Source organism: Lepidochelys olivacea (assembly GCF_965140295.1).
Source record: "Lepidochelys olivacea isolate rLepOli2 genome assembly, chromosome: 3".
In the NCBI taxonomy this organism is placed as follows: Eukaryota; Metazoa; Chordata; order Testudines; family Cheloniidae; genus Lepidochelys; species Lepidochelys olivacea.
The window spans coordinates 74,053,783-74,630,498 of NC_140413.1; the positions used below are offsets into that span (position 1 = coordinate 74,053,783).

At 41.7% G+C, this 576,716-nt stretch overlaps 3 protein-coding genes and 1 long non-coding RNA gene across 8 annotated transcripts in view; 2 read left to right on the forward strand and 2 right to left on the reverse strand.

The window, feature by feature from the left end:
- Positions 1-9,346: 9,346 nt before the first annotated feature.
- Positions 9,347-255,973, forward strand: KLHL32 (kelch like family member 32). 5 transcript variants are annotated; one of them, XM_084622592.1, is made up of 14 exons: positions 9,347-9,450; positions 45,729-45,862; positions 95,065-95,153; positions 97,889-98,069; positions 135,625-135,732; positions 164,200-164,298; positions 189,922-190,137; positions 213,550-214,276; positions 224,860-224,918; positions 227,968-228,160; positions 231,302-231,396; positions 245,318-245,431; positions 245,787-245,939; positions 255,888-255,973. In XM_084622592.1, the coding sequence occupies exons 3-13, from the start codon at positions 95,131-95,133 to the stop codon at positions 245,907-245,909; spliced, it is 1,938 nt and encodes a 645-aa protein (XP_084478718.1). In that variant the 5' UTR covers positions 9,347-9,450; positions 45,729-45,862; positions 95,065-95,130; the 3' UTR covers positions 245,910-245,939; positions 255,888-255,973. The 5 variants fall into 5 exon arrangements, 3 of the variants coding, with proteins under 3 accessions (XP_084478718.1, XP_084478719.1, XP_084478720.1); XR_014710741.1 differs by lacking the exons at positions 245,318-245,431; positions 245,787-245,939; positions 255,888-255,973 and adding exons at positions 230,396-230,576; positions 236,362-236,416; XM_084622593.1 differs by lacking the exons at positions 245,318-245,431; positions 245,787-245,939; positions 255,888-255,973 and adding an exon at positions 236,362-237,597 and having other exon boundaries at positions 9,349-9,450.
- Positions 247,325-397,476, reverse strand: MMS22L (MMS22 like, DNA repair protein). The gene is made up of 25 exons (XM_084622589.1): positions 397,387-397,476; positions 395,954-396,147; positions 393,514-393,639; positions 388,810-388,862; positions 379,331-379,418; positions 379,041-379,218; positions 377,855-377,948; positions 370,646-370,776; positions 368,853-368,966; positions 365,977-366,156; positions 349,073-349,135; positions 340,320-340,439; positions 339,660-339,886; positions 334,759-335,268; positions 281,514-281,704; positions 277,647-277,797; positions 273,924-274,066; positions 272,987-273,129; positions 272,655-272,814; positions 269,974-270,143; positions 260,369-260,580; positions 255,849-256,015; positions 254,323-254,419; positions 253,140-253,307; positions 247,325-249,268 (listed from the first exon to the last, which is right to left on the reverse strand). The coding sequence occupies exons 2-25, from the start codon at positions 396,130-396,132 to the stop codon at positions 249,187-249,189; spliced, it is 3,747 nt and encodes a 1,248-aa protein (XP_084478715.1). The 5' UTR covers positions 396,133-396,147; positions 397,387-397,476; the 3' UTR covers positions 247,325-249,186.
- Positions 360,291-362,314, reverse strand: LOC311517611 (myb/SANT-like DNA-binding domain-containing protein 2). The gene is made up of 2 exons (XM_084622601.1): positions 361,364-362,314; positions 360,291-360,776 (listed from the first exon to the last, which is right to left on the reverse strand). Exons 1-2 carry the CDS (start codon positions 361,944-361,946, stop codon positions 360,625-360,627), a joined length of 735 nt encoding a protein of 244 aa, XP_084478727.1. The 5' UTR covers positions 361,947-362,314; the 3' UTR covers positions 360,291-360,624.
- Positions 397,477-400,674: 3,198 nt separating the features above from the next.
- Positions 400,675-576,716, forward strand: part of LOC311518585 — a 188,601-nt gene continuing 12,559 nt past the window's right edge. Inside the window, exons 1-3 of the long non-coding RNA XR_014711037.1 lie at positions 400,675-401,039; positions 407,858-407,966; positions 466,329-466,508. This is a non-coding gene — a long non-coding RNA (uncharacterized lncRNA). The remainder of the gene's footprint in view (positions 401,040-407,857; positions 407,967-466,328; positions 466,509-576,716) is intronic.

Below are 576,716 nucleotides of genomic sequence, written 5' to 3' on the forward strand. Positions count from 1 at the left end.
TTTATGTGGCACCCTGAAGTTTCCCAAACTCTGGTTAATGATCTAGTTGAATCTTTATGTGCTGAATGATCTTGATATCAAGCATAAATCATTACATTTACTTTCCCTCCCCCCCAACCCACACACATTTTAGGCTTCCTCCAAAAGTTATGGCATCATGATATGACACATCTACCATGTACCCGGCTGAAGAGTGGAACCAGCCCATAGTGATGATATTTAAAATTAGTTTTTGCAAGCATCTACTTTAATTTAAAACATCTTCCCTGTGCTTTTTGTCTGTGAGTTTCTTTATTTGGATAAAAGTACCACATAAGTATTTCTGATGGTCTCTCCTCTTACGGCTATTCTGTGATTAGAAGTGTGTGGTTTCTCTTTATCAGTGCATCACTGTTCTCTTGAATGATATAGTGACAATTTTAGAAGGAGGTATGCTGTACCTTATGTACCCTATGTTGGAGCTGTTCAGAACAATGAATCATTACAGGATGGCAGTCTGTGGGCTAGCTTGTGTCACAGGCTTGACTAGGGACAGTGTAGAGGCACTATCCCTCTCCTAGATCCTCAGTGAGCAGAGGCAATGCAGCATTTGCTCTCAGCACACCCATCCAGTTCTACTGACCAGCTGACCACCAGTGACCTAAAGGTCGCAACCAGCTTGGTCCCTATTGTGCTAGCACTATACTGACACATAATATATGCCAGTCTTTTCCCCAAATAATTTACAATCCGAAAGACAAGACATAACAGGTAGATAAGACAAACAAAAAGGGTGGCAGAGGGGACAGGTAGCAAATATAACTGGATGTGCATCTGGGATTACTGAGCTCCCTCTGGGGTCCTGGAGGAAGCAGTCCCTCCATTCCCCCTCAGAAAGGCTGAGATTGTCCATATCATTATACAAGGAGAGGGATGGAAGGAGGCTCTTTGAACCCTCCTATGCTGATAAACCTGCCCTAAAGCCAGATCCTATCTGGCTCTATTTTAGGAACCACTGCACAGTATGTGTGATAATAGAGTTCATAGATATTAAGGTCAGAAGGGACCATTATGATCATCTAGTCCGACCTCCTGCACAACACAGGCCACAGAATCTCACCCACCCACTCCTGCGAAAAACCTCTCACCTATGTCTGAGCTATTGAAGTCCTCAAATCGTGGTTTAAAGACTTCAAGGAGCAGAGAATCCTCCAGCAAGTGACCCGTGCCCCATGCTACAGAGGAAGGTGAAAAACCTTCAGGGCCTCTTCCAATCTGCTCTGGAGGAAAATTCCTTCCCGACCCCAGATATGGCGATCAGCTAAACCCTGAGCATATGGGCAAGATTCACCAGCCAGATACCCAGGGAAAGAATTTTCTGTAGTAACTCAGATCCCACCCCATCTAACATCCCATCACAGGCCATTGGGCCTATTTACCATGAATATTTAAAGATCAATTAATTACCAAAATCATGTTATCCCAGGGAGGTAGGAACTGCCAGACTGGATCAGACCAGTGGTCTGTCTAGTTCAGCATCAGTAGGCAGTTAGTGGCTGACTTGGTTATGCCTTGAAGCACAAGGATTTATATCTCATAAATGTTTATCCTATTTAATGTAACTGTAATGTTTTTGTTCATATGAATGTTTTTTCTTGGTGTTTGTAGATCCTTGATGGTACAATATACATTACCATCCCTTTAAGAGAAGTCTTAATAATCCATTCTGCCTACAGACTGAAGGCACAGACCTTAATTTGAAACTAAAGAAACTCCCTCTTGGCACCAGGAACTGCTGGCTACTGGGATCAGACTGAACACGGTGATGCTGTCTCTTTAAAGCCTGATGTGACTAACACTCCTGTTATACTGGTTGGCAGCAGATGAACTCACCAAAAGGCAGCTAATTCGTTAAAAATAAAGAGTGATGTCATTTTGTGTCTGTCACTAAGCATGGTACCAGGCTGTATGCTTTGCTGATTGTGAAGGACCAGGACGACAAGGTTTCATTCTACATCTGGAATTTTTCATACAGACTGCAGCAAGCAAATGATTTGACATTTTTGAATTGCAGATGTTTTCATGGCGTAATTAGGCATTTTATCAGTGTAGCTGTATCATTGACAGGTAATATTAACCAGGAAATGGAAACTTTTACCCAACCACATGCCAGCATTCATAGTTATGAAAAAGTTGTGACTATATTTTTTCCTTGTAACATAAAAACTGAGTATATTCCATTTACCCTGTTTTATAAGTGTGCTTCATTGTTACTGAATCAGCAAGCTTATTTTAATGTTCTGGGGTATTTTTAGTAAACAATGTGACTCCTAGATATCCCACATACCAAAATGAAGAACACAAGCACATAGGAATTGCTGTGCTGGAACAGGCCAGTGGTCCATCTAGTCTGATATCTTGTCTCCAACGGTCGCCAGCACCAGATGCTTCAGAGGAAGGTGCAAGAAACTTCACATTAGACAGATTTGGGAACTCTCCCCCCTGTATTTGGTCTTCTAATCCCTCCCAACTCTGACAGGGAGATTTCTTGAAACTGCTCAGCAAGTATAGGAGGTAGAATTGGTTGGAGAATGAAAAAAACATTGGTAAACATTTTCCTTCCCATTTTTCATCAAAATGTTTGTTGAATTTTTCTGGCTAGCTCTGTAGCTGGATGGAAAATGGATACAATATTTATTTTGTGAGTTAACTAGCACCGTTTCTTTATCACTAGTTGATCTGTTATACATTCCTTAGGAATATAGGCCCACATTAGTTTTGGGTGAACTATGGTAGCTGAGAGCTTAGCATGAGCCATAGGCCCAAAATATGGGACCAAAAAAGCATGAGATCATGAGAAAGAACAATTGTTGTGTTAAACAGGTTGTGAACTTTGGAATACCAGTGCTATTTTATTGAAGGTTTGGCTAAAGTAATAGAAATAAAACACGTTAATTAGGTACCAGGTGCAGTAAATAATTGGTTATATAAGAAACTGCTTCATCTAGCCTTAGCTGAAATCTGAGAATTAGGAATGACATTGTTTGTTAAGGGGTACACAAAAGCGAACTTTTGAAGGGTTCATTAGCAATATCTGCATGACCAAGTTGGAGCCGACTAATATGGGTCTAAGCACCCTGGGGGTTAGCCTATTTGTAACTATCTTGACCAAATGCTTATAATTATTTTGTTACTGATTGTATGCAGTAATTGTTTATCACATATGCTTTTTAGAGGTTTTAGAGCAATTGTATAAATACCATTCAGCTTTTGGATTTAGTAAAGGAATTTATGGTTAAATTAGTGTCATGGTTATACACTGCATAAATAATAATAATTAGAACATCCCTTATCTAAGGAAGAGTTGACTATCTTCATTATTAAGAGTCATGAGGGGTTGGTTGCTGTTCCATCCAGGAAAAGCAGGGATCAGGGTAGTCCATGAGATGTAGGTAACCTTCTCTAGGAAGTAATATTAGTCTTCTCAGTGTTGGATTCTGGGTTCTTGGGTTGAATGGAGGCAGTCTGGGGTTACTACATGCTTTATTGCCCGTGACATTGCACTCTATATGTTTTATGGAAGTATGCTTATGAATATGACATAACTGGAATATGCTTTACACTAAATACCTCTTGTATGGTGTCATTAGAAAGCTTGTAATCTACTAAGTGTGTTCATCCTATTTGCTTGCATGTATTATTTCTATACCTGGAGTTAGGAGAATAAGATATAAACTTGTATCACTGAAGTATACATATTAAGTGGAGGCCATTAAGGTTGCTCCAGAAACAATCAATTGTAAATGGCCTTAGTTACTTGAAAGCCTTCCTGTGTATCTGTGGGCCAGCCCATGGGGAATGAAGACTAGGGGTCTTACAGTGACATGTGACTATGTCACCTGATAATGAAATCCATCTTAAATCTGGTACTTTTCCATTTAGAAGGAGGGGTGGGGACCTGGAGAGACAAAAGATTCTCGCCTTGTGCCAAAGCTATAAAAGGGGGTGGAGCAGGACAAAGAGGGCTGCCAGTCATGAGAAAACCCCTGTTTACCACCTAAGATGTCTGCTGGATCTAACAAAGACTGTACTAGGGGAAAGGATTGGGCCCAGACTAGGAAGGAGTCTAGTCTGTGAAAAGAAAAGGAGTACTTGTGGCACCTTAGAGACCAACACATTTATTTGAGCATAAGCTTTCGTGAGCTACAGTTCACTTCATCGGATGCATGCAGTGGAAAATACAGTAGGGGGATTTTATATACACAGAGAACATGAAACAATGGGTGTTACCATACACACTGTAACGAGAGTGATCAGGTAAGGTCAGCTATTACCAGCAGGAGAGAGAAAAAAAACCCTTTTGTAGTGATAATCAAGGTGGGCCATTTCCAGCAGTTGACAAGAACGTGTGAGGAACAGTAAGGGGGAAAAATAAACATGGGAAAATAGTTTTACTTTGTGTAATGACACACCCACTCCAGTCTTTATTCAAGCCTAATTTAATGGTGTCCAGTTTGCAAATTAATTCCAATTCAGCACTCTCTTTGCACTCTGTTTTTGAAGTTTTTTTGTTGTAATATTGCGACTTTTAGGTATGTAATCGAGTGACCAGAGAGATTGAAGTGTTCTCCAACTGGTTTTTGAATGTTATAATTCTTGACCTCTGATTTGTGTCCATTTATTCTTTTACATAGAAACTGTCCGATTTGGCCAATGTAAATGGCAGAGGGGCATTGCTGGCACATGATGGCATATATCACATCGGTAGATTTGCAGGTGAACGAGCCTCTGATAGTGTGGCTGATGTGATTAGGCCCTATGATGGTGTCCCCTGAATAGATATGTTGGCACAGTTGGCAACGGGCTTTGTTGCAAGGATAGGTTCCTGGGTTAGTGTTTTTGTTGTGTGAGATATTACCTGTAATCAGTTTCTTAATGTATTAGGCTTAGACTTGCGTGTTTTGTTTTATTTTGCTTTGTGACTTACTTTGTTCTGGCTGTTATTAATTGAAACCACTTAAATTATACTTTTTATACTTAATAAATCACTTTTGTTTATTAATAAACCCAGAGTAAGTGATTAATACCTGGGGGAGCAACCAGCTGTGCATATCTCTCTATCAGTGATCTAGAGGGCGAACTATTTATAAGCTTTATACAGAGTAAACCGGATTTATTTGGGGTTTGTATCCCATTGGGAGCTGGGTGTCTGGGTCCTGGAGATAGGTAACCTACTGAACTGTTTTTAGTTAAAGTCTGCAGCTTTGGGGTCATGGTGCAGACCCTGGATCTGTGTTGCAGCAGGCAAGTGTGTCTGGCTCAACAAAGCATTGTTCTGGAGTCCGAAGCTGGCAGGGAAAACTGGCTCAGAGGTAATTTCAGCACATCAGGTGATAGTCCCAAGGGGATCTCTGTGACCGAACCTGTCACAGATGTGACGTTGCTGCCTCTTTGGCGGAGGAGAAATAAGATCTGTTTGCCTCTTGTATTGCAGAGGCATAGGTTTATGTCTGCCTCTGTCTGCATCAAACCATGTTTTCCACCACTGACACTCAAGTTTTTTTCCTGTTCACTTTTTTTGTTACAGATTGTCCAAAAATTATAGCAACGTGTGTGAGCAATGAAGTAGGAAGGGTTGCTTGTATGCTAGAGAGCATATAACAGTAACCAAGAAGTGGTTGTTTATGGGAAAACGAAGCTACGAAAGACCGAAGCACTGGTTATTATTTTCTGTAAATGACTGTTGGCTGGTCAATGCTCCTGTCCTGTCAGTTATGTTTTGTTAAGTGTATTTGGTTTCTTCAACAACTTCTCACTGGAAAGATTTATTAGTAATAGTTATAGTAATAATAATATCATGTTTGTTACAATAGTGCCTAAAGGCCAACTAAGAATGGGGCCTCATGGTGCTAGGCCCTGTGGAAACACAGAACAATAGACAGTCCTTGCACTGCAGAGTTTGCAATCTAAATAGACAAGATAGACATGGGGTGGAGGAAAGGGGTATTATGCACAAGTTAAGAAGTCTAGGTATTTTACTAGCCTTTGATATACCAATGAATATGTATGCCAGGTCAATTACTAAACTCTTATAGAATATCACCAGGCTGAAACCATAGATATGCCAAATAAATTTGTAACTACTATTAAATGCTTGTGTCTCCTCAAGGCTAGTTTATTGCAATGTGTTATTTTTGTTATGCTACTCTGCAACCTGTTATTTTAGGAGGATCTTCTTGCACCATTAGTAGGATGCATATTTAGGATGCAGCTTAATCAAAATGCAGCAAGCCCATGTTTACAACCACACACCTGTCCAAACATATTACTCTCCTTGCACAGCTTCCTTGTCAAATCACATATTGATTTCAAAGCTGTCACATTTAAAATCCTGATTGGCTGTGTCTCTGTGTACCTAACAAATCCTTCTAATTATTTTCCTGGTTGATTATTATAGTCTAAATTAGCAAGTTATTTAGTTTGGCTTTGTTATATACTTAAAGCATTAGGAGCTAGCATGTTTGGTAGGGAGGCACCCTGGTTGTGGAATTCATTGCTCATTGCAGTTAGAAATTCTCATTTATCTTGTTAGTCAAGCCAGACTAAAACAGATACGGACTTGGTTCTTAGTCACAGTAAGGGCTTCAAAGCAAGTAAATTTGCATCCACTTTAAGGTCCCTTTATTCTGCCAGAACTATGCTATGGGGATTTTAGTGAAAATGAAAACCAGGCCCTATCACAATAATATGCTTATTATAGCTTATATTTCTAAGTGCACATAATTTTTATTACAACTGACTGGACAGTGCCATGAAATATTGTTGCAAAGGCTGCTGTACAAATACACGTTGCTATTATAAGAAATATAGTAACCACAATCACCAGGCTATAGTCAGTAAAAAGTAGTAACAACCTTAAGCACCTACTTGTGAGAGACCACACTGCTGAACAAGCACGGATGATTCCTCTTTCTCCAGTCAGATTTTCTATAGCCAGTGAAACTCTCCCATGAGGACCTTCCCTCAAAGAGAACAGTCACTGTCTTTAGCTGCATATTTATAAATAGGGTTGGAAGGATTAGATTTTTATCCGTAAACGCTGATTTCACCATACACACACAAACTGACAAAAATATTTCCATTGCTAATAATCAAAATTTACAGATAGGAGAAAAACCCAAAAGTGCTGCTTGAGAATTTATAAATGTTTGATTGATGGATATTTAATTTATATATTTTTACATCTGATGTTGACAATTTGTGTTTTAACAATTATAAAGCTTTAACTTTTTGAATCTCAATATCTACGGTCATTAAATAATTATTGTCCGACTCGCCCATAATTTCCTGCAACTGTGAAGATTTAAAGTGGGAAATTCAAACTGGGAAAAAGCACCAAAAACAAACATTGATATTATCCATCAATATTATAAAAATCACATTCTGCTAAGCCTAGTTGTAAACTTAGTTTCGGTTTCCTGCTTGAGGCATCTGCCCCTTATGGCAGTCTGGCTGTATAATACATCATATACTACTGTCTTTCAGCTTCTTTTCATTGGGGAAGGTCCTCAACTGGTGTAAATCACCATAGCTTCATTGAAGTAAATGAACCTATGCCAGTTTATACCAACAGAGGATCTGGCCCTTAGGCATTTTCCACATGCCCATTACTACTATATCTAGCTTCCAATAATAATAGTCATGAATAGTGACTTAGGGTGCCTCAATTTTTAAGTGTCTGACTTGAGACATTGTTGAAGGGTCCTGATTTACAGAAGTGCTGAGCACTGCCATCTGAAAATTAGGCCCCTCTAAGTTGCTAAGCACCGAAAAACTGAAACACACAAAATCACTATTTCCTTCTGAAAATATAGGCTTACATTCTTTCATGTGTATTAAGCTTTTGTCATGGGTATTTTTAGTAAAAGTCAGGGACTGGTCATGGGCAATAAAGAAAAATTCATGGAAACCCATGACCAGTCCCTGACTTTTACTAAAAATATCTGTGACAAAATGGGGAGCTGCAGGGTCTCCACACCACCGTGGTGACTGGGCAGATGCGGGGGACCCAATTCAGAGTTCCAGGGTTACCCACCACCACCCCACCCACCAGAGTTCCAGGGTCCCCCCGCTGCCTGTGGTGGCCAGGAGCTCCGGGGGGCCCCCGCTGCCCACAGCTCCCAACCCCTCGGGCAGCAGGGACCCCGCAGCTTCCAGACTGCCGCAGGCTGAAGTCACGGATGACTCTGGAAGTCACAGATTCTGTGACTTCCGCACCCTCCATGACTAAATCATAAAGAAAAGAAGACCCATTTTCAGGAATAGTCCTGTTTCTTGTTGTCTGAATATCTGAAGTGCTCCATTGTAGATAGTTGTAATAACTCGTATAGTAAATAAAATAAAGATTAACTAGAAGAAAGTTAGTGACCTAAATGTTTAGGTATGTAGCCCAGTGAGCTAGCTTGCCTTGATTATATTCATTGCTTTGCATTATATTTTGCTTTGCATTATATTCAGCACTAATGCAAGAAACCTACAAGTCTATATTCAGTAAGACATCAGTTTCAGCAAGTTAGCATAAGGCTTGAGGCCTATGAACTTTGAACAGATAAACTTTGCACAGATAAACGGCCCAATGAAAAACCCCAAGTATTTGGGGAGCTGAAAATAGAGTTTAAGGGGAAGCTCTGGCCACAGGTACATGATTCAACCACAGAAGTGTCCTGGAAACGAACTGACATATATAACAGATACATGAGATACAACTAAGGCTAGCCTGCTTGCTTGCCTATATATCTTTTCTTATAAGTTTCATGTGGATTTGATTTATTATAATATGTTTGTAGGTTTATATTAGAGTATATTTTGGCTGTAACACAAGGGACCTACAGGCCACATCCTGTATGTTAAACTAGGGCAAAGTTAGCATACAAATGTTTGGGACCTTTTACCTAGATAGATGGTGATGAGCTAAAGCATAAGTCCATATATGGCTGCAACCTTTGCCATAGATAGATAAAGGATGCATTAAAGCCGGTTGGCATAAGGGCTTTCCTAAGTTCATACCCTTTTAAACTTAACAGATACACCACAACTTGGAACTTGGAAAGAACCAAAATAACGGCTTAGGACAAAAATGTGATACTTAACAACAAAAGGGCCATGATAATGAATTGACGTATATGATAAGTTAAGATCACTGATATACTAACCTATCAGAAAAAGACACGCCAGCATTAGTAAGGTGAGGATATTCAAATAAGGAAAAGGGGGGAAATCCCCTACTGAATATACATCAAATGTAACGGTGTCAATGTACCATAATATAAAACTGGCATCGCAGCTGAGGGGCAGTAGGAGAGATGTAGTCCTTGGGAGGTGCCAGAATGATGGCCACTACTGATGAGGGGGAAGGTGATGCTGATGAGGAAGATGATGGCTAACATTTCAGGTTGTTCTACAAGGGATGGTGTGAGTATATGGGTGTGCAGATGTACATTCTGTAGTATCTCTATCTTACTAAATTGGGGGTGTTTGTGACTGTGCTAAATGTATTAATACTCTATATTTGTAAATATAAAAGAGTTCCTCTAGCGCGAGTGTTGCAACTGTGCACAGTGGGATTCCCAACTATATAATAATTTCAATAATACTGAGCCTGATCTTGGGACAAGAACCTGTCAACCCTCAAAGTGATAACTCAGGATTTTTAAGTAATCAATATAATTAATACATAATCTAGAGATTGGGCAATAGGTAAGAGATTCTTTTTCAACTATGTGTACTTTATCATCTAGGAAAAGAAAACTCTTAAGGAAGAAGTATTTCTGAGTAGAGGCAAGTGAATAATAGATTTTTTCTGTTCAGGTACCAAACTGAAAAATCCCCAAAATTTTTAGGTTGGAATGGATTTTTTTTTGTTTTCCTCACCAAAACAAAAAACTGAAAGTGAAATGAAATATTTTGGGTTTTGTTGTATTTTTAGTTTGTGTTGTTTTGTTTTGGTTTTGGGTGTCTTTTGCCCTTTTATTGTTTAAATGAATCTAGCTAATTTTTTCCCCTGAAACTGTTCACCAAATTTGACCCGAAACTGCATTTTTCGGCAAATAAGCCATTCATCCAAAAAAAATTTTTTGCAGCTCTATTTCTGAAGCTAATCTACAACTGTAACCCTCAGGCAACATGTGTTTTTAAGACAACTACATTACTCTTTTCAAAATACTGAATTAAAATCAGCCCAATATTGGTTTAAATTGCCCATCTGTCTATTTCTATCTCCTCTCTTCTTCCACAGAGATTGAGAGAGTTCCGCCATGTAATTGTAGAAAAGAGTCTACACTTAAAGTTCTTCAGTTTGTTTTGAAATGAATAAGTCCAATTTCCACCACATGCCATATGCTGTATAACCATTTATTATGAAGAGGAGCATTTCAGACTTCCAGGCTCTTTTTATAGTAGCATTTTCTGCTTGAAAGAGCATTTTCTGCAAGCTTTTGTGTTTTTACATTCACTATTGTGATTGTTATTTGACATTCTAATTTTTTATTTAAGCTCTGTGACAAATAAGGAACAGGGGCACTCTGGACAGTAGAAAATTAGATGTTTGAGAGTAATACACTCTCCTGGTACATCTTGGAAATGTGCATTATTAGATTTGCAAGAGGCAAATGGACATGTCTTCAGTAAAAAATTATGTTAAGAAAAAACCCTAACAAGTCTGAGGCTCAAAAGCAGATGAGATTGTGTGTTCTTGAATGCACAGCATATACAGGCACAGACCGGGGGAAGGAAGAGCAAAAATGGTTTTAATCCATGTTTGTACCCCTGGAATTCTGGACAGGTTGGTGGCTAGTGTGTTTAATGGGAAGCGGCCTCTGATCAGCTCCACAATCTAGAATTGTTCTGAATGGCCATATTAGTGTTTGCTCTGGCCCTGCCACCAGCTCACTTCCCATATGGGGGTTAATTCCATGTAAAACAGCCTTAAACTGTGCCGCTGTCAGGACTTAGAGACTTTTTTTGATCAATTTTCATCCACTATGAATGTTAAAGGGCATGTGATAAATCCATAAAATCAGGAATAAGAACCCAATCCTTCAAGGTGCTGAGCGACTTCTTCAGGGTGCTAAACTACCTCAGCCTCCATGTTGAAACAGACTATTTGCCTAGCTAGTTTAGTCTAATATTCTGACTCAGACTGTGGCCAACAACCAGTGCTTCAGAGGAAAGTGAACATCTTCCACTTCACCCCATCTCAGTTAAAACCACCCTGCTTCTCCCCCATGTGCCATCACGTAGTACCTTCTCTGGTCTTGGGTTTGGGTGTGCTGCTATTACTGTTGCCCTTCCTACAACATTTCCAGCTCTATAACCTTAACCTGGGATCTAAAAGACAATCTGCATTCTTTCTCATTTGTGCCTTTTCACCAGTAATAAAGATTCTTCAGCTGGAATTTAGTTGACAGTTTTGTAGATGATACACAGGTCCTGCTTCAGTGGGAGTAGAATTAGGCCCTATATTATAACTGTCCTATGCCCTTTGGTGGCTAACATGAAAGGGGTTGGTGGTATCAATCAAATTTCAAGTGGACCAGTGTCCATTTCATAACCCCACCTCACCCTCCAAAGTTCAAGACACATAGTGCTGAATGTGCTGTACCTTTTCTATAAAAAAAATTAGACTTCACTCTCCAGGATTATTTGTCTGGCACCTAAATAGTCAGTCTTGTATACAAAATTTACTCATAAAGCAGAAAATAGGCCGGGCTCATGGTGATTCTGAAGTCCCTATAATGCTTGTTTGCACCATGATGTAATAATTTTCTGTTATATTGATCTTGTTTACATCAATTAGTGCCATCCTCTGCCTATGTGTTATACATATGAAGGACAGATGTGAAAATGACAAGTGAAAACCTAGAGTATACAAATTCCTGGCAAACCTTGTCTCAGAGAAATCAAGGCGGGGAGGGGTACTAACAAAAACCAAAGCAATGCTTTGAAGAAACAAATATAGATTAAAGGGTTGCACAATCGGTTTAAACATAGCCCCCCCTTTTAACTAAAATAATAGAATCATGGAATCGTAGCACTGAAAGGGACTTCGAGAAGCCATCTAGTCCGGTCCCCTGCACTCATAGCAGGGCTAAGTAAAACTATCCCTGGTAGGTGTTTGTCTAACCTGCTCTTAAAACTCTCCAGGAATGGAGATTCCACAACCTCTCCAGGCAATTTATTCCAGTGCTTAACCACCCTGATCGTTAGGAAGTTTTTCCTAATGTGCAATTTAAACCGCTTTTGCTGCAATTTAAGCCCATTCCTTCCTGTCCTATCCTCAGCGGTTAAGAACAACAATTTTTCTCCCTCCTCCTTGTAACAACCTTTTACGTACTTGAAGACTGTCATCATGTCCCCCCTTAGTCTTCTCTTCTCCAGACTAAACAAACCCAATTTTTTCAGTCTTCCCTCACAGGTCATGTTTTCTAGACCTTTAATCATTTTTGTTGCTCTGCTCTGGACTTTCTCCAATTTGTCCACATCTTTCCTGAAATGTGGTGCCCAGAACTTGACAGAATACTCCAGCATACTAATACTAATCAGCATGGAGTAGAGCGAAAGAGATTATTTCAATATAGGGCTGTCAAGCGATTAAAAAAATTAATCGTGATTACTCGCACTGTTAGACAATAATAGAATTCCATTTTTTTAAATAGTTTTGGATGTTTTCTACATTTTCAAATATATTTATTTCAATTATAACACAGAATACAAAGTGTACAGTGCTCTCTTTATATTTATTTTTGATTACAAGTATTTGCATTGTAAAAAACAAAATAAATAGTATCTTTCAATTTACTTAATGCAAGTACTGTACTGTAATCTCTTTATCATGAAAGTTGAACTTACAAATGTAGAATTATATAAAGAAAACTGCATTAAAAAATAAAACAGTGTAAAATTTTAGAGCCTGCAAGTCCACTCAGTCCTACTTCTTGTTCAGCCAATTGCTCAGACAAACAAGTTTCTTTACATTTACAGGAGATAATGCTGCCTGCTTCTTGTTTGCCATGTCACCTGAAAGTGAGAACAGGCATTCTCATGGCTCTGTTGTAGCTGGTGTTGCAAGATATTTATGTGCCAGATATGCTAAAGATTCATATATCCCTTCATGCTTCAACCACCATTCCAGGGGACACACATCCATGCTGATGATGGGTTCTACCTGATAACGATCCAAAGCAGTGTGAACGGACGCATGTTCATTTTCATTATCTGAGTCAGATGCCACCAGCACAAGGCTGATTTTCTTTTTTGGTGGTTTGGGTTCTGTAGTTTCTGCATCAGAGTGTTGCTCTTTTAAGATTTCTGAAAGCATGCTCCACACCTCGTCCCTCTCAGATTTTGGAAGGCACTTCAGATTCTTAAACCTTGTGTCGAGTGCAGTAGCTGTCTTTAGAAATTTCACATTGGTATCTTTTTTGCATTTTGTGAAATCTGCAGTGAAAGTGTACTTAAAATGAACAATATGTGCTTTGTCATCATTCGAGACTACTGTAACATGAAACATATGGCAGAATGCAGGTAAAACAGAGCAGAGGACACACAATTCTCCCCCAAGGAGTTTGTCACAAATTTAATTAACGCATTATTCTTTTAACTAGCCTCATCAACATGGAACCATATCCTCTGAAATGATGGCTGAAGCATGAAGGGGCATACGAATGTTTAGCATATCTGGCACATAAATACCTTGCAATGCCGGCTACAAAAGTGCCATGCAAATGCCTGCTGTCACTTTCTAGTAAATATGAAGAGGGCAGCATTATCTCCTGTAAATGTAAACAAACTTATTTGTCTTAGCAATTGGCTGAAAAAAAGTAGGACTGAATGAATTTGTAGACTCTGAAGTTTTACATTGTTTTGTTTTTAGTGCAGTTATGTAACAAAAAAAAAATCTACATTTGTAAGTTGCAGTTTCACAACAAAGAGATTGCACCTCAGTACTTGTATGAAGTGAATGGAAAAATACTATTTTTTTGTTTCTCATTTTTACAGTGCAAATATTTGTAATAAAAATAATATACACTTTGATTTCAAGTATAACACAGAATACAATATATATGAAAATGTAGAAAAACATCCAAAATATTACTAAATTTCAATTGGTATTCTATTGTTTAACAGTGCGATTAAAACTGCGACTAATTGTGATTAATTTTTTTAATCCCAGAAGCTGGGAATGGGTGACAGAGGATGGATCACTTGATGATTCCCTGTTCTGTTCATTCCCTCTAGAGCACCTGGCACTGGCCACTGTTGGAAGACAGGATACTGGGCTAGATGGTCTGACCTAGTATGGCCATTCTTATACTCTTAATCGCGATTCATTTTATGAGTTAATCACATGAGTTAACTGTGATTAATGGACAACCCTACTTCAATAATTATTCAATATAATTCAATCTTAATGATTCAAATAATTCTTAATAATTTAAATAATGCAATCTTTGTAATCAATATAAGGTTTAATGATTTTCTGTGCAAATGACTGCAGTGTGTCTGTGCAGCCAGTCACACATTCATTTAATGTCCGTAAGGAGGGAAAATAAAGATACTACTATAAAACTGTGGTCCCGTAATATAAGGTTCTATTCCCCGTTCTGCCATTGACCTGTGACCTTGCAAAAGTTGTGGCATCTGACTGCCTCAGTTTCCCCATCCGTAAAATGGCAATAATACTTACCTTTCTTTAAAAAGCACTTCATGATTGTGGCTTTAAAGAGCTAAGCATTTATTAACAATTAATTAAATAGTATTAATATTGACAACACAATCACTGATATTAAAAAGTAGCTGTATTTTAGTATGTTGAAATAAAAAAATAGTTAAGAATCATATTTGTCCACATTTACAAATATGCTCAATAGAAATATATACATATTAAGTCTCACTTAATACTACTACTACTAGTATCTAATAAATATATAAAATCCTATAATATCCTCATGCTCCAAAGGAGCTTTTAAGACTTTATGGAGTAGCAGAACTTATTGTCATTCAAGGGAGATAGGGAGTAAAAAAAGACTGAAGACTAAAAGTGTTTCTTGTCATCCATATACTCTGCTGTAAGGAATGGTCATGGGAGCACAGCTGCAATTTACTAGGGATCTGACTCTACGTAGTAACAGTAGCCATGGTTTTACTGCATTACCACATTCACCAGCTGTCCCTTGGACTGACAGCTACTTGCCTTTTTCATGAAATATGACTAAATACAGTGGGCCAAAAGAAATGTAGGTGTTGGAGAGATGCTGCAATGTTGATATGTTTCACCCCAAAACCAAAATTATTTTCACTATTTGTTTTTAGTTTGTGTTCATGCATAAATATTTGATATATATGTTATACAAAAATGTTTATGGAATGTCCAACTTAATCCTATTAACTGTGGTTCACTGTGACTTTTGAGATATTGCATTTATTTAATGCTTCTGCAGTTGGCTGCAAAACCATTTGCATTTACTTATTCCATTCATATTCTTATTGCAGGCTTGCATAATTTACAAATCATACATTTGCATGCTGGGCTCTCATGAAAATTGGAAACCTGTTCTGTGGGAGACTGTTCTATTTACATTTAAAGAAACTGAACCTCTGTAACCAGGAAAGAAAAGAAAAGAAAGGGGGGGAAAAAGAGTTCTTAATGAACCCTTTTAAAACTGGTTTACATAAAAGGACAGGTAAATTGAGCTGTGTGAAAGGACAATCATTTTAATATAATAAAAAGGGTCCAACAAATAAATGTTAATCCCAAAGTTTATACAAGGACAGTTTGAGCCATAACATAGAAAGATTAAGCTAATTTTTATTCACATGAAAATTAAATCCATTTAGTCAGGATTATTATTCTGTTCTCTCACAGTGAAATTCATCTGTAGAGCAAAGAGCCAGCAAAAGGCCCAATGTATCACTTAGACCTCACATAGGGTCTCCACAGGGATTAGGTTGACAAAGTAGCAACGCACCCTCTACATGCTGCAGGCAGAGTCTCCATGCTGTCCTTGCATAGGTCAAACAGAAGGGGAGAGGCTGTAGAGCCCTATTTTTGTAAATTAAGTGTCCCTGGAATCCTGTGCATTTGGTACTGAGTGTATGTGACTGCTATCCTGTCTGGAGTAGCAGATAACTGGGGGTAGTGGTGAATGAGGGGTGAACAGCAACTCTACACTCTGACCTTGGAGGTGCAAGGGTGGATTTCACTTTCTCATCTGCTCCACATTCCACCTACACAGAGTTTAAATGTGCAAGCTCTACACAGGTGGAGTGAATTTCTAGGAAATCCTTTTGAAACATATTACAGAATGTTCAAGTTACAATCAGGGACAGACAGTCCAGATTCCTGCTTGATATTCTTGGATTTGTCCCAGTTCACTGCGTAGTCTCAGACAACCAGATCTTCAATGATCTAAAAATCAAAAGAGAGTCCTACAAAAAGTGGAAACTGGGTCAAATTATAAAGGATGAATATAAACAAATAACACAAGTATGTAGTCACAAAATTAGAAAGGCCAAGGCACAAAATGAGCTCAAACTAGCCAGAGACATAAAGGATAACAAGAAAACATTCTACAAATACATTAGAAGCAAGAGGAAGACCAAGGACAGGGTAGGCCCATTACTCAATGGGGGGGGGGGATAACAGAAAATGTGGAAATGTTAGATGTGCTTAATGACTTCTTTGTTTCGGTTTTCACCAAGAAGATTGGTGGTGATTGGACGTCTAACGTAGTGAATGCCAGTGAAAATGAGGTAGGATCAGAAGAGACTAAAATAGGAAAAGAACTAGTTAAAAATTATGTGGACAAATTAGATGGCTTCAAGTCACCAGGGCCTGATAAAATGCATCCTAGAATACTCAAGGAGCTGACTGAGGAGATATCTGAGCCATTAGTGACTATCTATGAGAAGTCATGGAAAACGGGAGAGATTCCAGAAGATTGGAAAAGGGCAAATATTGTGCCAACCTATAAAAAGGGGAATAAGGACAACCTAGGAAATTATAGACCAGTCAGCTTAACTTCTGTACCTGGAAAGATTTGGAGCAAATCATTAAGCAATTAATTTGCAGACATCTAGAAGATAATAAGGTGATAAGTAATAGCATGAATTTGTCAAAAACAAATTGTGTCAAACCAACTTGATAGCTTTGACAGGGTAACAAGCCTTGTGGACGGGGGGAAGCGGTAGATGTGGTACATCTTGACTTTAGTAAAGCTTTTGATACAGTCTCACATGACCTTCTCATAAACAAACGAGGGAAATGCAACCTAGATGGAGCTACTATAAAGTGGATGCAAAACTGGTTGGAAAACCATTCCCAGAGAATAGTTATCAGTGGTTCAGTGTCATGCTGGAAGAGCATAACGTTTGCGGACGATACCAAGCTGGGAAGGGTTGCAGGTGCTTTGGAGGATAGCATTAAAATTCAAAATGATTTAGACAAACTGGAGAAATGGTCTGAAGTAAATAGGATGAAATTCAAAAAGGATTTTTTTTGCAAAGTACTCCATTTAGGAAGGAACAATCGGTTGCACGCATACAAAATGGGAAATGACTGCCTAGGAAGGAGTACTGTGGAAAGGGATCTGGGGGTCATAGTGGACCACAAGCTAAATATGAGTCAACAGTGTAATGCTGTTGCAAAAAAAGTGAACATCATTCCGGGATGAATTAGCAGGAGCAAGACATGAGAAGTAATTCTTCCGCTCTACTTTGTGCTGATTAGGCCTCAACTGGAGTATTGTGTCCAGTCCTGGGCACCACATTTAAGGAAGGATTGGACAAATTGGAAGGAGCCCAGAGAAGAGCAAGAATGATTAAAGGTCTAGAAAACATGACCTATGAGGGAAGATTGAAAAAAATTTGTTTGTTTAATCTGGAAATGAGAAGACTGAGAGGGGACATGATAACAGTTTTCAAGTATGTAAAAGTTTGTTACAAGGAGGAGGAAGAAAATTTGTTTTTCTTAACCTCTGAGGCTAGGACAAGAAGCAATGGGCTTAAATTACAGCAAGGGAGGTTTAGATTGGACATTAGGAAAAACTTCCTAACTGTCAGGGTGGTTAAGCACTGGAATAAATTGTCTAGGGAGGTTGTGGAATCTCCATCATAGGAGATTTTTAAGTGCAGGTTAGACAAACACCTGTCTGGAATGGTCTAGATAATTAGTCCTGCCATGAGTGTAGGGGACTGCACTAGATGACCTCTTAAGGTCCCATCCAGTTCTATGATTCTAAGTCAGTTAATATTTCTGTGCCTGGATTTACCTCTCTGTAAAATAGGTGTTGTCACGCTGAATTGTAAAGTACTAGGGGATCCTCAGATTAAAATGTGCTATTTTAAATGCAAAACTTTATTAGCAGTAATGTCTCTATTCCGAGCAGGAGGGAATCAAGTTACCTTCCATTTATTTTTATTTCAGCACATGGTAGTTTTACCAATAAATTGGCAATAATATCCACAAATGACCCAGTTAACTGATAGTGAATTACAAGGGAAATCTTACAGATCTTTTTATGGTATCGAGTGAGTTCATAGCCTCCTAAAGGGTTGCCATGGCTTGGGGTAGAACTGAGGATGAGGTCTCAGTCCCTATAATAAAGGTTCCAAATGGCCAATACACAGCCTCTGACAACCAAACTCCTACCACTTGTCTTCTCATGTTGGAGGTGTTCCAAACAAAAAGTGGGGATGTGAAAGGCAACGACTGTCTGGCCCTTTAAAACCAGGCTGCTTGGAGCAAATGGGGTCCTTTAACTGTGGTAGGCACCTCACTTATGAGACAGAAAACTCTTGATTTTAAACTGTCTTGAAACGAACTTTGAAAAACTGTTTGGGAAATCATCAGTGTGAAAGACTGTTTAATGGCTGTCTGAACACAAGAGGAGTCCAGGTTACTTGTAGTATTTGTGTAGCCCCACACCAGGGTTGCCCTGAGGAAGAGAAAGAAGAATATAGGCAGAGCTTTCTTCAGGCAACTAACAGAAGTTACTAGATCACAGGCACTGGTTCTCATGGGTGACTTCAATCACTCCGATATCTGCTGGGAGAGCAATACAGCAGTGCACAGTCAATCCAGGAAGTTTTTGGAAAGTGTATGGGACAATTCCCTGGTGCAAGTGCTGGAGGAACAAACTAGGGCAGAGCTCTTCTTGACCACCTGCTCACAAACAGGGAAGAATTAGTAGGGGAAGCAAAAATGGATGGGAACCTGGGAGGCAGTGACCATGAGATGGTCGAGTTCAGGATCCTGACACAAGGAAGAAAGGAGAGCAGCAGAATACAGACCCTGGACTTCAGAAAAGCACTTTGACTCCCTCAGGGAACTGATGGCCAGGGTCCCCTGGGAGCATAACATGAGGGGGAAAGGAGTCCAGGAGAGCTGGCTGTATTTTAAAGAATTGTTATTGAGGTTGGAGGAACAAACCATCCTGATGTGCAGAAAGACCAGTAAATATGGCAGGTGACCAGCTTGGCTTAACAGTGAAATCCCTGCTGATCTTAAACACAAAAAAGAAGCTTACAAGAAGTGGAAGATTGGACAAATGACAAGGGACGAGTATAAAAATATTGCTCAGGCATGCAGGAGCAAAATCAGGAAGGTCAAATCACACTTCGAGTTGCAGCTAGCAAGGGATGTTAAGAGTAACAAGAAGGATTTCTACAGGTATGCTAGCAACAAGAAGGTCAGGGAAAGCGTGGGTCCCTTACTGAATGGGGGAGACAACCTACTGACAGAGGATGCTTTTTTTGCCTCTGTCTTCACGAACAAGGTCAGCTCCCAGACTACTGCACTGGGCAGCACAGTATGGGGAGGAGGTGACCAGCCCTCTGTGGAGAGAGAAGTGGTTTGGGACTATTTAGAAAAGCTGGATGAACACAAGTTCATGGGGCCGGATGTGCTGCATCTGAGGGTGCTAAAGGAATTGGGAGATGTGATTGCAGAGCCATTGGCCATTATCTTTGAAAACTCATGGCGATTGGGGGAGGTCCCGGATGACTGGAAAAAGGCTAAAGTAGTGCCATCTTTAAAAAAGGGAAGAAGGAGGATCCTGGAAACTACAGGCCAGTCAGCCTCACCTCAGTCCCTGGAAAAGTCATAGAGTAGGTCCCCCAAGGAATCAATTTTGAAGCACTTAGAGGAGAGAAAAGCGATCAGGAACAGTCAGTATGGATTCACCGGGGCAAGTCATGCCTGACTTACCTAATTGCCTTCTATGACGAGATAACTGGCTCTGTGGATAAGGGGAAAGCAGTGGACATGTTATTCCTTGACATTAGCAAAGCTTTTGATATGGTGTCCCACAGTATTCTTGCCAATAAGTTAAAGAAGTATGGGTTGGATGAATGAACTGTAAGGTGGACAGAAAGCCGGCTAGATCATTGGGCTCAACGGGTAGTGATCAATGGCTCCATATCTAGTTGGCAGCCGGTATCAAGTGGAGTGCCCCAAGGGTCAGTCCGGGGGCTGGTTTTCTTCAATATCTTCATTAATGATCTGGAGGATGGCATGGATTGCACCCTCAGCAAGTTTGCAGATGATATTAAACTGGGAGAAGTGGTAGATACGCTGGAGGGTAGGGATAGGATACAGATTGCCCTAGACAAATTAGAGGATTGGGCCAAAAGAAATCTGAAGAGGTTCAACAAGGACAAGGCAGAGTCCTGCACTTAGGACGGAAGAATCCCATGCACCGCCACAGACTAGGGACCGAATGGCTAGGCAGCAGTTCTGCAGAAAAGGACCTAGGGGTTACAGTGGACAAGAAGCTGGATATGAGTCAACAGTGTGCCGTTGTTGCCAAGAAGGCTAATGGCATTTTGGGCTGTATAAGAACGAGCATTGCCAGCATATAGAGGGATGTGATCGTTCGCCTCTATTCGGCATTGGTGAGGCCTCATCGGGAGTACTGTGTCCAGTTTTGGGCTCCGCACTACAAGAAGGATGTGGAAAATTGGAAAGAGTCCTGCAGAGGGCAACAAAAATGATTAGGGGGCTGGAGCACATGACTTATGAGGAGAGGCTGCGGGAACTGGGATTATTTAGTCTGCAGAAGAGAAGAATGAGGGGGGATTTGATAGCTGCTTTCAACTACCTGAAAGGGGGTTCCAAAGAGGATGGATCTAGACTGTTCTCAGTGGTAGCAGATGACAGAACAAGGAGTAATGGTCTCAAGTTGCAGTGGGGAAGGTTTAGGTTGGATATTAGGAAACACTATTTCACTAGGAGGGTGATGAAGCACTGGAATGGGTTACCTAGGGAGGTGGTGGAATCATCTTCCTTAGAGGTTTTTAAGGTGAGGCTTAACAAAGCCCTGGCTGGGATTATTTAGAAGGGGTTGGTCCTGCTTTTGAGCAGGGGGTTAGACTAGATGACCTCCTGAGGTCTCTTCCAACCGTGATATTCTATGATTCTGTGATTCATTTAGCAGAAATGGCCAGACCTGAGGAATTACTGGCCACTGTGGGAGATTTCAGCAGTCACATGCTCAAGTTAGTCAGACTATAAGCAGATACTGGGAGCTCAGAATGCACAGGGCACTGCCCTGCTTGACGTGTGTTTAGGCAATTAGTGAGTGATTGCCAACACTTGCTTTTAAGAAAAGAGAATGTCATCATTGCATCATTGTAAGCAAACAGATTTCTTGCTCATCTGAATGAACCAGAAGAAGCTTGTTAAGGATTGTAAGGTTATCCCTAACAATTACAAAACAGTCATACTCCAACACAAGCTATTAGTGGCAGCGTGAACTTTGTTCCAAGAAGACATGCATTGGGATGACGACACTGCATGGTGCAATTGCAGACGAGTTTAAGGAGATAGTCACGAAGTTTGAGCCAAGAGATACACAAATTGGAACAGCAGAAGAGGAGTGGTATATCTTCAATAATGTATTGATCCTAACCAAGAAGCTGAGGTGATATGTGGATGCACTAAGGTAGGTAGACCACAATCTCTTAAAGAATGGTGGTGGAATGAGGTGGTACAAAAAGCAGTAAGAAATAAGGGAGAAGCCAGAATGGTGATGGAAAATAATCCTTCAGAAGAAGTGTTTGCCATCTGTAGAGCCTCCACTTGAGTAGCAAAACAAACTGTCAGAAAGGTTAGAACCTAGCTTTAAACAAGCTGTATAGAGTTGAACAACTGCCCTCAACTTGCCAAAAAGAAAATATATGCCATCAGGTGGACAAGAAACAAAAAAAAGCAGACTAAGTGAACATGCCATTCGTAAAGGAAGCAGGGGGCAAAATGCTTGTGATAGCAGTGATGGCATGTAATCAATGACAAGAATACAGTGAGGGTCTACTCAGTGAGAACTGTTCAGATACCACACTCTCATTTGAACTCATAATCATGGATGTCAATGATCTGACAAAGGCAGATATCCAGGCTACACTGCTGAAGATGGCACATGGAAAAGCAGCAGGTCCAGATGAAGTCATGATGAAAATGATCAAAGCCTTGAGAGAGGTTGGTGGGTGCTGGCTCAGGCAAATCCTGTATGAAGTCTGGAAAGAAGAAAAATCCCCCCAAAATGGAGAAAGTCCATACTGGTTCCAATAAACAAAGAAAACGATGACATATATAACTGTTCAAAATGCCCAGGAATTAAGTTGCTGTCCCAGTGCATTAAGCTGTTAGAGAGAATCATGATAGTCATATCCACTGAATAATGGAGCCCATTTAAGGAAGGGATTAATTTGGTTTTAGAAAAAGAACAGAGATTACAGATGGTATGCTTATCACTAGACAGTTGGTAGAAAAGGAGCTGGAGGGAAACACTGAGAATGGATGGGCTTTCCCCAATTTGGAGAAAGCATTCCACAAAGTAACGGGGCAACTGCTGGTGCCTCTACTATGATTTTGCGGGGGTACCACACGACCATGTCCAGATGGCGATGTGTTGGTATGACAGTTCTATGACAAAAGCACAGACGCCCTTTGGTGTAACTTAGGGTTTCGAGGTGACACTTGAGCTCCACCAGAGATCAGTGCATAGTAGATTACTATTCACAATTGTGATGGACTTTATCAGTAAGCAAATCCAAATGGAACATAGCATGAAGTAGATGTAGGCAGACAATATTACACTAATTGTTGATTGTAAGGGAGATTTGGGCCAGGTGATTGATGTCTAGAACAGGGAATTTAACAATCTGTGACCTCAAAATGAGTGAAGAAAATACTGACATTTTGTGGATGACTCATGCAGAATCAAGACAGATGAATATCAACATTCAGGACCAGCACCTAGATCAGGGTTTCTGCATTTAAGTACCTGTGGTGCTGGTTAGTGGCAAATGGAGAAAATGCCCTGCAAGCAAGGGGGTGTTACCCACTCAATTTAGGGCACCTCGCCTATACCCTACCAAGGGCTCAAGGCGTGACCCACCCTTTCCCTTCTGAAGGCTCAGGATGTAAGGCACCTATCCTTACCCATGGGCTCTGGAAGAAACCTGGTCAACATAAGTACCTGCCCTTTCCCTCAGGGCTCTACGGAACCTTTTCCCAGCGAAAGAGCCTTACACATCTATGTGCTCTAAACATCTATTTATTAGCAACACACACAGAATACATATACCAAGCAAATATCTTATGCTCACCACTCCCAATGTGCAGACAAATTTCACCCGATGGCCAGTCAGGATTCATTCATCTGGGGGTTCCTGGCAATGCCTCTGCACATCACGGTCATGCAGAGGGGTCAGCATTCCAGCAGCTTGATGTTGCACTGCGATCCGGAAATGGTTCCCAAAGAGCATTGTTTTTCATTTACATTATATAGGTAAAACTAGCTACCTCCTTCAAATTTACTAGACCTATCACATTATCCCACACTCCTAAATAACAAAATTTTTAACCAACTACACACTGGCACCTATGTGTCCTTCCTGCCCAAGTTTTTTTTTTTTTTATATATATATTTTATGTTTCATGCCCAAATTGTCACTTAGTTGTGACCTTTTCTGTTTGTCCAGATGGTCAGCATAACATGCTGGTAAGAGCTTATTTTACCATTTGTTGAGTCTCTTTCTGTAGCCTCCCTAATTTCCCAGCATCTTTACAACCTTGGTGGTTATAACTTTTGCTAGAGACATTCCTGAGGTGGGGGTGCTTTATCAGCAGCAGAACATTCCTTTTTTCATTTTTAGTGGTGACCACCCTGAGTTTCACCCAAGGCTGGTTTAATATGGAGGGGAGGGGTTGATCATGTGATGGGTTGCCTTTCTACCACAAAAAGGTAGTATTAGATTTGTCTTTGAGATAAGATGAGACTAATTGATATTTAAATAGATTAACAGTAACAAGGCACATAAATATTTCATTCACCCCAACGAGATTTCATGTACACCTAGTTCAAAACATTTTGTTAGTAGTCCTTCCTAATATATCCACAGGATATCTAGAGTTTCATTAGTCTCTAGAGTGGAATACAAATCTGAAAGATACTGCTGCATTATTACTAATTATTTATTATTACTGATGTGCAAATGATTTATTCCCTAATACTACATAGCATTTATTCCCATAATGCTACAACATTAGACTGAGCCTACTTTCATTGAAGACAGAGGGAGTTTTGTTGTGTCTTTGTTCCCTACATTAAGACTACATGGACACTACATGGACACAAGTGATTTCCATGTAACTGTTGTGACGGGGCAAGGCCAGCTGGCTATAGAAAAGTAGTGGGAGATAGATAGATAGATTAGCTCCAGGCTAAACAAATCCCTGGTACCAAGATAAGTGAAATGGCAGCTGCTCCAGGTCAATTAAGACACCTGGGGCCAATTAAGAACTTTCCAGAAGGCAGGGAGAATGCTAGGTTGATTGGGACACCTGAAGCCAATCAGGGACTGGCTGAAACTAGTTAAAAGCCTCCCAGTTAGTCAGGTGGGTGTGCATGTCAGGAGTTGTGGGAGGAAGTTGTGCTGTTGGAGAGACTGAGTAGTACACACCATATCAGGCACAAGGAAGGAGGCCCTGAGGTAAGGGTGAAGTAGAGCTTGAGGAAGAGAGGGCTGCTGTGGGGGAAGTAGCACAGGGAATTGTACATGTCATGTTTCTAAAAGGTCAGCTACCATAGCTGATACTATTAGGGTCCCTGGGCTGGAGCCTGTAGTAGAGGGTGGGCCTGGGCTCCCCCCCACCTTTGCCCCTCTGACTAATCACTGAGACTGTGCAAGGAAGGATAACGTCTCCTCACCTCCTTTGCTGGCTTATGATGAAAATGGCTCAGTAGACTGTCTCCCTTCTCCCTAGAGAGAGAAGGGTTATGTGGAGGGTCACAGTGAGCCTCTGAGGCTAGCGAAATCTGTCAGGAAATGTGGGACCCATGGAGGTAAGGACAGAGCTTTGTCACACCATGTTTACTAATATATAAGGCCTACCTCTATATGCATACTGCTGCTCTGGCAGGGTTCTATGGAGACTGCAATAGGAGACAGAGGCTCACTAGAAGGCTCCCAAACTATTTAAAGGGATGCTATCCAGTTCTTATAGACTCAACATTTTATTGCCTATATAATAAGAATGAGACCAAGCTCTAAAGCCCCATTACTGCAACTTCTTCACATGGATGGGTTTCAATGGGGTTTCACACAGACACAGCTTTCCACTCCGTGCACAAGAAGTTACAAGATCAGGGCCTAAGTTAACTCAGTTTTTTATGTACAATAGTAGAGTGCAGAACAAGATTTCATGAGTAGTATCTCAAAACTCCTTTACTTCCTTTAACATCCTTCATGACTAGTAAAATTAATGAAGTGACAGCTGGTCCTTTAGTTTGAGTAGATTCTCAGAGTCACCCACATACTTTATAAACAGGATCAAGGAGTCTGATTCTCCCACTGCAGGGTTGGACAACAAATGAAAACAGGAAATTTTAATAAATAAGATCACAGATAAAATAAGGAATATACTTACCCATATAGGTAGCTTTCATCTGAGATAGATATAATTTTGAGAGTGAGTGTGAGAACATGCTATCTCAAAGGGGAGACCTCTGTGTCTGCATGGAGCTGAACTGAACTCTGCACAGATGCATGAGTCCATCCATGCAGAGCCTCACTGAAGTCAACTGGGCTCTGTGCAGTTGTAAGGGTACCCTGCATGGAGCTCATTGCCAGATCAGGCCCTGTATTTGTAAGGGGCAGTTATAATGCACAATTTTCTTACAATGGAAATAACATGTTTTCCACAGACTAATGTATAATGAATTGCTGAATTCTTCTTTATGGTTGTCTCTTTTTATAAACTATAGCTGTACAAAAAGTCATTGTTGGCTGCTTTCTATCTAGTATATCCAGTAAAAAAAAAAAATGGCAGGAATTCAAATCAGCGGTGGTGGTTGTTCTGGAGATTCTGAAAAAAAACCAAAGGAGCAACATGCAATGCACTTTAGCATTTAGTAAATTATGCATTGGGTACTTGATTATGAAAATATTGCATGAACATATCCCCCAGGACTCATCTGTCTTTTGAATCTGTGCTACAATGTAGTTACTGAGGGAATAATAATTAGAATTATACAATTATCTACAGTGTTGGAAAAGTATATAGAACAATGTTAAACAGCTCTCTGCAAGGTATCTTCCCGATGAAAAAATGTAAATGCTAAGGTCACACTGACAGTAATTCTCGCTGACCATTTTGGATGTACTCCCCTCCCCCAACCCATGAAACAGACATGGAGTTTGGTCCCTGAAACGTGCTCATTCCCTTAGATCATTCCTTTAGCTCTACTGGTACCAGAGCCATCTACAGATCCCATAGGTTTCTGCAATGCTTAGCAGCCCCTACTGCAGAATGGCTTTTAAGTGGTTTGTTGTAGCCCTCCAATCTCAAAAGAAGGGAATACATACACCTCTTCCCCTTGTATTACAGCACTGCCTTTAAATAAAAAGGCATGCTACAGATGAACTAGACAGGACTTCACATTTAGTGCAGATTTTCCTAATTAAGAGGATGTAGCTGAGAGAGGTGACAGGAAATGGTGTTTTTTCGAAGACTTCTTAGAGAAAGTGAAGTCAGTAAAATGGTCTCCGAGCAATCAACATGCAAACACAGGGTCAGATCCTCCATCTCTGGAGGAAACTAGGGTCAATTTACACCAGCTGAAGATCTGGCCCACAAACCTTACTTATTTAAGATCAGATCCAAAGCAAGAGAGAGATTCCTATTAACTTCCATGGATTTTGAACCAGACACATAAACTTGAAAATTCTGGCTGACATGACTGGCCAAAGTAAGTCTGAGGCAGAACCCAGGTCTGATGATCCCTAGTCTTGTGTATATAAAATCTTTTCTTTCTTGCATAATAGCTAAAGCCCAGACATTAAAACTCTACTAGCAGCAAAATCTAGCCACTGTATCAAAAGGCTACCAGGAAAAAATGCTTCTTTGAAAACTCCCTACAACAACTGGCTAGAACCCCTTCCCCCCCACCGGGCACCACACTTTTGTACTAATGTTAGCTGGCACCTCTCAGTGTCCCATGGGTCTCATAGCTATGCAAGTGCACAGCTGAGATTCATAATTTACTGCTCCTTTATTTTGTCAAAACAAGTAAAATTAAATGCTTGTACTCATGTATGAAAACAGCCTCAGATTAGAGTTCACACAAGCACTAGCCTAAGGCTGAAGGAGGATAATGCTGCCTTCTGTTGCAGCTAGAAAGAAATTATATAAAATCCAGTCTCCAAGTTTAGTCAAATTTTTAAAAACATCTAAAAAACCCACATCTCTATTTGTGGCATATATGCCTTATTGTATGTGTGTGTTTATATATATATATAACACACACAAAGGTCTGACAGGTATATTTGTAAGGATAATTTGTCCATCTCTTTAGCAGAATAATAATAATCAATACACTTTGTAAATGACATAACTAGAAATTCATTACTCTTCTTGAGAGGAAGTGGGAAATAAATAAATCTATTCCTTCTCTCTGTGAACACACTGCGTTGCCAGCTGTCTGGCTTCCAGTTTCCAATAACCACAGGACAATTTCACTCTTCAAATAAATTCTTAACTATGACTGGCTTTTCGTGAACACATCTTGACAATCAATAAGTATTTTCTTTTTTTATATTATATCAGTCAGGCCAGGCCTCTAAAGGAGCAGAGCACCCCAGTGGACAGTCTGAACATGGCTGTTAGATATATGATACATTTGCTCTCTCCTTTAGGATCACTTTAGGTCACAGCTCACATGGCTGATCCATCTTTTCAAGCATACCCCCCTCCGTCATTAATAATCCCCTCAACCTTCCTATCCTCAAATTGTGTGTTGTGTGTTAGTCCCTGTCTGTGTTGTTTAGATTGTAAGCACTTGGGACAGGGATTGTGTGTTAGCTATGATACTAAAGTGCTAGGCAAATGCATCATGCCATATAACAGGTTTGGTAACAATCAATTTTAGGTACTTCTACAGCTCTAATACCATAACATTTGAGCAACTCACAATCTTTAATGCATTTACCATCAAAACACCCCTGTGAGGTAGGGAGGTATTATCCCCCTTTCACAGATGGGGAACTTGGGCCCAGAGAGGTGCTGCAAATTAAGGTGTCATTGTAAGGAGGAGCAGCATACCCACACTGGATATGATCTAGCTAGCCCAGGTAACAACAGTAGTGGAGACATGGTGGCATGGGGTGTCAATGCAGGCTAGCCGCCCTTAGACAAGCCCACCGAGGGCTGCTGGTGCGCATTGCGAGCCTGCTGCGAAGCCTGCCTTGCCACATCTTCTCTGCTATCGCCACGTGGGCTAGTTAGTTTAAAGCCAGCAGGGGGATGCCTACCCACAGTGCAATTACACCCTAACGTGGGGGGCAGACACACACCCGACGGGACTGGCCCAGGAAGCCTGTGAGCCACTGGCCTATCCTTCCTCTCCGCCATAGACAGCTGGAGCCAACCTGCTGGCTGCCCTCAAAGGGCCAGGCCAAGGCAGCTGAAGGGGGATGGGTGCCCGCGGGAGAGGGCAGGGGCCGATGCTGCTCAGGAGCTCGCCTGGTGCCCGCCAGCCCTCCCGCTGCCCTTGCCCAGCTCCTCCTCCTGCAGGTGCGCACAGCGCTGCCCGGCCTGTGCCGCCGCCGCTGCGCACTGGAGGGAAGGGGCCCGGGCTGCCGCCGCCGCCGCCGCCTGCGGGGAGGAGGCAGAGGAGAAGCTCCTCCTGCCCAGCCGCTGCCGGCCCCTCAGTCCCGCTGTGCTAGCGCGGTGCGGGCAGCCGGGCCGCTGCGGTCCCTTGGCGTCGCCTGGCTCCCCAAGCCACGGAGACGGCGGGGAGACTCCCGCCCGGCGCGTGAGAGACGGCACCCGGCCGGGGCTGGTGCAGAGCCGCAGCCGCTTTGTGTCGCCCGGGGAGGTGAGCGAGCCTGTTGTGCGCCAGGAGGCGCCTGCTGCTGCTACCTAATCAGGGGGCGCTGCCCCCGGGGCCGTGCAGTGGGGGTGGCGGGGGGCGGGGCGGCCCCCCTGGGCTGGAGGACCGCAACCTGCAATGGAAGGGCGTCCCGCCTGCGAGGGTTGCATCGTCCCCGCGCGAATCAATCACCCTCCACTTAGTTCCCCCCAACCTGTCGAGTGGAGTCCTGCACCCCACCCAGCCGGGGAGGGGTCTGTGGGGAAGCTTGGTTGCCAAGGAGACGCTTAAACAGTGACTCTGGCGCTTTGGGTTTCTGTGCCCGGCGATGGTGTTGGCTGCCTTGTAAGGTTGCAACAGCCAGGATCTCGTTTTAGGGTGGCATACGTGTGTGATCGAAAAATAAGCCATCCTGGAGGCGAGGTGGAAGGGATTGCTTTTATACCGCAGTACTTGAACTGGGATCTGCACTGTTGTATGTATCCGTCACTTTAGTTCAAACATGGGGATTGCACTTCACCAGGACTAAAAAAATAAATGTGCTCTGAAATAAATCGAACAGGACATGCATTGTTCGGTGGCTTCTCTTTGCACTAATGACTATTGATAGTTGAGTCAATATTTCTGTTTTAATCTCCCTACCCCCTTTTACTTGCCTTAGAGGTTTATAACGTGTATTAAAAAGTTGCTTTGGGCTCAATTGTGACACATTATGTTTTAGACAACTTTTGTTTCTGAAACGAAACAAAACAAAACCCCCTGTGTTTCTGCCCTGAAAAGTGCCTGTAAAATGGCATCATCTTAAACGACACAGCTGTTCTTGTTTGTATTTAGACTGATATCTACTTAATTTAGGGACAAAAATAAGCTTTAGCCCACCAGCTAAAAAAGGGGATCTGAATACTTTCCTAGCTGATGCATGTTAGAGGAATGATTAAAATCTCCAATCCCATGGACTTCAATGAAACTACATATGTGCTTAAACACATGGGGAGATATTTGCAGGATTGGTGCCTTACTTACAGTTGCAGGACCAAATTTGGCCCTTGGTTACATTGAAAACAACCCTACTGGTTAAACCTGGGCAGCCCTACTGAAAACTATGGGGTTGTTCAGGTGCAGCAATTTAAAGAATCTAATGACTATGGGTTTGCACAGATGTAACTGAAGGCAGAGTTTAGCCTATGCGGTCTTGATGGATGAGCCAGAAAAAAACACAGCTTGGCTTTCAAGTTCCTGGCTGAATTTGTAGGCAATTACAACAACCAACCAAACTGCAACCCCCATGTACATGGAACAGATTTTATATGGAATAATTGAGAAACAATAAGCCTGGAATCTCATGTTGCTACTTTTGAAAAATCACCATTCAGACTGAAGCCACACTTCAAAAATGGGTCTGGATGGCTATGTTTAAAGAATGTTCTTACACACCCTGATGAAAAATATCAATATTGTTGAGCTCAGGTATATTTGGTTTAAAGATGTACATTGCCAAAAGATTAGAATACAGTAATTGTGTGTTTGCTTTAGTACTGGGGGGAGGAGGGTGAGTATTTGTGGGAATAACTTGCAAATTATTCAATTTAGAAAGTAAATTCATGTTCCCATGAATGTGAATAGCAAAACTCCCCTTGAAATAAAAGGGATCACGATTGGACGCTTAAGACCCTATCCTGCTAGCTGTGCCACATGGGTTAATCACTTGCATTTGCAGAGTCTTGGGGTCAGCCCACATGGGGAAGCATACAGCATCAGGGCCTGCAGGGATTGTACACAAATTGTTTTTCAGATACGTTTTGTAAGTGTTTTTATTATTTAGATGAGACTTTAAAGTGATGACGTGCCGGATAAATAATATGGTTACGACATAGTTTAAAATGCAGTATTATGTTTTTTAGTAGACCTTTTTGTTTTACCAAGTTTATAAATAATGAAAGAAGTTCTTATTTAGCATTGAAAAAGTTCTAGAGAAACTTCTTCAGTCTATTTTTCAGATGTTAAACAATTTGACAGTGTTTGAAAATCACTTTGTAGATGTAATATATTAAGTACTGTATTGTTACTGTGAATAACTGACCTCAAAAACCCTCATTTTAGTGTGTCAGTAGTAAATATTAGTTATGACTGAGGAGATACTTTTCAGTATAAACCTTTATTCTCGGATATCTATAATGCCAATAAAAATATAATTTGGGCTGAGATTTATCGTGTGTACTATCAGCAAAAAGAGTTCATTTGGTTTTTCCTTTATAGGGATGTTTGATAGACTACCGTTTGGGCAGTTTTTAGCTATCATAGGTTGAGAGCCTCTGCCCCATTTCTTCAGGAGTCTATGTCTTGCATACCCCCAAGTTTCACCTCACTTAAAAACTACTCACTTACAAAATCAGACATAAAAATACAGAAGTGTCACAGTACACTGTTACTGAAAAATGGCTGGCTTTCTCATTTTTACCATATAATCATAAAATAACACAATTGGAATATAAATATTGTACTTACATTTCAGTGTATAGTATATAGAGCAATATAAACATGTCATTGTCTGTATGAAATTTTAGTTTGTACTGAAATAGTACTTTTTATGTAGCCTGTTGTAAAACCAGACAAATATCTAGATGAGTTGATGTACCCCCCAGAGCTACTTGTACCCCTGGTGGAGAACCACTGATATAGGGGAAACAGTACTTCTAATGTTTTCAAAATCTTTGTTTGTTTGGGCTTGGATACCTCAAAAACAGGTGTAGTTAAAAACGTTCAGCTTAGAATGCACTTAGTCCTGGGGGAGGGCAAGTATTTCTAGTTTGTTGAAGAAACTTGTTATAGAAATAATGAGTTATGTATTTAAAACTTTATGTAGACTACACTTGATTTATTAGTCTAACACATTAACCCATACCAAATGCCAGATAAAGTCAGTCCTGACTGCCAAAAGGTCTTGGGAATGTCTCAGAACTTGAGGTAATTGGAGGGTTGGATAATCATTGGAACCAGTACAGCAGGCTTTGTAGTCTCAAACTTGAAATCAGCAACTGGACAATTAGAAGGTTTCAGGGAACTTGAGTAAACTTTGGCTAATCATGACTTCAATCAATCTGTGGAAAAGCCCGACAACTTCACATGAGTGCACCTCAGTCATAGAAAGAATGACTGGCCAAGTTCAGAACTAATGTAAGTGGTAACAACTCCAGAAGTCAGGGTGATTGCATATGAGATCTGAATTTGGCTCGTGATTTGAATGCAGGAAGAAAACAAAACACTGAGAACCAAATTTATGACTCGTTCAGGTAGCTGAGATGTACAGAAAGGGTTAAGAAGATTGGTGGCAGTGAAGAACACGAGGGAATTCTATTCAGATTGGTGTAAGCACATACACGGTCACTGAAATCTATGCTTACATCAGGGGACAAATTCTGTTAAAATTCTTATGAGTAAAAAATATTGGTTCAGTGGATACTTGCATGAGTAAAGTGAACATCAAGAAAGGGATAGATAATAAGACAGAAAATATCATATTGCCTCTATATAATCCATGGTACGGCCACACCTTGAATACTGCGTGCAGATGTGGTCGCTCCATCTCAAAAAAGATATATTGGAATTGGAAAAGGTTCAGTAAAGGCAACAAAAATGATTAGGGGTATAGAATGGCTTCTGTATGAGGCAAGATTAATAAGACTGGGACTTTTCAGTTTGGAAAAGAGGTGACTAAGCGGGGATATGATAGAGGTCTATAAAATCATGAGTGGTATAGAGAAAGTAAAGAAGGAAGTGTTATTTACTCTTTCTCATAATACAAGAACAAGGGGCCACCAAATGTAGTGAATAGGTAGCAGGTTTAAAACAAACACAAGGAAGTATTTTTTCACGCAACACACTGTCAGTCTCTGGCACTCCTTACCAGAGGGTCTTGTGAAGGCCAATACTATAACGGAGTTCAAAAGGGAGCTAGATAGATTCACGGAAGATAGGTCCATTAATGACTATTAGCCAGGATGGCAGGAATGGTGTCCCTAGCCTCTGTTTGCCAGAAGCTGGGATTGGGTAACAGGGCATGGATCACTTGATGATAACATGTCTGTTCATTCCCTTTGGGGCACCTACCATTGGCCACTGTCAGAGGACAGGATACTGGGCTTGATGGACCTTTAGTCCGACTCAGTATGGCTGTTCTTATGTTCTTTAACAGGATTTGACCCCAGATAATTCCCAGTTCATTTAGAAACAGGATTATTTTCTTACTGCTTTTATCTTCTCCACTTTTCATTCAGAAAGTGTTGCTGAACCTACTACTTGAAAATCAGGTATCGATACTACGTAGCTTCTGAGGTTGACAAAGTGATCATTGGTGTTTAATGTCAGTTTGAGATGAGTAGTAGCCGTGTTAGTCTGTATTTGCAAAAAGAAAAGGAGTACTTGTGGCACCTTAGAGAATAACAAATTTATCTGAGCATAAGCTTTCGTGAGCTACAGCTCCGATTAAGTCTCTAAGGTGCCACAAGTACTCCTTTTCAGTTTGAGATGAGCAGCTACAATACAATGAAAAGGAATCTGCTTAATATGAAACCCATGGCACCGTAGCAGTGCTTTTAAATTGACTTTCCTGAGTGGAAGATGACTGACTTAAAGGCCAAGAATGGCAATAATGTATTGCCGCACTAGTACAAAGAATGTTGATTATAGCTGGACTAGAAATGAGAACTTGAATGAAGTGAAAAATGAATTTAATTTAAACATTTAGGCTAGAATAGTTGACAGCTCTTTTGGCAGCAACTGACCAAGTTTAAATGTCATCCACTATAATTATGCTTTCCTATTAGTAGATGTGTGACTATTGTTCCTTATTTTATTTCTCTTAGTACAGGAAATTTCCTATCCTTGACATTTCCAATCTTTTCAATTCTGTATAGGTTTTCATACCGCACATGTCAGGTCACTGTGATATCTGAGCACTTTTAACTCAATGATAAGTCATGGAAGATTCCAGAGGACTGGAAAAGGGCAAATATAGTGTTCATCTATAAAAAGGGAAATAAGGATAACCTCAGGGAATTACAGACCAGTCATCTTAACTTCAGTACCCGTAAAGATAATGGAGCAAATAATTAAGCAATCAGTTTGCAGACATCTAGAACAGTGGTCTCCAAACTGGGGTGTGCGAGATGATCCCAGGGAGTGCGCGGCAGCAGGAGTGCCGCCAGATGGCACTCCGCCGTTTGTTTTTTTTTAATTCAACGGCAGCTCTGCACGTTCACGGCTGGTGTTCCCCTCCGGTGGTGCATCTGCGGCTGGTCTTCCGGTCTTCAACCTGGGGGTGCGCAAGCCAAAAAGTTTGGAGACCAGTGACCTAGAAGATAAGGTAATCAGTAACAGCATGGATTTGTCAAGAACAAATCATGTCAAACAAACCCAATAGCTTTTTTTGACAGGGTAACAAACCTTGTGGATGGGGGGAAACGGTAGATGTAGTATATTTTGACTTTTTAGTAAGGGTTTTGATATTGTCTTGCATGACCTTCTCATAAACAAATTAGGGAAATACAACCTAGATGGAGCTACTACAAGGTGGGTGTATAACTGGTTGGAAAACCATTCCCAGAGATTAGTTATCAGTGGTTCACAGTCAAGCTGGAAGGGTATATCAAGTGGGGTCCCACAGGGATCAGTTTTGGGTCCGGTTCTGTTCAGTTTCTTCTTCAGTGATTTAGATAATGGTGTAGAGAGTACACTTGTAAAGTTTATGGATGATACCAAGCTGAGAAGGGTTGCAAGTGCTTTGGAGGATAGTATTAAAACACAAAATGGTCGGGACAAACTGGAGAAATGGTCTGAAGTAAATAGGATGAAATTCACTAAGGACAAATGCAAAGTACTCCACTTAGGAAGGAACTATCAGTTGCACACACAGAAAACAGGAAATGACTGCCTAGGAAGGAGTAATGCAGAAAGGGATCGGGGGTCATAGTGTATCACAACACAAACTAACTATGAGTCAATAGTTAAACAAAAACTGTTGCAAAAAAAAAGTGAACATCATTCTGGGATGTATTAGCAAGAGTGTTGTAAGCAAAACGCGAGAAATAGTTTTTCCATTCTACTCTGCACTGATTAGGCCTAAACTGGAGTATTGTGTCCAGTTCTGGGCCCCACATTTCAGGAAGGATGTGGAGAAAGTCCAGAGAAGAGCAACAAAGATGATTAAAAGTCTAGAAAACATGACCTGTGAGGGAAGATTGAAAAAATTGGGTTTCATAGAATCATAGAATATCAGGGTTGGAAGGGACCTCAGGAGGTCATCTAGTTCAACCCCCTGCTCAAAAGCAGGACCCATCCCCAATTAAATCATCCCAGCCAGGGCTTTGTCAAGCCTGATCTTAAAAACTTCTAAGGAAGGAGATTCCACCACCTCCCTAGGCAACGCATTCCAGTGTTTCACCACCCTCCTAGTGAAAAAGTTTTTCCGAATATCCAACCTAAACCTCCCCCACTGCAACTTGAGACCATTACTCCTTGTCCTGTCCTCTTCCACCACTGAGAATAGTCTAGAACCATCCTCTCTGGAACTACCTCTCAGGTAGTTGAAAGCAGCTATCAAATCCCCCCTAATTCTTCTCTTCCGCAGACTAAACAAGCCCAGTTCCCTCAGCCTCTCCTCATAAGTCATGTGTTCCAGACCCCTAATCATTTTTGTTGCCCTTCGCTGGACTCTCTCCAATTTATCCACATCCTTCTTGTAGTGTGGGGCCCAAAACTGGACACAGTACTCCAGATGAGGCCTCACCAATGTCAAATAGTTTGTTTAGTCTGATGAAGAAAAGACTGAGGGAGGACATAACGGTTTTGAAGTACATAAAAGGTTGTTACAAGGAGGAGGGAGAAAAATTGTTCTCTTTAACCTCTGAGGATAGGACAAGAAGTAATTGGCTTAAATTGCAGCAAGGGCAGTTTAGGTTGGATATTAGGAAAAACTTCCTAACTGTCAGAGTGGTTAAGCACTGGAATAAATTTCCTAGGGAGGTTATGGAATCTCCATTACTGGAGACTTTTAAGAACAGGTTAGACAAATACCTGTCAGGGATGCTCTATATAATATGTAGTCCTGCCTTGAATTCAGGGGACTGGACTAGAAGACCTTTTGAGGTCCCTTCTAGGATTCTATGATGATTCCATGGAGTCTCTGATTACTCCAGAACTGATTTAATGATCTATCACTTGTAATTATTTTTTTTAATTTTATTTATTATTATATTTTCCTCTCCCATGATTATCCGCTCCCTTGAAAACACTCCGGGTTGGAGAACTCCAGGAGTTTTCCCTCCAAATTCTTCCATCAGGAGGCAGGATTTCCTTCCCACAAAAGTAAGCATGTCTGGCTCCCAAGCCCCATGGATCCCCTGAGATCCATATGAAGTAGGATTGTGTGAAAACATAGGGCTATTCATGAAGTTATTTCTGAGACAATATAGCCCTGATTTTATAAAATCTGCTAAAGGATTTGTGAGTATATGCATTTTTGAAAAATGATTGGTTCAAGGGACAACAATATTTCTTAATCACATATAATGGATTTTGAAATGTTTGTGAACAGGCTGATGTCCTTATTATGTCTAAAACATTTTCCATCAGTGTTCACTTTAGGTGAAAGGAAGGTAAAAGGGTTGTTGCTTTATCAACTCAACCAGTATTGTACCTGGTTTACCCAGATATATAGAAGTAAAACCTGCATCTAGCAAATGCTATAACGGTATACAGTGTGTACCTTTTGAAGGTTTATATTCAGGATTCATTCTCTTGATGTGCTTTTTTTCTTTTTTTAACAATTTCCCCCGCAATCCATTAAGATTCTAACTAGCAGTGTGGTTTTGATCACATTTCTTCCAGACAATTCCTAATTCCAAATAGCATCCAAAAGCTATGTTGTTTTTTAAAACAGAACTAAAGCATTTTAGTTCCCCTGTTGAAAGGCTTTTTTCCCTCTCACAATGAATTGTATGTGCCTGTGATATGTTTCACAAAGAGCAAATATACTTTAAATCTGAATGACCTTTATTTTAGATTGAGGACAAAAGTGAAGCTTTCATGAGAATGCAATGACTGTTGTTATAGCAAACACTGGGGATTGAACGGGGATATCCAGAACTAAAAGCTTGAGCCTTTCCAGTGTGAATTAAAAAAAAAAAAAAAAAAAAAAAAGGGTCCATAGCAGAGGTGGGCAAACAAGGGCCTGGGGGCCACATCCAGTCCTCCAGACAGTTTAAAACGGCCCTCCTGCTCCTGCTGGGGAGCAGGGTCTGGGGCTTGCCCTGCTCCTGTGCTCTGGCCAGGGAGTGGGGTCTGAGGCTGCTCCACACGCATGTGCTGGGGCTCCCGGAAGCAGCAGCATGTTCCCCCTCTGGCTCCTACGCTTAGGGGCAGCCAGGGGGCAGGGGCAGCGCACCCAGCCCCCTGGCTGCCCCTAAGTGCCACCCCCACAGCTCCCATTGGCCAGGAATGGTGGCTAATAGTTGCTGCAGGGGCGGTGCTTGTGGACAGAGCCACCCTCCACATAGGAGCCAGATGGGGGGATGTGACGCTGCTTCAGGTAAGCGCTGCCTGGAGCCTGCACCCCGACCCCTCCTGTGCCCTAAACCCTTGCCCCAGCCCAGAGCCCCCTCCTGTACCCGAACTCCTCATTTCTGGCCCCCGACGAGAGCCCTCACCACCCTGTGCCCCAACCCTCTGCTTCAGCTCTGATCTCCCTCCCGCCCTCTGAACCCCTTGGTCCCAGCCTGGAGCACCCTCCTACGCCCCAAATCCCTCATCCCCTAGCCTCACCCCAGAGCCCACACCTCCAGCTGGAGCCTTTCCCCTCCCGCACTCCAACCCTTTGTCCCAGCCCAGAGCCCCCTCCTGCACCCTGAACTCCTCATTTTTGGCCCCATCCCAGAGCCCGCACCCCCACCCCAATTTTGTGAGCATTCATGGCCCACCATACAATTTTCATACCAAGATGTGGCCCTCGGGCTAAAAAGTTTGCCCACCCCTGCTCTATAACCAGGGGCTACAATAGACTTTCATGTTCCGTGGGTTCAACAGCATGCAGTGTTGTCTCTCACAGTCTGTGCCGAGTTCTGAGAATAAAATGGCTGCTGAATTCTGCTCACCAGGAAAGTGCTTAGAAATTTAAAGGTGCCTGTACACAGAAAACAAGTAATATGTCAGATTTTCAGAGCTACATACACCACGTTCTCCAACAGGGTTACTATTAGAAATGGGAAAGTTTAAGAGTTGCTGAACTTTAAATAACAAGGGGCAGGATGCTCTCTGCTCATGTATGCAGGATGAGGGAAACTATGAATGTATGTGGAACTGGGGTAAGGAATACAGCTGTACACCCTGCACACTATGCCCCCAGAAACTCCTCTATAAAGCTTTCACCTGCAAGTTGCTGAATGCTCTTGCACCAATTGAACAAGGCAATTTAGCATGTGCTTAATTTTAAGCACACACGTGGACTTCAGTAAGACTGTGCTCATGCTGAACTGTTTTGGTGGATCAGCGTCAGAGTAGCTGCCATGTTACAAGATTAAGCCTCCTTACTGAACAACTGGGAATTCATGAGTCAGGAGGCAACTTGTCAAAGCCTGTGTGGCATGCTCCTCTCATAACCTTTCAAATTTCCAATAGGTCTTCAAATCTGGAGCAGACTGATTCTAAGCAGTGGCAGAAGCGGGAAAGGTGTTAAATAGGCACTACAAATTATAGGGTTTTGGCCCTTCAACATTAGGGGCCAGACTCTCTTCTCACAGTAAAGCATTTCTGTTAGTTTTAATGACCGTATACTACTGTAAGCAAGAATTAGGCCTTATTAGTTTCTACACCTTTGGCAATCGTCTTTTAGCTCCTTTTCTTTGGTTGGCTTGGTTTTATTGTTAACTAATATTATTTAAATAGTTATAGGAAAAACTAAAAGGAATTAATTTTGTATTTTGCTTTGAAAGTGGTGAATTGTCATTTTAGTTTCTGGCCTATTTATTCTCCCATAATCTAGACCAGAGTAGATATCTGCTAAAAAGATATGTTGTTAATATGTTAGCATGTGATGGGGCTTAAAAGCCCCCCACCACAAACGAGTTTTTAAAAAGCTAAAATTTCTGTAACAATGGAAACAGGGGTGTGTCTCTAAAGAAGGAAATGGGACAGAAGTGTATTCCAAATAAAGATGGGAAGGAGTGCTCCTCAAAATAAAAGGGGCAGAAGTGACTCTGCATTTGAAACCTCTGAGTGCTATATCAATTCTCAGTTTAGATTATTCTTCATACATTTAATTTTGCAATACCCCAACCAAAGGAAACAATATTCCCTTCCCCAAAATTAACATGCCATAGGGTGATGCAGAAAAAGTAACTAAACATTTATTATTTGTAGTGTGGGGAGCCTCCATCAGGGATATGAGCTCCATTTAGTTAATCTGCCTACATGTTGCTGCATTCAGCTAATGATACCAGTCTACGTAGGTGAGTGGTAAAATGCTGCCAACGTAATTGCTCTCTCTCACATACAAGATATACTCCTTGTTCACTGGCTTGTGAGCCCTTATCTTGTTGTTCTGGTCAGGTGGATGGGGGCTGGAGGATGCAGGTCAGCCTCTCTGGATATGTGTACACTGCAATTAGACACCCACAGCTGGCTTGTACCAGCTGACTCAGACTTACAGGGCTAGGGCTCAGGGGCTGTTTAAGTGCGGTGTAGATGCTTGGGCTCTGGCTGCAGCTTGAGCTCATGGAACCTCTCCCCTTGCAAGGTCCTAGAGCCCAGGCCTTAGCCCAAGCCCGAATGTCTGCACCACAACTAAACAGCCCCTTAGTCCGAGCCTCGCAAGCCTGAGTGAGCTGGCACGGGCCAGCTGCGAGTTAATTACTGTGTCGAAGTATCCTCTGAGTGAACATCCAAGAGGTAGGCTCAGACTCTGCTTCATCTCTGTAAGCAGATCCACAAAATGGAAGGGAAAAAGGGCTTGAGAGCATGTGGTACTTTTTCTTGAATCAGTGGGGAAAAATGTTAAATTGGTGTTTTTTTATTTACAAATGCTGTGTCATTGAATCAGAATAAACAAATGCTGTTACCACAATTCACAAAAAAGGTAAAAAATTTCCTAAACGGTGCAACAGTTCCTGAGCAGCTTTTGGGTAGGAGAGATACCAAATGACAATAAATGTGGTTATGTAATGGACTCAAAATAAATAAAAGCTCAGCTGTTACTGGTAGTTTACAAAAGCAAAGAGGGTTTGTGGCTAAAAAGGAATAAATGATTTTTTTAAGTAACTGAAAGCTGTTTGCCAGACATGGAAGACGAAGGACAGAGTTGGCCTATTACTTGATGAGGAGGGAAACACAATAATAGAGAACTCAGCAATGGCTAAAATATTAAATGTATTCCCCTCCTCCGCCCTCCCCCCCCGTTTTTACCAAAAAGGTTAGCCGTGAGCGGACAACTAACATAGTGAACATCACTGTAAAAGGAATAGGATCTGAGGCTAAAATGGGGAAAGAACAAGTTAAGATTTACTTCAACAAGTTAGATGTCTTCAAGTGGTTAGGGCCTGACAAAATGCATCCTAGGGGTCTGCGGACCACAGATTGTAAACCACTGTTCTATGGTAACAACAACCTTTTTCAGACCCCTTAGACATAGTCCACAGACTCCTAGTTGTAAACCACTGTCCTAGAACACTTAAGGACCTGGCTGATGAGAAGTCTGAGCCATTAGCGATTATCTTTGAGAAATCATGGAGGGTGGGAGAGATCCTGGACTACTGGAAAAAGGTACTGTATTTGCCCATCTATAAACAGCTAATAAGGACAATTCAGAAATTGTAGACCAGTCATTTTAACTTTGGTACCCAGAAAGATAGTGGAGCAAATAATCAAACAGTCAATTTGTAAGCTCACGGAACAGGGATCGGCAAACTTTGGCATGCAGCCTGCCAGGGTAAGCCCCCTGGCAGGCCAGGCCAGTTTGTTTACCTGCTGTGTCCACGGATTCGGCCGATTGTAGATTCCACTGGCTGCGGTTCGCCACTCCAGGCCATTGGGGGCTGTGGGAGGCAACGTGCACAGAGGGATGTGTTGGCCGCCACTTCCCACAGCCCCAATTGGCCTGAAGTGGTGAATCGCGGCCAGTGGGAGCCGCGATTGGCCGCACCCGCGGATGTGGCAGGTAAACAAACCAGCCTGGCCCGCCAGGGGCTTACCCTGGCGGGCCTCATGCCAAAGATTGCTGATCCCTGTCATAGAAGATAAGATGGTGATAAGTAATAGTCAGCATGTATTTAGTCAACAAGAACAAATCTTCAAATCAACTTAATAGCCTTCTTTGACAGGGTAACACGCCTTGTGGATGGGGGGGGGAGTGGTAGATGTGCTAAATCTCAACTTTAAGTAAGGCTTTTGATACTGTCTCACATGACCACCTCATACAAACTTAGGGAAATGTAACCTAGATGAACTACTGTAAGGTGAGTGCACAACTGGTTGGAAAACCATACTCAGAGTAGTTATAAATAGCGGGACCATAACCAGGGCATAAAGCTGGGGCTGCAGAAAACTGGGATGGAAAAATAACAAAAAAACAGTAGGGGTTAGAGTCCTGCAGCGGGCATGGTTTTGCACACTTACTTCTGCGCTGCCGCTGGCAGTGGCGGCACTGCCATCAAAACTGGGCACCCAGCCTGCAGCCGCTGCTCTCCAGCCGCCCAGCTCTGAAAGACTGTGCCGTAATTGTGGGAGTGGATAAGAATTGAATAAACAATGCGAGAGCAGGTGGGAGTGGGTATTATGGGACGGGATAGGAGCGGGATTAAAAGAATAGTCCTATGCAGGGCTCTCGTAAGGGGTGCAAATATGCTTGCTCGCTCCTCCTGTTAAAATGTTTAGCTACACACTGCTAAACGGTTCAGGGTCCAGCTGGAAGGGCATATGGAGTAGATTCCCACAGGGATCTGTCCTCGATCTGGGTCTGTTTAATATCATAGAATATCCGGGTTGGAAGGGACCTCAGGAGGTCATCTAGTCCAACACCTACCCAGAGCAGGACCAATCCCCAACTAAATTATCCCAGCTAGGGCTTTGTCAAGCCTGACCTTAAACACCTCAAAGGAAGGAGATTCTACCACCTCCCTTGGTAACGTGTTCCAGTACTTCACCACCCTCCTAGTGAAAATATTTTTCCGAATATCCAACCTAAACCTCCCCCACTGCAACTTGAGACCATTACTCCTTGTTCTGCCATCTGCTACAACTGAGAACAGTCTTGATCCATCCTCTTTGGAACCCTCTTTCAGGTAGTTGAAAGCTGCTATCAAATCCCCCCTCATTCTTCTCTTCCACAGACTAAACAATCCCAGTTCCCTCAGCCTCTCCTCATAAGTCATGTGTTCCAGCCCCCTAATCATTTTGTTGCCCTCCTCTGGATGCTTTCCAATTTTTCCACATCCTTCTTGTAGTGTGGGGCCCAAAACTGGACACAGTACTCCAGATGAGGCCTCACCAATGTCGAATAGAGGGGAATGATCACATCCCTCTATCTGCTGGCAATGCTCCTACTTAAACATCCCAAAATGCCGTTAGCCTTCTTGGCAACAAGGGCACACTGTTGACTTATATCCAGCTTCTCGTCCACTGTAACCCCTACGTCCTTTTCTGCAGAACTGCTGCCTAGCCATTTGGTCCCTAGTCTGTAGCGGTGCATGGGATTCTTCCGTCCTAAGTGCAGGACTCTGCACTTGTCCTTGTTGAACCTCATCAGATTTCTTTTGACCCAATCCTCTAATTTGTCTAGGTCCCTCTGTTTCCTATCCCTACCCTCCAGTGCATCTACCACACCTCCCAGTTTAGCGTCATCTGCAAATTTGCTGACGGTGCAATCCACACCATCCTCCAGATCATTAATGAAGATACTGAACAAAACCAACCCCAGGACCAACCCTTGGGGCACTCTGCTTGATACTGGCTGCCAACTAGACATGGAGCCATTGATCACTACCCACTGAGCCCGACGATCTAGCCAGCTTTCTATCCACCTTTATAGTCCATTCATCCAGCCCATACTTCTCTAACTTGCTGGCAAGAATACTGTGGGAGACAGTATCAAAAGCTTTGCTAAAGTCAAGGAATAACACGTCCACTGCTTTCCCCTCATCCACAGAGCCAGTTATCTCATCATAGAAGGCAATTAGATTAGTCAGGCATGACTTGCCCTTGGTGAATCCATGGTGACTGTTCCTGATCACTTTCCTCTCCTCTAAGTGCTTAAGAATTGATTCCTTGCGGGACCTGCTCCATGATTTTTCCAGGGACTGAGGTTAGGCTGACTGTCCGATAGTTTCCAGGATCCTCCTCCTTCCCTTTTTTAAAGATGGGGACTACATTAGCCTTTTTCCAGTCATCCGGGACCTCCCCCGGTCTCCAAGAGTTTTCAAAGAAAATGGCCAATGGCTCTGCAATCACATCTGCGAACTCCTTTAGCACTCTCGGATGCAGTGCATCTGGCCCCATGGACTTGTGCTCGTCCAGCTTTTCTGAATAGTCCTGAACCATTTCTTTCTCCACAGAGGGCTGGTCACCTCCTCTCCATGCTGTGCTGCCCAGTGCAGTAGTCTGGGAGTTGACCTTGTTTGTGAAGACAGAGGCAAAAAAAGCATTGAGTACATAAGCTTTTTCCACATCCTCTGTCACTAGGTTGCCTCCCTAATTCAGTAAGGGGCCCACACTTTCTTTGACTTTCTTCTTGTTGTTAACATACCTGTAGAAATCCTTCTTTTTACTCTTAATATCTTTTGCTAGCTGCAACTCCAAGTGTGATTTGGTCTTCCTGATTTCACTCCTGCATGCCTGAGCAATATCTTTATACTGCTCCCTGGTCATTTGTCCACTTATAAAGTTTGCAGATGATACCAAGCTGGGAGTGGTTGTAAGTACTTTGGAAGACAGGATTAAAATTCAAAATGTTCTTGACAAACTGGAGAAATGGTCTGAAATAAACAGAATGAAATTAATATGGATAAATGCGAAATACTAGTTTGGGAAGGAATAATCAATTGCACAAATACAAAATGGGAAATGACGTCCTAAGAAGGAGTACTGCAGAAAAGGATCTGTGGGTTATAGTTGATCGACTAAATATGAGTTTCAGAGTAACAGCCGTGTTAGTCTGTATTCGCAAAAAGAAAAGGAGTACTTGTGGCACCTTAGAGACTAACCAATTTATTAGAGCATAAGCTTTCGTGAGCTACAGCTCACTTCATCAGATGCATATCGTGGAAACTGCAGCAGACTTTATATATACACAGAGAATATGAAACAATACCTCCTCCCACCCCACTGTCCTGCTGGTAATAGCTTATCCAGCAGGAGAGTGAATTTGTGTGGGGGGGTGGAGGGTGAGAAAACCTGGATTTGTGCTGGAAATGGCCCACCTGATGATCACTTTAGATAAGCTATTACCAGCAGGACAGTGGGGTGGGAGGAGGTATTGTTTCATATTCTCTGTGTATATATAAAGTCTGCTGCAGTTTCCACGATATGCATCTGATGAAGTGAGCTGTAGCTCACGAAAGCTTATGCTCTAATAAATTGGTTAGTCTCTAAGGTGCCACAAGTACTCCTTTAAATATGAGTTAATAATGTAATACTGTTCCAAAAGAAGCAAACCTCATTCTGGGATATAATAGAAGGAAGTTGTAAACAAGACATAAGAAGTAATTCTTCCGCTCTACTCTGTGCTGATAAGGCCTCAGCAGGAGTATTGTGTTGAGTTTTGGACACCATGCTTCAGGAGAATATGGACAAACTGGAGAAAGTCCAGAAGACAGCAACGAAAATGATCAAAGGTCTAGAAAACATGACCTCCAAGGAAAGATGGAAAAAAATGGGTTTGTTTAGTGGGGAAGAATAGACTGAGGGGAGTCATAGTTTTCAAGTACTTAAAAGGTTCTTACAAAGAGGAGGGGGATAAATTCTTCTCCTTAACCACTGAGAACAGGACAAGAACTAATGGGATTACGTTGCAGGAAAGGAGATTTAGGTTAGATATTAGGAAACTTTCTAACTGTAAGGATATTTAAACACTGGAACAAATTGCTTAGTGAGGTTGTAGAATCTTGTCGTTGGAGGTTTTAAAGAACAGATTAGACAAACACCTGTCAGGGATGGTTTAGATTATATTTAGTCCTGCTTCAGTGCAGGGGACTGGACTAGATGATTTATTGATATTCCTTCCAGTCCTACATTTTTATGATTCTGTGAGGCAAAGTTCAGTAATCTTTTCTTTTGCTCCAGAGGATACAGCCTCCAGAGGATACAAAAGAAACTAAATGCAGTGATCCCAGCCAATTCCAGCCTCAAAGGAAGGTGAAAATCTGCACAAATTACCCAAATTAATGCTGCCAGGAATCTGCCAAATTTCCTACAAGGTATTGTCAAGCTTCCTTCCTTATGTTGAGGTGCTTATGAACAAGTTGTTAATAAGCCAGTGATAGGTAGTAATGCAAAAGCAAAGAGGTCTCCCCCCCCACTAACAAAATATTAAATGTGAAGATGAGTTTCCTTATTTTAGTGTTTTGATTAAACTGGAAACATCTTTCCATATTAAAAACTAACTATCTATTTTGTAAATTTCCTGTTCTGTTGCTGACTCACAATTTTCTGTCTAATATTATTTAATGAATGAATTAGTAAAGCATTCCCAGTGATGTAGCTGAAGAATGTACCCATTTGCTTGAGGGTATTTTAAATAGTACTTATAAAGAAACTTGGCCAAAACCCGAAATCTTTATTCCATTTTTAATTAAATCGGTGGGAGTTTTGATTGATTAAAACCTATTGCCCAGTTCATGACTTTGAGTTCAGTCATCTGTGTGAAACTGTTTCTGTGCTTTGAGTCCCTGCAGAGGGCTCTCTGGTACTGAGATCTGTGAAGGGGCTAGGATGGACCAAGGTGGAGAATGGGCATGCTCCGGCTGGAACTGGGAATGACCGTACAGTCTCTCCATCAGCTCCATGGAGATCATGCCTGGAGTTTATTCGCATTCCTGCAGGGCCCCTCCATGTAGTGGAAGCACCTTTTATGTATGGATTCCTTCTGAAGGGCACGGATAGCTCCAGTGGAGCCATGCTACAAAGGCTATGTGCCCAGGAAGATTGGAGGTGGGAGATGCCATACACCAAATGGCCATTGGCTCCTGCAGATCCCTTGTAATTTGTGGGGTAGGAGGCCAAAGTGCAACATATTTTGCAGGTGGGGGCAAAGCCTTCCACCCTTCTTGAAGAATCTCTCATTTAGAAGACACTATAAGAAGGATGTGGAAAAATTGGAAAGCGTCCAACGAAGGGCAACAAAAATGATTAGGGGACTGGAACACATGACTTATGAGGAGAGGCTGAGGGAACTGGGATTATTTAGTCTGCAGAAGAGAAGAATGAGGGGGGATTTGATAGCTGCTTTCAACTACCTGAAAGGGCGTTCCAAAGAGGATGGACCTAGACTGTTCTCAGTGGTAGCAGACAACAGAATAAGGAGTAATGGTCTCACTTTGCAGTGGGGGAGGTTTTAGGTTGGATATTAGGAAAAACTTTTTCCACTAGGAGGGTGGTGAAGTACTGGAATGCATTACCAAGGGAAGTGGTAGAATCTCCTTCCTTTGAGATTTTTAAGGTCAGGCTTGACAAAGCCCTGGCTGGGATGGTGTAGTTGGGGATTGGACCCGCTTTGAGTAGCGGGTTGGATTAGATAACCTCCTGACGTCCCTTCCAACCCTGATATTCTATGAAGAGCTCCCCCCACCTTGCCTGTCATTTTCTCGGAAAGTTGTAATCCAGACCTGAGGGTTTGGCCCTGTGTTTGTGGGACATGGATTCCTCCAGTGATCTCAGTTAAATACTGGAAAACTGCTCACAATAATATTGCAAAGCCAGGCTTTACGTGATCTCAGAAGGGCTAGCACTTCTGCTGTAGCCTGGACGTGGTATTTCATAACAGAACTATTGCTAAGGCTGTAAAGAAAGTCACAGGTTGCAATTTTTTTCTGGAAACGGCAACTTTTCTTACACACCACAACTTTTTTATAGTTGCAGATGTGAGTGATGTTCCAACACCATGCACCAGGTTGCAATGCTACTCACTGAAATTTGGCCCAGATGCCCCTCTATTGTTGTGTAGGGGCAACTAAGACAAATATGAGTGAGTGGTGTTACACCACCACTCACGTTTGGATTTTAATTTTTTGTTATGGTACTTGAACTGACCACACCAAAATTGCAACTGTAGCAAACTGTGGCTGCATCTTTTCAACCAAAAAAATCACAACTTTCCTACAGTCTTAATTATTGGTTCATTTCAGGGGCCAGGGACACCTTTTAAGAGGCGGTGTCAGAATCCATATTGATGCCAAGCTGAAATGACCAGGATTGGTCAATGAGATAGAGCTCTGACATACCACAATGACAAGAGACTTAAAAATCACATTTGATAAACGGTTGTGTGACTGAATTAGCCTCCTCTGAGGCAGGACAAGACAGAGTGGTGATGCAGCAGTGTCTGAAGTGGCACTCTGAGTGGCAATATTGCTAAACCCAAGAATTACAAAATTAGATGACAGTTCCAGCACCAACCCAGGAGACTTGCATCCAACCTGAAACATGTGCAAAACCTGTTCTCAGCTCCCTCAGCGCAGCTTGCAGAGGTGCTTTGGATACTTGGTATCACTGAGTAACTTGAAACAATTGCAGTCCTGTCAGCTGAGCAAATAGAATTTCAAGTCTGTTTGTTTTGTTACAGTACCCTCACTGACCAAATTGCTGTCCCTGTGCTTCGTAGTTGTGTGGTGTGTTGTTCAAGATGAAAAGAAATCTATAGCTCTGTGCTGACAGTATTACATAGGATTGTGTGCAAGACATCTACCCCTAGTCATAGACAAGATGCTGTAGAGGGCACACTCTGTCTGTAACAGGTCATCTGATTCAAATGCAGGTTTTCTGTTGTGTGCCACTTACTATGGAGAAAAGTTACATGCTACTTAATTATTTGTTTAGTCCCTGAAAATATGCTCATTCATCAGTTATGTCCTTGATTGCTTGCCTTCCCAGGCAAGTCACTGGATTAATCTGTGCTGAGTGGGAACTGTAGAGAAATTTAATGTCATCCAGTACCACTACCACCAGATCTTTGCATAGCTGTACATACGCTCTGGACACTGATGAATAGCTCTTCCATGTAGCATTCTCCTTTAAGGTCTGGTTTCAATGTTGCCAACCTCAAGCATTCAAAAATCATGAGTCAGGCCACAGAAATTATGAGAATAAAAAAAAAATAGTATTTGAGGGGTTTTGGCTTCTGGCTTCAGAGCCTGAAGGTTACTAATTGGTCACATTTTCAGGCTTTCCCCAACAATATTGAGGGTTGGAAGCTTACTTTTATTTTTCAGATGAAAGATGAGATTCTAACATAATTTGCCTCTAGGAGCTGGGATATTAAGAAAACCACTAGAGACTTTCAGTAAAATCTTGACAGTTGGCACCACTGGTATTTTAGTCACTGTTTAGATGCTGAAAAAAAATCTGACTTCTGTGGTGGTGTAATGGTGTAACTGAGGGTGAAGTTTGGCCCTGGAGCACTAATGTAATTTTTTTTTCATTTTTGTTTTGTGGGAGGAATCTATCATGTCACCAGCAAACGATTAAAGAACTTTATAATAAGCACAAAATCCAAATAGGCCCATTAGACACGGTAATATACAGAAGATGTAGCATCATTTTGGGTAATTTTAGCAAGCAGTTTTCCTCTCTTCTCTGTTTTTACTTACTTACAGTTGCTTTAACTCTCCTGTTCTTATTTTCATCATCAACCTCTGGCAATTTGTAATTAACCTTTCCAGGTTAACTGGTGCAGACAGCACCTGTCGGGTAGCATTGTTCTGAATAAACCAGTTTAGCAATGTTTTTTGCATAAACCATTCTCTGGATCAAATTGATGTAGAAAATGCTGTCAGTTAGACTCCGATCCCCTGACTCCTACAGTGTTTACACCCACTTATACCAGCATTCAGATTCTCAACATGTAAATTGCACCTCATACTTTGGTAAATTAAAGTAGTGGGCGCCCAGCTTTAATTTTCACCTCTGCACAATGGGGTGTGTGTGTGTGTGTGTGTGTGTGTGTTCTATAGTTTTGCTCCTCTGTTATGCCAGCCACTATCTAAGCTTATTCGGACTCGCCTCTGGAAGGGAAAAGGGAGCAAGCTGTAAGAAGAATGAACAGGTCACCCCAGGCATCCTGTTACCTGTGAGGCTCTGTGAAGAATTTAACTATAACAGAACATCACTAGATCAGTCAGATGAATGGGAGATCTAGTGTGGATTATTGAATATTGTGAAATAGTATATAACAAAGGCAATATAAAATCAAGTATAATGCAGTTCAAAGGACCTGATTTAGAGCACAGTGAAGTCAGTGGAAAGACTTAAGTGGGCTTTGAATCAGGCTCAAAATGTTGTCACTTAATTTTATAGGCTGCACATACAGTGCTATGAATAAAGAAAAGGAGTACTTGTGGCACCTTAGAGACTAACGAATGCATCTGATGAAGTGAGCTGTAGCTCACGAAAATTTATGCTCAAATACATTTTAGTCTCTAAGGTGCCACAAGTACTCCTTTTCTTTTTGCGTGTAACCCTTCTGCCCGTCAGAGTTGGCAGCAACAAGGGCCAGGTTCAATATCTAGGGGTTCCATTCCAATAACACAATGCAAACCGGCTCGAGCCCCCACCCAGTGACCTGGGACCAATATATACCACCCCCGCTGGGCGCCTCCAAGAGGCAATACTTCCCCTCTCGCAAGCACATAGTCTGAGTGTAGCAAAAGTCTTTTAATAACAGAGAGAAACAATGTGGCATTATGTTGGGGAAACACCACCAACAGGATTCATAACACAACCCATGAGCAAAAACAACCCCACCCCAGGCAAATTGGGGCATGCCCTTTTCCCTTTGGTTCTTGAGTCCAGCATCCCCAAATCACCCAAAGTCCCAAAAGTCCAATGCCCCAAAAGTCTCTGTCCCTGGTCAGGGCAGCCCCAGAGTTCGAAAGTTTATCGGCGGAGCTTTACCTCCCAATCTGGGTGGAAATGGGACAGGGGTAAGAGGCACCTTACGTGATCTGAAGCTGACCGCCCCATAGCTCCATAGCGGCGCTCCGCTCCGCCAGCCGCCCCACGAACTCCTTCGCTCAGCTGCGCTCCGCTCCGCCAGCCGCCCCACGAACTCCTTCACTCAGCTGCGCTCCGCTCCGCCAGCCGCCCCACGAACTCCTTCACTCAGCTCCACGGCCCACAAGCAGCTCCTGCCATCCACACACTGCTCCGCGTCGAACTGCTTCACCAGCCGTCCCGCAAATTGCTCCACAATATATCTTCAGGCTCCCCCACTACTTAACACAACACTCAGTGATTTCAGCTCTTAGGTGAATTCAGCTTATAGTAGGGGAGCCCCAGTGCTGGTGCACTGTCAGCCCAAAGTGAGCTCAGCAGCCTATAACTAGACTTCTAATGAAATCAAAATTAGCTCTGATATTCCACAGTGGAGAGAGGAGGAAGTGCAATCAGCATGTAAGGCCCTCACCAAGGGGCCCATGCCACCAAGTATTAATACTTGTCCCCAGCCTCTCTCCATTCACACAGTTTTGGAACCCATGACCCTTGCCTAGCGAGTGCTACTTAGTTGATGGTGAATCCCTCCATCATAACAAAAGGCCACGTACAGTTCCAAGCACAGTTCCCATAATCAGGGTAATAGCAATTTATTCTTCCTGCCCCAATAACAGAGACACTGGGGATCCCACAGCAGCCAAAGTGACCATTTGGGCAGCTATGGTCTCATTCTAGGCGTGGTGGGTGTGCCTATGCAAATGAGATCGGCCCCTGAAGTTCTTTTCCACAACTTGCCACACCTCACCACCAGATGTCAGGGTGGAGCTCATCCTGACACTGCTTACATCTCCTCCCCCCAGCCGAGACTTTGTCGTCCCGACAAATCACACTCCCTTTATACCAACTCATTGGTTTCCTCCAAAGGGCCTCAGGAAGCCCACTTTAGCTTCCACAAGCCTGTGTGCTAAATGTATTGGCTCCTCACTAGTCACCCCAGGTGCATCATAAGTTAACCGTTTCACTGGTCTTATCACCCTGTCTCGTCTATTGAGAATCTCTGTTGCCGAAGTAAGGGGAACATCCTCTTGAGTGACGGATGGAGAGGCTTCCCTGGAGGGTCCCTCGGCTACTGGCGTAGGCCCCTGCACTCCTAGTTCTAACGCTGGAGGGTCCAAGGTGCCCAGGACATCCTCTACCTGTCTGTCCCCATTGTCCAATAACCTGTGTTTGTCATCACAGGGGGGTCTCATCAGCAGCACCGGGGTATCAGAAAGGGGCCTAAATAGTTCCGCCAATGGGTTTAGGGCGGAAAAGGGAGAACTCTCGTTTGGTTCAGCTGATCGAGACTGAAATCTTGTCTCCATCCCAGGATACACCAGGGTTGTGTCTTCCTCCTCAGACTCACTCTCAGATGTGCAGAATAGGGGTAAGTTAGCTGCAGGGGGCCCACTGTCTGTGTTGGATGGCGGCTTTGGTCTAGCACCTCTGTTCTGCCCGGCGGCCCTGCCGTGGCCCATCTCACAAGGGGTGCTTACCAATTCCCCCACAGGGAGCAAAAGGTTTCTATGCACCGTCTTTATTTGCCCTGGACCGTCTTCAGGTTTGATCTTGTAGACCGGCAGATCTCCCAGCTTTTCCATCACCAGGTAAGGTATTGCCTTCCATCTGTCAGCTATCTTGTGTTTGCCAGCAATACCCAAATTTCGCAGCAGGACTCTGTCCCCCGGCTGGAGCTCCTGCGAACGCACTCTAGCATCATATCGATGTTTGTTGCGGTCTGCGTTCTTCCGAGCCGCAGCGGTAGCTAAGCGATAAGCATCCCGCAGCTTTTCTCTTAGTCGGGATACATATTGCTGATGAGTTTCATAGCTATCTCCATCCTCTGATACACCAAAGCACAAGTCTATGGGTAATCTTGGTTCTCGCCCAAACATCAAGAGATATGGGGTGACTCCCGTAGCATCGTTCTTTGTGGCATTGTAGGCATGCACCAGAAATGCGACATGCTGGCTCCAGGTTGCCTTCTGCTCTGGTCGCAAAGTTCCCAACATATCTAATAGGGTTCGATTGAACCTCTCTGGCTGAGGATCACCTTGGGGGTGATAAGGCGTTGTCCTAGACTTTTTAATTCCTGCTATCTTCAGCACCTCCTTCAGAAGGTGACTCTCAAAATCCCGCCCCTGATCAGAGTGTATCCGAGCCGGGAATCCATAGACTGAGAAATATTTGTCCCACAATACTCGAGCAACGGTGGTGGCCCTCTGATCACGTGTGGGATATGCTTGTGCATACCGTGTAAAATGGTCAGTCACTACTAGAATGTTTCCAACATTCCTCTTGTCTACCTCTACAGACAAGAAATCAATGCATACCAACTCCAAAGGTTTGTTGCTGGTGATGTTCTTGAGATATGCAGCCCTCGTGGGCAGAGTTTTCCTTTGAACACATCGAGCGCAAGTCTCACATTTCCTGCGAACATCTTCAGCCATTCGGGGCCAATAGAACCTACTACGAATAAGTTCCAGGGTCCTCTCCATCCCTAAATGCCCAAAGTCATCATGCAGGGCCCTCATGGCCAGGGCTCTGTACTTTTTTGGCAGTACTAGTTGTGCTCGTTGTTTTTGTAAAGGGTCAGTGGTCATTCGGTGTAGCACTCCCTGAATCAGTTTTAGTTTGGTCCATTCTCTCAATAGTAGTTTACCCTCCGGGTTAGGTGGGACAACCGCAGTTGGGCTTCGCCCCTCCCTTTTGGCAAGTAGTGTATCACGAATGTCAATATCTTGCCGCTGGGCTTCTTGCCAGTCAGCCGCATTGAGCATGGGCAAAGGAGATTGGTCTAATGCAATATAGTTCACCGAAGCAGAAGGCATGCATTCAGGGGGCAGGCCCAAAGCTTCTGCAACACATCCCTGAAAGTCTTCACGGGCCTCTGGCTCTCGGCGACTCACACTGCAAATAGCTCTCACTCCATCTGTGGGTATCACAGCAACTTCTGGAGCCTGTGGACGCCTGGACAATGCATCTGCATCTACATTGCTTCTCCCTGATCGGTACTGAATGCTGAACTCATAGCTAGCCAAGGCGGCCACCCATCTCTGCCCTGTAGCATCCAGCTTAGCACTTGTTAACACATAAGTCAGTGGATTGTTATCTGTCCACACCTGGAACTGAGCACCATACAAGTAGTCTCGAAATTTCTCAGTGATGGCCCATTTCAAGGCCAAAAACTCCAGCTTGTGGGTGGGATAGCGAGTTTCACTACCAGACAATCCTCGGCTGGCAAAGGCTACAGGTTTACATTTGCCTTCCACTTCCTGGTACAGGACTGCTCCCAGACCCTCCAAACTGGCATCAGTATGCAGGATAAATGGTTTGCTTGGGTCAGCAAAAACTAGGACTGGAGCATGAGTTAGGCAAGTAATGATTTCTTGAAAAGCCCTTTCACATCTCTCATCCCACCGTGGCCCAAATGGTGCAAAGGGGCCATTGTGTCTCTGCACAGGAGGCTTTGGGGACCTCCCCTTATTCTTGGACTTAGATTTGTTCTTGCTGAACTGATGTCCCCTGGTAAGATCATTCAGAGGCTTTACAATCGTAGCATAGTTTTTCACAAATCTGCGGTAGTAGCCACTAAATCCAAGGAAGGTCTTGAGTTCTCTGTAGTTACTTGGACGTGGCCATGTAGTGAGTGCTTCTATTTTATCAGGATCAGTACTCACACCTTCTTGGGACACAATGTGACCCACATACTTCACTGAGGTTCTGCAGAACTGGCATTTGTCAATTGAAAGCTTCAGACCATAATCCTCCAACCTATCAAGCACTTTAAGAAGTCTTTCTTCATGCTCCTCTAAGGTTCTTCCAAACACAATCAGGTCATCCAAATAAACTAACACTTGCAGTAAATTCATGTCTCCCACAACTTTCTCCATGAGACGTTGAAAGGTGGCAGGTGCTCCAGAAATCCCTTGGGGCATGCGTTCAAACTCATAAAACCCTAATGGGCAGATGAAGGCTGTCTTCTCCTTATCTTCTTCTCCCAGAGGGATCTGGTAGTATCCACTTCGAAGATCCAACACAGAGAACCACTGGCTTCCCAGCAAACAGTCTAAGGCGTCTTGCACTCGAGGCATAGTGTACTGGTCGACCACAGTACGGCTGTTTAGGGTGCGGTAGTCAATACACATCCGGATTTTCCCATTCTTTTTGCGGACTACCACAATGGGTGAGGCGTATGGGCTGCGGGACTCTGTAATGATGCCATTCGCAGCCAGCTCCTGAAGATGATGTCGCACATCTTCCATCTCAGAGAGAGCAATCTTCCTAGATCTCTCCCTGAAAGGTCGAGAGTCATGTAGTCTGATATTGTGCTCTACTCCTTTTGCACATCCCACATCCCACTCATGCAGTGAGAACACCTTGGATCTTTCACAAAGTTTCTTCCTCAGGCGATCTTTCCAGTCCTCGGACACTGGTGAATCTCCAAAGTCAAACTTTGCTGGGTCTATTGCCGAAACTGGAGTTTCATACTGGGGTTTTACAATCGACTCAGGCTCAAAGAGGTCTGCTATCTTTTGTCCTTGCTTCACAAAAATATCACGACTCGTTTCATTAGCAATCAATATAGTCACCCTTTCCTGGGCTTCAGCAGGTAGGGTTATGACTCCACTGGGGACCAGCACTCCTTCAGGGAGCTCTCCTCCCATCGGCTGCTCTATCATTGCTAACGTCCCTTTACTGCCTTTCAGACAGGTACTCATGACAAGCACTTCTTGCTCCGTCCTTGCAGGCACTACTAAGGGGGTTGTGCCCGCGTACTTCAGTGCCCCAAGCGGTAGCTCAGATGTGTCCCTTTTAGCGCTCTCAATTTTCCTATAGGCTTCAGCACAAAGCGTATGGATCATCAGGGTATTCAGGTACTGGTCCCCAGCCCGCCTTCTGCAGTAATCCGCGAGTACCTTGAAGAGACTGGAGTTGGTCCCTATCAGCACAGACACATCAGAAGTCCCTTTAGGGTCAGGGCATATTAAGGCAGCTGTGTCTACCTCTTCTCTTACCCCAGCAACCTCCTCTGGGAATTCCAGGTGCACTATGACATACCCTTGATAGGGGTATTCATCCATGCTGAGGCCACATAGGCCAAGGCCAGTCAGTGGCTGTATAGGCAGGTGCCTAAGCATCTGTTGGTAGAATGACTGAAATATAATAGTCACTTGAGATCCAGTGTCAAGCACTGCTTTACACTCCACCCCTTCGATCCTCACCATGACCTCTGCTCGAGGCCCTATCAGTCCTGCAGGGATCCCAGCTGGACAGTCTTTTCTGGGGGAATCTTCAAATCCTGCAGACCTGGGGGGTCCCCGTCCCCAGACCCTCTGGCAGCTACCGGATCTCTCCCAACTGATCCTCAGCTTTCCATACACTAAGGAGGGGTTTTCTTCATTACGGCACTTGGCAGCACTGTGTCCATCCTGACCACATCGGTAGCAGAAGAATTGACCTTTCCCCCTTCGCCTGGGGGGGATGGTGGCTCTAAGTGCGGGCTTCTCAATCGCCACAGTTTGAGGCTTCTTATTCCTAGAAGTCTTAACTCGGTCAACGGTACTTTGCAGCTCAGCTATCCGTTCCGTCAGGACCTGCATTTGTTGGGCAAGTTCCTCTCTGGTGCTCACCATCAGTACACTGGCCATTTGCAGTGGTGTTGTGCTGGCTGGCTCCGATGTTTGGGCTTCCCAAAACTCACTGGCAGCCTGCCTTTCTTCCTCCTCTCGGACCTCTTTTATCAGCTGGGAGTAACTTGGGGGATGTTCCCGTCGTTCTCTTAGCCGGAGATGAAGTAGAATCGGGTTCTGATACTGAGTTCCTCTTACAATTTGAGCCAGTCTGGTCTGATCCATCTGCTCAGCAGTCACTGCTCCCCTCATGACAGCTCTCTGAAGCAGTCTCTCCAGTCTCTGTATGTAGGCTGAAGCCTTCTCGCCCTTTTGTTGTCGGGAATTAAGGAACTTACAGTAGCTGTCTTCAGGGCCCTCTACGCTCCCAAAGTTGTGTTCAAGGGCCTCTAGGCAGTCCTTCACACTGACCCCAGGGTCAATGAGCTTCAGGGTGCGAATCACATCTAATGCTGGGCCGCCAAGGCTCTCTATAAGGCATCTTCGCTTTTCTGCATCTGGTACGGCCCACTCTTGCAGCATTTCAGTGGTATGCTCTAACCAGGGTTCAAACTCCTCCTCCCCAGCAAATAATCTTAACTTACGACAAGAGTCTGACTCAGCATGGGGAAGCACAACCTTTTCCAATATTTGCCCCAGAGCTTTTGTCCAATCATCAGCCGAGGCTGCAGCCTCTGAGCTAGAAGCTGCTGAGCCAGGGCCCAACAAACCTGACATATTAGCCATTATACAAACAGTAATTTCCTCAAAATATAAGCACAAACAAAAAAAAATATAAATTGTTTCCCAATGTAGTGGATCACTCAACAGGTGCTTGCGAGGGGTACTGACCCAGGCGATCCCGGACGAGCCCCCAAAAATGTAACCCTTCTGCCCGTCAGAGTTGGCAGCAACAAGGGCCAGGTTCAATATCTAGGGGTTCCATTCCAATAACACAATGCAAACCGGCTCGAGCCCCCACCCAGTGACCTGGGACCAATATATACCACCCCCGCTGGGCGCCTCCAAGAGGCAATACTTCCCCTCTCGCAAGCACATAGTCTGAGTGTAGCAAAAGTCTTTTAATAACAGAGAGAAACAATGTGGCATTATGTTGGGGAAACACCACCAACAGGATTCATAACACAACCCATGAGCAAAAACAACCCCACCCCAGGCAAATTGGGGCATGCCCTTTTCCCTTTGGTTCTTGAGTCCAGCATCCCCAAATCACCCAAAGTCCCAAAAGTCCAATGCCCCAAAAGTCTCTGTCCCTGGTCAGGGCAGCCCCAGAGTTCGAAAGTTTATCGGCGGAGCTTTACCTCCCAATCTGGGTGGAAATGGGACAGGGGTAAGAGGCACCTTACGTGATCTGAAGCTGACCGCCCCATAGCTCCATAGCGGCGCTCCGCTCCGCCAGCCGCCCCACGAACTCCTTCGCTCAGCTGCGCTCCGCTCCGCCAGCCGCCCCACGAACTCCTTCACTCAGCTGCGCTCCGCTCCGCCAGCCGCCCCACGAACTCCTTCACTCAGCTCCACGGCCCACAAGCAGCTCCTGCCATCCACACACTGCTCCGCGTCGAACTGCTTCACCAGCCGTCCCGCAAATTGCTCCACAATATATCTTCAGGCTCCCCCACTACTTAACACAACACTCAGTGATTTCAGCTCTTAGGTGAATTCAGCTTATAGTAGGGGAGCCCCAGTGCTGGTGCACTGTCAGCCCAAAGTGAGCTCAGCAGCCTATAACTAGACTTCTAATGAAATCAAAATTAGCTCTGATATTCCACAGTGGAGAGAGGAGGAAGTGCAATCAGCATGTAAGGCCCTCACCAAGGGGCCCATGCCACCAAGTATTAATACTTGTCCCCAGCCTCTCTCCATTCACACAGTTTTGGAACCCATGACCCTTGCCTAGCGAGTGCTACTTAGTTGATGGTGAATCCCTCCATCATAACAAAAGGCCACGTACAGTTCCAAGCACAGTTCCCATAATCAGGGTAATAGCAATTTATTCTTCCTGCCCCAATAACAGAGACACTGGGGATCCCACAGCAGCCAAAGTGACCATTTGGGCAGCTATGGTCTCATTCTAGGCGTGGTGGGTGTGCCTATGCAAATGAGATCGGCCCCTGAAGTTCTTTTCCACAACTTGCCACACCTCACCACCAGATGTCAGGGTGGAGCTCATCCTGACACTGCTTACATGCGAATACAGACTAACATGGCTGCTACTCTGAAAGCAGTGCTATGAATAGAGAAGGTTTACCTAAGCACATTTGATATAAAGGCGCTTATAACTTCCTCATCTAAAAACTATAGAATAAACCAAAATGAATTTATGCATGAGTTAAAACAGACTTTTTAGAAAATACTTTAACTGGTTTTAAACAAGACTCTTTGAATGATTACATATGGCATAGTTCATTATGACAGTTTATTTTTAACAAATTATCTTTAGCAAAGTTTATAAAGTACCTTGAACATGAAAAGTGCTATGCCAGTGCTAATCAGTATTGTTTAATTGATGTCTGTGAGATCACAGCTTTAGTCTGGTCACCAAGTCCTCCCTGGAGAGACATGTCCTTTTTGAAATCACCATATCCTTTCCAGGGGAATGTTGCTCACAGTTGTACAAAAGATCATAGCAGCTGGAATCAAATGCCTGACATTCAAATGCCTGTGATTTATTAAGATGGTAATTGGCGATCTTGCTGACACCAGACAATATCTAATTTTTAAAAATAATTGAAAACATCACCTGTGAGGTCTTCATAGATATACAGTGCCAATACCCAGTAAAAATCATTACATTTAGCAGCATAAGAATCTGTTCAAATGAGATCTGTGAAATCTCTTACAAAAGGCATACTTGCATGGAAATAGATTAAATAATGTAATCCTCCTGACTAGGAGCTTGCCCGGTATTGCTATGAAGAGCTTGGAACTTCCAAAAGTAGAGCCAGAGCCTGACCCTACTCACACTGACTTCACTGGCAGATTGTCACAGCTAGAATGACAGGGCTAATGCCCTGTCTCCTCCGATAGTTAAAATCCATAGTAAAAGGTGTGGGGAAGGAAATCTCCACAAGCTTGTCCTCCATAGAGTTTCTTCCAGGTGTTCTGCTAAGGAGAACCTCCTAGATCTTTTGGGATCTGTTTTGATCTTGGGCAACAGCGACCTGTTTGGAACCCTCCTGCCTCTTTGTCTGGGGCCTCCCACCAGCCCCTGGCTCCGTGGCAATGTGGCTCTAATAGAGCTGTGCTACCAGTTTCTTTCCTAGTTGCATCTGCCCATAAGACTCCCATCTTAATGGGGGAGGGAAGGGGCACAGAAAGGTTAACGCTCCAGTGGGCTCAGTCAGCTCCACTCCACTGTAGTTGCAATAGTTCTCATGCTTGGAGAGAGGGGTCAAAAGGGAAGAGCACAGTTCAGTGTGGGCTGACGGGGAAGGAGAGCATACTTCCAGTTGTCACCTCGGTAGTTGCAGGTGGTCCCCTGCCTAAAAGGGATGAGAGTCATATAAAAACACCTTTTTGTTTCTTTGCCCCCGAGGACTCAGTAGTGGTTTGATCTGAGCCCAGGAGCAACTTGGGTCACAGAAGGGGAATGGGATATGATGAATGCTGAGATCTCACCCCAGAATCTAACTTAGTTTTCTTCATCAGTTGTGATAACTCTTTCTAAATGATAAACAATTAGATACTCACTCATCTGCACTTTACTACACTGCACACTATATAATTTGCCCAGAAAAATGGTGGCCACTTCTCCACAAATATATAATTCCTTAGTTTTATGGTGAGGTTTTGCATTAATAAGACTTCATTATTGTTTATAAAATATACTGTAGTACATTTACTAGCATGTTATGAAGTATTGCCATAAATAATTCTAATGACTACAACTGTGGAGAGAAATGAGCCGAGGGCTCAGTCCAGCTCCTATTGAAGTCAGTGAGTAAACTCCCATTGCATTAAACGAGAACAAGGCTCGGTCCAAAGTATATATTTTGATGCAGTACATCTGCATTTATTACTGTGTTGGTTTTTTTTCTATGTTAATTCACAGCATTCAATAGTTTGCAGTAGCTTTCCCTGTCATTAGTGTGACATCACAAGGTTTTACTCTACTCTCAGCAAACTACTCTTTTCTAGGTGGTCCCTGAGTAAATCTCACAAATTTTTCAACATGTTCCCAACCACTCTACTGATACTAGGTGGTAACCTAGTTACTTAGAAAGGGGAGCTATATTATAGAGTATGTGGGTTTTAATCCCTTTGGTCTCTGAGCTTTTATCACTGAATTTCTTCCAAAATTATCAGCTCAAATTTGAGCTGTGTGGAAAAACACCTTCTTGGTCATTGGTCCATGAACAAACTGGTCAGTGTTCCATGATTAAAGATTAGGGTTTAAAAAAAATATTTGGTAGCATGCATCTTCCTTAATGCAAACCCCATCCAAATGATAATTACAATGAAATGCTTATAACTGGATACTTTCCAGGAAGAAAAATTCCTATCCTTGCACATAGGATAGACTTTTCAGCTTCAACAAAAATAAATTTGTTCCTGAACCCTTCTTAGGTGAGTAGCTTTGGGTCAACACTGATTACAGCCAGGGTTCTCAAAGGTCTCTAAATTGGTATAGTACCAATTGAGAGGACTGGAACTAATGGGGTTCCATTTTATGCCGGATTTGAGGAGCCTGAATAATGTGTCTGCTGTACTGTTCTGCTATAGAACTTGGATATTTCAGAGGCTCCCTGTGAACCCCTGTGGGTAGCTGGAAAGCAGGGTATAGTGGGGCCATTGTATTCATGGCTACATGTATCCACTAGTTATTACATAGACTATTGCAGGGCTGAGGCAGCCGTCATGGCTGTGGAATTTCTCTGCAGTTTTTGGAGTAGGAAGAATTTCCTTCAGCCAAAACAAGATTTCCTTGGGTCACAGATACGTTGTTTAGGGTGCAAGCTAGGGTCAGGGCTTGAACTCATTAACTCTGGCAGTTGTGTATAATGAATCTTAATGGCTACATTCCAACTTCTGTTTCATTTGTATAACCTCGATGTTACACAGATGAAATGTTTTTTTTCTGATGAGCTGTCTTAAAAAGTTTAAATACTAGCTATTTATTTGAATTCATAGAAAAGAAGCTATCTGACAACAGAATGTAATGTGGTGTAGATACCATCTGTTTAAACAAATGCATGGTCTTAAACAATTTACTCATGCCTATGCTAGGTCTCTGCATGCACAAAATACTTACCAAACCCCTGTATTTTAAATTGGATTAGGATTAGTTTTGGATGGGAGTTTAACTAACCTTGACATTTGTTTAATACTCTACAAAAAGAAAAGAAAAGCATTCTCTTGCGGGGAGAGCAGGGAGAAGTTGCTGTCCAATATTGTTTGTTATAAACTTAAGGTCATATTTCCAATTCAAAATATGACCTTTTCAATTCAAAATTATATAACCATGAGCTGCTATATCCAGCATTTATTATATTAGAACCAGTATAATCTGTCTTCACATTGGTGCTTATAGTCAAAGAATGATGTTCTTTGGGAATAATTGTTCATAGGGCTTTTTAAATTGCAGAACGTTAATCATTCAAATTTGGCTTCCTACAGGGCTCAATGTTTTCAATCTAAAGTGCTGAAGAAATGATTTATTTCATACTATTCGTTATCGCCTTCATTTTGCAAGGTATAATGCAACCTATGACATTTGCCAGACACCAGGCCAATACAAAGGGAGAGGTGAAGCTAAGGGCGCGTCTACACCTACAGTGGGGAATAGAGCAGAGACTCTGCACCCCAGCTAGCATGGGTATAAATAGCTGTGTAGACAGTGAGGCACTGCTTGGGCAAGTAGAGTGGAGTAACCTACATGCCAGAACTTGAGTATATGCCATGCATGGCTCTCTGCACACAAAGTGCATGGCAATGGAGAATTAGGGTCCATGCCAGGATACTACTAATATGCATCAACTGTATTACTGAGAGGCCATCCTTAGAAGTGAGGAAGGTTTCCATACCTATTTATTAGGGCCTGGCCTTTCTGCTGAGACTGCCAAATGTGTCAACTGCTAACATGAGTCAATTTGACTCTGAATTGTGTAGATTTAAAGAAGAATCCACATCCAATTACTAGGGCCCTACCAAATTCATGGTCCATTTTGGTCAATTTCACGGTCATAGGGTTTTAAAAATTGTAAATTTAATCATTTCAGATATTTAAATCTGAAATGTCATGGTGTTGCAACTGAAGGGAGTAGTGGGGGGATCGCACGGTTATTATAGGTATTGCCTCCCTTACGTTTGCACTGCTGCTGGCAGTGGCAATGCCTTCAGAGCTGGGCTCACAGCTAGCGGCTGCTGCTCTCTGGCCACCCAGCTCTGAAGGCAGAGCCACTGCCAGCAACAGCACAAAGATAAGGGTGGCATGTTATGTTGTTGCTACCTTTTACTTCTGCTGTGCTGCTGGTGGGGCGCTGACTTCAGAGCTGGGAGCCTGGCCAGCAGCCACCGCTCTCTGCCACCCAGCTCTTAACGTAGCACAGAAGTAAGGGTGGCAATACTACAACCCCTCTACAATAACCTTGAACCCCCACCATGACTCCCTTTGGGTCGCCCCCCCCCCCAATTTGAGAAACACTTGTCTCCCCCATGAAATCTGTATAGTATAGCGTAAAAGTATACAGAAGACCAGATTTCAGTGGGAAGACTAGATTTCATGGTCTGTGATATGTTTTTCATGGCCATGAATTTGGTAGGGCCCTACCAATTACCAATCATCTGAGCCATCCAGTTCCCCTTAAGTCTTTCTTTTTTTTAAAAAAAGCGCCTTTTGATATGTAAAAAGCATTAATTCTGGGTCCTGTCACTTGTGAGGGCTGTAGAGTGTATTGAAATTTTGTGTGTGAAATGGAGATTGGCATATTTTCTTAGGAAAGTAATCAGAAAAGCTTAAACTGGGTGACTGAAGATTTTTGAGAATTCATTGCACTAAAGTGAGCTTCTTATAAATCCTGTTGGCTGAGATGTGAGTTGTCAAGGTTCCTCCCCCACTCTGAACTCTAGGGTACAGATGTGGGGACCTGCATGAAAAACCTCCTAAGCTTATCTTTACCAGCTTAGGTCAAAACTTCCCCAAGGTACAAAATATTCCACCCGTTATCCTTGGATTGGCCGCTACCACTACCAAACTAATACTGGTTACTGGGGAAGAGCTGTTTGGACGCGTCTTTCCCCCCAAAATACTTCCCAAAACCTTGCACCCCACTTCCTGGACAAGGTTTGGTAAAAAGCCTCACCAATTTGCCTAGGTGACTACAGACCCAGACCCTTGGATCTTAAGAACAATGAACAATCCTCCCAACACTTGCACCCCCCCTTTTCTGGGAAATATTGGATAAAAAGCCTCACCAATTTGCATAGGTGACAACAGACCCAAACCCTTGGATCTGAGAACAATGAAAAAGCATTCAGTTTTCTTACAAGAAGACTTTTAATAAAGAAATCCCCTCTGTAAAATCAGGATGGTAGATACCTTACAGGGTAATTAAATTCAAAACATAGAGAACCCCTCTAGGCAAAACCTTAAGTTACAAAAAAGATACACAGACAGAAATAGTTATTCTATTCAGCACAGTTCTTTTCTCAGCCATTTAAAGAAATCATAATCTAACACGTACCTAGCTAGATTACTTACTAAAAGTTCTCAGACTCTATTCCTGGTCTATCCCCGGTAAAGACCAGCATATAGACAGACACAGACCCTTTGTTTCTCTCCCTCCTCCCAGCTTTTGAAAGTATCTTGTCTCCTCATTGGTCATTTTGGTCAGGTGCCAGTGAGGTTACCTTTAGCTTCTTAACCCTTTACAGGTGAGAGGAGCTTTCCCCTGGCCAGGAGGGATTTCAAAGGGGTTTACCCTTCCCTTTATATTTATGACATGAGTCATACTCATGAGGTGGACCATGGGCTCCTTCAAATGATTCTTGTTAAGAGTAACAAGAAGGGTTTCTTCAGGTATGTTAGCAACAAGAAGAAAGTCAAGGAAAGTGTCGGACCCTTACTGAACGACGGAGGCAACCTAGTGACAGAGGATGTGGAAAAAGCTAATGTACTCAATGCTTTTTTTGCCTGTCTTCACAAACAAGGTCAGCTCCGAGACTGCTGCACTGGGCAGCACAGCATGGGGAGGAGGTGACCAGCCCTCTGTGAAGAAAGAAGTGGTTCAGCACTATTCAGAAAATCTGGACGAGCACAAGTCCATGGGGCCGGATGTGCTGCATCTGAGAGTGCTAAAAGAGTTGGTGGATGTGATTGCAGAGCCATTGGCCATTATCTTTGAAAACTCATGGCGATTGGGGAGGTCCCGGACAACTGGAAAAAGGCAAATGTAGTGCCCATCTTTAAAAAAGGGAAGGAGGAGGATCCTGGAAACTACCGGCCAGTCAGCCTCACCTCAGTCCCTGGAAAAATCATGGAGCAGGTCCTCAAGGAATCAATTCTGAAGCACTTAGAGGAGAGGAAAGTGATCAGGAACAGTCAGCATGGATTCACCAAGGGCAAGTCATGCCTGACTAATCTAATTGCCTTCTATGATGAGATGACTGGCTTGTGGATGAGGGGAAAGCAGTGGATGTGTTGTTCCTTGACTTTAGCAAAGCTTTTGACACGGTCTCCCACAGTATTCTTGCCAGCAACTTAAAGTATGGGCTGGATGAATGGACTATAAGGTGGATAGAAAGCTGGCTAAATTGTCAGGCTCAATGGGTAGCGATCAATGGCTCAATGTCTAGTTGGCAGCCAGTATCAAGCAGCATGCCCCAAGGGTCGGTCCTAGGCTGGTTTTGTTCAATATCTTCATTAATAATCTGGAGGATGGTGTGGATTGCACCCTCAGCAAGTTTGCAGATGACACTAACCTGGGATGAGAGATAAATACGCTAGAGGGTAGGGATAGGATACAGATTGCCCTAGACAAATTAGAGGATTGGGCCAAAAGAAATCTGATGAGGTTCAAGAAGGACAAGTGCAGAGTCCTGCACTTAGGACGGAAGAATCCCATGCGCCGCTACAGACTAGGGACCGAATTGCTAGGCAGCAGTTCTGCAGAAAAGGAGCTAGGGGTTACAGTGGACGAGAAGCTGGATATAAGTCAACAGTGTGCCCTTGTTGCCAAGAAGGTCAATGGCGTTTTGGAATGTATAAGTAGGAGCATTGCCAGCAGATCGAGGGACGTGATTGTTCCCCTCTACTCAGCATTGGTGAGGCCTCATCTGGAGTACTGTGTCCAGTTTTGGGCCCCACACTACAAGAAGGATGCGGAAAAATTGGAAAACGTCCAGCGGAGGGCATCAAAAATGACTAGGGGACTGGAACACATGACTTATGAGGAGAGGCTGAGGGAACAGGGATTGTTTAGTCTGCAGAAGAGAAGAATGAGGGAGGATTTATAGCTGCTTTCAATTACCTGAAAGGGGGTTCCAAAGAGGATGGACCTAGACTGTTCTCAGTGGTAGGAGATGACAGAATGAGCAGTAATGGTCTCAAGTTGCAGTGGGGGAGGTTTAGGTTGGATATTAGGAAAAACTTTTTCACTGGGAGGGTGGTGAAACACTGGAATGCGTTACCTAGGGAGGCAGTGGAATCTCCTTCCTTAGATATTTTTAAGGTCAGGCTTGACAAAGCCCTAGGTGGGATGATTTAGTTGGGAATTGGTCCTGATTTGGGCACAGGGTTGGATAGATGACTTCCTGAGGTCCCTTACAACCCTGATATTCTATGATTCTTTTAAAATGTAACCTATGATTTCTGCTTTCTCTAGCTCTCTGTTGTAAGGTTTTAAAAATAATTATTAATAGAAAGAAAGTAGATCAGCAGGGTTGACACTGAGTGAAGACAATGGACAGTGTGAAAGACTTTCTAGAAGAACCATTTATTCTTGCTCCGGGGTAATTAAACTAAAAATGGAAAATGACAGAAGAGGGGATGAACAGATTGGGATGAAATCTGGTTTTTCCATGCAACACCTAAATAAAAGTGCTGGAAGGCACCTTTATGAGGAAAGAAACTTCCACCTCCACCCCCAATTCAAGAGCAGAATATAGAGCACAAGGGCAACCTATCTGCGGCTACAATGATATAGGCCGTATCCCTAATAAAAGAGTTGGTGGTCTAGAAGTAGTTTCTGGCTCCATAGGGCTTGGGACTAAAGTAAGCAAATGCAGGGGGAATGCAGCTACTCCTGCTGTACTAAAAGCAGAGAAGCTCCCCCTTCCTCTCCCTGGCCTGGGGATTTCCCACTCCTCAACTGGTACGCTGAGGGGTTTCCCCTTCATGTTTCAGTCTAGTTCTCTCACTTCCTCTGTACACTTATAACTCTTCCCCTGCCCTGTTGTGCTAGAGAGGTTGGTTTTGGGGTATACATGGGGCTGCAGAATCCTCCTGCACACCTTCTTTGCTTCCTGCCCTCAATGTACTCCTGGATTTTGAGCCAACTAGGGTCAAATCCTGCAGCTGCAAGTGATTATTGTGTAAATAAATTTTTAGATAATAAATAACTATTCTAAGAAATAATCCATAGAAAAAGATTAATCAAGACGATAGAGGTGAAAGTTTGTTTCCCCAAACAATAAAAGCATTACTCTTCCACAGAAAGAAAAGGAGTACTTGTGGCACCATAGAGACTAACCAATTTATTTGAGCATAAGCTTTTGTGAGCTACAGGTCACTTCATCGGATGCATACTGTGGAAACTGCCGAAGACATTATATACACAGAGACCATGAAACAATACCTCCTCCCACCCCACTCTCCTGCTGGTAATAGCTTATCTAAAGTGATCACTCTCCTTACAATGTGTATGATAATCAAGTTGGGCCATTTCCAGCACAAAGCCAGGTTTTCTCACCCTCCGCGCCCCCCCCCCCCCCCAAACTCACTCTCCTGTTGGTAAAAGCCCATCCAAAGTGACCACTCTCTTTACAATGTGTATGATAATCAAGGTGGGCCATTTTCAGCACAAATCCAGGTTTTCTCACCTTCCCCCCCGTCCAAAAACCACACACACAAACTCACTCTCCTGCTGGTAATAGCTTATCCAAAGTGACCACTCTCCTTAAAATGTGTATGAAAATCAAGGTGGGCCATTTCCAGCACAAATCCAGGTTTTCTCACCTCCCCGTCCCCCCAAAACACACACACACAAACTCACTCTCCTGCTGGTAATAGCTTATCCAAAGTGACCACTCTCCCTACACTCCCTACAATGTGCATGATAATCAAGGTGGGCCATTTCCAGCACAAATCCAGGTTTTCTCACCCCCCACCCCTATACACACACAGACTCACTCTCCTGCTGGCAATAGCTCATCCAAACTGACCACTCTCCTTACAATGTGTATGATAATCAAGGTGTGCCATTTCCATCCAAGTTTAACCAGAACGTCTGGCGGGGGGGGGGTAGGAAAAAACAAGGGGAAATAGGCTACCTTGCATAATGACTTAGCCACTCCCAGTCTCTATTTAAGCCTAAATTAATAGTATCCAATTTGCAAATGAATTCCAAATCAGCAGTTTCTCGCTGGAGTCTGGATTTAAAGTTTTTTTGTTGTAAGATAGCGACCTTCATGTCTGTAATTGCGTGACCAGAGAGATTGAAGTGTTCTCCAACTGGTTTATGAATGTTATAATTCTTGACATCTGATTTGTTTCCATTTATTCTTTTGCGTAGAGACTGTCCAGTTTGACCAATGTACATGGCAGAGGGGCATTGCTGGCACATGATGGCATATGTCACATTGGTGGATGTGCAGGTAAATGAGCCTCTGATAGTGTGGCTGATGTGATTAGGCCCTGTGATGGTGTCCCCTGAATAGATATGTGGGCACAGTTGGCAACGGGCTTTGTTGCAAGGATAGGTTCCTGGGTTAGTGGTTCTGTTGTGTGCTGTGTGGTTGTTGGTGAGTATTTGCTTCAGGTTGGGGGGCTGTCTGTAGGCAAGGACTGGCCTGTCTCCCAAGATTTGTGAGAGTGTTGGGTCATCCTTCAGGATAGGTTGTAGATCCTTAATAATGCGTTGGAGGGGTTTTAGTTGGGGGCTGAAGGTGACGGCTAGTGGCGTTCTGTTATTTTCTTTGTTAGGCCTGTCCTGTAGTAGGTGACTTCTGGGAACTCTTCTGGCTCTATCAATCTGTTTCTTCACTTCCGCAGGTGGGTATTGTAGTTGTAAGAATGCTTGATAGAGATCTTGTAGGTGTTTGTCTCTGTCTGAGGGGTTGGAGCAAATGCAGTTGTATCGCAGAGCTTGGCTGTAGACGATGGATCGTGTGGTGTGGTCAGTGTGAAAGCTGGAGGCATGTAGGTAGGAATAGCGGTCAATAGGTTTCCGGTATAGGGTGGTGTTTATGTGACCATTGTTTATTAGCACTGTAGCGTCCAGGAAGTGGATCTCTTGTGTGGACTGGACCAAGCTGAGGTTGATGGTGGGATGGAAATTGTTGAAATCATGGTGGAATTCCTCAAGGGCTTCTTTTCCATGGGTCCAGATGATGAAGATGTCATCAATATAGCACAAGTAGAGTAGGGGCGATAGGGGACGAGAGTTGAGGAAGCGTTGTTCTAAATCAGCCATAAGAATGTTGGCATACTGTGGGATCATGCGGGTACCCATAGCAGTGCCGCTGATCTGAAGGTATACATTGTTCCCAAATGTGAAATAGTTATGGGTAAGGACAAAGTCACAAAGTTCAGCCACCAGGTTAGCCGTGACATTATCGGGGATAGTGTTCTTGACGTCTTGTAGTCCATCTTTGTGTGGAATGTTGGTGTAGAGGGCTTCTACATCCATAGTGGCCAGGATGGTGTTATCAGGAAGAACACCGATGGATTGTAGTTTCCTCAGGAAGTCAGTGGTGTCTCGAAGGTACCTGGGAGTGCTGGTAGCGTAGGGCCTGAGGAGGGAGTCTACATAGCCAGACAATCCTGCTGTCAGGGTGCCAATGCCTGAGATGATGGGGCGCCCAGGATTTCCAGGTTTATGGATCTTGGGTAGTAGATAGAATATCCCAGATCGGGGTTCCAGGGGTGTGTCTGTGCGGATTTGATCTTGTGCTTTTTCAGGAAGTTTCTTGAGCAAATGCTGTAGTTGCTTTTGGTAACTCTCAGTGGGATCATAGGGTAATGGCTTGTAGAAAGTGGTGTTGGAGAGCTGCCGAGCAGCCTCTTGTTCATATTCCGACCTATTCATGATGACAACAGCACCTCCTTTGTCAGCCTTTTTGATTATGATGTCAGAGTTGTTTCTGCGGTCGTGGATGGCATTGCGTTCCGCATGGCTGAGGTTATGGGGCAAGTGATGCTGCTTTTCCACAATTTCAGCCCGTGCACGTCGGCGGAAGCACTCTATGTAGAAGTCCAGTCTGCTGTTTCGACCTTCAGGAGGAGTCCACCTAGAATCCTTCTTTTTGTAATGTTGGTAGGGAGGCCTCTGTGGATTAGTATGTTCAGAGGTATTTTGGAAATATTCCTTGAGTCGGAGATGTCGAAAATAGGATTCTAGGTCACCACAGAACTGTATCATGTTCGTGGGGGTGGAGGGGCAGAAGGAGAGGCCCTGAGATAGGACAGCTGCTTCTGCTGGGCTGAGAGTATAGTTGGATAGGTTAACAATATTGCTGGGTGGGTTGAGGGAACCATTGCTGTGGCTCCTTGTAGCATATAGTAGTTTAGAAAGTTTAGTGTCCTTTTTCTTTTGTAGAGAAGCAAAGTGTGCGTTGTAAATGGCTTGTCTAGTTTTAATAAATTCCAGCCACGAGAAGTTTGTGTGGAAGGTTGGTTTTTTATGAGAGTATCCATTTTTGAGAGCTCATTCTTAATCTTTCCCTGTTTGCTGTAGAGGATGTTGATCAGGTGATTCCGCAGTTTCTTTGAGAACGTGTGCCACAAGCTGTCAGCATAGTCTGTGTGGTATGTAGATTGTAATGGATTTTTTACCTTCAGTCCTTTTGGTATGATGTCCATCTGTTTGCATTTGGAAAGGAAGATGACGTCTGTTTGTATCTGTACAAGTTTTTTCATGCAGTTGATAGATTTCCACTCCATACGGCTAAATGCAGTGCCTTGCATAATGACAGGTTTCAGAGTAACAGCCGTGTTAGTCTGTATTTGCAAAAAGAAAAGGAGTACTTGTGGCACCTTAGAGACTAACCAATTTATTTGAGCATAAGCTTTCGTGAGCTACAGCTCACCTTCATCGGATGTAGCTCACGAAAGCTTATGCTCAAATAAATTGGTTAGTCTCTAAGGTGCCACAAGAATAAATGGACACAAAAAAACTTTAAATCCAGACTCCAGGGAGAAACTGCTGAATTGGAATTCATTTGCAAATTGGATACTATTAATTTAGGCTTAAATAGAGACTGGGAGTGGCTAAGTCATTATGCAAGGTAGCCTATTTCCCCTTGTTTTTTCCTACCCCCCCCCCCCAGACGTTCTGGTTAAACTTGGATTTATGCTGGAAATGGCCCACCTTGATTATCATACACATTGTAAGGAGAGTGGTCACTTTGGATGAGCTATTACCAGCAGGAGAGTGAGTCTGTGTGTGTGTTTGGGGGGGGGGTGTGAGAAAACGTGGATTTGTGCTGGAAATGGCCCACCTTGATTATCATATATATTGTAAGGAGAGTGATCACTTTAGATAAGCTATTGCCAGCAGGAGAGTGGGGTGGGAGGAGGTATTGTTTCATGGTCTCTGTGTATATAATGTCTTCTGCAGTTTCCACAGTATGCATCCGATGAAGTGAGCTGTAGCTCACGAAAGCTTATGCTCAAATAAATTGGTTAGTCTCTAAGGTGCCACAAGTACTCCTTTTCTTTTTGCAAATATAGACTAACACGGCTGTTACTCTGAAATCTTCCACAGAAAGCACTCTAAAATGTAGTGCATGGCTGGGAGAGAGTCCCATACAAACAAAGGAATTACAGAAATTAGCAGATAGGACAATCCATATCCCAACCAGAGTGACATAGGCTTCATGCCTCCTTAATCTGTAGCTCTGGTGCTTACAGCATTTGAATGATATTTTTTGATGGCTAAAAAAGAAAATGCTAAAAATGAATACCTTTCAGGTAGATTGCCAGTCCCAAAAGAAGGAAACTGCAGATAGCAACTACTGAGGATGTGGTGGTTGAACTACTTGAGCTGAGAGATTTTGCATATCCAACTATGTCTACACTACGAAATTAGGTCGAATTTATAGAAGTCGGTTTTTTAGAAATCTGTTTTATATATTCGAGTGTGTGTGTCCCCACAGAAAATGCTCTAAGTGCATTAAGTGCATTAACTCGGCGGAGCGCTTCCACAGTACCGAGGCTAGAGTCGACTTCCGGAGTGTTGCACTGTGGGTAGCTATCCCACAGTTCCCGCAGTCTCCGCTGCCCATTGGAATTCTGGGTTGAGATCCCAATGCCTGATGGGGCTAAAACATTGTCGCGGGTGGTTCTGGGTACATATCGTCAGGCCCCCGTTCCCTCCCTCCCCCTGTGAAAGCAAGGGCAGACAATCATTTCGCGCCTTTTTTCCTGAGTTACCTGTGCAGACGCCATACCACGGCAAGCATGGAGCCCGCTCAGGTAACCGTCACCCTATGTCTCCTGGGTGCTGGCAGACGCGGTATGGCATTGCTACACAGTAGCAGCAACCCCTTGCCTTGTGGCAGCAGACGGTACAGTATGACTGGTAGCCGTCATCGTCATGTCTGAGGTGCTCCTGGTCGCCTCTGTGAGGTCGATCAGGAGCGCCTGGGCAGACATGGGCGCAGGGACTAAATTTGGAGTGACTTGAGCAGGTCATTCTCTTTAGTCCTGCAGTCAGTCCTATTTGAACCGTCTTATGGTGAGCGGGCAGGCGATACGGACTGCTAGCAATCGTACTGTACCATCTTCTGCCGAGCAGCCATGAGATGTGGATGGCATGCAGTCCTTCTGCACCGTCTGCTGCCAGCCAAAGATGTAAAAGATAGATGGAGTGGATCAAAACAAGAAATAGACCAGATTTGTTTTGTACTCATTTGCTTCCCCACCTCCCCTGTCTAGGGGACTCATTCTTCTAGATCACACTGCAGTCACTTACAGAGAAGGTGCAGCGAGGTAAATCTAGCCATGTATCAATCAGAGGCCAGGCTAACCTTCTTGTTCCAATAAGGACAATAACTTAGGTGCACCATTTCTTATTGGAACCCTCCGTGAAGTCCTGCCTGAAATACTCCTTGATGTAAAGCCACCCCCTTTGTTGATTTTAGCTCCCTGAAGCCAACCCTGTAAGCGCCCCTCCCAGCGTCAGAGCAATGGCAAACAATCGGGCATCTGAGTGTGCTGTCCAGAGCAGTCACAATGGAGCACTCTGATGGGGCTAAAACATTGTCGCGGGTGGTTCTGGGTACGTGTCGTCAGGCCCCCGTTCCCTCCCTCCCTCCGTGAAAGCAAGGGCAGACAATCATTTCGCGCCTTTTTTCATGAGTTACCTGTGCAGACGCCATACCACGGCAAGCATGGAGCCCGCTCAGGTAACCGTCACCCTATGTCTCCTGGGTGCTGGCAGACGCGGTACGGCTTTGCTGCACAGTAGCAGCAACCCATTGCCTTCTGGCAGCAGACGGTGCAATACGACTGGTAGTCGTCCTCGTTGTGTCCGAGGTGCTCCTGCTCACGTCGGCTGGGAGCGCCTGGGCAGACATGGGCGCAGGGACTAAATTTGGAGTGACTTGAGCAGGTCATTCTCTTTAGTCCTGCAGTCAGTCCTATTGAACCGTTTTATGGTGAGCAGGCAGGCGATACGGACTGCTAGCAGTCGTACTGTACCATCTTCTGCCAGGCAGGCAAGAGATGAGGATTGCTAGCAGTCGTATTGTACCATCTTATGCCAGGCAGGCAAGAGATGAAGATGGCTAGCAGTCGTACTGTACCATCTTCTGCCGAGCAGCCATGAGATGTGGATGGCATGCAGTCCTTCTGCACCGTCTGCTGCCAGCCAAAGATGTAAAAGATAGATGGAGTGGGTCAGAACAAGAAATAGACCAGATTTGTTTTGTACTCATTTGCCTCCTCCCCTGTCTAGATCACACTGCAGTCACTCACAGAGAAGGTGCAGCGAGGTAAATCTAGCCATGTATCAATCAGAGGCCAGGCTAACCTCCTTGTTCCAATAACAACGATAACTTAGGTGCACCATTTCTTACTGGAACCCTCCGTGCAGTCCTGCCTGAAATACTTCTTGATGTACAGGCACACCCTTTGTTGATTTTAGCTCCCTGAAGCCAACCCTGTAAGCCGTGTCGTCAGTCGCCCCTCCCTCCGTCAGAGCAATGGCAGACAATCGTTCCGCGCCTTTTTTCTGTGCGGACGCCATACCAAGGCAAGCATGGAGGCCGCTCAGCTCACTTTGGCAATTAGGAGCACATTAACCACCACACGCATTATCCAGCAGTATATGCAGCACCAGAACATGGCAACGCGATACCGGGCGAGGAGGCGACATCAGCGCGGTCCCGTGAGTGATCAGGACATGGACACAGATTTCTCTGAAAGCATGGGCCCTGACAATGCATGCATCATGGTGCTAATGGGGCAGGTTCATGCTGTGGAACGCCGATTCTGGGCTCGGGAAACAAGCACAGACTGGTGGGACCGCATAGCGTTGCAGGTCTGGGACGATTCCCAGTGGCTGCGAAACTTTCGCATGCGTAGGGGCACTTTCATGGAACTTTGTGACTTGCTTTCCCCTGCCCTGAAGCGCATGAATACCAAGATGAGAGCAGCCCTCACAGTTGAGAAGCGAGTGGCGATAGCCCTGTGGAAGCTTGCAACGCCAGACAGCTACCGGTCAGTTGGGAATCAATTTGGAGTGGGCAAATCTACTGTGGGGGCTGCTGTGATGCAAGTAGCTCACGCAATCAAAGATCTGCTGATATCAAGGGTAGTGACCCTGGGAAATGTGCAGGTCATAGTGGATGGCTTTGCTGCAATGGGATTCCCTAACTGTGGTGGGGCTATAGACGGAACCCATATCCCTATCTTGGCACCGGAGCACCAAGCCGCTGAGTACATAAACCGCAAGGGGTACTTTTTGATAGTGCTGCAAGCTCTGGTGGATCACAAGGGACGTTTCACCAACATCAATGTGGGATGGCCGGGAAAGGTGCGTGATGTTCGCATCTTCAGGAACTCTGGTCTGTTTCAAAAGCTGCAGGAAGGGACTTTATTCCCAGACCAGAAAATAACTGTTGGGGATGTTGAAATGCCTATATGTATCCTTGGGGACCCAGCCTACCCCTTAATGCCATGGCTCATGAAGCCGTACACAGGCAGCCTGGACAGTAGTCAGGAGCTGTTCAACTACAGGCTGAGCAAGTGCAGAATGGTGGTAGAATGTGCATTTGGACGTTTAAAGGCGCGCTGGCGCATCTTACTGACTTGCTTAGACCTCAGCGAAACCAATATTCCCACTGTTATTACTGCTTGCTGTGTGCTCCACAATATCTGTGAGAGTAAGGGGGAGACGTTTATGGCGGGGTAGGAGGTTGAGGCAAATCGCCTAGCTGCTGGTTACGCGCAGCCAGACACCAGGGCGGTTAGAAGAGCACAGGAGGGCTCGGTACGCATCAGAGAAGCTTTGAAAACCAGTTTCATGACTGGCCAGGCTACGGTGTGAAAGTTCTGTTTGTTTCTCCTTGATGAAACCCCCCGCCCCTTGGTTCACTCTACTTCCCTGTAAGCTAACCACCCTCCCCTCCTCCCTTTAATCATTGCTTGCAGAGGCAATAAAGTCATTGCTGCTTCACAGTCATGCATTCGTTATTCATTCATCACACAGATAGGGAGATGACTACCAAGGTAGCCCAGGAGGGGTGGTGGAGGAGGGAAGGAAAATGCCACACAGCACTTTAAGCACAGCACTTTAAAAGTTTACAACTTTAAAATTTATTGAATGACAGCCTTCTTTTTTTTGGGTAATCCTCTGTGGTGGAGTGGCTGGTTGGCCGGAGGCCCCCCCACCGCGTTCTTGGGCGTCTGGGTGTGGAGGCTATGGAACTTGGGGAGGAGGGCGGTTGGTTACAGAGGGGCAGCAGTGGCAGTCTGTGCTCCAGCTGCCTTTGCTGGAGCTCAACCATACACTGGAGCATACTGGTTTGGTCCTGCAGCAGCCTCAGCATTGAATCCTGCCTCCTCTCATCACGCTGCCGCCACTTACTCTCTTCAGCCCGCCACTTACTCTCTTCAGCTCTCCACCTCTCCTCCCGGTCATTTTGTGCTTTCCTGCACTCTGACATTATTTGCCTCCACGCATTCGTCTGTGCTCTGTCAGTGTGGGAGGACAGCATAAGCTCGGAGAACATTTCATCGCGAGGTCGTTTTTTTTTCTTTCTAAGCTTCACTAGCCTCTGGGAAGGAGAAGATCCTGTGATCATTGAAACACATGCAGCTGGTGGAGGAAAAAAAAAGGGACAGCGGTATTTAAAAAGACACATTTTATAAAACAGTCGCTACACTCTTTCAGGGTAAACCTTGCTGTTAACATTACATACATAGCACATGTGCTTTCATTACAAGGTCGCATTTTGCCTCCTCCCACCGCGTGACTACCCCCTCAACCTTCCCCCCTCCCTGTGGCTAACAGCGGGGAACATTTCTGTTTAGCCACAGGCAAACAGCCCAGCAGGAATGGGCTCCTCTGAGTGTCCCCTGAAGAAAAGCACTCTATTTCAACCAGGTGACCATGAATTATATCTCACTCTCCTGAGGATAACACAGAGAGATAAAGAACGGATTTTGGTTGAATGCCAGCAAACATACACTGCAATGCTTTGTTCTACAGTGATTCCCGAGTACGTGTTACTGGCCTGGAGTGGTAAAGTGTCCTACCATGAAGGATGAAATAAGGCTGCCCTCCCCAGAAACCTTTTGCAAAGGCTTTAGGAGTACATCTAGGAGAACCGCAAATGCCAGGGCAAAGTAATCCTTTCACATGCTTGCTTTTAAACCATGTATAGCATTTTAAAAGGTACACTCACCAGAGGTCCCTTCTCCGCCTGCTGGGTCCAGGAGGCAGCCTTGGGTGGGTTCGGGGGGTACTGGCTCCAGGTCTAGGGTGAGAAACAGTTCCTGGCTGTCGGGAAAACCAGTTTCTCCGCTTGCTTGCTGTGAGCTATCTACAACCTCCTCCTCATCATCTTCTTCGTCCCCAAAACCTACTTCCGTATTGCCTCCATCTCCATTGAAGGAGTCAAACAACACGGCTGGGGTAGTGGTGGCTGAACCCCCTAAAATGGCATGCAGCTCATCATAGAAGCGGCATGTTTGGGGCTCTGACCCAGAGCGGCTGTTCGCCTCTCTGGTTTTCTGGTAGGCTTTCCTCAGCTCCTTCAGTTTCACGCGGCACTGCTTCGGGTCCCTGTTATGGCCTCTGTCCTTCATGCCCTGGGAGATTTTCACAAAGGTTTTGGCATTTCGAAAACTGGAACGGAGTTCTGATAGCACGGATTCCCCTCCCCATACAGCGATCAGATCCCGTACCTCCCGTTCGGTCCATGCTGGAGCTCTTTTGCGATTCTGGGACTCCATCATGGTCACCTGTGCTGATGAGCTCTGCATGGTCACCTGCAGCTTGCCACGCTGGCCAAACAGGAAATGAGATTCAAAAGTTCGCGGTTCTTTTCCTGTCTACCTGGCCAGTGCATCTGAGTTGAGAGTGCTGTCCAGAGCGGTCAGAATGGAGCACTCTGGGATAGCTCCCGGAGGCCAATACCATCGAATTGTGTCCACAGTACCCCAAATTCGAGCCGGCAACGTCGATTTAAGCGCTAATCCACTTGTCAGGGGTGGAGTAAGGAAATCGATTTTAAGAGCCCTTTAAGTCGAAATAAAGGGCTTCATTGTGTGGACGGGTGCAGGTTTAAATCGATTTAACGCTGCTAAATTCGACCTAAAGTCCTAGTGTAGACCAGGGCCTAGATTCCAACATCTCTGTTTTGTTAGGTAGTTACTGCTACCCACAAGCAATGTTAGGAAAGTGACACACATCTGCCCTGATCTTGTCCTTGTTTCTGTGAGACTGAGAGTTGCAGTTTCACACCAATGGTGTGAGAAATGATTCTTGCAGAGCAAATGGCTTCCTTCATGACAATATTCATTTCTTTTGTAACAATTTATTTTATAAAGGAGGCGACTATTGCCAGTCTGAATGTCTGATGAAATGTTTAACTACAGTAGAACATATCAATGTTTTCCTGTTTATATATGGATGTAATGTATCCTATTATAAAATGTCAGACCCTGCCTCATGGTCAGTGGCAACAAATGTGACCTTGATGCTTTCTGCAATACTATGCCAGTTCTTGGAAAGTTCAGGTTTTGGAAAATAAACAATCATGAAATTTCAAGTTTTGCAAAAGTTTTTAATGAACAAATTTGAAGTAGTATTTTTGGGTTACCAATATACTAGGTGAATGGTGTTAGAAGTATTCTCTAGAAAATGTATACAAAACAATAAAATTGCTATATGTACCTGTCTCTAGATCCTATTATATTTACCAGTTTCCACCATGGCCCATAAAACTAAACAAATCATAATTGGGAAAAGAGTATAGGGAATGAGTATGGAGAGAAATTCTTCTGGTGGAAAAAGAGTCAGCTTTCCCTTCCTTTAGAAAATAATGTGTGTGTTGTAGTAGTTGTGCTTTCTTGTACCAATTTCTTTTTCTTTTATACTTTAAGAAACCTTACATCTCAACGTTTTAAAAAAAATCACTGCAATAGGCACTTGTAATTCAAAATAGAAATAAACTACTTCTCCCCACATTTGTAACACCACATACAGGAGAAATACATACTACATACAAAAAAGCTACGTTAGAAGAACATAATTGTTAGGTTGCAAAGTTAAGCATGCAAAAGTTAAAAATCCCAGAATTAAGGTTGCCTGTGCAACCTTACTTCAGTCCTCTTTGTGTACATTCATTAGCGTGCAGCCTTTAATTGCCTGTGCCTTTCTGATAGAAAAATAGTATGTCATCATGTAATCTTAATTCTGGTATTTCTGAAATTCTGAGTGCTCGATTTTGCAACCTTAATATGGGGTGTGTGTGTGGGTGTAAATTTCTAGCCGTTTAAAAAAAAGCAAACTGAAAAAACAAATGCCATCATATGGCATTGTAATGAGACCCACATGGGTATGAGCAACGTTGGAAACTTTAGATTCACCACCAATTACTAAAGGAATAAATTATAGCAGTAGTAGGTTGTTATCTATGCAGATCACCATTACAGGGGAATGAGAGACACTTTACCAGTGGGTTCATAGATAGTTGCTAACAGTCGGGTAATGGTGAGACTCAGGAGTCCTGGGTTGCATTCCAGACTCTGGCTCGCACTCATCTGCCTATTCCTCCTAATATGTCCCTGTCTCAATCCTATCTCTTCCCCATCCGTCTCCTCATCCCAGGCCCATTCTCCTCACCTAGCTAATTCCAGTCTCCACTCCTCAGGCTTCTCATCTCAGTTTTCCTCATTGTTCAACTAGTCCCAGGTTTCCCCCTCCTGGCCTCCTCGTCTGCTCTGAGTCCTTCCAACCTTCCCTATTAGCTCCCAGTCCTATCTCCTGTCTGTCTCCTTCTTCTAGTCTTCTGTTTCTCCCTTGCTTCTCAGATGATCTTAGCACTCCCTCCCCACCAGTCAATTGGCTCCTAGTCCTCTCACCCAACTCCCTCACTGGCTTTCATTCCCAGCATCTCCTCCCCCCTACTTCTAGTCCCACTCACCATCACTCCAGTCCCAGTCTTACCAAGCTCCTTGTCCCAATTTGCTCGTTTCCCTCTCCCGAGTCAAGTTTTTGTTCCCTTTGCATGCCCCCCCCACCAAAAAAAAACCCAACAAAAAACAAAACAAAAAAGAATTTGAAGAGCAACTAGCAAAAGACACAAAAACAAATAACAATTTTAAGTATATCAGAAGCAGGAAACCTGCCAAACAATTAGTGGGGTCACTGGATAATCAAGGTGATAAGGAGCACTCAAGGAAGACAAGGACATTGTGGAGGAGTTAAATGAATTCATTGCATTGTCTTCACTGCAGAGGATGTGAGGGAGTTTTCTACACCAGTCTTTTTAGGTGACAAACTTGAGGAACTGTCCCATAGTGAGATGTCAATAGAGAAGGTTTTGAAATAGTAATAAGTCACCAGGATCAGATGGTATTCACCCAAGTATTGTGAAGGAACTCAAATATGAAATTGCAGAACTACTAACTGTGGTATGTAACTTCAGCCTCCGTACCAAATGACTGGAATGTAGCTAATGTAATGCTGATTTTTAAAAAATGCTTCAGATGTGATCCTGGCAATTTTACTGGCCAGTAAGCCTAACTTCAGTACCAGGCCAATTGGTAGAAACTATAGTAAAGAACAGAATTATCAGACACATAGACTAACATGATATGTTGTTGACTCTTTTCTATGGCTTTTGTAAAGGGAAATCATGCCTCACCAATCCATTAAAATTCTTTGAGGGGGTCAAAATGCATGTGGACAAGGGTGATCTAGTTGATACAGTGTACCTGGATTTTCAGAAAGCCTTTGCCATCATCCCTCACTAACGGCTCTTAATCCTACTAAGCGGTGATGAGATCAGAGGGAAGGTCCTCTCATGGATCAGTAACTAGTTAAAGGATACAAAATAAATGGTCAGTTTTCCCAATGAAAAGAGATAAATAGTGGGGTCCCCCAAGGATCTGTTCTGGGACCTGTACAACATATTTATAGATCTGGAAAAAGGGGTTAACAGTGAAGTGTCAGAGTTTGCAAATAATCAGTTACTCAAGATGGTTAAGTCAAAGGTTGACTGCAAAGAGTTACAAAGGGATCTCACAAACCTGGATGACTGAGCCACAAAAGGGCACATGATATTCAATTTCATAAATGCAAAGTAATGCACACTGGAAAACATAATCGCAGTGATACATATGAAATTGTCTAAATTAGCTGATATCACTCTAGAAAGAGATCTGGGAGTCCCTCCATATGTAGGGAGGGGCAGCTTGGCCAAATGGTGGTGTGATCTGGAACACATGGAGTTGGCCCCTGCACAACAGAACACATGGAAGTCTGCTGAGAACTCGACCCTGGCAGCACTGGCTCATGCAATTCAAAGAGAGAGGGCAGAATCCCAGGCTGAGGGAAACACGGGACGAAGGAGGTGTGTGTGGGGACAGGAATCCCTCCTCACCTCACCTCCTCCAAAACATTTGAATTGGTGCTGCTGACATGTAGGAACTGTGAGGGAATGGAGCATGCTCAATTGCTCTGTGGAGTTGTAATATGCTCTGTATAGTTACCACTAGGAGGTAGGAGATGCTTGAGCATGCTCAGTAAGTACAGAATCTTAGATTTTAACATCTAAAATCTCTGCAGTCTCTACTTAGTATGTGTGAATGGCAATTTTTTTCCCTGGAGGCTTATAACTTGGCTACAACATTTGGGTAGATTTTCATAGGGATAGCGCTGGAGACATCCCTGACACAAAGACACCCACTGCTAAATTTCAAGTCCCTCTTCCAAGCATGGAGTCACTAGAGATTTCCAAAGAAAAGGTTACCAGAATTTGTTAGCATGGGCAAAACAATGTATTTTGTCCTAGCCTCATTCTCAGAAACAGCTGAACCATTTTGGCTGAAAATTTCCATAGATATTTGATAGCTGCTTTCAACTACCTGAGAGGTGGTTCCAAAGAGGATGGCTCTAGACTGTTCTCAATGGTAGCAGATGACAGAACGAGGAGTAATGGTCTCAAGTTGCAGTGGGGGAGATTTAGGTTGGATATTAGGAAAAACTTTTTCACTAGGAGGGTGGTGAAACACTGGAATGCGTTACCTAGGGAGGTGGTAGAATCTCCTTCCTTGGAGGTTTTTAAGGTCAGGCTTGACAAAGCCCTGGCTGGGATGATTTAACTGGGAATTGGTCCTGCTTCGAGCAGGGGGTTGGACTAGATGACCTTCTGGGGTCCCTTCCAACCCGGATATTCTATGATTCAGCATGAGGCAGGTGTAACATTTCAACCCAAATGGTTAAAGTCTAGCAAAGTTGCAAGGAGCTGAAAACCGAGTCGTATAATGGTACAGGTCAAGTAACCTAAATAGGTGGTGCGATCAGTCCCACCTGTAATATAAACTTAATGTATCGGAAATCTATTATGAATCTACTAACAAAAAGATACAAAAAAAAACAAAAACAAACCCCACCCAACCTCCATAAAGTACAGCTTCTTATAGCACTCAGGGTCTAATATTTAAAATAGGTTATCACATCCGGGTGGACTTATCTGAGTAAAAGTGCTCAGATACCACATTTGTGGGGGCTATGCAAATACCTGTACAGGTGTTTCTGCAAGTTTTATGTTAGGGTTTAGGATGCCTTGCTGTAATTTTCAGTATCTTTACCACCAACCATATGTGAAAAGGAAGAACTAAACATAGCGTTAGCTAACTTTTGAATTCAGTGGGACAGTCTTCTCCCTTGGAGGCTTTATTTTATTGGTAATCTTTGATTTGTATCTCCTTCCAATCTGCTTTGATGCCTTCTACCCCAATCAGTAAACTTTGGAAAGCTGTTGTGCCCTGTAATTTGTCACTAGTAAGGTCTTATTTGAATTGTGGGATGATTGTCAAATAATTGTGGCCGAGTTACAGAAAAGACCTGGAAAATCGCAGAAAAGTAATAATGGACCTTTATTAATTGCGGTAATTTGGAAAAGCCAGGAAAGACATGCTTAAGAGAAATTTGCTGGAACAATATAAACACTGAAGTATTAAGTTATGCCTGCTAACTTTTTTGATAGCCAGACATTTTCATGCAACTATATTGCAGTCATTAATGCGTGGGGCTGACAGCCTGACCCCAGCCACTATCAGCAAGGATCAATGGGATTCTACTGAACTAATGGGGGAAACAAGTATGTTGCAAACCTCAAAATCTAGCAAATGGGCAGTGGAGGCTGGCATCATGGGTCAATCAGAAGAAAACCTCAGTAGCTAATGAGAGATCATAGGTACAGTGGGGATTGACTGTAAAGGGCCAATAAAGTGAATACAAGAAGCTTTTGATTGATGGGAGAAAGAAGTGGTAGCCAGTGGAGATATTCAAAAGGGGGCGGGGGGTGTTGTGGTCAGTGATGGACTAGCAAAAGGATCTTTGCAGCAACGTTTTGAGTGGCTGTGAGTGGGGTAAGATTGCGTTTATCAAGGCCAGAGGAAAGGATGTTGCAGTAAGCAAGATGTGATGAGAGCTTGGAGAAGAATTTTAGCTGTGTGGATGGACAGCAAAGACCATGTCTTAAAAAATAATATGCAACTGGCAAGATTTAGACATAACCTGGTGTGATGACCAAGAGAAAGGTCTGAGTAAATAATGATGCCTGAATGACGTAGAATGATAGTGTTTTCCACTGTGATCTAGAGAGGAGGAAGCAGGGATGAGATGGGTGGTGAAAGATTAGGAGCTCTATTTTAGCAATGTTTAGTTTGAGAGTAGCATTTGGTGATAAGTATTTCTTTGCAGTTTTGTTTGTTTACTAAGAATGTACAAAGTCCAGTGTCTCTGAATGCAGAAAGAATCAAATAATAGGAAACAGCTTCCTTTGCTTACAAGTACCAAGAATGCTCTTTTCAGCCTGCACCTGACCCAAAAACCTCTCCCCAAGCTTCTTCTATAATCAGACACTGATTTCAGCTGCTCCTTCTCTTTCCAGCTCTTCCAGTTTTTTTGTGTGTTTTGCCTTCCCTCCCCCACCGTGGAATCCCCTGCCAACATGGTGGTAGGTTTCTGGTCAAGCTATTAGGCCTTGTTTTAGATATGGCCCCATAAGATAGTTATATGAAACACTTAAGTGCTTTCACTCCTAATCTCTCAGAGGTTTGTGATCCAAGCAGTCACCATTACCTCTCAGCACAACAGGAGTTTAAAAAAAAAACAAAAAAACCCACTTTTTTTTTTAAACTCATAAATGATCGTGAATAAGTACTTGGGGGTAAAAAAACAAAACAAAACCAAAACAAACTAGTAGTAGCAGAGTTTCATCCTCTTTCACTGCTTGGGGTTTGTCTACAGGAGTGTCACAGGAGAGGTCTCAAGAGCCCTCTCTAACCTCAGTCACCTACCACAACCAATCCAGGTCGTCGTCTTCACTATCACCAGGCTTTATTATAGTTTATTTACAATCAGTAGCCAGCTTCCCTACATGCTTCTGGGGCAGGGTATACTAGTAGCAGCTGCCAGTCAGTCCTGGCCCACTTCTGCCTTCCTTCAGGCTCCCTACTCGCCTCCAGCATTTCCTTCCTGTTTGTTTATATAATCCTACCTGCTGCGGCTATTTCCACCCAATTAGCCCCTCAGCTGTATCTCCATTCAGATAATTGGCCTCCTCTGCTGACTGTCTTTCAGACAGAGCTCAATTAATATAAACTGGTGGGGATTTGAGTGATAGGGTGCTGAATTTGCTCCTGAGTCAGCACACTCTGTTACAAGCAAGATAAACGGATTTTTAACATGTTGTAGCTGGTCAAGGTGACTCCTAGGCCCCTATGAGGTTCACCACAATTAGCCAGTGTGTTAAAGTACATCTTGCCCTATGTGCACTAGAATGTTAAAACACATTGGTGAACATTTTTTAAAAAAAACACCTTTTATCCTAGTCTAGGTGATCCCTTGAAATAGATTCTTATAACATTCTAGAGGAAGCCAAACATGTCATGTTTGGTGTAAACAGCTTATTTTTATTAATGGAGATGAAGTGAGCTAACATCATCACACTTTTCCAATTCACACTACTCAAATGTGAGGCCAAGTTTTACTTTGACTTGTTAATGTGTAAAAACCTCAAACTGACTTGTTTTCAGTAGGATTTTACCTCATTATCAAGTGTTAGCTAGCATGATAAGAATGTGCCTTTTCCCTAGTGAGGATGCACCTGTAGAGATCAGCGCAAACTCTCAGTTCAGGTAACTGCCAGATGTTTTGCTTTTCTATTTAGTCTGGGTAAAATGAAGTACACTCAGTTCTACCTCCTGGAGGTATGTACAGTTGTGAGGTATGATTCTGCCACCTAGTGGCTATGCAAGGTAATTCGTAAACAGTGCACAGGCACGGAATAACAGCCATTGGCATTTACAGCCTCTTCTTTGATTGACTGATATATTTAAAACAAAACAAAACTTTTCTGAATACTGTGGTCTTTAATTATGTGATCACATACTATTTTTTTCCACAGGACCCCTGCCTCATTCAGTGCATAGGGGGGCAGAATCAAGGTAGCATGGACAACCATATATCTGGGTCTTCTTAACTTTGACTGCTTGACTTCAATTTAAATAACATTTTTCACTTTTTTATTTGATACATAATATATTAATTAGCAATATGCGGTTGCCTTAAAAGTAGACAGATTTATACAAAATCATGTTATGTCTTATTTGTGGTGGTTTTGTCACATGTTCCCACTATTAGGTCTCAGCAACTCCACTAAGCACCTGGGGGAAGTGAGTCAAAAGCTTGTCTGTTAAAATAATCTCCACTCTCCTGCTGATTTAGAATTAAGATTGCTCAAATCTGGGCTTTAAATCACTGTATCTCTGAATTATCAAGGCCATTGGAAATAATTATGTCATGGCACAGTGAAAACTATAGTGGTATGGTTGAGAGTAACTGTGGATTCATATTTGCATGAAGTAAATACATTAAAGTTATTGATCTTTGGAATAACTGTAACCTGGTGAGCTTTGAGTTTATATTACATAGAAAAGCTCTACAAGCCTTCACCCGTCATTGATTGGGTTTCACATACACAGATAAATATATTTTCTTGCTAGCCTGAGACAAACAAATCTGAATAGTGTTTTGAACAAAATATAGTATGTAGACACTCAGGCACTTGAGCCCTGATCCTGATAGCATTTACAAATGTAAGCAACTTTATAGGTATAAAAGGTCCCATTACACTCACACTGAGGAATTGCACTGGGGAATTGTTCTTTAGTTGAGGCAAAGCAATCAAAGAAATTTTAGCAGTATACAAATTATATTTAGTTGTGAAGAAAGCTGAAAGAGTAAGATTAGAAGGAAAAACCATACAAATCAGATCCTGGTGGTACCAATGCTAATATTAATTATTAGAATAAACAGAAGAACTTCCCCTCTTGTAAGTTATCCTGTGGAAGAGATGGAAATAAATGTAAACAAATTAGGCAAACATCTGTGTAGTTATGCATCTCAAGTCCTATTGATTTCACTACTTTTGGATGCATTCTTTATAAGCACTGACTATGGCTTTGGTAGTAAAAGTAATATGTTTATGCCAAATTTTGCTGTTCTTATTCCACATTAACCTTGTTTAAATGAATAGGTTTTGTTTTTTTTTAATAACAGGATTCAGCCCTTTGATATTATTCTGGAAACATGAGTACAGTTGCATATCACAGTAATGTTTCTAAAGCTATGTTAATGGATCTTCTATACTTGAGAATAAATGTTGAGGGGCGGCAGAGAAACCATTTAAAAGGATACTAGCAACTTAAAATCATAATTTGTAAACAAACAATTCTTTAACTACATCAATAATAGCAGGTTATTACAAGTTAAAACAATATTTAAAATCTTAAATCACAGTCCTACAACATGAGGTGGCACAGACAGTTTGCTGCGCTCACACAGAGCTGCATCGGCCTTCATTTTACCTCAGCCCCCTGTAGTTAACACCACGGGGAAAAAAGTGTAAGAATATAATGTCTTTTAAAAATCGTATCTGGGACTCAAAACACTAATATGTATTAATCATATTGTTATCAGATTATATAGCTATAGAGCAGAGTTAACGTTGTTTGGGTACCTTGACTATACACTTTCATACATGTTTTCATTTCTTTTCCTTTTTTTAGTTTTGAATTTCCGGGGTTTACAATGATTTTTGGGAAAATTATAGCATCCCTTTCATGTTTTTTCCCGTAATCTAATGTTCTCCCAAACTTTTATCTCCATCTTTGTTCAGTTTGTGTTTGGGAATTTTAATATGGTGGACTGTTTTTTGCACTAACCACAGTAATGAAGGAAGGAAGAGAAAAAACAAAGTGTTAATTCAGTGTAACAGGAATAAGATAACTAATATAACTTAATTGTTTGACTCAAATCTATCTCAAATAAATTGTACATTGAAAAGAACAAAGGCAAGGATTTTCCATATATACTATGTCTAACACCTAAATTGAAGCTAGTGCTTTCCATTTGGCCTATTATTTTCCAGTCAATCTGTCCAACACAGTAGAATATTCTCCTAGAGCATTGAGATTTAGGTCACATGATGACACTTGGTTTAAGCGGAAAACTTTATCCTAGAACTCATAAACTAATCCTTTAAACCAATTTAGCAATTCAAGGCAGTTAAATAGATCAGACAATATTAAGTTTTCAGCCTTTGTAATGATTAGCATTTCCTTATGTGTCAAGGAATGTTAGGTTATGTAAAGATGAGAGGATATCAAATGCTAAAACTCTTAATATAAGGGGTTTTGAAATTTCTAAGTATCAATGACATCCAGGTTTTAAAAGTGTTAGTTTGGAATTCTTGTTGCATGAAACGGTTTTACCTGAATTATGGAGAATAAACGCTACAAATTCTAGATTATATGGCTAATCCAGGACAGTAAATTTGAGCTGAAAATACAAAAGTGTGTGTATATATAGGTAGCTTTGAGGCAACACTGTAAAGTAAATTCCAATCAAAACTTAATTTACCTTAAAATGTATTTAAGCCTATGGAAATTGTCCTCCTTAGATTCCAAATATCTTTTATAAATATACTATTCAATTACCAGAAATAAATAGTTAGCTAATGCTCATATAAAATCTGCAAAGCAAATTTTTGTGCTGTCTCTGCAGTAGCCACTACCTAACACAGTTTGTTTTCTGGATTGTTCTGCATCAATAATATTGAAGCCAAAGCAATATCATTAACAAAAATAAAAATTATAGGGCCAGATCCTCAGCTGGTGTTAATTGGTGTGGCTCCCTGGAAGTCAGTGGAACTCTACCATCTTAAATGAGATGAAGATTTGGCCTTATGATATTTTTAAATTGCTTTCAAAGCATAGAAAAACACCAGTCTTTCATAAATGCAAAAGAACTATTGTGGAACTAAATGTTCTCAACCTATTACAATATGGCAAGCAGTAAAGAATCTGATCTTCCCATTGTAGGAGCCCACACAAGGTTTATATTTTAATCCTGAAGAACCAAATCCGCTCCCAAGCAAACCTTTTAGTGTGTGGGTGTGTGGTGGAGAAGGGAAGGACCTCACTGTATTATTTTTATATTCCTTTTTTCATGTTGTTAATTAGAAACATACTTGTATATAAACAGAAGTTATTTTTCTTTTTAAAGTATTTTAAAGTATTTTAATCTTGATACAATACTGATTACAATAAGAGACATATGCCTTTATAATTTCACCCCTTACCCAATTTGTCTTGTCATAAAAGAAGTGTAGTATATAAGAAAAGAGAGGAGAAAAAGTTTTCATTCTTCTTACACTGTGCTCTCTTCTTTTTGTTAGTGAATTACATTAAACAATAAACCATATCAGTTTTTCCCTATATAAGTTATTTCCTAAATTACCAAAGTAGCATAGATCTCTTCTAGTTACTCTGTTACAGGACATTAATGGAAAAAAATTGTATGCATGTCAAAATACCACTCTTTTTCAGTTCTCTATAACTTTTGCCAAACTTAAACTGTTCAAGCTGAGATTTTTGGTGAGGGTGTCTGCTTCAGGCTGAATTTTTTGGGGGGACAGGGGAAGGGAATTTCAGCAAAAATGATTCAGCCATTTCAGAAAATGAGTTAGGGAAAATATGTTTTTTGCCTATTTATAATAGAAATTTGTTACAAGTGTGCGTTGAGTAGCTCTAACACCTTATGGTCTGAAGCAGGGAGGTTGCATTGGTGACAGGGATGTGCTTTTTGCTCTTTTTCTGAAAATTCACCCAAACTCAACCAAACTATAAACCTCTTCAAATCTCAGTTCCAGTGGTCAATAGAGTTGGTAGAAAAATTGTTCGAAGAGTCCATCTGTACTGAGCATTCACCTGTGTGACAAGTAGACTGTGTGTGTGCCATCTCCACGGAGCGACTGAACTTCTTCACAGCAATGCTGCGGGGTTGAGCAGGTCTTTTCCTGCAATAGCTCTTGTGGGCTTCTAGGTGTCTCTGTGAGGCCAGGTACAAGAAGTGACACTAAAGAAATTGCCTTTTATTCTCCATTCTCCCTCTGCTAGTGGCCAGGCAGTGTGGAAGAGTCCTGTAGGGGGAAAAACCCAGTATGTGTTCATGTAATTAAAGACTGTATCATCTGTGACAAAGTTCCACCTCTGCCTTGGTGGGTCCTGCACCTACTGGCAGATTTGCTCGCCTCAGAGATTCACAGCAGCCCTCAGTTTGGCCACTTTTGCTAGTGGCTCAAACCTGCCATTCACTCAGCTAAACTCATCACTGGCCAGCATGGGGAAAAAGAGGGAGAACAATCCCCGCTGTCTCTGCTGGTCCACCAAGTGGGTCAGCAAACAGGCCAGAGCCCTTCTCCTCTGGTGGGACCCACAGTCCAGGTCAACTCTTCCTGTATCCAATAGGGAGTTGGGGAGATGGGCGGGGGGAACCCAGGCCCACCCTCTACTCTGGGTTCCAGCCCAGGGCCCTGTGGATCACAGCTGTGTAGTGTTTAATGTAACACCTGTGTGATAGCTATAACTCCCTGGGCTACTTCCCCATGGCCTCTTCCCAACACCTTCTGTATCCTCACCACAGGCCCTTCTTCCTCATGTCAGATAGTGTTTGTACGCCTCAGTCCTCCAGTAACATGCCCTCTCACTCTCAGCTCCTTGTGCAGCCCCCACTGACTGAAGTGAGGTCCTTTTTAAACCAGGTGCCCTGATTAGCCTGCCTGTCTTAATTGATTCTAGCAGCTGCTTAATTGGCTCCAGGTGTCCTAATTAGCCTGTCTGCCTTAATTGGTTCCAGTAAGTTCCTGATTGTTCTGGAACTAGCCCTGTTACCTTACCCAGGGAAAAGGGACCTGCTTAACCTGGGGCTAATATATCTGCCTTTTATACTTACCTGGCTGTCGAGGAAGCCCCCCCCGCTCTGGGCCCAGGCTAGCCTGAACACCTCTCCCTCCTGAAAGCTGTTGTGTTATACCTTTTGATTGCGTTGTTTTGTTGCTAAGTTTTTTTTTATCCTTTTGTATTCTTTGTAACTGTTTCAAATAAATTTCCTTTCTGTTTCAAAAAAAAAAAAAAAAAAAAAAAAAACTAGCCCTGTTACCTTACCCAGGGAAAAGGGACCTGCTTAACCTGGGGCTAATATATCTGCCTTTTATACTTACCTGGCTGTCGAGGAAGCCCCCCCCGCTCTGGGCCCAGGCTAGCCTGAACACTTCTCCCTCCTGAAAGCTGCTGTGTTATACCTTCTGATTGCGTTGTTTTGTTGCATAGTTGTTTTGTTTCCTTTGGTAATTCTGTAAGCGTTACCAATAAACTTTCTTTCTGTTTAAAAAAAAAAAAAAACTAGCCCTGTTACCTTACCCAGGGAAAAGGGACCTGCTTAACCTGGGGCTAATATATCTGCCTTTTATACTTACCTGGCTGTCGAGGAAGCCCCCCCCGCTCTGGGCCCAGGCTAGCCTGAACACTTCTCCCTCCTGAAAGCTGCTGTGTTATACCTTCTGATTGCGTTGTTTTGTTGCATAGTTGTTTTGTTTCCTTTGGTAATTCTGTAAGCGTTACCAATAAACTTTCTTTCTGTTTAAAAAAAAAAAAAAACTAGCCCTGTTACCTTACCCAGGGAAAAGGGACCTGCTTAACCTGGGGCTAATATATCTGCCTTTTATACTTACCTGGCTGTCGAGGAAGCCCCCCCGCTCTGGGCCCAGGCTAGCCTGAACACTTCTCCCTCCTGAAAGCTGCTGTGTTATACCTTCTGATTGCGTTGTTTTGTTGCATAGTTGTTTTGTTTCCTTTGGTAATTCTGTAAGCGTTACCAATAAATTTTCTTTCTGTTTCAAAAAAAAAAAAAAAAACTAGCCCTGTTACCTTACCCAGGGAAAAGGGACCTGCTTAACCTGGGGCTAATATATCTGCCTTTTATACTTACCTGGCTGTCGAGGAAGCCCCCCTGCTCTGGGCCCAGGCTAGCCTGAACACTTCTCCCTCCTGAAAGCTGCTGTGTTATACCTTCTGATTGCGTTGTTTTGTTGCATAGTTGTTTTGTTTCCTTTGGTAATTCTGTAAGCGTTACCAATAAACTTTCTTTCTGTTTCAAAAAAAAAAACTAGCCCTGTTACCTTACCCAGGGAAAAGGGACCTGCTTAACCTGGGGCTAATATATCTGCCTTTTATACTTACCTGGCTGTCGAGGAAGCCCCCCCGCTCTGGGCCCAGGCTAGCCTGAACACTTCTCCCTCCTGAAAGCTGCTGTGTTATACCTTCTGATTGCGTTGTTTTGTTGCATAGTTGTTTTGTTTCCTTTGGTAATTCTGTAAGCGTTACCAATAAATTTTCTTTCTGTTTCAAAAAAAAAAAAAAACAACTAGCCCTGTTACCTTACCCAGGGAAAAGGGACCTGCTTAACCTGGGGCTAATATATCTGCCTTTTATACTTACCTGGCTGTCGAGGAAGCCCCCCTGCTCTGGGCCCAGGCTAGCCTGAACACTTCTCCCTCCTGAAAGCTGCTGTGTTATACCTTCTGATTGCGTTGTTTTGTTGCATAGTTGTTTTGTTTCCTTTGGTAATTCTGTAAGTGTTACCAATAAACTTTCTTTCTGTTTCAAAAAAAAAAACTAGCCCTGTTACCTTACCCAGGGAAAAGGGACCTGCTTAACCTGGGGCTAATATATCTGCCTTTTATACTTACCTGGCTGTCGAGGAAGCCCCCCCGCTCTGGGCCCAGGCTAGCCTGAACACTTCTCCCTCCTGAAAGCTGCTGTGTTATACCTTCTGATTGCGTTGTTTTGTTGCATAGTTGTTTTGTTTCCTTTGGTAATTCTGTAAGTGTTACCAATAAACTTTCTTTCTGTTTCAAAAAAAAAAAAAAAAACTAGCCCTGTTACCTTACCCAGGGAAAAGGGACCTGCTTAACCTGGGGCTAATATATCTGCCTTTTATACTTACCTGGCTGTCGAGGAAGCCCCCCCGCTCTGGGCCCAGACTAGCCTGAACACTTCTCCCTCCTGAAGTCTGCTGTGTCATACCTTCTGTTTGCTTTTGTTTTGTTGCATAGTTTTGCTTTATCCCCTTTGGTGATTCTTTGTAAGTGTTACACAAATAAAATTCTTTTCTGCTTCAAAAAAAAATTAAACTTACCTGGCAGGGGAGATACCATGATCACGAAGGTGGTTTTCCCAGGGTGAGGCTCATCCATTGCACTGTGGGTGTGCTGACCCCTGCGATTTCCCCAAATGTGGGTAACTTGACTGCATAATTTGTGGTAGTGAGGGACTGCATTCGCACTCTCCCCTGGCTCTCAGTTTAAAAAAAAATCACTCTCCTGTAGCCATCTGGCCTGACCCTGTCACACATCATACATGAGCAAAAGGGTTTTTCTGGCATTTCCTAACTGTGGAGTATTTGATTTGGGTGAACTTAACATTCTTTTAATGTAGGGCTTTTTAAAATGTAATATAAATATACTTGAATGTGAGACTAATTTCACATGCAAGTATACAGTTCAGTTCATTACACTCTTAGGGCTAAATTCAGTTACATTTGTTTTAAAATGTTCCAGGATGACCTGAAGTTTGGAATAAAGTGTTGCCTTTAGGGCACTGCTCTTCTTAAGGGATGATGTGACACTGCATTGCCTCAGGGGAAACTCTGCTTTGCTGCACCAGTCCAGTCTAGGCCTAGTGCAGTGGGGAGGTATGGGAGGAGGCAGAGAGAGATCCCTACTCTCTTGTTGCCACTGTGCCTCACTAGGGGGTAGGAACAGCAATTCTGTCTGGTCTTTAGACAGCACATGCAAGGTGGGAGGAAGAGGGGAGAAGACTTCTTGTGTCTCCCCTGCCCCCACTACATACATACGTAAGGTCCAGGAAGAATCTGGCCCTTAAATAATGTATCATGAAGAAATCATAACCCAGGTGAACAGGAGCTATAATATTGAATGTGAGTTAGGGACAGTGCTTAATTTGTAATGAAAGAGCTGCTGGGGCTCAAGAAATTAGGTGCCAGGGCTCAGACATTTTTTTTACTTTCATAAGTGATGCAGGTACCAGGGCTATGAACTGGCAAACCAGGAGGTGCTGCAGTTCAGCCCTGGCAAGCCTTGGCACAAATCAAGCAATGGTTAGGGGGAAGAATTAGGCCCAAAGTGAACCTAAGCAAACCACTTTCTTCTGTGTTCTCTTGCTTAATTTCTTTGATAATGTCACAGATAGATGCTGGTGGTATCAAAATCTATTGCCATGGAAGCATGTGATAACAGAAGCACCAGATTGTGGCATCAGTGACTAAATCAGGCAGCAGGAGGAAGGTCTAATATCAGAGAGAGCTGATTTTACGCATGCACGTGTACACACACACACGCCCGGGTAATTAACAGTGATAGAAAAGGAAAAAGAATATTATGGCTTGATGAGCTATTTACTTCTGGGAGAATTCTGCACCAAGAAATTCTGCACCTACTATTTTAAAATTCTGCACATCTTGTCAAAATAACACAGTATAATCATGCCAGTTTCAATTATTTTGGTAATTTATTTCAAAATATCTATCACAACTATGTAGCAATACAGACAACAAAAAAGATTCAGGAATGTTTTATGACAAATAGATTCCCTACTAGGCATATTAATACAAAACTGAGTTATAATTCCTTTAAAGTACAATATAGGAATGTATTTCCCACTGCACATGTGCAGAATTCAGAAGCAGTGCAAAGGCTGAGGGGACTCAGAGATAATGGAGGAGCTGAAGGAGAGAGAAGTAATTGGTGGGAAGGAGCCTGGGTGTGAAATTGGAGGGTTGTTGGATGTGGGTGGGAGAAGTATGGAATGGGTTTTTTTGGGCAGGGAGGGATTGTTAGGGATCCTCCACCATGCAGACCCTGGCTGACCCCTAGCCTTTCTCATTCACTTCTGCCTGTCCCCATATGTCCTTGCACCCCCATTCAGCTTCTCCCTCCCCCCTTGCGGCCCTGCACCCCTTCCTCCCTGTCCCCATGTGGCCCGGCACCCCATGTGTCCCTGTTCCCCCACTCCAGTTCAGCCCCTGCCCAAGTCTGTGACTCCCCAAGCAACCCCATGTGCCCCACGCTGTCTGACCCCCGCCCCCATATACCATGCCTCCTGACCTGGTCACATGAGTAGAGCACTGTGAGGAAGGCAACTTCCTTTTATCCCTGTCCAGAGCTGGGGCTGGCCCAGGAGTGGCTGTTCTTTTCTGGCACCACAGAGGCCTCTGGTGGGCAAAAGGTGTAACTGCAGCAACTTTCCTGCAGAATGTATTTTCTGCGGGGAGGGGGGGAATTCTGCACATGCGCAGAGATGCAGAGTTCCCTCAGGAGTAGCTATTGGAAGGAGAATAATGTGCTATCTGTAATAGTTTGCCAAAGTTTGGAAGTGGTTCACTATCTATTCTAATGTACTTAGATGCCTCAGTTCAAGCTGTCATATAAATTATGTTTATTATAGTTAATCCTCAAGGTGTTTTTTAATGTAATAGGTTGTCATAAAGAGGATGGTGATCAGTTTTGTTCTCTCTGAGGGTAGGACAAGAATAAGCAGTTTAGTTTACAGCAAGGGAAATCTAGGTTGGATATTAGAAAAGCTTTCCAGCTATAAATTTAGTTAAGCACTGGAACTGGTTATCTAGGAGGTTATGGAATCTTTATCATTGGAGGGTTTTAGGAACAGGTAAGACAAAACACCTGTCAAGGATGATCTAGGTAGACTCAATCCTGCCTCTTGTTGTTCATTCCAACTCTATATGTCTATGATTCTGTGGATATAAATTGAAGAGCAGGATGAAGATTAGTAGTAGCCTATAGATCAACAACATTCTCATCTCATCATGTTTGTTTGGTTTATTTCCGTACAGGTTTATATTGGTGAAAAGTTTTTCTTTGCTTTAACAGCCAATACTTCAGTGTTTTGCTATGGTAAAGCGAGTTAGTCAGTGAGCTTTTACAATCATAAATAACTAATTTGCTATTACACACCTGGTGGGCGGTGGTGGAAAGTAATACAGACAGTGCTCTGAATAGGGGGTATGCAGAGCCCCACTAACCTTGGGAGGACCTTTAGGATGGATTGTGTCTGTGGATGTGTAATCCATCCATAGCTGTCTGGTGGGCAGGGAGAGTATGCACATTGAACCATTCTAAGTGGCCCTGCCTGCCAGCCAACTCTGCAGGCTAGTATTGAGGGTCTGCACTGCCGGCCCACCTTGTTTGGGAAATATGTCTCCCTAGTGTTAGGGAGGGAGCATGCCTGTGACTTCAGTGACTGCAGTTGTCACTTGGGCTTATGTGGAAAGTGCTGGGGAAGAAAAGAGGGGAGGAAGTTATCTCTAGGCCAGGGTCAATCTAGCCAATAATGTTTTGTGACAAGGATGGACAAAAAACGTTGAATTTGAGTTTGGCCTCCTAAAAGTTTTGACCTTTAAGGATAAGGCTGCCTTTTCTTCAAATTTTAATATACCTTTTCTCTGTCTGTCTTTTTTTAGCTGTAATGTTTTCTTCTTCCTCCACAAGATTTTAAGTATTGAGATTCTGAAGAACAAACGTGAAGGATGCCATCTGAGAGGTGCCTCAGGTATGGTACTTTAAAGCAGTGCAGGATGTCATTGTCATTTAGCATGGTGTTTACTGAAGCATTAGTCATCATATGATGCATTAACAAAAGCATTCATTTAACACCTGCATCTCCAAATTATAACCTGGAAGAGATTGCTTTAAGAGTTGCTGTTGCCATTATCATGAACAACATGAAGCATGAATGAGACAGTAGTAATTTACTTGAACCCCACAATCCTCTCCAATTCCCTGTTGTTTCTCATTCTTTATGTCCTTCTCTACGTTAGGAGTTTGCCCAGGGGCATTTTCGGTGCCAGTGAATGCCCAAAGTGTAGACAAAAAAAACGCTGGAGTCAGTGAAGTTTTGCACTGGTGCAGTCATAATGGTGGCAGGTGATTGTTTGCTGTGATTGGGGCACTTTCCCAACGGCCATCTATAAGAAGGCTGGCTGCAAAGCATTCTTATTCATGCACTTCCTCTTCCTGCCCTTCCAAAGTTCTCATTTCCATTTTTCCTTATCCATCTGACACCTCAATCTGTTTCTCTCTTGTTTATGCTTCTTACTGGCTACTTTACTTGAATTAAATAATAATTATTTCCTTATTTTGGGAATGTTTGCACAGAGGGTGCTATACAAAATATATTCATGCTATGGAATTTCTGCAGGATCTATCACCAGTCTGGTTCCCTGGAGGCTGTTCTATTTTATACCCACTGCCTACATCTCACTGGGACCAACTTGGCAGTGGTATCCCACGATACCTCCTTTCCCTCTGCCATGACCCCAACACTGGAAGATTCCCTCAGACATGGGGGATAATGAACTGCCTAGATCTACTATGCTTTATGGCCACTTTGTACTCGCAGAATGGTACAAAATGGCACAGTGTGCCTGTGAATCAATGCTCTCATGTTTATAACTTTCAGTTGAAACTGTCCATAATGAACATGCAGATGTACATACCATACAAGTATGTAAGTATGTGGTTGTAATCAGAAAAATTACTAAAAGTTGAGATTGGTGCATTACAAATATTTGCTCCCTCTGATTCCAACTCTGCTGAGTTTATGGACAAAATCAGTGTTTTATTTCTGTTAGAAATGGGAAACGAGGATGCACATGACCGAACTGTCTTCTATTGATCCTCAAGCATCATGAACAGAATTGCTGGTTTTGCTTTGGTTCCAGGTTCCTTATTGTTGGTGCTGAAGAATGAACCTGAAAAAACACAGTTGGATTTTTTTTTTTTTTTTTTAGTTATCAGGTTGAACTTACAGCACTGACTGCTTAAAATAATAAATCTTGACTGGACTTAGTGAATTTCCTATGGAAGTTACAGAAAGGAAATAAATGTAAAACAGCAAGAAATTGCTTTTACAGGATTGTCTTTCCTGACAACTGTACTTTATTGTATATAAATAGGATTCCACAAGCAGAATAGTCAGAAATTATTTTGCACTTATTTCTTTGGTGTGAAACTAAATAAAGGACTAGCCCCTCAGCTGGTATAAATTCATATACAATTCACATGATTTAGCCCAGCAGAGGATCTGGCCAGTTGTATGTGGATTTTTTTTCTTTCTCCATTCCATGTATTTATTATTTTTTATATACATATAATCAGGTTGTCCTTTCAGTTTCCTGGAGTGGAGGAGATTTGGATCAGGCAGACCTAGGCAGGGAAGCACAGAAGCTCGGGGCCTATCAGCTCCATGGCTTTGTCCAAACACCAGGGAGTTATTTAGAGGAGATGCTTTTTGCAAAAGCACCTGTATTGGTCCTTAGCACCATGTAAGAGTCACCTGAGCCCTTAACACAAACCACCAAGTAGCCATCTGGCAACTTTAAGTTACAGCTATTCTGAATTGGTTTTAAAGAAGCAACCTAAAAGTGAAAGACTCTAGTCTCTTATTTATTCCTCAGCCATCTAGCCCCTTCTTATTTTTAAAATATGCTCATATTTTACAGTGAAAATGTAGCAAATATTGATATTAAATGACTAATTATTGGTTGAAACCACTTTTACAATATTACCAAGGAATAATGGAATAGTATGTTCTGTTGCTTTGACACCTTATATTGCAGGTATTATCTGAAAAGTAATAGTAAAAAAAAATGAACGTTCTGGTATCACAGATCTGCTGCTTGTGAGGCTTTAGAGTCATATCTGCTTTTTTTAGTGACAATTTTAACTAATCAGAACTACTTTTTACCTCCATTAGTTCAGCTGAACCAATATAGCTAAGGAAAAATTAGATGGAATCTCTTCTGGCTGGCAAAATTCTTTACAAAGTACGACTAGTAGAAACTGTTTTTGATGATAATACGTGAGCCAGACAATTTGTAGAGTTGGTTACATGAATGTTCAATATTCCTTTCTACTAATATATTAATTTAGGCCACTTTGGTTGTTTTTCTATTACCCTGTAAGAAGATGATAAAACCCCAAACCTTTGTACTCCTCTTACTTAACACTTGTATAAATCAGGACACTGAACCCAACAGTGGAGTAAAGGAGAAAAGAATCAGGGCCTTTGAGTTGTTGTAAATCTAACATATTTTCTATCCAAAATAAAACTAAATTATGTGAAACTTTTCCTGTGCTAAACATACCACATACAAGCGTCTCTTTGTTTGGGCACAAACTGCTTTATTTTTTTTAAACCAGAAATGTTGATCAGCATTAACTGCTGAGCCTCAGAGTTAGGTCTTATGTTTGTTGATAGACTCTTTTTGTTTCCTTCATTTGCAGTATTCAAGAAATGCTGACAGGTCAGAGGCTTTGCCAATCCAGTTCACATAATGATGCTGTATTGGCAGCCCTGAACCAACAAAGAAGTGATGGTGTACTCTGTGACATCACCCTCATTGCAGAAGAGCAGAAATTCCATGCCCATAAGGCAGTACTTGCAGCATGCAGTGATTATTTCCGAGTAAGTTTACCTTCGCATTTTCCTTCCCTTATAAAATCACTAAGAAATATGATGTAACTTCAAGAAAAAAATGGTTGCAGGTTCCATGCTGAGCAAGTTACAATTTAAATCTGAGTCTTTGAAAAGGATGAGATTTATATTTTTTGAAATGCACATAATGCACTTTAGTTGCATATCATGCTATTAAAGTATCCATCATTTTTGTAAGTGTGAATATTATTTTCAGTTTTTTCTAATTCAGAGTATAATTTAGTTTTTGTCTTTAATCTGGAGTCTAGACTTTTTAAGAGTGTTCTTTTAACAGAGGTATAGGGGTTTGTGTCTGTAATTTCCTAGGTTTTTAAAAAAAGCAAACTGAAAAAGTGGGAATTGCATTATGTGGCATCATATTAGAACATAAGAGCTACCATACTGTGTCCGTATGGCCCATGTTGCCCAGTATCCTGTCTCTGACAGTGGCCCATACCAGAGCTTCAGGGAGGAGTGTAGAGAACAGGGCAATTCTAGAGTGATCCACTCCTGTCTTCCATTCCCAGGTTCTGTAGTCAGAGGTTTAGGGTTGCCCTGAGCATGGGATTGCATCCTTGAGCTCCATCAAAGGCTATTAGCCAAGATGCTTTCTTCCATGAACTTATGTAATTCTTTTTTGAGGCTGCTTATACTTTTGGCCATTATAATTTCCCATGTCAATGAGTTCCACAGGTGCTTTGTGTGAAAAAGGACTTTCTCTTGTTTGTATTAAATTGCTGCCTATTAATTTCATTGGGTGACCCCTTTTTTTGTATTGTGGGCAATTGTGGATAACAACTCTCTAGTCACTTTTTCCACACCATTCATACTTTTATATAGTGGCATTATGATGTTTTGTGTCTTATTTTCTATCCATTTGCTAATAATTCCTAACGTTCTGTTAACCTTTTTTTTTACCACTGTTGTGCATTAAGGAGACATTTTCATATATCTATCCATGGTGACTCCAAGATCTTCTTTGTATGGTAACAGCTAATTTAGAACCCCTCATTGTATATGCATAGCTAATATTATTTTTTCCAGTGCGCATTACTTTGCACTTAGTAGTGTTGAATTTCATCTGTCATTTTGTTGCCTGGTCTCACCCAGTTTTGTGAGATCCCGTAAAAACTCCTCACAGTCTGCTTTAGACTTTAATATCTTGAATAATTTTGTGTCATCTGCAAACTTTGCCACTTCACTGTTCACTCCCTTTTCCAGATCATTAATGTGCATGTTGATGCCCACATGGATCATGATCAAGGTTTGAACCTTTAGATCTACAGCAAAGACCTATACCCCTTGCAGTAAAGGAGTAAATAGTAGAAATAGTAGGTTGTCATCTTCCACGTGGACCATCACTAAGGGGGGATGGGACACTTTACCAGAGGTTTTCTCATATTTGCTGATAGCAGTGGCATGCTGAGACTCGGGAATCTTGAAGTTCCCTTCCAGCCTTTGGAGGGGAGTTTATATTACTGGATCACTTCTGCCTTGTTTGGATCACTTCTGCCCTGTCCCTTCCAGCCTGTCCATGTCTCTTTCCTTCCCCTGGCTTCTTGTCCCAACACTATTCTTCTCACCTAGGTAGGCCCAGTCTCCTTTCCCAGCAAGTGCTAGTTTGATCCCTTCAAACTCCCTGTCCCAGTCTTGTTGCCATTCCCAGTCCTCTCTTCCCAGCTCCTCACCTGATCTCTCTCCTTTTCCCTATTGCCAGACACTCCATTCATGTTCCTCATACCCACTGGCTCCCAGTCTCCCTTCTTATGCTCCACATGCAATATCTGCATCCCCTCCTTCTCTGGCTCTTTTACCCAGTCTCTTTGCCCATCCTGTTTGTTCTCCTCCAGTTGCCTGTCAGATCTCCCTTTCCTTGCCACACAGATTCCCAATCTCCTCATCCCCTCTCAGACTACAGTCCTAATCTCCCCCAACCCCCACAGGGTCCATGTCCCCTGTCTACTCCCCCTAAGCCTGCTGCAAGTCCAGCTCTTGTCCACTCTTCATTCAAACCAAGCAGCTTCCTCTTCCATGTTCCCTCTGCATAGCTGGGGGCTCATTCAGAGCACAGTTGAGACAGGCTCCCTGCTCACCGTTCAGGTGGTCACCTCCAGCATGTTCTGCAGCAGCATGCAGTTGCAGGAAAAATCCTGCTCAGCCCCAGGCTGCAGCATGCCCAGTGTGGCTGGAATCTTCTGGGAATTTAGCTGTGAAGTTCTAGTAAGCCACTATGGAGCATGTGTGAACTGTGCTTTTTCCCCGTCCCCACCCCCAACTGCCCAAAAGCTTATAACTTGACCACATTGGGTGGATTTTCATGGGGATGACCCCTCTGCCAAATTTAAAGCCCATGCCCCAAAACATTGGGCTGCTAGAGCTTTTCACAGAAAACATCACCTAAATGTTTTAACATGGCACAATAACATATCTTCCCTGTCGTTTGTTCTCAGAAACCGCTGAATAATTTTGGCTGAAACATTCCAAAAAATTTCAGCTTGACATAGACACCCAGCATAGAAAATTTCAGCCCAAATGATGGAAGTTGGGTGAAATTCAAAGCAATTGAAAAATAGGTCTTCTAATTGGAAGTGTTGTGCAACCTTAATTTATAGGCATTGCTACCAGTCCCACTGCGTGTGTGTGTGTGTGTGAGTGAGTGAGTGAGTGACAGAGAGATTCTAAACTATAAGTATCTATAAGTTTATTTTGAAATCTCGTTAAGTAGCGAGTCACCTTAACACTATCCTGAGACTAGAGAAGTAATTGCTTTAAAAGTCTGTTTTCAGTAACAAAATACAATTATTTAAATTTTTAGCTACAGTAGTTGTAGCATTAAATGCCTCTACAGTGACCTTTTCATTCCATTATAATTATATTACATTCCATGTAATTATATGTTTTTAACACCCATGTATTGCTAGATATTCTGTATCCTTAATTGTCTAAACAGGATCTTTGTCCTCCCCTGGAACCTGATAAATTTTTTGTTAATGTTGAGGTTTAGCTTGCTATATACATATAAGGAACACTGTCAACTTGAAATCAGGTTTCAGAGTAGCAGCCGTGTTAGCCTGTATTCACAAAAAGAAAAGGAGTACTAGTGGCACCTTAGAGACTAATCAATTTATTTGAGCATAAGCTTTCGTGAGCTACAGCTCACTTCATCGGATGCATTCAGTGGAATTAAGTGATCACTCTCCTTACAGTGTGTATGATAACACCCATTTTTTCATGTTCTGTGAGTATATAAATCTCCTCACTGTATTTTCCACTGAATGCATCCGATGAAGTGAGCTGTAGCTCACGAAAGCTTATGCTCAAATAAATTGGTTAGTCTCTAAGGTGCCACTAGTACTTCTTTTCTTTCAACTTGAAACCAGTTACTTTCACTGCAAGGGCTACTAAATCAATTTAACTTCCAGTTTTTGAGTACATTTTCCCAATTTCTCTCCCTTGTTGCTATCAGAGGGACCCTCCACACTTAACAGGGGAAAACACTTTTGCCAGATACATGTATTATTCTTATTGTGAGTTGCTGATCCTACTATGTTGCTTCTCTTGGTCCTATGCAGCCAGGACACCTGTTTCTCCTCTTCTTCCTGGAGCGCAGAGGGGCTTGATAGAGTTGCCAGTTTTCAAATTGCAGAAAACTGAATACCTCACCCCGCCCCTTCCCCGAGGCCATGCCCACCCGCTCATTCCACCCCCCCCCCTCTGTCTCTTTCACTAGGCTGGGGAAGAGGGTTGGGGTGCAGGAGGAGATGAGGGCTCTGGCTGGGGGTGCAGGCTTTGGGGTGGGACTGGGGATGAGGGGTTTGGGGTTCAGCAGGGGACTCAGGGCTGGGGCTGGGGTGTGGGGAAGGAGGCTCAGGGTTGGGGCAGGGGCTTGGAGTGCAAGGGAGGGTGCAGGCTCCAGGTGGTGCTGATTCAGGTGACTCCCAAGAAGTGACCGGCATATCCGGCTCCCAGGCAGGCAGGAGCAGTGCAAAGACCCCCTCTGGCTGCCCTTTCACCTAGGAGCTGGATATGTCGGCCACTTCCTGGGAGCTGCGCAGAGCCGGGTAGTGCAGCGCCGCCAGTTGGACTCTTAACAACACATTGAGCAATGCTGACCGGAACCGCCAGGGTCCCTTTTCGACCGGGTGTTCCGGTCGAAAACCAGACACCTGGCGACCTTATGGGGCTAGGTTGTTGGGGCGCCTGTGTCTGATTTCAAGGAGTGACTGGGATGGGGAGGGGGCACTTTCCACTCTGCGGTCTGATTCTGCTGCTGACAACTCTGTCTTCCCCTGCTCCAGTCTGGTTGGCGCCTCCTAATTTTTCAGAGGGAATAGGTGCTGTCTCTTTCCTCTTATAGGGAGATGTATTGTCACAGCCTCTCCTGGTCCCATGGAATGGCTGTAGAGCTCTTTCTCCTCCCAGACTGATTTTTTTATTACTCTCCTTCTGAGTGGCTTGAGGTTATAGAGGTATTTTCTCTTGCCTGCTGTCTGGTGCCCACAGTCTTGCAAGGGGGAGGTGATAGGAGGGGTACATCTTGTCCCCTCTTGTCCCAGCTGAAAGGGCCTAGTGTAGGATGCATGCACCCGCTGCTGCTAAGTACTCCACAAATACTTTAAAGAGATCCAGGAAGAAAAGTTGGGGACATGCTGCTTCCCACTTCCAGGCAGCTCCCATTACTCCACAGCCTTATGAAGAAGTCCAAAGGATGGAGAATGGGGCTCCTGTTGATCCCCAGTTCCACTTAGGTGTCTGGGGACTTAAGATTGGGGCTGCCCTTCCTTTCTCAAAGTCATTTGTTACTCTCCCTTTGCAAGAGTTATTGTGTGGTAGTCACATGGCTTCCCCTCCTACCCAGCACATTCTCTCTTCTCTCATTCCCCACCCCCATATAATGCCTGGCAACATCTCACAAAGAGTGGGCTGCAGCCTGCCTGACTGCCCTGTGTTCTTTAGCAGTGTGACAAGAACGGGTCCTGTCTTGCTTACTGATTGATTGACCTTGAGATTGGGGCACTGTGACTCACCCTGTTTCCAGTTGAGTTACTTGGTGTTTGGTGAATTGTCATTGTAAATTTTTTGTCTTGCTATCCTATGAAAAAAATAACAATTTAAAGATGGTTCAAATTATTAAAAGCTGCATACATCATTTCTATTGAAAAATACTGAGGGAGTGATTTGATGCAGAACTTAGTAATTTGATCTGCCTCAAAATAGTTATGATTTAGTAGGACATGTTGTCCACACTTTAAATATCTGCTGAAAAATGTACCACTTCTTTGCTAACAAATTCATTAGAGCATAAACTTTTGTGGGCTACAGCCCACTTCATCGGATGCGTTGAATGGAACATATAGTAAGAGGATATATATATACCAATGTGATATGTGCCAGCAATGCCCCTCTGCCATGTACATTGGCCAAACCAGACAGTCTCTACGCAAGAGAATAAATGGGCACAAATCTGACATCAGGAATCATAACATTCAAAAACAGGTAGGAGAACACTTCAACTTCTCTGGCCATTCAGTAAAAGACTTAAGGGTGGCAATTCTGCAACAGAAAAGCTTCAAAAACAGACTCCAACAAGAAACTGCTGAGCAAATTAATATGCAAACTAGATACCATTAACTTGGGTTTGAATAGAGACTGGGGGTGGCTGGGTCAGTACACATACTGAATCTATTTCCACATGTTAAGTATCCTCACACCGTCTTGTCAACTGTCTAAATGGGCATCTTGATTATCACTACAAAAGTTTTTTTTTCTCCTGCTGATAATAGCTCATCTTAATTAATTAGCCTCTTACAGTTTGTATGGCATATTCCACTTTCTCTGTATATATATAAATATCTTCTTATTATATGTTCCATCATTCTATGCATCTGATGAAGTGGGCTGTAGCCCACGAAAGCTTATGCTCTAATAAATTTGTTAGTCTCTAAGGTGCCACAAGTACTCCTGGTTTTTTTTGTGGATACAGACTAACACGGCTCCTACTCTGAAACACTTCTTTGCTGAAAATCAACCAAACAATAGCTGCTATTGGTAGACAAAAACTTTGTTAGGAAATTGTGGGGTGATAAGACTGATGTTGCATGGGGTGATAGTAAGTGAGGAAGGGAATAAATGCAGTATAGCCAAACCTAACCATCCAAACATAATGAATCAGCTTCCACCTAACTGTCCCCCCTCCCCAAAATAAAAAATCATGAGGTTGGCTTACAATCATGATTTTATTTAAAGTGTTTACATTTGATTTCTGAGCCTTTAGGCTTCATTGGGTCATGTTTACAGGTTTTCTCTGCAACCACTAGGGCTAGAAACTTAGCTTTCATTGGTTTAAAAAAGTGAGATTCTCATGTGTAATCACAGGACTCCAGGAGCTGGGGCTCTAAGAAGAATGACAAATACCATGAAACTCACAATAAAAGCCCATTGGGTACTTCTCATTTACATAGACTCTTGACGTTTTTCTTTTGCTTGTTTTTGAATTTTATAAAAGGGGTAGTACAGTATCTTAAAAGTGGGGTGCATACTTTCTCTTATCTTCATGAACTTTAGATGGCTCCATTGCTGAAAATGTGTAATCCTGTAAGTGTTTTCCTGAAGGAGAGAGCAAGAGAAGGGGGTGTCTTTCTTAAAAATAACATTATCATACCAATATCTGCTAGGAAACTTAGTCCTTGTGAATTGAAATACCACAATCAATAGCTGAGAATTGCTTCATTTTCACATAAGTGACTCTACTTTTTGACCTTGATTATGCTTCTTCACTGAGATCAAATTTTCCAATAATTTTGTCTGTGGACTGTCTATTGTCTATAATTTTCCAATAATTTTGTCTATTGCTTTTAGAATGACTGATCTCATAGATCCCTTCAATAACCAAACCTTAATTATAGGGGTACCTTGTAGGCAACCTAAATGTAGGCATTGCTAACACTTTGCTTTATATAAGGTTCTTGCAATCTTTTTTTGGGCAGCTGTAGCCCCTCCATTGTTTGCAGCAGGTCTCTGAAATTGGTCAGGGAGAGGGGCCTGGCTGTGACAGACTGACAATGTCCTGAATAAGCTTCAGTGAATTAAGTTAAACCTTAGTGAACTAGGTTTAATAACATTGGGGTCCATTGTATTAAAAATGCAATTGTTTATGTGTTGTTGAGGGATCGTGAATGTGTGGTCATGGAAAATGTAAACAGGAGAATGGGGATGAGGGGTGATTAGGCAAACTCATGCAGTTTGGAACATCTCCAGAGAAACACCACCCCCTAAAGAGTTTTGAATATACTGGTTCAAACTGGAGTCTCCAGGGACCAACGGACAAAGAAAGGAAATAGCCTGGTTTTAAACTGGCTCATGGCCTCTTTTCTGATCCACCAAATGGACAGGACCTCTGGTCCAAGGTGGGCCCCTAATCTTTAGGGAAGAATTGGAAGGACTAATAGACAATCAGAACTCTTATCAGAGTGAAGTGGGGTGGGGGGGAACCTCTGACAAACTTATTAGTACAGATGTAGGTTCTTTTATTGTATTTAATTTGTTTTCACTGTGGTGCTTTTACCTTAAGAATAAAATAGGCTAGCATAAAAAGAGCTGTGCAGTATCTATAACTGTGGGCAGTCAGACCATTAACAGTCTCTGAAAAGCAAGCAAGCAGGTGTGTTGGGAATAACACAGTGAAGGCAGGGAACTGTGCAGTCTAGAAACACCCTAGTCAGAAGGGAATGAGATGCAGGTTTCCACCCATGAGAGGTAACGACTGGGGAGCTGGAAGCCTGAGAGTTGGTGGCCCTGGCTGGACCACTGAGGGGAAATACATATGCCCTGAACTGTGACACAGGCTGCAAGCTAGACCGCAAGAACCTCATCCATAAAGGTGCAAGGGTTGCTTGGGGCCAGGTGGAGGACTGGCAATGCAAGGTGTGGGGCTGAGCGGGGGGAGTCAGGTGTGGGGGCCAAAGAGTGGAGACCCCCACTCTGTCCAGTGGGAAGGAGCCAACTGCCTCCTGTGTGAGGGAGATCTGCGCCTTCAGCCTGGGTGGCCTCATATGGGGTAGGGACATAAGGCTGACAGCTTGCTGCTGCCTGTTAACTAGGGCCCTGGGAGCTGCCCTCCTGCTGGTGCCTGAATGTTCAACTATTCCCATCCCTCAGGGTCTGTCACCAGGGCCCAGAGGCCTTGGTAGCCCTGGGCCGGAGTCTGCCCCATCGTCGTCTAACACAGATGGATGAGTTTCGGGGGGTAGACATGGCAGCACTTGGGGAGGCACCTGGGGGTTTCCCACAGACTACTAAAGGAATAGAGGAGGGCTGGTGGCAGACTTGAAGTTTTGCCTAAGGTGGCTGATTGGATTGGATTGGATTGAGCAGTCTCTGGAAAGTTGGGTTAGTCAATGGATGTATAAATTGCATTGTAATTGTACTAGCAAGCTATGTGATTTCCACTGAGAGATTCTTCTTTTCTACAGAGTTCAAATATGGAGTATTGCTTCTAAAATGTATGACTTTACTACCACACATTTGGAATATTAGCAGATGTTTTTATAACCTAAGGGTGTGTGGGGGGTGGGTTTTTTTTAAATGAAATGCTTCAATTTCTCAAAGTCTGAACAACCCTCTTTCTCCTTATTTCCATCTGAATGGGTTTATAGTTAGACCACTGAATTACTTCAAAATGACAAAAATCTTTCATGTAAACTGGATGATCAGGATAATCTGAATCAATAAGATCAGTTTTTAAAATGTTAGTACTACTTCGATCTTTGATAGGGAGCATTTTCAATTCATAGTTTTAAATACTTTCTGTTCAAGATGAGCCAAATAGAACTAGATTTTCCAGGGACTTTCTCCTGTAACTTTCATAGCTGCTTCATAAGCACCCCATTCTCTGAGAGAGTTTTGAGTCTACTATTCCATTGCTGGCAGGAAAAAGTATTGTCAACTGATATCTTTCCATATATTCAGCACAGCTGATTGTTTGTATTTTGTTACATGTACAATGTACCTTGCTAAAGCTGAACTTTGCTCTTCAGGGCCACTTACTTCTGCTGTATTTAGAGTTGCCAGGCGTCCGGTTTTCTACCGGAACGCCTGGTCAAAAAGGACACTGGTGGCACCGGTCGGCACTGCCGACCTGACTGTTAAAAGTCCAGTCAGTGGCACAGCAGGGGCCCGGAGCTAAGGCAGGCTCCCTGCCTGCCCTAGCTGCGCATTGTTCCTGGAAACAGCCGCCAGGTCCTGGTGGTCCCTAGGCATGTGGATGGCCAGGGAGGCTCTATGTGCTGCCCCTACCCCGCGTGCTGGCTCCGCAGTTCCTATTGACCAGGAACTGCAACCAATGGGAGCTACGGAGGCGGTGCCTGCAGGCACAAGGGCAGTGCGCAAAGCCTCCCTGGTTGCCTGTACACTTAGAGGCTGTAGGGACCTGGTGGCCACTTCCTAGGAGTTGTGGTAAGCACCGTTGGGCCCACGCACCCTGAACCCCCTCCCACACCCCAACCCCTTACCCCAGTCCTGAGCCCCCTCCTGAACCCTAAACCCCTAATCCCTGGCCCCCCCAGCCAGAGCCCTCACCCCTGCACTCCAGCTCCCTGCCCCAGCCTGGAGTCCCCTCCTTCATCACAAACCCCTCAAACATCCAAAATAATTCATTCTAAAATTGGAAGTTTATTGATCGAACACAAGAAAGAAAAAGAAATTAAAACAAGCATTTATATTGGAAAAAAATTGAGTGATTATGCAAAATAAATGTAATCAGAAACTTTAAAATCTCTCTTTTTGGAGGCAAAGTATCCAAGTCCCTTATTTTATTAACAACCGTTCTTCTATGTAAAGGAAAGGGTTAATTTTACTCTCAGTCCTGATATGCGAAGAGTATTCACTTCTGTTTCAGACAGACAGATAGACACAAGGTGGAGGAAAGAGGATAGAAAAAAGAGAGGAATTATGTCTTGTTGATGTTTTTGGAACACTGGACGGCTTTGGGTGTTAGGCTGACCACAAATGGATGCTTTGGGTGTTAGGCTGACCACAACACATGTTGGTTGGACTCTGGTACATATTCTGGTCAGGGACATCATCTGGTTGGGTCCTTTCTCCTTAGACAGGACAGGATTGTGATCATCTTATCTCTCTGGGCTGATGCAGTGCAGTTGATTTCAGGATTTGATGAAAAGCTGAGAGTGAGAGAGAGAGAGAGGAGAGAAAGCAGGGGGAACAGAAAGTGACCCAAAAGGAAGGCAGGCAGAACAAGATGTTTGCGGTCGTGATAAGTGAAGGGAGGTAGCTCCCTTTTATGAACACCAAGCTATAAAGTCCCACTTGGTGGCTGTTCTCTGCTTGCTTTACCTGTAAAGGGTTAAAAAGTCCCCCAGGTAAAGAAAAGGGAGTGGGCACCTGACCAAAAGAACCAATGGGAAGGCTAGAACTTTTTAAAATGGGGAAAAACCTTTCCTTTTGTGTCTGTTGCCCTTCTCCAGAGAGAGGGGACAGAGCAGGACAGGGCTTCAGTTATGCTGCAAAAAGTTCTAAAACCAGGTACGAAAAAGTATCAAATCATACCTTGACCTTACTTATCCGAAACCCCAAATATGTAAGTAATCAGGGGATGTCTAGAAAGACGCCTTTAGGGTTATTTCTTTTATTTCTTATTGGCTTGTGGATTCCTTTGCGCTAACCCCAGATGTATGTGTTTTGCTTGTAACCTTTAAGTTGAACCCCCAAGAAAGCTATTTTGGGTGCTTAATTTTTGGAATTGCTCTTTTAAAATCTAGCAAAAGCCTAAGTTCCAGATGTATTTTCTTTCTTTTTGTTTTAATAGAATTTACCTTTTTTAAGAACAGGATTGGATTTTTGGTGTCCTAAGAGGTTTGTGCACATGTTGTTTAATTAGCTGGTGGCAACAGCTGATTTCCTTTGGTTTTCTTTCTACTCTCTTCCCCGAAGTGTGTGTGTGTGAGAAAGGGCTTGAGGGTACCCCACAGGAAGGAATTCCTAAGTGCACCTTTCTGGTTCAAAAAGTAGTTTTGCATTTGGATGGTGGCAGTGTTTACCAAGCCAAGGTCAGAGAAAAGCTGTAACCTTGGGAGTTTAATACAAGCCTGGAGTGGAATGTATTAATTTTTAAAATCCTTGCGGGCCCGCACCCTCTGCACTCAGGGTACCAGAGTGGAGAATCAGCTTTGACAGCAGTGCTGGCAAGTAGGTATCCCCACTGCTGGGCTGAGTGTTGGATGTCATGATGATATAGTGATTTTCAGGACTCACAAGTGAAAAACAAAATTCCTTGAACAAGAGCAAACCCTAGGGACCTTCCTCTGAGGAAAAAAATCTTTTAGTCTGGTCTTCTCCTTGTGTCTTGGGGGAAAAGGTGGCCTACATAGTTCATCACCTCAATATTTTGTCCACCAGTTAGGCCTAATATCCGTCACGCCAATTGTGAAGCAAGAAATTAATGGACCAAATCTTCTGGTTTTACCATCATGATTTCAACAGTCCTTGAACCATATCAGCAGGTCCTTGTTGTTTGGACTAATCCAGTTTCTCTGTCTGGTTCTCTTGCACTTGTTCATAACATTCATTATTGAGAACAACTTGACCATAACTAATTTCCAAGCAGGCAAAAAGTTGCATTTAAGAAGGGCTCTAGAGGTGATCCTGGCAATTACAGACTGGTAAGTCTAACGTCAGTACTGGGCAAATTAATTGAAACAATAGTAAAGAATAAAATTGTCAGACACATAGAAGAACACAAATTGTTTCGGAAAAATCAACATGATTTCTGTAAAGGGAGATCATGTCTTACTAAGCGATTAGAGTTCTTTGAGGGGGTCAACAAACGTGGACAAGGAGGATCCAGTGGACATAGTGTACTTAGATTTCCAGAAAGCCTTTGACAAGGTTCCTCACCAAAGGTTCTTATGTAAATTAAATTGTCAAGGGATAAGAGGAAAGATCCTTTCATGGATTGAGAACTGATTAAAAGACAGGGAACAAACGGTAGGAATAAATGGTACATTTTCAGAATGGAGAAGGGTAACTAGTGGTGTTCCCCAAGGGTCAGGACCAATCCTAGGACCAATCCTATTCAACTTTCATAAATGATCTGGAGAAAGGGGTAAATAGTGAGGTGACAAAGTTTGCAGATGATACTAAACTGCTCAAGATAGTTAAGACCAAAGCAGACTGTGAAGAACTTCAGAAAGAACTCTCAAAACTAAGTGATTGGGCAACAAAATGGCAAATGAAATTTAATGTGGATAAATGTAAAGTAATGCACATTGGAAAAAATAACCCCAACTATACATACAATATGATGGGGGCTAATTTAGCTACAACTAATCAGGAGAAAGATCTTGGAGTCATCGTGGATAGTTCTCTGAAGACATCCATGCAGTGTGCAGTGGCAGTCAAAAAAGCAAATGGAATGTTAGGAATCATTAAAAAAGGGGTAGAGAATAAGATGGAGAATATCTTATTGCCCTTATATAAATCTATGGTACGCCCACATCTTGACTACTGCGTACAGATGTTGCCCCTCATCCCAAAAAAGATATACTGGAATTAGAAAAGGTTCAGAAAAGGGCAACTAAAATGATTAGGGGTTTGGAACGGGTCCCATATGAGGAGAGATTAAAGAGGCTAGGACCTTTCAGCTTGGAAAAGAGGAGACTAAGGGGGGATATGATAGAGGTATATAAAATCAGGAGTGGTGTGGAGAAAGTGAATAAGAAATACTTGTTCCCATAATATAAGAACCAGGGGCCACCAAATGAAATTAATGGGCAGCCGGCTTAAAACAAAGAAAAGGAAGTTCTTCTTCACTCAGCTCACAGTCAACCTGTGGAACTCCTTGCCTGAGGAGGTTGTGAAGGCTAGGACTATAACAAGGTTTAAAAGAGAACTAGATAAATTCATGGAGGTTAAGTCCATTAATGGCTATTAGCCGGGATGGGTAAGGAATGGTGTCCCTAGCCTCTGTTTGTCAGAGGGTGGAGATGGATGGCAGGAGAGAGATGACTTGATCATTACCTATTAGGTTCACTCCCTCTGGGGCACCTGGCATTGACCACTGTTGGCAGACAGGATACTGGGCTGGGTGGACCTTTGGTCTGACCCAGTATGGCCATTCTTATGTTCTTATGTTTATCTTATATTGACATCTTACGAACATGCATATGCTTTTTACATAGGAGCTTACAACTGCGGTAAATTTTTAGGCCTAATAATCACAAGAGTGCGAAGGAGAAATCCTTACAGCATACATTTCCAAACTTTCCCATAGCATGCACCACATTTTAAAATAGATTGTTTTGCAACTGGACAGGCTACCCCTCTTCACATTCACCATTGTGTACTATATCTGTCCCAATTACAGCAACTGCTTACTTGGAAAAGTAATACTGAAAAAATATTATATATTTTTAGCTCCATTGATATCCATTTACCATCTGGAAATAAGGACTGGGAGGAGGCAGCAACATGCTTATACAGTGCTGAGCACCCTCAACTCCCATTGAAGTCATGGTCAGATTTTCAAACCTATTTCTGAAATGAATGAGTGAGGTGTCTAGGCACTTTTGATCATCCCACTAGGTGCCATATTGCATCTTTAGGCACCTAATTACCTTTAAAAATCTGGCTTTGAAGGCCTGAACCAATGCCCACTGAAGTCAATGTACATCTTGCTTTGATTTCAATAGCCATTGGATCAGGCCTATAGTTTGAATGTTGGCTATGAAGAACCAAAGCCAAATGACAAATGAGCATGGCCAAGTTTAGTGTGCTAACTAAGAATGAAGACATTATTTAGAGAGCCATTTATTCTGGAGGAAATTACATAAAAAGGACAGCAGCTCAGTTTCTACTGGGATGACCTTTAATTTAGCACAAGCATGACATTTGTTAGGATATTTATTTTTTTTATTCAGCTGTTAGGTTTTAATTAGTATTTTAGAATTTCTCGGTAAAGAGATGAAAGACAAAAGAAAAGTGCTCAGTGAGCAGATTTCTCACTTGGTCCTATTTATTAAACTATTGCTGAACAAATATGACAATATAAATTAAGGGTACTTCTATTAGCAAATTTTATTAAGATTAAAACCCTCCTGAAATGGACTATTAAAAGTATAGCCTGTCTGGATTCTCAAATACTATTTCACTGTCACACTGAGGTTACAGGAGTGGAAGGTGATTCTATCATAAACCACTACATTTGGATTTGAATGTTTAATGGGATTTGTCACCACTATAAATTGGCTTCATAGCCGAATAATTATCATATCTAAAATTTAACGCTCTTGGTGCCAGAAAACAGGATTTTACAGGAGTGCAGATGAAGGTAGTGATATGCAGTGAGATAATTAAATTCTTCATCTTTTCACATTGAAGCTTCCCTGAATAGCCTGAGAAAATGGGGGAAATGGCTTGAGCAAGTACAGCTTCTTAGTTTTGAAAATTCATGAAGGTTATTAGAGAAATAGAGAGTGACTAAAAAAGAAATCAAATATCTCTTGAAAACAAATGATTTTTAACCACATTAAAAGAGTTTGTATATAGCATTTTAACCTTTGAAATAAGAGGATATCGTTGTAGCTATGACACTTGAAGTACCGAATAATCAGCTGCAGTGAGTATTTTTAGGGCGGTTTTAAGCACTTCATGTAGTGTTAGCCTTTTGAACCACACTAGAAAGTGATGTCAGCATAACTATATAGCCATGTGTGAAAAAAATCACACCCTTGACCAACATAGCTATGCTGACATACCTCTGTGTACACCGAGAGTTATGTCAATGGAAGAATGCTTCCGTCCATGTAGCTAGTGTCATTGGGAAGGTGGTGATCTTATACCATCAGAAAAAACGTCTCTCTTAGTGTGGGTTGTGTCTACGCTATGGGTTATGGTGCCGACATAGCTATGGTGATTGTAGTGTCTCTAGGATAGACATGCCCTTAGAGAAGTTTCAAAGTCAGTCACCAAAAGAGCTAAGACCAATGAGAGGTGTTGTAGCAGTTTGTCAACATGCTTTTGAAACCAACAGGACAGTGTTAAGATCCTGCTACTTATAAATGAAGAAGACTGTGTGCTTAAGAGCTAGTACAATCAGATATAACTATTATTCCATTTTATTTTCAAGCTTGGTTTTAATACCACGTGATAATATCGTCAGAAGAACATTGGGTTTATCCATTGGGAAACACAGAGCTAGGTTAGGCCAAAATGTTCAAATATGATTCATGCTTTTTGATGCTCAGTTGGAGATAATGTGACAGGGCCTAGATTTTTAGACAGTGTGGACCTCTGTCCTCTGAAAATCAGGCCTATTGAAAGAGCTTAGGCTTCTTGGGGCAGGGACTCTTTTGTTGTTGTGTTTGTACAGTGTTTGTACAGAGTCCTAATGATTGGGGTCCATATGTGCTACCACCATAAAAATAATAAGTTGGGCACCTAGAAGTTGAACCATCAAAATAACTAATGAATTTTGAAATCTTGGCCTTAATATATTGTAGATTTTAACACCCACCTCAATCTGTGGAAACAAAATTGTAATGTTAACAAAACGGAATAGCTTCAGAATGACTTCAGCATTTTTCTCTTCTAAAGGATGCTATTGAAAAGTGTTGATAGCAAATCCGAGTGTCTTTCTGTTATCCATTTTATGTTAAACATTTGCTGTAAAATGAAAGCTGAAAAAGGAAATAATACAAGGAACTAAACTGGGGGCTTTTCCTTCTCAGCATAGTCAAAAATTGATAAAATATTATTAATCTCAAGCTAATTGTCTTGGACTCCTAGGACAATTCATTATATGTCATCTCAAAGCTAACCTAACTTTGGAAGAACTATAGCAATCTTCTGTGCTCTTACATTTTCTGCTCTCTATTAACAGTTACACTACACAAGGTTCTAATTTGTGTGTCCTTCTCACTGAGTTATACATTTTAAATACTGAAATATATTTCAAGATGCTATTTTAATAAAAAAGATAAAATCCTTATGGCAAATATTTTTTTAAGGTATTTCAGTTGTAGATTGGCATCTACTATTGGAAAATGGAACTGTGACAAGGTGGGCTAGGTCCGGAGATCCCCAGCTGGAGGCCTTGTGGCCCTCCCTCACCTGCCCCCAAAAAGAGCAGAGGAGAAGTCCTTTAGGTGGCCTAAAGTGGCTGCAGAGAAGCAACCAATCAGAGGGGCTTCTCGAGTGGCCAATATAAGGGGCCAGAAGGGCTACATAAAAGGAAGCAGCAGAGGCAGAGCAGTCAGTTGCTGCCTGGAGCTCGAAAAGGAAGATCCTGGTGCCTGGCTGGAATAGCAGCAGGACCGTGGACAGCTCACTGCAGGCAGAACTGAATCCAGGGAAGGTTGCTGAAGATGAGGTGCCTGGCTGGATAGAAGAGCAGTGGGACCATGGACAGGTCAGTGCAGGCAGGCTGAGCCCAGGGGACTGAGCCCAAACCTAGCCAGACCAGGCGAGGGTGCAGTGGTGGGCCCTGCTGGTCTGGTTGAAAACTGAGCTAAGGGTGGGCTGCTGAGAAGACACCAAATGAGGGTATAGAGATGGGCCTCTATTGGGCTGTTAAAAAAGGAAGTGCCTCCGGGGGGAGGGTAGCCTTGGTGCTACGGTCTAATACAAGGGCCGTGAGAAAGAACTAGAGACTGTATACCCTGGAAGCGGGCAGGGCAGCGGGTGTGACTCAGCTGCAGGGCTGAGTCACTGAAGACCTACCAAACAACTGTTGGGCTGTGGGGGCACTTGCAAGAGGTGGGTACCACCCCACTGTAAAAATTGAAAGAAAAGCAGGCTTACACCCGACCAGAAAGGGGGGGTGCAGGTGAGAGGGAGTGCCAACCCCATTACAAGAATGGAATTTCCAAACCAAACATTCTATTCTCTATAATTTCTTTTACCGTGATCATCACTGTAATATCCAAGCAAATTACGCAACCAGGACTACACATCTTTCATGTATTATTTGTTCTCTCATCATCTCCCCTGATGGAGAAGCATGTACAGTAGGGGAGAGGAGGTGTCTTGGTTTGGTAGATTTTTTTTTCTAATTATGTATTAAATAAATATATACATTGCTTTGTGTTTACATTAGAGAAGGCAAGGTTAAAGAAATGTGCCTTTCACTCAGAGAGGAAAGTAGTGAGGTTTGTGATGGTCTTTAGTTCTTGGCGGAGAGAATTCCACAGTCTTGGACTATCCCCAGAAAAGGTTCTGTCCCCCATACAGATTAGCTTTACTCTCATTTTTGAAAGTTTCATTGTGCCAGAGGAGTGAAGGTGTCAGACCCAGTCTTTTTGGTATCCTCTGACCAGGTGGTGGAGTGCTTTGAAGATAAGGACCAACACCTTGAACTTGGTGCAAAATTCTGTGGGAAGCCAGTGTAGGGAGTGGAAGACAGTTATAGTGTGCTCATGTCTGCCAGGATGGGATGGAGTGTCGTCGCTAACTGGAGATGGTACAAAACACTACTTGGCAGCCATTGCAATGTTTGAGCTCTGAGTCAGTGAGGAATACAAGAGGTGCTTTTGGACACAGACTCTTTTGACCAATTATGGATATGAACCTTCAATCAAAAAAGACTCACTGTGATTGCAAACTCCTCTTCTCTGTCCACCCGCATTTTTTCTGTCTTGCTTGGGTTCAGCTTTAGCAAACTCTTCTCCATCCATAAGCTGGTCTCGGCCAACCACTGAGCCATCTCGGTGATAGTGGTGTAGTCAGATGTGGTAAAAGATATGTCATCTGCATTTTGCTGGCAGTTGAGTCCATCTTGTCTGACCAGGTCACCTAGTGGTTGTATGTAGATGTTTAAAAGGACTGGACAAAGAATTGATCCTTGTGGAACACCACAAAGTGAGGAGTCTAGCGATGGAGGAGTAGTGATGGGAGCATCCCTCCAGGAAAGACTCAAGCCATTTGAACATTTTACCCTGAACTCTTGCCACTTCTTTCAGGCAAGACAGCAGTATGGTCAACAGTGTTGAGCACTGTAGAGAGGTCCAGGAGGATGGAAATGGATGTCTGTCCTGTATCCATTGACAGGAGCAGATCACCCATCAGTGCCACTGGAGTGATTTCAGTTCAATGTTCTGGCCTGAATCCAGATTGTGCTGGGTTTAGAACGTTGGCTTCAGCTAGATGATCTTGTAGTTGGCCATTTGCTAGTTTCTTTATGAGCTTGCTCAGGAATGGAAGGTTGATACTGGATAGTGGTTGTCTAGTATTGAAGTTTTCAAGGTTTCTTCAGTGTTAGTTAGACTATTGTGTGTTCTGAAGGAGGAAGGGAAGACTCTGAATGAGGCATTGGCTGTTTTGGTCAGGGGTGACACAATGTGTTCTTTCACAATCCAGGGAGGTCCTGGATTGGGTTCTCAAGTCTTGGGTTGGGACTGCTTTACAGTATCTAGAACTTCTTCCAGAGTGTATGTATTGAATTCTGTGAATGCAGCTGGGCTGTTGGTTGGTGGGTGCAGGTGGAGTGGATCCATGCTATTTTTGAGAGGCTTCCTGAATGTGCATTATCTTTTCAGCAAAGTAAGATGTGAGTTCTGTGCAGCTCTTGGTGCTTGGCCCTCATGCAGGTTGTAGGCATTCAGGATTAATGAAGCAATTTACCACCTTGGATAACTAGTTGGCATTTGGCAGCTTCAGTGAAGGCTGATAGGAAGGTTCTCTCAGCCCATAATACAGCCTCAGAATAGACTTTGAAGAGTTTATATTTCATCCTGTCTGAATCAGCCTCTGTTTTCCACCCTTTTGTCTTCTGGCACACAGTGTCAGAAAATCAAGTAGATATGGGTCTGCGATGGGGAGGAGGGGTCCTTTGGGGGAGCCAATGTGTCAATGGTCGAGGCGAGTGCAGAATGGTGATGCATCACCAGGACCTCAATTGGTAGATGGGGAGGTCTTGTCCTGTAGCAGGCTTTGGAATTTGTAAGAGTCCACGAGTCTTCATGGTCTTCCTTGTTCCCTGAGTACTGAAAGGTCTCTTACCTCCACCTTAATGAGGTCCAAAACAGTGGCTGGGCTGTAATGACCTCTAGATATCTAGGCCAAGGTATGACAGTGTGATGGGGTTTATAAGCCCCACACTGGCATAGAAGGGGTTAGGGAACAGTTCTGGGCCCCATCCCAACTGCACCTGCAAAGCCTGCTCCAGCAGGAGGAAGGATTTAAAAGAGAGCAACAGAGCTCAGAAAGTGGAGAGATAGCAGTTAGGATAGGGGGACAGACCTATTCTGAGAGCTCCTGAGTAAGGGCGCAACAAGAATCCTTGTTGTAGGGAGGTGGGGGAGGGGGTCTGCAAGCGGCAGCTACCCCAGGCCTCAAAGGAGTGACCAGCTTGTTCTTAAGGATTTAGTAACCCCTCTCTCTCTTCTTTCTTGTATTGTTTGTGCGACTGACCATGTCCTGGGCTGGGAAAGGAAGTGGCAAGAAGTTGCCCAGGTCGACAGCCTCTGCACACCGGGTGCTTGATATTGCGTCCACTCACAAGTTCAGTTTCTGGTAGAGAGTGAGGGTCTACCAGCCAAAATATGGACTGTATGAACCAAAAAATGGGGAGAGGAAAATAAGGAGCAGATTCATTACTCTGGGAGGGAGAAAGACAATAACAAAAAATGTGGAAATGGCAGAAGTGCTAAATAACCTTTTTATTTCAATTTTCACCAAAAAGGTTAGTAGAGATTGGAGGTCTAACATAGTTAATACCAGTGAAAATGAGGTAGGCTCAGAGGCTAAAACAGGGAAAGAACAAGTTAAAAATTACTTAGATGTCTTCAAGTCACCAGGGCTTGATGAAATACATCGTAGAATACTTAAGGACATGACTGAGAAGATATCTGACCCATTAGCGATTACCTTTGAAAAGTCATAGAAGACAGGAGAGATTCCAGAGGACTGGAAAAGGGCAATCTATAAAAAGGGAAATAAAGACAACCATAGGGAATTACAGACCAATCAGCTTCTCCTCAGAACCCAGAAAGATAATGGAGCAAATAATTAAGCAATCAATTTGTAAACACCTAGAAGACAATAAGGTAATAAGTAACAGTCAGCATGGATTTGTCAAGAACAAATCATGTTAGACTAACCTGAAAGCTTTCTTTGACAGGGTAACAAGCCTTATGTATAGTGAGGGAAGCGGTAGATGCGGTATATCTTGAGTTCAGTAGGGTTTCTGATATTCTCTCGCATGACCTTCTCCTAAACAAACTAGGTAAATACAACCTAGATGGAGCTACTATAAGGTGGGTGCATAACTGATTGGGAAACCATTCCCAGAGAGTAGTTATTAGTGGTTCAACGTCAAGCTGGAAGGGCATATCAAGTGGGGACCCACAGGGATCAGTTCTGGATCCAGTTCTGTTCAATATCTTCATCAATGATTTAGATAAATGCATGGAGAGTACATTTATAAAGTTTGTGGATGATACCAAGCTGTTAGGGGTTGCAAGTGCTTTGAAGGATAGGATTAAAATTCAAAATGATCTGGACAAACTGGAGAAACGGTCTGAAGTAAATTAGGATGAAATAAGGACAAATGCAAAGTACTCCACATAGGAAGGAACAATCAGTGGCACACATAGAAAATGGGAAATGACTGCCTAGGAAGGAGTACTGCAGAAAAGTATCTGGGGGTCATAGTGGATCACAAGCTAAATATAAATCAATAGTGTAAAACTGTTGCAAAAAGAACAAACCTCATTCTGGGAGTGTGTTGTAAGCAAGAACAAGAAGTAATTCTTCCACCGTACTCCACACTGATTAGGCCTCAATTGGAGTGTTGTGTCCAGTTCTGGTGCCACATTTCAGGAAGGGTATGGACAAATTGGAGAAGCTCTTCTCTTGACTAACGAAAATGATTAAAGGTCTAGAAACTTTACCTATGAGGGGAGATTGAAAACATTGGGTTTGTTTAGTCTGGAGAAGAGATGACTGAGGGGGGGATAGGGCAATAGTTTTCAAGTACATAAAAGGTTGTTTCAAGGAGGAGGGAGGAAAATTGTTCTTCTTAACCTCCGAGGATAGGACAAGAAGCAATGGGCTTAAATAGCAGCAAGGGCGGTTTAGGTTGGGCATTAGGAAAAACTTCCTGTCAGGGTAGTTAAACACTGGAATAAATTGCCCAGGAAGGTTGTGGAATCTCCATCATTGGAGATTTTTAAGAGCAGGTTAGACAAACACCTATCAGGAATGGTCTAGTTAATACTTAGTCCTGCCATGAGTGCAGCAGACTAGACTAGATGACCTCTCGAGGTCCCTTCCAGGTAGTGTAAATTGGTGTAGCGCAGGGGTTCCCAAACTTGGTTCGCGGCTTGTTCAGGGTAAGCCCCTGGCAGGCCAAGAGACGCTTTGTTTACCTGAGCATCCTCAGGTACGGCCGCTCGCAGCTCCCAGTGGTGGGGCCACCGCTTTCCATAGCTCCCATTGGCTGGAGACGGTGAATCGCAGCCACTGGGAGCTGCGAGCGGCCGTACCTGCAGATGCTCAGGTAAAGAAAAGCGTCTCGTGGCCTGCCAGGGGCTTTCCCTGAACAAGCCAAGTTTGGGAACCCTTGGTGTAGCGTTATTGAAGTTATGTGAACTATACCATCTCAGGATCTGGTTAATGATTTTAAAAAACATGCTATGAACATTCTGCTGGGAATTAAATCCTTGCTAAATATCTCTACTTTCAGGTAGTTGGGAAAAATACCTTTTGCTCCCTGCTTTTGGGGGAAATAACCCCCTATAACTCTTTAAATTGGTGATGAAATGCAACAAAGTGCATTTAGGTTACACAATTGATCTGATATAATTGTAGGTGATATGTAACCCATTGCCAGCTATTGGTTGTGTGATGTATAAAAAGCAACATAAGGTGGTTTTAGAATTAGGTAAACTGATTATAATTTAAGAGATTTGAATGCAGTACTTGAAATAACATATTTCAATCCCCCGTCTTCATTGTACATCTGTTTACATTTGTAAAATATAACTCCCCTTAAACTATGTCTGGTATTTGACCTTTGGTTACCCATTTCCCAGGCCTTCTATTTGGTTTTGGGGCAAATGCTTAAAAAAATTCACCGGGCAGATTTATTATTCTATGAATGATTGACATTATGTAAAACTTACTGGAATTTTATGTTGAACTTGTTCAGAAGAGTCATGTCATATAACAAGTCTCTCTAAATGAGATTTCATGCAACTAGTATTAAGTGTTTTTTGGCATGCAATAGAGGACATTCATAGAATCATAGAATATCAGGGTTGGAAGGGACCCCAGAAGGTCATCTAGTCCAACCCCCTGCTCAAAGCAGGACCAATTCCCAGTTAAATCATCCCAGCCAGGGCTTTGTCAAGCCTGACCTTAAAAACCTCTAAGGAAGGAGATTCTACCACCTCCCTAGGTAACGCATTCCAGTGTTTCACCACCCTCTTAGTGAAAAAGTTTTTCCTAATATCCAATCTAAACCTCCCCCACTGCAACTTGAGACCATTACTCCTCGTTCTGTCATCTGCTACCATTGAGAACAGTCTAGAGCTATCCTCTTTGGAACCCCCTTTCAGGTAGTTGAAAGCAGCTATCAAATCCCCCCTCATTCTTCTCTTCTGCAGGCTAAACAATCCCAGCTCCCTCAGCCTCTCCTCATAACTCATGTGTTCCAGTCCCCTAATCATTTTTGTTGCCCTTCGCTGGACTCTCTCCAATTTATCCACATCCTTCTTGAAGTGTGGGGCCCAAAACTGGACACAGTACTCCAGATGAGGCCTCACCAATGTCGAATAGAGGGGAACGATCACGTCCCTCGATCTGCTCGCTATGCCCCTACTTATACATCCCAAAATGCCATTGGCCTTCTTGGCAACAAGGGCACACTGCTGACTCATATCCAGCTTCTCGTCCACTGTCACCCCTAGGTCCTTTTCCTTTGTCGATGAGTAGTGAGGAAAACAGGAATAGAACCAGGCAAAATGTGCAAAACCTGCATAGTTATGAAAGAGAAAACTTACCTCAACTTTCAGAAGGAAAAAAGAAACAGATGCTCAAGGTAAACTGGCCTCTGGATAGGTTTAAATTATGCATCTAACGTTTACACAGTAGATCAATCAAACTGACATGGGCCTTGTCAGCTCTATCAAGTTAATATTTTGGCCGTGATTAACTGCACTTGAGCAGTTTTTCCCCTCACAAAAGTTGGTGCAAGCACCAAAAAAGGGCTTATGTAAAGGAAGGTTAGAAAGTGGAAATACATAAATAGAAATATCTGAAGGATAATTTAAAAGTAATATATCAAAGAAATGGATATGTGTATACTAATAGTAATTGTTATTACTATGATAATGCCAATGCCCAGAGGTCATGACCAACACTTTCCCATAACTCTGTGTATGTTGAGGATCTAGCACAATGTGGTTATGTGTACACATGGAAAAAAGCCCCGTGGCACAGTCATGGCTGGCACAGGTCAGCTGACTCAGGTTCTTGGAGTGCTTGGGTTGCAACGTAAAAAAATTGCTGTGTAGACATTCAGGCTTGGGGTCCACACTTACAGGGTCCTAGAGCTCAGACTCCAGCCTGAGCCCAAACATCCACTCAAAAGTTTTTCAGCCCTGCAGCCCAAGCCCTGCTAGCTCAAGTCACCTGACCGAGGCCAGCTGTGAATTTTTTATCCCTGTGTAGACATACCATAAGAGACCATTCTTGTTCAGGGACTTAGTCAATCTAGATCAGACACACACAGGGGGGAAGAAAGAAAGAAACTTTACTTTCAGAGAGACTAAGGTCCCAGTTAAGCAAGGGATTTAAGCATGTATGTAGTCTCTTTGCATGTGCCTAAAGTTAAGCACAGGCTTAACAATCGTACTGCATTGGGTCTTAAAGTGATTTGTCTGATCCCACACCGGATGTGTGGCGGAGAGGAGGATTGAAGCAAGATCTTCTGTGTCCCAGTTTCGCACTTCTTTTGTTAGATCATACAAACTATGAACTACCTAAAACAGAGAGTGGAGTAAAACTGAAGGGGCACACCAGAGCATAGATATAAATGTATGTACTGTGGAAAGCAAGCATAAACAAAACATTACTTACAAAATGAAGGTACTTAATTTATTAAATAAAAAAAAGACCAGTCTAGGTAGTCACTGTGGAAGTGTGGAGGATAGTTAAAAAATCCACAGGGCTGATTCTGCTCACCTAAAAAAAGATATAAAAACTACTTTCCACAATATGTGATTTTACAATGTAAATTAAGGAAAAGCTTGGCATGGTAGGGAATTGTGAGTAACAGTTAACTTGCTAGAAAGTCAGAACAGATATACAGTTGTTTTGTGCACCGGAATATTTTTGGTGATGTTTGATTCTAGTAACCAGTTATGAAGATCTCTCATGTTCTTGAGACAATTTTTGTAAATTATATACTAAAAAGTATGCAGTGTTGTTGAATCTTTCTTGTGCCTTAATTATGGAGAGGACTTGTGGTTAAAATGAATATATTTTGATGGTGATGATGCTGTTGAGAATGTCTTGCTTGCAGAATCATCCAGCTAGGCAGTATTGATCTCTTCTACTTGAATAGAAAAAATCGCATTCACTGGCACATTTTTATCTTGAAGAATGCAAAGAAACTCATTTTCAGTAGTTCTTGTGATAAGGCTGAATCATTCTTATCTCGCTGCTTAAGAACTAAGGTCAAAATTTGTATTTTTATTTTCTGTTCTGTTTCCATTACTTCAGTTCAGTCAATCACTTGTTTCTTTACACTTCCTTCAACTTGAGGCATGTTCATACATTCACTGATGTTTGATCATTTCTAATCACCAATACCATTTGCAGTATTGATCAGCAGCTTTCACATTTACTAAAGTTAGAATGAGAAGCAGCCACCAAGTGAAATCACCATTAAACATGGAAAATAAGATAAGCGAGTCAGTATTGTAGAGAACCATGTTATCAGTTGCCTTTCCAACTTCCTAGACGTTTCTATGTTCTAGGAAATGTAGTCCTCCTCGAAAAGGGTCACAGTTCCAACCACTCCTCTCTCTTCAATGTTTAAGGACAGTTGATTATACCTATTAGCCACTCCCTCTCTCTCCAATCACCAATGATTCTACTCATTTCCCTTCAGGCTTCCACACAATCCTAATACCTTATTACTGTACTTCCCAGTAAGTATAACCAGTTTCTTAATGATCTCATCACTTTCCTGTTAATATTTTAGAATAAAGTTTTAAACAAGGATTGCATTAAAAACGTTTGATTCTAAGTATCAAAAATCTTTCAAAAATGTAATATCCTTGTAAATAATTTGGAGTGACATAGAAGTTAAAAAATGAAAACACACAGAAAAAAACCTGGTAAAACCCATTAAAAAGTAAATAGGGTTGTTTTTTCTAAAATAAAAATAAAATTAATTCTGTTTGTTTTTCCACAACCCTAGTTTAGTGGACTAGATTCAGGTTTGTGTGTGGGGTTTTTTTAAACCTGTCCATTTGATCTTATATTAATTTTAACAGTCCTCTGAGCTAGTGTACATGTCATGATTCTATTAATCATCTTAAAAAAGAACTGACTCAGATAGAATTAGCCCACACATTTGGCTGATGCAAACTGCTACATAAATTGATAGATAGTCAATTTAATTAGTTTGTGATGATTTATTATCTGATATGCAAGACACAGCTGAGAGAGTAATGTATACAAACAGGGATGAACCTGATATTATCACAGACATTGGACATCTGCTGCTTTGATTCTTTTGAATGAATATGCAGAAAAGTAATTCCAAGGCAGACAGGAATGTGGCATCCCATCACTTATGGCAGTGAATGAAATTGTATCTTCTGGGCACTTGGACATTGATTTCTTGTTTCTGCTTCCCTGGACTCTGTTTTTAAACCTGCACATTTTGAAAGAGTCTGTTAAATGTGGTTGCAGAAGCTGCCTTCTGTTTGCTGTACTGCTGCATTGATCAAATCAATGGGCCAAATTTTCCACTGCTTTGTATCTCATGCAGAGGCTTATACCTATGCAAAGTTTTGCTAAAGATTACTTTTCTGATTCGGTAGCATTTACATCAGTTTTGTGCTCACCTTGTATATTTGTAAGTTGCTACATAAGATAAAAAAAATCAAGGAGTACTTGTGGCACCTTAAAGACTAACAAATTTATTAGGGCATAAGCTTTCGTGGGCTAAAACCCACTTTATCGGATGTATGCAGTGGAAAATACAGTAGGAAGATATATATACACAGAGAGAACATGAAAAAAATGGGTGTTGCCATACCAACTGTAATGAGGCTAATCAATTAAGGTGGGCTATTATCAGCAGGAGAAAAAAAACTTTTGTAGTGATAATCAGGATGGCCCATTTCAGTTGACAAGTTTGATTGATTAGCCTCGTTACAGTTGGTATGGCAACAACACCCATTTTTTCATGTTCTCTGTGTGTGTATATATATCTTCCAACTGTATTTTCCACTGCATGCATCTGATGAAGTGGGTTTGAGCCCATGAAAGCTTAAGCCCAAGTAAATTTGTTAGTTTCTAAGGTGCCACAAGTCCTCCTCGGGTTTTTTGCTGATACAGACTAACACAGCTACCACTCTAAAACCTGTCTACATAAGGTAAGGCACTGGAAAATTAGACCCAATATCTGTCCAGATGGATGTTCTACTGTATGTAGGTTCTTATATCAGGTCCATCAGTGTGGTACCTGTGTTCCTCGTCACCCTTGTACAGCTCTATATACAATTTTAAGCTCTGATCTTACTTTCCATTCTGTACATGGGGGAAAAAGGCTGATGTGCAAAGATCCGTTCGGCTGCAGTGCTGAGGGTCCTGGAAGGGCAGACACAGGAAGCTGCACACTACATCTGCATGTGTTATGCTGTGTACTAATCACCAGCCCTAGATTGGTCAAGTTGGTTGGGGTCAAATTTCCAAGTGTCTACTAATTTTGAATGCATCAACATTTAGGTGGCAGCTATGGTTTGATTGTGACAACTTCTGATGTTTTGGGCTTGATTATCAGAGGGGCTGGGCACCCACCACTCCCAGTGGAGTCAACTACAATTGTAGGTGCTCATGACCTTTGAAAATACCTTAGTTTGTGTACCCAGAAACTGAGAACCACAATTATGGAAGACCTCTGAAACTTGAGGCTTTTAACCCCTTTGCACTTCAGTTTCTCCATGGGCGGTGTGTGACTCCTGCATTTGGGGAGGCTGGGTGTGAGCCCTGGAAGCTTCCTAGAATTGGAGGGGGCAACCAGCTCCCAGACCGTGGCCCCGCCCCCTACTCTGCCCTGAGGTCTGCTTCCGCTAGCCCCTCTCCCCAAGTCCCCCGCCACCCATTCCTCTCAGCCCCCCCACGAGGCTCTCTTGCCCAATCTTCTTGTCCCCTTCCCCCCCCACTTGCGCCTCTTCGCCCTGTCCTGAAGCCCACCAGCCCACAGCTTCTCAGCTGGCTTGGGGAAAGGTCTTGGGGAGGAGGGTGTGGAGAGGAGCAGGTGGTGGGGGTTCAGGGGAGGAAGCAGCGCGAGGGCAGGACCTTGGGGGGAAGAGGCGGAGCGGGGGCGGGAAGAGGAGCAGCATGGGTGGGGCCACAGGGGAAAAGGATGAATGGGAATGGGGCCTTGGAGTGTAGCATAGTTGGGGCTACTGCCTGGGTGCTCTTTCGGCAGCAGCGCTCCAAAGGTGGCAGACTGGCATGCCTCCAGAGGGAGGTGTGTCACATCCTGTTTTGGGAGGTTTAGCCTCCCCTGGACTCTTACACCTGCAACCCATGGGTTTCTCAATCTGTAAAATGGGGATTAGACAGTCTCTACATACATAGATGAGCTGTATGTTTAATTAGCCATTGTTTTTACAGTTCTTTGGACATTACATAATTGCTGAGCATTATTATATTTAACAGCATTATACTGATATGTATGTATAGATCTAAGGTTTACATAAGGCAATTTTTTAAAAAGTTGCTATAATTCCTCCTTAACTACATCATTTTGTGAACATAAACAAATAACAAATGGCTGCTAAAAGGAAAGAATCATTGAAAACTGACTGAATTACTGTAAATTATTTAATCAAAATGATCAGACTAAACTTTCTTTTAACAATTTTTCTAATCTCAGTCTTCAACACAGAACAGTTAATTGTAGCCAATACTTTAAGAACAGGAAAAAGTGCAATGCAAATATAATTTTTCTGCTGATACATCTAAGTGGTTTCCCCCCAGGAGTGGACTCTCATGTTTTTAGACTGCTCTTAAAATTCAGTGTCGCTCTTCAGAGAACTATATTAGATGAATAGAAAATCCTGTTGGTTGCTTTATTTCAGATTCCTCTGCTGGCATAAAAGCTTTTGCAATACATTTTCTTAAAGAAAATTTGCATTTGTGGAAAGGTGTGAAGTTTGCTACCCTCAAATAGAATTATTTAAAATAGCTTTTGAGAATATGCCTTATCAGAAGGATTATGTCCTCTTTCTTTTTCCTATTTGAAAATAATCATTTTCTCCTTCCCGAATTATTTAAAATAGCTTTTGAGAATATGCCTTATCAGAAGGATTATGTCCTCTTTCTTTTTCCTATTTGAAAATAATCATTTTCTCTTTCCCATTCCCTATTCCATTTCAGGTTAAATTCAGAGCTCAAATTGAGAAAGAAGGGAGGATGGATTTTTCTGTGCTCTTTTTAGAGCAAATGCAATTTTATCTATTTGTTTTTTAAATAGGTACCAACAAGCCTGTAAAAAGTAAATGAGACACTTGGATAGTATGAATTTTCATTGTTAGTGTGAAAGCAGATGTATAACATATTATGGGTGGGAGGGGGAAGTTACCGCAAATCCAGACAAGTTGGAAATATATTTATCTTGCACTTGAGTTTTTGTGTGCAGTATTTCAAACCTTTCAATAATATTTTACTGTCACTCTCTCAAGTCAGTATGCTGAAAGAGAAATTTCTATACAAATTTCCTTCAATAAAAATAGTTCTCAGGGTAGATGTCTCCTAGCTGTATTTCCTAAATAGGTATGTCTTATCTGGACCAGGATAATATCTGCCAGCAGATTGTTACTCTTCAAAAGAAGTCGGCAAAGAGGGGGTGTCAAAATGGCTGGTGAGGCACATAGCTGCTAAAACTGCTCTGACCTCTGGTGAAATCATTTGTGAATGAAGACATGTTTAATAACTGGATTTTTTTTTATCTCTTTCCACATTCTAGCTATTGGATGATATTTTCTTTCAGGATTTATTTTTTGTTTGGGTAAACCAGTGGTTCTCAAACTTTTGTACTGGTGACCCCTTTCACATAGGAAGCCTCTGAGTGAGACTCCCCTCTAATAAATTAAAAACACTTTTAAATATATTTAACACCATAATAAATGCTGGAGGCAAAGCGGGGTTTGGGGTGGAGGCTGACAGCTCGTGACCCCCATGTAATAACCTTGTGACCCCTGAGAGGTCCCGACCCCCAGTTTGAGAAACCCTGGGGTAAACAAACTATGACCCTGATCAGCAAAGACAAACAAATACTTAATTTTATGCAGTATTAATACTCTCATTGACTGAGTGGAAGGGGGATAGCAGAGCAGCGACTGAAAAGAAGAAACGGAGGACAGCTGCGTCCACAAAAGTCTCATTTAGGTGGAAGAGAGGGGCATTCTCGAATATTTTTTGTGCAAACAAAGTCTGATCAATGATTTTATAGATTTACTGTAAACTTTGTTTGCTTTTTAAAAAAAGACTTTGTATACATATATCCAAATCAAGTATGATAAATTTACTTGGCTCAGTCAACTGTAAGGCCGGTTTTAACAGTTGTCTAAATATTTAATATTTTGTTTATATCTTTTCTGTTACTGTGCATCCAGCTGAGATGTTCTCTCCCCCTTCCTCCCCTCCCCCCACTTTTAATTGTACTATGGGGAAAATAAACAGAAATACTAGCACTACATAAAAGCATTATTGATAGACTTACTTAATCTCACAAAACCAGAACAATTCAGAGGTGCATCTGAAATCTGATTGACAGTTCATGCTTAACTCACTCCCTAAGTATTGCAGAAGTTTCAAAACAGAATATTATGATCCATATGTGCATACTGTATCTACTATAATATTCAGGCACAATAGGATGAATTAAGGACTGAGCATCTGCACTGAATTTTACCTGGAATTCTGAACTCCCTTGCTTGTGTGGATCTTTGAGAGGGGATTTCATGCTGGGCTAAACTTTCAATCATATTAGGCTGAGTGTGAAATTTGTTGATGGATGAAGACACCGTGGAAGGATTTACAAGATAAAGCTCTTCTGGGCAGGAGACAACTTTCTTGGTCCCAGTCCCTGCCTGTTGAAGGGATTCCCACAGGAAATAAGGGTCATCACAACCTCACCACCTTCTGCACCAAATGCAATTCTTTGACCTTGCCTTTTCCAAGATAAACACCACCATGTAGCTTTTAAAAGGCAAAACAAAAGCACCACCAAAACAAAACACTCCACTGTACACACAGTTCTCACCCTGGAGAAAGTATGAGAGAGAACAAAACACATGTGACAGATGTCAATCACACTGTTTAATGCAGTACTAGAAGACACTCAGATACTACTGTAATGAGAGTGGTATAAGAACTTGAATAGAAGAGCAGACTGTAGCCCTAAAGCTCAGCAGATCTGAGCTCTATACCAGTTCTGCATAGAAGAAATGGTTGAGGGTCTGAAGGTGAACTGGAGGCCGCTTGTTAATATTCCTACACGGTCCACATTTATGTTAACCCAGTGGCAATGAACCCCTACACATAGGATGCATGGAGCACACTCCTTATTCCAATCCTGTGAGTCAGATGACTATTACTATTCCCTACACCTCGAATCCCATGTAGATCAATATACATAGTCTGTTTATACTATAATTGTTCTGGGGAAGGTTGTTCTGTTTAAGCTTGTTTAGCTGTACTTATTTTTCATGCCTTTTTTGCAACAGTATTTCTAATAATAATTTCAGATACTTTTATTTAAAGAACATATGAATTATCTTCTGCATCAAGCAAGTTGTCCATCTAGTCCAGCATCCTTCATCTGATAGTGACTGGCACCAGGAGCTTCAGATGAAGGTGCAAAGAATGTCCTAATCCTAGTAGTTGGAAACTGACTACAGCCCTAAAGGATGAGATATTAAACCACTTCCATCATGTATGTTAGCATTGGCTGTTATATCTAGAATCCCTGTATGACATTCCCCAGTGTACAATCTGGGGGACCACTGAACTGCTGTGTCACCTTAATTCTCCAGATCAGAGTGTCTCTTACACAGTTCTGCTAGTGAAAAGCAGTCTCTCCAAGCTCCGCTCACACAGCAAAGTTGCATGAATGCTCTCCTCATGAAACAGATACAGGGCAACCCCAACATATTCCTCAGTTCCAGCCTTCCCAAACAGTGTAAACTCATTAAAAGTTTGTCATTCCATCAAAGAGTAATAATTATGCAACAGCTCATGTTAACTTGAGTGGAGATTCCCCAGACATTTCAACCAAAACCACATTGGATTTGATAAATAATTAAACAAGTTTCTTAACTACAGAAAGATAGATTTTAAGTGACTACAAGTGTTTAAGGCATAAAAGACGAAATTGGTTACCAAAGAAATAAAGGATAAAACTACAGTGTAATTCCTAAACTTTACCAAGATAAATAGGATTAGAAAGCAAAAAGGTTTCTCTCACCCAAAAGCTTACAGCAGTCTATGTTAGGACCACTCCCCCTAGTTCAATGATGTTTCTTTGTTTGTTCTATCTTGCTCCATGAGTAGAGGTGGGGAAGGAAAGATAATGGGGAAGCCATTGTCTCTTATTTTTATATTCTCCTCCTCTTTTTGAGGACTACCCCCTGCTGGGGCACAGACAATCAGTGTGTGGCCTACGTGAGATTTGAAGCACTTCCATGTGAATTGTATATTTCTTGTTCATACTTTCTGTGTATGTGAGGGATGATATGCAAATCTTTGGTTTAAAGTACCTTCTGACAGTGAATGGTTGCTTCAGTAGTTAATAGTTTTCTAACTGTGGTCAGTCCTTTGTTGACACTGGGGAGCTAGTCTGTGAATGTTCCCCAGAATTACAACATGTTTCAGTAACAAACATAGCAAAATATTATAACTACATATACAATATTGGTACACACATTTTAACAGAATAATGATGCTCCACAGATTATGGGTTTTCAAATGACACCCCACAAGGCATACTTTGTACAAAACATATCATTACCATATACAGGTGGTGAACATGGGGTACAGGGTGTCACACCCTGTAAAATCCCTTTCAGACTCTTATTGGCCTCAACAGCATCTTGTCACAGTGAGTTCCACAGTTCAGTGGTTCATTACATGAAAAAGTATTTCCTTGCATCAGCTTTTGAATTTGCCGTCTTTTAATTTAATTGAATGTCCCCTTGTTTTTATGTTAGGAGACAGGGAGAACAGAAGTTTGTTCTGTTCTGTACCTTCTCCAGACCATTCATTATTTTACATACTTTTATCATGTCCTTTCTTTTTCATCTCTTCTCTAAGGTAAACAATCCCAATCGTTTCAATCTCTCTCCAGATGAGAATTTTTCCCTGCCCCTAATCTTATTTGTCACCCTTCCCTGAACCCCCTCTCGTTCTGTGATATCCTTTTTGAGATGGGGATGATCAACACTGCACACAGTATTCTAAAGGAGGCTGCACCATTGTTTTATATAAAGGCATGTAATAATATGGAGAATATTTACCATATTATTCTTTATGCAACCTTGCATTCCTCATGCAATCTTGTTTTCTTTTTTGACAATAGCAACAAGCTTTTATATCCTATTGCTATATTTGAAACAGTGTAGTCATTGGCAACACACTCTGATGTGATATTGACTCTGTAGTGAGCTTAAGTAGAGGGGGAATCTGAGCTGTGGGGAAATAGACTCCCCTCCCCATACAAAATATCTGTAATTAGAGCAAAATCCTTCTCTCATCAAAGTCAATGGGAGTTTTGCCATTGATTTTAGTGAGACCAGGATTTGGCCCTAGTGGGAAAGAAAGTACAGATAATCAGCCAAGTAAATTGTATCTGGTGTAAATAATTGCTTCTTTTTTGCCAGTTCAACAATATACCCTTTATGTAACTTCAGAATACTTTGTTAAAGTGTTTGCACTGGTGTTTCTGACCTTTGAAATATACTTTAATAGGGAACTTCTGGAAACTTCCTTCCACTTCAGGCCAGATCCTCAGCTGGTGTAAACCAACATAGTTCCATGAAAGCCAATGCAGCTATGCTGACTACAATGGGTCAAGATTTAGCTCTGCATATCTTAAATGAGTTCCATATTGCTGCTGTTACTTTTCTGTTCCACAATTCTACACTTCATACTAAGTAAACAGGTAGTCAGCACTGCAACAATGCCCGCTGCCAGAATGGTAATTTACTATTTATAATAAATAACAGTCGATGCACAAATCATTTTCCACCATATCATTAGCAATAATGTGGATTCACACGTGCATAACTAATTCTGAATAGTGTCCTTTTCCTGCTTGCACTGAGGCAGAATAAACTCTGTGTGCTTTAGTTGTAATTAAAACATATTGTTGATACAGAATTTAATCTAATGACATGTATATCATCTGAATATATGAAAATGTAAATACTTGATTGTGGTGTAGTGTTTGGAATGTGAATTCTTTCTTTGATGAAGTACAGAATTTTAGCAATCAGACGCCCCTAGCCATGACATTTGTGAGCAGCAGTTGGAATTAATCATTTTTTTTTTTTTAAGATTCACCAACTAAGGCCCAAATTTAAGAAAAAAATGAAGTGGTTTACAACTCAGACAAAGTCTGAGAATAATTAGGATAAAACAGTAAGGAGATCATTGTAACAGAACAAACTTATCTTCTAATGTCTTCTGACAATTGTAGGATAGGATCTAATAGCTGTTTGCTTTCTGTCTGAAGAAAATAACAAAACTTAATAGTCATATTTTGTGCATAACAAAACCCACTGCTTTTGAATGACAGAGTATTTATAAATTACCAGTTTAACGTACTTTATTTAGAGATCTGATGTGGGGCACCACACAGCTTAGTGCAATTATCTCCGAAAGGAGTGATGGTTATTTTAAGTAATTTGCTATATTCCACCTGTTATGGACTGCCATTTAAAAGACTTCACTACATGGCATCCTGCACCCCATTACAGAATGCTTTTCATCATTTTGATTAGAGTGCTTTTCATGCTGTGTGAAATCACACCCTATGAACGGTTTTGCTGTTCATATGTTTGGAAACTGCTACCTTTCTAGTTTTAATGTTTACAGTAACTCAGTTTATGGGGGGGCAAGAGATCTGCAGCTAGCCAGGTGAGCTACATATTTTAATATTACATATTGTAGCTATAAAGTGCAGTTCTGACAACACTGTAGGTAAGAGAGTCCAACAGATCAGACTGAAGGAAAAAGATAGGCCAAGCGGAGAAGTGGTGGGATGTCAAATGTGGTGTGATAGAGAACATGGCACTGAACAGAGCATTTTGGAGGGAGAGGAGGGGGAGGGATAGCTCCGTGGTTTGAGCATTGGCCTGCTAAACCCAGGGTTGTGAGTTCAATCCTTGAGGAGGCCATTTAGGGATCTGGGGCAAAAATTGGGGATTGGCCCTGCTTTGAGCAGGGGATTGGACTAGATGACCTCCTGAGGTCCCTTCCAACCCTGATATTCTATGATTCTATGTCTATGATAATGTAGACTGAGTTATGTGATTAATGCAAGGAAGAAGATTGTAACTATAACAAGCTCAAGAGTGAGAAATATTATTGAAAGCCAGAATGAAATAGACATCCTGGCATACCATATAGAAATAAATGACAACTGGTATTTTGGGTGACATGCATGGTAATTAATAGACTACAGTTTTTACTCAGCTGGACAAGTCATTGAATTTTTCAGTTCGGATTTCTTTTCAGTTGGGAAAACTTAGAATGACTATTTCTTACTGTGTTAATGTGATAACTAGCTGCCAGTGAGGGAAAACCTTGATAAAATTTCAATTGAAATACAAATTGCAGAGGAGCAGAACAGGTACCTTGATAGACGGCATGTTTGCTTAAATTAGATCACTGCCAGGGGACAAATTCATTTCAGAGCAGTTCATTTCAGTGGCAATCAGAACAATGTTTTTGGAAGTGGACACGAATTTTGGGGTGCTTCCATTTTTATACTGAAACTCCTCAGTCCCAACTGAGATACCATGCACCAGATTTTAGAGGTACTGAGCTCTTGCGTCTTCCATTGGCTTTAGTGATGTAGTAGTGATGTAAAGGGCTTATAGAGTTGGGACCTGCAGACCCACTGATGGGGGTGGGAAATTCATGTAACCATGATTGGCCCCTCTGTATCCTGCCCTAGTGTTTCTCTCACACTTGCTACGCTTGCGTTTGGATTGCAATAACTCCTGCTCAGCAGCATGTGGAAGGGAGAGAGACTATAGGAGGGCTTATACTGAGCTCTCCAACAATAGGCTGATTTTGGGGATGTGAGGGTCTTGAGGCTAGTTATGGGGAGATGTTAGCCAGGGTGGTAGGCTCAGGAGCTCCTTAACCTCTTCAATAACTCCTTGGCTGTCACTCAGACAAGAAGAGCTCATCCTTCACACCAGGTGCCTCCCATCATGTCACACCCACTGCCATATGTGATTGACACATGCAACCTGGAAATCAGCTGGAGTTTTGCCATTGATTTCAATAGGATCAGGATTTCACCCTTTGAGTCTATCTCAAGGAGAAGGTGTAGGTCTGGGTGGCTCTCTGCAGTAGCAGATAAGTGAATGTTTCTGCTTCAACACTCAATTAGTGGTCTGCGGCTTCAGTCACCTCCTTAGCCACACCACTCAAATGGCCAGTATGAGGCAGATTGCAGTTTATTTGACAATCCAAAATGGTGCCGCATAAACATAAGAACTGCCATAGTGGAGTAAGACCAGTGGTCCACCTAGCCCTGTATCTTGTCTCCAACAATGGCTGGTAACAGAGCTTCAGGAGGAGTGTACAGAATGGGGCAGTTGGAGTGTTCCACCCATCTTCCCCTCCCAACTTCTTGGATGTTGGCTAATAGTCATTGATGGACATGAATAAAGACAGGTTACATGGATCAGGCTTGGGGAAGGGAAGATAGTATGAGTTGGCGCAAATAATGTGTTACACAAGGGCTAATTGTTGCCCCACATACGACATGCCAAAATTAATGAGATTTATGCATATGTATCTCAAGGTAGAACTAGGCCTAATAAAATATTTTTTATTAATGATCACAATATTTGAAATGTCTGTTAGTCTCTTTGGAAGCTTGAAAGTATTCATGAAGTGGGGAAGGAAACGCCACACTTAAGGGAAGAAAATACTTTTTAAACGGCAAATTTCAGTTTCTAATTTAAGAGGAAGTTCACGTTGTTTTAAGGGAAGGGATTGACGCTGTCTAGAACTCAATGCCATTCTGTGCAAATATTGAAAATGAGCTCAAGTACCAAATCATGTTGGGAGAGAATGATCTAAAACCAAACAGGCCATGCAAGTTTGGCCTATCAAGTCTAGCATCCTTCCTCAGTCAGCGAGCTATGCCTTGGAGGAAGGTGGGAGAGAAAGGAAACCAACAGAATGGGGCCTAACAGGTCTGCACCCATACATATGTGGCCTTGCTCTTAATGTACTTGAATGTTTTATGAACCTCAGTATCGGTAGATGGCTGTTCTTCATGTTACCTCGTTGTCTTTTTTATTTCTAATTTCCTGGCATTGTCTACATTCCATTTTTTTGTGCTATTTGGGTAGGATTGCCACTTTTTAAAAAGATGCTATATCTGTCTTAATATACTAATTTACTTATTCAAATAACCATAGAGGGCTTATCCTGCCTTTTTAAAAAATCTTTAAATATTTTATAGAACTACAAGTCAAATTTACTGTTCTAGGGGTGTTTGATTAGAATGATTTTTCAGGATCTAATTTGCCCACTTACATTGAATAGTACCATACTATGTGAGTGATCCCATTGGTTTCAGTGGAATTACTTGCATAGTAAAGTATTACTCAATGTAAAGTTTTCAGAATTGGATCTTGATGGATTAGTTGCAGTTTTTCTCTTCAGGGATATGTCTTTGCACTTCTTTATCAATGAAACAGCTCAGTTGCTAACGTACTTACTGAGGGGGAGTCAAAGGAAACCATAATAATGAAAACTGAGATCTTATCAGTGCTTAATTTATGCCAGGACTGAGCCCCGGCACCTCTAAGCTTGGCAGTTCATTGCCCTGGTACATCTGTGCTTGCTGCATCAGTAATATAAAAAAATTGCTTGAGCCCTGGCACCTCAATAGTAGTCATGGTGCTACTGAGGTGTTTTACTTGGAGAATAGCAAGGGGTGATTTAGGTAGCAAAAATCAACAGTGTTCATCTGAAAAGTCTCATGTTTCCCCCTCAATCTCATTTTTAATGTCTGCAAATGTTTCTTTTCTCTTCTTAGGCAATGTTCAGTCTCTGTATGGTTGAAAGTGGAGCTGATGAGGTGAATTTGCATGGTGTCACAAGCCTAGGTTTAAAGCAGGCCCTGGACTTTGCATACACTGGACAGGTATTGTACAATTCTTCAAATTCAAACACCTAAATCAAAAAATATAATCATTCTTGCTACTATAGAAACTAATGCTAAGTGTCAGCTATACAAGTTTTAATTTGATATTATTAATCTTCTGCACTTGCAAAGTATGAAGTGTTTGGGCTTGTCAATACAAAACTTTGGAGTAGAAATTATTTTCTGGATAAAATCCATGTAAAAAAGAAAAACCTCTTTATCCTCATAGTTCTGAAATCATAGAATCACAAAAATGTAGGGTTAGAAGGGATGTCAAGGGGTCATCTAGTCTAGCCCCCTGCACTGAGGCAGGACAACTATGCCTAGACCATTCTGACAGGTTTTTGTCTAACCCAATGGTTCTCAAACTGTGGGTTGGGATCCCAAAGTGGGTCGCGACCCCCTTTGAATGGGGTCACCAGGGCTGTCTTAGACTTGCTGGGGCTCAGGGCTGAAGCCAAAGCCTGAGGGCTTCAGCCCTGGGTTGCGGAGCTCAGGTTGCAGGCTCCTTGCCTGGGGCTGAGGCCCTTGAGCTTCAGCTTTGGCCTCCCTGCCCAGAGCAGTGAGGCTCTGGCTTTGGCCTCCCACCTGGGGCAGTGGGGCTCAGGCGGGCTCAGGCTTTGGTCCCCCCCGCCCCTAGGGTCATGAAGTAATTTTTGTTGTCAGAAGGGGGTCACAGTGCAACGAAGTTTGAGAACCCCTGGACTAACCTGTTCTTAAAAACCTCTAGTGATGGGGATTCCACAACCTCCTTTAGAAGCCTATTCCAGAACTTATCTACCCTTATCCTCTGAAAATTTTTCCTTATAGCTGACATAAATCACCCTCACTGCAGATTAAGCCTATTACTTTTTGTCCCACCTTCGGTGGACATAAAATCATAGAATATCAGGGTTGGAAGGGACCTCAGGAGGTCATCTAGTCCAACCCCCTGCTCAAAGCAGGGCCGATCCCCAATTAAATCATCCCAGGCAGGGCTTTGTCAAACCTGACCTTAAAAACCTCTAAGGAAGGAGTTTCCACCACCTCCCTAGGTAACGCATTCCAGTGTTTCACCACCGCCCAGTGAAAAAGTTTTTCCTAATATCCAACCTAAATCTCCCCCACTGCAACTTGAGACCATTACTCCTTGTCCTGTCCTCTTCCACCACTGAGTACAGTCTTGATCCATCCTCTTTGGAACCCCCTTTCAGGTAGTTGAAAGCTGCTATCAAATCCCCCCTCATTCTACTCTTCCGTAGACTAAGCATCCCCAGTTCCCTCAGCCTCTCCCCATAAGTCATGTGTTCCAGTCCCCTAATCATTTTTGTTGCCCTCCGCTGGACTCTTTCCAATATTTCCACATCCTTCTTGTAGTGTGGGGCCCAAAACTGGACACAGTACTCCAGATGAGGCCTCACCAGTGTTGAATAGAGGGGAACGATCACGTGCCTCGATCTGCTGGCAATGCCCCTACTTATACAGCCAAAAATGCTGTTAGCCTTCTTGGCAACAAGGGCACACTGTTGACTCATATCCAGCTTCTCGTCCACTGTAACCCCTACATCCTTTTCTGCAGAACTGCTGCCTAGTCATTCGGTCCCTAGTCTGAGGCAGTGCACTGTATTCTTCTGTCCTAAGTGCAGGACTCTGCACTTGTCCTTGTTGAACCTCATCAGATTTCTTTTGGCCCAATCCTCCAATTTGTCTAGGTCCCTCTGTATCTTATCCCTACCCTCCAGCGTATCTACCTCTCCTCCCAGTTTAGAGTCATCTGCAAACTTGCTGAGGATGCAATCCACACCATCCTCCGGACCATTTATGAAGATATTGAAAACCCGCCCCAGGACCGACCCTTGGGGCACTCCACTTGATACCGGCTGCCAACTAGACATGGAGCCATTGGTCGCTACCCGTTGAGCCCGACAATCTAGCCAGCTTTCTATCCACCTTATAGTCCATTCATCCAGCCCATACTTCTTTAACTTGCTGGCAAGAATACTATGGGAGCAGTGTCAAAAGCTTTGCTAAAGTTAAGGAACAACATATCCACTGCTTTCCCTTCATTCACAGAACCAGTTATCTCATCATAGAAGGCAATTAGATTAGTCAGGCATGACTTGCCCTTGGTGACATGTAGAATTGATCACCATCCTCTCTAACAGCACTTAACATAAATATGAAGACTATTATTTCAAGACTATCACTCTTCTTTTCTCAAGACTAAACATGCCCAGGTTTTTTAACTTTTCCTCATAGGTCAGGTTCTCTAAACCTTTTATCATATGTGTTGTTCTCTGTACTCTCTCAAGTTTGTTCATGTTTCTTAAAGTGTTGTGCCCAAGACTGGACACAGTACTCCACCTGAGGCCTCAACAGTGCCAAGTAGAGTGGAATAATTAGGACACTCCTGTTAGTACACCTGTCATAAATGTAAAGGGAAGGGTAACCACCTTTCTGTATACAGTGCTATAAAATCCCTCCTGGCCAGAGGCAAAACCCTTTCACCTGTAAAGGGTTAAGAAGCTAAGGTAACCTTGATGGCACCTGACCCAAAATGACCAATGAGGGGACAAGATACTTTCAAATCTGGAGGGGGGGAGGAACAAAGGATCTGTCTGTGTGATGCTTTTGCCGGGAACAGATCAGTAATGCAGCCTTCCAACTCCTGTAAAGTTAGTAAGCAATCTAGCTAGAAATGCGTTAGATTTCCTTTTGTTTAATGGCGGTAAAATAAGCTGTGCTGGAGGGAATGTATATTCCTGTTTTTGTGTCTTTTGTAACTTACGGTTTTGTCTAGAGGGATTCTCTATGTTTTGAATCTGATTACCCTGTAAGGTATTTACCATCCTGATTTTACAGAGGTGATTCTTTTACCTTTTCTTTAATTAAAATTTTTCTTTTAAGAACCTGATTGATTTTCCATTGTTCTTAAGATCCAAGGGTTTAGGTCTGTGTTCACCTGTACAAATTGGTGAGGATTCTTATCAAGCTTTCTTTGGGCTTGGGGGGATATTTTGGGGGGAAGACTTCTCCAAGTGGTCTCTTTCCCTGTTCTTTGTTTAAAATGCTTGGTAGTGGCAGCATATGGTTCAAGGAAGCTTTTAACCTAAGCTGGTAAGAATAAGCTTAGGGAGTCTTTCATGCAGGTCCCCACATCTGTACCCTAAAGTTCAGAGTAGGGAAGGAACCTTGACAGCACCCCAGAATGATATTAGTCTTTTTTCACTGCTGAAGCACATTGTTGGCTCATACTTAATTTATGATCTACTACAATTCCCAGATCTTTCTTTCAGCAATGCTACTGCCTAGCTTGGAAAAGAGGAGACTAAGGGGGGATATGATAGAGGTATAATAAAATCAGGAGTGGTGTGGAGAAAGTGAATAAGGAAAAGTTATTTACTTATTCCCATAATATAAGAACTAGGGGCCACCAAGTGAAATTAATGGGCAGCAGGTTTAAAACAAATAAAAGGAAGTTCTTCTTCACACAGTGCACAGTCAACCTGTGAAACTCTTTGCCTGAGGAGGTTGTGAAGGCTAGGACTATAACAGGGTTTAAAAGAGAATTAGATAAATTCATGAAGGTTAAGTCCATTAATGGCTATTAGCCAGGATGGGTAAGGAATGGTGTCCTTAGCCTGTGTTTGTCAGAGGGTGGAGATGGATGGCAGGAGAGAGATCACTTGATTATTACTGGTTAGGTTCATTCCCTCTGGGACACCTGGCATTGGCCACTGTCGGTAGACAGGATACTGGGCTGGATGGACCTTTGGTCTGACCCAGTATGGCCATTTTTATGTTCTTAGCGAGTTATTCCCCATTTTTATATTCATGTGCCCTAAATATTTTCTATTCTAAGAGTACAGTTGTCTTGACTGAATTTCATCTTGTTGATTTCGCACCAATGCTCCAATTTGTCAGGGTCATTTTGAGTTCTAATTCTGTCCTCCAAAGTGCTTGCAACCCCTCCCAGTTTAATGTCTTCTTACTCCTCTACAAATTTTATATGTGTACTCTCTGCTCCATTGTTCAAGTCATTAATGAAGATGTAGAAAAGTACTGGACCCAGGACTGACTACATACGTCACCTCACTACATACATCCTCTCGGTTTGACTGCAAACCATCTATAACTACTCTGTCAACTAGTCTTTCAACCAGTTGTGCACCCATGTGACGAGGTCACAACTCACCACCACTGGGGCCTCCCGCTGGTTGCTCTGAGAATTAGCTCTTGTCAGCTGCGGAGCGCTCTCAGCGCGAGGAGTCTCGCCCGTTGTCTGCTCTGCTGCCTTGGGACCCGCGTTGCTCCCTGCTCGGTGGCGTCCTCTTCAGGACACTGCCCTCCGGCAGTGTCCACTATTCCAGTCTCACCCCCTTCCAGGGGGGTTAACAGCAGTCTTTCAGCTTGCACCTGCCTCAGTGGCCAACCACAACCCCAAAGTCTAGCCCCTTATTTCAGGAGCAGGTTGCAGTCTGTCTTGGCCCTACTCCTGTGTGGCCAGGTGCAGTGTAAGGGGGGAAGGAGGGGACCCAGGCCCACCCACTACTCTGGGTCCAGACCCAGGGACCCTCTAGCAGCAGCCTCTCTCTGCCCTCCTTCTCTCCCCTCTTGTCCGACTATGTTCCTTGGGCCACTTCCCCTTTGGCCCTGTGCACCTTCTCAACCCTTCTTAGCAGGGCCACAGCCTGGCAGGTAACGGGCCGGAGCTCTCCTCTGCTCCCTGGAGCCTGCCCAGCACTGCTCTGTCCAAGGTGCTAGCTCCTTCCCTCAGGAGTCAGTCCGTCTCCCTTGCTAGCCTTTATATAGAACCCAGCCCAGTCCTGATTAGCCGCATCTTCCTTGGCCCTGATTGGCTCTCTCTAGGCCTTTGTTGATTGGCTGCTGTTCTGCGCAGCCTCTCTGGCCTGTTCCAGCCCTTTTTCTCAGAGGGTGGGGCAGCCGCCCCACCACAATCCACCTCATAGTAGATCTATCTAAACCAGTGCTTCTCAAGCTATCTGATGTGGGGGACCGGCAATTTTTTTTCCAATGTGCTTGCAGACCGGCAGCCAATGGCTCTCAGACCGGCACCAGTCCGCGGACCACCACTTTGAGTAGCACTGATCTAGACCACGTTTGCCTAGTTTACTTATGAGAATGTCATGTGGGACTGTGTCAAAAGCTCACCCAAATCAAGATGTATCCTGTCTACTGCTTTCCCCCATCCACTAGGCCAGTAACACTGTCAAAGAAATAAATTAGTTTGGTTTGGGATGATTTGTTCTTGACAAATCCATGTTTCCTATTATTTATTACACTGTTTTCCTCTCTGTTCTTACAAACTGATTGTTTAATAATTTGTTCCAGAATCTTTCCAGGTATCAAAGTTAAATTGACTTGTCTATAATTCCCTGGGTTGTCTCTCCCCATCCCCCCTTTTTAAAGATAGATACTGTGTTTGCCCTTCTTCATTCCTCTAGGATCTCAGACATCCTCCATGAGTTCTCAAAGATAATCACTAACAGATATGAGATTGCTTCAGCCAGTTCCTTAAGTACCCTAGGGTGAATTTCATTAGGCCCTGCCAACTAGATTACATCTAACTTTCTATATTTTCCTTAACCTGATCTTGCCCTATTGTGGTGTGCATACCTTCCCCCTTGTTCTTACTATTAATTGTGTTAAGCCTCTGGTCGCCATTTACTTTTCTAATGAAGATTGAAGCAAAGTAGGCATTAAACACTCCCTTCTTGACGTGACTGAATATTAGCTCTCCTTTCCCACTAAATAGAAGACCTACATTTTCCTTTCTTTGGCTCAGATGTATTTACAGAACCTCTTCTTGTTGGCTTTTATATCCCTTTGCTAGGTGTAACTCATTTTGTGCCTTAGCCTTTGTAAATTTGTCCCTCATACTCGTGCTATTCATTTGTATTTATCTTTAGCAATTAGTCTATGTTCCACTTCCTGTAGGATTCCTTTTAGATTTTCAGATATTAAAGAGGTCTTAATGGAGCCATATTGGCTTCAGATTATTCTGTCTTTACTTCACATTGGGATAGACTGCTGGTGTGCCTTTAATATTATCTCTTTGAGAAACTATCAGCTCTCCTGAGCTCCTTTATCCTTTAAATTTTTCGCCTTATGGGACGCTACTTACCAGTTATCTGAGTTTAAGGTCAGCTTTATTGAAATCCAGTAGATGTGATATATCTTGATATTGATAAGGCTTTTGACTCAGTCTCACATGACATTCTCATAAGCAAATTATGGAAATATGAATTTATATAAGGTGACTGAATCACTTTTTGTCATGATGGCCTGAGCAAATGATGGTCCATAGAGCACTCAGTGGTGGTCTGCAGAAAACCGGCTGATCACATGATTTTAATCTTCATTGTATCCATCCGCTAAATCCTGTTAAAAAATTAAAAAAAAAATCCACTTTCCTAATAATAAGACTTCCTGGAAGCACTTGTTGTAGTTGCCACAGATGTTAAATTTACCAATTGCAGCGGGGGGTGATCCCTGAGATAGTCTCTCTGTTAAGATGTGGTCCACGCTCTGAAAAGCTTAATCTATCTGAAATAACTTTTTACGGTACTAAATCTCTATTTAATGTTGATGGGAACAGGATGTATACCAGCTAACATTATCAGGATAAAAACAAACCCCTTCTGAATGTAGAAAGGTGCTAATAAAACAAAAAGCTATGTCCAAGACCAGTGACCTTCAGCAGTTAGTCTATAAATTAAAGTTCCTAATCAGTGCTTCTGCAAATGACATTTCTGTCTCTGAAAGTTACTGGAAGAGATTTTTGACTGCTCCTTAATTGCTAAGAATATTCAGTTTTTAATCCAGTTACCTTGGGTTAGTTCCTGTTTTGTTTTTAAAAAACTAGTTTTAAAATACCATGTGACATTCCAACTCTTCTGTCTACACTAGGTCTGGAAGGTGTAAATTTCACTTTGAGGAAATATACCTGCTCTAGGTCTGATTGAGCTAATGTGCTAAAAATAGATGGGCAGCGGCAGCGTGAGTGGTGGGAGAGGGCATTGACCCTAAATACAATCCTGCCCTAGACTGTAGGTACATACTCAGGGCAGCTAGCCCCTCATGCTGCCGCAGCTACATTTTCATATTTAGTGGGCTAACTAGATCAGAATTGGTGCAAGTAGGTCTCCTTTAGCTAGAATTTACAGCTTCAGTGTAGACATACCCTTAGACTGGAATCTTTTAGTAGACTTCTGAGCATGTTGGGCTTGATTATTCACTCTCTTACAGCAGGACAAGTTTGATTTAAATTATGTTACTCCTGATTTGGATGGAGAATTAGATCCTTTGTCCCACACCTCCTTTTATAAACTGAATATGCCCAGTTTTAAAAATCTAATCTCATAAACTCTTTGTCACTTGCATTGTTCATCTTTGTGCTTTCCAATTTGTCAGTTTTACTTAAAATGTGGAGACCAAAGCTGCCCCAACTTTAAATTGTTATGTACCATGCACAAGAAACTGTTTCAAAAATGTGTATGTTGTTTATTCTTGCAGACATCAGGAATACATAAACTGTAGAATTTTCTCTTATTCGTGGAAACTTTGGCGAATCAGAGTATTGCTGGAAATACTGCTTATTTAGTAGATAGATCCCATGGTGAACATTCGCTGTTGTTTCATTTTGAAAAAAGAATCAGTTACCATTTCATTATTGTGCAAGGTTGTAAAAATCTAATTAATCTGCTTCCAAAATGTGGTTAGATTATATACCCATAATTTCTGGAAAAGAAATAATTAAACAAATAAATAAAAAGAAAATTAAATTCTGAAGGCAGGAAATCTCTTTGAACTGATTTTAACAAAGTTGTTTTCTTTGTCACCAAGCCAAGTGACACAGACAACAAAGAAATAAACAATTTAATTTTAGTTTTATAGACAGCTCTTAAACTTCCATATTTCTGTCAGTATGACGAATATAAAAATTCTTCAGAGAAGTTTTCCCTCTGCCATAGATAAGAAGGGTAGAAATTCAGCCATTGTTCAGCAGTGCCTTTTGCTGTATCCTGAAAGCATGTCGTCCATACTCATTTTGTTCTTCCTTCAGTCTAAGGATTCTTGAATTCCTTAATAAAATGGAAGGTTTTTTCAAATGCTTTTCTTTCTAGTGCTACTAGTGAAGAATGTATTATTTGGTATGACAGTGTAAATATGCCAACCCAGGGGGAAAGTATGATTTAATGGTTAAAACTTTCTTGTCAAGGAACCAGGAATTCCAGGTTCTGTTACTGCACTGGCTCCCATTTAATGAAGCCTATTTTCAAAATTATCCTTCAAAGCATTTTGAGCGTCCAATTTTAGACATATCATGCCTTATTTTCATAGGGGCTAAGAACGTCCAACTGCAGTTGAAGTCAGTGAAGGTGGTAGGTGCTTACCTTCCCTGAAAGCAGGGCCCTTGCTGTCTAAACTGGGGTACCTCAACATTACCAGCCACTGCTGAAAATCTGGCTCTAAATTTTTTTGTGCCTGAGTTTTCCCATCTATAATAATACCCACCTACCTCTGATGATAATCCCATAATAATACTCACCTACCTCTGAATGGTATTCAGAGTCTTTATTAACCAATGTTCATAAATCACTTTGAGAGCCTCAGATAAAAGCACCTATATAAGTGCAAAGCATTATTTTTATTATTGTGAAATATACTGATATTATAATTTATTAATTTTTCCAGTGATTAAAAGATACTAGCATACTTTCCTCAGTTTTTGAATAAGATCTACAAGAGCTTCCCCAGGGTGACATAATGTCTACAATCCTCTACTAAAAATTAGGTGCTTCCGGTTTACAGCCTTGATCCTGCAAACTCTTACTCTTGTGAGCTATTTTGCCAAAATATAGAGGTGGTAAAACCTGTCTACTCACATTTGAGATTCCCTTGTTTATACATCCCAGGATTGCATTAGCTCTTTTGGCCACAGCATCACACTGGGAGCTCATGTTCAAATGATTACAACCTCCAAATCATTTTCAGTGTCACTGCTTCTGAGGATAGAGTCCCCCATCCTGTAACTATGGCCTAGATTCTTTGTTCCTAGATGAATACATATACATTTAGCAGTGTATATTTGTTTGTTTGTGTCCGGTGTACCAACAATCTAAGATTGGTCTGTATTAGTCACCTGTCCTTTTCATTGTTTGTGTCCATCTGCAAACTTTATCAGATTATTGATAAAAAATGTTTAATAGCATAAGACCAAGAACAGATCCCTATGGGATCCCAATAGAAACACACCTGGTTGATGATGATTCCCCATTTACTATTACATTTTGAGACCTATCAGTTAGCCAGCTTTTAATCCATTTAATGTGTGCCATGTTAATTTTTTATTGTTCTAGGTTTTTTGATCAAAATGTCAGGCAGCACCAAGTGAAATGCCTTGTAGACATCTAAGTATATTATATCAATACTGTTACCTTTATCAGCCAAACAAAGATATCAAGTTAGTTTGACAGGATCTGTTTTTCTTAAGCCCATGTTGATTGAGATTAATTACCCATCTTTTATTCTATATTAATCGAGTTCTGTATCACTCACTCCATTATTTTGTCTAGAATCAATGTCAGACTGACAGGCCTATAATTACCCAGGTCATCTCATTTACCCTTTTTAAAATTTTTGTTTCTAATATGCTTTAAAAACTTCTTGTCCATAACTCTGCTGGGTATAGATTTCTCCTTGTGTCCCTTTGCTTCCTTTATCAATTTTCTAGAATTCCTAAATTCTGATTTATATTAATTATCAAATTTCCCTTCCATTTGTTTTGTGTATTTTTTTTATAGCTGCCTTCACTTCTCCTCTAAACCAGGTTGTTTTTTTAATCAACATGGCCTTCTTCCTCAATTGTGGCTTTTTTTGGGGCATCTATTAAAGTGTTCCTAAACAATTCCCAGTTGTTGTTCACATTTTTCTGATTAAATTCTTCCTCACAGCTGATTTGGCCCATAATTGTTTTCAGCTTTGTGAAATTGGCCCTTTCAAAGCACGAGCTGTGTATGCCTGTCTGTCTACATCTATTTATTACTGGTCTGGTTTTTATTCTACTAGCAAATTATAAATGTGGTGAAGTCAAGATTACTGGTACATAAGCTACCATTAATTTTAAGTTCGTTGATCAGTTTCTCTTTTCTGTCAGACCAGGTCTAATGTAGAATTTCCCTGTGTTGATTGCAACCCTTCTTGAATTAGGAGATTGTCATGTAAAGTGTGAAACCACAGTGCTTATGAAGTGACTCAAATTGTTGGGAGTCTTGATACTAAGTTGATGGTAAGGAAGTTATCTGAGTATTTTTTGTAATGGAAAATTTTACTCTGCATACCAATCCTCCCAGTAACTTCTCATTATCATCATTGGGATGGTCAAGTGGATAATCTTTCACAGAAAAAGAATTAAAGGATTGTATACCAATAAAAACAGAAATGAATGTAGAAAGAACAGTATGTGACATTTTGGGGATCTCCTAGACCAGGAAGGGGTACCATCAGCACCTACCCTATAACCTTGGATGCCGTTTTGCTTTATGTCTTTGGATCAGAGCCCTAACACGAGTTACCTGTACACAAGCACAAAGTCTCACCCTGGCTTCCACCAGCCTCGTTTCTCATTGTAGGGTGACACTAACAGCCCTTCTAGTCCCAAGTCTCCCCAAATCCATCCACCCTGAGTTCTTAACTACCAGACATTCTGACTTCCCTGAACTCCCTCTGGTTCATCATCGCCAAAGCATTAAACCAGGCCTCCAGATACCCGCTTACTTTGGTACACAGACTCCACAGAATTTGCACACCAGGGACCTGCTCTGGGTAAGAATAAACAAAAGGTTTACTTAGTAGAAAAACCACAGATTCAAAGATAAAATAGTATGGAAAAGCAAATATTTTCGGTATAATTTGTATATGAACATAAAAATACAACCTCAGGCTTTACACTTTCAAATTAGATAAATTCTCTTTTCTAATACAGGTTACCTATTGCTTCTGATCAGTTTCCTAGCATAATCCCTGCCACAGAAGGGACCCTTCATTTCATAGACAGCATCAGCCAAATGGCTGTCGCTTAGTTTCTGGATGAAGATCTCTGTTTCAAGCCTCATTTTAAGAGGGCTTTTCTCTCTGTCTGTCTGTCTCTGTCTTCTGGCATGGTGACTAATGGTTATACAGGGTGGGAAAATTCTGTCCAGCATGTCACAGGACATGGCCACACTAGAGAGTTTACAGCGGCGCAGCTGCACCAATTTCGGCTTACGAGAGTGGGAGAAGCTCTCCCGCCGACATAGCGCTGTCCACACTGGTGCTTATGTGGGTGTAACTTTTGTCACTCGGGGGTGATTTACAGCTGGTCTAAGCTGTAGTGTAGACATAGCCTCAGTATCTTCCCATTAACTCTAATGGCTCATCATTTGTCTTTCCTGGGTTATACAATGCTAGGTAAGTAGTCTCATCTGTTTGGAGAGAGGCAGCCCCTCCCTGCTGACTGCAACACAAACAATGAGCACAGTTTTCTATATGCACAAATACAAAAATTCATAATCAGTCTGTATACATATCTCATAATGACAGTGAAGTTTAGAACATCACAAGCTTTCATAAAAGACCTTACTCGATACACTTTTGGAGTATAATGATACAGATTGCAATCAGTGGGGTCAACTGCTCATTTTTGGGGTTTAAACATTCTGTTTGCCCTTTGGGTATCTGCACCCTGATTGTCACACATTTACATCCTCAGATTCAGTGGTGGGCAACCTGTGGCCTACAGGCTGCAGGCATCCTATTAGGGTAATCCGCTGGCAGGATGTGAGACAGTTTGTTTACATTGACCGTCTGCAGGCATGGCCGCCACAGCTCCCAGTGGCCGCGGCTTGCCGTTCCCGGCCAACAGGTGCTACGGTAAGCGGCAGCCAGTGCGTCCCTGCGGCCTGCGCTGCTTCCCACAGCTCCCATTTGCCAGGAACGGCATACCGCGGCCACTGGGAGCTGCGGGTGGCCGTGCCTGTGGATAGTCAATGTAAACAAACTGTTTCACGGCCTGCCAGCGGATTATCCTTATGGGCTCCAGGTTGCCCACCATTACTCAATTGTTCCCGAGAGTTGCCCAAGATTTAGCCACACTTTTTTTAATAAAAAGAAAAGGAGGACTTGTGGCACCTTAGAGACTAACAAATTTATTTGAGCATAAGCTTTCGTGAGCTACAGCCCACTTTATCGGATGCTGTAGCTCACGAAAGCTTATGCTCAAATCAGTTTGTTAGTCTCTAAGGTGCCACAAGTCCTCCTTTTCTTTTTGTGGATACAGACTAACACGGCTGCTACTTTGAAACCTGTCATTTTCTTTAATGTGCTTTAGCCCATTAAAACCCTGTACCTTTGAAAGTGTAGGTATCATGGCATGACCTTACCGAAATCTAGAAAAATAAGGAAATTTACAAGGTCATCCTAACACCTGTACGGGCTCCAGAGTTAGGGGAACACATTGTATCAAAAATTGCTATTCCTATTTATTGTAAACTTTGTGGAACTGTTAGCAATTTTAGGAGAGCTTTAAAATATTTGTATGTGTAGGCATGCACTCTACTCGTAAGATAGACTATCCAAACTGGTTTAAGTATTTAATCTTTCATCTGCTTTTCTTTAAATTTTGTAAACCATTCTAAGTTTCATCTGTAAACTGAAATGCTATATAACTAAAAACTTAGCCTTCTTTTCTGGGCTATTTGAGACCTCTAGTGGAAATGTTTGGTATTCTATGAAGTTAGCAGTACAGTTCATTGTTTCCAAGATGTTGTTAAAGGTTATTAAAATTAAGCAACTTAATTTGTCATCTGTCTTTGGAAATAGCATGAGAATGCTACCTGAAATTTAAATTTCTGAAGTTCTTTCATCCTCGGGACTGAAATGTTGGGATAAAGAGAGAAATTTAGGCCCCAATCCTGCAGTCAAATACACGTAGGCAGACCATGTTTTATCCTAATTATTGAATCATAGAATCATATAATATCAGGGTTGGAAGGGACCTCAGGAGGTCATCTAGTCCAACCCCCTGCTCAAAGCAGGACCAATCCCCAATTAAATCATCCCAGCCAGGGCTTTGTCAAGCCTGACCTTAAAAACTTCTAAGGAAGGAGTTTCCACCACCTCCCTAGGTAACGCATTCCAGTGTTTCACCACCCTCTTAGTGAAAAAGTTTTTCCTAATATCCAACCGAAACCTCCCCCACTGCAACTTGAGACCATTATTCCTTGTCCTGTCCTCTTCTACCACTGAGAATACTCTAGAACCATCCTCTCTGGAACCACCTCTCAGGTAGTTGAAAGCAGCTATCAAATCCCCCCTCATTCTTCTCTTCTGCAGGCTAAACAATCTCAGTTCCCTCAGCCTCTCTTCATAAGTCATGTGTTCCAGTCCCCTAATCATTTTTGTTGCCCTTCGCTGGACTCTCTCCAATTTATCCACATCCTTCTTGTAGTGTGGGGCCCAAAACTGGACACAGTACTCCAGATGAGGCCTCACCAATGTCAAATAGAGGGGAACAATCACGTCCCTCGATCTGCTCACTATGCCCCTACTTATACATCCCAAAATGCCATTGGCCTTCTTGGCAACAAAGGCACACTGCTGACTCATATCCAGCTTCTCGTCCACTGTCACCCCTAGGTCCTTTTCCGCAGAACTGCTGCCTAGCCATTCGGTCCCTAGTCTGTAGCTGTGCATTGGGTTCTTCCGTCCTAAGTGCAGGACCCTGCACTTATCCTTATTGAACCGCATCAGATTTCTTTTGGCCCAATCCTCCAATTTGTCTAGGTCCCTCTGTATCCTATCCCTGCCCTCCAGCATATCTACCACTCCTCCTAGTTTAGTATCATCCGCAAATTTGCTGAGAGTGCAATCCACACCATCCTCCAGATCATTTATGAAGATATTGAACAAAACCGGCCCCAGGACCGACCCCTGGGGCACTCCACTTGACACCGGCTGCCAACTAGACATGGAGCCATTGATCACTACCCGTTGAGCCCGACAATCTAGCCAACTTTCTACCCACCTTATAGTGCATTCATCCAGCCCATACTTCTTTAACTTGCTGACAAGAATACTGTGGGAGACCGTGTCAAAAGCTTTGCTAAAGTCAAGAAACAATACATCCACTGCTTTCCTTTCATCCACAGAACCAGTAATCTCATCATAGAAGGCGATTAGATTAGCCAGGCATGACCTTCCCTTGATGAATCCATGCTGACTGTTCCTGATCACTTTCCTCTTGTGTAAGTGCTTCAGGATTGATTCTTTGAGGACCTGCTCCATGATTTTTCCAGGGACTGAGGTGAGGCTGACTGGCCTATAGTTCCCAGGATCCTCCTTCTTCCCTCTTTTAAAGTTTGGCACTACATTAGCCTTTTTCCAGTCATCTGGGACTTCCCCCTTCGCCACGAGTTTTCAAAGATAATGGCCAATGGCTCTGCAATCACAGCCGCCAATTCCTTTAGCACTCTCAGATGCAGCTCGTCCGGCCCCATGGACTTATGCACGTCCAGCTTTTCTAAATAGTCCCTAACCACCCTAACTCTTTCTCCACAGAGGGCTGGCCATCTACTCCCCATGTTGTGATGCCCAGCGCAGCAGTCTGGGAGCTGACCTTTGTTGGTGAAGACAGAGGCAAAAAAAGCATTGACTACTTTAGCTTTTTCCACATCCTCTGTCACTAGGTTGCCTCCCTCATTCATTAAGGGGCCCACACTTTCCTTGGCTTTCTTCTTGTTGCCAACAGAGCTGAAGTAACCCTTCTTGTTACTCTTGACATCTCTTGCTAGCTGTAGCTCCAGGTGTGATTTGGCCCTCCTGATTTCATTCCTACATGCCCGAGCAATATTTTTATACTATTCCCTGGTCATATGTCCAACCTTCCACTTCTTGTAAGCTTCTTTTTTATGTTTAAGATCCGCAAGGATTTCACCGTTAAGCCAAGCTGGTCGCCTGCCATATTTACTATTCTTTCGACTCATCGGGATGGTTTATCCCTGTAACCTCAACAGGGATTCCTTGAAATACAGCCAGCTCTCCTGGACTCCTTTCCCCTTCATGTTAGTCCCCCAGGGGATCCTACCCATCCATTCCCTGAGGGAGTCGAAGTCTGCTTTCCTGAAGTCCAGGGTCCGTATGAATGAAGTTTTTTGGTTTTAAGGGGAAATTGATTTTTTAATAGACTAAATGATATTAAAACTCAAGTTTTAACTATTGTGTAAATAATATAATAATGCTCCCACTTTGGGGCTTTTTTTTTTTTTTTTTTTACAAGGGTGGCTGAGCCTTGATCCTGATCTCATGATTCGGTGGTATAGAATGACCCTGATTCTGTTCTCCCACTAGTTTTACACCGGTGTAGCTTAACTGACTTCAGTGGAGTTTCTCCTGGTTTAGTACCATCAGGATCAGGCCAATTGTATATATAATGATTCTTTGTGTGGTATAATAATTCTTTGTGCCTAAATTTGCTTTATATCTTCAAAATGCTTTACAAACATTCAGTAATCAATCTTACTAACCATGCAGAGTTGGTCATTAAAATCCCATTAAGACGGAGGTCAAATGACTACTCTGAGGCCACAGTATTATCAGAACCAGGCTTAGAATTCAGGAGTACCTGACTTGCAGTCCTGTGTCCAGATCACTAAACCATGCCCCTTCCACCCCCCACCCCAGGGAATGTAATGCTGCAAAATGACTGCAGAAATTGGCCTTGAAATGTGTGACAGCTCCCATCAAATAAAAATGAACATGAGTCACATTCTGTCCTTGTTTGTAGATGTATAACTCCATTAATGTTTAGTATGTTTTTATGCATATACCTTAGAGCAGAAAGTGGCTCATTATATAAACCCATCTGCACTGTTACCTCCTTGAAACCTGTGCTATACACAGACTGTTGATGTATATTGGTAATATTGGGGCTTTTATCCCCATAGGGTACATTATATCACACATTTTTAATATATGATAATCAATGATAATACTTTGAACTCTAATAGTCCCTTACATCTGAGGAACTTAAAGCACATTATAAAAGTGGGTAACCATTACTCTTATTTTACTGCAACAACGGTGCAGAAACTGAAACACAGGTCACACAACAAGTCAGTGGCATAGTAAGGATTAGTACCAAGCTCTCCCGACTAAGTTCTGTGTTCTAATGCTTAGACTATGTCTAAGGGATGTGATTCTTAGCTCCTGCAGACATACTCATGCTAGTTCTCATGTGAGCTAGCATGCTTAGCAGTGTCAGCATGGACTAGTCGCCCTCAGTACAAACCCACCTGAATCTCGTGGGTACATACTCATGATGGCTAGCATGTGCTGTCTCTGCTGCTTCTCATGCTACACCAGGGTTGATAAAAATAAAAAAATCAGATTTTTTTGAATTAAATCGGATTTTTTTGATAAAATGCTTTTTGAGGAAAAACTTATCTAAAAATAGTTTTAATTAAGATACATTATAGCTCAAAGATATCTATCATGAAATAGGGATTATAAATTCTATAGTATGAGACAATATATTCATGTAATGTTTCAGAAAAGTTTTTTGTAAATGCGTTCCAATAGTTCATGGATTAAGGACCCAATCTTATGGGGTTCCAGAGGCTTCTGTATAGATTATTTAGGTTAATCTTTCTATCTACCCAATGGGACTCAGTGCTCAGTCTAGAAGATACCATCAGAGATGCTTAGTTTTGCAGTTCTCAAACTATGGATTTGTATCTCCAGAGGTAGCATGCTTGTTAACAGCAAAAATGTTTACAAATAAATAAATAAATAATAGAGGTGAGAAATAACAGACCTCAACTCTATTGTCCCTCTGCAAATTTGTGTACACAGAATCAATCCCTTACCTCTCTCTAAAAGTGCAAAGTTTCAAAAAGTTCAGTGAATTGAAGATTGTGGGGGGCAGAATAGATCTGGACAAAGAGATGAAGTCTGGAGATAAATGTGAGAAGCGAGGGACATATGCTTGTTTTGTTAATGTATATTATATGTTTGCTGTTGAAGAAAAAAATCCAGAATACTTATCGTTGTTGTTTTAGTTAAATAAAACCATTTAAATGTCTGTCTGGTGATGTTCTCCTCCTAATACAGCATGGCAAGAAAATCCTCCAAATATTAATGATTAACCTGTTGAATTCGAGATAGTTCACCTCCCAATGACTTCATAAATATCTGCTTCAATTACCTTTGGTAAATGAAATAATCAAACACTCATTCATTTTCTGATATAGCTGTAAAACTAATCTGAAAAGTTTTCAAAATAAATCACTGTTTAAAAATGTATAGTATGCACCTTCTAAAAATGAAACCTACATCTGTCTATCTCTGAATTGTGAAGAATATGTATTAAAGTTATAACAATCAACAAGAATGCACTTTTATGGAGAAAACCATGATTAAATCGGGTCTTCCTGACTAGTGATTTAAATCAAATCCACCCTGTGCTACATTACTATTTTTAGCATGCTAGCTCAGATAAGAACTAGCCCGAGTATGTTTACACCAGATGGGAATTACACCCCTAGCTCAGAGTGTAGACATAGCTGTTAGGTAATGCTTAACAGATTGTTCTGGACTTTTTCAACCAGTGTGGGTTTTTCCTCTTTCCAGATGTTGTAAAGATGCTGCTACATTACCAAAAAATTCAGGAGTCTCCTTGGGTTTTAAAATTATTCTAAACCTACAAAGCATTTGACATTGAGAAGAATGAGTGAGACCATGCAAATCACAGGGATCTCCCATGCCATTTTGTTTCTCTCTGTTGAGAGTTTGATTTATGGGTCAAGATAGTCTTTTGGCTTGACTCTAGCTGGGACATACTTTCCAGCCTGCCTGGGATTAGAACAACCTTACAATGTGTGTGTATAAAGGATGTTTTAGAAATCAGTGGGCTGGACTTCTCAGAAGTTCTGGGTATCTGAAGTCTGGATTACCTTCAACTGGAGTTGTTAGTGTTCAGAACTTCTGAAATTCAGGCCCAACATGTACATTTTTTTAAAATCAGCATTTATATTCGTACTCTTTTCCGTTTCTGAAAGCCAAATGGGAAGCTGTATCTACTCTATAAATAAACGAAAAAATAATTTTAAAACTATTTTTGGTTATCATATTTTTTGCCACAAAAAACTATTCATCTTCGAATCACTCACCTACCTACATGAATATATTACGTTGGCTCTCTCTGCAAGTTTTTATCAATAGTGCAATAAGAGAAATTCAAATTCTTTTTAGCCATTAATTAGGAAAACAGAAGGAATCCTACCATTTGAAAATTAAGATTAAAATCAGTCTCTCTTATTAGGTGTGGTGTTTACAGCTGTCATAAATATAAAGGGAAGGATAACCACCTTTCTGTATACATTGCTATAAAATCCCTCCTGGCCAGAGGCAAAACCCTTTCACCTGTAAAGGGTTAAGAAGCTAAGGTAACCTTGATGGCACCTGACCCAAAATGACCAATGAGAAGACGAGATACTTTCAAATCTGGAGGAGGGGGGGAAACAAAGGGTTAGTCTGTCTGTGTGATGCTTTTGCCGGGAACAGATCAGTAATGCAGCCTTACAACTCCTGTAAAGTTAGTAAGTAATCTAGCTAGAAAATGCATTAGCTTTTCTTTTAGTTAATGGCGTGTAAAATAAGCTGTGCTGGAGGGAATGTATATTCCTGTTTTTGTGTCTTTTGTAACTTAAGGTTTTGTCTAGAGGGATTCTCTATGTTTTGAATCTGATTACCTTGTAAGGTATTTACCATCCTGATTTTACAGAGGTGATTCTTTTACCTTTTCTTTAAATAAAATTCTTCTTTTAAGAACCTAATTGATTTTTCATTATTCTTAAGATCCAAGGGTTTGGGTCTGTGTTCACCTGTACAAATTGGTGAGGATTCTTATCAAGCCTTCCCCAGAAAAGGGGGTTTTGGGCTTGGGGGGATATTTTTGGGGGAAAATGTCTCCAAGTGGTCTCTTTCCCTGTTCTTTGTTTAAAATGCTTGGTGGTGGCAGCATACTGTTCAAGGACAAGGCAAAGCTTGTACCTTGGGGAAGCTTTTAACCTAAGCTGGTAAGAATAAGCTTAGGGGGTTTTCACGCAGGTCCCCACATCTGTACCCTAAAGTTCAGAGTGGGGAAGGAACCTTGACAACAGCTTTATTGTACTTCCTGACAAATTCTATTTCTGAAACGAGCTCTTGTGAAATGAGTTGTCGGTTTCTTTCACATGTCTGGGTTGCAATCAATGTTCTCTTAAAACTCTACTAAAATTAAGGGCATTCACCTAGGATGTGGCTTTAAGCTTTTCCGGTTACACAGGTGGTGTATGTGGCTCTATGATAGGTCTCTGACTGCACTTCAGCAAACCAGGAAAACAGATTTAATATTTCGGTGGGACTGCCATCTTCTGGTTGGAAAATCCTTTCATTACTGAAATCACACACACGAAACAATTGTTTGATAAAATGTTATCCTGAAGCTCAGTTTTCAACTTGCTCCCTTGTAGTTAGATGCTCCAGCTTATTTATTCTTCTAGCAGAGTCTCCAGAGTAATGGGGGAATCCTACCAAATAACAAACAAATGGCACGCAGTGTAGCTAGTACCGTTAATGATTGCAATTACAGCATCATGTGTTTGACCTCTGCTCAAAAAGCCAACCCTTGATGTTGACCATCTATCCAGCCATCAACCAGTATCTCATCATCGATTTTCGGTTAAAATTATTGAAAATGACATGGAGGTGACAACTCTGAGAGTATCTTGATACCTCTGACTTTCCTGAACTTTGTCAGTTTGGGTCTTGACCTGGGCACATCGCTGAGAAAGAACTAGTTGATTATCTTTTCTTGGCAAGATCCATGTAGCTATTAACTAGTTCTATCAGCTGCCTTTGATACTGGGGATCATGAGATGTTTATTAAATTGCTTTAAATAAACTTTTGGTCCCAGGCAGGAGTAGATGGAACTGTCCTCAGATTTTTTTTTTGTTCCTTTTTCTCAGGGAGATCCCAGAGAGTAACTCCTGTAGAGTTCTCTGCTATCACCCCCTTACTCATTGTATATGAGAGGCTACTGGGAGAGTTAGTAAGGAGACAGAGCTGAAGTGCCTTCAATATTTCAGTTTCACTCAGCTTTGTATCTCATTCTTGCGCTTCCCAGGCTGGACAATCTATTTTAGTATTTCCGTGATCTTGGAACATGGATGGGAGTGAATCGGTTGACACTCAACCCAGAGGAGACTGAGGTGACTATAATGGGTAGAGAAAAAGCCACTAAAAGATTTGGCTGAGGTTATATCAGACTCCCTTCCCCAAGTTGTCACCAAAGCTTGTAAATTGGGAGTCTGGTTAGAGTCCCAGCTTCTTTTAGACTATCAGCATGGCTTTTTTTCCATCTGTGTCTGGTCAGGAGATTGCATCCTCTTTTCTTTCATTATTATTTTATTATTTGTATTGCAGTAGCGCTGAAGAGCCCCAGTCATGGACCAGGGCCCCATTGTGGTAGGTGCTGTAAAAACACAGAACAAAAAGATGATTCCTGCTCCAAAGAACTTTCACTCTATGTAAACATTCTCTGATGTGGACTTGCTACCATGATTCGTGTCTGTCAATTCTAGATTAGACATGTACAAGACATAACAGCTTGGGTGTATGTTCCATGGTCAGGGAATGGAGAAAGCTTAGAGTAAACCAGGCCAGTCCAAGACTGTTGGCTTGGTTTGCTGTTTCTGTCCTTTGCCTGGACCGCCCCACTGCTGTTTCTTACTCTACAGCTTTCCCCACAAAGGGGAGTTAGTTGAATTACACCACATTGTTGTACCAATAAAATAAAAACCATCAGGATCTTATTAAAGGGAAAAAGGCAAAATACCACATTTATTGTGAATACAGAAAGAATCATAGTAAGCAGTTAGTTATAGCTATAACATTCCATTCAATCTCATATTTATTCACACATTCATTCCTACAAACACACACACATACACACCCACACACACAAGTTCTGCAAGGTTGTTATCATAGTTACCAGCCTTAGAGTTGCTCATGCCAAGTCACTGGCCAGGTGGCCTGGACATGAGGAGGGAGCAGGGCCTAGTCAGATGCTCATCTGATGCTCCTGGAAGTTGGTTTGCAGAATCAGACCCCAAAGTTCTCACTTTTTAGAGTCTATTTTTATAGGAATTTCTTCCTATGCCAGTCTATGGGAATTGCTTCATCATGCTGTTGCTGAATCAATCAGCAGATAGCACATTCCTGACGGCTCCAAGATGTTATCTTGTTCTTTGGTTCTCCCATTCTTGAGGCTGTTGGGTGGATTCCAGTCTGCCCTCCGGGGGGGGGGGAGTGGGTCCTCTGGTTATTTCCACTTGATGCCTTCTTCAGCCGATGGACACTGGATTCTTAGGCTGGCACCTCCCTGATCATTCAGTTATTATCCACACCAAGCATCCATCCACATACATCCTCTATCTCTATTTTAATCACAATTGTTAATACAACAAAAGGGCGGGGAGTCTCTGGGTGCTGTTTCTGTTGTTAGAGTATTGCTTTGAGTCTCTCTCTCTGTGAATTGCTTTGAGAACAGACTCTGTCTTCGAATGTACTAACACAATTAGCAGCTTGCAAGTTTCACACATAGAGGGAGAGAAACAGTACCAAAAACCAAGAGACCTCTTAATTAGTAATACCCTGGAATTTAAACTCTGGGGAATCAAACTCATTTGTGATTTTAATACAGAACTTCTTTAATATGATCCAACAACATGCTCTTTGCTGTGCCCCAGGGAGCGAGGCAGTGGTGGAGGATGTTGGGAAGTGAGAGCTGGAGGTCAGCTTGTAATTGAGGAGCAAGGGGAACTAGTGACGTAACCTGGCAAATTAAGCTGTCTGGAGAACAGGGAAGCACTTGAGGCCTGGGGGCTGGGAAGATAAGCTGCTGAAACTGACTACAAGCTCTCTCCTTCCATAAGACGTAAAGGAGAAGGAGGTTGAGATTAGTCACTTGGACAGCATCCTAAGAGACGAAGCCTGGAGAGCATAATGACAATATCCATTTTCAAAAATAATCATGGTAAAAAATAATCAACAAATATTCTGTGAATGAGTATTTTCAACTAGGAGACATGGCTGTGGGTGGACAGATGGGAAAAAACGTGTTGCTTGCTGATAGAATAAAATGTCACAGAATTTGGTCCCAATGTACTACTGAGTGGCACAATTCCCAACTTAACTGCACCTCTGACCTCCAGGATCCCCAGGTGGCCTCCACAAGGGTACTCCGCTTGGTCTCAGGCCTCTAGCCATGACCTCTTTTGGGGCAGGCTACTGGGATCCTCTCCATCCGGAGCAGGGACTAGGCTTCAGACTCCTGCAGTTCACTGTGATCAACTCAGCAGATCTGACTTTAGGCAGCACCCACAGTTCTATTCTCTCAGGGACAATGACAAGGCAATTCAGCAACCAGCAAAGACTCGCAAAGCAGAGTACTATTTATTCAGAACACAAGGATTTCAAAGAAACCATATCTTACAAACAATAAACAGCTTACATTCATCCCTCGCTTACTAATGGTCACCCATCTTCCATATGGAGACTCTGGTTTAAAGTTTTTTGTTGTTATAGTTCTTTGTCTGTCTCTGGTCATAGACTCCTGTGAGTTCTTGGATCAAGTACAAGTGACCATCTCCCAAGTCTGGGCTGTCACTTTATACAGTTTCAAGTCCTTTGTTCATTATTTGAGCCAGGTCAAACTAGTTTGGATGCTGTTTCCCCAGGGGAATGAAGCTTCAAAACATTTGTTACCTGCATTGTTTCAGTATTGTATTAATTTGCATTAATTACCACCATTGACTTTAATTCCTGCAGGAAACATTCTGTCTCAGACGTATTTAGCCAGGAAAACAATAGCTGGCCAGCCCTTAAAGATACATGTAACATATATAAAATCAACACAAAAGTCTTTGACTATTCCAGGATTCCATAGTATTGCACCTGTTATACAGAGTACCTGGGACTCTAATAATAATTTGTAACTCACCATTTTCCCTGCATGCTTAAGTTAATACAATAATATCACAAGTTCGATGATTGAGTTAAGTCTTACACCTTAAAAAAGAACCCTGAGTTTAGGGTTAGCTGTAGAAGTGACACCCTAAGTAATATATAATTAATGTTAATATGACAGTAGTACACAGAAGGGGGGCAAGGTAATACATTTATTGGCCAACTTCTGTTGGTAAAAGAGACAAGCTTTCAAGTTCTGGGCCTGAAGAAGAGCTCTGTGTAGCTCAAAAGTTTATCCCTTTTACCAAAAGAAGTTGGTCTAATAAAAAGATATTACCTCACCCACCTTATCTCTCTATTATCCTGCGATAATACACGGCTACAATAACACTGCAAACAAAGGTACACAGATACTATCTTCTTGTGATGCACATAGGGCCAGATCCTCAACTGGTGTAAATTAGTCAATGGAAATTCTGCCAGTTTACATCAGCTGAGGTTCTGCCCTGCTATGTTTAATTATGCCTCATAATCCTGTTTTTTTTTAAATTGTTCACTTTTTAGTTTTCAGTGTAATATTTTAATTAGTTTTGTGGGTGTGAATTCAATCAAAGACACTAGTGCAAAACCAGTAATAACTCCATTGACTTCAGTAGAACTATTCGTGGTTTACAGCAATGTAAGTGAGAGGAGAATTACACCCACTGCACACACATGTATATTTGTATGTGTGGTAGGTGTACTATAAGCATTTACTGCTGAAGAGTCAGCTAGACATAAACTGCTAATGTTATTTCAGGTTTAATAGCACCTCAGGGAGCCAGGAAAACAGTCTACAGAAGACCCTTGAAAGTGACCTATTAACATTTTTTAATAGGTCTGGAACTTTGGCATGAAGTGCTGACTGCCCCAAGTGAAAAGGGTGAGGAGGGCTTTTCAGCACACTCTTCAATTTATCTGAAGGCATTTTTCCTCTTCTTTGTAGATTGTCCTTCTTTCTGTTGTGAGACACCCCAGCATCCAGTCTCCTGGTGATGTCACATCCAGCATAGGTTATTTAATATTTTAACATATCTCTAAATGAGTATAAAATAAGAATGCAGAACAATTTGTTTAGGGTGCAGTATTGGAATAAGCCAGACCCCTCTTAGTTCTGTTGGCAGTCTCTGGTCTTCAATAGTGATCTCTTATCTTAGTAGAGTTCCTGGTGAATTATTACATGGTGTGGGAAGCTTGTAAGCACTGAGAAATTTGTCTGCTAAAACCTGGCAAAAACAGTTATGCTAAACGGGATATTTTTAAAACCTTTATGCTGTTCTGGAGAGTATCAGTCACCTAATTATAAAATTATGTCACTGGCTTTTTACAGATCATCTTTAAATTTTAACTCATTTAACCCAGTCCTAACACATCTACAAATGCTACCTACATGATGCTATAAAATGGATTGATACAATTTTACAACATATTCATGCATCAGAGGAACCACAAGTACAAATGTATCTTTGTCCGCAAGATTATAATCTATTTGGGGCACAGATTCTCTTTATTTTGAGCCTTTTACAGCATCAAGCACATGGCTGGCATGTAACAAATAATGTGACATCAGCACAGATGACAGGACTCATTCAGTTTAAACCAGGGTTGAATAATAAACATTGCAAGGTCTACATCCCTGAGACCCTAAAGAATGGAATGATTTGTATGGCAGTCTGACAATTTTTCATTAGAACAAATTTGACAAGTGCTATAGAACCTATATTTTGAATATACCTAACAACTGAAAGATTCTTGTAACTAAAGCTCTCTCCAACTTTTCCTTGTGCCACATACCATCATGAGTGGAAATCTAATTAGCATCAACTAAAAACCTGGAACAGATTGGGCCTTATTCTTCCTTACATTAAGGCCACTTTACATTCTGATAGGGTAAAGGCTCCTTTAAGTGAGAATATATGTGATTTACACCCACTTGAAGGATCAGTTACTCTGCCAAAGCGGTGTAAAAGGGCCTTGTTGTAAACAAGAATCAAGCCCCTTACCTCCAGTTTTTACAGTATACTATGGATGAAAGTGCAATTAATGTTACTGCTGAGGATTGGTACTTTCTTCTGTCCCTGTCAGGGGAAATGTGACTGCCTCCAGTGTCTCCCCTCCTGCTTTTTTGCTTCTCGCTGCATTTCAGTGGTAGGTCCAAAGACAGAACTGCAGGGACAGCTAGCAGGATGTATTGAAGAATAAAAAGGCTTTAGCTTCCTGCACAGTAGTCATAGAGTGGCCCCTTGTGGTGCAAAGCTAAAACTGCAAAGGGAACAATTTGTCAATTCTAGGTCCCAGGGAAAATGAGTTACAAGGATGAATGCCAAATGAAATAAAAACATTCAAGAAATGTGGTATCTGTTGTCTGCTGTTGATTATTTGAGGGCCCATGCACCGTTCTTCCAGGAGTAATATTAGTTTTGGTAATTTGTAATGTGATTCCTGAAAAATGAGATTCCCCAATAACTCTTATGTAAATACTAAGATTTTCTGGTCTCCTGAGGGAGACGTGGTCTAATGATTTGACCACAAGAGTGGGAGCTCTCAACTGAGGCCATACAATTCTGTCAGTTGCATCGAGCCAACTTCTCAGTGAAATCAATGGGAGTTTTATGTGAGCAACAGATAGGATAATCAGGTCCTTGGTTTCTCATCCCTTTTCTGACACTCTCTCAGTGGCACTTTGACTCTGTGCTTCTGTTTCCCCATCCATAAAATGGAGATAATACGAAGTGTTTGATAATGTGTTTAAAGTGCTTTGAAAATGAATGCTATATAAATTCTAGGTATGTTGGATTTGTAACATTCCACTCACATTGCAAAGTGCTCCTGTTTTTTATTTTATTTTGGCAGGTATCTGAGGAAGGGATGGAATGGGGGTGGATTTGTTTATTATGGTAATGTGTTGGGGTTGACTTACAATTGTATGGAGGTGGGTAATGGCTTATAACAGTTCATTGTGTACTTATTGATTATTATGTTTTAAATATTGGCAGGGATATACAGAGAATGGAATGGGTCTCCATGTGTAGGTATAAAAAACTCTAAATAAATATTATTTATTGCTATGTTTAATTATGGAGTATAACCTGTTCATTCTATTAGCTTTATTCATCCATAGCTATGATTAAACTATTTTTGTGCAGTTCTATAATTTAGAAAAATAACATATATTGTAACCACAGTTAGCTTTCTTTAGATCCAAATTAACCCCTGTTTTTCTCAGCCATATTAATAAGAAATGTCAGAAGTAAAACTTACAATGAACAGCCTTATGCAAGGAGAGACAAAGAATATTGCACATACTAATTGCAATCTGTAGCACATAGTTTATTATAGCACTTAATAGTAGAGTCTTCTGTGATACTTCTGTAAGGACAAGGTTTTGCAAAAATAAATTGTATTATATGTAGTTTTCTGCATCTGAATTCAATAAAGTTTAGAACAGTTAGATTTTAGCTGGGTGTGCTTTTTCCTATAATTTTTCAATTACAAACAAGCAAACAAAAATGAAATATGCTGCCTAAAATTTCCCTTAATACACTAGGAAGGCATCAATTCTTATCAATACACTGCTAAAATTTTGATAAAGGGCTCCCTCAAAATATTTCCATAATAGCTGGTGATTACACATGATATTCCCAAAGTAAAATACTCCCCAACTCCCATCCACTAATTCCACACTCTTCTCCCCACATCCACCCCCGAGAACCCTGTCAATGCTGACAGTACACATCCATTAATCCTTTTGTCTCCACTCCTCTCTTTCCACCATATTTTCCCCCTTACCAGCACCATATGAAAAATCCTCTAGATGCCTTGTCTATCTGGAAGTTGTTCCACAATGCAGCAGCAGCAGGGCTGTCAGGTGGGTTTCCTGAAACCTCTGACTGTAATTGATTGGGTGAATCCCTCTAATGATGGGCTGGTTTGTGGTTTGGGAATGGGTCCCCTTTAATTCTTGAGGTGGGTGTTTATGCCATGACTGCTGGCAGCATTTCCTATCTGGTATGAAGGGTCTGTAGAAGAGTGGGGAGGTGATGGCGATGGTGGATGTGGGAGAGACATCTCCAGGTTCTCTCCTACTGGCTCTTCATACTCTACAGGCAGGCAGTGTTGAGGAGAGTGGCTGGAGGACTTTCACCGAATGCAGCAGCTGGAGGACTTTCACCCTTGGCCCTGTCCCTTCTCCTCCTCTTCTTCCTCATGCATTGCTGGAATGGCCCAGTATCCGGGAGAAGTGCAGCGACTGGATGATGCTTCCACCAGGCACTCCTAACAGGCCTGGTGGAAGACACAAGATGGAATTCCCTCTTGCAGCCGCTGTTGCACATGTGGCAATGGCAGTTGCATCTGCAAAGCAGCACCTGACTGAACAACCAGCTTAGTCCTGGGTTCAGGAAAGGCTGAGAATTCTAACTGGCAGAGCCCGCCTTCACATTTTTGTGTGCGATTGGCAAACAGCTTTCTGCTCCCTAAATGTAATGATCACACCACTCTGAGAAAGGCTGGCCTGAGGATTTTGTTGGGCGTTCCTGAGCACAAATAGTTTTAAGCAGAGATTTAAAAAAGGATAAAGTAGTGATTTTACAGATTTTGAAGGGGAAGTTTTTTGATAGAGGGCAGCAGAGTTCAGGGGAAGCAGTACAACCCTCTTCACCCAGAGACACAGCAGGATTCAGCTGTTTCCCCACTGTGCCCAATGTCAATAAAGTCCCCAGAGTCAGCAGGGAAGACAAATTTGGGACTGGGAGTCCTGCCCTATTCACGTCCCTAACTGCTATTCCATATGCCTTCAGCCACTCTCCATTCTTTGTCCGATTTGTCTCTCATTTCTCCATTTATATCCATGTAGATATTCCCTCTTTGTCTACATGATTTGCTTGGGGTAGAATTCCCTCCCTCAGGAGAGAAGCGGTGTGGGTTTCCTGTATCAGTTAGAACAAGACTTCAAATGTATCATTTTTCTTACTATGATGATTAAACTGTATTATTGTATTGTTATATTCTGCTTTTTAAGGTGATTTTGTGGCTTTGCAAAAAAAATGGTGTATTCAATAAATAATATGCCTTTCACAGTAGAGAGTCATCAAAAGCCTCTTTAAGAACAATTTAAGATAAAGACTTAAGACAATTTAAGTGTCTGTGTTTCACTGACTAAATATCCCCCTGAATATTCTCACTGAATTTTTTTAAACTGCAGCCCCAAACCTTCAAACACTTAGACATATACTTAATTTTATTCACATGAGAAGTCCTATTGCCTTTAGAGTCTAAAAGTTATAAAGTCTTAAAATGTTGGCTTCCTTTATTTCCATATTTTCCCTATGCTTAATATAAGTTCTTTACAACAGATATTCATTTTTTCTTTTTACATACAGATTTTGTTGGAGCCAGGAGTAATCCAGGATGTGCTAGCAGCTGGTAGTCACCTGCAGCTGTTGGAGCTCCTCAGTTTATGTTCTCACTATCTCGTCCAGGTAAGGCTTCTATACCTAATTAACCAACCATTTCCCTTTGACTGACAGACTTTATTTCCAAGGTTAAATCCCATAATTTTGAGTTTTGTATGGGAAATGTTACAGAACTAGGATAATACTAGTTCAGTTTGTTGTGAGTGTGGTCTAGTAGGGCTCTGGACTGGAAGTCAAGAGACCTGAATCCTGGCTGTACCACAGATCTTCTGAGTTTGGGCTAGACATTGAACCTCTGTCTCCACATCCACCCTTGATCTGTCTTGTCTAGTTAACTTTAGAGAGAAAGGATGGTCCAGTAGTTAGGGTACTAGCCTAGGTCTTGGGAGACTTGGGTTCAAGTCCCTGCTCCGCCACAGACTTCCTATATGATCTACTGCAAGTCCTTTACTTTCTCTGTGTCTCAGTTCTTCCTCTGTAAAATGGGGATAGGAAAGTGCTATTGTCTCATATAAATACGATATCTATCTAGATATAGATCATAAACTCTTTGGAGTAGGGACTATCACTCTTCGTACAATACCTAGCACAATGCAGCCCCATTACTGACTGGCCCCTATGCATTCCTCTAGTATTAATAACGGTACCAATATTTTGAGGCAACAAAATAAATGTTTGTTTATTTGGTTGGCTAAATCAAACAGATTTTGATGGTAGCAAGAGCAGCAGCTTTAAATCACCAACGTAGCAATGGCATGCACTGTTAAAAGCAGCAATTTCACTTGATTTTTTCCCCTTTCTTTATAGTGTTTTTATATTTTATCCACAGACACTTTGAGACAGGGTCAATGGCTTACAATATATGGTGGTGTTAATTTGTCTATGAAGTGTAAGTCAATCAGGAAACCAATGTAAATGGTAAAGTAGTGAAATTTTCAACAGTCTGGCATTCAGTGAGTGTACAGAATGACTGTACATTATTCTTAGGGAATGAAAGGAGAGTGTAACAGGGAAGACAGTTAATCAGACAGTGCAAGTAAAGGGGCTGGGGTGGTTCGGCATGGGGCCCACACACTAGTTTACCTTAGTCCTTCTTCTTAGTTGCTTTTCCTGCTGCACCATCTTAATATTTCTCACATATGCCCAATTCATTGTCCATTGCAGTCAGTGGAAAGACTCCCATTGGTTTCAGTGGGCTTTGGATTAGGTCCTTGATGTATAATAACACAAAGGGTTCAAGTGGCACCTTAGAGACTAACAAATTTATTTGAGCATAAGCTTTCGTGAGCTATAGCTCACTTCATCGGATGCATCTGATGAAGTGAGCTGTAGCTCACGGAAGCTTATGCTCAAATAAATTTGTTAGTCTCTAAGGTGCCACAAGTACTCCTTTTCTTTTTGCGGATACAGACTAACACGGTTGTTACTCTGAAACAAAGGGTTCAGTGCTATATTGCTGTGTTCACCCAAAAAGCAATCTGAAAACGTCCATGCAAGCAGCCTGTCAAATGAATAATAATGATGAACCTGATATTGGAGAAATCCCACTGAGCAAGGACTTCCAGACTGGAACCAACCAGCAAATTATTCTCTCACTTAGGGCCCAGTCCTGATCCCACTGAAGTCAAAGGGAGTCATTCTTCTGGCTAGAGTGGAAGTAGGATCAAGCAGTTAGTTGCACCTATCTTAATCAAGAGTGGTTGGAGTTACCCTCACTTACACCTGTTTTACAAACAGTGTAAAATCATGATTAATTATTTTAAACTGGTGTGGACATACATGATCAAGAGGAAATGGGACCCAGGCTCAAAGTTTCTAAAGGGTTAGGAAAAAATTGTTTGCTTTGACAGCGCTGATATATTTCTATTCAATAATTTGGGTCAGGCTCAGCTGCTGTAAATCAGCACAGCTGCATGGAAATCAGTGGAGCTACACCAGTTCACACTGACTCAGTATTTGGCCCTTGGTTTATTATATTTATTTACTAAATTCAGGTTCTGCCAAGGGATCTGTACAGGAAGATCTATACCACTAAATCAGCATCAGAATTCACCTGCTTTAATTCCTTTGCAGGGTGGGGTCCATTCATATAAAGTTATCTGCAAGTGTCACGTCTAATATTAAAACCTCTTTCTATACATTGACAAAATATATTTTATAACAATGTAGAGAGAATTTCCAATGTCCAAATTAAAGCTATCAGATGCCTTTTTAAAGTCCACATGACACTGATTGATTTTAAAAATACATAGTCCTTTATACTACCACCAAAAAAATTAAAAATAAGGCTCAGATTTTTAGGAGTTTCTACAATCAGCATTACAATCCCGAACTGATTTAGGAGCCTATGTCTGATTTTCAAAGGTGATTTAGGCACTTAGGAGCCAAAATCTCATTGATAATCAATGGGATTCAGGCTCCTACATGCCTAAATCTCTTTTGAAAATGAGATTTAGGCTCCTGAATCTGTTAGGCTTTGCAATGCATATCAGGATCTAAATATCTTTAAAAATCTGAGCCTTAGTTAACCAGGCCACCTTAAAAACTGCTGCAGGTGAGACCCAGGAAGTCTCTCCAGGTGTGACTCCACTCACTATGATGCAAATGGTAAGGGATGGGGAGTGGAATAATCCCTTCCCACACTTGTCTTTTTCTAATGTTGCTGTCGGGTCTCTGGATGCTGCACTACTGTCTGTTTACCTTGGGATTGGATTTCTTTCTTTTTGTTTTGAATTGTTGAGATATTGAGCTTTAGCTCAGCATAGCCTAATACATTATATTGAACGAATCTAGTTTATTGTTGCTGTATGATGCTGATGCAGAGTTTCTGCTTATTAGGATTTTCTGTCATTTTTGGGTTTTCATAGATTCATAGATATAATGGTCCCTTCTGACCTTAATGATCATCTAGTCTGACCTCCTGCAAAATGCAGGCCACAGAATCTCACCCACCCACTCCTGTGATAAACCTCACCTATGTCTGAGCTATTGAAGTCCTCAAATCATGGTTTAAAGACTTCAAGGAGCAGAGACTCCTCCAGGAAGTGAACTGTGCCCCATTCTACAGAGGAAGGCAAAAAACTTCCAGGGCCTCTTCCAATCTGCCCTGGAGGAAAATTCCTTCCCGACCCCAAATACGGCGATCAGCTGAACCCTGAACATATGGGCAAGATTCACCAGCCAGATACCCAGGAAAGAATTTTCTGTAACTATAACTCAGTTCCCACCCCATCTAACATCCCATCACAGGCCATTTGGCCTATTTACCATAAATATTTAGAGATCAATTAATTGCCAAAATGATATTATCCCATCATACCATCTCCTCCATAAACTTATCGAGTTTAATCTTAAAGCCAGATAGGTCTTTTGCCCTAACTGCTTTCCTTGGAAGGCTGTTCCAAAACTTCACTCCTCTGACAGTTAGAAACTGGATGCAGCACACCCTTCTTTGGGTGTTTTTAATAATGGCTTTCCTTGTTTCTCCCTAGGTATTGTTAAGTTTTTGCCAACACAGGCATTCAAGATTAACTCTCTGACTCCATTTCTTCCACCTGAATATGAGCCCAGTTGAAGTCCCATTGATGTCAGTGGGAGTCTTTCTGTTGATTTCAGTGGGAATTAGACTGGGCCATTGTTTTCTCCAAATGGAAGCAAATTTTCTTTGGAGATACAAAGAAAAATAAAAAGAAGGACTTGTGGCACCTTAGAGACTAACAAATTTATATGAGCATAATAAAAATCAGGAGAAATTCCATAACACTCAGTGGAGATAAACCACTGTAAGACCAGTGTGAGTGAGAGGAGAATTTGGTCCCAGATTCACTGCAATTCGTTTTCTGCAAGATATATTACATACCATTTCTCTTAGAATGACTAACTTAGAACAAGTTATTGAATCTGTTGATAAATCTCACAAAGATTTCTATAACAAATTGCTTGAATCACAAACACAAGTCAAGAGCATGAAATCACTAATACGAGTTTCTGATTAAAGATAATGTTATATGAAACAGAATAACCATAAGACCCTGGGACAGTTCTTCAAAATTATGTAATGGACATATCTTAGAAATCCAAACACTATGGAATCAAGCTATATGATATTTCTGGTTCACTGAATGCACTTTTCTATTTCTATATTTCACATATTACCACCAAATCCTCTTTTATTCCTATTGTGGATTCCCTGTTTTTACCTGGAAAAATCTTTGCTAATTTAAGATCAATAATTGATTGTGAAAGAAGTATGAATTAAGTTTAGAAGTCTAAAGGGAATATAGTTTTAAATGATAACATTTATATTTTTACCTAACATGGGAAAAAAGGATTCAGGCAAAAATGAGGGAAATTCCTTGTTTTAAGGCCAGAATTCCATGTTCTCTTGACTTTTGTATAGATAAGAACAAAAGAATGGCCATACTGGCTCTGACCAATGGTCCAGACAAGCCCAGTGTCCTGTCGTCTCACTGTAGACAGTGCCAGATGCTTCAGAGGGAATGAACAGAACAGGGCAGATAATCTAGTGATCCACCCCCTGTCATCCAGTCCCAGCTTCTGGCAATCAGAGGTTTAGGGACACCCAGCACATGGGGTTGTGTCCCTGACCATATTGGCTAATAGCCAGTGGTGGACCTGTCTTCCATGAACTTATCTAATTCCTTTTGTACCCAGTTATACTTTTAGCCTTCATAACATCTCCTGACAGTGAGTTCCACAGGTTGACTATGAGTGGTGTGAAGAAGTACTTCCTTATGTTAGTTTTAAACCTGCTGCCTATTAATTTCATTGGGTGACCCCTGGTTCTTGTGTTATGTTAAGGGGTAAATAACACTTCCCTACTCACTTTCTTGACACCACTCATGATATTGTAGACCTCTATCATACCGCCCCTTAGTCATCTCTTTCTAAACTGAACAGTCCCAGTCTTTTGAATCTTTCCTCATATGGAAGCTGTTCCATACCCCGATCATTTTTGTTGCCCTGGTCTGTACCTTTTAGAATTCTAAATATATTTTTTGAGATGGGGCAAAAAGAACTGCATGCAGTATTCAAGGGGTGGGAGTATCATCGATTTATATAGTGGCATTATGCATTTATGTCATGGCATTTTCTATTCTAATTCTCTGTTAGCTATTTTGACTGCCACTGCACACTGAGCACACGTTTTCAGAGACCTGTCCACAATGAATCCAAGATCTTTCTTGAGAACTAACAGCTAATTTAGACCCCATCATTTTGTATATGTATTTGGGATTATGTTATCCAATGTGCATTACTTTGCACTTATCAGCACTGAATTTCATCTGTCATTTTGTTGCCCGGTCATCCAGTTTTGTGGCTTAAGCTTTGGACTTAACTATCTTGAGTAATTTTGCATCTGCAAATTTTGCCACCTCCTGTTCACCTCCTTTTCTAGATCATTAATTAATATGTTGACCAGCACAGGTCCCACCACAGATTCTTGGGGAACCCCACTATTTACCTCTCTCCATTGTGAAAACTGACCATATACTTCCTACCCTTTGTTTCCTATCTTTTAACCAATTACTGATCCCTGAGAGGACCTTCTTTCTTATCACATGACTGCTAACTTTGCTTAAGAGTCTTTGGTTAGGGACCTTGTGAAAGGCTTTCTGAAAGTCCAAGTACACAGTATAGACTGGGTCTTCCTTATACACACAGTTGTTGACACCCTCAAAGAATCCTAATAGATTGGTGAGGCATGATTTCAGTTTACAAAAGCCGTGTTGACTCTTCCCCAATATATCGTGTTCATCTACATGTCTCATAAATCTGTTCTTTACTATCATTTCAATGAATTTTCCTGGTACTGAAGTTAGGCTTAATGGCCTGTAATTACCAGGATCACCTCTGGAGCCTTTTAAAAAAAATCTGCATTACATTAGCTATCTTTCAGTCATCTGATACAGAGGCTGATTTAAGCAATATGTTACATGTTTCAATGCAGCATGCAGGCATTTCACTCTAGTGACTGTTCCTTTTCATTTCAGTTTAGGTAACCTAAATTGTAGTTCCTCTTTTTGAAGTTAAATGCCACTGTGGTGCATTTCTTTGGTATTTTCCCCCTACAATGATGTTAATTTTAATTGCGTTATGCTTGCTATTTCTCAACAATTCCGCAATATTCACCTGTTGGCTCAGTTCCTATGCTACATTTAGGATTAAATTAAGATTTGCTTTTTCCCTTGTAAGTTTTTATCTCTGCATGCTGTCCTGAGGTGACAGGTTCTCAGTGAATATGGGGATAGTTGAACTCTCCCATTATTATTGGGTGTTCTGTTTTTGTAGCCCCTCAAATCTCTCTGAGCATTTCACAATCACCATTACCATCCTGGTTGCGTGGTTGGTAGTAAATTCCTACTGCTATACTCTTATTATTCAAGCATAGAATTTCTATCCAGAGAGATTCTATGGCACAGTTTGGTTCATTTAAGATTTTAACTATATTTGACTCTATGCTTTCTTTCACAGATAGCCCCACGCCCCCCACCAGCGCGACCTATTCTGTCATTCCTATATATTTTGTACCGTGGTATTATTTTGTCCCATTAATTATCATAATTCCACCAAGTTTTTGTGATGCTTATTATATCAATATCCTCATTTAATATCAGACACTCAAGTTCACCCATCTTAGCAGACTTCTAGAATTTGTATACAAGCATTTATAAAATTTGTCAATATTTAATTGCCTGCCTTCATGTGATGTAACTGAATGGGACTCATTTTTGTTTGACTGTTTCTCTTCAGTTTCTACCTGAACTTTATCAAGTTCTGTTCTCTCGTCTTTGCTGGGATATAGAGTATCCTCTTTAATAAATACTTTCCTAAGGGATGTGTCTGTCTGAACCATGTGCTTCACCACACCTGTAGGCTTTCACCCAGCTCTTAGTTTAAAAACCTCTCTACTCATCAGTCTTGTATATTGCACTGCCTCAGCTTCCCCTTCAACAGACCTTTTTCTGCAAGTGCCCTACACTTTTTTCTTTTCTTTCCAGAACACTGTTCTATTTTCTAATCTATCTAGGTGCTTGCGACCCCTATCATTGTAATATCTGATTACTTCCTAAGTATTTAAAAAATTAAATAACAATAGAAATATCTCCCAGCCATCCCAGCCTTTGGAAGAAATAGTCTGATTAGTTTATAGTTCATATTGTTGCTTCTGTGTGTGAGAGATCGCTTTCCCTCAGTAATTTGCTAAGTTGAAGAGATGAGCTTTGTATTTAGACCTGAAGATGGTGAAGTCCGTGCTCACTTTTATCTCTTGTGGGAATGCTCTCCATAGTCTAGATCCCGATCCTGTGAGATTTCTGTCTCCTGGACTCACAAGTCTTTGTGTCTCACCCAGCCCAAACTGGTTGACCGTTTTGGCTGCGATTTCCCAACAAAATTCAACAGGATTTGGGTGCTAAATCTCATAGGTTTCTTTGAAAATCTCAGCCTTCATGGTCCCAGTGGAAAATAGCTGAAATAGGAGGCTATCGCTTTGGAGTAGCTAAGGGAAACATCACAGAGGGCTTTGAATATCGGGACACAGATCTTAAGCTGGACTCTGTATTCAATGGGATAGGGTACTGGGTGATGTGCTCACTTTGTTGCTAAACTGATTAAACATTTTGCATCTGTTTAATATCTCATCAGATGTGTGGATTCATTCTTAGGTATAAACTGCAATAATGAAGTCTGGAGGCCACAAATGCTCACTGTGGCTAGGTCTATGTCTAAGAACATGGGGTTCAGTCTTGTGGCCAGTTGTAGATGGAAGTTGTTGTTTTTTTCTGCCATGACTATTTGGGTCTCTAATAGGAGTGAGGAGACCAAGACAACTTCCAAGCTGCAAACTGTTTGAACAACATGAGGGCATATGTCCTTAATGGTGGGGAATGCTTACTGAGAAGACAACAAGTTCTTCAGCTCTTCTTATCAGCATCAACCCAGTCTTGCCTCAGTTCAGCTTTAGCCAACTGCTCGTCATCCAGGTGCTGATTTCAACCACGCATTGGTAAAGCTGAGAGATGTCACATGGGGGGATGTAGAGCGAGGTGACCTCTCCGTACTGTGGCACTTCAGCCTGTGTTATCTCACTAGCTTTCCCAGTGGCTTCATATAAATGTTGAATAATATGGGGAAGAGGAGAGAGCCTTGTGGAACTCTGCAGATCTGGGCTTTGGAGGTGGAATAATTATTACCCAAAACAACCCTCTAGTTTCAGTCTCAGAGGAAGCACATGATAAAAGTCATTTCACAGTATTACCATTTGCCTAGGAGGCAGGTCAGGAATATTGGGTAATCACCAGAATCAGCTGCTGCAGAAACGTTCAGCAGGATGAATATGGATATATTTATCTTGACGATGTACTGGGAGAGAAATGCTGTCTCTGTACCATACGCAAGCAAAAGCCTGACTGATGGAAATCAAACTACTGGCAAATAAAAGGTGGCATTGGAACTCTTTTTGCTAGCTTTTGATTACCGTGGTAGAGAAGGGAGGTTAGACCTTGGACGGTAATTTGGACTCTTGCATGTTTTAGCACATGTGATTCATTCTCCTCATCTGAGGAGGTATTGACCATTCTTATAGGTAGGGATCCCAAGTGTTTTCTGCTCTTTTTATATCCAGGAAGGGCAGAAGTTCTAGTCACAGGCAGTAGCCATGATTGCTATTCATGCTTCCTTGATTGTTGGAATTTTTGATATATTCCCCTCTAAGAAGGTAAAACCTGATGCCAAAATTTACTTTTGGTTTTGACGGCTTGGAATTGTCCAAGAGCATGTCTGCACTAACTAGTAGATCAGCACTGCTGCAATTGATGCAGTCTATTTAGTGGGTCTGGTGAAGACCAGCTAAATCAATGGGAGAGCACTCTCCCATCAATTTGTGTACTCCACCTCCCCGAGAAGCTTAAGGGAAGTCAACGGGAGATACTCTCCCATCGACACAGCGCAGTGTAGCCACCACAGTAAGTGGATCTAACTACGTCGACTCCAGTTACGTTATTCATGTAACTGAATTTGCTTAAGTTAGATTGATTTTACCACGGTAGTGTAGACCAGCCCCAGGAAAGAGCATGTAATGTTTCTCTCTCTCATTGGTCTCTCTAGTGTTTATACCAAATTTGTTACCATGGAGTATGAGCATCTTACAAGTGACCTGTCCATTTCCTTCTACTGACTCTCAACTATTTACATTTATTTATATATTTTCTATTTTTTTTTTTCAAATGGAAAGGGCTACATTGAAATCTGCTTGTGTAAAAGAGGGGTTTTTTTTCGTTCATCTTGTTACTCAGGGCCAGAGTCTGATAAGGTATTAAATCTCCCTTATCCCACCCCCTCCATCTGGAGTTGTTCAAATAGCACCCTCCCAACCTACACTAAGATACACTCCTAAGAAGAGACATTAATTCTTACACCAGAGATGGAGAGCATCACCTCTCTATTGCTAGCAGCCCAAACTCATTTGGGAATTTAGCTCCTGGGTTTTTCATATAGAGCAAATTAAACTCCTGGAAAAAAATTTGAAGGTCACCAAGCAACCAAGAAGTATTTAGTATGACTGAGTTTTTAAAAAATACATGTATATTACAAAGTGATGCTGTATAAAAGAGCCATCACCATCAAAGCTAAGCTCACCAGCTTTCTCCAGTGAAGGGAATGGGTGACCCTTTCCAATGTCAAGAAGACATCAAATGTATGCAGGAAAAAATAACAACCCAGTTTATAGTTCTCTTGTTCTCCCCATTATGCAACCAGTGGCTGTTGTGCTGAACCAGCAATTCTGGAAAGAGTATCATGTTCTGTCAGTTATTGAGTGGAAGGGCTACCAGCAGGAAACCTCATTCACCAGGGTAGAACAAGCAGCACAAAGACAGCATTAGGAAGTAAGGTCTGCTGTCTCTCTGGCTATGCAGCTAAGTACTTAAACTGGGAGATTAGGGGAAAACTGATGATATTGTGTCCCCCTTCCACTCACCTCACTTCCCCTTCCTTTTTTCAACTGCTAGCGGTGAGAAAAAGGACTATGACATATCCATATGATCAGAGTCCTGTTTTTATTGCAATGTGTTATCGCACTACCAGTTACTCACATGAGGTGCTCATGGTGGTAGACAAACTACGCCAAGAGCATTAACCCCCACCCACTAGGATGTAACTCGGATTCACCTGAGTGGTGCAGGGACATTCAATTTACTCTTCCCTTCACTGTCAGGCCTCCCATGCCGCAAGTGGGAGGGCTGGCAATGTTATTGTCACTGCCTTCCCTCAGAGGTTTCTGTGAGGAAGAGGGAACAATTTTGGTTTGTGCCTATGACTTGATAGGGGGAAATACACTGAATTAATGCTGCCCTGACTATCCTTGCCACATTCTCCTTCTAACCACAGCCAGCCCTTCAAAGATTTCTGCCTTTGGGATACTTCATGGGTCTTTATGTGGGTGTAAATCTGGACTGAATTGAGGACCTGAATGTTTAGAGTCATCATGTACAATTCTTTTTTGCTTTTATCACCATCTGACCAACACCAAGGTTTCACAGTACATATTTTTCCCATGTTTTTAGCTGTTACATTCTCCTCACCAAAAGGGGCAATTAAACATACACATGCAAATCATGTTACTTATAATTACATAGTATCCATTTACCAGCCAATCTCACAATGTACATCCAGGTGCATTGATCTGATAGGAAAAATCATTTGGTTGTGTGACCAAAAAAAAAACAACCCCTGAGATGGTAAATGACTGAACTTATTTTAAAATATCCAAGCAGGTGCTGTCAGTACCCACTTCTTGGCAGCAGGTGGCAGTGTGAGTCCATCACTGTTGAGTGGATGAATTAAAGCAAAAATCAGAAAAAATGAAAAGAAAAATTATTTATTTTGTTCCATATTAGTCTTCTGACCTAATCAGTAAAAAAGTCATTATTCACACAATGCTGGGCAATATGCATTGTAATTTTTAACAAATAATAGGAAACTGTTAATGTTTTCATAGGATATACAGTTCTATCTTGTGCAGTAATGGTCATTTATCACTGCACTTTGTGAAATCACTCATTTGTTCTAATTTGAATGTAAATGACTCTAAGGTTTTACAAATAAGGTGACAGACTCACATAAATGTAATTGCAGGGTTCATCTCTCTCTTTTTATATATCACTCATTAAGTTATGAATTAAATACATCATATTAAACCAGGGGCATGTCCAATGATGATATTGTAATGGCAAATTACTCTATGCTATTAGAGGTGTATTTTTTATTCATGGACATTAATTTGTCATTAAGCGGCATTAGTTTAGCACTTTTATGTGGAAGACGTGACCTGAAAGAGGAGACTTAGTGCTGTAATGTGAGAGAACAGGAATACAAGTACTAGATCTATGGAGCTTTTTATCTCCTGTAAAGAAACAGAGGGACATTTTATTTGTTTCTTTTTATAGAAATAATTTGTCCAGTTATTATTGGACATTGTAGCAAAGATATTTCTGAAAAATTAAAGGACTTTGGTTTTACAGTCTTTACTAGTATGGAAAAGCTACCAAAATAGTTACTATAAATCATTTGTAAACCTAGGAACTTGAAGGGAATGGGGGCCTGAAGAAGCTAATGAATGACTTGGAGTCAAATTTCATCTCTGAAGTATCAGATGTTTGTTTATTGTCCCCTGTTTCATTTCTTTACACTAAACTGGTTAAAACAGAAAGAAAGATAAATTCTTATTTTTTTTCCGTTATGAAGTAGATGACTAAGCTTTGCATCCTATATTCTTTTGTATTTTTTGAAGTAAAATTATTATTATGCTCAATTAGGAGATTTCAAAGGTGGAGCAGGAACGGAATCTTTGTCAAGAATATTTCCTGAAAAATAAGTGGCAACTGCATCCTTGAAACAGTTGCACAAATGCATGACTATACAGAATGTTTGGCTCAGTATAAGACAGACATTAAAAACAGCCTTTTGCATCTTATGCTGCGTTCACAATCTAGTTAATAGAGAGGATTACTGAATTGCAGAAATGGACCCAAACCACACAACTCGATCAGGATTTAAACACTTTAACGTTTGGGGATATTTGGAATTAGGGATTTTGGTTTGGACCAAAGGGGTCTGGAATCTAAACTTGAACCCCTTGTGTATTTGGTGCCTTTGCATTATATAATGTATTTTCTGATGCTTTAATTGTTGCTGTTTGTTATTTTTTAACTGTGCAATGCCATAAGTGGTTAAAGGAAAGGGGGTGCTTTATAAATAAAAATGACAAAATACTAAGGCCAAAATGTTCAAAAGTAAGTGCAAAAAAGAGACCCAAAAATAAATGTCCAGTTTTGAAATTTCATTGTAAACATATACTAAACAATGTGTGGTCTACATTAAAACATTTAATTTCATGGGCAAGAAGAAGAGGAAAAACTCTTAACTAGAAAGGCCAGTGCTGACCATTTTCTCTGGCCCTGCATTAGTAACGGTAAATGTCACAGTGTCATATTACAATCCATCATTTGTGGTATGTATAGACATAGACAGTCCCATGTACTGTCCACAATTACATAGCAATAGAATTTGCCTTGGGACACCATTTCTTGCATCAGATCTGTGTTCCAGAATGTAAGCTTCTACTTTAAAAAAAAAAAAAAGTTTCTATCTAGCCTGGTAGTGAAGAAAACTTGAAAACCAGAACAAAATGTAAACCTATGCTGTCTGCTCTTCCTGAGTCTTCAACCAATGTGGAACAATAGCTCTGTGATGTGTAAACTGTCCCCATTCATCTTAATGGGTTTCTAATTCTCAGATTTAAAGATGACAATTTAAATATCAATATTAACTATTTCATTACAGAGTATTTTAGCAGAAACAGCCAGCTAATGTGTTTATCCCACAATCCAAAACTGTCTCCTGTGCCACCCAGATACCGAAAGCCCTGGCTGTCCCCCATTTTCATATCTAATTAATTCAAAACCTTGCTTATTAATTTGAATGAAGTGTAAAGCTGCTGCAGAATTTCCCATCTGCTGCACCAGAGTGTTGCAGAACCTATGGACCTTGTCACAGAATTTAGGTCTAGTTTGCTGTGGAGTACATGTGGCCTTGGATGTGGAAAGATGTGTACCTCTGCTCTGTTTTGTAGAACTAAGTCTGCTCTTAACCTAAGTATTTCTAAATTGGCACATTTTGCATTTGGTTACTGTCATAAATATAGAGGGAAGGGTAAACACCTTTAAAATCCCTCCTGGCCAGAGGAAAAACCCTTTCATCTGTAAAGGGTTAAGAAGCTGGGATAACCTCGCTGGCATCTGACCAAGATGACCAATGAGGAGACAAGATACTTTCAAAAGCTGGGGGGAGGGAGAAACAAATCCTCTCTCTGTGTCTGTGTGATGCTTTTGCCGGGGACAGACCAGGAATGGAGTCTTAGAATTTAGTAAGTAATCTAGCTAAATATGCGTTAGATTATGATTTCTTTAAATGGCTAAGAAAATAAGTGGTGCTGAATGGAATGGATATTCCTGTTTTTGAGTCTTTGTGTAACTTAAGGTTTTGTCTAGAGGGATTCTCTATGTTTTGAATCTAATTACCCTGTAAGGTATTTACCATCCTGATTTTACAGAGGTGATTCTTTTTACTTTTTCTTCTATTAAAGTTCTTCTTTTAAGAAACTGAATGCTTTTTCATTGTTCTTATGATCCAAGGGTTTGGATCTGTGGTCACCAATGCAAATTGGTGAGGATTTTTACCAAACCTTCCCCAGGAAAGGGAGTGTAAGATTTGGGAGGATTTTGGGGGGAAGGACGTTTCCAAACGGACTCGTTCCCAGTAACCGGTGTTAGACGTTTGGTGGTGGCAGCGAAAGTCCAAGGGCCAAAGGTAAAAGAGTTTGTACCTTGGGGAAGTTTTAACCTAAGCTGGTAAAAGTAAGCTGAGGAGGTTTTCATGCAGGTCACCACATCTGTACCCTAGAGTTCAGAGTGGGGAAGGAACCTTGACAGTTATGACATTCAAACTGTTGATGTCAAAGAACAGGGAGGTAGGTAGGTCTCAAGCAGAAGGAAAAAACATATGGAATTCTCTCCACATATTATGTGTGTGTGTGTGTGTAATTTGTATATATTCTTTGGATCAGAGAGACCGTGGTAACAAGCTATTTACTAAATTTCTAAAATATGGGACAAAGTATTTTGGGAGGAGATTTTTGAAGTCACTAAGGGCGGTGAGGGGTCTAACAACTATTCTTTCCTTGAAAATCCCCCCCTTATTTACTTGGAACCCTATCTAATCTATTTATGTATTTATAAGATACCCGTCATCATAATATTTAAACACTTCTGCCCAGTGTGAGTCAAGTGTTGTCGCTACCCCAAATACATACATATGTAGTCTGTCCTGAAAACACTTTTTTCATGAAACTCCTAGTGGCTTCAAAAGGAGTTCTGTGTATGAAGGGCTAGGAGGCTTGGGCCCACAGTGCACACTTCAAAAGCAGTATTAATGTGTTTTTCTGTTCTGGCACTCCAGCCTCCACAATACCTGCACAAATTATTTCTGCTGGGAGCAGGAGCAATCTGTTCACAGGGTTGAGTGGAGGTTTAATTACTGGATTGGGGTGTATGTATATAAATATGTGGTGCATGCTCCTCTGAACATTAGATTATCATAATTATTTACCATGTGTACTGTGGCAGTGCACAGCGGCCCCGGAAAGGACCAGGGTTCCACTAGGCAATGTGCTGTACAAACAGATAAGACTATCCAGCCCCGACCAGAATTTACAGACTCAGTAGACGAACAAACAAATGAAGGCTGTAGAAAAGGTATTAAAAATATAAGCAAGTGAACAGAGTAATGACCAGGGTCACGTTGTATTAGTCCCACCCTCTTTAAAAATACATGTAATCTATCCCAGCCTTCCACTGTATCAAGACATTGGTAAGGGTTTTAGAGATGGTTGAAATATTCCAAATTTTGAAATTTCAACAAAATAGTTCATAAATATTGTGACAAAAAGGGACTAATTTTTCACTCAAATTTTTGTGAAAGAAATCCCATTTTCAACCAACTCTAGTCTTTTAAAAAGTATACCTGTTATGCCTAGCCTAATTTCTGTTGTCAGGATAAAATCCATCAATGACTGTGTGGTGCTCAGATACCACAGTGGTGGGGGCCACATGGGTTCCTAAATAGATATATAGTTACCCAAATGAATTAACAGAGTGCATTTTGTGACTTATTATCCTTGCTTTTTTATTGTTCATTCATTTAGGGCCAGATCCTGATAGGTGCTCAATTTCTTCATAACCCATGAACTTCAATGAGAGCTGATGGCACTCAGCACCATGTAGCTTCAAGCCCTGACTTGCTATTTTACAATAGGACTCCCACAGTTCAACCTTGTGAGGTGCTGACACGAAGGCCCACCCACCTGCTAAATTTTAAATTCTTCCTTCAAAGTATAGGGGTGGTAGAACTTCTCAAAGAAATGGCTGCTAGAATTTTTTAACATTGGCAAAAGAGTGTATTTTTCCCAAGCATCAGTCTCAGTAACACCCAACTGTTTTGGCTGAAATTAAAGAAAATATCAACCTGGGAGACTGGAAAAATTCAGGCTAGGTGGTTAAATTTTGGAAAAAATACAAGCAATTGAAATGCAGTCTTATAATGGGAAGTGTAAGGGGACCTTAATATTAGATTGTGCTATCTGTTGGTAGTAAAGACTCCAAATAGTATTATATAAACACACACAAATTGCTGATGAATCTTTCCTCTTGAGCTGAAACTTTCTGTGCATGATCTCAGTTTAAAGTTAATTTCTTCTCTCAAAAAATTAAGGACATTTTCTTCAGTTATTTTTTATTTCCAAGAAGGGGGGAAATTTTCAAATAAATAAATCTAACCATATTTTTTAGACACAATTCCTGCAAAAACAACTGACATTTTAAGTTTTGCATGTGTACTAGGGTCTTTGCTGAGCTGTTAACTGAAAAGCTGCAAAAGAGGATATAAGCAACTGAAAAATCATTTCAGAGCACATGGCATATTTTAAAACTGATCCTAGTAAGTCCCCATGCCCATTTGTAACATCTCAGATTCATTTTGCCCTGCCTGACAGGCACAGGCTCTCCAACTGTGTCTGACAGAGGAGCAAAATTCCCCAGACATTCTGCACCTCAATTGTTATATTCTACAAAGTGACTGAAAATATGGTTTTATGGCATTCCATATTTATTGACTCTTCAGAGGCTTCTATCAAAATTCTTCATTTTATAGGTGGTAAATATTTTTTCTAACTGCCAGCCCTGTAAAGTCAGCTTGGGATCTGAAAGTCAAAATTTGTTCTCTCTGGCTTTGACACTAGTAATAAAGATGCTGTAACTGGAAGTCAGCTAACAAGATTGTTGATGCTAAATGAGCCAGAATAGGATTCAGCGCTCTCCCATCACTGTGTTGGCTCTGCCAGACAACAGAAGTAAAAAAACAAACAAAAAAGTATTTAAGGCCCGTAAGGAGTAGGGACCAAATCATCCCACACGATGCATCCACAGAGAGGAGGGAGACTCTCTGAGTGTCGTAAAATCTTTAAGGTCTTTAAATTTCCAGAAACACTGTCTTTGGGTTTGGTGATTTCAAGAGCCTGGGACTGAGTGTGAGAGACGGGGCAGGCAATGGAAGAGGTGGCCTCTGCTGTAGCACTCACTTTGATCCCACAGGATTTTCCTTGTGCAAAGTAATGCTAACCTTGCCTCTGTTATGTGAAACCTCCCGACTGAGGAGGTTTTGTGCCAGCCACATGTGGGATTCCCAGGACAGCCCAACTCACTTTGGAGATAAAGTTCAAGAAATGTAAACAGGTATTGAAAACACTGCATAAATATCTTGTGGCTACTTTAACATTGCTGTACAACCTTTGTTTTTCTATTTTGTGATGTACTAAAATGTTGAACTATGCCATCTTAATGTTGCATTTGTATTATTTTTCAGAAATAGATGTATGTAATATACAACAGAAATGAACGGATATCTCTGTAGTCATGATCATTTGAAAGGACAGACACTTTCATCTTGAAAATTTACACACTTATTGTTGACAGATTTCAGAGTGGTAGCCATGTTTAGTCTGTATCAGCAGAAAGAACGAGGAGTACTTGTGGCACCTTAGAGACTAACAAATTTATTTGGGCATAAGCTTTCGTGGGCTAAAACCCACTTCATCAAATGCATGCCGTGGAAAATACAGTAGGAAGATATATATACACACACAGAGAACATGAAAAAATGGGAGTTGCCATACCAACCATAACACCTATTGTTGTTACAAGTGACCATATTATTGTACCTGAGAGAGAAAGAGTTATTCTTTTGGTTTTTTTCTCCAGTTAGTTGACCTTGTACATTTGGTGGCACTTTGTGTATAGTCAGTTTCACTGTTTTGTTGTTGGTCAGTTGCATTTTCAGTTTTATGGACTAAGATTATAACATCACTTTCATACCCTGTCCTTGCAGAGATCACAGACACTCTTTCCCCCCTGCTCGCAAGACAGTGTTTACTAGCAACAGCTGCAACAAAGCTGAAACTGAAAAGGCAGCAGACACAGTGTGAAAGAAAATAGAGAAGGAGGGAAATGAGTGGGCCTGAGCCTGTTTGATGTTGCTGATCTTGGGCCTAACTCAAAACATCCTTTAGAACATCAGCAGTGATTCAGATCAACTTTACACTTTTTTAAAAAATAGGAATTAAAAAAATTAGGATATGCTATGGAAAGCATGTTCTACCAATAAATTGAATTTTGTAAAATTAGTCAATGAAAATAAAATAAAATTGATAGTGTTCCTTAAGTCTACGAGGATATGTGTCTATAGTCAGCCAGTGATCAGTTACCATTCATCTACTTATGAAAAAAAAACCTCTATATCTTTGTCTATGCTATTATATATGGGGGGGGGCAAAATATGAACCCTTCCCCCTATCAAATTCTGCCCTTACTATCCCAGTGTGACCGTGATTCTGCAAAAATTACTTCCATGCATGAGTGGGACTACTCAGATACTCAATATGAGCAAGAGTTCCAGAATGAGGCCCAAAGCCCCAATCTTGTAAAGATTTTTGCACATGCTTAACTTTAAGTTTGTAAGTACTACTATGGATTTCAAGCTTGAATGATCTCATTAAAGTTAAGCACATGAGTAAGTCTTTGTTGGATCAGAGCTTTAGTTAATAAAATGCAGTGTGTGTGAAATGGCAGAATTTGGCTCCTCTTCTGTAATTATTTAATTTAAAAAAGAGAAACTATCCACTAGATTTTTCACTGTAATATAGTTCCTAATGTATTTTTGCCTTGTTACAGATTTCTCATTAAGTTTTAAATAGCATATTTATGTTATTTCTATTTTGACTTATACCAGAATTACCTTTAACCATTCATCATCATCTCCTTCTTCTTCTTCTAATTATTATTTTATTTATTATTATTTATTATTTGTTTTATTTTACTTACCATTTATATTACCATAGTGCCCAGATGCCCCATCAGGATCAAGAGTCCATTGTGCTAGGGGCTGTTCAAAGAATTATGAAGACAGGGCCCCTGTCCCTAACGGCTTTCACTTTTAGAAGACACGTTTTTGCTTTCAGGCATTGATTGTCATCTCTTTTTGCAGAGGAGAAATAATACAAAGCTATCCGTTTCTGTGGTACTAATATGGGTAGTCACATAATACCTTGATTTATAACTGTGTTGTAATCCAAATAGGAAGCAGGTGGAGTCACAACTGGGTATGATGCCTTGGATATTAATGGCTTGGCTCAGCAATGGAATTTCTAAAGCTGTATACACTTTTTCTGTAATTATGCATTCATTAAAAGATTTTATACCCAACAGAATAAAGTAAATATTTTTTGATCTCTGTAGTGTGCTCCCAGACTGTAGATTTGCACAGCAGGGTCTTGATAATCTGAATAAATTGTATTTCCCCAAGGAGTTTATCTTTCAAATAAGGTCATAAAGAAATGCAGTCTCTCCCCTTAGTTCTCCTTGTGATTTTTTTGCTATTTATAAAGCAGAGCACAGGACTAGAAGTATATTGTACTCTAGCGTGCACTTGGCTATGATTAACTCTAATTTATCAATCTGTTACTTATATCCTGTTCTGTGGCTTGCACAATACAATTATTCTTAAAACTATAAATTAAATAAAGATCGATTTGAAATAAATTTAAATAGAATATTTCTAAATGTTCTTTCTCCTGTTTGACTCTCTTCTGTATCCCTCTATTAAAATGCTGTTAGTATCATGTAGTCTACTGTAAACATTTAATATTGTCTTTCTATTAGGACATATTTGTCTGAAAAATTGATTTTCTTGTATTCCCCCTAAACTTAAGATTTTAAATGTGAGCTCATTATTCAATTGCTTTGGTAGCCAAAAAGTTGATATAAATAACATAGAAGCCCAGTAAGATGCTTAACATGGAATGATGGATTCACTCACTACTAAAAAGAGCAGTTTGGAAAAAAAACAGTCACCCTCTTCAGTAAAGTACAGTGAGCTGAATGTATAGGACCAGATACACAAGTTCGTTTTGGAGGTAGACATTGATTAACATTTTGACTAATTTATTTAATGAGGTTCATGTTCACTATTGAATATACCAACTATTTATACTGTAACTCAGTAATAAGAACTATATACTGTTAGTCTGAATGTGGGTTAGCAAAGTAACATAGATCACATTAGCAAAACATTGGGTCTCTTTCTTTCCCTACCACTCTTCTTTAATTCTTCATGTGCTCTCTTTTAGTTTGTTTTTCAGCTCTCCATAAAAAGACATAACACCTTTATCCTTTGTACAATGTACATTCTTTTTATATAATTTATTTATGCTTGATGCTTTCAATTATGTGTTAAATACTTTTTATTAAAAATGTCATTTTAATGAATAGTACTAGAGGACAGTATTCTGTAATACAAATATATAATATTTATTTTAAGAAATAAGTCTTTTAAACTTATGTTATTGCTATTTCAAAACAATAACTTGTCATTTAATTGTAAATCAAACAAAACCCATTATAGGCAAATACAGTCAGGACTAGCTTATGCCTAATCCCAACAGAATTGAATGGGTAGCCCATTTCAGAGAATGCACACTTCATTGATTTGTTAATCTGAAGGTTTTCATCTAGTTAAGAATTTAGTTTGGAAATGTATTCAGAGGAAGCAGATGTATTGATTGTGATTCTGTTTCACTATATATATATGTGTGTGTCTGTCTCTGTGTGTGTGTAGACACACACATATATAGATAGATAGATATATTCTGATACCAAAAAAAAATGAAACTTTGGCAAGAGGCTTCTGTACTCTGACATAGTCATATGGTTATTAAAGCCTTATCACGGATTGGGAGATGGATTATCTGATCAGTAATATACATCTCACAATCTCAGCATGACACTTTTGTCCTTAGCAGGATAGCAATATGCAATATCAGTATAATTTTGATTTGAGCAAATGATTGGTATGACAATTGGATGATTTTCTTTTGAGAAAGCTGATAAACCAGCTTCCATGGTTGTGAAGTTCAAAGCTAAAGGCCAAATCTGACCTTCTAGAGTCAAACGTGAGTATTTCTGTTTAGAGGCCCAATCTTTTTAAATATATTGATAGCCTTCTAAACCATCAACCCCCCCGGAAGGTGATTAATTTCAGCTTCTGTGTCAAGCTGACCTATTCTGAGGAAGAGTCAGCATTCTGCTGAACCCCAGCAGTAAAAAAATTTTAAAAATATTCTGATCAGTATCTACAAGTTGTTGAACCCCTCAGTTTATGCTCAGTCTAGGGATGATGACTCTTTGCTATAGCTGGTTCAAAATTTTCCATTGAAACGTTTTCCCCCTTCTCCCAAGGAAAATGCCTTTTGGACAAAATGGAAATTTCACCACAAAAATTCAATTGTATTCCTCCATTCTCAATCCCCCTCCCCCCAAAACAAATTTCCACTGTGCCACCCTCCCCCTCTATTTCAGGGACTCCCTTCAACCCTCCCCCATACCTTGCCAGCAGCTCTATGTGAACCCCTATTGCTCCTGTGCTCCCACCATTCTTATTTCTTTTCTTTCTGTCTGGGAGATAAGTCATACAGGGTGTCATCATTTTAAACTGTATTGGAACTATGGGCTGAGATGGGAGTATTGTTATGCCAGTAGGTGTTAATGTCTGCCATCAAACCGGTTCTTTGATCAGTAGATAGTTACAGAGCTGTTTAAGGTTATGATTCTGCTATCCCAGATACAAGGGACTCCGTGTGTACCCCATTTTCCTTTTCCTATTTTCAGCAAAATCTGTAAGGTTCAGCCTTACTACAACATTCCGACAACATTCCCTGAAATTTTGGAATTGATCGGCATTCAAAAATTATGTTTCAGACAGAGAAATGCCATCAAGTTGCCCTTTTCAGCAAATAAATAATATCCCGACCAGCATTACTCATGATATATAAGGTCCAGAAGGCTGCACCTTCTGCACCTGGGGTCTGTTTCAAAACCCACCGAAATCATTAAGAGACTTTCCATTGACTCTGTTGGGTATTCGATAAGGCTCATCTTTCTTTGGTGGAAAGTTAATCTTCAGGTCACAAGGCCTGGATCTTATTCTCCTTATTGCTGACCTCCAAAAATGAAGAACTCAGTTTATTTAAGTTCATGTCTCTTACATTTCTTTTTGGATGATTGACATTCCATCAGCCAGGGAAAACCCCATTGCAGGATTTAATGCAAGTTTTCATTCTATTCATCTCTACATTTTAAAGAGAACCAAGAATGACTAAATATTTACAAGATTTTTATATACGTACAGGTCATTTTTAAAAAATAAATGGAAACAGAACTCCTAGTACTCACTGTAGGTCAGCAATTGCCAGCAGTTGGTATCTGAGAAATGACAACCTATAATGCTTAGAATAGGGAATAGCTGCCAGACCTGAGATACCACACTGTGATAACTTGCTAGCAAATATGTATATTTTCAGTGATGACCCACTGTAGTTTCTAAAATGTTTTTGTCAAGTTCTTTATTAATTAGTAATAAAATAACATCCCATAAATCTGTCAAGTGAAATTTATATCAAGATTAAATTTTTCTATGAAATTACATTAAAAATCCAAATATTTAATTGATAATGGAATTTTTTTTTTGCTGTAAAATCCAAAGATTTTCTGTAATCCCATTGCCTATTTTTAATGAGTATATGAATTGATTTGGGGAGCAGGAGTGCAAAAAACTGTCAACCCTTGCCCTGTTTCCCCATGATTGTGAGCAAAATCTTTTCATGTAGGAAACAAGAAATGCCAGGAGTTTCAACGTGCAGAATTCCTGTCCTAGCCTTCGGTAGTGGGAAAGGATTTGTCCTCACCTTACCTGTCTCGTTATGGAGAGGAGGGGGCATCCTTCGATCTACCAGAAAACATGTGACCCTTGAGACTAGATCAAGCCCTGAGTGCTTATTGTGAATATGCATAAACCTCAGCTCCTGATTCTTTAAAAAATAAGGAAGAGATTCTGTATAGAATGTAGCACCTTAAATAGAATTTGCCTTCAATACACAGCCCCAAGCTGGAGGACATGCAGGGGTTCCATATTTCAATGGGAGTCCCACAAGGAATTTGGTCATCCTGGAGTAGCAGTTCTACCATCAATCAATAGAAAACCATTGAATTCACTGATAAAGCAGACCTTATCCCATGGGTAGCACCCAGAACCTTCTGGAGATTCTCTTCTCCCATTCCCATCTTCCTCCTGCTCTGCTCCATGTGCCAGCAGAGCAGCAAATTGACATTTACAAGATCTCTTGTCAGTTTCATTTGGCTCTGCCAGTCCATCCAGCAGAGCAGCCAAGTGTAATTCAGGTAATTTAGTCTTTTCCTCTTTTCTGCTCTGCTTCCTGTGCTAACTAAGCAGCAAAGTGAAACTGACAAGAGTTCTTGTAATCTTCGCATAAGGAGTGGGACAATGAGGGGGCTGGTAGCTGGGAACAGAGCAGTAAATTGTGGGAGAAGACCAGGGAGTAGGAGAGGGGGAGAAAAAAACAGGAACAAAGAGAAAAAACAGAGAAAAGCAGATGAAAGTATATGAATTTTATTTAGGGTCCTTTGTCACTCTGATGTCTCAAATAATATATATTTGTTCTTGTTGATCCTGCTCTATATTATATAATTTCTGGAGTTTCTGCTATGCTGTCCTTAGGAAGCTGAGGTGTATGGCCACACTGAGAATGCAGGAATCACTGTTTAACCCAAGGAGCTGTGGGCAAATCCCAGGATTCTAGGTCCTCTACCTGGTCTGCATGATCCTTTGTGTTGCTTTCTAGCCTCCTCTTTCCCATGGCACCATAGCTCATTTAGGAGATGTACTATCATTGTCTCTCTTACATGATTAGTCCCCTCTGTGTATGGAATAGAAGCTTCGGGAGGGGAGTTAATGCTACAACAGACAGCATTAACTCCCATGTGGATTTCTGTCTGCATATCCACAGGTTTTAGAGGCAAGTGAGTCTTGTAGAGCAACTGCTCCCTGACTCTGTCGTTCTCCAAAACCCACAAAGAGCCAGCAACACACTGTTTTTGTAGGTGGCCTTTCTCAGAGTTGGGAAGGATTCGGTGAAGTCTCTGCTCACTCTCCCTTGTCCTTAGGTGTTTATTCCAGGAGTTTGTCTTATTCTCCTTCACATCGTGCACTGGGCAGGACCATTTGGACCATTATTATTTAGAGGTACTGTGTATAATTTTGATTCCTGTATTTCTCAGCTGGGTAAGAATAGGATGGGAAGGAAAGTGAGGGAGTGTTATGCTAATTGTGCCTACAAATTTACCCTAATTGAGAGCTTTACTGTCAAAAATGTGTATGTTTTAACATGTCATGATAACCTATAATAACAAATATTGATGGGAATAATGCAAGAAAACCAGACAGAGAAACTGGATTACTCTAAACGCAAAAGTCCATGTTGATATAATCCAAAAACTGTTGAAATTAGTATGATGATGTAGAGCTGGAAGTTAATGAACCAAAATTGGCGTGTTGGATAGTAAGCCTAATTTTTGGACAAAATAATGAGGGGATGGGTTACTTCACCCACCATACTCTTTGTGGCTTTTTAAAGACTGAGATTTTGGGGGTAAAGAAAGAATAGCCGGAGGCTACTGGACCAAGCTTCACTGTCATGGCTGCCACCCCCACTATCTCCAGGGACCCAGACCTTCTTTGAGGGGTGTCCTTACCAGCTCAGGCCAGAGAGGGTTGGTGATGTCATCTGGATTGTTCTGTCAGCTCCAGCTGAATTCCAAACTGCATCTTTGATGAAATGGGATTGGACTTTAACAACAGCAGCTCCAGCTCATCTCAACTAACTTATTTTCTTTTCCTCAAAAGGTCAGTTTTGGATCTTAAAGACAACAGGAAAAACAACCGCTTTAGCCCATCTCAGCCAGCTTCTTTCCTTTTGCCCAAAAGGACAGTTATTACCATCTTTAATGCTCTCTAAAATACTGTGGAACAAGGGGGTTTTCTTTCTAAAAACTCTACAGCTAAAGGGAACACAAAATGTTAAAATGAAAGACTTGTTTAATATTTTACATTTCAGATGCTTTCTTTAACTGTTTTTCCTTCTTTTCTGTATCGTTAATGAAAGGTTCCAAGGATTTTTAATGGTGCGTTTGCCATGTTCTAAGCAGGCTGAGGTCTCTCTACACCGAATCCCAGGCCCTGTTTAACATTAAATAAAGTTGGATAGTGACTGGGTTCTATTAGACCTTTATAGACTTAGTGACTAGTTACTTTTTTGTTTATTTTCTAGATTTTTTTACTTAGTTAGTGGTAGTGCCCAGTTACTAGGTGCTCTCCTAACATAGATGAAGACATGATCTTGATCTTGAAAAGCATGAGATCTAAAATTATGTAAATTGCCCAGATTGTAGTAATTGCAGCGATATGCCAGGCTGAAAATGTGGGCCTTTAAATGTAGGATCTGTTGATATCTGGGTAGAAAGTACTTTTGCTTTGGTTTAGCTCAGCTTTTGTCAGTGTTCATTTTTCTGCTTCTAGATGAAGAAGTGGCAAATCAGGATACTGTTGGTGCAGGAGGTGAAGGCAAATCTGTTTTAATTCACTGATGATATATCTGTAAATTGAAACATAATTTCAGCATAGAAAACAGAAGTCCTTGGTGAAACTAGAAATCCTATTTATGAAAGTGCTTGCAGTTCTCTTTTCAAGGCAGATGAAATAATTAACAATAAATAATGAGCAAATAATTGTTCTGTAACAAAGCTTTTTAATTAATGGAAAGATTTTTTTTAAAAATCTACGTGTTGAATTCTGCCAGCTCTTGTAATACAGTATGAAACACTTTGGTTTATTTATTGGTCCACATACAACTTCATGTCTTACAGTTGCTGCAGATGCATGCATAAATCAGGCAGTTTCAACACACATGATTTCTGAATGCCCTCTATCATTCACAATTGCCCGATTTGCACATGCAATTGCAGCATTTGCTCACGCTTTTTTTTCACACGTGTGCCAGACCATGATCCTCAATCTGAAGTCACATTTTCCCCTATTTCTCTTTTGCCTTTTTTTCTGAGACACATTTTTTGTTTTGCTTTGCTCACCCAGGAATTAAATAGCTTTAATTACTTGGACCTGTATAAGCTCGCTGACCTCTTTAACCTCACTTTGCTGGAGAAGGCAGTGGTTGACTTCTTAGTTAAACACCTCTCTGAGCTGTTGAAGAGTCACCCGGAGGAAGTCCTGGCTCTCCCATACTGTCTCCTTCGAGAGGTCCTGAAGAGCGACCGACTCACTTCTCTTAGCGAAGAGCAAATCTGGCAGGTAAGGAAATCGGTTGGTGTAATGTGTGACACTGTATAAAACCAGGGAAAACTTTTGTTCAGGAGCCTTGAGCACGTGCTGGTGACACTAAAACGATTAAAGGCTCAGGGAAACAAAAGGGGGCAAACTAGATTTTGACGTAATACAGTAATACAGGATCTGCTCTGTTCTAATACAATTAGTTAATCTGGAAGAAGACTTTTTGTTGTTTGACTTGTGTGGCCTAGTATGTTAACAGGAAAAAATTACAACGTTGTGGCATAATATGGAATATGATTTAATAGCTTTTAATGCTAAAGAAACACATAGCCACATGCCTTTTAATATGTTTTGCTACAAAAATATATATAAAAAATAATCTGGGAAACAATCCTACTGTAAATCTGTGAAAATGGGAGCTTCAGAATATAATGGAAGTAAACATCTGTAATATTAATTACAGTAACACTGCTGTTTGTTTCTTGTTTGCTATCACGCAATATGGGAGAAAGGCAGGGCAAGGTAGGAAAAAATTGTTAAATATATCTGTTTTGGAAAATACTTTTTATCTTATAAAAAGGGAGATACCTTCAGGCTAATGGAAGGGAGAAGCAGTCAGAAGACCTGAGTGTTATTCATGGCTCTCTTAATAAGCTCCTTATCTGCTGGGTGATGTTGTGTAAGTCACTTCATCGCTCTGTGCCTTGGTTTCCCTATCTGTGAAATGAGGGGTATGATTCTTACCTTACTTTGTAAGGTGTTTTGAGATCTGCAGATGAGCCGTGCTATATAAAAACAAACTTCTTCAAACTACCAAGGCAGAGTGGAGATAAAGTTTAATCCTTCATTCTAGTGGCTACCGCACAGATTTATTTCTCAGATTTTGAGGGTAGAATATGCAGTCTTTTCCAAAGATGCTATTTCCATTAAAATTGAAATATAAACTTGGACTCCCGCCTACTCATCTTTGAGAGATCCCCTGGTGCTGTACTCTTTTATAAAGGAGGAGGGGATACTCTGGAGTGCTAGCCCTCATTCCCTTGCTTGGTAAAGCAGTTTTGATGAGTGAGGTTGTGGGGGTATTGCTGACTGGCCCATTTGCTTTCATTATCACTTCACTGCAAGATGAAAGTGCTTCTCAAAGTGCTTTGAGACATCTTAGAGAGGAGAGATGCTGCAGAAAGCCAAGCTGCATTAAATAGCATGCTGGCACTGGTCAGTGTGGTATGGCAGGCGTTCTCCCCACGTTTGCCATTTCCAGTCTGGTAAGTGGGAGTTCTTAAGTCTCTGGTACTGTGACACTGCCCTTGCCCTTTGGGACGAATCTGGGAAAGATTTTCTTAATGGCCTGCATGACAGTAGAGTGGACACTCCATGTAGCAAATATGATAGTGTATGCCAGTGTTGCAGGTCACACTGCAGATACTGCTATGTACAGCAGTGATAATGTGCTTCTTTTTGAGTGACAACAAACTCTACACTGTCCATTTAAGTATTATCATAATTGCCTCTCTAAAGGTTACTAATGCTGTTATGTAGAATGTTTTAAACTAGTTTTCTGCTGCAGGCAAAAATATATATATTTTATTTCTGGTTCTCCAGAATGAATTAAAAGACACACATAAATATTTACCAATTTAGGCATTCAGCAGGCAATAAGAAACTGTTTTTTGCTTTATCATAGTAAATAAATAATTCCCTCATAGTCAACCCAATAGAGGAAAATCAAATCAGACCAGCTATATTGCCTCAAGTGTAGTTAAGTTCATCATTTTTGCTAAGGTTATAGTGGTAATGCAATATACCATGGAAGAATCTAATATTCAGCCCAGGGTGAAGATTGGGTATGCCAGAGGATTAGTGTCAGGGTGCTTTATAGAAGTGAAACTTGATGGACAGGCTGGAGACAGATCTACAGAATCTCATTAAATTGCTGAATTGTTCATTACTGAGCACTCTCCCTGTAATAAAGTGCTCATTGACTTTGACAAATCCCTATCCCATGTCTTGCAGAAGAACAGCAGAGCAGGAGGTGTTGGGGAAGCAAGAGGAAATTGGCACAAAGTGGGGCAGATAATAGAAAAGCTGATGAGGGATACTACTACTTGATTAATGTGTCCTACCTGTAACTAGTGTGGCATCCCAAGAACACACAGATGCACACACATTATAACAACATTGTTTCAACGTGTCCCCAAGGCAACTTCACCAGTGGTCCTCACATCACAGATGCACACACATTATAACAACATTGTTTCAACGTGTCCCCAAGGCAACTTCACCAGTGGTCCTCACATGAAATTCAAACCACAAATTAAAGGTACCCTCCCAGGGGAGGGTCCCTGGAGGGGATCACAGTGTCCCCAGGGCACTACTACGTTCACTGGTGCAGCAAGGTTTAAACTCCCAGCATCCACTGGGTCCATCAGGCCCAATGTACATAAAGATTAAGGCAGTTAAAAGAAAAATATAGGAAGTCTGGCTTTGAGATAACACATAGATTTGCTGTAGATGAAAACTAAAATCTACTGTCGCTCACGTGTGCTCCATGCTAGATTTTTGTTAGGTTGTTGATTGTGGATTCCCCAGTTGATTGAATGTTGTGAACTACATCCTTAAGCAAGACATATTTTGTAAAGTTTAATAGTAATATTAGCTTCTAACCCACATAAAAATATGACTAATGTTCAGTAAGGTTCTACAGTACTATGGTGATGATTCTCCTAGATCGTCTTGGAAAGAAAGTCAAGATTTTATGAAGGATATAGTGGATAAAGTAAGTAGAAGTGCACTTCTTAGTAAAGAGTGCACCGTTATTAACAGAAAAATCTTATGAACCTCATTTTCCCAGCCTAAATGGGGCTTTCCTTTGGAGAGGCAACTACAAGGAATCCAAAAAAATCTATTTTTTACAGTGTGAATAACCCTGAACTTTTCTAACCTGACCTTAACCATGATAAAACAATAACAATGGTGGAGGAGCGGGAAGAAATACAGTTTCTTCTAAACAAATGACTAGAGTCGAGATGGCTACCAGCTCCTGAAAACATAAGCGTAAGAAGGGGACATTGGCGCTAGTGTTTTAGAATCTATATTTTATTGATTTTTTCCCATATAGATTGTTACATTCAACTACTGTGTGGGATATTTAAATACAACTTTTGATAGATCATTACAGGTGTATATGATTCATGGCTTGTGTGCACCATTAAAGTGTGTGTAATAATTCATCCGGGTGGGAAGAGAGAATTAAATAGAGATACAGAAAAGACAAGGAAAAATCCCGAGAAAGTTAAAACAAAAGTGAATAATTCTTTGATCTTGTCCTTCCCTTGTCATATGTTTGACTGAGATGATCAACAGTGATATTTATTCACAAGTTATTGTAAATGCTTTCCAGATGAGGATATAAATGTCTAGATTATCATTAGGTGGAAAGTCAATTTTCTCATAATTGGCTATTTCTAAAAGGGCTCATTGGCTCTACTTTAAGGAAGCAGCTTATTTCTTTCCCTTGGTAATTTAAAAGGTAACCAACCTTATACAGTAATGCATGTTCCCAGAGAAATCTAGTACCAGAGGGCTTCTTGTTGGTAACTTAGAGTGGTAATATGCTAAATTTAAAGGCTATTTAAGCAATAAACTGATGTTACACTTAATATTGCTATACATAAAAATCAGCTATCATCTTAATTTAGAACTTTGATTTTGAAGGGGTTAGAAGTTCACTGTTCATAGGATCATCATAATAGTTAGAGATGGAAATATCTCTTAGGTCACCGAACCCCGCAGTAGTAGTAATAGTAGTCCTCCAATTTATCGAATGATACTACACCGATACTATATTTGATCTTAATCAAAAGGCTAACTCTGAATCGCATTGGACTGAAAATGAGTATTCCAGAGATCAACACAGATTTGTTTTTCCCTCTTTTACTTATACAAAGGGTTGTAAAGAAATCAACATTAGCCATTTTAGATACCTTTTTTGTGAAGTTAAGGTTAAGAAAAATACACAAGAAGGTCCAGCACCTTCCTATCCATCCATCTATCAGTAGATATAGATATTAGAGCTGGTAATAAAAACACAGTCAAAACAGCATTCTGTTAGAAAATCCTGTCTTGACAAAAATAAAATTTTTTGCAAAACCATTTTGACTTTTTGGTATAAAAAGTGTCAATTTTTCATTTCAAATGACTTTTTATTTCAAATGTACACATATATAAATTAGGGCTGTCAAGGATGTTTAGTCTTCAGAAGAGAAGAATGAGGGGGGATTTGATAGCTGCTTTCAACTACCTGAAAGGGGGTACCAAAGAGGATGGCTCTAGACTACATGTTCTCAGTGGTAGCAGATGACAGAACAAGGAGTAATGGTCTCAAGTTGCAGTGGGGGAGGTTTAGGTTGGATATTAGGAAAAACTTTTTCACTATGAGGGTGGTGAAACACTGGAATGCGTTACCTAGGGAGGTGGTGGAATCTCCGTCCCTAGAAGTTTTTAAGGTCAGGCTTGACAAAGCCCTGGCTGGGATGATTTAGTCGGGGATCGGTCCTGCTTTGAGCAGGGGCTTGGACTAGATGACCTCCTGAGGCCCCTTCCAACCCTGATATTCTATGATTCTATGATTAAAAAATTAATTTTTGTATTGCGCTTAAAAATTAATTTTTGTATTGCGTTATTAATTGCGATTAATTACACAATTAATCACGCTGTTAATAAGCTCACCAAAGATTTCACTGTTACGCCAAGCTGGTTGCCTACCATATTTGCTATTCTTTCTGCACATCGGGATGGTTTGTTCCTGTGCCTCCAATAAGGCTTCTTTAAAATACAGCCAGCTCTCCTGGACTCCTTTCCCCCGCATATTAGCCTCCCAGGGGATCCTGCCTATCAGTTCCCTAAGGGAGTCAAAGTCTGCTTTTCTGAAGTCCAGGGTCTGTATTTCTCTACTCTCCTTTCATCCTTTTGTCAGGATCCTGCACTCAACCATCTCATGGTCACTGCTGCTGAGGTTGCCACCCACTTCTACTTCCCCTACCAGTTCTTCCCTGTTTGTAAGCAGCAGGTCAAGAGGAGCATGGCCCCAAGCTGGTTCCTCCAGCACTTGTACCATTGACTTTATAGTTACATAACTTTTCCTACTAATATACATTTTTCCTAATACAATTTTTGCACCATTTCCTATTGTCTTAGAATCACTGACCAACAAGGAAAATTGATCCCTGTCGTCTTTATAACATCCCTTTACATACGTGTGAAGTTATCTCCCCTTATTTGCCTTAGTGGTAGGCTTAATGTTCTCTTAATCTTGTCATTAGTTGACAATAAGATCTTGTGTTACTTTCTTCTGAACTTATTCCAAGTTTGACTGGGTTTTTTTTTTAAATATGAAAATTTCTTATTGCAACTGTAAACCTATATAATGGTAACACAGGTTTTATTTTACATTAAAGAGCAGTGATTTATGAAAGGCATCTCTGTGTTCTATGCTTCTAATTTTCATTTTGATACATGTCGATTCCACTCCATGATTTTTTTGCTGCAGCTGTAAGCAATAAGGAAATGACTGGAGTGCATTACTTTTGCCTCAGTGTCCTGCAATAATATTGCCCCACCTAATTTATCCTGGATTAACTGTAGAATTGCATAGAGCATCACACTGGTAGGCAGGAGGGCTGCTTTGCCTGCGGCTCCTGAATTTAGGTCATCTCTGCAGGTAAGTAGGGAACATGGGATTTAGTTTAAAAACAAAGTGCGGAAAGATGACACCAAGGCACACACTCAACAAGATGGTTTCTGTATGTCGCATTTGCATTGGTCTATCTTCATGGAGTCTAACACACAAGATTAACTGAAGTATAATTGTATGTATCAATGTATATTTAAGTAAAAGGAAATGTTCTTGGTCACTAGTGTTGTGCTGCTATTAAAGCTACAGACACAGTGTCAAGATGAGTAACAGTATATTTCTAGGTTTGACTTTAATCTATTTACTGTATGCAGTGATAACATACCCAGCAGAGGACATCTAAGTACAGGTATGAAAAGTAAAAGTAGTAATCATAACAGATATCTAAGCAAGGTGGCCACTCAAAACAGTTGTCCCCACAGTGCTTAACATCAGTCCCTCTAGACACAGAATTATAATAAACCTATGTTTACACTACGAAATTCGATCAAATTTATAGCAGTCGGTTTTTTAGAAATCGTTTTTATATAGTCGATTGTGTGTGTCCCCACACAAAATGCTCTAAGTGCATTAAGAGCATTAACTCGGCGGAGTGCTTCCACAGTACCAAGGCTAGCGTCGACTTCCAGAGTGTTGCACTGTGGGTAGGTATCCCAGAGTTCCCACAGTCTCCGCTGCCCATTGGAATTCTGGGTGGAGATCCCAATGCCTGATGGGGCAAAAAACATTGTCGCAGGTGGTTCTGGGTACATATCGTCAGGCCCCCCTTCCCTCCCTCCCTCCATGAAAGCAAGGGCAGACAATCGTTTCGCGCCTTTTTTCCTGAGTTACCTGAGCAGACGCCATAGCACGGCAAGCATGGAGCCCGCTCAGCTCACTGTCACCGTATGTCTCCTGGGTGCTGGCAGACACGGTACTGCGTTGCTACACAGCAGCAGCAACCCATTGCCTTGTGGCAGCTGATGGTGCAATAGTCCTGATAACAATCCTCATCATGTTCGAGGTGCTCCTGGCTGCCTCGGTAAGGTCGGTCAGGAGCACTTTGGCAGACATGGGCGCAGGAACTAAATTAGGAGTGACTCGACCAGGTCATTCTCTTTAGTCCTGCCGGCAGTCCTATTGTACCATCTTCTGGCGAGCAGCCAGGAGATGAGGATGGCTAGCAGTCCTACTGCACCGTCTGCTGCCAGCCAAAGATGTAAAAGATAGATGGAGTGGATCAAAACAAGAAATAGACCAGATTTGTTTTGTATTCATTTCCTCCCTCATCGCTCCCTCCCTCCCTCCCTCCGTAAAATCAATGGCCAACAATCGTTTCGGTGAGATCTGTCAAGGGCACCTTGAAAAGTTTAATGGAGATTCAGTCCTGCCTGAAATACTGGGGGGAGGGATAGCTCAGTGGGTCGAGCATTGGCCTGCTAAACCCAGATTTTTGAGTTCAATCCTTGAAGGGGCCATTCTGTGTGACAGTTGTTTTTGTTTCTCCTTAATGTAAAGTCACCCCCTTTGTTGATTTTAATTCCCTGTAAGCCAACCCTGTAAGCCATGTCATCAGTCGCCCCTCCCTCCATCAGAGCAACGGCAGACAATCGTTCCGCGCCTTTTTTCCATGCAGACACCATACCATGACAAGCATGGAGCCCGCTCAGATCACTTTGGCAATTAGGAGCGTATTAAACACCATGCGCATTATCCAGCAGTATATGCAGCACCAGAACCTGCCAAAGTGAAACCGGGTATATAGGCAACATCAGCGCTGTGACGAGAGTCATGCGGACATGGACACAGACTTCTCTCAAAGCACGGGCCCTGGCAACGTGGGCATCGTGGTGCTAATGGGGCAGGTTCATGCGATGGAACGCCAATTCTGGGCCCGGGAAACAAGCACAGACTGGTGGGACCGCATAGTGTTGCAGGTCTGGGACGATTCCCATTGGCTGCGAAACTTTCGCATGCGTAAGGGCATTTTCATGGAACTTTGTGATTTGCTTTCCCCTGCCCTGAGGCGCAAGAATACCAAGATGAGAGCAGCCCTCACAGTTGAGAAGCGAGTGGCGATAGCCCTGTGGAAGCTTGCAATGCCAGACAGCTACCAGTCAGTCGGGAATCAATTTGGAGTGGGCAAATCTACTGTGGGGGCTGCTGTGACGAAAGTAGCCAACGCAATCAAAGATCTGCTGATATCAAGGGTAGTGACCCCGGGAAATGTGCAGGTCACAGTGGATGGCTTTTCTGCAATGAGATTCCCTAACTGTGGTGGGGCCATAGATGGAACCCATATCCCTATCTTGGCACCAGAGCACCAAGCCGGGGAGTATATAAACCGCAAGGGGTACTTTTCAATAGTGCTGCAAGCACTGGTGGATCACAAGGGACGTTTCACCAACATCAACGTGGGATGGCTGGGAAAGGTACATGACGCTCGCATCTTCAGGAACTCTGCTCTGTTTCAAAAGCTTCAGGAAGGGACTTTCTTTCCAGACCAGAAAATAACCGTTGGGGATGTTGAAAAGCCTACAGTTATCCTTGGGGACCCAGCCTACCCCTTAATGCCATGGCTCATGAAGTCATACACAGGCACCCCGGACAGTAGTTAGGAGCTGTTCAACTACAGGTTGAGCAAGTGGAGAATGGTGGTAGAACGTGCATTTGGACGTTTAAAAGCGTGCTGGCGCAGTTTACTGACTGGGTTAGACCTCACCAAAACCAATATTCCCACTGTTATTACTGCTTGCTGTGCGCGCCACAATATCTGTGAGAGTAAGGGGGAGACGTTTATGGTGGGGTGGGAGGTTGAGGCAAATCGCCTGGCCACTGGTTACATGCAGCCAGACACCAGGGCTGTTAGAAGAGCACAGGAGGGTGCGGTGCACATCAGAGAAGCTTTGAAAACCAGTTTCATGACTGGCCAGGGTACAGTGTGAAAGTTCTGTTTGTTTCTCCTTGATAAACCCCCCCACCCTTGGTTCACTCTACTTCCCTGTAAGCTTACCACCCTCCCCTCCTCCCTTTGATCACCACTTGCAGAGGCAATAAAGTCATTGTTGCTTCACATTCATGCATTCTTTATTAATTCATTACACAAATAGGGGGATAACTGCTAAGGTAGCCCAGGAGGGGTGGTGGAGGAGGGAAGGACAAGGCCAAATAGTTTAAAAGTTTAAAAGCACTTTTAAAGTTTAACACTTTTAAAACTTATTGAATGACAGCCTTCTGTTGCTTGGGCAATCCTCTGTGGTGGAGTGGCTGGGTGGCCGGAGGCCCCCCCACCGTTTTCTTGGGCATCTGGGTGAGAAGGCTGTGGAACTTGGGGAGGAGGGCGGTTGGTTACACAGGGGCTGTAGCGGCGGTCTGTGCTCCTGCTGCCTGTTCTGCAGCTCAACCATGCTCTGGAGCATATTAGTTTGATCCTCCAGCAGCCTCAGCATTGAATCCTGCCTCTTCTCATCACACTTCCACCACCTTTCAGCTTCAGCCCTCTCTTCAGCCCGCCACTTACTCCCTTCAGCCCACCACCTCTCCTCCCGGTCATTTTGTGCTTTCCTGTACTCTGACATTGTCTGCCTCCATGCATTCGTCTGTGCTCTGTCAGTGTGGGAGGACAGCATGAGCTCAGAGAACATTTCATCGTGACTGTGTTTTATTTGCGTTCTAATCTTCGCTAGCCTCTGGGAAGGAGAAGATCCTGTGATCCTTGAAACACATGCAGCTGGTGGAGGGAAAAAAGGGGACAGTGGTATTTAAAAAGATGCATTTTATAGAACAATGGGTACACTCTTTCTCGGTAAACCTTGCTGTTACATACATAGCACATATGCTTTTGTTACAAGGTCGCATTCTGCCTCCCCCCACCATGTGGCTAACCCCTCCCCGTGGCTAACAGCGGGAAACATTTCTATTCAGCCACAGGCAAACAACCCAGCAGGAAGAGGCACCTCTGAATGTCCCCTTAAGAAAAGCACCCTATTTGAACTGGGTGACCATGAATGATATTACTCTCCTGAGGATAACACAGAGAGATAAAGAACGGATGTTGTTTGAATGCCAGCAAACATACACTGCAGTGCTTTGTTCTGCAATGATTCCCAACTGCGTGCTACTGGCCTGGAGTGGTAAAGTGTCCTACCATGGTGGACGGAATAAGGCTGCCCTCCCCAGAAACCTTTTGCAAAGGCTTTGGGAGTACATCCAGGAGAGCCGCGAATGCCAGGACAAATCAATCATTAAACATGCTTTCTTTTAAACCATGTATACAATTTAAAAAGGTACACTCACCACAGGACCCTTCTCTGCCTGGCGGGTCCGTGAGGCAGCCTTGGGTGGGTTCGGGGGGTACTGGCTCCAGGGTGAGAAACAGTTCCTGGCTGTTAGGAAAACCAGTTTCTCCGCTTGCTTGCTGTGAGCTATCTATAACCTCATCATCATCATCTTTCTCATCCCCCAAACCTGCTTCCGTGTTGCCTCTCTCTCCATGGACTCAGTAAAAGCACAGGGTGGGGGTAGTGGTGGCTGAACCCCCTAAAATGGCATGCAGCTAATCATAGAAGCGGCATGTTTGGGGCTCTGACCCAGAGTGGCTGTTTGCCTCTCTGGTTTTCTGGTAGGCTTGCCTCAGCTTCTTAAGTTTCATGCGGCACTGCTTTGGGTCCTTGTTATGGCCTCTATCCTTCATGCCCTGGGAGATTTTGACAAATGTTTTGGCATTTTGAAAACTGGAACGGAGTTCTGATAGCACGGATTCCTCTCCCCATACAGCGATCAGATCCCGTACCTCCTGTTCGGTCTATGCTGGAGCTCTTTTGCTATTCTGGGACTCCATCATGGTCACCTCTGCTAATGAGCGCTGCATTCACCTGCAGCTTGCCATGCTGGCCAAACAGGAAATAAAATTCAAAAGTTCGCGGGCCTTTTCCTGTGTACCTGGTCAGTGCATATGAGTTGAGAGTGCTGTCCAGAGCGGTCACAATGGAGCACTCTGGGATAGCTCCCGGATGCCAATACTGTCTAATTGCATCCACAGTACTCCAAATTCGACCCGGCAAGGCCGATTTCAGCGCTAATCCCCTTGTTGGGGGTGGAGTAAGGAAATCAATTTTAAGAGTCCTTTAAGTAGGAAAAAAAAGCCTTTGTCATATGGACGGGTGCGAGGTTATATCGATTTAATGCTTCTAAACTTGACCTCAAGTCCTAGTGTAGACCAGGGCTCACACATGTTATGAATTAACCTGAAGACCATCATGTGGGGATTGAAGATTCAGCCAGAGTAAACAAAAGTGGCACCATTTTGGCAGACGGTCAGTTGATTAAAATGTGAAGTGCTCTGTGCTTGAAGAAGACAAGTGAAGAGCATCCAGTGTTCTCACTTGTTCTTTTCTGTAGCTAAATCAAAAAGAATCAGAGTTGAGCAGTAAGCCCTAAAAGATTTTTTTTTTTTTATTGCTGTTGCGCTGTCCTCTGAGATGTGTTCTTGGCAGAGTTCAAGGAAAAGAAAAAACAAATTGGCTGCTGACAGGAAAGTGCATAAATGTTCCTACAGTTAACATCACTGGGCCCATCCTTGTTAGGAGAAGGCCTCTGCAGTGCTTAGACATGTAGTGCCAGCCTTGGTAGCTCATAATGTGCTCTGAGTGGACTTCTGCAAGCAGATGTCTGATAGTGAAGGTATTGAAGTGGAGAGGAGGAAATAGACAAACTCGGGATGCATCAGGGTAGGAAATCCAAAAGGGCAGAGTTATGGAGTTTTTACCAAAGAGCTTAAGAGTTGGGTTTTTTTTAAAAAATAAATTGGGGGGGCCGGGGGAGGAAACCCCATTCCTCCTACAGTTAATGTATTTGTGATGTGACTTGGAAAAGCTGCCTAGATATTTCAAGGTATTAAAAAGAGTATTCATAGGTCGTGTTTGCAAAAAGTATGCATACATCTTCTACTTATAAAAGACATGCGTTTGGATAACAGAAGCCACATTTACACATGTAATTCTGAGGTGCTGCATGTTCATTCTTCTGTTTTGTGGACACAACATTGGCACACACTTTTGGAAAAATAGCCCTAATGATTTTGTAGCAATATAACAACATAGAATATATATAACTTAGTGACAAATATGCATTTGAATTGTATGGTTTTGCGTAGGGCCTGAAATGGTAATATCATATAAACCCTTATGGAAAAGTCCTATAGATTTGTGGGACCAGCCTATCATTTTCTATGAAATTTTATATAGCAACAATAGATTTCTGAAGGATGGTTCAAAAACCTATAGAAAAATATAATGATTACATTCTATAGGTATTTAGATAAGGTTCTATAAAATTTAATGGCATTTCTGTAGAATTCTGTTTTTCCTGCTTAATAAATCTATAACATAACACAAAGCTGTAATACTTAAAATGTGGCTATCGAAAGTTACAGTGCATTTTGTGACAAATTAGCCTAAAACATTATTTAAAAGTCCAATGCAAATCTGAAACCTAGTCTAATCTAAACTTTACAGAAAAAGCTATTATCATTCCCCCCCACCCCACCTAAAATTGATCCAATGTAGTTTCTAATTTCAGTCCTCTAGATTGAGATCAAACAACAATGGAGAGTCGGGGCTAGACAAATCTATTTGTGAGCCCAGAGCTGTTTGTTCATTACTAGCTTTTAGAATCTGTTCTCCAAATAATTGTTTATAGTGGGTAGTTGCTTATAATTTTTAACCTTCTCTTTTCTGTGGATGGACCTGTTCCAAATGACACAGCAAGTTGCCTGGCCTTTGGTCTCCATTTTTTTTAATGCTCTGGTAGATTGTCACCTGCTGTAATTTTGCACTCTTATTTCTCTGTGACAATCTTGTATAAAGAAAAGGGTATATTGATTGCAACAGCAAGTATAGGCTTTCCACTCCCATCAGTCCCAACTAATTTATTTTATTTATTTCTTTAAATTTCCAGATGTGCTCATTCCAGAAGCACGGGACTATAGAATGGTTGCTAACAGTTGTGTGTCAAAGCTATTTGTTCCAGGGGGCACTCACTAATATAAATTGACTTCAAGCAAGGCAGCTGGTTGTAGCACTGGAATTTCATCACTAGGGAGCCCTGCTGCTCCACCACAGCACAAAGTGTCGGGGGAGGAAGAGGGTGTGAGGAGCCCATTCCTAGAGCCTCAGCACAGATTCCCAAAAGGGACAGGTCAGTGCATCAACATCATGCACCAAACGGTGGAGCGAGCCAGCTGCCCAGTGCGAATTATGCAGTACCCTCTGAAACTGTAGCAATTTTTTCCTCCCATCAAAATATAAGCTATTTTTGCCCCGGTGCTCCAATCTACTCAAGGAGGAATCCTGACCCTTCCTGGTAATATGGTGTCCTAAAGGCACAAATGAACCTCATATGGTAATATCAGGTCAAATGTAGTGATCTGAGTTGGCCCATCTTATGCAGAGACAAAACAGCCAGGTATCAAAGTTTTAGCAGGTTTTATTTTGTGGCTTGACATTTGACCAAACGTCTGGGTTTCTGCTGGGAAGGTTATGGTACAAGAGTGTAAGTCAAGAGATCTTGATTATATACTCAGATGTGCCACTGATTTCTTATGTCAAATCACTTAATCTCCCTTTATATCAGTTTTCCTATCTGTAAACAAGTACTTCAGAGGGATGCTGTCATTTATTAATTCCCAGCAATTGCTCTGAGAACCTTAGAAGAAAGGTGCTATGTAATTTTAAAATAATACCAGTAATGCTTTGGGCCTAGTCCCATGGAAGTAATGGTAATCTAGATGAGTGAGGATTTACTCTCCGTTCTGCCTCCCCCAACCTTGTCTTTGTCTATCAAAATAATTCATGAAAAACAAAGTTTTTATGTAGAGAGAAATAGTGTCTGCAAAGTTATGGTTGCAACCTGTGTTCTGTAATAAAGCTGACTTTTAAATACTATCTCCCCCTTGTAACTCTGGACAAAACAGATCTTCAAGTTTTCAAAACGATAAGATTAATGATGAAGCAGATTTTTTTCTCTCCTGAAAATGCCAAGGAAATTAAGCACTTTTTTTTACATTCCTTCAACTGAAAAAGTGCCGCCTTTTTGCAATTTTTGTAAAGTTCTTTTTCTTGTCCCTATGTTCTGTAAGTAAACCACAACTTTATGAACTCTAATTTTATGGAATTCTTACATTTAAAATGCCTTTACATCTCCTAGCAGGATTGTAGGCTAGTATATATACCTCTGCTTTTACACAATCCTTACGTAAATGTCACCTGAGACTCGTAACATTAAGGTATGACTGTATTTAGAAAACAGAGTTTAGTTTTAACACAGGATTCACTTGATCAGTATATCTATCTAAACTTGGGTCGAGGTTAATTTCCAAGAAAAATAACATTTATTTTACTGTTTCTGTTTTTTATCAGGTAAAATTTTCAGAAACACTAGGTAACTTTTTACCCATTATTCCTAATGAAATGAATGTCCTCATTAGAAAAAATATGTTCAGTTTTATAAAGTTCTGAAATATTCTGCAGAGCTTCAAGATGTTTAAGGCAATGCCTAGAGATTTCACAAAAGGTCCCCATCACTTACAAAATCTATTTCTGTCTTAACAAGTATTGTGGAAAACAATGGGCCTGAGAAAGGGCCTGCACAGTTGAGTCATTTAGGGAAGGACAGATGGTCTTACAGTTAAGGCACTGGCCTGGGCCACCAGAGATCCAGGTTCAATTGCTGGCTCTGCTCAGACATCTTGTGTGATTTTGGGCACTTCAGGGACTCAGTTCCTCATTCTCAGCATTGAGCTATTAATACTTCCCTTGTTCAGTGGTGGTGTAAGGATAAGTGCATTAAAGTTTGTGAGGCGTGGCGATCCACCAGTGATAGAACTACCCAGGTAGCCCCTGGTTGTTTCTCATGTACCCATATTTGAATTGCAGCCTGGAGCATATGCTCTGCCAGACCTCAGCTCTGGGATATGTATTCTCTTCATTCTTGGGGGTGAGGGCTGTACAGGACAATGCACCTGACTAGCCCCACAAAGAAATCAAGCAATTAAAAGAGTGATGAATGGTGCCCTAAAGCTTAAACATTTTAGGCAAATATATCTTATTAACACGCGAGGATAAGTAAGAAATCATTTTAATACATTGTGATTCACTTTAACACTATTAGTTCTGATTAATTCAATTGCTATTAATATAGCAGCATTATGTACCTCTAACTAAATTACTTTGTAATTTATCATTTATGCTACCAGACTGCAAAACCAGCCAGTCAGATTGCTGGATGACTGAATGTTATTCGGTGCTAAAAGTAAAAAAACAAAATTTCAACCATCAGAAACTAGCTAATCCATGGAATAAAGCCTGCTTTTAGGTAGCTGCATTCTGTGGTTGTCATCATTAAGGCCAATAGAACCCAGACCAGGAATACACCAGCCATGTTCATGATATCTGAGACATGAAAGTCTGTCTTTAGCGGAGTAAGGGCTTCTTAAGGAAGTCTCCCAAGAAACTTCACAGTAGCAAATTGCAGGCCTTCCAGGAGCAGGAAGACATCATGTGAATGAGGTCCCTACCTCCTGCTCTCCACCACTCTTGAGACTCAGACTCATCTACCCCTCTTTTTGATCATGTATGTGCAAAGGGCCTAGCTAATTCACATTTTGGGGAGAATAAGGCTGGCCTTCCCTTCTCTGAGCTTGTCAGGCTCCACGATTCTTGAATGTGGGTCTGTGGGGGGTCCTGGGAGTCATTACACTCCAATCCTCCACCCAGTAGCTCACAGACAGCAGCTAGAACGGGGGTCCAGGAAGCCCAGCTTGGACACAAGCCCCTTCCCCTATGTTCTGGTTGGGAGCACTCCAAGGCTTCTGGTTCCATCATCTTATCCTGACCTCCCGGTGTTCTGATTCAACCTCATTCCTACTCCCTGGACCATTGACCTGTTCCCGATATAGGGTGGCCACCTTTCCAAAAGGCAAAAGTGGTTCACATGCAGGAGCCATGCCCTGTCTGTGGTCCTGCCCCTTGTTCTTCCTCTTCCTCCTGAGGTCCCACCCCCTGGCCAGGCCAGAAGCCTGAGCTGGGCTGTGATAAGAGTCTTCCAGGGAGCCCGGGCCACTGTGGGGAGCCCCCGACCGTACACCTGTCCTGGGTGGGGGGCTGGGGTGCCCAAGAGCAGTCGCTGACTCCTGTCCCCGCCCAATGTAAGGTGACAGGTTACTACCCCTTTCTGCTTAACAGTAGCAAGCTTAGTCACAGACTTCCATGACAATATTCCCAAGAGTCCACTCAACCTAAATGTTAATTGTGCAAAGTAGCTTAGGCTTGGCTAAGTGGGAATGTGCAATGGTTAAAGACTGACATAGGAGGAGGCCTATGAGCTAGCCAAGAAGGAGGGGGAGCAGAAAGGATGGGGATCTCCTAATTGCTTTTAGCAAAAGAGAAGGACCAACTTCTCACCCCCATACCCTTTACTTTAACCCTGGTCCTGGAATGCCTAATCTATTCCCTTTCATCTTGGATCCATAGCACTTCAGTGTCTGTGTTTATTTTTGGAGCCATTACACAACCTGACGGTAGTGAGCTTCTTTCATTTAAAAAAAAAAAAAAGCACGCACATTTTAGGAACGTAGGAATTGCCATGGTCCATCTATTCCAGTACCTGTTTCCACAGTAGCCAGTACCAGATGGTTCAGAGGAAAAACTCCACAGATGTGTGATGATCTGCCCCCACAAAGGCCTCATCCTGATCCCTAACAGGCAGGGATTATTTTAAGTCTTGAAGCATGAGGTTTAATATCCATTTGATGCACAGTTGTACTGCCCACAGACCCAGGTTTTCCAAAGAAAAATACATTGTGTCAGCCATAGACTTCACTACAGAAAAAGGAAATACTAACAAAATAAAATGGAATCCTCTTTGCCACCAGCTCAGTTAGGGTCCTTTATTGTGAGGGTGCTTATGGTGGTTTCCTCATTAACTTGGTTAATATGTGTTATTTCTGCTTATAACCCAGTCCATTCAAAGAATTAAATCTTTCATTAGCCAGCACGTGCATAATGGACAGGAAACATTACAAAATTATTTAAACCCTTTTGCATTAGCATCAGCCTCCTCCCTCCACCCCCACTTCAGACAAACATTAATCTTTGCTTTAAGCTTCCTTTTGTTTTGCTGCACTGAGCTGCATGTTGATATATGGAAGTGGTGCCTGATTGGTGAGAGAACATTTGATGCTGGCCACAAACAACACAACGGGGAAGAAAGGATCTACCACTCTGCACTTGAAATACCTGCTCTATTCAGCTGTACAAAGAGATTCCCTTTGATTTGTAATGCTTTCCTTTCAATAGCCATTGGAATTATGGAAAGCCTTGTGGCTGGAGTGCAGAGCTGGGAGAGAACTGAGGCTGCAGAGTTGGAGCTTTACAATCTTTCCAATTTTAATCAAAGCGGGCCAAAATTAACTTTTAAAATTTGTAAGGCACTCGGATCCCAGACTGATGAGTGTGGTAATGACACTTAGACAAATAGGTTCCCTTTCCATCCCTATAGAACTTACGCTTGAATCAACTGCAGCCTGCCAGAAGCTTGCGTACTGATACACCGAGCACAATAACTGATTTCCACTTTAATCTCAAAAAACAGACTCTGTTTGATTCTGTTGTTCACTCTGAGAGGAAAAAGATTATTAATGTGACAGTCTTTAAAGTTTTTTGTGGAAAGGAGAGCAATAATGCAATAAATGTATTGGTTAAGAGAAAACATTTACAGGAGATCTTTGCCCATCATTTTTTATCTTCTTTCATCATGAAGAATGTTCGCTGTGATACACTGTCCTGCTAATCAAACAGCACTGAAAGGTTAGGTCATTGGAAGTCTTTAGTCATTTTGTGCTTTTCAAGAGTGAATTTGTTAAAATTATGCTGAATACCCACTTAAAGCCTCAGCTGAAAACCCTACCTGTGTTTTATAACTCTGCACTGTCAGAACTCATAATAAGTCAAACATTCTTTCAGAGGCACTCATAAGAGAGAGAGGAAAAAAACCCTGTACATTTAAGAGTAATTTCAGATTGTAAATGAAAAAGAGAGGCACGACTGTTCATTTGCACCAATCATGCCTTCCTTTCATCTGCTCTGATTAGGCCTGGTGCGGTTTCATCAAACTACTCCATCACTGAGCTGTCACTCCAGCCGTCTGTTGATTGAAAACAATCAGGGCTCTGATGGCACAATTATTCTGACCCTTTAACTAGAGGCTGCTGTGATAATGAAAGGTTGATTATGATAGTTTGTGCCTCTTTCAGTTTGCCAAGAAGGTTAATTTGGGCATCAGACGGATGTTTAATGGGCGCTTGCTGGCTACACTGAAGTAAATGAGAACGTGCAGTCTTCGATATTGCACGGATATAGTTTGGCTGTCAATCATTGTCATTTTGAGTTTGTGCCTCACACTCTGGAAATCACATTTTATTTCTTCCTTGGAATTTAATTTATTCTGTGCCCTGAGGAAGTTCTTTCACTCTCTGACCTTCGAAGAAGCTTTCTCTGTCTTTTTTTTCCCCTCCCCTCAAATGGAGCCCAAAGGCACAACGCATCCAGAAGAACATTTTCCTTTCATTTTCTCTTAAAAACCCCGGAAACTTTAAAATCACTCTTTAGAACTCACCTTGAATAAAAGCAAATGTTTTAATTCTGATTGTAAAATAAGAATGTGCAAATGAAAGTGAAGTTTGCCCGCTTGCTAAAGCAGCGTCACAAAGGGGGTTGCTTATATATACACACATTCATAAATATTCAATAAAAATTTTAAAAATATCTCTGTGAGAAGGGGCACATTTTACACACACACACACACACACAGAGCTTAATGTAGTGTAAATGTGATCTCAGTAACATCCTACAACTTTTTGAGTCAGAAAGTCTCCCTCTTTTCAGGGTTGAGGGGCAGGAGGCATTTCATTGCAGATTCAAAGATTATTAATATTTACCAATTTCAGACTGAGAGAACCCTATGCATAATTTTGTAGTTGTTTGGTTCATGGCGTAAAAGAGATGCAAATACATCATAATTTTGATTGTTCTACATGCACCTCATTACAATCTTCTTTTTATGCACATTTTTCTAATTCAAAAAAAATGACAGAAGGAAAAAGATTTTATATATTTAGCCATGTGGTTTGTGGATCTGAGTCACTCGCTCTTGATATCGCTAACAAATATGAGGTAGTACCTGCAAGGCACAATTGTAAAGGAGTGTCTGGACATTTAGTCACAAGACTACTGTCAACTCCAGAGGCACTGAATTTCTTCTTCCGGGTGAGTGCTCCACCGCCGCTATGCCCCGAGGCCCCGTCTCACCTCTTTTCACCCCGCTCTGCCCCCTTCCCAAGTGCACCCCTTCCTCACGCCACCTCTTCCTGCTCCTGCTCCTGCTCCGCCCTCTCCCCCAGCTCCTCCTGCACGCTGCCAAACAGCTGATTGGTGGGGCCTCCGAGCAGCTGATAGGTGCAGTTGGCGCCTGTGGTTAACTCTGTCCCGTGACCTGAAAAAGAGCTCTGAGTAAGCTTGAAAGCTTGTGTCTCACCAACAGAAATTGGCCCAGTAAAAGATGTCACCTCGCCCACCTTGTCTCTCTAATATCCTGGGACCAACAACTACAAGCAAGCCTGTTCCATGTCTGTTTTTTTAAAATGTCCATTTGTAAGCCTAGCCTTGAGAAGCTGATGGGATTTGTTACTTTCTTCCAAAAGCAATTTTTGGGTTGGTCCCATTGTTTTTATAAATGTACACTAATGGTCTCACCCAAAGACCACTGGAATCAAAGAGTGTCCTTCCATTTTCTTCAGTGGGCTTTGGATCAGACCCCTAATAAATAGTTGGTTCATTGGTGCTCATTTGTGGGCTCGCAAACCCCTAGGAGTCGAGGTCACAGCCACAATGCCCTTTCCATATTGCTACAAGGGAGAGGGTCCCAGCTAGATGGGAAAGCGGTTTCATGGAAGAGGGGAGTATGGAAAAGGTTAAGAACCACTGAATTACCTGAACTCCAATCAGAGGCCAGATCACACTTGCAAATTTTGTTCTGGAGGAATATTTTACAGCCAGAACACCCATTTGCGCTGTAGTAAGTGCACATAGAAATGCAGGCTTGTAAGTTGGAAAACAAACAACCAGATAAAGCACTAAAGTTATAAACCCCATTATTTTGAAACAGATCATGAATAGATGATGAATGTTAGTGAGTTCTCTTTCTATAAAGAGTGCATTGTTTTCGTTACTAGTTTTGTCTCATCAATATCAGTAGGTCTAAAACAGTGTTCCAAGTGCTTATGTAACCTATTTCCCCTTGTTTTTTCCTACTCCCCCCCCCCCCCCGACGTTCTTGTTAAACCCTGGATTTGTGCTGGAAATGGCCCACCTTGATTATCATACACACTGTAAGGAGAGTGGTCACTTTAGATAAGCTATTACCAACAGGAGAGTGGGTTTGGGGGGGAAGAAAACCTGGATTTGTGCTGGAAATGGCCCAACTTGATTATCATACACATTGTAAGGAGAGTGATCACTTTAGATAAGCTATTACCATCAGGAGAGTGGGGTGGGGGGAGGTATTTTTTCATGCTTTGGGTGTATAAAAAGATCTTCTACACTTTCCACAGTATGCATCCGATGAAGTGAGCTGTAGCTCACGAAGCTTATGCTCAAATAAATTGGTTAGTCTCTAAGGTGCCACAAGTAATCCTTTTCTTTTTGCGGATACAGACTAACACGGCTGTTACTCTGAAACAAGTGCTTATGGTAATTATGACTTTCTTTTGGCTTGTTTGGTTACAATTCCACAGTGAGATGTAGAGAGGTTGTTCAGAAAAAAATCAGTGTGAAAAAAATCTCTGCTGCTTTTTTCTTTCCACACTATATGTTCTAGATAGAACTGAAGAAATCTATTGAAGTTTGTTTTTAATATGTTCTGTTTTGTTTTCAACCTCTGAGGCCTGATTATGATCTAAAACTGTCACATAATTGTCTACAGTGACATGAATGGGTCGATCAGGGCTGGCTAGAACCAGCCCATATCAGTGGAAGGATTTGATGAGACAGTGGAAACCAAATGGCTGGGACATTCACACCTAGAGACCAATGGTCAAGAGGAGATTTCCCCCCACTCTCATCAGGGAACCAGAGCAAAGGCCAGAAGCTGGAGAACAAAGGGGAAAGGTGTCTGGTGTCTTTGTTAAGAGTTGAGCTCACAGAGTCACACACAGCTCTTACCTAGAGGTGACAGAGAGGTACAGCTAAGGTGGATTTCATAGCAGGTTGACTGGGTGGAGCCCGGGATGGACTGTCTGAACTTTTGCCTTTCTGTGCACTGCTAACCTAAGGACTTCCTGGTGCTGTATTCCAGAAGACTAATAAATCTTACTCTGTGTTGGAGAGGCTGCCTGATGTCACTGCAAATACTTGCTGAGGTGCACTGATCCCTGAAGAGAGTGAAAGTCTGTGACCAGGAGTCTGTCTCAGTTGGACTTGTGGAGGAAAACGGGAGTGCTGGAGATCCAAGGCTAAGTCTTAGAGGCATTGAACTACGGGACCTACCTTTGTGACTACAGTGTACGGCACATCCTAAGGCCAGCTCTGTGATAGCCTTGTAAAACCAGGCACGTTCCTCCTCAGCAACTTTCACTATTACAGGGATGGCATTGCATGTGCTGTGAATGTATACGCTGAATGGCATATTTAGTGAATTTTGTGGCTTTTATAAAAACAAGCTTATGCAAATGTCATTTTTCAAGACACTAAAATGAACACAGCTGTCATCGTTACCAGTAGCAAGAAAGGGGAATGAAAACAAACAAGTCTACATCATTTGGCTTTCTTGTTGCATACTTACCTACCTACCTAGAAAAGGCCCAGCGAGGGATCATAATATTAATATATGCTAGTTGCAAATGTAAGCCCAGGATCACTGTACTGGCCAAGCTGGGGTGGGGGAGCTGGGCATAGGCAAATTTGACATTAAATCCTGTTATGTATGTGTATGTGCAGTGTACATATTAATAGTATTTCACAAATTTTTAGAGAAATATTTACATTTTATATAGACAGTACACAATTCCAAGGAAACCTTTACACTGCCCCACAAAATCATGTATAGTCTCACTGTACGTACCACAGAAGCCGCTTATAAATGAAGTTGCTTTTGCCATAGTTCACGCAGCAGGCTGAGTGCCTTGTAATGGAGATTTCAGATCCTTGTGCTGCAGCTCAATAACTCTTCAAATATCCAGATACCATGGTCACAGTCACAAAGTGCGGGTGTGCGTGCCCGCACATATATGGTATGCCGCAGAAAAAATCTAAAGGGAGAAAGGGGATGAGATTCTAAATAATTAACAGACATTCGATTACAGATTACAAAGAAATACATTTTAAATGTGAACTATAAGGGCTTTTTGCCTACCACTAGACCAGGTGTAAGAGATCTCTCTATTTCTACAGTTGGTGACATCACTGTTACCTAAAGTAGAGCTGAGAGCTGGGTTCCTTATACCGTTTTAGGTGTCAGCGGTGGAAACAACTGGAAGATGGGGAAATGCTAATCAATTAAACTTAAGCTATGGCAGCTAAACGGAAGAGGATATTACTTTACTATATTGTTCAGTTGGCAATTTCAGATCATGAACAGTTTCACATTTATTTTAATTTAGCCGCTTGACTATTCAACAAGCTATGTTATGTGCACTTTGGAACCACCCAGAGTGTGTACATCACGGACATGCTGCAGTCCTTTTTGCTGTTCTGCTTTATGGTGGCACTGGAATGATGAATGCCACTGCATTCCACAGCTGCTGGAGAATTCAGTAGTGAAGGAGTTTAAAGCATTTACATTAATTTTTAATAAGAGGAAGTTTTTAGTTTTGTAGCTTTGTTTATTCACTTAACTTTCACTCCAATTCATTATCCCAGACTAATAATTCTATTTATTCAAGAAAACGTTTGTTTTTATTTGAACAGGTAAGGGGATGGGGGACTAGTAATTTTATTTTTTAAGGTAAAGAATACATGAAGGTAAAAGGCACCCTCAGGTTGTTACCATGAATAGTCTGAATTTTGTGTTCTGTGCATTGTGTGGGGGTGTTGATATTATGGTTTTAAAAAAATCAGGAATGAAGAAAATTGATGCATGGTATACTTACCTAATTTTTCTTCCTTCAGTATTTTGTTATAAACAGGAATAAAGGGGGATGAGGAGGGGAAAAGCCTTTTCTTCTTAAATCACCATACCATAATCTTCCTGATTTTTTTCCCACTCAAGTGTACCCTGTGGCCTTCAATGATCAAATAGTTTCTGTTTATTATATTTTTCCAGGAGCTTGATTCCTATGTTGGCAGAGATTACTTGGACCTTATGAGCTCCTAAAGCACTGCTAACTGCTAACATTTCCTGTTAATTTTGTGTAGCAACCCCCGATGTTGTAGAGGGAGAAGAACAAGTTATTTACTGCTTAGCAGTATGATGATCATATATTAATACTGTAGATAATCATTTTCTTTTTATGTAAATAGCAGATGAAATTTGAGAATGCATCTCATATATTGATATCTATGTACTCATAAGTATCTTATACATTGCTCTATGTGTGTAGTAATTCAAATGTATAGTTCTTCTTGGAATGCAAACATTGTGTTAGAAAAACTCCATCATAACATTAATATAGATAATTGCTTTTTGTGTTTGTGTTTTTCCCTACTTTTTAGCTAGCTGTGAGGTGGTTGGAACACAACTGCCGCTATCAGTACATGGATGAACTTCTCCAGTATGTCCGCTTTGGCCTTATGGATGTGGATACACTACATACTGTAGCCCTTCCTCATCCTCTTGTCCAAGCTAGTGAAACTGCGACTGCACTTATTAATGAGGCCTTGACATATCACCAGAGCATCTATGCACAGCCAGTTTGGCAGACCAGACGGACGAAACCTCGCTTCCAGTCGGACACTCTTTACATTATCGGTGGGAAAAAACGTGAGATCTGTAAAGTAAAAGAACTCCGGTACTTCAATCCACTAGATCAGGAGAATGTTCACATCGCAGGGATTGCAAACTGGAGTGAACTGGCTCCCATGCCTGTCGGGAGAAGTCACCACTGTGTAGCTGTCATGGGAGATTTTCTGTTTGTAGTTGGTGGAGAGGTTGAGCATGCCACAGGCCGCACTAGTGCGGTAAGGACTGCCTGTCGGTATGACCCCCGTAGTGACTCTTGGGCTGAAATAGCTCCAATGAAGAACTGCAGGGAACATTTTGTACTGGGAGCTGTGGATGAGAACCTCTATGCGGTAGGGGGAAGAAATGAACTACGTCAAGTTTTGCCTACAGTCGAGCGGTATTGTCCTAAGAAGAACAAGTGGGCCTTTGTTCAGTCCTTTGACAGATCCCTTTCATGTCATGCAGGATCTGTGGTGGATGGACTTCTTTGGATATCAGGTAGAAAACGTTTCACACAATTTGAGGTACTAACAAAATACCAAATTATTGTCATGAATTAAACCCATAAGTTTACTTTGGCTTACGTGTCTGGAAAGGTCGGACTAAGCCTTTATTTTAGAACAGAGAAACTCAGACTGATGCTCCCAAGCTGCAAGTGGCTCTTTACTGTATCTCCTGTGGCTCTTTGCAACACATGATATTAAAACACTGTGTGACTGAATTATTAACCAATCAGGATGCTTTTACTATGTTGTTAACCAATTGTAGCTGATAAAATAATGATATTTGGTGAGTCATTTTGCTGTGAGAATAATATATATACTATATAATATATTAAATGAAACAATTAATTCACACTACGGTGGCCCTTCTGGGTAATGTTGATTGCTAATTTGGCACCTGAACTACTGAAGTCTGAGTATCACTGTTTTACATATCCATACTAAATTCTTCTAAAACCATAGGAGAATGAGGCCTGGTCTACACTGGGGGGGTGGAGGGGATCGACCTAAGATACGTCGACTTCAGCTACGTTATTCTCGTAGCTGAAGTTGTGTATCTTAGGTCGACTTACCTCACATCCTCACGGCGTGGGGTTGACTGCCGCCGCTCCCCCATCGACTCTGCTTCTACCTCTTGCTGCGGTGGAGTACCGATCCGGTAGGTAGTGTAGACGTACGCTGAGAGAAGCAGCATAATGTTCATACAGTACTTTTCTCTCTACTAAATATGTCCGGCTTCAATGTTGTGTACCGTATGTGGTACCTCCAATCATGATTCATAAATCGCAGTGAATCAAAATGATGATCTATTTGCTGACAGATACAAGATTAAAAATGCTGCATATTCACTTAAAAAAAACCAAAAAATAAACGCCCGTTCCTCCCCGCCACCCCCCCCGTATCCATGCTGTGGTCAAGTGTCAGTAAATGGGATAACCTGAGTAATTTTAGACCTGTCAGTCTGACCCTGATCCCAGGCAAGATAATATAGCTGCTGCTACAGGACTAGATTAATGAAGAGTCAAAAGAGATTAATATAATTAATTCCAATCAACATGGGTTTATGGAAAATAGAACCTGTCCAACTACTATGATATCTTTTTTTGATGAGTTACAAGTTTGGTTGATAAAGGTCGTAGTGTTGATGTAAAATATACTTAGTCTTCCATAAGGCATTTGAATTGGTATTACATAACATTTTGGTTAAAAAAAAATTAGAACAATATAAAAGTAATATGGCACACGTTAAATAGAAATCAGGAATCATCATCAAGTGGGTGTGTTGCCGGCAGAATCTCATAGGGACCTGTTCTTGGCCCTATGCTATTTAACATTTTTATCAATGACTTGGTAGAAAACATTAAATAATCATTGATTAAAGTTTGCAAATGATGCAAAATTTGGGGGAGTGGTAAATAATGAAGAGAACAGGTCACTGAAACAGAGCAATGTGGATTGCTTGGTAAACTGGGCACAAGCAAACTATGTGTGTTTTAATACAAGCAAATGTATACATTTAGGAACAAAGAATATGGAACATATTTACAGGATGGGGGACACTATACTAGGGGGCTGTGACTGAAAAGGATTTGAGGATTGTGGTGTATAATCTATTGAACATGAGTTCCCAGTGCGATGCTGTGGCCAAGACAGCTAATACAATCTTTTTATGCATAAAAAGGGAAATCTTGCTTTGGAGTAGAGAGGTTATTTTATGTCTGTCTTTGGCACTGATGTGACCAGTGCTGGAATACTGTGTCCAGTTCAGATGCCCATAATTCAAGAAGGATGTTGAAAATTGGGGAGGGTTCAGAGAAGATCCATGACTCTGCCTTGAGTGACAGACTCAAGGAACTCAACCTGTTTAGCTTAACAAAGAAAAGGTTAAGGGGCAAGTTGAATACAGTCTAAAACAGGAGTAGGCAACCTATGGCACGCGTGACGAAGGTGGCGTGCGAGCTGATTTTCAGTGCTACTCACACTGCTCGGGTCCTGGCCACCGGTCCGGGGGGCTCCGCATTGTAATTAAATTTTAAATGAAGCTTCTTAATCATTTTAAAAACCTTATTTACTTTACATACAACAATAGTTCAGTTATCTATTATAGACTTAGAGAAAGAGGCCTTCTAAAAATGTTAAAATGTATTACTGGCATGCAAAACCTTAAATTAGAGTGAATAAATGAAGACTCGGCATACCACTTCTGAAAGGTTGCCGACCCCTGGTCGAAAAGTACCTACGTGGGGAACAAATATTTAATAATGGGCTCTTCAGTCTAGCAGAGAAAGGTCTAACATGATCTGATGGTTGGAAGTTGAAGCAAGCCAAATTCAGACTGGAGATAAAGTGAAAACTTTTAACAGTGAGAGCAATTACCCACTGGAATAATTTCCCAAAGGTCATGGTGAATTCTCCATCATTCACAATTTTAACATCAAGATTGGATGTTTTTATGAAAGATCTGCTCTAGGAATTATTTTGGGGAAGTTCTATGACCTGTGTTATACAGGAGGTCAGACTAGATCACAATGGTCCCAGCTTGCCTTGGAATCTAAGAATCTCAATTTTATGACCCAAATTGATGAAAGTAAAGCACTTCCATTTTCAAACTAGCATACCCTTCTCAACTCAGTCCAATATATGTTATTTTATCCATGCACAGTGGTGTGAGTTAAGGACAGAGTATCATCAACCTTCATATTGATTTTGCTGACATTAGTTATTTTGAAAGTTTAAGGGTGTTTACCTTGCTTTTCTGAAAAAATATTGCTATTTATTAAGAAATAGCTCATGGAAGGTTATAAAGTGTGTAATATTTTTCAGGGAAGTCCAGAATACAGCTGGTCTAGTTTTCATGTAAGGCATCCGTTGATTGCCATCCTTTACCCTAGAAGTATATGTATTATAGGGTGCTCTGAGATCACTCTGGAGAGAAGGTGCTATGTGAATGCAACATGATGTTATGTATTTATGTCTCAATCCTGCAGTGTAACCCTCTTCGGCAAGTCAGTGAGGTCAACAGGACTCTGTGTGGGTGCAGCAGTCTGCCTACATGGATCATAATGCAGGATGGGGGCTTTTGACATTAAGAAAGAAAGAAAATATGGGAAGCAGTTATAGCAGGTGGCTAGTATATGTACATACATACTCATGAACATCATGTATAAAGGGGCTGGAGATAAGAGGCATCATAGGATGTCAGAGATCATGGAAGAACAGTGTGCAGTGCTTAATAGTGCAACATCTTACTGTTGTATACTAACTTAAGTTATGAACTACCCAACTTCTGATCTGCCAATGGTGATTTATGTCTGTTAAGCCCTGGTGCTGTTCCAGACATAGAATCAGTATAGGCAGGTACGACATGCTCCCTTTCTGCCCTTAGTTATTTCTCCCCACAGTTTACATTTCTGGTGGCTTCCAAAACTGGCCACACTAGGCCTAGTGGGAGAATATGTTTACCCAGGCTTGTGTAGAAAATAAGAGCTAGAGACAGACCCATTTAAAGGTTTACCTTACCCGTTGCATACGACAGTGAATAACCAAGTCAGAATTTAGCTGAACAGTGGAGCAGTTAAAAGCAATGTTTAAGCCATCAAGATATGCTAAGTAAAGGAAAATAGATAATTATGCTGAAGCATTTTGAAGACCGTCAGAGTGCCCAATAGACAGGATTATATATGTACTTATATCTTTCAATGAAATCCTTATTTATTTAATGTATCAGTGTAGTAGAGTATTTAAATATATGTATAAAATACATTAATCAGACTATAGAATAACCTTCCAAGAAATCTGGTGGATGCCCCATTGCTTGAGTCACTGAAAATTGGACTGAGTGACAGAGAAAATATATGGGATCGCATCATGCCATCTGTATTTGATATTGATATCAGTGGAGTTTCTGCTGCAAAATGGATGGTACAGTATAGTCACAGTAAGGAGCAAGGTACTGGCAGTAGGATGAACTAGATAGGGCTTCTCTTTTATATCTAATTTCTATCTTTCTGAGAGAGTACTCTGTGTATTTTTGGTTTGCTAGATTATGACATCTTATGAATTACTAAAGCATATGATACAAATCCATTTAGTATTGGATTGATCTATGTTTTGGACAGGCAGGATAATAAGTGGGACATGTACATTGAAAATATTAGTATTTTTAAAGGTAGTGTATAGATACTATCCATAACTTTAGTCAGTTTTCTACTATTAATTAATCTCTTAGGGCCAGATAATAGTGCTCTCTGCATAGATGCAGAAGGAGTGGGAGGATAGTGCAGTGAACATATTTTGCTATTCTAAAATATTAGTACTCGCTGTTTGAAAAATCCACTTTCCAATAGTCAATAATAAGCTTTCAGAGCAAGCGCAATCAGCTACAGGAGAATGGCCAAAAACTTCAAATGTAGGTGCCTAAAACTAGGTGATTAAATAAGTGGTCTGGTGTTCACAGATGCTGAGTAGCTGCATCTCCTGTTCACTTCTGTGGGAGTTGTGGGTGCTCAGCACCTGTGGCAATCAGGCCATTTCTATTTAGTTGCCTAGTTATCTAAATCCATACTTAACTTCAGGAACAAAGGCCCAGATCTCCAGGATATTTAGGTGCCTAACTCCCAGGGGAGTCACCTTTATATATTTGGGCCTAAGTTTGGAAATTTGGCCAGCATAAGCTTTTCTTAAAAGAAAATTACATTAAAATAAACATTGATGACACTTATGTATCTAGACCCTATGATTGCCAATAGAATCTTTCAAACATGAACAGGGTGCAAACCATTGTAGTTCTGTTTACTTATCTTGCAGACAGGGCTCTTTGGTGTCTTTGTTGCTGCCCATTGTCTTTCCAAGTTGCAACTGATTGAAATCTGAGCAGAGACTCCTGGGGTTTCATTGCTACTATTCAAAACCTTGGCCAATTTTTTTCTGCCGCTTTGGGGAAAAATATGAGCAGCAGCTAAGGTTGCCAATTTTCTAATCGCACAAAACCGAACACCTTGCCGCACCCTCTGCCCCGAGGCCCTGCCCCCTGTTCATGCCATCTTCCCTCCATTGCTTGCTGTCCCCCAACCTCACTCACTTTCATTGGGCTGGGGCAGGGGGTTGTGGTGCAGGAGGGGGTGAGGGCTCTGTCTGTGATGGAGTTGGAGTGGTGAGGGGGTGGAGTTGGGGATGAGGGGTTTGGGGTGCAGGAGGGGCTCTGAGGGCTGTGGCTGAGCAGTTTGGAGTATGGGAGCATGCTCTGGGCTGGGGTTGAGGGGTTTGGAATGCAGGAAGGGGTGAGGGCTCTGGCTGGGGTGTGTGGACTCTTGGGCGGGGCTGGGACCATGAGGTTCAGAGTGTGGGGGGGCTCAGGGCTCCAGCTGTGGGGGAGGTCTCTGGGGTGGGGCTAGGGATGAGGGGTTTGGGGTACAGGAGGGGGCTCAGGGCTGGGGCAGGAGAGGGTGTGGGCTACAGGAGGGGGCTGGGGGTTGGGGTGTGGGAGAGGGCTTAGGGCTGGGGCAGGGAGTTAGGGTGTGGAAGAGAGTGTGACGTGTGGGCTCTGGGAGGGGGCTCAGAGCTGCAGGAGGGGTGTGGGTGGGGGCTCAGGGCTGGGGCAGGGAGTTGGGGTGCAGGAGGGGATTCAGGGTGTGGCTCTAGCCAGGAGGTGCTTATCTCAGGCGGCTCCCGGAAGTGGCCAGCATGTCTGGCTCCTGAGCGGAGGGACCCGGGGGATCTGCGCACTGCAGGTGCTTCCCCTGCAGCTCCCATTGGCTGCGGTTCCTGGAAGAGAAGAAGGTGATTCCTTCCTGAAAATAGCAGAGTGTATCCTGGGGTACATTTCATGAATACCGTATGTTCCATATACTTGCTGGAATAAATGCACATGGGAGCTCTTTGCCAACATGTGGTTTTACACATCTCCCAGCCAAATTCAATTCAATTCAATTCAGATTCAAATACAAAATTCAGCACTAAGGGATTTCAAATGGGTTTGTGATACTTTCTCTGGAACTTTGATCGTATTTCATTCCTCCTGCCATGTGATGGTTTTTGCATCTAGGACATATCTATTGTGGATAATATTCTGCACTTTGGATCTGATTGTACAAGCCTTATTAAGGTGAAAAATCAACCCCCCCCCCACATTTCTGTGAGGCTTGCTTGAGTAAGGGCTGCAGGATGAAGTTATTCAATACAATTTACAAATCATTTCATGGTCTACAAGGGAACAAAGTGTCTTCCCCATGTAGGCTAAGGCAGTGAAAGTGGGAGGGAAAGTGGTTCTGTGGCAAGCCTCTCGTCTTCTCCAGAAACTTCTTTGTGTAGGTGGGCATCTGAGATCTGAATTGTGTGGTTAGGATTTTTGGGTGAATTGAGTTGGGAAGTACCTGCTGTATTGCACCATTCCTCTGGCAGGCCCAGCATGGATTTCCACTTCGAAATCAGCTCAGGAGTTAGACAGTATTGATAAATGCAGTACAAGGACCTTGACAGGTGTATGGAGTTAACACTGGTTGGACTCCCCCTTTTCACCTTCTGTCACCTTCAGCAGGAAGATCTGGGCATTGTGCTGTCATGGGGAGGTCACCAGGGAGGAATGCCTCTCTTCATTGAAGCTATGGGTCCCAAAATCAAATCACTTCTGTCAAAGTGCAATGAATTTAATGTACTACTATTATTTAGTGCCTGATGTTTGGGAAATGCTGGCTGGACTTCCCAAACTGTAAATTTTGTAGTAATTTACACCAAGACTTTCTTCTCACGTAAGCCAGTTACTACAGCATAGTTGCTATGGCTTGACACTTGAATTTAATACTATGAATTCTGTTTTTAAATGCACCTCTCTAGAGATATTATCACTTGCGTATCCCTGTATCTTAGGATAATGCAGAAAAGTTTTAAGAAATTCCATTTTTTATAAGGGAAACAGCTATCCTTGTTGGTACCATTTAAACTTTTATTTTTCCCTATTGTGTTTTTTTTAAGAGACATTTTCTTTTTTTCCCTTTCCCTCCCTCTTCCTTTTTGCCTTGAGTATTTTTAAAGCAGTAGTTCAAGAGGACACTTTCAGGCTTGTTACATTGGAATTTTGGCAGAAAATTTTAAATGTTCACTATAGCACTTCCAAGTTAGGAGAAACTTGGTTTTGAAAACTGATGCTGATATAAAATGGCATATTTAATGACAGATGTATCTAAAGAAAGCTGTTAAGATGCAGATTATCCCCCTGGGGAGGGGAGATCAAAACTGCCAATCTATAAAATGTACTTGTTAGGGGAAGGCATGGAATCTATCTATGCAAGCACTTTGATTGCAGGGGACAGTGTAGCAGCATGTGGCATCATAACCTAAGAGCAGACAAATCAGCTTGATGACTTTCAAAGCCAAGAATACTGCTGGAGGCAAGGGTACTCCAGTCTAGAAGAAATTAAAACATATAGAGACTGTTATTAATTCCATATCTATTTTTGTGTAGTCAAATCTGTATGCAAATCCTTAGCATCTCATTTTGGCAGATTAATCTAAAAGTGACGAGCGGCATGTGAAAGGAATGTAATGATAAAACACCACCGATGAGTAGTATTGAGCAGGAAAAATCTAGGCTGTGTACAGTACTTGGTATGAGGGGCCTTTTTAGGGGGAAAATAAATGGTTTTTATTTCTTTGATTATTTATGAATTATTTTACTAGGAAGCAACCCCTCCACCAAACAAAACAAAAACGAAACAGTTTCCAGGCTTTTCTTTCTTAAGAGTGACTTGGTAAGAGGCCCAACATCATGTTTCCGATATACCTCCTGTAGTTTAACATTTAGAGGGAATCAGCAAAATAACTGATTGGTATGTTTCAAAATAGTAATCTGGCATCTCATTTCTAAATATTACTGTACAAGAGAAAAGAAATATGCAAAAGAAATTGAATTATGAAAAAGATCATTGTGTAGCTGTACGTACAGTTGACAGTATACAAGGATGTACAACAACACAGAGCTACATAATATATCCTGAGGTTAGGAAGGGGAATAATCAGAACTTGCCTATGCATATTGTGGCATATGTAATCTACAAAGGCTGTGATAGACAATAAATGGCAACATCTTAGCATGGTGGAAATATTTTGAAATAACACCCTGTGTCTGGCTTGTCTGTTTAGATTGTAAACTCTTCAGAGCAAGGACCACATGTTATTACATGCGTGTACAGTGCCTAGCACAATGGGATTGGCATCTCAAGACATGGCTATAATATAAATAATCAGTGTTGTCACTCAGCAGTACAGGGCAATTTGCTTTAATAGATTTGTCCTTAGTTTCTCCTACATGTGTAAAAATGTCTGGAGCTGCAAGACATTGAATGGGAGGCTTTTCCTATGAATTGGTTGTGCTATTGACATTGTAGGATGTAGCTTGCTTTTTTCCTTGACCAGGTGTAATATTGTTGCTGCCTGTATTCTAGACCATAGGTTGTGGTATAATAAATAATTGACTTTTGCTTAGGTGAAGTTAAAGATTTATTAACCCAGGATATTAAAAAATAATCACAGCAGGGCACGATGAAATCTTGAGGTTAACAAAATTATGGAGACAACATAGATGTTGTTACAAAGTTTCTAACTATCTACATACAAAATATCTGGAAACCGCTCTATTTTGGACATTACCTTTAAGTATTACATTTAAAAAAATGAAAGGGAAGGTGAGGTTAGAGGTCAAGGGGAAATATGATTATAGCTTTCTGATGAGCAGCCCGGAAGCAGATTTTGGCAAATGATTTATTAATTATGATTTTTTTAAAGGTAACAGTGCACTCTGCCCATAGGAAGACATATGGTCAGATCCTGGGCCCCATTAAGGTCACTTTGTGTCACCAGACTGCTTCAAAGAGCAATTGAGGATTACTGCAGCATGGGAGAATTCTCTGGCCAGCCCTCCTGGCCACTATCTCAACCCTAGGGTCATTTCAGGGTTTGCTGGGGACAAGAGGAGGTGGAGCTGAAGCGCAGTGCATGACTGGCCCCTTGGGACTAGTTTAGCCAACATGAATTAGAGCTCGTCTGTGGCTGCTGTGACTTGCACTGAAGGCTGATCTACCCCACCCTCTCGCTAATCCAAAAATCAGTTTAGAGACCACTTTCTCTCCTCCATGCTCTGCACAGTTGAGGATTGTCACTGACCCAAAGAATTTCTTAAGGCTCTGATGCTGCAATCCAATCTTCGCGGTGTCCCAAGGATGTGTGTGTGTGAAGGGCTTCACCTGTGTGGATCAGATTACAGCATGAGGATGAACATTTAAAACCAAGAGAGCACAGGGTGATCATATATCAAATCATTAATGTGAAGCATCAATTTGGGCCAAATAAACTATCCTAGGCATTTTGAAGGTACCTTTCATCTTTGTTTGTAAATTATATTGACAGCTAAGCAGCCAAGATGCAGTATTTGGGTATGCTTCTTGGCAATGGTTAATGGTGTTTCAGACTTAACCATTGTTGAAGGAGCCCACAGCATACATATGCTAGTTATTCACATGGCTACTTCCATGAGCAAGATATTCTCTTCCTAAATACAAATCTCATTTTGTTTTTCTTTCAGAATTATATGTGAAAGTGATTGTTGTTCTAAGATTCAGCACAATGTTTCTGAATGAAAATGATGCCCCATAGTGCCATTCCTGTTTGGTTACAGCTCTAATCCCCACCTCCAACTCCTAAATTTTCTCCTGTCCTGTGGTTTACTCCATAGGTCCTCTCTTCTCTTTGACTGCCTCTTAGATTGCATACTCCTTGGAGCAGGGACAGTCTAGTCATTTCACCTCTCTGTGCCTCGTTTTTCCCATCTGTAAAATGGGTATAATGATATTGACCTCTTTCATAAGTCATTTTGAGATCTACTGACTAAAAGTGCTAGGGATTATTATTATTATTAATCTTTGTCTCTTGAACAGGGATGAGCACACGGAACCACAGAAATGTAGGGCTGGGAGGGACCTTGAGAGGGCATCTAGTTCAGCCCCCGGCACTGAGGCAGGACCAAGTAAACCTAGGTCACCCCTGCCCGGTGATTGTCTAACCTGTTCTTGTCTAAATCTCCAATGACAGGGATTCCATAAACTCCCATGGAATTTAACTATCCTTATAGTTAGAAAGATTGTTCTAATATCTAACCTAAATCTCCCTTGCTGCAGATTAAGCTGATTACTCCTTGTCCTGCCTTCAATGGACATGGAGAACAATTGAACCATGCTCTTTATAATAGTCCTTAGCACATTTGAAGACTGGTCAGTGTACTAAACAAATAATATTATTGAACCATGTTTTAGCCTAATGAATTAGCTTTACACAGAGATGAATTGTTTATTTGTTTGTTGCTGTTTTGCCTTGTATTCTGGCAACATGGATCAGCTGTGCTAGTTATTAACTAGATCAAAGGTCTAACTGTGTGAAAGTAAAACTGGTAATAAGTAGTATAATTATGTCGTAGATTTAATACGGTGATATATAAAATTATAGTCCTAAATGTGCTTGATTTCTTTACTAAGATCTTGGTCCTTTTTGGTACTCATGAAAACATTTTAACCCATGTAAAATCTCTTGTAGGAGGAGTAACAAATACTGCACAATACCAGAACAGGCTAATGGTCTATGATCCTAAGCAGGTGAGTTTCTGTGTTGTAGGTGTTTGCTTATATGTTTGAATGAACAAAGTATATAACAAATGTATATTAAAGAATACTGGCAGATCAAAAATACTGCCAATTCAAACTGCTAGTGTTTTATACCTACTTTCCACTGTTGTAAATGAGTATACATGTACAGAGTAACAGAGAATAAGGGCCACTGTTTAAAAAAATAATATTCTTTAACTGGGTTACTGAAAGCATTTTAGATTAGCAACACTGAAAACATGTTAAAAATCTACTTATTTGTCACCATTTATTCTGCTTCTTTGCTTTTTGCAAACCATTAGCTTTGGACAATGCAAATAAACTAGTCAGTTTCACATACTGGTTCTCCAATGGTAGCTCAGTGTTGCGATATTTCTGCTCCACATGCAGCAGAGAAATGTGTAAAACCAAACAAAAGTGTTTTCCTGAACATAAAACTATTTCTATTAATATTAGGGTTTGTAAAATTTTCATTTACCACAAAAACATAATTTTGGACCTACACTGCCCATCAGTGATCTGTTAAACTGATTTATTGCAAAGCAGTTGATTAAAATAGATATTTTTGTAAAAAAAAAAAAAAAGAGAGAGAGAGAGAAAGAAATCTGACCATTTTTGATATTGCTAAAGTACCTATCACTTTATTATCTGAGCACCAAAAATATCTTTTAGGAATTTGGTCATACATTATGTGTTTTGTTTAGGTTAAAATTCTCCAGTAACAACTTCAGAGCACTGGGACATGGTAATATGTCCTTTCTTCCTTTATTAGGGAAACAAACGCCCTAATCCTACAGTCACATCAGCATGAGTGGACTCTCATGCCCCTATAGAAGGATATTGACTTCTGATTGCTGGGTAGGGGCTTTGGGTTTTATATTTAAAGCCAAATTCTGCCAACAGATACTTACATGTGACTCCCAGTGGTTTTATGGGGAGCACCATGTCTGTATCCAAGAGCAGAAGTTGGCTACAGGAATCACAGTTAACAATTTCTTTTAAAGGGCACAATATGTCATTATTGATTATACAGAGGTTCTGTTATAAATCTTTTGTCCATCGTGATCACAGGCTACAGTCTTATTTTGCTTGTGATTTGGGCATCGTACTTACATACATTGCCTCCTTTTTGTGTTGTGCATGCTTTGCCTAGATTCCTTAGTTGCTCAGGTATCCCAGCAGACGCACTCTAAAATATCTGTGGCTTGGCTACTTCAGCATAACTTGCTAATTGCAGGAGGCCAAGTCTGATACACAAATAGTTAAAGAGGAAGAATGTGTTAGCATTCTTTAAATGAGGTCTGCTTCATGTTTGTACACACATGCTCTTTTTAAAAATTCTGCTGGCATATTGTTTATGGTGGGTACTGGAAAACATCACATCTGCTTGCATCTTGCACAGAATCTCAATAACTCTATCATTCAGCAGTAGTGCTTGTTTCTGTGCTAGGCCTTTGTGGAGAGTCGATAATGCCTGCCATCTGCCACAGAGCACACAGCTACCTGCCAACAAGCAGGCTGGGGTGACCTCTGCTTCCCCACCACTGATTAGTATTCACACGCTGGCTTATTAGGAATGACCCCACCAGGCCCCTCTGTTTCTTTGCCTTTGCAGTGCTTGGCGGCTCACCTGGCAGGCACTGCAGTGGAGGAAGCTAAAGATATAATCAGGGGATGCAGGCAGGCTTTGCAAAGCAGATGGTGTCTATAGTCTTGTGTCAAGGGACTGGACTGCTAATGCAAAAATTAATTCCTAATATTCAAATATTATATATTGTAATGAATAGCTATATACTGTGGAGGCCACTGTCAGAGGCTATTGAGTTACCAAGTTACAGGGTATTTAATATAAGGAATTACCGCACAGACTAATTGTTCTAACTTCCCCTACTAATAAATTAGACCTTTTGTAGCAGGTTGTTTGACTGTTCAAGGTAGCTGGAGCAGTTGTTTTCTGACTCCTAAAGTTTCATATCTTTTTACCCTTAAAAAAGTAGTAAAACTCCTGCAGGGCCTCCTTCCTGGTTAATAAATATTCAAAACCATTTTTCTTACATAAATGATTCAATCAAAATACGGAGGGATAAAGAAAACAAAATGGAATGCACAAATGCTTTGGTAAGATGCTATGAGATTTTTTTTTCCTGTTCCTTTGCTTCCTAAAGAGAAAAACCAAATATGTTTCTGAATGGAGGGAGGAAAAAAACCCTCTTCCAGCCCTGATTATAGCTCCCTGTTCCAGGTTTCAGTGCGATTTACAGAGGAGAGATCTAATACTTTCTTACTGAAGCACGTCAGCACCGCATTCTATTTTTTTTTTTCTCTGTGACAGGAGAGAGCAACATCTGAAACCCTTAGTCTTTCAGAAATGTTCTCATGACTTTTTCAGCACAGATACACTTATTTTAATATTATATTGCGCCAGATGAAAATTATAATTGTAATCTACACTCTTGCTTGGAATCTATCCCTTGATTAAAATCTGTCCATGAGTAATTCAGATTCACCATATGTCATGAAAGAAGATTTTTTTCAATATATTCTAAATAAAGGATCAAGGGAGATTAGATGAAAAAGTGAATGTTGGGGGATGGTGGAAATACTGTGTTTTATCCATGGGAGAAGAGTCCCTGGCTCACCTGTACTCCTGTCACATCACCATTTTCATGTTTCAGTTACACTTAAGAAATCAACATTTGGTTGTGTCTTCCATCTGTCCTCTTATCCTGTCAAACCAACAATGCCTGAAGTATAACCAAAGACAACATTTACCACACGGCTACATTCTAAAGAAGTGGAAAAGAACCTCTGAATTCTCCCAAAAGATATATATTAAAATATAGAGCTACAAAGATTACCAGCTATGGTGTGGGTGTTGGAGTCCAATCAATTGACCAGCTGTTCTAAGTAACATTCAAATTTAGCAATATATTTACGCAAGATTTGTGGCTAGTAAGAGGGATATGTGACACTCGTAGCACTTGCAAGTCTCCAAGGACTGCTGAGTCTGAGACCAGTTTTTCTTTGTTTACATTTCTAGAATAAGTGGATAAGCCGAAGCCCCATGTTACAGAGGAGAGTGTACCATTCCATGGCAGCTGTCCAAAGGAGGCTTTATGTTTTAGGCGGGAATGATTTAGACTACAATAATGATCGGATTCTTGTACGCCACATAGATTCTTATAACATAGACACCGACCAATGGACGCGCTGCAGCTTCAACATGTTGACAGGCAAGTCTTTTTCATGAAATGTACAATGAAAGCAATGTTATGGGAGGGTTTTGTTTTGTTTTGATTCAGGAGCCTAATTCTCCTCCGTTACAGCACTTTTATAAAGGTGGACCTCCACTGACTTCAGTGGAATCACTCCTGATTTAGGAACCGATGCAAACAGGAGCCAACAGGAGCCATTGCCTTGCTGCTCTAAGAGAGAAGAGAATCAGGCAGAAAACATTTAAGAAGAGTGTTCTTTTGGAGCATTGCAGGCTACATTTTCAAAACGATGCAACTAAAAGGGGTTTAATTAAACAATCAAAATAATAAAATGATTAAATCTTATTTCCCCTTTCACTAGGTGCTTAATTGCACCAATGGAAATATCTCACTTTTTTGAGTACACAAAGGCAATTCAACTATACCTTGCACTCCATGAAAGTGTAGTTTTATAGGGTCTGCTGCTACTGGTGGTGTTCAGAGTATTTATGGAGATGCATAACTGTCCCAGACTTATTACTACATAATAGTGTCTTAACAGGATGCCAGAAAGGAGTTTATTTATTAGAACTAAATCAAATCAGAGATGAGCAGATTAGCATTGACGGCTGCTGGATTTGCAAACTTCCTCTTGAGTAGCTTGAGGGATCATTGCAGTAACAGCTAGCAAAGCAGTGCACCTCATTTACCTCTGTCACACACATTACCTAGCATCATGACTGTGTGATGTGCCTCTCAGAAATACTATTGAGTATAAGCAGCAGGGAGATACAGCCCAACATTATGCCAGGCAAGTAATGTGTCCCAGGAGTAAACCAGTGGCAGCTGCCTAGGGAGCCGCATTGAAAGAGGCATCTCCAGAACCTTACTGCAGGAATGCTGAGGTCATTCAATCATTGGCCTGACTTGAACAACTGTTCCTTCAGCTGCAGAGTTTCTGTCCGCCCAAATGCTGGTTCTTGCTTCTGCTCAGTCAGCTGTAAGCATCCTAGAATCTTGCTCGGTTGTTGCTCAGAATCCTTTGTATAGGCACCACAACAACTTTCTTGATGCAGCCCAGCAAATGAAGCAAAGGATTCAGGAGCTAAAGGCTGAGCAGCAGCGAGAACAAGGAGTTTGCGGAGTTGGTTAAGTTGAGGGAAGGGAGTAATATACAGTGGTCACCAAATCCCATCTTCAGGGATTCCTAGGTTGCTTTAAGGGCCAGCCTGATGTCAACATCATTCTTTTAAGTATCGCTTTGAAGTTACTAGTTCTGGAAGCAAAGACATAGATAATATACATGTCTGGCTGTTTGGTGGCTGAGTCAGGGAATCAAAATGCTAGACTTAATTGAGTGAAATGGTGTTGTCAATATAAAGGGAAGGGTAAACCCCTATAAAATCCCTCCTGGCCAGAAGAAAAATCCTCTCACCTGTAAAGGGTTAAGAAGCTAAAGGTAACCTCGGTGGCGCCTGACCAAAATGACCAATGAGGAGACAAGATACTTTCAAAAGCTGGGAGGAGGGAGAAAAACAAAGGGTCTGTGTCTGTCTGTGTGATGCTTTTGCTGGAGACAGAACCGGAATGGAGTCTTAGAACTTAGTAAGTAATCTAGCTAGGTATGTGTTAGATTATGATTTCTTTAAATGGCTCAGAAAATAGCTGTGCTGAATAGAATGAATATTCCTGTCTGTGTGTCTTTTTTGTAACTTAAGGTTTTGCCTAGAGGGATTCTCTATGTTTTCAATCTAATTACCCTGTAAGGTATCTAACATCCTGATTTTACAGGGGTGATTCCTTTACTTCTATTAAAAGTCTTCTTGTAAGAAAACTGAATGCTTTTTTCATTGTTCTAAGATCCAAGGGTTTGGGTCTGTGGTCACCTATGCAAATTGGTGAGGATTTTTACCAAACCTTCTCCAGAAAGTGGGGTGCAAGGGTTGGGAGGATTTTGGGGGGAAAGATGTGTCCAAACTACGTTTTTTCAGGAACCCAGATAAAGTTCAGTGGTGGCAGTGGAAATTCAAGGGCAAAGGGTACAATTAATTTGTACCTTGGGGAAGTTTTAACCTAAGCTGGTAAAAGTAAGCTTAGGAGGTTTTCATGCAGGTCCCCACATCTGTACCCTAGAGTTCAGAGTGGGGAAGGAACCTTGACAGGTGTTCTCTCATATCGATAGATACCTGGAACTGGTAAAACAGGGGAGGGAATAAACTTTGTTTTAAATTAAGTTTCCTTTCCATCCTTCTCTCCCCTTCAATGCTTTTAAAGGTGCAGGATTGACAGCCTCTGGCAAAGAACCACTTTGTTTTTTGCACGGAATAGGCAGCACAACAGAAGCAGTGGCAATGCGGGCTTCCTCACTTTGGATGTGCCTGAGCACCTCTGAAGTCAATGGGATCAGTAGCAGGGCCTGTGCTTCAAACCTGACGTTGAAGGAATGGTTCCAAGGGTGAGGGTACTTTTTCCTCTCTGTACCTTCAGTGCTCAGCCTTTCTGTTGAGATTGCCACTAAGGATTCCACTTAGAGCTGTGCTTCGTGATGGGACACAGAGTTTTAAACAGTTTTAAACAGTGTTTACATTTTTCTAGAATGTTATTAACATGCGCAGATTCCTTAAACAAGCTTTTCCTATTTAAAATAGGAACAACTTCTGCTTTTAGCTATACCCATCTAACCCCGTAAAATTCAAGAGGTCTGCACAGGTGCCAGTTTGGCTTCATTGGTCTAACAGTGTATCTTATTAGAGTAGTATGTTTATATTAAACATATGGAATACACACACATGCGCGTATAGTTGTAGATACACGCACAAGAGGCTTAATTCCTCTTTCAGAGATGTATTGGTATCTACTATTTCTTAATGTTTATAAAATATACTTTTCTTTAATACACTTTAAACTTTGCAGTCTGTTCCCTATTCAAGTGTTACTAACCTGGCTTGCAGTGTGTGGTTTTTGGCATCATCTCTGTCCTTCAGGATAGCACTCAAATTGCATTCCTGGGGATAGTACATGATAAGCCCTTCTCTCCACTTTAACTGCCAGGAATTGGTAGTTCTGAAACTGTCATGTTACAGCAAATCTATGTGTATCTCATGAACAAAATCTCTAACTTTTGATGCTAACAGAGTTAATTAAAAGATGCAAGTGCTTTTGATTTCCTTTTTGCTTTAGGTCAGAATGAATCTGGCGTTGCTGTCCACAATGGAAGAATATATTTAGTTGGCGGCTATTCTATTTGGACAAATGAGCCTTTGGCATGTATCCAGGTGAGAGATTTAGGTTCTTTTGAAGTCTCTTCAAATGTTTCTGCAAGGGTCCTTTTTGCATAGCTGTTATCAAAAAGCAAAATTTATTTGAAGTGGCGAGAGAAAGAGATTAGGGATGATTCTTATGCAGTCACTGAATCTCTAAAACATACCTGGGAAATGTTGTGGATATTAACAGATTTCCAGGTTAGCAATTAGATTTAATACTTCTGCATAACATTTTCTGGGACTATAGATTGGGCAATTCCTCTCTTGACAAGATTTGGGTAAAAAAAAAAGCACTTGCATATTACCAGGTGCCATGACACTTAAAGTGTCTAAATGGAGGGGGAATGTCCTATTAATTTTTCAGCCCTCTCATTTTCTATAAAGAGGCCAGAAATAACCAGTAATTGATCTAGGTCAAAATTTGGGCTGGAACACTGCAACCTGCCTTAGTTGTGCATGTGTTCATTACTTTCGAGCATGTTTTAAAATTCCGCTGAGAGCTTTGCCTTTGGTACTAGGTTCTCCAGTAAAGTCTTCTGCTGCTCTAGAGTCCATCATAACAGCAACTGCCCTCTTGATCCTTGGCCTTTCATAGATCCCCAAAGCTGTAAATAACCTGTGAAAGTGGGATTATAGAATCACAGAAATATAGGGCTGGAAGGAACCTCAGGACGTCATCTAGGCAGGACCAAGTATACCTAGACCATCCCAGACAGGTGTTTGTATAAACTGTTCTTAAAAACCTCCAGTGATGGAGATCCCATCTCTTTTGGAAGCCTATTCCAGTACTTAACTATCCTTATAGTTAGAAAGCTTTCCTAATATCTAACCGAAATTGCCCTTGCTCCAGATTAAGCCTATTACTTCTTGTCCCACCTTCAGTGGACATGGGGACACTGATCACCATCCTCTTTATAACAGCCCGTAATGCATTTGAAACTTATTATCAGGACCCTCTGTCTTCTTTCCTCAAAACTAAACATGCCCAGTTATTCTAAACCTTTTGTCATTTGTTGCTCTCCTCTTGACTCTCCAAATTGTCCACATCTTTTCTAAAATGTGGCACCCAGAACTGGACACAGTACTCCAGCTGAGGCCTCACCAGTGCTGAGCAGACCAGGATGGTTACTTTCCATGTCTTACACAATATGCCTCGTGTCATACTACTCTCCTGTTAATACATCCCGGAATGACTGCATCACATTGTTGGCTCATCCAATAACTCCCAGATCCTTTTTTAGAAATATTACTGCTTAGCCAGTTATTCCCCCTTTGTATTTCATTTGATTTTTCCTTCTTAAGTGTAGTACTTTGAACTCCCCTTTATTGAATTTCATCTTGTTGATTTCGGACCAATTATCCAATTTATAAAGATCACTTTGAATTCTAATACTGTCTGCCAACCCTCCCAGCTTGGTGTTATCCACAAATTTTATAAGTGTACTCTCCATTCAAGTAATTTATGAAAATATTAAATAGTACCACACCCAGGACAGGCCTCTGTGGGACTCCGCTAAATACATCCTCACAGTTTGACAGTGAAGCATTGTTAATTACTCTTTTAGTACGTTCTTTCTACCAGTTTTGCACCCACCTTATAGTAATTTCATCTAGACCACAATTCTCTACTTATGAGAATGTCAGGTGGAACTGTGTCAAAATCAAAATACATGATGTCTACAACATCCTGGCCCCTGGGCCAATAACCCTGTCAAAGAAGGAAAGTAGATTGGACCGGCAAAATTTGTTCTTCACAAATCCATGTTGGCCATTACTTATCACCTTATTATCCTCTAGATGCTTACAAATTAATAGTTTATTCCAGTATCTTTCTGGGTAGTGAAGTTAGGCCAACTGGTCTGTAATTCTTTGAGTCCTCTTTGTTCCTTTTTTTTAAAGTTTGGTGCTATGTTTGCCCTTCTCCAGTCCTCTGGGACCTCACTTGTCCTCTACACGTTCTTAAAGATAATCGCTAACCATTCGTTCGGCTAGTTCCTTATGTACCTAAGGGTGATTTTTGTCAAGATCTGTTGAAGTGAATACATCAAACTTATCAAAATATTCTTCAACCTGTTCTTTCCCTATTTTGGCTTGTATTCCTTTCACCTTGTTGATTTTAATTGTGTTGAGTATTCAGTCACCATTATCTTTTAAGAAAGACTGAAACTAAACAGATATTAAACACCTCCACCTTCTTGAGGTCATCTGTTAATAGTTCTCCTATGCTAAGTAGTGGAACTACATTTCCTTCAACCTTTCTCTTGCTCTTATGTATTTATAGAACCTCTTCTTATTGCCTTTGATGTCCTGTGCTAGGTGTAACATATTTTGTTTCTTAGCCTTTCTGATTTTGTCCCTACATGCTTGTGCTATTGTTTTGGACTGATCCTTAGCAATTTGTCACTGTTTCCACTTTTTGTAGGATTCCTTTTTAATCTGCAGATCATTAAAGAGCTCTTGAGGGAGCCGTATCAGCATCTTACTATTCTCCCTATCTTTCCTTCTCCTCAGAATAGTTTGCTGCTGCACCTTTAATATTGTCTCTGAGAAACTGCCAGTTCTCCTAAACAACTTGTTCCCTTACATTTTCTTCACATATATTTCCCTATGTTTTAAGTTTGGTGGAGTCCAATATCTTTATTCTGCTGCTCCCACTCCTTCCTTTCCCTATAATCATTAAATCTGTAATTGCACGATTACTTCCATCCAAATTGCCTTCCACCTTCAGATTTGCCTCAATTCCTCCCTGTTACAGAGTAACAGCCGGGTTAGTCTGTATTCGCAAAAAGAAAAGGAGTACTTGTGGCACCTTAGAGACTAACCAATTTATTTGAGCATGAGCTTTCGTGAGCTACATGCATCCGATGAAGTGAGCTGTAGCTCACGAAAGCTCATGCTCAAATAAATTGGTTAGTCTCTAAGGTGCCACAAGTACTCCTTTCCTCCCTGTTACTCACCTTGTTATTTTCTCCATCTTCAGAAACAATACTGTCCCTAATACATTTGAAGAACTTATTGGACATTTTGTTTTGCCATACTACTTTTCCAATAGATGGCTGGATAGTTAAAATCCCACATTACTACTAAGTCTTGTTTTGGATATTTATGTTATTTTTACTAGAAATTCCTTATCTACCTCTTCCTGACAGTAGACTCCTACATGATGTTGCCCCTGGTTTCCCACATATACTTTTATCTTCACCCAGAGACATTCAGCTGGTCTGCCAGTCACCTCCTTCTGGATCTCAGAACAAGTGTATATATTCTTAATGTATAATGCAACACCTCCTCCCTTTTTCCCCTGCCTGTCCTTTGTGAACAAGCTGTAACCCTCAGTATTCTAGTCACGTGATTTATCCCACCAAGTTTCAGTGATGCCATTAAGATGTAATTTCTTATGTACTAATACTGCCAGGTCTTCCCCATATTCCTTGTATTTGTGTATAGACATCTAAAATGTTGAGCAGTTCCCCCACTGTTTTCTCCCTTGTTGCTTCTATGACCCTAATGTAATTTTCTATTCCCCGACATCTAGTAAGGTCATTTTCACACACTGTCTCTCTCTCTCTTTCTCACTTAGAGCCCTGTGTGGATACAAATTTATATCTGCGGATATAAATTGGCCTCCACGGAACCGCAGGGCTCTCCCGGGAACCACAGCAGCGAAAGGAGCAGAACGTGGGGCCGCCGCTCCTAGGAGCCAGCGCCTCACGCCGGCAGCTCCTCTGGCACAGCTGTACTGCCCCCAGTCCTGCCCACTGGGGTAGGCACCAGGCTCATCAGCAGCTGTCCCTGGTCACGCTCTTGTGTTCAAGCGGTGTGCACAGTTGCGTGGAAGGGATGGGGGCAGAGCTGGGGGCAGGGCTGGGCTGCGGGCAGTATAGCTGTGCTGGAAGAGCTGCCAGCACTGGCTCCTGGGAGTGGCAGCCCCAAGTTCCACTGCTTTCTCAGCTGTGGTTCCCAGGAGAGCCTGTGGTTCCACGGATACTGATTTATAGCTGCAGATATCCACATACATGGATATAAATTTGTATCCGCACAGGGCTCTGTATATACTTACCTCTGGGCTTTAGGTGACTTATTTTCATTTTTCTGAGTGATGCAGTGCCCCAGTTGTAGAAACATCAGTGATGACAAGTTGAGTGGGGTAACATAATTTACTTGGTCAATTGTAAATGGAAAATTAATTCACAATGGCTTGGATAGGAACACTGTACAGTGCACAAAATGTAACAAACAGCACAATATCAAATTGGGAAACGTACTAACAAACACACTTGTTTATAATCTGTGGGACCTTTTGAGTACTATTTCATCTCTGTTTAAATACTACTTGATGGGAAGTGAAAATGCATTTTGGGTCCTGCTTTTGCGTGGACGTTTCCCCACATCACAGAACCATCTCAGAACTGGCAGTCTGCCCAAGAGAGACTCGGGCCTAGAAGAAAAAAATATAACAAATGAGAAAGTGCTTTGGCAGAGCTGTAAGTGTTGACTACATATGCTCTCAGTTGCTGGCACGCTGCCTAGCTTTAACCAGCACTATAAGCCCTTCTATTTTCAAATTCAGCATGCTGTTCCCTCTTTCTGAAGAAAAGCACTTTTCTCTGGATGCCTTCATTTACTCTGTCATTCAGCTGGCCCTGAGTTCCCTTGCTCGTCTAAATACCAGTTTGATAAATGATTCATATTTCGTAGTAATGGTTTAGTGTTTCAGTGCAGAGTTCTACATGTGCAACCATGCAAGTGTAGAGCTAGTAAGTGGGATCAAATTTTACCATTTGCTATTAAGTGACGGCTAGGATAAGATTTGGGTGATATGGACATTAATACAGCACTTGATCCCTAAATAAAAGCCATTGGGCTGAAACTGCATTTCCTTGGGATTAATAAGTGTATACAATATGTGCCAGCAAATTTGTTGCCTATTTCTTCTGTGATCCTTGAAATATTATTTTCAGCATTTTGGTCCTGCAGGTGCTGGATATTAGCAAGGAAGGGAAAGAAGAAGTATTCTACGGGCCTACACTTCCTTTTGCTTCTAATGGAATAGCAGCATGCTTCCTTCCAGCTCCCTATTTCACATGCCCGAACCTCCAGACTTTACAAGTGCCTCACCACAGGATTGGCACTATGTGAGAAAAAGAATGCACCATCCATAAAAGCAAATGGGGGGGAAAGCGCTGCATACAGCAATTTCACATTTGGATCAATTAAGCATGAAATGCTGCTTTATCTTCTACACATTTGTCTTAAAGTCAAATAACAATAGGCAAAAAAATGAACATTTTTTTCACTAAAGGCTCACACCTCAGTCTGCAATTTCTCTCTGGCCCAAATTAGGAACATACACTTCATACCAACCCATTTGCCATTTTCTCTGGGTGACAACTTATTACCTGCCTCTATTTAAATTCTTTATGCATCTTTGAAAGGCATTCTGAGTGCACCCAGCATCCTGCCGGCCCTGTTGTTCCTTGGGGTCTGCACATTAAATGGATGGCAGTGGCCCTGTTCAAAGACAATATAATACAATGTTTATAAGCTTAACAAGGACAATATTCTATTATGCTAAATTATTCAACTTCCTAGGTACCTGTGGCAAAAAGGATAAATGCATTGACCTTCAGTTCCCAACTTCTTCACCACTGAAGTTTCTCATTTAAGAAAACTTTATTGGAAATTTAGATAGCGTGAAGCATAATAAAGTAAAAAAAACACCAAACCTCTTTCCTCTTTAAATTTATTATGGGCATCTACCAAGAAACTGATTTTTTGCATCTCATCCGAATACAGAATACACTGAGGTTTCAGTGGCTATTACTGTACAACAGTGTACTGAACCTACTTGTCGAAGAAATTGATATACAAAATTATCTTTATTTACCAAGGTCTACTTTTAAATGTTATCTTCTATCAGATGATCAATCCTTCCTGATACCGGCAATCTTTTAATGATTGGAAATAACCTCTTTACTATATAATTAAAATGCACCATTTACTTCATATTTTTAGTAGCCAGTTTGTAAAGGGTTACCATATTTAGAATTCTCAATGAACAGTCTCATTTTGTCCAACATATGGTACCACAAATCACTGGCTTCCAGAGGCTAAATCGGTGTATAATAAAGTTTATATAAATTGAAAGAATAAATAAAATATTGTGTCTCCCTGCAATACTCCAGGTGTCTGTACAATTTATAATAATAAAACCAAACCATTATATTCTGGTTTTCTCTGGCTATTGTGACCCCCTGCCCTTTTTTTTTTTTTGATGTTTTTGCCATTTATTTGCATATATGTGACAACATGGGTGTTCAGAAATATTAACCAAGAAGAATACTATTAAACCTCTCGGTTGATGACCTACGGCCGCAATGTATTTCTCTGATCTATGTACTTATAGGTCCCACACCACCATAATATTTGAACAGATCTCAAAACATAGAATTCCCGTTGCTATTCATGGTAATTTCAAGTCCAGAATAGAATCAAGGAATACCCAGTGCATTTTTGGAGAGGAGCATTTTGCTCTTAGTCCGATGAGAGCTGTTACTGGGTCAAATAAATTTGATCGTACAGATGGTAACTCTTTTCAGGGCTACTGTTAGTGATAAAAGGAAGTTCTACTTATCCCATCTGATTCTTCTTCTTGGAGTTGTCCTTAGGAAACTTCACCTTTTCAATGTGTCAGCATAGATTTTGTATCAAAAATTGTTTTATCAATTGTCCTAGACAACTTAAAGGTAGACAGGGTCGAAGAGATCTAACTGCATATTTGTCACTGGGAATGATTATCTGAGCACTGACAATACTTTCTTTCCATGAAGACTCAGCTGTGAAGTTTAGATCAAGATATTTTTCCCCCCTAACTGCATGGCTCATGGGTCTCGAAGGTGTCTGAATTTTTTATTTTGCTTTTCTCTGGTCTCCTGCAGACCAGCATCCAGAGGCATTTCTTAGTTTCTCCATACAGAACAGGAATTCTTGAAAGTAATCTCCCTACATAGTGTATGGGGTCTATGCCTTGCTTTGTAGTTGGAATTTCCAGGACTGAGTTGTTTGTATTTTCCAGCAGCATCGTTTTATTCTCTTGGGAGCGTGGTCTAAGTGATGGGAGCAGGGGTCTGAGAGGCCCCCAGCTTCTGATACTGGTTCTGCATATGAATGAGTCATCAACTTCTAGTCTGATTTCCCCCATCTAGAAAAGGTGTATATAATACTACCCATTTCACTGGTGTTGGGAGAACTTACTGAAGTTTGTAAAGCACTGAGACAGACAAAAGTTCCCAGGATATTTTCTGCATTTACACATCTTGTTTTGGTATTTTAATTTCTGTAAACCCCAGTCCACTCACCAGTCCCCCATATGGTCAGCTAGCCACAGCTGTGAAGTTATAGTTAAAAGGTTTCTTTCAGAAGAACAGAAGATTACCATTTTTTTAACTGCCCGTTTACCCATGGCAGCAGGCTGCGTAGAAAGTTTCTAGAACTTGGAGTGGCATTAGTTTCCTTATGCAAAGCTGCATGTGCCATACAGTTCAAGGACCGACAGACAGGAGAGTATATGGCAAGAAAAAGTTATCATATTTGCTCTGGTCTTTCGACACTTTTACTGCTCTGGTTGTAATCATCAATTGTCTATCCTGGTGAATAGCAGTTTTAAACAGCTGTGCAACTGCATTACATTAGTCTTAGAGTTCCAGAGCCAGAGAACATAGCCCATGCTTCAATTAGTGTCAGGATTCTGCTCCAGCAATCACAGACATCTTTCATGTTGACCACTTACCTTTATAGAATCATAGAATATCAGGGTTGGAAGGGACCTCAGGAGGTCATCTAGTCCAACCCCCTGCTCAAAGCAGGACCAATCCCCAAACTAAACCATCCCAGCCAGGGCTTTGTCAAGCCTGACCTTAAAAACCTCTAAGGAAGGAGATTCCACCACCTCCCTAGGTAACACATTCCAGTGCTTCACCACCCTCCTAGTGAAAAAGTTTTTCTTAATATCCAAACTAAACCTCCCCCATTGCAACTTGAGACCATTACTCCTCGTTCTGTCATCTGCTACCACTGAGAACAGTCTAGATCCATCCTCTTTGAAACCCCCTTTCAGGTAGTTGAAAGCAGCTATCAAATCCCCCCTCATTCTTCTCTTCTGCAGACTAAATAATCCCAGTTCCCTCAGCCTCTCCTCATAAATCATGTCCTCTAGCCCCCTATACCTTCTGCATACTGTGCTATTTGCAGCTTCAGTTATAGAACATGCAGATTTACACCTGACTCCAAAAGGGAGGAGGAATTCTACTTTTCAGTGCCTAAAGTTAGGGAGTGCCATTTATCTTTTGCCAAGTGAGAAATTATGCAAAGAGGTGCTCCCTGGTGCCAGCGTGGTATACTGTCCTCTAGGCAGGAATGGGGGTGAGCAGGTGATGGTTTCGAGAAGGCAGCTTTGACTAGCAACTGGAGTTCTGTAGGAGTCCTGCTGGCGGAGGCTATGCAGTGGATGCAATTGAATCAGCACATCCCCAACTAGCGCTACCCATTTCTGAGGCTGGACAGGCTGCAGGCTCCTTGGTGTGGGTGCCTTCCATAGGCCCAGTCTCTACAGAGACTTCAGTGGTGTGAAATTTACCAAATCTTCTGCCAACGCAAATCTTGGAGTGAGTCAAACCCAGCATCCGTTCCTGCCAAGTCACCAGTTTTGACCCTGCGGTCCAATAGAAGATATGTCCAACTGCTATTTTTTGACAGAGCCTTAAGTTGTCACTTTATTTTTGGACCAGAAAAGGAAAAGAATGTTTTCCACATGGCCAGTCTACTCTATGAGTGAAAGAAGAAGAGAAGAAAACAGTGGGAAAGCTGATGGTAACATAATTCGCTTGGGCTTCCAACTGGAGAAAAGAGTGTGGAGTAATGGACAAGATCTCAAGCAATAACTCACTCATGCCTCTTCACCAGCTTAATAAGGGGAAATAGCGGTAAGACTGAATAATTCAGTAGTGGGGCTATACATTGTTGGGATACAGGCCATGTGGGTACTGCTCATTTTCTTATTTTTATTGACTAAATCTGCTAGCATCTGGAAATAGATCTTTGAGTCACAAGATCTTGAGCTGTAATGAATCATCCAATACTTATATCCTGTGGTCTATATTTTAGGTCACACCCATAAAGAGTAATATTTACTTTTTATATAGTGCATTTTGTCCCAAAGGATATGGAGGTGTCTTATCAGTTGTACATTTAGGCACCACATCACCAGTGACTGAAATTCAGCCATCTCGTGTGGCTTATCTGATGATTCCTGAGCATAGTGCTAAGACACTGGTTTGACACAGATGAAAGAACACTGATAACATCAACTTCACTTTCTACAGCATCTTCATTTTCCCTTGAGCATTTCACATCCAAGCACTGACCAAAGAAATATTGAGATGTTGTGGCCCAGTTGTCAGTATCAAGAAAATTTTGTAGAATATGTTTTTTAAAATCCCAGTATATCTATTGTATGCTGTATATTCATGATTTATTCACTTTCAGGTAGAGTACCTGGACCTGAGATAGAATTACAAAAGTTTGTACTGTTTTGCCTTGAGGTTTGCCTAGGGTTCTTTTTTTTCCCCTACCCATATAGAAATTTAGTACATCAGTTGCAGGATCAGGAAGAAAGAGATAATTGAACATGCACACAAGCAGAAACAACTTAGGCAGAATGTGGAACAAGTGTGAAAAAAGGCAGCATCTGTTTACTGAAAATTAAAATGTAGAATAAATGAAGAGGGCAAGTTTACAATACTTTCTCTGCAGTCAAGAGTTTGCAGGGAAGGAAGACTTGGCAGGCAGTTTAAGAATGTAGATTATGTAAAGGGATATCATCATTTTGTTTCTGGGAAAATTACTTAGAATTTTTTCAAAATAATTTTTGAAAGAAAAGGAGAGAATATCAGCATTCAAGGGTATTTTCAGTAGAGGTTAATTGTTATAATGCAACGCTACAGCAGCTTTTCTATAATGCTCAAAAAAATTATATATAAGAAATCAAGATACCTTCTGCAGGAGCACTGCTTGTCTAAGGGTATGTCTCCACTACGAAATTAGGTCGAATTTATAGAAGTCTACTTTTTAGAAAGCGATTTTATACAGTCGATTGTGTGTGTCCCCACTAAGCACATTAAGTCGGCGGAGTGCCGAGGCTAGTGTCGACTTTCGGAGCATTGCACTGTGGGTAGCTATCCCACAGTTCCTGTAGTCTCCGCCACCCATTGGAATTCTGAGTTGTGCTCCCAATGCCTGATGGGGCAAAACCATTGTCGTGGTGGTTTTGGGTACATATCAGTGGCCCCTCCCTCCCTGGAAGCAACGATAGCAATCGTTTCGTGCCTTTTTTCCGTGCAGGCGCCATACTGCTTTCAACAGACGGTGCAGTAGGACTGCAAACCATCGTCATTGAACAACTGCTTCTGCTGCCACTCTGCTCTCCTGGTGCCATGAATCCACTTCACAGGTCCTCTCGTCATTCTTTATAAATATCTATTTTCCACCGCTTCTGCTGCAATTCTGCTCTCCTGCTCGTCTCGCCATACCACGGCAAGCGTGCAGCCCGCTCAGCTCAGTTTACTGACACCGCCGCTGTTGTGTCCTGGTGCTGCTGGCAGCAGATGGTGCAGTAGGTCTGCAAAACTCTGCTGTCCTGCTCTCCTGGTGGTCTAGCAGGTCCTCTATATGACAGTCGTCATCCGCTGCAACTCCGCTCTCCTGGTGCCATGAATCCACCTTGCAGGTCCTCTCGTCGTTCTTTATAAATATCTATTCTCCACTGCTTCCGCTGCAACTCTGCTCTCCTGCTCTTGTCTCACCATACCACGGCAAGCATGCAGCCTGCTCAGCTGACGGTGCAGTAGGTCTGCAAAACTGGTCATCCAAACACTGCTTCCCCTGCAACTCTGCTCTCCTACAGACACCATATTACGGCAAGCATGGAGCCCGCTCAGATCACCGCAGCAGTTATGAGCACTGTAAACACCTTACACATTATCATGCAGTATATGCAGAACCAGAACCCGCAAAAGCAGGCGAGGAGGCGATGGCAGTGCGGTGACAAGAGTGATGAGGACATGGACATAGACTTCTCTCAAAGCACGGGCCCTGGCAATTTGGACATCATGGTGATAATGGGGCAGGTTCATGCCGTGGAATGCCAATTCTGGGCCTGGAAAACAAGTACAGACTGGTGGGACCGCATAGTCTTGCAGGTCTGGGACGATTCCCAGTGGCTGCAAAACTTTCGCATGCGTAAGGGCACTTCCATGGAACTTTGTGACTTGCTTTCCCCTGCCCTGAAGCGCAAGAATACCAAGATGAGAGCAGCTCTCACAGTTCACAAGCGAGTGTCAATAGCCCTCTGGAAGCTTGCAATGCCAGACAGCTATTGGTCAGTTGGGAATCAATTTGGAGTGGGCAAATCTACTGTGGGGGCTGCTGTGATGCAAGTAGCCAATGCAGTCAAAGATCTGCTGATGTTTTCGGGTTAACGTTAAGCACAAACCCAACTAAACCACCACCCTCCCGCCACACACACCCAATTCTCTGGGATGATCGCTTCCCCCCACCACGTGGCTAACAGCGGGGATAATTTCTTTTCAGCCACAGGCAAACAGCCCAGCAGGTACGGCCACCTCTGAATATCCCCTTAATAAATTCCCCTATTTCAACCAGGTGACCATGAACGATATCACTCTCCTGAGGCTAACACAGAGGGATGAAGAACAGATGTTGCTTGAATGCCAGCAAACACCGGGACCATACACTGCAATGCTTTCTTATGCAATGATTCCAGACTACGTGCTACTGGCCTGGTGTGGTAAAGTGTCCTGCCATGGAGGACGCAATAAGGCTGCCCTCCCCAGAAACCTTTTGCAAAGGCTTTGGGAGTACCTCCAGGAGAGCTTCATTGAGATGTCCCTGGAGGATTTCTGCTCCATCCCCAGACACGTTAACAGACTTTTCCAGTAGATGTACTGGCCGCGAATGCATCCCAAGTATTCAGGGCAAATTAATCATTAAACACGCTTGCTTTTCAATCGTGTATTATATTTACAAAGGTACACTCACAAGAGGTGCCTTCTCCGCCTTCAAGGTCCGGGAGCATGGGTTGGGAGGGTACTGTCTCCAGGGTGATAAACAGTTCCTGGCTGTCGGGGAAAATGGTTTCGCTGCTTCCCTATCTTCAACCTCCTCCTCCCCAAAATCCTCATCCCTGTTGTGTGAGACTCCCTTGCAGGAGTCAACATACAGGGGTGTGGTAGTTGTAGGGGCACCCCCTAGAATTGCATACAGCTCATCATAGAAGCGGCATGTCTGGGGGTCTGACCCCTAGCAGGCGTTTGCCTCTTTGGTTTTTTGGTAGGCTTGCCTGAGCTCCTTAAGTTTCATGTGGCACTGCTGTGGGTACCTGTTATAGGCTCTGTTCTTCATGCCCTTGGAGATTTTTTTCAAATATTTTGGCATTTTGTCTTTTGGAACAGAGTTCTGATAGCACAGATTCGTCTCCCCATATATCGATCAGATACAGTACCTCCCATCTGGTCCATGCTGGAGCTCTTTTGCGATTCTGGGACTCCATGGTCACCCCTGCTGATGAGATCTGCATGGTCAACTCTGCCGATCAGCTTGCTGCGCTGGCCAAACAGGAAATGAAATTCAAAAGTTCATGGGGCTTTTCCTGTCTACCTGGCCAGTGCATCCAAGTTGAGAGCGCTGTCCAGAGCGGTCACAATGGAGCACTCTGGGATTGCTTCCGGAGGCCAATACCGTTGAATAGCATCCAAACTACCCCAAATTCGACCCGGCGATGTCAATTTCAGCGTTAATCCCCTCCTCAGGGAGTACAGAAATTGATTTTCAGAGCCCATTAAGTCAACAAAAATGGCTTCGTCATGTGGACGGGTGCAGGGTTAAATTGATCTAACGCTGCTAAATTCGACCTAAATTCATAGTGTAGACCTGGGCTAAGGCATAATTTAGCAACATCACACTGCCTATACGAAATGGAAGTTGCATCATCTCCATTTTTCTCTCCTATAATTCCTTAGTGAATTTAAGTTGCTTGTATATTTTTTAATGTATTGAATGTTTGCCCTTCAACCAATTTCTGACCATTTTCTGATAAAATAAATATGTACCTTTAAGACATATCTGTATAAATAATATCAACTGTGAAATATAAGCCTAGAGTATGTAAGTCTAATTTGCCAGACTAGCTGTGCCAGGTTTTGATGTTGCTCGCAGAATTCATCACGTGGACTAAAATGATAATTTTATATTAACCTTTTTACCAAAACAGACACAAGAGGGAAATCAATTTACAACTGATAAATATGGGGTATTCGGTTGGTACTAGGATAACTTACTTATACAGTAATGTCCTGTTCAAATGTAAGAGGCAAACACTTCCAGGAACTACACTGTAGGGCTTAATAAGTTGGTCTAGAAAATGTAGTGAATTTTGGCCCCAATCCTGTAACCCCTTTGAGGTGGGCAAAGTCCTGTACCTGTAACAAGACCACATAGATCAAGATACAGAATGAGGGTCTTTTAGTTAACAGTTGCTTTTCATCTGTGTAGTGGCAGACCACCACCTTCAAAAGATTTTGTTTTGTAAGTAGCTCAAAGAAGTGTTTTGAGACAAAACTTACTTCCTAACCATATTTTTGTTTTAGAATACTTCTGTGTATTCTAAAACAAACAATCTAACTCTGCTATGACATGTTGACACCGCACTGGGTTTTTATCGTCAGTGTATTTTTGTAACCATTTCTAACAGAAGGGCTGATTACATCACATTTTAAATACAGAAGCAGCTAAAAATAATTCAGATAAATTAGGATGAAATGTAGTGCCTAAAAAACCTCCCAACATATCTAATTTTCAGAAGCTACAGAAGAGGGAAAAAGACGACTGCAGTAATGCCTATTATCAATTTCTTGAGGGAAATATCACAATTCCATTTAAATGGACAGTTATGGAAGTTTTCATAAATGACGAGGTAAGTAGTGTATGTTACTGGAAGCTCATGTTCTGTATAATTACACAAAAGACTGTACAGATCTTTATTCTTTGCATGTGTGCACTGCCTTAGTCCATCATAAAAAGGTAAAATTTGCTATCTTATGAGCTATTTCATCTTAGGAAATGCCCCCTCGCTTCATTTTTTGTTAGTGAAAATGGAAGCGAGGCATAATTTAATACATCTTGTTCTTGCTTTCCAATAACAATACAAAAATGTTAAATTCTTACAAACTAGATGTACATTTCCATGGTAATAATGCAAGTTAGTGTGAATTTTTAACAATGCCTTTTTCCTTTCCTTTTCTTTTTTTTCTTTTCTTTTTTTTTTTAAGAGAATCATGTTAGGGTTCAAAAAGAAAAAGAAAAGGAAAAAAAAGGAATCTGCAGTTTGGCAGGCGTGTTGGAGAGTTGTTCTATACCAAAGTATGTTGGATCAGAGGAGATCAGTATCCTGAATTCTGTAATAGAGGAAATATATAACAAAGGTATTTTATTTTTATCCAGTTACCAGTGCTGTGTGTCTCAGTGTGGAAAGCCTTCCTCATACACACACAGTAACAGTACTGAAGCAGATAGAGTAAAAGAAAGATGTATAAATGAGGCTTTTGTTACACTGACAGCAGCCCTCCTGCTGCCTTTTTTTATGAGGGTGGGGGAGAGAGAAATGACATTTAATGAGCCAGTGTAGTAGTTTTGAAAACTTTTTAACAGAAATTTAATATTTGGTCAAAATACCATTGAATACTGCTATCATGTGATTACAATCATCACTGTAGGGATGATGGTGAATAATGTCATAAATGTCTTAGAAAGTCAACAGCTCATATATTCATAAAGTGAGCTGGACAAAGCATATGCATATAAGTCTTGTTGAATTCCATTAGCAATCCTAGCTACAGTCTTATTCGCTGGGTTTTCCTCTTGATTATGGAAATAAGTCACAAATGCTATAAAACGCCTAAGCCTAAGAGCAATATTACTTTAACAATGTACTACAAAACATGGAGACCATTTCTGCTGTTATGTTTTTTGAAGTGGCACTGCTCCATTACGATACTAATGAGGATCCCACAGGGGAAACCTGTAAAGGGCCAAATCGCAAGGATGGAGCAAAGCTGGCATAAAAGGACTTAGTACTCAATTTTAAAATATTGCAGGGCTGAACAGAATCTACAATCCCTTGCAGGCAGGATGCCTGAAGAGCTGGGTAAAACTCCTGCTACCATAAATGGGGAGGAGACACAAATGTGGCCCGTTGCTCCCCTTGCATGGGGTTTTGGCTCAGCTGATCCACAAATGAACAGATCAATTGGGCAGATCCAGGCCAGGCCACCCCAAAATCACTCTTGCTCTGCAGCTAGCTGCAGAGACTCTCTTGAGATCTTCTCCAGGGAACAATCTCCACCTGGTCTGGGGTCTCCTCTGCAAATGGCCCCACGTACAACTGATCGGCAGGTTTTGGCCCTTCCGCAGGTGCACAGTGTGGCTACAGTAGCTTATAAATGAATGGTTTATTTAAAATTATTTAAAATGAAAACTGATGTTTAAAAGGAAGTGTAAAAGGGTTAAATATACTTTGTATACACACATGCAATATTCAGTACCTTAAAGGCTCTTTACGGCTACAGCTTATAACAGACATACACAATAGATGGCTGGTTTCAGACTTAAAATATATTGAAGGAAAATTAAAGTAATTCAGCAGCCTTTTTGCTAGTGAAATATTTGGATGGAATGTTTTGAGGTATACTAGACAAGCCACCCCACCCCATAATACTCTGCAAAAGCCTTGCTCTCTTTATTATCAAGACTATCAGTCGCAGCTGCCCCCATCCACACCAAATAATTAAACTACACCAGATTGCCTGCTTGGCAGTAGTTGAGTGATATCATGCAAAATGCTTTATTTCTGTTTGCATGAACTTTTTGACAGAGAAGAACAATAATTTCCAAACTGTTTAAATTAGTGTCTCATGCACCAAGAGCTATGTCACATTTTCATAAAGCATTGTTGCTTTTTTAGAAACTTTACAGACAGTATCAACTCTACTTTTAAAAACCGCACTGAACACATCATTAAATAATTTGTTACAATACCTATTCTTTAAAAGTCAAAGGGCTTACTTTCAGGAAGTAATACTACAGTCAGACATCTGTTCTGCTACCTACTGTGTGATAAAACTCAGATTTCAAAGGCAACTCTATTAATCTCATTTGGAGAGTTTTCTTAAAGAAAAAAAAAAAAAGCTTTTTAGAAGCACAAGCCTCTTGAGATGAATAAGACTCCTTCCAGGTGCAGAAGCTTATAACACAAGTTCAATAAGTCACTTTCATAATGAAAAGAACCTCCATGTTCTGCACTATTAAGTAGCCTAAAGAGGCTTTTAGTTACTACTTTATCTGATGCAACAATAGCTGATTTAAGGAAAAGATTATCTGTTTCTACTTGATAGGAGCACTGTAACAAAACAGATGCTGCTCCAAACAAGATTTTAGGGACATTTCTGAAGCTGTAGTTGTTAGACACAAAAATAGTCTCTCCTCCTCCCCCATTAACTCTGTAAAGTTAAGGCCGAGTAACTTTAAAAGTAGATAACCAATTCAATGATGTTGCCAGAAGGTGCACACACATACTACTTCCATGCCACAGGACTAAATCTTAGGAACCCATGTTAATGAGTCAAGTGAAAGATGTGAATTCTACAGAATCTTAAATAACTTTTCTCTGAACAGAATTAAAGTTTAGGAACCTTTATGATGGACTAGAGAAAGGATCAAGAGATTATCAAGGACACAGTGAGAGGTTTGAGAAATCCATCTAGCCAGGCTAATCCAACGTTAAACACAGTCTGAACTAACTAGAAGAACTGATTTCAAAATCTTTAAGTGCATCAGCCTTCTCACTCTCTCCCTTTATCCTTCGTCTCAGTTAAACTAGCTAATGAAATTCACACCAAATTTTGTAGATTTTACTAGATTTGTAATTTAGTTCATTTTAAATCCAGGATAAGAGGAAGACTAGGAAATTAACACTTCAGTCAGAATGGGAGATCTTCTTGATATTCAGGAACCTGAGACTTGTCCTGCATGGAGGGAAGAAGCAACAGAGATGAGGAATCTGAGAGACCCGAAAGGTTTCAATACAAGAGCAAGGTTAGGATGCCTGTCTCTATTCTGTTCAACACATACACAGGCCTTTCTATTAACATAAGATAGCTTAACCCTGACCCAGCTTTCGGTGAAGAGGTTGCATTCACTAAGCTCAGTATACTTACAGGAAGTGCCTTTGTGTGCTCCGTATAAAAGCCTGCTGCCTGACCCCCAGAGTTCTACACAGCACACTTATTTCTGAGCTACAAAACACTTTCCCATTAGAAATTAAAATTTTGTTCAAAACACACTGAACGTCAGTGGGACTTGTGCTAAATCACTTCAGCTCTACTGAAAATCCCACACATTGTCTTGTGAATTTTAGATGGATATTTCTAATATTTAATGAATTTGCAGTATCTTTCAGTCATCAACTGAAAGACAAAAAATTTGAATTACTCTTCATATTTGACAATAGTCAAATGCTACCAATGCTATTGGAAAAACAGCTTAACTTTTAAAAAGCATTAAATAGATTCTATTTGTAAAGATAAACAACTTTGATAGTGCATTACAGTAACAGTACAGGCAGTAAGAGTGTGCACATATTTCAGGGGGAAAGAATTAATCACCAATACATTGTTAACTTGTCTCATTTTCCAGTTTTAGTATCTCATTTTGACCAGCTGCTGTAAGGTGAGATAACAGTCTTTTGTAGGCTTCTCTGTTAAAAACAAAAGCATATAATATGTCAGTTAAACAATTTCATAGGACTTAAGAGTAAAAAAATGCACAGTTTTCATGCAAGCTTTTCACGTAAAGTAAGGTAAGACCAGAACTTTTTCCTTCCTCACTTCTGCAATTGCTTGGCTTACTATGAATTTTTAGCAAAGTTTGGCTGAGGGGCAAACAAGGATCGAATGGCACATAAGAGCGGCCATACTGGGTCAGACCAATGGTCCATGTAGCCCAGTATCCTGTTTTCCGACAGTGGCCAATGCCAGGTGCTTCAGAGGGAATGAACACAACAGATAATCAAGTGATTAATCATCCCCTGTTGCCCATTCCTAGCAAACAGAGGCTAGGGACACCATCCCTGCCCATCCTGGCTAATAGCCATTGATGGACCTATCCTTCATTCAGTTATCTAGTTCTTTTTTGAACCCTGTTATAGTCTTCGCCTTCACAACATCCTCTGGCAAAGAGTTCCACAGGTTGACTGTGCGTTGTGTGAAGAAATACTTCCTTTAGTTTGTTTGGCACATAGTAAATGGAATATCTTCAAGATCTAAGTAAACTTTCCTCCTAAGCTAGACACATCTTTATTTTAAATTGTGTATTTACTTGTCTAGCTGAGGCTCAAAACGAGAATCATGTAGAGAGCTCACTATGTTACCACATATTTAATTTTTGTCTAGTATATTGGATATGTAGTTCATGGAGTGGTGGTTCCAAAATGGCACACTATGACAGGCTGCTAGAATGGGCTTAGAAAGAAGGTTAAAGATATCACCATATCATTAGTTTATTATCCACTAAGACCTTTATGTAAAGAACAGATTTCTATATTTTTCTTCACAAAATATCCTTCTCAATCATTTCAATTCTACAAATACGGTTTAACATGAAAATCACAGCAAATATATGCAACCGAACATTTCATAGTGTCATTACCAGTGGAATTTCTTGGCTTTGTTTCTGATTTACATGGGATCTGAACTTCAACAAATGTAAGCATACATAGAATAATACGTAATTATGTACATAGATATTTATGCTTAGAGGATCTAGATTTGAGAAAGAGAGCTTTTTACTAGGATGACTGTATTTTCATTGTTCATGGATAAGGCTACGATTATTATCCGTGACTTCCAGTGACCTCTGTGACATTGGGGGCCCCCTCAGCTGACCACCCACCCTGTAGGGTAAAAAACTGCTATCTGACTGAATGTGCTACTTAGAGGGTACTGAGCCTGCTCACATGAACTAAGCATGCTCATAACATCTGCTGAAGCCAGCAGTAGGGGACTCCTGCAGCAGCCCAGCTTCCGGGGGGTGGCCGCCGGTGCCAGCGGGGACCCTGAACTCCCCAGCTGCCAGCGGTGGCAGGGGCCTCCCTGCAGCTGCTCAGCCACCATGAGCAGCCAGTTTCCGCCCCCCACCCTGGCCACAGGCAGAGGGATCCTGGAGCTGCTCAGCAGCTGCAGGCAGGGAGACCCTGCAGCACCCAGGGGCAGGGTGCTGGACCCTCCTCCCTCCCGAGTTTGTCAGGAATGTTCTTAGTAAAAATCAGGGACACGTCACGGCTTCCGTGATTTTTTGTTTCTTGCCCGTGACCTGTCCCCGACTTTTACTAAAAATATCTATGACAAAATCAGAGCCTTATTCATGGATCACCTTAAAGGGGTGGACAGGGAAGCAGTTTATAAATAAAGTTTTTACACATTTATAGAGAAAACATCGTGGAAAACATTAACACCAGATCTTAGAGTATGTATTATGAGGTTATTACTAAAGAAAACTTGACTGTTTGGTAATCACCTAGTATATTCTTGGGGAAGTTCAAACAAACTGTCTTTTTACGCTCTGTTAGCAAATGGATGAGCTTTGCTTTATTGACAGTATAAAAAAATGTTATATAAAAGTGTCTACAGACTACATGATCAAAAGGAAACATTCAGGGAATTTGAAAACCCTCCTATGACTAGCGGAATAGCAGTCTAACACAGCATGTACTTATTTAAAATAGAAGCGACTATTTTTTTGTGGCGGGCTATAAAAGGAGAGAAACTTAATAAAAATCATGCCATGTTTTATTTTACATTTAACTCCTTTCATTTGTACTGTCTGCTGAAAATGAAACTTGTACCATGGTCAATGATTGAAAAATATGCTTATTCACTTTACATATATTATGGGTTGGCGTTTGTATGACTATATAAAATACAAAAGGAATATAATATTTATAGCCCCAGTCCTGCAGAGTTACACACTTATTTAACTTCACACATTGTGGGTAAAATCCAGACCCCACTGAAATCAATGGCAAAACTTGCAAAGGAGCCTAGATTCATTCACCCTTTCAGTAGCCCTGGTCCCCCTCAGCAAGGAACTTAAGCAACAACATAACTTTAAGCACTTCTAGAGCCTAAAACTCCATCTACACTACAGCACTTGCAGCTGTGTCACTGTAACGCTTGTGGTGGAGATGTTCTCCTGTCAGCTTAATAACTCCTGCCTCCACGAGAGGTGGTAACTATGTTGGCGGGAGAAGCTCTCCCAGGCTTCTCCCACCGACATAGCGTTGTCCACAACTGCGCTTAGGTCAGTATAACTTACACCACTCAGGGGTGTGGATTATTACACAGTCATATGCCAGCTGAACAGGAAACATCAATTTACATATTTGATCCTTAGCTAGATCCAAAAGCAATAAATGTGAGAATAATTGCAACCTAAGAGAGTTAATATTCTACATGGTTACACACTGTACTCATGTTGGACCAAACATTACACGTTTAATGTGCATATTACTCAATTAAAAAAACTGACATTAAGTACATTTCGTATTTTTCCTCCATCCTTCTCCCTTCAGTATCAAGGGAATGAAAAGGAACACATTACCTTATTACAGAAAAGTACTGCAACCCCATTATGTTATTCTTACTTTAGTGGGAAAAACAAAAAACCTGAATACCAATCTCTTACTAGTGCTTAGGACCACAGCATGCATTCTATTTTCTTGACTTATAAAAGTGAGACAAATTATACTTTTATGCATGATAAGATGGAATCGTTCCTCCCCATTTAGAATCCTCTAAGTGAGCATCTTCCTTAATATATGTATCCTGCATGACTGTATCCACTCTACAAGCCTGATTTCCTGACCCTTTCTCTCATGCTCCACTGGGAAATCATACATTACCAGTGAATTTCTGGTTCATTATAAAGTATATTTTGGTATCATCTTTTTGTTTTAATTTTAGTATTTTCAGTTTATATTATGTAAAATTAAAATGACTCAGAGGATTTTTTGAAGGATCTGAAATCACCAGCTTTGATTTTATTTTTTTGTTTTAAACTCTGTATAAAAAACCTTAAAATTAATCCATGGATATTTCTTATGCCAAGCCTGAATCAGATATTTACACTAAAATTGCAGTATTAAGCCTTAAAAATAGGGACTTATAGCACAATCAAACTAAGGAACTAAATAGATTGTAAGCTCCTTGGAGCAGGGACTGACTTCCTATTTTGTGTTTGTATCGCATGTAGCATAAAGAGGTCCTGGTCCATGAGTGTGCTCCTAAGTGCTAATGTAATATAAATAACCATTATTTATTTATATGGAAGCCAGCAGGCTCTGCATTAAATTCCTGTGTTTTTGCAAGCCTGGTGTCAAAACATCTGAGAAAGCATTTCACAATTCTAAGTCATCTGTATGTGCTAAAGTTCTAAAAAAAGTTAAATTTCTGGCTGAATATACTTACACATCAGTTACATGAAATCTATGCTGCAGTCTAAAAGTTGCCATCCGTCACAAGAATACACCTCTGTTGTTCACTGACAAAAAGCAATAATAATACAAAGTGTACCTTTGTGCAATGTTTCTGCCTAGCCCTTGTTTGTGCTCTGAATCCTTCAGGGACTGTGTGATTGTTGGAATCAGACTGATAACGAGGTGCTGATCCAAGACTGCCACTACTTCCAGGATGCTGTAAATCTGATGATCATATACTGTGGTATAGTCCTGGATAAACTGCCTGAAGGAGAAACAGGGGCACTTAATGCAAGGTCAAAACTAGATATAGAGAATGTGCAAAGGAACAACCACCAAAAGAGTCTGATCAGCAGAACCATCTTGAATGCATGGAAGTTTTCATTTTATACAAAAGACTTTAGGGGCTGCATTTTCAAAGGCTAATGCTACAGGATCAACATGTACACCTACAAATTTTTACCAGTGAAACTTGAAGCCCTGAGATCCTGCCAGCTGCTCCATGTGGGCTGACCTCTTCGACCAGGGCACTCTGCCCTGAAGCAGGGTCTCCTTGCATGGAGGAGCTTGCAGGATGAGAGCTTAATTATATATAATAGACAAAGTGGTGAGGTGAGGGTATGCAAAATTGGACATAAAATGCCCCCTGAAAAGGTTGAATTTTTTAGCATGTGGGCAGACTGGTGTTCCGGCAAAGAGTCCTACTGATTTCAATGGGGCTGTCCACACAGCTGTTGGCCTGCACACTACACAATACAGGATCAGGGTCTATGTTTGCAAAATTTCTTTGGGCACTGGGCTCATGCAGTTTGTTCACTGTATGTACATGGGGAATGGGATTCATAGGCAATACAATCCTGTCAAGTTTTGTAAAAAGCTCAATTTTCACAGTGAAAAATCTTCATGTAACAAATTGGGAATTTCAGTAATAAAAAATGTAAAAGCAAAAAAACAGTCAGATGTGCCTTTCAATTTCGGCAATTTGGCTTCTGACATCATGCTTCACCATTTGCACAAGGAGTTTCTCCCATTATGGTTGCAATACATCCCTCTGTTGTTTGTCTTTCAAAACAATATGGAATCCACAGGAAAATTTTTATTTTTTTCTTTCACTTTTTAGCCAACCAGTATTTTAAATCACTGCCAAGAATGCAATAATTTAAGTATCATAAACAAGTAACAGTGCATTAGGTTAGGGATAATTAGTTATGTAAAAAAACATGTTTGCTGTCAAATGCTTTGCAATAGCTGCACTGCCAGTTGGCATATTTTCTGGTTACCTAAACACAGAAGTCAGTTGGGTGGCAGGTTCTCCTCCCGACCCTGCTTGGCAGTCTTCTACCATGTACTGCAGAATCTCACTAGATAGTTTTTTAACTGTTTAAGAAAAATCACAAGATTCACAGGTTAGGTTGGCTACAAAGAACAGAATGAATCATAGACTTATTCAGTAGAAAAGGGGTTTCTCCACCTTTTCCTTTCTGAGGCCCCTCCAACATGCTATAAAAACTCCATGGCCCACCTGTACCATCACAACGTTTTTTCTCTGTATAAAAGCATTAAGGGGTCGGAAGCAGGGCAGTTGCCCGGGGGCCCACGCCACAAGGGGCACCGTGAAACTAAGTTGCTCAGGCTTCAGCCCTAGGTGCTGGAGCTCAGTCCTGCCTGGTGGGGCTTCAGCTTTCTGCCCTGGCCCTAGTGAGTCTTAACACCAGCCATGTTTGGCAGATCCCCTGAAACCAGCTCGTGGCCCGTGGTTGAGACCCCCTGCAATAGAACTCTTACCGCCCCACTGTCAGGATTGAAATACATAGATTTTAAGCACCATCTTTTTAAAAAGGGGAAAATTTAGATTTTAAGCATTATCCCCTAAAGACGTACACGCTCCATGGAAATGGAGGTATATATTTCAGTTTGGGTTTTGTTTGTATTCTTTAGATCATTCCCACTCTGAATGAGAAGGAAGCAGTCAGGCCATTCTAGCCTGCTCAAAATTAAGAACAGGAACTATCACCAACAGTACTACTGTTTTCTTTCTCTCTTTTTTTAAAGTATGGAATATATTTATCCTTCCTTCCACCCCAATTTATTTGGAATAATACTCATTTGCAATGATAATTTCCTTCTTTTATAAATTTGGAGCTGTATTCAACCCTGGGTTATGTTGGGTTCCTGGTCTTGGCAGAAAGTCAGCCTACAGAGGGTCATGGCAGTAAAAGTCTTAGCCAGCTCATGCTTCAAGAAGGGGGCTAACGCAGCTGCAAAGTGGATGGTACTGGCTGGGACATATGTGGCTGTTGGAGGATACACAGATTCAAGTGCATCTCGAACATATTCTGCCCTTGAAACTTCTGTGGGTCACAGTTAAAAGATGAGTAGACAGAACCCTAGGAAAAGGCAGAGGTGAAAGCTTCCACTGGCAGAGGGAAGTGGAAATCGCACCCCTATGTCGACTACCCACACAGTGGGAGGATGACTTGAGTTCTTTATTTTTATTGGTGGGTTGTGCAATCACAATCAAACTCAGAACTGTACCAAGTTAATGTTCATAATTATTCTCAATATTGTGATGTCTTTGCAAATCAGTGCACTACTTCAGCCTTTGCCTCAGATATCTTGGAGGGAGAAGTCTCAGATCAGGTAAAGAACAGGCAATAGGAATGCACATTTCCCCATATCATCCTGCCACTGTGCCTCAACCACTCTCTGCAGTGTAATAAACCTATCTACTTGGATGAAAAGTGCTCAGTACGTATAAAATATCACACATGTACAAGTGTATATTTAAAGTTAACAAGCATCTCACCTTGTGTTTCATTAACTAATACCATGCATTTCAAAACAGCAGGGAGAAGCAACACAATGTCACATACTTCAGTGCTCTTGGTTCTTTGAAATACTTGAAGGATGAAAGCCAGAACTGAGGCCAGGCGAGGAGGAGGGGAGTTACCTTTGAACTGGAGGTAATTTTCCCTGGAACAAAATAAAGCTCAGTCCATAACTTATTTTTTTCATTAAGCAATGGTACAACAAATAAAATATTACATCCTTTAAATAGAGTATTGCCGTATTTCTTCAAGAGGGCCATTAAGTAGATTTCTCTCATTATGTAGGATCAAGTAATGGCTTCTCTTTGTCTTAGTCGTAGCCCTGGTCTGCACTGCAGGGGGGATCGATCTAAGTTACGCAACTTCAGCTACGTTATTCACGTAGCTGAAGTCGACGTACTTAGATCTACTCACCACAGTGTCTTCACTACGGTGAGTCGACTGCTGCTGCTCCCCCGTCAACTCTGCCTACACCTCTTGTGGCGGTGGAGTACAGGAGTCAACGGGAGAGTACTCGGGGATCGATTTATCACGTCTAGATTAGACACGATAAATCAACCCCCGCTGGATCGATTGCTGTCCACCGATCCGGCAGGTAGTATAGACATACCCTTAGAAATGATTCACAATTAGGGTGACCAGATGTCCAAATTTTAAAGGGACAGTCCCGATATTCAGAGTTTTGTCTTATATAGGTGCCTATTACCCCACACCCCATCCCAATTTTTCACACTTGCTATCTGGTCACCCTACTCACAATTCAGCAGAGCACCACCAAGTAGGGGCTTACAACTCACCTATTGTTGTGCTAACCCAGAAATGGCAGCTATCACAATTATGGTCAAATGCTCAAATATGTCTAATAAAAGCTGAATCCACAAAAAAAAAGGAGACAACTTTTGATTGCGCAAAACCCAATTATACACATGTAAATGGCTCCTTATAAGCAATGATACTCAAGGACATATCCTTAAATGCATAAGCTCTTTTCAAAGCCACACCATATTTGACCTTTTGCATTTATGCTCTGTGGGCAAACTTCTCCTTCTCAGATCCCTATTTGAGATCTCCACTCCAATTATCTGCTCTCCTTAAACAAACATACAGAACTCCCACTGTGTAAGTTGACTTTTTCCTTTGTTTCCAGGAAACATCCACCAGATTTCCAAGGACAAAATATCCGAAATAGCATGACCTTGAAAATAGGCCTCCAAAATATTTTAAGAACTCTTAGTCAATTATTTTATTTCTTACATGCTTTCCGGTTGACTAAAACCCTAAGAACTTTAACTATTCACAGTCCATATGGTTTGAAATTATATTAACACTAATATATAACTATAATTAACACTAACTGGATACTACTTCATCTTTGCCAACGTTATATTGTAAAGGGACAGACAACCTCCACCTCTGCTCAGCCAGAATAAATACAGCAGGCTCAAATATAAAACTGGTCACAAAGACGAACGGTAACTGACACCGTAGGGCAGAAATGAATTTTGACATCAAGCACATTTTAAGTATTCCAACTTGATGACTTCAGTTGTTGTTTTTCACCAAGAGGATGCAAGAATCTGAGCCATAGTTAGTCAGAAATTAGGAATGAGTTTATTGAAATATAAAGACAACCCTTGGATTTTATGAGCTCAAGAGAAAATATATGTAGTACAATAACATAACATTGTATTTACTCATCAGGTAGTACAATCCCTTATGGAGCATGCAAAATAACTTTCCAGATATCTAGCACTAGGTTAAAAAAAAAAAAAGAAATATTGCCCATGAAGAATAAGGCCTGGTCTACATTAGAAACTTAAATTGATATAGCCACGTCTCTCAGGGGTACAAAAAATCTACACCTGAGAGACGCAGCTATATCAACATAACTGCCAGTATAGACAGCACTAGAATTCTTCCCTTGACTTAGCTGCCGCATCTTGGGGAGGTGGAGTAACTGCGCTGATGGGAGAAACCCTCCTGTCAGTAGAGGCAGTGTCTGCTGAAATGGTTTATATGTAGACAAGCCCTTAGTCTACCTTGCCCCAGCTCTTCCCTGCCTTATCTCAAGTGAGAGCTGGTCAGGAATTTTTCAATGAAATGGATTACATCACGAAATGCTGATTCCTTGAAACCGGAACTTTTAGCGGGAACCTATCAATTTTGACAAAACGTTTATTGGGAATGTTTCTCAGGTGGAGGATGGAATTTCTGGTCAAAACCAGAAACAGACGTTCCACCACAGAATAACCAATAGCCCAATGGTTAGAGAACTCAGGAATGCAGGAGACCCAGCTTCATGTAACTGCTCTGCCTGATTCAGAACTTGGACTTACACTTGGTTCTCCCACATCCCAGGTAAGTGCCCTAACCACCAGGCTATTGGGCATTCTGGGGTGGATGGTGGGGGTCTTTCTCTGTTTTTTCACCAAAAATAAAAAATTGAGATCTCCCCGTTTTGGAACAGGAAAAATTTTGAAATCTCAAAAATGTTAATAGGCCTGGAAAACTGTTTCCCATCCCACTCTACTCCCAGTCTCCATTCTCCCTGGCTCCTTGCCCAACCAGTCCCAGACGTTCCCTGGGTCTTCATCTGATCTCAATCCCTCAACCCACTGGCTCCCAGTCCCCATCTCCCCTACCTGCCTCCCAGTTTCTTTGTCCAGCAAGCTCCAGTCTTTCATACCCCAACCGCATTATTCCAGTTTCCCCTCTCCTACCATCCTTCTTTTCCTCTCTGCCACCAAGGTTCCTTGTTTCAATCTATTCCCTATGCCTCCCAGTCTGGCTCTTGTCCTCTCTGCTTTAGAATCAACCAGCTTTTTCCTTCATGCTGTCTGAGCCAGTGGGAAGGTACTGAGAACACAAGAGAGACAGGATCTCTGTTTCAAGTTCCAGTGTCCATAAGTAGCCCCGAGCAGCAATCACAAGAAAAGTCATTCTCTCAGCCCCAGGATGGATGGAATCTTTGGGGAATTTAGCTGTGAAGCTCTAGCAAGTTTCTACTGAGCATGTGTGAACTGTGATTTTCCAATGGCTTATAATTTAGCCAAATTTGGGGGGATTGTTCCTGACAAAAAAGCCACCCTAGTGCCAAAGTTCAAGTCCCTGCTCCAAAGTATAGAGGCATTAGAGCATCTCAAAGAAAAGGTCACCAGAATTTTTTAAAATGGGCAAGCCAATGTATTTTTCCCTAGCCTCATTCTCGGGTTTGTCTGAAATTTTCCAGATATATTCAGTCTGCAGCAAAAACCCAACATGTAAAATTTCAGACCAAACAGTTAAAATTTGGCAAATTTACAAGCAACTGAAAACAGGGTCTTATAATGGGAAGTGTCAAGCAACCTTAATAACAGACAATGCTAGTAGACCCATGTATAATAATAGATGATACCACCACCACCTTCACTAAACACTTATAAAGTGCTTTCCATGGGTAGATCTCAAAGCACTTTACAGAGGTGGGTGGAAATATTATGCCAACATTACCTATTAAGTAACTGAGGCACTGAGTGGTAAAGTGATTTGCCCACAGTCAGAGTCAACAGCAGTGCTCTAAATAGACCCTGATCTTCTGCCTCCCAGTCCAGTGCCCCATCAATGAGCCAGACTACCTCTGATATTATCTGTCACATTATTAGAGGTTACAGTACAGTATCTAGTTTCTCAAGGATTTGATTGAGGGACGTAGGCAGTAAGTTTATTTGGTGTTTGGGGAAGAGTACTTTAAAATAGTTTTGTGGTGTTTTAATTGTTAAATTCAAGCTGCTGCACATGTGTCCAGAGGCTAAGGGTAAATTTAAAATGAATAATGGCCCCAGTGCAGGACATTTGTCTTCTCTTCTGTTCTTTATCGTGTCTGCTCCCAGTCCACAAGGACCAGGATCTCTGATGAACTATTCAACGGAGTCCTGAACCGAGGGTCATTTCAGAGTCTCTATTCTCCCTGCTGTTTTCCAGCCTGCACATTCAGGAAGTAATAGACCAAAAATAAAAATATTTGCACTGCTTTATCTTTTTCCCCACTTCAACCTCATTTAAAAGAAAACTGAAATAAACCAATATAATAAAGTATTTGACACGAGAACTCTTTTCACACAGAAGTCACTAAAAATGTAAATCCCGTAGACATTCATTCATCTTAAAAAAAAAAGACATGCCACCTGAAAAGTATGCTCTTAGCTGATCTGTATAATCTGTGTTCTCATTACAGTTATCCTCATTCCCCCCACCATCAACCACCCTCTGATGTTTGCTACAGCCAACTATTGCATCTTGACTTAATTTAGATTAAAAGCTCTTTGCAGCAGGGACTGTCTCTTATGTGTTTGTACAACACGCAGCACATGGGGCCCAGATCCAGACTGAAGGCTGTATGCACTACTCCAATATAAACAATAATAATAATAAATAGTACCCTTGTCCCCCCCATGGATTATTTGGGAAGAAGTCAAGTCTAGGTGTCTACAAACTGGTTTTCTCCTTCTCCAGGCCTTACTTTATGACATGTGCAGTGGTCTTTCGCAGATGTAAGGTCTGTGGGATGGTAATAGAATTGCACAATGCCAGCAGCATGGGATGCTGTCCAATTCCTGGAGAAGATGGTGAAGGAGGGAGAAAGCGCCCAAAATACTGCTGAATAACGCTTCCTAGAAGTTGGTTCAAATAGGCACCTTGAGTTTGGGACTGACAGCATATAAAGGACAAGCCCTGTGGAAAGTAAAAAAATTGAACAAGTATAAATATAAACAAGCATCCAACATCCCCCTTCTAACTGTAACAGCTTCTGAGGCCTAAAGCTGTGTGTGAGCTATTCCTGCATGCAGAATGGTAACTGTGGCTCACACGTTCACTTCATAACTACGGAATCTCATTGTTTTGTAAAGCACATTGTGATACTGGAGTATGAAAGGCACCAATCCAAGTTAAATATTGTTCCTATTAATGACATAATAGAAAAAGTACTTATTAGAATAAAGATCTGATAGGAGAGTGCTGGGGCATGACATGAAACAAGTTTGTTTGAGTTAGACACCCAGCTATACTGGATTTTTGGGTAGGGGGGTTGCACCAGTTTAACGCAACACTTGCTTCAGTGCAACTTATCCTGGATACATCACACCTTTCCGCTTTGCACTGGTACAGGCTATCTTTTGGTGTACCTACAATGATTTAATTACACTGGTTCAGGTACCCCTAATCTGGACAAGTCCTTAGAAGTGAAAACCAACAGTGGAGAGAAGGAAACATCAATAGAATACCAATCCTGAGAGAGGCCTCTGGTCACTGCTGTAATGGTGAGTTTATATTTGCTGCAGGATAGCCAAAGTTCTGTTTTCCTACAATTTTGATTTTCCTTGTGAGACAATCCTTCAGGATAGGATTATAACAAGGACTGCGCTGTCACATCTTCCCATAATGCTTCTACAGCAACCAAGTGTAAATGACACCATCCTAGCTGGTGATGCATTCTACACAAGGAAGGAACTGGGGGCATTCAGGTTGATGAAATAGGGCTGCAAAGGTGTTTTTCCTTATCTGTTGTTCTACCCAAGTGATCATGCTGATTCTATAACAGTTTTATACAAGGTGTACCTGTATCTTATAGCAACTCAAGGAGATGCAGACTGAAACTGACCAGGATCACATCAATTTCACATTGTCCTGGCAATAAGTTAGCTATAAATTTGACTGCTAAAATTATATCATCAGCAGAGGCATATGTGGGAATGAAGAAAATATTGTATACAACCCAAATTTATATAGGTGTAGAGCCAAATTCACAGCAGCAGTGACCTGGTCCATAGTCTTGATGAGTTTTAATATTTTTCAGCTTCCAAAATCTGTTCTATGTTATTTTTGGCACACCATATTCTTCAAATATGATTTTATATTCTAAATTTTGCAGACAGCTGGTCACAGATAGTAAAAACTGAAAAATGTTGAAATTTCAAAGTTGTTTTTATTTCAAAGAGTTTCACTTATTTTTTTAAAATTGAGTTTAAACAAAACTTATTGAAATATTATTTACCAAAACCTAAGACAAAAAAATGGTAGATGATGTCTTGATTATTATTTTTTAATACAAAAAATGAAAAATTTCAATGTAACAACTTTTGGTGAAAATGTTTAATTTTTGAAAAAGGCCATTTCTTTTCCAAAGAAAAATTAGACTAGCTCTAATTTTGGATGTAAAATACACACACACAAATTAAAAGCAGAAAAAAGAAATTAAGAGTCATTCCAGTGGCAACTATCAGAATAAAGTTAGCTCCCTAAAGGAGCTCATGATTGTGGTGTCAAGAGACTATGCAATAATTAATTATTGCTTCTTTTCTTGCTGCCTCTTTCCTAGTGGTGGTTTATTTTACAGAGTAAGGTGAAAAATCATTAGAGATATGTAAAACAAATTGTAGCAATGTAGAGCCTGATTGTTTTTGGTTACAACATTACCAACTCAAAAAAGCAAAATCCATTGTAAAACACAGTGAATAAACTAGGCAGCAAATGTCTGGCCAATGAGTGAGCTGAATAATGTCTTTAGTTAAATTAATGTATACATGTAGCTGTGGAAAAAAAAAATCCCCTACCTGTATAATAGGTTTCTGTGAGAGTAGGTCCATCCCAATAGGTCCTCCTCCCTTCACTGGTGACTGACAGGAAGAAGGATGAGTCAGAGGGGAAAAAAAGAAGCCCTATTCCTGTCACAAAGTGTCATAATGGAGAGTTCACTCAGAAACCAGAAAAAGAAACTTCCTTGGAATTCACACACTAATATGTTGATCAAACAAGTTGGGAGGCTTCTTGACATTTTCTGGAATTGAGAGTTATTTTTCTGGAGAACAGATGTTTTGGTTCCATTGTCAGGGAAGAGAGAAATCCAGAAACTCAAGAACCAAGGAGCTTAAGGACCTGTCTGACAGACACATGTTGCCTGAGGATAACCCAGACACCACTGAAAGAATGTTTTAAGTGTGTCTTATGTGAAATACATGCAGGTTGTTATTGAAACTTATTTATTATGGTCTTGTATCTTGTATCTTCTGATGAGATGGTGCACTAGATGTACATGGAAGATTGCTTCTTGTGTCACAGCTGTTAATAAGACTTAAGGGATTCCATATTGAATTTCCTTTATTCCAAAAACTAGCACAGCTACCTGCAATCTAAGACTACTCTCAAGTCTCCTGAATGCTTCAACACTAGAAACAGGAGAGAAAAGACATTCATCTAGCTGAGCTGAGGGACAGGAAGAACACCACATAACTTGGGAGTATAGGATACACTTGTTTACAGCTTCTCCTTTCCACAGGTTAAAGAAATAATATTATTAACAACAACAACAACATTATTATTAAAGGATTAGAGCTTGAGAGAAACAAGGCAAATTCTCAGAGCCAGGTGAAAAGACAGAAATAATCCACTTGGCTGATAGTGTGTTTTCTTATTCTTAGGAAATGGGTAATTCTGCTCCTAAAAGTAGCCATCCTAACAAAGACCATACCAAAAAGCGTGCCTTCACTGAATAACTGGGACAGAAGTGATTGATTGTTCTGAAATACAGACACATACTCCACTGGCTAAAAATTTAACAAAAAAGTTGACAAAGTTGAAGTAGCATCCCTGATTCTAGGTCATCAGTAGCCAAAATAATACGATTTAAGTTACTTTTCATTTTTCTTTAATTATTTTATAGAGCTATCTATCTTGACACCCAAACAAAAAACTCTGGTGACAAAAGATTTATTTAGAATTGTGCTGAAGCCTTTCATTCCTGAATCAAATACCTTTCTAAAGATGCTTCCATTTTCCTGTCTGATGGATCAGATAAAGCTACCTCTTCAAAAGACATATACGATTTTGTAGATCACCCAGTAATATGGGAGTCTATTTTTAGAAAGGCCCCCAGACCATTCTTCTCCTTAGGGGAGGGTATTATATGCTTTTTGGCAGAGGAAATTTAGCACTTCATGGGTGATAAACTTCCCCCGCACGGGTCTTCTGTCTCACGGACCTTTATTCTAGATTGGAAATAGTGCGAAAACACCTTTCTTTTTGTGAGCATCAGGAAAAACACTTCTCTGTAGTAGCAGAATCCTCAGTCAAGTCTTGGGCACTGATCGCATTAGGTGGCTCATGTCCTCTTCTTTAAAGTGCCTCAGAGAAGAGTCATCAGACTCTGAAGAGGATGCTGAATAAATTTCCTCTGCCTCCTCAAACCTTCTGAGAGAGAAGCTTGGATTTCTTTTTTGCACACAAAGGCATGTCAGAATTGTTGTGCAACATAGGGCTCTTTGTTTGGTGACCAAGAGTACTTCTTGCTCTTATAGTGTTTAGAGAAGGCAAGATCTCCATGGAGGCCAAGATAGAGAGTTGATGCAGTAGCATCAGAGACTTTGGCTTCACTGAGGTATTTTGCCAGCTCCATATCCTAAGTGGCAAAGTGGATTGAGCAAAAGCTCTGTAAGGTGACTTGGAGAAATGTTCATGTCACCAGTGGCCAAGGAAGCAAATACAAGGAGGGGTACTATCTTCTTTTGGTAGATCCTGTCAGAAGTTAGCTGGGAACCTGCACTCTCGTGTGAAGGAAAGGACGAACCTACATTGCTAGACTGCAGCTGCCTGCGTTTTGGACTGGAGGTTTGACCTCAGCCATTTCAGACACACAGACCTTCTTTATACAACAGATAGGCATTACAGAGAATGTGGATAAAGGCTGCCTTATTTTTCTCCACTTTTGTCATGTTTTTCAGGCATCTTCTGAAGAAAGAAAAAAAATAGTCTCCTGAGGAGAAGTGCATGCCAGCATCATCTCCTCACTTAAGCAGAGTGGCAATAGATTCCTGTGTGCACTAACAGCAGTGACTCTTTCTGTCAGGAAATGCTTCTTTCTTCTGATTCATCCATCTATCTGTCAATCACCTATGAAGAGAGAAGGACCTATTAGTAGGGACTGCTGGTGCTATTCACTGCAGAAACCCCAAGCTGTCTAATGACAACGTTTCATGTCAGTCCTGCTGATGGAATAAATCTATTCACCAGTTAATGTTGTACAGTGCCTATTAAACACATGCTATAATTCACAAAAATGCGGTACTGAACTTGTCCAGATCTTTCACACTACAGTACAGATGAGGGCTTTGAAGGCCTGCCCCTTGAGAGATGCTGAGCATGCTCAATTCCATTAAAGACAACAGGAGCTGCGCATGCATAGTGCCTTTCAGGATCAAGCTCTTACAACTTCTTTATTTAAATAGAAATAATACTGATAATTTGAACAGAGTACACTATAGGCCCCTATATATATAATACATATTCATTCCACATACACACATCATATTCTGTAAGACATTTATACCACTAAATTTGGAAATAATAGCTTTAGTGCACAAACACTTATCTTCATTACTGTTGGCAAATGTATACCAACACTCCTCCAAATCATTTTCTAAATCCATTTTATCAGCAATCAGAACGATTTTCAGATTCCCCGTAATAAATTTCAGCAATTCACTAATACATAAAATCAGATCACAACAATGTTTCCAAAGGAATAAAATGCCTAATGTTGGATGTTATATGCCTTGCCTCATCTCACAATTAAAAACAATTCCATAAAAACTTTAAAATGGCCATCCATTCATTTTTTTGGTGCCTCACCTTCTAATGTCTGACACTTAACCACTCTGCACACAACTTCGACAACAAATCCTATCAAATTCTTAACTACAGCATTTCCTAGGTCATCAGCTGTCTTAAGAACAGTCTGTACAATGGTAGAAGAAACAACCTCCCTTCAGCACCTCTTAAGACAAGAAAAAGTACCAGTTTAAAATTGTGAAGTGATGCCAGGGCTTCAGCAAGCCTGAGAAGGCTGGATCAATTATGGAACACTAAGAAATCTCCAGGAATTATCCTGAATGTAGTGGAGAATGGACCCTGGGTATCAGGAACCCCTCGAGATGTGTACATGTTACTTAGGGTTTTCTGAACCCAAACCTAGTGGTAACTATCTTTTCTTCCAGACAGTTTCAGGAAATAAATCAGTGTGAACATACCTCCTTCTCTGATGAACGATTGGCACAAACTTGAGAGCTTTTGCCCCCAAATCCCTTTTTATTGAGACCAAAGCACATATCTAAAACAACAACATTAGCTCACATTTATTTAAGCAGCTAACTAAAATTAAATAAAATAAATGCAGTAAATGTAATTAGACAAACCAACATAACACTCTATGGCCAATCTTAATGGAGTTCTTAATTTATGCACATGGCATTCAGACATATGCAATGGGCACCCTAGATATACCTGATATTTACTTTCATCTCTTTAAAACATATCTACAGTCTGGGGGTTTTAGCATAGTTAGAACATATCTCAGTGATGATAAGGAACTGCCCACAATAATACTTACCTGAGATACTAATAAACCACACCTATCCATGCTGTAGCCCTCAAAGTACTCATGACACAGAAAATCAAAAGAAAAAAAGGAGGAGGGGGGGAGAGAGAGAGAGGGAGAGAGAGAGAGGAGCTCTGCCATATTCCCTAAAAGATCTGGGCTTTGCCACTATAAGTTAGGGAAGTTCCAGAGTTAAGGACCCCTTAGGAAGAGAGCCAGGTCGCTAGCCCCCTTCTTTTTAAAATCAGGACCATGTTGCCTTGAATAATTTGCCAATTGCAACTGCAATAGTATCACATGGGGAGTGCGATGGTTTGGCAAATCTGTCTGCATACAAACTTCTGAACTCTGGTGGATTTTATGAAACGTATTTGGAAAAAGAACAGAAGTATTTGTGGCACCTTAGAGACTAACAAATTTATTTGAGCAGAAGCTTTTGTGGGCTACAGCCCACTTCATCGGATGCATAGAATGGAACATATAAGAAGATATATATACACACACATACAGAGAACATGAAAAGGTGGAAGTCGCCATACCAACTGTAAGAGGCTAATTAATTAAGATGAGCTATTATCAGCAGGACAAAAAAACTTTTGTAGTGATAATCAAGATAGCCCATTTAGACAGTTGACAAGAAGGTGTGAGGATTCTTAACATGGGGAAATAGATTCAATATGTGTAATGACCCAGCCACTCCCAGTCTCTATTCAAACCCAAGTTAATGGTATCTAGTTTGCATATTAATTCAAGCTCAGCAGTTTTTCTTTGGAGTCTGTTTTTGAAGTTTTTCTGTTGCAAAATTGCCACCTTTAAGTCTGTTACTGAGTGACCAGAGAGGTTGAAGTGTTCTCCTACCAGTTTTTGAATGTTATGATTCCTGACATCAGATGTGTGTCCATTTATTCTTTTGCGTAGAGACTATCTGGTTTGGCCAATGTGCATGGCAGAGGGGCATTGCTGGCATATATCACATTGGTAGATGTGCAGGTGAAAGAGCCCATGATGGCGTGGCTAAAGTGATTAGGTCCTATGATGGTGTCACTTGAATAAATATGTGGACAGAGTTGGCATTGGACTTTGTTGCAAGGATAGGTTCCTGGGTTAGTGTTTTTGTTGTGTGGTTGCTGGAGAGTATTTGCTTCAGGTTGGGGGCTGTCTGTAAGCGAGGACTGATCTGTCTCCAAAGATCTGTGAGAGTGAGGGATCATTTTTCAGGATAGGTTGTAGATCTTTGATGATGCTCTGGAGAGGTTTTAGTTGGGGGCTGAATGTGACACCTACTGCCGTTCTGTTATTTTCTTTGTTGGGCCTGTCCTGTAGTAGGTGACTTCTGGGTACTCCTTTGGCTCTGTCAATCTGTTTTTTCACTTCAGCAGGTGGGTAGTGTAGTTTTAAGAATGCTTAAATGCTTGTTCCATTCTATGCATCCAATGAAGTGGGCTGTAGCCCATGAAAGCTTATACTCAAATAAATGTGTTAGTCTCTAAGATGCCACAAGTACTCCTGTTCTTTTTGAGGATAGATGAACACGGCTGCTACTCTGAAACCTGTCATTGTATTTGGAATCATCCACCTGTTACCAGTGCTGGTGGCACATCTCTCCCAGACCAGTAACAATGGAGAGTCATTAGCATGAATAGACACAAGAGTAAGAGCACCTTAGAGCAATGGGATGGCTGAAGCCTATGGAAACTGGTTTTCCTCAGATTGTCTGCAGAGGAATGGAAAATCCCCGGAAGGAGAACAAAAAAATCAGACATTAGGACTGGCAGTTAAAAACTCAGATGCTGCGTACACAAAGAGATGTGGTTTCTGGTTCGGAGGGTATCTTTTGACTGTCAGACCAGCTCAAGCTTGCTTGCAGGAGTCAGCAAGGAGAATGCATGACCAGGGAGAGAAGACTGAGTCAGATGAGTCAAGTCCAGGGACTTCTGAAGGGACTGGCTACAAAGCCAAAGACATCTTGGAGTGGTGAGGGGGCAAAGGAGGGAAGGGTTTTGAATGCAGGTTTTTTGCATGGATCTGTAAGTCTATAGGCTCTCTCTATGAATACACCATGTGTGCTTTGCAAAGCGTCATTGTCATGTGCTCCGAAAAGGCTAAACTTTAAACCAGAGTACCCACTAGTAGAGATCTGGAATAGGGTGTGCTGAAGCTATTGGGGAGATTGGAGGGGGCGGGGGCAGCACTGGTCTTACGATCTAGGGCAAGTGGATTGTGGGGTCCCACTTTCACAAAAGGGTACCAGCAGAAAGTCAGCACTCAAGGAGTGAGGCTAGAGGGCAGAAACAATGCCTGGAGCCTGACCAGATTCAAGGCAGGGTGCTCAAAAGCACACGGATCCAGCAGATAGGTCCATACCCAGCAGCGTAGTGAGTGTCCTGCAGGGGGAGCTCAATAAGGACTGTGTCAGGGAGCGAAACCAGGGAGTACTGTTTGATTTGTAATGAAAGAGGTTCCGGGGATCTGGCAATTTTTTTACATTCATAATGATGCATTCATGATGCATCAAGCCCAGAGGTGCCGGGGTTCAGCACTGACACAAATTAAGCACTGCCAGAGAGACAGGACCCAAACCATCTAGGACTTCATAGAAAATCATGATCTGAAGACTACACCCAGAAGACTACTGGTTTTCAGCACAGACTACAGAGCACCAGTGTAATATACCCTGTGGATGAAATACCACTTAGCAAGCAGGCAGCCACATTGTGTAGTAATATCAGCTTCCAGATGGTGACAAGGCGTAGACAGCTTCTCAAAGTTCCCACGAACCAGCAAACAACTAAGTCATATACTGCTAGGTCATTATATAGGGATATTAATTTTACTATGACACGCCATCAATCTCAATATGACTTTTGGATAAAGGAAGAAAGCTGTGGGATGTCTACAATGTCACCACAACCTCTGAATTTAATTACTTCCTTTTATTACTTGGTTGCTTTTAAGGACAGTAGCAAGAAGTTTACGCTCAAAGTTTAGATTTTGAGCGACCATAAAAAAGGGTTTTACAGAAAATAATGTGCACATTTCATTATTTTAAAAATAGGTCTTTTCTCTCCTTCACCCCCAATTTAAACAACCTCCTGCACTTCCAATAAACCATACAGCATTTTGAGAGTAAATGAGAATGTGCGTGGGGGGGGGGGGGGAAGGAGGAAGGAAACAGACTACAACCAATACTGGAACAAATGACTGGACCAAATCCACAGTCAAACTACTGAGATAACAACAGGGTCTTCTCAGAAAGTACACAAACATAAAAAACAGTGAAAAATAAACATTTAAAATATCTAATCCTTAGTAAACTAGAGTGTTATTAAAGTATATTTAATAAAGGTATATTTTCAAATACATGTTTGCTTTCTAATCTCAACTAGTGTCCTTTTATCCATTATGCTTATTTGATCTGCTGTCTCATTTCACAAGCCAGTGTTGGTGATAGGTCAGCTAAATCTTCTCTCTACACAACGATCAGGCTGGCATATATTGGAATGCATCCTCCATCACTGCTACACACCCCTCGGGGAGTGGTGAACCCACTGGGGAGGGGTGGTGTTTTTCCCTCCCACTCGCCCCAACAGGAAAAACGCTACTGCTTCTGCTTGAGTTAAATGAGATCAAAGCCATTTTTGTTCCACTGCTGTTCCAGAAGGTGGTTTGCTCGCTGATAGAGCAACTCAGATATTTACCTGAAGATACAGAGGAAGATTTTCCCGAATGGCAGACAGCATAATGGCAGGCAGCTCTTTGTCTTGCTGAAACACAGCAAGCGGCAATAGCAAGCTATCTATGATGCGGAACAACAGCTGTTGTGCTTTCGAAGTTGCCAGTATTGGTGCCCAGGACTTTACAAGGCCTCCTATTGAAGAACAGTCAAGAAACACCCCAAAAAACAAATTACAAGCAGGCAAAAAAATTTCAAGGCAATCTACTGTTACATGATTCCCGGGTAACCATAGCAACCCAGTTGTCTCATTTTCAAGTACAGTCCAACCTGCTTAGTGAACCTGGATACAATGGAAGTCCATTTACACGACAGCAAAATGGAAGTCCCAAATTATTTCAAGGCATGATAACATACAAGTTGTAATTTCAATTACAGTGAAGTTGTTTTGCAAAAGGAATGGCTACAACTTAAAAAGGGGCCACCTTATTATACCTCTGTACTATCAGCGTTCCACTATTTAACTACTATATTTGGCATATTTGTACACTACAGTGGCCTCTCCCACACATGCCATAATATGGGTTCTCAAACTTTTTCAAATCTTCAACAGACAGATTGCCTTTCGCTTCCATTCACAACTGCATAACAGCCCTATGGCAATAAGGAAATTGTTTACAGGGAAGAACAATATTAGAAAAATATTTTATATATATTTTAGCTCCTCTTAATGCAATTTACCAGCTGAAAACAAGGAGAAGCCAGCTTCACATTACCAGATGCCTCTCTATAGACTGCTGGTGGTCCATAGTTTGAAAACTTCCATGCTATACAAGAGCAGCACTTCTTACCTCTTTTCAACACCTTTGTGTACTGATTTGCACAATTCCCTGTCCTTAGTTTTAGTGTCTTACTTACTGATTGTAAAAGGGTGTTATTGTAAAAATACCTTGGCATCCAGCTTTATTAAAGCTGAAGTGCAGTTTTTATTGAGGAAATGGCTGCATACTCAGCAGCATTTTATTACTCAAAGTACAGTGCTACTAATATAAACAATCTAATAAAACAGATTCTTGCCCATACAACGTAGTTCTCATCAACTGAGCACAATTTAAGTGTATATCCAATTATAAACAAGAAAAGGTTTCCTAGGTCAAAAGTACAGGGGCATCCCAAGGAAATACGTTCAAGACTGAATAAGTAATGGAAGACATCAAAAATAGGCTTTTACAAGATGTTATTAATGTATAAAAGTCAACCCATTACCATCTCTAAAAACAGCGAACAACAACATTCATCTTGTGGAGTGAAAGAAAACACAGTGATCAATCATAATGAAACACAGTGATCACTTAGCAATATTTCTAATAATGCTGTCTAGTGCCCCATTTTCTTCCAACTACCATACATAAATATTTCAAAGCAGCATAATCACCCTGACCCAAAGTTCTATGCCCATTATCACGGACACTATGCATTTGGTGGCATAGGGTAATGCAGTTTAGAGATGCGTACAATGCCCATACTTGAGAGGCTTCCAGATTTATCTGGAAAGCATCTTACTGTGTGACTGCAGTTTTACAAGCTCACAGCAGGTGAAGAAATGACTGAGATTACTTTAACTGACAGAACAAAACCATAACTCCCATTTCACTCCTTTTTTACTAAAGGAAAAGGACAATTTTTTTGTATCTAGTGGTACAATTTCAGATTCTGATAATATCACCATTTCTTATGGGAAAGGAAAGAGAGGGAAAAAATACCCTTTAATCACTTTATTATATAAAAAAGGTTCTGGCATCTGGATACCTAACACAGCTCATTTGGTTGATTGCTTTTATTTTCTGATTCCCAGATCTGTATATTCTGGTACATAAGCTTTTACCCATCAATAAATCTGTTAAATCAGATATACATTCAGCATGCTACTCAAATGTTAGTTTTGCTTACTTCAGTAAACAATGCCCACTGTTTTAAAGATGGTGCTTTCGCTACACATATACATGTGCACACAACCCTCTTCATCTTTTATTTAAAGGTAGGTAGGCCTTGGGTCAGATTCTGGCACCTTTATTCATAGGTAGTACCACTTTATTCTTTGAGCAGTCCCACTGGTTTTAATGGCAATGCTCAAGGAGTAAGGAACTATTCAGTGTGGGTAAGGCTCCCAGAATATGGCCTTTAATAATGTGCACACAGGATCAAAGAGAAGAGTGCCAAAGTAACGCTCATTTAATTGATAATTTACATAGTCAGATGCACTACCATAGCATTATAGCAAAGATACTGCAGATTAATAAAAATTCCATTCTGTGGGCATTTTTCCTTGTTTAGTTCCAGTAAAGATTTTCAGTGAACAAAAATATTAAAACCTCATGATTTCAAATAAAAGCTAAACTTTGTTAGTATTCACAGCACAACTACAGAGGAAGGATTATTTTCTGGAGGAGAGAAATATTGTTGTTTCAGAGGATCAAGATAAAAAGGTGAGAAAGATAAAAGAGAAAATAAGGAATTTTTCTTTTTAGTAGTTTTCCGATATTTAATCTTTTAAACATCAGGAAAATAGATTATTAAAAAATCCACACAAAAAGTTGTTCATTCATGCTGGGTTGAGTCACAATATTTTACTCATTCCCTACACAAAACTATTTCCTGTGCTACTGAATTATGAAACAAGATGATGCATGGTTGCAAAATAATTACCTATAATGGAGTAAGTGAGCTGCAGGCCTTCAGCGGGTCCTTTCTTCTGCAAATAAGGTTTTACATATTTTACCACGTCACCTAGATATTCCAAAGACTTTGTTACCATGGCAGATTTCTCAGCTACAGTCTGAAGGCCACTGTAAGTTACACCAACAGCCTGAGAACACAAAAAAAGTTAAATAGACCAGACTCTGTTGGATTTTGTTTGTTTTTGTTAAGTACTGTGCTGAAGCTTGGCTAAATACTTTTTTAAAAAAAGCACATTCAAGTTTTGGTTTTACATTGCACATTATAACTGTCCTGTAGAACCATGATAAGAGGTACAGTACCTTAATGAACTGGACAAGAGCATTCTTAGGGTCTTGCTTGAAGATTGAGTCATCAAAGTGTGCCTTTGAGAAGATGTTTTCTACTTCTGAGAGTTTAAAAACCAGCCTTGTCATTTCAGTCAGCTGCTCCACATAAACTTTCCCTGTTTGTTATAAAGGGAATATAACTGAGAATGCAGTATACTTTGCTAGTCAACTCCAGATATGGTTGAGTTTTCTATTTATCTGTTAACAAAATCATGAAGTCAAACACGATTCAAACGTGTTTAAAATATGAAGACTCCATAAGTTAAGGTTTCTTACTAGACAAAGGGCTTGTTTCTAAACTAGGCAAGTATCCAACACTGGGTGAGAGTAATGTGTATTAGGAGTAATCCAAGCCCTTCACTCTACCATTAGCCTTCCCAGAAATTTACAGAATATACATGAACAATATCTTTTAGAAGATTTGTTCTATGGATAATTAGAAGTGCAATATTCTAAATAAGACTGAATAAATATCATTCAGCACATAAGGATGAAGCAGCCAAGAAAGCAAAATATCCAATCTAAAATGGGAAAGAATTATTCATAATTGGGTGTTTTTCTTTTTAGGGAGTTCACAGCATGATTCCTGGTTATTTACTTCAGATTTTCACATTTTTCAGAGCAGTTCTTCATGGAGGAAAAAATAGCTTGTCTCCTTGGGAGCAAGTTTTTGTTCTTTGCTTCCAAGGAAACAGCTCTTTTATCTTTGTTTGTGACAAATTTGTCATATATAGAACAGGCAAAACATCAAGAAATAGCACAAGCCATGTAAAGAAGTACATTTTGTAATTGGGTAAAAGTAAAGAAATACAAACAAAAATACATTTTGTAATTAGTTGAAAATATATGCCATTTTTGCTATATAGAATCGTTACAGCAATTCAAACACTAGGGAAACGTGAACACTTACCAACTGTTCGCTCAGCATCTGTCCTGGTCAACGTACCACTAGGCTGATCAATGTACATTTGTAAAATGCACCGAAACCAAGAACGTACTGACAAGGCTTCATAGGATGTATGTCCCATACCAGAAAAAGCTTCAGACAATGCACTGCACAAATATAGTGGTGGGGGGAAAGGAAATAAATAAAGAGCTGGAAAAAAGCCTCATTTTACTTTAGTTTTATAGAGAATGTTTTTAGCAACCCCATTTATAACTGTATACAAACATAACACAGAGAGAGGGCCAAACTTGGCATTCCTTTAAATACATGCAACCTACAGAATTTTGCCCAGAGTTTACAGATGCCCAGATACAGGTGATGTGCTAAATTCACTAGTGCCATATGTGGTGATGTAATTTACAGGTCAGATGTAAGACATAAAACTGATGCACAGAAAATCTGTACAGTTTGTTATTTTTCAATCCAGCAATGAGGGTCTCTCTCTACTTAGAAGCCTAGGGATGAGAGGTGATTTGTTTCGGCAAATAAGACTGTGACGAATCAAAAACAGTTAAGGAGAAAAACCCCACTAAGGTAATCTAGAGGTGTCACAAATGACTGTGAAGTGACTAACAAGGGAGTATAAAAGGAACTATCCTCCTCTACAAACACAAAGAGGGCCAGATTCTCCCCTACTTTACACCACAGCAAATCAGGACTAATTACATCAGAGCCAGTACAGCTATACTGGTGTACAGAAAAGTGTAAGAGAGAAGAAAAATCAGGTGCACTTTAACTGTCCATGGCAGCACACTTCCCAGATATTTCCAGCAGCCAAGTCCCACATAGACCCCCAATATCACTTGAAAGTATTCTGTCAGACCAAACATAATTTGAACATTGAATATATACTTTAAGTACTATGAAATTGGCACCATTTTACAATATTTAAATCTGTGATGCAATGTATACTCCTGGGAGAATTCTGCGCCAAAAATTTAAAATTCTGCAGCCTAAAATTAAAAACTCTGCACACAATATTTTTAAAAGTCTACAAAATTTTGCAAATTTTATTTGTCAAAGCAACACTGCATAATCACACCAGTTTCAATGATTTTGGTAATTTATGTCAAAACACCTGTCAGCAAATATGTCTGTAACAATACAGACATCCACAAAAATTCCCCCAGGAGTAGAGAGTTAAAGAAACCCCTATGCCAACCCAATTCCTGTTTCTCTGTCCCTTCCCAGCTCCCAGAACCCAGCCATCCTCCCCGAGCCCAGACGCTCACCCCTCCCTCCCAGAAACCAGCCGAGCCCCCCCAGCCCAGACACCAGCTCCCTCTTTTCCAGAACCCAGCCGTGCCCCCCCAGCCCAGACACCCATCCCCCTACCGCCTATGGATCCAGAAGGAGAAACAGCCTGTTGCTGGGTCCCAGCCAGGCTTGTGTAATGTCCAGCACACCACGGTCTCCTTCCCTCAGAGCATGCAGGGAACTGCAACTGCCAGGAACTCTCAGAAGGGGAGGGATAGCTCAGTGGTTTGAGCATTGGCCTGCTAAACCCAGGGTTGTGAGTTCAATCCTTGAGGGGGCCATTTAGGGATCTGGGGCAAAAACTGGGGATTGGCCCTGCTTTGAGCAGGGGGTTGGACTAGATGACCTCATGAGGTCCCTTCCAACCCTGATATTCTATGATTCACCAGGCAGTGTGAGCTGGGCTCTGCTGCCTCCAGCAGCCCCTAGTGGCACCCAGCAGCATTGCAGCCCTTTCTGTGGGGGAAAGGAAATTATGCACAAAAAACATTAATTTCTGAAAAATTCTGGATTGCACACTGGCGCAGATTTCCCCCAGAAGTACCTGTTGTGGAGGCAGACAGAGGGGGCATTGTGGCAACTCTATCGGAGGGTGAAGCAGATTCACCTGACTAATGAGCAGGTATCATGCCACGTAGGTGTTGGGTGAGTGGCTCGCTGACCAACTTCGCCAAGGAGCTCAGTCACACTAGTTGGTGCTGCGATGTTCACAGCCTCACAGACTTTTTTCATATATCTAAGGAGTGCCTGCTACTCGTCTGCCCAAGCAACATGTGCCTGTGTAATTGTGCTTAATTCCATCAGGAACTCCTAGCTGCAGGACAAAACATCTCCTCTGCATATGTCAATAGCACTGGGGAGAAGGTGCTGTGCCATCTGCAGTTACTACGAGACCAGTTGTCATATTTGCTTCAAGTTAAGGAAATTAACTGGGGGTGAGGGTGTGGAGAAGGACACCTTCGTATTCATTAGAGAGAGGGGACATGATAACAGTTTTCAAGTACATAAAAGGTTGTTACAAGGAGGAGGGAGAAAAATTGTTCTTCTTAACCTCTGAGGATAGGACAAGAAGCAATGGGCTTAAATTGCAGCAAGGGTGGTTTAAGTTGTACATTAGGAAAAACTCCTTAACTGTTAGGTGGTTAAGCACTGGAATAAACTGCCTAGGGAGGTTGTGGAATCTCCATCATGGAGATTTTTAAGAGCAGGTTAAACAAACACCTGTCAGGAATGGTCTAGATCAGAGTGGGCAAACTACAGCCCACGGGACTATCCTGCCCTGCCCTTGAGCTCCCGGCTGGGGAGGCTAGCCCCCGGCCCCTCCCCTGCTTTTCCCTCTGCCCCGCAACCTCAGTTCGCCGTGCCGCCAGCACTCTGGGCCAGAGCAGATACAGCTCAGAGCGGAGAGCGAAAGAGAGATGTGCTTCCCCTCAGAATGAAGGCTCTGATTCAGTGAGTGTTTATGTACATGCGTAACTTTATGCAGACCCATTTAAGCCAATGGAACTACCACACCCATACATTTAAGCATGTTCATTTCATGTTTGTAGGACTGGGGCAAAAATCTGTTAAATAAATTTTAGGATTCTACTCAACATGCTCATTCTTACGGTCTCAGACATTAGTACTGTGTGAAAACTAGTATGAGATTGCCAGATGAAAAGGTCCACAAGTCCAGTTTTATTATTTTGTATTTATTATTATTTTGGATGTTATTGATACTATACTGGACCCCTCCCTAAATATTTTTGTTATAACAGAAACCTAAATATTTAATTATTTCTCTGTTGCAATATCATAAAAAGTCCAGAGGAATATTAAGACAAGCTTAAAATCTCTAAGCATGAATGAAAGGGGATAAATAGATGTTGGAATTACCAAGTCATAACATTCAACATATTAAAATTCAGCTATGGGTGCTACTGCTTTACCTCTTAAATGGTAGGGATGGTAACAATAGTAAAAGGGGAGGGATAGTCAATATGCAACTAAATAAAGTACAATACTGTGTGGGTCAAAGCATTTCATTTAGTTGCAGTGTAATGGCCTTCAGAAGAGTATTGATACAGAGTTATTGTCTAGATCCCAGTTTTCCAATACCAATTAGCGATAACACTTTTTCCATTTGGAAAAAAAAGCGACTTGCTTCATGAAAGAAAAATTAACTTAGCAATTTAAATGTCTACCTGTCAACTTTCATTATCCAAAGCCATAAGAAAAAAGCTTTAGAAAATAAAGGAGGACAAAACCATAATAAATTCAAGGAATCTAGAACTTAGAGAATTGCAAAAGGTCTATAACAAAGAAAGTAGATCACTTGAAGGGAAGCACTGCTTTTTAAAATAACATTTTCTTTTAGACCAATGAACAAATGAGGGAACTTTGTGTGCTAGAAAGGATCCAAAAGAACAAGGAGTTTAAATTGTTCACCTGTTTTGTATTAGATGACTGAGATATCGTGATACCAGCTGGGGACACACCATATCGTCCCATCCAAACGATTGCATCATTGCTAAAACAGGCTGTGGCTGGAGATCTGATGGAGCTGTACAGGGCATGTCCAAAGCTAACAGAGTAAAACCTGATTTTCAACAGAGAAAAAGGAGGGGCAGAGTGTTAAGTTTCTCAAAATATTTAAAATATATTCCTGTTCTACTAACAGAGTCTGCTGTTAGTTGTTATTTAATACGTATGTTTCTGTCACTCCCACAGGCCACAATCATGATTGGGAACCCATCATGCTAGACATCGCTTAAATGCATATGAAGATGCAGTCCCTATCCTGAGGGGCTTACAATCCATGACAACACACAAGATCCAAAATTTGGCAGATTGATACAATCAAATACACACTGTTTAAAAATACATTTCCTTTTTCCTCCCCCTTTCATGCACGAGTACATTTTTTGTCCTATAACAATTTTTAAAACACTTTCTTCCTCCAGGAATGAACTTTGGAGGATTAAACTATATTTTGAAAGGTAAGGGATCTGTAGAATTGTTTCTTTCTGTGTTTAGAATAAACCTTTTTAAAATGAGAGTTCCTTGGGGGCAGAGGGAGGGAGTGTAAACACTGCAATGATAAAGTTACTTTTGAACTGAACAATCCCACGTAGGCCAAGACAACATCTTCAGATCTAGAAATGAATACCTGCCACAGAATTTTTTTTAGAGACGCAGAGTTGGTGAGGTAATATCTTTTATTGGACCAACTGCTGTTGGTGAGAGAGAAACTTTCAAGCTACAATTTAGATGTCACAATTTTTCTCTCACCAGCAGCAGCTGGTCCAATAAAAGATATTACCTCACCCATCTTGTGTCTCTAATATCCTGGAACCAACACAACTATTACAACACTGCATACAGAATTTTTTAATGAGACATAACCATGCTCTTTATACTGGTGGACCACCATGGAACCTACATCCAACACTAACAAAAAAAAATGATTCTCATAGCTCATTCTTTATGCTATGGATAACAAATACATTTCAAGGCAGGCAGGAGACATATCATGGAATGCTGATATGTTATTAGGGTAAATGAAATCGGCAACAGCAAAGGAGGTTTGGAAGACTGATCTTTATTTTTTGATAAAATGTAAGGTGCTCACCAGCTCCCAGCTTCCCAGAAACCGGCATATTAATAAATTAACAGCATACTTTGAACTACATGTATCCAGAAGCTGATTTTTGACTAGCTGAAGTACATAATAAGTCAATTCTCAGAAGCAATACAAATGCAGCTATTTGAATTAATGGAACAGGGCTAGGTCTGTGATCTTTCTACAAGTCCTCAGTAAGGGTCAGTGTGTAGTTTTGCCACCACAGAAATAGGCTAATGACCTTTTGTAAACCACAGTCAAAATATGGTGCTTAGTTCACCGTTTACCCCGGGGAAGGAAGTAATCATGCCAACCCTGAGAGGTACATACTTAGCACAGATTACTTTCCCCACCATGGTGGTTCAGCAATGTTTGCCAGTGCAGGGGGTAAAAGTTGGGAAACTGAGTCACAAGTCCACCCAATTTAGGCTTAATCAATTTTTGCTTTTATTTATACCATTTCAGAAAGAATTATTATCACTCAGTGTCTGGACATACATTTATGCCATCCAGATAACAACAGACAAGACAGAATTGGTAAACAGCCCAAGTTGCCACATTCTGGAACACTGGGAAGTTCCTCCACCTTCCACGATCGTTGTCGCCTCCTCTGATCCCTTGGTCTGGTCCTTCAGCCCTGTTCCTCAGTTTCTGGTCTGGTGTTTCTCCAGTGTGGGTCCATGTTTGCTTGGTCTTTTATACATTTCTACACTACAGAGTCCTTAATTTCATCCAATTGGCTTTTAGCACATCAACCTTATGGATTTTAGGTAACCAGTACATTACGCATGCGCAAGCTTCAGTTACCCAACTTAGGTATTTTTCCTGCTGGTTTTGCAGTTTCTGGGTGATGTTGTTTTGTGTCACCTTGCCCTGTGTCTTTTTTGTTTCTGTGTTTTTATTTATCATTACTTGTTTGTATATCTATTTCTTAGATCTCCCAACATAACATGTTGATTCTGTTCTATTGGCAATAACATTTTAAGCAGATTAGAAATTCTATGTAAAAGAAGAATTGGCAAAACCACACTCATGCCACCAAAACCTTGGCTTAAGAGATACCTTATCTGTACTCATTCTCTGCACAAAATTACAAGTCATTAAAATATAGCTATCAAAGCTTTTAATCTTACCATTAACTGTTCTTCATTTTATATTTCAATGTTACAAGTCAGTATTTGGATTCTTTAATGTCCACATATCTTCATTCAGAGCTCAGATTTATTTGTAATTCATTACAAAGAAACTTCATTAGAAATTTTCCTGTGAATGCATTTTTGAGGGGTGATTCCATTTTAGGGGCCTTGATATTTAGTTGTTTTAATGATACTCCAACACCAGTATACTCTGAGAGAGAGGGGAAGGGGGCAACATGGTTAAAACTGCCACTTCCTGTCCCTGGATGTCCACTCCCCACCCACTTGAATAGGAAGGGGAGTAGCAGTGCTGTGGAGGCTTCTGTCTCTCCCTTGTGTAGCAACCTTCAATGCAAGTAGCCCACGCAGTGGGGTAAGAAGTTGCATTCCTCCACATTGCTCCCCTATAACGGTGCATAACACAGATCACAATTGTATCTATATTCAGCACTCTAAGCAGATTCCTAATAGAGGTTGGTTCTTTCACTATTTCATTCAAATAGAAGGAGAATGGATCTTGCTTTGGTTTTGTATTGCCATTTTCTATAATGCCTCAGCGGTGGCATTACCCTTTCACAAGAGTCTCTCTCATTACCATTATCTCACTTAACTATTGCAGAACTGCTCCAGTTCAAGGGTCTCTTAGCATTTCTGTTACTGACCTAGTCCCTGAGAGCTTATAAACATAGTTCTTAATTCACATCATGAGGGGGAAAAAAAAAAAAAAAGACTCCGTTTCGATCTGGCCTTTTCAGATTCAGTACATCCTCAGAGCTAGAGATCAGCCCCCTGTCAAACTGAAACATAGTATTATATTAACATTTCAGCAAAAATAATACTGCATCCAAATGCAGTGAGCCAGATCCTCAGCTGCCACAAATCAGCGTAGCTCCACCGAAGCCAAGGATCTGATCCAGCATTCTTACTATTCACTGACACACTATCCATCTGTCTGGATTCGGAGTGGTATTTGCAAGGTAAAATTCTAGCAACGTAACAGCTTCCAATACAAAATGACCGATCAGAACAGTCCAATGTAATGTCAGAATGCATCTGAAAGTAAAAATGCTACAAAAAGTGATAATGAAATTTACCTTTTAAAAAATATCTGCATAGATGTCAAAACATGATACCAAAATGTAAATTATGTTAAACCATTAGCATACTGAAAAAAACAAGATGAGAGAAAACTTTCATGTGAAGCTATAGAATAGATTTTAGGTATAATGTAATGAACCATAAATCATTATCCTTATTTAGATTACAGCAAACATTACAAATATAATTTAAGCTGTCAATGATGCAAAAAATCAAAGAGTCCTATAGATTCAAACCACTCCAGTATTATAGATCTGTATCCTATTGACAGAGCCAGCACTTCATTTTTTTTGTTGTCAAAATATTTAGCACCATTATCACAGAGCCTAGTCTCTACATTTGCGTAGATTTGAGCTACTAAACATGAGCAGGAATATGCCAAAACCTTAAAATGGAGAAAAGTTTGCATTCAGGGAAATAGCAAAGGAGGCAACAGAGAAAAGGAGCATCAGTGCTGACCTGCAGCTGTATCTGCAAGCTGTGGAGGAGGCAGTGTCTGTGATATCCTTTGGCTCTTCAAGAAGGGGAAAAAATTTCTCCAGAGAGCACTGGCAACAGCAAGGTGGTGCTCTTTAGCCACTAATGGAAGTTGTGTGTTTGGGCCCGTGTTCCCTAGCTGAGGTCCCTGGATCACACGTTCGTGCACACTCCTAGGGAGAAACAAAAACAACGTTAACATGCAATAAATGAAAAAAACAGATTCTTTCACAGTTTCTTTAAACTGTATAGTCTGAGAACTGAAGGATCATTTTGTGTAATTAAAACCTTTTTGCAAGACATTATGCATACCGGTTATTTGATGGATGAATGATGGCATATTAAGCACCATAAAGTTAATGTTAATTACTAATGTCAACCATTAATTATATGCTTTTTAATATGTCAGATCAAAATGAGAAACAGGTCACTTTAAAAAGAACGTTTGCATTTTGCAACTGCTGGCAAGACAAGTGAGTCTTGCTTACAATCCAAAGCCAGGCACTCTTTTTTTTAAAATTATCTGTAAGAGTGTAAGTGCATGGGTGTGTACAGAAAAACAGTAAATAATGAAAAATGCTTTTTCTTAATTGCAAGACTTAGTATTAAAGTTGACTTTTTAATTTGTGAAACCTCAGTAGATGCGTGGTTAGATAAGAGAAAAGATGCATGTTTTCCTGATGCATTGTAGACAATTCGGTTTGACAGTAGGGCCACAGCTTTCTTAGTACAGTAAGGACAAAAGTTACCACTACCACACAACTCCCATCTCTTCGTGAGACAATGTGGCATAAATTCAATAATGCACTCAATTTTCTTTGATTATTCTTCTAGTACCATTCCTGCTACTTAATCTAATTTGGAAGTTGTGACTTTCTAGAGGTTTAATAGAGATATGTCTGCAGGGAATCAATGTTCTCAGAGAAATGGGGGTGGGGGGGAGCATTAATACATTTGTCTGGTAGACTAGGATAGGAGGCATTACTGCAACGGGCTGATCAACTAAATAACATGCTTATTAAAAACAATCTGCAGGAACACACTGTCATTCCTGTTCCTATTTATCTTCTGGTCAACTCAATTGAGATTGTGCATTAAAGCACAGGCAGCATTATTACATTTGCTTTATTAAATTCTATAAACAGCACTGTAAAGTCAGAGTCAAGATATTTAGAAGATAATAGCATAGAGTGAAGGCAGTGAGACTTGCTTTAACGCTAATGTTTGTAGACTATACCATAAGAAAAAAAACATGAGATAGTCACACGAGCAAATGTTTCACAACACTCCTTTCTCTGGCTTCCTAGGTATTTATTCTATGCTCATCCTAATAAATAAAGTTCCCCCCTGGAGAATGTGAAAGAATTATAAAAGAATTACACAACTCATGACACTCATTAGGACATCTGGACTGGAATAATTTTAAATAAAGAGCGGACAGGCAGCAAGGCCTACTCTTAGCCCTGGTCTACACTAGGAGTTGAGGTCGAATTTAGCAGCATTAAATCGATTTAGCTCTGCACCCGTCCACACAAAGCTCTTTTTTCGACTTAAAGGGCTCTTAAAACCGATTTCTTTACTCCACCCCTGACGAGGGGATTAGCGCTGAAATTGGCCTTGCTGGGTCGAAATTGGGGTACTGGGGATGCAATTCGACAGTATTAGCATCCGGGAGCTATCCCAGAGGGCTCCATTGTGACCGCTCTGGACAGCACTCTCAACTCAGATGCACTGACCAGGTAGACAGGAAAAGGCCCGAGAACTTTTGAATCTCATTTCCTGTTTGGCCAGCATGGCAAGCTGCAGGTGACTGCAGAGCTCATCAGCAGAGGTGACCATGATGGAGTCCCAGAATCGCAAAAGAGCTCCAGCACGGACCAAACGGGAGGTACGGGATCTGATCGCTGTATGGGGAGAGGAATCCGTGCTATCAGAACTCCGTTCCAGTTTTCAAAATGCCAAAACATTTGTCAAAATCTCCCAGGGCATGAAGGACAGAGAGCATAACAGGGACCCGAAGCAGGTGCCTCTTCCTGCTGGGCTGTTTGCCTGTGGCTGAACAGAAATGTTCCCCGCTGTTAGCCATGGGGAGGGGTTAGCCACGTGGTGGGGGGAGGCAGAACGCGACCTTGTAATGAAAGCACATGTGCTATGTATGTAATGTTAACAGCAAGGTTTACCGAGAAAGAGTGTACCCATTGTTCTATAAAATGTGTCTTTTTAAATACCACTGTCCTTTTTTATTTCTCCACCAGCTGCATGTGTTTCAAGGATCTTCTCCTTCCCAGAGGCTAGCAAAGATTAGAAAGTGAAAAAAACGCACTCGCGATGAAATGTTCTCTGAGCTCATGCTGTCCTCCCACACTGACAGAGCACAGACGAATGTGTGGAGGCAGACAATGTCAGAGTGCAGGAAAGCACAAAATGACCGGGAGGAGAGGTGGCGGGCTGAAGAGAGGGCTGAAGCTGAAAGGTGGCAGCAGCGTGATGAGAGGGGGCAGGATTCAATGCTGAGGCTGCTGGAGGATCAAACCAATATACTCCAGTGTATGGTTGAGCTGCAGGAAAGGCAGCAGCACAGACCGCCGCTACAGCCCCTGTGTAACCAACCGCCTTCCTCCCCAAGTTCCATAGTCTCCTCACCCAGATGCCCAAGAACGTGGTGGGGGGCCTCTGGCCACCCAGCCACTCCACCCCAGAGGATTGCCCAAGAAACAGAACGCTGGCATTCAATAAGTTTTAAAGTGCTGGGTGGCCTTGTCCTTCCCTCCTCCACCAACTCACCTGGTGCTTCCCTCCTCCAGCACCCCTCCCGGGCTACCTTGGCAGTTATCCCCCTACCTATGTGATGAATTAATAAAGAATACATGACTGTGAAGCAACAATGACTTTATTGCCTCTGCAAGCGGTGATTGAAGGGAGGCGGGGAGGGTGGTTAGCTTATAGGGAAGTAGAGTGAACCAAGGGTGGGAGGGGTTTATCAAGGAGAAACAAACAGAACTTTCACACCGTAGCCTGGCCAGTCATGAAACTGGTTTTCAAAGCTTCTCTGATGCGCACCATGCCCTCCTGTGCTCTTCTAACAGCCCTGGTGTCTGGCTGCATGTAACCAGCTGTCAGGCGATTTCCTCAACCTCCCACCCCGCCATAAACATCTCCCCCTTACTCTCACGGATATTGTGGTGCGCACAGCAAGCAGTAATAACAGTGGGAATATTGGTTTTGGTGAGGTCTAACCCAGCCAGTAAACTGCGCCAGCACGCTTTTAAACATCCAAATGCACATTCTACCACCATTCTCCACTTGCTCAGCCTGTAGTTGAACAGCTCCTAACTACTGTCCGGGGTGCCTGTGTACGGCTTCATGAGCCATGACATTAAGGGATAGGCTGGGTCCCCAAGGATAACTATAGGCATTTCAACATGCCCAATGGTTATTTTCTGGTCTGGGAAGTAAGTTCCTTTTTGCAGCTTTTGAAACAGACCAGAGTTCCTAAAGATGCGAGCGTCATGTACCCTTCTCGGCCATCCCACGTTGATGTTGGTGAAACGTCCCTTGTAATCCATCAGTGCTTGCAGCACTATCGAAAAGTACCCCTTGCGGTTTATGTACTCGCCGGTTTGGTGCTCCAGTGCCAAGATAGGGATGTGGGTTCCATCTATGGCCCCACCACAGTTAGGGAATCCCATTACAGCAAAGCCATCCACTATGACCTGCACATTTCCCAGGGTCACTACCCTTGATATCAGCAGATCTTTGATTGCGTTGGCTACTTGCATCACAGCAGCCCCCACAGTAGATTTGCCCACTCCAAATTGATTCCCGACTGACCGGTAGCTGTCTGGCATTGCAAGCTTCCAGAGGGCTATTGCCACTTGCTTCTCAACTGTGAGGGCTGCTCTCATCTTGGTTTTCTGGCACTTCAGGTAGGGGAAAGCAAGTCAAAGTTCCATGAAAGTGTCCTTATGCATGCAAAAGTTTCGCAGCCACTGGGAATCGTCCCAGACCTGCAAGACTATGCGGTCCCACCAGTCTGTGCTTGTTTCCCGGGCCCAGAATCGGCGTTCCACCACATGAACCTGCCCCATTAGCACTATGATGCCCTCATTGCCAGGGCCCATGCTTTGAGAGAAGTCTGTATCCATGTCCTGATCACTCTCGTCACCGTGCTGACGTCGCCTACTCGCCCGGTTTCGATTTGGCAGATGCTGGTGCTGCATATATTGCTGGATAATGTGTGTGGTCTTTAATGTGCTCCTCATTGCCAAAGTGATCTGAGCAGGCTCCATGCTTGCCGTGGTATGGCGTCTGCATGGAAAAAAGGCGCGGAATGATTGTCTGCCATTGCTCTGACGGAGGGAGGGGAGACTGACGACATGGCTTACAGGGTTGGCTTACAGGGAATTAAAATCAACAAAGGGGGTGGCTTTACATCAAGGAGAAACAAAAACAACTGTCACACAGAATAGCCCCCTCAAGGATTGAACTCAAAAGCCTGGGTTTAGCAGGCCAATGGTCAACCCACTGAGCTATCCCTCCCCCTGGTATTCCAGGCAGGACTGAATCTCCATTAAACTTTTCAAGGTGCCCCTGACAGACCTCACCAAAATGATTGTCGGCCGTTGATTTCACAGAGGGAGGAAGAGAGGGGGGAGCAAATGAATATAAAACAAATCTGGTGTATTTCTTGTTTTGATCCACTCCATCTATCTTTTACATCTTTGGCTGGCAGCAGACAGTGCAGTAGGACTGCTAGCCATACTCATCTCCTGGCTGCTCGGCAGAAGACAGTGAAATAGGACTGCCAGCCATCCTCATCTCTTGCCTACTCGCCATAAAATGGTGCAATAGGACTACTAGCCATCCTCATCTCCTGGCTGCTCGCCAGAAGACGGTGCAATACGACTGCTGGCAGGACTAAAGAGAATGACCTGGTCGAGTCACTCGTATTTTAGTCCCTGCGCCCAGGTCTGCCCAGGCGCTCCTGACAGACCTTACCGAGGCGGCACCTCGGACATGAGGAGGATGGTTTTCAGGCCTATTGCACTGTCTGCTGCCACAAGGCAATGAGCTGCTGCTGTGTAGCAATGCAGTACCGCATCTGCCAGCACCCAGGAGACGTACGGTGACAGTGAGCTGAGCGGGCTCCATGCTTGCCATGGTATGGCGTCTGCACAGGTAACTCAGGAAAAAAGGCACAAAATGATTGTCTGCCGTTGCTTTCATGGGGGGAGGGAGGGCCTGATGACATGTACCCAGAACCACCCGCGACAATGTTTTTGCCCCATTAGGCATTGGGATCTCAACCCAGAATTCCAATGGGCGGCGGAGACTGCGGGAACTGTGGGATAGCTACCCACAGTGCAACGCTCCAGAAGTCGACACTAGCCTCGGTACTGTGGAAGCACTCCGCCGAGTTAATGCACTGAATGCACTTAGAGCATTTTGTGTGGGGACACACACACTCGAATATATAAAAACGATTTCTAAAAAACCGACTGCTATACATTCGACCTTATTCCGTAGTGTAGACATACCCTTAGGATGGTTGGTATTAGAAGTGTGTTTCATTGTACCAAATTAGTATCCAAAAAATTCTCCCAAACGGATCATTTTAAAAATAAAGCATACTGGCTGTCAAAGGTAACAGATACCTTATGGCTATCCACAGGCAGCTATTAGTTTCAATGGGATACACACAGGGAATTTAGTACCACTACTTTTTGACTGGTTACAGTTAACACACATAATATAGGTTGCGTAATGTAGTATAAGGCATCAAATATTTTGTTGAAAGGGCCATGGTCCAAACACAAGTGGGAACCAGAAATCCCTGACTTCTAAGATTACCTCTAGCATTTATTCCCTCTGTGGCCTTAGATAAGTAATTTAACCTTTGTGAACTTCAGTATCCGATCCAGGGAATTGGGGTGGTAATATTTATCTCCACTTTCATAGGATGTTGCGAAGACTAATCAATGCTTGTAAAAAACACGTAGAAGATGAAAATTCTGTTCAGTATAACAGTTGAGTAATCCATTTGAAGAAACAAATAATCTCCAAGTTAACATGCATAAAAAGGTGCTTCTTTGGGATTTTCTCTGACACACACAACAGGTACAGCAACAACAACAGAAATACAAGTTCAAAAAAACAGGTATGTAACAATTTGGGCTTATAACAATATGGTTGAGTTAACTCTGAGCAGAAAAAGGGCTAACAGACCGAGTTAAAAAAATAAAAGGAATTAATGGCTCAAAAAATCTGAATGGTTCTGTTTGTTTTAATAAAGGGAGGGAGAATTCCTTTTAATACAGCAAGTAAAATTACAAAGGACCAAATTCTATCTTTACTCACATCTGTACAAACCTACTGATTGGTCCAAAATCCTTCTCCTCTCCTCCAAATTGCCTCTCCAAAGAAAGACTGTTTACATTTCCTTTAGCCATCTATGCCTAGTGGAAGGATATTCAGACTTCCAAAGTAAGGTAACATATCGCTGAGCCAGGAGAAGGGCAACATGCACAAATATGTGTTTATGTTTATTCATAGTGACCTAAACAAACACTTGCAATGAGGTAAATGCTTAGAGTCAATGGGGCCTCAATCTGTGCTAGAGAAGGGGTTCTCAAACTGGGGGTCGGGACCCCTCACAGGCTCACGAGGTTATTACATGGGGGAGCACAATTTGTCAACTTCCACCCCAAGCCCTGCTTTGCCTCCAGCATTTATAATGGTGTTAAATATATAAAAAAGTGTTTTTAATTTGTAAGGAGGGCTCGCACTCAGAGGCTTGCTATGTGAAAGGGGTCACCAGTACAAAAGTTTGAGAACCACTGTGCTAGAGTCAAAGTTCAGTCAGCCACTTCCACCAATAAACAAACCCTTTATTGCAACAACAATATTGATAAATACAGCCATGCTTTTCGCTTAGCAGTCTCGACAAATGTGCCCACTAGAAACCTGCTCCACTACTGAGATCATATACTTTCTGTTTTCGCTAAAACAAGGTGTTTTTCTGTTTACTAACAGACAAAATAAAATTTGGCTTCATAAAAGCCAGGAACATTTGTTACTCCTGTCCGCAGCCTGGAGGTTGTGCTGGATAATCATATAGCAGCAGTGTTCAGGAACACTCTGTACTGTTTGTACCTGGACAGAGATTGCAGCCATTTCTTTCAGGTGTGGCCCTTGCCACCAGGATCTGTGCCTTTGTCCCCTCCAGACTTAGGGCTATACTTTGGGTCAATCCAGAAATTTAAACAGCTGCAGAATGCCACAGATTGCCTATTAAATGGAGGTGCATGTCACCAGCGCACCATGATCTGCTGTAGCTGCCTACTAGCTTCTAGACTGAATGTAGTGTTTATTTTGATCTACAAAGGCTTGGGACCCTGCAACTTGAGAGGCTGCCTCTCTCCACCTGCCATACTGTCTGGATGTGATCAGCAGAGGCATTTGTGCTGTATCCCTCTTGATTTAAAAGAAATGGGACCAGTGATAGAGCACTCTTTGTGAGAGGTCCTCAGCTCTGAAATAGGCTCCCTCCTGCAAGCCCCAGGCTTGCAATAGTCTAAATCCAGTAAGAGAAATGAGAAATTTTAGGAAGAAAAATAATCATTCACGTTCACAGGAATGCTAAGGAGACATTTAACAGCTGAGTAAAGGTTTATACAGTAGTTTTAAATGACCTAAAGTCAATACATCCTTACAAACAAATATTAAAACCACCCCGGCCTGTACCTGGCTTCCACTGGGGAAGATCAATGATCTAGGACTAGGTATTGAGATATGTTAAAGGTAACAACCTGGTTAATCTTGTATTGGGGACACGCTTACCTGAGGAAGAAACAGAAGATCTGGCTGCAAAACTAGCACTTTCCTCCAGGATCCATGTAGAGACAAGGGAAACTAGGGAGCTCAACTCTATCTACACATGCCTTGTTCCTCTGCATGATACGTAGCCCTCTCTGCTCTTTCAGTACTGTAACAGAGCCATAGGAACCATGCTGACGGGGACCCAAATCCCCTCAAATAGGGAGAGGCATACAGCATTGGAGGTGGGGAAGGTGGTTTAGATATTGCTGACAAGGTCAGCATGAACATACGAACATCCTGCAGGGTTGGAGAAAAGAAACCACCATTCTCCGTGGCTCCTCCACCACACGGATCCTGCTTTCTGTGTGTGGGCAGCACTACCTATGTTCTGCACTCTCCGCTCAAGGCCTACTGATGCGCTTACAGAAGCAGAGTGTAAAATACATTCCATAATCTGAATGAAATCCAGGAAATGTTGCTCAAAAACTGCCCTGTAACTTTTTTATGTTGAGGGGTTTAAAAAAAAAAAAAAGGCAGAACCAGCATCCTTGGACAAAACTAGAAAGACTGGGTTGAGAGACATCTGTATTTCTAAGGTAATAAATGGCCTCGATGCTTAGAATTTCAAATACTAATATCAGTTCTTTCAAAAAAGGCCAGAAGCAGTCAAATGAAACAAAGCATCACTATAGAAAGACTGACAGCTTTGTATAGATAATAATAGAGGTCTTGTGTCCTATGAGGCACAGTAGGCCTAAATAATGAAGCACTCCCCCATCTCCTGCTCCAAATCTTCTTCCCCTCAGTGCCCCCAGTACAGAATAATCACTACAGTATCTCTTATTCAGTCATTTTGATAGCAAAATCAATATATTTTATATTGGTCCAAATCTTTGGTTTTCAATACCAGTATTGACAAATAACTGCATCACAGAAGTTGTTGGAGGAAAGCTGAGACTTTATGAGAGGGGTAGGGGGGGCAGTTTAGTCTTTTGATACCTGGACTCAGAAAACTGGGGGAGCTGGTTCTGAATTTTTGGCTCCTGGGTGAATTGAGGAGATCCCCTTTACACTGCCCCTTTTGGGCAGGGACAGAGGGGACTTCAAATCTGGAAGTGTCGGGGGAGGGCAGCTATTAGGTTTTCTCCTCTGCACCCTGCCAGAAAATCTGCCACTACATCAACAACGATGGAAAAGAGTATTACTCTGATGTTTCCGCTAAATGACTAGGAGTGAAATATTTGTTGAAGTTGGCATCATTTAAAGTAGTATCCTTGAGCATCAGTGTTAACAATCCATTGATATGGATGAAGCAAGTGCCTTAAAAAAAAAGAAAATGTAGATTCTGGAGTACAATTACATGGCAAATTCAAAACAAAGGGCAATCATTCAACAATTTATGCAGCCACAAAAATCTTGGCTGCATAATCATATTATATACACAACACTTTGATAACAATGCACTTGAAGCTTCTAAGGTATTGCATTTATCACAAGAGCAAAATTCTAAGATCTTTGTTATAAGGGATAGTCTATAAATTCCATTCAGTGAGATAATGGGTCTGATCACTGAACAGTATTTTACCTTTTTCAAACATTACAAACATCAACGCTCCTATGCACTTTTTTCTTTAAGAATTGTTGTTTCTTACAAAGCTTGGATCATGAACAAGTCTTCTACAGAAGTCACAAAAGTTCCTTATTTTTGACAGAATGATTCAAGTCTTCTTCAGTGGCTATGTTTTCATTCAGCATACAACAAAGACAAATATTTTCAAACAAATACGCCCTCCACTGGACTCTGAAATGACCTCTAAAATCATCTACATCTTTTGTTATAGTGCTCATGCTTGTCTTGGATTTTTTCCCTAAAAAAATAAAAATAAAATAAAGACAACCAACCCCTTCAGCGATTACTCCTGGTGGAATTCTGGGCCAAAAAAATTAAAAATTTTGCAACAAAATAAAAATGGTGCGCACAATACTTTAAAATTCTGCAAAGTGTTGCATATTTTATGTGTCAAAATAACACAATGTAATCACACCAGTTTCAATTATTTTTGGTCATTTATTGCAAAATACCTGTCAGCAAGTATGTAACAGTGAGGCCTCATCTGGAGTACTATGTCCAGTTTTGGGCCCCACATTACAAGAAGGATGTGGATAAATTGGAGAGAGTCCAGCGAAGGGCAACAAAAATGATTAGGGGTCTAGAACACATGACTTATGAGGAGCGGCTGAGGGAGCTGGGATTGTTTAGCCTGCAGAAGAGAAGAATGAGGGGGGATTTGATAGCTGCTTTCAACTACCTGAAAGGAGGCTCCAAAGAGGATGGCTCTAGACTGTTCTCAATGGTAGCAGATGACAGAACGAGGAGTAATGGTCTCAAGTTGCAGTGGGGGAGGTTTAGATTGGATATTAGGAAAAACTTTTTCACTAAGAGGGTGGTGAAACACTGGAATGCGTTACCTAGGGAGGTGGTAGAATCTCCTTCCTTAGAGGTTTTTAAGGTCAGGCTTGACAAAGCCCTGGCTGGGATGATTTAACTGGGAATTGGTCCTGCTTCGAGCAGGGGGTTGGACTAGATGACCTTCTGGGGTCCCTTCCAACCCTGATATTCTAGGATTCTATGATTCTATATTCTAACAATTCAGACAACAAAAAAGATCTAGGAATGTTTTTTAACAAATAGATTCCTTACGAGGCATATTAATACAGAACTCTGAGTAATAATAATTCATTTAAACTACAATACAGAACCGTATTTCCTGCACCCCTCAGAAGCAGTGCAAAGGCTTGGGGGAGTCAGGGGTAATGGAGGAACTGAGGGAGAAGGAAGTAAATTGCTGGGAATGAGCCTGGGTGTGAACCTGGAGGGTTGTTGGGTATGGGTGGGAAAAGTATGGAACAGGTTTTTTTTGCAGGGGCGGGGAGGGATTGTTAGGGAGCTTCCACCATGCAGACCTTGGCTGACCCCTAGCCTCTCCCATTCAGTCAGGCACATCTGCCTCTGTCCCCATATGTCTCTGTGCCCTCACCCAGCCACTCCCTTGTCCCTGTATCCCCTCCCCTCCGTTCCCATGTGTTTCTGTGCCGGGGAATGCTGGAACAATTTTTATAGTGGGGGTACTGAGAGCCATTGATTCAAACTGTAACCTTGTGTATAATAGAAACTACTTCAAGCAAGGGGGTGCGGTAGCACCCCCAGCACACCAAGTTCCCAGCATCTAGGTCTGTGCCCCCACCCAGCCACTCCCCTGTCTCTATGTAACTCTGCACCTCCTACCCCGTCCCCATGTGTCTTTGCACCTCCCTCCCCTGTGGCCCTGTGCCTCCACTCCCTTTCAGCTCCTGCCCCAGCTTGTCCTCCACTACTAGCCCTTATGAGTCCCTGTCTGACCCCCCAGCACCCTACGCTGTCTATCTCCCCATAGCTCCTGTCTCCTGACCTGGCCACAGGTGCTCTGAAGAAGGCAGGCTCTCTCTTCCTTAGCTGGCCATGAGCTGCAGCTTTGTTCTACTGCCACAGCGCCCGCGGGTAGGCAAAAGGTAGAATTGCAGAAGTTATTTTCTGCTGGGAGCTGCTGCTGTTCTTGCACCACAGCACCCTCTGGTAAGCAAAAGGCGGAACTGCAGCAACATTTTGGCGGAAGCTTTTTTTTTTGTGCAAAAAATTAGAAAACTGAGGGGCTCATTAATTATGCACATGTGCAGTAGCGCAGAATTCCCCCAGAAGTAAGAGACAGAAATTCAAGTCTTCATAGCTGCTCTGCAAGCTGTATACCTTTAACTTTCAGTAGGAAGAAGGTCTTAATCAAGCATAAAAACCAAAAATGGTATTCAGGAAGCTTTTGGATTCTCCATCCCACCTGGGCACCAATACCATTGGTTATACAGACGATACCTAGAAATTTAGGCATGCCTATTCCTTAAGCACAAAAAATTCCTTGCACATGCAGAGCACACCCCCTTTGAAATTCACTTGAGCATGGAAGGCTAATATAGGCATCTAGCTAATTGACTATCAGATCAGTTAGACACGACAGGTATAGAAAATTCCACTATGGATCCCAGACTCAACCCTCTTTTTGAGCAGGTTGTCTGATACTTGTGTTGAGTGGCAAAGATGTCTATAGTGCGATTGTTCCAGACCAGGAAGATGTCTGCAAGTATCCTGCTCATTGTTCAAGAGAAAATGCCTGAAGAGATTGTCCACTTGTGTGTTCTGCAGTCCAGGTAAGTGTACTGCCACTAGGTATATTCAATGGATGATGTGCCAGTTCCAGAGTTTGACTGCTTCCTGGAAAAGTAAGGAGGACCTTATCTCACCTTGTTTATTGATGTAAAACATGGTGGTTGTGTTGTCAGCCATTATTTGGACCAACTGTCCTGATATCCAATGGAGAAAGGATTTGCAGGTCTTCCGAGTTTCAGGACATTGATGTGAATTCTCCTCTCCCACAGGCCTGTGTTATTTGTTCATCCATATGGGCACACCATCTTTGTAAGAATGCATCCGTGACTATCATCTTGGAAGGTTGAGATGCTCTAAATAGGACCCCTCCTTCCATCATCTCAGGGAGGATAGGACCAAGGGTGGGATGGTGAGGAGCATGTCCAAGTGATGTTTGGAAGGTGTGTAGACCAACTTCAACCAACCTACAAAAATCAGAAGTGAGGTCTGGCAATACAAAGTATTTCTTTGTATGGCAGATAAAAAATATCAGGTCTTCTCTTGTGGAAACACTGTCATTTCCTGGGTGGTTCCAAAGATCTTTGTTGTAAAAGTATGGCTGGATTGGTCTCTGTGAGGGATACTGCTGTTTCAGTTACTTCCTTTTAGACGCTGGCGTGTGGGCTCTGAGGGAATACAAGTTGGCTTGTGAGTCCTTTTTCAGAGTGTGTAGAGCCTCATCAGCTTCAGAGATGAACAACAGGCTCCTTCAAAGGGCAAGTTCTCCACTGTGTCTAGACTTCCCTGGGGAAACCCGATCCCTGAAGCCACAATGCCCCATGCCTGACTACAGCCATTGCCATTGTTCTGACAGCCATATCTGCTGCATTCAGCACTGCTTGGAGATTTGTTCTGGCCTTCATTGACCAGTGACATGAAGTTCTAAGGAGTGTCATTGGGAAGTCTGTCTGCAAAAGCAAATAAACAGTCTCTCAAGAATCCAGGCTAATACGGCTGACAATTGGCTATGCAGAACTGTAAGCTTTGCCTCAATAAATCTAGTCTCTTTCGCTCTCTCTCTTTTGGTATGGATTGGAGTTGTTTTGCCTTTTTGTTCACCACAGTGAACACAGCGGTAGAAGAACTCTGCATCTTAGGAGACACCTGATTTTTTTTTTTTATCTGCCATACAAAGAAATACTTGGTGCCAAGGCAGGTGTCTGCCACAGAGTACCGGCTGGATCCATATAATTAATTGGGAGGGTTGGAGTATGTCTATCAGAAAGAAAACATAAAATCATCACTGATAAAGTTTACAGATGACATAAAAAGGGGGGAGTGGCAAATAATGAAAAGGATAGGTCCCTGATTCAGAGTGATCTGGATCACTTGGTAAACTGGGCGCAAGCAAACAATGAGTGTTATATGTAAATACATATATCTAGGAACAAGGATTGTAGGCCATACTTATAGATGGGGCAACTCTATCTTGGAAGCAGTGACAGATGGGAGGTTGTGATGGATAATTAGCTGAACATGAGCTCCCAGTGCAATGCTGTGGCCAAAAGGGCTAATGCAACTTGGGATGCATAAGCAAGGGAATCTTGAGAAGGAATCGGAACGTTATTTTTCCTTTGTATTTGGCTCTGGTGCAACTTTTGCTGGAATACTGTGGTCCAGCTCTGGTGCCCACAATTAAAAAAGAATGTTGATAAATTGGAGAAGGATCAGAGAAGAGCCACAAGAATGATGAAGGGAGTAGAAAAGCTGTCACAGTGATAGATTCAAGGAACTCAATCTATTTAGTTTAACAAACAGGTAGAACACAATTCAATGGCTAGAAGATGAAGCTAGAGAAATTCAGACTAGAAAGATGACAAATTATTGACAGTGCGTAATTAACCATTGGAAAAATTTACCAAGGCTCAGACTGGATTCTTCCTCACTAACAATTTTTAAATCAAGATTGAATGTGCTTCTGAAAAAAGACAGGCTCTAGGAATTATTTTGGGGAAAATTCTGTGGTCTGTGTTATAGAGGAGCTCAGAGTAGATGATCACAATGGTCCTTTCTGGGTTTGGAATCTATGAGTTTCTGTGTCTGATCTTGCAGCTCCTCAATATGGATTTGAAGGGCATCAACCATTCTTTTTAATAGCTCCTGGATGCTCTGATAATCATCCATTTGAGGGGTCTAAGTGGCACTATGGCCTCATTGGGAAATGAAGAGGAAAGGATTTTCTGTGCCAGCAAATGCAGCCTCTAGTGCATGCTCTCTCATTACTTTCTCCTCTATTTGTGATTGTGCTGGAATCAAGAGAGGCTGCTGTAGTCTCCGAGTACACAGTTCTGTAGAGGAAGTAGCCTTCTGGCGGTGTTGTTGTCCCTGGAGCCAAAGTTGCTCTGAGTCAACCAGGGACCCCAGCAAGACCACATGGGCATTGGTGGGTAACAGCTTGGTGGTCAGGGGATAGAGAATCATGAGCCAGAATCTGTGGGACTCAATATCTTTCTCGTGAGGAGTATGTGGATCTTATATAAGATGTCGAGGGCTGCAATAACAGTCTGGGTGAATAAGTATGTTGCTGGAATAGAATCTCTTCATCCTCCAATTCTGAAGATGAATCCAAAGAGAATGCACTGCTCAGACCCATGGTCAGTGCCGTGAGTTAGGGGAGGATGGTGCCTCATTACTAGACACTGTTGGTGCCAACTGCAGTGCTGAAGTCAACGGCAAAGAGGACTGAGGTTCTGGGTGAATCTGCAGGTCCATTGGTGTCAAATATTTAAATGATACTGTGTGGGGCATCACGGATGGCTGCACAGGATCCAGGTTGTGTCGACATGGCATAGCAATCTCCACCACAATGATTATGCACTGCCCCAACTGGCTTGGTTCCAGTGCTGGAATGGTTGGTGCCCAGGGCCCTTGAAGTAGATGGTACTGGGGTTGGTGCCATGGTCTTTCCCAATGTTCCAGTTTTCAGTACCAGGTGTTTTGATGCTGTACAGCTGGAACTATTATGAGACTGATGTTCAGCAGGAACCGTTCTGGGCCATGGTGTGTCAGATGCTGTTTAGTGCCACAGGGAGGTCTTCTCAGAGAAAACCCTAGTGGACCACCTGTCCTGGAACTTCTAGCCTCCTGAGGTCTATCTGAGGACAACACTGTAATTGTAGTCATGATTGAAGTTGGGGTTCTCAAAAAGCCCTCACTTGCACTCTGCAGCTCAGAAGCAGGGGGTCTAGTAGCCTAGCTTCGAAGTCAGTTTCATTGACTTGGTCATCAGGAAGACCTGAAGGTAGGCCTTCTTGGCTCAGGAGCTGAAGGACATGCAGATTGCACATTTTCTGGGAACACGCAATTATCCCAGACAACAGAGGCATTTGGAATGTCCATCTGATGCTGAGATAGCTCCCTCACAAGAGGGGCAGCATTTAAACCCAGGTGAATAGGATGGCGCCATACCAACCATTACATTCAAACAACTGAAGGTTGTTAGCTAGCAGTACTAAAACTACTAATTATGTTCTGAGACTAAAGTAAAAGTCTGTTATATAAGCTATAAAGTAGGCTGACAGTCTCTCTGATGGTTGGGCTCAATCCTAAAGTTGTGAGACAGAGACAGGAACTGAATGGTGACAGGTGCATCTCACTTTCATGCACCCTTGCAGACATGCATGAAGACTGAAGAGCACACGCACTCTACAGATACTGCTGGCCAAAAGACTCCGATCTCTAGCTCATGAGCACTATCAGTGAATGCATATGGACAATCGCTCAATGGAGAACATAATTTTCACAGACTAGATTCATGCTATCTAGTGAAATTTCTCCAAACACATCAAAAGTGCTTGTCACTACCACAGCAATGAGCACAGTATAAATGTTTGTATTTGTGTATACCCATGTACACTGTTTAGATTGTATGCTGTTTGGGGCATGGTCTAGCTCTTATCTTATCTGATTATACAGCACCTGCCACAATGGGACTCTGATCTTGATTGCAGCCCCCAGCTGCTACCATAATACAAATAAGAACTACTCTCTCAGAAAGTCAGAAGTTCAAAAATTAAGCTGGTTTTGAGGTCTCCAAATACAAACAAAGCATTTTGAGTGGTAACTCAAAAACAACCACACAGAATCTTACCTCTAGGGAAATAAAAAGTTGGATTTCAAGATAATAGCATGAGAAATTGCAGCCCCAAAAGATTTTTTTTTTCCTTCAGAAAGATAGAAATGCTTGAAAAGAGGGGCTTATAATGAATGTGTCGGTGTCGCCTGAGCTATAATGATAGCATCTCTACCACAGTGCTGTAATGCAGACATAATATTTTATCATTATTTTTTCAGTTCTGCTTGTACAGACATTAATGCTCCTCCGTCAGCTTAGTATTTATTACAGCATGTTTCGGTGTTCTTCTGACAGTTTTGTCTGCTTCAATAATCAAAAATAAACTGCACACTGAAATGTTTACTAGAAAAAGGAGGGAAGGGGAAAATGTGAGAGGGGAAAACATGCATAAGAGCCGGCCAGTTTTTGTTAAATGCTTCCACAACACACCCATTTCTGCACAGGTATTCTATAACAGAAACTGCTGTACCCCATAATTACACACGACACTGGTACAGCACGTATTCATCAGAGGCTTTTGCAATACCTATGCAAAACAGTGTGAAGGAGGAATAGATTGAGATGTTTGAAATTTTGGATTTTATGCCTTTAAATGGACACAATCAAGACAACCAATTTAAAGGTATGCATATCACACAAGCCAAATGAATTGCCTGCTCCACTAGCCTCATTATTGTGGGCTGTCAGTGTACTAAAACTTGGAAGAGTCCTACTTTCAAGTAGCGTAGTATTCTTCCAAGTTTCAATATCCTGCCAGCTCATAAGAATGGAGCTGGCAGGCAGGCAGATGGCGTAAATCTCAGGAGCACAGACCTGAACCACTGCAACACTCTGGGTTGGAAAACAAGTTGCCAAGATGAAAAGCAGGGATTTTAGCCATGTTGCAAACCCTTGATTGAGAGAGAGAGCGCGAGCGAGCGCATGCGAGACCAAGCGCAGTCTCATACTTCATGCCTTTCAATTGTGACAACCTCTTTGTAAGTCACAGCCTGTGGAGTGATTTTTGAAAAAAGTACTCTTAAGCCAACCTTAGTTTTCCACATGCAAACCTGGAGACAAAGTTAGAGGCTATGGTGGGATTTTGCCCCTATCTATTCTCTACTGCAGGTTATGTATTCAATTTTTCTTAATTGTAAAAATATATTTGTACTACTGAAATAAAAAGCTAACGGAACACTTCAGGTCTCCCAACAGATGAGTTAATCTCTGATTAGTTAATCTCTGATGAGTTAAATGGAAGTGCCTTAGGTACTCTCCTTGAACACAGCATGGATCCAATTGGTACTACTATAATTTTTTTAATGTATCGTATAAATGTTCTGATTTCAATGGAAGAGTATAGTATACTCCTGTTTTTAGTGGCCATTGATGCAACAGACCCAACAGATAATAAACCTCTAATATGACATTTTAAACATGCAGAGTAATTAAGTATATTAAAAATCCTTATCTCCTCCTATCAAGCCATTGGAAGAAGGCCTATGGGTATCCAAATTTCTCATTTCAATTCAGCCCAGGGTCAGCTAAGTTAAATAACATCAATACAAAAATGCTTTATACTCAAAGACACGTTCACTGCTTAAACATATTCAACAAATTATGCAAATTAAACAAAGATGGTTGAAGGTACAAATATCCTAAACCATTTAACTATTTGTGTGAATTGACCATACCAATTTTTTTCCAGAACTAGTTCCTAGGCTGTAACCAAGGTTCAACTTACAGGAACTTCAATTGGCACATACACGGCAGGGTTAAGGTTGACAGATTTTAAAATACACTAATACAAATGGCAGGTTTCAGACTAGAAGCCGTGTTAGTCTGTATCCGCAAAAAGAAAAGGAGGACTTGTGGCACCTTAGAGACTAACACATTTATTTGAGCATAAGCTTTCGTGAGCTACAGCTCACTTCATCGGATGCAATGAGCTGTAGGTCACAAAAGCTTATGCTCAAATAAATGGGTTAGTCTCTAAGGTGCCACAAGTCCTCCTTTTCTTTTTTTAGTAATACAAATGAAGCTATAGTAATATTTTCCTCACTAAGTTACCTTACTAGATTATGTGCATCAATATATATGATACAGGTTCTCAGCAATTAAAAGGAAAAATCAATCTACATATCAATAATTTATATCAATACATAATTACAATATCCACAGTTGCAGAAGGGGGTCTTTTGTTATTTTTCCACCTTTTAATAAACAGAAACAATTTAAATGTTGAGAAATCTCAATTTTTTTACTTGCATATTGCTTCCACAAGTAATCCCAATAATTACATTACTATTATTACTACATTGCATTGATATCTCCCATTTTAACATAAAATCAAAAAGCCCTCAGTCAAACAGTGATACCTTTTTAAAGAAAAGCTTTCCAAGTTCAATGACATTCTTAAAATATTCAGTTGGATCAAATGTTTTTCCCAATTTATAAAATGCAGCCGCCTGTGTAGTAAGAAAGAAATAGAAAACATTCCCTATTCAAATTGTAGATGATTATTCATAAGAAATGACTGTACAACGTATGTGGTGATATACGGTTTGGCCTGTACTCCACTGGAGAAATATGACTACAGAAACGTAGCTTCCCTTTGCCTGAAAAATAGGATGAAAACAGATGCTGGCAGACTTGTTTTCATCTCTAAAACCTCCATTAGGTAGAAATCTAGCAGTTCTTCCAAAAGCATGGAGCCCTCAGAAAGACAAGCCAAGAGTCTGAGGTCAGAGGATAGGTGCCCTTCTCATGGAGGTATCCAGACAGCTTGGCATGCCATGACAAAGTCCCCAGAGAGGTCAGCTTGCAGTCTAATGTAGTATATTCACAGCAATAAGGCAGATTTTACCTACACGTGTTAGGATCAGTCTTTTGCAGGTGCTTGTGGTGGTTTTGATTGTTATGGTCAGCCTGACTACCTGAGAGCCATTGCAAAGCTGCCATGGAAAGTATGGGGGACACACTGAATTGGGAAAGGTCAAATTACAAAGAGCAATAACTGATGTTTGTGGAGATAACTACTCTGTCCATTTCCCTGTTTAAAGGATCATTGGTTGGCTTGCCTTGGGCAAGCACCACCAAGTCCATACCGGGGTAAGCCATCCAGGTGTTCAGGATGGCAGAGTTCAAGTTTGTTAAATCTCCACACAACTTCTGGACATAACTAAGATGACAACCAGGGTGCTACAGCCTGTTTTGCCATTCTGGATATGGAGGGGTGAATAGACAAATCTTTCTCCATGAGCCCTACACTTTCTTGTCTATTGTAGTGGATCCTATGGTCCTGTATCATGAGAGACTATAAGTAGTTCCACACCTTGGGAGATAGCCTTCTGGGGTTCTCTGAGGAGAAAGTAATAGGTTGTCCAAAAGTAATAGGTTGGGTCCCTGATGGGCTGGGTATCATTGAGAACTGAACCCACTTCTCTTTCAGGTGTATCCTGCTGGCAGCCACATGTTCAGTCCCATGTATGTCCCCCATACTTTCCATGGCAGCTCTCCAATGGCTCTCAGGTCATCAGGCTGACAATAACAATCACAACCACCACAACCACAGTAAGGTACTACAGTGATATGATTTCTAAGGCACACTAATGTGCATGCACTAACTGGTCCTTGTAGATCCTGCTGGTGTGCAGTAAATGTTCCCTTGTTCACTTTAACATAGTGCAGTTTGAAAAAGTACTACATTAAAATGCACTAGGGAACATTTAGTGCACACCAACAGGGGCTACAGGGACTAATTAATGTGCAACACACTAGTGCACCTTAGAAATTACATCCCCGTACTGCGCATTAATCTCCCATGTGTCCCCGTGACAACATTGTGTGTGTTCAGTAACACTTTAAAAACCTACATAGAACACCCAATAATTTAATTTTGCTCAAAAACTGAAATGAAGATATACACACAAGATTAGAAGGAAAAAAAAACAACCCCCCCCCACACACACACGTAAAACATGGGGGTATGGAGAAGGAAAATATCCAGAGTTACAGAACATTGGTTAGCTCTTGGTTCCTTAATCTAAGCTCTTTCAAAATTTACAGACCTGGGATAGTTACTTATATTGTTCAACAACAGAAAGTGTCTCTCTTCAGTATAACCTGACCTGTAAGACTTAACCTTGCCTTCTTCCAATCCCTTCTCTCAAGGCTCACTTTGCCACAATGCCTACAAGAAATCAGCCAATCTGTGTTCCATCCTACAAAGTACTGAGCAATTTTTCCTAATCCAGAAGAACATTTAGGGCTTGATCCTGTAGGATCATTCAAGTCAATAGGAATTTTACCATTGACTTGAATGGGAGCAGGATCAAACACTATAGTATGTGCTTAAGTGATTTGCTAGATCAAGCCAGAGCACCCAACACCCTTTAGGATCACAGATCTTTCACACAGCAACAGGGAAGAGGGAGATTATAAAAGTGGAAAATATAATTTTCACACAGAACTATATAGTACCTGAAACTACTTACTTTTTTAAACCCATGTTTTTTAAAAATATTGACTCAATTTCAAGTTGATGGAATCTAGAGCTGACAATTTTTTTAATTTGTAAAAAAAAATCAATATTTCTAAATTGTTTCTATTTCACAGGGTTTAAAACAGGCTAATTTTTATTTTTTTCTATTTTTGACAACATTTTACAAATCAAAATATATCAACACAATCAGTGAATAAAACATTACATAATAGTTTCAATATTTTTTCATTTTGATTAAAGTTCTAATTAAAAATGCCGTGAAATGTTAAAAAGAGAGTCCATTTTTCATTAAATACTTTTGGGGTTTTTTGATGTAAAACTGTTGCTTAAAAATTTTAAGAAGATCTAATAGACTCTCCAACTGGGGCATAACTTAATCTAACAACCTCTAAAGACATCTTTGGCCCAATTTTATTTCCCACATATTTTAATCCCCACAATTTTAATCTGCAGGGTTGGAAGGCTTGAAGGAAAAGACACTAAAAATAGCTCAAATTTATCTATATTCAATTTTGTATACAGAATAGTAACTCGTAGTTTAGTATCAGGTAAGGGGGATGAAATCCATTGTGTTAGCCAGAACAACAGATCATCATCTGCATACAAGGCAATCTGTGACAGTCTTCCCTGACTGCTACTCCTATTCATTATGAGATTGGAACACATACCAGAGCAAACAATGGAAGAGGAGAGAAAAAAATCCTATGAAATATTCCTAAATAGGGAGATAAAATAGATGGATGTCAAAAGATAGGAAACTTGAATACACGATAACTAGGTAACGTTTCCAAATTTTCAGCAAGCAAGATATTGTGCCATTCCTGGTAAATCAGTTTTATTCTTTACGGAGTGAGGCATAAAGGATTTTGCTCAAGTCTTCTTTTTAGTGAGTAAGATTACAGTAGGCACAAAATACCCCTACTCAGATTGTTCCCAACATCTGTATTATTCCCAATACAGACAGTAGAGCTACTTTTCTGTTACTCAGGAAAAACTCTAGGCTTGCTAAACTTTTACCATCATCACCTCTGAAACACAGTAAAAATCACTGTTAGAACCAATAGTTTATTAGATCAAAGCCACCATCAACAACGTCGACTCTGCCTGGTTGTGTTAACAAGAAAGTGTTTTACGAGTTCCACCACTGGGCATCAATTTAACTTCTAGCACCAGCAATGCTGTAAAACCATGAACGTAATTTATTTGGTGACCTGCATGTGTGGGAAGTAATATCTAGGCGCAACTTCTCACAGTCTGATAAAATGCTTTGATTTGCACCATTCAGATGATTGAACAAAGAGAGTTTAAGCAATCTCCAACAATAGCTTTCATCTCCAAATGCGCTAAAAATTTATTACTATATGAGTGCAACCTATTGCTTTAGAACTAGTTTTGATAAAATAGAAGAGATTGGATAAATATTACATTTTCGACTTGTACACATCGTGTCCATTAGGTTTAAATACTGGAGAAGCTTCATGTTTAAGATAAATATCATTTTTAGTTGATTCCACCACACACGAGAGTCACAATGTCTCCATGGTAACCTTTTTGCTTACACATAGTTTACAATACATGTTCATTCCCAGACAAGTGAAGTATATAGAAAATAATCTTTTAAAGCTTCTCCAATTCTTTATTATCTTTTCTTTTCCTCAGTGCTTAAAGCACTTTGAAACGTTTCCCAATTTATGTCTCCCTTATATATTTGATAAGTGTGTCCCCTAATCCATCCCACTGTGTTGTGGCAGGACTGATTATTCCTAAACCACCTCTAATATACTGGTATCTAGCTTAGTGCTGCAGATCTCTGGTGTTAGAGATTCAACAACTTCCCTTGGCAGCTTGTTCTAACTAATGTTTAGATGTTTTTACTGCTACACAGAATTTCCTAGTGTTTAGCTTAGCATCTCTGCTCTTCTTAAATTTTTCCTCATTAGTAATATGGCACACACTTCCAGACAGGTTCTCCTCACACAGGAAATAGCTTTTTAAAAATCTGTAACACACAATATGGATGTGTCTTCCTTTGGGGGGCGGGGGAGGGGAGGGAAAGGGTTTGCTTTAAGATGATGAATTTGCAGCATCTGGTTTTCCCCCACTTCATCACTCGTTTCAGGAGGAAACTGCTGATTGGAACATCATCTGGTGGCATACTGAAGAAACACATAACTGGCACCAGTAAAAACCAGTGCATTCTGCTCATCTGGCTCTGACTTTCTTTTCCTCCTCTGACCTACTACATTTCATTTGTCTATAGTACACTACAAAATTTGCTTTGCAATACAATGCAGTGAAATAAGGGCTGCTATTCTAAAACAACTTTATCCAATATTTAAAGTGCGAAGTCTTTTGCTATACAGCTGCTAAACAAGATTTTAAAGATCTTGCAAGACATACAGAGTTAAACGTTTACACTGTTTTTCTTATCTTGTTCTTCAAAATTCAAAACTAGAAAATCTCTTGAGTGGAAAGCTAAAGAAAGGCTGCCATCCCTTCTAGGGTTAACAGATGCTTTTGTAAGATTTTAGGTCAGATTAACCTTTTGCTCACAATAGGGCTGGTTATTGGTTTTATTTTTACTGTCTTTAACTCAGGTAAAAAATCAATATGAAGCGAGACAAAGGGCTCTAGAGGCCCTGGCTACACAGCCTTTGGTTTGGCTCAGGCACAATCCTACAACATGCTGAGGCTGGGAAGGATTAGCCTGCTTGTGTTGAGTAAACCGATGATACTCAATAAACAGTTTCTGTTGTAAACCCCTTAGGACGTGCAAAGCCACACTAGTTGGCATTAGACCAGATAAGCTGCCGAACCAGCTGTAATCTCATTTAGACCTGAGCTGATCCTCCTGTCCTTTCATTCCACAGGATCAAAGCAAACCACTGAGGAGGCAGCTGTATTATAGCAGCCCTGCTTGCTGGATGCAGCAAACATTTCATAAATTCCTTTCCTTGAAGCAAGTCTGCACGTAATCTACCCAGAGCCAGGACAATCAATGGATTTCTGAATTCATGAGCCTTATTATTGCAGGATGACTGTTTTCTCTTTATAGAGGGATAGTTGTTGCTAGCCAACTTTACAAAACAGCTGTTACTCCTGACCATTGCTTTCTGGCAACGCCTTTGTGGTTTTGCTGTGCCACTGCACGAAAGTAATTTAAATCACTTCTACAAGCCTTTTTTTTTTTTAAACGACAAGGAATAAAACCAACTCCCCATACATTCAAGTAGGAAGGACTGAAATATACTAAATTCTTCTGGCCGTAATTGATGGCTACCTGCTCAAATGCTTCCATGCATCAGTAACGCTTCTTAGCATGTGCACAACGTGCCTCTGGTGGCACATGCTTTCTGGACTCAGGGACAGCTCCTCTGAAACCAGCAGATAATAGCGGAAGCAGAGATTACATCACGGTACTAGCTTCATAATAAACTGACTAAAATTAAAGAAGGAGTTACAGAGGAAAAAGGTTTCTACCCACCTTGCGCCGTGTGTGTTGCCAGGAATTAAAAATTCTTTTTTTTTTTTTAATTAAACTCACAAGCTTTAGAACAGCAGGCTAAAAGAATCATTCAGAAAGTGTAGCAGATGATAAATCTCATCACGATGAAGCTCACGTTGTAACAAACTTAAGGGGACAATTAGGACAGGAGTGAAAAAAAATGTCCTCTTCCCAAGCACTACCTTTTAAAATGTAAATATGTAGAGTGAGATTTACTGGTGAAGTCCCTTTGCACTGCACTGTTGACATAAATTGGCCTCTAACACAAAAATAAAGGGCCCAAGGCGAATCATTCAGCACAAAGGTGATACTCAGTTCATGCAGAATTGGCATAGGGACTGTGAATGCCACTCCTTCCTGCTACAGGTGTAACAGGGAAAAGGGGTGTGTCAGCAAAAAGGGAGGCAGGCCAGGCAGTCCTCTAATCTGTACTAAAAATTGAGGATTTTTGCATCATGTGGCTGTTTGCAGCCCTCACAAAATTAGATAAACCCTCACAGTGCTGCAATCCAGTGCAGGAGGACTGGTCATGCACAGAGCAGCACGGGGATTATGGAAGCTCAAAAGCAGGGTGCTGGAACAATTTTTATAGTTGAGGTGCTGATGACGGAAACCTTGGATTTAGTGTTTTTTATTACTATCTCAAGCCAGAGGTGCAGCAGCACCCCCAGCATCCCTAGTTCCAGCACCACTGCTCAAAAGTGAGCTTTATGGACATACGAACGGCCATACAGGGCAGACCAAAGGTCCATATAGCCCTGTCTCCTGTCTTCTGACAGTGGTCGGTGCCAGATTCTTCAGAGGGAATGAACAGGGCAATTAAATGAATGTTCCATCCCCTGTTGTCCGGTCCCAACTTCCGGCAGAGGTTTAGGAACACCAAGAGCATGGGGTTGCATCCCTGACCATCTTAGCTAATGGTCATTGATGGACCTATCCTCCATGAATTTATCTAATTCTTTTTTCAACCCAGTTATGCTTTTGGCATTTACAATATCCCCAGTAACCAGTTCCACAGGCTGACTCTGCATTTTCAAAGTACTTCCTTATGTTTGTAAAAAGAAAAGGAGTACTTGTGGCACCTTAGAGACTAACCCATTTATTTGAGCATAAGCTTTCGTGAACTACAGCTCACTTCATCGGATGCAATGAGCTGTAGCTCAAATAAGCTTATGCTCAAATAAATGGGTTAGTCTCTAAGGTGCCACAAGTACTCCTTTTCTTTTTGCGAATACAGACTAACACGGCTGTTACTCTGAAACCTTATGTTTGTGTTAAACCTGCTTCCCATTAACACTTCCTTATTTACTTTCCCCATGCTATTCATGATTTTATAAACCTCTATCATATCTCCCCCTCAGTGATCTCTTTTGTAAGCTGAATGATCCCAGTCTTCTGAATCTCCCCTTCTATGGAAGCTGTTCCATTCCCTTAATCATTTTTGTTGCCCTTTTCTGTACTTTTTCTAATTCTAATATATCTTTTTTGATATGGGGAGACCAGAACTGCACAAAGTATTCAAGCTCTCGGAGTACCATGGATTTATATAGTGGCATTATGATATATTCTGGTTTATCATCTTCCCCTTTCCTAATGCTTGGTAACATTCTCTTAGCTTTTTTTGATTGCTGCTGCACATTGAGCAGATGTTTTCATAGAACTATCCATGGTGATTGCAACATCTCTTTCTTGAGAAGTAACACCTAATTTAGACTTCATGTTTTGTACGTATAGTTGGGAGTATGTTCTCCAATGTTTTCCTTACTTTGCATTTATCAACATTAAATTTCATCTGCCATTTTGTTGCGCAATCACCCAATTTTGTGAGATCCCTTTGTAACACAGTCTGCTTTGGACTAAACTATCTTGAATAATTTTGCATTGCTTGTAAACTTTTCCATCTTACTGTTTATCCCCCCCCCTTTTCCCAATCATTTATGAATATATTGAACAGAAAAGTACAGATCCTTGGGGGACCCTGCTATTTACCTCTCTCCATTGTGAAAACTAACAGTTAATTCCTACCCTTTGTTTTCTATCTTTACTGACCTTCCCTCTTATCCTATGATTGCTTAGTTTGCCTTTGGTGAGGGACCCTGTCAAAGGCCTTTGAAAGTCCAAGTACACTATAGCCACTGAATCACCCTTGTCCACATGTTTGCTTTCACCCTCAAAGAAGTCGAATAGACTGGTGAGGCATAATTTCTTTTTACAAAAGATGTGTTGATTCTTTTCCAAAATATTGTGTTTGTCTATGTATCTGACAATTCTGTTCTTTACTATGGTTTCAACCAATTGGCCTGGTACTGAAGTTAGGCTTACCAGCTGTAACTGCCAGGATCACCTCTCAAGACTTTGATTTTTTTTTTTTTTTTTTTTTAGTGTCACACTAGCTATCCACCAATCATCTGCTGCAGAAGCTGATTTAATTGATAGGTTACATACCACATTTGGCAGTTCTGCAATAAGCGTATCTGAGCTCTTTCAGAACTCTTGGGTGAATACCATCTGCTCCTGGTGACTTATGACTGTTTAATTTGTTCCGAAGCCTCCTCTACTGACACCTCAATCTGGGACAGTTCCTCAGATCTGTCACCTAAAAATCATGGGTCAAGGGCAGGAATCTCCCTCACATCTTCTGCAGTGAAGATGGATGCAATGAGTTCATTTAGCTTCTCTGCAATGGCCTTGTCTTACTTGAGTGCTCCTTTAGCACCTCAATCATCCAGTGGCCCCACTGATTGTTCCTCCTCCTGATGTATTTAAAAAAAAATTGCTATTATCTTTTGTATTGGCTTTTGCTAGTTGCTCTTCAGTTCTTTTTTGGCTTGCCTAATTATACTTTATGACAGCTTTTCACACCTGACCTATGATCTGTTCTGATTAATAGTACCTCATTCGTGCTTTCTATGAGAATACCAGATTATCTGTTCCTATACCGAATACTCTAATAAAGTCCTAATAACCGCTGATGTTTAACACTAGTTAATTATTTACAGCAATAGAGAGTTACAAATCACGGACATTTAGCACAGAGTTACTTTTGAAACTAAGCTGAAGTTTTTCTAGTGTATTTCAGGGACAGCTTAAAAAAAAAAAGGTGAGCAAAGGTCTTTGCACCTATCAACTATGGATGTATAACAGAAACAACCATACATCTCTTGTTCAGTCACTTGCAAAATCTTTAGTGTGCTGGCTAGTTAATGATTCACCTTTCTCCAATTCATTCTTCAGACATAAAGGGGTCCCATTTAACATAATCATTTAATAACAGCAAAGTGATGGGTATCGGAACCCTAATTCTTCTAATATTTGCAAAATCCAGCTCTTTGTAATAATAATAACACCATGATAGCAAACTGTAAAACTGTGTAATTATACTTTAATTGTATTGTGAGGCATGCATTAATCAGAAAGTTTAAGTACCAAGGATGGAATTATAATAATTCTGTAAAAGAAATTTAAGCTAGCTAAGTAGGTCAGAACCACTAGCATGCAACAGGAGACCTCTGGGAATTTATCAGTTAATGGCTATTTATGTGCAAATGAGTGCCCTCCAACCCTCCAAAATCCTGTGTAGCTGAAGGGTATTTCTGTTAACCAGGAGCACACTTAACTGCTGAGGCATAAATTAAACCATTTATTGGAATTATTTTAATTTTCCCCCCACCACTCCCTCCATCCTCACTAGCTGCACAATTTACAATATTAATTTACATGGAGATAGGACTGCTGAAGACTTTACAGAAATTACCCTGTTTAAAGAGAGAGAGAGAGAAACTTTTAGTAAAAGATATTAGCAAGGGTGTTCTTAATCTTCACATCTTCCAAAGGGTGGCTTGAGCCGTTAGAAATTAATATCTATGAAATTCAAGATTATCATAGCAACACAGTGAAAACCCTTTCATAACGAACTCTAATGAAATGAAATTCTGTGTTATGTCCTCATGTTCTAATCCTACAGAAGACAATGATGCTCAAGGGGGACTGCATCAACTATATTTTCTGTCAACATTTCTACTGTACACTTATCAAAGAGTTCCGATACAGAAGGGGGAGGGGGTTTCCTTCCTTTCTTTGCTGCAGGAAACCCGCCCTCCATTTTTGGTTTGACTTTAATTTTTAAAAGCTAGTAATTTTTGGTGTCTTAGAAAAACAGATAGAGTTGCCTTTAAAAAATAAAGAATCACAGTAAAAATATATTACATGTTTCACTGCAGCATCAAATGTGGACAATTTACAATATAAATAATTGCTGAATCCTTATAATCATGACAGCAGTAATTTAATACAGCAAGGGGCTGCAAGAGTGCTAGCTGAAGATTCTCTATTATGCTTTTTTTAAAAATTTATTTATTTGAATTTGGCAGCAATAACTGTGTATCCTGAAATAACAGATAGTACAACTTTGATTATCTTAACATCAATTAACCAAAACTCTCTGGTATCTAAACCAGGGTCACATTGCCCCAGTGTCTAATAACTATGCTGAAAAAAATTCCTTACATTTTCTAAATATATTCAATGTCCCTATAGCTGCACTATAGTTGATTATTCTATGAGAATAAATCTGACTCCCACCCTTGCACCGGAACATGAAACACAATCAAATGAAAGCTGAGACATTTCAGAACAGACTGCAAATTTACTGTTGCAGTGTGAGTTAGCACAATTCTATTCCTATACAGTACTCCAAAATAATTTTCATAAAAATATCTTATTTTTGTACAACATGTACATTTTTGAAACCACTGCAAACATCAATTAAAGTATCCCAGGTCAGGAAGGAAAAGGGCAACGAGGCAAATATTTGCTCTTGCTTGCTTTGCTGACTTTTCATAATTGCAATAAGAACATAAAAACAATGAGAGAACTCTGGTATCCTGGCAAACATGGCATATTCTTCTCTTCCCCTGCCGCTGAGAAACAAGTTGCATACATCCCCAGTTGCAGTAAGTACTACTGCGGAGTGCATAATGGCTGTGTAGTCACTGAATTTTGTCTGTCTATACGTACACATATATTTATATAAAACCTGAAAGGCGCCTTCTCTAAACTGAAGAATCTTTTCCATTGTGCTAAAATCATGAAATTACTATATGTATAAAACAATTTGATAAAAGTTCACTCATATAAGTTAAAGAGAATTACTGAGAGTTGTATTATCAGATTCTGTGCCTGGCTCATGGTTACCTCTCCATTGCCTACAGCGAGGAACTGCAGCCTTGATTATGTTTGTACCTTCCAGCCATTGGCAGGGTCTAAGCACTGCCTTAGGGCTTTAATTAACCCCGATTAGAGATAAGCAAGACCTTCTGGCTGTGAAAAAGTAAGAGGAGAATAGGCAGCACTTTCAGCCTGTTAGAGAACTAAATAAAACAAAATATTTTTTCCCTCCCTACTTGCTCCTCCTCATAATAATATCGGAAAGGCAACCACACAATGTGAGAATTGTGCAAAGTACACATTGCTGAAGGCATCCTCCTCTCTTCATGTTACCTTTTCAGAAGACGTGATGCACTTCCATACTAGGCTTATAGCTCTAGAATTTCCCATCATACCTACTACTGGTGACAGCAGAAGCAGGAGCACTCATGACACCAAGGCATCAGAAGTCGATGGCATTTCAAGCACTCTGTTGTGTAGATCTGCTCTGAGATTTGACTATGAGCAGCTGCTTAGAACTCTGTTTATACTAGTGCTTCCAATGTTTCACCTCTTGTGTAAATGAATTAGTGGTAGCAAAAAATCCCCATGTAAGTACCCCTACATTAAATGGGATAGAAATTCATTTTCCCTAAGAACAGATTCCTTTCTATGCATATGGACAAGGCTTTGTCTACACTGGCATTTTCCTTGAAATCTCCCACCACTGCACTTCTACTGGTGTTAGGAGCTTTGGTCCTTGTAGACAAGGCCCAAAGCTCCTACTAGACATGAGAAAGCTGTACCAGTCTGGAAACTAATTTAGTCAATTGTGCAATCCCCTGGCATGAACACTCTTATTTAAGAGTGCCTTATATCAATCTGTTACAGACTTAAGCTAAATAGACATAAAAAGCTCTTAAACTAAAGAAGTATACACATACACACACAGATTCAGTTAAATTGGTACATTTTTCTCCCATGGAAAAGACCTTAGGTTAGACAGGGACCAAGCAACATTGGCATTTTTACCTCTGTTTGGTCATAACTTGTGCCAAGCAGGATTACACAGTATGATCATAAAAATTCTTGCACCCTGACTACATTAGCATTCCAAAGAAAAGCCCTAACCTGGTATTTTAAAAGCAGTTTCTCATTAAGATTTTAAGACCTACACACAAAGATACACAGAAAGTGCTCTCCAATAATACCTACTTAGTTGTATATATAGCACACACCACTTTTCACACTTCATGAAACCTAAGAAAAAGTTATGTAAGTAACTTACACACACACTTCACTAACAGATATAAAGCAGAAGTCAAAACATTTTATAAATCAAATTCCAGTCTAAGCTATGTCTTCACATACATGCATTAATTTCCCATTTCACTAAGGCTTCCTTTCTGTAAATATCAGGTCCAGATATGTGTAGCATATTGCACATGAAGCACCTTTGCTGCCCAGTGGCCAGAATCTCAAAGTACCCATCAGTACAAAATACAAATACATACAAGAACACTGTATATTGTAGATACAGACACTTCATCAAGTGTGTACTGCTAAAACTACATTTCAATACAACTTTTAGAATATTATAACATACACATTTTCACCTGTTAAACCTAGTCATTCTGAAATAGTTTTTAATCTTAAATGAGACAAAAGTATAAGACCATTGCAGAGAAACTAAATGAACTCTTTCCACCAGTTTTTACGGCTGAGAATGTGAGGGAGATTCCCAAACCTGAGCCATTCTTTTTAGGTGACAAATCTGAGGAACTGTCCCAGATTGAGGGGTCATTCAAGGAGATTTTGGAACAAACTGATAAACGAAACAGTAATAAGTCACCAGGACCAGATGGTATTTACCCAAGAGTTCTGAAGGAAGTAAAATGTGAAATTGCAGAACTACTAACAATAGACTGTAACCTATCATTTAAATCAGCTTCTGTACCAAATGACTGGAGAATAGCCAATGTGATGTCAATTTTTAGAAAGGGCTCCAGAGGTGATCCTGGCAATTACAGGCCGGTAAGCTTGACTTCAGTACCAAGAAAACTGGTTGAAACTATAGTAAAAGAACAAAATTGTCAGACACATAGACAAACATAATTTGTTGGGGAAGAGTCAACATGTTTTTTGTAATGGGAAACCATACCTCACCAGTCTACTAGAATTCTTTGAGGGCGTCAACAAGCATGTGGAAAAGGGGGATCCAGTGGATATAGTGTTCTTAGATTTTGAGAAAGCCTTTCACAAGGTCCATCACCAAAGGCTCTTACGTGAACTAAACTGTCAAAGGATAACAGGGAAGGTCCTCTTATGGATTGATAACTGGTTAAAAGATAGGAAACAAAGGATAAGAATAAATGGTCAGTTTTCAGAATGGAGAGAGGTAAATAGTGTCCCCCAGAAGTCTATACTGCGCCCAGTCCTATTCAACATATTCATGTTGTGGATCTGGAAATGATCTGGAAAAGGGGGTAAACAGTAAGGTGGCAAAATTTGCAGATGATACAAAACTACTCAAGATAATTAAGTCCCAGGCAGACTGCGAAGACCTACAAAAGGATCTCTCAAAACTGGGTGACTGGGCAACAAAATGGAAGATGAAATTCAATGTTGATAAATGCAAAGTAATGCATACTAAAAAACAATCCCAACTATACATATAAAATTATGGGGTCTAAATTAGCTATTACCACTCAAGAAAGAGATCTTGGAGTCATTGTGGATAGTTCTCTGAAAACATCCATTCTGTGTGCAGTGGCAGTCAAAGAAGTAACAGAATGCTGGGAATAATTAAGAAAGGGATAGATAATCAGACAGAAAATATCCTATTGCCTCTTTATAAATCCATGGTATGCCCACATCTGGAATACTGCGTGCAGATGTGGTCTCCCCATCTCAAAAGAAAAGAAAATGGAAAAGGTTCAGAAAAGAGCAACAAAAATGATAGAGGTATGGAACAGCTGCCATATGAGGAGAGATTAAGAGGACTGGGACTTTTAATCTTGGAAAAGAGACAACTAATGGGGGGGGATATGATCAAGGTCTATAAAATCATGACTGGTTTGGAGAAAGTAAATAAGGAAGTGTTATTTACTCCTTCTCATAACACAAGAACTAAGTGGCATCAAATGAAATGAATAGACAGCAGATTTAGAACACACAAAAGGAAGTATTTTTTTACACAAAGCACAGTAAACCTGTGGCACTCCTTGCCAGAGGATGTAGTGAAGGCCAAGACTATAACAGGATTCAAAAAAGAACTAGATAAGTTCATGGAGGCTATTAGCCAGGATGGACAGAGATGGTGCCCCTAGCTCAGAGGCAGGCAAATTTTTTGGCCTGAGGGCCGCACTGGGTTTCGGAAATTGTATGGAGGGCCAGTTAGGGGAGGCTGGCCCGCCCCAAACAGCCATACGTGCCTGGCCTCTGCCCCTTATTCCCCCCCCCCCAGGACTCCTGCCCCCTCCAACCTCCCCCCCCATTCCCTGATGACCCCATCCACCCTGTCCTGCTCCCTGACCGCCCCCGGCACTCCCACCCCTGACTGCCCCCCACCACCCCATACAAACCCCTCCTCTCATTCCTGATTGCCCCCCCCCCCGAACCCCAGCCCCATCCAACCACCCCTTCCCCTGACTGCCCCCTGCCACCCCATACAACCCCGCCCCCCGCTTTCCTTCCTGACTGACCCCCCGGGACTCCTCCCCCCATTCAACCCCCCCATTCGCCACCCTCTGACCACCCCAACCCCTATCCACACCCCTGCCCCCTGACCAAAGCCCCTGCTCCCTTACCATGCTATCTGAAGCACCGGTGGTGGGCGGCTCTATGGCTGCACCACCCAGCTGGAGGAAACCAAGCCACTGCGCAGCACAGAGCAATGGATCAGGCCAGGCTCTGCAGCTGCACTGCCCCAGGGGCTTGCAGCCCCACCGCCCAGAGCATTGCGCTGGAGGGGCAATGAGCTGAGGCTGTAGGGGAGGGGCCGGGGCTAGCCTCCCGAGCCAGGAGCTCAGGGACCAGGAAGGAGAGTCCCGCGGGCTAGATGCGGCCCGCAGGCCGTAGTTTGCCCATCTCTGCCCTAGCTTCTGTTTGCTAGAAGCTGGGAATGGGTAATGGGATGGATCACCTGATGATTACCTGTTCTGTTCATTCCCTCTGGGGCACCTGGCACTGGCCACTATCGGAAGACAGGATACTGGACTAGATGGATCTTTGGTCTGACCCTGTGTGGCCGTTCTTATGTTCTTAAAGTAAAAGTCTTAGCATAAATAAAAGCAAAGTCTTGTTATCCTTTTTATAATTTTAAGAACATGTTTTCACTAGGGCTGTAAATTAATCACAGTTAACTCACGCGATTAACTCAAAAAATTGTGATTAAAAAAATTAATCGTGATTAATCACACTTATAATAATAGAATACCAATTGAAATTTATTAAATATTTTGGATGTTTTTCTACATTTTCAATATTGATTTCAATTACAACACAGAATGCAAAGTGCACAGTGCTCACTTTATATTATTTTTTATTACAAGTATATGCACTGTAAAAATGATAAGAGAAATAGTATTGTTCAATTCACCTGATACAAGTACTGAAGCAGAATCTCTTTAATGTGAAAATGTAACTTACAAATGCAGATTTTTTTGGTTACATAACTGCGCTCAAAAACAACACAGTGTAAAACTTTAGCACCTACAAGTCCACTTAGTCCTACTTCTTATTCTGCAAATTACTAAGACAAACAAGTTTGTTTACATTAACGGAAGATACTGCTGTCTGCTTCTTATCTACAATGTCACCTGAAAGTGAGAACAGGCATTTGCACAGGTCTTGGTATGCCCCTTCATGCTTCAGGCACCATTCCAGAGGACATGCTTCCATGCTGATGATGCTCATTAAAAAAATAATGTGTCAATTAAATTTGTGACTGTACTACTTGGAGGGAGAATTGTATGTCTCCTGCTCTGTTTTACCTGCATTCTGCATATATTTCATGTTATAGCAATCTCAGATGATGACCCAGCACATGTTCGCAAAAAGAACAGGAGTACTTGTGGCACTTTAGAGACTAACAAATGTATTAGCGCATAAGCTTTCATGGGCTACAGCCCACTTCATCGGATGCATTGAATGGAACATATAGTAAGAAGATATATATACATAAAGAGAAGGTGGAAGTTGCAATACAAATTGTCAGAGGCTAATTAATTAAGATGAGCTATTATCAGTAGGAGGAAAAAAACTTTTGTAGTGATAATCAAGATGGCCCATTTAGACAGTTGACAAGGTGTGAGGACACTTAACATGGGGAAATAGATTCAATATGTGTAATGACCCACTCCCAGTCTATTCAAACCCAAATTAATGGTATCTAGTTTGCATATTAATTCAAGCTCAGCAGTTTTTCGTTGGAGTCTGTTTTTGAAGCTTTTCTGTTGCAAAATTGCCACCTTTAAGTGTCACTGAGTGACCAGAGAGGTTGAAGTGTTCTCCTACCGGTTTTTGAATGTTATGATTCCTGTCATCAGATGTGTGTCCATTTATTCTTTTGCATAGACTGTCCCATTTGGCCAATGTACATGGCAGAGGGGCATTGCTGGCATGTGATGGCAAATATCACATTAGTAGACGTGCAGGTGAACGAGCCCCTGATGGCGTGGCTAATGTGAGTAGGTCCCATGATGGTGTCACTTGAATAAATATGTGGACAGAGTTGGCATCGGACTTTGTTGCAAGGATAGGTTCCTGGGTTAGTGTTTTTGTTGTGTGGTGACTGGAGAGTATTTGCTTCAGGTTGGGGGCTGTCTGAAAGCGAGGACTGGTCTGTCTCCCAAGATCTGTGAGAGTGATGGATCATTTTTCAGGATAGGTTGTAAATCTTTGATGATTTGTTAGTCTTTAAGGTGCCACAAGTACTCCTGTTCTTTTTACGGATACAGACTAACATGGCTGCTACTCTGAAACCAGCACACGTTCATTTTAAGAACACTTTCACAGCAGATTGGACAAAATGCAAAGAAGGTACTGATGTGAGATTTCTAAAAATAGCTACAGCACTCGACCCATGGTTTAAGAATCTGGAGTGCCATCCAAAATCTGAGAGGGACAAGGTGTGGAGCATGCTTTTAGAAGTTTTAAAAGAGCAACACACTGATGCGGAAACTACAGAACCCAAACCACCAAAAAAGAAAATCACACTTCTGATGGTGGCATCTGACTCAGATGATAAAAATGAACATACGTCAGTCCGCACTGCTTTGGATTGTTATCAAGCAGAACCCATCATCAGCATGGATGCATGTCCTCTGGAATGGTGGTTAAAGCATGAAGGGGAAATATGAATCTTTAGCCCATCTGGCATGTAAATACCTTGCAATGCCAGCTACAACAGTGCCATGCGAACACCTGTTCTCACTTTCAGGTGACACTGTAAACAAGAAGCAGGAAGCATTATCTCCTGAAAATTGTAACCAAACTTGTTTGTCTGAGTGACTGGCTCACCAAGTAGGACTGAGTGGACTTGTAGGCTCTAAAGTTTTACATTGTTTTATTTTTGAATGCAGGTTGTGTTTTTTTACATAATTCTACACGTGTAAGTTCAACTTTCATGATAAAGAGATTGCAGTACAATACTTGTATGCGGTGAATTGAAAAAAAAATCTGTTTTTACAGTGCAAATATTTGAAATAAAAAAATATATAGTGAGCACTGTACACTTTGTATTTTGTGTTGTAATTGAGAGTAATATATTTGAAAATGTAGTAAACTTCCACAAATATTTAAAATAAATGGTATTCTATTGTTGTTTAACAGCGCAATTAAGCACGATTAATTGTTTTAATCGCTTGATAGCCCTAGTTTTCACATAGCTCAGAAGCTTCAAACTAAATAGTTCCTTATCACAATTTTCCCTCTCAAACACATGAACTCACACTGTTTTGTTGTAGGTTTGCTCATGCATGCTAGGCTTCTGGCACTATTTTTTGTTTTTCTGATTTATTTTTTTTTTAAAAGGTGAACAGAAATTAATAGACCAAAGCTGCAAGCTGCTTAATGTCCCAGAACTCTTCAGAGGATATTTCAATGCAAGCAGCAGCATCCCAAGGGAGGAAAGTCAGAAGGTATATCCACAGGTAGCATACATATAAGCAGTACATATATGAAGAGAGAGATTTCATTCAGATTTCTGCTTCACATCATCTAGTCCACAGGTTTCATGATCCAACTAAATTACTTTTGTGAGTAAGGAAGCTTTTGTCATAGGAGTTAGAGGTGAGGGAGGTCAATGCCAATAGTACAGGGTTTTAGGTAACTGGTACAGATTGGCAGAAAATGAAGGAAGTGGGAAGTCAAGTTTACAACCTCTACTAATCTCCAAAAAATTAATGCGAGAAAAAAAAAGTCCTTATTGAACCACTGACAATCATTCACAATTATGTGAAGTTAAAACCCTTGTTTCACTCAGCTCTCTTTGTGTTGTTTGCCTGCTAGTCACTTTTCCTCCATTAACAGACCAGCAAGTTCATTTGCTCTTTTGCATTTGTGCAGATTCTTCTACTCTTTAAAAGGTCCTGTTTTCTTTAAACATGCAGATGCAAACATGCAGAGATGACATCCTTCCAAAGAGATTTTGGGGGTGTGCAGAAAAGAATCTGAGGGAAGTATTTATAGCAAGTGAAGGGTAAAGCTCAGTACTGTAGGTGTGTGTGTTCTTAAGCTACAGACCTTGAGAGTTGCTGTACAAAAGTAAGCGTTCACTATTTTATCTATCAAATCTTTGTTACTTCTCCCTCTCATACATGTGTAGGGCATAAACATGAATACACACATAAGTATACATACCACTTTCCTATTTTGGGATGTTAAAAAGTTTAGGAATATCTTCACAGCTTTTCAACTCTTTTTATAACCCTCTGCCAAAACTACCAGTAGGAGGCAGCACTGATTCTGGCAGCAGTGGCTCCACACTGCAGAGTAGTTAGGAGCGAGCTTCATTCCTCTGTCATTATATAAGCAAGATGACACTGTTCTCTAATCCAGCCAAAGCTGATAAGTACCATCAACCTGTCACTTCCTACATTTCAAATTCTAACATTGCAGCATCAAAGAGTTTTTACATTTCGATTTCTTTTGCTGGCAGCGGTCGGTAGCCTCTCATTCTCCCACAGTGTTCTAATGCAGCATTTGCACACCAGGGTTACTCCCAGCCTGAATAGCAGGTCATCCCCTACTCACTGAGCTCATCTGTGGCCCATGTGCTAGGCAATTTAGATCCAATCAGCCCTTATTTAGCTCAAGAGTAATGAGCAGCATAGTGACACAGACTTAAGCCTGACCCTCAGGACACTGCTCATCAAGCAGTAAAACTGTGACAAAATCATTCATCTTCCACCCGCTGGCAAGAAATAATACTCGCACTCACTGTATTACTTTTCAAGATATAAAAAAAAAGTCCTGAATTTTCATGATGTGAGACATTAATTTGCAGAAAGCTGAATTCCCTTAAACCCCCCTGTTGCTATGAGCTCACCAGGGGGAAATAGGCCTTAGGAGACTGAAATGGAATAAAGAAAATTGCTTCAGCTTTCTTTTCATTTTAAATAAGCCTTAAATCTGACAAGAGATATTCTAAAGAGAGAAGAAATATATATCTTGCAAGGTAAAGAAGAAACAATCAAAATTAAGAGATTTAAATGCTACTTGCATTTAATATTTTTATTAGCAAAAATAGTTCTTTAACAACCCCAACAAAAAAAACAAAAAAAGCTTTTTTCCATACTGCCTGCAAAGAATGAAAGAGGGAGAAGAGAAAGAAAAGTTCATTTGGGGAAAATACAGGTTCAAAAGTGAAACGCTTCAACCAGAAAATAAATCTGCATTGATGTTCTTTAGGGAGTTCATATTTTTCTAAACAACTATTGGGTCCTAAGCAGCAGATGCTCAGAGGCACCTGAAAATGATTTCGCATGTTTTGGTTTTTTTTTTTTTTTTTTTTTAGAAAACGTATTTGGGTGGATTTTATTCTTTCATAACAGTCAGTCTTGTATTGCTGACATACAGGCTACACACAAGCATCTGTGAATTAGGGTATGTCTACACTACGAAATTAGGTCGAATTTATAGAAGTCGGTTTTTTTGAAATCGGTTTTATATATTCGAGTGTGTGTGTCCCCACAGAAAATGCTCTAAAGTGCATTAAGTGCATTAACTCGGCGGAGCGCTTCCACAGTACCGAGGCAAGCGTCGACTTCTGGAGCGTTGCACTGTGGGTAGCTATCCCACAGTTCCCGCAGTCTCCGCTGCCCATTGGAATTCTGGGTTGATATCCCAATGCCTGATGCGGCAAAAAACATTGTCGCAGGTGGTTCTGGGTACATGTCGTCAGGACCCCGTTCCCACCCTCCCTCCCCCCGTGAAAGCAAGGGCAGACAATCATTTCGCGCCTTTTTTGTCTGCTGCCAGCCAAAGATGTAAAGGATCGATGGAGTGGGTCAGAACAAGACATAGACCAGATTTGTTTTGGACTCATTTTCCTCCTCCCCTGTCTAGATCACACTGCAGTCAGTCACAGAGAAGGCGCAGCGAGGTTAATCTAGCCATGTATCAATCAGAGGCCAGGATAACCTCCTTGTTCCAATAAGAACGATAACTTTGGTGCACCATTTCTTATTGGAACCCTCCGTGCAGTCCTGCCTGAAATACTCCTTGATGTACAGGCACACCCTTTGTTGATTTTAGCTCCCTGAAGCCAACCCTGTAAGCCATGTCGTCAGTCGCCCCTCCCTCCGTCAGAGCAACGGCAGACAATCGTTCCGCGCCTTCTTTCTGTGCGGACGCCATACCAAGGCAAGCATGGAGGCCGCTGAGCTCATTTTGGCAATTAGGAGCACATTAAACACCACACGCATTATCCAGCAATATATGCAGCACCAGAACATGGCAACGCGATACTGGGCGAGGAGGCGACGTCAGCGCGGTCCCGTGAGTGATCAGGACATGGACACAGATTTCTCTGAAAGCATGGGCCCTGACAATGCATGCATCATGGTGCTAATGGGGCAGGTTCATGCTGTGGAACGCCGATTCTGGGCTCGGGAAACAAGCACAGACTGGTGGGACCGCATAGTGTTGCAGGTCTGGGACGATTCCCAGTGGCTGCGAAACTTTCGCATGCCTAAGGGCACTTTCATGGAACTTTGTGACTTGCTTTCCCCTGCCCTGAAGCGCATGAATACCAGGATGAGAGCAGCCCTCACAGTTGAGAAGCGAGTGGCGATAGCCCTGTGGAAGCTTGCAACGTCAGACAGCTACCCGTCAGTTGGGAATCAATTTGGAGTGGGCAAATCTACTGTGGGGGCTGCTCTGATGCAAGTAGCTCATGCAATCAAAGATCTGCTGATATCAAGGGTAGTGACCCTGGGAAATCTGCAGGTCATAGTGGATGGCTTTGCTGCAATGGGATTCCCTAACTGTGGTGGGGCTATAGACGGAACCCATATCCCTATCTTGGCACCAGAGCACCAAGCCGGCGAGTACATAAACCGCAAGGGGTACTTTTCGATAGTGCTGCAAGCTCTGGTGGATCACAAGGGACGTTTCACCAACATCAACGTGGGATGGCCGGGAAAGGTGCATGACGCTCGCATCTTCAGGAACTCTGGTCTGTTTCAAAAGCTGCAGGAAGGGACTTTCTTCCCAGACCAGAAAATAACTGTTGGGGATGTTGAAATGCCTGTATGTATCCTTGGGGACCCAGCCTACCCCTTAATGCCATGGCTCATGAAGCCGTACACAGGCAGCCTGGACAGTCGTCAGGAGCTGTTCAACTACAGGCTGAGCAAGTGCAGAATGGTGGTAGAATGTGCATTTGGACGTTTAAAGGCGCGCTGGCGCAGTTTACTGACTCGCTTAGACCTCAGCGAAACCAATATTCCCACTGTAATTACTGCTTGCTGTGTGCTCCACAATATCTGTGAGAGTAAGGGGGAGACGTTTATGGCGGGGTGGGAGATTGAGGCAAATCGCCTGGCTGCTGGTTACGCGCAGCCAGACACCAGGGCGGTTAGAAGAGCTCAGGAGGGCGCGGCACGCATCAGAGAAGCTTTGAAAACCAGTTTCATGACTGGCCAGGCTACAGTGTGAAAGTTCTGTTTGTTTCTCCCTGATGAAACCCCCCGCCCCTTGGTTCACTCTACTTCCCTGTAAGCTAACCACCCTCCCCTCCTCCCTTTAATCACCGCTTGCAGAGGCAATAAAGTCATTGCTGCTTCACAGTCATGCATTCGTTATTCATTCATCACACAAATAGGGGGATGACTACCAAGGTATCCCAGGAGGGGTGGTGGAGGAGGGAAGGAAAATGCCACACAGCACATTAAGCACAGCACTTTAAAAGTTTACAACTTTAAAATTTATTGAATGACAGCCTTCTTTTTTTTGGGCAATCCTCTGTTGTGGAGTCGCTGGTTGGCCGGAGGCCCCCCCACCGTGTTCTTGGGTGTCTGGGTGTGGAGGCTATGGAACTTGGGGAGGAGGGCGGTCGGTTACAGAGGGGCAGCAGTGGCAGTCTGTGCTCCAGCTGCCTTTGCTGCAGCTCAACCATACACTGGAGCATTCTGGTTTGGTCCTGCAGCAGCCTCAGCATTGAATCCTGCCTTCTCTCATCACGCTGCCGCCACATTTGAGCTTCAGCCCTGTCTTCTGCCCGCCACTTACTCTCTTCAGCTCTCCACCTCTCCTCCCGGTCATTTTGTGCTTTCCTGCACTCTGACATTATTTGCCTCCACGCATTCGTCTGTGCTCTGTCAGTGTGGGAGGACAGCATTAGCTCAGAGAACATTTCATCTCGAGTGCGTTTTTTTTTTCTTTCTAAGCTTCACTAGCCTCTGGGAAGGAGAAGATCCTGTGATCATTGAAACACATCCAGCTGGTGGAGAAAAAAAAAGGGACAGCGGTATTTAAAAACACACATTTTATAAAACAGTCGCTACACTCTTTCAGGGTAAACCTTGCTGTTAACATTACATACATAGCACATGTGCTTTCGTTACAAGGTCGCATTTTGCCTCCTCCCACCGCGTGACTACCCCCTCAACCCTCCCCCCTCCCCGTGGCTAACAGCGGGGAACATTTCTGTTCAGCCACAGGCAAACAGCCCAGCAAGAATGTGTCCCTGAAGAAAAGCACCCTATTTCAACCAGGTGACCATGAATTATATCTCACTCTCCTGAGGATAACACAGAGAGAGAAAGAACGGATTTTGGTTGAATGCCAGCAAACATACACTGCAATGCTTTGTTCTACAGTGATTCCCGAGTATGTGTTACTGGCCTGGAGTGATAAAAGTGTCCTACCATGAAGGACGAAATAAGGCTGCCCTCCCCAGAAACCTTTTGCAAAGGCTTTAGGACTACATCTAGGAGAACCGTAAATGCCAGGGCAAAGTAATCCTTTCACATGCTTGCTTTTAAACCATGTATAGCATTTTAAAAGGTACACTCACCAGAGGTCCCTTCTCCGCCTGCTGGGTCCAGGAGGCAGCCTTGGGTGGGTTCGGGGGGTACTGGCTCCAGGTCTAGGGTGAGAAACAGTTCCTGGCTGTCGGGAAAACCGGTTTCTCCGCTTGCTTGCTGTGAGCCATCTACAACCTCCTCCTGCTCCTCATCTTCTTCGTCCCCAAAACCTGCTTCCGTATTGCCTCCATCTCCATTGAAGGAGTCAAACAACACGGCTGGGGTAGTGGTGGCTGAACCCCCTAAAATGGCATGCAGCTCATCATAGAAGCGGCATGTTTGGGGCTCTGACCCAGAGCGGCCGTTCGCCTCTCTGGTTTTCTGGTAGGCTTGCCTCAGCTCCTTCAGTTTCACGCGGCACTGCTTCGGGTCCCTGTTATGGCCTCTGTCCTTCATGCCCTGGGAGATTTTCACAAAGGTTTTGGCATTTCGAAAACTGGAACGGAGTTCTGATAGCACGGATTCCTCTCCCCAAACAGCGATCAGATCCCGTACCTCCCGTTCGGTCCATGCTGGAGCTCTTTTGCGATTCTGGGACTCCATCATGGTCACCTGTGCTGATGAGCTCTGCATGGTCACCTGCAGCTTGCCACGCTGGCCAAACAGGAAATGAGATTCAAAAGTTCGCGGTTCTTTTCCTGTCTACCTGGCCAGTGCATCTGAGTTGAGAGTGCTGTCCAGAGCGGTCAGAATGGAGCACTCTGGGATAGCTCCCGGAGGCCAATAACATCGAATTGTGTCCACAGTACCCCAAATTCGAGCTGGGAACGTCGATTTAAGCGCTAATCCACTTGTCAGGGGTGGAGTAAGGAAATCGATTTTAAGAGCCCTTTAAGTCGAATTAAAGGGCTTCACTGTGTGGACGGGTGCAGGTTTAAATCGATTTAACGCTGCTAAATTCGACCTAAAGTCCTAGCGTAGACCAGGGCTTAGTTTTTACTAGAGAAAGTGAATGGAGTGGATAAAGGATGGAAGCATTTTTGAATTTGTAGCACTTGGTAAAGAGAAGCATATTTTCATAATTAATGTTAGACTGTACATCTGATTTTCCTTCACTTCAAATATTTACCATAGTTGGCATTACTTGGCTATCAACAATCCGCAGCTGGGAAAAGCAACTCTAACAGATCCTCTGACCCCAGCAGTCTTTTCAGTTTATTTTAAAATTAATTTCAAGGAAGATGCTCTTCCATTACTGCACTAAAAGCTAGCTAATATGAACTTGATTTTAAGCAGTAGCTCGCTCATGATCTTCATCTACTCATTCAAAAGATGGATGCTAACTATTGGAAATAAATACTTATGAGATCCTAAAGCAAAGCCAGATAAAACAAAAGTTAAAAACAAGAATTTTCCATATACCAAACAGTGGGTATATAGCTGCAATGCACTATATGAATCTCTTAAGCAATATTATATTCTGTACCTTATTTCATTCATCTGTATAATTACTCAGAGCTAAAGACATTCAATCAAAACTTCAGCTTGCACCAGAGTTATCTTTGAGGAGCACAACACAATAGGGCAGAACTATGTCTGCAATTTTATTTTGGAGTCAAAATGTTCCACTCAAAATAACTCACACACAAAACACCTGAAACGACTTCAAGCCCAGACAAAGCAAAAAGAGTGAGAAATAAAATTCATTTTTAATAACCAGAGCCACGCCTTGAAGTAGCATACTGACATTGAAATTAGCTATGGATAACTTACCTACACCCAGTGTTTACAGAGCAATCTGCTAAACATTTATTAGAAAGGATTTAGATACAACACACCTTTTAGACATACTCTGATTTCTAAAATATAAACTTGTTCAATTCCAGTGCTCTGGTCACCGAACTTACTTTTACTTTCTTTTAAGTTAATAAAAATAACTGAGATTTGAATGAATACAATCAGTTAACTGCAAAAACACTAGGATTTTTATTTATTTATTTATTTTAGCCACTGGCAAAATTAATAAAAGAATGAGAACATTACCTTTCATACCCTCAGTTCTGCTGGGTTGCTTCATCATCATTTGTGTCTACACACCTGCAGTCATACACCAACTGGTCATCGTTATGTATTGCGATAGCACATCTGATATCGTGGCCCTGTTGTGCTACGTGCATTGTACAAACACACAGTAAAGGGCAGCCCTTGCCTCGAAGAATTTACAATCTAGAAAGCATCTAGACAAAGGAAGGATTGCTCTTTCCATTTTCTACATAGGTAACAGAGGCACAGAGAGATATTAAAATGATTTGTTCAAGGTCACATAGGAAGTTTGGCAGAGCTGGGCACTGACCCCACGTCTCCTGCATTCCAATCCTGTGCTTTAATCACAAGGTTAGCTCTTCTGCTCTGGCTATTAGAACACCACAATCAAAAGTTCTAATGGTATTCCTGAGAGATGGTGTGCTAGGGTGAAGACCAATACCATTCTAAAATGGCTGAGGGTCTTTTCTCACTACAATTTTCAAAAGTTCAGCATTAGAAAAATATATTTTACAAAGACTAACACTGAAAACCACCTAGGAAGGGAAAAAATACTTTTCTATTCTCTTCAAGAGCCTATTTATCCTGACTTGTATGATTACAGGGAGTGGGGAGAGACATTCCCCCTGGGCTCAGAATGCTTCCAACAGGGCATTTGGATGGCAAAGCACAATACAAAAACCGCACAAATGAGTACATATTTCTATAGCAAAAATATGTTGGATGACCATTCCCATTGTGAATTTCTCATTCAACCTAAAGGGTTATAGTACACTACAATATAACTAATTGTAGAGATTTGTTATTTTGGCTACAGCCCAAATAGTAAGGTAACTTTAATTAAAGAGACAGACATCTGTACCTGACTGGTATTCGTACAACGGTAAAGAGATTAAGACAAAAAAGCAAGCAACTAAAGCCTTATCAGTCCAAAATACATTTATATTAAGAAAATACATAACTCGAGCACTGTTTCCTTTGGCTCAGGGCGTACAGAACTGTGCATCACTGTGAATTAGCACACTGACCAGTGGCTTCTGCATTAATACTGCTCAATTTTACCTAAAGCTTGAAGAGATCTCAGCAAAGCCCACAACGAACCATTGAGCTACAGCCAACCAACCACCCATAGTTGCTTAAATTAGGTAGAGAAAAACAGACATTTTGTATATATCCTCTATTAAGAGTCTCCTTCATTGATGCAGTGTCTCCTGTTTTGAATGATGTTGTGATGGCTGTTTAATTAAAAAACAACAACAGCAGCAGCAGTTCAAATAACTTTTAGGGCTTACATTTCTGAAGGAGACGACAAAGGCTCATACCAAAGATCTGCTTTTTTGCATGCATGCAGAAATGTGTGCACATAATTACACGATCTGTATGCACCATTTCCCCCCATACACCTTTTAAAAAAAAATTAGCCAGAATTTGGCTTAAACCTCCAAAAACTACTAATATCCCCAAAACAAAATAGTGCATGATAGTGTAAATTTCTCCACCATTTTTCCATATTCCGTTGGATCACACTAGTTTGTTTTGTTATCCTCTACCTCAGAGTTTTCCCTATGTGAGGGTACCAGACTAGCGCAGGGGGACCCAGGCAGAGTTCAGTGTGGGTAGGTTAAGCCACAGGACCCAGATCAACCCATACACAAAGTCACAGGGAGCAAAGGTGATGACTAGTGGCTCCTGAAACAGCATATGACTCCTTGAAAACCGCTCACTGCCCCCTTCCTGCTCCTGTTGTGGCACACAATGAAGGTGGCTGCATAAGCATTTAATCTATACAGGGCTGCAGACTCAGGCAGCAGCTACTCTACCCTGCACTTCTCTGGTTCCAGATTTTAGTACTGCTTTGTGTGGCAGCAGGCACTCTCAGCATAATGCAGCCTTCTAATGAGTGTGGGAAAGGTGAGGCGCATCAGAGCTATTAGGAACAGAAGCAGGGGAGAGTAGGGGGTGGGGGAAAGGACAGAGACAAAAAGAGAATGGACAGAACAAAGGAGGATGGTGACAAAGGAATCAGTATATGGTGTGAGGTAAAGTGGGAGCCAAAGTTTCTAACCTTGTGCATCGTCCAGTTGCCATGATGACCGCGTTCTATTTTTACCGTCTCCTTAATAAAATACAGGCCAAGATTCATCCCAGTTTAAGATAGCTTTTTTCTGGCATAAACCAGGTCACTGGTCCCCCAACAGACAAAAGTCTGCTGGGCAGGGGGTGGCTGCGGTGGTGCAAGTCTCAATCCTCCATCCTATAAGGGCCCAGTGCTGCCTGAAAAACAGCTGGCACTAGCCTGGAAAGTGGTGTTGCCAGTGTTACTGGCTGCCCTCCACTCCAAAGCCATGCAAATGAAAACCCATCTTCTGAGACATTAGTGGAAATCGTGATACATTTGAAAGTTTACACAGGTTATACAGTATGTAGGAATATTGACAAGGCATCTACCAGTGACACCAAATAGTTGTGGCAAAGGGACAACTGTACACGTATGTGCAAAAGGTTACAGTGCCATAATAAACTAACCTATGAAATTTGTGCACTGAGGTTTTCTGTAACATTTCTGATTCCTGCCACTTTACCAGAGCACGAGAAATTGGCATACACATTTTCAAATCATGTACAATTATAAAGAATCATGTGGGTTATATATTATTTTATTTGGTTGGTGATTATCATCAAGTCTTTCCTGGGAATCAGTAGCAACAGTCTCTTATTCTAAGCAAAGAGTATTAGAATGCAGCATTTGTATTATGATAGGACAAGCACTGTTGTATCATAATCACACATCTCAGTTGTTACATGAGGCACAAAGTAAAACACAAAGATGAGATAATGAGAATACAATGCTCACCATAAAGTGATGCATCGTGACCAAGGAGATGAAATCTCATCAAATAAAGAAATTTTAAAATATTTAAAATTATTCCACTATGTATGACAGCTGAGGGCTTCTGCCTATGGAATGTGTTCCTTGTGCATAGACACCAGAACATACATTCAGTAAGTTTTAGGCCTCTAACTCACTTTGTTCTTTATTTTAACAGCAGGGAATGGAGTTCCGTCAGATCCTGTTTTAAAGACTATTTCCTTGGTAATGTTTGTTTGTTTGTTTTTTAAATTATGCAGGGCACTTGGATGTGTTGAGTTGGTGGGCACCATTATGAATATAAATATGCATGCTGCATGGGATTTTTTTTTTAAAGAAAAAGATATTTTGACAGTGTTGTGGGAAAAAAAGGGGAAAAGTTAATGTTTGTGACCTGAAGAAGAGCCCTGTGCATCTCAAAAGCATGTCTCTTTCACCAACAGAAGCGGGTCCAATAAAAGATATTTCCATACCTAACACAAACTTTAGAGAGACAAGGTTGGTGAGGTATGTCTCAAATAAATACAAGAAGGCTTCATCAGCACATTTTTTAATTTAATGTACTCTATTTTTTTCCTTAACTTATATGAATTACAGCCTCACAATTCCACCCCCATCCCATAATCAATACCAAGTTCTTGTTCTGTGAGATGCACTCATGGACCAGGACCCCTTTGTGCTAGGTGCTGTACCAACAAGTATTCTACCTGGTTTCAGAGTAGCAGCCGTGTTAGTCTGTATTCACAAAAAGAAAAGGAGTACTTGTGGAACCTTAGAGACTAACAAATTTATTTGAGCATAAGCTTTTGGCCAAAAGCTTATGCTCAAATAAATCTGTTAGTCTCTAAGGTTCCACAAGTACTCCTTTTCTTTATTCTACCTGGGGCATCCTAATCACAACAGATCAAAAGTTAATTACTAACAAAAACATAGCCATTCCCCCTCCACACACACAATACTCATCATATTTAATATTCTTAAACCCCCAAAATAGAAGAAGAAAATATTGATATATGTGGAAGAGCCTGCCACTTTAATACTATCTTCCACAGATAGACAGGAAACTCTAGTGTTCCTGTTACTTTTCTAGTGGACAGCACAATATGGAAAAGCCTGCAAAGCTTCAATTGAAAAAAAAAAAATTAGAGGCAATAGTGCAAAAAAGGAGTATCTGCTTTCCAACTCCTATTTAAGGAAAAAAGAAAATGAGCACTCTTACAGGACCTTGTATACAAGGTTTAGCCTCGAGCAAATTTTCATAGTGATGATACAAACCCTTGAAAATAAAGGTTTAGAATGGAAATGCTGACAGACCTTTAACCGCAGCAGCATGAATGGCTATAAGTAAAGTACAGCTTTTGGCTACACCCCACTCTACAAATGAAAGATTGCCAGGTTTACAATAACCTCAAATAGAAGTAATTGGGAAATCAGAAATGTGATTCCAGAAATGCAATGAGATAAGTTAAAGGGGATTGCTAAAACTATTTGATATTCTCAGCTTTAAATAGTGAAGCATTTGCTTAACATAATCAAGTCACTATTTTCATAATGCTACTTAATCAGCAATAAAGAATGCTCCTGTGAGCCATCATCTTGGGTTAGCAGAAAGTGGCATATGAAGTTATTATTTCCTAACAGCCTAGAGGGAGCCGCTTCTCTCTTTAATCAGTGATCTCACTTCCTTCCTACCTGTAAATTCTCTGTCATACAGTTATAAAACTATTACACAGTACAGTGTACAGAAAAATTACATTTATGCAAGGTCTGCTATCTTATTCCCACCTGGATTTCAAAACAGGAGAGATTGCTACAGCAAGTCATTTCATTCTTTTCAAAGCCAGAGATGCAGCCAAGAATGAGTACCATCAATCTGGTTAACCTCTGCTTGGCACACAGAGATGCAAAGATATATAGTGGTATAGTATTCAGACTGGGCTAAGTAATTACCATTTAGTTTTTAATGTTATTTTCCTCCCATGAATGGAAGGGTGTTAATCTATCTTATTTATGTTTAGGGCACCCATTAAGCATAGGAGAGAAGCTCCATCAATATTTTACATTTCTCTTGCACCTTCCACCTGAGGATATCAACATGATCTGCAAACATTAATGAAGCATGCCTCACAACATCTCTGTGAAGTAGCTAAGTAGGTATCATCAGCCCCATTTTACATATGGAGAAACTGAAGCACAGGAGGACTGGGGGCAAGACACTGATACCGTTTCTTATGTTGAGAAGTACCTTATTCCTCAAGTACTCCAATGAGATTGCTTGAAGAATGACCATTCCACACCTTAAGCAGGGAGGCAGTTGTCTGGCTAGCCAGGGAAAGGGGTATACCTCTTTAAGAGGTAAAGGACACATCTCCCCAGGTGACCTGACTAGAAGGGCGGGGAGAGTACATAGGGGGGTAAAGCGTGAGGGAAAAGCCCTCTCTCATATCCAGACCAAGTAGAGCAGCACCTATCTTCCCCGCCTTGGAAATGGTGAAAGACCAGGTTTGGTCAGGATCCGCTGGGGGGCAATAGCCACTCCTTTCTCGAGGACTGGGAAGGATTTTCTCCCATTGCCAGATTGGCCAGGGCAAAGTGGGGGAAGGAGGTTCACCTTCCTCACAGAGGATAGTTTTCTCTTTTGGTTAATACACACAATATTTTGGAAGTCTCTAATGTATTCCAGTACATAAGCTCAGCTGAACAGAAATGAGAAAACCTTTCTAATAAATCAGCTGCACTTTATCTTTTTTCAAAAGGCTGCCTGAAAAGCAGTTGACTTTGGATTTATAAGCTATTGACAGCTGCAGGCAAACTATCTAGACAGTAACAAAGTACCCCAGCTAAACAGAGATCTTACATGCAGGTCAATTTTTTCTCACTATCCATAATGTGCATTTCTCACTGCCCCTCCTCCACAGATCTCAACCTCACAGGTCTCATTGCGTGGCAGATCAATAACTGTCTTATTATGGCTTGCAGTGGAATTATGGGGGAAATGTTTTTTCAGCCCTCCTAAAGCAGTTTTGGCTTTAAACTGAAGGACTACCTGCAAAGTGAATTAGTAGACAGAAATGTTTATTGCAGGAATGGCAATTTGGATGTTGGAAACTACACCAATAAATCAAAGCAAAATTGATTATTTAGTGATAAAATAGGATTTCCTTCTTTCCATCAGACACTTTTTGACTCCATTTTCTGTGTTTATTTCTAACTAGGTACTTACCTGGTGCACTGTTGCATGAATGCCTAGGTGAAAAAATATGACTGGAAAATTAGAGAAGAGTGTGCAATATATAATTAAACATTACTAACTGAGTAGAGGTTATAATTTTAAAAGAGGTCAAAAGCCAGAGAAATTCAGTTTTACTCACAATGCTGTCCAAGAAAATGGAAAATAAATAATTTGGCCTACAATGGCATCAATTCATAGCAAAGAAAAATATCTGGGATCTCACACCTCAGGATTGAAACAGCAGAGAAAGATTTTCTAAAGAGAGATTTGTGGATTGAAATTCAGAATTTAGTATGTAATTCAAAATCCTGCAGAGCTACCTCTTCAGTTCTGTTCTGTTTTATGGAGAAGTTAATACATTATAGACTCATAGACTTTAAGGCCAGCAGGGACCATCATGATCATCTAGTATGACCTCCCGCACATTGCAGGACACAGAAACTCACCACCCACTCCTGTAACAGACCCCTAACCTCTGGTTGAGTTACTGAGGTCCTCAAATCATGGTTTAAAACCTTCAAGTTCCAGAGAATCCACCATTAACACTAATTTAAACCATCAAGTGACTCAGGCCCCATGCTGTACAGGAAGGCGAAAACTGCCCAGGGATCTCTGCCAATCTGACCTGGGGGAAAATTCCTTCCCAACCCCAAATATGGTGATCACTTAGACCCCTGAGCCTGTGGGCAAGACCCACCAGCCAAACACATGGGAAAGAATTTTCTGCAGTAAATCAGGAGCCCTCCCCAAGTAGTGTCCCATCACCAGCCATTTGAGATATTTGCTGTTAGCATTTGCAGATCAGCTACATGCCATTTTAGGCAGACTCATCATACCATCCCCTCCATAAACTTATCTAGCTCAGTCTTGAAACCAGTTAAGTTTTGTGCTCCCACTGCTCCCCTTGAAAGGCTTTTCCAAAATTTCACTCGTCCGATAGTTAGAAACCTTCATCTGAATTTCAAGCCTAAATTTGTTGATGGCCCATTTATATCCATTTGTTCTTGTGTTAACACTGGTGCTTAACTTAAATAATTCCTCTCCCTCCCTGGTATTTATCCCTCTGATGTATTTATAGAGAGCAATTCTCTTTGGTCACATTTTCCACCTCCCCTCTGCCAGCTCAGGATTGTTCCCCACAGCTGGGGAGTTTCTGGTTTTTAGTTTGACCATTCCAAACTGTTTTCGGTTTGGAAAGCTATCAGTGCTTCCAGGAGGGATGGATTAGTAGGGATAACTGCAGGTCAGGCTAAACAAGCCAAGCTCTTTGAATCGCCTCTCATAAAGTAAAAAGAAAAGGAGTACTTGTGGCACCTTAGAGACTCAAATAAATTTGTTAGTCTCTAAGGTGTCACAAGTACTCCTTTTCTTTTTGCGAATACAGACTAACACGGCTGCTACTCTGAAAACTCTCATAAAGTAGGTTTTCTATTCCTTGGATCATCCTAGTAGCCCTTCTCAGCACCTGTAACCGTTTAAATTCATCTTTCTTAAACATGGGAGACCAGAACTGCATAAGGTATTCCAGATGAGGTCTCACCAGTGCCTTGTATAATGGTACTAACACTTCCCTGTCTCTACTGGGACTGCATTAGCCTTTTTCACAGCCGCATCACATTGGTGGCTCATAGTCATCCTGTTATCAACAAATACACCCAGGTCTCTCTCTTCCTTTATCACTTCCAACTCATATGTTCCCAGTTCATAGCAAAAATTTTTGTTAGGCCCTAAATGCATGACCTTGCATTTTGCACTATTAAATTTCCTATTACTGCAATTCACAAGATCATCCAGATCATTTTGTATTGATATTCCAGTCCTCCTTGGCAATATGACCAAACTTTGTGTCATCCACAAATTTTATTAGCATACTCCCAACTTTTTGTGCCAATGTTGGTAATAAAAATGTTAAATAAGATTGGTCCCAAGATCAATCCCTGAGTAACTCCATTAGTAACCTCCCTCCAGCCTGACAGTTCACCTCTCAGTATGACCCATTGTAGTCTCCCCTTACCTACCTTTCAATTCTCATAGTAATCCCCATCTTCTCCAGTTTAACTAATAATTTCCCATGTGGAACTGTATCAAATACCTTACTTAAATCCAGGTAGATTAGATCTGCTGCATTTCCTTTCTCTAAAAAAATCAGTTGTCTTCTCAAAGAAGGAGATCAGGCTGGTCTGGCATGATCTACCTGTTGTAAAACCATGTTTATTTTATCTCAAATTATTGTTCACCTCTATGTCCTTATCTACTTTCTCTTTCAAAATTTGTTCCAAGACCTCGCATACAGTTGAGGTCAAACTAACATGCCTGTAGTCTCCAGGATCCCTTTTTTCCCATTCCTTAAAAATAGGAACTATATTAGCAATTCTCCAGGTCATAGAGTACAGCCTCCGAGTTTACAGATTCATTAAAAATCCTTGCTATTGAGCTTGCAATTTCATGTGCCAGTACCTTTAATATTCTTGGATGGAGATTATCTGGACCTCCCAATTTAGTCCCATTAAGCTGTTTGAGTTTGACCTTCACCTCAGATGTGGTCATTTTTACCTCCATATCCTCATTCCCATTAGCCACTCTGCCACTACCTCTAAGCTCTTCATTAGCCTAATTAAAAATGGAGGTAAAGTATTTGTTTAGGGGTTAGGCCATGCCTAGATTACCTTTAAACTCTACCCCACCCTCGGTAGTTAGTGGTCCCACTTCTTCTTTCCTTGTTTTCTTTTTGTTTATATGACTATACAACTTTTCCCTATAGAAATTCTCTTTGCAAGGTCCAACTCTGCTTGACTTCTGACAGTTCTCACTTTATCCTTACACCTTCTGACCTCCAAGAGGTAGATTTCCTTGCAGATCTATCCCATCTTTCATTCCTTGTTGGCTTTCTGCTTTCTCTTAATCACCTAGTTGAGATGCTTGCTCTCCAGGTTGGTCTGTAACCCTTCCCTACGAATTTTTTCCCCTGGCCTGGGATGCAACCTTCAGATAGTTTCTGTAACTTTGACTTAAAGTAATTCCAAGCATCCTTCACATTCAGATCCTTGAGTTCTTTGGCCCAGTCCACTTCCCTAACTAATTCACTTAATTTTTTTAAGTTAGTCCTTTAGAAATCAAGGACCCTAGTTGAAGATCTATTTTTGATTATCCTTCCATTTAGTTTAAACTGAATTAGCATGATCACGTGAACCAAGGTTGTTCCTTACCACCAGTTCTTCTATGAGGTCCTCACTACTCACCAATACCAAATCTAAAATGGCGTCACCTCTTATTGGTTCAACGACTACAATTTAGTGACAAACACAAAGCAAGATACCAGTCTGTGTTCATGATTTATCTGAATAACTTACTTGAGTCTGGACAGAACCACCTGCAAGAAGTTTAGGACCATGGTGAGTTCAATTCCTCGACAAGCCGGGAGCAGCATACTAAATCCATCGTTCAACAACTTTTCCTGGGAAAGGTTCAAGTAGCAGCTGGTCTCGAACACTTCCTGGACACCATCAATGTAAGTGGAGAGTGGTGTCCATAGATTTTGTTTGTGTGTGTGGTCATTCTTGGTTACCAAAAACTCCTTTGCCTTTTCACAGAAAGCATGTGAAAGTTTCTTAGCTAGAACGCTGATGTCCATGTTCTTCTCAATGTACATCAAAAGGAAGGCAAAGTAGCCTTTCCAAATGAGAGCTCTCTGAGCAGTGCTGATGGAGGTTGGGCTGAGAAAATCCAGGAGATCCAACACCCGACTTGCAATGTCCTCTGTCTCTGCAACAGCCGCTAACACAAGGAAAAGATTAAAGAAGTTCTGCAGCCCCACCTCTGTCAGCTCTCGCATTCTTTTCTGATGGAACTTGGAATAAATTCTACATATTAAAAAAAACAACACAAAAAAGTTTAAATTATGTTAAAGTATGTGTCTTTCCATCTCCTTGAAGAGCTGTATTAGTCCCATTTTACACCTTTACTCTAGCTCCACACACTTACTGTAAGCAATTCTTCTCCATTTTAAATTTTTTCTTCTCTCCCGCAACCTTTTAATCTGTTTGCTACTGAAACAAGCTAATTCCTTCCCTTCTTTTTCCCAATCCAGGGTGCATGCCAAAGGATTTCCAACCCATGGTGAAACCTAACCTTTCTCCCCATGTCAACTACTGTTGATGCAAGCACCTCACCTCTAGCAGAAAGATTAGGAGATTAGTCAGTACTACTGGAACAATGCTTTGGCTCAGATGGTTTCCTTCATACCTTTCCCCCTTTCAGAACTGAACAAAACACCATCAACTTAAGCTGGTACAGAGCCATCAACCTGCATATTCAGTGGGGCCTCTCAGTTGCAGCATGTGTTACTAGTGCTCCAGATTCTGCACTGGATGGTGACTGGTTTTCAGGTGGAGTTTAAGATGTTTGTTTTGACTTAAAAAGCCCACAATGGCTTGAGACCACCATACATGAGAAAATACCTCTTCTCCTATGCTACACCGCCACAGCTGTGACCAGACCTTTGTGCTTGATCCCCCTTGTTATAAAAGGAGTCGGGGGAAGGTTCAGGGACTGTTGTCACAGCATTCTCTATTGGCACCCTTCTTCTTCAGAAAGGGCTCGCCCCCTCTTCCCAAAAGTCTGGAATGACCCAAACACACTCATTTGTGTAGACTGCAATGCCCTTCCTGTTTGAGAGGACACTGACAGAGGGCAGAGGCACTGGAGAGTGCAATTTCTATTTAGTGGGAAAGTGTGATGGGGGGCTTTAGGATACATTGGTCACATAATATGTGGCAAAGTAGCAAGAAGAAGTGCTGTTACTTTGCATATCCTGTATTTATGTATTCTTAATGTATGTCAAGAATCCCCAAGCTTTCGCATAGGTGCCCTTTAACATGGAGACTGCTAGACTGAACTCTAAAGAAATTTTACCATATTTTTCTTAAGATATGAGGGAACAAAGGACTCAGCATGGTTTGTCCAAATTTTTACGGTGTGTGGTTAAAAAATATGGTATACTCTTCACCCTCCATTTATGACCAGTTCTACACACAATAGTTAACCCCCATAAACACTAACTTCTGCCTATCCTTTCACCTGGAAAAATAGTTAGAAATGGTGTTGAGGTTTTAAAATCTAGCCACCAAAAATTATAGCAAATCCCATTAATGTTGTTTAGTAGTTAATTACTACTGACAGGCATTTATGTTTTTCATGCACCAGTTAATGCTTAGTTAGCTGCCGAAAGCAGAGTTCATCCCAAAATCATAGCTGTAGGCTGTTAAAATTTTGTAACTTGTATAATTGACTTATTCAAGGTTGGAATGATGAATGCTGGTTGAGCAGACTTGCACATGATGTTGATTATCAATAATTTTCCCCCTCTTAAATTAAGGAATTAAAAAAGCAAGTTAAAATAAGAGAAATATTAAGTATAATTTCATTTCAATAAAACAAATTGGTTAATTAAAATTACTAAATAAAACAAAAAGAAAAGGAGTACTTGTGGCACCTTAGAGACTAACCAATTTATTAGAGCATAAGCTTTCGTGAGCTACAGCTCACTTCATCAGATGCATATCGTGGAAACTGCAGCAGACTTTATATATACACAGAGAATATGAAACAATACCTCCTCCCACCCCACTGTCCTGCTGGTAATAGCTTATCTAAAGTGATCATCAGGTGGGCCATTTCCAGCACAAATCCAGGTTTTCTCACCCTCCACCCCCCCACACAAATTCACTCTCCTGCTGGTGATAGCCCATCCAAAGTGACAACTCTTTACACAATGACAGGTTTCAGAGTAACAGCCGTGTTAGTCTGTATTCGCAAAAAGAAAAGGAGGACTTGTGGCACCTTAGAGACTAACCAATTTATTAGAGCATAAGCTTTCGTGAGCTACAGCTCACTTCCTCAGATGCATATCGTGGAAACTGCAGCAGGCTTTATATATACACAGAGAATATGAAACAATACCTATTCCCACCCCACTGTCCTGCTGGTAATAGCTTATCTAAAGTGATTTCCAGCACAAATCCAGGTTTTCTCACCCTCCACCCCCCCACACAAATTCACTCTCCTGCTGGTGATAGCCCATCCAAAGTGACAACTCTTTACACAATGTGCATGACAATCAAGCTGGGCTATTTCCTGATTGATAGATTGATAGAGCCAGAAGAGTTCCCAGAAGTTACCTACTACAGGACAGGCCTAACAAAGAAAATAACAGAACGCCACTAGCCGTCACCTTCAGCCCCCAACTAAAACCCCTCCAACGCATTATTAAGGATCTACAACCTATCCTAAAGGATGACCCAACACTCTCACAAATCTTGGGAGACAGGCCAGTCCTTGCCTACAGACAGCCCCGCAACCTGAAGCAAATACTCACCAACAACCACATACCACACAACAGAACCACTAACCCAGGAACTTATCCTTGCAACAAAGCCCGTTGCCAACTGTGCCCACATATCTATTCAGGGGACACCATCACAGGGCCTAATAACATCAGCCACACTATCAGAGGCTCGTTCACCTGCACATCCACCAATGTGATATATGCCATCATGTGCCAGCAATGCCCCTCTGCCATGTACATTGGTCAAACTGGACAGTCTCTACGTAAAAGAATAAATGGACACAAATCAGATGTCAAGAATTATAACATTCATAAACCAGTCGGAGAACACTTCAATCTCTCTGGTCACGCGATCACAGACATGAAGGTCGCTATCTTAAAACAAAAAAACTTCAAATCCAGACTCCAGCGAGAAACTGCTGAATTGGAATTCATTTGCAAATTGGATACTATTAATTTAGGCTTAAATAGAGACTTGGAGTGGCTAAGTCATTATGTAAGGTAGCCTGTTTCCTCTTGTTTTTTCCTACCCCCCCCCCCCCCCAGATGTTCTGGTTTAACTTGGATTTTAACTTGAAGAGTGGTCAGTTTGGATGAGCTATTACCAGCAGGAGAGTGAGTTTGTGTGTGTATGGGGGTGGGGGGGATGTGAGAACCTGGATTTATGCAGGAAATAGCCCAGCTTGATTGTCATGCACATTGTGTAAAGAGTTGTCACTTTGGATGGGCTATCACCAGCAGGAGAGTGAATTTGTGTGGGGGGGTGGAGGGTGAGAAAACCTGGATTTGTGCTGGAAATGGCCCACCTGATGATCACTTTAGATAAGCTATTACCAGCAGGACAGTGGGGTGGGAGGAGGTATTGTTTCATATTCTCTGTGTATATATAAAGTCTGCTGCAGTTTCCACGATATGCATCTGATGAAGTGAGCTGTAGCTCACGAAAGCTTATGCTCTAATAAATTGGTTAGTCTCTAAGGTGCCACAAGTACTCCTTTTCTTTTTGCGAATACAGACTAACACGGCTGTTACTCTGAAACCTGTCATTAAATAAAACAAGACATTGATTCAGCAAACTTGGTCATGGGAGCATTTTTTAAAACCCCTAAACTTTTTTGAATATAACAAGAGAAACACAGAAATGTGATATGTATAGCTTTGTATTGTAATAAACAAGGTAACTTTCCTTTCTGGTAATAAATGTACTGTATTCCAGTAAAATCTTAATAAAGATATTGCATAAACACCCAGAACTTAATCTAATAGTTAGCTACACCCAATAACAATACTAATCAATTTAGTTGTGGTCTGAAGTGAAAAACTACTTGTTTACAGGTTAAACCATTGTAAATGCAAGTCATCTGAAAAGTTACAGTACATTCACTGATCAGCAGAAGTTGTCGTTCTTCTTAAAATACAAGATTTGCAAGTTCACACACACGTATATTAAATTAGAAAAACTAATGTTTCAGTTAACTATTTTTCATGTGTTTTCACACAACCTAATTATTACGTTATGGTTATTGCCATATTTCAAAACTCACAAAGTAACAAAACTAAAACCTCACAAAAAAGAAAACTTCAAAAGTGGAAAAGTTGAAATGGCTATGAAAAAAAAGAGAAAAAAAGGATATTATTAGAACCACTGGTTTCAGAGTAACAGCCGTGTTAGTCTGTATTCGCAAAAAGAAAAGGAGTACTTGTGGCACCTTAGAGACTAACCAATTTATTTGAGCATAAGCTTTCGTGAGCTACAGCTCACTCCACAGTATGCATCCGATGAAGTGAGCTGTAGCTCATGAAAGCTTATGCTCAAATAAATTGGTTAGTCTCTAAGGTGCCACAAGTACTCCTTTTTTATTAGAACCACTGGTATACGGTACATACCAAATTAAAAGATTACCATACCTTCCTTTAATTTGTTTCCAAGGGTGGGTTACATTGTTCTCCATTGCTTCTTTCATCATTCGTGCCAAAATACAGAGAAAAATTAGGTAACTGTTGCTGGACTTATACAGGTCAGGGCTCTGCTGGTCAGAACAGCAGTTTTTCACCAATTTGAGCATAGACAAAGGAGTTTTACTAACACTTGCCAGACCCTTCAGACCAAGCCATGGAATGGTGAAGGAACTATTCTGGAAGAAAAATAAAGGCAGGAAAGAACATTAAGTGCTAAATAACTATGTAAATTCCTTCATACAAACAACAAAAGGGCATCTTCATGTCACTACTTCCACCCAGAACAAAACACACTGTTACTGTATACAGAACTTCTTTAGGAAATCTCACTTTTCTCAGGCATGAGCACAAATGATAATGAAGGTTAACGCATCCCCAAACTTCCCCCGTGACATTTGCAATATCTAGAAATTCAGATTTTCAAAAAGAATATTTTTTCTTACATGGTAGCAATTTATGGAACATTTCAACCCATGTTGAGCTAAAATGGATTAGAACTTTTTCACAAATGTGACTGCTATTTCAGGCAGTTCAGAGCATAAGGTAATTTCTCAGATAGAGGGGTGCTCACTTGTAACTCTCTAGTTTTTCACATATACATTCACTAACCAGATTCTTGCTGTAATACTCCCAGAGTATGGTGACAGTAGGTAGATTCAAGTCCCAGAAGCTACACAGAGTCAAACAGCACTGAAGATGCATTCGTATCTGTTCCTCTAATACAGCAGCCTTATAAAAAAAAATAAACGAAAAGATTTTGTTAATAAAAAAACCCACCTAGATTACAAATAACTTCAAGACTTCCAGACTGCTGACAACCTTATTGTATAAATATTATTTCTAGTCATATACTTTTGAGTAAAAGTATTCACTATTATGAGCAGTGAGCTAGAAAATAATACTTGACAAATACAGGCATTGTCAGAGAGACAAGGTGAGTGAAGTAATATCCTTTATTAGACTAGCTTCTGTTGGTGAAAGAGACGTGCTTTGGAGCTTACAAAGAGCTCATCTTCAGATCTGGGAATAAGCTTTCGTGAGCTACAGCATCCAATGAAGTGAGCTGTAGCTCACGAAAGCTTATGGTCAAATAAATTGGTTAGTCTCTAAGGTGCCACAAGTGCTCCTTTTCTTTTTGCGAATACAGACTAACAAGGCTGCTACTGTGAAACAGGTCTGGGAATGTACTCACAGTATTACAGCTAAAAACAAGGTGGAACAGATTGTTTAACATAAGTACTTAACACATATTTCAAGGGGCTATTCAAGGTGAAGTGGCCCGTTAACACCCCTCCAGTCACAGAGAGGAAAGGAAGGGAGAGAGAAAAAAGGGAGGTAGCTGGGGGGAGAGGGAGAGGGCCAGGATGTTGTTAGTGGGTTACAGATTGTTGCAACAACATCTCTATTCAGTCCAAGATTTTGTGTCTAGTAAAGTTATGAATTTAAGCTCTCAGGCTTATCTTCTGAAGGTGTTGTGCAGATTTCCTTTTTAGAATGAGAACTGAGAGGTCAGATGTAGAATGGTTGTTTTGTGAAAAAAAAAAAAAAAGTGTTCAACCACAGGTGATATGGTTCCAGAGTAACAGCCCTGTTAGTCTGTATTCGCAAAAAGAAAAGGAGTACTTGTGGCACCTTAGAGACTAACCCATTTATTTGAGCATGAGCTTTCGTGAGCTACAGCTCACTTCATCGGATGCATACTGTGGAAACTGCAGAAGACATTATATACACAGAGACCATGAAACAATACCTCCTCCCACCCCACTCTCCTGCTGGTAATAGCTTATCTAAAGTGATCATCAAGTTGGGCCATTTCCAGCACAAATCCAGGTTTTCTCACCCTCCGCCCCCCCCCCCCCCCAAACTCACTCTCCTGCTGGTAATAGCCCATCCAAAGTGACCACTCTCTTTAAAATGTGTATGATAATCAAGGAGGGCCATTTCCAGCACAAATCCAGGTTTTCTCACCCCCCACCCCCCTCCAAAAACCACACACACAAACTCACTCTCCTGCTGGTAATAGCTCATCCAAAGTGATCACTCTCCCTACAATGTGCATGATAATCAAGGTGGGCCATTTCCTGCACAAATCCAGGTTTTCTCCCCCCACACACACACAAACTCACTCTCCTGCTGGCAATAGCTCATCCAAACTGACCACTCTCCTTACAATGTGCATGATAATCAAGGTGGGCCATTTCCAGCATAAATCCAAGTTTAACCAGAACGTCGGGGGGGGGGGGGGGAGGGAGATAGGAAAAAACAAGGGGAAATAGGTTACCTTGCATAATGACTTAGCCACTCCCAGCCTCTATTTAAGCCTAAATTAATAGTATCCAATTTGCAAATGAATTCCAATTCAGCAGTTTCTCGCTGGAGTCTGGATTTGAAGTTTTTTTGTTGTAAGATAGCGACCTTCATGTCTGTGATTGCGTGACCAGAGAGATTGAAGTGTTCTCCGACTGGTTTATGAATGTTATAATTCTTGACATCTGATTTGTGTCCATTTATTCTTTTACGTAGAGACTGTCCAGTTTGACCAATGTACATGGCACAGGGGCATTGCTGGCACATGATGGCATATATCACATTGGTGGATGTGCAGGTGAACGAGCCTCTGATAGCGTGGCTGATGTTATTAGGCCCTTTGATGGTGTCCCCTGAATAGATATGTGGGCACAGTTGGCAACGGGCTTTGTTGCAAGGATAGGTTCCTGATATGGTGATATGGTGTTTTTGTCTTTTCTCATTGTTCTGTGAGAGTTCATTCAAGAGCATAGTGATTGTCTGGCTTCACCCACACTGTTGTTAATGGGGCATTAGTGCACTGGATGAGGTGCACACCACATTTTGTAATAAGCATGTATAGGATCTATGATCTTGAAAGGTGTGGAGGGTGTTGATCACTGTAGCAGTGCAGATATGTCTGCAGTTTTTGCATCTGTTGCTGTGGCAGGGTCTGATGTCACATTGAGCTGGTGGGTTGGTCTGTGGGGAGCTTGCTTCTGGTGATGAGCTTGGAGAGGCTGGAGTGGTTCTTTGAAGGCCAGAAGAGGGGCTTCGGGAAAGATTTCTTTCAGGGTGGGGTTCCCATCAAGTATGGGTTGTAGCTGTTTGAGAATATTCCCATATGAGTTCCAGTGGACGGGTGGGAGGTGACAGCAAAGGATGTGTGGTCAAAGGGGATTTTATTTCTGTAATGAAATTACAGATTCTCTCAGGGTATTTGGGTAGCCCATTCCAAGACACAATCTACTTTTCCGTTGGAGTGTCCTTGTTTGATGAAAGCGGTTTTAAGTGTGTTAAGGTGTATATCCCAGACTTTCTCCCTGGAGCATATTCTGTGAGAGTTAAGGCCTGCTCTACACTAGAATATTACGTAAAGTTAACTGAGTGAGTCAGGTGTGTGAAAAATCCACACCCCTGAGCAGTGTAGTTAAACCACTGAGTAATGTGACAAAGTGATGTGTGGCCTAGCTACTGGTGATGAGAAGCAGCCAAGGAACAGCTAATCTAAAGGGACTGTTACTCTCTCCATTGCCAATAACTTAATATTACATTTTGCAGCATATGTTACTGCTGCTCCAAACAGGAGGCACTTCCCTCTCTGCAGCATGTCCGCAGAAGAACCATGTGCATGAGAAGATTGGGGGCTTGCCACTGCCACGATGGCAGCGATCCCCTGACCTGTGAGGTTTCAATATCCCTACTAGCTCTGTTGCAAAGGGAGCATTCTGTTCATTTACCACTTCCAAGATTCCTCCCAGATTTGGGCCATAGTAAAGACAGAGAAAAAAACAAAATGGTTTTTAACACAGTGACAAGTCCAGCCTGAAATTCTGGTAATTATGAGATTACAGTGAAATTGTTCTATAAATGTAGCGATGTCACTACAAAAGGATTCCACTGCATATTTCTAAGTGACCAAACTCATGCAATATTAAGAATAATTAAAGGAGCTATGAAGGGAAAAAAAGAAGCACTAAAAAAGTACCCCCCTGAAGGGGGGTTCCAAAAGAGGATGGTGCTAGACTGTTTTCTGTGGAAGCAGACGACAGAAGAAGGAGCAATGGTCTCAAGCTGCAGTGGGTGAGGTCTAGGTTGAATATTAGGAAACACTATTTCACTAGGAGGGTGGTGAAGCACTGGAATGGGTTACCTAGGGAGGTGGTGGAATCTCCATCCTTACAGATTTTTAAGGCCCGGCTTGACATAGCCCTGGCTGGGATGATTTAGTTGGGGTTGGTCCTGATTTGAGCAGGGGGTTGACCTCCTGAGGTCTCTTCCAACCCTAATCTTCTATGATTCTATGAATTCAGGACCAGCCTTACAATCTGAGGCTTGAAATATCTTGCTGGGGAAGAAGAGAAATGCCCGCTCATCCCACAGATAAAGGTCATGGAGTTATTTCCTCCAATTGCAGTCCCACTGCCAGTCCTTGCATTGCATAGAATGCATAGCCCAAGTAGCTAGTTGTTTTTCTTGGGCTTCAGAGCAGCCCCATTCAACCTGTAATGCTAAGGTAGCTATGCAGATTAAAACTCATTAAGTCATACTTAACTCCCTGAATCAATACATCCCTGGGGGAAAATATTATTTGCTACATTTTATCAGAACAGTGTGAGCAATCAAAGAAATCATTTGCAATAGACTCAAATTCTGTCTGCCTTCTCTTCCTAAGTGCAATGAATATAGGATGCATGGTCACCTGGCAAACTCTCAAACTTTACAAAATAGCATATTTCTAAAATAAATTGAAGGGTGAAGCAGGATTTTCATTTGTAAATCTGGAAAAAGGACACACACTACAATTTATATATGAAAGCATGAGAAATCCGCCACAAATGTTTGCATTCTACTTCAGTGAGCCCAACATAGAAAATTTTGGGGAAAATACTTGTGAATTTATTAAGTATAAGAATATACTACAACTAAAGACTTCCCAATTTTTGTTTTTACATTTAATATAATTTTACACATTAACCAATAATTTCCATAAAACAAGACCTTGAGATAAATCTAATCTGAAAACTAAGATTCTTCAACCATAACAGTTTCCAATGTCTCCTCTGTCTAAAGAAGAGTGAAAGTGGGTATCTTGCATATAAATGTCAAGAATCGCAACAGGCCATGGTATTAGTTTCTCTAGACACCAACCAAGTTGCATGACTTGTTATACCAAGGACTTTAAGAAGAAAATTAAAAGTGTCCATTCTTAGAGCTATATTTTTGCCCATAGGATTATATCTGGGACCTATCTTAAAAAGCGAACGATCCTTTAGACAAATTCAACAAAAAAACAACATTGTGCTCATCTTTGATTTCAGACCTTCATTATCCCAGTGTCCAATATTACATTAGAACAGACGTCTACTACAGGATATACATTGTAGATTTTATCTCAAATGTAACATGAAACAGTCCTCTGGACTTTATATGTCACTGGGTATCATGCACTCTCCATTTAGGATTACTTTTTTTGTTTAATATGAACTCCTGTGCTGCTGGATATAATCAGAATTTATGAGGGGCTCAACACCAGATATAATCAAAATGATAGTACTATCTAAACATCTTCCCCCATCTTTCATATGTCACTGGTCTCCTTAGATTATAAACTCTTTTGACAGTAAGGAGTATGTCTTCTTTGGCATTAATACAGCACTAACTACCTGGGGACAACCATGCTGATATGAGCCCTGCAGTAATATAAATATTAAATAATAATAATGTCCAACCTTCCAGATATATGTACTACATTAATAGGATCTCATCACTGCTTATATCTGTGCTGCCAACAGATGACTGGGTCAACTCTATCAAGTTCTTAAAATTTTTTTTTTTTTGCAGCTGCTATTGTAGGTGCAACAGGAGCTCTTAGAAGGATGGGTATGTCTTTTCCTTTCTCCAGTAGGGGTTACCAACCGTGATCCAGGGACCACTTGGTAGGGGTCACCGGGATTTATAGGGCTCTCCTGGGTCAGTTATATGCACAATAGCTCACCATAGTGTGGCATGTAAAAGCCAGTAGCCCGCAGGCCATCATAATCATTGTGAAACATATGTACAGATAATATTTAAGAAGTTATGTATTTATACTGAAAATTACATTCTTAAAGCCTTGGAGCTAAGGCAGGTTACCTAGAGGAGACATGCCTTACACATGGTCCTTTCAGGCAGGAGGTAACAGATGGTCTAGTTGTTTGTTGGTTGGCTGCCTCACAATACAGACCTATTTGCATACTGAGCCAGGTGCCAGTCAAAAGGTTATCTAAGCTACAAGAGAGAAAATTTACAGAAACAAAACAAAACAGCAAGGAGGTGTCTTGTTTATGAATGAAGATAAGTAAAGACTTGTATATCTTGGAGGGCAAAGGAACACACTGGGTCCTTTGCCTCGGAGGCAAGCTAACCGTTTGCCTGTCTCATTAAAGGAGGATTATATCTGGCTTGGTTGTAAAGTGCTGCAAGGACTTCAGGGGATCATCACTCGAACAGACAAGAGAATATCTTGTTAATTAAGTCCAGGCTCTAGAATGCATGCTATGATTTTATTTCATATGTAACCATTTGTTCCAATACATCTACCTGCTATTACTTGAAGCTCTATGCTTTGTTAAATATAACTTATGTTTACAGGGAACCCTAGTACATCTAAGTGCTGTGTGTTAAGTAGAGAGACAATCTGAGGCAGAACTGGGCTTTACTGTTTCTTCAGAAGCAGCAAATCTGTGAATAGTGCAAGCGCCCACTAGACCAGGGGCTGGACACAGAGACATGCAGAAGAGTTGAGGACTGTGGTGCGCCAATCCCTAACCTGCAGGGGCTCGTGGAGCCTAGAGCGGAGTCCTTGCGTTGCCAGTACTGTTCCCTCTAAGCTGTGCGCGCACACGGATCCGAAACGCCGTGCGCACAAAAATTTGCACAGAAGAAATTTTTTGTGCACATGGCCTGTCAAAAATTAGAGGGAACATTGGTTGCCAGTGGCTGGTAGAGTCGGAAGCTGACCCACGTCAGGCAGACAGGCTTCCTCATGCTAAAGTTGAGGTGCCTCACAACTCTTGTTCCCCCCCAGGCAGTGTTACACCAACAAAGTGGAATAATTTGAGGCCAGGCCTGAGCAGTTAATCCCAATAGCACTATCCAGCCTTCAGTCATGTATTGGCTTTTACTACTACACATAGCTTTGCCTGTTCCTCCATTTGATTCTGCTATCTTGATCTGCCATCCTGCTGCACTTCTCTCCTTCCCACTCTTACATTATCTCGTCCTTTTGACGGTTATTTTAAATATATCAGAGGATAACTCAAAAGGTAAAAGCAAAGTGGCCGTAGGAAGCCTAGGACAGCAACAGTGAAGACATACATGTCACAGAGTCTGTTGGTGAAAAAACCTCCTTCCTAGGTATTATTTTTATTGTTTTCGTTTTTTTACTGATTCCACACACACAATATTGAGCAATCCCATAGCAGTATTTTCTACACAAAGCTAGCAGTCATTTAATATTAAGTAATGAACCACTTAAATAGAAAATAATCCAACAGAATAAGAACATTTTGTACAAGATGTTAATAAAACTAGCATTGTCTTGTTTGCCTTCAAAAATGTTGGTATAAAAAGACAGAGAACAGGAAAATGGTTAATAAGGTAATACCAAATGTTAAGCATCTAATTCCCATCACAGATTTCTCTAGTTTCTCTCACAGTATTCTGAAGTCCTTGATACATCTGTAATGTACATATTGTACTACACCCTGGATATAGATGCAGTTACGCACACTTTGAAATAGTCAATAAACTATGAAAATGAGAGATAGTTAGTCTAGTATTCTGCCAAAATGACTTTTCTAAACAAAAACAGGTACATGAACATAACTGTCTCATAGCTAGCAGGATTACAGATTAAAACCGCAGATACTAACATGAATTAAAATACAGTTTGCAGTTTAAATTAAGGTTTGAAGATATATTTCCTTTGTCAATGTGAAAGTCAATTTTTACAACATCTGACCCCTTTTTGTATTGACTATATTTACATATTAAAGTGTTTAAACAAAATCCAGACAGTATACTCGCACACTGCACACATGTCTCGGACAGATTTTAAAACAAAGGTACAGCTCTAATAGATTTTCACAGGAGGACATCATTAACAAAAAAAAAAAAATAGATTCCTCTTAGATGAGATTGGTCTTCATTCAGCAGCCATGTTACCATAATCTAGGACCTCTCTCCAACATTGCTGAAACTGTGCTAATAGTAACTGTTTTTAAATACAAGCATGGTTGTTGATACCCTGCCTTCCCTAAGCAATGTAGTCCATTGCTTTTCCCCCTCCCTCTGAGAGTTGTTCAAGCAAAACTTTGCAGCACTGCCTGATTATAGTCTACAGCATAATTTCTAGCACCATTAAAATATATTTCTCTTTTTTTTTTTCCAATGGTCAAGAGAACTACATTAGAGCTGTGCCAGCAACAACTGTATTGTGAGAAACACTTCGCCCCTTATTATGGCTTCAACCATAGTGTAGAGAAGGCCCTAATGAAAAACCATCTTCCTCTTTCAACCATATCATATTTCAACTTTTTTTCTCTCAACTGGAATCAAAAGGGAAATAATCAGCAGATTTATTCTTATTGCTTAATATGTAGGTAGTCTTACATGCACACAATTATTTTTGTAGCTGTTGCCGTTACAGAAATTACAGTTTGTACCATGTAACTTAAGACGACATATACAGAGCTGTAACGTAACATGTTAAAAAATGTGAACAGCATATTTAAAAGCTCTTTAAAAGGAGGTCAATTCTGACCTCTGGGCCATGAAGCAATGCATTAACAGCTCTGTAGAAAGAAAAATGATAAGGTATACAATGAGTGCTCAGAAACTAGAACCTTATCAGAAGAGTTTGATTCAAGCCTGTAAGACAAATTGCTCAGCAAGGCAAGTCACCTTCCTGCTGTGATGAGGATATAGCTGAATTTTCAATGCAATGACTATCTCTCCCATCATGTCTCCTCAACTTGATATCCTTACATTCAGTGTGCCGTTTACATTTTCTAAGTATCCAGCTCTTATTCTGAATATAGCTTGTCAAAGTAGCCACATGCACTTCCAGGATAATTATCTTTTCCCTTTATCTGACAATTTAACATCAAGCACAGCCACTTTAAAGTAAGTGTAGTCTCTAACAAGAAGCCAACTGTACACTGTCTTAGTTCAGCTACATCAAGGATGTTCATATAATCAAAATAAAGAAACTAAATTCCAAAGACAAACTTGTTGGCTGGATACTTTGCTTCATGTGCTGCATGCTTCTCAAAAATCACCCCACACTATTCTTTATTCCTCCCCGTACTTACTTGAGCATCAATGGACCTTTTCAGCAGTTCTTCCACAAAATTCCAATTGGATTCTACTTGTTTCTGGAAAAGAATGATTATCAAGGTTAAATATCTGTTTTTTATAGCAGACATTATATAATATTGTAAAACATGAAAACAAGAGTACAAGAGATTTCCTGAAATTTTCCACTTCCTGAAAGCATTTTGCAATAGTTGTTTAAAAGAGTCGCTTTGCATTTATGTATGCAATTGATATTTTCCCCAACTTTAGGCTATTAACACTCTCAAAAATACAATTTAAAAAATATATGTCTTTACTTTCTGTCTTTATAGCATAAGTGTTACTCTAACCTTGTCAGGAGATTGTATTTCATTCCTATGCATAGCTCTCAGACAGTCACCAAAAATTAGTAAAGAAACAAAATGTTTATGCCATTTGTACATCAGTCCCCCTAGTGACAGCTTCCACGTGTAATAAATCTATATTACAGTTTCTCAAAAGTAACAAAAAGATCAGCAGTCCTCTAAAATGGAAAGGAGGGAAGCAAAGTGGAGACTCATTCTTCTCTTTCTTTGCAAATCTTTCACTAACTCATTTTACCTAGGTCAAACAGCTGTTTAATGCTAAAAAATGTCAGTCAGTACCAATTTGGTCCAGAGTATAATCTGTTGCCTAGACAAAGAACAGCTCAAAAGATTGTAGAGTAAATCAAAAAAGGATCATAATTCATCATCTTCCTGTCTGACAAGATTGATGGTTGTTTCAAATAGGCATTCAGATCACTTCTACAAAGCAGAAGTATTGAGTGGAAAAAAGTTCAGACTAAAGACAGTAAAGCTGTTTAAACATCTGGTTATGTAAGGTGTGGAAGAAAAGGGAGACATATTTTTATAACCAAGAACATCTGCCAATAAAAATGTACACATAGATTTCTACCTCAAACTTGATTTAAACTTAAAGTGATGATAATCTCTTACTTCCTTTATCTGTGCTATAATTATCCACACAGAGCAGGGATCTCAAACTCAAATCACCACAAGGGCCACATGAGGACTAGTACATTGGCCCAAGGGCTGCATCACTGAAATCTTTTCATACAAAAGCACCCCCCACTGCCCCCACCCCCACTCCACCCCTTCTATGAGGCCCTGCCCTGCCCCCATTCCAACCCTAATTTTGCCCCCTCCCTGCCCCATCCAACCCCTTCCCCAAATCCCTGCCCTGGCCCCGCCTCTTCTCCCCCTCCCCCCACCCGGAAAGTCCTAAGAACCGCCAAACAGCTGTTTGGTGGCGGGAAGCGCTGGGAGGTAGGCGGAGGAGTGGGGACGCAGCGCGCCGGGGCTGGGGGGGAGGGGAGCTATGGCGGGCTGTGTGTTTGAGACCCCTGACATAGAGGGTTTATGTAACCTTATTTTCCCATTATTTTTCCCTTGCATTGCCTCTCCTCTTCACTTCACTGTTGAATCCTGTCTTTATCTAAATTATAAACTCTTTGGAGCAGATGTTCTTTATAAATTTGCACCGAGTCCAGCATAATGAGCCTATGATTTGGGTTTCCAAATGTAACACAAAAAATAAATATCCTCTCCTGCTTCACATGACTATGATTCAGTTCAGCGCCTATGCCAGATAAGAGAGAATTTTAAATACTAGCTCATGTAAAAAGATATACTGCCATTTACTTTTCAACACTAGTATCATTTGAGTGTTTAGCAGATAACATATTTTTGCATGACAAAAAAAATATTCAAAGGAACTGCTGATAGAGGTGGTGGTGCTGGTTCTTCACAAATTAATACTAGAGGTCAGAGATGAACAAAGGATGGGCCTGCAGGAGAGGAGGACAAGGACAAATGAACACAGAACAGAAAGGAACAGCAAAGGGGAAACATACTCCCATTTTTCAAGGTAAAGGGAGATGTCATTCTGTAAGGAAGAAGAGTAGGTAAAGTGGGCAGATATTAAGGCAGGTGACCTGCTTAGGAGCGAGGACAGTAAATTTGGTGCCTGAAGTAGGAGAGAAGCAGCAGACCTATTAGGATATTTCTACACTGGAACAAAAAATAAATTTAATTTTAAAGGCTTTTTATATTATATTAAATATAAATATTAATGATTTTTCCACTTCATATTGGCTCTTATATTTTAGACTTTGGTGTTATTTTGAACACCAAACACAGAAAATTGGAAAGTAAAATTTTGGTTTTATGAGCCTCGGAGAGCAGGCTAGTTGAGAATTTTCCTACAAAACAGATTTTCACCAGAAGATGCTGACTCGTCAACACTGAAATGTTTCACAGAAACAGTTTCAATGAACTTTCAATAAAACACCATTGCAAACCTGCCTGGTTTCCTGCCAGCTCACCTGCGGGCTGTTGCAAGGCACCGGCTTCCAAGGTCTATGGCTCCAAGGCAGCACTACCTCAGAATCAGGGACCCCAGGACTTCCAGGGTCCACGACTCTTGGACACCCTACCATGCAAACTGCCTCAGGGCAGGGGATCTCAGGGCTTAAAGGCTCCCTGCTGCATAGCCAGAGAGACTGGCAGCCCTGAGTATTCCAGTTCAAGCTGGGCTTGGCTCCTGACTCCTCAGCAGAGGATCTGGAAGCCCTGAGAACCCCAGCTTAAGCCAGGACTCTCGAGGCTCCTACTCTAGAACCTGGCTTCCAACTGGGTGGATTGATTTAAATCATCGATTTTAATCACAATTTCAATCAGCATGCAGAAAACCTTGATATAAACCATTAATTTTAGTCATGGTTTCATTTCTACTTTATAGTTATTTTCCTACTGAAACGTTGATTCTCATTGGCTTGTATCTGTTAAAACATGTTGATCTGCAATTAAATATTAGCCTTTAGAATAAATTTGGTCCTTCTTTTTGCTTACCAGGAAGATAAAGTGTAGTGTATCTATACATATTTATTTAAGCAATTATAAGCTTAAATTTACACAGTCAGTTTCTTAATTTTTCATCATGTTAGAAAATGGTCACTGATGAATTTCTTATTTACTATAGTATTAATTTTTACTTGTGATTACTTGTTTGGATGGAAATGCAAAGTTAATTAAACAACATTTTTATTATTAAATAAAACTACCTTAAATGTGATGGATACATATGAAAAAAAAAGTTTAAATACAAAACATGTTTTGATAAAAACTAACATTTATTAAACAAAGTAAGTATTGTCCGTAATTAGTAAATTAAACTGATTGTTCCTGGTCATCAAGTCAATCAAGATTTTAGAACTAGTAGATCTCATTCTATTCATAAACTGGTGCAGGAAAACAAGTTCTCTTACTTTTTCTACTCCCAACAGGTTTCTTAACTTTGAATGAACAAGTCATTGAACTGAACTAACTAAAGAAACTGAAATGAAGAAAATATTCCCTTGGCACTTGCAGCAGAGGCTACTGCTGTCAAAAGCTGGTTTAGCACTTTAACACCTGGTTGCAGGGGGGCTTAGCAAGTAACTTCCACCACTCAGTGGTTTGACTTTTGTTAAAATGTAGTAGCAAATAAGTACTGTTTAATATTATTTATATAATTTAAATTATTTTAATAGATTACAATAGAACAGAGCTTGCCAATTTATTTTAAATAGTTTTTTTTTAAATTTCAATTAAAAAATCAACTTTTTTAAATTGATTTTTATCTACCCTGCCTACCAAGCTCCAAGGCTCCTGGCTCAATTTTCAGAACCATACATCCTTATTATTGCTATGAAAAAAAATTGTTGACTTTTTTTCCTGCAGGGAGTTTCAAAGTTTACCCTCTTTGTTCCAAAACAGAATTAATTTTTTTTCAGTATTTCCCAAAAAATGGAAATTCCAGCTTTCAACTAGCTCTAGTAAACACATCAAGATATCTGACCAGCCCAGATTCACAGACAGTATATCAGAAGTAGCACAGCTAGTGTCCCAAAGTTCACACCATAAATATATAAGGCTTCTTAAAACCAGTGTCCAAATAACAGGTGGACTGGGGGATAGGGGCAGGGGAGATTGGAAGACTTCTTACAGCCAAAATCAAAAACAGGAAAATCACTAGGTCTCCTTTCCACTACTTCCAGGAGAAATCTAGGGTGAAATCCAGGGCCTCCGTAGAAACTGATGCTAAAATTCCCACTGAATTTAATGTCCAAGTTTTCGCCCTTACTCTCTAAGTCAGTCCAAACTCAGAGGGAGAATGACATCCAAAAACCCAGAACATTCCCTCTTAAGGTCTCATTTTTCTCTGCTCATTAAGAGAACTCGTCTCATCTGAATCCAGCTAAATTCCCCCCATAATTGCATTCCTCTGTTATCTTGGCAGTGAGGGAAGACAACTGTTTAAAACCCAGCCAGACAATATGTAGTTTCTACACACCTCATTCCAAACCCAGTGGCTCCCAAGCCAAAAAAGATTAGTCCTGAGACTGGCAGAGTCCAGTAACCGTCAACCATACCCATCGTGTAAGCATTCATCATGCAGCTAAAGACAAAACTTCAGCTACAACCTTTGGAGTCCAGCAGCAGCAGCTTTTCTAGGTGTAGACAAAGGCACTCTCCTCTCTTAGCTCAGCTGGCAGAGCTGTGCTAAGCTTCTCTGCTGGAAGTCACTCTTTTCATATCTTATACAGCAGTCACTTCAGACAATTCAAAGGCAAAAATCTCCAGCCCCAAGTAATTCTGACTATATTTCCTTAGCCCACAGCAGTGTTAAAATTAACCCCTGCAATGTTCAAAAGTGGCGATTTTTCTCTCCAAGCCCTATTTGGTTTTTAAATGTATGAACAGTACTTTTCAGAATAATGTGGCATGGTCTGTGTTTCGGTTAGAGAAAATACAAAAACAGATGGCCTGTGCACCCCTCTTCACTCTGAGAAATGAACACTGGATAGTTCCCTATATGGGAAACAGAGGAACTGGACACCATTTTCCTGTTTAAATCTACGTGTATGAAATGACTAAGTTAAACAAGCTAAAGAAAAAAATAACTACGTCTAAACCCTATTTAGCATTTTAAAAGCTTTCATATTAGTCAAAGCAGTCCACATTAAAAAACTGAAATTCTTCCACAGATGACACAGGACGAGAGGCAATTTCTGCTAAGGCCCACCTTTGATCACAGTTTAATAAGAGCAAGAACGTGTATAACAGAGTCCTCTATCACAGCTAACTGTTAACCAACAAAAGTAAGCTGAATTCATTCCTAGTATAACTCCACTGACTTCAACAAGCTTACATCAGTGATTACTTTAGCCCCTTATTTTCAAGGAAGATTCCAGGCTGTAATTCAAAAAAAGAGAAAATTAGCACTCACAGCTACCACTCTGAAACTGATCTCCTGTGGTTTGTGACAAAATGTTGTGATTACTTACAGAACTTTGTAAGCATACACAGAACTCTGTAAGGTAACTAAAAGGCAAGATCTATGGAGAAGATTACAGCCAAACTCAGAAAAATATGATGGACAAAACAGTAGTTCCAACACAGAGAAGTTTGCAAACACCAAGATGAACGTATGTAGGAAAGTCTTATGATTAAGGTATTGGACAGGACTTAAGAAAGATGGCATCATAACGAGGCTCTGCCACAGACTTCCCGTTTGACCTTTCTCTCTCTCTACCTTAGTTCCCTAGCTATAAAATAAAGATAATACTACTTACTTTCTCCTATCTTTTATCTTGTCTATTTAGATTGTAATTTGTTTGGGGCATGGACTATTTCTTATTACTTATATGTATGGTGCCAGCCCAATAAGAGGGACGGATAGTCCAGCACTTAGCACTAACATGGGATACAGGAGACCAGGGTTCAATTCTCTGCTCCTCCAGTGTCTGTGTGCCTCAGCTCCTGATCTGTACAATGGTAACAATAGCACTTCCCTACCTCACAGTGGGCCACTGTGAGGATGAACATATTAAAGACTGTGAAGGCTCAGACACTACAGGAATGGGGGCCATATAAGTACTGACAGATAGATAGACAGATAGAGGCATCAGTCTTTAATGTGGCCTCTCAGCATTAAAGCTGGAGAGACATTTTTGACAAAAAGAAATTTTTGTTGGAAAAACCAATTCACCTAAACCAAAATCATTTGCAGAAGAGGCAGTTTTGACAAACTTCCCATTTTGAAACCTTTTTAAAAACCATTTCAAACTGTCTAAATGTCCTGTTTTGACATTTTCAAAATGAAAAAGTTCTCGTTTTCAATTCCAAAAGACTTTGGGTTGAAATTTAATTTATAGTAAAAAAAAAAAAATTAAAAGACAAAATATAAACAAAATGTTTAAAAATTATTGGAATGAAATGTTTCAATCAACCTGATCCAAATTATTTTTCAGATTTTCAGTTTGCAAAAATTTGAGATTTTGATTTTTTGTCCCAATTTGGGGTAGGAAATTTTTTTGAAAACTCAAAAAATATTTTGTGGGACAAGAAAAATGTTTCCTGGCCAGCTCCACTGGACACTACCAAAATACAAATAATAAAAAAATAACAAAAAGGCTCCACGGGAGAAGTAGGATTTAAAGGACAATTTTGAAGTAGACAAAGGGTACGGGTGCTTGGGAAAGTGGAGGTTGTTCCAAGTGGAGGTTGCCAAATACAAAAAGGTGCAAAGCCAAGATTAGGATCAGTCAACAGGTGCAGTTAGAACAAAGGAGAGATGGGAAGGGGTGATACAACCAGTGGTGAGCTGGAGCCGGTTCGCACCGGTTCGCTAGAACTGGTTGTTAAGTTTAGAAGCCCTTTTAGAACCGGTTGTTCCACGAGGGACAACCGGTTCTAAAAGGGCTTCTAAATTTAACTGGCCAAAAGTGGTGCCTTAGGCGCCGACTCCATGGGTGCTTCATGCAGAGCACCCACCAGCAGCTCCCTGCCTCACCCCCAGCTCACCTCCACTCCGCCTCCTCCCCTGAACGCGCCGCCCCGCCCTGCTTCTCCTCCCCCCCCCCCCCCCGACTTCCCGCGAATCAGCTGTTCGCGCAGGAAGCCGGGGCAGGCTGAGAAGCAGGCCGCAGCTTCCCGCTCAGGGCCAGGGAGACGGAGGTGAGCTTCGAGAGGGGGGAAGAGAGGAGGACGTGTGTGTGAGGAGGGCCGCCCAAGCCGCAGCAGGTAACCGGAGTGGGGGACGCGCAAGGGAACGACTCCTTCCCCCAGCTCAATTCTGCCACCATCGGCCTGAGTGTGAAGCTGCCACCTGCTTCTCAGTCCTCCCAGGCTTCCTGCAGAACAGCTGCTTTCGCGGGAAGCCGGGGTGTGTGTGTGTGTGGGGGGGTGGCAGAGAAGCAGAGCGGGGCGGTGTGTTCAGCGGAGGAGGTGGAGCGGAGGTGAGGTGAGCTGGGGCCGGGCGAGGGATGGGGAGCTACCAGGGGGGTGCTCTGCACCCACCAAATTTTCCCCGTGGGCGCTCCAGCCCCGGAGCACCCAGGGAGTTGGCACCTAAGGCGCCACTTTTGATGTGATCAGTGGGGGAGCGGCTGCTCCCCCTGCTTCCACCCAGCTACGCTCCCCCGCCCCTAGGAGCCAGAGGGACCTCCCGGATGCTTCCTGGGAGCTGCCCCATGTAAGCAACACTGGGACTCCCCACCTCGCCCCCTGGCAGGTCCCTCTGGCTTTTAGGTGTGGGGTGGGCACCCACTACGGTGGCCCACGAGACCCTCCTGCCCTGTTCTGGGGGCAGTCAGGGGACAGGGGAGGGGAGTGGATGAGGCAGGGGTCCTGATGGGGGGGGGAGGGGGCTCAAGGAACGCAGGGGGGTTGGATGGGGCAGGAGTCCCAGGGGGCAGGGGTGGGCAACGATCCCCTCGTGGGGTGAGGAAGGAACCCGTTGTTAAGATTTTGGCAACTCATCACTGGATACGACCAAAGTACTCTAATGTTGAAGACATTTTGGCAGACAAGGAAAAGTAGGGACATTTTCTTGGGCTTCTTCCAGCCTTGTTATTAATAAGTGTCACAGTCAAAGTGAGATGAACTAAGATCATCTTTCTCTCTCTATATCTTTCCCAGTTTGTAAACCCAAAGCAGATACTCCTCGCCTTTGGCCAAAGATTAGACACAGCTCCCTTTAGGGTCTGGAAACAATCACCATCGTTTCAGGATCTGGTCTGAGGGAGAGAGCACAGGGGTTATTCAACAGTAAATCAAGGCGATTCAACTCATGGAGCAAAGGTTTGACTTCAGGATGTGAGCACTGGATTTTTGCATAGTGGTATAGGAAGACCTCAATGCATCAGTCCTTGACAGCAGACTGAGTATTTTAGAATCTTCTAGCAGTATTATTATTTTGTCTGAACCTTTGATTACATTAATGATGATTTAATAAGTAAGTTTTATATTAATCTCAGGCATTACATGTAAGACCCGGGCACACAGAATATACTACACCCACAAAAACTAGCATAAAGGAATATTAAGGTTGCAAAGTCTAGCACTCAAAAGTTAGGAAGTGTGAGAATTAAGGTTGCTTGTGGAAGCTTAACTTGATCCCCTTGTACATCTGCATCATGATAATCTTTAATTACATAAATTACATGATCAACGTGAAGAATGTGGGAGATGCCAGATTCAAAAAAAACAAACAAACAAAAACAAAAACATTGTGAGTAACTCTATTTGAATACTAATCAGTTGTCTGCTACACAGGTACAAAGAGTTAATTCAGTCCGGGGGGGCGGGAGGGATTACTCCTCTGCAGGAAGGCGGAGAATTGCTAATGATTAATGGAGAATAAGTGAATCGACTGCCGGAAGTCCACCTTTGACTTTTCGACTTTTTTCTTCCGTGGACCTAGCGCTGTCTGCATGGGGATTTAGGCTGGCTTAACAACTCCACTCAGGAGTGTGGGTGCTTACAACACACCTGACTAAGGGTATGTCTACACTACGAAATTAGGTCGAATTTATAGAAGTCGGTTTTTTTGAAATCGGTTTTATATATTCGAGTGTGTGTGTCCCCACAGAAAATGCTCTAAGTGCATTAAGTGCATTAACTCGGCGGAGCGCTTCCACAGTACCGAGGCAAGCGTCGACTTCTGGAGCGTTGCACTGTGGGTAGCTATCCCACAGTTCCCGCAGTCTCCGCTGCCCATTGGAATTCTGGGTTGATATCCCAATGCCTGATGGGGCTAAAACATTGTCGCGGGTGGTTCTGGGTACATATCGTCAGGACCCCGTTCCCACACTCCCTCCCCCCGTGAAAGCAAGGGCAGACAATCATTTCGCGCCTTTTTTGTCTGCTGCAAGCCAAAGATGTAAAGGATAGATGGAGTGGGTCAGAACAAGAAATAGACCAGATTTGTTTTGTACTCATTTTCCTCCTCCCCTGTCTAGATCACACTGCAGTCAGTCACAGAGAAGGCGCAGCGAGGTTAATCTAGCCATGTATCAATCAGAGGCCAGGCTAACCTCCTTGTTCCAATAACAACCATAACTTTGGTGCACCATTTCTTATTGGAACCCTCCGTGCAGTCCTGCCTGAAATACTCCTTGATGTACAGGCACACCCTTTGTTGATTTTAGCTCCCTGAAGCCAACCCTGTAAGCCGTGTCGTCAGTCGCCCCTCCCTCCGTCAGAGCAATGGCAGACAATCGTTCCGCGCCTTTTTTCTGTGCGGACGCCATACCAAGGCAAGCATGGAGGCCGCTGAGCTCATTTTGGAAATTAGGAGCACATCAACCACCACACGCATTATCCAGCAGTATATGCAGCACCAGAACATGGCAACGCGATACCGGGCGAGGAGGCGACGTCAGCGCGGTCCCGTGAGTGATCAGGACATGGACACAGATTTCTCTGAAAGCATGGGCCCTGACAATGCATGCATCATGGTGCTAATGGGGCAGGTTCATGCTGTGGAACGCCGATTCTGGGCTCGGGAAACAAGCACAGACTGGTGGGACCGCATAGTGTTGCAGGTCTGGGACGATTCCCAGTGGCTGCGAAACTTTCGCATGCCTAAGGGCACTTTCATGGAACTTTGTGACTTGCTTTCCCCTGCCCTGAAGCGCATGAATACCAGGATGAGAGCAGCCCTCACAGTTGAGAAGCGAGTGGCGATAGCCCTGTGGAAGCTTGCAACGCCAGACAGCTACCGGTCAGTTGGGAATCAATTTGGAGTGGGCAAATCTACTGTGGGGGCTGCTGTGATGCAAGTAGCTCACGCAATCAAAGATCTGCTGATATCAAGGGTAGTGACCCTGGGAAATGTGCAGGTCATAGTGGATGGCTTTGCTGCAATGGGATTCCCTAACTGTGGTGGGGCCATAGACGGAACCCATATCCCTATCTTGGCACCAGAGCACCAAGCCGGCGAGTACATAAACCGCAAGGGGTACTTTTCGATAGTGCTGCAAGCTCTGGTGGATCACAAGGGACGTTTCACCAACATCAACGTGGGATGGCCGGGAAAGGTGCATGACGCTCGCATCTTCAGGAACTCTGGTCTGTTTCAAAAGCTGCAGGAAGGGACTTTCTTCCCAGACCAGAAAATAACTGTTGGGGATGTTGAAATGCCTATATGTATCCTTGGGGACCCAGCCTACCCCTTAATGCCATGGCTCATGAAGCCGTACACAGGCAGCCTGGACAGTGGTCAGGAGCTGTTCAACTACAGGCTGAGCAAGTGCAGAATGGTGGTAGAATGTGCATTTGGACGTTTAAAGGCGCGCTGGCGCAGTTTACTGACTCGCTTAGACCTCAGCGAAACCAATATTCCCACTGTTATTACTGCTTGCTGTGTGCTCCACAATATCTGTGAGAGTAAGGGGGAGACGTTTATGGCGGGGTGGGAGATTGAGGCAAATCGCCTGGCTGCTGGTTATGCGCAGCCAGACACCAGGGCGGTTAGAAGAGCTCAGGAGGGCGCGGTACGCATCAGAGAAGCTTTGAAAACCAGTTTCATGACTGGCCAGGCTACAGTGTGAAAGTTCTGTTTGTTTCTCCTTGATGAAACCCCCCGCCCCTTGGTTCACTCTACTTCCCTGTAAGCTAACCACCCTCCCCTCCTCCCTTTAATCACCGCTTGCAGAGGCAATAAAGTCATTGCTGCTTCACAGTCATGCATTCGTTATTCATTCATCACACAAATAGGGAGATGACTACCAAGGTATCCCAGGAGGGGTGGTGGAGGAGGGAAGGAAAATGCCACACAGCACTTTAAGCACAGCACTTTAAAAGTTTACAACTTTAAAATTTATTGAATGACAGCCTTCTTTTTTTTGGGCAATCCTCTGTTGTGGAGTGGTTGGTTGGCCTGAGGCCCCCCCACCGCGTTCTTGGGCGTCTGGGTGTGGAGGCTATGGAACTTGGGGAGGAGGGCGGTTGGTTACAGAGGGGCAGCAGTGGCAGTCTGTGCTCCAGCTGCCTTTGCTGCAGCTCAACCATACACTGGAGCATTCTGGTTTGGTCCTGCAGCAGCCTCAGCATTGAATCCTGCCTCCTCTCATCACGCTGCCGCCACATTTGAGCTTCAGCCCTGTCTTCAGCCCGCCACTTACTCTCTTCAGCCCGCCACTTACTCTCTTCAGCCCGCCACCTCTCCTCCCGGTCATTTTGTGCTTTCCTGCACTCTGACATTATTTGCCTCCACGCATTCGTCTGTGCTCTGTCAGTGTGGGAGGACAGCATGAGCTCGGAGAACATTTCATCGCGAGTGCGTTTTTTTTCTTTCTAAGCTTCACTAGCCTCTGGGAAGGAGAAGATCCTGTGATCATTGAAACACATGCAGCTGGTGGAGAAAAAAAAAGGGACAGCGGTATTTAAAAAGACACATTTTATAAAACAGTCGCTACACTCTTTCAGGGTAAACCTTGCTGTTAACATTACATACATAGCACATGTGCTTTCGTTACAAGGTCGCATTTTGCCTCCTCCCACCGCGTGACTACCCCCTCAACCTTCCGCCCTCCCTGTGGCTAACAGCGGGGAACATTTCTGTTCAGCCACAGGCAAACAGCCCAGCAGGAATGGGCTATACTGAGTGTCCCTGAAGAAAAGCACCCTATTTCAACCAGGTGACCATGAATTATATCTCACTCTCCTGAGGATAACACAGAGAGATAAAGAACGGATTTTGGTTGAATGCCAGCAAACATACACTGCAATGCTTTGTTCTACAGTGATTCCCGAGTATGTGTTACTGGCCTGGAGTGATAAAGTGTCCTACCATGAAGGACGAAATAAGGCTGCCCTCCCCAGAAAGCTTTTGCAAAGGCTTTAGGAGTACATCTAGGAGAACCGCAAATGCCTGGGCAAAGTAATCCTTTCACATGCTTGCTTTTAAACCATGTATAGCATTTTAAAAGGTACACTCACCAGAGGTCCCTTCTCCGCCTGCTGGGTCCAGGAGGCAGCCTTGGGTGGGTTCGGGGGGTACTGGCTCCAGGTCTAGGGTGAGAAACAGTTCCTGGCTGTCGGGAAAACCGGTTTCTCCGCTTGCTTGCTGTGAGCTATCTACAACCTCCTCCTGCTCCTCATCTTCTTCGTCCCCAAAACCTGCTTCCGTATTGCCTCCATCTCCATTGAAGGAGTCAAACAACACGGCTGGGGTAGTGGTGGCTGAACCCCCTAAAATGGCATGCAGCTCATCATAGAAGCGGCATGTTTGGGGCTCTGACCCGGAGCGGCTGTTCGCCTCTCTGGTTTTCTGGTAGGCTTGCCTCAGCTCCTTCAGTTTCACGCGGCACTGCTTCGGGTCCCTGTTATGGCCTCTGTCCTTCATGCCCTGGGAGATTTTCACAAAGGTTTTGGCATTTCGAAAACTGGAACGGAGTTCTGATAGCACGGATTCCTCTCCCCAAACAGCGATCAGATCCCGTACCTCCCGTTCGGTCCATGCTGGAGCTCTTTTGCGATTCTGGGACTCCATCATGGTCACCTGTGCTGATGAGCTCTGCATGGTCACCTGCAGCTTGCCACGCTGGCCAAACAGGAAATGAGATTCAAAAGTTCGCGGTTCTTTTCCTGTCTACCTGGCCAGTGCATCTGAGTTGAGAGTGCTGTCCAGAGCGGTCAGAATGGAGCACTCTGGGATAGCTCCCGGAGGCCAATACCATCGAATTGTGTCCACAGTACCCCAAATTCGAGCTGGGAACGTCGATTTAAGCGCTAATCCACTTGTCAGGGGTGGAGTAAGGAAATCGATTTTAAGAGCCCTTTAAGTCGAAATAAAGGGCTTCACTATGTGGACGGGTGCAGGTTTAAATCGATTTAACGTTGCTAAATTCGACCTAAAGTCCTAGTGTAGACCAGGGCTAAGAGAGTTAAACCAACATAATTTTTTTTAGTGTAGACCAGGCCTATAGGCTGGTCTATACTGGGAAATTACATCACCATAGCTACATCACTCAGGGGTGTGAAAAATTCACACTCCTCAGCAGCATTGTAAAGTCCACCTAAGTCACAGGGTAAACAGTGCTAGGCCAATGGAAGAATTCATCTGTCAACCTAGCTACTGCCTCTTGGCAAGATGGATTACCTATGTCAGTGGGAGAACCCCTCCCGTTCACGTAGACAGTGCTACAGCAGCACAGCTGTCCCGCTATAGTGTTTTAAGTGTAGACAAGCCCTTAGCACGAGGTGAATTGATTCCACCCTGAGAGGTAAAGGCATGAGTCTGACATTTAAAAGGTGTGCACAAGGAAAGATTGAGTGACAAGTCAAAGCAACAGTTCACCTTGGAACCATAACAATCGCATACAGTAGAACCTCAGAGTTACAGAAACCTCGGGAATGGAGGTTGTCCATGACTCTGAAATGTTTGTAACAAAGCACAGTTCAGGCTCCAGATCCAGCAGCTGACACTCCAGGCCAGGCTTCAGCAGCAGTTGAACTGCCTACTGAGCCCTGGCATGACTTTGCAAGCTTGTCCCCCTCGCGGCAAGGGGGTGCGCGTGTAGGTGTATGAAAACAGTGTGTCCCCGTCCTGGGCGGAGGGGGGGGGGGAAATAAGTGCATCCCCCTCCTGGCAGGGGGTGGGGGTGAAAGTGCTGCTCCTGATCTGTTGGCTGGCTCTGGCTGCCTTGGGCTGGCGGTCCCAGCATCTTGCTATAAGTGGCTGCGCTGCACATGGGGTAGGGAGGTGGAGCCAGGCAACCTGCCCAGATGTGCCTACTTTTAAGATGCAATACAGGCACATTACAATATTTGCTTCTCCCCCCCCCCCCCCCCCGTCGGTCTTTGCTGCTATCTGATTGGTTACTTCTGGTTTCACTTGGTGTCCGGTTGACTGGTCAGTCTGTAACTCTGGTGTTCATATCTTTGAGGTTCTACTATACTATATTTTCCACAGGACCCCGCCTCATTCAGTGTAAAGAATGGATGGTGCTCTCTTAATGAGCTGCTATTCATTATTTTATTATCTCCTATCTGTTCCACGTGTGGTCCCATGCCTTATTTACTGCAGTATTCAAACCCAGCTCTGAAAACAGACATTAATTATCTCATGGGCTTTTCTGTGCCACTTAGCACTGTGCCATCTGAGTGCTTCACAAACAAATTCAATTATTTTCACAACACCTTAGTGAAATTTGGGGAAGGGGGATATCCCCATTTTACAAGATGGGGAATTGAGGCACAGTGAGATTAAGGTCCAAAGGTCTAAAGTATCTAATTTGAGACACCCAGGACCTGATTTTTCAGAGTACTTAACATTATATACTACTCAAATACAGCCAAAGCCCAGCTCCCATTGGCTTCAGCTGCAGATGTGAGTGCTCAGGACTTTTCTGTAAATCAGACCCCCTGGTCTCAATTGGGCACTCAGAAAGTAAGGAATACACAATTAGCAGCCACTTGTGAAAAGTATAAGTGACTTGTTTAAGAGATAGCATCCAATTCTCTAGAGCAGCATTCAACTGCCCTAACCAGGAAAACATTCTTTCTCTTCATGAAATACACTGCCTCATTCACTGTGCACCTTCCGACTTCTACAACAAATGAAGCTGGGATCCTAAAGACAACCACCTCTTTCAGCCTTAAGCCTGGCATTTCATAGCATTTGTTTGCTTGGTTTTGCAACTTCAATGTTCCTTTAACATAAATTTGTGTTTATGTAATTTCCTAGGTTTTAAAAAAAGCGATCTGAAAAAAATAGAAATTCCATCATGTGGCATCATATTGACACCCACATGGTTCACCAGCAGCGCTGGAACCTTTAGAACTACTGCACAGACCTCTGCCATTTGAGGTAACTAATAGCAGTAGTAGGTTTTTATCTTCTATGTGGACCAACATTAGACAGGCCTCTTTGTCCCAGTCTCCTTGCCCAGCCAATCCCATTCTTCCCCTGGCTCCTTGTCCCAGTCTCCCCCAATTACCAGTCCTAATTTCCCTCTCTTCCCCACCCCCTGCCTGCCAGCTTCCACTTCTAATCTCTCCCTCCAAATTCCTTATCCCAATCCATTCCCCCCCCCCCACACACACACACACTATGGCCCAAACCCCTTTGCATTGGAGCCAGACAGCTTCCTCCCCCGTGCTGTCTGAACTTCAGCAGAGGGGTCACTGAGAGCACAGGAATGAAAGGCTCCCTGCTTTCAGTTCCACCCCTGCCCAGGGCAGCTGGGAGCAACCATTACAAGGAAAGCCCAATTCCACCTTTATAGCCTTGCTCAGTTGCTCTGTGGGCATGCATAGTCTGATCAGCACCAGGATCATGACCAGTGGGCACAGATTCTTCAGCAATTTTAGCTGCTATAGTCTTAAAAGACTCCACTGAGCCAGCCAAATGCAGGTGGATTTTACAGGGACAGCAAAAGGAATGCTCCTAACACAAACTGCCAAATTTCAAGCCCCTGCTCCAAAGCACCAGGACACTAGAGTTCTCCAAAGAAAAAGCTGCCAATTGTTTTTTATTAGTGCGAAACAATGTATTTTTTCCTAGCCTCATGCTCAGAAACAGCTTAACGGTTTTAGTGAAATTTTTCAAAAAACAAAAACAAAAAAACTACGAAACTCATCCTGCGGCAGACATCTGGCATGGGAAATCTCAGCCCAAATGGATAAAGTTTGGCAAAAAGTCATACATAATTGAAAACAGGATCTTCTAATGGGAAGTGTCAAGCAACCTTAATAATATGCAGTTTATTTAACAGTACACAGCAACACTACATAACAGTTTATAACAGGAAATTAAGAAAAATATGAATGCAATTTAAACTGCAAGGGAAATTACTTAGGCAGAATGTAATTAGCCAGACTGGAATTCAGTGAGAGCACCAACATTAACACCCTTACCTCTTATGACAAGTGGCATTAATGACTGAGTGCAGTCAATGCTTCAGCTTTACACCTCATTTAAAGAATAGAAAACCTACATGAAGCTAGCATCCAATGCAAATAATCATTCTAACATGTTCAGTTACTGAAGCAGTGAACTCAATGAAGCAGTTATGCTGAAGGCGGACAGTCTTAAAACATATGCTACAGCAATAAGTACAGGTTTCAGAGTAACAGCCGTGTTAGTCTGTATTCGCAAAAAGAAAAGGAGTACTTGTGGCACCTTAGAGACTAACCAATTTATTTGAGCATAAGCTTTCATGAGCTACAGCTCACAATATGCATCCAATGAAGTGAGCTGTAGCTCACGAAAGCTTATGCTCAATTAAATTGGTTAGTCTCTAAGGTGCCACAAGTACTCCTTTTCTTTTAGCAATAAGTACATGGACTGCTAACTAGCAGGACTTTCTAGTCCCCTTACTTGGTTTACTGACTGAATCCATGTTTTTTAGATCCATATGCTCAGGGCTCATGGAATAGATTGCAAGCAGTACGCCTTAAAATCATGAACCTTTAAAGGAACTTCGTAACATGAAAAATTAGCGTAACAACACTGATCCATTTTCCAATTTCCATTTTCCACCACCAAATACCTGCATGAGATTACAGGTGTAAATAAAATGTTAAAATATTAGAAAATACAAACCTACCTTTTCCTCTACATTTCCGTTACGGTCAAACTGGTAAAGTGATGCCAGATGAGTAATAATCCACCAGCTAAAACTTAATGGATCTTTGCACTGCACTAGCTCAAAAACAGACATCCCTTCTGCAGTACTGGGTCTTTCAAAGACTTTCTTCAGAAGTTTATTCACCCAGCTCCAAAAAGACTGCAGAGAACAGAGAAAGCCCACCAGGGCTGCGTTAAATGACTTTGTACAATAGATTAAATGATAATCTAAGTCTATGTTAAAGAGATTTCCCTCAATACTATCCTGTTTACTCATTAAGATTGTCCTTTTGGTATTAAAGGAAAAAACAAGCTGACAGTCATTAAAAAAATACTGAATAACAAAAGTTAAGTGGCACCCAGGAAAACCTAGAGCCATTTTAGGATTTTATTCTTCAGAAGGCAAATGGAAAACAAGAGCAGTGAAAGGATGACCATTAGTCATCATGGGAGAACATGCTCCTAGAATTTTTACAGGCTAGCTCAAAAGCACATAGAGCCAGGGTCTAGAAGGTGGTGCATTCTACCATCCTCAAAAGAATGAGGAAAACAGAATCATCTTGCACTGGTGTGGACTGTAGTTGACCTGTCTAACAAAAGAAAAACTGAACTATTTAAACCCTGAAAGTGAAAAACAGTTTATGAAAATATTCTTTAAAAACAAGTCTCAGAATACATAAAATATATCAAATGGAACAGGAACTTTAGACACAACCAAGTTCTCAAAATGGATAACAGTTTGCCTGCACTTCATATAGCAGATAAATAATTATATGAAATAATATTAGCTAGGGAAAGATCTAGTAAGAGAGAACAAGGCCTACACATTTATTTATTTTAATTAAAGGAGCTAGCTTGACATTTTTATATTTATTATGATCTTGTGTTAAAGGCACTGGATGGGGAGTCAGGAGATCTTTTTAAAGTCTGGAGCTCTGCCACAGCCCAGCACAATGGGAAGGAAGGACTGTCCACTGGTTAGCACATTAGCCTGAGAAGTGAAACAATTCCTTGTTCCATCACAGACCTCCTTTGTGACCTGGGGCAAGTCACTTAATCATAGACTTATAGAACTGTACGGCTGGCGGGGACCTCAAGAAGTCATCAAGACCAGCCCAATGAGCTGAGGCCATAGCAAGTAAACTTAGACCATCCTTGACAGGTGTTTGTCTAATCCATTCTTAAAACCTCTAGTGATGGCGATTCAACAACTTTCCTTGGAAGCCTGTTCCAGAGCTTTACTGCCCTTATAGTTAGAAACTTTAGAGTTAGAAACTTTTCCTATTTTCTGACCTAAATCTCCCTTGCTGCAGATTAAGCCCATTACTTCTTGTTCTACCTTTAGTGGACATGGAGAATAATTGATCATTGTCCTCTTTATTATTTGAAGACTTATCAGGTCCTCCCTCAGTCTTCTTTTCTCAAAACTAAATGTGCCCAGGTTTTTTTTAACCTTTCCTCATAGGTCAGGTTTTCTAAACCTTTTATCATTTTCATTGCTCTCCTCTGGACACTCTCCAATTTGTATACATCTTTTCTAAAGTGGGGCACTCACAACTGAGCACAGTACTCCAGCTGAGGCCTCCCCAGTGTTGAGTAAAGTGGGACAATTACCTCCCTGGTCTTACATACAACACTCCTTTTAATATACCCCAGAATGACATTAGCCTTTTTCGCAACTGCAACACACTGATGACTCGTACTCAATTTGTGATCCACTATAACCCCAGAGCCTATTCAGCTGGCCAGTTATTTTCTATTTTGTAGTGTGCATTTGATTTTTCCTTTCTAAGTGAAGTGATTTTTAAGTGATTTTTCCTTTTCACTTGTCTTTACTGAATTTCAGCTTGCTGAACTCATACCAATTCGGCAAGCTCATTTTGAATTCTAATTCTGCACTCTAAACTGATTGCAAATCCTGCCAGCTTGGTGTCATCCTCAAATGTTAAGAATACTCTCCATTCCTTTACCCAAATCATACAGATGTGCCATTTCTAAAAATGGGAACAACACTCCTCTCTTCAACCACCTTTTGTCTGTCTTGTCTAATTATGTTATAAGATCTTCAGGAATATAGACTTTGTTATGCTCAGCATTTGTACAGCACCTAGCACACTGGCACCCTGATCTTGACTGTGACTTGTAGATGCTACTGTAGCACAAATAATTTACAATCAGAAAATTTTCACTAAAGAGACTTTTTTATGTCTGCTCACATTAAAAATTCTGAATACTCTACCGTGAAGCTGTTTGATGATATACAGACTATGCACTGCAGTAATGCGTATTTAAACCCCATTTGAAAGAAGAACAGTGCTTTGGATTTCATGAAGATTGGCGCTTTCAAAGAAGCTTTTCTGAAATGTCTTCTAATAAATATTCAGGGAAAGATTGTAGCTGGGCCTTGCCGTGCAAATGGCCTAACGGTGGGTGGGTGGGTGTGTCGGAGGGCCAATTATGCAAGGACTACTGCCCTTCTCTTGTGGTCCCCCTCCCACCTCAATAGAGAGTAACAGCCTCAATTGCCTTGCTTTCCTGAAAACAGGGACTGCTCCCTATCAGTGCCCTGGGCCACAAGAAAACTACCAGTGACAAAACTCAAACCAGGACACAACAAACTCTCAAGAGTGGGGGCTAAGGTGACATAGCTGGCACATTTGTCTCTTGTATGTCAGGGAGCATAATCTCTCCTAAAGCTCCTGATGGGGCAACTCTGCATCACGCTGGATGTGAACTGGTGCATTCATGGCACAATCTGGTGCTTAATTTGGTAATTGACCAATCACTATTTGAATGTTTTGTAAACACTTTCCTATATTTTCCTCATGCTGTGCATGCAGCAATGTTTCCACTTACCTCTGTCTGAGACCCTTTATTTCTGTGGTCCAGCAGATGAATAAGCAGAACCCATAATTCCTTAATGCAACTACAGGGGTAGTGGTGACTAGTTAGAGCCTCCGATGGTCTAACCTGGTGAAGAAAATATGAAGTCCATTCACTCACAGAGCAGCAGGCTATCTGAAGTTGCATTTTACATACTAATATTTCCATTCTCTTTCTTGCAACAATGTAGAATTTATACACAATTACAGAAGATTCTTGTGCAGCGCAATGCACTATTCCATTAACATCTAAAATAAATCATGCACATAGCAAAGGAACCATTATCTACCAATGTACAGTATAAGTAGCATTACTTTTAAGCTTTTACTAAATCAGGTTCAAATGACCTTTCAAAAAAATATTTAATAAGTGAAAGGGATGTTCTAAGTACTAATGAAAAGAAATAGCACTAAATACCAATTCATTGTCTATTAGTGAAAGAGAGAGAAAATGATTGATTAGATTCACTTGATGTTCCTGGGAAGAGAAGTAAAAGCTTCCAAATGATTTAGTATTTATTATTTTTAACATGCAAATCCCTTAATCGTTATGTGTAATGCTAACAGAACAAAATTTGTTCAACTGAGGAGAGTTTTTGTTCATGGGAATATGTTAAAATGCCTCAATGTCCCTACAATATTTCACATAGTAGTATTTTGGTGGTCCTGCAATAAGACATTATTTTAATATGCTCCAAAGAGCACATTTTGAATCATGTGCGTTATCTGATTATTACTTTTTGTTTAGAGAAATTCTCTTTAGACTGATTTTTAATATGTAAAGCAGTCTTGTGGTGAGTTACCTTTCAGTTTCTCACACTCAGAGAAACAGAGATGTGTGTGCACCTAGAGCAGAATCCACAGTGACAACATATCAAAGAATGTGAGATTACTCTACTGGCTGGTATATAGAGCAATCAGACTTCCTAGTTTAGATCTGCTGATGATAGAAGGCTGTGAAGAAAAGTCAGCGCACCAATGTTTATATATACAAATAAAAAAAGAGTTACGCAAAAAAGGGTACATTACACTGCAGCTGGGAGCATGCTGCTCAGGTACACAGAAAAGCACTAGCTCTGGTCAACTAGTGTGATAAAAATAGCAGCGTAGCCAGGGGCAACATGGGCTAGTTGCCTAAGTACACACCCAAGAGGTCCAGGCCAGTTTGTACTCAGGTGGCACGTGCAAGCTGCTGGTCCTGCTACTTTGGCTATACTGCTATTTTTAGCATGCTAGCTTGAACACAGCTAGCTCTTGTCCGTCCACCCAAAGTTTCCCTTGACCAATGTAAAGAAGCTGTAACAGAAAGCTGAGGTTGTTGAAATAGGAGTGGCATAAATATAAAGCGTAATATGACATTGTAAGTAAGCGCCCAGTTAGCTTACTGCCAAGGTTTTAGTCACTCTTTTTGTTCCTTTTGAGAAAGTATGGAAAGATATTTTCTGCATCTACAGCTCACGTTTGGCATGAAACCCAGCACACTGAACTTATTAAATGAGGCACACACTTCAGTTCTGTACACAGTGCATTCAAAATTACTCTCCCATTCAATTGCCAGATGGTCATGAATAACTACAACACAGTATGAGTTTCTAACAAATAACACTCTTTAAAAATTTGGTATATTAAACCAATGGCAAAATTTTAAAACACCACCACCAAGGGACTGTTTTCCTATGCATCTGTACAGCACCTAGCACAAAGCAGCCCTGATTATGATTGGGGCTTTCAGGTGCTTTCTGCAAAAAAGAAATAAAATAATAATACCTTTGTATATTTGCTGATTGACAAGCTTATCAGATCGCAGAAGAGGTTTTCACAGTGGGCTTCAAATAAACTGATATTGGTTAAATTTTCTCCTGTTAGATTCATGAATTGGTGAGCATACACAATTTGTCCTAAAACACAACAAAAGATCAGATCTCCTTAACACTTCGGCTTGATTCTACGGACACAAAGACAACAATTTCTATGCACTGTATTTGGGTCAACAAGCAATTCTGAGAGGAATATCGTTTTTGTTTACAAGCAGAAAACTTATTTGAGGAAAGTTTTCCCATTCCAAATTAATCCCTGATGTCTTCTCCCTTTCATAAAAGTTTGATATTATTCTAGTTGACAACAGAATGGTTGGCATTATAATATCTACTTTGCTGGCACAATCCCTGCAGTCACTACACTGCAGTAAAGGTTTCTTCATTTGCAAATTCCTCTCAGTAACAAATGCCTCTGTTTGACAAATCTAAGGAACCGTCCCAGATTGAGGTGTCATTACAGAAGGTTTTGGAACAAATTGATAAATTGTACAGTAATAACTCACCAGGACCAGATGGTATTCACCCAAGAGTTCTGAAGTTACTCAAATATAAAATTGAAGAACTACTAACTGTGACACGTAACCTATTACTTAAATCATTCTCTGTACCAGATGACTGGAAGGTAACTAATGTGACGCCAATTTTTTAAAAAGTCTCCTGAGGCTACCCTGGCAATTACAGGCCAGTAAGCATAACTTCAGTACCAGGCAAATTGGTTGAAACAATAGTAAAGAACAGAATTATCAGACATTTAGATGAACACAATTTGCTGGGAAAGATTCAATATGGCTTTTGTAAAGGGAAATCATGCCTCACCAATCTATTAGAATTCTTTGAGGGGGTCAACAAACATGTGATCCAATCAATACAGTGTACTTAGACTTTCAGAAAACCTTTGAGAAAGTCCCTCACCAAAGGCTCTTAAGCAAAGTAAGCCTCATGGGATAAGTGGGAAGTCTTCTCATGGATCAAAAATCAGTTAAAAGATAGGAAACAAAGGGTAGAAATAAACGGTCAGTTTTCACAATAGAGAGAGGTAAATAGTGGTGTCCTCCAGGGGTCTGTACTGGGACTACTACTGTTCAACATATTCATAAATGATCTGGGAAAAGGGATGTCAAGGCTGATTCCCCACTCTGGCACTTTGAGTGCAGATGGGGGCCCGCAAGGATTCTAAAAATTAATACTGGCTACTTCAGGCTTGTATTAAATTCCCAAGGTTACAGCTGACCTTGGATGGATAGATACTGCCACCACCCAAGTGCAAAAACCCCTTTGAGAACCCAGAAAGGAGCACTTGGGAATTCCTTCCTGTGGGGTACCCTCAAGCCTTTTCACCCCTCCCCCCCCACCCCGGGGGGAAGAGCTGAGAAAGAAAACAAAGGAAATCAGCTGTTGCAACCAGGTAATTAAACAACATGTGCACAAACCTCTTAGGACACAAAATCCAATTCTGTTCTCAAAAAAGGTAAATTTTATTAAAAACAAAAAGAAAGAAAATACATTGAAAACTCAGGCTACTGCTAGATTTAAAAAAACCCACTTACAAAAATTCAGCTTCAAGAATAACCTTTTTGAGGTCCAGCTTAAAGGTTACAGGCAAAATAAAAGCATTTGGGGTTAGCACAGAGGAGTCCAGAAGCCATAAAGAAATAAACAAATAAACCTGATCGCATCTTCCTAGCCATTTCCTGATCTACTTACATATCTGGGGTTTCAAATGAGTAATTTCTAGGTATGATTTTTCATACCTGGCCCAAACTCTTACAGCATAGCTACAGCCCTGTCTCTGCTTCTCCCCAACACAGACGGACTTAGGGGAAGTTATTTCCCAATTTTAAAAGTTCTAGCTTTCCCATTGGCTCTTTTGGTCAGGTGCCTACTCTTCCTTTTACCTATGCAGGGAGGCTTTTTAACCCTTACAGGTAAAGCAAGTAGAGAACAACAACTAAGAGGGATTGTATAGCTATCTGGCTGGCTGGGTGTCCATAAAAGGGACTCCCCCCCACCCGCATTTCATTTATCACAAGAGGTAAACAGTGAGGTTGCAAAATTAGCAGATGCAAAATTACTCAACATAGTTAAATCCAAAGCAGACTGTGAAGAGTTACAAAGGGATCTCACAAAACTTTGTGACTGGGCAACAAAATGGCAGATAAAATTCAGTGTTGATAAATGCAAAGTAACGCACATTAGAAAACATAATCCCAACTACACATACAAAATGATGGGGTCTAAATTAGCTGTTACCACTCAAGAAAGAGATCTTGGAGTCATTGTGAATAGTTCTCTGAAAACATCTGCTCAATGTGCATTGACAGTCAAAAAAAAGTTAACAGAACGTTGGGAATCAATAAGAAAGGGATAGATGATAAAACAGAAAATAGCATATTGCCTCTACATAATCCATGGTATGCCCACAGCTTGAATACTGCGTGCAGATATGGTCACCCCATCTCAAAAAAGATATATTGGAATTTGAAAAGGTAAAGATAGGCAACAAAAATGATTAGGTGTATGGAACAGCTTCCATATGAGGAGAAGTTAAAAAGACTGGGACTTTTCAGTCTGGAAAAGAGAGACAACTAAGAAGGATATGACAGATGTCTTGATTGGTGTGGAGAAAATGAATAAGGAAATGTTATTTACTCGTTCACAAAACACAAGAACTAGGGGTCACCCAGTGAAATTAATAGGCAGCAGATTTAAAATAAAAGGAAGTACTTCACACAATGCACAGTCAACCTGTGTAACTCACTGCCAGGGGATGTTGTGAAGGCCAAAACTATAACAGGATTCAAAAAGGAAGGAGTTACGTTTATGAAGGATAGGTCCATCAATGGCTGTAAGACAGGATGGTCAGAAATGCGACCCCATGCTCTGACTGTCCCTAGCTTCTGTTTTCCAGAAGCTGGGAGTAGACGACAGAGGATGATTGCCTGTTCTGTTCATTCCCTCTGAAGCCCTTGGTGGAACACAGGATACTGGGCTAGCTGGATCATTCGTCTTACCTGGTATGGCTGTTCTTATATTATGTTCTTACGTGTGTTCTAAAATCGTTACATGTTTTACAGGCACATGAATTGACCACAAACAATTTTATCATTGGAAGGGAGATCTACACTGTCCTTAAAACGTGCTTGTGTAAAACGTTGGCATGACCCTATGCCAAGTAGAACGTACAGAGACAGTTACACAGATAACTAAGGAAAGAGTACTAGGTTCCATAATCCTGGACAGCTCATAAGGCCTTATCTTACAAGGCCTCCACCTGCAGAGCTCTCATTGACATCAGTGGAACAGAAGTCTTGCAGAATTGGGCCCATATTTTATTCTTGAAGATTGAAACTAATGACAAAATTCCCACTGACTTTTGTGGGGTCAGGGTTTCACCTGAGTTGCTTCAGAGAGAAAAAGAAAGAAGAAGAAAAAAAAAAAACCAACAAGAGCCTAGGAGCGCTACAAGGCATAGAGGATACAAGACCGAGTAAAATTAATGCATACACTATAGTCTGGTTGACTGAATTTTAATGCTAAAACACAAGCCCAGAGGGTGCACTGGAGGTGTGCAGAGGGTGTACTGGATTGCCACCCAGAATCTGATCAACAATTAACACCTCTCAATTACAAAAAAGGCTCTTTAAATTGCTTCCTGAAGGAAAAAAAAATTTCCTAGCAACATCAATTTCAAGAAAACCAAAATTCAAAATTTTCCCCATCAAATCCACTTAATTTTTTTTTAAGATCATGGCAAAACCCTGATGAAAGCTTAACTTCACCAGTAAATCACACTGCTTTTCATTACCTCCCATACCCTTATCTCTGCTTATATGCATTCTCTCTGTTTAAATTATAAAGCTCTGTGGGGAAGGGACCTTGTCTTCCATGCCTTGACACCGTTATTTTTTTATATAACACCAACTCTTTCTGCCACAGTTTGGAAAGAGTTCTCAAAAAACAAAACACTTAACCCCCAACCCTCACACGCAACATCATCTACCTCTGTTCATTACAAAACTGTGTGGATCCCGTATACACAAGATTCTTTACTCGTGGGGGAATTCTGTGCCAAAAAAATTGAAAATTCTGCACATAATATTTTAAAATACTGCAAAATTCTGCATATTTTATTGGTCAAAATAACACGATATAAACAGTTTCAATTATTTTTGGTCATTTATTTTAAAATATCTGTCAACAAGTACATCTATAACAATACAGACAACAAAAAAGATTCAGGAAATGTTTTTTTGACAAACAGATTCTCTGAGTAATAAATAATTCATTTCAACTACACTACAGAACCATATTTCCCACACCCCTCAGAAGCAATGCAAATGCTTGGGGGAGGCAGGGATAATAGAGTTGCTGAGGGAGAGAGAAGTAATTACTGGGAGTAAACTTGGAGGGTTGTTGGGTAAGGGTGGGAAGAGTATGGAACAGCTTTTTAGGGGGCAGGGAGGGATTCTTAGGGAGCTTCCCTTATGCAGACCCTGACTGACCCCTAGCCTCTCCCATTCAGACAGGCACATATGCCCCGTCCCCATGTGTCCCTGCACCCCGATGTGTCCTTCACCCAGTCCACGTGTCCCTCCAACCCCACTCAGACACCCACTCGCCCCATCCCATGTGGCCCTGAACCCCTCACCTGTCCCCATGTGGCTCTGTATCCCCTCTCCCTTCCGGCTCTGTGTTCCCCCACCCAGCCACTCCCATTCCTATGTGTCCCTGTACCCTCTCCCCCGTCCCCAAGTGTCTCTGTGCCCCCAATCAGCCACTTTTTGTCCCTATGTAGCTCTGCACCTCCTCCCCCATCACCATGTGGCCCTGCAACTCACTCCCCCGTGGCCCTGTTCCTCCACTCCATTCAGCCCCTGCCCCACTCTGTCCTCCCCCACTAGCCCTTATGAGCTCCTGTCTGACCACCCCCATAGCACCCCACACTGTCTGTCTCCCCATAGCCCCTGTCTCCTGATCTCGCCTGACAGGCACTGTAAAGGCGGCACTACAGGCTCTCTCTTCTCCCGCTGGCCAGGAGCTGTTGCTGTGTTCTATTACCACAGCACCCTCTGGTGGGCAAAAGGCAGAACTGCAGCAACATTTCAGCAGAAGCTTTTTTCTGCGCAAAAAATTAAAAATATGCATGGCTCATTAATTATGCACATGCGCAGTAACACAGAATTCCCCCAGGACAACAAGATGTTTGGGGGGGTTTTGGATACTGAATCCATAACTAAACTGCTGAACAAAATCAAAGACTGGAATATTTTAGAGGACTTACAACACTGTGGATAAGTGACCAAGCACGAGTACGGTTCTTAGTGACATAATGAGACATTTTGTTATCAATTTAAATAGCAGCTGCATTCTGTCTCAAGTAACTGAGCAATCAAGTGTCTAAAATTTTTTGCACACTCATTAAAAAAAAGCAATATAAATGTTTATAAATTCATTGCTTGAGAGCAGCTCATATCAAAGTTACGCGTACTGAATTCAAGTGAACATACACTTGATTGTAACTGTTTTTGCTGAAAATTCTTTATTATGTGACATCCTACTACAATACATTTTGTACAGTTATGTAATGTATTCGCTACGGGCCAAATTTGCCACCTTTTCTCATGTTGATCAACACCTTAATCCACGAGTGGTCCTATTGAGGTCAAGTTCAATTTCAGCTGAAAGGTCAATAGGATACCACATGGAGTCAGATTTTACTCAACATGAGTAAAGGTGGCAGAATCTGCCCTTATATGTTTCAATAAATCTTTCTTACGGGGCATTGTGCAGATTAGTTAGTGTAAAAGTATTAAAGTATTATTATTACTCTAACTTGTATGTGGCAGTTAAATGTTCCTGTAGTTCTTGGATAAGTATATATCTGCCTTTCCATAACACCGTATTATGAATGGAAACTTAACAGGAAGTCTTGTTGGCCTCTTTCACTCCCATAACGTCGAATGAATGACTAAAACAGGAGCTGGCTCTCATATACCGCAATGTCTAGATTACTGCAATTGTTGTAATTCACATATGTATCAATCTTGGAACATTATTTAGAAGCTCTATACTAAGGTGGATTTCAATGCAATGTGATAACACCTATAGAAAAGGGAAAAAAATAGTACTCCAGAATTATTTTTTGTGCTTGACTTGGCTGATATACAAATGAACAATACATAAAAAATCCTCACTATGCAACTCATATTGCCCTCTTTTGTATTTCAACCATTTTTCTCCAGCAAGCTGAACTGCTTTGAAGCTGGTCTCCTCGATTGCATTCCCTGACCTTTAGTTTAGTTGCTGCCACAAACAGCTTAATAGTTTCAGTCTGCTCCTTGCCCTGTAAAGCCACTAAAAAAATCCCACGTATATTCGTTTGCCCTTTTCTCACTATATTTTCCATACACTCCTTTGGCCAATGTCTCTCTTCTCCCAATATCTCCTCAGTGGTCGTCTGTGAATAAAAATTAGGATTTTTTTTTAATCAATCACAAAATCTCCTCAAGAATTCTGATGAATGAAGCACAGACACGTTACTTGGATCTGATGAGGAAGTGTCCTCTTTTAAAATCATGGCCTCAACATAACACGAATGAGTTTCGTTATGGTCTTGACCATTCTCTTCAAATCTGTACCAGCCACTCCTGGATAGCCTTTCCATCCAGTTCACATCAAATCATTGTGTGCTGTTCATCATCACCTTTTGATTTTTGCAAGCAACATTCAAAAGTGTATTTTTTTTATTAAACTTGAGTCATTTGAAGTTTCAAGAGAAAATAATTTGGTGGCTCAATCTAATCCCAGTAGCACAAATCCACAATCAATTTGATTTAATTGTCAACCTTCATTAGGACAGGATCAACCCTGGATTAGTATTGTACATCCACACTGAGATGCACTAGCCAAAGCATGTGGGAAAACTTGAAAATAACCTGCCCTCACCATTCTTGATTTTAGCCAATGTCTCTAATAGCAATTAAAACGAAAAAAAAAAAAAATAAAGTAAATGAAGAAACTAACCCCCAAAGAAAGTAAAATAATTTGGACAACTTCAGATCAGAAACATATATAACGCGGGGGGGAGGGAGAGGGGAGATAAACTAAATCACTAAAAATATACAAAGCACAAACATGCACCATAAACACATGGACTTACGCAGCATCTTCTCGCCTAGGACATGAAGAATTTCCAGCACTAGCCAATGGATATCCAAGTGGAGATGCAGTAAATGCCACGATGGAGGAAACAGCTGTGATAAGAGAGAATTTTTTTTTTCTAATTTCATATTTCCTAAGCAAGGCCTGGATCCTACCCTAAGAACCATGAGGACAGGCAGACTCCTGTGACCATGTGGAGTCCCACTGATGTCAAGTATAGTATTAAATAATGCGTTCCAAAGTGAAAGAGAAAATGTTCTTCCTCACACACTTACTCTTCTGGTTTAGAGCAGGTTCACAAAATCTTTAATCTAACCCACAATCCAACTAATCAGATCTTAGTTCAAGGTGAACAGGTGAAGCACCACCAACTTCCTGATAGCAGAGAACTGGTAAATGGACCATACCAAGGATCAATTTTTTCATTCAGAGGCAAGAGCACTAACCATTTTAACCTCTGAGACCTCAGAGCTACTCAAAGTGTAACGCATCCATCCCTAGGACAGAGAACATCAGTTCTTCATCAGTCCCTTGACCCAAACAGGGATGGCAAGAATCTAAATGTCACTCCTTACCATTGGTATTTTCCTTCACCATAATGATTTGCATAGCACTCTAAGCATGGAATCTCTTTTAAACAAAATAAAATAAAAATATTCCCTATCACAAAAGGAAAAATCTTATACCTGTATACTACTCTAGTCTATTAAATGTTCTAGAAAGGGAAATAGAGTTATTGCAGTTTTCTCCTTCACAAATATGCTCTTTTCCTATTTTAGACAAGTTTCAGAATTTGTCTTTATAAAAGTGCCTCTTCTAGTTGGGAACTCAAGAGTTCTCACTATCATCATGGATAAACACAATGAATTTTTGAAAAACAAATAATAGCACTATGACAAGCTGATTGATCAAGCCTATTTATTCACCTCTAAATATAATTACATTTTATTAGCATAATACCAATAAGGATTCTAAAAGGGAAATATTGTACAAAGAAAATGCAAGGTCTAATACACCCAATGTCAAAAAATAACTAACTGTGTTTGAGTAATATGGGATGACACTTAACTAATAAGTGCATGAGATGCACTCCCATTTTTTAAATAAAACTAATTTTTATTCATCATAATTTGTAAGAGTCAAATCTGGACTGTTATATGATGTATTAAAAAGATAAGCCAAACCTTTGCCTGATGTTGAATGGTAAATGCTCCCAGGACACTACTTGGGAGTTCATACAGATGTCCAATATGTAAGGTCAAGGCATGAAGCTCCTCAACCAGCACTGAAGGGAACTGGACTTCCAGTTCTTCATATGGATGAAGTAACCCATCATTCTCTGTTTTGTGTGATTCCAGGTATCTGAATGAACAGCACATCAATATATAATTAAAGGGTGCATAACAGATGGCTATGTAAAACTAAATACACACAATAAATTAACTGGCTATTGAAACTGAATGTGTCATCTCACCTGAAGATGAACACCTTCACATAATTCAGAAATGCAATACACTGATGTCTGATGTTGCCTGCTTCAGAGTGTAGGTTTGCAGCCTGACCTGAAAACAGAAAATTAACAAATTAGAGGCATAAATTACTTCTTTCAAAAGAAATCTTTATAATACTAATGACACACCGTAATGATCAAATATATTTCACAATAAGTTCCAAGAACAATTCCATTTAAACAATATCATTCAACTGTAAACAAAATGTTATATTACAATTTTTCCCTGCTAAGTAACCTCCACACAAACTATCACAAAACACGGTCCAGTTAAAGGTAGAAGGAAGAGAAAAATGCTATACATAGTTCAGTACAGTGGGACTCCTTCACATTATCTTCACCTGTTTTCCCTGACAGAGTAGATTAAAAAACAGAAAAGCACAACTTTAGAATCTGTGAAGATGTAAGCAAGCATTATTATGGATTAGTTTTAATAAGGAGAGAGTGGAAAATGAAAAACACCATCATCAGACAAATTCCTAGGAACACTATGTGGACACTGAAGCCCAAAAGCATTTTTAAAAGCTACATTTTAACTGCATGGGACGGAGAGGGAGGGATAAGGTTTTGCCAGCACAGCAGAGACCACATTTACAAGAACTTCACAGGATACTAGTAAGAATATTTCCAGGAAATTTACACTAACAGATATAAAAATTTGGAAGAACTGGGAGCTAATATGCTGCAGGTTATTAAAATGTCCAGACTGACATATAAAGAAAGAGAAGTACTAGCTGGTCCAATAACAGAGAAGAAACAGATAACAATTTCATCATTAAAATCAGGGAAGATTCCTGGATCTGATGGAGACACCTCTGAATTCTATAGAATGTTTAAAGCACAGATATTATTATTAAGTGCACTTCAGTCTTCCGAACTGAGTCACCAAAACCCAGGTGGCTTTATAGATGGAAGAAGTCCCTGAAATAATACAAAAAACGGTTACCTACCTTTTCGTAACGATTGTTCTTCGAGATGTGTTGCTCATGTCCATTCCATTCTAGGTGGACGCGCACCCACGTGCACAGTTGTCGGAGATTTTTGCCTTAACAGTATCCGTAGGGTCGGCTGTGGCGCCCCCTTGAGTACCAACCCTACACCCTCTCAGTTTCTTCTGGCCAGCAACTCCGACAGAGGGACAGCAGGGCAGGTAATGGATTGGACATGAGCAACACATCACGAAGAACAACAATTACGAAACATAGGTAAACATTTTTTCTTCAAGTGCTTGCTCATGTTGATCCCATTCTAGGCGACTCACATGCAGTATCTGTTAAGGTGGCTTATAGTACTGCCTACCAAAGCCAGTGTCATTCTGGGCCTGCTGGGTAAGCGTGTAGTGGGATGTGAACGTACGGATGGATGACCAGGCGGCCATCCTGCAGATGTCATGGATAGGTACTTGGGCCAGAAAGGCTGCCGAAGAAGCCTGGTCGAGTGGGCAGTTACAATCGCCAGGGGTTGCACCTTCGCCTGATCGTGGCGGAAGCGAATGCAGGTGGTGACCCAAGATGAAATTCTTTGTGCGGACATTGGGCAACCTCTCATCCTGTCAGCTACCGGGATGAACAATTGTGTCGACTTGCAGAATGGCTTGGTCCTTTCAATGTAGAAGGCTAACACCTTCCTGACATCTAGGGAATACAGACGCTGATCCTCCTCCGATTTATGAGGCTTTGGAAAGAAAACAGCTAAGAAAATGTCCTGGCTCGTATGAAACTGGGAGACCATTTTGGGCAGGAAAGCCGGGTGTGGTCTCAGCCGGACCTTGGTTCCGCAGTGAGCACCCTAATCTCTGAGACCCAGCGGGCAGATGTTACTACGACCAGGAATGCAACCTTCCAGGGCAGGAGAAGAAGAGAGCAGGAAGCTCAAGGCTTGAAGGCGGGGGGTCCTGTGAGCCGCGACAGCACCCGATTCAAGTCCCATGGAGGAATGTGCAGGTTGAGGTGCTCAAGGGCCTTGAGGAACTCACAGTCATGTCCTGGGTGAAAACCGACCTACCCGCGAGTGGTGGATGGAAGGCCGAGATAGCCACCAAGTGAACCTTGACAGAGGAAAGGGACAGGCCTTAGAGTTTGAGATGCAGAAGGTAATCTAGGGTTAACTGCATCAAGGTTTGCGCAGGCTGAATGCCTTTATCTGAGGTCCAGCAGGTGAACCGCTTCCATTTGGCCATGGTGGAGGGTTTTCTACTCCCCAACAGGATCTGTTGGGCATCAGCCAAGCACTGCTGCTCCTGCTCATTCAACCATGCAGCAGCCAAGCCATCAGGTGCAGCACCTGCAGGTTCATATGCAGAAGACTGTGGTGGTTTTGGGATAGCAGGTCCGGTTGGAGCGGTAGCTGGAACGGAGCAGCCACTGAGAGGTCCAGCAGCGTGCTGAACCAGTGCTGGTGCGGCCAAGCCAGTGCTATGAGGATCACCCTTGCCCTGTGCTGCTTGATTTTCATGAGGACCTTGGAGAATAACGGCACTGGACGGAAGGCACACATCAGAGCCCCAGACCCTGGGAGCAAAAATGCATCTGACAGGGATCCTCCAGTGCGGGTATGGACGAACAGAAAACGTGGCATTTCCTATTCTGCCTGGACGCGAACAAGTACACCAAGGGAGTTCCCCACTTGCGGAAGATGAAGCTGACCACGTCCAAATAGAGGGACCACTCATGGTGAGACAAGAAGGTCCTGCTGAGGCGATCTGCAAAGGCGTTCTTGGCCCCAGGGAGGTGAGTGGCTCTAAGATGGATATTGTGCTGCAGACAGAAGTCCCAGCACCGGAGGGCTTCCTGGCAGAGGGCAAACGACCTGGCCATGCCCTGCTTTTTTTCTTCTTTGAGTGCTTGCTCATGTTGATTCCATTCTAGGTGACTCACAAGCAGCGTCCATGAAGGTGGGCTCAGAGTTCACAGTCTTACAGCTTGCAGCACTGCTCTGCCAAAGCCAGCGTCATCTCAAACTTGCTGGATAAGTGCATAATGAGACACAAACGTGTGGACAGACAACCAGGTAGCGGCCCTACAGACCTCTTGGACTGGTATCTGTGCCAGGAAGGCCGCTGACGATGCTTGAGCCCTAGTTGAGTGTGCGATCACAATTGCCGGTGGAGGCAGCTTCATCAGCTCATAGCAATGGCAGATGGAGGCCATGATCCAAGATGAACTTCTCTGAACAGACACCGGGCGACCTTTCATGCTGTCTGCCACTACAATGAACAACTGCGTTGACTTTTGGAACAGCTCCGTTCTACCTATGTAGATGGCCAGCACTCTTCTGCTGTCCAAGGTGTGTAGCCTGCGCTCCTTATCTGACATATGAGGCTTTGGAAAGAAGACAGGTAAGTATATGTCCTGGCCAGTATGAAACTGAAAAACGAACTTGGACAGAAATGAACTGGTGTGCCCCTGCTTGTCCTTTTCATTGGCCGCAGAGACAACTAGCGAATCCGGAAATGGGTGGGTATAAAAGGTATTTGAATCCTTTGGCTGGGACAAAGTACTTCTTTTCGGCCCTTTTAGAGGTGTGATGGATGGACGACAGGGTTTGCCAGAGGGCATTGGCAATTTTCAGGATCCCGTCATGCACTGGTAATGCAACACGGGCAGGGGTAGAGGCTGAGAGACATTGAACAAGGTGTCCGCCTGCTCAGCCATGTCCTCCACCTCTAGGCCCAAGTTCTCAGCCACCCATTGAATCAAGGCCCAGTGTTCTTTAAAATCGTCCAGAGGGCTAGTCCTCGAGGGTCCTGTGACTGCCTCGTCCGGGGATGAGGACGACTATACCACCAGGGAAGGTTCTAGGGCATCATCCTCCATGGGGGAGGAGGGTTTTGGGGTGGGCACTGCCTCCTCTACCCCAACCTCCAAGCGTGTCTCATGCACCGAGCCTGGTGCTGCTGGTGCAGACAGCTGTTGCACCAAGGTTATGGCAGATGAGCGGTGTGAAAGGGGCATCATCATCACCGACACGCACTCCAATGAGGCCACTCTGATGGCCACTGGCCGTGCTGCCAGGGCGGTGCCACAGATGTTGACACAGCCTCAGGTGCCCAGTCGCACTGGTGGGGTCTTGGCAAGAGGCTGAACTGCCTGTCTGTGCCAGAGGAATCCCCTTCCCGAGACCACGGTGGTCCCATCGATGTCTGCGTCTGCCACCGGAGACTGGTGTTTGGAGTGGGAAGATCAGTGCCAGTACCAAGAGGACTGGTGCTGGGGGGAACAGAATCATGACAGGGAACGCTCCTATGGGGCAGGTGACTGAGATCTATGCCGAGAAGACGACGGACGAGAGGGAAAACGGCGCCAGCAATACAGAGATCTGGGCTGTGATGCTGGAGATCTGCGGCACAAAGATGGAGAATGCTGCTTTGGCCCAGAGGATCAGCGGCACTCCATTGTCCCCTGAGGGGTCTTAGCAGCTGGCTTGCCCTCGTAGCGTGCCTTTGCCACTTCCTGCAGCACGCACGGTGCTGCCACCATGGAGGCCTCTGCTCTCTCCTGGCTGGCAGAGCTTGGGAAAGCATCAATGCTGCCAGAAGTTTGGGTCCCCTACCACTCCCAGGAGTCAGTCATGGATCCTTTAAGGAGCTAAGGGCCCCAACCAAGGGGACACCTCTACATGGCTCTAGAGTGTTTAAGTGGCCTGAACTGGGTCCTTTGGACAAGGTCCCCTGGCCTTTCTTGCAGAGCTGTGCTTCTTCGTTTTCTTTCTGAGCACTGGCAACAGGGATGCACTGCGCACCAAGGCCTAAGTACAAGGTGAGTCTTGGCGGGACAACTCAGAAGCCAGACAAAGGGCAGCCTCCATGAGGAGGCTCCACAAACGAATATCCTGCTCTTTCTGAGTCCTGAGTCAAAAATTTTTACAAATACGCACTTGAGGCAGCTGCTGTGGGGATCACTTACAGGCATATGCCTGTCACAGTCCATGCAGGGCTCAAACCCGGAGACTGGGGCTGCCCCACCTGGGGCAAAGTCCCCACTGGGACTCTAACTCCTAACTACATTTAACAACTACAACTACTATAAACAACTATTTACAAGGCCCTAAGGCTCGAAGTCAGAAGAGATGAAGCCGGTAGCCCTTGCTATGCAAGGAAAGGCGCTCCAACTAACCACAAAGGGCGGTAAGAAGGAACTGAGAGGGTGCAGGGCCGGTGGTGCCTGATATACCGACCCATGAGTGCGGCACTCAAGGGGTCGGCCAGCCAGCCCCATGGACACCGCTAAGGCAATAATCTCTGACAACCACTCACGTGAGTGCACGCACAACTAGAATGGAATTGACACGAGCAAGCACGAAGAAGAAGCAAGCAAGAAGAAGAAAACTTACATGTGGCACAGCACTCCAGAAGCACTAAAGAGGTCTACATTCTAACTATGAACTGTCTCTGAATAGAAATATGCATTCTGTTAAATGTTAGGGTTTTGAGGGTCACTTGCAGAAGTGGATCAAAAGAATGTATAAAAATCCTATGACATGCACCTGGGGGGGAAAACTGAGCCAGTAACACTACACAGAATAAGACAAGGATGTCCCTTACACCCTTCTTATGTGACTTAATTATCAAAGCACTAGCACAAAAGATCAGGGACGCATGTTCAAGGAATAAGAGCACTGGGAATAGAAAACAAAATTTCCTTGTATGCTGACAACCTTATGCCTTTTACGCAAGATATAAATAAAAGTTGGCTACTGTAAAAGAAATAATTGAAGCTTTTGGTCAGGAATTGGGGTACAGACTAAACCACTCTAAAGCCTAGTCAACACTTGAAAATGAAGTCGGCTTAACCACACCACTCAAGGGGGTGAAAAATCCACATCCTTCAGCAGCATAGTTAAACCAACCCCACCACCAGCGTAGACAGCACTAGGTTGATGGAGGTTGACCTAGCTACTGCCCCTTGGAGAGGGGGATTAATTATGCCAACACAACAGCCCCTCCTGTTGGTGTAGGTAGTGTCCACACTGAAGCACTACAGCAGCACAGGTGCAGCATTTCAAGTGTAGACAAGCCCTTAATACTATGTCTCGCATCCAAAAGATTCTTAAAAGATGACAAATGCCCAACAAAAGTAGTGGATAATAAAATTAGATATTTGGATATTAATGTAAGACCAAATGGGGAAGTTGTTTAAATTAAACATGGAGTCCCAGTAATGAAAATTATTTGCAATGATCGAGGCAGGAGGCGATTTTTCACAATATTAATAAGTAAAGGGATAAAAACAAATAAAAACTATTAATCTACTTTAGATAGGAAAACAATACAACAGAAATACTGAAATCATTGAGATGCTTTGATATGAGCACAATAATCTTGTTCTTACAGGAAAAATAAATAGTCAAGAAGGGCATACAGAAGACAATCACTGAATTACATTCCCCATCCCACCTCTAACTGTCCATATTTCCTAGCTTCTGAGAGTCTTCCCCTTCAACCCCAGAAAACAGTCAGCTTCTCAATAAAGGTTTTAAAAATGAATACAAATGAGTAAATATACATACATCATGTTACAGTTGTATTTATATAATTTGAAAGAAGGGGAAAGGGGAATGATATAAACAGGTAAAATTAACATGCAATATGCTGTGAAATATTGTTAATTTTGTTTGAAGGTTTATATTTATACATGTCATGACACTGTAACTGAAGTACATAATGGGGTGTACCTGGCCTATGCAGCTCCATACAGGAGGCCCAAAAATCCTACTACACCCCAGGAAGAGGCAAATGAAAGTGAGTTCTCTAGGCATGCCTAAAGAGATCTTATGGAAGCAGGCAATTGAAGCCCAGCAGGCTCAGATAAAAGGAGCTGCAGGGTTTCAGCAGGCCAGTTCCTCGCTAGGACCAGAGGGGTGAGGCAGGCAGTGCCTTTCTGGCCAAAGGCGTATGAGGGATAGCTAGAGTTTAGTTCTGGCTGTGTTTGCAGAGATAGAGAGAGAGAGAGGACCCAAGAACCTTAACCCTGATATAAGGGTGAAACTAAAAGGGGCCAGGGAGGAAGAGGCCCAGAGACGAAGCAGCAATTAACTGAAAATCAAGCAGGGTGTAGCTGTTTATAATGTCCGTGGGTTGGAACCCAGAGTAGTGGGCAGACCTAAATTCCCTCACCAGCCATAGTGGCATAAACCCCAATAAGGGGGACAGGAGTTATTTGAGAGCCCAAACAAGGCTGAATTTAATGGGCCCAGAACACAGACTGAAGACGCTAGTAAAGACAACAGGACTGTTCATTTACTGGACTCTTTACTACCCTAGAAGAGGTTCATTTGGATGTTGTGACGTGGCTGGAGGGCCAAGCCACCGAAGATCCACCAGTGTCGACTGGCAGCCTGGAGGGAGAGCCGGGGGTGAGAAAGACTGCAGTACCAAACCCATCTGCTAGGAGGTACTGAAGAGGTGAGTACTCCCATTACAAAATGTTCTACTGTAAATGATTTGAAATATCAAAAATGTAAACGGAAAAAAAGGATCTTCACACATCCGTCACATCTCAGAGATTTCTGCAGTGAGTCTCCAAAGCTCACTGGGGGGTAGAAGGAGAAATGGAGGGCAATATGGGCTGGCCAGATGTACAGATACAACCCATCCATAGGGCTCAAATCAAATTTGGGGGACGATGGAAGAAGCAGGTTTGGCCCGTTCCTCCCTCAAATATTCTGTATTTAGTGACTGTGGCCTAGTTGCATGTGCACTCTGGCCAACTGGGACAGAGGATTTAATCCCTCAGCTTTGCAATTATTTTCAATAGAGCAAATTGTTTGCTTTTACTCAGACTTTGCTCCATTTTCTAGCATTAGGTCTGGTAACAATAATATTTATGATACCTTTGAACAAAGGACACCCAAATGCTTTACAAACACTTGCTTCAGTGCGTATCTTACAGACTGCATGCACCTCAGGGCCTGAACCATGTCTTCAGTCAACCTTGGTACTTCAACAGAACACTCCTGCATGCATTTCTTACATGAATGAAATCATTATTATACCAAAGACTGTAAAAGAAGGAAGCGCATTAGCAGATGCATGAAGAGATTAAGGCTTTTCCACAATCATGTAATGTTACAGAAGCAACATATGACTCACTGGAAGAGGAAATAGCAGCAATAGTGCCACAGAATTTATGCTAAATTTGCCCAGAAGTACATGGTGCCTCACCTATAAAAGACATAGTATGGCTCCTACATTTGATTTTTGGCAAATATTTTACTTTATTATATTTTGTTACCTTGATATCTGACAAAGTGAAGATAAAATAAAGAGCACCAAATAGACGCTTAAATTTAAAAAATAAATAACTTTTTTGGTCCAAGAACAACAGAAGATTAACTGGAATTTAAAATAAAATCCTTTCCAGGCTGAGACCTTAAAGGTAAAATCTCAGCCAAAACTAGACTTTTATGACAAGTCAACTAGCCCTTGAAACTAGATGTTTATAAAGGAAGCAAGGCGACAAGCTCAGACCTACAACTATAATGGAACAGCTGATTGATTGAATCATCAATTAAAAGTAACACTGGTATGACAAGTTTCAGAGTAGCAGCCGTGTTAGTCTGTATTCGCGAAAAGGAGTAACCTTAGAGGCTAACAAATTTATTTGAGCATAAGCTTTCGTGAGCTACAGCTCACTTCCCCAAACAAAAAGCACAGACGTTTATTTGTGCCTTTATAACAATTATTTCCAAGTAGCAACAGGATACCATAGACAGCGTATTTCTGAGCTATTACTTCAGTTCTCAACTTGCTGAAGTAATTTGGCCTTCAACCTCACAATAAGCCTAAGGCTGCAATAATCCGTCAGAAACATACTTCTCATGCCTTAGTATTTAATTCAAATTAACTGTTTTGTAGTGCTGCGATTTCATCGATTTTGTTGCAAGGACAAATGAAGTCCATAAATAATGTCTAATCTAAGCAAATATAACAACTTGTTTATACGTAAGCCAGGAGGATACAGAAAAAATGCTATCTTAATAACTAAAATGATCATTGTGAGCTTGAATTAATTTTTTATTTTTAAATTCAAAGAATTAATGGTTCACCAAGCCCTACACTATGGGTGAAATCCTGGCCTTGTTGAAGTCAATGATAAAAATCGCATGGCCTTCAAGGGGGCCAAGATTTCACCCAAGGCATTTGCTATATAATCAACATACAGTTAGGCTGGTACTAAATGTGTCACGACACTTCTGCTAAGAACAGCAGACATCTTTCTTCCCACTAGCTTTAGCCTACCACTGCAATAATGTCAGAAATATATACAGCCAGAGATATTAAGACATTGCAGGTTTATGCTAATACATATTATTAATGTTTGTATTGTGGGAGCACCTAGAAGCTCCAATCAGGAATCAAGGCCCTGTTGTGCTAGATTCTTTACACCCACATAATAAAAAGACAGTCTTCTACACCAATATAAATGGAAATATGTCAAACTTACCAAAGTCTGATGAACTCATCTGTACTAGGTTTTCCAATTTGTGTATGTGTTGCCTAATTAAAAAGATACCATAAAACTATGTATTATATAATTAAAGGCTATTTCACAAACATTCATTTTATAGTACTGTAAATGTATAAAATGTTTTTCCAAAACACAAAAGAAGAAACAGACTCTTCCCAGAAAAGCTTACAAGAGCATAAACTGGGCATCAGGTCACTCAGGAGAGGCTACAGAGACATCGAATACTAGGGATCATCATAAGGAAAATGCAATGCTGTTCCAAGCATGGCACAGAGGGCACCATGAAAAAAGGTGTAAGGCCAGGAGACAAAATAACAGCTAAAGCAAGATGTGTTTAGCGATGAAGCAGGCAGACATGAGAATAGAGACGTAGAAGGGGCAAGACTGGGCAGGATTCTGAAGGTGAAGAATTTGATGTGGAAAACAACAATCTACTGAAGGGATTTTGGGGGAGGATACATGAATGGAGTGGCAGAAGATGACTTTAGCAGCATTTATAACAAACTGGAGGTCAGATATGAGAAAGCCAGAGAAAAGGATCAGGCAAGAGATAAGCAAGGTGTAGCTTAAGTGATTTATTTAGATTCATAAAATGTACTAGTCAGTCTCTTAATTTGTGTCCAAAAGTAAACAACAAAAGTCAGCTCAACAGATTTCCTCTTATCTTCTACCCCCCAAACACTCCTCAACACCACCATCTTGCCTCAGTATAAATTTGGGAGAACAGACAAGTCATGCATCCTACACAGAAGGCTACCAAATGATTTACAGAATAGAAGACCCCTCTCATGGAGATTGCCCAGCCAGCAACCCCCTCATTATATAAAGTAGAGAGGTACTATTAATTTGGGGTACTTTAATAGTAACAGCCACAGTATTGGGTTAGGGGAGTTTGTCTCTAAGGTTGGAAGAGCTCAATAATTCATGGTTTTTGTAGGTGAAAACCAACAACTTCACTTAGCCCTGGTCTATACTAGGACTTTAGGTCGAATTTAGCAGTGTTAAATCAATGTAAACCTGCACCCAACCACACGATGAAGCCCTTTTTTTCGACTTAAAGGGCGCTTAAAATCGATTTCCTTACACCACCCCTGACAAGTGGATTAGCGCTTAAATCGGCCTTGCCGGCTCGAATTTGGGGTACTGTGGACACAATTCGACGGTATTGGCCTCCGGGAGCTATCCCAGAGTGTTCCATTGTGACCGCTCTGGACAGCACTCTCAACTCAGATGCACTGGCCAGGTAGACAGGAAAAGAACCGCAAACTTTTGAATCTCATTTCCGGAGACTGCGGGAACTGTGGGATAGCTACCCACGGTGCAACACTCCGGAAGCCGACGCTTGCCTCGGTACTGTGGAAGCACTCCGCCGAGTTAATGCACTTAGAGCATTTTCTGTGGGGACACACACACTCGAATATATAAAAACGACTTCTATAAATTCGACCTAATTTCGTAGTGTAGACATACCCTTAGACATCTGGTTGACAGCCACCGCAAATCACAGCACACAGGTGCAATGTAACTCAACAGGAAGTGCCAACTAATAATAATGCCACTACATTCTGCACTAACTGTAATTTTTCAGATTGCTTTCAAGTGTAGCCTCCATGTAGAGTGTATGACAGTAATTTGGACGTGAGAAAGGCATACATAACCATGGTGAGGTCATGAAAAAAAAAAAGTCTGCATCCTTTTTGTCAAGCGCAAATTTTAAAAACCCTTTGAAATCTCCAGCTATCCTGCAACGATTCAATAAGCCCTGGTTGCAAGCCTGTACAAGGAGAGGTGAGGATACTCCTACAAGTGGGGACACCGAAATAATCTCCACCATTCTTTCCCCACATTGTACAAAAGCCGCTTCAGTCATTTGGGTTGAGCTTCAGCCAGCTATATCTCATCCACACTAGAAACTTTATTAGACACTGGATAAGTTTCTTCAATCACATCTATTGTGTGGGAAAAGATGGAAGCACTGGGTGATTTCAACAGAGACTCCCAAAGTTGAAAGTTAGATAAATGGAGAGAGCAGGTAGCAAAGGAGTCAAGTAATAGTTTAAAAAAAGAAAACATTAAATCAATATAGTGCAGAGACAGAGTGAGCCCAGGGATGGAGTGGGAAGGGTAAAGTTAGGCCTGGTCTACACTGGGGGCCGGGGATCGATTTAAGATACACAATTTCAGCTACAAGAATAGCATAGCTGAAGTTGACGTACCTTAGGTCGACTTAGAATCACTTACTTCGTGTCCTCACAGCGTGGGATCGATGGCCACCACTCCCCCATCGACTCCACTTCCGCCTCTCGCCGTGGTGGAGTTCTGGAGTTGACGGCAGAGCGATTGGGGGTCGATTTATTGCGTCTACACTAGATGTGATAAATCGATCCCCAATAGATCAATCACTATCCGCCGATCCGGTGGGTAGCGTAGATGTGGCCTAAGACTCAGGCTTTGTCTACACTAGCAGTTTTGATGGCAAAACTTTTGTTGGTCAGGGATGTAAAAAAAACCACATCCCTGACTGACATACGTTTCACTGACAAAAGTGCCGGCATGTACAGCACTATGTCGGCGGGAGAGCGTCTCCTGCCGACGTAGCTACTACCGCTTGTTGGGAGTGTTTTAATTATGCTGGCAGGAGAGCTCTCTCCCTCCTGCATAAAGCGGCTACACAGGAGACCTTAAAGCAGTGCAGGTGCAGCAGTACAGCTGCACCGCTTTAAGGTCTATAGTGTAGACTTAGCCTCAGGTCACAAAAAAGAAAGCAATGGAGTAGTGTTGCAGGAGAACAAATGGTAGGGAGAGATAAAGACCGCTTTTTGGAAAAGTGTAAAGAGAGTGACAGAGATTCTAACTGGGAGTTGGTGGAGACATCCAATGAACAGAAATAAAGAATAATTATATTGCCTTGATTAATAGAGTATATTTCATCCAGAGAGACAAGTGCCTTACATTTCAACTACAAAGTCCACACAAGGCTCACTTCACCCACAACTGAAATAATCTTTGGTGTGGGATGTGGAATCACCTTACCTCTAAACAAATCTTTCGGGCAGGATGGAATGAACACAGCCATATCCAACACTAAACACAAAGGTAATGTAGGTAGCAAAACGTAATGACCAAAATTGGATTTTGGCCAGGACACCAGTGTTTAATGACCGTATTCTTATAAAAAGTGCAAGAGGAAGTTTCATGGCCACAGATGTTCAGGAACTCAGTTTTATAGCTCGTTTGAAAGATATGTTCAATTTTTTTTATGTACACAGAAAACATACAGAATACAATTTTAAGCAAATGTTATTAGTGAAAATAACTGGCTAAGCAGAGTTCACATATTAGAGCCCCATTCCCTACAAAACTGCCTCTGTAGGTGAAGAGTTAGCTAAAGCTATGTATACCTTGTGGGCTCAGCTGCCACACAAACTATATTCTATTCTGAAGAAATGCTTCCTCATCAGAAGCAACCTTCGAAGGCCACCTAGCCCTGCTGCTTTCCCCAGGGCGAACTCTTTGACTCCACCAGCCTGATTGCTATACATGACAATTGGATTCTAGAGAATGATACCAGTGATGGCAATTAATGTGCTTAGTGCCTCTCTACCATCTTACAAGATAAGCTGAGTCTACAGATCAGTTACATGGATAGAAAACACTCCTGGGACCAAACAGGATCAATTTTTGGCACCGAATGAATCAGGTAGAATGCTGAAAAGGGACACACAGAGATTCAGTTAACTAATCAAAACCATTAACGAGCTATCCTGCCATCTTTTTTTCTATGTGGAAAAAAAAAACCATAGTGTAGTCAAAGCTTTTATCAAAAGAAGCAGAGCCAATGTATTTTTTAAAAAAACATTCTCCTCCCTCCAATTTTTCAGGATCTGTGCCATTATGTTACAAAGACCAGAACCTATTAATGACATGTTCCATGACATGCCCTTGGTAATACCCTCAAGGTACAGCAGAATTCACTGTAATCAAAAGAGTGATGGGATATATGACAGATGTTTGAAGTATCATACAAAAAAACCCAGTCCACCCTCCATGTGCTTTACATCCTGAGGATTAACAGTAGCAAAGAGGATTATCAATGATCTGTATGTTTGCACTGACCAGATTAAACATCTGCATTGAATTAGTCAAACACAGAGTAACTGTATCCAAAGAGATTGCTGACACTATCCTAATCCAAACAAGTGAAGAAAATGCCACGTCCAACATTTACAGTATTTGATTTATAGCATCCATGCTTATGTGCACATACAAAAAAGTTCATTTAGTCTATTTAATTAAAGCAAAACCTGATACAGTTTAGGGATGTACTCTGAAACTAGACAAGTATTACTGTACATTATGAATTAAGCATAAAATTGTTGTAACAGATATATTTCTTCTCATGAACCATGCTGCTTAGAAATTCAAAGTCAAGTCACATTACGCTTGAATTCTAATGTGTAGTTCGCAAGTGTATAGTTCATCAATTTTAAATACACTACCAATAAGCCACCTGCCACTCACTGGATTGCACGGTTCATATAATATGGTGTTTACTACACATTAAGTTATTTTGTCTATGGCTTTTGACAATTTCATAAGTAGAAACCCCCAAAGTTTATTAAGCAACATAGTATAATTAAATCTTGAAAACGGGCCAATGAGGTAATAAGAATATCATACCTAAGTAAACCAAAGAGAAGTCTACAGGACTCAACTAATGCAATTTCAGTAACCCAATGAAAGCCAAATATTTCCACTGTATCTTCTTCATAGTCAGTTGGAGAAGGATCCAGTCTCAGCAAAAGCCTGAAAAAGAAAGCAAGCACCTGTTAGGGGGCTTATTCCTTCACCCACTTACTTCCCTGGTCCTTCTCGCATGAACAGAGAGCAACAATACCCGAAGTCCAAAGGTGCAAACAATTCGATGTTTATTGGGGTGAACTTCCAGCAAGCATAATTCCAGTTTCCTTCCTTAGTGTCCCCCTTCCCAGTTCTGACACCACAGAGCCTTACACCTGTGTCCCTGTTCCCATTCCTGCCCTAAGCCAAACATGATTCCAATTTCCCCACCCCTATTCCCATTTTCCCCACACATACACACCCACTCACTTCCTGATTGACTGCAGACTATACAGTAAAACTTAAGTTCTGCTTAGCTATACCATAACCAATCATTTTCCTGAAATTTAACTAACCAATCCTAACATATTGTAACATGATTATGTAACCAATTATATCCTACCAGCTTAATTAGTTTACACCCAGCAAAATTAATTATACAGCAGACAGAAACAATCACAGAACCAGACAGAGATTATACAGACAAACAATAGCAAAGTGGGAACTATAATGACAAAACAATACAGAAGTGGGGATTTCACATCCCAGCTATTGATAAGTGAGTTCTTGCCAGACAGGATGCTATCAAACTAAGTTTCCTTTTACATTTTCTAGGCACTTCCCTTTCTCTGGAGGTGATAGGCACTATCAGGACAGGACTGTATTCCTAACAGCCCAATAGCACCTTATTTCAATGTGACTAGTTTGGAATGTGAGGAGGTGACTGTTCACTTCCCAGCTTGTGGCTGCCTCTGTTGCTTAGCCAAAGGCCTTAGCCTAAGAACAGGGCCTCAGACTGTCACAGTAAGAGAAGGACCTTACACTGGCAGACAGTGATTTTGATTCTTTCTTTTATACCTCTAACTAGCCAAGTGATAAGAATACACCTAAATTCTTTGAGTACAGGCCTTTACAGACAGGCCTGAATATCTATATCCTAACAGCACCATTCACAGCTTCTTCTATATTATAAAGGATACAGTACCTACAGATGATTTGTGTTATTTTATCAATGTCTGTAGTGTTCACACTATAGACAGGAAGTTCCAGTGCTCTGCAAGGAAAGGCTGTTAAACCTTTTATAGTGATACAGGATCTAGTATATAAAATATGGCAACTCCTAGCTCCAACAGCATAAAATCATCTCTCTGTCATAAACTACAATAAATTTTAGACACAGAAAAACTAGCCTATCATTCTAAAGCATCTTTCACCCTTACAGTGGGGCCTGCTTGAGGCATGATATACAGCTTGTTTTTAATACGAAGAAGACGACTGCTACGTTACCTAAAGCACCCCACTGCAATGTATGTCACAGTTGAAATACTGATCCACCTGAATGGTCCAGCATGTCTAATCATTATCTCTAGAATGAGCATTTATTCTTCTATGTGGACTTACTAGTACTTATAAGTAACCGTTTGGACATAGATACAGAACATAACCTTAAACAGCTGAAATAATCACATCCACATAGTTTGTGGTTTCATAATAAATTACTCTAACTCTAGACCAAGAAAATCATTTTATTTTAACACCCAAGTGCTCTACAGACTCCAGGGTTTATCTCAGCCACCTCTGGTCGATTCTGCATCATTACTGCACATAGTTCAAAGAAAAGCAAGAAAGAGCATTTCTAGTTTAACTGTAAAGAAAACATACTGGACAAAAGAATGGCCTTCTTTCACGGTAGTAGTTAAATTATTGTTCCCCTGGCACTATGTTTGGCTACTGATTCAGTTCTCAGAGGGAAAAGCAGCACCTACTGAGTTACCAGTGCTACTTCCTGCAACACCTATATACTTCTAGGTAAGGACCAAAACACTACTTATTTATGAGACGTGAGCCAATCATAGCCTAGGATGATGGTATGATTATTATTTGTATTACCATCATGCCAAGCAGCCCAGTGGTTCCAGGTACTGAATACCTCCATTCGTGTTCCTAAGAATTTACATTCTAACTAGACAAGACAGACAAAGGAATTATCGTCCTCATTTTACAAATGGGGAATAGATGGGCAGATAAAGGTGAAGTGACTTGCCCAAGGTCACACAAGAAGTCTGTGGCAGAGCTAGGAATTGAATATTTTAATCATAAATTCAAACACATGAGTATTTTAATCATAAAACCACCCTTCTTCCCTGGTATGAGTGGCAGGCTTGTCTGAGGGACACAAATGGTTGAAGAAGAAAACAAATTTAAAGACACTGGCAGCGGCTGAAAGAAGCAACTGAAACATTCAAAAGTATAACATACTTTAAATTCAATATAAACATACCTCTTAAGAGACCCACTTGCTAGATGAGACTCTACAGAAAAGTTTCTCCCTCCATCTCGATTGTCTAAAGCACAGGAAAAACAAGGGAGTCTGGAGTTCTCCTTTTCCACTTCCATAGCCATCTCTAAGCTTTCAGTGAGGTATGGGGGTGTGAGGGAAATAGTGAAGTCATCATCCATTGTTTACACTTGTTCCTGAAAATGTATTTTAAAAACCAAATAAAACTTAGTTTTCTGAAAATGGGTTTCTTGTAGCTACGTTTTCCCTACTGAATGAAAAAAAGTAATTGAGTTAAAGACTCCCCTGTTATCCATGACCTACACTAAAAGAGCATTGCAGCTCAAGTGCATGCAAAATAACAATAAATCTGCAGACTGAATCGCTGCTCCAATATTAATTATGCAACTATGTAACTCACATATTGATAATGTGAGTAAAATTACCATATGATTAATTCCGATTTAGCTAAGGCTGCAAGAAAGCTTGTATTTAAAATCTGTTTACCAAAAAGTCTGAAAGTGAAAAGGGAGAGAACAAAAGCAAGACTAATGTTCACTAAACAAGGGCATATGTCTAAAAAAAAAAAAAACTTAATAACTGACTTTAAAAAAACAACCAGAAAATTAAGGTGTTAAACAGTAACCTGAAAGTGCAGGTTATATCTACCATAATTATATCTATTCTAAATTCAGCCATGGTTTCAGTTTGGTTGCTGACACTTCTTAGCAATATTTTTTACATGCTCTAACTCACTCTGCAGTATTGTTTAGTCTCAAGTCAGTATGATCAAATATTTATTGCTTAAGCATATCTTCAACCTTTGTTTGATACCTGGTTTTGAACTTCCCCATGAATTATTAAGCATATTCATTGTAATTTTGCAAATCACAGTAAACACAGAAGTACAGTTTACTAGGCTGACCCAAATTAAAGGGATCACTTCACACACTCCTGAACTAACCCAGATTATAAATACACTAGGACCTGATCACAGAAGGAATCCCTAAAGCAGAAAAAGGGCAATGACTTCTAGACAGCACATTTTAATTTAACTCCAGAGATGGATTAGGGACAGAGCTTCATAGTTACCATCCATATACAATTCTGTGAATTTCCCCTCTGCAGTATTGCTGAACATTTGAATCAAGGGCTGATTTGAGATTTTAGGCCATGCAGTGGGCAGAGGGGAGGGGCTGGGGATAACCCGTGGTGGTACAGTCAGTGCAGGCCATGCAGTGAGCAGAGGGGAGGGGCTGCGGATAACCCAGGGTGCTGCAGTCACTGCAGGCCATGTCCTGAGGGTCCCTACTAGGCACCTGGCGCGCAGGGAAGGGACAATCGGGCACAGGGCGAGAGAAGGGGAGCGGCCGCGCGGGGAGGAGCACGCGCTGGTGAAGGGGCGAACCCCGGGGCCGGGTGCACGCGCTACCTACGTGTCTCGGAATTTTTGCCTCTTCTTCCGAACCCCGATACTTTTCCGTAGGTCCCGCGCACACCAGCCATCCAGCTACTGCGCATGCTCGAGAACAAGCGCTCCGGCAACACTCCCTGCTCATTGGACAGGGCCCCTGTGTGACTCCGCCCACTCTGTCTCCAGAGCCGCTCGCGCTCTCCTACCCCCGCTTCCGCCTGCGGCCCGCTAGGCTGAGAGAGACAGACCCCTGGGAGGGGCCATCTGCAAATGGCAGCCCCGGCCGTTGCCGGTGTGCCGCCTGCAGGGGGGAACAGCCATGCGAACCACCCCCGCCCAACGTGCGCTGCCTTCCGGACGGGCAGGCTGCCCCCTCCCGGGCTCCGCCCCGCCCCCCGCGGCTCTGTCCATACCCCAGCCATCCCCACAACATTGCTCCCTCCTGAGGGTTCTGCACCATTCCCCCACGGCATTGCCCTCCAGACCCCGCCCCAGCATTGCCTCTACTACTCCAGGGCTCTGCACCATCCCCCCAGCCACCTCTCCAGCATTGCTTCCACCCCAGGGCTCTGCACCATTGGCCCCAGCCACCCCACTTCAGGGCTCTGTGCCTTTCACACGCACACACACACACGCACCCCACCCCTCCCCGCCAGCTCCACCCCAGGCCTTTGCACCATTCCCCACCAGCAAACCCCTCAGCATTCTGCTCCTGTCATTCTTGCCATAGGGCTTTGTGCTACTCCCCACCAACCAGTGTCCCAGTCACCCCCCACTAATCTACCTAGCAGTCAACATTCACACATTTCCTCCAAAACCTGTATTTTACGCTACTTTCTCCCAGCTGTCCTTCACCTTTCCTGCACTCATTCATCCATCCTGCTACACACACACACAGGTTCCTTATTCCATATCAGCCCCACCACACATTCTGGGCCAGGCCCTCATCATCAACCCCCCCTAGGAACCTCCCACTTTTCCTGACAGCCATATGCCAGCCAGCCACCCAACTATCTCCCTGAATGACCAGGGCTTACATTTGGCCGGAGTTGTCTGGAGTGGAGCTCCAGTAAATTACCTGAAGATTTTATAGCATGTCAGGGCATGGGGGGCTCTGGGAAATACTCTATGAGAATTTAAGCCCTCCCCATCCCACACACTCATGGCAGCCTTTCCTTGTCACCCTCCCTGCCTATCTCTCTCTTCCAGTCACCTTTTACAAGTTCTCTATTAGGCACACATGCATTCCCTGCCAGCTACCCATTCAAATCCCCACATTCCTTGCTGTCCACCTTTCCCCTTCCTGGTCACACACCCCACTCCCTGCCAGCCTCCCATCATTTTACCAGCCACCTATATATTCCCCTTCTTAGCACATGCACACATACCCTACACTTCCTTTCACTGATCCAACCACACCCTTCCTAGCCATTTCCCACAATACCTGCCACAGTTTCCTTGCTGTGACCCCCACTCATTTCTCTCCCATCTATCCAACCCCAAATTCCTTGCCAACTGCCCACCATATTCCCTCAGTCTCCCATCCAGACAGCTCCTCATTCCCACCCAGCCAACCTCCCGTTTCTTGCTGACAGCCACCCATCTAAATTCTGCTTCCCACCGACCCTTCCCTGAACTACCACCACACACACTGTTGCCCCCACCAATTGCGCCTAAGCTCCTCTCCTGCACATTACCTGCCAAAAACCCATCCCTTACCAGCCACCTTCCACCCATTCTCACTCACCATCCATTCTATGTACATTTCCATGATAGCTACCCCGCCAGGAACCAATATTCTCTGCCATTCACCCACTCTCCTCCCATTCTCCATCAGTCACCCATCTCCCTCCCAGACATCCCTCAACATTCTTGGCTAGCAATTCCTCTCCCAGCCAACCTCCTCTTCCCACTCCCCCGCCATCCTTTCTAGCCATGTTCCCTGCCAGCCTCTTGCCAACAATCCCCCATATTCCCTGTCAGCCAACTGCTTCCTACTCCCATCTTGCCTCCCTGTTCCACTCCTGCGATTTCCCATGCCCCTTCTACTTCCTATTTTCCTCCTGCCAGCTCCTCTTCCCTACATTTTTCCTGCTGGTCAAAGTCAAACCCTGCTCACACAATCCCTGACAGCTTTCTCACTAAACTTCCTTCCAGCCATCCCCCTCTCCCTCCCTCACACCTTTCCCATTCTTCCCAAATGCCCATTCCTCCCTCCCCTCCCCTTACATTTCAGTACATCACTCTATCATTCTCATTCTTCTCCAGCCAAACTAGTGCCTCCTGCCATACATCCCTACTAACCCGCAGGTCTTCTCCTGTTACCCCTTCTCGTGCTACTGCCCAAATCCTTCCACGCAATCCACCTTTCCCATCAGTCCTCTCTGCACAATAGTTCCCAACCAGTTTCCCATATCAGCCAAAATTAACCTTCTCCTGTCCTTTCTGTATCCCTATCAGCCCCCTTCTCCGCTGCCACTCCTCTCTGCCAATCCACCAGTGCATGGAAGGAACACAAGTTCTCAGCCAATATGCGCAAAAGTGCCTGACAAATACAACATCCAGGTCGGATCCTCCCATTGTTATGAACTGAAATGAAGTGAGCTGTAGCTCAGGAAAGCTTATGCTCAAATAAGTTTGTTAGTCTCTAAGGTGCCACAAGTACTCCTTTTCTTTTTGAAAACTCTTGATTACTCAGTCATTATGGTGCCCTCTGCGAAAGCTTTAAAACCCTCTAAGCTCTGTGCGTGACATAGCTTTATTAAGACATTGTGCAGTCTGTAACCGATTATTCATTTATATAATTATTGTATCATTATGAATTGTCTTGTTTTTGGTAATTACAAAATACTCTTCCTGGCTTTTCTATGTAAATTACTAGAAGTGCAGGAAACTTTTGTTCCCAACTGGAAAGTTATAAAGAAGTTCTGCTGTGGCTGCTACAGCTGGTGGGGTTATTGCTGTGAAAGCACCTGTGGTGACTAAAAAGCTACTTTTACTCTTAGATTTGCAAGAATCTCTCTTTTTCCTTCTCTAAATCCCTGACTAATTAAAAAAAACAATACATCATGGTTAAATAAAACTGTACCCAGGATAACCCTGATTTCCATATGCAGATTTATCTGCACTGACAGCCCCCTCTCCCTCTCTCAGTCTCTCTGTGTTTTTTCTCTCTTTCTTTCTCTCTATACACTGTGTCTGTCTGGTTTTCAGGGCACCTTAATTTTTTGCTTTCTCTCGCATGCACAGACTCAAATATCTAGCCGAAGATGCAAAGTGGTTGCTGCAGTCATTGTCTTGAGGAAGAAAGCTCATCATTGCAATGCCATCTTTTCACTCGTGCTCGGTGATTAAACTTCCCCAGCGTGGGGATGGAAAAGAAGCTGGAAATGAAACAGGATTGGGGGAAATCACATTGCTGCAGCTGTAGCCTGCGGTGGCCCCTGCCAGACGTGTCCGGGTTTCTGGGGTCCTTGACATTCAAAAGCAATGTGAGAAAATATTCGGAGACAAAAGCTGCAGCCTAAATGATCATTTTCTTTATTTAACATGGCAGCAGGCGCCGTGCGTGGGTAGGATCAACATGCTGCGTGTTCAGTTGGACGTCTCTCCCTGTCTCCCTTCGAAGATGAAAGGAGATAATGTAATCTTTCCTGTGCCAAATAGGGACCCGAGGTAAGAATCTTGTTTTAGTAATCACGTTTCCTAAAGTTTTGAAACTGGATATATTTTCAGTTTCAAACCAGTAAGAGGCAAAATGTGTTTTATCTGTCTTTAAAGAAACCCAGAAAAAAAGTTAATGTACAACATATTCGAGGTCCGTTTGGAAGGATTACTTTGTCATTTATTTCTGTGCTGTTTGTTGGATATTTGTTGCGAAAGCAGACTTCAGGAGTGACATCATGGTTTACAGCTGGTGCTAAAACTGATCTGCAAAGTCTTAACAAAACAACAACTTTGCAATAAGAAATTGAGCTACAGATGCATGTGCTGTCTTTTTCGATTGTATCCCAAATACTAGAACTCTTATTAAAGGATAGTGAGTTTTTTATTTTAACAGAGACGCAATGAATGCTGCATAATTAGGTACAGTATTTAATTTGGCTGTTGTGCAGCAAAAGAATAAGGTAATATTTTTTATTGTACTAATCAGACTCAAGATGTTCTCTGTGTTAATTGGGTTAAAAATTGCAGTACTTATTAGAAATTCTAATTTCACAATGCAGCACTGACAATAAGCTCCGCCAGTGAATTATTCACATCTTTAATTTGCTCACTTAATGACAGTGTTCTGTAATCAGAGTGCAGAGACTGCTTCCTATGCATTATGTATGATGTTCAGGACTTAAATGCAAGACATTATGAAGCTCTCAGTGGCTCAGTAATTAGTTTTCCCCCAGACAGGACTTAGATATTCACAGATAAAAGTCTACAGTTGAGATAATGTTAAGGTTGTGACACATACTAACAAAAGCAGAGGAGTTCAAATTTAAGGCTGAAACTATGTTCCTTTCTCATCCATTGTGCTTAGGAGGCTGAAAAATAACACGTGATAGTATGTAACAGTATGTGCAGCAATACATCGGTTCAGGGGAGTAAGTTAAAGGACTTTAGTTTAACTTTGAATTTCCTTGCTTTTGGCAGTTTGTGACTGACAGTTTTTTCCCATCAATTATTTATATATAGTTTTTTAAAATAAACTTTGTTGTGAAAAGGAGACAGTAATATACACATTAGATAGTAACAATGTATAGGAAAACATAGGGATGATTAAATATATTTTAATGGTTTTTATAGTTGATGTTAAACCCAGAGGTTTGCAACTCTATCAAGCTTTATGGTTTAACAAGTAACTGTTTTGTTATATGTACTAAGTTTGAGAGCACTTACCAGCATGGCTGCAGTGACATTTTTTTCAATCTTCAGAATCTATAGTATATACGTACTTTGGAATGCATGTTGATTTAGAAAACTGCATGTTATTCACTTAAAAAATACTAACTCTAAAAGTGCTGTTGTGGCTCAGAGTGCAAATCCTCCCTTTTTGTGTTTATCACTGACCTTGTATTATGTGGGGCTCAGTGATTTAACAGAGGGGAGAAAGCATGGTTACATCATATCCTTACATCTCATATTGCTGGTTGTAAAATGGGCTGTTAATAAGGGAAGTTGAGGAAAAGTTAAGAATAACCATAACTTTTTTGTCATATTCAGGCAATGGTCAGGCTGGCCGCTGTGAATTTGTGTTAAAAGTGTCTTATGAAATTTTAATTGGAAAAAAAAATTCTCACTTGGGCAAGTTTGTCATTTTTAAAACCTCAGTATCTTATTTGGAGCTGAGAGTGTTAATTTTAAAACTGATTAATTTGTATTCTTGACTTCAGAGACACTACTTGGGAGAGTAAATTTACTTACATGCTTAAGTGTTTGCAAGTTGTGTGCTAGAATTTTTAATGATGACTACCAAGTTTAATATAGATATAAAAAACTATCGGAGATTTCAAATTAGTACTCAAATATAGACAAAGGCTTAATAATTTTTAAGTACGTCTGGAATTTAAAACAAAATATTTGAAAATCAACTTCTTCTTTACTTCCCTGCCCAGCCCTAAGTTCAGAATTCAGTTTGTCCCTTCAACAGCTGATAGCAGGGTTATAACCTAATAACTACTAAGGCTACTGCTTATAGCAGACACACATCTGTTTGCTACAGCCAATAGTAGGCACTATGTCCCAGATCCACAAAGGAATTTAGGCACCTAAATCTGGGCTTTAGATGCTTAAAGCTCAGTTTTAGGTTCCACTATAATCCATATAACTTCTGCTGAACTCTGTAGGCCCCTTCACTCACTCAGCACCTAAGTTTTCAGAGTAAAAGTTCCCTTAGTGCCTAAGTTTCTGCTTCCGAGCATGCACTCTGCTGCCACACTCTTACCTGCCAGGGTGGGTGCCCTAACTACTTGACTATAGAGTCATTCTCTCTCTCTCTCTCTCCATCTCCCTCCCTCACCCCTCTTCCTGGCCCAATGACTTTTTAAGTATTTATACACAGTGGAACAATTTCAACAGGAGAGAGTGAGGGAGCCTCACAGAGTATCCCTTCTCTCAGCGGTTAAAGCACTCCACTGAAAAATGGGTAATACTCTTTGAAATTTTTTCTCATGCTCTGCCTGAGGGGGAAATTGAATCCAAATCTTCCACATGAATGCTCTAGCCATTAGGCTAAAATGGCATCATTTTGCATGGGATGCAGCAGGTGCTTAACTCATTCTTAAAAGAAATGACTCAACTGCTTAACTCCAGGAGAGGGGTTCCCAGCTGTGGATTGCTAGCAGAGGTAGGTGCCTCCTAGGCGTAGCCACCTATCTTTGTGAGAGTGGTCAGGCTTAGGAAACACCTCTCTCCTTAGCATCTCCCATTGGCTAGTTTAGGCAGCGCCTCACCTAGTGTGCTGGCTTTTGTGGGTTGCATTCTAAATTATATAGGGAGTCTGAGCACTTCGAGCCTTTGTGGATCCCACTGTTTCACTGATTTTCTAGATGCCTAAAAGTTAGGTGTTGCAACACTTACATCCCTTTGTGGATCAGGACCTAAGTGTTTGCAGGATTGTGCCTTTCCTTTTCAACAGTTGGTGAGTAAACACATAATCCTGACCGCAGAAATTGTGGGAAAAGTCACCATCTCTGCTGAAGAATAATTATATCAGATTAAAATAATTTTATTCCAGAGTAGAGTCACTGGTCAACTGACCAGTCTAGTTCTGCTGGTCAGTTTCCCCACATAGACAAATTCTAAGTTTTAATTTTTAAAAAGTTAGTTTCCTAGACCTTGTCTTTCGAAGGAAAGCTTGGAAATGTGACCTGAGTATAACTGATGCAGTGATGTTTGCCAGCTCAGGCATACTTCCTGAAAGAGCTCTGAGTGATACTCAAGGCATCTCAATGTGATGTTAACCCAAAGACCCACCCTACCAACAACACTCCAGCAGAGGACTCAATGTTGTAGATGCAGAAGAGTACAGTGGATCCATCCCACCAACCAGACATATACACTTCAGCTGTGAGGTGTATACTTGGGGGGTGATAAACCTGCTGCCACCCAGCCTCTTCAGGAGGGCAAGGGGACCTCATATACTCCTGAGGGGAGGGGGACCCTGATATTACTTCTGCAGAACAGAATGGGTCTCTATACCAGTGTTCCTGCTTCTCTGGGAAGGGAGGACCGCATGACGCTGGTCCCTCCAAGTGGGGGCAAAGTTGAGGGGGCATGTCATGTGTCTAGGGCCCAGAATTACTTAATCTGGGCCTCTAGGACATGGCAACTGCATAAAGGACATTCAATAACATTTTAATACTAGTGACAAAATCAGAAGATTGTAGTCATAATGCATTTAAATGGGTGACATTTTCTGACCTTGTTTATATTGATCCAAGTTCAAGAAGCATTATGAGTAAAAATCTGTGAAGAGGAATGGTGGCTTATGCATCTCTGAAAGCCTTCTCTTAATTTGGGCCTGATGCTTTTCATGTGCATAGCTCCCACTGAAACTAGAGAAATATTGCATGTAGAAGGACTAGAAGGACTGAGCCTAATATAGTTTCAGAAATTATATTCAAGTACATGTGCCAGAATGTCTCATTTCAGAATTATTGTTTTGGCTTGATAAGTTGAGAGTAAGGGGCAACTAAAAGGAACTAAAATATTTAGAGTGAAAAAGAAATTGAACATTGATGGTGATTTGTGTTCTAGAGAAATCAGTTCTCAAGGTACATATGTAAAGGACAATTATAAACAGGATACCTGGTGGAAATCACAGATGGGACCATATTTATGCTTCCCAATATTTTACCAGAGTTGCTTGGGAAAACAGAGTAAATAAATTCAAATATACAGTAAAATAGTGAAGCCAATATTTATTTATATTTAATATAGTGTCTATCCAAGCTGAAGACAGTGTGTACTTTAAAACACACCGCTGATAAATATTCTTATTACAAATAAAAAAGAATAATTGCCAAGTCAAGCAAAATTTAATAACCATATGAGCTCACACATAATGTGCCCATAAAAATATAAATCTATGAAATCTTTGACTCGCATACATATTTTTATAGTAGCCCAGACAAAAACAGAGTAAGAATATTTAATACCACACAAACTCTTTCACTGAAGAGTCTGACTATGTCACCCCTCTCTTTGCATCCCTCATTGCATCCTCTTCTTTGTCATATCAATTATAAGCTACCTGTCTTGATTTTCAAGGCCCTTAACAGCCTATCTCCACTTCTAGTATCTTCTGTCATTCACTATTGAGATGTTGATGTCTGGCTCCCATGATTCCAGCCTGTATCGTCCACATGCTAAATTTTCAAACAAGTACTGTGTGTCCCTCATGCTTGGGAGGAGCTCCCCATAAATATCCACAGAGATACCTCATTGTCCTCCTTCAAATCATTTGTTAAAACTTTCCTTTGCCAGGATACCATAAAAAAACTTGATAACAGTTAGGCTGCTGGTGTATTGAGACCACTATTGTTTCATTGTTGACCATGATGGCCAGTATTGTTTCATTGGTTCCTCGTACTACCCCATCTGTCTGTCTGTATCTGTCTTTTGTCTCTTGTTTTATACTTACATTGTAAGCTCTTTGGGGCAGGGATCATCTTCTTGGTCTGACTTTTGTACAATGCCTAGCACAGTGGGGTTCAAATCCATGACTAAGGGTCCTATATGCAATGGTAATACAAATAATAATAATACTCAAGGGTATTTCATATCAGCATGTGGAGAGGTAACCAGGGTCATCGGGAGCCTGAGCCCAGTTCAGCCACTAGAAGGCGCTGGGTGTGGTTGGCATAAATGGATATCAAACCTATGTGAGGATGAGCTGGGCCTTCATAAATGAAGGACACCCAGGTAGTGGGAAGGAGCGTCGGGGAGGAGACCCAGGTGAGAGTTGCTGGGAGTTTCCTCTCTTGGGCTAAAGGTAGAGAAAAACCTGGGCCGAGGAGGTGTTGATCTGAAGTTTGAGGGAAGCTGTGATGGAGGCTGAAAAGAGCAGGAGGTTCCTGTGGGAACTAAAAGGAACAGATTAGACTCCAGAGGGAGGCCATGAGGTAGAGTCTGTAAGAAGCAAGGAGAGACCCTGGAGGAATACAACAGGCATAGGATTCACAGGCAGAGGGCCTGGACAGTGGAACACTGAAGGGGACTTGCTTGCAGGAGCCTGATGTGAAGTCAGTAAGAGGTCCATGGAGGCAGCAGCAAGGAGTCTGGTGGAGCAGATCATAGCAACTGGTTATAGGGTCTCTGGACTGAAACCCAGCACAATTGGGGGTCCTGGGTTCCCCCACCAGCCTCTGGGAAAGTGTGACGCTCCAGAGAAGGGGATAAGGGCAGCTGAAAGCCCTGAGAGAAGAGGCATGAAGACTACAGGGCCCAAAGTTGGTGCTGAAGACCTTTTATAAGGACATTGAGACTATTATTTGCTGGATTTACAATGTTATTCCAGAACGGGTGAGACTAAACTTTGACCAGGCTGGAGGGCCAAGATGCAAGAAGAGGCAGACCAGAATGACCATCAATAGGGGGTTCTAGAGTGGTAAGAGCATCTATACCAGGCCCAGCCAGAAGGGGGTACTCCAGTAGTAAGTTCAGCCTCCTGCACAGCACTATCACTAAAACCCAAGGAAACCACCAGTAAAGGTAGCATTAGCAACCCTAAGAACCTCAGCTCACATACTTTAATGCCTACCCCTTTTAATACCTAAAAACACTGACAGATTCCACAGCATTTTGTGACATTTCCCGTTTCTTTTTAAAAATGTGGGGGTAATGTTGGGCAGGGATACTGAGGAATCAGCGTTAGCAGGTATGAGGGAGAGAGAATGGGGGAATAGGAGAACAGCAGGTTTTGACCCCCATACAGTCTTCTCCAAAGTTCCCTAGTGTCTCCACTTTCTCTGCCCAAAACTTCCCCATCAATGGAATGCAGGCTGTGGTGAGTGGGATTTTTTTGATGGGGAGAGTCTGGCCATAGGAGGTAGGGATTGCAAAGCTCCAGTGGGTGCATGCAGAGGGGATGTAGGTTCTGGTTGGGGGGGTGCTGGGTTCTGGTAAAGTGGGGCTCAGGGAGAAGCAGAGTGTAGCCAGCTGATGGATTGAGCTCAGGATTAAACAAAGACTGTGAATGGCTAGCCAACTACAAAAGCAGTTTCTCCTCCCTTGGTGTTCACACCTCGACTGCTAGAAGAGGGCCTCATCCTCCCTGACTGAACTGACCTTGTTATCCGTAGCCTGATTCGTGCTTGCATGTTTATACCTGCCTCTGGAAACTTCCGCTACATGCATCTGACAAAGTGAGTATTCACCCACGAAAGCTTATGTTCCAATATGTCTGTTAGCCTATAAAGTGCCACAGGACTCCTTGCCGCTTTTACAGATCCAGGCTAACACGGCTACCCCTCTAATACTGGATTTTTGGTTTATTACAGGGCTGGCCTTACAGGTGCATGATGTGGGCGACCATCTAGGGCACCGCGGTCGGAGGGGTGGGGCACCGTCTGAGTGCCACAAGCTGCGGACCTGGGCTGCTGGAATGGGGTGAGTGCAGGCAAGCACAGGTCTGGAGCCCCTGACTCGCCGGGCAGGAGGCTGGTGATGCCATCAAGAGCTGCCAGCCTGGTGGTGAGGCACAGGCAGCAGGGCTCATCCCTGTGGAACCAGCAGGGTCAGCCCTTGGATCCCCCCTTCTTGCAGGCACGGGTGGTGGCCACGCACCCACTCTCCTCCTGCTAGGTGATCAGGTGATGTATGGCAGGGGGAGCCCCTGGGCTCAGAAACTCCTCCCTGTGCAGTCCAGCTGGGCTCTGGGACCAGGAGCTGGTTCTCACTCCCTGCATCCCACGCAAATTCAAAGAAAGGACACCAAAATACAAGTTCATCCAGGGCACCATTTTCCCTAAGTCCAGCCCTTGCTGCTTATAACACTCTATAACCCACTAGCAAACCCCCCTCCCCAGCTACTTCCCCCTCCTTTCCTCCCTGTGATAGGAAGGGTATTAATGGGCCCCTTCACCTTGAACAGTCTGTTGAAATATGAATTAACTGCTTATGCTAAACAATCTGTTCCACCTTGTATTTAGCTGTGACACTCTGAGTTAGTTTCCCATACCTGAGTTTACACAGAGGTATTCTTCAAAAGCTTGTCTCTCTCACCAACAGAAGTTGGTCCAATAAAAGATATTTCACCTACCTCGTCTCGCTAATGTCTTGGGACCAAGACGGCTACAACAACATTAAATATGTAGTGGCAGCAATCAGTCTAATAAGACCCACAGCAAGGAAGAGAGTGTGATTAAGAGGAAAATAAAGCAGCACCTAGAGACAGAGCCAATAGGCGGCATGGATGGACTCTGACTACCAGGAAAGCTGAATTTCCAGACAAAACATCTTGCACAAGCATGGAAGCAGTAGAAGCAAGAGTTGGTTCTGTATACAGAGCTGACCATAGGGGAAAAAGGATGAGAAAAATGAAGGTAGAATCATCTTTATTATCTCATTGGGGGGGAAAGGATGAGATGTGAGTAAAACTTTGTTCCCAGGATCATTGCCCAAAACATTGGAACAGCTGGTAAAGGTGTTTAAGTGCCATGACCCCAGACAGAATAAGACTGTAGAGAAATACCATTTTAAAACCCCCAAACCAAGTAACAAACAGGGAATAGATAGTTTCAGTAGAACCTCAAGTTATGAACACCAGAGTTATGAACTGACTGGTCAACCACACACCTCATTTGGAACCGGAAGCACACAATAAGGCAGCAGCAGAGACACACACAAAAAGCAAATACAGTATTCTGTTAAATGTAAACTACTAAAAAAGTAAAGGAAAAGTTTAAAAAAAGATCTGACAAGGTAAGGAAGCTTTCTGTGCTTGTTTCATTTAAATTTTAGATGCTTAAAGGCAGTATTTTTCTTATCCATAGCAAAGTTTCAAAGCTGAATTAAGTCAATGTTCAGTTGTAAACTTTTGAAAGAATAACCATAACATTTTGTTCAGTTACAAACATTTCAGAGTTATGAACAACCTCTGTTCCTAAGATGTTTGTAACTGTGAACTAACTTACAGAACTAATAACTCTGGCAATCATGCGTACCTTTGACAACATAAAAGGTTGCCTAATTAGGGACAGAATTGTTTGTGGAACACATGTTTCCATCTTACAAGGGAATGTTGAGAGAAATAGATCTAACCCTAGGGAAATGACTCCAAACAGTAAAGGCAGCTGAACTGTCCAGGGAAAACATCGTAACAGCAGCCACTAGTGCAGAACAATTATATGGGGTCAAACTAAAGGTACCCAGGAGCCAGGACAGAGAAAGATCAATTGAAAATACAAGCATCATTGTCCAGCAGCATGGAAGGCCAAAAGAAAAATGCCCAGCCTGTGGGCAACAGTACAAAATGTGTGAAAAACAGAACCATTTCATGTCCTAATGCCACAGTTACCCGAAGAAAAATAAAGCAGCAGTACATGCAGTGATTGAGGACATAGAGACTACCAATGAAGAGGAGGATGTCTGCAGGGTGACTTCAGCAGGCCCAAAGATTCTCAATGTACACTCACTACAGAAGAAGTGAGTGTACATTCAATTCAATCATTCAATTGCCAGTGAGTGTACATTCAATTCAATCATTCAATTGCTGGGCATGAATGCATATGCAACTACTCATAGGCACCAACTCCAGAAGTGCTTCAGGGCTGGAACACCCATAAGAAAAAAGAGTGGGTGCTCAGCACTCACCAGCCACAGCTATTGGGCAGCATTGCCAATCAGCTGCTTGGCTGTGCCCTCAATCAGCTGATCAGGGACGGAGCTGTTTGGTGGCTTGGGGAGGAACTTGTGGAGGCAGAGAGCAGAGATCAGTGCACAGTAAAGGGCCTCAAGGAGGAGGCAGAGCGAAAGCGGGCCCTTGGGGGAAGAGGTGGAGTGGGGGCGGGACCTTGGGGTGGAGCAACCCTGGAGAAAAGGAAAAGTCAGCACCTATTCAACTATGCTATTGAATCAATGACCAATTCAATTCCAGCTGGATTGTGGAGCCAGCTACAATGTAATTCCAGCAATACTGATAAACAGCAATATTAGTCTGGAGAAATGTGAGGAAGTGCTGGTGATACACAATAAAACCATTTTGGGATCAGTGGGCAAATGGAGCTGTCAATGAGAAACCTGCAAAATAAAAGATGTTATTACCTGGAGTTTATAGTAGTTTATACAATAATTGAAATATAAGGCTGGAAGGAGCCTCAAGAGGTCATCTAGTCCAGTCTCCAGTGCTGAGGCAGGACCAAGGATTCCTAGACCATCCGTGACGGGTGTTGGTCTAACATCTTAAAATCCTCCAATGATGGGGATTCCACAACATCTCTTGGAAGCCTATTCCAGAATTTAACTACCCTTACAGTTTTCCTAGTATCTAACCTAAATCTCCCTTGCTACATTTTATCCAATTACTTCTTCTCCTCCCTTCAATGGACATGGAGAAAAATTGATCACCTCCCTCTTTATAACAACACTTAACATATTTGAAGGCTGTTATTAGGTTCGCACCTCTGTCTTCTTTTTTCAAGACTAAAAATGCACATTTTTTAAAAACCTTTCTTCATGGGTCAGTTTTTTCTAAACCTTTTATCATTGTTCTTTCTCTCTCCAATTTATCCACATCTTTCCAAAAGTGTGGTGCTCAAAACTGGACACAGCTGAGGCCTTATCAGTGCTGAATAGTGTGGGACAATTACCTCCTGCGTCTTACGTATGACAATCCTGTTAATACACCCCAGAATGATATTAGCCTTTTTCACAACTGCGTCACAGTGTTGATTCATATTCAATTTGTGATCCACTATATCCCCCAGATCCTTTTCAGCAGTACTACCACCTAGGCAGTTATTCCCTCTTTTGTAGTTGTGCAATTGATTGTTCCTTCCCAAGTGAAGTAGTTTGCACTTGTCCTTATTGAATTTCATCTTGTTGATTTCAGAACAATTCTCCCATTTGCCAAAGTCACTTTGAATTGTAATCCTGTCCTCCGAAGTGCTAGTGGCCCCTCCAAGCTTGGTGTCATCTGCAAAATTTTATAAGCATACTGTCCACTCCATTAGCCAAGTTATTAATGAAAATAGTGAGTGGCGCAGGACCCTGACAGACCCCTCGGGGACACTACTAGATATGTCCTCCCAGTCTTACAATGAACCATAGATAACTACTCTTTGAGTATGATATTTCAATCAGTTATGCACCCACCTCATAATAATTTCATCTAGACCACATTTCCCTAGTTTGCTTTTGAGAATGTCATGTGGGACGCTGTCAAAAGTCTCATTAAAATCCAGATATATCAAGCCTATGCTTCCCCTCCCCCATCCACAAGGTCAGTAACACTATCAAAGAAGGAAATTAGGTTGGTTTGCCATGATTCAGTGATATACAGAAGTACCACTCACTTTTGGGCAGTAGGGCCGTGGAAGTCATGTATTTGATTGCAGTACACTGCAATATCTTCATTGTGAGAAAGGACAGAGAACAGTCACTGTCGGTCCATTCTAGCAGAATATTAGGATATTTTTCACAGAGATGGACACCTACAGGGCAAATTGAAGGTAGAAAGAGACTCCCACATGCAGCCTGTGAGACTTCTGAAACACAGAGTTCCATTAGTCCTGGTGGAGCCACTGAAGAAGAAACCGGTAAGCCTGCAAAGAAGAGGCATCCTTATACCTGTTAGAACAAGCACACAGTAGATCAATAGCTTCGTAGTGGTGAGAGAACCTGCAGGTAAACTGAGGCTCTACATTGAAAATAAGTCACTACTGTTACCAACAATTGAGGACATCCTACCCAATCTATCCACAGCAAAAGTGTTTGTCAAGAAAGGATTCTGGCATATTGAGCTAGATGAGCCAGCCAGCCATCCGATGACCTTTGTCACACTGTTTAGCAGAAACTGCTGGGTATGAATGCCTATAGAGATCAACCCAGCACCAGAGGTGTTCCAGTGTAAACTGAACCAGGCACCAGGAGGACTCCCAGGTATCCAAAGTAGCTGATGACATTCTTCTTGTAGGAGGAGGAGATGACAAAGAAGAGGCAATGCAGGGCCATGATACGAAGCTGCAACAACTTTTTAAACCAGTGCCGGGAGTGGAATATTAAGCTGAGTGCAGTCAAACTAAAGGTGCAGAGAACTGAAGTCCCCTACATCAGACACCGTGTTGACTTCTGAGGGACACCAAAAAACTGAGAGCCATTCATGCAATGCCCAGACCAAAGGAAGTGAAGTGATTTATAGGAATGACCGACTATTTTTCCAGATTCCATGCACACCTATGGAAGCCTCTGTGCCCTTGAGACAATTAATACACAATGATGAGGTGTGGGAATTGTCATTTACCCAAGAACTGGCATCTGAAAGAGTAAATAAAATAAAAAACGAGATACCAGTCCTTAAGTACTACAGCCATGCAGAGTAGCTAGAGCAACAGTTTCAGAGTAACAGCCGTGTTAGTCTGTATCCGCAAAAAGAAAAGGAGTACTTGTGGCACCTTAGAGACTAACCAATTTATTTGAGCATGAGCTTTCGTGAGCTACAGCTCACTTCATCGGATGCATACTGTGGAAAGTGTAGAAGATCTTTTTATACACACAAAGCATGAAAAAATACCTCCCCCCACCCCACTCTCCTGCTGGTAATAGCTTATCTAAAGTGATCACTTTCCTTACAATGTGTATGATAATCAAGTTGGGCCATTTCCAGCACAAATCCAGGTTTTCTCCCCCCCCCACAAACCCACTCTTTCCCCTTGTTTTTTCCTACCCCACCCCCAGACGTTCTTATTAAACCCTGGATTTGTGCTGAAAATGGCCCACCTTGATTATCATACACATTGTAAGGAGAGTGGTCACTTTAGATAAGCTATTAGCAGCAGGAGAGTGGGTTTGTGTGTGGGGAGGGGAGAGAAAACCTGGATTTGTGCTGGAAATGGCCCAACTTGATTATCATACACATTGTAAGGAGAGTGATCACTTTAGATAAGCTATTACCAGCAGGAGAGTGGGGTGGGGGGGAGGTATTTTTCATGCTTTGTGTGTATAAAAAGATCTTCTACACTTTCCACAGTATGCATCCTATGAAGTGAGCTGTAGCTCACGAAAGCTTATGCCCAAATAAATTGGTTAGTCTCTAAGGTGCCACAAGTACTCCTTTTCTTAGAGCAACAGTATGATCTCTAGCGGTCTAGGAGTAACACTTATCCAAAGCTAGCAGCCCACGCCATTTGCTCGTAGAGCCATGAGACACACAGAAAGGGGATGTGCTGAGATAGAAAAGGAGCTACTGGCTGTGCTCTTTGGAATGGAACGAGTCCATTAATTCACTTCTGGGTACAAGAAAAATAAGGTACTGCCCATCATAGGCACAGACTCCATAGGTGCACCAGGGCTAGAGCACCCATGGAAAAAAAATATTGGGTGCTCAGCACCCACTGGCAGCCCCATGGATCAGCGCCTCCCCCTACCATCCTCCTCCCCATCCCCAGCGCTTCCCACCTGCCAGTGATCAGCTGTTCAGTGGCGTGCAGGAGGCACTGGGGGGGGAGGGGGAGGAGCAGAGACAGGAAGAGGTGGGACAGGTGCAGAACAGGGGTGGGAAGAAGTGGGGCAGGAGTGGGAGCTTGGGGGAAGGGGTGGAGTGGGGGCAGGCCCTGGTGTGGAGCAGGGGTGGGAAGAGGCGGGGCGCGGGCTGGGGTGGGGTCTTGAGGGAAGGAATGGAGTGGGGGCAGAGCCTGGGGCAGAGTGGGGGTCGAGCACCCCCTGGGAACTGTGGAAGTCAGTGCCTATGCTGCCCATGATCTGAGGTGGTTTCTGGCATATAGAATCTGCTAATGTGGGTAAGAGGCAAATTGCCTGAGTTTCCTAAAGTTCTCTGTACTTTTATTTTTGAGCTGCTATATTCCGATCTGAAGAAACTCTACATTCCAGTGTTTGTTTATGGATGGTATGATGCATGCACAGGGCCAAATTAACACATGGCTTTAGGGGCTGAAGCCCAAGGCCTTGGGCTAAGGGGGCCCACGCAAAAATAAATCCGTAATTCTATACAATTTAGTGGTCACCAACCCGTCAATCGTGATCGACTGGTCGATCCTGAAGCCTCTGCCAGTTGATTGTGATCTTCAGGCTGCTAAAAGTCCAGTGGCGCAGCAGGGTCTGACTGCCACAGCCCCACACCGCTCCCGGAAGAGGCCAGCTGCTGGCATGTCTCTGCGGCTCCTGGCAGGAGAAGTGGGGGAGAGGCAGCTCTGCGCGCTGCCCCTGCCCCCAGCACCATCCCCGCAGCTCTCATTGGCCAGGAACCGGCCAATGGGAGCGGCAGGTGCAGCGCTTGTGGGTGCAGGCAGCCGTGCCAACAACCAGCTGCTTCTGGGAGCAGCATGAGGCTATGGCAGGCATGCAGACGGCCTACCTGAGCCCTGCTGCGCTGCCTGTTTTAAGTGCCTCCCAGTTGGAGCCTGCACTTCGCACCCCTGCCTGTAGCCCAACCCCCTGTCCCAGGTCAAAATCCCCTCCTGCACCCCCACCCTCTGCCCTAGTCTGGAGCCCCCTCCTGCACCCAAACTCTCTCCCAGAAAGAAACTAATATAACAGCTGTTCTAAGGTAAGAAGTAGGCTATTTTGAATTAACTTAACTACTCTGCATGTTTTAAAACTGAAATGTAACCACAGAACAGCTTTATGTTAATTAAAAAGCAAGTGTAGTATAGCGTTAATAGCTCGATGTCATAATTGTGATAATTTTGTTTTAAATTAGGAAAAAGACTTGTATACAGGGACCCCACAAAATCTAATAGCCCCAGGCCCACAGGAGAGTTAATCCAGCCCTGTGCATGCTGAACCATCTCTTAAGGCAGGCGGTCTGTGACCAGTAGGAAGTCACTTCACTGCTTGGAAAAGAGGGACAGAAAAAACCAACAACCCACCAGCTAAACTGTTGCTCAGGATTCCAGGTACCTCCAACTAGAACGTATAGGTTGTGCTACTAAATATACCACATCTTTTGTCATTTGTTGCTGATAGCAATAAAATAGAATATATAGAAGCAGTTGCAATGGAGGTCCAACAAATGATTTAGGCTAAGATCTTAAAAGCTGACTAGTTACTTTGGCTTCCTCAATTTCAGAGAACTCAGTTTGAGATATCTTAAAGGGGCCTGGTTTTCCAAAAGTGGTAAACACCTATGCTCTGAAAATCAGCCCTTTTATGGTATCTGAAGGACACCCAAATACCTAGTCACCTTTGAATATTTTAATCTTCCTATCTACTGGTCACTCCAATGCTTATTCAGATGCTTACAGGAAGGTATGGAGAGTTTAAATTAAATGCTGTAGATAATCTTTAAAATTAATAATCTAGTCTCTGGTGAGGTACTGTGTACTCCAGCATAATTTTTTGCAAAAATTGAACACTCAACTTTAGTACTTCTGAAAGCAAGATACTGGATTCAGCCAGAAATATTGTGTGAAATCCTGACTCCATCGAAGTCCTAAAACTGTTAGCAAGGTGTGGATGTTTCACATATTTTATTACTAGTTGAAAAGCCAAGGAATGTCAATCATTTAACTGGTTTCAGAGCAACAGCCGTATTAGTCTATATTCGCAAAAAGAAAAGGGGTACTTGTGGCACCTTAGAGACTAACCAATTTATTTGAGCATGAGCTTTCGTGAGCTACAGCTCACTTCATCGGATGTAATCTGATACAAGACTGTTATTAACTTGTCTTTAGGCCAGTACAAACATTAAAAGACTGTTAACTAAGTTGCAGTGCAAGACTTGTTTCCACACAACAAGCCTCATAGGTAGTTTTCAGTTTAAATTCTGCATTGTTTGTTACATTACCTATAGGAACAGCAGTATTTCTGATCCAAGTCCTTCTATCGAAAGTAATATTCTTTAGTCATTTCCTCCAACCCATATACAGAGCTGTGGATCTTTTCCAGAGAAATGCAATAAAATATAGGCGGTAATAGATAGAAAACACATTTTTTAATTTACTAAATACTTATGACTTTGCTCTTTTCCTCCTTTCATGGTATCTAACTTAATGAGATGTAAACTGAAAAATGCCTTGTTTTCTAATATCTGAGTTTGGGGTTTTGAAGTCCTACCACCTTCCAGAAGATTGCAAGGGCAATTGTAACACCGACAGACTCTGGTTGTCGGCAGGCAGGATCAAACCTGGGCCTCTGGAACTAAATGCATGAGCTAAAAGCCATATAGCTGTTAGCTGAGTCAGCTTATGCTCAGATCAATCTGTTAGTCTTTCAGCCCTGGTCTACACTAGAACTTTAGGTCGAATTTAGCAGCGTTAAATCGATGTAAACCTGCACCCGTCCACACAATGAAGCCCTTTATTTCGACTTAAAGGGCTCTTAAAATCGATTTCCTTACTCCACCCCTGACAAGTGGATTAGTGCTTAAATCGACCTTGCCGGCTCGAATTTGGGGTACTGTGGACACAATTCGATGGTATTGGCCTCCGGGAGCTATCCCAGAGTGCTCCATTGTGACCGCTCTGGACAGCACTCTCAACTCAGATGCACTGGCCAGGTAGACAGGAAAAGAACTGCGAACTTTTGAATCTCATTTCCTGTTTGGCCAGCGTGGCAAGCTGCAGGTGACCATGCAGAGCTCATCAGCACAGGTGACCATGATGGAGTCCCAGAATCGCAAAAGAGCTCCAGCATGGACCGAACGGGAGGTACGGGATCTGATCGCTGTTTGGGGAGAGGAATCCGTGCTATCAGAACTCCGTTCCAGTTTTCGAAATGCCAAAACCTTTTTCAAAATCTCCCAGGGCATGAAGGACAGAGGCCATAACAGGGACCCGAAGCAGTGCCGCGTGAAACTGAAGGAGCTGAGGAAAGCCTACCAGAAAACCAGAGAGGCGAACGGCCGCTCCGGGTCAGAGCCCCAAACATGCCGCTTCTATGATGAGCTGCATGCCATTTTAGGGGGTTCAGCCACCACTACCCCAGCCGTGTTGTTTGACTCCTTCAATGGAGATGGAGGCAATACGGAAGCAGGTTTTGGGGACGAAGAAGATGATGATGATGATGAGGTTGTAGATAGCTCACAGCAAGCAAGCGGAGAAACCAGTTTTCCCGACAGCCAGGAACTGTTTCTCACCCTGGACCTGGAGCCAGTACCCCCCGAACCCACCCAAGGCTGCCTCCTGCACCCAGCAGGCGGAGAAGGGACCTCTGGTGAGTGTACCTTTTAAAATACTGTACATGGTTTAAAAGCAAGCATGTGAAAGGATTACTTTGCCCTGGCATTCGCGGTTCTCCTAGATGTAGTCCTAAAGCCTTTGCAAAAGGTTTCTGGGGAGGGCAGCCTTATTGTGTCCTTCATGGTAGGACACTTTACCACTCCAGGCCAGTAACACGTACTCGGGAATCATTGTAGAACAAAGCATTGCAGTGTATGTTTGCTGGCATTCAAACAACATCCGTTCTTTATCTCTCCATGTTATCCTCAGGAGAGTGAGATATAATTCATGGTCACCTGGTTGAAATAGAGTGCTTTTCTTCAGGGGACACTCAGAGGAGCCCATTCCTGCTGGGCTGTTTGCCTGTGGCTAAACAGAAATGTTCCCCGCTGTTAGCCACAGGGAGGGGGGAAGGTTGAGGGGGTAGCCACGCGGTGGGGGGAGGCAAAATGCGACCTTGTAACGAAAGCACATGTGCTATGTATGTAATGTTAACAGCAAGGATTACCCTGAAAGAGTGTAGCCACTGTTTTATAAAATGTGTCTTTTTAAATACCGCTGTCCCTTTTTTTTTCTCCACCAGCTGCATGTGTTTCAATGATCACAGGATCTTCTCCTTCCCAGAGGCTAGTGAAGCTTAGAAAGAAAAAAAAAACGCACTCGCGATGAAATGTTCTCCGAGCTCATGCTGTCCTCCCACACTGACAGAGCACAGACGAATGCATGGAGGCAAATAATGTCAGAGTGCAGGAAAGCACAAAATGACCGGGAGGAGAGGTGGCGGGCTGAAGAGAGTAAGTGGCGGGCTGAAGAGAGGGCTGAAGCTCAAATGTGGCGGCAGCGTGATGAGAGGAGGCAGGATTCAATGCTGAGGCTGCTGGAGGACCAAACCAATATGCTCCAGTGTATGGTTGAGCTGCAGCAAAGGCAGCTGGAGCACAGACTGCCACTGCAGCCCCTCTGTAACCAACCGCCCTCCTCCCCAAGTTCCATAGCCTCCACACCCAGATGCCCAAGAACGCAGTTGGGGGGCCTCCGGCCAACCAGCCACTCCACCACAGAGGATTGCCCAAAAAAAAGAAGGCTGTCATTCAATAAATTTTAAAGTTGTAAACTTTTAAAGTGCTATGCTTAAAGTGCTGTGTGGCATTTTCCTTCCCTCCTCCACCACCCCTCCTGGGCTACCTTGGTAGTCATCCCCCTATTTGTGTAATGAATGAATAAAGAATGCATGACTGTGAAGCAACAATGACTTTATTGCCTCTGCAAGCGGTGATTGAAGGGAGGAGGGGCGGGTGGTTAGCTTACAGGGAAGTAGAGTGAACCAAGGGGCGGGGGGTTTCATCAAGGAGAAACAAACAGAACTTTCACACCGTAGCCTGGCCAGTCATGAAACTGGTTTTCAAAGCTTCTCTGATGCGTACCGTGACCTCCTGTGCTCTTCTAACCACCCTGGTGTCTGGCTGCGCGTAACCAGCAGCCAGGCGATTTGCCTCAACCTCCCACCCCGCCATAAACGTCTCCCCCTTACTCTCACAGATATTGTGGAGCACACAGCAAGCAGTAATAACAGTGGGAATATTGGTTTCGCTGAGGTCTAAGTGAGTCAGTAAACTGCGCCAGCGCGCCTTTAAATGTCCAAATGCACATTCTACCACCATTCTGCACTTGCTCAGCCTGTAGTTGAACAGCTCCTGACTACTGTCCAGGCTGCCTGTGTACGGCTTCATGAGCCATGGCATTAAGGGTCCCCAAGGATACATATAGGCATTTCAACATCCCCAACAGTTATTTTCTGGTCTGGGAATAAAGTCCCTTCCTGCAGCTTTTGAAACAGACCAGAGTTCCTGAAGATGTGAGCGTCATGCACCTTTCCCGGCCATCCCACGCTGATGTTGGTGAAACGTCCCTTGTGATCCACCAGAGCTTGCAGCACTATTGAAATTTACCCCTTGCGGTTTATGTACTCGGCGGCTTGGTGCTCCGGTGCCAAGATAGGGATATGGGTTCCGTCTATGGCCGCACCACAGTTAGGGAATCATAGAATCATAGAATATCAGGGTTGGAAGGGACCTCAGGAGGTCATCTAGTCCAACCCCCTGCTCAAAAGCAGGACCCATACCCAATTAAATCATCCCAGCCAGGGCTTTGTCAAGCCTGACCTTAAAAACTTCTAAGGAAGGAGATTCCACCACCTCCCTAGGCAACGCATTCCAGTGTTTCACCACCCTGCTAGTGAAAAAGTTTTTCCTAATATCCAACCTAATCCCATTGCAGCAAAGCCATCCACTATGACCTGCACATTTCCCAGGGTCACTACCCTTGATATCAGCAGATCTTTGATTGTGTGGGCTACTTGCATCACAGCAGCCCCCACAGCAGATTTGCCCACTCCAAATTGATTCCCAACTGACCGGTAGCTGTCTGGCGTTGCAAGCTTCCACAGGGCTATCACCACTCGCTTCTCAACTGTGAGGGCTGCTCTCGTCTTGGTATTAATGCGCCTCAGGGCAGGGGAAAGCAAGTCACAAAGTTCCATGAAAGTGCCCTTACGCATGCGAAAGTTTCGCAGCCGCTGGGAATCGTCCCAGACCTGCAACACTATGCGGTCCCACCAGTCTGTGCTTGTTTCCCGAGCCCAGAATCGGCCTTCCACAGCATGAACCTGCCCCATTAGCACCATGATGCATGCATTGGCAGGGCCCATGCTTTGAGAGAAATCTGTGTCCATGTCCTGATTGCTCACGTGACCGCGCTGATGTCGCCTCCTCGCCCGGTATCGCTTTGCCAGGTTCCGGTGCTGCATATACTGCTGGATAATGCATGTGGTGTTTAATGTGCTCCTAATTGCCAAAGTGAGCTGAGCGGCCTCCATGCTTGTCTTGGTATGGCGTCCGCACAGAAAAAAGGCGCGGAACGATTGTCTGCCGTTGCTCTGACGGAGGGAGGGGCGACTGATGACACGGCTTACAGGGTTGGCTTCAGGGAGCTAAAATCAACAAAGGGGGTGTCTTTACATCAACGAGTATTTCAGGCAGGACTTCATGGAGGGTTCCAATAAGAAATGGTGCACCTAAGTTATCGTTCTTATTGGAACAAGGAGGTTAGCCTGGCCTCTGATTGATACATGGCTAGATTTACCTCGCTGCACCTTCTCTGTGAGTGACTGCAGTGTGACCTAGAGGAATGAGTCCCCTAGACAGGGGAGGGGGGGAAGCAAATGAGTACAAAACAAATCTGGTCTATTTGTTGTTTTGATCCACTCCATCTATCTTTTACATCTTTGGCTGGCAGCAGACGGTGCAGAAGGACTGCATGCCATCCACATCTCATGGCTGCTCGGCAGAAGATGGTACAGTACGACTGCTAGCCATCCTCACCTCTTGCCTGCCTGGCAGAAGATCGTACAATACGACTGCTAGCAATCCTCATCTCTTGCCTGCCTGGCAGAAGATGGTACAGTACGACTGCTAGCAATCCGTATCGCCTGCCTGCTCACCATAAGACGGTTCAATAGGACTGACTGCAGGACTAAAGAGAATGACCTGGTCAACTCACTCCAAATTTAGTCCCTGCGCCCATGTCTGCCCAGGCGCTCCCAGCCAACGTGGCCAGGAGCACCTCGGACACGACGAGGACGACTACCAGTCATACTGCACCGTCTGCTGCCAGAAGGCAATGGGTTGCTGCTACTGTGTAGCAAAGACATACCGCGTCTGCCAGCACCCAGGAGACATAGGGTGACGGTTACCTGAGCGGGCTCCATGCTTGCCGTGGTATGGCGTCTGCACAGGTAACTCAGGAAAAAAGGCGCGAAACGATTGTCTGCCCTTGCTTTCACGGAGGGAGGGAGGGAGGGAGGGAACGGGGGCCTGACGATACATACCCAGAACCACCCGCGACAATGTTTTAGCCCCATCAGGCATTGGGATCTCAACCCAGAATTCCAATGGGCAGCGGAGACTGCGGGAACTGTGGGATAGCTACCCACAGTGCAACGCTCCGGAAGTCGACTCTAGCCTCGGTACTGTGGAAGCGCTCCGCCGAGTTAATGCACTTAATGCACTTAGAGCATTTTCTGTGGGGACACACACACTCGAATATATAAAACCGATTTCTAAAAAAAGACTTCTATAAATTCGACCTTATTCTGTAGTGTAGACATACCCTCAGGTGCCACTGGACTCCTTGATGTTTTTGTGGATACAGACTAATACGGCTACCCCCTGATAGCTGAGTCAGTGTGTCTCTGTCTCTCTCTCTCTCCTCCGCCCCTCAGCCACTAGATGGGACAGAACACCACACCCAGGAGGTGTGTGGGTTATACAATCTTAATTTCAGTTTAACAACATTTTTTTAAGTAAATATACTTTGTTTCACAGCGAATAATTTGTCTGTTGATGACAAGGCTCACAGCGTTGTTGAGGGGCAAATCTGTTGGATCCTACATCTTTTAGTAGAGTGGAGAGTGGTTGGCTGTTTCAGAGGAGTAAAACCATTCCCTGCCAGAATCCATGTAAGTCACCCTCTCATGGAAAACTATGAAGACAAATACAAGTCCAGAACATATGCAAAATCTCAGTCTAGTGAAGCAACTATCTTTATGATTCCTGCCATGTTACCTGCAGCATTGATAACTCCCTAACACAAATGTTATCACTCGGACACAGTAGCAAGACCAATGTTTCCACAAGAAATTTCTCCAAACATTTTGCGGGGGGGGGGGTGTGCATTTGGCAGAACAGTAATATAAAAAGAGAACAAAATGTTATTGCTAAAATGCTACCACTCAAAACATCATTATGGGTATGGCTACATGTTGTGATTCGCGATGGTCAGTTCTGCCTCTGCCTATCAACCTGCAGAACTGTCAGGTCAAAAATCTTCTTCCAGCTGGTTCTTTCTCTGGTATTAAAGTACACCTCTCTTTCAAGTCAGGCAGAAAGAGTTTTAGCTGGACAGGTAAAAGTCCCCTATAGGCGAAAATTTTCAAAAGATGCTCCTGAAATATTTGCACAAAACATGCAGCTACACCTTCAAAATACTCAATCACAATTTCAATTGGTTGACATTACCATATAATACCCAAACAAGAGAACAATTTTAAGTGAGCAAATCTAGAGCATGACTATCTGTGAAAGAGTGCAAATGATTTTCAGCACAGGACATAAATCTTATTCTTAAATGTAATTGTCACGGTTCCTCCCCCACTCTGAACTCTAGGGTACAGATGTGGGGACCTGCATGAAAAACCTCCTAAGCTTATCTTTACCAGCTTAGGTCAAAGCTTCCCCAAGGTACAAAATATTACCCCCGTTATCCTTGGACTGGCCGCTACCACCACCAAACTAATACTGGTTACTGGGGAAGAGCTGTTTGGACGCGTCCTTCCCCCCAAAATACTTCCCAAAACCTTGCACCCCACTTCCTGGACAAGGTTTGGTAAAAAGCCTCACCAATTTGCATAGGTGACCACAGACCCAACCCCTTGGATCTGAAAACAATGAAAAAGCATTCAGTGTTTTACAAGAAGACTTTTAATAAAAAATAGAAGTAAATAGAAATAAAGAAATCCCCCCTGTAAAATCAGGATGGTAGATATCTTACAGGGTAATTAGATTCAAAAACATAGAGAACCCCTCTAGGCAAAACCTTAAGTTACAAAAAAGATACACAGACAGAAATAGTTATTCTATTCAGCCCAATTCTTTTCTCAGCCATTTAAAGAAATCATAATCTAACACATACCTAGCTAGATTACTTACTAAAAGTTCTAAGACTCCATTCCTGTTCTGTCCCCGGCCAAGACGACTACAGACAGACCCAGACCCTTTGTTTCTCTCCCTCCTCCCAGCTTTTGAAAGTATCTTGTCTCCTCATTGGTCATTTTGGTCAGGTGCCAGCGAGGTTACCTTTAGCTTCTTAACCCTTTACAGGTGAGAGGAGCTTTCCCCTGGCCAGGAGGGATTTCAAAGGGGTTTACCCTTCCCTTTATATTTATGACAGTAATGAACATGTGTGTTTATTTTAAGGAATTGGGGACCCAATGCATGGGAAAATGTAGTTATCTCTAGATGTATAAGGTTCTCCCATTGCACTTTTTCAAACAGTTTTTCCCCCTCCCCTGTATACCTTTGCATATCTGAGTCCCTAATTGCATGCTTACCCTAAGCTCTTTGAAAATTGGCCTTTGAAAATCTCAATATGTCTTCTAGCTTTATCCAAAGACACTACATAGGTTGTTGTCTGATAGGCTTATTAGGAATGTAATGAGCTAGGATCTATTGTGGACAGGACTCCAGTGAGAATCATCTGAGGTCAGAGTTACTTTGTTACTTTACCAGGATCTTGGCTACCATGGCTGCCAGAAGAAGGTTATTATCCCTCCCTCCCTCCACTAGCCCTAGAGACCTCCACTCCACTGTCTGTCCTACTGCCTGGCTCCCTCCCACTCTTGGCTTCTTTCCTCTACATCTACTGGTATTTAGTATTCACTACTTTATCCATTACTCAAATAATTGTCTTTTAAATGGATTTTTCAGCTTCCTAGTTCCAAGTAATCCATTCCCTTTCCAAGATTCTTCTGCAATTGCAAAAAACAATATACTGTATCTTCAGCAATTATTGCCAATCAGATAATTTGCATATTGATAAATCATCAGTTTGATTTTTTTCATGCTTTAGTATCCTCAGTTAACATGGTGTCATGTTGATTAATTGTTATCTCTTTGTTATCAGTTTTTCTCATTTCATTCTGGAAAACTAAAGCAAATAGGAATATATCTAGGAGCATAGGAGCTAAATAGTAAAAAGCTGGCAGTTTGTAATTTTATTAGAATCATTTTGGTAACAACTCCTCTGATACCTATTATATGTGCTCATGAATAGCCACTGTACCAACACAAAACATCTGCTAGTCTGGATGAATTTGAACTCCCTCTGATCTGGTAAGAAATGAAGAATAATTTACCCAGCCATAATTGAAATCCACATGTAGTCCTGATCCAACAAAGATGATGAGACTTCATATGGGCCCAGAAGTCCATACTAGAGGATCCAGTGCAAGATCAGGGTTTTATGTATTCAAGTACTGCAAGAAAGAACTGTTGTCTTATACATTAAATGGACACTGTCAACTAGTTTATTTTATTTTTAACCTATATTTTATAGGGTATTTACAGGTGAGTACACAGGCTAACGTATATGTAAATATAGTACAATATAATCCTAGAAAAGAATATACACAGCATTTGGTTTTTATCTGGTGCAATATTATTTTCTCATAATTGCACAAATAGTTGGTGTAGTTCTTGTAATCAAGTAGATGCATGATAATTTGCATTCTGATTGAGAGAGATGGTGCTATCGCCTCCCATATAAGTTTCTTAGTATTTCTCATAAGCCTTTGATGCGCTTACTCAGGTTCTCACCTCAATATTAGAGGTGACTGATAAGTTTTTTGGGGAAAATTAGTGATTTCCCCCTCATCCCCCTGTTTTTGTTGCAATTTCATATCTGTGAAAAATTTCTTGCCAGCAATAGAGCTGGTCAGAAAATGGAAAACATTTTCTGTGTGTACTCCCCCCCCCGCCTCCCTCCCAAAAAAATCATTTTTTTTGACAGAAGATTTTTGCCCAGTTCTATTTAGTATATAAATGAAAGACTATCATCTTTTTGGACACAGTACAGGGATTTCCATGGGACATAAAAAAAAGTTGAAATCAAACTTTTAAGAGAACCATATTTATCTGACCTCTATTCTCAGTAGAGGCAATTGATAGATTAATAAATGTTTTCATCTTTACTCCTCCTTTCATAAATGATTGAGCTTACATGTACTTTGCCACTCTCAGTTAAGCTGTGTTTTGTTATGAAATCTGGTGAAGTGACGATTCCACTTCATCCATTCCATAGCTTAATAAACTGAAAGTGTCACAGAAGGTTGAACTTTGGCCTTTTTCTTTTCTTTTATTTATGACTGTTCAAAATTAGTTTACTTTTGACACCATGTCATGTCACAAGTGATTGGTATCAATACAACGGTAACTGGGTGAAATGTAATGGTCTGTGATATACGGGAGGTCAGACTAGATGATATAATAGACTCGTCTGATCTTAAACTCTATGAATCTTTGACAATGACAAAGAATTGCAAAAAAGAGTAACAGTTCTAATGCTGCAAAAGGAATGTTATTAGACTAAAGAAAGTGGCACTGTAGTATCTGTAAAGGTACTTTCTCTGCCTACTTCATTGCTGAGTTTCTGCCTATCTTTTTCTTCAGTCCTTTCTGCTGTAGACTTGAAGAAACATGCACATGCCCTTGCAGAGAGGGACAAATGTAAAGCTTTTAATCCTCATTGTGACTTTATAGTTGAATCACAAATACTTCATCAGCTAGAAAAGATATGTCCATTTCACCCTGTCAAACGCTTTCTCTGTATCCAGCAGTGACAGGGCAAAAAAGCCATCTACAGAGTTTGTAATTTGGGAGAATATTATCTGAAATCCTTCTTTGGTTATCTGAGCCGGAACTTCCTTTTATAAAGCAGGTAGGTATCTAAAATAGTTATCTAGGTATCTGAAATAGTTAATTAGTGGGATTAGTATATTTTATTTGGTACAGCCAATAAAATCTTCATCAAAAAAGGAGATGGTTCAGGAAGAAACATATTTGGGGAAAACTCTTGTCTTTGGGCAACATTTTGGTGATTGCTGTTTGTGAGGTTTGAAGGAGGTAGCTTGACATTTGAATTTATGAGAGTGATTCTTGTAAGTTTTATTACACATTTGTTTCATTAAATTTGTGTAAGACAGACTCTAAGACTCTATTCTAAGGGGTATGATGCCTCCTAATCCTTCTGTTTCTAATGGCTTTGTGGGAACTTCCGCCTGGTATTAAGTAAGATTATTGAGTTTGGATGTTTTCAAGCTATTCTGAGTTTTGGAAGTTGGATTAGGTTCTTCCTACTATTTGGTGAAAAGTTTCTATGCCATTTATGAAGACTGTGATTATTTCTTCTTCATCGTTAGATATCTAATTCTGTATTGGATGGAACATATTGTGGCTATTGCTGCAGGGGATTCCTGTTTCTTAGGCTAGAATGCTAGTAGTGTACTTGAGCTACTTCTATATTCATAATAAGTTTTTCAATACATATTGGCACAACTGGTCTGCCAGAGACTGGATATTGAATCTTGGTTCACAGAGCACTTAGGAACCAGTAAATTCTGACCTGCCACCCGGTGACATGCTAACAGTCGCCAGAACTAGACTCTGAACTCTGACAGAGGACTCCAGTCCTGCTCTCCGATTGTCAGAACTCTGAGGGTCCTGATTGATTCCCTGCTTGTATTTAAACTAAGCTCAGGACCAGGCGGTTGTCTATGAAACCAAGTTTCCCCTGCTTAGGACTGCTTTCCTTGTGCTACCTGTTCCTACTGCCTGACCTCCTGGTAACCTGACCCTGGCTGATTCATTAAGCCTGACTCACCCTCTGGCCTGTCTCAGACTCTGATCTCCTGGTATCTGACCTGGCCTGGCTCCCAACTAGGTCAGACTGCCCATCCTGGTCCTGCTCATCCTGGTCATCGTATGGTTTGTTTTTTCACTTAATGAGTTTACATGTCTAGAGTTTCTTCTGATTGTGTCATTTTCTGTCTTGCTTTTTCCTCTTCCTGAAATTAAGGTATTATTTTACCCCTGAAGACTGCTTTTAGGGTTTCCCTGGGCGGGGTTTACTGCTGTTTCTCTCAATTCTTATTAATTTGTAGGAAGTATTTTTTTGGCATATTTATGATATGTTTGAAAATGCGTCTCCAAAAGTGAACTATTTGGATGCCAAGAGTCAGAGCTTGCAAGTGGCAACACTCCTATTGAAATCATGGAACTGGAGGATTCTTTCATTGATAAGAGCATGGCAGAATGATATGAAAAAAAGGGAGGATTAGGAATGAACAAAGATTTATTCAGGAGTATGGTGAAAAAGCAGTGTGAGGGACAACTAAAATTGCCCGTAGAGATGAAGCTAAGGGCTGATCTAGGAGTCATCACAGTATCTTAGGACTGGAAGGGACCTTGAGAGGTCTTTTAGTCCAATCCCCTGCACTAATAGCAGGACTAAGTATTATCAAGACCATGCCTGACAGGTGTTTGTCTAACCTGCTCTTAAAAATCTCAATGATAGAGATTCCACATCCTCCCTAGGCAGTTTATTCCAGTGCTTAACCATCCTGATCATTGGGAATTTTTTCCTAATGTCCAACCTAAACTGCCCTTGCTGCAATTCAAGCCCATTGCTTCTTGTCCTATCCTCAGAGGTTAAGGAGATAACAACCTTATAGGCACTTGAAAACTGTTATCATGTCCCCTCTCTGTCTTCTCTACTGCAGACTAAACAAACCCAATTTTTTCAATCTTTCCTCATAGGTCATGTTTTATAGACCTTTTAGTCATTTTTGTTGCTCTTCTGTGGACTTTCTCCAATTTGTCCACATCTTTCCTGAAATGTGGCACCCAGAACTCCAGCTGAGGCCTAATCAACATGGAGTCAAGTGGAAAAATTACTTTTTGTGTCTTGCTTACAACACTGCTACTAATACATCCCAGAATGATGTTTGCTTTTACATTGTGGACTCATATTTAGCTTGTGATCCACTATGACACCCAGATCCCTTTCTGCAGTATTCATTCCTAGGCAGTCATTTCCCATGTAATATATGTGCAACTGATTGTTCCTTGCTAAGTGGAGTACTTTGCATTTGTCCTTATTGAATTTCATCCTATTTACTTCAGACCATTTTTCCAGTTTGTTCAGATCATTTTGAATTTTAATCCTATCCTTCAAAGCACTTGCAACCTCTCCTAGCCTGGCATCATCTGCAGTCTTTATAAGTATACTCTCTATGCCATTATCTAAATAATTGATGAAGACACTGAACAGATCCAGACCCAGAAGTGATCCCTGCAGGACCTCACTTGATATGCCCTTCCAGCTTGACTGTGAAGCACTGATGACTATTATTTGGGAATGATTTTCCAGCCAGTTATTCACCTACTTTATAGTAATTCCATCTAGTTTGTATTTCCCTAATTTGTTTATGAGAAGGTCATGCGAGACAGTATCAGAAGCCTTACTAAAGTCAAGATATACCACATCTACCACTTCCCCCCTAGCCACAAAGCTTGTTACCCTGTCAAAGAAAGCTATGAGGTTGGTTTGGCATGATTTGTTCTTGAAAAATCCATGCTGGCTGTTACTTATCACCTTATTATCTTTTAGGTGTTTGCAAATTGATTGCTTAATTATTTGCTCCATTCAGTATCTTTCCAGGTACTGAAGTTAAGATTATTGGTCTGTAGTTCCTCAAGTTGTCCTTATTTCCCTTTTTATAGATTGGCACTATATTTGCCCTTTTCTAGTCCTCTGGAATCTCTCCTGTCTTCCACGACTTTTCAAAGATAATCGTTAATGGCTCAGACATCTCCTCAGTCAGATCCTTGAGTATTCTAGGTTGTATTTCATCAAGCTCTGGTGACTTGAAGAGATCTAACTTGTCTAAGTAATTTTTAACTACTTCTTTCCCTATTTTAGCCTCTGATCCTACCACATTTTCACTGGCATTCACTGTTAGATATCCAGTCGCTGCTAACCTTTTATGCTTCCAGCTGAAGTGTAGACATATCCTGAAACACATTGTGACAAAGTTTGAGAACTCCTGGCTTATAATATTAAAGCTGTCCTTTCAATTACTTAAGGTGTGTTAAACTCATTTTTCTTTAACCATTAGGTGTCTCTCTTCTCTTGTTGTTAGGACCCTCTCCATTTTAACTTCACGTCCCAATTATATGGTTTGCTGTATTTATTTATTTATGTTTGGCAGATTCTCTTAGGCTGTTGTGTATAGGTTGCTTCTACTTTTCTTTTCATTTTGGTGCTTTGCTGATAACCCTGCATTTATGCCAGTGTTTTTTTCTTTGGCTCTCCTCCTTTTCTCCTTTCTCCTTCATTGAATCTTGGTAATTGATGCCTCAAGCAGTGGCACAAGTAACTGAATGTAAAGCTGAAGTCTTAAGGCCTGTTTGATGGAGTGTTTTGGTCACATTGGGTGACATAAACAGAGTGAGACTGGTTTGTGATATTAGAGCTAAATAAACAAAGTGAATTTCAGGTGCTGAAATTGAGTGCAACATAATCACAGCATGCATGTTGAAAGAGAGCAGCACTTGCCTTATGTTAAAATTGAAAAACTAAGCTTGCTTCATATAGCAGGTCCCAAATGAGCCCCTAAGGCAAAGCCACACTGACATGTTGGTACAAGGACAGATACTACACAGTTGAAATAATGGAACAGAAAGTTCTGTGTGTGTGGTTTGAAGGGTGGGCTGCAACTACAGTTGATCCAATATGTGTATAATTTGTCTACTGAATGGAATGCAGGTGTTTAATGGAATGGAATACGTAATACATCACATTAATGTAAATCTCTGTGTGGCACAAAAATATATTCACCTGAAGTCCAGTTAGCACTGAGAAATGAAGTGAATGCAGAATTTGACCAGATGATAAAATTCAATGTCATTATACAAATTCTATAGCATCTTTTAGGAGATGCATTTTTAAGAAACTTCCTTTTTGGGATTGTCTCTGCATCTGAGGTGTACCAAAGCATCATGTCCCAGCTCTTTGAGGATCTGCTTGGGGTACAAGTAATTGGTAAGGATATGCTGATTTTGGACAAAAATGGTTAACAACACAAATGAAAGACTCTGTAATGTTAAAATCATAGACTCATAGGCTTTAAGGTCAGAAGGGACCATTATGATCGTCTAGTCTGACCTCCTGCACAACGCAGGCCACAGAATCTCACCCACCCTGAGTATTGTGTAGTGTAGCAAAGAAAAGACCCATTAATAATTTAAAATATTAGTTCCTATTCAATTTAAGTTGAAAGAAATTAAAATGTAATTTATTTTTCATAGTCTGCACTGTTAGTTCACTTGTGAATTTCACTTACCTTGAACAAGAAAACTGCGGAGTGAGTTTCACTTTTGTTTCTAGTTAGTTTCATTTAATGTCCGACTGACCCATATGCAGTACTATACATTTTTTTTATCTTGCAGAATTTCATAGAAATTACTGCTAGTCCTTTCAGTCTCTTGTTACATGGCAGTCTCCTTCTCTTCTCTCACTTCCAAGCATTTTTATTGCTCTTCGCTCACCTCTTACAGTTTTTGCTTTGTCTTTTTTAGATGTGGTGACCAAAACTGAAAGTAATTTTCAGGGAGAGGATGTACTATCAATTTTTTAATATAATGGTATTGTACTTTTAATGCTGTTATCTGTCCCTTTCTTTATATTCTCTAATGATGGGAAGTTTTAAGGTTGGCACTGTAAGCTATTTGTGTCATGAATTAATAATGCTAAAAATGATGAAGTCATTTAAACATTTTTTAAATGAAACTTCCTTTCCTCAGATTTTTAATAGGGTGTATGACCTGCAAGTAAAATCCAAAGTCATCTCCTGAGTTTCCTGATTAATGGAGAATTATCTTAATTAAAAGGAAATCAGAAAGCCAATCTACAAGTGTGAATCCTGTTCCTTTTGCTAATATAATAGGGAAGAAAAGCACCACTGGGGATGCCCTACTATTTGCAGAACAATGGGAAATATTCCCAAATGAAGTTAAATCATATTAATTGTCAACACTCTCTTCTATCCTAAAATGAAAGTACAAATAAAATGTCAAAAATAAATGAATAATGCAAAAAAAAAAAAAAGCATGTGATTATGCACTATCAAACAATATGACTATTGGCCAGATCACATACCCTCCCATGGAAGAACCTACAAGCAGGAAGTAGGAAGAGGAATTCTCTGTGAAGTTCTGTAGCAGAATTTTCCTCAAGTTGTTCCTTTGGGATCGGGAATTGACAGCATATGAAACAGGAAAGCATTTGAAGCCCCAGGCCCTGCAGAACCCTGGAGACACAGGGCCATTCACACATAGGAGCTGTGACTCCAGGATGACTCTAGAACCCTCTGGCTCAAATGAGCAATCCAGTGCCAGGGCTTCCCCGGCTTGCAGCTTCCCCAGGGATCTGAACTCAATCAAGGCCGTTAATGATGCTTGTAGCTACATTATTTATTTATTTATTTATTTGATTATTTATTTACAAAAAATCACCAGGAATTGGGAGATGGGTATGGGCAACATATAGACTTCTGGTCTTGCCAATTCCTTCTTGTGGAACCTGGACTTGATGGAGAGATCTGATCCTCAGAGGTTGGCCCCCACTCCTATTCCATGTGGAAAGGGGAAAATCCACACATGAAATATCCTCTTTGTGGGCTGCTCTGTTGAGTACAGTCTGGCTCTTTATTATTCACCTCTCTAACAAGGAAACAGAATAGAGAAATCAGCATTGATCATAAGAAAGAAAAGATACTGATATACTCAAGTTTTGCTTTAGACAGACTGATACCTCCTAATGTTAACACAATCATAAATAAAGCTGCCATATACAGAAAGAGGAGAAGAGAGTGTACAGAATTGAGGTCAATAGTATTTTCATTTATCTTTTCTATTTTGACAGTTTTGTTAGGGAATTAGGAAATCAATAGAGACTAATTTCATTGGCAAGGATTAAAGAGTACATAGGAAGGAACACTCAAGATTGTATAGATGCTTTCAAGGGCATTTTGAATAAAATGTACTTTAAAGTGAATGGAACAATTTCTGTGATCTAATTGGTTAATATACCAAGCATTAATTCTCCAGAAAATCTCAGTATGCATACAAAGCACTAAAATTGACATCAGAGACATCAGGAACCTTTATTTTCATAAAATAATAATAAATGCCCATCTAATGCTCCGAGGTCTTTCACAAAAATCAAAATAGATTATTATTAAATACAATTAGTAATTTCAACGTAATATGATAGAATGCCTTAATAATTGCCTACCAATCAATAATGTTCAAAAGTTTCCTCCATTTTATCTGACCTATCACATCCCACCTTCTCCCCAAGTACTCAGAAGAAAAGAGAATGTTGCAGATACTCTGGAAGATTAACCAGTCAGGATCTAGCAGACCATGATGTTATGAGAATTCTAGAGTTCAGAGGTCTTTATGGTTGATGATTAGGAAAGAAAAAAAAAGGCAGGAGGGATAAAGACAAACTATTAAAAAAATCTATATGTTCAGCTAATGTTAATATCTCTTTGCCACATTTTACTCATCTTATCCCTTCTGATCATTAATCTATAGAAAATGCTCTCCATACCTCATATAGCATATGTATTATATTATAAGTAGTTATACGATTAATGGACAAGCTCTGGCCATTGTAAGTGCAAGTGGTGGCTTGTGCTGGGGAGCCAGCCCAAGCAATGAAGTGATCAATTTTTTGGCTAGGTAGGTGAGGTGCTATAAACTGATTGTGTTATAGAGAGAGCATTCTTTGTTGGCTTCTCTTTCTGTAAATAAAAACAGATTAGATTTTTATGTCTGATTTTTAGTCTAGAGTTCTGTGGACCTAAAGAATGAAGTATCACAACTCAGCTGTTGCTTAGAGCAAGCGGAAGAAAGGATAAGACTGAGTGTGACCCTGCCATTTTGCCAGCACAAAAGGCCTGTAAAGGTGGCTTAAACAAATTTCCTCAGTGTGTGTGGGAGTTGTCATTGACTTAGAACTGCCTCAGTCCCTGACATAGGGTTGTGTTGCTGGTGTGGCCAGTAGAGAAGGGACATTGCCAGAGCAACATGTGCTCTCATAACCGCATTGGTCATTGGGACACCATCACTGATGATCAATCAACCAATTGTCTCCACCTCTGACAATTGTGTCAGTGCTTGAGTCTTCACAAAGTCCATTCCTGTCCACTCTTTTATGTTGTCAATCCATCTCTTCTTCTGTCTACCTCTTCTTCTCTTCCCCTGTACTGTCGCTTGAAGGATGATCTTGGATAGGCCAGATGATCTTGTTACATGGCTGTACCACTTCAGCTTTTGCTTCTTCATGGTTGTCAGGAGGTCTTCATATGACCCAGCAAATTGCGTGATGATGTTGCGGACCTCTTCATTAGTGACATGGTCAAAGGAGATGCCCAGGATTTTATGGAAGTATCTCATCTCTACTACCTGTATTTTCCATTCAAGTTCTGCTGTAATGGTCCATGTCTCGCATGTATACAGAAAAATGGAGATGACCAATGAGTGCAGCAGTTTCAGTTTGGATTCCAGGAAGATGTTTTTATTCCTCCAAATTGGCTTTGCCACTGCTGGTGTTGTTTGCGCAGTTCTTGCCTGAATTTCTGCCTTGGATCCTTCATCAGTGATGATTGCCCCCAAATACTTGAACTGTTGAACTATCTCCAGCTCTTGTCCACTGACAGTGATATGTGAGCTGATCCCATCACATTTGTTTGTCATTAGCTTGGTTATCTCTGCACTGATTTCCATGCCATATTTTGCAGAGGTTTCATCCAATCATTTCACAAGGTTGACAAGTTCATCTTCGCTGCCTGCCAGGCCATCAATGTCATAAGCGAACCAAAGATTTGAGATTGTTCTCCTCCCAGTGCTGACTGTGCATACGTGATCTTCTAGGGCATCAGTCATTATGCGCTCCAAGTAGATGTTGAACAGTGTGGGTGAAAAAAAGCAGCCTTGCTGGACTCCCAACAGTGGTACGAAACCACTCTCCTATTGTGCCATTGACGAGAATTGCACTGCTGGCCTTGGCATACAGTTGTTTAATGGAAAGAATAAGCTTACGACCAACATTGTACTTCTTCATGGTTGCCCAGAGAGCTTTGTGCCATACTCTGTCAAATGCCTTCTTGAAGTCAACAAAGACATGGTAGATGTCCTGCTGGTGTTGTAAATACTTCTCACATAGAACACGAAGGTTGAAAATCTATTCTGTGGTACTTCTTCCAGCGCGAAAGCCAGTCTGTTCTTCAGCGACGATATTCTCTGCTTGTGGCTTCAATCTGATCAATCTGACTTTCAACATCACTTTGCTGGAATGGCTAATTAAGCTTATGGTCTGGTAATTTTGACACAATTGCAGGTTCCCTTTCTTTGGCAGAGTGATGATTAGTGACTGTGTCCACGTGGAGGGCCACTCACCGGTCTGCCAGATCTTGTTGCAGATCTTGGTGAGTACATCTATTACTATTTCTCCTCCAAATTTCATCAGTTTGGCTGGGATGTTGTCAATACCTGTAGCCTTTCCGTTCTTGAGTGATTTCACAGTGGTCTCCGCTTCTTCATGTAGTATTGGAAAGTCATCCTCCTCTGTTGAATCTGGGTTGTCCAAGATACTAGGATTTCCATTTGTCTGGTGGTTGTATAGATCACAGCAGTAGCTTGTCCACCTATTGATGATGTCCCTTTCTTCTGTAAGACTGTTCCCTTCTTTGTCTTGAATTGTTTTAGCTTTGGTCCATCTTGCCTTCATCAGATCTTTTACAACCTGGAAGGCTTGTTTGCTATTTTTATTATTGATACACTTTTCAATTTTAGAGCATTGTTTTTCAATCTGTATCTCCTTGGCCACCTTCTTTCCTTTCTTGACCTTTCTGCCAATCGCTCTGTATTTATCAGCTCCCTCAGTGCTGTTCTTGTCTTTCTTAAGTTCTCTTCTAGTGTCACACATTTGTAGTATTTCATTTGTGACCCATGGTTTTGTCGTCTTACGATGTTTCCCAAGGATGTTCATTGCTGCCTCATTCATTACAGCATTGAAATTGTTGGTCATTGTTTCTACATCTTCCTCTACAGCAAGGAGTGGGGCAAATTTTCCGCCGATTATTGCTTGGAATGACTCCGCAATGTTTTGGTCTCTGAGTCTTTCTAAGTCAAACTTGGTTTTGGTGAACTTTAGTCTGACGATTTTCCTTAGCTGCAGCCAAAAACTTAGCATCACAAGGTTGTGATCACTTCCAATATCAGCACCAGGGAAGCTCCTTGTTTTAGCTCTGTTAATCCCAGAATGAAATCGGTTTTGCACCATGGCTGTGATGTAGACCTTTAGGTGCATGTCATGTTGGTCATCTGGATGCTTTACGTGCTCCTAATGTGTTTGCAAGAACCAGATTGTGATAGCTGGCAAGCTCCAAAAGTCTCAATCCTTTCTCATTTGTTACCACATTACAGAAAGGGCCACAGTAATCTCACCAATCTGAGCCTAGGAGCCGCTGCCAGACATGCCGCCGCTTCTGGGAGCCACCCAAAGTAAGCGCCATCCGGCCAGAGCCTACACCGTGAACCTCCTGCCCCGAGCTCACTTCCTCACCCAAACTCCCTCCCAGAGCCCAAACCCCCTGCCCCACGTCAGAACCATCTCCCTCACCCAAACTCCCTCCCAGAGCCTGCACCCTGAGCCCCCTCCCACATCCCAACCTCCTGCTCACACCCCAAGCCCCCTCCCATACCCCAACCCCCTGCCCAGAGCCTGCACCCCTCCCGCACTCCTGCCCCAGCCCAGTGAAAGTTAGTGAGGGTGTGGGAAAGTGAGTGATGGAGGGAGGGGGATTGGCGTGAGTTGGGGCAGGGCCTCCGAGAAGGGGCAGAGCAGGGGCATGGCCTTGGGGCAGGGGCGGGGCAGGAGCAGGGCAAGGGTGTTTGGGTTTGTGTGATTAGACAGTTTGCAACCCTATGCCCGCTCCATCCCTGCTGTACCTCCTTCCCCGCTCCAGGCAGGGAGGATACAATTCTGGGTCCTTCTATGGAGTGCTGCCTTCCCGATGGGGGGCTCGGACACCCCCTACGCAGTTGTGGCGGCTCTAATGCAAGCAGCCATTGCTGCGGGCTCCTTTAAAAAACAACCCCAATTTCAAAATGGCACTTGGCTCAATTCCTTCTGGGAATGTAGTTTACCTCCTCCCTCCAAGGAAGCTGGGGACTACAAGTCCCAGAATGCCCAGCACGCTGCTGCGTGATTCAGAGAGCTGAGCTGGAGCCTGAAGACTGGGTGACAGCCGCGCCGTCTGTGTGCGTGTGTGCTGCAGAGCCCAGTGCAGATACGAAATTTGTATCCGCATCTGCACTGTGATCTGCAAAAATGGTCTGTGGCTATCCACATCCGTGGATATCCATGAATACAAAGTGGATACCGGCAGATTTTCAGGGCTCTAGTAGTAGGCAGCGCAGCTTAGCGCCACCCTAATTTGCGTTGGTGGTTTAGAGCTGGGTTTGCTCATCCTGTCTCCCTTCCACCATCATAGCTGAGGAATGAGTCCTGCAAGTCTAATAATCCTTTTTTAAATATATGTAAAAAGGAGTAATTTTAAACTAGTTTTTACTACCAAATAGATTTATTTTTAACTTTTCTGAAAAAGCAATGTGGTGTTGATATATAAAAATACGTATCTAATAGTTTAATGTAATAAAATTAGTGCTTATTTTGGAAATCAGTTGTGTGGTTGTCTCTTGACTTTCAACTCCCTACCCTCTTTTTCCTCCCCCCCGCCCCCCCCAAATCTCAGTTTTGTTATTTAAATAATGAAAGGCACACAACTCTGGGCTAGTCATTTCTCTGGAGAGCCAGCTATTAGTAGCAGCTCAGCTCTAACAATGCAAGCATATCTCTTACTTCACATTCAAGTAACTCACATAGGAGTACTAAACATGTAGAACTGAATATTTTAAGTGCAATGTGTTTAAATCTTCAATGAAGTATAAAAGCATGAGTAACTAATTCAGTGTTGGCTTCCTTGGTGGTGACTGACATATGAACTAGTGAGAATATTGATATGTATTCAGTGTTGATTTACACATCTCCCATATGTTTGGCCTCATAACCTAACTGTATGATAAAGGCGTAAGTGCTAAACATATCCAGATGAAGGTTTCAAGTGGTCTGCAGTGAAATTAAAACTGTAACTGTGAGTAAACAGTTGAGAAAGAAGTAATGTTTCCATACAGCTACGGACAACTGTATGTACTTAAAATCAACAGTAACAAAAGCAATGCAGAGAAATCAAGATTCCCTTTTAGAGTTTGTGGATAGAAATTACTTTGTCAAACAGTCTGAAGAGTTTGTCATCCTATTCACTTTAACAGCAAGGAAATCCTCACTTGTTATAAATCCACTTAGAAGTATAGAATGTGATGTTTATTGTTTCTGAGCTTCACTTCTAAAGCTTTGCATTGAAAGTTTTAGTAATCTTATGTCACTTGGATACCCCAATGTTGAGTTGTTCTGATGATTTTTCCCCATTTTTATGTTATAGAAAAGAAGCATTTGACTGTGGATATCCTATCTGACTTTTAAAGAGGAATACTTATTGTAATTTACAATAAATTATTAAAAAGATATTAGGAATAACTAGCACATCCATTACAAGTATTAATTAATATTGCCATAGCAGTAATACCCAGATATTTCAATCACAGTGAGAGCCCATTGTGCTAGCCATTGTACAAACACATATGAAGATAACCTTTTTGCAGAAATGATCCTTTGTTATCAAAAAGGCATCAGTCTAGCAAAGCATTAAAATGTGCTTAACTTTAAGCATGCAAATAATTCCATTGACTTCAATGGGAGTACTCACATGAGTAAATTTAAGCACGTGTTTACATGTTTTGCTAGACTGGGACCTGGGACAAGTGACATGATAACATACTGGGGGTGGGAAAGAGGGATACAATAAAAATATATACAGCTTACATACATTTCCTTTATCATGTAAACAGATCAGATGCCAAAAGTGTTAATCCAAAAAAAATCAGAACATTTAGAGATAAAGGTTGTCCTGTTCCTGCCATGAGTGCAGGGGCCTGGACGAAATGACCTCTCAACATCCCTTCCAGTTCTGTGATTCATTCTTTGTTCCCTACTTATCTCCTCCTTTCTCTCTTTTTGGCCTTTTTTGTCCCTCTTTCTTCTCCTTTCCACACCATGCTCATCCTTGCTTCCTTGCACATAGACACTGAAGTAAGATTTTTGATTGCATGATCAAATAACAGTGAGCAATGTGATACCATTGGTTAAATAGTTACTTTACGAGTAAATTAACCAGGATGAAAATATAGTAGATGTATTTCATACACTAATTGTGTTACAGTATCAGATTATTAAGGCAAATTGACATTTGAGTGCTCCCCTATCAAAATATCCTATTTGAATATGCATTGAAGAGACTGGGAGATGTGAGTGGATCTGACTGTTAATTGGAGAATGAATTATTACAATGACAAGACTTATCTTAAAACCCCTTGATTAGAGTCCAAACTATTGATTAAGACTCATCATAATTCTAAACCTGAAACCTCAGAGTGACCTGGAGCTATAACTCTTTAATGAATATGAACTCATCAGGTAAATCATCACTGCAGAACTTGGCGATTCAGTAAAGCAGTGTTTAATAATGTCAAGTGCTGTAAATGAATAGTTGATGTCCCCCTGTGAAGAAATTTGTCACAAAGAATTCTTCAGTTAGAAAGCATCAGAAAACTTTTTCACCATACAAGTGTAGTGCACTCAGTCAGCACTTCACATGGCATTTAGCAACAGAGTCTGCATCCATCAGATTTTAAGAACAACCATGGGTTGGTACAATTGCAAGAATAGCCTTAGCACAGTCCACTGCTCTCATGAGATTGATGCTATTGAAACTGCTACTTCTAATGCCCTAAGAGCTGCTGCCATCACATTCTCTTTTGCTGATGTCAAGGAATGTTTTGGCAATGGGACAAGGGTCACAATATGGATCTTTCCATGGCAAGATGAGGGGAGACAATTTCAGTGCCACAAGAGAAGAAACTATTAGTGCATCAGGGCAGTCTCTCTTCTGCCAAGTGCTCTGTGGCATTGGACACCTAATGGAGGATCTTTTAAAAAAGCAAACTAACAACAAACAAACAACAGCACAAAGCACAAGAGAATGGAGGAAATTCACCTTCTCCTTTTACTATGTGGCTTACTGGGTGAGAGGTAAATAAAAATATGAAGTTGGCTTTTCCTTATGTTGGCCACAAAAATGTCTTTGTTCAAGAAAGAAAGATGGCATATGTGCCCTGGAGTAAACAAAATAATATTACTTTTAATCTATTTTTGGTTTAATATTCTCTCAGTTTCACTGTTGTATAAAATAAGTTTGCAAGGTAATACAGGAAAAAAATTGGTGATATGCCTTGTGCAGTTTTGGATCTTTTAATACACCGGAGAAATGGATAAAGGATAGTTCATCCTCATGTAAACATCCCTGTGTAACACTATCAAGGTCAGGTGAGAAAGAGGGGTTTAAAGGGAGAGCCATGCTGAGGGATCTGTCTGGGCTCTATGATCCAAAACACAATCCAAACACACAAAGCCAATTATGTACATACGAGAGAGGACAAATACTACCACAGTGATATTCAGAGTCACTTTGATTGCCAGGTTACAATGCCAGAATATTCTCAGTGGCTTTGCTTTCCTTAGTCATGGGCATATAGCTAAGCCAGTGCCAACTACTCAGCTGGAGGCTGGCTGAAGCTTTCATTGGCTTTGCCCACTTCTGCTGATAACAAGGGCTGTATCCCTGAGCATAAGATACAGTTGACCTTGAGTTGTCCTAGAATGTTGTTAATGCTGAAAAAATGACTTGACAAGCAGGAATTATTGAGAAACCTGGTTGTTGCTATACTTATGTTCTCATCAGGTGTCTACGCAGTGGAGGTCCGTATGTGAAAGACAAAGTTGCAGATGAAACAATGAAAGAGAAATAATGTTATTTTCAAACTCTTTATTCATGACCACAGATATTTTCTATATGATTTGCCTTCTCTATGACCTGCACTGACATATAGATGAAGAATATTAACAACAAGGTAACAACTGATATCTGGTATAAGAAATCTTTCACACTCAGTTAAAAGCAAACAAGTAATTGTGTAAACCATTGTTGCCATCACAGCAAGTATAAAGTAGACATAGTCCTCACATTTAGTAGTATAAGGACTTGCTGCTGAAAACATATACTAAATACAGGATTTCCTCAAGGTTAAATGTGATTATAGAATGCACACACACAAATTGCAGGCAGAGATTAAATCACAAAATAATGAGATCTTCTCGAAAGGTAGTGTACTACAGAGATTATCCTCCCCTTTGCCTCTAAGATATGTTTCTGTTTTAAATTCTTTATATACTACATTTATTGGAAAACAGTATGTAAACCAGTATTGTGAGATTCAAGCTGAAGGTCTATCAGTTTTATTTGGCTAGTTAGAGAACACTATTAGTTCTGTGAAATCAGTCTTCAGTATTATTTGTGTGTCAGCAGTCCAGAATTCTCTTCTTTCTCAAAAATTTTTAACCACATATTAGACATCTGAAATAAGGAATTAAGATTACTGGGCTATATTAACTAAAGAACTACTGTAGGTCTGAATCAGTTGACTAACAGAGGGAAATTAAATATAAATGAGCAGGAAAGTTTCCTTGCTGAGGAGAAAACATGAGGTTGAATTTGGTGATGACTTTCAGAGGTGGGTGACATGTAATCTTATTTCAGAAGTCCCAACTCCAACAAGGTATGGGGGGTTTTCAGATGGTGTGATGGGATGTCAAAACACTATACAGTAGCAAACGCAAAGGAGTTAATAGCTGGGATAAAAAGCTGCAGCTCAGGCTAAGGGAGATGGCTACCAGCCATCTGGGGACTATCTTCAGGAGGTTCCTTAGCAGTAGCTTGGCAAGGAGCTGCCCAAGGAGCAGACCCAGAGACCCACCAGGGGGAGTGGAGGTAAGACTGCTGGACAATAGCGATAGGGAGGGAGGTCAGACTTCTGGAGACCCATGCTGTCAGGTCTTTGAGAGACTACTATATAGGGTCAAAGATTGACTGTCAGAGAGCTGGTAAGCCATGAGACTGGGCTTTTGAAGGGCCAGAGTAACAGAAGATAAGGAATAAAGGAACAAGCCCCTTCACATATGGCTTTTACCTATGTGGCTTTTTTTTAACATTCCCTATGGAAGGCTGCACATCACAGTGGGAAGAGCAGAATAGTCAGATTGTCAGGGCCAGAGGATATCCTAGCATCGCTATCTTAAAGACACTGAATTCTGCTTCAGTGCAAATGAAAAGCACTGTGATTTAAAGAAAAGTGTACAAATGCACAGAAATTACCTACAGCAGATAAACTGTACACAGGCTGGTCTTGTGTGCAGATTCTCAAAGGGACAAAGGCACAAGGAGCTTTTTTCATCCCCGTGGGTGGTTTGGCGCTAATTGGAGTCCCTGTGCTCCACTGAATGCAAAGATTACTCCATGCTATGGCTGCTATCAGCTCATTTTAAAATCAGTATGTCAAATAAGGTAGGCTTTAGTGAACTCCCTGATGGTTCTAGCTCAACTCAGTCAGTAGAACTGGCTGGGCTGAGACAGGAGTGTTTGCTGCATTCATCTGAAGAGTGATGTAGTAGTTATGCTCCCCACAAGTTCTGCATAAGCTTCCCCAACACAGTGGTGTGCCTTCATGGCCTAACTAGAGCTGGGTTAAAAATTTCCCACAGCACATTTTTATGTCCAAAATGCAGCTTCACTGATATTGAAATGTTTCATGGGAAGTGCTGGTTTTTACAATTTTCAATGAGACTGTCTAAATGAATCATTTCGCCCTTCTTGTTTCACTTTGATAACATGTCAATAGGCAACATTTAGACCTACTTTATAGTATCCTGATCTAAGAGTAGATTCGTTTAATAGCATTTCCTTGTAGTGCCAGGAATGTGTAGTGTATTAAATTGTTAAGCTCATCTCTTAATCTGAGTTGCATTAATCACTGAAGAAGCGGCTGGGATCCGCCTTTATAGCAGGAGCTGGAGGGGGGGCCTAAGAATTCACCCAACACACACGTTTTATGAGTCAGTTAAATTTGGGGTTTATCTCAAAGAATCCTCTCATTAACTGTCTCCAAAGCCCTTACATCAGCCCCAGGCATCGCTGTATGATCATGAAGCCGCATCTTCCAACTTGAGTGCCTAAGTTGGACACCAGCTAAAAAGCCTGACTTTCAGAAATAACAAGGGACTAAGCAACTTTGAAAATCACGCCAATTTTTAGATGTCTAACTTTAGCCTCTAAACAGTGGATAAATATCTGTTATTATTTCATAGATTCTCTTATAAAATGCTACGGTCTGCCTCTGCTTGAATGGCTTGTATGCATAGTCCCCAGGAGACTTCCTCCCTGGCTGCATTCCAATTTTTTTTCCTGCATGAGTGTAAGCTGGCTCTTTATTTTAGTGGATACAAAAGCTCACATTCCTCATAGGACTAATACTTGGGGTTTCTTCTTTTCTTAGAGGAAACATATTTCAATATACAATGTGGAAATAGTTGTTTTTATATCTCACATCTGTTTTTTTCCTTCTGCTGCTCCCACACCCACCCACCCACCCACACACACACACACACACACACACACACACACACACACAAAAGGACAAAGACATAAAAGGAGACTGATTTTAGAATTTGAGAAAGATATTGGCATTTTATATTTGGCATTTTATAGTTTCTAGAAACATTAAATCCAGTCACAGGATGTTCAAAACAGTATTTGCTTGTTGCTGCACCTGGCACGGGTGAACTAATTTCTGTGAGTTGATTGGCACATAACCTGAATTTCATTTCAGCTGCCTCATCAAAGGCAACATGACTCTGTTTCCATTGCTGGGAGGTTAATAGCATTTTCAGATTCTAATCTAGTCTCTGGAAAGTGGTCTTTTTTAAAAAATTGATCAATAATGTTCATTTTTACATCAGTATGTCAAATAAAGTAGACTCCACTGTACATGGCATTTCTGCCACTAGCTTTTCTACTGTATCTTTTCTTAGTAGATATCACTACATGACAAAATGCAATAAACTCACCATGCTCACCGAATTGCCGTTTGGTTCATCCTTAATTCACTTCTTTTATTAGACCTAGACATGGCATTTCAAAGAAAAAAGTTACCATTTCTTTGCAGCAAATCATGTTGTGAAAAAGAGTCTGTGTGTCTGTGAATATACATATGCACAAAAATAAATATACACATGCAAATTCACAAAAACAACATACAGGATGAAAGGTGGAGATCCAAACAGAAGCAGGAAGTGTTGGAAGGGAGTCATCATTGGAAGGCCAAATGAAAGAAGTGGGATTTAAAGAGCGATTTGAAGGATCAAGAGAATTTTACATTTTGGATTCATTATCGCTCACAGCTTATAGGAGAGGGCATGGAATGATAGATGGATTGTTAAATTGCCTGACTAGGCATATACAATTAAGAGCTGAAGCAGATCCAAGAAAGATAGTTTTTCTAAGTTTGGATCCAATGCAGAACCAAAACTGTCAACTAGTGCAGATAAACAACCTCAAAATGCAGGTGTATCGTATCTGGAGAAGTAATAAATAACTGGGAATTTCCATAGTTAAGGATTTTGTGATTAGGCTCAAAGAGGTGTAACTAATCAGCGTGGACCACCAGTGAAAGGAACAAGAAAACACAACACCATTTCCCCCTGAGTAAACATCCAGTGCTAAGAGTGATAGCTGCAGTCATCACACTTAAAAAAAATCATAAGGTCTCTTTAAGGCTTACACAAGAAATGTTCTAAATGAAAAGGGCCAGTATGCCTGGAGCTGGTCCTTTATTGGAGCCAGCTGGGATGGGTTTGGCTGTTTTCTATAAAGGGCTGAGAGAATTTAGTTAAAGAAGTTGCATAAGGGAGATGGGCTCCTGTGGTGTGATTTGAGGTAAGGGTGTGTTGTCCTTTCAGCACAGAGAGGCAATGGGAAAAAGTCTCTGAGAGCTGAAGCTTAGGGCAGGCAGATGAACTGCTTTTGTTTGGTGTTTTATGTTTGAAGAATAGCGTTTGCCAGGAAAGAGACTTGGCCATGGCGGTGAGCCTTTCCTGGGAATGTCTGGTGATCCAACCTGATTGAAGGGAAATTGAGGTAGTGGCTAGCCTGAAGCTGGGCTGGGATAAGGTGACTCCAATAATATTAAAAATAAAAACTATGACTAATGATTACCAATGTTTCCTACTAAGTGTATCCAATATTATGCAGACATGTAGAAGGACAAGATTCCTGTCAAGGGCTGTTTACAATCTAACCAGTTATATATAAATCAGTCTCATCCTTCAAAATCCCCCTCAAAGCCTGTTTTCACTACACTTCCAAATAGAACCCTTCTTTGTTGCTTATATTGTTGAAGGTTCAACTGCTGAATCTTCATAGCTCATCTGTCAATATAATCTGAGAGCCTGTAAATGTTTTTAAAAAGGGACCCTGTTTCTTTACAAATTTGTATACTACCTGTTATCTGGGCTGGGCTTCCACCTCTTGAACATTCTCCCTTAGGGCAGGGATGGAGTATATATGGATCTCCACTCCATGCCCAAGATGAATAGATTCCAAGGCCAGAAAGGACCCTTGTGATCATCTAGTCTGACCTCCTGTATAACACAGGCCATTGAACTTCCCCAAACCCTAGAGCACATCTTTTAGAAAAACATCCAATCTTGATTTAAAAATTACCTGTGATGGAGACTTCACCACAACCTTTGGTAAATTTGTGGTTAATTACACTCATTAAAATTGAGGAGGTGAGTGTGTAAAGAAAGAACCCCAGGCTCTTCTCCCTACCCTGCCATCAGGGCCTTAGCAGCTGGGGGTCTGAGGCCCTCTATGTGGCTGTGAGCAGGTTTCAACCAGAATGCAGGGCCAGCATTAGAGTCACTGGGGCTCATGGCAGAAAGCCAAAGCCTGAGCCCCGCTGCGCGGGGCTGAAGCAACTTAGCTTTGCAGGGCCACCTGTGGCATGGGGCCCCAGGCAATTGCCCTGCTTGCTACCTCCTAACACCAGCTCTGGCTTTTGACTGACTGGATATCCAGAAAAACAGTAGTTGTGGCACAGTGGTTGTGGAGTTTCTGTAGTGTGGTGGTGGTGGGCAGGGGAGCTCAGAAAGAAAATTGTTGAGAACACCTGCCCTAGAAGGACTTGAAGGGCAGAAAGAGAAAGACACTGGTTCTTCTCCTCAAATGTTAAGTAGAAGGAGAGCATGACCGAGGAGAAAGAGGGGGTCAGGGACCTCACCTATTATGTCTGGATCTCAGTGTGTTAATAGAGATTCGAGAGTGAGGTGGGAAGGAGCAAGACGGGCAAATGCTAGGTGGGAGTAGGCTAGGGTGTGTGCTGCTCCAAGGAGGAAACAAGGGTGAATGCCAAGATGGTGTTGTGTTTGGGTGGAAGGCAGGAGTGGTGGGGGGTAGGGGGCTATACGGGTTAGTGATGAGGGGAGAGGGCAGAGAGGAGTAAACGGGGAAGGGCCTCAGGGGAAGGGGCGGTGTATGGGCGGGGCCTCGGGGAAGGCACGGTGCATGGGCGGGGCCTTGGGGGCAGGGCAGTGGGGGGCAGGGCCATGGTTTGGGTGCCTGTGCTCCCTCTCCCCCCACCTTCAGGGCGCTTCTGCCACTCCTGGTGGAAAGTGGCAGAGACTGAGTTTGCAATACCTGGGTGTCAAACAAGAAGGAGTGTAAGGTGCTGGTTTGTTGCATGTTTCTACATGCATTTGGCCAGTGCTAGGGGCTTCTTAACTTCATGTTGGTGACCAGATGGCAGGTTAGAATAATTTCTTGAGTTGCTGTTGTGGTGTGGCTGTAATTTCTCTCAGCATGCAAGGTTAGTAGGAGTGGGAACAGAGCACTCAGAAGCTAGGAGAGAAGAGGTTATGAAGGGAAGCGCTAAGGATAGCCAAGTTCAGGGAGGAGCTTTTGTCTGATGTTTATGTTGTAGACATTGTGAGGTATTCACAGTTTCATAAATTGGACAATAATTATTTACAGGGGGAAAAGGAGATTATTTTAGCTTAAAAAATGTCACAAGTGACTTGGGAGAAGAGGAACTTCGGAAGTGTAAACTATTTCACATTCTGATAGGTCATGAATCAAAAACAAAAGTTGGTTTTGGTTTTGTCTTTGAAAAAATAAGAGAATAATTGAGATGGAGCCAAAACCAAGATACAGCTGCCAAAATCCATCACTATTTAATATCCTAGGTGCATTATCCATGAGCCCTTTAATTCAAATTTTATCAAATCAAATGTGATGAACTTCCAATAAGAAATATCAAACATTCATGAATGTCCCAAATAAGGTATTAGAAAATGGTACCTCACCCACTCTGACTTTGGCTTAGTGCTAAAAGCATTTTCTTTTATTTTTGCCTGCATAACTGAAGCAAACTTCTGAACTGTGTGGATGATCACAAACTTCATTTTCCATGGCAGCTGATATAATATGCATTTTGAGTTTTATCTAAAGGATTTGTAGTTGACCACTTTTACCAAAGCAGAAGCTAAGAAATTCTTGCTGAGTGTATTTTGTTGTATTTTTTCATGCCACTGAGTCTTGTTTACTTTTTCTATTTAGCCATTTTTCACTGTACTCATCTATTCTGACCTGTCTTTTTTTCATAGGGACTGGTATCTTCAGGATAAAACCTTCTATGCATTTTAGGGTACCTTTCCCTAGTTTTTAAAGGAATATTATCATTAGATGATTATGCTGAGCTGCCTAAACATCCATATACTTTCCATTATTATACAGCCTGGAGGGCAGCAGGTGGGCCTGAGTTATGGCCTAAGAGCCTTGGGATGCCCATGAGGAATCAGCCTGGATACCCGTGTAAGATTTGAAATCTGTGGGATATCCAACATCTTTTCCTATGGATTTCCATCCTGAGTAGAATCTGGGCCATGTCCCCACATGTTCTGCACTACTACCTGTCTCACATTTCCAGGGAGATGATGCATCAGAACTAGTTTCACTCAGAAGGACTTTCCTTGCATCTGTTGGTTGCTCCAAGCTGAGGTGACTGGACTGAACTGAGGACTGGGGACTGGAACTGAAAGAAGGAAGTCTGCCTTTCCTGTGATTTTGATTACCTTACCTTGCTGGTGTCCACGCAGCATGGAGAAGGAAGCCACCTGATTTGAATGCAGAAGGGACAAATGCTGGATTGTGGGGAGAGAAAGGAGTTGATTAGCATAATGATTCTGAGACTAGGACTGGAGGTGGGTAGAGAAACAATGTGGGAGCTGGAGAGGAAGCCTGGGATTGTCTGGGCAAAGAGATGGGGAGAGAGCAAGCTGGAACAGGTTGAGCATGGAGACTGAGGCAACGGATGGAAATGTGGGCGACTATGAACCAACTGACTAGTGGAGGGTGTGAATACAGAGATCAGACAAGGAGCTGAGAAAACTGGGACTGGTTGTGGACAAGCAAAATAGGATTAGGAACCCAGGGGGAAAGATCTATCTGAAAGGGTGGAATGTCAGCAGAGAACTGGGTTTGGCTGAACAATGAGATTAAGATAAAGAGTGAGGGAAGGGGAGTCTGAGTCGGGGAGAGGGGGATACTGGGAACAAGTTGGAGGGTCAGGGAGACTGGATGAGGAGCCTAAAGGGAGAAATCAGAACTGGCTGGGCAAGGAGTCTGGGACTAGGCAGAGAAGATTGGACAGGTCTGTTTGTTGGTGTCTTGGTAAAGGCTTCGAGGTTCTAACCCTTGAAGTTCTGACGTCTGAGTGGCTAATTGCTCCCTAGTGGTGAGGGGTGGAGTTGAGCTGAGCTAAGCAGGAAGACTTGGTATAAAACATTACTTGCTAGGCAAACTTGAGAGCTGCAAACAGAGGCAGCTAAAAGCGGAGTTTCAGAGGATGTTTGGAGAAGGAGTGAGAGGCTTTCTTTCCAGGTTCATCTAAAAATGCAATTTCAAGATGGTCAGTGATGGAACATGGTTGTGACTGGCAATGGATGTGCCATGTTCTGTGACCTGCTTGAAGCTAGAAGTGACTTCCTGTGCATGAAGTGCAAATTGGTGGCTGTACCTGGAGGAGAAGATTCTAGGATGGGAGGCACAAGTACAGATGTTACTGAGAATCAGAGAAGTTGAGGAGTTCTTAGACAACCAGGTTCTGGGAAGAAAGGAACTGTCCACTGAGGAATTGGAGAGAGGAAGTCAGACAGGAGGCCTGGCAGTTCATAACCACGAGCAGCAAGATGTCACAGTGGCATTCTACATGGTGGGAGATAGATGAGAATGGGCATGTTGTGGCCAGCAGAGAGAAGAGGACTGGGGGGAACTCCACACAACTAATGTTGATTGGAAGCGTCCAGGTCCTCAACATGGAAACTGAAAAATATCTCTGTAGAAGATCCAGCTGGTCAAAGGGAACTGAGGGATGTACAGGACACACCTGTAGATTGGTAGCTTGGCCCAAACTGTAATTAAAACCAACTTGTCCATAAAATTTCTCCAACCATCCAAGGAAAACAAACAATGCTTGTGAGGATTTAATACTCAGAAGAAATGAAAGACAATTCTGCAAGAGATGGGTGGACAGCAGGACAGTTTGCTGCCTTCTCAAAGCCAAGACATGAGGCATCACTCTTAGACTGGATAAGCTTTTGAAGTTAATGGCAAAGGATCCATTGGTGGGGATTCATATTGACACTAATGACACTGCTTTGTCAGATATCTTGCAGATAGTAGATGACTTCAGAGAACGTGGAAGACTGCTGAAGAAAAATAATGTCCATGCAATTTTTTTCTGAGATCCTTCCTGTCCCGTGAGCAAAGGAAGACAGAAGCTTATGTTTAATTACTAGAACACATTTTTTAGAAAAAACATCCAATCTTGATTTTAAAATTATCAGTAGGGCCATACCAAATGCATAGTCCATTTTGGTCAATTTCACAGTCATAGGATTTTAAAGATTGTAAGTTTCATGATTTCAGCTATTTAAACCTGAAATTTCATGGTGTTGTAATTGTAGGGGTCCTGACCCATAAAAGGGGGAGTTGGGGGTGGGTGTTCGCAAGTTATTGTATGTGTGTGGGGGTTTCTGTGCTGCTGCCAGCAGCAGCACTGCCTTCAGAGCGGGGCAGCTGGAGAGAGGTGGCTGATGGCCTGGAACCCAGCTCTGAAGTCAGAGCTGCCGCCAGCAGCAGCTCAGAAGTAAGGATGGCATGGCATGGGGTGGGCCCTCAGTCAGCAGCCGCCACTCTCCGGATGCCCAGCTCTGAAGGCAGCAGCACAGAAGTAAGGGTGGAAATACTTTACCAGGCCACCATTTCCACCCTTACTTCTGTGCTGCTGCTGGCAGGGCGCTGCCTTCAGAGCTGGGTACCTGGCTAACAGTCACCGCTCTCCGGCCGCCCAGCTCAGAAGTAACAAGTGGCAGTGCAGAAGTAAGGGTGGCAATACCTAAAATAACCTTGTTACCCCTTGTAGCTTCCTTTTGGGTCAGGACCCCCAGTTTGAGAAATGCTGGTCTCCCCCATTAAAACTGTTTAGTATAGGGTAAAAGCACACAAAAGACCAGATTTCTTCAGGGAGACCAGATTTTATGGTCCGTGACGTGTTTTTCATGGCTGTGAATTTGGTAGGGCCCCAATTATCACTGATGGAGAATCTACAATGACAACCCTTGGTAAATTGTTCCAATTGTTAATTTTTCTCCCTGTTAAAAAAATCTTATTTCCAGTCTGAATTTGTCTAGCTTCAACTTCCAGCCATTGGCCTGTGTGTTGTACCTTTCTCTGCTAGATTGAAGAGCCCATTATTAAATATTTGTTCCTCATGTAGGCACTTTTGGGGTATAATCAAATTAAACCTCTTAACCTTCTCTTTGTTAAGCTAAATAGACTGAACTCCTTGAGTCATCACTATAAAGCAGGTTTTCTAATCCTTTAATCATTCTCATAGCTTTTTTCTATATCCTCTGCAATTTATCAACATCCTTCTTGAACTGTAGACAGCAAAATTGGACATCAAATTCCAGCAATGGTTGCAAAATACAGAGGTAAAACAACCTCTTTCTCCAATTCAAAATTTCTCTTTATGTACCCAAGACAGCATTAAGTGTTCTATAGATTCTCCTGTTGCATGACTAAGCGCAGAATGAAAGCTAGAAATGTTTTACAGTAGACCAACCCAAAAGATGCTCATTCCTATCAAACTCACATTTATATATACTGTTCTCTACGATTAACTTGTTTAACCTCAGTAGTTTGGACACAGGGTTTATGTAAAAGCATCATTCCTCTGTACTGTAAATAAAAGCTCTTACTTGTATATGTTAACATTTTGACTGATTCAAGCATAGTTCTGTAAATAAGGCCATTCAAACATGACAGCAGGTTGAATCGGTGATGTTAATCACAGGAAATAGTTTCCCCTCCTGCATGCAGTAGAATCCTCTTCAATGGCAAACCATTGCAGAAATAGAAAGTGACAATTAAGCACTATTCCAGATGATCAGAGTGCAACAAAACCAGAAACATATTTTTAAATGACATTAATGTAAAAGCTAATGCCTTTAGTAGCTTGTAATAAAGCAGAGAAGCAGCAGAGTGAAGATAAAGATGCAAACTAAGTTGGTTAGTGAACACCAGTTCACACCTGATAACTATTGGAAACAAGCCATTTAAACAGAGGTTTCACAATTGTGTGCTATTAATCTATTGTCAAAAGTTATTGAAATACTTTGGATTGATTTTATTTCATGGTAGTCATCCCAGATAACAGCTGTAGGGATGGCTTACCTATCTGGTACGTTAAACAAATTGTACCTCCTGTGTTGCCCCATGGCACAAGTACATTGCCAGTGAAATAATGATATTCCAAAAAAACATCACCATAGTGTTCCTGTGTGATTGTTTTTCAGCGGTCAAATTAGAGCAGAAGTTCTCAAACTGGGAGTCGGAACCCCTCAGGAGGTCACGAGGTTATTACATGGGAGGGTCGTGAGCTGTCAACCTCCACCCCAACCCCACTTTGCCTCCAGCATTTATAATGGTGTTAAATATATTTAAAGTGTTTTTAATTTATAAGGGGGGTCGCACTCAGAGGCTTGCTATGTGAAAGGGGTCACCAGTAAAAAAGGTTTGAGAGCCACTGAATTAGAGCAACCAGTTTGTACTGCTTTTATGAAATCCTGAGTGGTCTAGCCTGTAACAGTACTTAAGTCCTCGGCGTCAGCCTCACCCTTCATGGCATTGGTTCCGGGCAAGGTGCCTAGATCCCAAGGTGTGGGAGGTAATGGGAGATGTGTGCTTCAATATCTTTGGGGATCTGGGGCTGAATCCTTTTGGAGATGAAAGAACAATAGCAATGTGATTCTAGGATGAGGGAAGCACTATCTGATCTTACCTTGGTATTATGTGGCATCTTGGTCATGGTTATTTATACAGTAACTTTCTGTTTCCTTGGGAGAAAATACTCATGCCCAACTTACTAAAGTTAATTTTTATTCAGTAGATTGGAATATACCTACATTTCTAAACATTCCCACCCCCCCCACCCCGTCTTTCCACTTAATTGAGCCAAATAAAGCTACATGATAAGGTCAATTATGTTTTTCTTTTTGGTGTTAAAATGGATTTGTTCTCATTCTTATTCCATGGAACAAATACCTGTTCTTATTTTACATAATTGTCCAGTTTAGCAGTTGGTTTAGTACCTGTGTCTGGTATACCATTTTAGTAATGCACATCTGTTGGTTATGTTGTGACATAACAAGTTAATGTCTATACAGCTCTTTGAAAGCCCTATATACATGCTAAGTGTTATTAAAATAAGCTGAATATTATTATTATTTATGTACCAGAAACTTTATTACTTACTATTTCTCACAAGGTCTTTGAAGTATGTGTATATCTGCATTTATATGAAAAAAATCAATAAACTGAGCACGAATGGGTTAAAAATTAGCTAATGAACCTGAAAGACATTCCTTATTTAGAGTATAATAATTTTAAGGAAGGTCAGGTGCTGGGTCTAAACTACTTGACAGGTAGACATTTTAAAGGCATATTTATGAATATAATCAATGTAAGTCTCAATAGTTACACTTTTAATAACCTATTTGCTGACTATATGTTCTTGTCAAGATAATTTATACATACACTATTTATGTGCTATAAAAATTTCTTTTGCCCAGGGGAGCATTTAATTTTCTTTTCCCCCAAGCGAATTAGTCATATGTATCCGAGGGACCAGAGGATCTATCACTTATTCCTCCCTTTAAACCTCCCACCCCCAGGACTTCCTGTCACAGCAATCATCTTTTCAGCAGAGGCTGGACATGGCTACCTCAAAGCCTATCAATTCCACTTTTCAATGGGTTGTAGAAATCACTGTTGAATGATGCGTGGAGTTAACTGAAGGTGACTCTGTAGCACTTCCAGCTCTTATTGGCTCCTGGGAAAGAATCAGACATGGGTATCCTTTATGACAGAACATTACTCAGTTGAATGAGTACTTAATCTTTCAGATGATAAGGTTGATATTGCTTTGATTACTACAATAAAGCAAAAACCTTGGTGGGGCTTGTAGAGTCCTTTTGGCATTTGCTATGGTTTGTTGTAGAGATTTCCACTTCCTTTCTATCAAGAAATTAAGTGAAGATCAAAATGTGTATTCAAAAGAATCCTATAAACTGTATCTTAGGTGAGCTGAGGCCCCAGTGCTGGTGTAACCTCCTAGTGGACCAAGGATTAGGCAAACCATTTGCTTGTGCAAATTCCCCCTCTATGCTATCAAATCCTCCACTGGAGGGGAGTATGGAGGCAGTTATTGTCAGGGCGGTCTCAGAAAGTTCATCTGTACTGAAGCTGTGTTGTCACAGGGTATGTCTATACTGCAATTAATCTACACCGCATATATATCTACACTGCAATTAAACACCCCCTTTGCCTGAGTCCTGTGAGCCCAAGTCAGCAGGCACAGGCCAGCAGTAGATTTTTATTTGCAGTGTAGATATATCCATAGAAGCTTGGAAGTGGCAGAGTAACAGTTTCCTACTCCAAATTTCATTCATTCATCCAGTGCCTACTCCACCTCCCACTGATTTAGCCTTTGGCTACAGACTATCCCTGCTCACTAGCTAACTCTGTATTCGGATACCACTACACCCTTGAATCTTCCAGCAAAACGGCATACAGATCCAGATCTGCTGAATTCATAGGAGCAGAACCCTCAGTGTGTGTGTGTGGAGGCTTATAGAAGTGATGTGGGCTCCAGTATAGTGGGTGTTCCTGGAACGAGTGCTGGACCCATGTCAGGAGCTAGGTAGGGAAAGAGTAGGGAAACTTCCTATAGAATGTAACATGGAGGACAACAATATAATTCTATAGGAATTAAATGGGGTTGTACAGAAATTACTCTAAAACCCTATACAATTGAATAGGCTCTCATTCACTATCTATAGCAGGGATATCCTTATCCGTTACCTTGCACAGAATAGGTCCGAAACCTATTGAAAGGTTATTTTCTATTAAATTCTGTAGACTTTACCATAACATGCCCCCTCAAAACATTGACCCACCCAGGGAATACTAAATAATTGGTACACTTAGACACAATCTGCTCTGTATGCCCCCAATCTCCTCAGAAGTGCCATTATTGAGACAAATGGAGGTTTTGTTGTGGGTGGGTGTGGCTGTGGAAAGAGAAGTTTAAAACTCAACAGGGATGTTCAGAGTGCCACTGGGTGTGTATTCCTGAGCTGAAGCAATCCCGTGCAGCTGAACCTAGTTAGACTCAAAGCCTTAAAATGGGGCTGGAGTGACCCACTGTTGGTGTGGGAGAGATAGGAGTTTGTGGATTAAAAGAAAAGATATTCTTGAAGTACTGTTCTGTTTTATATTGTTTTTAAGTTTACAGTCTGCTAAACTATGACTAGACACTTTTCTGGTTAGTGATACTTTGATTGAATGAGAACTTGATAAATACAGTGTAAAGCCCTGAAAGGAGTAGTTGTTTGCTTGCTGAACATGGGCTTCTTGTGAAGTTTCTTTCTAGCCTCTCCATTAACCTATTCTCTCATCTCTGTGTAACCTGTTAGACTCCCAATCCCACTATGGCACATACTTAACTATATTTCATATTTATTTATTTTTTTTAATACACAGTTTGTCTTAGAACAGGGGAGGAAGTTGTTTCTTCCTCATTACTTCCCTGTGTGCTGTTGCTGAACACATGCTGGAGGAGCACAGCCATGGGGTAAGTAATTTTCCCTGATTCTTGTCATCTTCCCTAGGTGATTTTGCTGTATTATCACTGATAGCTATAAAGCACATGGGGAAGAAGGGTGATAGGAGAAATATAGATGGATTTTCCACCTATGTAGTTCAGTACTACTCAGAGGAAGTTATGTGAGGGAAACCTGAATGTTAGAGCTTCCTCCATATTTCACTCTCACCATTGCATGACAACCCTGATGTGAAGTGTTAGAAATACACTGTTAGGATCTTTATATGGGAGTCATTTTTATAAAACTATTAAGAAAACATGGGAATATTTCTAGAAAATGGGATTGGTATCCATTTCAAGTAGGATGAACTCTACCTACCAGGTGCTTAATTTGACTAGATCTTCAAACATTGGGTGACAGTTGTGGTGGTGAGAACACTCTTCTTTTGAAACAGAATTAAAACCATTGCCTCAGCATGATGTTTCTATGCACTATCCTTCTGAAGATATGGGAGCAGATCCTCTGGTGTACTGAGTTTATGCTCACTACACTCTTGGGATGTAGTCTTTAAGACATCTTCCTGCTTCCCTGATGGTGAGGTTAAAATGGCCTAAATTAGGGTTTATGTACATGGAGACACTCAGGGAAATTAATCCAAATTAACTAAAGGTGTGACTTTAAAGTGGATAACTACATTCTGTCTGTCTTAAATAACCTCTGAAGTTTTTTAGATATGAAATGATTCCTCACTTTCTCTACTAGGAGTTGTGTAGTGGTGCTGTGCATACCTGATCAGTTGTCCTGTTCCAACTCGCAGATTACTCTGCTCCCATAATTTTGATTATACCCTGTGGTTTTTGAGATCATTCTGAATGACAGACTTCATAGGAAAGTTCTGTTATTAGCTATCTACTAATAAAAATGGTAATTCCCTTTTACCAAATGAAGTGAATGCCTTATCAATTGGCTGATTTCCAAAAGTTAGTGTGAAAATGCTGCCTTTCCCTGTTTTTTTTATTTTATTAAAAATTGAAAAAAGTTCCACAAAAAGTACCTATTTTTGGAAGTCTCATGGTACTTCTCTGTAATTTAACACCTTTAATGTCCTCTGAAAATCTACTGAAGCCCTAAAACATTGTATTTCAAGTTATAGAAACTGGGAAGTGTTGATTGCCTTTATACACTTCTAAAAGAGACATTGGTCAGCACCATTAGACCTATTTTTTTTTAACCTTAAATAACACATGGAGAAAAGCATGGTGACAAGTTAATGTATATTGTGATGTATTGGTCACTTCAGTTGTTCCTGCACTTTAATGAAAAAGAAAACCAACACAAAACACCTTTCTTTATAGAACCAGGTGATGCTTGTCAGTACATCTTCATGGTTTGGTGCTTGTTCTTAAATGGGAGAAATAATGCCACAAACTCAGGTCTCAGCTGTGTTTTTGAAGTCCTAAAACTTCTGTCAAATAAAAGAAAAAAGCAAAGAAGGTATAGTATCTACAGTCATGGGATTATATCTATGAACAATCTGAGCAGAGAACACGAATAGCCTGCAGCATAGATAATTTTTTACTATGATTTTGCCAGATTTCATAAACCTGAGGAAGACTGGATTAGTACATAGATAGGAAACGTACAAGGAAATAGGAAATCTTTTGTGTTACAGAAATTAGTGTTCGTTATTCAGTATGTGGCTCTCTGCTAATGGGGGGACATGGATTAGTGTTCATGTCACACTCCCCATCAGTACCCAGCCTAAGCTGGGGAAGCTAATGATCCAACCAGCGGACAAAAGTTGAAGAACTCTGGTTCATGTGCTACCTGAGGCATGTTGTGCATACGCGAAGAAGAGTCAAATCAATGAGTCAGGAGGACAGTGGGACAAAAATAAATTTAAAAAAGTAAATAAAAAAATCCTATGGAAAATAGTTAGACAAAAAATTGTTTTAATCAAAGCATTTTGATTCCTCCCCATTGTATTGTATTGTTTTACAAAAGCCCTTCACATTTTTGACAAAATTCAAAATTTTGCATTTTATCAAATTAATTTTTGTCAAATTGTGATGAATTTTTTTTATCTAGCTCTAATTAAGAGGCACTGTGCTGCAAGAAGTGTCAGAGGAGATATTAAATTGAAGTTTTGACCTCTTATGTTTATAAAAGATCCCATACAATTTTTGCAAGAGGTAGGATGTTGGCCCTGCTGTCCTGGAAAAAATTTACAATAGGTAATATTCTGGCTACCTAAAATATTCTCCGCAGTTCTGATAAGACATAGCATTCTTTACTTGCTGTCTTAAATCTTTGTATAGCATTGATGCATGCTGAAAAGTAGTTTCAGCCAACTTCGGGATGAAATGTAGCATTTTCATGCTTGGTGAAATGATTATCAATCGAATTTGCAGACTGGCTACTAAAATGCTTTGGGATTCTTCTGGATGAAAGTCAAGGTCACTCCAAATATGTTGCACATGTGTGCACCAGAGCAGTGGGTTCCTCTTAAGGGAATCCTGTATCCTAGTGTGATCCATTTAGTGTGGTGGTCAGGTCCGTAAGTCTTGGAACAGAAGAATTATTTTTCAAAAATAACTAGAAAAATAAAATTAGTAGATCTTTCTAGTTCAGGAATTTTTAATGTTTGAAAAACAAATTTGGCCTGTAGGAGAGGTCATGTTGTTTTTAAGTAAAAGCTAATTAAAAATCTAAAAAGAAAATGAAATCCAGAAACAGGTGATAAATGTCTCAACTGGCCAAGCTGTGGGAGATAATAGTACATGAATCAGTTTCTTTTATATTGCATTCAAAAAAATTCCTCCCGCCCCGCTGGAGTGTTTCCTGGTTGGCTATGTATGAGTTTCATGTGAAAAGATATCTGGAATAGTGATACACCTGGGAATGTCTTTGGAAAACTGGGGAATGCCAAAAATTTCACAGAAGGGGAAGGGGAGGGAGACAGAATATTTATTTAAGGTAAAATAATTATGTGCTGAATAGAGTTAGAGCTATTTGGCTAATTTCCCCCCCCCCTTTTTTTTTTCTGTTTCTGAGTAATTGGCAAACTCACTTTCATTTTGAGTTTATTTATATAAAATTGTTCATATGTGCTATGCAAATATACTTTAGCCATGTTGGTTCACAACCTCTTTGCTTCAAACAGGTCTTTAGATATTCATGGAGTGTGATTGGCCACCTAAATCAGGTGGTGGTGGTGATGCTTTACCTTAAGAGTGTGACTAACGTTTTAACAGAAGGAGGGTTATGAAAGATTTCAAGATGGTTTCATGAATGCTTGTGGAGGACTTAAAAAGAAAAGGAGTACTTGTGGCACCTTAGAGACTAACCAATTTATTTGAGCGTGAGCTACAGCTCACTTCATCGGATGTGGAGAACTTCTGCACATATATTTGTGAGACTCTTGCTTTCTGTGAAAATCCTTGCATATAAGCCACTCATGGGAATATTTGTGGAAAATGAATAACTGAGCTTGTGAATACTGCCAGTGGATTCATGGATTTTATTTGAACTAATATTTGCAAATACTTTTAGCCATAGTCACTGAGCACTGTTGCTGAGTGCCCACAACCATTTAGCTCACTCTTAAGAAGTTTAGATTTGCTGCCACCCATTCTTATGGGTGTGACTTTAAAGCAGTGGTCCATGAAACTGGGAGAAGAGCTGTAGCTGGGGACTGAGACTGGGGGTGGGGAAGGGCTGTGGCTGTGGACAGGGCTGGGAGTGGAAGTGGCAGTTGGGGGCCAAGGCTGGTGCTTGGACTGGGAGTGGAGCTGGGTCTGGAGCCAGGCCGGGAGCAGATCTGCTGCTGGGGAACAAGGATGGGTGTGTGGCTGGGATCAGGGCTGGGAGTGGAAGCCATGGTTGTGAGCCAAGGCGGGGGGTGAGGCTGGCACTAGGGTCGGGAGCGGAGCCGCAGTCAGGAGTACTGGGCTGGGTGGCGCTCCTACCCCACCCCCCATGGGGGCTGGCCCGGGCCCTGCCACGCTCCCCTGAACATTCTAAGGGGCGCACCCCACAGTTTGGGGACCTCTGTTCAAAGACTAATAGAAAACATTTTTTGCTGAACTAGCAAAATTAGGGTGCAGAAAGATAAGCATGCACCATGTAATCATTTTAGTAAAAACTACTAATTTGTTGTAGGATTTATAATTCATGTTTAGAATCTAAAATGGGAATTGCTGATATAACAAACAGAACACTTGGGAGTAATAATCGAAAAACATTATTCTCATCTGCCACTGACCTCATGGGAAAGACTTAATGTTCATTCAAAATATCCTATGCCATGCTATCTCGCCCTGAACAGAAAATGCAAACCAGTCCAGATTGAGTATATGAGAACATGTCCAAGTGCAAGGCTTAATGATAGAACCCATTGGGGTGATTAGTATTAGTCCTAGGTAGCTTTGTGACAAAAGTCCAGTTCAAGAAATTTTCTTCTTTGTTTGTACATGATGTGCGTAATGCATATGCACTGAGCCACGGTGGTACCTGCTTGCTCCTGATCCCCGCTCCTATCCCAAAATTAAAATAACGAGAGAGAGACTTTGTTTGGAGACTATAGGATAAACAGAAAGGAACTAGAATGTGCCTAGCATATATTATCTTGTGGGATACATTCTTCAGTGTTGTCATACTTAAAAGAACTGGATCTGTTACAGTTATGTTAGTCACCTTCTTAAAGGGAGATTATCTACCATAGATTATATTTTTTTAAAGGTTGCTTTCCTTTTCTGTTACTAACAACCATCTCATTTTAAGCATTGCATGTTACTATTTATAGTTTATTTTTTGCAGTTCAGTCAGTTTGAAGATTCTCATAGTTTTACTTTCTGGGAAGTGAACTAGCACAATATTGTTTGTCATTTGAGTGCTAAGTGGGGGGAATTTAAATACTTTCCCCCCTGAAATTAACAAAGTCATTCATACTATAAAAGATTGTGTAAAATCCTGTGTTCTGATCCTAAACTATTTGACAGTGCCTTTATTGAAAATCTAATTTGTATTGTTTAAAATGAAGGGTTTGATGGGTCTCTATTTTGTACCTAAATGAGATGCTACTGTTTTGCATCTAAAGAAAATGTTTATTGGTACAGTCTGGAAAAAAAACCACCCATTTTCCCTCTCATTAAACTATCTTTTTATTTACCTCTTTTTTTTTTATGACTTCTAATGCAGAGTAGTTAATTATATTTGTTTCACTGAATAGCGTGGATAATATTTCCATGTTTGAGGAGCAGCAACATAAGACAGGTTGAAGCAGTAAGACATCAAGTATCTGCCTCCTGGTGTAACACTAGCCACTACCAGAGTCAGTGGTCAGTAGAGTCATGACCCTGCTTTAGGTCATGTTTAATTCACCGAAGAATCTGAATATGGACAATCACCAAGAAGGGATGAGTTGTACAGAAATCTCTTATGTAAGTTTTGTTATTGAAGAGTGAGAGTCTTAATCACACGCCTTTAATTTTCTTTTGCTCCCTTTTGCTCATAATGCAAGTAATATACCACAGGGCCAAGTTCTGCTTTGTTACTCAAGTGAGTAAATCTATAATAACGGTCTGTAGATTTACCCCAGATTTAAAGTGGTGTAACTGAGACTAGAATTTGGCTTTAAGTAACTACAAGTATTCCTAAATTATTATAAAGCAAAGCCTGCTTTCCTCTTGATGTGCATGTGTAATTCCCATTAATGTAAGTGACATATTAGTATTCATAGCTTATATTGCTAATTACACACATACAAAAACTGCATTAAAAGACCATTATTAAGGGTACAGAATCAACTTAGAAAATCCTTGGGCAACCTTAATTCAACAACCTTGTGTGTAATTACAAGACCACACACTATATTTTCCATAGGACCCCTGCCTCATTCAGTGCACAGGATGGATGGTGTTCACTTAATGAGCAGATAGTCAATATTTTGTTTTCCCTTCATTTTTCAGTGAGTGGCTCCATGCCTTATTTATAGCACACTGTTCAAACCGTGCTCTGAAGACAGAATTATTAATTACCTCTTGGGCTTTTCTGTATAACTCATCATTCTGTGGTACTCACAGTATCTGAGTGCTTCACAAATACTAATTTTCACAACATTCCTGTGAGATTAGGTGGTATCACTTTCACTGTTCCTCAGATAGGGTACTGAGGCAGAGATAGTAAGTTTAAGTGTATCTGTTAATTTTGATTGCTGAATTTGAGACACCTAGGATCTGATTTTTCAGCATATTTAATATTGTACTTTATGTGTTAAATACAGCTCCCATTGACTTCAGTTTGCTAGAAGTGTTTCTTTGTGGGCTATTTATTGGGAGCCTCATGTTAAATTTGCCATCAAATTGAAGAAAAAGTTTGGGCTGTACCATATTTTAGTGCCTAGTAGATTTCATCACTTCATCCCCTTCCCTGGATACCATGAATACAGCTCTGCCAGGGATGACTTATTTCTAGCTTTTGGTCTTTCTAAATGTTTTATGTGTCCTCCATCACTGTCGTATCTGAATGTGGTTAATCATATACTGTTGCAGAGAAAATGTTTTCTCTTTATAATTGACCAGATTGCATCAAATGAGAGGTATTTCTAACAGATTTCCCATAGGAGGATACCCTCAGATTTCCCTACAGGGTTTTCAACCTAACACTTGAAATTATACAAGTTGAACACAGCTATAATATTGGCATACAGCATTTGGCACACTTTCTTCATGTCTCTGTGCATAACCTGGCCAGTAAAACCCCAGAGGAGGATTCTCAGTTCAGACTCTCCTTCAAAACCTGTTTCCCAAATCCCAACTCACACACCTCCTCGAGTTTTGTTTCTTAAAATATGACCCATGGAACTCTGGACTGAGCCTCTATGCAATCTTATCCAAGGGACTACAACAGCAATGACTACCAGAGCACTCTGATTCCATTTCCCAGCCTGCTTGGAGTCAGAGGTGGTGACAGAATGGACTAAAAACCTCCTGCTGAGGCCAAAATAGGAAAGGTAGGCTTCTGCACAGGGTGATCTGGAAAAGCAGTGTTCTGGGCCACTGATGAACCAGGACTGCTCAGCCACCTTAGTGGGACAGGACACCCTGACCCAGAGACAGAGACAATGTTAGTTTCGGCTTTGCGTTTGGGAATTGAGAGAAGCAGAGCAGCTCAAGGAGTGTCTGATTAATTCCTGATCCCCTCCCCACAAAGGTAGACTTTGAATTGCAGTGGATCTAATGCATAGCTCAGGCAGTTCCATCCTTGCAGAGACCAGCACCCAGAGTGTCAGAGATCCGACACTGCACCAGCTGCTGAGAGCCAGGAGAAGACTCTATAAGTGTTCCCTCCCCCCTTTTTAAAGCAGCTCATGTTCATGGTGCTGCAGCACTCATGTCTGGACTCCCCACCTCATTTGCCTGGGAAGGCGCCAGGGAGGGAGCTGAGGGTTGGAAGAGTTGAGTGTTAGAAGGTGGGGAACTTGTTGATTTGTTGATATTTTAGTACTTAGTAATAGTTAACCCTAACCCTTGCCTTCTCCAGATCCTATTTTCCGGCTCCCAGTAAAGTCCCCCTTTGCTGTATATTTTTGCATATGTCATTCCTTTCCTGGGGTGATAAGTTTAATCACAAATAAGTTTAATCAATATGCTAATGAATTTTACTGGGTTTTGTGTGCTGTGTTTTTTATTCCTTGCCAGCAGTAGTAGCATTATTCATTGTCCAAAGGACAGCTCCACTGGTGTCCCAGGCACAGCGAGGAATCACTTTAGGTGGAGGCACCAGAAAGAACCCAGGACCCAATCCATGCAAGGTGAGGGGAGAAGCCACTCCAAGTAGCAAGAACCAGGGAAGAGGCTTGAGCCACATGTCTGGGAAGGGCTGCATTTGAGTTGGCCACACTTTTAGAAAAATCCCCCCATCCTGCATGCATTCTACAGGTTTTGGTTTGTTTAGCTGCATGCTTGGGAAGGTATTTTGCCCCTCACGTATTACTTTGGTGTAAAATAAATGTTTACCTATTAGCACTGATCTTGTTCATTCCACCTGCTGCAGTGTGTTTGAGACATTTTATTTTGGGACATCCATCAAGGTATTAACTCTCCAGGAGCGAGGCTCTCCCCATCCACCTCTTGCTGATATTTTCAGAGAGGGAAAATTACTAACCTTGTACTTCTCCTTCTGGGAAGACATATCCTTGGGATTACCACCTCTCTCCTCAGAGTTTGGAGGGATTTCTGTGTGAAATAGCGTCTGTGTTTTGACATCTGTTTTACTAATTGGATTAGTTTTTTCCTGAGATATTGTCAATTGCTTCTCTAATCATTGTCCCAATGTCACATATGACCAGTTTATATGTGGATAGTTGAAGCTGCCCATAATTATTCCTTCTAGATTTTGTTTCCTCCTTAATCTCTCAATATTGGACACGCTATTCCCCTTGTGTGCCACCTCCCCCCCGCCCCCGTTCCAGTAGCTGGTAGCATAAGCTACTACTCTGAGAAATGGCTGGGTGCCAAACACCTCTTCAGCCGCTGTTAAGCTTCTTGCCTTAGTGTGTATATGTTGACTAATGCTAGTGCCTATTCTTACTCAGCAACTTTGTATAAAATAGTTACCGTTCCAGAATGTACCTTTCCCTTGTTTGAGCTCAACTTGTTCCCTCTTTATCACTATGAGCTGTAATTTATCCATTCTTTTCTACCATTTACTGTACTAGTGACATCTGTAGCAGAAGTCTTTGTCTGACCTGAGTCCTTCTCAGCACCTTTTGGCTTTGTACCAAATCCTAATTTAAGTAATCCTCATTAATTTTCTAAGACAGCAGTTTGGTTCTATCTCTTCTGTACACAAGTTTTCCATACTCCAATATGGTTACTCCTCTCTAATAGATATAAATGTAGTGGGGAGCGGGGAGCAGGGGTTATGGGTTGCTACACACAGTTCCTGAGTGTTCAGATACTATCTGGACTAGCTATCTTCTGCCTTTATTTAGTCCACTAATTAGAGAATTATAAAATACTTGTTAACATGCTATGTAATATGAAAAAAAAACAAACCCTAACTTTTTTAGTACATTTCAACAGTCACTTTATGGAACATTACATGGTGTGTCTTTTGAGCACAGTTAGCATGACTCCCCTCCTCCCCCAGTCTCTAGTTTGAATTAAGTGGTGTTTTATCGTCTGGTTAGCTGACCCATCAGGAGATTGTGGCAGTTTTGGGGAGCAGCTGCTTCTTTTGTTCCTGCTCCTTGGCTCTGGCTTCTGCGTGGAGCAGAGGCTACCTCAGTGGGTCCCATTGACCATACAAGACCCCAAACTAGAACCCAGCTGATGGGACTCTCTAAAATATCCTTGGACGTACCACATTTCAGATGCTGGACTAGACCCTTACTGGTGCATCCCAGCTGGAGAGACTTCATACAAGTCCCTGATTGTATTTTGCATTTAAAAAAAAATTATAAGTGAATATAGTGCTTATGAAAGGTGATGGATGGAGCTGGCCAGAGTAACTTTTGAGGTTTTGAAATTTTTTATTTCATATTGGAATCAGAACAAAACCTTTTGACTGTTTTCATGAAAATGGAATTGTCAAAATCTCTGATTTTTGGATCAAAACCTGAATTTTTTGATATGTATGTGGCCTGGTGGTGAAAGTACTGGCTTGGAATGTGAGAAACCCCCGGTTTGATTCCTGCTCTGGCTTTTTCACAGCTGTTTTCACCCAAGAGACATAGGTGTTGGAACTAGGGGTACAGGGCGTGCTGCTGCATCCCCTGTCTTGAAGTGGTTTCCATCATATACAGGGTTTACAGTTTGGCTTTCAGCACTATGAGTCTCGGCACCCCCACTATACAAATTGTTCCAGCACCTCTGCCCCATATCACTCTGAACCAGGCAGAGTTGAGTCTTTCATATCCCAGGCCAGTGCCTTAAACTCCAGGCTTGTGTGTGTGAGTGAAAGAGAGACTTCTCTGCCTCTCTGCCTTACAAAAACTTTGTCAAAAGTGATGTCTCCACTAAATGTGTTGGCTTTTAAATGGCGCATTTGGACAAAATTTCATTTAGTCAAAAATGTTCTGAGCAGCTCTAGCAATGATTTAATTTTGTTGAAGACCCAGATTTTCTATTTAATCACAGAATAGGAACAGCAGTGGCAACAATAGTGCAAGCTTCCCTAATTTAAGCCTAATGTGAAGGATGCCGCTGGGGGATGAAAGGCTAGTATGGTCATGTTCGATCCTTGTTATCTTTGCTGAAGTATTAAGGCTTCTAACAACGTTACTAGGTGGGATGGATGAGATGCAGGCATGTCTTCAAGAAGCTAAACTGAGACCACAGTCCACCTGTGCATATTTTTATGTTCTTGCTTATAAAATTATTTCTAAAAGTTATTTTAAAAAACCTCTTTGAATGAAGGTGGGGTGGGAGAGGCAAAATGGTGGATACAGTAAAAATGTTAAAACCTGGAAATGAGCAGAATGCCCTCCCATAAGGAATAATCCCTTTAAAAATACTTTGGACCTGATAGAGCACAGACTTAAACAGATGCACAAAAAAGGGAGTGTATAAAAGGACCCTCCCCGCTCTTGAGCTCCCATGATGGGGACTGGATGAAATTCTGCTCAGGAGCAGGCATTGTACCTGCTTGCACTGGCTACCTGAAAGGTCCCTGATCCTGCTGTCCTTCTCCATGAAGCCCCCAGAGCTCTGCACAGTGAATGCATACTGCACTCATTACAAAGCTGTCGGAGCTGCCTAGTGTCTCCTTCCCAGAAGGAATTCTGGGAAAGTTATTCAGATTTCATGTGAGTTCTCCCATTGCAACATGGTTGCTCCACTGCAATCCTGGTTTTAAACGCCAGAATCTAGTCCTTAAGAGTTAACATTGCAGATCTTTGAAATTTCAGATTTCTGTACCAATATTACTTAAATAGGTCACCTGTGTTATTTCACTGATGGCAGAGGCTCCCCTTCGCTTTGTCATTTCTAACATTTATCTTCCTAACCAATACTTGATTGGATCATGAGTTTGTCTTTTTAGCTAAGACTTATAAATGTATTTTGGAAAGCCATAAAATGAGCTTTCACATGTTTAAATATTCTTACTTGGTACTTTCCAAAACAATGTGAAGTTCAGGTGTTGAGTGGCAGCATTGCATTTTGATATGTTGTATTACCAAATGTGTAACTTTTTAAAGGAGAGCCACCTGATATTCAGTACTAAAGAACAGCTCCTGCTTTCGCTGATTTTATAAATAAAATCCATTGAAGCAGAGAGAGATCTGGGGAAGGATGGAAATAATTACTTTGTAGCTAAAGCTGCAAGATCTTAGTTTTATTGTGGAGCATGTGTTGCCTAAAAAGCATGTAACATGACATTGGTTCCTGTCAGATTCTATCAAACAACACAACATTTCATAGCCTCCAAGAGCTGATACTTTTTTATGTACTTCACCAGTAAACAAAGAATAGCAATTTTTTTTTAATTGGGGGGGGGGGGAAGAAACCTGCCTTGGATACATTCTTATGGTATACATAACCCTCCCCCTGGCTGCTTATATTTTTATCCTTGATGGATTTCTTTTTTACTATTTCAGAGCGATGAACATATATGGCTGTTTCTATTCGTGCTGGTGTATTTTCAGCGATGCCTGTCAACATCCACCAGAGAGCAGGGCAGCTCCAATACCCACATCTTTTATGCTGTGGAAATCAATGGGGACAGCAACACAGCCAGCTTCCTGACCAAACAACATGGATTGCAGTTCATTTCAAAGGTCAGCGCATATTTAAACTTGCTTCATTACTCCCCCCTTTATACTTGAGATTTTCATTTTTTTAAAATCAGTTTACCAAGAGGTTCCTTTAGAGACAGAAAAATGAAAGTGCTGAGTCCTATTTTCATTTGGGGATATCAAGCTTTTTATCAAATTATAGAGGTGGTGTTTCAGAATATTTCATATCTGATCAGAAGGAAAATCCAAAAATAATTTTCTCTTTATTCAGGAGTCTTTCAGGCAGTAGGACTGTTTTATTTATTACTTAATATTGTGCCCTAGTCAATCATTTTGAATTCAGACAGGAAAATAGAATTTTTATTTTTAAAGAAAAAACCTAAGGAAAAATATGATTAGAATAAAGTAGGGTTTTTTTTTTAAAGCAAAAAATGTCTCAGTGCTTCCTCTGCTAAACATTTAATGTTGTTTTTTTTAATCACAGCACATGAAAATGAGAGAGTACATTAACAAAGCATCTTACAGATGCAGATTACAAGGCACTGTAACTCCTGAGTATTTGTTCAACAATATTTACCTTTCAGCTTTCAGAATCTTGGCTTTCTAATACAATCAAGTACACTTCCATTTTTTTTCAAACCAAACCTCTGTGTGGGTGGGTGGGTGTATGTGCACACGCGTGTGCACACACACACACACACACTCTGCATGTATCATATATATTCTGTGTATTTTGTGTATATACACACTGAATTTAGTCTCATTTTAATTTTCTATCTGAAGAAGGCAGTTTCTAAATCTCAGATAAACTCCCTTATATACTAGCCCAGGGCAACTCCATGAGTTACTTTAATGTACATGAGATATACCTCAGGGACACATTTTTAGATTTTTACTGTATTTCTGTTAAAGAAATACCTTATTTATGTAAGTTAGTTTAAAAACAGATTACAAAGAAGATTTAACCTGATAATAGTACCTTCCGTCGGTTGATCTGAAAGCCCTTTGCAAATCTTATTGAATTAAGCCTCCCAACATTCCTGCCATTATTATCTCCATTTCTCGGACATGAAAGGCTGATGCACAAGAAGCTGTGACATGTCCAAGATCTACACAGGAAGTCTGTGGCAATGTGATGAATGGAATACACATTTCTTGATTTTTTTATTCCCCCCCCCCCCCCAATCCTGTATTTAGGCCACAAGACCTTATCCTATGAGAGCATAATTAGCTTGTTGTGAGGGAGAAATACCTTGTGTGGTATCTTAACTGCTAGCAGTGACTTCCTGTCCCATTTATGAATAGTGTTGGTGGGCTCTGAGGGGAGTTGTATGCAGTTTTTTTTCCAAGCAGAGAAGTGGTGGCTGTGACGCAGGTTTTATAATGAAGTGCTATAGCATTCTACAGTAACGATTCACAACCCGGTGGGTTATAATCCTGAATATGTATAATAAATAGTGGTTGAGCAGAGTTTGTGGCTACTACTCTAACATTCTTTTTAATAAGAGATGATTTCAATGGAGGTGGAGACTTGGGAAGGCATTTGTGTGAAAAGGGGTCTCTCTTAAGCTTTGACTGCGATACAGAGGAGAACTAGGGTTGGGGGAACAGATAATTTTCCTTCTTTGCCATTGAAATGATCTACAAGTAATATACTGATCACATTTTTTATAGCATGTACAATTTGGGCACATTTTTATTTACAGTTGGGTTATTGGAGGTTGTTTCAGTAGTATAGCAAAGAAAATCACAGTAACTGTCCTGGGTTCTGTAATATTTATCCAGCAAAAAGCCTTTCTTATTACCAAGATTGTGAATAAGAGAAGCAACAGGGTAGAAAGGGAAAAGCTAGGAGGTTTCTTCTGTCTACTCTCCTTATTTCTGACTTACAACCTGTTGTATAAGCAGCAGCTACCTTTCTTAGCATTCTCATTTCAAATATGAAGAAGGAAGCCACTCTGGTATTTAGAGCTTATGGTCCTTAAAGCCATGAGGAGCACTTGTATAGTCTTAAAGATTCAAATATGAGTAAGCTTAATATTTTTTTCAAACTTTGTGTTGGCTTGTAATAAGCTTACAGTATGTGCTGTGTGATAAGACTGGATGATGCTAAAACATGTATTTGAAAAAGAAATGCCAAAAGGAGCTTGGGAAAACTTGCTGTAGCTGAAATGTCTGAGAGGTATTATTTTTATTTAAGTTTTTGTTGCCCTGATGTTTTAGGCTTCACTTCAGCAAACTGTTAAAACATGTTTCTTAAGTCCATCCCCATTCAGCAAAGCATGTGGCTAAATCTCATGGAAGTAAATGGGATTTAATCATGTACTTAAAGTCAAGCAAGAGTTTTACTAGATATGGGTGGACTGCTGAATTGGGCCTTTAGTTAAAATGGAGTCATATAAAAAGACTAACTTTAACAAATGAAAATGTTGTCTTATAAATATGCTGCTGCTCTCCACAGGAAACAGGCTCTTGTGGAAATGGTAATTTTTTGCAACTGACATCCTTGCTTTAGCATGTTAGCTAGTTGCAATTCACAGTTACAATTTGAAAGCATAATCCCCCTTCGGCATAAACGTATGCACTTGCTATGATATGGTGAATAAAGAAAGTGTGTTAACTGTTACTTTGGAGTACTTCCTCTCATTAAATGTCTTTTCTTATTAATATGCAGACATATAGCAGCACAATAGGAAAATTAGAGCTACCTACACAAAAGGTTAGACTAGACACTGAAATGCACTTGTTCAAAGTGTAACTCTCAAATGTCATTTATTTTATTAAACCCAAAGCATAAAACTCAGCAGTTTTTAAAAACACTTTTAGATTTCAAATTGTTCAATAGTTAATTTAAGAAGAAAAAAGGAGAAAGAGAAATTATAATGCTATTCTAAGTTTTAAAAGCATTTCTCTAAGAGCAAGACTGCTGGCATAAAGTTCCTGTAATTAAAACACTCATTAAACACTGTGAAGATACCCCCAGAGCCCTATGTAGAAGATTCTCAACAGTTCTAACATAACCAAAATATTTTGCAAAACATCACTCACTTTGGTTGTGAATTTTGCATATTAAGGTGATAACGCTGCACTCTATAAATATTAAAGTTGTTTGATATTAAAGACACATGCATCATAAAGGGTACATCAGTATTGTGTGTGTTGGGGTTCTTTTACATTCGAGGGAGTTCAATCCTTTTATTTTTATTGTTGTTGTAGTATAGAATTAACATTGTTGTGGGTGTTTTGTCTCTGATTTTATTTGCTGCCAAAAAGACTTCCTATTGCAATGTTAAGTTACAGGAACTGAAGGTGCAGTGGCAGGCACTTGATGTTAATTTCTTGTTTTGATCCTTGCAATTTAAGAATGAAGTTGTGCAGAGGCTACAAACTCTGAATTGGTTATCTTAAAGGTGAAAGTAAGGAAACTCTTTAAAAGTAGTATGAATGCTAGCTGTGGTCAACAAATAATTGTTTTAAATTATTTTACAATGTGGCTAATCCAGCCCCCATTATGTCAACTGCAAATTCCCCATTAGCTTCAATTGGATGAGGATCTGGCCCATTGTATAGGCACACTGAGGTTTCTGTACTGTTTGACTCGATTCACAAATGTCACTCGTAAATAGCACGAGACCTATGCAAACCATTCAAAATGAAACCTTGAAACCAGATGAGTCACCTTTTTTGTTTGGAATTTCAAACTCCCCAATGTATTGTGATCCTATCTTTTACTATACTTACTGTCTTTGTTTTCTGGAGCCAGCAAAATGAGGGGATTATGTGAAATGCTTGCCCCAAATCAGCATGTTCTGATGCCAGCTACAGAGGTGCTGGATCTGTTGTGAAAGGGATTTTAATCAGAAACCACTACAATTGAGATTTTTAGCAAACTAATTGAAACCTGATGTTTTTGGAACAGATCAGTTGAAACTAACCTGTTTCTCTGGCATTTTAAGAAATTTAGGGGTTTGTGTGACTTTAAAATTCCAAGTGGAACTAGAAGAGTTGGGAATTGGTGCAAATCAGACTTACTAAAAATAATCAGCAAAATATGTGGGAATGAAAGCTGGCAAATGTATTACAACTGTTTTAAAGTCTTGTTATTACTTCCTAAAATTAAAAACTGTATGTGTGAGATACATTAGCCATGTAATACTGATGAGTTTGATTACTTAATGCAGAAAATCTTGTTTTAATCTGCTGCTCTTTGAAAGTGTTGATCTATTTAGCAGTAAACTACTCAGTGTAGTATATTCTTGAGATGGAGAGCATTAAGATGAATTGTACCTGGGACACTTTTTTTTTTTTTTTTGCTAAACCTACTCCAGGGCACGTCTAGCCCAGATATATTTATGGGTATATTGCAAACTTATGTTAAAATTATTTTATACTGGTGATTCCAAGATGTACTGTGTATACTTTTTCCTAGGCAAAAGCTACTGAGTTATTGTAAAGTTTCAGCAAAACTTAAAATAAAGCCACAGAAAAAAGATACATAGTGTTTGGGGACTGTTTCTGGGACTTTTTGATTATTAATGCAAACTTTGAAATTCAGGGTCCCGATATTTCTGTCTCTATACAGTAACATCAAAAATGAACTGAGAATTGGAAATGAACTATTCTGATCAGAAGTGAAAAATGTATTGATCTGTCTGTATCTATCTGAGCAGCAAAAAAAACCAACAACCCCTTTTAATAAAAACAGGTTTAATAAAAGTACTTTATAGAAAGAAAATAGATTCCTGCATGACATTTTGACTATGCAAAATGGGGGGGAAATGTAAGTTTAGTTTTCTTTTTTTTTCTTTTCTCTTCCTCCAGCCCAAGAAGGTTTTTTTATGGTTGAATTGCCACTTCTAATTCTGTTTTCCTGTTTCTGTATGCCTTCATTAAGCTCCTTTAGATATTTTGCAGAGCAGGCAAAACCTGATTTTTCCAAATACATTTATTTCTAAAATCTTAGTCATATTGGTGGGATATAGTATATCTTATAAACCAAAATCTAAGGAGAGGCACTTTTTTGGACAGTGAAAACATTTGCTCATTCCTAACCTCTGGCCTTCTAGAGTCTAGCGAAGGGCACATACTAAAATGCTTCAATCCACTGTAAGGCAAGAACTCAGAATAAGAGGTTTCATGATGAAAGCTGGAGTTACACTCAACTGTGAGAACCTGAACCAAGAGACTGCTCCTCATTGCCATGTCCCCCGTGTGCAATAAAAATGTGTTTTAACCTTTAATTAAAGTCTAGTACTTGAAACAAAATGAGTCTTTTTTTTTTTTTTTGTAGGATGCACATGGTAGTTTGTGCTAAAATTCAAACACAGGGTCTATAGCCAGGATCATTTGCTCACTGCAATTAAGGCTCATGAAGCAAGCATTGACTGTCTGAATGCATCACATAGAGACGCATTACCGGTGCTCATTGTCAAAATGCTCCTTCAGAGCCTCCCTGATTTGAATAGCCACCTGCTGAGCCCCTCTAATTGCCCTCGTCTCTAGCTGCTCAAAATCAGCAGCCTGATGATCCATCTCTGGGCTCCCCCTTCACTTTGCAAATGTTATGCAGAGCACAGCAGGTTGCTATGACCAACAGAATATTTTTCTCCTTGAGGTCTAACCTGCCAAAAAAGCAGCACCAGCGACCTTTTAATCTGCCTAAGGCTCATTCAACAGTCATTCGACACTTGCCTCGCCTGTTGTTGAAGCGCTTCTTGCTGCTGTCTAGGTTCCTGGTGTAAGGCTTCATGAGCCACAGGAGCAAGGGGTAGGCGGAGTCTCCCAGGATCACTGTGTGCATTTGCACATCCCCCATTGGAATCTTCTGGTTTGGAGAGAAAGTTCCAGCGTGCAGGTTGCTATATAGTCCAGTGTTCCTAAAGATGCATGCATCATGAACTTTCTGTGACCAACCTGAATTGATGTCAGTGAAATGGCCCTGGTGATCTACCGGAGCCTGCAAGACCATGGAGAATTAGTATGTCAACTGAAAGGGCTCTGTTGCAGGATGGTCTGGGGCCAAAATCGGTATATGCATGCCATTTAGCGTCCTGCTGTAGTTAGGGAATCCCATTACTGCAAATCCATCAATTATTTCCTGCAAATTACCCAGAGTCATAGTCCTTCATAGCAGGAGGCAATTAATGGCCCTGCACAGTTGCATCACCACAACCTACACAGCAGTCTGGAGTTGCCAGCTTCCGCACAGTGATCACCACTTGCTTTTCCACTGTAAGGGCAGCTCTCATTATGGTATCCTTGTGCCACAGGGCAGGGGTGAGCTCCACACACAGTTCCAGGAAGGTGGCTTTGTGCATCCGAAAATTCTGCAGTCGCTGCATCATCCCATACATGCATAATGATGCAATTCTACCACTCAGTGCTTGTTTCCTGAGCCCAGTACTGGTGGTCCACTGTGTGCAGCTGCAATCGTGAATTGTTTCTTTCTATTGGTCACAGCAGGGCTCTACAGATTCACTTTGTTTCACCAGACTAGTCAGCTGTTCAGGATCCATGCTTTCAGACAGAAATGGCAGGTGCATGGTTTACAGGAGCTGTTTAAAGACTGGGCCAAAGCAAAGTCAGAAGCCCCAGGGAATGATGGGATGGAAAGAACTGCATCGTGGAACAGGGAAGCATGTCCCCATGATGCCATGCAATCCATTCCCAGCTCTCCCAGCAGCAGTGAGTTGCACCAGTGGAATAGCTACCCATGATGCAACAAGCTCTCTGTCGATGCACGAGCACTGAGTCTGGATGTGCTGCACCGACACAAGGAGCATTGTACAGGTGTGTACAACCGATGTAATTAAAGCGGCATATGGTCATTGAGGTAACTTAAGTCAACTTATCTCTGTAGTGTAGAAGGCCTAAGAGAAAGTTTTAAAAAAAAAAGCATCTAGAAGCAGTTAATTGTTTATGTACCACCAACTTTATCTTCAGGACATGATTTTTGATCTCACATATGTCTTTTAGTTGTTTGTTTTACAGAAACACCAATGTCTTGCAGCATTGTGATCAGAATTGAGCTCTTAGGCTGTACTGAAATATCATTTTATTTTATGTGCTGGAGTAATAGTAAATTCCAGCTGTGGAATCTGGATTCCTCCAGAGGGGAAGAGGTGAGACTAAGGGTATATCTATACGACAAGTTCTACAGCAGCACAGCTATGCCACTGTAGTGTAGACACTTGCTACAGTGACAAAAAAAGGGGTTTTCCATCACTATAGTAAATTCATACCCTTGAGAGGCAATATCTAGGTCAGCAGAAGAATTCTTCTGTCAACCTAGTAGTTACACCGAGGCTTAGGTCAGCTTAACTACATCTCTCAGGGCTGTGAGTGACATAGCTAGATCAACATATTTTAGGTGTAGAACAGGCCTGTGAGGAAAAATAGAGACTGCTTTGCTTCAAAAGTATCTGCATAGCATAATTAGTTAACAGTTATAACACCTGATAGCTTTCATTCAAGAATCTCAAAAGCTCTTTACAAACACTAAGGCCAGGTCTATCCTACACACTTACTTCGGTATAACTATGTCACACAGGGTATGAAAAATCCATGCAGTCATACCAACCTTAACCCCCTGTGTAGACAGCATTAGATCAGCAGGAGAGCTTCTCCCCCTGACATAGCTACTGCCCCTCATGAAGGTGGAGTTGTTAAGCCAATGGAAGAGCTCTCTCCCATCATCTTAAACCATCTTCATCAGAAGTGCTACAGCGATGCAGCTGCGCTAATGAAAGTTTGTAGCGTAGACTGCCCTAAGCTTTCAAAACCCTGTTGATATTGTTACAGCCATTTTACAGATGTTTAAATTGAGGCACAGACAAATGAGTTTTGCAAGCCATACAGCAATTTAGTAACAAATTCAGGAGTAGAACCCAGGAGCCCAGTTCCCTTGTTTTCCGCTTTCACTGTTGACAGATGCATTGAAGGTTGTGAGGTGCTCAGATACATGACTAGCTGTGCTAATAAAAACAAATAATAGTGGTGATGGGGGACCACATAAGTACATTAGATATATAGGACTTGATGGTCAATGGTGGAAATGAAAGACAAGAGGAGTTGTTGGGAGGGGGCTAAGATAAAGCTGTGAACAACTGTATTACAATAATAGCAGCAGAGCACTGAGAATGGATTTTCCCTTTGAACTGTTCAGATAGTTTGGTGCGCTGACCCAGAAGTACTGAAATGACAACCTCATGATGGCAGGACAGTTGACATAACAGTATTATTAATATGGGGCATATCATGAACCACTTGTTATAATCATTTCTAGGTAATTGTTAATATTAGATTAAACTTGTGCACCCTATTAAAATTAATGCTCCAAATTGTTTCCCCCCTGCATTGATTTGCACATTGATAGGTCATTCACAGAAGAGAGGCTCACCCAGGTCCCTGGCACCATCCTCTCTCCAGCTGGTGATGTTTTTCTCTGAGCCTCCAAGGTCTGTGCTGGGAAATGGAGAGAAGACTGGGCGGGTGAGGGGCCAGGTTAGAGGTGGGGATGCAAATCTTCCTACATCTAGTCCTGGGAATATTATCCAACAGAGGAAATACAGGTGCAAGCCATAACTTCTAATATTTTAATCATAATAAAGAAAACCCCTCTGACATTTCCCTTCTAAACAAACTAAATACCAAGTTCCTCAACCCCTTGCAAGCAAAAGAGAAGAGATTGGCCTGGAACTGTGCCCTAAAGAAGACTTGGATCTTGATAATTTTCTCATTTAGACCTTGTCTATGCTGGTGGCGGCATGTAGGGCATGTGTAGCTACAGGTGGCAGTGAAAGGCTGTGGCAGGGCGGAGACAGCAGGGAAAGGCTTTGGCAGCTCCCTGCTTTTGGAGCGTTTCACTGCGATGAGGAAAAGCTCCAGCAATGGGACACTACACTGCTAAAAATAGCATAGATGTGGCAGGCACTGCTTGGCCATGTAGAGAGCCACGTAGGATATATACCTGGTGGATTCATGTGTGTAGGACACTCTACACTACTCACCTGAGCAGTGCCTCACTGTCTACACTGCTATTTCTACCCATGGTAGCTGGGCATGCAGAGTCTGTACTCTACATTTTACCTTAAGTGTAGATGTGCCTGTGACGTTACACTCCATATTCTTTATGGAAATATGCTTATAATATGGATATGACATAGCTGAGAAATACTTTATGTAAGATGGGTCTTGTAAGGTATCATTGGAAACGTTATGATTTACTGAATGTGATCATCCAATTTGTATGCCTGTATCATTTCTGTATCTAAAGTTAGGAATATGAACTATTGACAATGACAACTGGGTATGTACTGGGAACACACCCACCAGATGACAGGCCATCAGATTTGATGGGCCATCAGGAAGGAACAACAATACCATGAAGATACTAATCTCTCTTCCTCTTGGGAGTGTCCGGGGATGTAACTGTGACACTACAAGGTCAGGTGGTCTTGTTACCTGATACTAAACATTATCTGGGACTTCTTGTAACTTTTCACGGAAAGGGAAGGGGGATCAAGTTTGGGAAACAAAGGATTCCCACTTTATATACATCTTATTTAAGGGTGGGGGGCAGGAGGAGGAGGAGGAGGAGGAAGGCAAACGGGATTCCTCCTCTCCGTGGCCAGTCTTCCCAGGATGAAAGACTGCTAAAGACACCTGAAGGGAAAGCAAGGAGCGGGGGGGGGGGGGGGGGGGAGGGGAGTCCAAACTGAGACAGGGGTCCAGTCTGAAAAGAAATATAACTGGAACTCTAAGCCACAGAAACTTTGCAACCTGCCTAAAATAACATTTAGGGTAAGAAATTAAATTTTGTAACCTGTTTCTTAAGTATATTGAGCTTAGCTTGCATTTGTTTTATTTGCTCAGTAATCTGCTTTGTTCTGTCTGTTATTGCTTATAGTCACTTAAAATTCCCCTGTTGTAGTTAATAAACTTATTTCTTGTTTATAACAACCGCGTGTGCACAATTCATAATTGGGGGAGAGGTAAGAGGCTGTGCATACCTTCCTCCACATTGAGGGAGGAGGCGGATTTCATAATATATCTTTGGGTTTGTACTCCCTTAAGTGGAGCCTTCCCAGAACTGATCTCAGTGTCTGTTTCATTCTGCAGTGGGATGTGGCCCTGCCTGTGTATGTGCTGGAGGAGGCTTAATAGCTTGGCTCAGCAAGACAGGTATAAAGGGTTCCCAGGCTGGCATAACAGCAGGCTCAGTGGTATCTCAGCACATCAGGTGGCATCCTAAGGGGGGCAACCCGTCACAGTGCCTTTATACCAGTGTGAGATCAGGAGAAACTCCTTTGAAACTGATGGAGTTATACCATTGTGAGTGGAGTATCGGGCCCTTGGATGCTCTCCAAGTGAATTTCAGAGCTGAGACACCTAAACAGAGCTGCTTGGCAGTAGTACCTATATGTTTGAATCTAGTTTGAGAACCTCAGCAGGTTTCAGCACGAGAAAGGGGCTGTCTCTCAGCCACAACTGAAGATGTACAAGTCTTTATTGATGTGTCAACATCTTCAACTGCATGCATATATCCTAGAGTTTAAGATGAGTATTTCTAATACTTTGTGTGTTTATTAGCACATGTATGAGAGTATTATATCACGCACATACATATTCACCTGTGCACACTTCTACTTGCACTTCTTTCAGGGGCTAGCACAGCTCCATGTGCCCTCTCTACGTGTGATTAAATATTAATTAGGCTTCTAATATAAGCACGTGAGTTCACAGGCCCAAGTGCCACATAAATAATGCATGAGGTACCCGAAGGCTTAGCCTGAAAAGCTGATTGGCCACCTTGGATTTGTATAATTATGAAGTTTCATTATTAACAGTGGAAGCAGTAGAGAGATTTGCCAAGCTTGAGGGACTTTGAAAGCATAAGCTGCCTCATTAGGGAAAAAGGGAATAAGGCATAATATGCAAACTTGTTAGCAAAAAAAAAAAAAGAATAAAAATTAAGCATAGTTCTTTAACAGGAGTATTGTGTGTGTAAATATTTTTAAGTGTATGGAAAGATTAAAAATCAGATCTGAGAGGTCTCTACTGTACCTTTTTAAACAATTTCCTTTTATTTGGAAGAAGCTTTGCTTCAAAGCATTTGTTCTCAATATAAAACAATCTTTAATATTTTACTGAAAAATCCACAGGTAGCTTAATGGGCTCTGCAAAGTGAATGGTACGGAGGTGAGAGAGAATGAACACAGTCCAGGGTTCTTGCTAGAGTGTGTGTTGTGCATGCAATTAAATCTCAAGGTCAAACAATTTACAGACAATTACTTTTCTAACATCTCCAGAAATGCCTGCTTACACGTCTTTAATTTTAAATGATACTGATATTCCAATTCTCCCCAAAGGTTAATGCTGACTAAATCCAGCTGTGACCTGACACGATGCGACAGCACAGTGCCTAATTATCCTCTGGATAGTCATTACTTTAAACCATTAAAGGAATAGGCTGAGAGGAAGATTTAGGACCCTGAAAAAATGTTATCCTGACTTCTTCTTTCTTGAAGATGGGATGGGCTGAAAAATAAAAATAAAATCTTGCTAAATGTTAGCCATTTGCTTTGATGGCAGAAAATTGTTCATCCCACTCTTCTTTTTCTTTTTTTTTAACAGGTTAAATTGCTAACTAGTTCATTTTATCCATTGCCTATGGCTGGCGCTAAATGTCAGTGACAAATTTTGTTCTTGTCTTGAAGAATGAATTAAGTTATGCACAAAAGCTATCGTGCTCTTTTTAAGATGAGTGAATTGCAGAGGGAAAAAAGTTGCTCTTTTGAAAAAAGGATTGTTTCGATTAAAGGCCTTTTCTATTGTAGCAGAAGACAGGTAGTAGTTTAAGATAATTCCAACAGTTACCTCCCACTGAGGCTGCAAAAGGCTCCTTTACTAAAAATTTCTTTAAGAGCACTTCTTTAAGAGCAGATTATATAGCATGATTATTATCATAAGGCCATTTGAGACAGTAAGGGAAAAAACAATGATAGAAAACGGCAACTATTATTCATTAATTGAGCGAAAACTCTTTTTCTCCGTCTGTAGGGTCAGCATTCCATCACTATCACGCAAACCTTTATGTGGTATACTGCAATAGTAATTTTTAAAAAATGACAAGTATTTTCTGCCAAATGTTGATAAGAGAGAACAGTGCATTCAGCAGTTTGTATTTGGAAGACCTGGCACAGACTTCACAATCCATCTAGTTTTAGTTGTTTGGCACTGGTGCTACCCCTCATCTCTGAGTAAATAAAGTATCTAAGAATGATTGTTAACATCATATTGCTTGAAAGTCTAAACTGGTTTACTGTCCTCAGGCTAAACCTAAGGGAATTTCTACATATTCTTATTTTACTGGTTTTTTTTTCATGTGGAGTATGTCTCTTTATTTGAAAATCCAAAGAGTGCTTAGAGTTAAGACTAGACTCTGCATCAGAATACTGGTACAATGGGCTTTCTGAAAACTCAACATTCATCACCCCAGGCATGTGCAATAATTCCAGTATCCTCCTATACTTATGAATACAGCGACCCTGCACTGCAAACACAGCAGAGTGGCAACATTATTATTTGCATTATGATAGTGCCTATAAGTCCCAAGTATGATCAGGGCCTCAACGTTCTAGGAGCTGTACAAATATACAGTAAGACAGAGTTCGTGCCCGGAAGCTTTTAATGGCATCAACCGATTTTTTAGTAGAAAATTTCCTACCCTCAGTGTGTGCAGAAATGTTTTTACTGTTACCCACTCCAGGGAATGATTGGATACATATTTTGTGTGATATATGCTGATCTCAATGCACTTAATACATCCATAATTTGAGTTAGTTCTGTAATTTCTGCACATTGAGATGAAAACTTAAATGAAAATCCAATGATTAGTTATGTGCCCAATCAACCTACAGATACATCTGATCCTATCTTTAACCCTTCTGACAGGTGGAGCTCACAGCAACAAGGGCTGGGTTCAATATCTAGGGGTTTGTTTTTAATAATACAACACAGAACCAGCTCAAGCCCCTACCCAGTAACCTAGAAAAATTACACACCACCCCTGGGTGCCTCTAAGAGGCAATACTTCCTCTCTCGTAAACACTGAGTGTGTGTATAGAAAAGAAACTTTAATAAAAAGGGGAAAGTAATCTGTAATTTGGGAAAATGCTGGAGGCATGATTAAGAAGCATATGACCATGACCAAAACACCCACCCCAGAGTACGTTGGACAGTGTCCTTCGCCTCAGAGTCTCAACTTGTGTTGAGAAAGTCCAACAAACAAAAGTTCTTTCAATGTGCCACTCTCCTCTCCCTCCACCACACCCTACTCACAGTTGTGGTCCTTGGGGAGCAAAGACCAAGAGTTCAGAGGTGCATTTGCATGAGTTCACCTGCCACCCATGGGGTTGGGATGGGAGGCACCTAGCAATGCCTCAGCTGCTGTTTGGCCATCCACTTGCTCTGCCATTGGCTGCTCGGTTGGCCACTCGCCCCACCATCGCCTAGCAGCTCCGCCAGCAGCTTGCTCCATCCTCGTATGGCAGAAGGCGTGCTTTCTCCACTTTCTCCACTGCTTCATCAGCTGCTCCCTCTGCCACTGCCTTCTCTACTCCAACCTCTGGGAAGTCTTGAGGTCCCACCACTTAACACAGCTCTTAGTGATCTCAGACTGGGCAGTCTCTTTAACCAGAGACAGTGTCTCATACCCAGTCTAATGCTTAGGCCTGGTTATCAGTGATTTCAGCTCTAGTGATCCACAACAAAAAATCCTCAATGGAATCTTAGTCAGCTCTGTCATTACACAGTAGAGAAAGAGAGGGTTAAATGGTATCTTAGGTAAAGCCCACACCACCAAGTAGAAACACCTGTTCCCACCCCCTCTCATCTCCACTGGGCTTTGGCAGCCCTCCCTAACGAGTGCAGTTCAGCTGAGGGTGAGTCCCTCAATCATGACATGCCAAGCACCGTTCTGCTTCCCTTGATTCACACAACAAGGATAACAACCCTTTATTACACCTGCCCCCCAGTAACAAAGTGACTTGCGATCCAACACCAGCCAAAAATTATCATTCGGGCAAAGTAGCTCCATCGTGCTGCACACCTAGGTAGAGTGGATGTGTCTATGCAAACCAAGGTCAGTTCCTGAAGTCTTCTCCCCTAGCTCTCTACTAGATGTCAGGGTCAGATGTCATTCAGACCCTATTTACATATTTGAGCCATCTTCACATGCACAGAGGATATTTCCTTTTGTAAGAGGGTGTACTTCCCCTTTGGAAGAAGCTGGGCAATGTTTGCCTGGGGTGGAATCCAGGACCATGCATCCTGATGGCAGTCTTGTTTTAAGGAGAGATGTTGGAGGAATGGTGATTTTCCCACCCTCTTCCCTTCACTCTTTCACACCTCGCCTGCCTGATCAGACTTGAAATTCAGCTCCCACTTTAAATGCATGACAAAGACACTTTCATAGTTGTTATAAAGGATAACTTTGATTAATTTCAGTAGATGATGTTAACCAAAAATAGCAGTGATTGGAATATATCTTGCATATTTCCTGTAACACATGTAAGTGACATACAAGCAATTCCCTGTCAATATGCTTTTTTTATTTTATAAAATGATTGTTTCACCATCTCAGGGATAAATAAATGTTTCCTTATAAAGGGCCTTAATCTGCTACTTTAGACCAACTGAAGTGAATTTTAAGATTGGTTTTCTATTGTCTTTTTCAGTTTTTAATAATAATACATCTTGGCTGAGTGGTATGTGCCTACTATTTTGCCCTTTTGGTATCTCTCATTCACTGATGAATAACTGCCTGTGGTAAAAATAAACTTCAAAATATATGCTACTGTTTTCATATGGGTATTTTGGGGATATTACTTAGCAAATTACGTGATATGCTGAATGTAATACCCAGCCCTGATAGACTAATATAATCCCTTCAATAGAATTTAATTTATTCATTCCTAGAAGAAACAATGTCTAAATCACTGGATGTGCCCTTGTAACAACATCTTTCAACAAAAGCTGTAGATGTGTTAAAATGAAAACTTCAGTGAAGTACCCCAGAACCTTCTGCTGATCCTGACTTTACTTTCTGAGATAAGCTAAAGCATAGTCTCTGTCTCTCAACCGTTGCACATACAAATACAGCTTTGCCCTTTGAAGACACTTCCTTATCTGCCCCTATTGTGCACTGCGTGAAGCCTTGCTCAGCAACAAAATACATGTGGTGAAAATCTTCCACTTCTGTTAAGGGTGTGGAAGAGAGAGAACACTCTACCCACTCATTATTGCTTTGGAAAGTAGATGGAGAACCAGCTTGCAAAGGGGTGCTGGCTCTCGATAGTCCCTTGACAACCGAAGAAGAGCTGTTCCAACAACTTCTAACTTGATTTTGGTGGGGACAGTTTCAAGTAGTTTTTGCATATGCTCCACTATAGTGAGGAGGTGTGGTGATTCACCACCCCGCCGAGGGAAGAACCTCCCCAGACACCAAAGTGGGCAGAGCCAGTGGATCCTGCGCCCACCTCCCAGAGGTCAAGGCGCAGGACAGGAAGTAGAAAAGCCCAACCCTGGAGCTCAGTTGGGAGACAGCAGCTAGGAAGGCCAGATGCTCCGGCTTGGGAGACACCAGCAAGCCACGACCGACCCAAGGACTGGCCAGACCGGCCAATGCTTGACACTGATCGACACCCAGAGGAGCAGCCAAGCCTACCCCTCACCAGCTACCCAGAGGAGCGGCCAAGCCTACTCCTCGCCAGCAACCCAGAGGAGCCCATGGTGCTGGAACCCTCCGAGGACACCACCCTGACCCAGGTACCCCATGAGGGGAAGTCTGGAAGTAGCCTGGGGACAGCCGACCCCAGTCTGGCTGCAGCACTGCCAGAGCCAATGTCACTGTGTTGCAGCCAGGATCCCCACTGACACAGCAGCGGGTCTTCGACTGCTGTTAGGGCCCCGGGCTGGGACGCATTGGAGTGGATGGGCCTGCATCCGCCCTGCCACCCACCTCGCAGGTGGCAGTCTCCCCCTCCCCCTGGTTGCTAAAGCTAGGAGCCTGGACTTATATTGATGAGTTGCTCAGCCCCTACCTGAGGGCCTGAGCCCCTGACTGTTTGTTTGTTGCCCCGCCCTGACCCAGGGCCTGGGCCTATATTGAACGGCTTGCGGGATCCAGCCTGAGGGTCTGGGCCATAGACTGGGTATTCCCCAATCCAGCAGAGAGTGTAGTGAGGCGGTGTGGTGCCCCACCACCCCATCAAGGGATGAGCCCCGGCTGAGTTCCCTTACACATGGTGGAGAATGTGGACACGAGCCCTTGACCCCTGTGAGAAGGGGCCTGGAGGGGGTTGTCCCCTGAAGAAGTCATGGATATGTCCAGTCTTTTTAAGCTCCTGACGGAGAGCCAGGAGTGACAGCAGGCGGCCTAGCTCCAGCAGCAGCAGCAGGCCACCCACCAGCAGCTCACCCAGCAACTGGGGACCCAGCAGCAGCAGCTGGTTCGGGACCTAGGGGTGCAGAACCAGGAGTTCCAGCGACAATGATACAGCACCTGACAGTGGCACTGCCATGGCCCCCAGCACCCCAGCCAGGAGATGCAGCCGGGGCACCCCGGCCCACTGCGCCGGTGCGACTAACCGAAATGGGACTGGAGGATGACCCCGAAGCCTTTTTGGTGGATTTTGAAAGGGTGGCGCAGGTCACACAGTGGGCACCCGACCAGTGGGCCACCCTCCTGGGCCCGTATCTGACCGGGACTGCCCAAGCTGTATACTGGGGGCTATCCACGGAGGACGCGCGGGATTACACCCAGGTAAAGATGGCGATTCTAGATGCCTTAGATGTCAGCCCGGAAACCTTCCGGCAGCAGTTCCGGAGTCTGACCTACACCGCTGGCGCTCGACCTCGGTTGGTGGTCCAGGAGCTGAGGGAGGCACGCAAGCAGTGGCTAAAGCCCAAGAGGCGAACCCCGGATGAGCTCACTGAGCAAGTCATCCTGGAACAGTTCGTCCACATCCTCCCTCTGCGAGGAAGGGCCTGGGTCCTCCGCTACTGGCCTGTGATGCTAGCCGCCATCACCCTAATGGAAGATTTCCTTGCTGCTGAAGCCCAGTGGGACCGGCTATTCGAACCCACCCACTAGGGCCCGACCGCCCCAACCTAGAGAGAAAGGGAAGTGCCCCGATTGACCTTTGCAGGGTCAGGAGCCCCAGTATCAACGTCCCGAGGGGCCGGTTTGACAAGCCCCTCGGGCCCTTGAGACAGTGGTCGGAAGGACCAATCGACGCCCCCCAAGGCACCCCGGGGGAGCATCTGCCTGGCCCGGACTACCAGAGCTCAGGCCCTGTTTCTCCTGTGGGAAATATGGACATTTGCAATGGGACTGCACCGAGATGGACTGCAGTTTCGGTCACGTTTGCGAGGGGGAAAATCGCGCCCGAGGGCCGTAGGCCACCAAGATTGCAGTGCCAGTAGTTGTCGAGGATTGCCCGACTCTGGCCCTGATTGACTCAGGCTGTGGCCCCCAAAGCTTAGGCCTCTCATTAACCAAAGCTTAGGCCTCTCGGCGGACCCCCACTTGGGGATCATCCGGTTCCAGTGTATCCATGGCAATGTACGGCCCTACGCCAGTGCCCAAGTCCGGCTAACAGTGGATGTGGTCATGCGGCTGATGGTGGTTGGCCTGGCCCCGCGACTAGCCTACCCCATGATCCTAGGACGTGATTGGCCAGAGTTCCCAGGGTTCCTTTGTTTGAACGCCGTGGAAGGCCCGGAAATCACTCCAGCACTGGAAGGAGGCCGCCTTGAGACCCATGCAGAGGAGGGGGAGGAAAGGGACCCCAACGGACAGAGAGGAGAGCCCGAGGACCCCCTGCTGATGTCTGCCAACGAATCTCGGGTTAGCATCGACTTCTGCCAGGACCAAAGGGAAGACCCTACCCTTAGTCAAGCGTATGAGCAGCTAGCGGCCATCTATGGGACCCTGATCTATCCGTGCCGAGCAAAGGTGTGGCCCCATTTCGAGTTATGCCGTGACCATCTCTGTTGGGTGGAATGAGATTCCTGCACCGGAGAGGTCCAGACCCAACTGCTAGTGCCGCGATGTCACCGACGAGCGGTAATGAAACTCACCCATGACATCCCAGCTGCAGGGCACTTGGCACAGGAAAAGACCCTTGCCTGAATTTTGGCATGGTTCTTCTGGCCCAGGGTGCACCAGGAGGTGTGGAACTATTGTAATTCCTGTCCAGAATATCAGCTGGCTGCTCCCTCATGGATGCCTAAGGCCCCACTGATTCCCATGCCCATTGTAGAAACACCATTTGAGTGAGTGGCTATGGACTTGGTGGGCCCCCTCCCAAAGAGTATGGCTGGATTCCAGTTCATGCTGGTCATCGTGGATTATCGTGCTGGTCACCCGTTTCCCCGAAGCCGTCCCGCTATGGAGCATCACCACCAGAACCATCACTGATGAGCTCGTGAAAGTCTTTGCCCGCATGGGCTTACCCCGGGAACTCCTTACTGACTAAGGCACCAACCATCTACCACCCGCAAACCAATGGCTTGGTGGAATGGTTCAACCGTTTTCTCAAAGACATGCTATGCAAATTTCCCCCAGAGGACGTACGCCACTGGGACCAGCTGCTCCCGCCTTTGCTTCTGGCCATCTGTGAGGTACCCCAATCCTCCACAAAATTTACCCCTTTCGAGCTATTGTATGGACGTCGCTCGAGAGGGCTACTGGACCTCATAAGGGAGACATGGGAGCAAGCCCCGTCACCAACCCAGGGCCTTTTGAAGTATGTCCTCCACCTTCAAGAACGCCTCGCTCAGACGGGAGCTCTAGCTTGGGAGAACTTGAAGGCGGCTCAGGAAGCTCAGGCCCAAACATACAACCGGGAGACCTGGGTCCACAATTTCAAACCTGGCGATCGGGTCCTGCTTCTCCTGCCCTCCAATGAATCAAAACTACTAGCCCCTTGGCAGGGGCCATATGAGGTGGTCCAAAAGGTTGGACCGGTCACCTATGAGATTAACCAGCCTGACCGGCGTAAGAAAACTCAGCGGTACCATGTTAATCTACTGCTAACAGTGGGCATAGGCTTCCCTTAGTTAAACATATTGTTACAACACATTGGCTCCTTTAAAAATGACTAGAAAAGAAAATGGAAATCTTGCTGTTTGTCTTAAGGGAGTCAGGCTACCTTGGAGTTCCAGTACCAGCAACTTTTTTCATTGTAACCATGTTAGTTATTTTCTTCAGTTAAAATGGTACTCGCATGCATTTTCTTTATATTTTTAACTTTGTGCAACCGTAGTGAGAGCACAAGCTGATCAGTGACATTGCTGTGATATTAAAGATCAGTAAGATGAAAAAGATTGGGCCTCAAACAAAACCTTGCTTAACCTGTCACTCCTCCCTAGTCAGACTCTGGTGAATTCAGATTTGGTGATCTGGAGAGTGGTGCAACTCACAATAATAATAATCAACTACTTAATATTTCCTGCCTTGCAAAATGTTATCTCTGTAAGGGGCAATTTTACACCAGGACTCACCCTGCCCTTATGCAGAGCAAGGCTTCCTAAAGCCATTCCATAAGAACACTGCTGAGCATTTTGCAGGTCCTCTGTAAAACACTTTGAGATCTGTGGATGATAAGTGCTGTGTAAGAGTTAGATATTATTTAATGACAAATTGTGGTTTTATTTAAGAAACAAAATAGAAATATTAGACTTTAAATGTACATACCACTGAGAGGTCAAATTGCCTTGGAACCCAGCTCCCTCTTGTTGTTCCCAAGACACTTCTAATATTTCCATGTTTGGATCTTCTCTCAGAATGTTTTAATGGTCCAGATTCTCTTCACTGGGTTTGTACCCCCCAGGACAGCTCCATTCTCATCCGGCTTGTCCTCCTTTTGACTATCTCCTCTCAGGAGGACTCTGGCTGTGGTTCAGTTTCTCCTTCATGGGTGAGCTATGTTTGATCCTGCTCTATGCTGCTCTTGCTTTTTTATTTTTTTGAGCAGCCACTGTCTGCTTCTGTCTTCACATAACAGTTCTGGCCTGACTTTTCCTTTCTTGGCAACCTAGGTTAATTTTAGCTCCTTTGCTGACTGTCTGCTCCCAAGTATCATAGCTTTCCCAGCCAATTGTTTGGCAAGAAAAGTTTACATCAGTCTACCAATGGGCAGGTTTCTTTTATGACTCGGACTGAGCCTTTCACCTTTACAGTGCCTCCTCTTGCAGTATCGTGCCTAAACAAAGGTTCTTTTTGTCTAGTGCCCTCTTTTGTCTTCTGGGTTGCACATCAATCTGTCATTTTCTATGATATACCCCTCTAGCCAACTAATTACTCAGTCCATTCCCTTCCAGGGTAGACAGAAAAGTCCCAAAATAGGAAAATTCAAAATCTAATGGCTTTCAAGCCTATCTCCTGACATCTATCTGGAACTTGTTCTTGGCCTCTTTTAATACCCATGTTCTCTCTCTCAGTCTGGGGAAGTGGTAGGAGGAACCCAGGACCATCCTCTCCTCTGGGGTCCAGCCCAGGGACCCTGATTTAGGCAGCTAGTCCTTCAGTACTTCCACCATTTTCCTTGGGCTGCTCCTACCTTTGCCCAGCTTGTTGATATCTTTCTCCAGGTCTCTGGATTCTACTGCCTCTATCTGGAAGCTACAGTTCCTCAGCACTTCTTCTTTGCCAGCTACAGGGTCATTTCCTTGAAGTCACTCCCAGTCCTGCCCTGCAGTACCTGGGTTGTATTGCAAGCTTGCCTTAAGACAGTATTTCCCTCCCCATCTGCCCTCTTTCTGAGGCCAGGGTTCTATTCCAGGCCTTTTGCCTTACAACAGTCAGTATCTACCTCCTCCAACTGAATTCCTCCTCAACCCTTTTTCCAGGGCTGAGGTTCTCTCTCAGGCAATCTCTCTGTTCCTTGCCTTAGGGCACTCAGTATTCCTCTTTAAGAGGAGTTTTCTCCCTCAGCCCTCTTCCTGGAACCAGGTTGTATTCCAGACAGCCTCCCTGCCTTAGAGTAGCCAATAGTTCCCTTCTTTGAACCGGACTTTCCCCGCAGCCCTCCTTCTGGGATTGAGGTAGCATCTCAGACAGTCTATTCATTCCTTGGGGCAGGAGGTTATGCTTATGTCTGCCCCCACTGTGAGGGAGGAGAAAGGGGCCAAAATAAAGGCTTTCTCCCAGTTCATCCTCCAGATGTTTGGGGGAAGAGAGGAGGGCCACGCCAGGTGGTGGGATGGGCTGGCCATTAGGCATTACTTCCCTTAAGGGCAGACTATCCATTCACAACGACCCTTCAGTTGGAAGGTTCCATGTTCTTTGCCCTTTAAGTAACTAGTATGGGTAACAACAAATCTGGGTGACGCAACCATCATGAACAACTTTGCTCCTCAGGCAAAATGGAATGTTTTACCACAAGGGCAAAAACTCATCTGTGCAGGAGATGGTGCTTTCTCAGATATTGGTCTGAGACTATGGAATGAAGTCCCACAGGAACTAAGAACTACTGCTAACATCCCCACCATCTATTCCAAGTACACCTGGCATTTTTTCGATCTTGTGCTGGCCTCTCCCCTTCAGGACAGATTAAACAAGTAGTAACCTGCTGAAAATAATTTTTCATTAGAAATAAAAGCACAGCAACTAAAAAAAGCATCTACGGTACTTCAAAGATGTGCATATATAAATTAGAAAGCAGTTTTTCCTTTTTCCCCTGTAGGTGGCACCAACAATTTGCTTCTTGGAGGTTTTGGGGAGCTTTTACAATGAGCCTCTAAGAGTGTAAAAGAGCAATTTCTTGCCCCAAGGCATGACTCTTCTTACCGGTGGGTGATGGATATACGGAAACTAGATCTATCTCTAGGAGGTCCTATAATCCTTGCATCTCTTCCAGTTACCTTCTGTGCTGCTTAAAGTCGAGGATTATATTTCTGTTTATGCCCTTGAGTTGACAAGGAAGATGCTAGCACAGACTCGTGCAGGGTTCAGCTCTGACTGGGGGTCTGCATTGGTGCATCAGTTTGTGGCATTCGGGCCCATGTTTTTCGATAGGCTCTTTCACAGTGCAATTTTTTAATGAAGATACAAAGTACATTATATTTATATTCTGATGCATGGTTTACTGTTTTTGCATTGCATTACATAAATTTGCACCTCATGGATACGAGTACATCAGCTGATTTGTTGTGAAGTGGGTTGTTGTTGTTGTTGAGATTCCAGCTCTGAAGGGGAATGGAAGGGGACATATCACCATACTAGCTTCTCTTTCTTTTATTTCACATTCTCTACAAGTAGCCTGTAAATTACATGTTCCCATGTGTTTGGCAGAGACTGTACAGATGACCAGAACCTGTATAAATGCAAGAGCAAAGTAGGATTAGTTTAATTTGGCTTTTTAAAACACTGTCTTGGCATGTGAAATGTTCTGATACTAAGGGCACCGTATAAATAAAAACTGCATTATATTAAGGTGTTTACCAAAACTCTCCTCACCTATTCCTCCACCCCTGTAAATCCACTGAACGTTTTATTATTCAGGGGTTGGGAGGTGGACAGAATGGAGTGAAAGCTACAGAATGATTTAACACTGTGGGAACTTAATCAATAAGACTGTTGCAGAGAGCTCCCAGGAAAGAATGTTGTTTTCCATCCAGATGATAATGAGGCAGACTAACAGCAACCTCTGGAGGAGGAATCCTGGAGCAACAATTCTGTGGTGCAGCTATGCTAGTTGCTAATTAATAGTTTTGAGGCTCGTGGGACACCTTTTGGCCCCTCTGATACTTGCAAGCTTTTCTGTGGCTTGTCCCACTGTCTCTTCCACCATCAGGGGTAGGCTGGATTAGATTCAGAATTAGAATCTATGCAGATTTAAACAGCTATCTCTTGTGCTAAAAATTGGATGGTTTCTTTTCTGTTTTTCTTCCTGTTCCTGGCATTATCTGCCTGGTGCATGTACCACTGGATCTCTCCAGTATTATGTCAGAAGCAGTTAGCTAGATGAGGTGATTATACTGTGGTATAAGAAATAGGGGAGGGAATTTTTAGTACATTTTAAAAAAAAATATCCCCATGTCTCTCTCCTTTTTCTTTGTGAAAATGTCAGATGGCTGAGCTTTTTTTGGTGTTTGATATTCAGTTGCCACCTGTGGTTTTACTTAAAAAAATACCACCAAAACCTGGGCTTGCTAACTGTATAACCAAGATTTGCAGACTGAGGTAATTATAAAGGACATCAAATCTCCATCCTGTAAGAAACTGGGAAAGATTGTTTTCCCTGTATACAGCACTGAATCTTCACAATAAATGGAATTATTAGGATTTTGCACCTTCCTTTGTGGCAGAATAGATGGAGCAGGAGTCTGATATGGTATGACCAGTCCTGAATTCTGATAATAATTTACACTTATCTAGCTGAGATAAAACTTACAGACTGCTGTGGTCCCCATTACCATAGTATCTGAGCACCTCACAATCTTCAATTTAATCTCAAATACCCTCTGTGGAGGTAGGAAAATATTATCTCCATTTTTTTCAGATGGGGAACTGAGGCACACAGACAAAATGACTCACCAAGGAAGCCTGTAGAGGTCTTCCATATTGCAACCTTTCTCTCTTACACTTACATTTTATTTTAGCATTACATTTTATCTGCACATCTGAAAACACTTCACAAACAGTAATGCACTTGTACCATAATGGTAAGGTAGGTATGTGTTTTTATACCCAACTGAAGTACAGTGACAGATGACTCACAGCCACATAGTGAATTGGTAACAGAGTCAGTAGTCCAGGCTTCCAATCCTGTGGTCTAACCACTACATCACATCCTTCCCACCAAATGATTTACTTCACATTTCTTGAAAGGTGTTTGTTTTTGGCGTTTTTTTCACCAAAATGCACTTGCATACCACACTTGGTGTAATATGTCAAAGGCTGAGGACTGAGCAGATGAATAAAATTCTCTAAATTGATTATTAGTTGCCTTGTTTCATTTGATTTTGGTCATTTAAAAAATGTTTTTTTGTCCTGACTCTACAATGTATCTCATCTCCTTACTAGGCTTGTGACTATAGTTGTAATCATCGAAGGGAAAGCATGGAGCAACTGCATCTGTATACCAGTGCATTTTTTTTTTCTCAGTTTCACAACAAAAAGCCCTTGAGACTAGGAGTGTTCATTTGATTTTTGCTGATCTGAGAGGTCTGTGTCATCTTTGATAATTCACCACAGCAGATCAAGCTTGACTGTACTACACATGGAAAATATCACATTAACTAGTCTTTAAAGTCTCGCACCTTTTAAAAAAAGAAATATTTAAACCATGTTTTTGGGAGGTAATGTAATCTAATTTTTTTATTGGATTTCCAAAAAAATTCTTGCAGTGGGATTCACAAAGCTTTGAATAAGCACAGTCTGTGTATTTATAGGGAGTAAAGAGTACTCTTGTGTTTTACCTAATGATTAAACTGATACATTCAAAGCTGCCTAGGTGATTTGATTAGGATGCTCAGTTCCAATGAGAATTCCCCTAGGCAGCTTTGAAAATCTGAGTCTAAAAATAGTACAGTCTCAACATCATATATGCTTAATAAATTTGGCATAATAATAATTAGGCTGCTGGTGTGCTGACACCACAGCCTATGATGCTGGCCGATATTGACTTATTGCTCACCTGTTGGTCTGTCTGTATCCATCTCTTGTCTTGTACATGGCACACACAGATTTGGTACTCTAATAACCTAAATCTGGAGTTGAAGTCTTCCCTAGTTTACTGAGCACCAGCTAGGAAGCAATTTTAAGAGGCAAGTGTATTGGGCTGTCCCTGGCTGACAGGACTGTGAATCTTGGGATGGTCCATCTGTTTAGGGTTTTTCCACTGAGACCGTAAGGTCTTTGAGGCTGTCTTTTTGTTCTGTTTGTACAGTTCCTAGCATAATGGGGTTCTGGTCCATGAGTGGGACTCCTAGATGCTGCTGTAATACAAATGTTATGTATTATTTCCTAAGATATCTATCTCACATATGTGACAGGGTCGGGCCAGATGGCTATAGGAGAGTAATAGAAGGCAGATATATTAGCTCCAGGCTAAAGAGGTCCCTTTTCTCTGGGTAAGGTAACAGGGAAGGTTCCAGAACAATCAGGAACCTTCTGTAGACAATTAAGACAGGCTGATTAGAACACCTGAAACCAATCAAGAAGCTGCTAGAATCAATTAAGGCAGGCTAATCAGGGCACCTGGGTTTTAAAAAGGAGCTCACTTCAGTTTGTGGTGTGCGTGTGAGAAGCTGGGAGCAGGAGGCTCTAGGAGCTGAGAGTGAGAATGCAGACTGTTGGAGGACTGAGGTGTACAAGCATTATCAGACACCAGGAGGAAGGTCCTGTGGTGAGGATAAAGAAGGTGTTGGGTCCAGGAGGCCCTGGGGAAGTAGCCCAGGGAGTTGTAGCTGTCGCACAGCTGTTCCAGGAGGCACTCTAGACAGCTGCATTCCTCAGGGCCCTGGGCTGGAACCCGGAGTAGAGGGCAGGCCCAGGTTCCCCCCAAACCTCCCAACTCCTGGTCAGACACAGGAGGAGTCGACCTGGACTGTGGGTTCAGAAAAACGGCCAAGCTGAGGGCTGCCGTGAAGCTCCAAGGCGAGCAAATCCACCGATAAGTGCAAGACCCACCAAGGTAGAGCAGGAACTTTGTCACACCTATGATTCTGTCATGCTCAATTCTTCATTTGTGAGTTATGCTGCAAAAGATTCAGTATCATATTCATATTGGTTTTCATTAAAAAACTAATGTGAAATAAAAGACACATCTGCAGCCTGAAGACAGCAGTAATGCTTCTACTGAAAATATGTTAATGTGGCATGTACTTGCTTACTGTAGGTTACAATGTGAATGAGACTATAGCTTTGTCAGTTTCACTTCTCAGTCTATTGATTTCAACACTGGTCAGCACTTCATTATATTATTATTACTTATTTGTTTTGTGATAGAGCCTAGGAGCTCCAGTCATGAACCAAGATTCCATTGTGTTAGGTGCTGTACAAATGCAGAACAAAAAAGATGATCCCTGTCCCAAAGCACTAACCAGGATCATCCTACAATGTTTTTATGTGTGTTTTTTTTAAAAAACGGGATAGAACCAGTCCTGAAATATAAAGCGTTTAAAATTCACCAGGGAGGCTAACAAAACATAAAAAGTCTCGCAATATTCTGGATTTCAGCTTGATAGCATGAAAATGTTCAGGCAGTTTTGTGAAGTTCGTGAAACCATGAGTTTTCAATGAAAATTTTGTGACATGAATGGTTCATCTTCTCATAGCTCTTGAATGGTGTATGGCTTCTGAAAAGATTTTTAAAAAAGGACAAAGTTAATGAGAACAAGATTTAACTATTAAATTTCCTTGATTCATTTAAAATATTGATTGGAAAAACACTTCCGATTAAATATTTAGACCATACAGTAACATAATTAAATGGTCCCTTTTCCTTTCTTTGAAGGTTCTTAATGCCTTGTGTAATTTATCACCGAAAAATAGATTGTTGGCTATGGGTCATGTGACAAAATAATCCCAGATATTTGATATTAAAAAAAGAAAAGGAAAATTCACTAGCTGTAAATATCACCCACAATATGTGGAGATGGGGCCTGAGTTGCAATGCCCGAATCTGGTCTTTCCCGGATTTGGGTCTGTGTTATGTCTGGTATATTGGCTTGAGGCCATGTCTAATATGATGCTAATGTTGTGACAGACACTAATGAAAACATGACATTTCCAGATGAAGCTGATGGTGAATACCTAGGCAGAAGAGGTAATTTCCTTAGCCACTTCCTTAATGAGCCCAAGTAGGGAGGTTAGCCTTCTCTCATCTGTGAATCTCCTCTTAGTTTTTATTAGGTTTTGCAACAATATTACATTTCTTAGAATGTATTTTTTGGTTAGTGCATATACAGCTCATCATATCCAAGGCTTTCCAATTTGCTAACTCTGGGTCCAGTTAAGATATCCTGGGGTGGGACAGGGAAGGTTGCCTTACATGGAAAAACACTAAACAGACAGACCACCCCAAGATTCACAGACCTGTCAACCAAGGACAGCCCAATATATTTGTCTCTTAAAATTGCTTGCTAGTTGATGCTCAGTAACCTGGGGAAGAATCCAACTCCAGTTTTAGGTTATTAGAATACCAAATCTCTGTGTACCAGGATGAAAGGCATTATATAAATGTAAGACATTATTAATTAATGCAACTCATTTGTTATTTTAAAGGATCTCATTGTTATGGTTGGACCCTTTTTGGTGGCACACTGCATTAGTAAAACAATAAAAGGGATTTAATACATTAGCATTTCATTTAAGCACCTTTTAAAATAAAACAAAACAAAACAAACCTTTATTTCATGAAAAGGAAAGTAAGTGTCAAAGCCTTTAATCGCTAGAGAAGGTGAATGTTAAATGCCTGTTACCTCAAAAGGTACAGAAGCTAATTCTTAAAATTATCATCTGACTGCTAAAATATGGCCCCTCACCTTACATAACATTCTAGGACAGTACTTCCTTCTCTTATCCTACAGTGAACTTGCCTTTAGAACTAGTCCCCAGACAGCCTAGTTAAGGCAAGGGGTTTTCTAAGACTGGCGCAGGTGCAAACAGCCTGCTGCAGGTGTCCACTAGCCACTTTACTGCTCTGTTGCCATAACAAATTAAAATCAAAAGGGTATGTAAGTCTGCAGCCGAAGACCACTCTCTGTTTAAAACACAAAAGAAGAAGAAAGGAACAGTTTTAATTTCAGCATTAATTCTGTGACAATTCAGCAAAAAAAGTCTTTAACGACAGAACTACCCCACGTCACAATACAAGTTACTTATGTTTCTTATTAGATTTGTAGGTTTGTCCTGTTGCCAATGTATCCAGTTCTGTGTGTAAATTCAGACTAGCCTGTGAACTGAGTGACCAATAAAACTATTGGACTTGACTTCATTCATTATTATTCTGTTTACATTAACATAGAGCAATTTCTCACCCCAATCAGATACAAAACCAAACCTAGATTAGTATAGCACTCAAGAAAGTGAGGAGCAGTTTTACTGGTTTAAACCAGGTTCAGTGCTGGCAGGTCCTTTATGGACTTTTCTTCATTATACATATAGGGAAACCATGACAGGGAGAGCAAGGCCGCAATTCTGCAAAAACGTAATGCACATGCTTAACTTTATGTACTGTGAGTAGTCTCATTAAAGTCAAAGGGACTACTTACAGTGTGTAAATTTAAACTCATGTGTATGTCCTTACAGGATCAGGGCTGAAGTGAATTCCATTAGGTCATACCTTCCATGTCTGCAGGTTCGGCCAATCGCAGCGAACTGCGGCCAGTGGGAGCCGCAGTCAGCCGAACCTGCGGACGCAGCAGGTAAACAAACCGGCCCGGCCCGCCAGGGGCTTTCCCTGAACAAGCGGCTTCCCAGCACTGCATTAGGTTGTAGCCCGAGATAGCAACACAGCCAGAGTTATTTATTTATTTTTAGTTATTTTTTATTTATACAATATTCCTATCCTTAAGCTCTAGGAAGCACATGAACATTTCAATAATTAAAAGGACACAATAATTCAGGTTGACCCAGCATCAGCTCTCACTTTCCAAATTCTGAGGCCCATGTCCTTCATCTCACCTTTCCCAGAAACAACCTGGTTAAACAGATATGCTTTGTACTGTGCCCCGAAGGTCCATGAATTAGGATTCTCTTAGTGTAAGATCTAGAGACCAGGGCACTCGCGTTTAACAGATTTATCAGCTTGAACACAGAAACTGATCTTAACTGCTGGGTTAAAAATGAGAAGGGAAGAAGCCTAAGATACGCAAGACCTAAACTGTGAAGGATCAAATCCAACACCCTGAACTGCATTCAGAAACTAGATGGAAACTGATGCATTCTCTCTTATCTGGAGTTTAATGTGCTTCCTGGAGAAGGTACTGATAACTGGGAGGGCTGCACTTTCCAAATGTCCCAAGTGATCTTCAGATCTAATAAACAACTCTGGATTAGGTCTCCTGACTCCTCGCCATGAGAACATGCTTCTGTACTCAGCTCAGTGAACTGTCACTCCATTTTGTGAGTAGAAGCTAAGAAGTATCTGTAACTAAGTCTGTAATAGGACTAAATGAAATGAGAAATTTAGGATAAATAGCGGGCGGGGGGAACTTACCTAACAGAAATGAGAAATTATCCAAAATTAGAAATTATTAAAGTAAAATAGTTTCCCAAGTCAGGAGGGTGAAGACCTATAATTGTTTTGGATCATTTACACCTAAAATGGACAAAGCATTAGAAAAACATTTTGCAGAGAACAATTCTGTATTAGCAGGGGAATGGAGAAGATGACCTAGTAGGTGATTTCTAATTTCTCTGACTCTATACTATAGCACTCAAAAGCTGCCTTTTGGGATTTACTTATTCTGAAAAATAAAGCACAGGATTCTGGTTTAGACTTTCCTGATGGCTTATTACTCACTGAACAGATGGAACAACCACTGTGAGTTTCAAAAAGCCAAGATTTGAAGTTTACCACAATGTCTTTGCCGGGTCAACCCATAAGCAGTGATGCAAGTATTCTGAATGCATGTTCTTAGTGTCATGAGTAGAATGACATCCATACGTGACCAATATTTTGTAACATTAGCACTGCACTATTTCCTTAAAAAGAAAATGTCCACTGAGAAATAGAGCCCATAGTGTCCAGACTTCTTTTTTATTAGTGCTCTTTTTCACCTGATACAGCACCTAATTTAGGCCTCAGACAAAAATAAAATGTATCTTGAATATGCATCACGAGTTCCAAAAATGAAAAGAAATTGGATTTGGATAGCACTTACTCAATAGACAGATATGATACATGGTAAGAAGGTGCACTGTCTGCCCTGTGATAGATTAAACTACTTTATAGGAAAATTACTGTGAGCCAGTCACCACCACCACCGTGGCTAAATCTTTAATAAAATTCTCTTCCATATTCAAGAGCAAGGTATGAAGTACACAATAAGCAGAGTGAAGTAGAATGCCATTTATCAAACCACAGCTAGGTCTGTAATCTCCTCCTTTATGCTTTTTTAGTACTTTATTTGTCTTTATTGTTGCAAGGAGGCACATTTACTCAGAGCAGTGGGCATGGAACCTTGATAAACCTTTTGTTTTAAACTCTACCTGTGTTTTGGATGAGATAGCAATGTTGTCGCATTGTCAGGGTAATTAGTTTGTTTGTTTTTGGTGGTCCTTTACTTGTTACAAATTCTTTCTCCCCCCATCCCCACCAGCTGACCTTGTTTTGATACTTGAAGAAAGGACAGCAAATTTACCAAGACAAGGCAATGGCAATGCTAAAGCCTGTGGAGGAGGACTGCCCAGAAAGCACTTTGTAATGCCCTTCTGAGAGCCTTTTGGCAAGATGGCTGTTTTGGACCATGTTGCATTTGTCCTCGATGTCATTAAATGGTCAAAGCTGATAAAAGCAAAAGCATTTTCAGTGGAAAAGGAGAAAACATCATTCAAATAATTTTCTTCTTAAAAATTAAACACCAGTCCAAAGGCTAGCGTTCCTAATTACAGTAATCATTATCACAATGTTAAACCCAGTTCTGGATGCCCTGAACATGTGAGAATATTCCAATCACTTTTAGAGCCATGCTGATACTAAGAACAGATGCAGCGGAAGGGTCTTGTGGGTAGGAACTATGTGACTAGTTGTGCTTTTGTGCTGCCTGAATATGCATACTGCCAGTCTGTGCTTCAGGCCTGGGGGTGATTTTTTTAGTGCCATTATAACCCTTTTTTATTGTTTGAATAGCAGTTTTATGACAAAACATTTATATTCAGCCTGCCTTTGTACTTGGTTGAAAGAGAGCAATCACTGAGAGTGATAAGGCAACCATGGTAATGATAACTGCATTTATGGAAGCTTGCAGAATTTAAACGGGCATGCAAAAATAGACTTACAATAATACTCCACCTGAATTAGTTTGGGCATATTACTGGTGCCAGAGCTGTATTTGCTTTTTTCTCCCCTCCCCACCGTCTTGTGATTGTTTCTGTGAGTCTAACCAGTAAGTGCATCAGGTTTGCTTTACTACCAACTAACATGGAAAGCTGCTGTAGTCAGGTAGAGCACCATCATAGTTTTGAAAAGTTCAGCATCTTCAGATGAACTGTTGAACTGAAGTGTGGATTCTTAAGACCTTGCGGTTATTTGCTCTTGCAGTAAAATGGCCTCTTGGTCTCTTGAAGCCCCACCTCTCATGAAAAATGGATAATTCTTTCACTGTCCCTTGAGGCAGAGAGACTAGTGTACATTGTAACATAATCTAAGAGTGTTAGAGTGGTCCTTCTGTCCACTAAGTGCAAATGTCACCCGTATTTTACAGATCCTAAGTGCTACTTTTCCCTTCCCTTCCAGTAGCAGGCTTCCTTTGAATCCGCTGTGTGTGAGTATTTCTTCAAATTGGTCTCTTCCAGCATAAGACAAAACAATGTGCTCAGATGGCTTAGGTTCTTAGTATGACACTTTTGTGGTGTTCTTTTTAAGGAAGAGGTAGTTTCTGGTTCACTACTAAGTACAGGCCTTGAGAGTGCACTGGAATTGCTCCTCAATCTGTTTTCATTGTGTATGTCAAGATAGATACAAGGAAGAGTTTGTGTACATATACTTTAAAAGCATGTTAAGGCCAGATTCTGCCTTTCTCACTTTCATAAAACCTTACCCTGTGAATAGTTTCAGTGAAATCTAAAAATCACAGAGTTAAGGATGATTCACCATGAATTAAAGTGACAGTATCCAGCCTATAGTTTGTATAGATTTCTTCAGCATTTAAAAATAATTTTGACAGAAGACAATTTGATAAAAAATCTCTCTAACCGAACTGTCTCTCTTCATAACCAAAAGTATGTATGCCTCTTTTGGTAACCGCCAGTGACCATTTTGAAAGATTTCTTAATTTGGGGGCATGCTATAAAAGAGTAGTGAACGTTAAAGCTGGTAACATAGACACATTTCAATTTCTTTAGTATTAAAGAGATTTCTTTATTGTCCATTTCATTTCTCTCTATTTTTGACAGTACGCCAGATTTTTTCTTTCTTTAGATATTGGTAATACATAAAATGTAAGTGTGTGTGTGTGTGTGTGTGTTGGGAGGGGAGGGGGGAGTTGAGTGGGATAAGGTGGGTGTTGAGGGAGCTGTGAAAGCTTCATGAATCCAGAAATGTAGCAGGAGGGACAAGAATAATAGAAGTGTAAACCCAGTGTTATTATGAACACGTGTATAATTTATTTGACTAATCCACAATTTCATGAATTATATTATAGAAATTTCTATCTAGATGTATATATGGATGCACATTACGTGTGCCTCTATTTGTTCATGTGTTTCTATCTGTGTAATTTTGGTATTAAACATATCTAAAAATCATAATACAAATTTTTTTTGCCAAAAGAAATGTAAGTAATACAAACATTTTTATAGCATTTTGTTGAAGTAGCAGAATCAAAGATATGTCATTTTCTACTAAATGCCTTTCTAATTCTTTTGCAGCAAATGACACCGTTTCTCCAGGCCCCACTACTTAATGGCTATTATTGAACATGTGTCTCTTACAGGGTTTAAAAAAGTGCAGCACTAGGTGGGGGAAATTTTTTAAAATGTGCATGGACTATTTAGGAATATGCACAATGAATATTAAACAAACACCTGAAGTTCCTGATGCTGTTGCCTAGAACCAGCACTTCATTATCTATTACGTGCTGTGACTTTGAATGTACCGGTCTCTTAGCCTATAAGGCTTGTGAATGATGTATGTGAAAGTGACTTCCAGCAGAGAGAAGCTTATCACAGATCCACCTAAAAGGTAAGGCAATTTTTTTTTTTTTAGTTTACGTGACAGAACTACCATCTGCAGACCATGAGAAAGGCTGGTTTAGATGTTGATTAAAGTGGCAAACTGTGCAAGTCTTACCCAAACAACAAGTCCAGTCATGGGCACTCTGGATTCTGATTAAATCTATTTGCAATATTTGGACACTACTTGGTAGATGCAACATTATGGATTGGAATATTTCCCTATTAGTTTTGTGTTACACATCCCTTTTTATGACTTTCCACCTCTCTTGTTGACTCAGTGGTAGCACAGATGGTCTTAAAGTTTGGATCATTTGTGTCTTCCGCAAAATTTAGGGGTATTTAGATCCAGGGTTTGGTTCAGAACACTTCTAAAAGCAAGGCTGACATTGTAAATCTGACATATACACTATGTTAGAGAGACAAGGCTGATGAGGTAATATCTTTTATTGGACTAACTTCTGTTGGTGAAAGAGACACGCTTACACAGAGCTCTTCTGCAGGTCTGGTATGCAATACATTTAAGAGATCAGATCAATGTTGTTAGCATTCTTCCTACCTGCCAAGGGATTCAGTGTTAACAAGTGTTAATGAGCATTAGAAAAAAACAACAAAAGGAGGGGGAGGTGATGAGTGATTGAGACGCGAAGTGGCAGAGGAGAAGAAGAGATACTGCAGCAAAACAGATGCTGGTGAAGAGAATGTATCAGTTCCCACCTCTCCAGACAGACCATCAGCAATGGTGGATTTTGTGGAGCCCTACCATCCCATCATGTTCACAGAAATAAACTTACGTAATCAGAAAGAAACTTAGCCTGGCTCATTCAAATAAGTACGCTAGAGGAAAATGTACTCCGAAAAATGGATGGTGCCCCTTCATGAGCCTGGGGTACTCACGTTTTGTCACTGTCTGTTGAAAGAGAGCATGAGATTCTGAAGATGCATAGTGAAATCCAAAGCCCTTCTGTCATATACTTCCCTTCAGAAACAGCATTTAAAAAAAGAGAGAGGGGGGTAAGCCACAACATAAAGCTATCCAAGATAACTCAAGCATGCTCCTTTCCCCTATACGGATGAGAACGGAACTGTTAGTGGTAGTACAATGAAGTTACATATCCTTAGAGTGTGTGTGTGGGGGGGTGAGGGTTGGCACTGGGCATGGTAGCTAGATAACCGTTTAAATCCTGCAATGTTTTTAGTTTACTCTGAAAGCAGTGTATCTTGATGGTGAGGCCTTGATTCATTTGTTCAGAAAAGGAGACTGAAAGCACATAATGTAGAGAAAACCCCCCCTTCAGTCAAACCATTTGCCACCATTACAAATAAATTTGTCTACCCCTAAAATTAATCAGGTATACAATAGTGAAATGATAGAGTAAAGAAAGACCGAACAATTAGCTTAGTAGTGTCTTTGATCGGGGCACACTCGAAATTCTCTGTCCCTCTCCTTCTTCTCTTGGGCATCTGTGTAGACAGCAGTTCAAACAGGTGTTGACAAGACTGGCAACACAAATGTTAGTTCTTCAGATTCACTGATTTCAAATGTTTCTAACTGCCTGGCATTGTTGTCAAAGAAATGTTGGTAAAATTCATTTACCGTGAAAGTTCCAGCAGTATTATTATAAATCTTCTGGTTTATGTCCAGTAGAGACATCTGAATACATGATTGAAATCCATAACTAGAAGTAAATCCTGTAAAAGATTCTACCATCTCTGTCTGGAGAAAAATAATCTTCAGAGATTGGGAAGCAAATCAAGAAGAAAAAAAATGTCATCTGAGGTCTCTTTTTTGAAAGAGTTGGTTAGATGATTCAGGACAAAAAATGGGGGGTGTGGGGGGAGAGATGTTAGTTTTCAAAACATTTGGGACGTACAATTCAGAAAGGGGTGCAATTGTTTACACATTTTAAGGAATAATACACACTTTGCTTTTCTATGGTGAGATGATAAATAGGTCATCAGATTTTTCAAAGATTTTTTAAAAAATCAACTTAAAATGGGTGAAATTATGCAATGCAAATAAGCAATTACAGGTTTTTTTCAGGGGAAAATATTAGTTTGAAACATTTCTTTGTGGAGTTTTTGTGCATTTTTAAAATATGTTGATAGCTTTATGTAGATGATTAATATTCTTTCAAAAGGAAGAAACACTTAAAATTCATTATCAGCTGAAGAATTGACATGCATCAACAGTGGTCTCTTCAATGCATGTTACTTCAGTCAGGGTATGCCCTAGTTTTTAAACCAAACTTAAATTCAGCAGCCCATACTCAAGTTATTACTTTGTTGTGTGGAACTAGTAGATACTTATAGGCAAGTTGGAGACTTATTTAATCACAAGCTGCCTGATAGCCAGTTCTGAAAACTTGAGCCACTGGATTTTGATTTGCCAGTGATGCAACATCATCAGCAAACCGTCCAAATAAGATGACTGTTAACATGTGAGGATGATTTTCCCTTTTTTCAGGTTTAACCCTAATTTTAAAATGTCAATTTGAAGATGGAACTAAATACTGGAGGGGGAGAAGGGGATGGTCATAAATATAAAGAGAAGGGTAAACACCTTTAAATCCCTCCTGGCCAGAGGAAAAACCCTTTCACCTGTAAAGGGTTAAGAAGCTAAGATAACCTTGCTGGCACCTGACCAAAATGACCAATGAGGAGACAAGATACTTTCAAAGCTGGAGTGGGGTGGGGTAGGGGAACAAAGAGTCCTCTCTGCCTGTGTGATGTTTTTGCCAGGACCAGAGCAGGAATGCAGGTCAGAACTCCTGTAAAGGGTTAATAAGCAATCTAGTTAGATATGCATTAGATTCTGTTTTGTTTAAATGACTGATAAAATAAGTTGTGCTGAATGGAATGTATATTCCTGTTTTTGTGTCTTTTGGTAACTTAAGGTTTAGCCTAGAGTGATTCTCTATGTTTTGAATCTGATTACCTTGTAAGGTATTTACCATCCTGATTTTACAGATGTGATTCTTTTACTATTTCTTTAATTAAAATTCTCTTTTAAGAACCTGTTTGCTTTTTCATTGTTCTTAAGATCCAAGGGTCTGTGTTCACCTATGCAAATTGGTGAGGATTTTTATCAAGCCTTCCCCAGGAAAGGGGGAGTAGTGCTTGGGGGATATTTTGGGGGTGGAGATGTTTCCAAGTGGGCACTTCCCCTGTTATTTTTGTTAGACACTTTGGTGGTGGCAGCATAAAGGTTCAAGGACAAAAGGTAAAAGTTTGTACCTTGAGGAAGTTTTAACCTAAGCTGGTAGGAATAAGCTTAGAGGGTCTTTCATGCAGGTCCCCACATCTGTACCCTAGAGTTCAGAGTGGGGAAGGAACCTTGACAGGGGTGATGGTCGTTGCTGCTAGGTTGTATGGCAGGGGGGCTTAACCTGAAAAACTAAATCTCTTAAACAGCACCATTCAGGTTCACATACAACTGCTTTAAGATATTTGGATTTAAAAATGGTTAACCTTGAATCTTGATAACAGGGAATAAGCCTTTTCCTAAAATTTCTCCTTTTGTGTTCAGCATAACGTTAACATGGCTGGCATATCTCCTTTTATCACAGCAGGGGACACTGTGTATTTGAGGGAGGAACTAGTTTCACAGTGACAGTATGAAATCTGTTTGAACTTGTTTGCATATGTGTGCCAGTTGGTATTCACATCTGAGGTGGTAAGTGTTAGGGCACTGTGTCAGCAATAGATTTTTCTCAGAATAGCTAATACACATCCTATGGATGTGTCTGTTCCTTCTGTGGTTCAATGATATTTTTATTGCCTATAAATATAGCAAACATTGATAAAGACACATAAATCAATAAAGAAAACCAACAGCTCACAGTAATGAATGAGAACAACATAGCTTACAATTAGGTATACTAAATATAATTAGATTACTTTATGCCTTTTTCTCCAAGTAAAGGTGAGTATATTCTTGAAAACTTTTAACTGACCTCTGTTATAGGTTATTCTGTCTGATATACAAGACTTCATTCCTAAGAGACGCTATTTTTCTACATGCTTACTTTCTCTCTGTATGTTTGAGCTGATGTAGCCTACCACTTGAAATTATCTCTTTGCTCAGCATTAGAGGAATCTCTCAAAGCAGACCTGAGTGCTGTAGTTATATGTGAGGATGCAGTGGTTTTTGGATGGGGAGGTGGGTTAGAAGTTTTGTAAACATATTGTCTTTTCCTCCTTTTGGCTTTTTCCCTAAAATCTCTATTGCTTGCTGTTCCTATTTTGTTCTGTACTATTTTGGATCAGCAGTAGCATCAGTTTATCCTATAGACCAATTTGTACAGACTTGTTTTTGTCTGGGGAGGACCAGAGTGACCATGCAGAGAGAAGGAAGACCAGGGACCATTCAACACCTGCTGTGCTGAAATCCAACATTAGCAGGAAGGTATTCACCTAGAGCTATTTTAATGCAATGCAGGTTTCTCCCATAGCAAAGGACTCAGATAGAAACTTTTGCCATGTCAGCTGTTATGAGCTGGATGAAACATTGTTATGAGTTGAGTTAAAACCTCACTGAGATTAATGGGTGTGAACGCACCCTTCAATTAATATAACTGTAAGGATAAATTAATCATGATCCCTCACCTAAAACAAAAGAGTTACGTGAACCTGCCTAGGAGTTTTGGACTGTCTGAGCAGAAGGGCTTTTGCTGAGTATTGTTTTGGGTAAGAGTGTATGTGTGAGAGAGAGGGAAGGCAGGACACGAACCAGTGACAGACTGAGAGCAGAGCAAGAAAGGCAAGCAGCAGCCAGTGAACATGGTGTGACCCTGAGAAAAAATATAGAGGGTCTGGTTTGGAGTGCTGGCAGAAAGTAGCTGGGGGCTACCTCTTTTGCCTTTGGTTGCTGCTGCAGTTGGAAAAGCAGGCCTTTGTACGTTCCATGACAAAACAAAATGACATCAAAGAAAATAACAGACTCCATCATCAATTTCACCTCCTAGTTGGAGCATCCTCAGGACCCCAAATTTTGATTCGCTGGTCAGATCAAAGAGGGGTAATAATAATGTGCATGTCTACTTCTGTGTTAGAGAGACGTATGTTAATGATGAAGAGTACTAATTCCGGTGCTGTCAGTATTTTGGTAATGTAGGCCCCTCCCGTTATGAGGGCCTCCAAACCTTGTCAGGGATGTTCTGCTTAGGCCTCTGTGTATTGGCTCCAAAGGACTTCAACTACTTCCAGTTAAATCGGGTGAGCTAGACCCTGCAAGGACTACAATTCTCATGATGCAGTGTTTGACCCTCTCTGGGGGTGATGCTTTAAACTTTGCTCTGGGATCCAGTATCTAGGCAGAGGTGGAAAGGCAAGAGATGGAAGGGCTGGGCTGGCTGAGGGAAATGGAGAGAGAGAAAGTTGGGCCTGTAGCCAGAGGTGCTACAAGTTTGGGTGTCCAGTGGGATAGGTGCTAGTGGCAGTTGCCTGTTTTTGGATTTGGAGATTTGGGAGACTCTGCTGTCAAGCCATCCCTGCAGAGACCAGTGTTAAGGCCATGCTGCACCTGTAGGCCTGCTAGCACCCAAGCTTCAGCACTTTGACTCCGTCTCAGCAGTCACCTACTGACAACTGCGGACAGAAAGCACTGGTTGTACCGGCAGATCCTCAGCCATGCCCACAGGCAATTGTAGAAAGTATGAGTGCCCAGAGATTATCCTCCATGTCTGGGGAGACCCTGTCAGTCCCTTTGGAGGTTTGATGTGAAAGTCCTTGTCCTAGGGGCAGTGTGCTGAGATGAAGACTAGGGAGCTTGTAAGAAAAGCGATTGCCTGCTTAGAGTTGCTGGCTGTTGTTTTATATCCAGGATTATTACCAGCTACCAGTATGTCAGTCTTAATCTGCCCTATACACAACTGTCTCACTCCTATTATCTGGACAGCCTCTGCTGATTCAGGGATACCTAGTGCTGCCCTTGAACTCCCATTCATCAAGAGTGCCAACAAAGAAAGTGTCTGGGATTTTAAAACTACGGGGGAATGCACTCTCTGGGAGGTGTTGAGTTTGTATAATGTTCATGGTGAATGTTCTTGTGCAAGTTTGTTTTTTAACATAAGTCTTGGTTGCAATGAGTAGTGGTTAAGTTTACTTTAATGTTTATAAGTTGTCACCATGAGCTGAACTGTTGTGATACCACCTATTATCTTGTCACAGTCATTACAGTAGGTACTATACTCTATTGCATTGTCATTATATTTTGCTATATTACTTCCAAGTAAAGCTGTTCCTGGCTCCAATTTGGGTGTTTAATCCTTTCCTTAAAGCAATAAGTATCATTTTCCATTATCTGCAAGGCCTATTACATGGTTTAGTCTGCAGTTGTTCCTGGAAGCTACCAAAGTACCCTAACAGAGGTATATAGTGCCTATCCAGGTGAAGGCACAACCAACTGTCATTCTTCCTCTGAGTAGAGAGATGTTGCAGATGGGTGGATAGAAGATTCTCACCTATCCAGCACCACCATTGGGACCACCCATGGATCTCCATTCTTCTCAAGAACGTCAGGCACCCAGGCAAGAGGTGAGCACTCGCCTACTCTAGTGTAGTGATCTGGAAGGGCAAAGAGGATTAGACAAGAAACAGATGTAATTTTGGGGAAAATTACAAATGAGTACGTTGAACAGTTTATGAGTCTGTAGTAGTGAAAACTTACCCTCGGGGATGGGATAGGCTGCTGTCTGGGCAGCTGGCTGACTTTTTTTTTGAGAGTCCTATAAATTACAATTGTGTCACTTGACATTTTATGAATATACATATCTCCACAAAAATCTCATGAACAGCTAGATGTTGAAAATGGATTGTATCTTGAAGACACAGATGATAAAATTATTTGTGATTAACAAGTATCTTTCCAGCATGAAAGCAAATGGATAACATTTTTGTTAAAAGCAAGCATGTTTGGGCCCTTTGGTAAGGAAGAGTCTTCATGCCAGCAGGATTAAACTCCCTGGGTGAATTGATTCATGCATAATCTTGACCTCAACACAGAAAACTATGAGATTTGAACAGTCCCTGTTCTCTTCTCATCCTGGATGGCCACTGCTCATCCTAGAGAAAAACAAGTCTGAGGGCCCTGGTCCATGTTTTCTCCTTGTATGGAGTGGGTCTGCTATGCTTCTAAGACCATTGTCAAGCCATGTTAGGCTGGCAGGTACAGCACAGACTCCCTCCTCTCAGGGGAGTGTGTGGGGGAAAGGGTGGATCCAGGACTTCAGACTTATTTTTAGATGGGGTCAGTTATGGCAGCTGGGAATAAGAGCCAGGCATCCTTCAACTCATAAAGTTTACTAATTATTTTATTTACTTATATACTTCCTGTGACACTCATCATGATCATATGGAACACCTCACAAACACTGACATATATTAACCCAAAGAGCATCGTCTTGATGTTGTAATGCATATAACTTAACTTGGTTAGAGCTTGTGGAGTAGATTTCCGAGCAAACTGGTATGACTTGGTCTCTTCTTTCTTAGAGGTCTTTCCAGCTCTCTTGCCCATGGAGTTGGATATAATCTCTCAAATTTTTTAAAATTTTTATCTGGTATCCCAACATTTCTTATTCCAGACACACTCTCTTCTTGCCTGATGTTTCTTAGCACTAAATTAATGATGAACTCCAGGACTATCCTCTCCCATGAGTTCTGGAGCACCTCTGCTAACCCACAGCAGAATGGGGTCTGTTTCAAATCCAGTTACTTGGAGTTAGGGTAACCAGACAGCAAATGTGAAAAATTGGGACAGCGGGTGGGGGGTAATAGGAGCCTATATAGAAAAAAGACCCAAAAATTAGGACTGTCCCTATAAAATCGGGACATCTGGTCATCTTACTTGCAATCTGGCATGCTCCAGGTTTGAAACATTCCAGTGTCTATCAAGGATGAACATGTGCACAGCTGAATGGGAGATGAGCAGCAGAGATACATGGAGACTGGATGCCACAGTCATCACTGAGGCGACTGCCTGCAAGGGAAAGGGTATTAAGGATGACAATGGCTCTCATAATCAAGGTCTTTGGCAAAAAGTACAGTTGTCTGGAAAAGTTGGTAATCAGAGAGTTAGATCACTAGGAAGGAAGATCACTAGGTAAATCTTTCTATCACTCATCTTGGTGGGCCCATTCCTAACTAGATCTCATCGAATAACTGATTTTTTTGATATGTTGGCATAGGGTGACCAGACGTCCCAATTTTATAGGGACAGTCCTAAGATCCAGGGCTTTTTCTTATATAGGTGCCTATTACTTCTCACCCCCATACTGATTTTTCACATTTGCTATTTGATCACCCTATGATGCCAGTTCTGGAAAAAAAAAAAAGAAGAAGAAGGTTCAGGTTGAACTGAATCTGAAAATTCTGGAAAATTTAGGCAAATCAAAAAAGTCAGCAAATCTTGGGTCAAACGAAAAGTTTGACCCAAAACAAACCATTTTGTTTCTGGGCACTTTTTACCATAAAAGCAAAGGAAACGAAGGGCTATATTCACAATACAGCCAGAGGAGCGGGTGGCAGTCATTCCCACCATATAACTTTTAGCCCAGGAGCTAGAGAACTCACCTGACTGTGGGAGATCCAGGTTCAATTTCCCCCTTTGCCTGATGTGGATAAGGTATTACAACTTGAATCTCCCACACTGTAGGGGATCTCCATAACCCCTGGGCTAAGAGATAGTCTTGTGTGGCTCTTGCTCCATGTAAGAGACCCATGTTCAAATCCTTTCCCCACGTCATGCACAAGGGTGAACTGAACCTGAGTCTTACACAACTCAGATGAGGGCTCTATCCACTGGGCTAAAAGTTACAGCCTGGGTGGTGGCAGAAGCACCTCCCTTTGGTGCTGTTTGTGAATGGCATCTAAGTCCTACAACATTTGTTTTTAAAAAGAAAAGGAGTACTTGTGGCACCTTAGAGACTAACCAATTTATTTGAGCATGAGCTTTCGTGAGCTACAGCTCACTTCATCGGATGTTTTTGTTTTGGCTGAAATGATTTGGCAGATGTTTGTCAAATTCGTGAATAGTATTGGGTAAACCAAAAATTTCATGTTTCGATGAATATGCACCTGAAAAATTTTGCCCAGCTCTATTGCTAACCTATTTGCATAAATAGGACTTTAGCTGTTGATGTCAGTGGGAACAAGGTTAGGGCCTATGATAGATAATTATACTGTGCTTGATAAAGTGACTTAACAGTATCACAGAATATTTTGGGAAAAAACAATTGTCACAATGAACCAAAAGTGAGTGAGTGTTCTGGTTATTACTGTAACTTGACAACCTTGTTTTGGAGATGGGGAGATTTTTGGTTTTGGGTGTAAGTTTGTAGTCATGTGTGTTTTTAGGATGGTGATAGTATCTCCTTGTGTCCTCCTGACTAAATGTCTTATTACCACTTATTTAGAATATCCAGAGGCTGAGAAGTGGTCCATACCTAAGCTTTCTGAAATGCAATTGGGGATATTCTCCTTTGAAGCACAAGATTCATAGTATAGAAGATGAAGCATATTCAGGAGATCAATTATTGCTCCTGGTTCACAGTGTGTTCAAGCTGTCTTTATTACTTGTCATGGAGACAATAATTTGGTCTGACAGCCAGATTGGATCTTATTAAAATTAAAAGGATTTTGGTTGCCTTACTGCATATGTGAAGCATTGTTAAGGTCTGCTTGGTAAAGAGAATCAAGAAGCCTGCATCAGTAGTTTGATCTGGAGGTAGAGGAGTTGGAAAATTGCCCAGTTTTGTAAGCAGTTGGTGAATTAATTGTTTACAGTTGTCCACAATGAGTCTTGCCTGACGGAATATATCTTTCTCATATTAAAGCAAATGCAGTGCACTTTCTTGTTGGAAATCAGGAATTTAGCAGTTTATAGTAAGGGCTGTATTTCATTATTATTTTTTAACACAGCTGTTGCTGTACCACCTGGAGGCCAAACCCCTTTGTGCTTTGTGCTGTACAAATATAGAGAAAATGACTCTCCCAAACAGAGTTTACAGTCTAAAGGACAGGACACAACAGGAAGATGAGACTAACAAGCAGGTTTGGGGAGGGGGCGGAGAACAAGTTAGGACCAATTCTTAGCCAGTCAGTAGAAGTAATTGCAACTTGCTGTAAAGATAGCCATGGACTTTAACGCCAGAAGGGACCACCAGTCCATCTAGTGTGACCTCCTCTAGAACAAAGGCCACCAACAATACCTAGCACCTGCATATTAAACCCAAATATTAAAATTAGACCAAAGTGTTATAGCCCACAGAAGAGTGAGCTATTATGTGCCACAGGCAGAGAATCAGAGGGACCGAGGTGCACCAATGCCTGAGGCTCCCGCAGTGCAGAGAATTAAATGAGATGTACAGATAATCTTTGCAAGTGAGCCACACCCCATGCTTCAGAGGAAGGCAAAAAAACCCAAGGTCATTACCAATCTAGGCTGGGGGAAAATTCCTTCCCGACTCCACATTTGGCAATCAGTTAGACCCCAAACATGTGAGCAAGAACCAGCCAGCTAAGAAAATGCTCCATACCACCTCAGACCATTGGCCCTACCCTTCTAGTGTCCCATCTCCAGCCATGGTCATCTCTGAAGCTTCAGAGGAAGGAGACCTAAAAAGTCCAGAATGCATTGGGGGAGTACAAAATCCTTTCCCAGTTCCTGCAAGTGACTGCCTGAAGCCCAGAAGCATGATCTTTAGGAGAATAAGACATAAATCAGAAGGGACCCCAGGGTTGCTGTCATAAATATAAAGGGAAGGGTAAACCCCTTTGAAATCCCTCCTGGCCAGGGGAAAGCTCCTCTCACCTGTAAAGGGTTAAGAAGCTAAAGGTAACCTCGCTGGCACCTGACCAAAATGACCAATGAGGAGACAAGATACTTTCAAAAGCTGGGAGGAGGGAGAGAAACAAAGGGTCTGTGTCTGTCTGTATGCTGCTCTTGCCAGGGACAGAACAGGAATGGAGTCTTAGAACTTTTAGTAAGTAATCTAGCTAGGTATGTGTTAGATTATGATTTCTTTAAATGGCTGAGAAAAGAATTGTGCTGAATAGAATAACTATTTCTGTCTGTGTATCTTTTTTGTAACTTAAGGTTTTGCCTAGAGGGGTTCTCTATGTTTTTGAATCTAATTACCCTGTAAGATATCTACCATCCTGATTTTACAGGGGGGATTTCTTTATTTCTATTTACTTCTATTTTTTATTAAAAGTCTTCTTGTAAAAAACTGTTTTGGGGGGAAAGACGCGTCCAAACAGCTCTTCCCCAGTAACCAGTATTAGTTTGGTGGTGGTAGCGGCCAGTCCAAGGATAACGGGTGTAATATTTTGTACCTTGGGGAAGTTTTGACCTAAGCTGGTAAAGATAAGCTTAGGAGGTTTTTCATGCAGGTCCCCACATCTGTACCCTAGAGTTCAGAGTGGGGGAGGAACCTTGACATGGTGGCATAGCGGTGGGATTAACCTGAAATCATTTTGAGATCCAGTTGAGATTTTTTGAACTAGAAATACAGATTTTAAAAAGAAATTTTTTTTTCCTTTGGAAAGGAAGTCCAGAAAGCAGTTGAAACTGAGAGCAGATTGTTTTTTCTCTGCTTTGTGGCCAAGCAGAGACAAAAGGGGATTATCTTGTGAATTGCAGGTTTTCTTTGCCTGGAGGCAGGGTACTTAACTCCTGCAGGGAAATTCACAGTCTTCCAACCCAGAGGTTTTTTTTTTCTTTTCTTCCTAAAAGTAAATAGGGGGGGTGTGTTCTACCCATTTGCTTTTTCTTTGGGCTGGGTAAGCAGGTTTCCAAGTAGTTGGAGGTTCTTTGCTTTAATTTGGGCCCAGAGCAGAGACAAGGGAATTGTCTTTTTCTGTAGGCTGACAGTCACTATCAGAGAATAGGTATTCTATTCCAGCACAGCAAAATTTTACAGCCACGTTTTGTTTGTTTATTTCTAAACCTCGGGTGTAAAGTTAGTTAAAAACAGAGAGGTTAGAATGGCCAAATCCTCAGCTCGACTACAGCTGGAATTAGCCAAATTTCAGGCTGAGGAAAAACAAAGGGAACATGAAAGACAGATAGAACTCATGCGGCTGGAGAAGGAGGTACAGGAGGCTGCCCACAAGAGGGAAATGGAGGCAAGGAAGCATGTGGAGGAGGAGAAGGAAAAAGAGAGGAAGCATGTGGAGGAGGTGGAGAGGATAAAGGCCCAGCAGAATATACCAACAAACCCTAGCAATTCTTCTCCAGGTACCACTTCCCATCCCAGAAAGTTCCCCACCTACAAGGCAGGTGATGATACTGAGGCCTTCTTAGAAAACTTCGAAAGGGCCTGCCTTGGGTACAACATCTCTACTGACCAATACATGGTAGAGCTGAGGCCGCAGCTCAGTGGACCCTTAGCTGAGGTGGCAGCTGAAATGCCTAAAGAACACATGAACAACTATGAACTGTTTAAATCCAAGGCGAGAGTCAGAATGGGGATAACACCCGAGCAGTCTCGTCGGAGGTTCCGAGCCCTAAGGTGGAAACCAGACATGTCATTTACCCGACATGCCTACCACATTGTGAAACATTGGGATGCCTGGATATCAGGAGCAAGTGTTGAATCTCCAGTAAATTTGCCCTTCCTAATGCAAATGGAACAATTCTTAGAGGGTGTTCCTGAGGAAATAGAAAGATACATCCTAGATGGGAAACCCAAAACTGTAATTGAGGCAGGAGAGATTGGAGCCAGATGGGTGGAGGTGGCAGAGAAGAAGAAAACTGGTCGCAGTTGGAGCGGAGACCAGAAGGGACCACCTCAGACCACACCCTATTACCGGGGGCCGCCCAAAGCCCCACCTACCTCCCAAAGAACCCTCCAGACCCCTTATCGTCCCACCACCCCGTTCTCCAGCAACCCTCCTCGCCCCAGTGACCCGTCAGCTGGACGATGTTTTAAGTGTAACGAGCTGGGGCATGTAAAGGCCAACTGCCCCAAGAACCCCAACAGATTACAGTTCATTGCACCGGAATCACACCAGAGGTCCACAGGCCCAGATACCTCCCAGATACCCTTGGAGCGGAGGGAAACTGTGAGTGTGGGCGGGAAGAAGGTCACCACGTGGAGGGACACCGGAGCACAAGTGTCAGCTATCCATGCTTCCTTAGTGGACCCCAACTCTTTCAATTTGCCTACAGTCAAGTTGCCTGTCCAGTACAAGGGCTGGTCAGGAATGTGGACTTTTGCAGTCTATGATGATTATCCCATCCCCATGCTGTTGGGGGAAGACTTGGCCAATCATGTGAAGCAGGCCAAGAGGGTGGGAATGGTCACCCGCAGCCAGGCTAAACAAGCCGTGAGGCCTAGCTCTGTTACGGAAACTTTTATCAGGATCCGGTCAGAGGTGATGGACCCGGACCCCAGGCCAATGTCTGCAACAGCAGTAGTGGATCCAGTCCCAGAGACCCAGACGGAACCAGTCCCAGAACTGGAACAAGCCGAACAACCAACACCAGACCCCGTGTCAGCACTGAATCCAGTACTTGCAACCTCAACACCAGAGGGCCCCACCGAACCTGAACTGGCAGCAGCCGATAACCCTACACAAGAGGCTCAGCCGGAGCCTGAATCCCAACATAGTGCACCAGCGGAGAGCGGTTCACAGTCAACAGAAACAGCTCCATCCTCTATATCGCTTCCAGAGGGACCAAGCCTAGGTCCACAATCCAATGAGGAACTGATGTCTCCAGCATCAAGGGAACAGTTCCAGACCGAACAGGAAGCAGATGAAAGCCTCCAGAGAGCTTGGACGGCGGCACGGAGCAACCCACCGCCTCTCAGCTCTTCTAATCGATCCAGGTTTGTTGTAGAAAGAGGACTTTTATACAAGGAAACTCTTTCTGGTGGACACCAGGAAGACTGGCATCCTCAGAGACAGTTGGTAGTTCCAACTAAATACCGGGCCAAGCTCTTGAGCTTAGCCCACGATCACCCTAGTGGCCATGCTGGGGTGAACAGGACCAAAGACCGTTTGGGGGGGTCATTCCACTGGGAGGGAATGGGCAAGGATGTTTCTACCTATGTCCAGTCTTGTGAGGTGTGCCAAAGAGTGGGAAAACCCCAAGACCAGGTCAAAGCCCCTCTCCAGCCACTCCCTATCATTGAAGTTCCATTTCAGCGAGTAGCTGTGGATATTCTGGGTCCTTTTCCGAAAAAGACACCCAAAGGAAAGCAGTACATACTGACTTTCATGGATTTTGCCACCCGATGGCCGGAAGCAGTAGCTCTAAGCAACACCAGGGCTAAAAGTGTGTGCCAGGCACTAGCAGACATTTTTGCCAGGGTAGGTTGGCCCTCCGACATCCTCACAGATGCAGGGACTAATTTCCTGGCAGGAACTATGAAAAACCTTTGGGAAGCTCATGGGGTAAATCACTTGGTTGCCACTCCTTACCACCATCAAACAAATGGCATGGTGGAGAAGTTTAATGGAACTTTGGGGGCCATGATACGTAAATTCATAAATGAGCACTCCAATGATTGGGACCTAGTATTGCAGCAGTTGCTCTTTGCCTACAGAGCTGTACCACATCCCAGTTTAGGGTTTTCCCCATTTGAACTTGTATATGGCCGTGAGGTTAAGGGGCCATTGCAGTTGGTGAAGCAGCAATGGGAGGGATTTACACCTTCTCCAGGAACTAATATTCTGGACTTTGTAACCAACCTACAAAACACCCTCCGAACCTCTTTAGCCCTTGCTAAAGAAAACTTACAGGATGCTCAAATAGAGCAAAAAGCCTGGTATGATAAACATGCCAGAGAGCGTTCCTTCAAAGTAGGAGACCAGGTCATGGTCTTAAGGGCGCTCCAGGCCCATAAAATGGAAGCATCGTGGGAAGGGCCATTCGCGGTCCAGGAGCGCCTGGGAGCTGTTAATTATCTCATAGCATTCCCCACCTCCAACCGAAAGCCTAAGGTGTACCATATTAATTCTCTAAAGCCCTTTTATTCCAGAGAATTAAAGGTTTGTCAGTTTACAGCCCAGGGAGGAGACGACGCTGAGTGGCCTGAAGGTGTCTACTACGAAGGGAAATGTGCTGGTGGTGTGGAAGAGGTGAACCTCTCCATGACCCTTGGGCGTATGCAGCGACAGCAGATCCAGGAGCTGTGCACTAGCTACGCGCCAACGTTCTCAGCCACTCCAGGACTGACTGAACGGGCATACCACTCCATTGACACAGGTAATGCTCACCCAATTAGGGTCCAACCTTACCGGGTGTCTCCTCAAGCTAAAACTGCTATAGAACGGGAGATCCAGGATATGTTACAGATGGGTGTAATCCGCCCCTCTGAAAGTGCATGGGCATCTCCAGTGGTTCTAGTTCCCAAACCAGATGGGGAAATACATTTTTGCGTGGACTACCGTAAGCTAAATGCTGTAACTCGCCCAGACAACTATCCAATGCCACGCACAGATGAACTATTAGAGAAACTGGGACGGGCCCAGTTCATCTCTACCTTGGACTTAATCAAGGGGTACTGGCAGATACCGCTAGATGAATCTGCCAAGGAAAGGTCAGCCTTCATCACACATCTCGGGCTGTATGAATTTAATGTACTCCCTTTCGGGCTGCGAAATGCACCCGCCACTTTCCAAAGACTTGTAGATGGTCTCCTAGCGGGATTAGGAGAATATGCAGTCGCCTACCTTGACGACGTGGCCATATTTTCGGATTCCTGGGCAGACCACCTGGAACATCTACAAAAAGTCCTTGAGCGCATAAGGGAGGCAGGACTAACTGTTAAGGCTAAGAAGTGTCAAATAGGCCTAAACAGAGTGACTTACCTTGGACACCAGGTGGGTCAAGGAACTATCAGCCCCCTACAGGCCAAAGTGGATGCTATCCAAAAGTGGCCTGTCCCAAAGTCAAAGAAACAGGTTCAATCCTTCTTAGGCTTGGCTGGTTATTACAGACGATTTGTACCGCACTACAGCCAAATCGCTGCCCCACTGACAGACCTAACCAAAAAGAAACAGCCAAATGCTGTTCAGTGGACCGGAAAGTGTCAGAAGGCCTTTAACAAGCTTAAAGCGACACTCATGTCTGACCCTGTACTAAGGGCCCCAGACTTTGACAAACCGTTCCTCCACAGATGCGTCCGAGCGTGGTGTGGGAGCAGTTTTAATGCAGAAAGGACCTGATCAAGAATTCCACCCTGTAGTGTTTCTCAGCAAAAAACTGTCTGAGAGGGAAAGCAACTGGTCAGTCACTGAAAAAGAATGTTACGCCATTGTCTACGCTCTGGAAAAGCTACGCCCATATGTTTGGGGACGGCGTTTCCACCTGCAAACCGACCATCCTGCACTGAAGTGGCTTCACACCGTCAAGGAAACTAACAAAAAACTTCTTCGGTGGAGTTTAGCTCTCCAAGATTTTGATTTCGACGTCCAACACATCTCAGGAGCTTCTAACAAAGTGGCTGATGCACTCTCCCGTGAAAGTTTCCCAGAATCAACTGGTTAAAATCGTCCTTGAGATGTGGAAAATATTGTTAGTCTTTATGTACTTGGTAGTATATTTAGAGATGCATGTGTCTTATTAACTCTGTTTTTCCTAGAGCTCCAGGAAGAAATCCCAGCCAGTGTTTCACCCTAGCTGAGATTTGGGGGGCATGTCATAAATATAAAGGGAAGGGTAAACCCCTTTGAAATCCCTCCTGGCCAGGGGAAAGCTCCTCTCACCTGTAAAGGGTTAAGAAGCTAAAGGTAACCTCGCTGGCACCTGACCAAAATGACCAATGAGGAGACAAGATACTTTCAAAAGCTGGGAGGAGGGAGAGAAACAAAGGGGTCTGGGTCTGTCTGTAGCCGTCTTGGCCGGGGATAGACCAGGAATGGAGTCTTAGAACTTTTAGTAAGTAATCTAGCTAGGTATGTGTTAGATTATGATTTCTTTAAATGGCTGAGAAAAGAATTGTGCTGAATAGAATAACTATTTCTGTCTGTGTATCTTTTTTGTAACTTAAGGTTTTGCCTAGAGGGGTTCTCTATGTTTTTGAATCTAATTACCCTGTAAGATATCTACCATCCTGATTTTACAGGGGGGATTTCTTTATTTCTATTTACTTCTATTTTTTATTAAAAGTCTTCTTGTAAAAAACTGAATGCTTTTTCATTGTTCTCAGATCCAAGGGTTTGGGTCTGTGGTCACCTATGCAAATTGGTGAGGCTTTTTTATCCAACATTTCCCAGGAAAGGGGGGGTGCAAGTGTTGGGAGGATTGTTCATTGTTCTTAAGATCCAAGGGTCTGGGTCTGTAGTCACCTAGGCAAATTGGTGAGGCTTTTTACCAAACCTTGTCCAGGAAGTGGGGTGCAGGGTTTTGGGAAGTATTTTGGGGGGAAAGACGCGTCCAAACAGCTCTTCCCCAGTAACCAGTATTAGTTTGGTGGTGGTAGCGGCCAGTCCAAGGACAACGGGGGGAATATTTTGTACCTTGGGGAAGTTTTGACCTAAGCTGGCAAAGATAAGCTTAGGAGGTTTTTTCATGCAGGTCCCCACATCTGTACCCTAGAGTTCAGAGTGGGGGAGGAACCTTGACAGTTGCCAAGCCATGCCTCCCACTGTCACAAAGAATCCCATCAGACAATCATAAATGTGTCCAGCTCTCTCTTAAAGCTAATTAAGTTGTTTGCCCCTCAGCTCCTATTGGGAGGCTGTTCCAAAACCTTACTGCTCTGATGGTTAGAAACCTTCTTATAATTACCAGCCTGGATTTGTTCACGGCTAGTTTATACCCGTATATTCCTTTGCCAACATTGTCCTTAGCTTAGATAGCTCTTCACCCTCTCTGTTGCTTATCCCACAATGTGTTTATAGAAAAAAATCATTTCCCTTCCCAGCCTCCTTTTTGCTAGACTGAACATGCCACACTACTCTCATAAAATAGGCCCCATATCATCCTAATAGCTCTTCTCTGCATCTGTAAGTGTGTAGCAGTGTGTTTTTAGCATGGTGACATGGTAGTCTTTTGGCCTCCTGGCTAGACAGAGTTATAAAGATGGAGTTTATAACAAGCATTGCATAACTGAGTAGAAGCAGACAGAAACCTTATCTATGGTACACTGGGAGTGTTGCTAGGATGAGGGGGTCCTCACAATTCCTTTCTGAAAGTCACCTTGTCAGAGAGAGGCCTAAAATGAAACATGTGTGAATACCTACAATTAACCAGCCGCAAATATATATTTATTACACTCATTTGGGGAAGTAATTTTAATAGCTGTTACAAAAATATTTATATAGGTTTTTAATGTTCTTAGTTAGTTCCTTTATAATAATTGATATGAATATAAATAAAGGCATATACAATGTAAATTTCATCTTTGTGACTTTTGGGGGAATGATTTTCAACAACAAATCAATGAAGGGGAGTGTACCAGAGTCTGGGTCAGTGTTGTCTGATATCTAGCCCAGTTTTGACAGACCTGCTTTAAAACATTTCAAAGGGATGGACTCTGGGAAACAGCTGATCCTTGAATCTCCTTCTACAAAGCAGCCAGCACTAGCCATTAAACCACTCCCTTCAGTCTTAACTTTGCTCCTTTTAATTTGCAGAAATACATGTAAAGGTAAGAGGGACATATTAATAGGAGATTGTAATATGCCTTCTCTTTATCAAAGGATCTATTTCTATTGTGCTGGAATGCTAATTCTTAGTTCCCACAACTCCTATTGGGAGATTGTTCCAATATCTCACTCCTCTGATGCTTAGAAATCTTCTTATAATTACCAGCCTGAATTTGTTCATGGCCAGTTTATATCCATGTATTCTTGTGCCAACAGTGCAAATGTTAGTTAGCAAGCATACAGGTAAACCCATCTATTAACAAAGTCTACGTGTAGTTAAATAAACGTAAATACCACATTCTCAGTATGTTCCATGACCCCAAAGATAATAAGTATCAGATCCAACAATATATACAAAAGTAAATGAAGCTCAAAAAGGGCATTTCATCAAGGTATTGAAAAGAAATACTTTACAATCCAGGGAGCCAGGGAAGGTGGCTCATCAGAATGTGTAGCTAAAAATGTCATAATCACTAAAATTTCCATAGTCATAGTGTGATCTTGCCCCTTCTCTTCATGGTGAATAAATACTGAAATAGTGCAAAATATTTAAATAAATAAAATATAAGCTACACTCTTATATGGAGAATTTATCATTAACCACTACTGCATAAGCCGAACATGCAGTGGGTTGTGTCACTCTCTAAATAATTTATTTCCACTTATTATTAATGCCATTTAATAACTCATTCATAGCTCTGCTTTTCTCCTTTATTTGTGAGTTATCAGGTCATCAATCATGAGTGCAAGTAAATGATTTATCTAACCACTGCATTGCATATTTCAGTTATATACTATGTTTTCAATGGCTTTTTTTCATAGTGTGTATATCAGTACTACTGTTTGTTAGTCAGTGACCTCAGTGAGACTACAATAGTTGATGAATGTTCAATGTGTCATAACAAAACATAATATGCACCAGCAAAAGTCAGCCTAATTGAGGACCATATTTACATGTGCATTAAACTATAACGTATGAGGCATGACTGTGAGCAGAAATATGTATGGGTGTAGAGCAGGTGTATTTTCCATTAGAGCCTCTTAAGAACAGTAAATATTCCCTTTAACTAGAGGAGCAGCCAGTCTGTGTGTGTCCATTTGAGTCTGGGTGTTCAGTCACTGCGGGGAACCGGAGCTAGCAAGCAGCACAGAACTTTGTGATGTAACGGATGGAGAGAAATAAAACAAGGAATAAGTGAAGAGTAAAGGATGCTGTTAGGTCAGAGAGTATATATCTTGGTTGTAAATCAAAGTGCAATTTTCAACTAAAAAATTCTCTCTGTATAACAAACTCAGTGACGGTTAGTATGTTTGGAAGAAGTCGTTGTGAAATCAATTCTACGTAGGTTTTTAAAGAAAAGATATGCTATCCATGTATAAATGTCACAAGCGACTTTAATTCTTATCCTTTGCTTTAAACCGCACACTCTTTTATGTATGTCTCCCAGTTTTGAAAAGGTAGTTTAAGATGACAATAAATAAACCTAAAGGCCAACAAGAAGATTCACAGAGGAATGCAGTCAAAAGTGATGTTGCAAATCAAACCTAGAATCAGACCATCAAAATTCAAAAACTTTCAGCTATTTGCAATTATAGTGGTAATTGCTATTTTAAAATGTTTTGCTTATTCCAAAGAAACTCTGCATCGTTAGCTGAAATTCTAGGTATTTTACATCACATAGAATCTTTTTGCAGCTGATGAAGACTAAATATACAGGCAATCAAAACAACCTATTATCTACATATTTTAGTTGATTTAAAAAAAGTACCTTTTAGAACTTAAAAAAAAATCATTTTAGTACATAATACCAGCTAATTAAAACGCAGTTTTATAGGGCAAAAACATTAGAGGTGTTTATTTTAAACTAAGACGGGGTGGATTTTTGTAATTTTGAAAAAGTGAAGAAGAATAGAATCTGAGGTCTTTTTAAGCTTTGCTACTGTACTTCATCCCATGTGATCATTTCTTTATTTTCTGTTCTAATTCAGTGTTTTCAGCAAAGTTTTCTACCAACATATGTAAACAAATGTATTATATAAAATTAAAGATTACTTTAAAATACTATAATAATGTAAATATTAAAATGACCAACTTCAGTTAATATGACAGCACTATGATAGACTTATAAGAGGAAACGGGGAAAGGGCAAAAAATAATAATGTAATAATATAAGAATAAATTTGGGCCAGAGCTGCACCAAAAAAGGTAATTTGGATCCTATAACCTCATTCAGGACCTCCTGTCTTATTGACAGCTGGAAGGCAAAAAATAAACACTTATTTTATTCCTTATATCTGAATGACATTCTTTTCTTTTGCTAAGTGGTTTAATTGACAGGTTCACATTTTCAAAAGATAGGTGCTGAAAGGGAAAGACCAATATTTTCTTTTTCCTATTTAGCAAAACCTTTCTGATCTGAAATCCTCTACCAATGATTTTTTAAATGAAATATTATATCATGCTTTTTATGTAGCTATAATAATCCATAACATACTGTGTTAATTGCTTCTGATTTACACTTTTTTAGCATTATATCTTAAGTGCAAATATTCACATAGGATCTAACCAACTAGACTTTTAAGAAGATAATTTTGTTCAGTTTAAAATGAATCTAGATGGCCAGTATGTTTCTATTTTTTTAAATTCACAATATTTTGATTTTGAATAAAGCATGGCAAGACAGACAAGCGCAGTGATTTGAAATGGTCATGTAGGATAGGCGGGGATTTGATGATGGAACATCACCAAATCAACCGCAATAAAATCAAGACAACCTGTCATGGCCAGGGTGGAATTTTCAGAAGTTGGAGACACAGCATTTTCATTGGAGGGCTCTGAATTATGGAACGAACTGTCAGAAGAGACCAGAATGAGCCAATTCTCAACATATTCAGAATAGAATGTACGATTCCCCCCTTCCCACTGATCTCACAAGGAGAACATTTTATACCACTGTGGTTAGCTACAGCTGTTTCGGTCTTTGAAGATTTCCCTTTCTCCCTTCCTGAGAAACTTTCAGTACATTCTTCACCCTTGTTGTTGTGAAGTAATAATTGTGAATGTGATTAACTCAGCTAAATATGAGTACATCAGCTCAGTTTGGGGATGTGATTTAAATCAATGGGTGATTTAAATGGATCAAATACATAATTTGATCAAATTATGCCAATCGATCAAATACATAATACACTTGCTCCATAGAACAGGAAAACTAAAGCAATTCCCAATAAGGAATGTAATCTCATAAGGCCACATGAGGCTATAATGGATCTAACCATTGGTTTCTGATCCAGGTTCCTATAAGAAATTTGGAGGGCAAGCTATTATCATTACACATTTAAAGTGAACATTAGTTAGCTTTATTCATAAACACAGTATGTTGAGAATACTTAAAATACATGCTAGGAAAAAGTAAATATTAATTCAGGTTGTGCTTATGACATAACAATGTCCTCTAAACAGTGATCAAATTCTGCTTTGGGTCACCAGTGAAAATTAGCTGTTTGGTCTCTCATTGTTATTGACAAAATGCCACAATATTTGGAAAAATTAGTGGCCCTTGCCCAAGATAAACCTCGGGGTTTGTATTATCAGGGGTGTCAGGATTGAGGTGCATTGGCAGAGGGAATGCTGTGTGTATCTGCACAATACTCAGCTCTCTATTAGGTGCACGTTCACAAGTACTAAATTAATTCACAGTGTTTTAAAAGGGAGAGTGGAAAAGAGTTCACAGTTGGTGGGCATTAAAAAATAATGCAAATAGTGAAGGAAACCTATTAAATCTCCATAATACAAAAATACACTACGACTTTGTCCATTTTCATTTAGATTTAAAGTTAACAGGAGTTAATCTCTCTTGCATTAAATTTGCATTTCTCTTAAGCTGTACTACTTCAACCACTTTCTCCATGAGCCTTTTTTTTTAAACTGCCAAATAACTGCTGTTTCGTATGCAGTGGAGTGGAGCAGTGGTGGCATTCAGTGATTAATTAGTTCAAAAAGTGCACACTCCCTAGAGATATCCTGGAAGACACTTTCTAGACCTGTTTAAAGAAACATATTGCTTGCATTTACAGGTAGTGGTCGACTGAATTTAGAATGGTTATCAGCTATGTGCCGAGTTTGTTACATCTGTAGCGCTTATTTCTATTGCCTAGTAACAAGTGTGCTTTACTAATTGTGCTTAATGATCCAGTGCCAAGAGCCCAAAACTTTATCTTGACGACAACTCTGTTTATCTTTTCATCTCCTGTAATGTGAACATTTCCAAGTTACTTTATGGTTTCTCTGAAATGTGCAAATGGCCTAAAGTGCAAGACCCCACAAAATTATCGGTTCTATTTACAGATTGTGAGGGAAACTTTGTTTTTTAAACCTGAATTTAGTGTTTACAAAAGGGCTTGACAGCCCTCGTGAATGAAATCTTCAGTTTAAACACAACATAGGGATCACTGAAGCAAGCTTCTTTGTGTTGCCCTATTGTGGCATTCTCCTCTTCGGTCTAGTAACAGATATGACTCTCATCGTTATGGCTCCACCTCTCAGGAAGCAGACAATAAGACAACTGCAGGAATTAGTCCCTTTCCCCTTTTCCCACAATTTGCCTCTGGCATGCTAGAAACATGGAGCAGTGTGATGGGGTTTGTGGCCTCCTGCTTTGTGGCTCTGCTTCACTCTGCCCCAGGAAACAGCTATGTTCAGTGCTTAATTTGTAACAAAAGAAGTACTGGGGCTCAAACAATTAGGTACCAAGGCTCAAGCAATTTTTTTTACTTTCATAACTGATGCAGCAAGCCCACAGGTGTTGGGGCTATGAACTGCTAAGCCTTGAGGTGCAAGCCCTGGTACAAATTAAGCACTGGTTATGTTTGAAGAAAAGAGCAGCCATTTTGAAAACTAGTGAGATCTGGTCCTCCAGAAGGGCTGGGACCCAGCAGCAGCCAATCAAGGCCCAGCACACTGAAATAAAAGGAGCTGAAGCCAGAGCAGTGAGAAGGGCAGCTTCCTAGTCTGCAGCTGGGCTAGGTCCTGTTACTGGCCACTGTCAATGGCAGTGACTAAGATGGAACCCCTGCTGATTCAATTCCAGAGAGGGAATTTAACCCAGAAAGGATGAAGAGATTATTTTGTTTATAATTGACCCGGAAGGGCAAGGAATTGTTGTTTGTTTTTTGTTATACCCCAGAAGGGGTGTTGTACTGTGTGACCTGGCCTGAGGGCTGAGTCACAAAACACCCACAGAGGCTGACTGACAGCCTGCCAGGGATGCTGGTAGCCGAAGAGAATGACAGCACTGTGACCAGACAGCAAGGGGGTACTCAAGAGGAGAGTGCAACCTTCCACAAGCAGCAATTATCACAATCCTACCTGACACCTCCTCCTCCTCTCTTTTCCTCTTATTCTGAGAAGAAGATTGAAAGAATCTGAGGAGGAAAGGGAATTAAAGGATAAAGACAAGAGAAAGAGAGTCTAGTGAAAGAGTGGCGGAGATGAGAGGAGAGCTTTCCTTTGACTGACAGAAGCATTTTGTTAATCAACGTAGAATTGGCCAAAGAAGGCTTGTGTCAGCAGTTACAAATGAAGGAACTTTACCTGATTTTTTTTAAACCTATAAATGGAAACTTGCATTTCCTTTTGTGTGTGCTGGTTCCTACTATGACTATGTGAACCTATAAGGTTCCTTAGTTTTGGGACTCTTCCCATAATTTGAACCAACAAATCTAAATAAACTCTGGGTTCCTTGGAGTGCCGTCTCCAGGTGATTGATTTATTTTTCTTTTTAAAGTGTGTTTTCTGTAGAATGCCAGTGGGCTGGCTTGGCACCTTGCAATCCAGCGCTCTTAAGGAGCAGAGGGCACTTCTCAGGACCAAGGCAGGGACTCAGTTGCGACTTGTACATGAATTGTGATGCTCACCTGGGGGAATTAAGCTGTCAGCCTTTTTCCCAGCACAGCATGCCATCACCAATTCAATTGTACTGCCCAGGGCTTTGCAATGTCTCTACCTTCTTCCCACCCACTTCCATGAGAGGGAGAGTGGCAAGCTGGCAGAAGTTGCTTCACTCACCTTCCCAGGGTCTGGTGTTGTGGGTTGCCCATGCTGAGGGTAGGAGGAGGGATGAGTAAATGGGCATCTTATATCTCGCTATTCCCCTGCATTTTTGGGCACATGACTGAACCTATTGTGATTGAAAAAAATGCAGAACTCACATATACAGTATTGCATCAGTATTATGCTGCAAAGCAGCCATAACCTAGCTCCATGCTGTTTTGGCCCCTCCCTGAGAGGGACCTCATGGCCAAAACATCATGTTTAATCTTTTCCGATTTCTATTGTAGATTTTATCGAGATGCTATAATTGCAGCTATGAAACTGTGAATAAATACATAAAAGACCCGACTAATATTTACTTTAACATCTACTGATTGCTTCAAACTTATACGAACAATTTTTTTTGGCAAATGAAGACACCTGTGTTTTATGGTATATTTCACCATCAGTATAACTGTGCTGTGGTGGTCCAGTTGTAAAGATGGTAGGTCAATGGGATCTGAAATAAACAAGTGGAAAGCTATGTAGTTGAAAGACATTGTATTGATATTTAAGGTTCTTATTCAAAGATAGTGTTGAGCTTCTTGCTGTGGAAGCCAGCTCAAGGCTGCGCAAGCCTCGTCCTTCCCGATGGGCTTTCTGGGACATTACAGTTTTGTGTAGCCTTCTGTTCTGTGGCAGCCAGATGGAGTTTTTATTAAAACAGGCCTTAAATGTACAGAGTTGACTCTCACTAACAGCAGGCTATGTGTCTGGAGAAGACTGCAATATTTATCTATTAATATTAAGTCACTGTTACTGTAGGCAACTGAAACTTGGAAGCAGATGCTTTTTTAAAAACTGTGGTAAAACAAGGAATGGAGGTAAAACAGCTATTGCAGTAAACTGTTCAGATTTGTAGATGCCAACACAAGTGCTTGAACTGCTGGAGTTGATTTCTGAGTTGAGAAAATAAGCTGACAAATTATTTTTGCACTACTTTAGTAGTGGTGTTGATTTCTTCTTCTTCTTCTTCTTCTTTTTAAAGTTTCAGTGTTAGGTATGATGCACAGAAGCAGGGTGAGAAAATGATTTCATGCTCCATTTCTCCAGATGATGTTTTGAGCTTTGCTGATCAATAATGATATATAAACCCAAAACTGCAACTGCCCAGGTCTAACAATGGTTAAAAAATAAGGTGACTGTAGAAGTTGTGTAACTGTAGAGAATTTGTTGTAGGGTCCATGGACCTGCTTCAGTTTCATCAATACCTTGCCACGTAGAAGGCTGGCTTGAAAAAAGTTTCCCTTCATATTAAGTAGTCTTGAGGACATAGAAATCTCTATTCCTTATATGCTTTTTAAATAGATACTGTGGTATCATCATGTTGGATTACACTGGAAAAAAACAAAATACATCAAAAGAGACTGCTACAGTGATCCACACCTCCCACAACACACCTTTCAAGATCCATGGGTACTACACATGCTTATCACAACATGTGGTGTACCTCATCCAGTGCACTAAATGCCCCAACAACAACTATGTGAGTGAGACCAGAAAATCATTGCACTCTCAAATGAGCTCACACAGTAAAATGATAAAAGACAAAAACACCCTATCACTTGTAGATGAACACTTTTCACAAAGCAATTACTTTATATCTGACCTATTAGTCCTAATCCTCAAAGGAAACCTGCACAACACTTTCAAAAGATGAGCCTGAGAGCTTAAATTCATGACTTTACTCGACACTAAAAATCATGGTCTTAATAAAGTCACTGGATTTATGGCATATTACAACGATCTGTAACCACCTAACCCCCCTTTTTGTCTTATGACTAAAGAGATTTTAATGGGCTACATCACCTTGAATGATCCCTTAGAGCAGGTAGCATGTACTAGAAAATTTAGATACATACTTTCCCAATGCAAAATAGAGGAAGTGGGGGATACCACAGACATAATCACAGATTTGTGGGAAACCATCTGAGGCTTCAGACATCCAATTCACCAGCTGTGAATCTGAATCTTCCCTGCACATCAGATGTCACTTAGGGACAAACAAGGTTCCCGCATCCCTGTCTATTATGCTGTTTGCTGGCATAACTAACTTGTTGGTGTGTTTCTATAACCTCACTTTTTACAAGGATAGGTTGTTGGTCTATTGATTAACCCCAAACCTGGAGGGCCAGTGGACTGCTTTTCACCTGGTTCCACCCTTTGACCTGTCCAACTTGAATGGCCCTACCAGGAGTTTAAACTCCTGCTGGCATAACTCCCAGGGTCATTGGAGCATACAAACCTCCATCACATCAAGGTGCAGTCCCGAGTCGATGATCAAACATGAATAGAGTGTTGTTTCCAAGAAATCTATTTACACTGAACATAATTGTGTCACTTTGATGTATTTACTATTTTTGTGGCCCTTATTTCTGGACAGTGTTTTCAGAGGTTTTGTAAGGGCATGATAGGGCATCTGCCCCACACTGGCCCATAAGGGGTAATAAAGCCCTAATGAGGCTGTGCAGGAGGCAGCCAATTAGAGAGGGGCAATGAGAAGAAGCCAGTCAGGGCCGGGCTGGCCCATATAAGAAGGGCTGCAGGGCAGAACAGCCTCAGTAGTTGTCTGGAGCTTGAGGAGGGAGCTCCTAACAGGAGGAAAAAGTGCCAGCACCCTGGACAGAGCAGTGCTGCCGGCAGGGACCAGGGAAGCTAGAGAGAGCTTCTGGCTAGCTACTAAGACTGGCAGGCTAACACCCTGAGGTAAGGGTGAAGAAGGTGCTGGGGGTGGGGTGTGGGAAGGTGGCTCAGGGAAATGAACTGAGGAGTCGGAGGGGACACAGTAAGTGGTGACCATTTACAGGGTCCCTGAGCTGGGACCTGGAGTAATGGGCGGGCCCGGGTCTCCCCCCGCTTTCCTTGCCACTGGGGACTTAGCCAAGCAATTGGTTGCAGTTGCCACTGAAGGAAGTGGCCAGACAGTGGACTGCAGTTCTCCCAGAATGTGGGAGAACAGAGTGTGACGCAGCCAGAGGGCTGTGTCTTGAAGAGGACACTGCGGTCCTTGGAGCAACATGGGTCCAGGAATAGTGGTCACGATGGGCAAAACAACGCCAGAAGAGGCCGTAGAGCTAATTCCCAAGACAGCTAGCAGGAGGCGCTGCAGTGTGAGTCCCACCCTGTCACAAAAGGTAATCAACTTTTTTGTTCTCACTTTCTGATGAAACAATGACCACAAGTATTTTTTAGGATTTTACAGCACCTGAAGGGCAACTGTATGACAGTTCTGGGCTGCTGAGGATTCAGCCCTTCCTATTTGAGAAAATGCTACAAAAGTGGAATTCTTCAAGTTGATGGTAACTCTCAAAAAGATACCTGTTTAAAAAACTGCACAACCAGGCTGAAATATGCACACACATTATACCTTATCTTGTTTAGTTCTCCATGAAATGTCAAAAGTACCTCCTACTGTGATATGTCTGAAATCCCTGTAAGACCGATTAAAGTTCTATATAGTATCAAATTGCTGCATCCTGTGAACCATAAGTTATAAAATGTGTCTTATGTTTTATCAGTCATTTCATAAAAATGCTTAAGAGCAAAACTTTTTCTCATCAGGCATGAAGAGTAAACTGTGGCTCTCATTTTATCTATGGTAACTTGATGCATTCACCCCATTTTACAATTGGGAAAACCGAGATTGTGTGTGAGAGAGACAGAGAGAGCAAGAGCATTAACTTAATTACATCCAAGTGAATAAAATCATGATTTATTTCCCAATTCAGATGTATTTGGAAACAGGAGTATAAGGTGTGTAAATTCTAATATATAAAGGCTTTCTGGCAGAAGCAGAATGTAGAATATTTAGAATGTATAAGAATAAAAATCCCCTCAATTTTTATCTAGTGCAATAGAAAAATATAATCAGGAGACTGGTGTCATAGAAGATTTTGCTGCATAACAGACACTAGTGTTAAAAGGGCTTGTGGTCATTTCTCACATCACTTCAGGATGTGTGGTTTCTGTACACAATTCTGAGTTGCACATTTAAATCACATTCAGTGTTGCTGACCTTTTGGCTTCGCACGCCAAGAGGCTAATGTGAGGAGTCTAATTTTAAGACTGAAGTTTAAATGCATTTTAAGGTTTTCAGGATCTTGAATTTAGAGCAAAGAGATTTTTTTTTAAACAAAATCTTCATTATCTGTTTATCTGTCTCAGCATTTTACTGTCTATTACCATAGTATCTGAGCACCTTCCATGTAAAATCAATAGTAATAATGAAATCCCCTAGTGGATTTCATGGAGTCTCTGACACTTCTCCCTATATGGGGTCACAAATCTGCTTGGGCTAGTTTTTTATTGTTTGTTTTTTGGGGAAAAGAAATTAGGAGGAGATTGGGAATAAAAGAGGTATTCAACTTGTGCATGTCACTTTATGGTAGTCACTTAGCAGCACCAGTGAATGAAATCCTTTCCCCACAGAATAGACAGCAACAGCTGGAGATTCCCTTCCCCTTGCACTATATGTCAAATGTTCACACTAAGGGCTTGTCTTCACTAGGGGGGAGATCGATGCTGCTGCAATCGATGTAGCTGGTGTTGATTTAGCAGGTCTAGTGAAGACCCACTAAATCGATCGCAGAGTGCTCTCCGATCGAACCCGGTACTCCACATCTCGAAGAAGAGTGAGGTAAGTCGACTGGAGAGTGTCTCCCATTGAAGCAGCACAGTGAAGACACCGGGGTAAGTAGACCTAAGCTATGTCAACTCCACAATATTCAGATATTCACATATCTGGAGTAGCGTAACCTAGGTTAGCTTACCCTGGTAGTGAAGATAAGCCCTTATTCAAGTACTAGCCTTCCTGTGGAGGTCATACAACAATAATGGCTGTTGGGATAGTTGTTTTGTCATGTGGATGTTAGTCCACTTGGAACTGGACTGTGATAACCAGCTTGCATCACAAAGGCGCCGAAACAGTTATCAGACAAAGACTGTGAGGGATTGCTGGTCTCAAAACACAGGTCCATGGGTCCCCAGGTAGTCCTCAGACTGCCATAACCACCTGGCAGCTCACTGGTACCAGCAGACAGAGTGGGCTGGTGGACCCTTGCTCACCAGAGGCACTGCCTATGAAACTCCTGATAGGAGGAGATGTCTGGTCTGTCCAATTGGCTCAGACTCTCTATTTAACCTAGAAGGAGGGATAGGCAGTTGTCTGAACAGCTAGGTGAATCCCTGGTTGGCTGCTATATTGGATCCTACCTTTTCACCTGACTCCTGGTTCCTGCCTTGTTCCAGATTCCCTTGGCTTCTAGCTCTGACCCTTGATTTGACTCCTGACTCTGTCTCTGAACCCGGTTTGGGTTCCTGATGGCTGGTCTGACTGCCTATATCCCAGACCATGACAAAGATAATGGTCCATAGCATCTGGACCAGTAGTTCTCAAACTTTTGTACTGATGACCCCTTTCACATAGCAAACCTCTGAATGCGACCCCCCCTTATAAATTAAAAACACTTTTTATATATTTAACACCGTTATAAATGCTGGATGCAAAGTGGGGTTTAGGGTGGAGGCTGACAGCTCACGACCCCCCATGTAACAACCTTGTGACCCCTGAAGGGTCCCAACCCCCAGTTTGAGAACCTCTGATCTGGACATAATTCTGATGGTTTTTTTTTTCTGGGTTTTTTCCTTTTTGTTTCTTACTCAACTTAAAATGTACCTTCAGTTTCTACACTACATGTCGTTAATGGCTCAGCAGAAATCTTCTTTAAAGACTAGGGACTTTATGCCCAGACCTTTGATCTAAAGACCTTTATCAAGAATTGAAATTCTTGTTGCAGTTCTAAGTCTTGCTCCCAGGTGGTAACAGTATGTTTCAGTAAGTTAGAGAAAAGTGAAGGGTAGAAACAGAGAACAGTCTCCTTTGTATCTTTATAAAGAAAAAAAACTTTAGATAAAATATGCACGGATGAATTTCTATGAAGTGTCATTATTTAGAGGTTGTAGGTGAGATCAGTGCCAAGCACCAAACAAACATATGTAAGAGTCAGTCCATGCTCTAAAGAGCTTTACAATCTAAATGGCCAAGTCAGATAAACAGTAGGTGGGGAAATGGATGCAAGGAGAGGTTGAGGGGCCTGCCCAAAGTAACATAGCAGGTCAGTGGCATAGCTGGGAATAGACCCCAGGTCTCCTGAATACCAGTCAAGTGCGCTACTCCCTTGACAACACTGCTTCTCAAATGATCTCTAATGGTTCTGATTTCGTATCAATACCATAACGTGTGTGTGTGTGTGTGTAAAAGGCTTTGAACCCTACATCAAGTCTTCTGAGTTATCCAGTTCATTTTATTAAGTATTTGCTTTACCTTTCGTTTGTCTTATGGATCAACTCCCGCATAAGTCATCCCTGTCTCACAAGCCCTGGCATGTGCAGCTTCCATATACTGACTGATGAGCTAGTGTGTTAAAGTAGCAGTGAAGCCAAGGGTAGCACCCCAGGGGGGGTCCATGTAGGTTTGTACTTGCCGGAGCTGCCGACTGTGTTAATGAGCAGAGCTAGCATGTGTCTGTCTACCTGAGCTTGAAAACACACTCCCAGCTGCAATGTGGACATACCCTTAGTGAGTGACGATCTCTTGCACCATGAGAATCTCAACCTTTCCCTCTGTGGACTGAGTTTAATTACTTCTTTCCCACATAATAGCTCAAGATCTAGTGCCAGGCCACTGAGCTGATCTATATTTTTTTTTAAAAAAAACTTTTTCTTTAGTAACTATTATCATCACTCCTGCTATCTGGAGCAGGCTGCAAAATTCTAGCCCTATTCACATGAATCATGGCAATAAGGCTTCCTTGTGCTCCCATTTTTGAGACTGATTATATCTGGGAACATGTCTGTTCCTCACGGTGTGTGTTCCAGGTTTTGTCTGAACCTGATGATGATCAAGGAATCCTTGGACAAATATGTGAAAAGGTGTTGGTAATCAGTGATTTTTATATGTTTGTTAAAATATATCTCCCTAGTGCTCCCCATCATGATTTATTTCAGAAGGGTGCCGGCTCCACTTAATCTCTCAGCATTCATAAGGCCTGCTGCTGTGGTTGCAAGTGAACACTGCATCTTCTGGGTTTCTGGGTAGATTCCCAAGACAGCAGCAGACAGGCTGCTGTTTAGTTGATCTTCTCTAGCAGTTGGCAGTCAATGGCTCTCTGTGGGGAACTCTAGAATGGAAAAGGCAGCCAATCATGCATGGTGTAATTTACATCTGATTGATGAAGGTCTTAGATTCACAGAAACAATTAATTTGTACCAGGGCTCCTATGGGCCTAAAACTGAAAGATTTTGCCACCAGTACCCAACATTAATTTTTGCCTTGATCAATCACCTGTCTTCCCACATGTCAAGTTTGTTCTCAGAATTAACCTTTAGAAACATACATGTTAAGCGATGCCTTGGGTAGTCTGTGTTTCCAAAATTAAATCATATAGGTAAGCAAATTAATTGACAAACCTAAGTTGTCAACAGAACATTTTAAATAACCTGATAACATACATTTTTAAAAGAAAAGAGTGTGCTGAAGAGTGCCCACTTATGCTTACAAAAGAAATCCCTTTTATTTTTAAAATATCCTTATGTTAAACTCAATATTTATTAATTAGCTCAGAACAGTCACTCTCAGTATTTACTAATTAGTAAAGAAAAACCACATTGACTTTGACCAAAAGGGCTAGCAGTAGAGTAACAAAGAATTATCCAGCTTTTAAACATTTAATAAAGGGCAATGGTAGCATTTACTAATAATATTGAATTAGCTTCCAATACAATGTTGCAATCATAGAGTCCAATATGCTGATTTAAGAGTTTTAGGTAAAGTAAAACACATATCCAATAAAATTCTGCAAAAAGCTTACTCTTGCATCAGTTTTAGGATAGTATAAAATATAGTAAACCAAAAAAAAAATGTTTCTTTATCTGCTAACACGCAAAACACCTTACTCAGTAAAGAAAATGTGACGTCTAGTTGTGATTTTTCAGTTGGAATTATAAAAACTATATATAGTGTGAGGGCAGGGCATCTTTTGATCATTGTTTTGAGATAAGCATGTTACCTGACTTTGAATAATTGAAATATTTGATGGTAAATGGAGTTCTTGTGGGTCTGTTACTGTATATGCCAAAATACAATGTGAGTTCCTTTTGATCTTGTCTTTGAGTTGCTAAATTTGGTGGTGCTGTTGTTCCTATGGTGTTTTAGTGGACTTCTTCTTCAGTTTGGGCTTGTTTTGTTTTATGTTGTGTCTTGAGGTTTTCTTTTTGGAGGCCTTAAAGGAAAATAGACAAAATTTATCGCAGTTATGGCAATAATCTTACATAAGATATATAATTAAAAGCAAACTTCAGAAGCTAATAGTGTGGCTATAATTTTTCAGTCACGTTCTTTCTAAAACTTGGTGTTATAATTCCAAAGGGTAATATCCTAAATTATCTTTAAAAAATGAAAAAGCTTCATTTAATAAAATCTGAGCATAATCCCTGATCTCCTAAAATAACTGTGCATGTGTGCGTGCTGAGAGCTGAATAACAGTAGCTAGCCCTGAACATTTGACACTTGAGAACGCTGCTTCACAGTGGAAAAATACTCAGGCACTGATCAGCCATGAAAAGTGTTTCTGAACAAATGAGGGTTACTTCATATACTGAGGATGGACAGTTTAAAGTGATCTTTATTTAGCCTTAGAGAGAAACATATTTATCAGGATGTTTTGCAGAAATACGCTCATTGTTTTTCTTTCACAACTCACACTGACCTGTGATGTGTATCTGTTTCTTACTCCAGCATTAGACTGCAGCAGTTAAAAACAGTGCTAAATACTAGCATGTTAAAGCTGAGCACAATCAGGACAGCTTTTAGCATATACTGGATAGGTAGCTGCATTTCCAGGCGTGCCTTGAAATCCTCCTAAATTTGTTGCTCAAGTATTGTATGAGGCTCTCGACACTTCAGTGCATGTTCCTCATAACTCTGGAGATCGTTTTCCCTCTCCAAATCCTCACGCAATCTGCTGCTATCTGGGGTTTGATGTGCCCTGAAGTAATTTGTGTGCCAGACTGCATGAAAATTCAACCTAAAGGAGGGTGTGTGCATAGCAGAAATCTCTCTAGGCTGACTGGGAGACAGAAACATAAGAAGAGGCCTATATTCCCTAAAATCTCTGCACCCACTAGAAGCCTATTTCTGGAAGTCTGGGATTGCTGGAGGGGGTAATGTCAGGGCAGGGAGAGGAAGAGAAATTGGAGAAATGAGATCAAGGGAGAGGGCAAAATAGTCTGGGGAAGAGGGAGGAGAGGGGTAGGGAGAGGAAGAGAAATTGGAGAAATGACATTATGGGAAAGGGCAAAATAGTCTTGGGAAGAGGGAGCTGAGGGGAAAGATTGGTGGAGAGGGGTCTTATGGAAGGGAATAGACACAGGTGTCATGACTCAGGAGTAAGTAGAAAGGAGAAAGATTAAGGTGCTCAGAGAAAGAGGGAGAAGACAAGAAAGTAGGGGGAGAGAGGAGAACATAAAATGGGGAGAGATAATAATAGCTAGAAAGGAAATAAGTAGAGATTTTTAAAAAGATTGGTACTGGGAGGTAGAAAAGATAAGAGAAGGGAATAAAAGAATGGAAATACTGTGTTGAAAAAGCAAGAAAAGCAACAGAACATGGAAACAAATTTTCTTTCAACTTCTAGTCTCTGTTTCAGGAGTGGTTCTCAGGATGGAATATATATATATATATATATAGTCACTTTTGACTTGGAGAAGGGTGGTAATGCCACAGACACTAATACAGCCAGCGCAATGCAGCTACTGTGGTTCTGATCTACTGCGTGCCCCACTGATCTCAAGTGGTAGCTCCTTGTAGTTAAAAGATTGAGGCTAGAGGACTCTTTCTTTCTGAACTACATTACTGGGGGAAATCAGTGCAAATTTTACTGCGTAATGTCACAAATGATTTTGTGATGCTATAAAATTTTCATTTAAATGCATCTTAAAAAAACCCAAAATAAATACAAAACAAAAAATCCCACACATTTATTCCTGATTTAAATTCCCAGTCTGGCTAACCAGGTAAATATATAAATTTCCCATAAAACTTATTAAGGAGCATTTTGTTTACATATTTTTATCTCAATTATCTTTGCCCATAGGACCCATTCAATCAATTTTTCACTAAGTAGTTTTCAAAATATAATTACTCTTATGGGTAGCTCTATGAACAGCAGTGTCATTTACACTATAGTTCACTAATTGCACTTCTAAGCCATTATAATGAATTATACTTGTACGTTCTTCAAGAAGATCAGTTAATGCTAATCACTTCTATCACATACATCACTTAGAAGAGATTCATCTATAACAGCCTTTTCATTTACAGCCTCATTCCTTTTTAATTTTCTTGCATTGCAAGATATGACCATAGATACATAGAGCACGTGCTCTCATAACTTGTTAGGTTGGTAGACTTAGTAACGAAGGGAGAATTATTTAGGTTTAGAGTGACTCAATTAGACATTCAGGGCAACATACTGAAAACAAGTAATTTTGTCTCAGTAGTATGTGGATTGGATGCCTGGATGTGGACAGACAAAAATTCCATATCAAGTTGAATATTAAAGCAATAATCTCATACTTACATGAAGGATACTAAAGTGATGATCTCATACTTGCCTGAAATCCCTTTGACACTACCTTGACTAGAAAAGTGTAATTCCTTGAGGACTAGAGGAAACTTCCTTGGGAAAGGAGGTACCAGCAGTTCAGGGGTCCCAAGCATTACACAGAGCCGTCTCCTTGTCTATATGCACTGCTGTTAAGAATGTTTCACTGGTATTTTACAGTGGAACTTCTCAAAAGTGATGGTAACAAATGCAGAAGGAATATTAAGGAATGAGGCTGCAAATTAAGATAATGATATTGATCTCGAAGTGCTATATCTGAGCTGAGTGATTAGAATTAACCAATTCCACCAGTACTTAGATTCTATCATGATGGATACCTAAGATACATCAGACACTAACACCTTTGCTTACACTGGGTGGAGTTTTCCAAAGTTAATTATATTGGGATAATATCTACATGTAAATAAAATCAATAACTGGGGCTGAATTACCCTGGGAACAAGCAGTCCCCTTGTTGGGTCTCTAGCTAAAGGAAAATGTGGGCTGAAACTTACAAAGTTAATTTAAAGGAGTACTTGTGGCACCTTAGAGACTAACAAATTTATTTGAGCATAAGCTTTTGTGAGCTACAGCTCACTCACAAAAGCTTATGCTCAAATAAATTTGTTAGTCTCTAAGGTGCCACAAGTACTCCTTTTCTTTTTGCGGATACAGATTAACACAGTTGCTACTATGAAAAGTTAATTTAGTATCTGCTATTCACAACTCAATCTAAAACTGCAGCAAACTGTTAAAGAAAAGTACCCCCTTAAAAAAATAATTTGAAAGAATGTTTTTTTGCATAGTTTCCTGGGACATTGTGAAGCCAAATTCATCCTTAGTGTTCCTCGACTGACTACAGTGATGTTTACACCAGGAATGAGATTGGTCTTGTGTCCTGATTGCCAGACTTGGAGAAGCTATAAATCATCCCATTCACTGTAGATGTACGGTTATGTTCTTTTTGCACTGAGAAGTCAAACTAAAATGGTTAAAATTAAATGAGTGGTGAAAATCTGGCTATCTCTATTTGTAAATTTCCACAGCCACTTAAACTATCAACCAGGCATTTCGGTGACTAGTTTTTATGGGAGACTTCAGAACTTCCCAACTGGTGATTTGGAGTCTCATTTCTTCTTAGGTCTTAGTTATTTGTTCCTTTTTATGGAAATATGTAGGAGAAACTCATAGCAATTTTGCAAGTTGAAACACGCTTTTAGCTTGTTTGCTTCAACATATCTGACATATACTGAGTGCGCACGCATGCACACACACACGCGCAATATAGGGCCATTTTAATACAGCAGTTATACTCAATTTGTGGTTGTAGAGCTACATATAGTTCTTTGTGGGCATTACTGTAAGCTCTTTGCTTGTGCAGTTACCAGTCTTGACTGAAGTATCTTATGGGCTTGTGAGAATCCCTCTGAAATCTTTGCAGACCCAGGAAGAAAGGAGTGTATATTACAGACAATTCTTAATTGTTATAATGCAACATCCAAACATTGTGTTTCAATATCAGTGTGTAGTGGGATGGTTACCCGCTCCTGCCCTGTGGGGCTGAAAAGCCAACCCTGGGAGAGAGCCAGGGCTGTGGGCAAGAAAAGCTAGACTGATTGGGGAAATGGCCACAGCTGGGCCTATAAAGGGGCTGCTAGGCTGAAGCTTAGCCAGAGTCTCTCTCTGCGTTCAGAGAGGGAAGAGCCTGGCTGCAGGGACCTGAGTGAATACCTAGATTGGGGCAGGGCTGAGGGGAAAAGGCCAGGGGAGCTCTGGCCTGGAAACCGCCAGGCTGCGAGGCCTAGATTAGGGCCTATTAGGTACTGGGGTTGCAAGGGGGCAGCCCGCGGGTAGACAGTGGCAGCAGGTCCAAACCCCTTCGCCTGTGATGAGTGGCTGATACACTGCAGTCTGCCCAGGGAGCGGGGCTAAGTGAGGACTGGCAGTAGCCACGACTGAAGTGAAGTGGGGATAGTGGGTGGGGGGTTCCCCTGCGTGGGGAGACCCTGAGACTGAGGGGCTTCTGTCAGAGTGGCAGCACCCCAGACAAAAGGGCACTGGCTCCAGGAGGGACATGGGGGCCAGTGACAGGTGGATCACCAGACAGCAGAGGGCGCTCCAGAGGCTGGTGAGCTAATTTCCAAGGAGGACCAGCAGGAGGCACCACTGGGTGAGTCCGGCTCTATTACACAGTGTTATGATGCTGCATTACAATACCCAACATCATGATGATGCAAGCATTACAGTGAAACGTCAGGAAGTCATTCTGTAACTATTTTGTCCCTCTCTGGGACTGTGGATGTCTAATTCTTTATCTGAGCTTTATTGATATATACTTACACTTAATATGTGAGCTACAATGAGAATGCAGCTCGTATGCCCAAACCATAACACTTTAAATCATATCAAACTCATTAAATTATGTCTATCCCAACTATTTTAAAAATCAAGAGTCAGACTCCCAACAATTACAAGACCTTATAATATACTTTCTATTAGTTTGTTAGGAAAGTAAGAACTGGCATATTCAATCAGATCAATAGTCCATCATCCTATCTCTGGCAGTGACCAGTACCAAACGTTGCAAAGGAAGATATAAGAAATCATGGAATGACCTGCTCTTAGGGAATATTTCTTCCTGAGCTTGTCAACAAGTGATTGGCTTTGATACAGATATCCTTATATTTAAAAAATCTTTTTCCTCACTAATGCAGCTATGGGTACTCTTATTATTTGAATAAATGTTGAGTCCTTCTTTGAATTTACTAAGCCTTTGGCCTTTGTGATATCTTGTTGCAATGAGTTTCACAGTTTAATTATGCATTGTGCAAAAAAGTATCTCTCTCTCTTTTTTTTTGTTTTTGTTAGTATCTTGGATCAGCTCTTGAATAGACATCAAAGCTAATCCATTCAGCTGGGTTGTGATCACGGTCATACATTGATAGTTATTAAGGTAAGCAAGAACAGAAGTGGTAGTCACAGTGTAGCAAAAATCCTTAGCCACATATAGATATTTTGAAAAAATAATGGCCGTACTAAGCTCAGTGGTTTGAGCATTAGCTTGCTAAACCCAGGGTTGTGAGTTCAATCCTTGAGGGGGCCATTGGGGATTGGTCCTGCTTTGAGCAGGGGGTTGGACTAGATGACCTCCGGAGCTCCCTTCCAACCCTGGCATTCAATGATTCTTTTATACATTGATATAAACAAATTGCATGTTATACTCCTGATGTAGTGAGTTACCAGCCCTACACCTTGTATCTGTTGGTTTGTACAAAACATCTCCATCCATCCGACTATCCTGTCCACCCATCCTCGTTTTACTTGGGGTCAGTATGTTCCTGTGCCATCTCTTAGTATTGTGTTTATGCCATAACTTTGTGTCGGGGTGTATCTGTACAAGCCTTCTGGAATGTGCTTACATGAATACTCTGTGTCTTGTACTTTTTAGGAATGCCTATGTTTTTAGCAATGCTAGCCATGTTTTTACCACGTTCATGTACTGGACAGTGAACTTGTAAGCAAGCATCTGCTTTATTACAGGGCCTGACTTTGGCTCATAGTATGCTGACTTTGGTTCAGGCCTCAGGCCTTGCATCAGACCTTGTTCTCCAGGCTCCTGCTCTTGACCACATAAGCCAGTAATAATATAGTATAGGAAAAAGGTTCAGCCTCTGGGAAGCCACCCCATGAAGTGTTGTTACATTCAGCTTACACAGAAGGTTGGCTCCCAAAGCTACACATTGGATGATTACTTATGGGATGACTTTACAAGTTACACATCTCTTTACATTCACTGAAATCCAGCCCATCAGTTCATCCCAACTTGTTCTGTTCCTTTCCTTATTTTTGTTTTGTCTACTAGCATTCCAGGTACTGGTCTGAGAAGGAACCTCCTAGGTTTGTACCAAGGTAAAGCAATTATATATCTTGTCCTTTTCCTTTGGGACATTTCAGTACTTTCCCATGAGAGTAACTCCATATCTGTTGCTATGGTAAAATATTCATATATCCTGATCCTGAAAGTTTGCTTATCTACTTAAACCAAAGCTAACTTCAGTGAATGCAAGGGGTTATGGGATACTTAGCCTACCTGAACAGGATTATATAAAAAGTGTAGTCCAAGTTAGGCTATATAACTACTATTATGTGTGTAATATACTGTGACCCGGTGCTGCAGGGGAAGCCCTAATCAGCTCCTGGCACCTTAGCCCCAATCAGGGGAAATGGGTTAGCTGGGACTGGCCTGGAAACTGACTACACCTGCCAGCCTTGTTAACAGGGGCTTTAAAAGCTTGGGAGGAAGTGAGTCCAAGGATACCAGGAGGGGAGAGTAGGCTTAGGAGGAGCCAGGAGCCTGCCATCCTGTTGCCACTGAAGCCTGTGCTAGGCCAAACCTGTAAATAATCTGTAAATAGTTGGAGCTTGGTGGTGGGGAGCATGGGTGTTGCACCAGCTTGGAGTGCTCCTGACTCATTGGGGAGCAGGGCCAGGAGGCTGAACCCAGTGGGACGCACTGAGCAACCTGTTACATGTGAGAGCTTGTCTGGATCTGAAAGCCACCACTAGAGAGTGGCAACCCGAGAGAATGGAGGGCATGGTGCAGTGGCTAGCTAAGCAGTAGGAGGAGCTGCAGAAGACCCTGCAGGCTTTCCACCAGGCCGAGAGGTAGGCCTTACTTGTGTGGCAGGCTGAACAACAAAAAACCCTCCAGACTTCATCCGGGAGCAGGCCAATATACAGCAGCAGCTGCTGCACTGGGTGATGAGTCCCCCGAACGGTGATGGAAATCATGTGACGGCTGGGTCTCTGTAAAATGGGCCCCAACTATGACCCCGATGCTTTTGTATGTACTTTCAAACAGGTAGCCATGGGTGTGGGCTGGGATAAGGCGACGTGGGCACTAAGACAGGCTCCTTATCTAGCAGGCAAGGCGCAGGTGGCCTACATGGCCTGAAGCAATGACCAGGCCAAAGATTATGAGAAGGTGAAGGCAGCTGTCCTGGACTGGATGGGGCTGTCGGCTGAGAAGTACAGGCAAAAGTTTTTTGGGCAGCCCCGTGGATAGAGGGTTTGTGGCCCTGAGCTTTTGCCCAAAAATTAATTGATTTGGGCTACATGGTGGCTATGGTCTGAGGGTGGGAGAAATAATGGACCGGGTGATTCTCGAGCAATTTGTGTAGGGCCTCCCAGAGAACATGTGGGTCTGGGTCTGGAGGCACCAGCCGACGACCGTGGATGCCGCCATCAAAATGACGGAGGAGTATGTCGAGGTGGACTTTACCCAAAGGGAGGCATGGACAGGCCGTGACCTGGACTGGGGGAAGAAGCCCCGAGAACCTCCCTCTGGAACAGGACTGGAGAAAAAGAGAGAGGAGGCTAAGGGGGTCCCCAGTCGCCCAGGTCAACTGGTCTGCTGGTGTTGCGGGCAGCAGGGACACATATCCCGGGACTGTCCAGTGATAGTGTGGGCTTGCCAAATTTTGTGGTTGGATGAGTGGGGGAGCAAAGAAACAGAGGTGAGGGCTGGCCACCATCCCCATACAGGTGGGGAGGAAGCCCCTGAAGGCTTTGTTTGATATGTCCTCAGCCCACTCCCTCATTCAGCGCAGGCTGGTGAAACTGCACTGGTTTATCCCCAGAAGACGAATGATGCTAGAATGCATCCATGGGGATTGGAGGCCCTGTCCCATGGCACAGGTGCCCCTGGAGGTTGGGGGCAGATTTGCCTGGCAATGGGTGGTGTCATAAATATAAAGGGAAGGGTAAACCCCTTTGAAATCCCTCCTGGCCAGGGGAAAGCTCCTCTCACCTGTAAAGGGTTAAGAAGCTAAAGGTAACCTCGCTGGCACCTGACCAAAATGACCAATGAGGAGACAAGATACTTTCAAAAGCTGGGAGGAGGGAGAGAAACAAAGGGTCTGTGTCTGTCTGTAGTCGTCTTGGCCGGGGACAGAACAGGAATGGAGTCTTAGAACTTTTAGTAAGTAATCTAGCTAGGTATGTGTTAGATTATGATTTCTTTAAATGGCTGAGAAAAGAATTGTGCTGAATAGAATAACTATTTCTGTCTGTGTATCTTTTTTGTAACTTAAGGTTTTGCCTAGAGGGGTTCTCTATGTTTTTGAATCTAATTACCCTGTAAGATATCTACCATCCTGATTTTACAGGGGGGATTTCTTTATTTCTATTTACTTCTATTTTTTATTAAAAGTCTTCTTGTAAAACACTGAATGCTTTTTCATTGTTCTCAGATCCAAGGGTTTGGGTTTGTGGTCACCTATGCAAATTGGTGAGGCTTTTTATCCAACATTTCCCAGGAAAGGGGGGGTGCAAGTGTTGGGAGGATTGTTCATTGTTCTTAAGATCCAAGGGTCTGGGTCTGTAGTCACCTAGGCAAATTGGTGAGGCTTTTTACCAAACCTTGTCCAGGAAGTGGGGTGCAAGGTTTTGGGAAGTATTTTGGGGGGAAGGACGCGTCCAAACAGCTCTTCCCCAGTAACCAGTATTAGTTTGGTGGTGGTAGCGGACATTCCAAGGATAACGGGGGTAATATTTTGTACCTTGGGGAAGTTTTGACCTAAGCTGGTAAAGATAAGCTTAGGAGGTTTTTCATGCAGGTCCCCACATCTGTACCCTAGAGTTCAGAGTGGGGGAGGAACCTTGACAGGTGGGGTTAATAGACAGGCTGCTGTACACTGTTGTGGTGGGGAAAAACGGCCATGGGAGGAGACCTTCGGGTGGGAGAAGGGAGGAGCCCCCAGAAAAGGCGGGGGAAACCCTAATGCCCCTCAGCCCCAGGTCCCCAGAAGACAGAAGCAGGTACTAGATAACAAAGCCAGAGGGAAGACAAGAAAGAAGGGGAGAGCGAGCAACTGAAGGAGGTTTAAAGGGGGAAAGCCCTGGGGAATGCCAACAGGGAGATCCTCCAGGCAAGGAGGGTCAGGCCCCCTTGGGGCTTGCTACCTGCACCAGAGGCCCAGGAAGGCCGTCGCAGGGGCCAGGCCCACCCGGCTCCCCAACCAGGCAAGAATGGGGAGCAGCTGGGAGGGCTAAGTTATGATTGGTGTGCCAACCTCTGGGCAGGAGTAGGGCTATAGGGTGGTCCACCCCCAACGCACTGTGGGTGAGGAACTGACAAACTCAGTGAGGGGGATCCTGGGGCCTCTTAGCGGATGGCAGTAGGCTGCTCCAAAATCCTAGTGGAGGGGGAGAAGGGGCTGAACCAGCAGTTACTTAGTGGGGGAGGTGTGTGGCAGGGCACTACAGAGGAAGCCCTAATCAGCTCCTGCCACTCCAGCCCCAATTAGGGGAAATGGGTTGAGGCTGGGCCACTAGCTGGGACTGGCCTGGAAACTGACCACACCTGCCAGCCTCGTTAAGAGGGCTAAAAGCTTGGGAGGAAGTGAGTCAGGGGATGGGGATGGAGACCAGGAGGGGAGAGTAGGCTCAGAAGGATACAGGAGCCTGTTGCCACTGAGGCCTGTACTAGGCCAAACCTGTAAATAATCTGTAAATAGTTGGATCTTGGTGGTGGGGACTGGACACAGGAATAAAGAGCACAGGTGTTGCACCACCTTGGAGTGCTTCTTACTCATTGAGGAATGGGGTCAGAAGGCTGAACCCAGTGGGGTGTGGTGAGCACCCCGTTACATATACATACATTATCCACACCATATATATTTTATTAGTATGTTGGTAATGTGATTTACCAACATCTAGTGACAGATAGATACAGCCCAGCATATATTTATCTATTGATTGATCGGCTGATAAATATAGCCCAGCATAATTAGTCAACAAAATTTATGTTTGATACAGTGTTGAAAATAAACATGAAAAATCCAAACATACAATAATAGTTTCCTTTAGTACTGCAAAAATACCTTATGTAGTTGCCTGAAATAAATGGTAAAGTCTGTTCACATTCAGACTTTATGTTCCCTCCCTGCCAGCTGTTTACAGGACAGACGTGTGTAAAATAAAAAAGGAATGTCATAATACTTACCATCAATGCTCCAGGTATGTCACACAAAATGAAACAGCAAGTAATTTTTTAATTTTGTCCTATGTTGTCTGCTTTTTACAATTCTCCACTTTGATCTGTAAATCCCTCTCAGTTTTTGGTCAGCTTCATAGCCAATTTCAAAGCCACAGTTCTGGCATATCCTGTGGAAAATGTTCACAGCACATATCTGTTCTTGAAGAGGAGGCTTTTCAGGTTCTCGTGTGATGCGCTATCCTCTTGTGCCCCTTCAACCGGTGGGTGCTCAGCATCTGTGACTGTCTTGAGAAGTTCCACATCAGTGAGCTCACCTGCTGTCTCCACATGACTGCCAGAAGGCCTCAAATTCCTCTGCTGTCAGATCATCGGGAATGGCAATGTGACCCAGCACATAGACATCCACCAACTCAGCACTGTCTGTGGTGGATACAAATACTCCCTTTCTAAAGCAGTTGTAAACAGTCCGGGGAACAACAGTGGCCTATGACTCCTTAGGAAGATGAAGTGAATCAAGGAGTGTGTCAAGGTTCCTTCCCCACTCTGAACTCTAGGGTACAGATGTGGGGACCTGCATGAAAAACCCCCTAAGCTTATTTTTACCAGCTTAGGTTAAAACTTCCCCAAGGTACAAACTATTTTACCTTTTGCACCTGGACTTTAATGCTGCACCACCAAGCGTCTAACAAATATATAACAAGGAAAGAGCTCGCTTGGAAACGTCTTTCCCCTCCAAAATCCTCCCAAACCCTACACCCCCTTTCCTGGGGAAGTCTTGATAAAAATCCTCACCAATTTGCATAGGTGAAGACAGACCCAAACCCTTGGATCTTAAGAACAATGAAAAGAGCATTCAGTTTCTTAAAAGAAGAATTTTAATAGAAGAAAAAGTAAAAAAGAATCACCTCTGTAAAATCAGGATGGTAAATACCTTACAGGGTAATCAGATTCAAAACATAGAGAATCCCTCTAGGCAAAACCTTAAGTTACAAAAAGACACAAAAACAGGAATATACATTCCATTCAGCACAACCTATTTTATCAGCCATTTAAACAAAACAGAATCTAATGCTTATCTAACTAGATTGCTTATTAGCCCTTTACAGGAGTTCTGACCTGCATTCCTGCTCTGGTCCTGGCAAAAGCAACACACAGGCAGAGAGAACCCTTTGTTTCCCCCCACCCCCGCTCCAGCTTTGAAAGTATCTTGTCTCCTCATTGGTCATTTTGGTCAGGTGCCAGTGTGGTTATCTTTAGCTTCTTAACCCTTTACTGGTGAAAGGGTTTTTTCCTCTGGCCAGGAGGGATTTAAAGGTGGTTAGCCTTCCCTTTATATTTATGACAGTGTGTCATTTGTTTGTCTTACTGCCTTCCCCACCCCCAATATCTAGTGCTCAAAGGTGTGGGTTAGTACTGAAAAATGCAATGATTCAGCCATACACACAAGTGCAGGAGTGGCCTTTGAAATTTTTAAGGACATCTAGTGTCTGCACGACTGAGGTTGTGTTGGAAGGCAAAAATTTAAACACAATGTGCAAAAGCTCTACATTGAATGAATGAGCTGGGCAATTGTCAATCACCAGGTACATGTGACAGTCTGGTACATGCAGCTCCCTGTTCCATTTAAGGCTACTCTTGAAACAATGAGCTAGTCATCCAGACATTAGCGGAGTTCCAGTAGATCACAGGCATCTTCAAGTGATCTTTAGGGAAACAGTGAGGGCTTTTGCTCTTTCTGATTACCATGAGAGGCTGTTTCTCCATCCTGTCCATGCTTGCACAACACAGCCGTATAATGTCGTTTGTAGCTTTTTTGCCTCCTGCAAACTCTTTTCTACCAAGGCCTCTATCCAGAAAGCGCTGGTAGAAGAAAGCAGTATCATCAGCACTGAGGACATTATGTGACTGGAACTCATCCAGAATGCTGGGTAGGGTGTCAGCATCTGTTAGAAAGTTAGGGTCTAGTTTCTCACTATGTTCCTTTCACTGAACCATATTGTGTCAGGCTTTGCAACGACTGAGCCAGCCGTTTGAATGGTTGAATTCCTCTGTTATTACTCAAGGTACAATCTGGACTGTTGAACAGCTGTGTCCCCTCAATTCTCCAATCTGGAGTGCCTTTTACACTACTTTGCTGTAAGAGCAACCACTCCTGATCCTGCTCTCACACAGCCTCTAGTGTGGAAAATAGCTCCCAGCTGAATTACATGAATGCTCTGGTCAGTAATGCATGTTACATAGAGGGTAACACCAGCAAATTCCCAGTCCCTGACCTTCCCCAGAAATGTGCATCTTCTACTGCTCAGCTCTCTACTGGACAATGCAAGCTCATATAAAGTCTGTCATTTCATCAATGGAAAATGATATGCACAAACACTGTTATCTCAAGTGGAGGTTGCCAAACACTTCAATCCAAACTCTGGTTTAGATAAAACAATAAAACATGTTTATTAACTACAGAAAGATAGATTTTAAATGATTATAAATAATGAAGCATAAAAGTCAGAATTGGTTACAAAGAAAATAAAAGATAAAATGCAAACTAATACTTAATTTAGCAAGCTAAATAAATTCAGTGCCAAGGTTTTTCTCACCATATGCTCTTTGCAGTCTTTACTGGCTGGAAGCCTCCAAGCCAGGACCCCTCCGCCAGTACACTGTTCTTTCAGGTGCTGTTGAGTCATAAGCAGAGAGAATGGGAGGAGAGAGGTAATTTGTGTTGTGTGTTCTCTATTCTTATACCTTTCTCTCCTCTTTGAGGATTATCTCCAGCTGGGATTCAGGCAATAGGCAGTCTTTTTACATGGGACCCCCAGCTGTTTCTATTGCCAATATGTAAAGTTCTCATTCACCCTATTCCTGCCAAAAAATGGCTGCTTCACTAGGTGATAGTCCACTTGATTTTGTTGACCCATGGCTGAGGTGTTGGCTAGCCTTTTGTCTCCGGGGGAACTGTTCTGAACCTGTATCCCCAGACTTGGAAAATGCTTTGTACAGTAGAATCTTATAACTTTATATACAATGTTACCACACATATTTTATCAGGATGATAATGTTCAGCAGTTTGAGTTTTCAAACAATACCTCACAAGACATACTTTGTATAAAATTTATCATAGTCTTGTAAAACTGTGAACAACTGTCACAACTTCTTTACCCTGTCTGATGCTTTTTGTTTCAGTATTGGCCTGAACAGATGAGCATGTTAGCCAAGCTTATGCTGAAAGCAGAACAACGAGGCTTCACCAGTGTTCACCTTCTTGCCATCACATTAATGCTTGTGGCCTCGGTTTGTGCTAATCTTGCACTCATTCAAAATGTTATCACTACAGTAGAACCTCAAAGATACGAACACCAGAGTTATAGACTGATCAGTCAACTGGACACCACGTGAAAGTGCAAGTAACCAATCAGGCTCCAGCAGAGACAAAATAAAACAAACAAAAAAAGCAAGTAGTGTACTGTGCCTGTATTGCGTCTTACAGATAGGCACATGTGGGCTGCCTGTCCCTACTCTACCCCCACTCTTACCCCCCCCTCCAGCCCAAGGCAGCTGGAGCCAGCAGAGCAGGAGAAGCACTGGGGTCTGTGCAACTTTCACCTCTCTCTCTCTCACACATACACACACCCCTCCCTTCCCCCCTCCCCCCCCTCTGCCGGGAGGGGGACAAGCTTGCAAACTCATGCCAGCGTTGAGTAAGGAGCTCAGCTGCTGCTGAATCTTGGCCTGGAGTGTCAGCTGCTGGATCTGGAGTCCACACTGTGCTTTGTTCAGAGTTATGGACAACCTCCATTCCCAAGGTGTCTGTAACTCTGAGGTTCTACTGTATTCTTCGGTATGCATGAAACAACAGATTTTGAGATGTCAAACTTCACACTTGCTTAGCACCAGACTAATGCAGGGGCCCCAAAACTTGCACTTTATTGGCAAGAGAGATGTCTGCACTTTGGAAGCCATGACCCACAGCAGACATGCACAGCTGTGCAGCACAGTCTTCAGTGAATTATGAACGCTGCATAAAGCACATTGTGTACAGCAGTACTGTGTGTGCGCTGTACTCCTGAAAACATGCATGTGCGTTCATGTCGTGCATCGGATTTGGAGCCAGCAAATTCATTATAAGTAGAACTTTTATTCTAATAAACTTGTCAATAAGTGGCATGATAATGTGCAATTTGGATATTAGCAACTATCTTTATCAGGATTGCTAATAGCCGGAATTCAGTGTATACATTTAAATGCTAGATTTTAGGAATGTCATCCATGGTTTTGAATATCTAACCCACATTGTTAGCAAGTGAATACTGACTGTCTGCAGAAGATAGAAGTTCTGTAGTTAGCACTCTACGACATCGGTAGGATTCCAGACAAGAAATCTGTGAATGTGTTCACTTTTAAGCACATTAACGCAATTAAAAAGCTGCTGGCTATGTACTCAGTGATTTCAGTGTTTTTTAAAAAAAGATTAAAATCGAATACAAGATTAAAATACAGAAACAAGATGGAATCATACCAGCAAAATAAAATGATCAATTATAAAATAGAATAGAAAACAATGTTATTTTAAAGTAATGTTTGACATTGAACATTTGTGAGGCAGCTGAAAATAGAACAAGATGAGTTAGAGTATCTAGGAATGCAGTTTATTATGGAAGATAAAATAATGAAAAGTCAAAGAGAAATGAGTGAGAAGCATTTACTGGTACAAGAATCACACTGATAGCAGGGGAAGTAAAAGGAATCAGAAGAGAGGTATAATCAATCAGGAGGCAAGTTCAGAAATAAAGGAGTATTAATTTTAGGCAGCTGGGAAGAATGTTAGATTTCATCATGTCTTTTTCTATCCAGTCCTCTACCATCTCCTTTCCAAACTGCATACCATTATCACTTCTATATTTTAATCTCTCCCTTGCTGCTTAAATAAAGGAGTGATAATTTTCAAATGTGATTTCTTATCCTTTGCTCCACTAATTGGCTTTATTACCCTCAACCCCTTCTTGCCTCCACTGCAGGCAGCCTGACAATTTTTATCAACGAATCCCCACTTTTCACACTTTAATTTTACCCCTCCATTTGCTCCCCTTTCCTCTTTTGGTGTATTTAGAGCTGCAGAGAGCTGTTTAGCAGAGAGTCAACTCCCTAGAGAAATTCAAAGAGCTTGAAACACATTGCAAGAACCAGGGGAGTTTTTACCAGGCTGCCAAAAGCATAGGGTAACATTTGGAATGAGATCACTTCATCATGATCTCATTTTGAATTGGATTTGCTTATAAGGATGAAGGAAGCTTGACAGGAAAGGAATATTGTTTTGCTAGTTAGAATTGCATAAACTTGGATAGTTCTTGGGCATTTCCCTACATTTCCTAATTTTAAAATTTGTGTGTGAATATAGAGTGTTTGGCTTACGCTAGACATAGAGTTGAGTTGCAGGGATTTGTATCTACATGGTTGCCAAAAGGAAGTGAAATATCTGAGAACTAAATTTCAGAATAATATTTTTGTGTTTTAAAAAAAATTGTCAGTGATTTTGGTGCTCAGGAAAGTGAGAGAGAATTGGCAAGAGTCGAGCATAATATGGGCTGGCATTTTATAAACTTCCCTCCTGGAAACTCTGCCGATGCACCACAGTCCTGACGTGAAACCTTCTGACATTGTAGTACGGGCCTCTTTTTTTATTATTATTTGTTGGGAACTGGCAGTGTGCTCTTCAATGTATAGACAATCCCTGCCCCCAAGAGCTTACAAAGCAAAAGACACAAGAGAAGACTGGGAGACTGGAGGTGGTCTTTTAAAAATCATTGTCATCATCACTTCTTTCCTATTAATAAAACGTTGAAGTGGAGAAACTATTTGGCTGACATGAATTTATCAGCCTCATGGAAGGACTCAAATCACTCCACGTGACTCTGAGGAAATTTGGATGGCTGGGGCAAGAATAGAAAGTATGAAAGAAGACACACAGCCAGAAGTGGCAAAAGGAGAGAAAGGGCATGGTGAAGATTATGGGTGGGGTGAAGTGAAGTGGTGGAATGATAGGAGGCATTTAAAAAAAAAAAGAAACCCAATAGATTCAGTATGTAGGCAGAGGCGTAGTTCTGCCGGCTTGTTTTGAACAGATGACGAGACATTTCTTGTGGGGGAAACCTTTTGTAGTGATAATCAGATATGTGTGACTGGACAAAAGGAAACAGGTTCTGTTTGAAAGAGGTAGACTTGTGAATCCTCAGCATAGATGTGGAAACTGAATATGTGAGAATGGAGAAGGTCACCCAGGGATAAGTGAAAAGAGAATACAGTGGAAGGTCCAGGATGGAGCCCAGTGGGATACCAACACAAAGGGAGATGGGAAAAGGGAAAACTACCAGGGTAACTACTTGTGATTAAATGGGATCTGCCTGCATCAAACTGTGAACTCCATCACTGTTTTCTGGAGCAGAGTGTCAATCATGTCTACTATATCTGATGTGGGAAAATAGAAAAATACAGACTAAAATGAATCCACCAAACTCATTTTCATGATTTATTTATTTTGGGATTTAAACCCAGGAAAGCTCTACCAAAAAGTGGCAAACTGGCTTTCTATAGGAGAATGTACATATATAGTCTGTATGTATTAGACATAGTATCTGTGTAGTCTTTTTTGCAGAATATACACACAGAATCGGACAGTATGTGTATATTTCCTCTCTAACCTTCTATGTTCAGTTGTTCAGAACTTTCCAAAACTTCCAGTGGGGATTGGTCCTGCTTTGAGCAGGGGGTTGGACTAGTTGACCTCCTGAGGTCCCTTCCAACCCTGATATTCTATGATTCCACCTACCACAGTTAAGTTTTCTAGGCAGACACCATGCCTAGAAAAATTCTGTGGATTTTTTGGGAAAACTTTGAGCAAGTTCAAGCTTGACAAGGACACTTGCCTCCATCAATGAGCATTTATCTCAGTGTAAATAGCAGCAGAAATTGGACAGTGTGCAGTGAATGAGGCAGAACATGAGGATAAATATAATAAATTAAACATTTACAAATTCATTTTTTTTAAAAAAAAAGTAAATTAAATAATTTAGGGATATATTAGATTTTATCCAGATTTTCTCTTTGCTTCTTTTCTAATAAATTTCTAGGGAAGAAATGTCACATTTCTTCCCTATGTAGAGTTGTGTCCTGCAACTGGATCTCATTGGTGAATCATTGTGCTGGCATGGATCCAGTTGCAGTGTTTGGTCCTTACCACACACCATCCAGCTTATGTACTACACCGAATAAGGTCAATGGGAGTTTGGCCCTTGACTTCAGTGGGTGCAGAATTGAGCCCTGAATGAGGGAGGGTCCTGCAGATAGCAATACATTATCCTATAATTAGAGACTATCATGAAAAATGCACATAAAGGAGCAGAGTTAAGGTTACATAGGCAGGTTTAACTTTGTCATTTTATGATTTCTGAATGTTAAGCTGTGCAAACTTAATATTTTCTTAACATAACTTTTTTGGAATTAATATATAACTTTTATTGACTGGCTGCCATCTATGTACATAGAATATTAGAATACATCAGTAATGTAAGTTAAAAACTGTTAAATATTCTTGTTTTTTCTAGTTTGAATTTTTTACATAAACAACATTTTAAACTTTCTTTTCTCTGTATCAGAGTAGCAGCTGTATTAGTCTGTATTCGCAGAAAGAAAAGGAGGACTTGTGGCACCTTAGAGACTAACAAATTTATTTGAGCATAAGCTTTCATGCATCCGATGAAGTGAGCTGTAGCTCGTGAAAGCTTATGCTCAAATAAATTTGTTAGTCTCTAAGGTGCCACAAGTCCTCCTTTTCTTTTTTCTCTGTATGTAACTTATAGTAGCTCCAAAAATGATAGCTCTTGATAGCTTTCAGTTCTGATTATGAGCTATGACTATTGTTGCAAAGAAAACTATTCTCTGTAGCAATGCAGACTATAAGAGAAAAAAGGAGAAAGCTACCAAAACTCTGTTCTGCCTGAAATCAATAATGAAATAAGTTCATTTCATGCAAACATACATCTAAAGCTTTCATGACAGTCTAAAAAACGTAAAAATGCCTGCAGAAGATATGAATGTATTGAATTTTCTTACTTTCTGTTTCACAGACTGTATCCTAAGCAGATGATATAATCTGATTGTATCAACCTAGAAGTATATAGGATTTTATTTTAATGTTAAAAAACCTCAGTAGCTTTGGAACTTAAATTCTTTCTGTCTTCTATACTGTACTAGAATCTCAGCACTGAGGTATTACAAGATAACTTTAATAAAAAGAAGTTGAGTTTTATAAACTTAAATTTACTTATTCATTTCCTATATATACAGTTAAATTCTTTAGATGACTGCTTCCTAAGTATATGGCAAAGCAATATATACTTTATTGAATGAAGAGTGAAATTTATATTAATGTAGTTGATGTGGATATAAGATTTCTGCCAAAGCATTTTTTCACTATAACTATTATTGAATATTACATCTTTTTATCACTTCAGATTTTATTCCAACATTTTACTGCTTTATTCTGGCACTGAAAATATTTTACAATTCCCAAAGACGTGTTTTACTAACTTTTACACTGAACCACTTTTAGTTTAGGGTTTGGGCTAGACTTTGAAAAGGTTGGTGACAGATATATATTATCCACAGAGCACTGCCTGGGTTTTCTTTTGTTGGTCTGTAACTTGGATTCTTCTTGAAAGATCTCTAGACTTCCAAAAATCTGGATTGCATAAAACAGAAAAGTTAAGAGATTTTCAGCACCAGAGAGGAAGAAGTTTGCAATCATTTTCTGTAATACAAATGGACTTATTTAGTGCTTCTGTTATGGAAGAGATTCTACAATAATAATGCTACTATTATAATACCATTTCTGTAATAATAGCACTTCTGTTATAAAACACAATTATTATAGAAATGCTATTATAAGACAAGCTCTGTTATTCAGAATTGCTTCTGCAATAAAAGTGCTAAAAAAGTCTGCTTATATTATAGAAAATTATTGCAAATTTCTTTTGCCTGGCACTCAAATTTTTCATTCTGAATTTTGTCTGCTACAGCTGGAAATTCACTCTCTCTCGTTAATCTGGGGCTTCTGTGAGTTACTCAACACTGTATATTTAAAACAGGAAATCATTGGACAGGCAAATGCAAAAAGCCCTGTCCATTCTTCATGTATCTGAATTCCCATCTCCCTGATTTATTCATTTCCCTGCCTTGGAATATGTCTCATATTTGGAAGGTGACCATGGCTTTATAATACTCACACTCTGGTTGGGGGTGGGGGTAAGAAAGAAACAAAAGATGTCTGGAAAGGGAATCCTAGAAAGACATATAACTTTTTTTATACCATCAATTCCTCAGTTTGAGCATTGTTCATCTAATTGCTTCCAACACCTTATTTGACTATGTATTTAACCGATATGCCTATAATACGCTATAAGAGTGAAATTACAACCCAGTGTGAAGGGCCTTTGAACTACTTCAGCCCTTAGGCCCAAATCTTCTGAACCAGCGCACAATTGAAATGCCAGGCTGCACAGGGTGTTGCCCCCACCCCAACTACCAGCAGGCCAAAGAGTAGGATCAGAATAGCCCCCAGAGCCCTGATGAGCCCCAACCCTGTTGGGAAGCAGGAATAAAAGGATGATCCATGTGGCTACTCCCCTACCTTTAATACCCATCCTCATCCTATCCTCTTTAAATGCTCCCTCTACACAAGTAGGCAGGAAGCTGCTCTATAACTCTCTCCTTTCTCGAGAAATGAATCAGTTCTATTGTTAGGGGGCCATGGAGACATTGCTGGAAGCCCTTTGCCGTAAAATTAATGTCACTTTGAATGAGCCAGGTAGATGTGAAAAGCCCTGAACTTTGGATCATAATGTGAAATTTGTGGTAATGCCTCATCTGTAGAATAAGCTAGCTGCTCCCACATTCCTTTTAGATGTTCATCTCCTTCCCCAGCATGCACTGCTTGAAACGTTACTTATGTTTGATATCCTTGACAAAGGTTTCCTTTTCTATAGTAAGAAAACATTCAGAGGCTGATCCTCAGCTTGACTTCAGTGAAGATGAATCAACTTTACACCAGCTGAGGAGCTCTCTCTCTCAAATGCTTGGTTTGTGGTGGTGGTGGTGGGGAATTTTCCCCTACCCATAACAGAGATTCAAACTCGTCTTGGATGCCACACACTGTATCCTTTTTCTAAACTTAGATGTGCTTCCTATGACAAGAAAGTAACATTCTCTAGTAATAGCCTTTCTTCTGATCTGTATGTTGTCCTCCTATGGATGGCTTTTTTTAATTTAAAAATTTCAGTCATAGTTTATCTTTGTAGTCTTCAAGAATGTCAGTTGGGACACCTGAGCCTTCTAATGATGATCACTATATTATTATTATTGCTGCAATACTCCTCCACTAGAATTAGAGTTTAGTCTGTTTTTCGCCTTAGTTCATCTCTATTTTCACCAATTTATAACTACTGTAAAAACTTGCATTGAGATGAACCTTGAAATGGATGGGCTCAGTCTAGAGTTCTTGCTCTCTTTCTTTCTATTCAATTTTTTTTAAAACCCTTTTCATGTTCTTCTGCATTTCTGGAAATTGAAAAAGTCATTGTGTCCCCCCCCCCGCTAGCTACATTATTTAGCTCATGGCATCAATTAGTGCCTTTGGGTATTGTATTTTCTTGAAAATGGCAAACACTTTTGTGCCTATTTGTATCTCCTAAATGTCTAAGTGCTTGTATTATCGTTTGTGTGTTATTTTTCAGTTGATACTTACCGGTACTTATATTTGGTAACATCTGCTGTTTCGTTTCTTCATTGCAACAGCTCCCTTAGGACTCTCAGTGGAAAAAGTCATTTTAGTGTTAGCAGTTACTGTACCACGCTCTTACTGGTACCAGTAGAATGGTTCTGAGTCTCTATTCTTTGTGTTTATTGGTGCATTTATGCTGATGTTTCTGTAATTCTGGGTAGTGTAAATTAAATATTTGTAACTTGGTTTCATCCCTCTTCTCAGTAAGACACAATATTTGTTTTGAGCAGGGATTTTTTATTCATGCATGTGATTTGATAGACTGTTAGCCGTTACCAAATATACATGTTTTAGCTTTCTTTCACTGGGCTGAGTTTGACCAATATATGATGATGATAAAATTTAGAGCTTTTTAACATGTCAGTGTATAGTGAGCGTACAATGTTTTGCCTCTTCTTGTATAAAATAAGGATGGTGAATTTTTCTCTTTTTGGATGATATTCATACTTGATCATCCAGAAATGTTGTGGTATGAATGGAGCATACCATTCCACTTGTCAGCACCAGTGCTTTGAACGCTTGACCTGATTGGTTAGGAGGCTGGACAATGGAGGAGGAGGTACTCGCTTCTCCATCTCCCCAGAACCTGGTTGGCTAGAGAGCTGGCAGCAAATCACACCCCTGCTCCCTACAATGGAAGATTGGATTGACGCTCTACAAGAGGCTGCATGCTGGGGAGCATATACTTCTGCAGGTATACGGTGGGCCTAAATCCTGAGCTCTTGCTCTGGGAGACAGGCCCAGGGGAACAGCCTGAGAGTGTGACTACTAGGTAATTACACTGCACTTAGGAAAAAGAAAAGGAGGACTTGTGGCACCTTAGAGACTAACAAATTTATTTGAGCATAAGCTTTCGTGAGCTACAGCTCACTTCATCGGATGCATTCAGTGGAAAATACAGTGGGGAGATTTATATACATAGAGAACATGAAACAATGGGTGTTACCATACACACTGTAAGGAGAGTGATCACTTAAGGTTGCCAACTTTCTAGTCACTAAAAACTGAACACCCTAGCCCTGCCCCTTCCCCGAGGCTCCGCCCCTTGCTCACCACATTTCCCCTCCCTTGGTGGCTCGCTCTCCCACACCCTCACCTATTTTCACTGGCCTGGGCAGGGGATTGGGTTGCAGAAAGGAGTGAGGGCTCTAACTGGGCGTGTAGGCTCTGGGGTGGGGCCAGAAATGAGGGGTTCAGGGTGTAGGAGGGGGCTCTGGACTGGGGCAGGGAGTTGCAGGAGGTGCAGGAGGGGGTGAGGACTCCGGGCTGAGGGTGCTGGCTCTGGGGTGGGGCTGGGTATGAGGGGTTTGGGGTACAGGAGGGGGCTCCAGGCAGGCGGGTGGGGCTGAGGGATTTGGAGTATGGGAGGGGGCCACGGGTGCAGGAGGGGTTGAGGGTTCTGGGGTGGGCCAGGGATGAGGGGGTTGGGGCTCTGTTTTGGGGGGGGCTCAAAGCTGGGGCAGGGGGCTGGGGCTAGGGATTGGAGTGCGGGCTTACCTTGGGTGACGCAGTGGCGCAGCAGGGGGGCTAAGGCAGGCTGCCTGCCTGTCCCGACACCATGCTGCACGTGCTCCGGAACCAGCCAGCAGGTCTGGCTCCAGGTCCTATGCAGGGTCAGGGAGGGAGGGCAGGAAGCTCCACATGCAGCTCTCACCTGCAGGCACCCCCCCCCCCCAGCTCCCATTGGCCGGGAACTCAAGGCGGGGGTGGCGTGTGGGGACCCAGGCCCTCCCACCTAGAACCCAGGCCTGCTGGCCGCTTCCAGGGCGCAGTGCAGTGGCCCAGGACAGGTAGGGACTAGTCTGCCTTAGCGCTGCAGCACCGCCGACCGGACCTTTAATGGCCCGGTTGGCGGTGCTGATCAGAGCCGCCAGAGTCCCTTTTTGACCAGGTGCTCCGGTCGAAAACCGGACACCTGGTCACCCTAACTGCACTGCACAGCATCAGCCACTTCTGAAAGGGAAGGAGATGCACTAATCTGGGTCTGAGGAGGCAGGGGTGGTTTGGATGTTTTCTCGTTGATGGACCTTTTGTTTTTAAGCATCTTGAATTTATTTCATTGTACTCTCATTAGCTGCTCTTTTAAATGACATTGCAGTTCTTCTGCCCCTGCTGATAAAGGTGTTGGAAGATTGCCTGGTGTTGGAGTGATGCCTGGGTCAATTTCTGCCTCCCCAAAGGTTGTAGGAGGATTGTCCACCCTCATGCAAGGGTGCAGAATTTGGAAATATACCTGTCTCTGGGAGGTAAAACCCTACCACATATGGAAAAACTTAAAATAGCAGTCAAAGGAATAAAATGCAAATTAATAATATCCCAGGAGTGCGAGGGCAGCTATAAAACAGAGGCCATAGTCCTTTAAATTTCCCTTTTATAAAAGGGAAAACTTTTTTTGGAAAGTAATGACTACTGGATCAGCACTAGAGTTTGTAGAACCAAAATAGTTCATAGGTTCCTAGTACACACACTGTTATTATGAGCAACTAATGTCCCCTTTTTGAAGTAGCAGTGGCAAAGGAATGCACCTCTGGGTTGGCAGGGTACATGGTGGGAATGGAAGAAACTCACAAGAGGGATATTGGATTTGAGAAATCTAGCTGGTGGACATGCTGAGGCACTAGCTTGGAGCAATAAGGACACACCACAGTAAATACATCCAATGTAATCCTGAGTCGTCATTGCTCCTGGCAGTCAGGGTGAATGGGGCCCTTTTTTTGTTGCAAGCCAACACTGTTAGGCATGTATGTGTGTGCCATTTTTGGTTCAGAGAAATTTAACTTTTTAAAAATGGAAAAAAAATTCTCAATAGAGTTGTCAGTTTTCACTAGCAGAGAATTTGGCCTTATGTTTCTCGTACACAGGGCACAGCAGTCAAGCAATACCCAGGAGGAATGCAGAAGAAATATTAATGAGCTCAAGGCTCTGAGTCAATACAAGCTTTTCAGACAACCAACTCAGCTGATACAGTAATGTGTATAATTTAGTTTTTCACAACAAGACACCATGTCCGAAGGAAGGGCTATGTCTTGCCACAATTCCCTCACTGTTAGAACCACAATAGCAGGAGTTGGAGAGCAGCAGATGGCTTTTTGGATATATGAGGAGATCACTATTGCTCTCTGCCCTGTAAAAACACCCCTGTTATTAGCAACATTGCTACCAGCACTTTATACTCTGTGAAGAAAGCAGTAGCTGCTTCTGTGAAGCATGGGTAGCATCTAGTTCCAACACTGCCTGTACTGTATACAGTGCAGTGACTGATAAAACTGAGAGTGCTATTGTCTGATGTGTACCATTCGATGTCTGTGTATGTCTCTTCCTCACTGATGCTCCTCCCTCTGTCTCCACATTAATGGTACTGCAGGAGCAGAAAGTGGGAGAGTCTGATGACCCATTCTCTCTGCTTCTTCTCTGCTCTGTGCAAGAGCACACACTAATGAAAGATACTGGGACAGATTCTCAGAAACGTGTTCTCTTTGTGTGCATAAGCATTTTTCCTCTGGCATGAGCACTTTTTCAAGCACCAGCACCTGCACATGTAATCGGTCCCTTCTGTCCATTGTATATGCAGGGAGTTGTGAGAATTAGTAAACTGCGTGTTTAAATCTCGAGCAGGTAGCAAAGCCGTAGGGGGCTGTAAAAGTTCTAGAAAGAAGCTCTCTATTAAAGCAGAGAGCATAAGTGAGTGTGGCTTTAGATTAATAGAATCCTAGGTCAGATGGAACAATTGGTGTGGTGTTGCCACCCTTACTTCTGTTCTGCTGCTGCTGGCAGCGGTGCTGCCTTCAGAGCTGGGTGCTGGACCAGCAGCCATCGCTCTCTGGCTGCCCAATCAGTGCTTAATTTGTGCCAGGACTGAGCCCTGGCATCTTTTCCCTTACAAATTAAGCACTGACTGGCAGGCCGCACAGGAAGCCTTGGTGGGTAACAGTTGGCCCATGGACCGACTATTGAGTGTCACTGCCATAGTGATGTTTAAATACAACCAGCTGGCTGCTTGGAATGCTTTCAGTTTTGGAAATTTCTCTCTAAATTCTACCTGTAACCTTGAGCTCTGGTCTAGCATGTGCACTCCTGAAGTACTAGCAGCTGAATCATTTTAAATTGATATTTGATAATATCTGCCTTGTTTAATATCCTAATAACCAATAACCATACCGTGACAGAAGTGGAGCTGCTTTGTAGTGATTATGAGTAGCGTGTGTTGATTTGGTTATGGGGGTATTTACTCTCTGGTTTAGTTTAATAGGAGGCAGTCAGGAAAAACAAGCAGGGAGGGAAACAATGGCTCAAGATAAGCCATCCCTCAGGAAACACTTGAAAGTTTTTAAGAGACACCACCAGTATGGGAGAAGGCCTGTGAACACAGGAGATTAAAAGAATGGTGGCAGGTTTAAAAAGGAGCATTCTCTCAAAACAAGGGGGAGTTTGTAGGAACCAGGCTGAGACACCCAACCATGGCAGTTGTCTGAAGAAGTTAGGTCTGTCTAGGTTCCATCAGGGAGGTAAGCATTTAGGTAAGATGGACATGCACATAGACATTTTGTTTTAAGATCCTTTTTCCCTGAATGTTTTTTTCCACTTTTAAAATGAACAAAACTTTGTTCTTTAAGAAGGCTGGCTGGTCAACTGCTCACAGACTCCCAAAGGGACGACCTCTAAGTGCCAGAACTCAGTGAGACCTTCAGGGTATGGAACAGTTGAGACAAGGGTGCTGTAGAGCAAAGGCCTCGTTAAGAGTGGGAAAATGAAAGAATTCCACCCTGAATTTGGTAAAAACACAAGGCCTGATTCCTGAGAAGGTGCACTCAGAAGCAGCTAGACCTGTAACTGTGACACATGCTGTTTGGCTAGTCTTGTTAATTGATTTGCTCACCTTCATTACATCACCATCAGTCTGTACAGGGGTCCTTATATAAGTGGTAGAAGCATCTCAGCTATTGGTGGACCACAGAAGAATGGTACTGTGACCTATACTCTGAGCAGAATGCAGACACATTTCTTTGGCTGGTTTGGGGATGTAGTGAAGGTGTCATTAAGTCTCTGCATGCTAATGACTCATCTACTTTGCTGAAAATACGGTAAATTTGATTGGGGGTATGAAGTTCTAACAAAAATGTGGAGGGGATGGCACAATGTGAGGGGAGTAGGCAGATCTAGTGAGTCTTAAATTGGATAAGTCTTTGTTCTTTGGAGCCAGGTTGTTCTATAACAGGTAGTGGGCCTGTCTCCCCAGCCCAGGGAGGAGGAATCATATCCGTGTTTTCAAGGCTTTTCTTCAGGGCACAATTTATTCTTTGAACAATAAAGCAGTTCAACATGAGTTCCACATATAAACCTGGTCTTTTTCCTGACTTGGGGTCTTCTGCTGGGGCCCAAATGCTTTCCTCTTGAATTTCTTACCCCTACTCCAGGGCTGGCTGGTCTGCCTGTCACAGTAGCCAACCTCCCTCCTGCAGTTTTCCTTTCTAACTGAGCCACTTGCTAACTTTTATAATCACTTGATTAATGTCAGCTGATCAGTCACAGGTGAGGGTTGGCCCAACTCTCCTTCAAAGAACGGCTGCCCTGTGACATAGCCTTTAAGATGGAAAAGCCATCATTTCATTCTATATCTAAGTATGCCCCCTTCACGGTACCATTTTCAAACAAGAGACAAGTTATCTTTATATCAGTTCTACCCGTATATACTCTTCCTTTGTTTGGATATGTGCCTCAGACATTACATTTCAGGTCACACTGTAGCAAGAGCATACTGGTAATGCATTGTTGATTTATGTTTTATTTTTTCAGACATAATCCGGAAACAAAATGGAGGTTTTTCTGCGTCATTGTGTGGGTTTCAAATAGAGTAAAATGATTATCTTAAATACACCATGAGGAAAGAAAACAAACTTAGCAGAGATTCTACCATGAGGTTTACTTCAACAATTATATTTGACAAGTGAAAAGATACTGGGCCAAATTCTGCTCTCAGTTGAAATAGTGTAAACACAAACTAATTCCATCAATGTCAGTAGAGTTACTCTAGATTTACACTCCTGTAACTGAGTTGAGAATTAGGTTCAATTTATTAACTAAACTCCTTCCTTTCTGATTTGCTTAAGATGGCATTATGGAAGTGGTTCTCAACCCATACTGTGACAACTCAGTTTTCTGTGTTTTTTTTTAAAGTTTTGACAAAAAATATTTGATCAGCCCTGTTGAAATTCTCTATTTACTTACAAAATAGCTACAGATTGGGCAGCAGCACTGCAAACATCTCTACAGGCTGAGATGGTTACCTCAAATTTTATACCCATTCATTCTTTGCTGAAACTTCCTACAAGTGTGTGTCCAGTGTTGTAACTGTGTTGGTTCCAGGATATTAGAGAGACAAGGTGGTTGAGGTAATATCTTTTATTGCACCAACTTCTATTGGTGAGTGACAGGCTTTCAAACTACACAGCACTCTTCCTCATGTCTGGAAAAGGTACTCAGAGTGTCACAGCTAAATACAAGACCGAACAGATAGGGTGTATGTCAATGCTAATTGTGGTGGTGATATGGATATTTGTGATATGGATATCTGTCTACTCTAAACTGAAATTTGGATACCAACTAAATATTTGTAGGTCACTAAACAGCCATCAGTTCTCAGTCACTGAGGTCTTCTATTTTACTGTATATTACATTTAGGATTAAACAAATCAGTAAATATACATAAAGGAAAAGTGGACTGCGAAATCATAGTCAGGGCATTGCTGTGACATAATTGCCATGAGCTATTATATTTTTGCTGTCCCTGGTACCGTGTGTGATTATGATGGCCAAACTTGCTGGTCTAGTGGAATGAATGATCCAATGTCTGTATGAAATTGGGACTTGGTTGAAGTTCAGTTCAGGCAACAATGAAGAATTGGTTGGGGGAAGAACCTAGTAAGAATTGTATCAATACTCTGACTCTGGGATTGGGATTGCTGTTTCATATGTCAGTTTTCAGGTGAGAGGTCTTGTTAGGTCCTTGGCTATTGCTAGATGCTTAGGTTCCATCAATGTCTGAGGGCTTTATTTCCATCAATGTCTGAGGGCTCTATTTCCATCAGTGCCTTGCAAGAAGAATGTAACCATTTCTTTCTGATTGTGGTCTTTTTGGGAACACTTGGGGAAGACTGCAAATGTGTCCTAATTAAGTAGGGTTTCACACTGGGAGCACATAACACCGATGCTGTGTGATCTACACTGGCCGCCTGTTGTCTTCCAAGTCTCATTCAAGGGACTGATTGTAATCTAGTAGTCCCTAAAATGGTTTGGTACCTAATATCTGAGAGATAACATGGTACCTAATATCTCTTTGGATGATACCTCTACTACTGTGACTAGTGGATGCGCTTGAATATAAGCCTCTGTTGGTTAAAACAGGCAGCTTCTGACAGGGTATCTCGGGGTCCCTGGCCTCCGGAACTAATTTCCTCTCCTTGCGCTGCCGGAGCCCAAATGCGTTAACTTGGTGGATACTTCTCACCATAATCAGACAGATAATCAGAACAAACGAATAAGCCCCCTCCCTTTTCCCTGCCCCTCAACCTACAAGATAATAAAAAGAAAAGGAGTACTTGTGGCACCTTAGAGACTAACCAATTTATTTGAGCATGAGCTTTCGTGAGCTACAGCTCACTTCATCGGATGCATACTGTGGAAACTGCAGCAGACTTTATATACAGACAGGGAATATGAAACAATACCTCCTCCCACCCCACTGTCCTGCTGGTAATAGCTTATCTAAAGTGATCATCAAGTTGGGCCATTTCCAGCACAAATCCAGGTTCTCTCACCCCCTCATCCGCCTCCCAAAAACCACACACACAAACTCACTATCCTGCTGGTAATAGCTCATCCAAAGTGACCACTCTCCCTACAATGTGCATGATAATCACATGATAATCACATTGCGGGGCTGTCTGTAGGCAAGGACTGGCCTGTCTCCCAAGATTTGTGAGAATCTTGGTAGACAGATCAGTCCTTGCCTACAGACAGCCCCACAACCTGAAGCAAATACTCACCAACAACCACATACCACACAACAGAACCACTAACCCAGGAACTTATCCTTCCAACAAAGCCCGTTGCCAACTGTGCCCACATATCTATTCAGGGGACACCATCACAGGGCCTAATAACATCAGCCACACTATCAGAGGCTCGTTCACCTGCACATCCACCAATGTGATATATGCTATCATGTGCCAGCAATGCCCCTCTGCCATTTACATTGGTCAAACTGGACAGTCTCTACGTAAAAGAATAAATGGACACAAATCAGATGTCAAGAATTATAACATTCATAAACCAGTCGGAGAACACTTCAATCTCTCTGGTCACGCAATCACAGACATGAAGGTCACTATCTTACAACAAAAAAACTTCAAATCCAGACTCCAGCGAGAAACTGCTGAATTGGAATTCATTTGCAAATTGGATACTATTAATTTAGGCTTAAATAGAGACTGGGAGTGGCTAAGTCATTATGTAAGGTAGCCTATTTCCCCTTGTTTTTTCCTACCCCCCCCACAGATGTTCTGGTTTAACTTGGATTTAAACTTGGAGAGTGGTCAGTTTGGATGAGCTATTACCAGCAGGATAGTGAGTTTGTGTGTGTGGTTTTTGGGAGGGGGATGAGGGGGTGAGAGAACCTGGATTTGTGCAGGAAATGGCCCAACTTGATTATCATGCACATTGTGTAGAGAGTTGTCACTTTGGATGGGCTATCACCAGCAGGAGAGTGAATTTGTGTGGGGGGGTGGAGGGTGAGAAAACCTGGATTTGTGCTGGAAATGGCCCAACTTGATGATCACTTTAGATAAGCTATTACCAGCAGGACAGTGGGGTGGGAGGAGGTATTGTTTCATATTCCATGTCTGTATATAAAGTCTACTGCAGTTTCCACGGTATGCATCCGATGAAGTGAGCTGTAGCTCACGAAAGCTCATGCTCAAATAAATTGGTTAGTCTCTAAGGTGCCACAAGTACTCCTTTTCTTTTTGCGAATACAGACTAACACGGCTGTTACTCTGAAACCTACAAGATAATGTAATTCAACCCAAAGAGCCTCCTATTGTTAGGAAGGGAGAGGAGCTGGAGACTCTGTCAAGTTCATTAGTGACTGGGCCATGCAGTTCTAAGTTATCTGGGAAGCGCTTGGATACTATGGTAAATGAAAACACAAAATTCTGCAAAGCTCCTCTATTTCTTTGGCATTTGTGGAGAGACTGGGCTCAGGGGTTAGGATTGGTTAGATATTATAGTTATTGTGGGGATGTTATTGTGTTGGGTAAAAATTGTTTGGAGTTCAATATAGGCAGTTCATTATATATTGATTTCATTTTTAAGTCCTGTAAGGAATCTCCCTCTCTCCCATCCAAACAGAGGATAAATAATTTGATATAAATTTTAAAAACATTAAACACCACTACTAGTCCTGCTGCAGTACACATCAGCAAGACTATAGACCGGGAGAGGCTAGGATATGTGGATCCCTGTTCTGCTCCTGAGCTGATCATATCTCCTTTCTCAAAGTTTAAGTTGAGTTCACACATTGCATGGCATATTATGTTTTTGGTGTTTTGATTCTCCTATGTAAGGATAATGTATTTACCCCCCTCCCTCTCATCATATATATTTAGTTCCTAGGAATATTACAATATAATTGCAGTTGATTCATGAAGTAAAGATGAGTGGCCATAATTTCACTTCCCTGGAGAGGACTGGTCAGAACTATGGGTGGTATGAGTGCTATTTCTTGCTAAACTGCATGTTTTATCATCAGACCAGATAAAGTAATATTGCTATCCAGGGAGCAAAAGTTAGGGCTTGTAGGTGCTAAGAGTTCAAAATGTGGTTATTGCTACCATGATTTATCTGTAATTGTAAATATTTGATTGTTTTTTCATCTCTTTTTAACTGCTCATTTTGTATTGTAGAATAATGGAAACTACTTTGGACAAGTACTTTGTTCAGTAATTTCCTTTCTGGGTAGTCTTTCATGGACAGTTGACTTCTGCATTGGCTTAAAAAGATCTTTGAACTTTTTATTGGTAGCTAAACTATTCTATCTCCTTGGATCCTGTTATTTTGCCAATGCTGCATCAACATTGACGGTCTGGCAAAAGCCTGTCAAATGAAGGCTTCCCGGCTGCTGAATTTAGACAGTGTTTGAAATGCCATCCTGCATCTCTGGAATGGAACTCTACAGGGAGTTATGCAAAACCCTTTTTCATTTCTCTCCTGCTGCTCTGCCATAGACGAAAGCGATGTTGTAGTAAATACACCTGCACTATGTGTTATGCCTGTAAACAGGACCTACATTTTGGAAATGTTTACTGAGGTAGTTTGATAAACTGTGGGTATCATTGAACCCTTAGGTAATTTCCCACCCTCACACTTGAACCATTATTGTGAACAAACTACAGCAGATTTAACAGAAGCATTTGTGCTTAATACCCAAGTTCTCTTGCTCCAGACACTTCGTTTTTTCTTGGTGTCTCAACATCCTCATTTAAGTTAGTATCTTACAACAAGGATAGTCACATTTAATCTTTTACTGGGAGTCACGGTGGTGTTTTAACAGTCGTTCAATATGTATAACTGTATCTCAAAATTAACTTATGTTTGATGGCTATGAATTTTCCTTAATGTTGTTTAAACATTTTTTCTTCTTTTTAATGTCCTCAGTACCAGGTGGGCAGGAAAATTATGGGGGGTGAGTGGGGATTTAGGATTTCCTATTAAAAAAAACTCCTAGATCATACATTGATTCTAGAATTATGTAAATCTACAGCTCAAAGTTCACTTCTTACAGTGTTTGGTTAAGGACCTAATGTGATAAAACAGTAAAGAAAACACTGCAAGTACATCACACCCAATTATAACCATTATAAAAGATCCTTTTTATATGATATGTTGTAGGTCCTTTCTCTAAAATCACGCTTACAATATGGTCTAGGTAACATTACAGAAAAGTATCTTATGGAGTCTTTATGTACTGTTGTCATGTTTTACACTGGTGCAAATCAACTTTTTTAAGTAGAGTTACTTCTGATTTACAATGGTTTAGCTGAGAACAGAATCAGCCCCAAAGACTGCAAGTAGAAAAAAGAAAAAGCCAGTAAAGTGCATATAGTAATTAGCATAACAAATGAAAGAGTTTTACATATAAACAAGGCATAGCATATGCAATGACTATGACTTTTATGAAGAAGTAATCCGAAAGAACCATTCAAAGTTTATGTTCCCTTATTTATACTACTTAATTATATTTCATAACAAGGTATGTCACTGTATTGGACATCTGTTCCATACAGACTTAACATTATATCACTATTACTATAAACTCTTGACATCAGAAATGCTGAATTATGAAACTTAAATTGGAGAAAACAAGTTATATTAAGGAAAGAAATCCCAGTTTGTGTCCGGTTTCCTTCAGTCAAGTATTTTGTTTTGGTATTTACCCATTTTGGTCTAAATTTTCCAGTGTTTTTGGGTGCCCAATTTGAGACACCTTAAAGGGCCTGATTTTCAGAAAATTCTGAGTGCCCACCCTCTGAAAATCAGGTCCATTTAATTGAAGCCATGCAAATTTAGGTCTTTGTGTTTTGGAGAATATTTTAAAAGCCATGTCACACATTTACTTTGGGATTTTCAAAGGAGCTGAAGAGAATGAGGTGCCCTATTGAAAACCAATAGAGTTTGAACATCTGATTCCTGTAGGCCTCTGTGAGAAAGAGTCCTTAGTCTTTGGGAAAATTGGGAGTGTCAGTTTTCTGACGCCATTTCCTCAAGGGCTTTTAAGTATAGTTCATTCCCATTTTACCAAGAAATACAGTGACCTACTGGAGAGAGAGAGAAAAACATGTTGTATCAGTAGCCATATAAGTGTAACTAGGTAACACACATATAATGTATGGCCTCAACCTCCATTCTGTGGCATGCCATCTCTCCAAAGCCAAGCAGTGCCAGGATTTTAGCTTGTGCTAAGAAGGGTATTGGAAAATGTTTTCAACATGGAACAGTGACATAACATGTTAAATATTTATATCATTTAATTTTGTCATAATTTATCTGTTGTATGTTTTAACATTTTATGACTTTAGTATTTCTGAGACACTTGTAACACTAGACTTGGTACCTGCTCTGAATAGGCAATTTATTATTTATTATAATAAATATCTAAGGAAGAGAGGGATCACTTTATTACTGAAATACAGGACTGGGATTCAAGAAATCTGAGTTCTAATCCCAGCAGTGCCATAGACTCCCTGTATGATCTTTGGCAAGTTTCCTCTAAGTTTTGCCTTTGCTTCTCAATGGAAAATAGGATACTGCTTATGACAGGAATGTTGTGAGACTTAACTCGTCAATGTTTCTAAAGCACTTTGAAACCCTCAGAAGTGCTACAGAAGTGCAAGTTGTTGCTCCTGTTAACTCTGATTCTGCAAGCTGCTGAACATCTCCTGGGAAATGAGTTGCACCTTCAACTCCCTTTGATGTCCATGAGAACCAAGGTACACAGTACCTCACAGAATTGCATCCACCGTCAGTGATGTCTTTTGGAGAAAAGGCTATAGCTTGGCTCCCCTGCCATGGAGGCAGAAAAGGGTATGTCTACACAGCAAAGAAAAATCCATGGCTGGCCCGTCCCAGGAGAATCGGGCTCGGGCTGTGCTTCATTGCTATGTAGACTTCTGAGCTCAGGCTGGAGCCCAAACTCTGGGATCCTCCCACCCTGCAGGACTCCAGCTTGGGCTCCAGCACAAATGTAGAAGTCTACACAGCAAGGAAACAGCCCCGAAGCCTGAGTCAGCTAGCATGGGCCAGATGCAGGTCCTGTGTAGACATACCCAAAGAGGCCTAAGGTATCTTCTTCCCAATGACTATGCGATAGGGAGCAAGATTTGTTTGTAGATATTTCTAACTATCTGGGGAGAATAAAGCAGCCTCCTCTTCTTCATCCTTCTTCAATCTTCTTTTTGGGAACGAAGAAGTTAAGAGAAGGAGATTCTGGTATCAGAGAGCCAATCATCTTTCCTGGAGTGCAGTTAATATGATATTAAGATTTCTTCCTGACAGTGGTGTGCTTTAGTTGTTCAGCTTAAAAAGAGATGACTAAGGGGGATACGATGGAGGTCTGTAAAAGCATGAATCGTGCGGAGTGAATAGAGAAGTGTTTTTTTCCCATCAGCTCCGAAAACTGATTAAATTAATAAGCAGCAGGTTTAAGACAAACAAGAGGAAGTACCTTTTTCACACGGCGTACAGCTAACCTGTGTAACTCATTACCATGGCATATAGTGATGGCCATAAGTATAACTGGGCTCAAAAGAGAACTGGATAAGTTCATGGAGGATAGGTTCGTCGATAGGTAATAGCCAAGATGGTCAGAGATGAATTCCAGGCATGGGGGGACCCTACACCTCTGACTACCAGACGCTGGGAGTGGAAGATACGGTTGGATTCTTACAATTACCCTCTTCTGTACACTCCTGGTGAAGCTCTGGTATAGGCTGCTGTTGGAAACAGGATACTAGGCAAGATGGATCACTGATCCGACCCAGTATGGCAGCTCTTATATCTTATTAAATGGTTTTGTAAATATAATTTTTATCTGACTTTAAAATTATTTTGTATATTTTATATATTTGGAATTATCCATCTTACTACAAGTTCCACATTAGGTACATTTTTGTAACTGATTTTAACTTAAATAGTATTTCTAATGCACTGTAATAAATATAATTTTTCTGTGGTGTGACACATCTTCCAGTTGATCTGTTTGTAGCTATGGAAAGGAAGGAGTGGGGGTGAGGAGGAGAGAGATTGTTCTGTAGCTATTTGGATGAATTGCTCCTAGAGTGCTGGAGATTTACTGTGCCTTAATCAATGAATAATTATTCTGTACTGATGTCAATAGGATCTGATGAGAAAGGGGTACATGTGATTCTTTGCCTCTCTTGAGGTTGCAAACACAAACTATAGAACTATTAAGCATGATTTAATTGCTTTGCATCTGAGAGGAGTATCTATAGGAGCATATTCAGCATCTCTTGCAGCATTGAGAGGAACAGCAAACAAAGCATGTGGTCCAATTAACACTGGCAAAGTGTATCATCATTGAAATTCATATAAAGACTAGCAATAGACCTCTTTAAAGGAGAATTATAAATATATTCATCATGCTTTTGAAGATGAATGCGTCTCAGAATAGAATTCCAGATTACTCCCAGTCAGGAGACAGATCTCTTTTAACCTTGTTTAGTTTTTTCAAGCAAGCCGTTTTGCAGATTCCTGTGTCAGAATCTGATTGGTGATCCTTGCTGGTGATTTATAGACTGAGGGATGATTGCTTCGCTTTGCCAAACCTACTAACTAAAAAAACCTTCTTTTGCTAATGATCATAGGTCACCACCTTTTGTTGCCAATCTTCATTATTAATTTCTGGCTTTGGCAGTAGTCCTTTGAAAGCTGCCACTCTGGGTGTCAAGATAGTTGTCACAAGGTGTTTGGATCAGAGTCCCAAAAAGTTTGACTCTTGTCACACACGGAAGGAAAATGGAAGCTAACACCAACAAATAGCAGAGCTCCATATTAGAGCTTTTCACCTTGAAAATTTAGGCTTATACGATAGCTTGAATCTATCATTGAAATTTTGAAACAAAATAAAAGCTTTAATAATAAAAAAAATAGACTAGGTTATCTTGACCATAGCACCAGAGATAAAAATATCAGAATATATCTCATTTGGTGAGGATTGCAATAATTAATTTAATTTTTATTTTTGGGAAAATCGATCCAGATGTTCTTGAAGGACAAAATTCAGCAGAACCTGACAGTAAACGATAAGCAAATATTTAATACTAAACTGTATTTGTTTTGTAAGCGCAATCCTTAAATTGTCCGACTCTTAGAAGAAACTTGTGTTTTGTGTTTGTTCAGCACCTACCGCAATAGGACCCTTTTCCTGATGTGGCTTCTAGGTTCCACTACAAATATCACAAGAGCTTTCATGCAACAGAGTGCCCAGACCATATCTATAAACTAAGGAAGAGAAGGAATAGTCTGGAGTGGTATTTCCCCACAAACCTTCCAGTGCAATTCTCTCTTTTGGCTTGTATCACGTCTACCTGGAGCAGAACCTGCCAATAATACTGAATGGAGCCCTACTGTATGGTAGTTTTGTGATATTAAGAAACATTCACTGGGACTTTCTATCATGGACATGACTAATTATATATGTGTTGTACAGAAAGTGCTAGGTTAATGCCAACCCATGCTGTATTATTATTTATGGATTTTTGTAATGCTAATAGCCTCTCTACTTAAGAAGACCCACCCATTTAGAGGAGTCAGGGAAAAAGTCAGAAGGAAGATCAAAAATAACCCTCAGCTTTAGCAAATGGAGTGAGAATAAATGAGGTAGAGGACTTTCCTCTTCTTTGCTATTAAGCTTCCCAGATGGGAGTTGACCTGCATCAGGAATAGTGTGTGAGAAATAAGAGAGGAAGCAAACAAGGACTGCACTCATGCAGCCTGCAAATGGTCAAAAAGCTTTAAAGGGGTCACAAGCAGACAGCAGATTGACATTCTTCCCTTCCGTTGAAGACTTCTTATCCTATTCATCATTCATTGGGAAGCAGAGGCTTATAGGAAGCCAGTTTAGGGCTTGTTACAGTTCAGGGCATCTGCATGTGTATTTTCCGTCATCGGTTCAGCAAGGACACCCATTCTCTGCTTTCATCTTACCAGCCATTGCCTTTCTGGGTGGAGACCCACATCTCTATCTACCTTCCGACCAGTGGTGCTGGAACAATTTTTATAGTGGGGGTGCTGATGATGGAAACTATGTAAACCATACATCTGGTGTTTTTTATTGCTTCTTCAAGCCGGGGTATGGCAGCACCCCTAGTTTCAGCACCACTGGTTCTGACTGCACAGTTCTCTGCCTTCACTGTGAATTTCCAAGCACTGACAGGCAACCAAGGACTCTGACTTGCTTTCTCTTCAGAGCCTGATAAGAGTGAGTGTTATAAATTACCACACCGTGCTTTCTGTGCAAGCCTATTTTATTCTGAAGGTAAAAAGCATTACAGAGAAAACCTATTGAAAACCATAAAAGAACCTACACACATGTTAATAGGCTTACCAGCATTCACCCCAACCCTTATGTGAATTCTGGCAGGCCCAGTCCTTCCAACCCTACCCTAAGGATTGGGGGCCCACCTTGGACCAGAAGTCCTATCCTTCTCCTGGATCAGAAGGAAAGCATGAGCCAGTTTAAAACCAGGTTATTTATCCAACCCCCCTTTTCTTTGCCTTTTGGTCCTGGAGAATCCCGCTGAACTAGTATATGCAAACCTCTCCAGGCAGGTGGCTTCAAAGGGCTTATAATGGAGGAAATACATTAACATCCATCCTCCTCCCTACTAGAAAAGCTACATACAGTGCCACAATAACCCGTACACAATTGCATTTTTTAAAAAAAAATGTACCCCAAAGGAACAAACTCTAATTCAATAAAGTTTGTTAAAGATATTACAGGAAATTGTCAGTCTGTCACAGGGCTCACTGTCCACGTGTGGTCCAAAGGTTAGGGCCGCATATCAGTTCATAATTAAATTAGATAACAATCCTGACATAGAGAACTGAACCTAAGACTGTGTCACAGGTCACAGGAAGAAACATAGTTCAACACAAGCGCCTTTAGCCATACCTAGCATTCAGTTCTGAAAGTTTTGCTGCACCATTTAACTAATCTTTGCTTGATAAATACAGCAAGCTTAAATGATCTATGAGTGGAGTTTGCACAGTTTTAAATAGTAATGCGAGGGTACAGTTCTTCCCTCTGTTTCAGGCTTGACAATATGGCTATCATTCCTGACAGCTTGACATGACGTTAGCTATTCTGTGTCAGATGAGAGTGGCTGATGCCATGGTGCTGTAGTGTTCATGTTTGTTGGAAAATTAGATGGTGGTCTTTAAAAACACAGCTGTTTAAACCTTTGACTGCCTGGCTTTTTCTTTGCTGGTGTGTAATTTGAATGAACAGTAGTCAACATGCCTGAGGTGTTAAGAGGATGATGCATTTCCTGTAAGCATGAATAGTTTTAAATAAAACAGGAACACCTTACTGTCAGTTTGTTGTTTTTCAGATAGATTTTTTTTTTTTAAAAGGAAACGGAAGCCAATTAGCCCGGAAGTTTAACCTCTTTTAGCTTAGCTTCTTTTATGGGAGCTTTTTGACCTTTTTAAATAAATCATTTTCTTTCTTCTTTCATTGCTCTCCTTCCTCTTTGAATCAGTTCCTAGTGTTTCACATGCTGGGCCCAAGGAGCAGGCTGCTTAAATTCAGGAATGATTTTGAGGGGATGAAGTTTACAAGATTTTGAATTCTTGCCATAAGTCCCTGGCAGACAGCCAAGAAACCTCAGAGGAAGGAGGCTAATGAAGGGAGGGTAGAGAATATCTGGAGAGTGTGGCTGGTAATGCAGTATTCATTTAATTGGGTGCAGGTATCAGTGCAAACTTCTCCATTTTAATTGGAAAAGGGAAGGGGGGGGATTGTTAAGGAGGAAGGGGAAAAATGCATAAAGTTTTCAAGCCGGGAGCCAAAAGAAGGGCTGCTGTATATGGCAGAGAAAGAACTCAATTTAGGGCAATTTGCTCTGCAAGCTGGGCTGCAGTGTCCCCTGGGGATAGGGATGAGGAAGAAAATGAAACCAAAAGAGAACTTGATAAAATCACCTAGCACAGACAATCTCAGTAGAATAGGTTTTACTGAGTTAAATCTGCCCCAATCAATGTGATTCTTTTCATATAAGTTACAAATAAAAAGCCACAAGATTACAATAAAAATCGAGGATATAGTGCTGCTGATGTTGCACATGGGAGTCTTAAGGACTTGTTGTGGAATATAGAGTTTTTTTGAAACCATCATGTTTGGGGTTTTTTGCTTTTCACCCAGCCAGGAGAATAAAACCATATCGTCCCCCTCCTCCTTAATCTTTATTATCTTTAATAATAATATCTGGTAATATGTGAACCTCACTGAGCTTTAATTTTCAGTGCACTGCATGTCTGAACGTGTTTTAGTACTGAAATTTGTTAAACCTGAACTCAATCTTGATTTCTTATTGTAATAACTAAAGAATTTTTCTCGTGTTCTTTTTGCCTTTGTGCATGATAGAAGAAAGTGAAAACGCAAGGAGCTGCTTTCTGACCCCCACCTCTGGACGTGTAAGGATGATTGTGTGTACAGATACTGGATTCACTTTGAAGGCTGTGTTTTGCTATCCTCTAAAATGCACGGATTTCTAACACCAGTGCCTCTGTGAATGCAGATGTTAAATAAGGGTGCACATGAATCCAAAACAAGGAGTAGGACAGTTGTGTGCTTTGTGAGTGTAATTTCCTGAGGGCTACCTGAGTAGTGGAACAAGTGCAACATAAACTCTCTATATGGATAAGGACCCCTCTGGATGCAAAGTTGATGCTAGCTGTGTGTCCTAGGTGGAAAGCTGGTTTTATTGCCTCTGCCATTAAACAGGATGAAATGGTTACTATAGGGTAATTGATGAAAAGACTCAGGGAAGAGGTATCAGGGTATCTGTGTGAGGAGGAGTATATGAGATATGCAACCCAGAGGAAGTGGCTGGAAGAGCAAGGATTTTGGATTAAAAAAAGGGAGGGGCATACAACTCAGAGGGAAGTTGCTGAAGAGTAGCTGGAATGCTATGTACGGAGGAGTGGGCTGGACTCCTCAGATGGGAGGGTAGGGGATGGGGCTCTGTTTGTTCTGTTCCTACACTAATTCTCTTCTCGTACATTGGCAGAAGGAGCAGCGTGAGTTACCGGCATGGACAGGTGTATCATTGCTTGTTGGAAGGTGGATAATTCCTGGAATTCTGCTTTTGATTCTTTGTTTGTTGCTGACATTGGGCTCAGAGCTGTAAATGACACACAGATCAAGACAGTCTCTGCCTCAAAGAGTTTACAATCTCGGAGAGAGAGAACACACAAAGAATGGCACACCATTTAGGCAGCTCAGGGAAGGTTATAAGAAACTTTTCTTGTGGTTTTAGTTTCTGTATTTTTTTCTTATTGGTATGAATGTAGAAGCTGGGAGCTACCCAAAGAAACTTTTTCAGATAGCTCTTATATAAGTATTTGGGAGTGGTCCAACTTTGCTGAGCCTAACACACACAATGAGATCCATGATTATCTGACAGCATAACAATGGTTATGTGACTGCACAACTATAGGTATACATTTCTCATGTGTCCTAGTTTCAGATATAGCAGAACTGGGTGACTGATTTATTCATTATTAATTATTATTATTTTATTTCTTATGTATTTTTAACACCATAGTGACAGTGTGTGGGTAGCCAAAGGCTTGACTCACCACTCTGTAGCCTTGGGAAGGGTCCCCACATGGGCCATATTGAATAGATAATTGGTTAAGGACTGGATGATTAACCAGTTAAGATGGTGATTCAGCTTATCAGCTGAAGACAGTTAAAAGAGAAACAGGAAGAAGGAGGGGGGGAGAAGAAGGAGGGGGGGAGAAGCCCAGGATCTTAGGAAGGTGAGAGCTCACAAAAGTCAACCTACCAGGCAAGCAGCCCCTTAAGCTAGCCAATAGTAGCTGCCAATGAAAGGGGTGTGTTGTAAGCCTCACCCCTCTCAGAGAGTTAGGCCGCCCCCCTGTCCAGACCCAAGCGCTTATCTCTGCTTGTGTTCCACAACCTGGAACTCTCTCCTGGAATCTGCTTCCTAAGCCGTTTCTTGCAAGAAGGGCAGAAGCACAAGTCCAACTCCACATAGAACTGCCAAAGGGAGAGCAGGACTCCCCCCTTATAATATTTAGTGCACTGACCTGGGATGGGAGAGTCCCAGTTCAACTCCCACATCTGCCTGATAAGGAGAAGGGATTTGAACAGGGGTTTCTCGGGTAGCACCCTGTCTACTGGACTATGGGATAGTCTGATGTGTCTCAGTCGCTCCTGTTGATGCTGCTCTCTGTATAAATATGCATTGAGCTAGAGAGAGAGTAAGAATTACTGTAGTCAAGCAGTAAGGGCAGTCACCTGAGATGCAGAAAACCCCTCTTCAAATCCCTTCTCATAATGCAGAAGGGAAAATTGAATCGGGGTCTCCTGCATCCCAGAAGTGTTCGAAGGACTAGGATGAACAGTTGTAAGGGAGGCTGCCCTCTACACCCCCAGGCATGTTCTGAGCACACCTACCAGACTGGACCCCCCAGGAGAGCTAGGTGGGAGAATACCTGTCTTCACCTAGGTTGAGAATTGTGCTGGGGCTTTGATGTCTAGGCACCTGCCTGAGATAGCAGTGCATGTGCCCAGAGGCAGAAACTTAGGTGTCTATGGAATTTTTACAGTGGAAATTTAGGTATCTAGTGACATAAGACAACAGCTGAGTAGGGGGTTTGTGGATTGCAGTACCAGCTAACTCTGGTCTTTAGGCACCTCTGTTCCTTTGTGATCTGGGTCATAATCTTAATTTCTTTTCTTTTCACCTCTCCATCCCTGGGGGATCATGGCACCATCTCTACCGCCCATGGTGGTAGCACTTCTTGGTGAGTGTGTTTCCTTTTTCAGGAAAAAAATAGAATCTGTGGATAAAATTTATTTCCTTAAAAAGGGTAAGGGCACTAAATACTTTGGGATTTAAAACATACAGTACCACACGTGCAGTTTGAATGGTGGTGCTAGCAACACGTGACTGTAACACATCCGTAAAACTCAGCACAGGCAGCAGAGTATCATGGTAAGATCAAAAGGCAAGGGATGATCTCACCAGGTAAGTTTTCAGTGGAGAGGAGATGTGTGGGGGATGATGTCAGGGTAGGAGAGATTGAAGAGGAAGAGATTACACTAGTCAAGGCAGGAGATAATAAAGACCTGAATGAGAAGTTTAGTCATATGGACAAAAAGAAGAGGAGCTGAATTTTAGAAATGTGGAGGAAAATAGAAAGGATTTGGACATTGCCTGTATGTGAGGGATAAAGGGCAGAGAGGGAAAAGTCAAAGATGATCACTCTGGACCTGAGAGAAACGAAGGATCATAGGATGTTCAATGGTGACGCAGAATGGAAGAAGTGGCAAAGGTATGGGAGGAAAAGTAAGGAGTTCAGCTGTGACCCTCTGAAACCTTAGATCATGACACATCATGGTGAAGATGGCAGGCACAGGCATTTACAACCCTTGCTGCAAAGGATTTTTTATTTCTGTTCCATCTGAGAATCTGAAAGTGTAGAATAAAGCAGTGTGTGTGTTTACATCTTGTGCTGAATTATAAGCTATTTATATGCATGTGATTTTGTTCTACCTTTTTAATAATCTGTTGCATTATTGCTGTTGCTTTGGGCAATTTGTATCTCATCTGGTAATCAGCATATAATTTTAAAATGAATCATGGAATCATTTGTTTTTGACAAATCTAAAAACCAATAGGAAATAGAACCTCACTTTGTCCAGGTTGTTCCTGCTCAGAGTCATCTTAATGTAGACTCATGGTAGCAACTACTTAAAATGCCAGTGAAAGAAGGGATTGATAATATTTAGCATTTACATGGCACTTTAAATTCTCAAAGTACTTTACACAAATTGATTTTCTCAATGGCACAGAAAGGCAGTATTTGTATTCCCATTTTACAGTTTGGTAAACTGAGGCAGGATTTGGATAGTTTGCCCAAACCAACAGAGGAATTCAGAACATAGATTAGAGTCGGCTGTTCCTGGTTTCCAGTCCAGTGCTCTGACTAGTAGACTATTCCTCTCTTTACACTTATGGCTTTGTCGTAGGCCATTGACATCAATGGGAGATATATATGAATATCTCAAGACAAAATCAGGCTCTTATGATTGCCATTTTTGGGGGGTGTTTATGTAATCATTGCCATTAAAAATAATTTTTCCACACACTGAGAGAGAGGTTTATAGAGGGTAAAGAAATGGTTGAAACAGACCTAATTTTTGAAATTTGGATGTCTATGGGCACACATTTTTGGGGAAAAAAATTCACAATTTTTCTGCTTCTCCCTCTCACAAAGACAAATGGATTTGGTCAGAATATATAAATAAACTTTGTAAGGAAAAAACATTTTGTGAAAAAAATTGTCATGATATTAACTTTTTTGGCCATCTCTAAAAGGATTGAAACCACAGTGCTATCACTTTTTAACTGTTGCTGGCTCTCTAGTTTTCTAAGATCTTGGAGGAAGAAATCCAAAATAACAGCTGTAATTTAACTGTATGGTATACATTTAGCATATTTTAAGATATAAAGAACAGAACAATATTAGTAAGCTAAATAGAGGGAGAAAGTAAGGATTTGGTGTGTGGGGGAGGATGAGTGTAAGTTGTAACAAGTGAAAGGGGTTTTGACTGGTTTCAAAGTTGTGAAGAAAAATAAAAATCCTGTGAGATTTGAGGGGAAGGAGATAAGTTATAAGAAAAAAGGATGACTCTATATCTACCTATTGGGTTTGGAGCAAGAGAGACCCATGAAAGTCAACATTACACAAAATAAAGTAGGGAATCATTTATTTGGGATATCTAGCATTTTTAACATGAATAAATATACACCACTTATATTACTGAAGTATCTCAGAAAATAAATGCATTGCCCTCAATGTCTTATATAGTTTCCATAAATGGTCATTGTATCCTTTGTTTCAAATACCCAGATTTTATATACTGAGGACGGGCCAGTGGCTAGTGGTGATCAGTTCAGAGAAACAGCACTGAGAAACTGAATCTGGTAATTGCTCCAAACTCATTGTTACCCACTTGATTTCATGTAATTATGGCCAAATCTTCCATCTGTCTCTGCCCTCTAACAATGATTTCAGGACACTTGGAGCGGAAACCAAACAGTTTTTTTTTTTTTTTTTGGTCTGGGCTCTCACCATCACAGCCCTTGATTAAATAACAGGTTTTTGTTCTCATTGTCTTACCTTCTTTTGCCATTCAGTTCTTGACAGCCTTCCCTCGCAACTGAATACTGTTATCACTTCTTTATTCTAATCCTCTGCCGAGCTGCCTATATTATCACCCTCTGTTGCAGGACTTGGATTCTTACCCTTTAATCCACTAATTGGCTT

Excerpts from the sequence above, each read along its gene's own strand:
- KLHL32 (XM_084622592.1), top strand. The coding sequence starts at position 95,131 with ATGCCATCTGAGAGGTGCCTCAG. Across the intron at positions 135,733-164,199 it reads ACTTTGCATACACTGGACAG|ATTTTGTTGGAGCCAGGAGT; the intron begins GTATTGTACAAT and ends TTTTACATACAG. Across the intron at positions 245,432-245,786 it reads AAGTTTTCATAAATGACGAG|AGAATCATGTTAGGGTTCAA; the intron begins GTAAGTAGTGTA and ends TTTTTTTTTAAG.
- LOC311517611 (XM_084622601.1), bottom strand. The coding sequence starts at position 361,946 with ATGCAGAGCTCATCAGCACAGGTGACCATGATGGAGTCCCAGAATCGC. Across the intron at positions 360,777-361,363 it reads AGGCGGAGAAGGGACCTCTG|CTGCATGTGTTTCAATGATC; the intron begins GTGAGTGTACCT and ends TTTCTCCACCAG.
- MMS22L (XM_084622589.1), bottom strand. The coding sequence starts at position 396,132 with ATGGATGATGACTTCACTATTTCCCTCACACCCCCATACCTCACTGAA. Across the intron at positions 379,419-388,809 it reads GATGAGTTCATCAGACTTTG|GTCAGGCTGCAAACCTACAC; the intron begins GTAAGTTTGACA and ends TTCTGTTTTCAG. Across the intron at positions 260,581-269,973 it reads ATCTTCCTCTGTATCTTCAG|GGCTTGTCCTTTATATGCTG; the intron begins GTAAATATCTGA and ends TACTTTCCACAG.